The sequence below is a fragment of the Thunnus albacares genome, chromosome 2, assembly GCF_914725855.1.
Source record: "Thunnus albacares chromosome 2, fThuAlb1.1, whole genome shotgun sequence".
NCBI lineage: Eukaryota > Metazoa > Chordata > Actinopteri > Scombriformes > Scombridae > Thunnus > Thunnus albacares.
Window position 1 is genome coordinate 26789241 of NC_058107.1, and position 478474 is coordinate 27267714.

At 39.3% G+C, this 478474-nt stretch overlaps 19 protein-coding genes and 1 long non-coding RNA gene across 58 annotated transcripts; 14 read left to right on the forward strand and 6 right to left on the reverse strand.

Moving 5' to 3' along the window:
- Positions 1-12678: 12678 nt before the first annotated feature.
- On the reverse strand, positions 12679-21760 carry LOC122998705 (myogenesis-regulating glycosidase-like). Its single transcript, XM_044375670.1, has 6 exons — positions 21688-21760; positions 19020-19505; positions 17950-18481; positions 15842-16646; positions 15618-15736; positions 12679-15098 (listed from the first exon to the last, which is right to left on the reverse strand). The coding sequence occupies exons 2-6, from the start codon at positions 19295-19297 to the stop codon at positions 14751-14753; spliced, it is 2082 nt and encodes a 693-aa protein (XP_044231605.1). The 5' UTR covers positions 19298-19505; positions 21688-21760; the 3' UTR covers positions 12679-14750.
- A 112-nt stretch (positions 21761-21872) lies between these two features.
- On the forward strand, positions 21873-29138 carry LOC122998716 (izumo sperm-egg fusion protein 1). Of its 3 annotated transcripts, none has more exons than XM_044375680.1 (10): positions 21877-22345; positions 24329-24566; positions 24840-24914; positions 25114-25197; positions 25315-25335; positions 25486-25575; positions 25855-25982; positions 26186-26400; positions 27257-27425; positions 27843-29133. In XM_044375680.1, the coding sequence occupies exons 2-10, from the start codon at positions 24365-24367 to the stop codon at positions 27966-27968; spliced, it is 1110 nt and encodes a 369-aa protein (XP_044231615.1). In that variant the 5' UTR covers positions 21877-22345; positions 24329-24364; the 3' UTR covers positions 27969-29133. The 3 variants fall into 3 exon arrangements, with proteins under 3 accessions (XP_044231622.1, XP_044231615.1, XP_044231631.1); XM_044375696.1 differs by having other exon boundaries at positions 21885-22345; positions 26186-26336; positions 27843-27961; XM_044375687.1 differs by lacking the exon at positions 25486-25575 and having other exon boundaries at positions 21873-22345; positions 27843-29138.
- Positions 29139-31288: 2150 nt separating this feature from the next.
- dusp2 (dual specificity phosphatase 2) lies at positions 31289-34392 on the forward strand. Its single transcript, XM_044375708.1, has 4 exons — positions 31289-31931; positions 32307-32428; positions 32597-32816; positions 33347-34392. Exons 1-4 carry the CDS (start codon positions 31544-31546, stop codon positions 33562-33564), a joined length of 948 nt encoding a protein of 315 aa, XP_044231643.1. The 5' UTR covers positions 31289-31543; the 3' UTR covers positions 33565-34392.
- Positions 34393-40071: 5679 nt separating this feature from the next.
- Positions 40072-45649, forward strand: adra2b (adrenoceptor alpha 2B). Its single transcript, XM_044375722.1, has 2 exons — positions 40072-40991; positions 41157-45649. The coding sequence occupies exon 2, from the start codon at positions 41180-41182 to the stop codon at positions 42761-42763; it is 1584 nt and encodes a 527-aa protein (XP_044231657.1). The 5' UTR covers positions 40072-40991; positions 41157-41179; the 3' UTR covers positions 42764-45649.
- An 11141-nt stretch (positions 45650-56790) lies between these two features.
- On the forward strand, positions 56791-200219 carry gpat2 (glycerol-3-phosphate acyltransferase 2, mitochondrial). Of its 18 annotated transcripts, none has more exons than XM_044375743.1 (28): positions 56791-56918; positions 69999-70049; positions 111619-111769; positions 116369-116488; positions 143195-143282; positions 147080-147151; positions 168629-168747; positions 171167-171277; positions 171596-171666; positions 171773-171883; positions 172322-172444; positions 173843-173942; positions 175529-175662; positions 175956-176055; positions 178646-178825; positions 179391-179489; positions 180697-180779; positions 182167-182285; positions 182399-182469; positions 182730-182890; positions 183046-183149; positions 187827-188011; positions 188585-188662; positions 189317-189439; positions 195555-195675; positions 196024-196092; positions 196492-196547; positions 199637-200219. In XM_044375743.1, exons 6-28 carry the CDS (start codon positions 147139-147141, stop codon positions 199751-199753), a joined length of 2448 nt encoding a protein of 815 aa, XP_044231678.1. In that variant the 5' UTR covers positions 56791-56918; positions 69999-70049; positions 111619-111769; positions 116369-116488; positions 143195-143282; positions 147080-147138; the 3' UTR covers positions 199754-200219. The 18 variants fall into 18 exon arrangements, with proteins under 18 accessions (XP_044231678.1, XP_044231716.1, XP_044231674.1 ...); XM_044375781.1 differs by having other exon boundaries at positions 70003-70049; XM_044375791.1 differs by lacking the exon at positions 56791-56918 and adding an exon at positions 56981-57102.
- A 1185-nt stretch (positions 200220-201404) lies between these two features.
- Positions 201405-211238, reverse strand: fahd2a (fumarylacetoacetate hydrolase domain containing 2A). 9 transcript variants are annotated; one of them, XM_044375934.1, is made up of 9 exons: positions 209419-209507; positions 208888-208952; positions 206898-207163; positions 206280-206496; positions 205197-205256; positions 204935-205097; positions 202640-202748; positions 201863-201950; positions 201405-201616 (listed from the first exon to the last, which is right to left on the reverse strand). In XM_044375934.1, exons 3-9 carry the CDS (start codon positions 207161-207163, stop codon positions 201554-201556), a joined length of 966 nt encoding a protein of 321 aa, XP_044231869.1. In that variant the 5' UTR covers positions 208888-208952; positions 209419-209507; the 3' UTR covers positions 201405-201553. The 9 variants fall into 9 exon arrangements, with proteins under 9 accessions (XP_044231869.1, XP_044231837.1, XP_044231887.1 ...); XM_044375902.1 differs by having other exon boundaries at positions 206898-207190; XM_044375952.1 differs by lacking the exons at positions 208888-208952; positions 209419-209507 and adding an exon at positions 211165-211238.
- Positions 209413-217351, forward strand: zgc:152830 (uncharacterized protein LOC767682 homolog). The gene is made up of 16 exons (XM_044375876.1): positions 209413-209514; positions 211200-211241; positions 211356-211446; positions 211982-212130; positions 212231-212339; positions 212707-212834; positions 212932-213031; positions 213263-213338; positions 213466-213551; positions 214269-214373; positions 214577-214652; positions 214762-214880; positions 214997-215080; positions 215176-215233; positions 216513-216694; positions 216789-217351. Exons 1-16 carry the CDS (start codon positions 209504-209506, stop codon positions 216924-216926), a joined length of 1554 nt encoding a protein of 517 aa, XP_044231811.1. The 5' UTR covers positions 209413-209503; the 3' UTR covers positions 216927-217351.
- Positions 217126-218322, reverse strand: LOC122998901. The gene is made up of 2 exons (XR_006407537.1): positions 218195-218322; positions 217126-218160 (listed from the first exon to the last, which is right to left on the reverse strand). It is a non-coding gene; the product is annotated as an uncharacterized LOC122998901 (long non-coding RNA).
- A 1130-nt stretch (positions 218323-219452) lies between these two features.
- pcna (proliferating cell nuclear antigen) lies at positions 219453-223255 on the forward strand. The gene is made up of 6 exons (XM_044375965.1): positions 219453-219995; positions 221174-221271; positions 221393-221460; positions 221552-221746; positions 222479-222602; positions 222702-223255. The coding sequence occupies exons 1-6, from the start codon at positions 219775-219777 to the stop codon at positions 222776-222778; spliced, it is 783 nt and encodes a 260-aa protein (XP_044231900.1). The 5' UTR covers positions 219453-219774; the 3' UTR covers positions 222779-223255.
- Positions 223256-239035: 15780 nt separating this feature from the next.
- Positions 239036-286901, forward strand: kcnip3b (Kv channel interacting protein 3b, calsenilin). 4 transcript variants are annotated; one of them, XM_044375982.1, is made up of 9 exons: positions 239036-239134; positions 255725-255899; positions 262396-262398; positions 279822-279946; positions 280087-280156; positions 280276-280454; positions 282468-282572; positions 282702-282764; positions 285677-286901. In XM_044375982.1, the coding sequence occupies exons 1-9, from the start codon at positions 239129-239131 to the stop codon at positions 285722-285724; spliced, it is 774 nt and encodes a 257-aa protein (XP_044231917.1). In that variant the 5' UTR covers positions 239036-239128; the 3' UTR covers positions 285725-286901. The 4 variants fall into 4 exon arrangements, with proteins under 4 accessions (XP_044231917.1, XP_044231926.1, XP_044231935.1 ...); XM_044375991.1 differs by lacking the exon at positions 262396-262398; XM_044376000.1 differs by lacking the exons at positions 239036-239134; positions 255725-255899; positions 262396-262398 and adding exons at positions 269137-270592; positions 279227-279229.
- A 4126-nt stretch (positions 286902-291027) lies between these two features.
- Positions 291028-334876, forward strand: slc23a2 (solute carrier family 23 member 2). Of its 4 annotated transcripts, none has more exons than XM_044376004.1 (16): positions 291028-291347; positions 309169-309217; positions 311219-311445; positions 314609-314707; positions 315836-315952; positions 316827-316984; positions 321735-321823; positions 322132-322199; positions 323786-323967; positions 325932-326052; positions 326661-326817; positions 327284-327431; positions 327555-327660; positions 328639-328906; positions 329762-329857; positions 330398-334876. In XM_044376004.1, exons 2-16 carry the CDS (start codon positions 309169-309171, stop codon positions 330673-330675), a joined length of 2163 nt encoding a protein of 720 aa, XP_044231939.1. In that variant the 5' UTR covers positions 291028-291347; the 3' UTR covers positions 330676-334876. The 4 variants fall into 4 exon arrangements, with proteins under 4 accessions (XP_044231939.1, XP_044231940.1, XP_044231943.1 ...); XM_044376005.1 differs by having other exon boundaries at positions 311222-311445; XM_044376008.1 differs by lacking the exon at positions 309169-309217 and having other exon boundaries at positions 291029-291347.
- A 1527-nt stretch (positions 334877-336403) lies between these two features.
- Positions 336404-349772, forward strand: rassf2b (Ras association domain family member 2b). Of its 2 annotated transcripts, none has more exons than XM_044376019.1 (11): positions 336404-336682; positions 340521-340566; positions 342828-342901; positions 344592-344667; positions 344911-345062; positions 346012-346115; positions 346775-346917; positions 347125-347278; positions 347412-347533; positions 347632-347729; positions 348272-349772. In XM_044376019.1, exons 3-11 carry the CDS (start codon positions 342849-342851, stop codon positions 348339-348341), a joined length of 972 nt encoding a protein of 323 aa, XP_044231954.1. In that variant the 5' UTR covers positions 336404-336682; positions 340521-340566; positions 342828-342848; the 3' UTR covers positions 348342-349772. The 2 variants fall into 2 exon arrangements, with proteins under 2 accessions (XP_044231954.1, XP_044231951.1); XM_044376016.1 differs by having other exon boundaries at positions 336404-336620.
- A 1028-nt stretch (positions 349773-350800) lies between these two features.
- On the forward strand, positions 350801-354257 carry sprn2 (shadow of prion protein 2). 2 transcript variants are annotated; one of them, XM_044337297.1, is made up of 2 exons: positions 350801-351289; positions 353071-354257. In XM_044337297.1, exon 2 carries the CDS (start codon positions 353093-353095, stop codon positions 353630-353632), a length of 540 nt encoding a protein of 179 aa, XP_044193232.1. In that variant the 5' UTR covers positions 350801-351289; positions 353071-353092; the 3' UTR covers positions 353633-354257. The 2 variants fall into 2 exon arrangements, with proteins under 2 accessions (XP_044193232.1, XP_044193225.1); XM_044337290.1 differs by having other exon boundaries at positions 350804-351289; positions 353082-354257.
- A 1582-nt stretch (positions 354258-355839) lies between these two features.
- LOC122970936 lies at positions 355840-360858 on the reverse strand. The gene is made up of 2 exons (XM_044337312.1): positions 360746-360858; positions 355840-359087 (listed from the first exon to the last, which is right to left on the reverse strand). The coding sequence occupies exon 2, from the start codon at positions 359078-359080 to the stop codon at positions 357761-357763; it is 1320 nt and encodes a 439-aa protein (XP_044193247.1). The 5' UTR covers positions 359081-359087; positions 360746-360858; the 3' UTR covers positions 355840-357760.
- A 5005-nt stretch (positions 360859-365863) lies between these two features.
- Positions 365864-382960, reverse strand: letm2 (leucine zipper-EF-hand containing transmembrane protein 2). Its single transcript, XM_044376027.1, has 11 exons — positions 382706-382960; positions 381368-381436; positions 378680-379220; positions 375355-375498; positions 374055-374198; positions 373386-373589; positions 372691-372810; positions 372198-372317; positions 371676-371774; positions 371416-371484; positions 365864-368509 (listed from the first exon to the last, which is right to left on the reverse strand). Exons 2-11 carry the CDS (start codon positions 381412-381414, stop codon positions 368453-368455), a joined length of 1545 nt encoding a protein of 514 aa, XP_044231962.1. The 5' UTR covers positions 381415-381436; positions 382706-382960; the 3' UTR covers positions 365864-368452.
- Positions 382961-385857: 2897 nt separating this feature from the next.
- On the forward strand, positions 385858-415997 carry nsd3 (nuclear receptor binding SET domain protein 3). 4 transcript variants are annotated; one of them, XM_044376037.1, is made up of 25 exons: positions 385858-386146; positions 389302-390161; positions 391700-391948; positions 392057-392219; positions 392409-392563; positions 393644-394267; positions 394950-395142; positions 395235-395335; positions 396018-396063; positions 396174-396304; positions 397046-397171; positions 397275-397401; positions 397491-397691; positions 399544-399723; positions 400423-400569; positions 405349-405505; positions 406564-406766; positions 406875-406987; positions 407104-407250; positions 407347-407469; positions 408704-408820; positions 408926-409067; positions 410359-410465; positions 410556-410760; positions 411557-415997. In XM_044376037.1, exons 2-25 carry the CDS (start codon positions 389346-389348, stop codon positions 411826-411828), a joined length of 4845 nt encoding a protein of 1614 aa, XP_044231972.1. In that variant the 5' UTR covers positions 385858-386146; positions 389302-389345; the 3' UTR covers positions 411829-415997. The 4 variants fall into 4 exon arrangements, with proteins under 4 accessions (XP_044231972.1, XP_044231984.1, XP_044231977.1 ...); XM_044376049.1 differs by having other exon boundaries at positions 397136-397171; XM_044376042.1 differs by having other exon boundaries at positions 391703-391948.
- Positions 415998-418395: 2398 nt separating this feature from the next.
- On the forward strand, positions 418396-428146 carry plpp5 (phospholipid phosphatase 5). The gene is made up of 8 exons (XM_044376071.1): positions 418396-418540; positions 421283-421423; positions 421602-421710; positions 422651-422741; positions 422849-422912; positions 422983-423107; positions 423405-423575; positions 424722-428146. The coding sequence occupies exons 2-8, from the start codon at positions 421353-421355 to the stop codon at positions 424889-424891; spliced, it is 801 nt and encodes a 266-aa protein (XP_044232006.1). The 5' UTR covers positions 418396-418540; positions 421283-421352; the 3' UTR covers positions 424892-428146.
- A 1664-nt stretch (positions 428147-429810) lies between these two features.
- Positions 429811-436472, forward strand: cdc45 (CDC45 cell division cycle 45 homolog (S. cerevisiae)). The gene is made up of 18 exons (XM_044376080.1): positions 429811-430034; positions 430176-430235; positions 431369-431461; positions 431559-431696; positions 431922-432071; positions 432148-432206; positions 432292-432340; positions 432617-432678; positions 432787-432837; positions 433013-433132; positions 433296-433427; positions 433570-433668; positions 433791-433952; positions 434157-434295; positions 434398-434481; positions 434574-434692; positions 435580-435656; positions 436065-436472. The coding sequence occupies exons 1-18, from the start codon at positions 429984-429986 to the stop codon at positions 436127-436129; spliced, it is 1710 nt and encodes a 569-aa protein (XP_044232015.1). The 5' UTR covers positions 429811-429983; the 3' UTR covers positions 436130-436472.
- A 12004-nt stretch (positions 436473-448476) lies between these two features.
- On the reverse strand, positions 448477-450266 carry cldn5a (claudin 5a). Its single transcript, XM_044376116.1, has one exon. The coding sequence runs from the start codon at positions 450003-450005 to the stop codon at positions 449358-449360; it is 648 nt and encodes a 215-aa protein (XP_044232051.1). The 5' UTR covers positions 450006-450266; the 3' UTR covers positions 448477-449357.
- Positions 450267-451789: 1523 nt separating this feature from the next.
- On the forward strand, positions 451790-476527 carry zgc:63587 (uncharacterized protein LOC393431 homolog). Its single transcript, XM_044376114.1, has 12 exons — positions 451790-451899; positions 457522-457577; positions 458116-458215; positions 458314-458400; positions 458815-458938; positions 460164-460298; positions 460869-460986; positions 471486-471587; positions 471811-471956; positions 472137-472220; positions 472473-472530; positions 476202-476527. The coding sequence occupies exons 2-12, from the start codon at positions 457551-457553 to the stop codon at positions 476265-476267; spliced, it is 1047 nt and encodes a 348-aa protein (XP_044232049.1). The 5' UTR covers positions 451790-451899; positions 457522-457550; the 3' UTR covers positions 476268-476527.
- The last annotated feature ends 1947 nt before the right edge of the window (positions 476528-478474 follow it).

The following is a 478474-nucleotide window of genomic DNA, read 5'->3' on the forward strand; positions in this document are numbered from 1 at the left end:
TGGAAGGAGACATAGAAACATTGCAGCTTGGACTTCCAGGAAGAAAAACAAGTTTCTTTCCCAGGGCTGTGGTTCTACTAAACAATGCTGCTTCTACCTCTATCCCCTCACACAAGTTCAGCACTTTAATATACTTTGCACTCTATTTATTTCATGTAATAGTCTAATGTTCTTAATTTTTTAAATCAATGTTTATCTGTTTGTTGTTTATCTTGTTATTAGTTTATTTTATTTTGTTACATGTGCTGTGCTTTTAGAGGGTTCTGCAATTTCGTTGTCTTGAAAAAGACAGTAAAGCTCTATCTATCTATCTATCTATCTATCTATCTATCTATCTATCTATCTATCTATCAAACAGCGAACAGCATTCTTTGATGGTCTGTGGAACACAGTATTATAATTCTATTATATTATAACACAGTTTTCAGAGAAGCTACAATGTAGGAACTTAGTAAGAATTCATAATTAGCAGCTTGGTGTGCTCTACATTCAAGCGAAAAATATTCCTTTTTCTTCTGTAAAACAGGAAATATGGCATATATATATGATCTTTATAGGTAAATCAACTGAAAATTGTATTAGAAGAATTTTTTCCTGTAAATGATACAGTTCATGTTAGAATTATGTCAGTTGCATTTGATATTATCCAAAGTTACTGAAACAAAGACATCATTTTGACCATCCAAGTGAAATTCAGCATATTGCTATTGTCACATGAAAATTTTATAATTCCAGTTTTGATTATATTCATATTTTTTAACTAGTTTAAGGGTCACACAGTTTTGTTTAAAGTAACAAAAAAAATCTCTGACCTCCTGGATAATTTATCAGTTTTAACTTAAACCAACATTTTTGAAGCATATGCTTTTCACATAACACCACACTGTATAAAAACAGGAAGTTCAACAACCACATAGTTTTGTTTTCTTGAGCAGTATAGTTTGATAATGCATCAAGTATGCTGCGGCTTTCCTGCTCTTTGTTTCTCACATCTCACAACACAGCCGACACAACACACACAGACAGACACACACAGTACATAGTAAAATATATGTGGTCAATTTTGACCCATATCACAACAGATGTAAACATAATTGCTCATTTTAATGTTCAAAAAAACAAAAACAAGTTATTTTGGGACTTATTTTGTTTTATCAGATCATCTCATGATTGCCTGTTCTGTTCATCATAAGCAATAAAATAGATAAATTGTGCCTATTTTAAACTAACAATTATTTGTACATTGTAAGTTAAATGTGGTCTAAGGCAGGGGTTCTCAACCTTTTGTAACTTAAGGCCCACTTCTGATTGTTAAAAAAGCTCCGAGGACCACCTTCCCAAATAAATGAAAAAAAAACAATCAAACAAACAAACAAAAAAAAACATAACATGACAAAAAACTGGGCTGTAAATATGTGTTATGTCACCAGTCAGCTGTAATGACCAAAATAAATATTCTGTTTACCCTAAGTGAGACTCCTGGACTTGCTTCTGGGAAAAATTAGATCAAGTCGTGGTGAGATGGTTGAGAGGCTGACACGCAGAGTGGCATCCAAGTTGCTTTCAGTTTGCTCCTTGCCTTTGATTTTGTGACACTTTGTGTCACAATGAAAAACCCTGACTCACATAAATAGGTGGTCGTGAAAGGCAACAGAAATTTGATGACCCGTTTTGACAGAGAGAGATATTGACTGGAAGCCATTATGAAGCAACATCAAATTGTGTGAGCTGAAGCTTCGGCTGCTGTTTGCTGATAGTTCCATCAGTTCATTTTCCAACACAGTGGATAGAGACATGTCTTCTGCAGCAGAATCCACAGAGAAAGCTAGCTAGCTAACAGTGGCAAAACAAGTTTGTCACTACCTAATGATGTGTTGTGATTGGCGTGGTGATCTTAAAATGTAACTGGTCATTTAAATTATGCATTTTAATTTGATGTTTTTATTTATTTAGATATAAAAATGACTAGCTTTGTAAATTATCAGAAAAAATAATTTTAACCATTTGGCAGTACCACTGCCTCCGCAGCCCACTAGATGGTACTCTGAGCCCAACCTGTGGGCTGCAGCAAGGTTCATAAAATATCAAAATAAGTATATATTTATTATTGTTATGGATGAATAATAAGTCACTTAGCAGATAAAACATTTTACTGGATGATAATAAGTGTTTTTTTCAGTGATTTATAATGAATTCAAACACGGGTCAAATTTGACCACGTAAGGTGTAAACTTACTTTTTTGTGGAAATCAAAATCATGATGATCCTCAGATCTGAAATATATGAAACTGTGTGTGACAGTTTTTGCATTTCTATACAGTATGTGGATTAAAATGCTACACATGTGCAGACACTGACCCTAAATCCTGCACAAAGGTCATAACGTGCTCACAGCTTAAACCATTGCACCTCCATGGATCTGAATGGTAAATTTTTCTTACATAGTATTGCTAAATATAGATAACATTGAGCATTTCAAAGAGATGATCATCCAACTGAAATGCTGCATATTGCTATTGTCATGTGAAAAAATTCTACTTCCAGTTTTGATTATGTTCATATTTTTAACTAGTTTTAAGGATCACACAGTTTTGTTTAAAGTAACCAAATAATTCTCTTACCTCCTGAGCTTTGGAAACCCTCCCAACAGTACTCCTGGATAATTCATCGGTTGTAAGTTAAACCAACATGTTTGAAGAATACGCTTTTCACATAACACCAAACTGTATAAAAATAGGAAGTTCAGCAATCACATAGTTTTGTTTTCTTGAGCAGTATAGTTTGATAATGCTGCAACTATTCATTTACAGCAATACAGAGGCTGTTTATATTATCATTCATTACTTACTTAAGAAACTACAGAGCCCCTTAGGTCCCCAAAGATAGTTTTTTTTATCTTGTGCAAACAAGATACAGCTGTGGATTTTGTCCCCTGTCACTTATATTGAAAGAGCATGAGGAAGGGATCACAGAATGACAAACTTGTTTTAATGCCCATTTGGGCAACTGACTATTGTTTTAAGATACACTTGAAATTTAGTTATTAATTTAAACTCACTACCACCAGGAGGTCACAAGATGGTGCCAAAGTTGAGGAATTTTTAAAACCTGCACATCGTGGCATTGACAAAGAAATCAAAGCAACATTTCTAAAAATGATAATGATAATAAATGTATAATTTAGAATAGAATCACTCATATGTGTTTCTTGTAGACTTGTGGAAAAACTAGATGTAAGAAAATAAATTTAATGATAAACCTCAATATTTTCACAATATTTGTTTTATAATTTGTACATAGAAATAGCAAATTGGATTCATATCACACAAAAGATTTTATCTGCTTCTAACGATGATTTTATCACTTTCAGTTCTTGTCTTTATTATCATTAAAATTACCATTTGGCAACAGAGATTTCTTTTTCTGTTTTTAAGAGGAACAGCAGTGTAGGAACTAAATAAGGATTCATAATTAGCAGTTCCTTTGCATTTTCTCTCTCCTTTTCCTCTTCATGTTCTCTTACTGGAAACATTTCTGAAATGTGGCTCACAGGAAACTGTGGTGATGAGTGTCTGCTTGCAGTAGGAAGACACTTTTTGAGCAGTGCAAGCTTAAAATTGTTAAAACAAAAAGACGCTTAAACCGATGATTTTTTCCTCTTTTTGTGGAAATCAGTATCATGATGATTGTTACATCTTAAGTGTATGAAACTACTTTGTGTGACAGTATTTGTATTTCTGTACAGCATGCGGATTAAGATACTACACATGCACTGCTGCTGACTCTAAATCCTTCACAGAGATCATAACTTGTCCTGACTTGTTAAACCGTTGTTCCTCCGTGGTTGTGAATGGTGAGTGTAAGTTGTTCTTACATAGTATTACTAAATATAGCAATTATTGAGCATTTCAAAGAGGTGATCAAGTCTGAGTTGATATATTTCTGTACTGAATGCTTGGAGGCCGTTGTTGAAATTGAGATTTTCCACCATGTCTTGCAGATTTAACCACCAAGAGCTGCCACAATAGTGATGCATGTGTAAGCCCCATAAGTTGCTGTGAATGGGGACTTGTGTAACAATGCCATACCTACTGGTCCCAGTGTCATCCTCCTGCTGGTATCCTCAGCCATCATCACTCTCTTTCTTTGAGGCTCTTCAACAGCTACTGCTTAAAATATGTTGTTATTTTCTATCCTGCACTTTTTTTCTCACTTTTTTTCTGAGTTACATCAAAGAACAACCTTGTTATGAGACCCTAACTAATGACCCTGATGAAGGCAACAAGACGAAACACATTGGTATAACAATAATTATAATAACAATAGTTGTTCTACATACTACAAGTGCTGTCAGAGTTTTGACCTCCATGAGATCCTAACTGGAGTGATAAAACACGATGTAAAATATGAACAATCATGAGCAAATTGATAAATTATGAGGTTAGTTGTTGATCCTGAGGATTAACAAAGCAGAATAAAAGACAGATTTCTGACTTCCTGGTTTGATGCCCTTGAATACTTTTCACACCATTACTGCAGTGCAAAACATTAAAGGTCAACTGACTCTCTCCACATAGACACAAATAAAATGCAGCAAAGATTTGGTGTGCTCCGCATTCAAACTAAACCTTTATAGGTAAATCAACTGAAAATTGTATGAGAAGAAATGTTCCTGTAAATGATTCAGCTAATGAATGTGAGAATGATGTCAGTTGTGTTTGATATCATCCTAATTTATTGAAACAAAGACACATTATTTTAATCATCCAAGTGAAATGTAGTATATCGCAATTGTCATGTGAAAAATGTCTAATTCCAGTTTTTTAACACAGTTTTGTTTAAAGTAACAAAAACACTCTCTGACCATTTTCACTGGACAACATATTTCTAGTGATCGCATTTTAAAATTACCATTTGCCAACACAAATTTCTTGATTTTGTGTTTTTAAGAGGAACAACAGTGTAGGAAGTTCATAAGGATTCATAATTAGCAGCTCCTTTGCATTTTCTTTCCCTTTCCCCTTTTCATGTTCTCTCACTGGAAACATTTCTGAACTGTGGTGATGAGTGTCTGCTTGCAATAGGAAACACCATGTTTTGAGTGGTAGGAACTTAAAATGGTTAAAACAAAAATATGTTTAATCTCATGATTTTTTCCTCTTTTCCTCTTTTTTGTGGAAATCAGTATCATGATGATCCTCATATCTGAAGTATATGAAACTGTGTGTGACAGTATTTGTATTTCTGCACAGCATGTGGATTAAGATGCTACACATGTGTAATCGCCGACCTTAAATCCTGCACACACATCACAACTTGTCCTGACATCTTCAACCATTGTTTCTCTCTGAATCTTAATGATAAGTTGTTCTTACATAGTATTACTAAATATAGCTAATATTGAGCATTTCAAAGAGATGATTGAATCTGAGCTGATATATTTCTATACTAAATACCCGGAGGCTCTTGTTGAAAGTGAGGTTTTTCCATCATGTCTTGCAGGTTTTATCATCAAGAGTTTCCTACCAGTGATGCATGTGTAAACCCCATAGCCTGCTGTGAAGGGGACTTGTGTAAAATTGCCATACCTACTGGTCCCAGTGTCATCCTCCTGCTGGTATCCTCAGCCATCATCACTCTCTTTAAGTTTTAAGCCTTTAAGTTTTTAAGCTTCTTTTTACTAAAAATACTGCTGTACAATGCATCCACACTTCCAACACTGTAGGACCCTCAACCTCAACCTACAAATATCATTCTTTGGTCTTCTGTATAACACAGTATTAATCTACGTTTCTTTTTTTAGAAGTGGGAAAAAACAAGAAGAAATCAAGAAATACTGCACAAACATCCATGTTTGTTCAATAGAAATACCTATAATTCATCACTGAAGTGTTTTATAACTTATATAATCTGCATTACATCAAATAACAGCCTTGTTATGAGACCCTAGAGACTACAAGTTGATTGATAAAATAGGCAATGAGCAAATTAATAAATTATATGGTTAGTTGTTGATCCTGAGGATTAACAAAGCAGACTAGAAGACAGATTTCTGCCTTTGATTACTTTTCACACCACTACTGCAGTGCAAAACATCAAAAGATCAACTGACTCTCTCCAAATTAGACATAAATAAAATGCAGCCAAGATTTGATGTTCTCCGCATTCAAATGAAAAATATTTTTTCTGTAAAACAGAAGGTAGGCTCATGGCATATATATGATGGTCTTTATAGGTAAATTAACTGAAATGGAGGAAATTTTCCAGCAACTGATACAATTAATGTAGTTTACAAGTGAGAATGATGTCAGTTGTATTTGACATTATCCAAGGTTTTTTCCCCTTTCACTTTCATTAAAATAGCACTAGCAAGGTAACTTCTTGTGGCCAAAATGAACAGGAGGAATGATTACAGCATGAAAAACTTGTTTTAATGTTCATTTGGGCACCTGACTTTTAAGAAAGACTTGAAATTTTGTGAACCTATCCTTTAAGGGGCTCTGTAATGAATATTTCCACTTTAACATTTCAAACTCACTACCAGAAGGTCACAAGATGATGCCAAAGTAATGAATTTTCAAAACCTACACATTGTGGCATTGACAAATAAATCAGACAAATAATAATAATAAATGTATAATTTGGAATAGGATCACTCATATGTCTTTCTTGCAGGCTTGTAGAGAAACTGGATGAACTACAGTCAGAAAACAAATTTAATAATAAACCTCCATATTTTCACAATATTTGTTTTATAATTTGCACATAGAAATGGCAAATTGGATTCAAATCACACAAAAGAGATTTTATCTGCTACTAAAGATGACTTTATCACGTTCAGTTCTTGTCTTTATTTACACAAGAGTACATGTAACATGGCTGTCTCAGATAAGATGAGTTTTAGGGCTGACATTCACTTGGGGAGGAGACTGTGAGGAAGTGACAGTGTTCAAGTTCTGAAATAAAACTGACAGGTTGGACTGATAAAGGAAGACTTTAGAAGAGTTCACATCCTCTCTCCAGTTCTCCTCTCATACGTTTGACAATCTGTTCACGATGCAGCTTTATGGAGCTCTGATCCTGTTTCTGACTCTGTCTGAAGGTAAGAAAAGCTCATGATTCACATGCTTTGGTTGGACGTTGTTACACAAAGACATGAAATGTATTAATGTTAAAAGATTATTGTAGAATCAGAAAAAGGCAGTGATCTCTGTAACTTCGAGAAGTGTGACAGGGATTATTATTTTTGTTTTTTATTATATGAATGAATGAGTTTAAAAATGTTTATTTGATTAACACAAAACGATGGAAATATTTTTAACAGTGATCAGATTTTAAAAATGCGCAAATTTCTTTTTCTGTTTTTAAGAGGAGCTACAGTATAGGAACTTCATTTAAAGGATTTATAATAAGCAAGTTCTTCATCCAGCTTTCTAGCTGGAAACTTTTCTGAGAGTGATTGAGGACACGATGCACCAAACTGTGGAGATGAGTGTCTGCTTGCAGTCTGGTGGGAACATAAAATGGTTCAACCCTCCAATCATGTTCGTGTGAAGTTTGACCCAATTTCGAGATTCATCATGCCGGAGATGACACTTGTATTATTGACCAAAATGAAATGTTTTGGGAAATTAAATTGACCTTTCTCCTCTTTTCATAGGAAAGCCTATGTGGAAAGTCCCGGTAGGCCGTGGGTGGCCAGGCCCCAGACCCTTCCCTCCCCAGGTATTTCTGCATCATCACCCTGATAAAGGTAATGTAATGTTCCTGTGTCTCAAGCCCTGGGGCCAAATGATGTGAAATTGCCCATGAGCGTCGGGAAAAAAATGATTCACTGTCAGAAAAAAAGCCTTTGCTCGTTTGTAAGTTTTTTGTCCGTTTGTGTTGTCTTGATTTAAAGGGAAGTGAGACATCTACTCGGGTCCTAAGCGGAAACCGGAAAAGTTGTCGGCAACACTTTTTTAATCTTCTGTCGTCTCTCTCTGTTTCTAAGAAGTTTAGTTAACCCTCTGAACTTCAGTTCGTGGTTATTACTGTTATTCAAAGTTTTTGTCGGTGTGTGACCAGGGGTGGATCTAGAGAAATATTCATGGGGGGGCAAGAGGGTGGCATGAAGACCTTGAGGGGTGGCATGTATATATATACATATATATACATATATATATATATATATATATATATATATATATATATATATACATATGACTTTCAAATGAGAGTTTATCATCCACCTCTTACTTTTAGCAGACAATAGAGAGAAATAATGCCTAACCCTTCATTCTTCTGTCCACTCTTTCTGCCACTGAAGCTCTAATTTTTCTTTGCAAATGCTAAAGCATTCACATTTTCCCAACTAAACCTTCAGATCAATAGTTTCCCTTAACAGAGATTACTTGGCCAATTTGTCAGAGATTTAATTTCCCTCAAACCCAGGTATGCCCAGGTATCCCCAAAAAGCCTTCATGACAAGCAGCACAAAATCTCCAGGAGCAGGTCAGGACAGGCCCTTGATGTCCCATCTCTCAAAGCCAACAAGGCAGCCGCAGAATCTGAGCAGATGATACTTTTAGGGGGTTTGACCAGCTCTGTCCACCACATGGCCCATAAAATTGCCAGTAGCTCAGCAGAGAAAACAGACATATTATCAGATATGCAGATGCTCTGCTGGATCTGAAGATTAGCCACATAAATCCAGAACCCGATTTTCCCAGAGACGAGGGAGATGGGTCTATGTCCAGTCTTGCAGACCTACACAACACACCCACTTTACTACACAATACATTCCCCTGATTTTGTAACGACATGCTACACAGCACATTCCCTTACCCTTAACCCTAACTCTAACCACCTCACTGCTCATGCCTAAGCCTAACCAGGTGGGTGTGTCATGTAGTCAAGTATGACTATCTGTGGACTCACACTATCTACATGACACACACTCTTGATTAAGTTTAGGCATGAGGAGTGAGATGGTTAGGGTTACGGGTTAATGTAAGTCTGCAAGACTGCAGATATCCTTTGCACACACAGGGGGTACCCAAATTATGAGAGCACCATCTGGTGGCTTTAATAATTACAGTCACTTTTTCCCACCCAGCTACATTCATAAGAATTCATAATTAGCAGTTCCTTTGCATTTTCTCTCTCTTTCTTCTCTTCACATTCTCTTACTGGAAACATTTCTGTGATTGAGGACACAATGGACTAAACTGTGGTGATCAGTGTCTGCTTGCAATAGTAAACACCACTTTTTGAGCAGTGGTAACGTAAAATGGTTAAAACAAAAAGATCTGTTTAAAGTGTGATTTTTTTTTTCTTTTTTTGTGGAAATCAGTATCATGATGATCCTCAGATCTGAAGTATATGAAACTGTGTGTGACTGCATTTGTATTTCTGCACAGTACATAGATTAAGATGCTACACATGTGAAAAGGCTGAGCCTAAAAGCTGCACAAAGGACATAGTTTGTGATGGCAAATCAAACCATTGTTTCTCCAAGAATGAGACTGGTAAGTTGTTCTTACATAGTATTACTAAATATAGATAATATTGAGTGTTTCAAAGAGAAAATCGAGTCTGAGCTGATATATTTCTGTATTAAAAGCCTGGAGGCTGATGTTGAAATTGAGGTTTTTCCATCATGTCTTGCAGGTTTAATCACAAAGGGCTGCCTTAACAGTGACGCATGTGTAAGCCCCATGAGTTGCTGTGAAGGGGACTTGTGTAACAATGCCATACCTATTGGTCCCAGTGTCATCCTCCTGCTGGTATCCTCAGCCATCATCACTCTCTTTCTTTGAGGCTCTTCAGCAGCTACAGCTTAAAATATGTTGTTATTTCTATCCTGCACTTTTTTTTCTCACTCAACTTGTACAACTCAGGAAGAATAAACAATTTTTAATGTAAAAGCTGTAAATGACATTGAAATGACAACAGATTGATATTCCTTCAATAAAACCACAATGTGATTGAGCATTAAATTGTTTTATTTCTTGCAAGCTACATTTCACATGACTATTTATATAAAATAATAACATGAATGATAAAACTGGACATACAGTATGAACAATCATGAGAATATTAAATAAATCATGTGGTTAGTTGTTGATCCTGATGATTAACAAAGAACACCAGTAGACACAAAGATTTCTGACTTGCCTATGTGGTTTTAGTGCAGTACGATGCATCACCACATCAGACACTGTGGGGCCCCTATTTCTTTATACACCTCAAACAGTTAACAGCATTATTTGATCTTCCGTAGAACAAAGTATTTAGATACACTTCCTTTTAGAGGTGGAAAAAACCACCTCATATTACATCATTTATTTTATGCTCTGCATTACATCAAATAACAGCCCTATTATGAGATCCTAACTAGAAAAAAAGTGATAAAATCGGATGTAAAATATGAACAATCATGAGCAAATTCATAAATTATACAATTAGTTGTTGATCCTGAGAATTAACAAAGCAGACTAGAAGACAGATTTCTGATTGCCTGGTTTGATGCCTTTGATTACTTTTCACATCACTACTGCAGTGCAAATAATTAAAGGTCAACTGACTCTCTCCACTATAGACACAAATAAAATGCAGCAAAAATTTGGTGTTCTCCACATTCAAAAGAAAAATATTCCTTTTTCTTCTGTAAAACAGGAAATATGGCATATATATGATTGTCTTTATAGGTAAATCAACTGAAAATGTTATTAGAAGAAAATCTCCTGTAAATGATGTAGTTAATGTAGTTTATAAGTGAGATTTGTTTCAGTTGCATTTGATATTATCCAGAGTCAGTCTACTTAGTTTATAGGGCTTAAAGTTTGAATCATCCATATCAAATACTGCATATTGCATGTATGTTCATATTTTCAGTTTTGTTTAAAGTAACAAAACCTATTCACTTGACAATGCATCAGTTTCAACTTAAACCAACATGTCTGAAGCTTTTCACATAACACCAAACTGTATGAAGACAGAAGGTTCAACAACAGTTTATTTTTCTTGAGCAGTATAGTTTCATAATGCAGCAAATATTCATTTACAGCAATACAGAGGCCGTTTATATTATCTTTAATCACTCCATAATAATAATAAATACTTCCACTTTAATATTTAAACTCACTACCACCAGAAGGTCACAAGATGGTGCCAAAGTAATGAATGTTCAAAACCTACACATCGTGACCTTGACAAATAAATCAGACAAAGCAATATTTCTAAAAATGATAATGATAATAATAAATGTATAATTTGGAATAAAATATCATATGTATATGTCTGTCTTGCAGGCTTGTAGAGAAACTAGATGAACAAGAATAAGAAAATAAATTTAATGATAAACCTCCATATTTTCACAATATTTGGTTTATAATTTGTACATAGAAATGGTAAATTGGATTCAAATCACACAAAAGAGATTTTATCTGCTACTAAAGATGACTCTATCCCTTTAAGTTCTTGTCTTTATTTACACAAGAGTACATGTAACATGGCTGTCTCAGATAAGATGAGGTCACTTTTAGGGCTGACATTCACTTGGGGAGGAGACTGTGAGGAAATTAAAGTGTTCAAGTTGTGGAAGAAAACTGACAGGTTGGACTGATAAAGGAAGACTTTAGAAGAGTTCACATCTTCTCTCCAGTTCTCCTCTCATATGTTTGACAATCTGTTCACGATGCAGCTTTATGGAGCTCTGATCCTGTTTCTGACTCTGTCTACAGGTAAGAAAAGCTCATGTTTCACATGCTTTGGCTGGACGTTGTCACACAATGAAATGAAATGTATTAATATTGAAAGGTTATTGTAGAATCAGAAAAAGGCAGTGATGTCTGTAACTTAGAGAAGTGTGACAGGGATTATTATTTTTTTTTTATTATATGAATGAATGAGTTTAAAGAGGAGCTACAGTGTAGGAACACAAGGATTCATAATTAGCAGTTCCTTTTCATTTTCTCTCTCAGCGTTAAAACTTTAATGAGTTCATTAGACAGACAGGATTAATGTGTAGGATTTCATCTCTGGTCCACACTCCGGAGCAGAAGGTGGCGGTAATGCACGTAATACGCTGGTTGCCAACTGCCGTTATAAACCAAAAAGAAGAAGTTTTTCCAAACAGAGTTTACATCCCGTCAGCCGAAGTGTTTCCTATCTGTGCAGCCGAGTATGGCAGCTCTTCGACAGACTGTTTCACCCTACGGTCCCACGGAGCGGTAGCCGCAGCATGACCCGAGGGAAGCACAGCCAGCTGGCCTCTGCTAGCCTCCCAGCTAACGTTAGCCTCGGCTCTCCATGTGGATCCAACCAGAGCACCGAGCCCCGGTTTGTTATTCAGGTTAAAGTGGGGAAAAAGCAGCTGGTCTGACCGGCAGCTTGAGTGAAGTGGAGCCTGCGGAGGAAGCACCGGAACCGTCAAGGTGAAACAGTCCGTGGAGGTAAGGACAGTCAAGCGGCGTTGGAAAAGGCGACGTATCGGCCTCTCATAATTGCTGTGAAGGGGACTTGTGTAACAATTCCATACCCACTGGTCCCAGTGTCATCCTCCTACTGGTATCCTTCAACAGTTACAGCTAAAAATATGTTATTATTTCTATCCTGGACTTTTTTTTATCACCCAACTCGTACGACTCAGGAAGACATAAAAATGTAAAAGCTGTAAATTACATTGAACAGACAACAAATCAACATTGTTCAATAAAACCACAACATGACTGACCATTAAATTGTTTTATTCCTTACGAGCTGCATTTCACATCACTATTTACAGATAATAACGTGCATGATAAAACTGTACATGTAGTAGTATGAACAATCATGAGAACATTAATAAATTATATGGTTAGTTGTTGATCCTGAGGATTAACAAAGCACACCAGTAGACATAAAGATTTCAGACTCCCTGTTTTAAGCTTCTTTTTACACAAAGTACTGCAGTACAATGCAACACCACTTCCGACACTTTAGGACACCAATTTCTTTATGGACCTCACTCTGCGAACAGCATTCTTTGACCTTCTGTAGATCATTACACTTCCCTTTTAGAGGTGAAAAAACAAGAAGGAATCAGAAAATACTTCCCTAAAACACAATTAAAACTTATACTTCAATTTCAATTAAAAATATCTAATAAATGTCTAATTTATTAGTCAGGCCCACTGTGTGTAAGGCTTGATTATTTATGACTGTCGCCATCTGGTTTGGGGACAAAAATGCAAGAAAGCAACACACTGCACCAGTTTTAAGCAGGATTGTTTCATTTTTCTACACACAAAAAACTTCTAAAATCCTATTCCATAAGAATAATCTAAAAAAATTCTATAATCACATAACAATCCAATACATACTGACTTTAACATTTCAAAAACAGTGATGATTCTCTTATGTAGTATAATTATTTTCAAGCAAGGCATTTAGTAGTGTGCTTTACTCTCATGCCGGCTATCACTTTGTAAGAGCAGACAAACATATATTTGGCAGATTTTGGAATAAAACTCAACATGTACTTGGCACTGTCAGAGCTTAAAAGCATAAAGGTGCAACGCATAAAGCAATTCACCATGTACAGAGGTGAGTTCTTCATCACTCTACCGATTCTCTGCGCCAAGGTTAGCATACCTTTGTTCAGCTGATAAGGCAAAGAAAGTCACAAGGCAGACATGGACGGCACATAAAAAATATGGCATTTTTGAGAACAATGTTTTACAAGGCAAACCAGTAGTATAATAAATCTATTTTCTTTCTGTGGATCAACAGGATTCATGTTAGCATAATAATAAATGTTTCCTTTTAAATCTACCCTGAGCTGTGAATTAGACTTGTACAGATGGAAAAAAAAAAAGATAAATCAGTAGATTTTGGCACTGAAATGACAGAATTGCACCACTGGTCAAGGAATGTTGTCATAAAAATGTTTGCAGCCTGTAGATCATGACAAGTACCCCAAATTTACAACACATGAATTTACTGTATATACACTCAAACACTATCCACAAATCAAAAGAAAAAAAGTCTGTTCAATGCAATGCAAATGAATGCATGTTAGCTTAAGCATAGGTAGTTGGGTAGCATAGGAAAATAAAAATCTTTTACAATACCGCAGTTGCCATGGTGACATAGGGTTAGGTATGCACTTTGAGCAGGGGTGCATCTATCCAACTCAAGAGTGTATATTTATTGCCATTTTATTGCCCAACCCTATGAAGCCACAAAAAAAGACACATATCAGTTACCTTATCACATAGTTATTTTATCTACACTGAAATAAAATCCACACAGAAGGAAATAAAGCTTACTCTCACCCTAAAACCAAAACCACTCTAGCTGTGGGACTCAAGCTTCGAAGAAAATTTGTAATATCGATGTCCTTTAGGTGGAAGACTGCAGTGAAGATACAATCTGAGATCGGTTTTATTGGCTGTGGAAGGCACATGAGGATGAGGATCACTTTAAGGATGGAGCAAGAGAATCAGAAGTGAATTCAAGTTTCATTCTAATTCTTTGGGTGGATCTGCAGGCGGCAGTCCAGACCAAGAGAAGGTCATAGTAGACATGAGGTGTAATCTTCACTAAAAAAAAAAAAAAAAAAAAAAAAAAAAAAATCGCACTTTGCTGTGGCAGCAGATCCCTAGTGGTCATTTCCCTTTTGAAATTTAATCACCTGCTATCTCTTGGCATGTGTGCTCACGAGAATGTACATGTGCATACAAGTGTATGTGTGTGAGTTTATGTGTCTTAATGCTTGAATGTCTTCAGTGAACCCATGTGAAGTAAGCTATGTCATCTAGGTCCACAGGGTAGTCAGTGAGGTACATGGGGCCTTTATCAAAATGTTCCCCCTTGTAGCTTTTCCATCGTCCTGCAGGCAGGTAAATGTCCCTCTCCTGCTTTCCTGGCTCCAACACCGGAGCCACCATCAGGTCATCCCCGATCAGGAACTGGGAGTCAATCTTATAGGCCGCTTCGTCGTCATTGGCGATCCACCAGAGGGGCCTTACGATTGGATCTCCTGTATCAAGGACCTCGCCTGCCAGTTCGAGAACCCTTGGTGCCACCAGAGACTCATGGAGCTTTGTGAACTTCTGTGCTATCTCCACTACCTGCAGGTGAATGCACAGATAGGTTACTGGCACATTACAGACACTGTAGTATGATGGATGGTTATTTAGAAGAGTTTCTGAGGGTTTTGTTGTTGTTGTTGTTGTTGATGATGATATCTGGCACCAAAACACGTTAAAGGGCTGTTCTGGTAGTTTTATATGTTTAAGCCAATGGTCATGGTTTGGGTTTCACTTATTCCAGTATGGTATGAAAATAAACCAGACTGAAAATAATATCTCATACACTGAAATGATCTAAAGTCACAACGTGTAGAACTTCAAAGTGGAACCTTTAAAAACCCCCAGTGGTAGTATCAACACATACGCTGCTACAAACAAAAATGTATCCCTCCAGAATAATTTGAAAGATCAGATTAAAAATGTACTTATAGTGTCTTTATTTTGTCTCATCTTATTAATTAAGTCTTGCACTGTTGGATTCAATAGAACAGAAAAATATCCTGTACTACATTATCTTTTTCAATCTATACAACATATTCACTGGTTCACTTTACTCACCTCATCGTCATAGGCCCATGGTGGTATAGAAAACTGCATAGCAGGCATGAAAGCAGACAGCTCCAACCATCTGATGTACAGCTCTCTGTCTGGCAGATCATTTCTGCCATCTAAACCACCTAAAATACAACACAGAAATATTATCAAAGCTCAATGTGTATTTTTAACACAACTTTTTTTCGACCCTTAAACTTTCTGTGGCCATATGTTGTGGAGTTACATACCTGCCGTGCGGTTGGGGTATGCATTCCCTCCTATCATATCAGGCAAGACAAACTGGTAGCCCAGGATGCTAATAGTCAGAACAGTCGGGATGATGGACTTGAGGCCCAGCTCATAACCCCACACAGAGTCTCTGTCAATAATCCTGAAGAAACAGGAGATATTCTGACTCTGATAACCCACCCTCAGCTCTGCACGCTCACTGAACGGTATAGCCATTTCTGTGTAGCGGCGGGTGAAGGTGGAGGGGTCAGACAGCGGGACCAGGGTGCTAAACTGGCGTGGGAGGTAGCTTGTCTCTCCTGCATCAAACTTAAAGGAGATTACATCATAGCGTGTTTTGAGCATGCGCAGATGTGAGGAATACCACTCACGTGCTTCTGGGTTGGTAAAGTCCAAGATTCCTCCAATACCGTTCCACCAGCGAACTAGAGCAGGCAGCTCACCATCCAGCTCCCTCACAAACAGTCCTTTCTTTACAGCAACGCCAAAATTAATGGAGTCATAGTTGATAAAAGGATGTGTCCAGAGCGACACTTGAAACCCATCCTCTCTGAGTTTGTCAAACATCCCGCTGGCATTGGGGAACTTCTGAGGGTCAAATTCAAACTCTCCATAGTCTGCGGTGTAGCAGTCATCCAGCTCCAGATGGGAGCACGTAAAGCCATGCTTGGTGATGTTAGCGGCGTAGCGCAGCAGCTTCTCCTGAGTGACAGCCGTCTTGTAGAGAGCCCAGGTGGACCACACAGGGTATTTGAACACTTCAGGTGATGGGACCTTGATAGGCTTTGTGAAATACCGACGCACCTGAGCAAAACATACAGAACAGAGAGTTACTGAAGAGATATTCACATCAACAGTTGTTTTTTTTTTTTCCATCAAAGCCTGCACAGTGGGAAAGCACTTTTGTATTTGATTTATTTAGTTTAAATAAGTGTGAAATCAAAACAAATCTGATTCAGGTTTTCGTATCTTAAGCCATGCATTAGAGCTGCAACTAACAATTATTTATTATTCAATTTTATTGACTAATGACTTAATTTAATTTTCAGTCAATAGACTAAACTATTTATCTACTCACTGTTCAGCTCTACGGTACAATAAAAGATCAAATTGTTTGACTTTGACCTTCCCAGTACTTTATAGCAGTTAATAATACATCACCAATCAGATGAATATGACTGTCAGTTAACACTTTAGTTTGGCTGTGTAATTTTCCATCATCCTCACTCCAATTGTGCTTGACTTCATTTTGCTGTGCCATATTGTGCTTTCCAAGCAGGGAAGCTGTTTCAGAATTTGGTCTCATTCTGTCAGTTCAGTGTCACATCCAAGTGCACCAGAAAAATATTAACTAGCAAACATGCCAGAATTTACAACTTTTAGTTAAACACATACTAAGTTAGACCTTCATTACACTACTCTTATATATAAGTTATACAGGAAATAAGATTTTGCTCTCAACAAACCATAATATAGACAGTGCAATACTATAAATGAAAAACTTACTTTTAAAGTCAAAACTGATATGTTGTCATCAAAGCTGAGATTGAATTTGGGCTTTTTGTTTTCCTTTATTCACAAGAAAAAGAACTGTTGAAGCAGTTTCCCTCTCTGTATTGGATTACAGGGATTATTATTATTTATGGGCAGGCGGCCAGTTCCCCTCTCAAACCTTTAGATGCAGTATATCACTCCACATTAAGATTCATTACCGGAGAGTTATGGGACACACCATTGTCTACTTTACAAAAAAAACTGGCTTGCCTGCTCTGTCAACAAGGAAGGATCAGCATTTGTTCCTATTTATTTACAAAGCTAAATAAATACTCCCTTCCCCCCTCCCCCTGTTCCCTTTCTTGGAATGTTGGCAGCTATTGTACCCTCTCACAGACACTGCTCACCCTGCAGGTGCCAAAAATTCATAGAGTTAGAAAGATCTGCTTTCTCTTACTGAGCCCCACATACTTGGAATATGCTTCAAAAAAAACATCAAGGAGTCAATTCTAAGGTTTAATTGCTATTTGTAGTTACTGTAATTGTTATTGCTTTAAATCACTAAAAAAATAAAAAACAAGATGATGGTGTACTGTATGTTGTCTACACTCACCATGTATTTGTGAATAGAGGTAACATCTGACCCCACACACACTCTATAGCTGAGTTCAGGTAAGGCTTGCAGTCCCTCTAGTGGTCTGAATGGAGACTCCTGGTACCTGGCCTGGAACCTCAGTGTCCTGTCCTTCTCTGACCAGCCCAAATGGAACGGCACTGAGTCATTAATCTTAATAGCAGTTGCATTCGATGACAGCCAATAACGCTCTAGGATTCCCCCAAAAGCATTACGATTCGAGTAGACATCACTGGTGATAAAAGGCAGCGGTTCGACCTCGCCCTGGATCTTGACTGGCCAGTGCTGTGTTGCTGACTCTGCCCCTCCGTACCAATGAGAGCCATTATAAGCCATGGCGTGCTCCACTGAGGGTACATTTTCCAGTTCCTCCCAGCGAACGCGGTAACACATCACTGTGTCCTTTGGTCGAACCGTCTGGATAAAGAAGTTGAGCTTGCCAGACTCTGACTGAGTGCAGCTCAGAATATTTCCCTCCTTTGAGCAGGAGTCCAAATCCAGAGTGCTAGACCTGGGACAGAGCATTTACAGAGGGGGAGAAAACACAAAAGAACTGGTTAAGCACAGCACTAACTGAGCTAGTATTATTAGCAGCAAGTTATATTTCTGTATTGCTGAGAACATATCAGGCTCACCAAAATGTTGTTAGAATAATACAACAGAATACATAAAAACAATTATAAATACAATCACAAAAGATTGAATGCTCCATTCCATTTCTCTACAAGTGTAGGGATTGTACCATGGGCTATTTCTGTCTTTGAGAGCTATGCTGATAAAGGACTAAATGACTAAATCAGTCTTCCCAAAGGGTGTAATCATGTGTCTGTCTAGTCTAGCTTTCCATTATCCATCCACACATTGCAGACAGGCAGCCTTTAGTACGGCACAGCAGACAAGGAGCAACTGTGCTGAGGCAAAAACAGTGATATATGTTAAGGGTTATTATTATTTTCACAGTGGTTGTATTTAATATAGGATGGCAGCCATATGAGCAGGATAATCTCCCTTACATACTTAAGTCAAAAGAGGCCCCACAGTGAACCCACCTGAAGGTCATGGTGAAGATGACAGCCCCCGCCTGGTTACGAATGACAAAGCCATCCTTGTCGAGGTCCAGCAGCTCAGTCTTCAGCAGCTGGGCTTTACGGAGAGACGCCGAGTAGTAACACCAGGCAACCACGGCAGCCAGCACCAACACACAGCCCAACATGCCTGCCATTACCAGGGGCCGACCTTCATGAGCTAGCTTCTTCTTTAATGGCGATCCACCAGGCCCCCCCGCCATTTGCTGCTCCCCAGGAGCCACCGGAACAATCTGGTACATACTGAAGACTTTTGGCAGTGAGGTGTGAAGAGAGGCAGGTTGGAGGGAGGCGTGACGGAAATGGACAGCTGTAGTTAACTTGCTGTCAGTGTTGGGGAAAATGTCTGGAATATATCCACTTCACACCGGCAGTAGAGAGATGGAGGGGTGTCTACCTGCCTATCTTTAGCAATGTCTCCATTTCTGAATGATTGCTGATTTGTCCAACCTTGACAGAGAGAAAGACAGAGTTCAATATTCAGATAAGCTATGGCATGATGTGTAAAACCAAATGTCAGAAAATTATCGGCCTATTATGTCATGCACTGATCAACAAATAAATGTCCAGTGGGTATGAGAGAATGCATTAATGCAACACTGTACTGTATCTGTGAAGTAACAACATCTTATATTGACTGTTTAAACTCCAAATAATCAGAGTAGGACATATCCTGTGCTATTGTAACCCCAATAGCACAGGCTATTTGCTTGACAATCCAGTTTTTAATGACAGTCTCCAGGAACTATGATTATAAATAGCTTTGGAGTTTTCCACACTGCAGTCTATCCTTATTCAAATTTTCACTCACCTTCAGTTTCCTGCTAATTTGTAAAAAACAATACAAAAGTTATAGTACAATGATTCTGTACAAATGTGTTAATTTTGTACCCAACTACACTTTTATATATGCAGCTATATCACCTCAGTATATTCTATGTGTTAACCATCTTTCCAAAAAGCTTTATGTCAGTGCCCCAAGTGTACCAAATACATTTGGTGTTACTTTTATCCTGCAGCATAGTTCAGCTGCAGCTGCGTCCAGCAGAGAGAGAGAGAGAGACAGAGAGAGGGGGAGCACAGAGGCTTTAATCTGGTAAAAGGCAGGTGGCACTGCTGGTAAGAGAACCCATGATACCATAAAAACAGGCTATGTTCTGAGAAACACCATGTCAGCGGGGTTCAATTATCTTTCTCTCTCAAGTAAGAGCACCGTTGACATGAGTAAATAATATTTATGAGTAGCTGCCCTCAAATAACAATACTGCAGCAAGCCTACAGTTTTCAGATATAGCAGAGGCCAATCATTAACAGAACCCTATTTAACTTCCCCACAGGTATCATTATGCCCCAGCTCAACATTCTTCTTCTGCTTCTGATAAAGGTTTGAAGCAATGCAGCAGGGAGGGAGGGATGGAAACCTTGCACATGCATACCCTGCAAAATGTGGGTTCCTGTTTTTCACAGGACTGTGCAATGTGCTTTAATCAGCACCCCACAGACAGACTTTCGCGTGATAATCCTTCCTCTTTATGCTAATTTACATAAGGCTTTGCTGGAATGAGATTATGAACCTCATATGTGTGTTCAATCGCAGACAACCCTCTACAACATCTTGTTAGTATGATAAATTCCCCCCTTATTTGTGTAGCCTATCTGATACAACATTAGCATCTCAGTGCCCACCCTGTGCCTGAAAACACATCCCTACAGTTTTTGGTCAAGATTTTCCCCTTTATTATTATGGGATCCCCCTTCTGGACCACTTCTAACTTGGGTTATTGTGCTGGGAATTTTAATTCCCTTAATAGCACAAACAATTCCACATCACACTGTGCTGTGATTTGAACTTTCCTACATCTGAAGTCCTAGATTTTAGCTCCCACTGCTTTTTAAGGAAGCTGTCCTATAACTACACACAATGTACTAACTATTTATAAAGATCCTAAAAGTGGTTTAGGATGTAGTCATGGTTCAAATTGAGTACTGATGGTGGCACTCTTTAGGGCCTTTAAGTCCATGAAGCCTCTACATTGTGACAGGAAAACATTTTAATTTTGTTGATTTTGGGGACCAACTGTATGCAATGCAAAGTTCATACTGTTTAGATATACAGCAGCAAATGACCATTCTGTTCAGTGAAGAAACAGCAAGCTGTAAACTGTAAAATGTTTTCTTATTGAGCAGCCAGTTCATAAACACAGATTTGCACACGACTCTAGTTGTTTGGTTAGTGCTAGTTGTAGTTAAACCCCTAAAACAACACAAACTTAAAGTGGAAAACATTCGTCTGACTTCGCTGACTGGTCGCAAAATGCCCCCAGTGGGCAGGAACAGCGCCTCCAGAAGCGGGTTATTGTGTAATAATTTTCCACCAGAGTGTCAAGGTGACACAAACATTCCCGATGTACCAGATCGATAACTCGCAAGCACTCGTCGACACGTCTGTGTGTTGACGCTGTATCAGGACAATACAGTGACACTGTAACCGGTTGTACCGGTTGTCACGAATTAGGTTTCTAACCGGTCATGTCCACAGTTACTGGCTGAGTTGTTTATGCAAATAAGTTAGTAAATACATTCAAATCGTCGTTTATAGCGCAAGGATAATAAAAAAAAAGAGTTGTCTTACCTCAGCACTTGACTCTCTCGGGTCATTGTGTACACTGTACAGCTGTGAGCGCAGGAGTCTACTGCGCAGCTGCAGAGCGGTTTGAAGTTCTATGATCCCGCCCAACAACAGCAAGCTGAAAAGGGATTCGTCCGCGCATCTGTCAATCACACCTTACTCTATCCGGTGGGCTTCTGGGAAATGTAGTGTGGGAACCAGTTAGCGTTCAGGTTCAGGATTCATTTCAAATAGAGCAACCAACTCTACAACAACTTAGCCCTGTTAGGAACTGACATCGTCAAACAAACAGTTTTAGGTTTCAACTTGCAAATAGGAAGAATAGAAGGGAAGAAATAAAATGGATACACTAATGTTTACCATATTACCACAATTTTAATCCATATGGCGTTGCCCATGGCAACAATTCAAATATCAATTCGTCAATCAAGCATTACAATTCCTTTTTTTTTGGTTTTTATCACAAAATACCGTGAATATATATGAATTAGCAAGCTAGTTTTTATTTTTAAGTAACTTTAAGTCTTAAACAAGTATGAATGGTGAGTTTTATTGCAGCTTATATGTGATTAACACCAGAAACTAACTGCGCTGGACGGGGTGCCAAATCAGCTGGCATAGAGGAAACATTGCACAACTGCTGCTGCTACTGCTGTGAGGGGTGAGATCATCCAGAGCAAAATAATGATGTTGCTGTGTTGTTACATGTTTTCTACCACTGGGTGACAGCAACAAGCCATAAATACAGCAGCAGAGTGGCATGATGAAAGAGCGTGGTAAAGCACACAATAGGCTGTATTTTTATCTGGGCTTTTGTCTTTGGCAAGGCAGAGGGTTTTTGTTGTTATTGTTGTTGTTGTTGTTGTTGTTGCTTTCTGATTGTTGTTCCATTTAATATCAACTAATAGTGCCAACATTTGCAGCAACAGTAGAACTAGGTCAAGTAATGTAGCTTGTACCAGCAGCATCAGGGGCACCAAAAGTCCCAGGTTCACTGCATGTCAAGAGGTGTTGGTGATTTAACACATTTGTCTGTTTTAACTGCTACTGTATAACACTACTGCATATTTGATTGATTTTGTATTCATTACTTCACCTGTCTAACGTATACATACAGTATATATCTACAGCTACATCTACCAGAGCCATTACTTGCAAATATTTTGCACAACTTTTGTATTTTTACAACCCAAAGGTCAGGTCATGTAGCCTAGTGTGGTAATGTGTTTTATGTTTATAATGTATATAGACTTAGTTCCATTTACTTGACTTTTTATTTTGTTGTGTTTATTACTCCTAGTTCTTATCTGTCACCTTGTTTCCAGCACTGAATTTTGCCTCTAGGCATCAATAAATTTGAATCTTACCTTATCTTATTTTGCATTTCTACAATATAATATCATCAAAGGCAGGCTCTGCATTAATCTTTTGGCCCTGTCTTGTAGAGCGGCCTTGTGTCAAAATCCAGTTTAAAGATCCTAATCATACTTGTTTATGTTGTTATAACATGGTGCATTTTCCTTAATCTTATTATGTTCAGTGAAATTATCACAGCCCAATTGACAGAAAACACAGGGTCCCAAAAGCAGTTCTACTCCCCTGGATCCAACTAGCAGGTTGATCCACACATGGAGGTAGTTACCTAGAAATATGAGTGTTTAGACTAACATTAGTACTTGTGGTATCAGAAGTAACAGTAAGGCAAGGCAAGTTTATTTGTATAGCACATTTCAACAACAAGGCAATTCAAAGTGCTTTACATAGAGCATAAAACGCATCTAGACAGGATATAAAAGCAACACAATGCATTGTAAAAAGACATTTAAATACAATTAAAAAGTGTTAAATTTGGAAATAAAAAGCTAAAATAAACAGGAGTTACAGTGCAGTGTAAGATATTAATCCTCAAATTCCGTTTAATAAAAGGCAGCAGCAAACAGGAAACAGAAAAGTCTTCAGCCTTGATTTAAAAGAACAAGGAGTTGCAGCAGACCTGCAGTTTTCTGGGAGTTTTCTCCAGATATGTGGAGCATAAAAACTGAACGCTGCCTCTCCGTGTTTAGTTTTGACTGGTTCATAACATAGCAGCAGATTAGAAATGTATTTTGTCCCTAAACCATTTAGTGTTTATAAACCTACAGCAGTATTTTAATCAGTTCTTTGACAGACAGGAAGCCAGTGTAAAGATCTGAGAACTGTGTGAGTGATATGATCCTCTTTCTTCTCGAGCAACAGCGTTCTGAGTCAGCTGCAGCTGGCTGATACAGTAGTCGAGTCTACTGATGATAAATGCTTGGACAAGTTTTTCCAAATCCTGCTGAGACATAAGTCCTTTAAATCTTGATATATTCTTTAGGTGATAGTAGGCTGACTTTGTAATTGTCTTAACGTGGCTGTTGAAATTCAGGTTTGAGTCCATGACTACACCAAGATTTCTGACTTCTGGTTTTTAACATTATCAATTGAAGCTGAGTGCTGACTTTTAATCATTCTTCCTTGGCTCCAAAAACAATTGCTTCAGTTTTATCTTTGTTTAATAGTCATATAAGTAGTTGTAAGAGCAGCTGTAGAGATGGTAGTACTGGTTGCAATAACACTAAGGGTGTTGTTAATAGTAACAATGATATTTGCAACTCTATTTCAGAACCTATAGTGACTTGGCTGTCGGTGCAGAGGGGAGATGCTGCTGATGCTTGTGTCCCTGCTGTGCTGTGTCCCTGCAGCCAAGGCCTGTCTGCAGTGTGACCGCAGGATCAGGCTCCTACATGAGGACTTTGTCCTGTCTGGTCCTACCGTTAACGACCAGATTGAACTGAAAAAGATTTGTGACCATGCCTATGTGACCTACAGGGAGACTAGCCAGGAGCGAAGAGGAGTCATTGGTGAGAACAAGACCTGGTTAACCATGATATAACATAACTGTGGACAGCTGCTATCTTCCATCTTGTGTCTTCTTGTCATAACATTTCTTTCTAAGACATTGTCAGGGAAAGATTAGCTTTCCATGCTATTGGTTATTTTTTGATTTTTTTTTATGAATGATTTTATGATAATACAATGGCTGTCATTCTGTTTTGGATAAAAGCATGAGTTATATATCTATACTGGGAAATATTAAAATAAGTAAAAGATAACCATCTGTTTCCCATTCTCAGATCCCACCACTCTGTACAGAGCCAGAACTGAGTACCAGAGTGAATTTGACCGCTTCCTGAAAACCACGCACACTGGTGAGAAACAAAGAAAAAAAAAATTATCATGACTATTAATTCCAAATTGATACACAGAGGATGGAAACTTGGGACAAAATTTAGAGCAAAATACTAAGCTCATGTAATTATTCCCCTGTATCATCATTGAATTTTCACATATATGACACAGTATTCATTACAAACTCAATTATTTTAACACAACTGCTCTTTTTAAAAGGATCTGTAACATCTGAGGCCATTCAGATTATGGAGAAAGGCAGGAAGATCTTAGAAAAACACTTGGACGCGTTCATCCGTGATGGTAATTGGCATGAATAACAGTGAGTGTTCTGCACAGCATGAGGCAGGGCACTTTTTGTAAGTCATTGCTGTGTTCAAGATGCATTAGTTTCAGATCATTTGTTTGTCTCTCCCTCAGGATTGTGCCCTAACAAGTGTGGTAAGTTTATTACTGTCTGATCCTTCCCACTGCTTTGTTGTAAATCCTTGTGGAGGCACAATGTGTAGCCTACATACAACATACAGTACATGTTTGCAGGACACGTGTGTGTGCGTGTGTGTGTGTGTGTGTGTGTGGTATGGTTCTCAGGGCTTCTGAATCGAAGAGTAATGGATTGCATCTCTTGCCGCTACAAGATACACATCTGTCCCTCTCCCTCTGGCCAGCAGGATTGTGGTGGTACATATTTATTCGTTTATTTGTGTGATATTGTGTGTGCGTGTGTGTATGTTGCTGAGCGGGTGAGTGGATAAGGGGGAGTCGTACCTATGTGGTGGGCCATTCTGCGTGGACACATGTAGTCATGAGTGAGTAAATGTGTTCTTAACGGAGGCTCCGCTGCTGCCTGTCCATGTGCAAGGCTAATGAAAAAGATTATTCAAGTAATCCTGATGCAGATGAATGAAGCGTCTCTCTCATGCTCTCTCTCCTTTCCCCCCTCCCTCACACTTTCTCCAGAGTACCCAGTGCAGGCTGAGGAGGGAGGCCAGGCAGTGTTGAACTGTTTCCTCCCATGGCATCGTCTTCTGTTGGGAAAACCAGAGTACCACTACTCCTGGGCTCCTGGGGTGCCAGGAACCAAAAAGGTCTCTCTGTCATCACTTCCTCTTTCTCAATGATGACACAATATGATGACATACCACTCTCTAAACACTTAACGCACTTCCTTATTCTCAAGTATTTTGTTCCCTTATTTAGCTGTATCATTACGAATATGCATATTTATATTTTGTCTGCCAGCTTTTACACCCACTAACTTACATTATCACTTCCTAATTCATATGTGCAGCTGGCTGAGAGTGACTTCAAAACGTTGGTAGTCACAGCCGACTCATCTGTGATCTTAAATCAGCTCCATGTGGATGAACAGGGGACGTATCGATGCTCACTGCTGGGCCGAAACGGAACCAACTTCTACCGAGTCACGTTCCCACTTACCGGTACAACGTTAAGATTCACCATCACAAATGTGTCCCAGATAATTCAACTCCAAGAGCCTAAAAGGTGACATCATATCAGAGTTAATTTAGTACCTTGGAGAAGTTGCTACATAAATGGACACCAATTATAATTTAATCCACTCTAAATAATTGTCACCGAATACAAATACTTAAAAATCTGTAAATCTGTTAGCTGCTTTAAAACTGTAAAATGGAACAAAAGTCCAAGTGTAAAAAGGCTCCTAAATTGGAGTTTTCTGACAGAATATTAAAGGAAGCCTGGAGGCCTCAAGCAAAATTAGGAACACAGCAGTTCATTTTTAAAAAAAAAATTTCACTTCATACACTTCTATTTTCTCAAGCTTATGATTAGTAACTATGTGTGTGTGTGTGCGTGTGTGTCTGTGTGTTTTACATATGTCTGTTTGTGGTTTGTGTCTGTGGGCAGGGTGTGTCGATATGTTTTGGAGGATGGGTGGTTTTTCTCTTTTCCTCTGCTGCTGGTTGCATGTTCTTGCATTTCATTCATTATATTTGTCTGTACATGTTGGTGCAGTATGGATTTAAATATAAAAGCACATTTAGTTTACCTGTTATATAATGGGCTATAAATTTTAAATAAAATTGCTTTACAAACTAAAAATAGTAAAAACATAAAGCAAAGAATGTAAAATATATCAAAATACATAAATAAAATAAATAAATGGAAATAAATTCCAGCAATAGCCGACTAAATTGACACAATAAATCTTTAAATATGAGGGAAAGTCCTTTCTAAAGGGAGTCCGTGGGCTACTGTGTGTTTGTTTGGAGGTTGGTCACAAATGAAAACCCCTTTTCATATAAGATTAAATATACATATTTTACTTTTCAATTTAATTAACACATCTCTCTCCTTTTCTCATCCTCCCTCTTCACAGTCACCCGTTTGCCTGCCCAAACTCACCGACCTCTCATCACTCCGCCCCCCCCGCCTCCCGGAGACAACTACTCACCTTTTCAAACAACCGAGGACCTGCTGGTGCCAGTCATCGCCATGATTTCAGCTCTGAGCATAGCAGCGAGCATGGGCCTCACAGTTGTTCTGGGGTGAGAGACAGTTACGTGGGCGGCGGGGAGAAAGAGAGGACGAGAGGGTTGGCAGGAAGGGTGGAGGTGAAAGAGGTGACACGGAACAGTCAGAGAGCATGACAGACTAAGTGATGCAAGACGAAGGAAGTGGTCGTGTAGTCATATAGTCTGATGATTGAATCATGATTTAAAAGGCTTAGCTATCGGTCATATCAAGCTACAATAGATTGATTAATAGGCTCATTATTTTCAATTGGACTTACTACATAATGTTTTCTCTGAAAGTAACGTCACTCTTTCTGGGAAGCAATGTCAGTTACACAAGCCCAAAAATCCTCAGGGGTTAACTTTGTAAACACACATAAAGGGCACATGGTAGACAATTTTCACGTTGCTTGTTTGATTTCAGTCTTGACTTGTGATTTTTCTTTGTAGAATGATGATGAATCGGTGGAGAGCCACGGAGTAGCCGAGGAGAAGGAGGATCACGCCGAAAACGGTGTGATGAATATTCTGTATACAGTAAATACACACTTTGACAGGAAGGGTTTACTCACCTGACACTGGATACTTTTCTCTGTGGTGAAATAAATTTCCCAGCACAAACGGCCAAGTCACGTCTAGAAAGAACGTGGAAGTGAGAAAATATGATGGCTTCATGTAAATTTGGTTACATGAAGCATAAAATACACAAGGGTGTCTATGTGGGTTTAATAAGTATCTTTTTTATCTTTTAACAATGACAGAAAACTGACAGTGTGAATCATGGTGAATCAAACACTCATAAAACAGAAAGTTTGTGGTGTAATACAACCAGAGCGTTAAATACACACATGCAGTAGAAATTCCCCAGAAACCACTCAACTTTCCGTAACAATAAGCACCGACTCGCCAAAGCACATCATTGATCAGACCCCAGCAGGGACACGTTTCTCCTGAATGGGGAGGAGGCGTTGTCACGTGGGCGTTTATGAGAGGAATCAGGGATGAGGTAAATCTCTCTGGATTACAGTGTTTCTCTGAGATTAATGGCCCCAGCCAACCAATTAATCCTGGATAATCCCCCTGTGGGAGGAGGAGGGTAGACGTGGAGGGTCAAAAGCTAGCAGCAGATGTTTTGATCAGGGTTTCTTTTAATGTTTATTTAGTCATATATTCATTCACAGGAACTGCGTGATGGCACATTTGCATCACTTGTGATGTCCTTATCACTCTGAAGTCACCCTTTCCCTGCAACCCCCTCACCATTTGGTCATTTTTAGTTTCCTTCTACCTACAGTATGGCCTCTGTACATTTTGATGACATAAGCTGTCTCTAATTCAAAAATAGTCACCTCTGTTTGCGCAAGTCCTGTCATGATCTCCACCACCTCCAAGTCATCAAGCCTACAAGTCTGTCACGTGTGATAATTCTGCTCACAGTTGCCTTTTTTGTCATTCATGCCTTACGCACCGCCAGCACCAAGCTGGATGTCGATGTAAAGGTTAAATATCCTGTCCTAGGACAACAAAACATCAACAATATCACACCCACACAACGATTTGCTATCATGGGAAAGATCAAGAAACAAATGAAAAATGAAAGCGAGCGATTGAGTCACCTCTGAAATCATTCACCATTGTTCAGGGTTTTCAGGGTAATTTCTGACAAACTTTATGAATCAGGGATAGTCTGTTTGGATAATGATCTATGACAAATGCAACAGAGGTTGTGATGAAACAGTACGAGGGAGTGTGTGTGTGTGTGGGTGGTGGTGGGGGCGCGAGGCCTACACTGATGCTGACAGGATGTATGCGCAGTGCTATTTCCTGTAGGGCTGCTGTGATGGGGGCGAATATTTAAAAAAGGAAAACATTCTTTAAGACACCCTCATACAGAGACACTTGCGTCACAACCTTCCAACTCGACAGACTTCGTCACTTCACTGTGTGTGCGTGTCTATCTGTCTGTCTGTCTGTGTTCAAGCCTAAAGTGCAAGTTGAGGCTACAGTAAATGCGTGCTCAGCAGCTCTATACTGACAGCCATGATGAATTGTGTGCTAAAGTGTGTGTGTGTGTGTGTGTGTGTGTGTGTGTGTGTTTACTGCTGTGGATTGAAATTGCAGCCTCAGCAGGGAGAGAGCATGACAAAGTGGGAGAACTCCTGAGGGGCCGGCAGGCAGTGGTGAGGGAGGGGGAAGAAGGAAGTGGGAAGATGAAGAAAGTAGTCAGAGGTTTGAGTGGGACAGCACAGTGATTTAAATGTAGGTTACGAGGAATGAAGACAAAGACATCAGATTACACCTTATAATATGAATTGGACCACACTGTACACTGAGTGTATTTTCCGGTGTGTTACAGTGTAATGAGCGTCCCGCGGTTCTACAGTATCCCACATATTCTACATGCCATGTCCAATATCCACCAGAAGAATTAATGGTATTTGATTTAAATATCACTAATTTGAAATTGAGAATAATTTCTTTAGAAAACTACTCAATACTATTTAAGGTCAGTTACAGAGAACAGTTATGGCATCCTGACTGTAGCCACTTCAACATGAATACACTCTACCAACCAATTCCTGTGTATTTCCTGAGAAAGTAATGTTATCAGGAAGATCAACGGGAGGAAGTCAGTTTAATGGTGAACAGGGATGATCTTTTTTTGTAAGAAGACTTTCATGAGAACTGATTTAAAGGAAAAGAGGTTCACAGCTATCTCAAAAGGCTTCTCTCTAATGTCTGGCTTTTAAAATCCCACACGTAAGTATTGTTTAAATACCAAAAGCTTATTCTTCTGTTCTTAAGACTTTCATTATTGTCCAAAAACAATTAAAAATACTGGTGACATTGCGATGAACACAGGCACTACATTCTGTTTTGAATCAAACTCACGTACACTATCTTTCTGCCTTGAAATACTCATTAGAGTACCGGATGTGAATTAATAGGTGGCTCAAAATAGCAAAGTACCATTTACTCCTGTTTGAGTAACATTTTAAGCTGTTTTGCCTAATTATTTAGCCTTTTTTTAAAATGAAAGTATACTGTATATTTGTAGTTTTTTAAAGATTGACATCTTCAATAGGAACAAATAGGTTTGGGGTTGAGAGTGATGTCAGAAAGTAATGAAATATGGAGTAACACACTGTTGGTTTGTGTGTTTTCATTGGATTTGTTGACAATGAGAAAAATATAAAATATCACCAGCCTTATATTGTAAGTGTTAGTAAAATATATACACTATAATCAATAGTTACAATAATGGCTGGTAACTATTTTGAATAACTTATTTACTGTGTGTAAGTGTTTGTGTATGTGAGAAAGAGGGAGAGAGAGAGTTGATAAAGCCTTATAATCAACAACTGGAAAACGCACAGATACAGCATCTGTATTTGTGCGTTTGATTTCAACCCCAACAGTACACTGTGCAACTGTTGTACATGATTTATTTTTTCTCCTGTAGGCTATAATGCCACAGATACACAGCAGATGCTAGATTTCCCAGCAGCGTAGTAACAAAACCATTCAAGTCTGTTCTGACGTTTATACAGCGCAACATTTTACCAAGGCTAATACGTGATAACATGCATGCATCCGGAAAAAAAAACGTCTTATCTGGATGGGGAAAGAAACAGAGCTAGTGTTCAGTGGCCTTGAGGTTTAATGAAGCCCAAATAACAAACCCAGCCTTCCCCCCTTCTTCTAGAGGCTGCAGTTTCAGGGCAGAGTACGTATGATTGGGTTTTAACTCTCAGGATAACGTCATTCAGCACAAAAACACGGGATAACCCCAAACGACCACGTGCGCGGTTGGAAAGTCAAATTTGACGTCAGTGTCCATGTAAGGAAGAGCCGGGCAGACCATATTTGGTCGTTCCGCCTCTTGACGTCGTTCCTTCTGTGGAAAACAAGGAGGGGTCGCGGTGACTCCGCCTCTCTCCCAGCTGTTATCAATAAACAAGTGAAACTCTCAATTTGAAACTGATTTTTACCCGAGCAGACGAGAAGTTCAAGGAGTGCTCTATAAATAAAACAACAGAAAGTTTATCTTTCATTGCATCTACGATTGTCAAAGTAAACCTAAATATATTTTAGGTTTAAAGAGCATTGTTTGCCACGTTTAAATTATTTTTTAATCCAAATTTTCAGCCATGACATCAAGCAGCGAGCCTTTAGAGATAACTGGTAGTGAGTTGGTTCATGTCCTCAGGACCCCCAGGAACCAGTACACCTCTGCCGGGTGTGTGGTGCTGGACTGCAGACCTTTCCTTGATTTTTCTTTCGCGCACATCTTCGAGTCTCGAAACATCAACTGGAACTCGATGCTGCGCCGTAGATCCAAGGGCTCGGTGGTCGCTCTGGAGTGGCTGATCCCGAACAAGACGCTCCTGGGCCGGATGCGGCGCGGGGACTTCTCCCTCGTGGTGGTGGTGGATGAGAGCAGCCGCTCCGTGGCCGAGTTGAAGCCGGAGAGCGTGGCCCAGATGCTGCTCACCGCCCTACAAAACGAAGTCCAGACGCAGATTTGCTTTCTACAAGGTAATAAGAGTTTAAAATACATTCAAAACATTTTTACGCACAAAAATGTATGATTTTAAAGTCGAAAATGAGTGTTAACTAACATGTAGTCAGTTCATTTCTTAATTTTGCATTTTTTAAAGCTTGTTTTAAATTTGTTTTTACATATATATTTGTACTTGGCATAGTAATATATATATTTTAAGTATAAGACTATAAAATTGTAATCAAACTTGAAAGGATAAACTATCTGTTGAGTGTGGAATTTTAAAAATACATACATGCCTATTTTTTTAACGTTTAACACATATTTATTATAGTTTTATATGTAATATGTTTTTAAGGAGGATTTCAGTGAAAGCTTGGGGCTCTAATACTATGTGACCTCCTTTTTAGGTGGATTTGAGGGATTTTCAGAGGCCTACCCAGAGCTCTGTTACTACTCTGCCAGCAATAACCTCTCAACAGTGGAACCGGAGCCAATAGCGACAGGCCGGAGGACACCTGCATATGATCAGGTTTGATGATATTTTCTGTTTTATAGAAGCTAACAGACACCTAATAATGTAATACAACTGAAACATACTTTGTGTAATGAAAAAAAGTATAACAATACATGAATAAAGATCAAACTGCAAGCTATTCTTGGTTTTAAATACAGATTTTTTTTTATTTAATAATTACAGGGCGGCCCAGTGGAGCTGCTGCCCTTCCTGTTTTTGGGCAGTGCCATCCACTCCTCCCGCAGAGAGACCCTTGCAGCAGCAGGCATCACAGCTGTCCTCAATGTTTCTTCCACATGTCCAAACTTCTACGAGGGGGAGTTTCAGTATCTCCGGATCAATGTGGAGGACAGTCTGGCTACTGACATTAGAGCTTGCTTCTCCACAGCTATCGCCTTTATCGGTGAGTCACTCTTCTAAACTGTGTACACTGTAACCTTTAATATAAAAGTTCGAGCATTGTTCACTAAAATGTCAGTCAAACACACAGCAAGTTAGTCTCTTAGTTAAGTGAGTCACCATTTTACACTCCTAATAAACATAAAATATCTCAAAAAATTCTCTAAGCAGCTTGTGCACCATAATCCATTTTGTAGGTTAGATTTATGGACCAACAGTGTAATCGTTTGGTTACAAAACAACTGGATTACGCTGAACAAGCTGCACAACTTTAGTTCAAGACAAAGAGGTGGAACTATAAGGACTAACTCTCTGTGTGTTTGGTTGTCTTATGAACTTTGCTCATGTTTCCACTAATACAGTAAATAGAAATGTTTTTACTTCCTGCCAGATTGCTCCTTTAGTCATCAGTTTAAAGATTTAAAGTGTTTTTGCTTGTATAAAGTTCTGATGTCACAGAAAACTGATGTGAAATGGAGCACAATGTTGATCTCTCTTCCTCTTTCCGTCCTGTCTTTTCCGCACCGCCTACAGATTCAGTGAAGCAAAGTGGTGGTCGGGTGCTGGTGCATTGCCAGGCAGGTATCTCCCGCTCTGCCACCATCTGTCTGGCCTATCTCATGCACACCCAGCGTGTCCGGCTGGAGGAGGCCTTCGACTTTGTGAAGCAGCGGCGTCAGGTCATCTCCCCCAACCTGGCCTTCATGGGACAGCTGCTGCAGTTTGAGACTGACGTTCTCTGCCAAGGATGAAAAAACATCAAGAGAAAGGAAATTCACATGGCTGTAGTTTTTTTTTCATTAACTCTCCTGCCGCCTGCAGGTGGTTTTGCTGGACTCAAAGCATTATCAGCACTCCAATCATCATACAAATGTGTCATTTGTACTATCGAAACTAGTACATTTCAGAAGCGTGTGAGCGGTGAATCTCGGCTCCTACTTTCAGGAGAAACTGAGAAGAACTGATACAACAAATAGCACTTGACAATATAAACTGAAATAACCACATTATGAACAACTTTGATTCTGAGCCAGCAAGTTTGAGCAGCTATCAGGTAATTTCCCTGACATTTTATACGTTAGGGGAATCATGCCTGTGTGTGTGTGTGTGTGTGTGTGTGTATGTATGTATGTATGTATGTGTGAGTGTGGTTGTGTGTGTGTGTGTCTGATCTTCTGCAAGGACTATCTTATTATCACACTGAAAGTCATTCTTTCACAGTTACGACCACTGTGACATGCCATGTCTTCTTATGAGACAACACTGTGTTAACTACTTGAGGCAATACTGGACAAATGTCAAGTTTTATTGCCTAATTTATAAAAATGCACTAACCACAATTGGTGTCTAATCATAAATCTAATCCCTCTATATTCTGAGATAGATTATACTTAGTAAATTCAAACAGTAAGAGTACGTTTTTACCATGTAAATAGACTTTTTATTTATTATTTTAATATGTCATGACAGTGTTGGTATTGCTGTCTGTTTATGCACTTTATACCTACAATAAGAGGTTTGACTGATCCCTTTTGGGGATTTTTTTTTTCTACTAAAATAAAAACATGCTGGAGAATGAATTGAGTCTGTTTACTCTTTATAATAATGTCCCTATTTCATGCATTTCACTTCTTATATCCTGAAAGATATGGTCAATATACCGTCTGAAACACTGGCTCAACAGACAAACAGTAATTCTCAGACCAGTAAGTCCTGAGTGCTTTTCACAGAGCACTTTAAAAAGGCATAATTTCACACACTGACCTCGCTGCACTTGATTCGCTCTTGCTGAATCAGAGGGTATTATAAGTGTGCTCTCTAGAGTATTTTTGGAGGATTATCCACAGAGAATGGGTTTTACAGTCTGAAGTCCCTTTGACCTCAACAACCACTGACTCAAATTTAACATCCACCTATTCAAGTTGCAAGTACAACTTTGGACATTTGTCAGTAGGAGTTTGGCAACAAAGAGCGTGCATGAGAGTGGGGTAGAAAAGAGAGAGTAGAAAGTAGAAAGCCATCGACGGCATTTGTAATCAGGAAGTTGGGAAAGTCCATCTCACTGATTAGTCTTTGTTCAGGATATTTTGATCTGATAGCAACTGAAGAAGTATTCACATAGACTGGTTACCCCATAAGTATAACAATAATACCCTCTTGTTATACATAGAGGAGTTTTTGACCTTATGCTGGTTCCTCATTTTGCCAGATTTCAGCAGGACTATTATTACAGTTACACCGAGCTACTCTACATTCAAGCATGTCAGCGTTTGTTTGTTAGATGAACCACATGACCCCATAGGTTAGAAGAATATCAGACACTGTTATATACCTTATTTCATCAAGATCTCCTTTCCATTCACTGAATTTCTACACAATCTACAGCTGTATTTCAGTTGAATTGCTTAAATGATGTCTTTGTTATTTTGTATGCTGCACAGTATAAACAAAACAAAAATGCAACACTTAAAACTTGACCATTTCAGAAGAAACAACTACCCCTATGGTGCATTAACGACCAGCTGCCACCACTACCTCATCCTCTGACGATAATTATGCCACCCACACTCCTGTGTCAGTCATTGCTAAAACAATCTACTTCCTCTTATTTGCAAATATCCATTGCCAACATCTACGCAAGTGTAACTGTTACGCTTGACTTCTTCCTTCCATTAGCACCAGTTTTCCAAACAGAGGGAAGAGAAGGGCACCTTGGAGTTTTCAGGGATTGATAAATGAAACCCAGGAAAATAATATTTGTTTTGGTGTGTGTTCATTTAGACTTTTCAGTCACGTTCAGTTTACATTCATTTGTAGCGAATTGTAATGGATGTTTCTATTAAGCATCAAGTGTCTAGTTGCAGGTTTTAGCCATTTATCTGTTAATACAAGTTGTAGTCTTTATCTTATGGTCAGAATGTGCTGTACATACAGTAGATAAAGATCCCTGCTCAATGAAATAAAGGGTAGTTGGAGATGCTGGTGTTAGAGTCCAGTGTAAATGATCATCAGCACCAGCACACTCTGGTCTCGAATCATTTGTTTAAACCAATAACATTGCCTAATTTTCTCACATTTTTCATAAAAATCATAGAAGTTTAACAATTAATTTAAACAAACTTTACTTATGTAGCACTTTTCATACAAGTCAAATGCAATTCAAAGTGCTTTACAAGTGATTGACAAACGCAGGGGATGGTAAATATGGATTGGGAGATTAATGCACACCAAGATACAAGTAAAATACCAAAATTTGACTTGTAATATGTAAATAAAATTAAATAATAATAATAATAAAAGACAATAATGGATTAGAAAGAAAAAGATTTGCAAGACAAAGAGTAGAGGGAGGAGAATAGAAAAAATAGATACTGGTCAGGTCTTTAATGCCTTGCCAGTGTGGAGTACACAGGTAGTTTCCTAAAGAAAAATACCAACAATTCTACAAGTTATCACCAAAAGAGTGCTACAACCAAGCATTGAATATCAGTTTATAGTGAGACAGGGACCTCTAGTGACAACTTTTGATATCAGCAGAAACAAGATCATTTAAAAGTATCCAGCAGATGACGCCATCAGACTGTTCATTATCTGTAGAAGCTTTTTTTTTTTTTTTTTCTCCCAGAGACAACACAGGAAAAGAGCTCCACTACTTCATCGCTTTCAGATATCTGATTGTTGTCTGCTTCACTGACCCTCATGTTCACACACACACATACACACACACTCACATTATCTCACTGTGTAGTTTCCTACCAAATGATTGTCCATTTACACATTTAAATTACTTTTAGTGCCATTTCACTTGGTCATTAATTAATCTCTAGAAGATTGTTCCACCTCTCTTTCATTCGAATGTCACTCTTATCTCAGTTGTTGTATTCAGTTCCTCCTCACTCAGTCAGGCTCATTAAAGAAAACACCCTCTTACTCACACTCTGTGTCCACATTAAACTAGCGTCACAAGCAATCATATTATATAACACATCAGGCTTTGCCACCACCTCTCAATGCTCTGTATGTGTACGTGTGTGTGTGTACATATGCCTGTACTGTATGTACAAAAATAAGAGAAAAACATGAGATAAGGGCTTTGTACAAAGATCACACTTGCTAGATGTGGTGATTTACAGTATTTGCTGTTCCGAGCTGAAGACTCTCACTCAAACAAAAAGTTCCAGACGTAGGAAACTGCTGAAAGATGATATGAGCAATATGTGTGATGCTGTTAACTGGAGAATTACAATGTGGTGATATAACACGCATGCTGGCACGCGCGCACACACACAAGCAGCAATAGTTATTACAAATGCAGCAAGGAAAATTACTGTATGACCATCTGGGAACATTCCCTCTAATTGTTTACAGGTTGCACCCACACTGGTACAGGACTTGTTATAATTCTGTGGACGCTCACTGATTATTGCATTCCCCAGTGGTTCCCAATCTGGGTCGAGACTACCACAGGGTCGCAAGATAATGCTAAGGGGTTGCGAGAATATAAACAAGATGGAAAATAACATAAAAATATATTGTGTTGTATATTTGTTATACCAAATGTTTGTTTTTGTGAACTGTGAAATACACAATACTTTAACCTCTTTAGGCCTACAAAGACCAATACAATAAACAATCTGAGAAGGGAACATCACTCTTTGGTAGCTTGCAACTCATAGTCAAATGAAGCCTGTGATAAGGTTTTGTAAGTAGTTTTCTTCATTTTAAAGGATCACAAGCCAAAAGGGTTGCGATCCACGGCCCTTGTCCCTTGTCCTACCCCTCAATATCATGACCACACAACCACTTCCTTACTGATGCTAAACCTAATTCCAGTTTAAACCCAAAACCAAAAGTCTTATTTCTTTGAAGAGGAAAGGATTGGCCAAAATTTCTTCACTTGTCAAAACTGTCTTCACTCTCAAGGTCTAAAAATCAAACTGGTCCTCACAAAGGTAGAAGAACAAGAGCACACACACACACAGAAAATGAGAGGCAGAATCAAACCAATAACTCATAAAAGGTCCAAAGTGAAAGCATCCAAAGGGCAGGTACTGTGCTATAATTGATTTGACTTGAACCATAATGTGCACAGATTCCCACCTGAACCCTGCATTATGCTGACCTGCAGTTATCCGACACTCATTTGGGATACAGCCTTTAAAGAAAATTTCTCTTCACTTTTTCTTACTTATGAAAAATCCTATATTGTACCAGGAGACTTAAGTAAATGTTTTGAATAAAATTAGACTTTTCCCAAGCACATAAAGTTTTTTTCAAAGAGTGAGTGCCCTTTTTCCAGATGCAGGTGCAGACTTTTCCACTTTGCATGGTGCATGATGGTTTAATTTCCATTTTTTGAATATATATGTGTTTGCATGTGTTTGCATACCACATGTTCTTATACAACAAGCACTTCAGCGGCAGTGAACGCTGTGCGCTGCTCAGTCTCAATAACCTTGGCATCAGTGACACACCCCTCTCCCCCAGAATGCATTTTCAGCATGTTACTAAGCACAGTTCACCCGCGGAAACAGAGACACTTGATTGGAGTGCACTCTCTCGCTAAAAGCTTTATTCTCTATCCCTTTATATTTAGAATGTGTAGCATGGAGCGAAAATGTACAACCATTATTGGCTGCTGCTTCAGGTCACACAATCAGAGAGCAGCACTCCCAATTGTAATTCCATGGGTGGCTAGCTGGGCTTCTCTCTCATTAAACCAGCAATGTGTGGGGGATGCACTACAAAAACAAGTAAACAGGACCTCCTACCCACACACCATTCATAAGATTTTATGTGTGGACATGTAGGCCGGGGAATGTGTGTGTGTTGTTTGTTTGTTTGTGTGAGTTTACATCACAAAGGCCACCTACATACTTCTAAACACCACATGATAAACTCTGCTGCTGTTTAATTTACGGTTCTGTAAAAACAGCCAGCATGACGCAGGTTTCACTCCATAATTGAACAATCCGGCACTTGATCTCAGGTAGGCAACAAATCATGAGGGATGCCGTGGATGTCTGGGCTTCTTGGGGGAGGACGTGTTGCAGGGTGCATAATGCCGAGGGATTTAAATGGAAGTCAAGTGATGTAAATGCATGAGCACAGAAAGCTACAGCAAGTGCCTTATACTCGTGCCCTGCACCACTCACAATGAACAGTGGTGGAAGGTAACACAATGCATTTACCTAGTCAGTGCTGAGGTACTGAGAATTAGGAGATTTTATATATTTAATGGACCGTATTTCATATTGGGCTGCAAGATTTATGTGATTGTTGTAATTACCAGATTATTTGCAGAATGCGGTTTTATATGCAAAATATTTGTTAACCTCATAAAACATATGATTCATTATTTGAGATTTAACAGCAGAGTAGGCGGACCACCTACAGTTTAATACCTTAATAATTTCACTCTCTGAAGGAGAGCATTCTTCAAAATGAAGGCTTTCACTTTATTGAAGGATTCTAAAGTTGTGGATTTATTATAGTTTACAACATCAAAAGAAGATTTGTGTGTACTTTCTCACAGCTGAGAATGAGCCACCTTTTCAGATGCTCTAAACAGGACATGACCATGATAAAGCCCTCTGCAGCATAAATCTTACCCCGTCCTTAAAAGTGCAGGTGCCTTAGTGTACTTGGGACACATGGGGGTAACCTTAAACTCAGAGAACAGGCATGTGACCATGCAAGCTGGGTAAAATGTGAGAGTCAGTACCCCTTGAGTAACTCACTGGACCGCCAGCTGCTACAGTGAAGATGTTTATTGGCCCTAAATGACTGGAGTTGTTGAAGGTTACATGGAAACGAGTGAAAATAGTAAAGTCTAAATATGCAGAGATCACAAAGGGCCTTTTAATTGAAAAGCATTGATCAGCCATATGTGCTATGATTATAATGATGATGATGATGATGATGATGATGATGATGACTGAGTAGCTTTAAAAAGTGAAAGAGTCCCTGAAATGGAACTAACGTCCTCTGTAAAGCAGATGGCATCAGCTCTCCACTCTCAGCTGGACACCACTGCTCCCGTGGAGTTAATTGACCGAAGCAGTTCCACCCAACAAGCCATGTCTAATGTAGCTGCGTTGGTTGATCCGCTTGGGTATATACTTAGTGAAAGCGAGGGGGAAAAGGGAGGGAGGGAGGGGGGGTCTACAGGGATAGAGAAAGTAAGGATCCCATGACGCCCACAGCACCACAATGACATCACCGGGTCTAAAAAGAAGCGCAAGAGGGAGATGGGAGGCACCCCACTTATTAGATTTCGTCGTACGGTCCTGTTCACAAGAGAAGATGCTGCTGCGCCTCTGTGAGGAAGCCTGTGATGTACGCCAGCGGTGCGGCTGAATCATGGCATCCTGAACTTCTGAGGAGACAGACGCACCAAGGACCGAGAAACAACTGCTGAGACGCAAACTGAAGGCGCTCTGCGGGGATCATTTCACTACTGACAACATATCTGGCTTCATGCGCAGGGCTGGAAAGCTTGAGGTTAGCTTTGAGTTTTCTCTCGTCCAACTGACTGGAAACGTTGGCACAAGTCAGGCTGCCCTCCGTTTTTTAAGAGCTGGGTAACACCTGTGTCATTTTGCTTGGCGAATGACTGTAAATATAGCATCGTATTAACTTTATTTCACTTTATCTAAACCATTCTGTGTTCGCAGTTCAGATGAGATGGTCAGGTATACGCGCGTCTGCGAGCAAGGACGCACGGACATCGCGCAAGTGTCGAGAGTATTTACTCTATATAATCCGATCTTTTTTTATTTAATGTTGCCTCAGTGTAAACGACCCCAAATCAAATTGTTATAAATTAGTTCGTCAGTTCGTCTCCAAGACAGTAATTAATCCACAGAGGAAAAATTAAGAACCTCCTTCGTGCGCTAAAGAAGTTTTTAGTTCCTTTGGCTGTATTGTAAGTCTGCCAAGGTTGATGCACAGCAGTCGGCGTCATACACACACGCACAAAAATGGGAAAATGTTGGTGGGAAAAAAATCTGTTCTTCAAAGAGGCAAATGCTGTTTAATTGAAAAGCACTGATCCGTGTCTTGACGCATTGCCCAGGACTGTTTTGCATGCTTAAAATGGACTTGGAAGACTTGCCGTGGAGGATGCAGGGGAGCTAACATTTGGAGACAACACAGAGACAAAGAGAGAACAACTGAGGTAAATAATACACAAATCCGACTTTATTGTAATCATTTATTTGATGTAAGAATTGTGCAAAAGCAATTTCTGACAATTATAACAGAAATATTAATAACCAAACAGTGAAATATATTTTTACATACATTTTATTCAGTGACCAAACATATTTTTTTATTTATAAAGACTCCAGGAAAGCTAATCCCATCATGGCCTCGGTTCCGGACAGCGGCTGCTCCATGGAGCTGAGCGGCTGGAACAGCAGTGTGAGCAGCGTCGGAGCCTCCGTGCCCTGCAACCAGAGCGTCCTGAATCTCGCCCCTTATTCCCCTGAAGCCACGGCGGCCTTTGCCACGGCCATAACTTTGATGGTGGTCTTCACCATAGTGGGAAACATCATGGTCATCATCGCTGTCCTGACCAGCCGGTCACTCCGAGGTCCGCAGAATCTGTTCTTAGTGTCACTAGCTGCTGCAGACATTTTAGTGGCCACACTCATCATCCCCTTTTCTCTTGCCAATGAATTACTTGGCTACTGGTACTTTAAGTCTCTGTGGTGTGAGATTTACCTGGCGCTGGATGTGCTGTTCTGCACCTCCTCTATTGTGCACCTGTGCGCCATTTCACTGGACCGCTACCTGTCAATCTCCAGGGTTACTTACGGTCGTCAGCGAACTCCCAGACGCATCAAAGCCGCTATTGTGGTAGTGTGGCTCATCTCTGCCATCATCTCCTTCCCTCCTCTGCTCTCACTGAACAAAAGCGAGGGAGGGGACGACGGGCCTGATAGAGGACCTCAGTGTCAGCTGAATGATGAGCGCTGGTACATCCTTTACTCCACCGTCGGCTCCTTCTTCGCCCCATGCCTCATTATGATCCTGGTCTACGTGAGAATCTACCAAATAGCCAAGCAGAGAACACGGTGCCCACCTGGGGAGCCCAGGAAGGATGGAGTCGGCTGTGCCACACCAAGTCAGCCTCCACGACATGTACAAGCCAATGGAAAGGAAGATGAAGAGAGCACCCCCCCTTCATCCAACAAAACCTCTAATGCTAGACCCCCTACCCTTGCCATCACCCCTTCTCCTTCCCCAGGAGAGTCCCAAACCTCCCAAAACCCCACCTCTAATAATCTTCTGCAACCTCCGTCCCCTTCTCCAGCCATGACCCCTGTCACAGCCTCCCTTGATACCTCTCCCCATGGCCCCTCAACCCCCTCCTCTGTGTCTCAGTCTCTCCCTGCCAAGACTAAAGAGACTGGGAAGAAGGGCAAGCGGCAGGGAAGAAAAAAAGCTGACAATAACAATGGCGACAGCTCAAGCACAGATAGCGATATGGAGCACAGCCACGGAGGAGGCCGAGGCAGCACCAGCATGCCAGGGTCACCTGCAGGAGGGGGTATCCACTCCCCAGCTTCAGTCAAGCGCTACCGGGACATGATTGCCACTTCAAAGGGGGCTCGGCTGGTGCCAGGGAGAAAGTCAAAAACAGAGAACAACCCCGGGGCAGCAAGGCGTAAAGCGATGGTCAACAGAGAGAAACGTTTCACCTTTGTACTGGCTGTGGTCATCGGTGTTTTCGTGGTCTGCTGGTTCCCATTTTTCTTCTCCTACTCTCTTCAGGCAGTGTGCCCAGAGACCTGCGCCATCCCTGACCCCCTCTTTAAGTTTTTCTTCTGGATCGGTTACTGCAACTCCTCACTTAACCCAGTCATATACACCATCTTCAACAAAGATTTTAGAAAGGCTTTCAAAAAGATACTGTGCGGAGGCACTAAGGGTACTTTCTTTTAGCATACAGATCCAGTGTATAGGACATGGACGCAGATGTTTGCAATTTCTGAGGCATAGGAAGAAAAAAAAACTATAATTTACATTTTTCAGAACACTCAAAGGGCTGTTTTAAAAAACATGTTGAACTGTGGAATTCCAGCATAAAATTCAGAACTGAGAGTCACTCTTTTAACAGCCACGGTGTGCGCAAATTGACAACTTGGACTGTGAAATTCCAGATTGCAGCTGATATACACATTAATCTGTACAGGGTGTGGGGTGAAAACAGGACATGGAATAGAGGCAGAGAGAGACTACAGACTATAAACTGCTTAGCATCTCAGCATTGCTGATAACATTTTTTAATGACTTTTATTTGAATTTATCTTCAGATCACATTAAAGAAAGTATAATGCTGGGGAACAGAGTGTTGCAGCATCATAGAAGAAAAGTATACATACTAAGACACACTGGACTGAAAGAATGACTTACAGAGAAGCTGTTGGGAATTCACTCCTGACTCCTGACTCCACTCCTGAATACAGACAATTTAATATATAATGTATATGGTTTTTGTACTTTTTAAGGACTCCAGGACTATTGGGGAAAGAAAACAGGTAAACAGAAGGAAAAGTGACCTTAGATTCCTATGAGCCTAGGGCCCTTTATTTATCAATACAGAGCACAAGGAGCACACAAGGTTAGTGGTGATTTCTTACGTCTGCAGTCTTAATTTGTCCAGCTGCAGGGCAAACATGTGTTCCTCGATTTTTATCTAAAAGCGCAACAACAAGAGAAGGTTTCTGAAGATCTTGAATGTGATAGCACAGACAGGGCACCCTTTCAAACTGAACTTGAGGACTTTCATGTGGAAAGCCTTCATGTCAGACACCTTGCTCTTGGCTCGGGATGCATCATAATGGACACTCAGGTTGTTTGTACTGGCACTGCAGCCTTTTTTGGCTTTCACCTTTCATGATATACAGAATAGCTGAGGTGTGGTGTATTTTGGACTCAAAGAACTGAGCAGAAAAGACAAACTTATGTTACTAAAATGTGACTTAAGGTTGTGTGATCCTCTCATCCACTTAGCTTGATGTTTTAACTTAACCTGGACTGTCACATGTGTGGGCTGGACTGAGCAACCCTTCCATTGAACTGCCTTTTTGGACATTTGAGTAACAATCAAAACTGTTCAAGCCTCTCAAATGTGGTTAAGAGGTTATTTACAGTATCTCATGGGAGGTGCACCTGCTGAAGACTGAAAAAAAAAAATCTTGTTATTTAATGTATGTGCATTATTTTCCAGAAACCCTGCTTAATATAGGGCAGGGGTATTAGCAGGCAGACATTTATATTGACTGTAAAGGACAGATGAACAATGCAATTATGGATGTGTAATGTTATCTCTAATTACGCCTACATGGGTTATTCTGAGAGTCATTTGGCTGAGTCACTCTTTACCAATGCCTCTGGCACATCATTGCCTGCAGTGGACCTCTACGTGTCACATTTGGTTTGTTGCTGAGAGGCGAGAGGATGAATAGTGCATTTATTTTTCTCACCAAGACACTGAGGTTCTTCAGTTTCCTTGACAAAAAAAAAAAAAACATGTGTCTGTAACTGTGAACAGCACACAGGCTTATTGACTCAATGGGACAAGGGCTGTCAGCAGCAACACTTCAATTTACCAATTGTCTAATTCTGCTGACCTGTGTGAGTGTGTGTATGTATGTGTGTGTGAGTGTGTGTGTGTGTGTGTGTGTGTGTGTGTGTGTGTGTGTGTGTGTGTGTGTGTGTGTGTGTGTGTGTGTGTGTGTGTGTGTGTATGTGTGTGTGTGTGTATGTGTGTGTGTGTGCACGTGTGTTTGTGTGCATGTTGACTTTAATGTTTGTCTGTAGAAAGTGTTAGTGCCTCTTCTGGCTGCTATGTACTACAGATCTACTGTAATATTGATAAGAATAATAAGAATAGAGACCCGATTTGCTGGTTCAGGCATCACTTTGCTGTCTGTCATGTGATAGTTTTTACTTGACGGAGAGATAAGTAGTATATGGCAACATCCAGAAAGTCTTATTGAACCGAAATTCAGTGTTTATCAGTCATATTGAGTACATGGCTTTTTAGTGATCACCCTCAAGGGACCAAAGAGCCTTAGGACACCAGCCTGACTCAGTGATATCAGGCTCTATGTTGCTTTAATTAACTATTACTTTCTATTTGGTGTATGTGACGGGAGGCAAAGATTGAAAAACTGTATTATTTATTTGAAACGATTTTGTGTTTTCTGTCTGTTACCTATTTATTGTTCAGTTACTGTGCTTTTATTCTTAAAGTCAATCAACGTGGAACTGATCAAAGAGCAAGAACACTGTACAGATTTTTAATATGTTGAATAAGAGCATCATTGATTTATACCATCAAGCTCTGGCTTTGTGAGATTGAGCTGTATTCAGGTTTGGGGGGAAGTGTTTGTGTTGAATTGCAAGAACATGAACATTGAATTATGTGCATAATGCAGAACCTACAATGCAATCATCATTGTTTCATCTAGTTATAGTATGGTAAGATGTTCAGTCACAGATACAAGCACATTCATTGATTGTACAATTTATCAAGCATAACGCAACAGGAAAATCTCTCTTCACCAGTGCTGCTGTTGTCAAACTTTTCCTGAAAATGTAATTCAACATGAAAATGTCAATAGCACCCGTAGCCAGTTTCATCTGGATGATTTGCAAGCTTTGTGCAGGACATCCATATCACACAGAGCTGCTTGGAGATTCAAAAAACTGATTAAACAAAATGGTTCAGAGTAAGGGCTCTGTGCACTTGCCCTCATCTGAAATGGCTATTTTTCCTCCAGAAATACAAACGGCTATAGCAATGGTGTGAGACTGCTGCTTTGTTTATTTTTAAAAAGTATGAATTATGGCTTAAAGGTGACAGATTCAGTAATCTGCCTCTGGATCACCACTCTTTCCCCTTGAAACTGCCTGTATTGTCTCCTCCCCTACTGTGTTTGGGCCAAACTGCACGGTCTGAGCTTTACAATCTTCTATCCCCCCATCTGTCATCATCCCTCTCCAGTTTGGAAATAAAGCTACTTGAGAAAGCATGAGTCATCCCCTGGTTCATTTATTCATTCATATATTTCCACATGACACAACCAACATCAGGAAGGTGGAAAGGAAATAAAAAAGGTCGTTTCCAGGAAGAGAATTACCACTATATTGTTTCACAAATATGAGAGTTACAGTTGGTAACAGAATTATGTTTTTCCAGGCTACACGTTGTAATCTAAAGCAATTTCAAGTCATCATGAAATAGCTCTGAATGGCAACACCACCTCAGGAAATAGTCCATAACATTGTGGGCTGATGGCAGTTCAAGATGTCACTGGAAAATCTTGTATCACAGTGGAACATGAGAAGTAGGCCACTACAGAAGCAGCATAATGTTGCCTGCTGCCAACAAACAGAGACAAGTCTATAAGGAATTGGAGCGTGTTGCCAAATATCACATATGCACACACACATACTGAATGTGTCATCCTGCACCAAGGGTCACATACTGTATTCAAGTCATGAAATATACTGAATCCACACACAGATGCCGCCACACACACACACACACACACACAATTGTTGTGACAGCTTGTTATATTTGAGGTCAGCGGGCCTATGGTGAATTGTAATTGATTTATGCTGATGGGCAGTTTGGGGATTTCTCAGTGTATCTCAACACAGAATCAAGCCTCTCTGTCCTGCTTTCTCTTCAAACACACACACACACATAAATTTCCACTAAAAGAAGTTACACCACTGCAGTGATGCCCCACCTTTATGTCCTTCAATTCCATATTCATGTGTGTGGTGTGATTTAAGGTGCACGAGCAGGTGAACAGATAACTTATCCTGGCCAAGCATGGGCAGCAGTGATGTGTGTGTTTACAGTGTTGTATATTCATACAGACACAGTGTCCCTAAACTCTTTATTCTCTAGCCTCAGCTGGAATATAAAACAGGCCTGATCTCTGGCAGCGGACCCTCCGGAGAGAGGATGGAGACTAACATGACACACAACACACTCATTAGCTACTTATTCACACAAGATCCTCCAGAAAGAAAAAAAAGCACACATAAGCTCATATACAAGGCAAGGAATAGACACATACATGCAAACACATACACACAGAGAGATATAGAAACACAGATATTACACACATTAACTTTCATATTCAAATTCATGATGGATGTAGCATTCCACAGTATGAATATGTATGTGTTTAGAGGGCGTTCCAGCGCTGAGCATTTTCCATTTCCAATCTCCTCTACGTTATAACGCCAGATAGATTTCTTCACTCTGTAATTTGGCTGTTGAAAACACCCAAGAGGCAGGATGAAAAATGAGAGACAGAACAGCCAGGCTCTCTCGATATTGAAGGTGGAGACATTATAATGCACTTTAGCTTTGTGAAATCTGTGATAAAAACGTCATTTTTAGGGGGCGCAGGCAATTATGATTAGAATCGCTTTAGGAGTCTGTGAGTGTTTAACAGAGTGGTGTTTGTGTGGGTGTTCATGGTCTTGCACTTCTATCTATAGGAGGACCGAATTAAGCTTTAAACCTTAGAAATGAGGACATTTCTGCAAATTGATGACCTTTTCATCAAAGACTTGGTTAAGGTAAAGGGTTAGGATCACAGTTAGACATGTAATTGTTTATTTGGATCCCCATTGTTACCTTGGCAACAATTGCTCTTCCTGCAGTCGATATAAAAAATATATAATTGGCAAAAGGTTACACATACAATACATACAGTAAATAATACATCTTGAATCTACCCAAGTGAATTCTCATTGCTGACACATCTGCCTTTAACAATAATCATTATTTCAAGTCCTTCATCATCCTTTTGTCTTCTTAATTCTTAATTTTTCATGCTTTCATATGGCTTCATTACTTTAGATATTTTTGGATATTTATATAATTTAACAATGTATTCATTACCAATTCCACATAATGTTTTTAAGCTCATTTGATTGTTTTCGCTTTGAGATTAATAGACATTTTTTTCTCTCCTCGTATTTATTGTGTTTGTGTTTGTTGACGTGGGTGGTGATTTGATATCAATCCCTCCCAGCCTTTACTGATGATGTATGCCAGTGACGTTGGCAATGCATTATGTGCCCTTCTGCAGTAGCACAACATAATCAGAGGGGAAATTCCCTTGAGCCAAGTGTGAAATTTGCAAGGAGGTAAAATCGTTTCCAAGTCAAAGTAAGTTTTTGTCAATGCAGAACGGCTTTAAAAGGTTTTTATGAATACGGTGAGTGCTTGATTGTGGGTTTCTGCTAACGCTGTTATATAAGAAGAAATTTACCCAGAACACTGGGTGAGGAGCTGCTGCATGCATTTGTCCTTACAGGGATATAAAAAGAACTGAATTAAACTGAATTGAATTATCACCATTAAACCCAAAACAATAGAGTTATATCAAACCAAACATAAAGTATGACATATAAAACGTTAACTAGAACAAGTGAAAAGTAAAACATAAAATATTATGTTATTTAATAGATTCTTCAGATATGAAGTGTGGCCAGTGAGACATGATTCCTTACATAACTGTTTTTTTAAATTGCATTGGCTTTGGTTGAGGTAGTGTAATATGACGTCTTAGGGTTAAGGCTTAGAGAGAGCATTATGGCAGTGCTAGTCCTCACAAGTATAGAAGTGCAGACTTGTGTGTTTGAGTGCGTGTGGGTTTGTATTAAACCAGATTCAGCAAATTGAAGAAAGTTCTCAAATTGACACACAAAAGATGTGTCAAATTAAATGCCACGCCATTTTCCAGCTGGAAGTGTGATGATTTTTAGAGAAATATTCTGGTGCGGCATCATTATTGAATTAGAAATGAGACTCATTTCTGTTTTCCCTGTGGACACAATTACTCCCATGTTTTTCATGGATATAAACCCCAACGCATTATTGTGCCTCCTGGTGTTGGTAAAGAAAAGAATCGAGAGGCAAAATTGTCACATTATTATCATGGGCAGCATCAGGCTCTGCTGTAATAACTCTATTAGTGCTATGTTTCTTGGAAAAATCGAAGCCTAACCAGAACTCTGATGTGAATCCAAATCAGAACTGAATCATCTGATTGAAAACTACACACGCAAGCTATGAAACAACCATAAAATCTGCAGCTGATGTCTTGGCGGATCAACGCACAATAAAAGAGATTGCTTGTGCAGTTGTGTGAGACTTCCAAGCAAGGTTGCCAAATATGAAGAGGGGAGAAAGACGGCTGTGTCTTTATTTAGCTGGGCCATCATGGAAAGGTTACAAAGTTCATTTTGACACACAGACATGCACGTACACGAATGCACACACAAGCTCACGCTAAAGACAAACACAAACACACAGAAGTCGGAGTACCCACACACACCGATTCAAAGCGCACACAAGAGAAACAAACTCTGTCCTAAAATAGAGCAACAGATGACTAACACTCAACTGAACAAACAGATACGCACTTACACTCATGAATGTCAGCACACACACAAACACACACACACACACACATGCAGATGAGTTTCCAGATATGTCCAAAGTCATCGGTTTACTGACACAGCCTGTCATTTTTAGCTCAAGCATTATTAGTGCTCTACTGTGTAATTCATTCATTGATCCACAGTAATCAATGCAACATCATCTTGCCTTAAACTTTTTTAGTGAAATCTGTCTGAGGTGAGCTCTGTGTGAGAGGAGAAAGAATGATGAGAATTCAATAGAAAGGATGTTTGTTGACGTGTGTGTTTGTTGACGTGTGTGTGTGTGTGTGTGTGTGTGTGTGTGTGTGTGTGTGTGTGTGTGTGTGTGTGTGTGTGTGTGTTTGTGTGTGTGCATGTGTACATATGTGTCCACTTTTGGCACAGGAAGGAGGACAGGATGTGCTGTTTGGATGTGAAAGTGTCATGTCCTCTCTGAGCTTTACAGTAGTACAGTAGGATAAGACATGTACACTAACATAACAAGTAACAGTTTCCACTACAAACAAAGAAAAACAAAAGAAAAATGTAACTAAAAACTCAATGCTTCACACTGTTGAGGGCTCCCACATCGCTAATGCCATTTTGCATCAATTTTTGTTTTGATTTTTGCTGATGTATGCTGTTTGCAACTCCTCCCAGGTGTATGATATACAATGTTGGTTCAATCGAACTCTGAAAGTGTTGTTCGATTTACACTTAAGCACAGTCTGAAAGTCACCTTCCATGGACGCCTACACTTCATAAAAAGTGCTTACAACAAAAAAGCTGCATAAGCATACAATAACAACCTGCAAAATATGCAATCCTCTGTTAAAAAATCTGTTTTCACAATTTAGGGCCAATTCATCCAATTTTTAAAGGAATAGTTCAACATTTTGGGAAATGCGTTTAAGTTCTTTCTTTCCAAGAGTTACTTGATAAGATTGATATTGCTCTCCTATCTGTTCTCCTATTTAGTACAAAGTCAAGAAGTTGTGATATGTAGCACAACAAGCTAGTGAAGCTCTGTAAACAGAAACACATTCACGTGCATTTGCAGTGGAATCTGCCATACACAGAACTACTCTCTGGAGATTGAAAACATGATCACTGTTATTAGTTTTTCATAATGTGTGAACATGTGGTTCAACAGAGGTCTACGGCACAGAGGAAAAAGATATATCAGGCTTTGGATACACACAAAATACTTTTAAGTAGGATCAGTTCATTGTTGGTTTGGCTCTGCACAAGAGATTTGTGTATAAGAATAAGAATAAGAATAAGAATAAGAAAAAACATGGAAAATCTCCAGCCACATCCTTTAAGAATGATGCTGAAGTCAGGAGACAGTCAGCTTAGCTTAGCATAAAGCCTGGAAACAGTTAGCCTGCCTGTGTCCAATTTAATCCATACAAAAACTGATTTGTAAAAATGACAAGTTGCATAGTACCCTTCATTAAAACCAGAAATTGTTGTTTTTACACTTTATATGTTAACCAAAAGTGCTCTTCATGCTAAGCTATGAGAGTGGTATCTTCTCATATAACTCCGGGCTAGAAAGTGAATAAGGGTATTTCCCAAAATATCAAACTATTCCTTTAAGTAAAAACAAATTGGATTTGACTATTAATACCCAGCTTTAACAGATAGTCTATAATGTTGGCATAAATTATTTGGCCTTGTGCCGTAGCCCAACATAACCAGAAGGAAATTCATTTATTTAAATAAGTACAGCGCAGCTTTTAAAAACACGTTTTTACAAATACAGTAACTGCCTGATTGTGGGTTTCTGCTCACATCATTACATAAGAAGAAATTTAATCATAACACCACTTTATAAATGAGGCTGCTGACCTTAGTTTCCTCCCACAGTTTCTCCCCTCCGCTTTGAAGCCCAAACTGTGGATGAGGGGCTCCATGTGACTAACAGGAGGAGAGCATCCAGCATTGCAAAGAGAAAGAGGCATTTATTTCTTATCACAGTCTCAACATTCAATCCTTGTTTAGGTCTTTGTATCAGCAATCTCTCTTAGGGGTTCAAAGCTTTCACAGAATTTTTTTTTATTTTTTTTAATATTAATATGTTTTTAGTGCACTTTCAAATCCAAAAAATGAGGCCAGCATACAAAGATAGTAAGAACTGGATCTCTGTTAACACACCATAGGTTTTGCTTTGCCGCCTTGTCGATAATATTCAAAGGTCTCAGATGCTGTCTTCTCTACTCATAAAGCACTCAACCAGCACATACATTCATCTGTTTTTTGTGTGGGTCCTTTTGTGCTCACAGTCCTGAATATTATGTCATGACATTTCCAGTTTTTTTGCATTCCCTGAAAAAGGATAATGACATGTAGTGAAGATGAAGTAGCTCCATTCTGCAGGCATTTATAGCAACACTCTGTGTTAATGCCTGAATATTTCTGATATCCATCACTTCGCAACATTTAGGTAGAAATATGTGAGTCCAACTAGGAGGAGAGGAAACCCTTGTTTGCTATCTATCATATGCCGACTGACTTGTGAGACAAGTCATCTGAGATGTTTAAGTTAAATATTTCCTGTAAGCCTCCCTGTGCCAAGTAGATAACACTCTGTGAACCATATACTAGAAAAGAGAAACATTTATTCCTGGATGTTGAAGTGCACATACAGTGTTCCCATGCCAGTCATTTGGTAATGTTGAATGTCAAATGTCAAATCCATTTTATGAGATGACGATGGGATTTTTCTTGAAACACACTGCAGAGTTGAGACATAAAACCCCCACTAGCTATTAGCTTAAACACAAAATTTGTGAAGTTTAGGGTGGCTTTTGCCGCCAGAAATAAATTTTTAAAGCAATGTTCATATTTTAAATGATCTAAAAGCATGAAACTGGAACTCATTTTTCATGCTGCATAATAACACAATTTGAACAAGCTATGCCTCTCACACTAAGAATGTGATGTCATGCTAGGAACAAGTATTCAGTATCTACAGTAATTCCTCCCTTTAGGGTCTGAATGACATTTGTATACTACCAGATATAAGCTTGCTTCCAAACTAGCAGCCACTTTTTCTTTTATGGGAGGAGGGCACGGCCAGCAACACCACCAGCCATTCATGGTTAATTAGTTATGCAATAATTAAGTTAATGAATCCCAAACAGCCTGTTTTATTAATGATGGGTGTTGGAAAACAAACAACTCTTAGTGAAACTGCACTCAATTCCCTTGATAATATTAGTTTTGGGATACTTGGAGGACTTTCACACCGCAGCACTGCAAAAAGATCCAAAATTTACTCACATAAAAACTCCCATACTCCACACTCAGGCACTAAATTAAATTATTTTCTTCTTTTTCTGCCCGTACATTTTCATATATATATGTACATATTTTAAGAGGTATTTTAATGCATGCATGCAACTGCAGGCCCAAGTGAAATGGAACAATTTACCTAAGTGACAAACTTTGTCTATTTACACTTCTTTGCCACTTGAGGACACCAACGCCAGACTGCATATTTCAGAAGTGGAGTTTCATGGCAGAGGAACCACAGCCAAACACACAGCTTGGCACTTATATCCCCTGTCTCAAACAGACAAAAGCGTTTGTTTTGTTGTGTGTGTGTGTATGTGTGTGTGTGTGTGTGTGTGTGTGTGTGTGTGTGTGTGTGTGTGTGTGTGTGTGTGTGAGCGTGTGTGTGCAAATGTTTTTATGTACAATCCTCTTGAGGACATTTCACACTCACACATTCCAGTAGAATAGATGGGGAGGGGGCTGTCATTGCATGCCAGATGACAAAACGAGCTAACTGTGTGATCAGAAACAAGAGGGGAGCCAGGAGAGCAGGAAATGAGTGTTACTGATTGACAGCAGCAAAATTCTCTAGATTGCTTATCAAACATGGAGGCCACTGAGTGATGGAATAAACAATAATGCAAAATGACACAGGGCTACACAAACACAAATTGGCATCTATTGTTGCTTACAGCGGGGTATCTCTTATCTCTTATGCTATAGCTTTCTGTGTGTGTGAGTGTGTGTGTGTGTGTGTGTGTGTGTGTGTGTGTGTGTGTGTGTGTGTGTGTCTGTTTCACAGTCATGCACGGACACACACAGAATTCACACACATTAAGAAGACGTGAGCCATGTACTTTTTGAGCTGCTAAAGTAACTGTACAAGTTAACACACAGCAGCAGCAGACCAACAGACCAGTGAGCCCACTAATGCATCCTGAGTCTGAAATCAGCTGAGCCTTAGTAAAAAAAAAAAAAAGAAAAAAAAAGCATACAACTCAAGAGTCATCATCTAATGCCTGACGTTGCTGGATACAACTCCGACACAGCTATAATGGTACATTGCAGGAATAAGCGCCCGAGTATGGTAACTAGTTATTACAGTGATTTTGTGCACACGTGTGAGCCTTTTAATGATGATGATGGCAACATGTGTGCCAAAGTATATCTTTTAATCTGAGGCAATTATCACAGTGTCCTGATATGTCTTGGAAAGGTTCATCATGTACTAGTCTGGCTCTAGTGTATGCATGTGTGTGTGCCTTCTGTGCAATTTATGTGTGGGTGGATGCCTAATTATCTCAATATTCTGGATGAGTGAAAGTGCACTAAATACTTTATTGACATCATGTATAGGGCGCAGATGAACACCCACATGCAATAGATACCAATTAAAGATATTCAAATCATATATGGTGAATCACAGATGGCTGGTGATGTGTCTGCAATGTGGAGATAGTTGAGAGACACAACACTTGGCTTTAAAAACTTGTGAAATTTTCACACCTACAATAAATATGTTATTAGGAAATACATCATTACTCATAGACATTTGGGTCTTCCTTTATTTCTGTTCTGTTCTAAATGGTATTGTAAATCAGAAATTCCAAGCTTCATAACAGGATTGTGTGTAATGGACGGTGTGATGGAGGGATAAGAGTATGCTGCGGTTTTTCATCACTCCTCCAGAAGACAGAAGAGGAATAGAGTGGAAAACAGGAGAGGATGAGCTAAGAGGCCATGTGGATATGCATGTTTGTTGCATCATAAGCAAAAGAGTAATTCTGCTGTTGTTGGAGTGATAACTGACGTAGTCCAAGCAACACACCTCATAGCCAATCATAGTTGCAGGCATGCATACCCAGTGCAAAATATGAATGTAATGTATATTTATCTTACAATTAAAATGGAGTATACACTAAGTTTATCTATTCATCACTTTTTCATGGACAGACTTCTTACATTGGCCTTCATAATGAATTAATTCATGGCTCAAATGACTATTTGCAGTGTGAAAGGGGTCACTCATAATGACAAACCCACAGAGATTCATCACCTGAGTCTGAAGGTTCCCTCAGCTCCCTGGAGCTTTTAGACTCTTCTAGCTAATTGTTTTCGTTATCTCACCCACAAATTCTGTTATAATTAACCTTGTTTCCAGCTGCAGAAAGCTGCTTATTTCAGTGAAAAAAAGCCCTGAACTCACTGTACACAGCATCAAATAGTCTGATTCATCAATAGTAATAGTGACTGACTGGTGAATATAGTGGACAATTGGGCAACCGATTTAGCCAGATATTTCCTTCAGGAGTTGGTAGAGACCAGACCAGTGCTAAAAGGAAAGTGAATATTGGACTTAAATTCATTAAGTTTCCTGAAACACGACTAAAAATGTATGCTGATGTTTCTCTGTGCCTACTTTATAAAGTGGTTATATGTCAGTGTTGCATTTTCAGCTGCCCCCAAGTGGCTATGAATATTAATTAATGCAGCTTTAATATAGGGACAACAAACCTGAAACAGGACAAAAAATAAATCCATGAAATCCATGATATGTCATGCTGTGATGCTTACATTCAGTCTATGTTTTGTTAATGATGTTTTATCAATGGTGAAATATGTTGTGTGTAGTCCCAATGAGGGCTCCTGCTTTGAAAACCTTTCAAAATGCAAAAGCTCCCTGGGGAAGAAACACCTGTGCCTCCTCCAAAAGAATGCCTCAGGAGCTGCTTCTCTCATCTCTTCTGCTACTGAGCCACACAGTGATACCAACAGCAGTTGTCACAGAGGAAAAGAGGAATGATTTGTGGACCTTTTGGGCTCACTCCAGGTTATATTACTGATTAACATACCTGTACCCAAAGTGGGGAACTAATCAGTGAAATTACGTTGAATGAATATCAAATCCATCAATGCCTGGTCAATACTCATTTGCACCTACAATGGAGAAAATCCTTCCTCAGTGAGTCTTGGAAATAAGTATTTTCTAATTAAATGGGGCAAAGACAGATTTTAAATGCTGTGTGTGCTTCATATTGCATGCACAATTAAGTGTGCACAGCTCTTTATTTTCCCATCTGTTTCAACTGGCTCAGTAATTCAACAGACACGATGTATCCTCTCAGAGAATCTTGAGCCTTACCATTCGGTCAAGTTTCTATCCAATGCATTGTATTGGCAGCTAAACTTCCAGTACTTTGGTTCTGCATCGGTTTTATAGCGTCTGTCCTTCTATATCTGAGATGAGTCAATTTTCTGTGAATCTCTTATCTGTCTGGCACTATTCTCCTTTTAGCCTCTCTTTTAGACAAGCTACGGTTTATCTGCCAAAAGGGCAGATAAACCGTAGCTTGACTTGATGACTTGCTGAAGTAATCAGATCAAATAGAGGGGAGGTGCTAGCAGACCTGACAGGGTTAAAAGTCAATATGAAACCTGAGAAAGTCTTCACTGACAATAAGACAAGCGCTCTCAAGCTGTAAATTGTAGTAAACTGATAGATAATAACATTTATTAATGAGAGTAATAAAACTCTGCATGATTCAACACACTCAGTGCTCTAAAAGCCAAAAGGTAATCCCTTTGCATGTTTTACCATAAATAATAAATACACAAATATATGGTTATTCTGCAACAATTAATGTTCAATTAAAAATAAAGGAAAACCCTTAAACCCAAGGTTGTGTCCCAATGCCATATTATACTGTATACTGATACAATAAACTACTGTATATACTTATCCTGACAGTATCTTCATAAAGTACTGTTTTGGCAGTTAGTATGGAGGAATTTTTTTTTATTTTGCCATTTTATGCGGACATAAAATGATACAAGACATGTGACACTGGAAGACTGCTGAGGATTACATATGTTATAAAGGATTTATAAATATTTCTCTGGCCTTATTGGTTATATAGAATTTTAAAGGTAATTACCAACTGTTTTTTTTCCTTTTCCAAATAATACGCTCAAAATGAGTGCAGAATAATTTTCCTCTTGTAGTAACATGTCTTTGTCAGTGAAATTAATTTTGAATATGCAAATTATTTTGACGAAATATCTAGGTCCTCCAAAAATAGTTGAAAGCTCTGGAAAAACGCTGGTAACTCTTTGAAATCTCGGCAAAAAGCTAGTAAGGGGACGTTGACTGGGTATGTTCAAACTATTTCCAAGGTCAAGATTGAATTTTATTTTGGTTTGCGTAGTACAAATCAGCAAGAAGATATGTCACTTCCGGTCGCCATCTTTCTTTAGACTCGGAGTCGCTGCGTTGGAAACACACCTTTTCATTTTGAAGCGGGCGGTAATTTCATCCAAATGGACAGACTGTGGATGAAGTACCTTCAAAACTGCAGTAAGTGTTGTGAAACGACCTTCCGGATTTTTGAAAGACTATCAGGGATTCAGAAAAAAACCCAGATGCTGTAACGTTAATTATCATACATGAGGGGCGCAAACGGCTGCTAACAGATAGGTAGCTAATTACAGCCTAAACGTGACCCACCCATTTGATAATTGCCCAAACGTTCATTAAATTGGTAAGTAAACTTGTTTTTTTTGTAACTTTTAGGGTACAGTTTCCCGTAGAAGTGTTAACGGCTAATTAACCGGGTGAAACATGCTAAAACGTTTAGCTAACGTAGCTCTCATTCTGGCTACTAAACATGCTTCCACCACAGTCTCTTGAGAGTTCTTTTAAATTTGCTTTTTATCAGGTTAACAGGTTACACTATATGGTTTTAACGTCTTGAAAAAAATCACAGCTCTGCTAAATTAGTGAACATACTAGCGATGAATTTTTTTAATGTATCTTTTAAACTTTACTTAGAACATATACAATACTTAGAACAATTTTCTTGTAGGAATATTAATTATGCATTCCTCAAAAAATAGAGGCAGATTTAAAGCAACAGCAAGGCTACCATTACTATATACAAGATATACAAAACATAAAATAATAAATGCATGTACATAATGAAAATAAATATACTTAAAGGACCAGTGTGAAGGATTGAGTGGCATCTAACTTTGCGGTTGCAGATTGCAACCAACTGAATACCCCTCCCCTCCCAAGCATGTAGGAGACCCTACAATGGCTGAATGGAAACACGGTCATTTGAAAACACGGAAGGCCCTCTCTAAAGCCCCCAAGAACAGTGCCGGGCTTTGAAACCAATTTGACTTAGTGGCCAAACTGTGTAATTACAACATCACGTTATGCTATTGGGCCCAAAACAACTTTTCCCCATAGACTTACATTGTGAAAGATACGTCTGTAAATCAGCAGATACATTTTTTTTAGCATCACAACCCTTGTGAAATTACTCGTTTCACTATCAAAATTTTATCCATTCGGTCCGATGACATTTTGAAAGTCTAGAAGAGCTGCACGACTGAATCAGTTTATCCCCATTCAATTTAGCCAGAGGGCTAACTAGAACTAGAAGCTAGCGGTCTCAGCCTGCGGAAGTCTCTAGTGAGCATACTCCATGGGTGCGCTGGGCCCATAGAGCGTGCGCAGTGTGTTTTCAGGAAGTGGCTTTTTTGGCTTCATGTGCCACTGAACAACTTTCATAGGAATGAGTTTTGCCCTGCCTCCGACATTTGTTTTTCACCTCACATGATAGTGGTCCCTTGGTAACCAACGCTGTATCCAATTCTCTTTATACATCCATGTCCTCTCTAGAGCCAGTGTTTGGTTTGTCTGTTGTGGGCTATTGTAGAAACATGGCGGTCCAACATGTCGGGCTCCCTGGAAGAGGACCCGCTTCCTATGTAAATATAAAGGGCTGGTTCTAAGCTAACAGAAACACAAAGATTCTTAATTACAGGTGATTATACACTGATTAAAACATACTTATGAATATTATACTCCATTTTTACCAATAGGCCTTATTAATTTTGCTTCAATTACAAGTTTAAGAAATAGTCTGATTCTTTTTGTCTTACTGACTTTGTAAATGAAACAGTGTTGCCACTAATAGCAAGAAGCATTCACCTTTCTTAAAGTTTGAGAGTGGGGGGAAATATAGATGAGCAGTGCAGCTAGCGATTTATGAAGGATTTGACATAACTGTCAGTAGGAAATGTGGCCCAGCCACTAATCCGCTTTGATACTTTTGAATCAAATGTTGTGTGAGCTGTTCACAGATTGCATTGCCAGTGTAAAAACATTTACTATCCACTATAGAGTATCAGTCAGACAGACATACATAATTTGTCAAACTGCGTTACTGTGTTATCAGTATCTTTTATATGTTGCATTAAGACAACTTCTCTTTTTCTGAAATTGATCTCTTTATATGTAAGCCTGATTGAGAGGAAATGCTGCATCTTGTCGCAGTATCCCACACTGATGTGTCACAAGTTAAACAGGCGGTAGACTGGTCAAATCTGGAGGCCACTGGCCATGTGAACACACAGTTTGTTTACATTATAATCTTACAATATACATTTCTGCACAGCAGGAGTCCACAGTGACAGAGCAGGTCACTTTTCTGATTGAAAATAATAGTATAAAATTTGCTGCACTACTAATCTATACCTTTTTTGTTTAAAAAAATAATGAAAGGTGACTGCTTATTTCTCAGCACACAATTTCACTGTGTAACAAGTTAACTAAGAATAACACAGATTAGTATGTATTAAAAATGGATTAAAGTAAAATTAAGGCATTCACCCACTTGTTTTCTTGGTGTTTTCAACAGTTGCTGTTGCTGCAAGCAACCACAATGCATTTGGCCAAAAGTCTTTGTTGTGACATAATGCTACATAAAAGTTACATCTAGGCTATATGGCACTTGGAGTAATGTTTAATACTTTGTGTAAATAGCTGCTGTGTGCCAGCATTTTGGTCCTGCAAACACAGATCAGTCTCTTGTTGGCCATAAAATAAAATCGTAGTGCTTTTCAGAAGATGTATTCACTTCAATTCTTGCCTGCTTTGCAGTATTTATACTTGTTGGTTATACAGAGGGAAACTGATCATGCACACCTCTGTGCTTGTTGCTGACAATGATGGTTAATGTTTTAACTATATTTCTTTGTTTCTCACCCTCCAGTGACTACTAAAGTCCATTTTTGTGTAGGCAGCACTTTGTCTGAAATGCTGTGTAAGACTGCAGCAGGACATACATCCAGTTTTGTTTTTAACAAATAGGCTAAATAAACACCTATTAAATTGTAAAAGGCAAAATACTTTGGAGTATGTGCTTTTCTTTGTGTTGACATGTTATCAACACTAATGAAAGCAAGTGGCCAGCTAGACAATTTTCTAACTGCTAATAATATAAATGCCAATTTAGATTTTTAGGGTACAGATTCCAATGTCTATAATATTGAATGTCAACATTTATGATATATGCATGTGCAATGCAGCACAGCATAATAAAGCAGCACAGCATAATATTAAAGATGTGAATCATGTCAAATAAGTGGGCAGACCTTTTTGTGTATGAAATTCAAATCAATGCACTAGTCTACAAAATAGTGCTAAAAATAATGATATTTATAAAGAAAATGTGACCACTCAGAAAAATGTTTTGGTTAATTTTCATTTTTTTAATAGTTCTCTTGAACAGACAGGGTTTCATACTTGCTGAACTGAAATGTTGGTTTCCCATGATGGTTATGTTTTAAGTATCCTGTGTGAAGAGGTAGTGACTAATAGTTGGTTTACAGACAGAGCAGTATCAGCATCAGTCATATGCTCAAATCTGTTATCAGTCCTCTGTGGTCTGTGACTACACCTTCATTTCAGACTCACTTTCATCTTTACTCCAGACACACAGAGATGTCTGTCGGAAAGCCATGACTGATTACCTTGTCGTTATCTACTGAGTTTTGACCAAAAATGTTATTCTGCTTTGTACAAGACTAAATATGTGTGACCTGTAAACATGGTTTTGTATGCACAGTAGCAAAAAGAAACCCAATTTAGTGAAAAAAATAGTACTAATACTAAATAATAATAATAATAATAATAATAATAAAAAATGTTGTTCCTATGGTGGTGACCAAGAATCTAATCAGCATTTGTAAATTAGCAAACAAATTAGCTTTCAAGCTATCACATCAGAGACCTTTTTACTTTCTTTCTATCTTTAATCAGATAACTTGATGAGTGAATTTCCTCATGTGTTTTTCCTGTCCTTTTAACCATCTGTGGGGCTTTTTCACACTGGTTGCCAGCTAAGAGCTGATTAGCTCAGCAAATTCAGATCACCCATAAAATAAAACCTTAGTGCTTTTTTGGAGATGTAAGATTAGTGTACTTCAAATGTTACTTGCTTCGCAATGTTTACACTTGTTGGTATGCAGGGAAAAACTGATCAGTCACATCTCTTTGCATCACAACTCTATTTTTGGACACTGACTTGACTGAAACAGATAAGTAAGTTCTCCAGGTGCTTTTAAAACCATGTATTGTAATTCACTGCCTTAAGGGGCTTTTGCAGATTTAACATGTTTGCCATCACCAGTGTTCGTTCTAATTTTTCTGACATTACAATTTACAAACCTGTCATTGCAGAGTGCGGCAATGCAAATATTCACCGCAGTGGATCAATCAGTAATGTTCACCTTCTCTTCTCATGATCAGTTAAATTACTAGATGATGGTCTACACAATCATTAAATATGTGGCATTTGCCGTGTGATAATGTACTTCTGTTCTTCTTCCTTGAAGCTTAAAATTATATGTCAGTGTAATAATAATCTTCTGATGTTATTTCTTAGGAGCTAGAAATGCAACAGATGTAATGTAAATACAATGTTTAGCTGAAGCTAATATGTAGCTCCTGTTCATGGTTAGGCTTTTAAAGTGCCTTAGGCCTGAAGTTTGCTACTTTTGCCATTTTTTAAAATCTGGCTCTTTTTTAGTCTAGTAATCATTTAGACTCAAAATGTCATAGTGATTGCACAATTAGTCATTGTTTTAACTCCATACGTTTAAACATATTTCTAATTTCATCAAACAATATGCTCAATAGAAAATGAGAACCAAATGAGCTTAGCCTATCTTAACATGTCTTAATCAACTCAAACTATGTCAGAATGAATTTAAATTATTACCAAGGGACCACTATCATGTGAGGTGAAAAACAAATGTTTAATGAATTATTAAACCACACTTTTATATTTAAATTGAACCTAATTTGTAGCGAAAGATCTTAATGTGGATGAATCATCTTAAAAACACTCTTGCTTTGGAACAGTGTAGTCTGATAAAACTATCAGGAAGATACAGATGTCTCAGACCTGGCCTCACAGAGCTCATCTGTTAAATGTTACAGTCCATTGCCTCCGCAGTGGTCTGGCTGCCTTGTTGTCACGTCCTTTGACATTCAGTTTCATCAAAAACGCTTGTCTCTACTCCCTGACCAGTATGTTTTTTTTTTATTTCTTCTAATCTCTTTCTCTTGGACAGATTATGTCTACCTCCTTTTGTAGTACACTACACTTCAGTTGACTCTAGCTATGCTTCAAAATGGCAGGCTAGTGCAACTTTATATCATGTAAAGGCTCCATTCATCTGAGAGGAATGGAGGAAAGAGGAACTGATACTGTGACAGAATAATGCCACAGTGTCAGACTATTGTGTATAGACTGAACAACTTCCTTATGTGTGAACTTGATCTCTTTTTGTAGCAGTTTCGGTGTGACTGACGGAAATTGCATTGTAAGAAAAAATGACAAAAGTTCCCCAATTCCGTTTGTCTCAGCTGAAGGGCCGATAGCAAAAGACAGAGGAGTTTTTGGGATGTCATTTTTTTTCCATGTGAAAGTAAAACTACAGACATGAAGGGGGTGTCTACTCACTACTGCCATTTCATGTATCTGTACTTCTGTCACACCTTTTTGAAGTGGAATACTTTAATATTTATTTGCATTAGGGGCAGGAGGAAAAAATGACATATGAAGCACAGTCACATAAGAAGTGCAATTCTTTTCTTCTATGATTCTGAATTGATTCACAAATGTCAAAAATGTGTTTTATGATGGATTTTTGTAATAACATTAGTTAATAACATTATGTTGGCAGAACAAAAAAGGTGGAACTATGAGGGCAGTGTAGCAATCAGGTGGTGTACAGCTCGCACATGCTCGAGTTATCTTATAGTCCTTTTTCTAAAAAGGAAAGCGTTTGGGTGCATTTTGGATTTCATAATACAATAATTGGCTGTGTATGACAAAGTATTTTGTGAATACTCAAATCTGTCACCCAGAGACTGTCAGTGGAGCACCAAACTCCAGCACTAACAAACGAGACAGGCTGACTGACACACACTGCAGCACTTGTGACTAATCATTTCAGCTCGGCAGATTTAGTAATAATAAAGATAATTGTTAGTTGCAGCCCTAGTTAGCATCATATATTGGTGGTTTTGTGTATTTTAGTCCATTAATTACAAATTGCATTCGCTCTTCAATACATTTTATTTTCCAAAGCCAATCATAGGGTTTCCTCTCTTCCAGACAAACATTTCATGCAGTACAAGTATAGTATAAATAACAATATATAACTGCATTATAATCAACTTGGCTGCTAAAAACATTTTATCCATAAGTTTTGTATAATGATAGAAAAACAAAACATTTATGTAAATAAAGGAAAGAGGTGATGTCCAACTAGCACTGGAGTAGTAACATAGTAATAACATTAATGTTAAAAAATAAATATGCAAGCCAAAAGTGGTGGAAGTGATTTAATAATAGAACTGAATCAAAAGTCAACTGTGGTAGAAGTGACTTGAGTAATTCAAGAATCAACACTAACATCAGTGTTTCCATTACACAGGGCCATCTGCGTCGTTCTGCCACAGTTTTATTGCTGCTGCCACAGAATCATGAATAATGAAAATTCTATTATGAAATCTTCAATCAAATCATAAAGCTGCACCACATGGCACATGATTGGGGGAAAAAGCACTCCTTGTGAAGATGAGTTTGACAAGACAGTAAAAGTAGATATTAAAAAGTGTTTTTTAATGATCAATTTAAGCCCTATTCAGATAGAATTATTTAATAAGCAACATTAATTAAGGAAAGTGTAAAGTAGAGTCATACTCCTCCAGATCTTAGACAGTACCAAGCACAGTGACTTGTAAAAGACAACCTATTTCTTGTCTACTACACATAAAATCAAAAATATATGAAGTAGGGCTGTAGTCTCCTGGTCAACTGGTCGATTAGTTGGTCGATATGCTCTCGTCCGACCAAATTCTCATTGGTTGAATAATCGCTGTGTTACCTTTTAATGAGGAGAAAAGTGCTACATCAATAGCCTTCCAGGATTAATCCATTATTTCCTGTGCCAGGAGGGACAGACTAACGAATTACCTGTGAAAACCAAGCGGCAACCTCTGGGGCTGTAAAATGAAGCCAATGTGGAAGTGCCAAAAACTGCAGTTCCTTGAATGGCCACTTAACCGTAACCCTAACCCCAACCCTAACCCAAAAGCGAGTCAGACCCCATAGACCCCCATGTTAAAATACCCAACTTAACAGCAGAAATAAACATGTTTACAGCCTGGTACAAAAAACGGTTTTGGTCTCTACAGCTAATTTCCCCTTTCATGACAACTGTACGGGGGGTGAATTTTTTTATAACTCACCTGTATAAATTTTATTAAGCCGTACAGTTATGCATAATGAAGGACATAGCTGCTTTGAGTGACAGGTCCGTCAGCCACCAGGTGGCTTGTTTCAGCCATGCGGCTCGCCTCTTTGCCCATTTTTGATTGGCTGGGAGTTAGGCAGCGTCACGCACCGCCAAGATGGCGACGGCCAGAGCAGCTTGCTTTGAGCTTCAAAACAGCTCTTCAGAAACCAGCGGGTGACATCACGGTAACTACGTCCATATTTTTATACAGTCTATGGTGAAAACGGGTAATGTGTATTCAAAACACTCCTGTTGTTTTCATACTTTGAACTTGCCCAACCTAATGGAGTCTGCTAGGTCTAACTGTACTGAATGTTTACTGAATCAGTGTTTCTTCTATAATTATAACAACGACAAGGCCAAAAGAAATCTTTTTAATGCCAAAAATAAAGCCAAATATCCATTCATTTGGAAATCAATAGCGTTCGGGAGTCTCTATGCAGTGCTGTTCTGAAATGTGAGTCAACCTCTGTGTCGTCGTTAGCTAATTAGCTGCTCAGCTGCAGCACATTAAACAGCATGTAAACATACCTGCAGATGTCACAACGACCCATTAAATGCTCGTTTGGTTGTTGCTCTTCAAAATCCCTGCTAGCAACACGCTGTCTGTCCGTGACTTGTACTCACAGCAGTTTGTCTAAGTTGTCTTAAATGACATTAAATTTCGCAATTAATCTGTGGTTCACATGCGTGCCGAACCGTGGGGGGCGATCCGTACGGATCACGGATTAACTACGATCTGTTGCACCACTAGTGGCTGCTGAGTTCACTCTGTCCTGTAACATCCAACAGTTTTTATCCCCCCCCCCTTCAAGACTAATCTTGAAGATTATATACAATTTCAGTCAACCAAGATTTTCTTTGGTTGACTACAGCAATAATATGAAGGCAGTCCACATCTTGTATAGAAAGCTTACTGGTTGCTGAATTTGTAACTGCTGTTATTAATCCACACAAAAGTAACACTGCAACCAGAACTGAAGGAATTCAATAACAGGAATACATTGGTACTCAGAGGTGAAACTTAGTGTCTTTTTTGACAGGATATTAAGCATTTGAGACTGTAATTAATATTGGGTTGACATTAATATTGACAGTTGAACCCCAAACTGGATAAAACTCTCATTCAGGCAATACTTAAATAACACAAAATTACTATAAAGAAAGAGTTTGATGTTAAATAAAGCTGATAATCCTCACTGCGTTGAATCTAGCTGCACTCATGTGATGCTGATTATGTTTGCTGTTACAGCCTCAGTTATCTACAGTTAAACAGTTTGTCTTTTAGCAAGCATCTTACTTGAATATCAGAGAAGTTGGAACACTACATACATTTGGGACCCAGCTGAAGTCTTATCAGCCGAAATAACTGAGCACACCTACAGATACGTGGGTGTAGAGCTTTGAAAATGCCACAAACCGACCACTGCAGACACACAGTGTAACTGGAGTTATTACAGATTGACGTGATAATTATTGTCATTATTAAAATTACTATTATTGCTATGGTAGCATATCCTTTTTTCTCAGGTGTAGAGCACACAGAAATGTGTTCATTCATGCTTGCATTCAACAAATTTAATTAATGGAAGAGGTGAGAGTATATGTCATATCAGTTTGTGTCCTGCAGGGATCTCTTGCTGCTATGTGTTTGGGCTTTAATGCAACGATACTATAATTTTATTCCCCTACTGTCCCCATAAATCCGTGGATATACATTTACTTCCTGTGTGTAGAATTACTGCGGTATAAATCCTTGAGATAAGCTTCCTCTCTGATGGGTTGTGCTGCTGCTTTAAGGAGCAGAAAACATTGACATATTACAGTGCATCCAGTGTTTACATACTTTAAAAACATTTTGAAAATGATCAGACCAGAGACATTTTAGCCTCACAGAAAGAAAATAATTACAGGAAATGTCTCTGAACCATACATCTCCTATTTCCGTAAATGTAGTTTTAAACAGACTTGTGTGCTATGAACACACACGCAAACACAGATATGAACAGTAAAGCCGGAGTCGATACTCTTCAAGAGCATTTAATTGCCTCGTCAATAGCAACACCGTCGCAATCGACTGATTCTGAGCCTCACCTGAGCTCAATTACTGTTGCTACTTTGAACATCTGCTGACAACAAACATTCCCTCAAGCAACTTTACATAGTGTTTAATTGATACTTGCTTGCGGTGTCATAACAAACTGATGCAGTCTAATTCAATAAAAATGCAACATCAGCTTCTCAATCTCATCTGGATAAGCTTGTTCCAAAGATTGAGTTCATGGCACAACCTAATTAATGGCTTAGTTTATTGATATTGTACTGTAACATTTTATAATCAGAATTTGAGTATTTGCATAATGTTAACTTCCCTCACAGCACAGCACTACACTTTTATCAAAAGCAAAAAATTGAGTCTATATCAGATGGCATAAATTTTTTCATTTGATTTAAATAAACTAAATTGATTTGAGTAACTTAACTAATCATTTTTTTCCCACAATGTTACTTCACAACAGTTCAGAGAAGTAGAAAATATACAGCTGATGTAAATAAATTGTCTTAAAATTGGCAGGGGCAATTTAAAACAATTTATGTATGCGTCAATAGCCTCTGCTGTATTTGTAAAATGGCTTTATTACATTGTCTGGTTTATATAAGGGAATCAAATCCCAAATGATTTCTACCAAAGTAACCAAATGTAATAAAGCTGTGTTACTTTATTTTTAGGAATTAAAAATGAAAAAGTAGCAGGTTATATTCCTTTTGCAAGGTTTTTTTTTTTGACAAGATCATTTTATAAAGACCTTCTTGATGTGTGGGTTGAGGTTAGGCGAAAAGGAGAAAGCGGTGGAAGTGAGAGAAATTGAAAGCACCGCCGAGGCCTAATGTAATATTTTTAAGCTCTGACAGGATCAGAGGTGTCATGTCATTTCACCCTCTGATGGAGAGGAGAGGAGGGACGCCTGTGTGCGTGTGTGTGTCATGTTGGTACATGAGCTAATCCACATTTCAAGTGCCTGCATGGGTGTAGGGGTGTGTATCAACAAATGAATTCACTTTATTAAGGAAAAAGTAACGTCCATCTGCACTGGTTGGCCGAAAGAGTGTCATGTGGTGTATCAGCTAGTGTGCATGTGTGAGCTGTAGTAAATGGGAGAGATTTTGTTCACTGCAATCAAATGGGCTGTCTGAGTCTGAGGTTTTCTCTCCCTCCCCACACATCTCATCCCTCTCTTCTCTCATTTGTCTTTGCTCGCTGCATTGATGTCTTCCCTATTACCTCTGATTTGGCTTGTCTGGTTGTGAATACCTAATCATGCTGAAGATCCTACATTTTCATTCCATGAAGCCTCTATTCTTGTCTCTCTCCTTCCCTCTCATCTCATTGGGATAACACTTACTCCTTTTTGGAGGGGAGGGGTGCCACATACAGTTCATGCAGTCATTAAAAAAAGCCCATGCGTGTCATGACACACATCTACACATATTTTTGTAGTAAATGAAACATGAAGGGATTTCTTTATGGCCATATGAGCATGCATTAGGCTTGGGTGATTGGACGAATATATTGACAATTGGCTGAGTCCATAGTTCTTTGGGGTGTTTTTTGTTTTTCTTTTAGGGCGATTTTAACTAACTTACTACAGAGTAGTGTAGCTCCTTTTAAGGGATAACGCAGTGCGTAGGTTGTGTGCAGTCGAGAGAGAGAGAGCGTTGCGTGACGGTGACCCTGTGTCTAGACAGTAAGCGGCGTAGCTTGAGCAGCATGTCGGCAGAGCAATAGCAGCGGTGAGTGCTCCTTCTGTGTGTCTACACTGGAGGCGTTCAGGTGCAGTGTTGAGCATAGGTTGAAGCCCATTACTCATGACTGTAGTGACACGCATAAAACGGAGGAGAATAGACTTAAATGAACGCTGCAGGTTGCGGTTAAGCCAGTGAGACTCGGTTGAGACCTGAGCCTGCATGGAGCCGGTGCGGACAGCTGCGTAGATAAAAATTAGAGCGTATTTGTTGCGTGTGACGTTTGCATGAAAAATGCGTCTGACACGCTTGCTGTGTGTGTACACATTAGGCTATTTGTCAGTGAATAAATGCTACAACTCCTCAATACCCAAGCCAAATTACCACGTCTTGCTTGCCACCTGTTGATTAAAGTGAACGGGGTTAGCCCCAAAGTTAGTGACAATGGCCCTGTTCACACCTGGCATCAACATCCGTCTCGGGTGATCCGATCACAAGTGGACAGCTCTAAGTATGTCTGTTTACACCTGGTATTAACATATATCTTGAGTGACCACTTGTGATCTTATCTAACTTCCCCGCTCTATATGCACATAAACACAGACATCATTTCTGCTTGCAAAGACCAAATTCGTTGTTGTTTTTAACTGGCGGGAGGACGGGGGGTCTGTGTCTGTACAAAGCTGTGTTCGACTTGTTTGATAACAGGATAAACAAATATACAATGCATTATGTGCCCCGTCATGAAAATCAAATGCCTGTCCTATTGATTTGCTCTAGCGCTGCGTCTGAACATAAATTTATATAACAAATATAGAGTTATATGCAGCAATCTCACAGTCCAGGTTCATACTGTTTGGAGTAAAGCAGCCGTCGTCCTGATAAATCCTGAGCTCATTATGTCGAGCAGCACAGCAAAACTAAAACCTTTAGTTATCAACTTGACAGGACAGAGGAAACTATCAAGCAACGTTTAGCTTCTCAAATATTTTTTTAGACAGACAAGTGAAAAATTAATGGTTTAATTTCTATTCCAGTTGTCGATTTGATGAGGGAAATGGGTTAGGGGAAGGAGAAAAACAGGAAAAAACGGGAAGTGGATTACGTTTTTTTAATTCACATGAAAAATGGCAAAACAAAATAATACATTTCTTTATCCTGTTATCAAACAAGTTAAACACAGCTTTGGACGGAGGGATCATGCACCAGGAGGCAGCGATGCACTCTCTGTGCCTAGTCTGTCGGAAAATAGAGGATGTCAATTGAGTAGGCAGTCCTTCAGTGTGGCTCAGGACACATTGCTGCTAAATGAATGTGGCCACATGCGGCCCAGACCACCTCCGAATGTGATCGGATGTGATCGGATCTCAATGCGTTTTGGGTGCGTTCACACCTGTACTTAGAGCTGTCCACTTGTGATCGGATCACCCTAGACGGATGTTAACGCTAGGTGTAAACAGGGCCAATGGCTTAGCCTAACCTGAGCAGGCCTTTAAGGTGGACCAGCTGTTCTCGTTTTAGTGACAATCTCAGCCGCTCCAAAACAGAAAATGGAGAAATGTCTGGCTGCTGAATCTCTCCTAAGTTTTGCTCATCACCCCCCGCGCACCATACACCCACTGCCACAAATATATTGACAATCACTGGTTATTGGGCTGATGGGGGCAGGGTAGGAACATTTTGACATATCGCCCAACCTTAGCAGGCATATATGTACCCAAACACCCTTATTTAGATTATCACACAGTGTCCAACAATCCTGAAATTCAGAGCTGTGTCAACTTACCGCTAGTAGCGACACCATGGGGGCCGCCCCTCCGACGCACTTGAGTTGCGAGTGCCCATTTATCGCTGCTTGCAGCTTTAATTATTGTTTTTTTTTTTTTTTAAATTTGGAAATTCCCTCCTTTTACACAAGCCATCTTGTTAAGCTTCATTCAGAGGTTTTAGAATGGTGTTAATGCTTAGATATCTTTCACTAAGACCATCCTCAGCTTCAGACTTCTAACATGTCTTTGTTTCTTTTAAGACAGTGCTGAATGTCCAGCCACCAGTCGTCTTGCTGCTGCTTCAAAATAAGGTAGGACAAAGATCAGTCTTCTTGTTGCCGACAGTACAAAAAAAAGTTGAATGAGCCCACTGTGTCTCTGGCTGCATACTTGTGTGTTTGTATGTGTGTGTTGGCATGTGTGAATCCATTCTTTTCAGTCCTTACCAGTGGAAGTAGTGGGGGCGCTACTACCTTTGGGTGGTTCTTAAGACCTTGGTCAGGGGTCAATGATGTTCTATGAAAAATGTATTGAATATGTCACTTAGTTGCTATGTTACAAGTGACCATGGCAACAGTATGCTGTCTTCACTATCACAGGGAGTGTTTTTCTGTATTAAAAATCTTTGAGTGTGGCCTGCTGGGAGTTTGTGTGTGTGAAAATCAAAAGGGTAAGATTACATATTACAATACATAAATTAAGTTCTTATAAAGAAATTGTGCTACTTTATCATACTGATCATACATGCAAAAAAAAAAGCTATCTGAACTCTGGTGAACTTTCTAGTTCAGTGAGGATGCCTTCCTCTTTCTCATCGTACATCTGTACAGTATGTGTCTACTACTATTCTAAATATATAAAACTGCACTACAAATCTTGGACAGAAAATGTTACAGCCCTAGTTTTCAGGTTTTTTTTTAAACCAACTGGGATATAGCCTATTTGATTTGCATGTGATTCTTTGAAGTGCTGTGCCTTGTGAGTGTCTTGTGTCAGGGGAGGTGAAACAGTGATTCATGGTCATCTGGTGGGCAATGATTGCATCTGTCTCACTCTCTATGAGTGCTCTTGAGGGAATTGTGTGGTTAGCCCATGCACATGGATGTGTTTTTGTTTGTTAGTGCTATGACTGCAAGTATCCTCACAACTCACTTTTGTCCGTACCAAGGTGTTAGTGTTAGGTAGTCATTTCTTGTAATTTTGCCTTTTAAAGGCATTTTGCCTTTGCCTGTAATAGAAATCTTATTTGGGTTTGAGGGTGTGGCTGCTTATGTAGTCTGACATCTGTTCGCACTTTTCAGATTTGTTGAGTAATTCAGATGCTGGCCACATGAACAGCTTGTTCACAGTCAGAGAAACAAATGAGCCAATCAGCATCTTTTGGATTTGGAGATTTTATCATGCAGTATCAGATTGGGAACATTGTGGTGAATAATCACTGTTTACGTCACCGCTCAAAGTGCTCATGATGTACTGCTTGTAATAATTAACCATTTTCATAATTATAAGTTGATCATACATTAGTAGCAGACACAGGTTTAATAACACAAAATGATATCCACTAATCTTAAAATTATTAAATTTTAAGCACATAATTGTTTTTGCAATGATAAAGCAATAACCATTTTGGTAGCATTCAACAACCCCCTTTGTCATGAGTCTTAGGCGACATTCAAACCGACACTGATTTGAAAAACACAGCCCTCTCATTCATTTGAATGGGGGCAGTTTGTGGGTGCAGAGGGGATGATGTCATCCTGCTAGGCACTGCATTCGCAAATCACAGACATGCAAGTGCACATTCCTGGTGGATTACTTTGTAATGTGAATGCTGTATTCTTGCTGTTGAGCTTGTGATCGTCACAACGATATAAATAAAACTGTTGCCACTGTGATAACTTTCCAGAATTGAAAAATCCTGTCTTTGAGTATCACAAACTGTTGGGCAGTTTTTTAGTGTCTAGGGGAGGGGAGGGGGGGGGGGGGGGTCATTCTTCGTCTTCTCATATGTAATCTTTAAAATAATAACAATAATAATAATAGGGGTGTAACAGTGCACAAAATTCACGGTTTTATATGTACTTTGGTTTTGGGGTCACGGTTCAGTATGATTTCGGTACAGCAGGAAAAAAAAAGAAAAATAGAAAATAACATTGTGGTCTTTTATTTTGAAAAATGTAAACACTCAGCAATGGCTCATCGGCCAAAACTATTATTGAAACAGTTTAGTTGCTGCAGTGGAAAAGGAAAACAACCTTTCTGTTCCTTTCAAGGAGTTCAGGACATCTGCTAAAAGCTGTTTTATGATGATTTATGGTCTAACTGTACATAAAGTAGTTGAAACTAGCTTCAACTCCAGCAGCTACAACAGTAATATGCTGCGTACACACTGATGCTTCAGTATTAATAATCTAATGATGTTATATATAATAATATACGGAAACATTTAAGGCCATGTTAAAAGTCCATGTAACTGAAAATTGCAACTGCTTTATTTGAGCTGGATTTAGCCTCCTTCGGAAAAGAGATTTCAATTTCAAGGGACTTCCTGGTTAAATAAAAATTTTATGGCAGAGGGATCAAACCACTACTTTTACTCTCATACATTTTAACTACATTTTTCTCTCTCAGAACTGGTTCTTACAACGTGCTGTCTGATCACAGCAGAAATCCAATGTTTTTATAGTTCTGAACGGCTTCACTCGAAGGCGATGAAAAGCCGACTGTCACAGAGAGGGGACGGAGACGCAGTATCATTTCACTACAGATGATAATGGGGTATATTTTAATAATAGCGTTTGTCATTCTGACAACGGCGACACTACTGGGTAACCAGTCTAATTTGGCTAATCTGGCTAGCATAAACCCTTTAGCATGCTAGTGGTGTGCTGCCAAAAACGTTATGGGTGGAACTTGCACTCTACAATAATAGTTCCATGTGTTGGAGTAAGCGAATTATTAAATTATTTTGACAGTAATTGTTTGAGTCACGGAGTGTATTCTTTATACGACTGCATGCACTGAACTGTAATGTCCCTGCACCGTGACGGTTTGGGATGAATACACTGTTACACCTCTAATAAATATAAATATATAATCTTCAATACTGCCTTCTAACAATAATGAGAAATTTTATTCATGCCTCCTCCCAGTCACATTACAATCCAGCACACCTGCAGAGCAGCCGCCCCACATTAACCTCTTATAACAGCCACATGAGTCTCCTGTTTTACCTGTAAGACTTGTTTTAATGCTGTTGTTCGACGTCTCTGTGATGTGAAAACATCAGATTTCCACACAGTTAGAGAAATAAGAAGTGTGCGTCCTGGTATTAATTCAGTTAATAAGTGCAACACGGAGCGTTTCTCCTGCCCGGCTGCTGAGAGCGCTGTCAGCCGAAGAGTCAAGCACACTGAGTGGTAGAGGAGGTTGTACCAGCGTCTGGTTTAAAAGTAGTTTAGCCAACTTTGATATTTTATTATATTATTGTTAGTCATTCACATTTACATTGATCAAGGTTAAACATATAAATATAATATTACAGTGAGGTTTCTTAGGTCCTAGGTCCAAAAACATGGAAATGTAATTAATATTTATTGGTCAAAGCAAATACTTTAAAATGCATCTACAGTACTTATTGACTGTCAGGTTTTGAAAGCTAATGTATGACAGTTTCTATTGATAAATATGTGCTAGACTCATTCACAGTTACAGTGACTGGAGGAATAAATGCAGTGTAAGTGTCTCACCCACTAGGGGTTGTGGTAGATATTACCCTCCACTTCTGGAGTTCTGGTCTGGCCCAGCCTACAAATCTGCAGGCCCATATTATGGGACGATATTAGATTATCATAGATGTATTAGAGCATATGTCAGCTGTTAAGGACAAGATATTGCAGTAGAGAAATGCTAAAGATAATCTAGAAAGAGTGTCACCATTACATGTTTTGAATTGTTCAGATTTTTTAAAACTCTCAGATATTTAAATCAATATCTGCTTCAGAATTATCGGTTGGGCTCTTATCAGGATGCCCCAAATTTTCTTTGAACATAACATACAGAAATAACTGTTCTATTTATTCCGCTAAATTTCATCATCAGATAGATTGTTTTTTAGAAGCTTATCTAATAATTTTAAACCTGTAATTTATTCAGACCACTGTTTGATTGATTAATTAAAGAGGCTTGTTAATCCTCAGTCCCTGAGTCTAGTCTTAACTAATCTTATTTTAGTTACTGGGTGAGTGCTAACTCAAAGAACTGATTGTACCCTATGTCTGTGTTTGTCCACCACAGTCAACTGACACACTACCCCCACCCTCTCTCTCCTTCCTCTTCCTGAGGTGTCACTGACTGCAGAACCACAGGAACAGGCTTGAGGGAGACTGTCTGAATTATATTCCTCTCTTTTCACTTTTGCCCTCTTTTTTAATCTCCTCAAGCATATGCTTTCACACAAAGCTGGTATTCTCTCTCTTAACTGCTCGTCGTGTCACACTTTTGCTCGCCAGAAGACAGTGGGTGGGCATCTACGGTCTTGTGGGTGAAAATGTATCTATAAGTATCTCTTTATCTTAACACCCCAAACCACCATTTCCACCATGTGCCATGTTCCACCCCTCAGTCTGGCAAAACTTGTAAACAACTATTCATCTAAAACTGTGTGAGTGGTAGAAAGGCTTCTTAAAAAAAAAAAGAAAAAGAAAAAGGAGAGGCATTTCCCCCAGTTTCTTATTTCATTGGGTCATGTGTTAGTGTGAAGAAAAACAGAAAATCACAAAACTAGGCATAGCATTAGCAAGATTCAAAACCCATGTTACTGGTAGTATTATGCATGATTAGACTGTGTATCCATCCATAACTAACACTAATTCTGTGAGTTGTCTGACCTTTTGATGTTTCCAGTGCACTTTTTAAAACAAGAACCCTGTAAAAGGGTCTTAAATATGCACATGAAGATCACATACGTGATGTTGCTAATGCTAAAAGACTGATGATAAAGCCAGTTACATGTCCCAGGCAAAAAGTCATCATTCTCACCAGTTGATTATCCATATGGATTATTAAAGAGTAAGACTGTCAAAATTGGTGCTTGATTATTGCTTCTAAAGAAACACACAGGTTCGAACAGTTTGAATATCTATTTTTGCACATTATGTCCATAAGAGTAAGATGGAGTCCGTAAGATAACCAATACAATGAGAGACCTAACTACTTGTATAGGTATAGGTATTATAAAACATCTACAAACCTACACGTTACAAAATAAACAAATAAAATGTCCTACACGTAACTTCATTTAAAGACCGTTGACCCCTCTCTCTCTCTCTCTCTCTCTGTGTGTGCACTGTGGTTGGTGCTAGAGTGAGAACTGAGAACGCTCTGTGTCTCTGAGCGAGAACAAATAAATGATTCATAACTGATATGTTATTCCATGTTGATATTGTTATTGATATCGCCAAATTTTTTACAAAGGTTACCAAAATCCAAAGTATTTCCAAATGGGGCTTTTTAGATTGCTCAGAGTGCAAATCACTCTCTGTGCAGCCAAGTTGGGTTGTGCAAACTCTTTGCAATTATTACCACATTGTTGTTGTTGAATTGTTCCCTTGTTTCAGCTTGAACTACACTTTACTTTCAATCAGTGAAAGTGATGTTGTGTGACTCCTGTCCATCATGCAGTACATTCAGTGCAGCAGCCCAGGCTCATGCGAAAACTCTCGGGGTAAACAGCACAATCGAATATTAATTTTCACAATTGTATGTCTGTTGTTTTTTTTTAAATTTAATTATATAATTGAATTTAGAATATTTATTGACAGCCTTATTAAGGAGGACCAGTTGATGAAGAAGACATGTTCTTGTATTACAGAGTAGCTTGTCAGCTGTAGTATTATAGCGCAGTATTGTAAATAAAAATGTGATTTAACTGTTATTTTAACATAACACTGTTTGGATGATTAATTTAGAGAAACGCTTGGACAAGCAACGCAAAAGTTAGACCTAATGCTTTATTGTAAGTATTTTTTGAGAATGAGGACATAATGATTGTCCCCAACCCTACAAAATAATGCATTTAGCTAATGATATGCTCCTGGACTTTAGAGCTAATGCTAGTTTAATACTGTAGGGTAATAAGCTAGATAGCTGGGCTAAGGATTGCAGCTCAAATCAAAGCAGCTGTTTTGTCCATTACTTACACTTTTTCTTGACAAACCTGCCATGCTACACAATTAATCATACTAAGGCAGAGATTTCATTGCATAACCTCCATGAAATCATGTTTATTCTTTACATGCTCTGTGTTACATCATGTAATGAACTGGGAACCTAACAGTTTTGTCTATTTTTCTGATGGCTGGGGAACTACTACATTACCTAAACAGTAAATCATAAGGATTCAAGAAGTTTTTCAGAAATGTATTTTTTTTATGCAGTGGAAGATCGAAAAATAAACCATGCCGACTTATCATTTAAATCTCGACAAGAAGAATATGCATATTTCACAAACTGCCTAACTATTCCTTTAAGATAAATTGGATTTAAGCTGTCTGTCTAAAATAAAAACAGGAGTATACCCTTGGGACATTTCACTACCTCACAATCATATTGTTTAGCTTGTCTGCAGAAAAGCTAAAGAGAATGTAATTAATATTTTAATTAATAGAGGAATTGTGAGAGAAAGCTTTTTCAATCTCAATCTCAATTTTCACTGAGCTAATTCCCCTTCATTTAGAATCATGCAGCCTTACTTGTTATAAAGTAGGTCACATTAGCATAGCTTTCTTTTTAGCATCATTAGCATGTTTATGTGTAACGTAGGTATATGTGGACCCCTGGCACTTGGCTCTCATGAGCTCTGAGTGCGTTTGAGAGGAGCAAAATCAGTAGTGCGTCATGGACTTGCTGACGTAAATTCACTTCCACACTGTTGGCCTCTGTGTACCAAAGTCCTTTGTGGTGCTTTGTTTGTGTATTGTTTTTGCCACTTCACATTGTAGTGCCTGCGTTACCATCACATCTGCATGATGTGGAGAGGCTTGTGGAGTGTTTATTTGCTTCAATATCCCTGCAGGAGTCTGCTTTTTAATAGTGCATGAGCGGCTTCATACCTCTATCAAATTAACACTTCAGTGATGTTTTTGTAATGTCTCTCATTCTACCTAGCTGTTTGTTTTTTCAATTTCACTGTCCTCTTCTAACACCACTCTTTTCCATTTATCAATTTGTTGCCTTTTCTTCTCTCTCTCACTCCCTGTTTCTGTTTCAGTGGAAGTCATCTCAACCTCTCTGCTTCTATCACTATTCTGGCCACTTGGGAGCTGGAGTGCATTTGCTACGATGTTTACGCATATCACTGATAAATTGTTTGGCTTGATCTCAGAGAGCAGGCCTGTTATTAGAATGGTTTATCTGATTTGGTGTTTGGGGAAGCAAATTTGTCATTATTTTTATGTAATTAAAAATGATTCTCATAGGGCGGCTTTTCATTTATACAGTGTTCCCAAACCACTGCACAGTAGCCTGACTCTATCTGGGGCTTTTGGGTTGGTAATTTGGTGCCACTTCTTTCTTGGTTAGATTAAAGATGTACAGATGCTTTTTACACAATGAAGAAACCTTTATGATTTCATCATTTGTTTCATCTTCTTTTTTGTCACATTTAAATGTCTTGATCGGGCTTCAATTTAGAGTCTGCATGTTCATTGTATTAGAATTCAGTATTCAGAGACAATCTGAGTAACAAGGATCAACTAAGCTGATCCTTGATTTGATATTTGTTGCTAAAATATTGAGATAAGTATAATAATTAAAATTTCTTTGCCCTCATTCATTGCTGGATAAAAGAGAAGAATTTCACAGTCTGTAGTCATAAGTGTTGAATCTAATGGTCTATTATTTCAAAGACATAATTAAGTTTACTTTAAGAATATATGTTACATGATCCAGTTATTCTATGTTTACATTTTGTCACAGACTCATCATCTCCTAAAGCATTATTTGCTGCCCTCGCATTGACATGTTATTCTTTTGGAAGATTTTTGCTATATTCCCATGACATTAATCAGCTGCTCCTAAGGGCTCTCAACTTTTTGTTTGTGTGAGTGTGTGCATGTGTCAGTGGATACTTGTGTGAATGCACTAATGGCATTGTGCTTAGTGTCATGTCCAACCCCAAAGACTGTGTTTCGTCTCAATTAGGTCAACGGTTGCTTTTTTCAGCCTAGTGTTTGCTTTGCTTTTAATCACACTACTATTGGTTGAAAGGTTAGTTTCCCAGCTAAAAGGCAGGCCTATAAACATAGTAGCTTAACAAATGTTTTTCCCTTAGAAATCATAGAAATTCTTCTGGCCTGGTGGTATGATGCAAAAAAAAGAGAGAAATATGGTCTCAAAGTATATCCCTTTGTAATGGTATGTATTTCTAGTCCAAGATAGTTCTTTATAGTGCTGAAAATGTGAAATTGAATCTGCTCAGAAGGAAAAGATGTCTGTGTGCACAAAACAGACATTAAGTTGGTTTTGATGAACTTGAAAAATGTATGTATATTACAGCTGCAATGCAACTATTCATTTTGAATTTTTTTTTGAAGAAAAAAAAATCTAAATTCTCTGATTCTCTAATAGTGTTTCCCCTAGGTTTACTGCTTTGGGGCGTGGGGATAGTTGCTCCACCTTACGCTGAAACCACACCAAAGAGTGGCGAACGGCGTCCTGCAGCGAGCTGGCATACAATCTCTATGGAAAATCTTTGGTGGCCACACTTCACCATGGCTGCCGCCTTCTGCAGCGAAGTGTGGCCAAACTAAAAGTTTGGAATAGTTATGTTGTAAGTTGTATGGATAGAGATCGCCAGTCTACTTGGTGTGACTGGTGAGTTTGAACTGAGAAGCCATAGTTGCATGTGGATCAGTATCTGGATGTGCAGTTTCATAACATTTGTGCATCAGAGTTTGCCTTTCTGCTTTAAGTTCAATGTCCACCTCGCACACAAGTGATAAAATAGGCTGTTTATGTCGGACATGAAGGCAACATCATGACCATATATGAGACAGCACACAGGAGAAAGTGCATGTCGGCATGTTGGACGAGATAAAAGAAGATTATGCAAGACTATAAGGCTATGTAAAGACTTTCTGGTGTGACGTACTAACGGGTTCTGCCTCAATGCTGCAAGCTCTTGATCTGTGAATTTCAAAATTTCAAATGACTTAAAAAGTCACAGGAGACAGAATTGAGTAATTTTACAGCACAGGAGGCCTCCACCATCACCGTAATCCATCCCAAAGTTAATTTTTCTTGTTTTCCACAATTCCAACCCTTTTAAAGCCTTGACAAAACGATTCCAAACACAGAGAAGCTCCAACAGTAACTGTTGATGGTGAACAGTAAAAACTAAGTTAGATTGTTTTTACCTCTTGATCAAAAGGACAGTAGGGCGCCAAGGGTTTTTGAAGTAATGATACACTCCGACTTGTATTAGGGAGCAGAGCCTCTGAGAGAATCCAAAGTGTAAATGATCATTAGACTCTGAATATATTTAATGTTAATGTCGAGATGAATTTAACCAAATTATCCACTGGTCCATTATAGAATTGAAGACCTTTGGCCACCCACTCTAGAGGCTTAATTGGGTTCATCTGTTAGTTTGTTGCCATTTAAAAAAAAATGTTGTACTTTGTACCAATTCTCTGCTACTTCTTAGAGATACCAACCACAGATGGGAATGCCAGTTTTGCGTTGTGTTCTAGTTTGTGTTTTTAACAAAATCTCTGTCAGGGTAACCACAGATTTTCAATACCTGTTAGATGCTTAGACCGCCTATTATTAGTGAATTAGTTTTAAAGACATTCTGAATTATCATGGACTCTGGGTAATGACTTAAAGAGATTGTTGGTCACAAGAAGCTGTAATTAGCTTCCTTTGCAGAATGTCAGGGCACAACTTCACAAGCAGAGTAAGGAGCCTACAAATCTATAAGAATCTTGGAGTAGAAACGGTGATTCTTTGCATTGAAAGGAGCCAGTGAAGGTGGTTTGGGGATCTGATCAGGATGCTACCTGGACGCTGCCCTGTGGAGTTACTGGGGCAGGTCCCACTGGAGGCAAACCCAGAACACGCTGGAGAGATTACATATCATTTCTGGCCTGTGAACAATTTGGGATTCCCAGGAAATAGTTGGAGGAGGAGGCTGGGCAAAATGACCTGCTGCCATCATGACCAGGATCTGGATAAGTAGTGGGAAATGAATAGGTAGATAAATGGGAAGGCCATTTGTTTAGGAGCCAGTGCTGGCAGAATGCTTATCATTGTCTTCTTTAGATTAGAAGAAACAACAGGAAACAACAGACAAGCTCAGTAAATGGTTTTTGCTTATCTTTGTGCTTTTGCACACCATAATTATGCTTCCTAGCAGTTCTTTGCAGTAGCTTTGCTCGCTGTTTACATCAGCACAGTAGGGCAGTACTTGAAAGAAAATCTTGCTGGGACAAATTTAAAGCCAGATGTGTGATAAATTAAAAGGAAAACCTCCTGAATGAGTGGACAAACATAGTGAATGCAGATGCTTCTAGAGCACAAGGGGTCACTGAATGATTTAATGAATGTTAAAATGATGTGAGTCATACACTATGTCACCAAATATCATGTAATCACCTGTTACATGTTAGACAGTGGCGCTCTCCACCATCATAATCAAAACACCAAATGAGAGAATATCTTTTAGAAGAAAAGTACCAAATACCAAAGAGTATTGAAGCTGTTTTGTTGACTGTATGTCAGTTGAAGGTGCATCATATTCACTGAACCCAAGTTGAATCTAATTACACTAATAACCTTTTTAAAAATCAAATATTTATGTGATTTGAATTGAAATAAGTTACAAAACCCATAAAATCAGGAAAGCATAAGGATGGCAATGGGGCCCTTCAAGAGGATAAAAGGCAGATATTAAAATTGTGCGACTGCAGCTATATTTATTGCAAGGCTACTACATTCAAATGGATTATATTGTAAGATGTTCTTTGTTGTATTGTCCACCCCCATGTAGATCTGTCAACAAGAATTATTCCTCACGGTCTAATCCTGTTGTCAAAGGAGCACAGAAACACCGTCACAAAATGAGTCTCTCGTCACACATTTATAGCAGGTACAATATTGCTTTTAAAACTGATATGAGCTTGTGCTGATTCATGGGGTACTAAAACATCTGAATCAAATAAAGTTGGTGACGTAGAATCATAAAGCACATCTAAATCAAATTAAATCACTGAAATAGTTTTCATTGCATTAACACCGATGTTCATAACAGATTTAATGACCAGCAACATCTAGATTCACAAATCATTACCTGCCTTGAAGCTCACAAATGCCAGGCATTTAACTGGCACTCAGCTTGTTGTCACTTAATTTGGCACAGCTGAATTTTAAATGAGCATTTGCAGCCTCTTAGTTTGTAAAAATTCGTGCTATTCCAAACATTAGTCAAGTAAACAACCGGAACAAAAGAAAATAAAGATTGCTGTAATTTCATGCAGCAGGGTATTGGGCATTACAAGCCAAAAAGTAAAAAAGCAATGGAGATGGTAGGGGGATGGCCTTGCCTTCATACTGTGTATGTCATTGTTGTATTAAACACTGATACATGTAATTTCATGGAAATTGGGCTTTTGTTAAAATTAGACTTCATTAGTACTCTGGCTCCAGTCCAGGTATCTTACTGCCAGAATGAAAGACAGTTTTCCTTCTCTCTCTTGCACAGACACACACGCCATTTTAGTTACAGCCCTCATAAAAGAAAGAAACTAGAAAAGGTAAAATTTCTGAGGAGTTACAGGCTGAAAGTCCAAGATAAGTCAAAGCGCGCCATAAATAACCACAAGGCTGCGCAATCAGTCCTCCTTGTCAATATGTGGAGCAGATGGACGGAGGACACCTGTGAATCGAGTGTCAGCCCTCAGGGTTTTCCCTGCCTATCTAACTCAAAGGCAGGCTGCCTTTTGTATTACTTGCCACCGCCTTTGTTGAAAAATTCCAGCATGTGATGTTGACAGAACGAAAAAGGCAGAACTCAACTGCATGGGCAGTATGGCATCTGGACAGTCTACAGTGCGCACACGCTAGAGTTTTGTTATAATTCATCTTCAAAAAGGGCAGCAGATGCAAGCATTTTTAGATTTAATGACTAAGTAATTACCTTTGCGAGATGAACGTGAGGTTTATTGTGAACTTTCTATGCTGCCACTCAGAGACTGATATTAGCGGAGCAGCGATCAGCAGTAACAAATGAGATTGGCTGACCAACACACACGACAGCATTAACAACTTAATCCAACTCTAAGGTGAAGAAAATCATTCGATGCTCAGTCTGTTTCACCTCAGAAACCCTGTGCCTGCTCAGCGTCTTGGACAGTGATGTCTTTCCCCGGAGCTAACAGAGAGGCTGCTCTCCACTGCTGGAGATATAACCTTAATAACAACACAGCGGAGCCCTCCACCTCCCTCATGTTGTTATTCTCATACAGGCGGGGACTGTAAGATGCTTTCAGATGAATTAATTCATTAATTACTGCAGTTAACTTTTAATAATAAAAAGACTGCAGACCGTTTATCCTATCTGCCAGTTATGTTTCATATTGTATTTTGGAGGACTAAGGACACCAATGAATGGTTTGACACACAGTATACTGGAGCAAAAGACTGAAAATAATGTCCCCCTTTCTATTTATTCAATCGAAAATCGATTCTGAATCGAATCAGCACGCAAGTATCGTGATAGTATTGAATAGGGAGATAGGGCATATCGTCCCAGGCCTACAAAATAAACTTACAAACATTCCTCCCAAATACCTTCCATTATAAACTTTAATATTTTAAAAAGTTATGTTATAAAATGCTAGAATGAAGACAAGTCCAAGCATAAATGTCCTTGAAGAGCTGAACATTTTGATATTTGAATGGTTTCTGTAGCTGAAAGTATGCAGAAGTAGTTAGCGATTGCAAAATGTACAGAAGAATAATAAATAAAGCCTTGAAGAACAAGTTGTGCTCTGCACTCTCGGTGCCAGCACACCTAATATCTTGAGCAGCAGCATCATAACGAGGGTGATGATCACAGCAAGGTTTTAGACAGGATTCTAATGTTGTCTCTCCATGCACAGTGTGTGCCGAATAGGCAGAAAAACAGTGTGTTCTCAGTAGAAAATCCTCCAGTAAGATACAGTATTTGCAATTACTTGCTGTTGTCTTTTCTTTCTCACTCTCTTTCCCCCTTGTACTGCGCTGATTAAATTGGCTCAGAAATGTAATATCAGAAGTTTTAGTTAATTTGATTCTTTTGAGACAGAGGCTGCAGGCTAAAACCACTTTCTTTCAAATAGTAAATGGATGATTGTTTTTGGCGTTTTTCATCCCAATAATTTTTTAAACATCTAATGGAGAAGGCATGGTGCAGTATGAGCAGCCCAAGGTAGCTGTTTGTACTGCATCTAATGGTATTGTTTCTGTTACATCCTTTTTGCAAGTGTTTTTCTGTATTTAACAGCTATTATGAAGTCTTTTGAGGGCAACTTATTATTCATAATATGCACAGGATATCTTCTGTGTTGCTTAATTTCCTTTTTCTTATTAGATTTTCGTCAGATTGATATTTAAGGTGCCATTAAATATGCATGAGCAATTCTCAGTGGCAGGAGTAGTTTAATTCAACTATTATTTCTAGAGAATTCCTACTTATGCTGCAGAGAACCAAATGTGAAAGAGGGGTCTTTTTGCGAGGAATGGGGGCCGGAAGAAGTAAAACTGAAGTGTTTCTCAGATTAACGTGCGGACAGAGTAGAGGAGCAGAGAAGCTGACACAGCACAGATTTAGTGAACAGAGTAAGTGGTGAGGAGAGAATAAGCCAGGACAGACAGTGAAGAAGCGAGTAAATCAGACCTCAAGAGGACTGAGAAATTGCAAGGCCTCAGAGACTCGAAGCAGGGATGGAGGGATGTTGATTGATAAGGGAATGACTAGTCTGTTGTTTATCACTGGAGTTAAGATGGTGTTAAGTAGCCTTATGCTGTGGTGAGGGAGAAGTATGAGACAGGCAGAGGAGGGATGGGGTGGGTGGATGAGAGGAAAATAATTATGGTAGAGGTGGAGGTTGGCAGCTTAGGGGTTTAAAGTGAGAGGCACATTCTTTAGAGAATATTGACAATATGAAGTCATAAGGTAGAGATAAAGTTAGAGGGAGATTACTTGGTACAAAGAAAGAAATCTGGTCTCTGGTCGTTTTTGTACTAAATCTTTATTTGTCCTATAGAAATGTGTTAAACCACTGATTCGTAAATCTCCTGAATAATTCTGACTTTGCCCATTGTTTCTGCTATATTCATTCAAGTATAGCAGCCATGCGTCAGTTTTCACTGTCGCACTAATCCTTGTCCACAATATTTCCTTATTTCTCGTATTGCCAGCAATTATTTGGTCTTGACTGTGTTGCAACCAGAATGTGGGAAAAGGGAGGGCTTGTTTTCCAGTGTTAGACCCCTATAGAGATTTATTATATAATGCACCTCACTTCCTTATGTGATTTAAAATAAATACAATTTGAGAAATGGGTCTATATTTTTGACATATTGTTTCTATTGTCCAGTCCTCAGCCACCAATAAAAGGCACACTGGAGGAAAGCCAGCTCACCTTCTTCTAGGAAATCTCAATGTATGTCTCACATGACCACGTTATGACAAACTGCTAAGTGGCAGCCTGTCTGCAACTGCGCAAATGTCCCTGTGGTGTCCCTGTTGTTTGCAATGAATAGGCTGTAGAGTGTAAATATGTTGTAAGCAAGTTCCCCTAAGCTTGGATTACTCTCCAAAAAAATGTGCAACTGCGTATATGCTAAAGATTTATCTCCATAAGCTGACAGGTGCGACAGACAGAATGGTAAGCATCTTCGCTTCACTGGAAAATTCAGTCATTGTAACTATTTAAAGAGACATTATCACCAGAAGACGTATACATAGGTATGAGTCTTTGTTTTCATGGAGCAGACTCTTATTCTTCACACAGCAATTGTTATGTGGAGGTGAGAGAGGCAGGATCCGAACACCTCTCGAAAGCTTTCTTTATTTCATTCTTCACACAGCCGCTTTCATCACTTTTTATGTAAGCAAACGAGTGCGACTCATTCATGCTTTCCATGAGAGACGGTCCCGAAATGTGCACTGTTATCCTTATTTCTGTTCATGCAATTATAGCATCTTGCCCCTCTTGTCTTTTTGCTCCACCTTCCAGTGTGGCTGTTCAAAAGAACTAGAATCACTTTTGCCTTATACATCATCAAACACGTTGCACAAACAACCTCGTTTCAAGCATAGCACGGACATAATTACCATTTATGGTCTGTTCAGTCCTGTTAGTTTTGCTTAGAGGTCTATTATCGGTCCACTGATTTCCTGTATTTTCCCTCTATCTATTGAGTCTATTATATTTCTTGAGACTCTGCCATTTTAAGTCCAAATCTGTCTTTCCTTATCTGTTGATTATATCACATACATCTTTTTCAGCAAATGAAAGCATAGAGTGATAAAAAAATAGACACGCAGTTTTAGGGTGTGTCAGCCAGTAACTGCAGATAAATCTTGTCTCTACAAATGACTGTCAGAAATGTAATGGAATTGGTCCTGTGATCCATTTCCAACCCTCTGAGAGGATTTAGCCTTGTGATCGTAGTGATAACATCTCACTCTGTCTCCACAGAATACCAATGTCATACTTACCCTGGTCTCTGACTGCAGCACTTCTACACAGATTCATTCAAGCCACAAAACTTTCTCTGCTTCTGCTAAAAGAGAAAATTGTGAGTTAGGCAAGCAATATGATGCTGTGTGTTTGAGAGAGAACCTGGAAGGAAAGACAAAGTCCTGAAATGTATCTGAAAATCCCAGAGGTTTTCCTCTTTGTGAGCTTTCTAATGAAACAGGTGTTCCCCTTATCCTGCTGATATGAGCTGGGAAATGAGTTCACTCCTACCTCATTTACATTCATATGGAACAAAGTGGAAAAGTAACAAGCCTTTTCATCACAATTCCCATAATTTGACTTGGAACAATGTGGTTTTCTTATCCACCGCGGTACTGATTTAATCTTCTTTGACCTACTGACAGGGATAATTCAACAACTGACTGATCACATTTAAACAAGTTATGTCACTACAACGTACAGGGGCAACTGGCGTTAAAGGATCAGAGAAGAAGCCTGTAAAATTTGGTGGATGTATTAATATAAATGTGTTTAGGGCCCAAACGATACTGGAATTTTTGGGGCTGATGCTGATACCGATATTAGGGAGTACAAAAATTCAGATATCGATATATGGGTCAATAATTTTATATATATATATACAGAATATATACATAAACACACATTTTTTGCAATGATTGCTCAAATGTGGTTATCACTTGTGACAAAGATATGTAATGGAGGCATGATATTTTACAGCTTAACAATAAACAATAGTTGTATGAAATGGCATCATTGCACTGAAACAGTAAACTTCACTGGGAATTCAATAATTATAAATATAAATAAAAAAACGTAGAACTAAAAAAACACGTACATATGTATTAAACTTGAATTAAGAAAAAGGATGAAATATACATAAAATGCTGCCTATATAACTCAAAACTCAGTGCATATCAGACAACATATATGCCGATACTGATATATCTGTGATAGGCCAATATCAGCAGACTGATACATCGGTCGGGCTCTATTTGTGAGTGTGCTGAAAGCACTATGACTAATATGGAGCTGAGGACTACCAGTGGGAATCTTACTAATTTATCATGTCAGGATGCCCTCATGAGGTTTTCTCTGCCTTCAAGTATTGTTTTCGACTGAAACACTCACAGCATATTGTGGAAATTAAATTTAGCATTAATTTAATTACTAGAAGTCAGCAGCAAAACTCAAACTTTCCTGAGTGTGTTTCACGGAAGAAATAGCCAAGCAATAAACATCAAAATCAACATGTTAAAAACCTTGTTAAGTATGTAGTTGTGTTACAGCAAATGACATGACGGCTCACACTGGCTGGTTGTGATAGTAACGCAACACGCTTTTCAGCTTGTGAGTTTTCGTGGTACAGAGCAGTCAGAAACAGAAATATTTTTCATCGTGAATATAGTTCAAAGAAATACTAACAATACAAATATATATATATATATATGCAGTATATTTTATACCGTATCTGTGTGAGCTGACCTTCTTATCATGAGTCTACACAAAAACAAGACACAGAATCGCTGGTCAGTGGTGTCAGAAGTTTTTTGCTTTCTTCATTCTCCTCCTGCATAAAAGACTGTTTATGCAACAGCAGGCTCACAAGTCCCAATAAAATGCCTGCAGTGTTTTTTTTTTGTTTTTTTTTTTGTCCTTGTGGTTGGAGAAATTGAAAGAAATACGTTTAACCAATTATTCGATGTTAATTGATTAATTCATTGTTTATGAACATCAATTTTCATATTGGCCATTAGCCTATTGTTTTACTTTATGTTGGTCCATATCACATATGTTACATAAATGTTTGTAGAAATGGGTTCTCTGTGCATCTTCCAGCATTATGCAGATGAATCAGGTGTTTCTCAGGTCAGGGACAAATGAGAAAAGACTAGAGCACAGTGATTTATTTGTAGCCTTTAATAGTGCAAGTTGACTAACATTTCAACACTACTATGTCTTCATCATAAATGGTATTTGCTTTGTTTGTTCAATAGATCGAGATTCATTCTTTTAACAGAGATATTCTGGCAATACTTTGCATGTATGTATTAAGAAAAACTGGATATCATGTTCTAAGTTTCAGTCATTCAGTCCTATGCTCACTGGCATACACTGACATTTTTTTTCAAGTTTCCACTGGCTTCCGTGTTTTTGAGCCCATAGAGCATGTGGGAGTGAGAAAAAAAACTATGAATGGGTTCCATTCATGTAAAAAGTTTGGGAAACACTGGAGATATGTGTGTCTGCACTACATAATGTTTCAAAGCAAACATTTGAGAAGTCTTCTGTTCTTTATTTGTATTAAAGTTTTACATTTTTGAAATCCCTGGGGTCCAGAGACTGAGCCTTGATTTTAGTGTTGGCAGTATTACCGTGGCGCGTACAGTCGGGCTGTCATGCTACAGTGTGTGTGTATAATATGTGTGACTTTGCAGCATAGCAATCAGGTGACATACTCTTAACTCTGCCAGCCACTCAGGCCTGTGTGTTGTCTGTAGCACCCGCTGTGCACTCCCATTCCCGAGGCTGCGCACGGCTCTGCCTATCTGCAACCCCTGTGACAGTGCCAGTCTCTGTGTGGCTGTGTGCTAATGGTTTCCTTTGAATCATAAATTAGACTTGAAAGGAGGAGAGAATGAGCACATGATTGAGGACTGAGAGGTACAGAGAGAGCTTGATAGATTTTTCTATCATAAATATAGATTGTCTTGCCACAGAGCCTCTATCATGTAGGCTAATTATATTGATTTCATCCGTCAGTCAAGTATTTTACTAGAGTGTAGCCTTCGTCGAGTACGCATGTGTGTGCCTGCTGTAGAGAATTTAACAGGTCACAGAAGGGCCTGTCAGAGGACTTTGCCTGTAATTAAAGACTGTGTGGAAGCAGCATGTTTCCCATTAGGCCACCAGTATCCCATCCCAGCCATGTGACTTAGCTTTGGCAGTCTGGCACTCTTGCCCTGTTTTAATAGAGTTTAACAGAAACACTTAGGCTAATTCTTGATGTCACTGTTTGGATTTGCCTGTAGCGGTCACACTCTAAAGAAGCAACAGTGATCAACTAATCAAAATAGACTAGAAGTAGGGCCCTATGAAATCTGTTTTCACTACAATTGAAATCCAAGACTTCTGCAGTTTTTAATTAATTAATTAATCAATTAATTAATTAATTTGTAATGATGCAACACATTTTTGCACTATTTTTTAATCAAAAAAGTGCTTCAATATACAGTGCACTCCGATATTGAGCATGAAGAAGTGACACAGATATATAAGCGCTATGGCCTGAAATAATACTTCATATTTTTGTGAGTGATCGCACTGTGCACCATTTAAAAAAAAAAAAATAAAAAAAAAATAAGGATCACAAAATAGCATTGGTAAAACAGGCTTATAGTGACGGGATTAGGACAGCGATTTGCTCATCCTCCGAAAGTCAGGGTGAAGCCACTAACCAGCTGGAGGAGCTGAGGAGGAACTAAGCCCCACCCTCAGTGAATACACACACACAGAGGACAGAAGCTGCTGCAGCAGCGCACCCCTAAATGACAACAAAACACTCAGCATATTTTTTTTTCTGTACATTTGGCTTAGGCGCTATGAAAAACGCTTATAATGGTAGGGAAAACCCTGATTTTTATAAATTGCATCCACATTTTGGCAAATCTATATGTATAAATCTATATGTTAATGTGTACATTGTGTTAAGACATAATTGCATATACTAAGTTGTAATGAATCAACTTTCTGCAGGAAATACAGGATAAAGGATGCAGCTGTGTTGTTGATTGCCTTCAGGGAGAATCTGTGAAACTGCACACCAGTCTGTGTTTCATTAACACCAATGTTCCCTCAGTGCTTTTCAGAAAGTACAATTTCTTCTCAGATCATACTGTTTCTTATGCTCAAATCTCACCACGTCTATCTCACATGCTCCTTTATTCCCCCCCGCCATGTTTTTGTCATTCAGCTTGCTGTGTTCCTTCTCTCGTTCCCACTTTGCCTCTAGTCACCATTGCCTGTAATGCTACCAAGAGTTTAATACTACAGAGGGCATAATGACACAAATATCATGTACAGTGCTGTGACATGGTCGGGCGTGTTGTGAGCACTGGTCGGAGGCAAACAGGTTCCCACACCCGTCTTGAGGCACATTAATTGGCTCAGGACATGCCTACTCACTGACACCGCTTGGCATGGGTGGACAAGGTTTATGTGAGGGATTTTGTTCTCTCCTGCTATGCCAGCTGTTGCACATGTCCCAAGTCAGGTTAATTGGCTCTGGACAGGTTAAAGCATGCTTACTCACTGATACATGGGTGGAGACTTAAAGAGGGAGATATGTGTTGGACGACCTCCCTCCCAAGACATCCAAACTATCTGTTTACTGTTTTGTGTGCTGATGAATGGACAAACTGTTGATAAACCTGATTTCGTTTTTGTCTCTGTGCCGGAAAGCCCTGTTAAAAGCCACTTTGTTGGCTCTGTGGTCATTAGCCACAGATACTTTTGGCCCCTCGCCACGCAGTTTACGACATTACAGCGGGGCTGCTTGGTTAATTGTGTGTGTATCCTCTTTCAAATTTGATGCAGATGAATCTTTAGAGACCAACAGTTTCTTTTGTAAGATTTCCTGGGCAAGGCTCGACAATAATGATAGCTCAGTGGCTCAGGGCCAATAAAAACAAACATTGGACCAGTCAATTAATTGGAGATTGCAAAAAAACAAACAAAATAGGGATCTTCTACTTCCTGTTATCTGGCAAAGGCACTGAGCCCTCCCTGCACCGTCCATCTCGCTGCCACATATCAGTCAAACATCACTAGTCAAGCACTCAAGTGAAGATAGCACAGAGATGGAGAGCTATGAGCTAAAGAGGAAACGATCGTTTTTACCACAGTGGAAAAAAGAATTTAGCTGGCTCGATTTTGATGGAGCACATATGTACTGTGTGATATGTTGAAAGTTTCCTGGTAGTTAGGGTTTTCCCTACCATTATAACAGTTAACTTCTGAGACACACTTCCTGCATGAGCAGTGCATGTGCATCGTGGAACCTCTTGCTTTTCATTTTAGCACCCATGTTAACAGGTTAGAGCAGCCACACAGCCCTGCTGTGTCATCTAGAGATTTGGCATCTGACCTGCTTTTTCCACGTGACGTGCACAGTTCTTAGCAAAATTGACAGTAAAAATGATCTGTTGATAGTCATATTGACATTGTACCAGCAACATTACACATTTCACTTTATTTTCAATGTCTATATCTGTAGAATATGTCACAGACATGAAAAAATATAAGGGATGTCAGCACTGCGCGGTGCACACCGTGGCAGGGAGCCTCTCTGGCGGGGAACCCCAGCACGAAGAGTCAGTGAGACAAAGAGCTTCTTTTCTCAACTCCTGCTTGTTTTCTGTGATATTAGTTCAAACTGGGACTCCTGAGTGTTGTTTTGCCTTCTTCCAGATGGAGATTTGTGCTTGTATTTTCCTTATTTGTTGTCAGTTTCCCTCCTGACAGTTTGGAGGTTTGTTTGTTGGAGTGTGTTTGGCTCATTTGGGGATCTTGGTATGGTCTGGGGGGATTATCTTCACTTCACAGCGGGAATTTAACTGGTGGGATAATCAATATAATCGATAAAACCCCCCCCCCCATCCTGTGTGAGATGCCTATTAAAAAGCCACTTTCACCCCACATATTATTATATATTTTTCACAATTGAGCACATGCTTCTTAACCTTTTTCTGTCTAAATATAATTTATAATAAGATAAAATGAAACATTCTATTATTGATGGCATTTATCAAAGTTGTAGAAAGTTGTTGAATGATAGAGCTGGCATTAGCAGCGCAGCAGCAGCAACACTGTGTGGACATTGCACGTGCTGATTAGTCAGTCAATTGCTCAGTTGACACTATTTTGATAATCAGTTAATTGTTTATTTTTCAAGCAAAAACACGAAACATACTGATTCCTTCTCCAATTTGCTGCTTTTCTCTGTTTAATATAATCATAAATTAAATGTCTTTATGTTTTTGACTCTTTGTGGGAAACAACAAGGCCTTTTGATGACATCTCCTTGGGCTTTGGGAAATTGTGATGGAGATTTTTCAATATTTTCTGACATTTTGGGTTTGTACAGATGATTAGATGGAGGTTGTTTGTTATATTGTTTCTGACATCTGAGGTTTGCCCTTCAAGCCACTTGACAAGCCTCTTGGCTTTTGTTGTTTTGCTCTGCCGGCACATCTGTCATAACAATACTCATAAGTCAAAATGTGATTTTTGCTTTTTTATTTTAGATGTAGACTGACTGTTGATCTAAAAATTAGTTGTTCATATGAGGTGCAAAAAGTGTGGTGACATAATTTTGCTGTCGGATTGATCAAAACTAACGTTTTAAATCAAATTAACAGTGTCTAAACAGATTCTTGATTCTTTAGAACTGACTGCAAAACCTGATGTTTACTATGACTTTCCTTTTTAGAGTTTTTGACCAAATTACTTGTCATTGTGTCATCTCTATTTTAACAGACTTGTCGGGTAATTGGTAACATACTTGCAGTGTAATATTTCACTGTTTCGCCTATAATTGCACAGGCCTGTTGGGCCCCCAGGCCAACGAGAACCCCCATGAGGCAAAAAAAAAAAAATTTAATGCCAGAAATAACGCCAAACGTCTATTAATTTGGAAATCATCAGCGTTTTGGAGCCTCTGCGTGGCGCTGTTCAGAAACGTGAGTCAACCTCTGTGTTGTTGCCAGGGAAACTGTTGGTTCACGTAGCTCCTTTAAGGAATAGGGCGGTGCGTAATGTGTGTGCGTAGCGAGTGCGAGCGGCAGAAACGTGACGGTGAATGCAAGTGGAGCAGAGGAAAAGTTAAGCAGTAAGGTGTCAGTCTTGCAGTAAATGTACAGTACAAACTACAGTATGTCAGTTAAGAAATGCTGCAGCTTCTCGAGACAAAGAAAAGTCTCGTCTGCTGTTTCCCCAACTGCTGGAAGGGGGTTAGCGTAACCCATAGCTTAAAGCTTGACAAGATGGATTCTCATGTGATTTTGTGAGGTCGTGAGGTCCTCATCTTGCAAATCCAGCTGCCTGCAGGATAAAATGGAAACAAGGATCTGGAAATGATCCCATAATCTCGACTTGCTCTACTAACCCTTCGCTGTGCCTGGAAAACAGCTGGAAAAACAGTTTACACTGTTCAATTAAATTACTGTGTCGGCTGCTAGTTAGCATTGACACCTGAACTCACAAACACATGTGAGCATGTGTTTGTGAGTTATTGCTAAATTTCCAGGAACCTCTAAATGCCAGTAAAGACACATCCTGTTTTTCCTGTTTAATCTGATTATCTCCGTTGACTGACCAGCACATCCTTTAAGAGAGCTGCAGAGATGCTGGAGCCAGAGCAATGACATCCTTCGATCTCTTTTTACACACACACACACACACACACACAAACATATATAGTACATACTAGAATTCTATAAAGTGCAGGGTCTGTGCTCAGATGTTATTGATATGTGTAATCATGGAGTGCCCTACTCTAATGGAGGAAGAGTCAATGCCTCTCAGGAAGTCTGGCCTTTTGAAATGTCACAGTCGTTTCAGAGGACTCTCCTTTAAAAGAGAAGATTTCAATCCTTCGTCTTCCACTTGTCTTTTCTCTTCTTTTTTCAGTCTGTTCTCTCTTTTGGCACTCCAGTTTTCATTGTTCATCCTCTCTTTTTGAGTCCGTCCTGACGCTTTGAAGAATGGCACAATGTGCTTTTTTATTCTGACAGGTAATAGAGGACAGAACTGCACTGTGACACTTAAAGGTGCAGTGTCAAACCGTGATAGGTCTTTGAGTTCATGTAAACGGACTGTATGATAAAATATTTTCTAATCCAGTTCTCACTGACGGTGTCCCTTTGGAGGCCTGTCATGTTTTCCTTAAACAAATGTTGAGCAAATGGACCATTTTGGGTGTTCATGGATTACAATTATATATAGAGCTGAAACTGGTTAGTCGATCAGCAGAAAAAAGGAACAGAAAATAAATATTTCCTATTTCCAGCTTCTAAATTGTGAGGATTTACTGCTTTTCTTTGTCTTGTGTGATAGAAAAGTGAATATAGTAAGGTTTTGATGTGTTAGTCAGACAAGGCAAGCAATCTGATACCATCACTTAATATCAAATCAAATCAAATCAAATCAAATATATTTATAAAGGATATTTAAAAACAACAACAGTTGACCAAAGTGCTGCACAATCATGATAACAAATGCCAATGCTAAGGGGCTTTAGGAAATTCAAAGGCATTTTTCAGTTTTCTGCCATTTTAAAGATCAAACTATTATTTGAGAAAATAATCAACAGATTAATCGTAAAGTTATGAAAATAATTGTTATTTATAGCCTCAATTATATATTTTCTCTTTTTTTCCCCCTCTGTGCCAGCAAAAGCCATGGCTGGAGGCATTATATTTTCGGGTTGTCTGTCCGTCCGTCCGTCCGTCCATATGTCCATCCTCTTCTTGAGAATGCGATATCTCAGAAAAGCCTGGAGGGAATTTCATTACATCTGGCACAAATGTTCACTTGGACTGAAGAATGAACTGATTTAGATTTTGTTGATCAAAAGTCAAGGTCACTGTGACTTTACAAAGCATGTCTTTGGCTAAAACTCAAGAATTTGTACATTAATTATGACAAAGTTTAACACAAATGCCTAGTAGGATAAAATGATGAAGTGATTACATTTTATATCCAAAAGGTCAAAGGTCAACTTCACTGTGACATCATAATGTTCCGCAAAAACATTTTTCTGGCTATTATTCAACGCCATAACTCTAATGAATCAATTACTGAATTGGTGACTGTTTAGATCTTCTGTGCTGCCGGGTTGAAGATGTGTGTGAAGCGTCCACGTTTTAGAGTTTGTAGCTTCTTTGCATTTTCTTTGCATCCATATCTGAAGCATCGTCTACTGTCTTGGCTACAACTTTGTGTTCTATCAGAATCAGCTTTATTGGCCAAACATTTGAACATATACAAGGAAAATACATGTGATACCTTTTTATTAAATTCCCTCAAAGTCTCCACTACAAATATTATTAAGTTATTATTAAGTATTAAGGTAAGGAGTAGAATCATCCTCTTGGGAAACTATAGTTTTTGTTGGACCATGACTCTTTCTTTTGGGACCTTTTTTCCAAGAGAGTGTAGAAAATAGCTCTCCATCCTGTGCCAGTGGGACCCAGCTGATATGAGTCTCATACACTTGACCTTAACATAAAACCTTTAAACACTCAGACAGGGAGTGAAGTGCTTTGCTTCACCAAAGGTCACTCCCACAGATTTCTCCCACTCTGGTGTACTGCTTGGCTGCACAAAGAAATAGGGTGAACCCAGCAGGCTGCCACTTTATGACCTCAGGCTGAATACATTCCTGGACAAATATAGCCTTGATCTGCCTTTACACTACAGTTTACAAGTTTGTGAAAGCTTCTTTACAGAGATTAGTTTGATGGCAGATGTTTTTAAAGATAGATGTCATTTACAGTTTGTCAACTTTGGCCTGACTAATCTCTGCAACTGTTTAAGATATAGATTTTCTTTCCAGACGACTTCACCGCAAATGGGCCATTTTCGTGGTATGAATTCATTAGTCATTATTAGAAATGACACTGAGTATGTTCACATGTACACTAGTACCCGAGTTATGATCAGAATATTTGGAGCATCCCATGTTTGTAAACATGCTGGTTTCAATGCAGATGAGAGGAGAAACCCAAATGTGCTACCTGGGTGTTGACTGGGGCGTGTAAATTATAGCCTTTGCATCCTGTGATGCTCTTCATGCTGAATGAAAGTGAATGTTGGATCAGTCATTGTGACCTGAGCTGATTCTGAACATGTCTCATGATCAATTTTATTACTTACACCTCTGTTTTTTTCCTCTTAAGGTTTTGTTATCAAATGTTTTCAGCACCACTCAAGTTGTTTATTTTTTGTAATTAACTTCTGAAGCCTGGATAACAATAAAATCATGTATACAGGGGATATGAACTACCAGGTTACTCTTTGCTCCATGTAAACTTCATATTCTGAATCAACGCTGTCTCCTAGGAATTACATTTATAAATCACAGATATTTATTGCTGATGTTCTTTTCTCTTTATTTGGTCACATTTTGAAGGAAACATACATATTATACTTAAAACTGCAACATTTAATCAATTAGTTGATCGACAGAAAATTAATCTGCAACTTTTTGTGATAATCCGTTGCCCAACTTTTTCTGGTTCCAGCTTCTCAAATGTGACGATATTCTGTCACATTGAGAATGAATTGACTTTTGGAAGATTTTGGACTTCTTATTCAGACAAAACAAGCAAATTGAAGATATCATCATCATCATCAAGAAGTTGTCAATGCAGTTGTTTTATATAAACCAAATGATGAATCAATTAATCAAGAAAATAATCTGCAGATGAATCGATAATGAAAATAATCGTTAGTTGAAGCCCTTATTGTACCGCATGGCAGTTAAAAGGGTGTGGACGAGTGGTATACAAAGCGGGGGACTTGCTTTTACATCCTGCTTGTGGTGAGGTTTAGGCAACACAAGTTAAAAGTATCATCATTTTGTGTCTTGGTAAATAGATTGAGGAGATTGAGAGTATACATTTCCTAGTTATGTTGATAAATATGTAATTCAGGTGGAATTATGTTTCTCCCAATACTTATTTCCTGTTGGCAATTAGGAGTGTGTAAATGTAATTTCTAGGAGACAGGGTTGTCTGAAAATAGTTAAAACCAGCATACAACTTGTAACTGTTGCATGTAAATATTGTTCTATGTTTCTGTCATTGAGACTCATGGGTTTAGGCGAATTAGATATTGACACAGCGCCTTTTATACTCCATCTGGTCGGATGTCCTTTGAGATTCTGCTGTTTGTGATCTGTAACATTTATTATCTGTGTGACCTCAGATGCGACTGACTCAGTCACTCCTGCTCCATCTTTGATTCAGTCAGGCACACACTACGCTCCTCTTTCATCTCTCATCTCTTGCTTGTTTTGTCTCCCAGCCGTTGCAGTGTGATGAGATGAGAACATGCAGTGTCGCTGTATACAAAAATGACTGCCAACCTGACATTCAACTGTCCATCAGCTGCCTACATGAATTCTTATTACCTCCTCGTTCTGTCTTCCTGCCTGTCATTTTTCTCTCTCCATCTCCAACATAACGTGCTGTTCTCCCTGTGGTGCCTCAAATCCTCCTCCTCCTCCTCCTCCTCCTCTCTTCCTTTTTTCATCCTTTCATCAAATCACTCCGTCTCAATATTCGGCAGCTATCAGAGCTGTCAGTTTTAACCACGCTTCCTCTTCTGCCTCTTTCTTTCCCCTTTACCTCCTTTGCTCCTACCTCCCCTCTCACATTTCTTCATCCCACTCTCCTGTTCAGAGTAAACGCTGCGGTCGCCTCAGATCTTGTAATGTATCAGCTTGTTTGAACTGGAAACAGCTCTTTCTCCCTCACTCATGTTTCCTCCCACCACACTATCGCATTTATCTTCATCCTCCACTCATCCTTTCCTCCCTGTGTGCTTTTCTGTCTCTTCTGCCCGATTAATGTTGTTCCATCGGCTCTGTGTCCGCGTCATGGAAAACTCGTCTGTCTTACCATTTTCTTACTTGAAATGAATTTATCTGTCCATTTATCAGGATCTGTCAATGTGGTTTGTGGCAGTATATTTACTCTGAGAACTTAGATCCTTACAAATCTGTCCGAAGCGCTGAAAATGTTGTCTGGATCTGCTATTTGTCCAATCTCTTTTCACCGCAGTGGTTATTGAAAGCAAAGGATCTTTCACTAGATATTTATATATTTGACGACCTCTGTGTACTAAAAGATGAGATGTTGTCACATTGATTGGATGATGATGTCTTAGATGTTTGGTGTAAAGCTTCATGGTCATATCTGTGTGTTTTTGTGAGTGCTCTTCAGAGTTTAAAGGCCTTGCTTGTGTAGACCAAAGACCTGGAGTGGTAGAAAGGACCCCCCCCCTTTTTTTTAATCGACAGGAAACATTGCTGATCTGACTACCTGTCCTCTCTTCCCCCACTGGGTAGATGAAGACCTTCATCCCTCTATTCATCTCTCTGTGACTCAGCAGGAGTTTATATTTTCCCATTTTGCTCTCCACCCACTCTTTCTTTTTTTCTCTTGTTCTCTATTGCCTATATCCTGTCATGGTCGTTTATCCTGTACTCACTTTTTCCCCTGCAGAGAAAGAAAATCTACATTGACATATCTTGAGCTTGCCCTCCCCCATAATGCTTACACTAGAACGCCCCGTTTTAAAAAACAACTAGGTTTGGATCATACTAAATGCTAAATGTTCAGATCCATACCCCCAAATGCCTTCTATGGGGAGATAAGCAATTTGTTGTTTGTTTTGCTACCTGTATCTCCATGAAAATTATGCTTCTTCAGATTACTCATTCAGAACCCAGTTAAAACAGAGACTGAGTTTTAATTTCCCCAGATCCTCCATCATTCAACTAGGGCTGGGCGATAAAAAGATAACAATAATTATCTCGATATAATTTTCCCTGATAGAAATATAACAAATGTTCTATAAATGTTTGATATAATTAAACAGAGAGGCTGGGTTGACTTGCACTGGCTACTGGGGGCTGGCTAACTGCTGCTAACTGCTGCAGACCTACACTTCCAATTTACTGAGCCTTGCCTCTGTCACAACAAATAAACTACATTTATTACATGTACAGTTATCACTAAATGAGGTAGAGGAATAGCTAATAATAGGTCACACTGAGCAAGAGAGAGCAGGAGAGTGAGAGGGAGAGAGAGAAGTCATCGCTAGCTGCTAGGCTGAAGTAGCCAGCAGATCTGAATAGCATGTAAACAACTGTGAGATTAGCAAGAAAGTCGCTAAAAGAAGGAGAGTGCTAAGAGTTCTTCAGCAGAGCTAGTGTATGTTTAAATGTATAGCAGGTAATTAGCTACAGTAATGAAGAGTATAGCTAATTAACTGGGTTGAGAGCAGCAAAAACACAACAATAACGCAGAAACGCTGGCAACGGGAAATGAGACAATATGCTTACCGCAGCACATCAGGTCACAACTTCATCTGTGACCTGATAAGGTAATTTCTGTAGGTTATGTATTGTGGTTGTTTTCATTTGTATATTTTCAGTTGGAATGCATATGGTGGGTTACTGGACATATAACTAACTTTGCGGTCTGAGCCATCGTACATGTGTGCTGTCACACTGTAGCACTTAATTTTTCTATTAAGATATTTATTTTGTTGAGGAAAAAGGACTGAAAAAGGATTTAACTTAATTTTACTCATGCATATTTTGATGTTGAAAAAAGATTTTATCATTATAATTGTTTTGAATGTTCTACCTTAGATTTGTGAAATGTTTTGCTGTTTGGCAAGTGTTTGTTATGTTCTGACCATAAAGAATAGTTTAAAACCACCATTAACTGTCGGGTTTGTTCAGGTGACATTTATCATGATAATCATCGGTATAGACTGATGTAAAAAATTTTAATGTGATAACATTTTTGGCCATATTGCCCAGCCCTACATTCATCATCTTCTCAACAGAGTTGACAGGGAATGTAAAAACAGCAGAGTCTCTCTCTAGTTTTAAAATTGAGATGCACTTCAAACTGATACAACGATTCACAATTCTTGCATCATTATAATAAATCAGAAGAATATATCGACACCATCATGACAACTCTTGCAGCTTGTCTACAAAGAAAGTGTTTTAGTCGTGTTTTGTGTTCTGTCTCCCGCACGTCTGATGGAACAGATATGCTTCAATACATCAATCTTTATTCAATACAGCTGTATTGGATTGCGGTTTGCGTTGGCAAAATGCAGGTGACCTACACTCAGTATTGTGCTTGAATGCATCTTGTGTAGGCACTGACAGAGGACTGAAGCTGCTGCTGTTGCTGCTCTGCGAATGTGCTGCTTTCATTACACCCTCTGTGTTACATGTACAGAATATTAGCTCTGCATCTGCTTAACCAGGGCAATGGACTTCTGGAGAGGACTGTCTAAAGGAGAGGGAGCAAGATTGATTCAGAGGGAGACAAGTCCTAATTAGGGTTAATAGTCAGGGGTCAGGGCTAGTTTGATAGAAAAGAGATCAGGCTGTTGGTGTTCTGATCCACTCCTTCTCCTTCACCTCCTTTCCCATTATTGCATTACTCCAAAATGCTTTGCCCTGGACTATTTGCCCTGACTCACCAAATACATTTTTGCTCCTCTATCTTTTCCTTCCTTCCTGTCCCTCACTGTTTTTTTTTTTTTTTTTTTTTTTTTTTTTAAATGCTGCTTTGTCACACATCAGCTTAAATCCCTCTTTGTTATAACTTTTTGGCACTTTGCAGTGGCATTGGGAGGAGTGTCATCACCAAGATGAGCAGAGGGAGGGGGGTTGGCACATTTACTATGGTTTTCATCAGACACATTTGCGTATTAAAGGAAGAGAAAGTGAATCAGGGTGAAAGAAGCATGTGGGGTGGGGTGCAGTATGGTGTGGAAGAGATGAGGTCATTCTTTATTCATTTTCTTTTGAAAAATATTTTATCTGTCTTTATTTTGCACCATTTGTGGCTTTTTGATGTGATCTCCATTTGTCCTTGCTCCTCTCATTTAAAACCTAAAGGCACTACTGTTAACCTGTGCTCTCATAACAATTAAACAACTCCCCAATCTCAGAATTCATAATTAAGCAAATTACTTGTCTGAGTGAGTAATTAGAATGGGCTGCGTCGTTCCTATTCCCAGAAGAGTCCAAAAGCTGCGTGACTTAGTGCGGGCCTCTGTAATAAAAAAAAAAAAAAATCACTGTATCAGACTGTATATAACCAAGTAAATTTCTGAGCATGCAATACAGTGTAATATGTAACAAGTGTTTTTGTTAGGGTGAACAAAAAAACAAAAACAAACACGTGCGTTTTTTCACATAGAGCTAATGTTGGCGATCCTCAGAAGGGGCATATACAATAATATTAAAACGAAACACAAATAAAGACAAGTGCAAAATAACACCATACTATTATATTTTAGTGATATATCATTTTATATTGTGTAAACTATTACAGTATTAGGCAATATTGTGCAACACCACTATGAATACTTCTTCTTTTGGCTGCTGCTGTTAGGGGTCGCCACAGTGGATCATCTGTTTCCATCTCTTCCTGTCCTCTGCATCTTCGTCTGTCGTGCCAACCATCTGCATGTCTTCCCTCACTCTATCCATAAACCTCCTCTTTGGCCTTCATCTTTTCCATTTGCCTGGCAGCTCCCTCTTCCAGCATCCTTCTCCCAGTATAACCAACATCTCTCCTCTGTGCATGTCCAAACCATCTCAATCTCGCCTCTGTCGCTTTGTCTACCCATCCAACCTGGGCTGTCCCTCCTGTCCATCCTTGTCACTCCCAACAAAAATCTTAGCATCTTCAACTTTTCGTCAATGCCACCACCTCCAAACCATACAACATAGCTGGTCTCACTACCCTCTCCACTCACTCCACCCTGCCTGCACTCTCTTCTTCACCTCTCTTCCACACTTCCCATTAATTTGAACAATTGACCCCAAGTCACCTCTTCTCCTTGCATCCTCACTATTCCGCTGTCCTCCCTCCCATTCACGCACATGTATTCTGTCTTGCTCCTACTGACCTTCCTCTCCTCTGCAGTGCATACCTCCACCTCTCCAGGCTCCTCTCAACCTGCTCCCTACTCTCACTACAGATAACAGTGTCATCCGCAAACATCATAGTCCACAGAGATTCCCGCCTGATCCTGTCTGTCAACCTGTCCATCATCATTGCAAACAAGAAAGGGCTCAGAGCTGATCCTTTATATAATCCCACTTCCACCTTGAACCCATCCGTCACTCCAACTGCACACCTTACCACAGTCACACTGCCCTCATACATATCCTGAACCACTTTTACATACAGTACTTCTCTGCCACTCTCGACTTCCTCATTCAATACCACACCTCCTCTCTCGGCACCCCATATGTTTTCTTTACATCCATGAAGACACAATGCAAATCATTCTGACCTTCTCTATACTTCTTCATCAACATTCTCAAAGTAAACATTGCATCTGTGGTGCTCTTTCCTGGCATGAAACCATACAGCTGCTCACTAATCATCACCTCTCCTCTTAACCTATCTTCCACTACGCTTTACCATAACTTCATACTATGGCTGATCAACTTTATACACTTTATTTCACTAGTTTCTACAGCTCAGCACATCACCCTCATTCTTGAAAATCAGTACCAGTACACTCTCTTCTCCACTCCTCATGCATCTCTCACCCCTCTTCATTCCTCCACTCTTCATCCTCTTACCCGTTCCACTCTTCATCCTCTCCATAGCTGCCCTCACTTCCTCCTTGCTAATCCATCACACTTCCTGATTCACTATCCCCACATCATCCAACCCTCTCTCTCTCTCTCTCATTTTCCTCATTCATTAGCCCCTCAAAGTACTCTTTCCCCCTTCTCAACACACACACCTCACTAGTCAGCACATTTCCATTTCTATCCTTCATCACTCTAACCTGCTGCACATCCTTCCCAGCTCAGTCCCTCTGTCTAGCCAATCGGTAGTCCTTTTCTCCTTCTTAATTGTCCAACCTCTCATACAACTCACCATACACCTTTTTCTTAGCGTTTGCCATCTCTTTCTTTCTCCTTGTACTCCTGTCTACTTTCTTCATCTCTCTGGCTATCACTTCTTCTTCTCCAGCCTCTTCCTCCATATACTTTCCTGTACTTCCTCATTCCACCACCAAGTCTCCTTATCTTCCTTCCTCTGTCCAGATGACACACCAACTACCTTCCTAGCTGTCTCCCTCACCACTTCTGCAGTAGTTACCATCTGGCAACTCTTCACCACCCAGAGCCCGTCTTAAGTCCTCCCTGAACTCCGCACAACAGGCTTCCCTCTTCGACCTCCACCATTTGATCCTTGGCTCTGCCTTCACTCTCTTCCTCTTCTTGGTCTCCAAGGTCATCCTACAGACCACTATCTGATGCTGCCTAGCTACGTTCTCCTCTGCCACCACCTTGCAGTCTCCAATCTCTTTTAGATTGCACCTCCTGCATAAGACATAGTCCACCTGTGTGCACCTTCCTCCACTCTTATATGTCACCCTGTGCTCCTCCCTCTTCTTGAAATACGTATTCATCACAGCCATTGCCATCCTTTTTTCGCAAAATCCACGCACCTCCTCATCACTTCTGTTCCCTTCACCAACAGGCCCACTGAGGTCTGCTCCAATCACTACTCTCTCCTCCTCTCCGCCGCTTCATCCAACTCACTCCAGAATTCATCTTTCTCTTGCATCTCACAGCCAACTTGCGGGGCAAATGCGCTGACAACATTCATCATCACACCTTCAGTTTCCAGCTTCATACTCATCACTCTGTCCGACACTCGCTTCACCTCCAACACACTCTTGACCTACTCTTCAGCATTACCCCTACCCCATTTCTCCTCCCATCCACACCATGGTAGAACGGTTTGAACACACCTCTGATGCTCCTGGCCTTACTCCCCTTCCACCTGGTCTCTTGCACATACAGTATACATCTACCTTCCTTCACTCCATCATATCAGCCAGCTCTCTTCCTTTACCAGTCATAGTGCTGACATTTAGAGTTCAAACTCTCACCTCCACACTCTTGCCCTTCCTCCTCTCTTGCTGCCTCCTGACATGCCTTCCCCATCTCCTTCGCCCAACAGTAGCATTGTTTCCACCGGCACCCTGCTGGTCAGTAGTACTGGTGGCGACCGATTCAGTATGGAAATCTGATTTATGATCTTCATATTTGATTTTGCACAGGTTTTACGCTTGATGACCCTGCTGACGCAACCCTCCCCGTTTATCCAGGCTTGATGCCAGCACTAAGAATTCACTGGCTCGTACATCCTCATTGGCTGGGTCAACACCGCCAAGAAAAAATACCATAGGGTTGAATCAGCACCTCTCTTACACAGTGTTGGCAAAATGTAAATATTTTAAGCCTCACAAAGGTGGAAGAGCTGCAACAATTAGTTGACTAATCGATTGACAGAAAATTAATCAGCAAAAATATAATCGACTAATTGCTTTGAGTAATTTTTTTAAATTAAGGAAATGATAAAATCCTCTGGCTAAAGCATCTTAAATGTGAATATTTTCTGGTTTCTTTAGTCATCTATGATGGTAAACTGAATATCTTTGGTTTGTGGACGGTTGGTCGGGGCAAAGCGAGACATTTTAGGTTGCATCTTAACCTTTGTGAAATGGTGATCAACATTTCACCATTTTCTGACCAAACAACTAATTGATTAATCAAGAAAATAATCGACAGATTAATTGATAATAAAAAAATTATTAGTTTCAGCTGTAAAAGTTAGTATTTATTGCAGGGCTGTGATTGGATGACATTATAATTTACAGTTATTTGTGTTATTTTATCCACTCCCTAAATGTACAAATACAGCAAATTTGTTTTGATAATATCAAATTAGTTATTATTTTGTACAGTGTAGCAAGTGATGGGCCATCCCACTACACTTAAGTGCAGTGATGTGTAAAAGCACATTTTGTACAAGCATACATAAATTAACACAAGCATCCAACTCAAAACAACAGAACCTGATGGGTTTAAATGGACGCGTTGACACCAGGCTATTACCATTTCCCTCCTGTCCTAATTAATTGCATGGTGAAATGCTCCCCTCTGACTCATGTCTAAAGCTTGACAGTTTGTTTGATGTGTGTGACTTTCCCTTGTTCTCTGTTGGATCCCGTCCGTTGCTGTGCTCTGTGACTCCTGGGCAGGGTGGCAGTGCTACACACAAACACAGACACACACACACACACACATACACACACATACACACGCATGCACAAAAAGAAAGAGCTTCTGTTTAAGCTGGGAACTCGTGCCTGGCCTCCGCTCTGCTGCTAATTGCCTTGTTTCCCATCTGGACTATCTGGCACTTGTAGCGCTCTTTCTTTTCTTTACCCTTCTTCCCCATTTTCTCCTCTCTTCTCCGTTAGCCATGTGCTTGTTCATCCTACATAAAAACTTTCCTTTAGAATATCAGAGATGTCACTTGAATTGCCAAACTCTCCACAACTCTTCATTTCACTGTTCCAACAGTACGACATTGGACACTGGCATAGAGACATTGTCACTTATAATAAATTAAAATCCAGCCCTACAACATAACTTTTTACATAGTATTTCTGTTTTGAGTGGCCTTTACAAAGCCAGTTCATTTTCATCTAATTTATCATCGCTTTAACATAGTCAAGTCGAGTTTTATATGTATAGCCCAGTATCACATATCACATATTTGCCTCAAGGGCCTTAACTGTAAAACATACGACACCCTTTATCTTTAGACCCTCAATTCAGATAAGGAGAACTCTCTCTACCAAAAATCCCCTTTTTTAATAGGGATTTTGCAATAGAAAATTAGAAATTAGCTTCAGGTTAAATGGTTTTGGGCAATAATTTGTAAAGGTCAGCATACATTCACTCTGTAACCAGTTTGTGAAGACGTTTTGTTTCATTCTAGCGTACAGTGACATGGTCATGTGGTACAGCTGTGTTATTCTCCTCCAAAAAATGTCATTACTGACAAGGATTCTGTGTAAGGACTTGCCCAATGGAGAGAATTAACTAGTAATTTTGAAGTTTTATACATACAATATACTTTTTAAAGTTTATGGTTGGTTAGTTGGTTGTTTATAAATATGAAAGATGTGAAGAATTTCAGTTCTTTATTTATGATTTTGTTTCATTCAGTTGTGGTCTCAGAGTTATGGAGCCACAACTAATAACTAATAATTTTTAATATAATATAATTAAATATAATTCAGAGATCACTTGTCAATCATGGAGCTCTCTGATAGTATTAATAAGGTCTAGGCTGGTGCCAGTTGGCGATTGTATTGTATATCAATGATTGAAGGGATGATTAACGATTGTTTTTTCCTAAACCGATATTAAGGCAATTTTAACTAACTTACAATCAGAACTAAAATGTTCTCAAAATAATCTCTAGAATCTGCGCCCTACTGTGCATTTAGAGATGTTTCTGGTGGAGTGGCATGTCCGCCCACTGAGCCCTGTTAATCAGCACCAGCACGAGTCTGCCATATCGTTTCCGTGGATCTGATACCCCACATCTCCGCTCTCCATATGCCTGCTCACCAAAACTTTGCTCTGCACTCCATAAGAGTAGTTAATGTTATGAATATGATTTGGATTGTGATATTAAAGAAAATATAGTAGTGTTAAACAGAACATGATGCTTTGATATTGTCACACCAAGCACAGACTCACGGATGTGTGCTGTGCTGTAACACCCCCCCACTGCCTCCTACTCTTGCTGCCCGTGGCGATCTGATCGCTGGCCAATCATGGAGAAACCATGTGAAAATAGAAACAATCGCCCAACTTGAAGGTCTGCTTTCCGTTTAGGTGTGCTATTGCCTCGCCTCTGGTGTTGTTCATGCCGAGTCACTGGTGTGGCTCAACTCTGGCAGGCTAAATGGAACAGAGTCATCATAAATGTTATTTTACACGTGATTTTCCTGCTGTGACAGTCTAAATGTCTGCTGTTAGAAAGCTTTATTAACATGGCCATTTTCTGTTGAAGTTTGATTTTTTTTTTTTTTTTTCCCGACCTATCTGTGATTGCTGATCGTATTAATTAGGCAACTTTTTTATTGCTGTTTGTTCACTGATACTGGTTCGATGTGCAGAAGGAGGAGTTTTGTCAGAAAGACCTGCTTGCTGTAACAGAGGTTGTTAATGACGAGAAGTTTTAGTACACAGGGAAAAGGTCGGTTTGACATGCTACTGTGTTTCCATTAACTTGATTTTGTGCGCATTTTTGCTTGGGGTGGATTTTGGAAATGTCAAAGAGTTCATACGTAAAATGGGTAATGGAAATACATTTGTCGAATAAATAACAATGTAGTGAATGTTTAACTTACATGACTGATCAGCTGTTTCCACTCTGGGCGTCTTATGACATTCTGAAATGTTGCAGTCAAAGGTTGGCTGTGAAATGTGTGTCCACTAGGGATGTGCAGACGGCCCAGTATTTGTATTTGTATCTATATTTGTTTGTATTTGTATTCAAATAAATGTCGAAAGAGGCTTAAAAATTCTGTTTTTGTTTTTATTACACTTTTTAGAAAATTAAAGTGTTCCAGTGTTTCCCCCAGGTTGACTGTGTTGGAGCGGCGGCGGTGGGGGGCATATGAAAAACTCAAGACAGAGACTCATCGGCTAGACATTTCTCTGTTCTCTCTTAAAGAGCAGCTGAGATTGACACTAAAATGAGAATTGCTGGTCCACCTTAAAAGTCAGTCCACCTTAAGTGAGCCTGGTCAAGTTAAGCTAACACGTAGTTGCTAACTCCGGGGCTAACCCCCTTCGTTAGGTGAGTGTTTTCTTTGTCTTGAGGAGCTACAGCATTCATTAACTGACAAACAGTCTGTACTGTACATTTACTGCCAGATTGACAACTTACCGCTAAACTTTTCCTTTGCTCCACTCACGTTCACGTCATGTTTCTGCCGCTCGCCCTCTGCGCTCACGCAACTACACACGCACATTTACACACACATACCCACACACACAGGCACTGCCTTGTTCCCTAACGGGGCTACGCTACTCTTGTACATTTCACGTAGATGTCCTTTGAAGAATGAAGAGAGGGAGGATGACTAAAAAAAAATCCACAGTAGCGTAGGGTGTTATTGTGCTCGCACAGTGTGTGAGTGAAAATCATTAGTAGCACGTTTTATTAATGATTGTCTTGAAATTTTAGCAGCGGCGCTTGTAATTTAGCAGCGGCAGGGAAACACTGTGTTCATGCATAAACTATCTTACAAATGAGGTCCCCACACCAGGTCTTTAACTGGAGTCTCCCAGATCATAGATGACTGTGCTAACTACTGAGCTAAAACTTAACTCATCACCTCATTGCATACAGACCTCTACCTATTAAGACACCCATAACACAGAGACATCACACCATTTGACGTGTAGGGAAGAACTTCAAAGGCGATTATTGCTTTGCACTTTTCATTTATTGCCTATTTTTTACAACCTAACTTCGTGGAAAGGAGAAGGGGAACAACAGGTTATGGAGAGTCCCTTGGGAGCACTTTGCATGTGTCAGTAGCTCAGCTTTATCTCTGGGGAACACCCCCAACTCCAAGAGTGATGTCCAAATTAGGAAATGTGCGTCACATAGCAGGTGGATGTGACTCCCCTCGTTGAGACCTGCTGATAGACAAAACAGTGGAGTAGAGGAGAGAGACTGAGATAGCGATGAAACCGACCTGTGTGCTGGTATTTAACATGGTTTTTTTTTCTTAAAAACAAATAATTTTTAAAATGTTTGTATGAAACAAATATTTGTAAAAAAAAAAAACCCCACTATTTGTGCTTTGCCGAATAACGTATTAGTATTCAGGGACACCCCTAGTGTCCACTATGACCTCCCAGAACTCGTGCATGCACTGTCTCACTCTTGCCGTGGTCGTTAGAATCATTACATTTCTTTGTCTTCATCTCCGGATAGCATGAAGCGTGGCCAAGACTTGCTGATGAAAGAACAATTACAACTTCCTTTCAAATTCCTGAAGACCTCTCCATTTTTCTCTCGTCAAGGCAATATATTTGTTTTGTTTCTGGTTGGCGACCTCTACTTCTTCTACTTCTGTTTACTGGTGGATTATTTAAGCCTGTACCGCCATCTTCTGATGAAACTATGCATTGCGTAGCCTAGATTATTCGCTTCAAACCAGTTGATGGAAATGCACCTAATTCGCATTTTCCCTTTTGCGGCATTTCAAAAGTTTGCTTAAAATTCTGTTTCGAATCTAATGGAAGCGCGGCTACTGTTGCACAATTGAGTAGCTCCACATAAAAATCTGATCCCAGCAGTCACTTCTTATAACAGAGGTTTTTGTCCACGTAGCCTGGTATTAGGCTTGGGCGGTATCTATTTTTTTCAAACCTTCATACCTTCCTGACATTTCGGATATTTCGGTATACGGTATATGACAGTATTTGTTTTTGTTTTCTTTAAATCAAACAAAGAAAAAAACAAAAACAAAAGCTGAGCTGCCAGTGATAGAAGTCACTGTAGCATGCATGACATTGTCTAGCCTACAATACTGTGTCTAATATGCAATTAGCCTACATAGACGAGTCTTGCTTTGGTTAATTACTTATGGTCCATAGAATAATGAATAGATAGGAAATAATTGCCCTTCCTCCATAGATTCTTGCTGGAGGACCTGATGTCACTTGTTGCAGTGGCAGATACCAACACATCAGCGGGCTGAACGGAGATGATGTGCGGGTGGTGGTGGCAGACTTGCAGTTGAGTAAAATCTTGTGGCTAATAAACTGCTATTGTAGTTGGAAGAAGTCATCTCAAGATAAAGTTATTTGTGGCATTTGGGACTAAACCCAAAATACTCCCAAACAGCGGCAGAGGCATTTTTCTTTTTAACCAGTCCTATAACGTTATCCCCACCATTTGCAGTCGTCATCTTTCTCAGCTCAGCTGCCTGTTGCGCCAGTAGAGACTGTCCTCTGGTGTCGCGTGCTGTGCACTACAATACATCACCTCAACACAGCATCTCCGTATCAGTTTAATAGAAAGAGGAGCGTCTGTATTTTTGACGTACTGAAAATCATATCTTTGGGATTTCTAAATACCCTGGTGTACTGTAATACCTTGATACCGCCCAAGCTTACTTGGTATATCATTATCTTACCTGCTAATTATCACTGAGCCATCCCTATTGAGATTACAAGGTGTCAGAACAGTTTCTCAGTGTCTGATTTTGGAGGCGTGTCAGCCCTCGCTCGAAGGCAGGCCTACTAAAAATGAGAAATTTCAGGCTGTAGTTATAACCAGACCTGTGTCATCCAGATGAAACATTTTATACATTTAACATCTTGCTGGGTTTTTATGTGTTCTTGTCCTTGACAGATGTGCCAAGAAGGTAATATTGTCTGGTCTGCTGATTTCAGCATCCGGATTTTGACAGATTTATCTGCCTTGTAGGTGTTGATTGTAGTTAGGGATTCTTTCACATGAAGTAGCCCTCCAATTTTAGCAGTTACCAGGTCACTGAGAGTTCAGTAGAAGTTTTTACACAGCAGTCATCTTAATCTGAGCTTTCATTACTCAGCATACGATGATGTGTTAGAGGCAGAAAATGAGATTATTGAAACGTACGAGTACTACCGTCCCACTTTAATCTGGTATTGACATCTTATTTCCGTAAAACTTTTATGGATTCTCATTAGGTCCCAAATATCTGCTCCAGTTTTTTCAAGATTGCATTTATCAAATGAAACATTCCAGCAGACATAGATTGAAGTCATGAAGTCTTCAATCTTTTCATCAGGAAGAGCATATCAGACAGAATGTGATGGAATAATAAGAGTCTTCTTCCCTGCTCAGCTTTTGATTAGGCCATCGGACGTCAGGGAGGGAGAGACATGTGTGAGATGTGGCAGCCAAAAGAGACAAGTTAATTTAAGTTATTTAAATAAGTTTTGTTTATTTTTTTCAATGGTGTGTGTGATAAGAAGAGTTTTGATTGATTTTGTTTTTTTCCTCAGGCTTAAATGTAACAGGCTGTCTTACCACAGACAAACTGTTTAAAAGTAAACAAATTAAAAAAATTAATAAAGCAATAAATAAATATTAGTTTTTGTTTATACTGCATTTTGGTAGATATTCAAAAAGAAATTGCAGTACATACTTAAATTGTTGTACAGACTGCTGTTGTTTTTTCTTGATTCAGGTTTAATAAATGTAGTTTTAGTGTTCATGTACAGTTTATTTATATTAAAATGCAAAATGCAATCAAACACTGCACTCAAGGCAAAAATGGTATGTGAAGCAACAAAGCAGTGCTAAAGTTCAACAATAAAGGCTTTTGCACACTAAAGGATAAACCAGTTCTAAATACCTCTCTAGTTGTTTATTTTATGGCACATTTAAGTGATATGATCTATATACATCTTCAAAATAACAAAAATGAAGGTTAAAAAATCAGGTGTCCTGCTGTCACATGTTTTGACCTTGTTTCTACACAGGTGTGTGTTACAGGTGTAACACAATGTGTAACGCCTACGTGCACTCTTTAATGCAATAAAACTAACATGAAGACAAGACCATAAGTAAAGAGGAAGAAGGGAAAAAACAGCCTCCCTGAATACCGATCCCCCTGCCTGGGTCTGAATCACTGCTACACTAGTGATAAGTTAAGTCTGTTAGAGAACAAACAGAAGGACAGTGTTAACTCATTTGGTCCAAACACATTGGCCAGAAAAACATGGTTAGTTAGAAATTTAGCTGGTAAGTAGGTAGATAAATAATTAAATGTATTAAATAAATATCATATAACCACATACAACAACAACAATAAAAGGTCCTAACGGATGGTATTAATTCTATTATATAAACTTTATTATGGGGATTATTTTGATGCAGATCTTGGTGTAGTGGTGCCCTGCATGAAACTACATAATCACCTCATCTGCTGTTGGAAACAGTCAGATGAAGTACAGAACTCAAGTGAATTTTCATTGACTTGGAAAAACAATAAACACTACAGCCAAACATTTTTGCTGAACTTGGAAAAACGTGTCTCTAAGCTGCAGAAAACAATTTAACAGAAGCAGACTAAAACAAAAAATTTGTTTCACTAACAGGACTCAGTGACACAATCATCTTGTTAATTGAGGCAAGAGAAATGTACTCAAGCTTGAGTGAAAAGGAGAAAGTAGCACAGGGTGTATATTTATATTCACACAGGTGAAAATCATGATTAGACATGGTAGTCACAAAATGTAACAAAAAGGAAGTCACTAAAAACAAAACAGGCACTCATGTGGTGCAGGGGTAAAGTTCCTGTCTACCATCCTCAAGATCTGGGTTCTGATTCGTGGTGGTGCTACTCAGCTTATACTGTTTGTGTGTTCCAGTTAAAGCAAGTGGCATTCCAGGCACGGATCCTCTCATCCATGCATGGTTTCTCCCAGGAAATTGTTTTGGACTCGAAGACTCTATTGGGTTAAACTTGTGTCCAACTGGTGATTAACAAGCTAACTTCTGTCTGGTGTCTGAACTGCAGTGGTGAGTTTTTTTCCCTCACACATCAGTACCTGATTGTGACTGATTAGGCTGTTTGTCTCTACTTTTCCCAACTTGCAAAACCTCAGAAGAGTTTTTCTTTTTCCCCCCCGACATGTTGATGTGCAGTTCCTATTAATTACTGCAAAGTGAACGTACATTGTGATTGATCAAACAATCACCTGCTGAGCTGAATCAGACCGACTCATCTTGTTATCAGTGTAGTTACTAGATGACGGTGTAAACAATTGCCTCGCTCATTAAATAAGTGGCCTTTGCTGTTTGATGTAACACCACTGCTCATTTTCCTTGATGTTTAGTAAGCCTAATACTGTATTTAAGCGACTCCCATTGGAGGGGGGGACCTCCCACACCCTACACCCTCCTAGTGAAACTCATCACAGGTAAAAAGAAGCACCATGTTTCTCAAAACAAACTTATCTTTAACATAAAATTACTTTTTTGTTGTGTAAAAAAAACATCTTTTCTTATTTGAATCAGAGAAAAAGTCTGTTCTCAAAATTCTGAATTCATACAAGGACAAGGAAAAGTGGTGAGTTACATTTTCATTAAAGGTTTTGTGTAATACAGTGCAACACCTGCCTCCAGCCTTGACGGCCGTACTAAAGTTGGGCTGTGAAAGGGAATGACATTGCTGCACATTAAAATTAAAACACCGATGTTGACAACTGTCAAAATGCTTAAGGCTACAGAGGCGCCCAGTCAATAAGATGCCAGTCTTACAACAGGAGGTCTTAAAATAGTTTATGCTCGGCTGAATTTACTCAGATGTTACAGCCAAACAACAAAACGACAGCTTAATAAAAGCCATAAGCCGACAAGGCTAAAACTGTTTTTGGCAGCTTACGCTTAATAAACCGAATTACATGGCAAGTTTCACTTAGTAAACGACCAGAAGCGTTCCTCACTTCTGACTTATTTATCATGTATTTTCAGCTGTTGAGGTGTATTGGGATGCCGTACATAAATCACAGTGGTAAACAAGGCAAGTTCATGCATTATTTGATTTATTTAAATATCCAACTACTTCAAATTAGTCAGTGTGTCGCTGTATTAGCGTAAGCGACTTGACTGGGTTCTTTGTCACACCTTTTGGGGAGATGAATGAATTAAAACATGATAAATGCTACAAAGCAAACAAATATACTAAATGTTAGTACTATTGAAACAGACAAAACACTGTTTGAAGCATTTAAAACAGACGACATAAAACAACATAAAGATAAACTTGTCATCCTAAATATCTGGGTGCCTTTGGAGTAAGTTTTTTTTTTTTAGAGGACTGCATTATTCTGCTCCCATCACTCACTAGAACAAGAACATGATGTTCAGAGTTTAAGAGAGCTTTTAACATAGTCAATCAAAACAAAATTCGTTATCAACCCGCAACCAGATACATTTCATTTTGCAGGGCAAAGCACTTCACAATGTACTATTGTGTAACAAAAATGCTTTGCGTACAGAAAAGATAAACAACAGTTTTTTAATTTGCTTTATTTATTTATTTTCTTTTTCATCAGAGTAGGGAAGGTCAGAGAGGGTCTCTGAACAAATGGATGGAAGTTCAGAGACACAGATGCTTGTTCAAAATGAGTTAAATGGGGCTGTATGTGTAAATTCCACTCTACCCCCATAGTCGTACTGGCTTCCACTGCTCTGACAGCTCATGTATTCTGTCAAGAATAGATTGTATGCATTTGCCCTTCAGTGCATTAAATGGACTAAGATAAAACAGTGAGCTGGGGTCAAGCGTTTGAGGGTACAAATGCATGGGAAATTCCATTTAGCAAAGAAAAAATGCAGTGAGGGATCTAACAGGAGAGTGGGGTGCACGGATGCCCACCATTTGGGTTAAGTGACAGAATCCACCCACTCTGTGTTTTAATTCTGTGACTAATAACATTTTGTGATTCGTGACTATTTGATAGAGTGTATTGAAACACTAAATTCCTGTCTATGGAATATAAAAGAAATCTCTAATCAGTGTTGCTGTAAAGACGATGTGTCCCCATGTGTGTAAAATAATCAGGTGGTGTCAAAACATGTATGTCTGTTTGAGTCAATCAGACATCTACAGTATTCCTTGTCAGGACAGATTACTTCTTACATGACAATAAATCTGCCATGATGAGTTGATTAATTGATCAACAGAAAATTGAGAACTATTTTGATAATTGATTATTACTTTAAATCATTTTTCGAGCAAAAATGACAAACATTTGATGGTTCCAGCCTCTCAAATGTAATAACTTTACGCTTTTTGTCATCTATATCCTAGTAAACTGAATATTTTTGGGTTTTGGACTGTTGGTCAGACAAAACAAGGTATTTCATGATTTTACATAGTTTAAAGGAGACATATTATGCACATTTTCAGGTCTATATTTATATTCTGGGGCTCTACTGGAATATCTTTGCATGATTTTCAGTTAAAAAAAACTCCTTGTTTAACTCATACTGGCCCTTTATGCAGCCCTTCAGTTCAGCGTCTGTGTGAAACAGGCTGTTTTAGTTCCTGTCTCTCCCCCCTCCTGATGAGCTCACTCTGTTTTGATTAGTTAGCTTCCGGAAGCTGCTCACGATGCTACGTCAACAAACAAACTATAGCAGTAGGATTTCACTACTTTTTTGCGTTTCTTACTCGAAATGTCAACTTCTCAAATACATCTGTACATGTTCGAGCTGGAATCCGATCCAAAATATGAGTGGACAGTGCAAACCAAGACCATGGAATGGACTGCCGTTTATGGACATGCGCGACGAGCCATCTTCAGCTCGTTGGCAAGGTAGAAAAAAACATTGCAAATTAAAGCTGCAAGCAGCGTTGAACGGGCCTTCGCACCCTTGCACAGGTTGGGGCGCGGTGCAGACCTGGGCTGACAGGTCTGACTTTACAAACGTGAAGTTTGGTGCAGACTGGAGCATGTACAATAATGTTATAGCAATTTCCTCTGTCATGGCAAAACATCAAATCTCAACAGTGTGAGGATGTTAATTTTCTTCAGGGTGTGACATGTCTGTCTTGCTCACCCCTGTGTCATCAAAATTATGCAAGTTTTGGGCCCTTTCATTTTAATTTCAATTAATAATTTGAAAACTTTTGATTAATTTGTGTGTAAAAGAAATTCACTTCCTAATTTTCATTAAGTCTATTTTAGAAAAGGAAAGACTTTTAACGCACATGACCTGGTCAAAGTTTGATTGAAATGTGTACTGTCAGGTGTGGGGAGACAATAAGTAACTGCAGCTGGACACAGAAAAATACTCATATATTTGAATGGAGAGTGTGAGCGAACCCACACCTTTTTGAACATTTACTGCTTCCACATAGTTTTAGATACAAACTTCATTTGAACTTTAAATGAGTCACAAGACTTTGACCTACAAATCTCAAATTTACATGTGTTTTCTATCCTTTACTGTTCGGGGTGTGGCATAGTCCAAGGGCTTCTGTCACAAGCATGTAGATGTTGTCAGACCTGGGCTGACAGTTCTTGGTGCAGATTGGAGCATGTACAATAAACTTATAGCAACTTCCTGTGTCATGGCAAGCATTCAGAGCAGGTTGAAGCCCTGGGCTTTTGACTCGCAGGGAGCATTTCTAGAAGTGTTAACCTTGTTAGTTTTGGAGGTTTTGGAGATTTTACCATGTTTAGCATAGATATCTGGCATCATAACAGTATATAATAACAGAAAATCACAAAAAGCATAATATTTATTTTAACTTATGTTGGGCATTTTTCACTTTTTTCACTGTTTTCTGATGTTTTATAGACCAAACAATCAATTAATTGAGAAAATCACAGGTAGATTGATCAATGATGAAAATAAATAATAATTAGTTGCAGCCCTACGATTCTTTGAATTAAACCAGGTGTTCCTAATTCCTCCGAACAAATGATGACTTTATAACTGGGCACAGCCAGAGAGGTCAGAAACAAAAATCAAACATCTATGAGAGCTGGAGGAGTAACATAGTAGAAGAAAGAGCCTCAGAACTGGAACAAAATGATGAAATCAAGACACTCAACTAGTGATGGTAAAGAAAAAGAAATAATTGTATCCAACCATAGACCTTTTTTAAATTATTTTTTATGCCTCCATGCTGGCGACAACCATGGCCGGAGGCATTATGTTTTCAGGTTGTCCATCCGTCCATCCCATTCTCATGAACATACCTCAGGAACGCCTTGAGGGACTTTCTTCAATTTGACATGAACGTCTACTCGGACTCAAGGATGAACTGATTAGAATTTGGTGGCAGTTTCACACAAATGTCTAATAGGATAAAATGATGACATTTTATATCCAAAAGGTCAAAGGTCAACTTCACTGTAACAACATAATGTTCTGCAAAAACACTTTTCTGGCCATTATTCAACGCCACAACTCAGGAACAGAAGGAGAGATTATGACCGTATTTCACATTTGGTCAGATACTGAATTGGTGACACTAATCTTGGGTACCCATCTTGAAACTGTGGTGACTGTATAGATCTTCTGTGCTGCCGGGTTAAAGATGTGTGTGTGAAGCATCCACGTTTTAAAATTTATGGCTTCTTTGCATTTTTCTTTCTCAAGGTAATCGTATGAGTCCACCCACTTGACTTCCTCTCCCTGGATGACAACCAGGACAGGGGACCTCCCGTTTCTCTAGTAGTCCACCACAAGCTCATTGGTTTTGCTAATATTGAGATTCAGGTGATTATCTTTGCACCATGTGACAAAGCTCTCTATCAGTCCTCTGTACTTTTCTGTAAAAATAGTCTCTTAAGTGAAGACAGCATGTTTCTCACTGGGAATAATTCACTGGAACCATACATCAATACAGTGATAACTTCAATTCTATTACCTTTTATTAAATTCCTTTAAAGTCTTCACTACAGATATTATATAAGTCTGGACAGACATGGATGTACACTACAATTTGGTTGTCAGAGGCAAACAAAGCTACAGTGGTCCCTGGCGGGAACTGAAGCTGCGGTTTTGCAGTTACTCAGGTCACTGTACTACCAGGATGCTTTGTCCAGCTCTTGTTCTGACAAAAATCATTGTACCCATAAAACATTGTATTCTCTTGTGTAAAAGCAATATTTTGCCATGGTTTCAGCACCAAAAAAATGTCACCACAAATTCATAAAATCACCTGAACTGTCACTTCAAAATACAAGATGATAAAAACTACTGGATGTTTTCAGCTTGACCACACAAACATCCATAGGAAGAGCCTCATACAGTGCACTATATCTGATAAGCTCTCATAGGCACAAGGAGATAACAGAGGCAATATTTTATTATTAAAAAATGGCTTCCCAAGGAATTGTGAGAGATCTTTGTAACGTCGGTTCTGACTGAGAAAGACATGATTCTCCTTATATCCATAAATGTGCAACAGTAATTCTTAGAAATTGGTAAGGTGATAAAAGTGAGTGCTTGTGTATATAATATGTGGTGCATGAATAGTCTTGTTTGCTGTATGTATTTTGAAAGCTGGTATCTGTAATGTTTTTTTAATTCTAAATCATTTATTTATGTCCATTTGTGTGTTGAAGAACTGTAAAACATACACACCAGCCCATTTAATGTGTTTGGAGACATTCTCCAGAAGTGTGATTATCTGGCTTGTCAGGTCATACCTCATAGGTTAGGCAGTGAGTAAGACTGCTAAACATAGATCCAGCACATATGAAGTCAGTTTTATACTTCAAACTAAAGCAAAAGCTCTGTAGTAGTGCACTTTGCTATCTGTTGTAAAAATTTTTCAAAATTTTGAATAGCTGATTCGAATAAAAGGCAGACTTCCACATAACTTTCCACAACAACTCTACAATGGGAGCTGTAGACGTCTTATCATGGCAACATGCAGAAAGTTACAATTTCAATTTCCATATTGGTGTATGGATCGATTTGCAAGCCATTGTGCGTTAATTGTTTCGATAGATTGGTTATTGGAACCGATTCCCTGCGAGTGTTCCTGGCTGATAAAGCCCTGAGGGCTGCTTATTGCCAGCAGCCAGAAAATAGTCCACGCATGCTAGAACCAGTTAGAGCCAAGTCTCCAGGCGCTGCCAGCTCTGCTGAGTGCCGGTTGCCTGCTGTCAGACAGTGCAGGGTGAGCATTAATATGCAGTATCCACCAATCAGGACTGTGCAGCTGTTATACAAATCAGCATTCCTGAGTGGGTGAGTGCACCACTGGCTATATTTGATAGTATTGGATTCTGTGATGCTTGTAACATCACTTGCTTTTCTTTCATGTTTCCCTGTAGTGAAAGCTTATTAGTGTTTTGCAACAGCATTCAAACCAGGCAAATATATTTATTTATTTATTTATTATAGGTATTTTTAATGTGACTTCAAATAGAACAAGATGACTCCTAAATTTCATGGTTGCGCCATAATTACACCATTTCTCCTACACACAGCATGTGTTGTTAAGGGCGTCACTTTGTGTGTGTGCCTCAGAGAGCCATGTATCTCAAAGAAAATGTTCTTCAGGATTTCTCATGCGTCATGACTCCTGGGTTAATTGTGCTTTGATGTTGTTCGGAGTGTTCAATGTAACTTGATACCAAAATCTGTGTTGGCTTCATACTTTTTTATGAGTTGCCAGCTTAAAAAACACTTCTCAAACTAGTCCCGGTGTCAAGCCTTTGTTAGAAGTGAGAGGCAGGTACGTTGGGCTATGGATTCATACAGAATTTATGATGCTTACTCTTTCAGTGTCTGTTCTCTTTGCCTTTGTAGTACAAGACGCAGGAATATGGAGCCTCTCTGTCATGGAGCCTCCGTCCAGGATAGGGCCAGGCCCTGTGTCTTGTAAATATTAATGGTGAGACATGAAATATTGACAGTCACAATAGCTGAAGATGAAATTTGAGGAGGAGGGCAGGATAAGAACCAGATATGGGCCCTTTGTTGGCTGGACTGGCCACAGACCAGCCCTGTAACCCTGAATGTCTGTCTGTCAATGACTGACTGACTGAGTGAGTGATGAAGTTGCACCATTGGTGCGGCCGGCCCAGTGTTGGAGTTTCCCCATTGGTTGTTGCTCTTTCAAAATGAATTGGCATGAGCAGTTTCTATTACGTCCTCAGGGGGAGTTTACCGCAGAGCCCCGAATCCTGGAATAAGTTTTAAAAACACACATTTACACGGAGGCTCCAACACTGGAGCACCAACCCACGGATACATTTTACCAGCCTGCACGGCGGCTAGCAGATAGTTAGCATGGCTAGCATTGGTAGCATAGCCGTGCCGTGCTGTGGGTATCCCATAGACTGTATAAAAATAAAGTGTAGCTGTGGTGTTTCAGATATAATAACACCTTGTTGGGCAGGTGACAGGTGTCAAAGATGACCATGAAAGATGTCACAGTGTGGATGTAAAGTCACACAACTGATGGACTGTTAACCTAGCATGATAATCCTACGTAAACATGTGAATGAGTCCATATGTATACAGACATCCGCAGATAGAAACAGATCAAAGAGCAGAGGGAGAACAGATAATTAGAATAGTTAAAATTATAATAAATCCCTTTCAAATCAAACATCCCAAGATATGAATGGAAAGTATACTAGCTTTACAATATAATGTCAGAGCAGAGATGTGGCATTGCTATTACAACTTGGAATCAGACAACACAGAGTCTGGAAGAGGAAGTGACCACGGGAGCTAAGCTACCCAAGAACAGACAAACTTCACCTGCTGACTTTCTCCATGATTCACCAACGCTAACACAAACAACTAGCTTTACAACATGATGTCGGAGCACAGATGTGGTGTTACTACTACAACTTGTGAGGCCGAATATTGCACTGTGACAAAACAGACAAAACAGAATATCAAGGAGAACGCTATCACCGGAGCTATGGAACAGCTGCGGCTGAAATAGAGGCGCTGCAGCCGAGGGAGCTTTCAAGCATAGACTGGTACCTGCCTGGTGATGATTGTCAGAGAGACGATCACCATCGTGCTGAGCTGCAACAAACTTCATAGTGTTTTGATAAACCTGACTTTGTCTTCTTCTATATTATATTGTAACTTGCGGACGGCTGCATTCAGCTTTGACCACAATCCGGTCTGGCTCATTGTCGTCCAAAATAGGTAAAAGAAACAGTGTTTGCTTGCACACTGTTTTGATATATCCACACTTGATGAGGAAAATTGTTTTATAAATGAAAATAAGCCTCAGTAAAGAGATATAATGCAGATATAATGCTGCACTAACTTTGTTTTTGGTGCTAATTTGGCTGGGAACACACCGTCGTTCTGGTTGCTTTAGGATTCTCCCTTAAGAGGGGTATGGAGAATCTATAGCCTTTTTCTCAGTTTTCTATAGTCATAGGACACAAATTTCCAAAATAGTTTCACATTTCTATTACATACGTGACCTAGTTTTAAGATCATCATATTCACAGCGGTGAATTTTTCCTTTAATATCGGGGAATTCACATTATAGACACTACCACTGACTATCCCTGTAACCAACTAGCCACAATTTCTCACACTGACCATACACAGTCCAGCCATATACCAGGTTTTGACCTAGTCTTGTTGTTTGAGTGATTTTGAACAGGACTGTGAATGTGTTAGAGTATGTGAGTTGCTTTGAAGTGTACAGATTAAGGAGGGTTGAGTGCTGGCTTACGGCTGTTGTTGACCAGATAAATCACCCTTGTAATTGTTTTTTGCAAAATCCTGGATGGTAATGCCACTGCTTTTAGTGGTAGCAGCGGTCAAAGTGATACAAATCAATGAGGTTCACAAAAGCAAATGACTTTTGAAATGTTGACCACAAAGAGGCAACAAGCTGGTGGGGCCTACAAGTGTAAGGCCCTATGAAATCTATTTTAATCTTTTCCAGATTGCATTTTATTCTCTCCCAAATTGTGTGTTTTCCTTTTTAATTTTTCTGAATACTGTGTTTTACGATTTAAGCACACAAGCACAATTTTGTCATTAGAAAGAGTGTCTAATCATGGTGGATGAATAAAATTTCAACAATTAAATAAAAAATTATTCAAAATATAATCATATATTGAATGACATGAATATATATCAATGAATTTGTAATGATGCAACATAACATTGCACGTTTTTTCCCCATTGGCCCACTTGGCCAATAGATCAGAGTTTCACTGGCTCCTTGTATATTTTCACTGTCCAGCAGCCAAAAAATGAAAATAACTCCTTTTTTCCATAATTATGGTAATTTATTCATTGTATACATAATACATACAGCAGTGAAGTTCCCTTTAGATTTGGTTGTTTTCCTTTAGTTATGGATATGTAATATTGATATATTACACAAATATGCAAAAATATAAAATTAGGCACATATTGGATCAGTAAATTAATGGTATATAAATGTAGGTTTCTCCATATTTTGTGTAAAGCCAGAGAGTATGGAATACGTAGGGAGAAGAGAATTTATGATAACATTTCAGCGAGTATGGATGACCTTGATAATAAACTCAATAACAATAAACTGGTTAACAGCTCTGTGGCATCATTCATCCTCTCCTCTGTCCTCCCTCTGCTGCTGCTGGTTAGAGACTCACTGCTGCAGGTACTGCTGGTAGAGAGGAGAGGCAGGCTGGTGTCAGCCTTAAAGGGAAACTGGTATTTTTCAACCTGGACATACCTGGAGTATTGAGCTAGAGCGCTGCAGCTGACAGTCATGTAACGGGCTGTGATGTAATCTGACGGGGCAATAGCACTCCATCAATGTACGTCCACTAAAAGTGCCACTGTCAGGCTCAGATTGTTATTATAAGTGTCTGACAACATAATGGAAAAGACCATACAGAAAAATAAAACTTTTTTCTTTATCTTTCGCTTGATCTGGTCTGTTTGTTATTGCGTCTAACCAAGTCTCACTCTAGGAGAGGTCTGAAATCTTGCGAGAGTAGAGTTGTTGTCGAGATCAGCTAAATATTCATATTGTGTGTAAAGAAAGAAAAAAAACGTCTTGAAGAGTATGTATGCAAGTAGCGCAAACAAAATCTGAGAATTTCCCCGGTGTATTATGAGACCCAATTTAAATGTGGGAGAATTTTGTTATCTCAGCCTAGCCAAAGACAGTCTTCCCAAAAGGTGTTGATGAACAAGATGAACTATCAAAGAGGCAAGATTGCAATACAACACATTTTAAACGGTGTTGCTGATAACTATACTATTACTATTCACCACCAAGTTTCCTGATGATTAGTCATGTAACTGTGTTATCTCCTCTCTATATTGCTGATTATATTTATGTAGCTTTATAGAGTGGAATTGAAATGAATTGAATAGAATAGAAAAAACCTACAACCCAGCACACTATAGACCAATACAGGGCTCCAGGCTAACTTTTTTCACCACTGTCCTGGAAAAAAAAATTGATCATCCTGAAGTCAAAGCAAACTGTCCCAAAATCAAAATGTTGTTTCTTTACTTTGTGAAGTAAGACAGAGTTTGCCTGAGGCCCCCAAACACTAAATCCATCCCTGTTGATGTATGAGTGTTTAATGATTTGCTTTAAAGATTAGAGATGCTGCTTTCAGTAATTGTAAACGTTTCCATGGTGAACTGTGCCTTTGCAATACAGTTCCATATTTATGTAGCCTACCATGTGTGCTGCCTGCTGCTGTCCCGTTTCTGCTCCTGATAACCCATGTGGTCTGGAAAGATTGTAACATCTCGCTTGTATAATTGTAGAAATAATTGTAATTATTGCGCTTATATTTTTTAGTATTCCCCGTTGTTAGTTTGCTTAGTTGTGAGTCAGTAATTCGTGCCTGATGAAAAATGAAGCTGTCTGCTGCAGAGCAGCAGCGGACCACAGCTCTGCAGCTCTGCTCTGCTCTCTGCTGTGTTCACATTTTAGAGAATGTAATTAATGTTTTCCTCATTAATGATGTATTGTTTCACCACCCGTGACCCATCTGCTATGAATCACAACTAGTGCAGTGCCTGTTCAAAACATGCCTGTTTGGAACGGGCAGATTGCTTATTATTTCTTCATATATATATATATATATATATATGTATGTATAAATAAAATCAACTGACAAACGCACCAATTAGGATTTAATAGATTAAATGGTTTTAATCCGGACAGAAACTTCACCAGTGACACTAAACTGAGGTTGAACCGTAGAAGCAGTTTATGACCTTCCAGTGCTTGATTCTGCTGCCAGTCAAATGTGTCTGCATTCCTATTGGCTAGTTTTACTGCCTGCACCTCTGTTTATTTCTCCTGTGTATGTTTGTTCTTCTCTCTCGGGCAGTTAAATTGAGCGGGGTGCGTGCCTTTATTCCACTCAACAAGTCAGAGCCCAGAAGCCCCGCCCCGCTGTCATGTAATGGTGTTTATATCAAACAGCCCTTACTGCACTCGGACACGGACCTGAGCAGCTTGTTGTTTGCTTGTTTATTCAAAGTTTATTAAGCATGCCCTCTCTTTCTCTTATCTTTTTAAAAATGAATTGGGAAACCCACAACAAAGCCTAACTTTTAGTGATAGTAACATTCAGTTCAGTTTGTCATTTGCTAAGCAATAGTTTAAAATACATTTTAAAAAATAAAATAAAATCCCTTTTGTCTCGGAAGCGATGACGGGACACAGTTAGTCTCAAGCCCAGCCAATATACTGTATGATTTATTGTGCTTGAACTGTTGGGTTGCCAAAGTTGATGCCCATATCCATGCATACATAAGCAGTCTCATTGTTGTTCAGCAAGACGCAGCAAAATGTCACTTAAATTGAATGTTATGAACAATAACTGCCTGAAAATTTAACTTGTAGCCTTGTTTAACACCTTACTCCTGTCGTCAGCCAGCAGATTGATTATGTTAACTAAACAGCTAACAGATATTTATTCTCAAACGAGTCACAGCCCTACAATTAAAACAACTTCCACAGTCTATCAAAGATAGCACAGAGCAAGGCTGGAACCCTGTCAGTACTAGTCAGCAGATGTCCAGAGAGTGAAACACTGCTATTATCACTGCTTCCTTGCCTGAGAAAGCCTTAGAGAGAGAGAGAGCTAGAGTGAGACCTTCAGACTTTGTGCATGATCTATAAAAAATGAGTCAATATTGCCTGGGGGGGCCATACTATCTTGGTTCCCTGTGGTATCTGTATATGACACCATTTTATATAAACTGCACACCCAGTCAATCTCTGTCAGAGCACAGAAAAAATTAAATAAATGTAAATTACCACCAGCATCTACTCCACTGGTCATCTATAGGGCTCTTGAAACTCTTGGGTTGACTGAGTGGAATATTGTTGCTTTAGTCATTTTAGCTTTCATATAAGCTGCACCAAAATGGCAGAAGTTTATATCAGATTTGTTTGTTTTTAATTTATTCTTTTATTAATTTAGTTTAGTTTAGTTTTCAGTTTAACTGATTATTTTCTTGATTCATCTATAAATTGTTTTGTCTATAAAAATGTGACAAATGCCCTTACATCCCCTACGATTATCTTGTGTTGTCCGTCCAACGGTCTAAAACCTAAACATTTCACTACAGTTCTTGGAAAAGAGATTTCACATACAGATGGTTATGTAATGTAACTGCAGTTGGAACCTGCATCAGGGCTCCATATTCTTAGTAAATCATCCTCATCCATTTGTCTATTTTCCTGTGATTATCTGCATCCAGTAGCAGACTAAAGGGGCTATTATACTCCTTTAGAACAGCTTGTTGGATGATCGAGTAGCTTTGGAAATCTTTTCCCCCTACACCTTTCCGATGGCGGATTAGGGTAGGGCTGTGCAGGGCCATTTCTGTAATTTTCCGACATCCGACGAGCTGATATTCGCACCCACTTCATGCAGTGATTGGCCAGCTGCGTGGAGGTGACAAAGGAGCCAGGGTTTAAACTTCTCTTGCTAGCTCTCCTTTTTTCATTCTTCACAAAACAATTTCTGTCACTTTTTATGTGAACAACCAAGTGCAACACTATGACTGCCTTCCGGGAGAGAAAAAATGTGCCATTATCCCCGTATTGAAGCCATGTATTGAACCATGAACCACTTCAAACTAATACGGTTGCCACTTTAAAAGGGTGATGGAAACCCTACTTATCATCCAGTAAGTCTTCATGGCAAGTGGAACAGCAGAGTGTATGAACAACCATGTACCTAGGTTTGCAGGATTTGCAATAATTTGCTTTCACTGCCAAAAGGCTGGGCTGACAAAAGATGTGGGACCTAATATTCATTTGTGTTGTATTACCTCCTTTCTCTGGACTGCACTGACTCTTGACTTCTGTCCTTCTCCTTTTCCCTCTGCCTGCCTCTGCTTGCTCCTCCTGAGGTGAGTTCACCGATGTATTTATAGTAGGGCTGTGACCAATCAATTCCAAGAACAGTGGAGCTGTATGTCATCAAGTACAGGTTCAAGTATTTGACTACTTCTGATCCCTGGTTAACTCAAAGCAGAGTAACACTAACTCAGAAATGGAAATGAACAGTGTGAATGCAAACATAACTGAAAAAACATGCAGGTCAAAGAGAACAGTGTTATAAATGAACAAAAGTTGCTCACAGCTGGCAGATTTAGGAGTGACTCCTATAAACAATGGCTGTGACGGACCAACGTTAGATCAGTATTTGCTTTTAGCAGATGATTCACAAAGTAAACCAGCTCTACAAGTCACAGTTGTTACTAAAAAAAAAAAAAAAGGCTTCATGGCCATCACTGGGCTGCCAGATCAAATGCTCATCCTGATATGTGCACCGACAAAAGATGTGTCTGTCAACAAGAATAAATAGAGCCTTCCATTAACACTTAGGTGGTTGATGAAAGCTACAGTATAATACACTTGACATTGTTCTCAAGTGTCCAGGCTGAACCCATGAATCCTGTACCCAGCAGTGTCTGAAGCTGCTGTTTGAAAGGCATCATGTCCCAGCTGGATGGCACTTGGTAGGGGGCAGTCTCTGTCCCTGCAGGCTGTGGCCGCTCACGCACATATCACTCCTCACACATCCACCCAGTAAATCCACGTTAGATGACAAGTTTTTAGTATGTTTAAATTAGGCTCATTTTATTGCTCAAATGGATCGTCTCAAGTAGTTTTACATACAGTATGTCAGCAGTGTTTGTACCTCCCAGTATTGCAGCTTTGTGATGATTTATGATGATCACAAGGTAATAGAAAGCTAGTTCATTCATAAAGCAAGATGTCGTCCATAAAGCAGGAATGTTAAGTGCTACTTTAGACTTATAGTGGTAAGATAAAGTTCTTTGTAAATACAGCCTCAGGTTTCAATATGAGTTCACTTGTAACCATGAAACAAAAATAAAAATTTCAAACAAATTCTGTCACAGTGACCATGCTATATCTACTTATACATCAGTGACATACGCTTTTTGCTCATCAAAGAGATTATTATATTTATTGTGTAATAATAAGCCCACTAAAGGTGGAAGATAAAATGCTTCAAGCTGTACCTCATATGAAGCTTTGGTGGAAAAGGCACACAAAACACTATTCTAGAAACAGACAGCACAAAACACTTCCATCACCCTGAATTCACCCTCCTGCCCACCCACCCTCCCACATGTCCTGGGGGGTACATAATACACTTCCTTGAGTGACTGATGAAAGAAAGAAAAAGGGGAGATAAAGAGAGGGGTATTGATCAGATTAAGTGTCTATCGAAGTTAGAGAGTTAATGTAGGAGAGAAAGGGATCTCAAGTTCTGTGAAGTCTTTTCACAGATCCTCTGACTGTGTGCTTGATTTTTTTCTAAGTGGAGAAAAGACTTTAAATCTTTGAACCAAGAAGTTGTGCAAGGGGGGTTAGGTGGGTAATGGTGTCCACGTTTACATGGAACCTAATATTACACTAATAATCAGAATAATAGCCCAATCAGAATATAAATGCTTCATGTAACCACCTCATTTGGAACAGACTGGCCCGATCTGGCCTGAGCGGAAGGAATTTTCAAATGGGTTGAGAGGGGTGGTGTAAACCTCTGAATAGTCATTCAACAGGAAAGTATTAGTGCCTAATAACCATGTAAATGCATAATTTGATCGTTTCTCTCTGGTTGGAATAAATATATTCTTTCTGCACATGTTTGCCACTCATGGGAATAACATTAGGTAACATGATGTGAAGTGAGTTCTTGCACACTTACGCAATTCAATGTATCTGAATAGACCATGGTTTGGCACACCAAATTTAGTGACGGGGCTTTCAAAACTTCCAAATGTCTCAACAAAGTAGATGTCACAAAAAGAGACCAGACCTTTCTTCCTCCATTTTATAAAAGGTGGATCTAGAGTAGAGGGTAAAAATAGGTTATTGTTGCAAATAGGGGTGAGGAGGGAAGGAAATTTTAATCCAAAATGCTGTCTAAACTGTATCCAGATTTTTCATTAGGAAAGTACAACAGGGTTGCTAGTGTATTGGGAGGGACACATTGAGAGATGAGCAAAAGGTAATGCTGGAAGAGAGGATGAAGTACAGGAGTTAGGGGAGTCAGGGGAATGACACCATTTTTTAAGCTATTGAAGGTGGTGGCCCAATAATACAGCAGCATGTTGGGTAAGGCAAAGCCCCCATCCTGTTTGGGCTTCTGGAGAATTGCTTTGGGGGCTTACGAGCCTAAATGTAGGACAGTATAGTGGTGTCAAGTCAGTTAAAAAAGGATTTTGAGAGTTAAAGAAGAAGAGTCTGAAAAAGAAATAGGATTCGAGGTTGCATGTTCATTTTGATTGTTTTGATCTGACGCACAAGCGAAAGAGGTAACATGCTCCATCTCTGAAGGACCAGTTTAATCTTCTCAATCAGTTTTGTGAAATTATCTTGTGAAGCGAGCTAAGAGAATGCGAGATCATGACACCTAGGTATTTAAAGCCACTAGGGGATAGGTGACAGGGTAGTGTACCTGGAGAGATTAATTTGGCCAACTGGTTGACAGAAAAACATACACTCTTTGCAATATTCAGTTTGTAACCTGAAAATACTCTGGAGGTCTTAAACAGATTTACTATTCTGTCAACACAGTTTAGTTGGTCTTGAACGTATAATAATAGTTCATCAGCATACAGTGCTACTCTGTGTTCAATACCTCCTTTGTGTATGCCTGAGAATGATGCGGAACATTTCAGACCTATAGACAGGGGTTCTATAAACAATACAAAGAGTAGAGGCAAGAGGGGGCACCTCTGGTGTGTGCCATGAGTGAGAGGAAAAAGGGGAGAGATTTCAGAGTTTGTTTTACCACTAGCTAGTGGGGCAGAATATAGAAAGCGAATCCATGAGATAAATTTTGGGCCAAAGCCAAATTTTTGTAGGACTGTAAATAAATATTGCCATTCCACGCAATCAAATGCCTTTTCTGCATCCAATGAGATGACCATATCAGGAGTTGGAGAGGCAGAGGGAGACAAAATTACATTCAGAGGTCTACAGACTTCTGGAAACTGACAACCCAAAATAAAGTCTGTTTGGTCCTCTGATATGATACTGGGGAGGCAGGTCTTTGCTAATAGCTTGACACTGTTGAGTAGATTGATAAGTCTGTAGCTACCGCATAAGTTAGAGTCCTTATCTTTCTTTAGTATAAGATAAATCAAAGCTTGGTTCAGTGTTGGTGGTAAAATGCCCTGTTCTAGTGAATCGTTAAAAACATCTCATAATAAAGGAGCAAGTTGTGCGTAAACTTCTCATAGAACTCCAGTGGGAAAACATCTGGGCCAGGAGTTCGGTTATTCTGTATGAGATAGATTCAGGAAGTGATTTCCTCTAATCCAAGTGGTTCATCTAAACTTTCTGCCATTTCTTCACTTATGGTGGTATGCCTAAATTATTAAGAAAAGACTCCATAACAGAAGTATCAGAGGGAGGCTGTGATTTGTAAAGGTTGGAGTAAAAGGAAGAATTTATGTTTACTGGATCTGTGGTCAAGTTCTGAGAAGAGTCACATATTTGTGATATGATGTGAGATGCTTCTTGATGCCTTAGCTGTGAGGCTAAGAGATGACTAGTCCTGCACCCATGCTCTTGTCCATTGTTGTAGGTGTTCTTTCCTTGTCGACAACAGGTCAAATTCAATTTGCAGTTGTAGGCGTTTAGCTGCCAGAACAGGATTAGGTGAAGAGGCATGTTGCCTATCTATGTCTAGGATAGTGTCCATGAGTTGTTGCTGTCTTACTCTTCTGGTTTTGGCCAAATGTGCACTGAAAGAAATGATAGGTCCACAGATAAAAGCTTTCAACGTTTCCCATAAAAGTGATGGAGATATGTGATCAGACCTGTTGGTCTCTAAAAAGAAATCAATGTTTGTGGATACATAGTCACAAAACTCTGTGTTGGCCAGCAACCCCGTGTTCAGTTTCCACCCTCCAATGTCTGCATGAACCTGAGGGGACGCAAAGGTCTAGAGTGTGCAGGGCATGATTAGAAATTACTATGGCAGTGTATTCCTTAGATCTGACAGAAGGTAGAAGGACCCTGTCAATGAAGAAAAATCAATACGTGAGTTGAGTTGATGGACAGTGGAGAAGTAAGAAAAATCTTTAGCAGTAGGATGAAAGAAGCGCCAGGGGTCAACACACCCTATCTGATCCATAAGTGCTGATAAGGTCTTAGACATTGCTGTTGGTATGATTGATTTGAATTGTGAACGGTCAAGACTTGGATTAACAACACAGTCGAGACCCCCCACTTAAGATTAAATGTTGAGTGTCAAAATTTGGTAGGTGGGAAAATATTGCAGACATAAAACTTGGGCTATCCCAGTTTTGTCCATACACACTAGCCAATACAACTGGTGTTTGGTAAAGAGTACCAGAAACTATAATGTAGCGGCTGCCAGGGTCAGAAAATATGTGATCTGGATTGAACCTGATTCCTTTGTTTTTTAAAAATAGTGCCTCTGGATTTACTATTAAAATTGGAATGAGATGTTTGTATATAGGTATGAGAATACTTGGAGTGCTCAATCTGCACCATCCCCCAACCTCCCTGGCCTTGGGAGAGTTGAAAATGTGCTCCTTGTTATTGTAGTTGACTCAGAGATGTGCTGGGTACCGTATACCAAACTTCACTCCCTGTTTGTAGCATTCAACCCTTGATCGGGTTGAATGCTGCTCACTTCTTTGCCACTGCGGTGCTGAAATCCTCGTAGATCTTGATTCTGTGTCCATTGTAATAGTCCTTATGAGACTTTGCCCACTTCAAGAAAATCTACAATCTACATCAATCTATATTGATGAAACCTAACAATAACAGTAGGGCTGTAGTCAACCAAATAAAATCTTGGTTGACTGAAATCTTACATAATTTCCAACTAATCAATTAATCACGGGGGCGGGGGGATTAAAAATTGTTGGATGTCATGAGACAGAGTGAACTCAGCAGCCACACATTTCTCTGTCCTTTATTTCTCTGTTTAGCGTCTTCAGGTTAGGCTAAACCCTTGTTGCTAACTTTGGATCCAACCACCTTTACTTTTCCAGCAATTGGGGAAACAATAGATGTGACTTTTCTTGGTCTTGAGAAGCTGCAGCATTTATTAGCTGTTACACTGTGATCTGTACTGTACATTTACTGCCAGACTGACAACTTACTGCTAACCTTTTCCTCTGCTCAGCTTGCATTCACCGTCACTTTTCTGCCGCTCGCTCTTTCCCATTCGCTACGCAAATATATTATGGGGATACACCCCCGTATATCCTTAATGGATATACGGGAGTGTTTTGAATACACCCCCGTTTCACAGGTAATTTGTTAGTCTGTCCCTCCCACCATGGGAAATAATGGATTAATCCTGGAAGGCTACTGATGTAGCACTTTTCTACTTATGAAAGAAACACGGCAATTATTTGATCGGATGAGAGCATATCGACCAACTAATCGACCAGTCGACCAGGAGACTACAGCCCCAAATAACAGGTTGTGGAGGTTCCTCTGGTCATGGTTTTGGTTGCAGGCTGTGGTGAGCATGGTCTAACTCAGGTGGCACGGAGAACAAGTCTCCCAGTAGGGCAGAGAACAGCTTGGTCATAAAGTCCCTAGCATTTCACCCTCCATATTTTCCCGGCAGTCCCAATACTCAGACATTTTGGTGTTTTGAACAGGATTCCAAGTCCTTCACTTTAGCTTTGAGTGCTGTATTCTCCTTCATCATCAATCCTAGGTTGGATTGGAGCCCACTCTAGACTGGAGTCTAGACTAGACTCTCCTCTCCTTCAGCAAAATATGACTTAATCGCATTGCCTGTTAGCCAGCTATATAGCTGGCAGGGACTGCTTGTGGGGGCCCTCTGAATTCCAATTAAGGAGTTTGTATGTCAGTGCTTAATCGAACAAAGGAGAATTGCAATGCATCCAAGAATTGATTATTTTTTCACCTCTACCTGATGGGAGGGACAGTTGAATGTGTTACCGGACATTAAACTTTATTTCGTTTTTGTAGTAAATTTGTCTGGTGAAAAACATCTTGCCTCAAACTGTCCATTACAAGAGGAGATTGCTGACTCATACATCAGCAGTTAGCTAAACAACATTTTTTCCTTTATGGGACATTGGTTCCATATGTGTGGGTGTTTTCAATGCCTGGATAAATTCAATACCGTCATCTGGGCACATGTTGCAGGCATACTGCAAGAGATTTTCCACATGATAGAAATGGAGCAGTAAGAGTTGTAATATGTCTTGATGATGCATCAATGGTTTTGTTTCACTCAAACTTGTCAAGTCTCTTAATCATACTTTCACATTAACATTAATGCATCTTTTTTTTTTTTTTTTTACCATTCTTATCTTACAGTATTTTTCCATGCAAAACTGAGCCAGCCACATAAACCTCATTTCTGACCACACACTTCAGACATGCTCATATTGTAATATAAAGACCAGCAAGATTGATGTTTGTTATCAGGAAATGATGATGGGAGTCTACTTTATTTTTCCACTTTATATGCTGTAGACATGTGTAGAGAAAAGGTGGTTTAGGCTTTGTTCTGAGTGCTATGCATATTAAGTTTATAATGGCATATGTCAACAGCTTAAAGATTTCGTTGAGGAAAAACAATAAAAAAGGGCCTTAAAATCTCATTAGAAAGTTTGGCCTTTATGAAAAAGAACTTTTGTGGATTGAAGGTGTCAAAAGTTATCAAAATCCATTTTAAGCTGTCCTAGGACATGCCTTCAATGTCATGTCTATCAGACCCAAGGTGTCAAAGGACTTCTCCACTTATCTTTTATCCCTCTTTGTCTTTCGTCAGCAGTTGTTTCCTTCCTCTGTATCCTCTGACTGTCTTTGACTTTAAAGCCCAGTTGCTCCATGATCCCTGTAGGGAGCTTGTAGTGGAGTGCTGTCTGCAATACAGTACACAGACCATTTTATTATTTTTAACTGAACTCAGACCCAAGGATGGAAAAAACAGAAGAAATGGGAATGTGTCAATGTTAACACGTGATTAGTCATCCATCCACAAACAATACTTTCATTACCTACTGATTAGTTAAATTCTATCACAAAATCAGGTTTCATAAAGGTCAACTGTAAACCAAAATTACCCCCATACATCTATCAAAAAAATCCTCAGAAAATCATATGTTTTCTGTTTTCTTGCAGGAATTGTTCACTCCATGCTTTCTTTCACCCAGTTGTTTGGGTGAGCTGTTCAGTGGAGGGTCACTGTGATATTGTTGGGAAGATATTGGTGTATTGCAAAAGAGAAGATGATTCAGGTCTTTATTTTTAAACCTCCAGGACATACTGTATCATTGCACAAAGACGCAACCCATGCGTAAGATGTTGCCAGAGCCAAATAGCATCTAGCCGATTAAATTTACTAAATCTGCTGAATAGCCAATTGTCAGTTCTGGTGCAAGCTGTAGACTGCACAATTGCAAAGCCAAGAAGTCAATTTTTCAGATTTCTTTACAGAGAAACAAGCTTTCAATTAGACCAAGTGTCAAGACTTTGAGCCTTTGCTTCATTAGTCAAAACTTATGACACAGCTACAACAACAAAAGGATTTTTCCTCCTTGATTGCCAGTTCCCATGGCATTATACACACAAAATTACCCAGGAGTTTCAGCTCATTGATGGCAAATCAGTCAAACAATGCTGTTGTTTATATACTTATTGATTATTGCTATAAAGAGGCAGTGAGAGCAGCACATGCCCTTACTAGTTGTATCCAGATGTGAATGTAATGTAATGTGTAACTGTGTGAGTGTGGAGCAGCCGTTCCTGAAAAAATAGTATTGGCTTAGTGAATCTATCCTGGTTAAATAAAGCTTGAAAATGGTTGTTGTTAGTCTCCATGACAGAAGATATTTTTGCCCCCGAATATTTATAAGCGAGCTTGCAAACATGTGGGTATAGGACATCTATTGATCTATTGATGCTAACATTTTACTAAAAGACTGATATGATACTGAAAGACATCTAACCTACCTGTGTGTTCTGCTTGATACTGCTTTGGGTAAATGATGTGTGAATCTGGATTGTTGGTAGACTGTTTTATCTTCAGATAGAGCACCAGATGATTCTGCGAGTCTGACAAGGTGCTGTGGGACTACAGGAAATATCTGTGCCTGTGTGGGAATTTGTTTTCCAAACAAAGTGTCAGAAAGGGCCTTTTTGATTTAAGACCCTTTCTTTTGGCTTTATTTTTTTGCAATTTTTCTACGTCGTCTTTTCCCCTTTATAGCTGTCCTTGTAGGTGTTGCTACTGCAGTAACAATAATTATCTTTCAGCATCTGTGAACACTGTTGTTCAATGGCCTCTTGTCAGCTTCTGACCTGGCTGGGATCAGCTTCTGACCTGGCTGGGGGTCAGGAGCCTGGGGACTGAACCTTCTGAGGCTATGTGTACAAAGTCTTTTGTCTTACCATTAGTTTTCCTCTCTTCAGTTCACTTCACTTTACTAACCACACTACCAATCTGGAGGATTTTGTTGTCTGTACAGCATGGTAACAAGGCTCCGTTCACAGTGTCAGCAAGTATCACATAATAATGAATGATTCTTAGTATTCTTAGGTAGACAGAGAAGACACTTTAAACTGGTATGACAAATTTCTAGCTAAGAGTGTTCTCTTCAGACTTGTTTACAAAGCTGCAGTCATTTTTTTAAGAAATTGAATTTGTTAAACCCAGTCACACATTACTTCTTTAAAATGGCAAAATTTGTGGTGACATCATTTTATTTCACGGGAATTGCCACAACTAGCAGATTCACTTTGGTGGGGGTGGGGGTTAAGTAAATTTGACTTTGTGGTTAAATAAATCTTTTTGACCACTAGCAAACTGCCTAGACAGTGCTGACCTTTGAGAGAACAGAGAGCTGGAATGTCCAAAATTGAGAAAGCTATTTACTTGCGATGTTGTACCATCCACTTTAATACTACCCTTCTCTGCTGGAGAATTAACTGCTCAGTTATGAGTCAATGGTACTAATATGTCTTTTGAATAAACTATGTTAACTTACTGTCTTGTTCGTTACCAAGCTTTTGTGACCTTCGCTGACTGGTTTAGAGAGACAGTCTTTCTTGATGAATTAATCCTAAATATGAAATACCAGCACATTCAAATAATGTTGCCATATTTTATTCACAATGAAGGTGTTTGTCTGACCAACAAAACTAGTATTTGGACAGTGACACATTTTTTATATAAACACTTTGCATTTAACAGAGGAGAGAGCCATTGTATACAAGTTGTTCCAGTGTGGAGAAAAAAAAAACACTTTTCATAGTCACAGTCACATTCTTCAGGGGTTGGCACCTTAACACTTCCTGCTCTCGACCCTCTTCCTCTTGAACACACTTAACTCGCTTCAGCACACCTTATCAAGACAAGGACCAGACAAGAATGTGAGGTAAACAATCCCCATGTTGGGGATTTGAAGAAGAAAAACACTCAAAATTTAGTTGAAATTGTAACTAACTAAGTCTCTCCAGTTTTACACGTGTCACACAGAAGCATGAACAACTAGATGAACTCAAATCTAGATGAACACATTGTATGCATTTATTATTTCTTGCAGCATGTTCTCGTTCACATGCTCATTTTTTAATTTTTTTGAAATAGTATTTTTATTCCTGAGAAAAGAAGACAGACTTGTTTTCCTATTTCAGGGACAAACCTTTCTTGAATTCCACAGAGACATGGGGTGAGTGTCTGACCCAAGACCTACACAAACTGACCTCTTTGCTCAAGTGGGGGTCTGACAACATGACACTGACCAGAAACAAACACTGTGTCAAAACTCTTGAAAAACTAAAAGCATAAATGACCTTTAGGGTCATTTGAACTGGAGAAAGGACTAGATAACTCCACACAAACAGGACTGCTGGACTGTTAAGACTCTTTTTTTGGATCTCGCTTATCTACACATGAACTGTAGTGAATGTGGGAATGCATTCCTTAGTGACTTAGCATTGGGAGATTCCCTATCAGCCCTGTCTTTAAGCCAGTGCCCAAATTAATGTGAAGCAAGGACCTGATCATTACTTGAACCAGATAATGGTACTTAACATAAGATTTCCAGAATAATGATATAACTTTGATAGCTGTATGATAATCCATTAATGAAATATTAAAATTCAATTTTATTACATTTTTCACCATGTGACAACATTGCCCCTGTTGACTGTTATAGCAAAGTCTTTGTACACGAAATGAACTGCATTCGATTTTTAAGTTTAAAATGACCTAAACTGTCTAACCTTTTTGCATGTACAAGTATTAGCCAAATTATATTTTGATAGTTAAATTAGACAAGTCATAGAAAGTTTTTTATATTATGAAGTAAGAGTTCTGTTGAATTTATGTTTGAATCCAGGTAATAATACTGAATGTTTAATCTAGTCACTACAAAAAATGTATGTTTCCAGTCACATAATTGTTGTTTTAATTTTACTTCACTATAGTAGTATGCTCAATAGTTAGATTAATCAGGAATGGCATGCTGAATGAGGAATTAAGAAATAATGCTGAACTTTGTTTTCTGAATAGTCTTACAATAAACTGGTATCTACAATTTTGACATGAAGGTGAGCCATGGTGACGCTTGAAGTGTGATTATGCGTTAACCCTAAATTTAATTCCCAAAGAATAGGGATTAATAAATCATAACTCCGCCATTTCAGTAACACCAGTTTTTTTTTCTTGGAGAACAAAGAAAATTAATAGTCATTAGAACTTTGGCACAAGTAACTTTTTAATAGCCCAAGACTTCAGAAACTGATAAAAAGCTGAAGGCGTCTCCCGTGCCTTTGGGCTGGTCCCCATATTCTGAGCTCATGAAATGTGTATTCTCTTAAAATTTTCCTTAGAAGTCTCTTTCTTTTGTTGTACGCAAAATTTTAATCAGTTTTGACAAGTTCAGTTATTTTTGCTTTTTATATTTTTATAACAAGGAACCCCCGCGTTTTAACATGCAGTAGTCTACTTTAGGAGTCGATCCGACCAAAGTTATTACTCTAGCCAATGAAAGACTTAGAGCAGCTAGATCAACTTTATCCGACCCCAACCGAGATCTACAACAAGTCTAAAGCCTAAATTAAACACCAGCTCACGTCACTCCGAAACAGAGAGGGAGAGACGACGCTTCAGCAAGACTTCTGCACACTGCAGCCACAAAGATCTTTCCACAACACTGTCCTTCATACTGTTGTCGGATTCATTCGCTCAGCAGCTTGTTTTCCCCGTCACTTCGGAGCTAAGTCATGAGGACTCGTTTCCTGCCGTGATCTTAAGCAAAAGCGGCTCCAGAGCAGCTTTTGAAATGTGATCGGACCGAATGGATTTAATTCTCATAATGAGACAAGTCATTTCGCGTCATTTTAAAAAAATGTATCTGCTGATTTACAGACGTCTCTTTCACAATGTAAGTCTATGGGGAAAAGTCTTTTTGGGCCAGTGTGCGTCACGTGACGTTGTAATTACACGGTTTGGCTGCTATGTCAAATTTGCTTCAAAGCCTGACGCTCTTCCTGTATCTAGTTCTCTTTATTAATCCATGGCTAAAACTCAATTGTTTATGATCAATGAAGTTTTAAGCTCTTTAGATTCCTGTTGCTATAACTTAAATGTTACGTTAGATTCAAGTCCCACACTTTTAGCCACTTTTTCTCAATGATTTGAAGTTCCTACTTTCATTTAAAGGCCTTATTATTGTTTTACTTTATTATTCTTTATCATGTATTATTAAGACGTATTGCTACATTAATAAATGTCTTAATTTATCTTAAGAAGTTGTGGTTTCTTTGATCACAGCAGACAGAGTTCACTATTTTGAAAAGAACTTACAATTAATTTGAGACTGATCAATTAAACATATGTGTTCCCTTCAATAAAAGAAGGGTGGTGCCCCCACGAGTTGAGATATTAATAATAAAAGTAGATAACGCTACACTTGAATGTATATCTGTTCATATCAAGGTCACTGGCCTGTGGCCTTTTGGGTAAACTGGAGCTCTGATGCTGAAAGCAACAGATTCATAATTAATATCTCTTAGACGGACAGCAGTTCAGACCTTCTCAGTGGACCACAAGCTGCTGTTTGATGTTATATCCCCTGCCTTGTTGTCACTGTTTTTACCCAGAGAAGACAGCCATCCCCTGGTTCCTGTGGCCTAGTACCACATGTGCTAAAATTAGGAACACATTATCGAAAGCTGTGGTGAGTGATATTTTACAATTCTGTACAGTCACCATAGTAACCATTGTCACCATTGTCAGTGTTTCCTGTTTGTTCTCAGTGTAGTTAGATTGGTGACTGGCCTCACAAAGCCAGTCTACACTGCCTCAAAAGCTATTTTTGCCTGGTCAGATACACACCGGACCAATCACCGAACAATGGTGAGTGAGTAGATAATAGAGTGACTCACCTCCTCTCAAAACCAAAAAGCTTTTAACAACTATTAAAAGTAGGCAGTGTAGTTATTAAATGAAACACATTTTTGTAATCGCTTGGCCTTTTTCTAGTATCAGATTTATCCAGAAGCTGATTTCCGGCTATAGGTTAGGAGAAGTGTTTTTATTTCAGTGTGAAAATCAGAAACAAAGAGTGGTGATTTCACAGCAAGGTGTGTGTATATCCAGTTAGGTGTAGGAAGAGTGCATGTTGATGCAAAAGTATGTTATTTAAGCCTCTTAAAATTATAATCGTCTCAAACAAGTTAAATCTTTGTGTGGATTATCTAAGGAAATGAAGGGCCAACTTTTCCACGCTAACTGCAGATGTCACAGTTTTAGGATGTAACACAGCATAAACCTATTCTTTCTTGAAATATTGGATGACAGTGAGTGTCATAATGTAACATCTTAATCACTCTGAGCTGTTGAAATGGCAGGTTGAATACTCATAGTGTTCTGCCTCTTGAATTAATATCACATTTTAGAGCACATTTGGCCTTCTGATGACATTCATTAAAAATGCATTAGTCTATGCATTCATATTGCATGTGTTTGCATAAAGTACGCATGGGTTTGACAACAAGCCTAAATTTTCCTGGTCTTATTTTAATCCTGCAGTCTTTCATTTTGAGTGCTTTTGAGAGTTGCACACAAATAAGGGCGGAGGAAATCAGAAGTAGAAAGACTGAAGGTGAGGGAGTGGGCGACAGATGGGAAGCATAGACTCTGGTCTCAGCTAAATGAGCTGTTGCTGGAATTATTGGTCAAATCAATCTGAGTGCCACCGATGCTAGGGCTGTCTACCTGCAGGGCAGGAGTAGGAGTTTTATGATATCGTTCTATTAGAATGAGACACACACACACACACACACACACACACACACAGACAGACAGAGAGAACAAAACTGTATGAGCTTTTTCCTTGTGTGGCTTCTGGTCATTTTCAGGAGTGTATGATTATAGATATTCACACTTTGTACTGCCATGTTCTCCTTCAATTTGGCAAAAGGCAAAAATGGACTGTGATATTTAGTGTAGGAGCTCTTGTTTTCTATAGATTATTTGTATGAAAGTGAATTGAAAGACTTTGAACTTTGGACAGCATTCGTAAACACCAGACCATAGACTGAGTGACCAGAACCTCTGAAGATTGTAAGTCAGTCCAACATGATGTAATATATACAACCATTGTAAAACTTGACACTGTGTAAAAGAAGCGTCGATTCAGCTTTATGTAAATTTTCAAAGATGTAATTTTCAGTTGTGGTGTTCTATTGGATTATATAACATTGTAAGGGTAGAGTTCTTAAATGAAATGAAAATGAACCCTGTAAATGAAATAGAAAAATAGCTTTCAGAATAATGTAGTCCAATACAACACTATAAAGTACAGCCTCAGAAATTACCATAGAGCTGATTCAGCAAAGTTAAAGAGTAGTCTCAACAAAAAGAGAACATTGAGGTAGTATAGTGTGGCTATCATGTTGCATAATATTGAGCAGGTATTTCTAGGGCTGTGCGATATGAGGATATATATCGTGTGACAATAGAAAAACATCTATTCTTTCATATTATGCTCTACCGTTTATTTTGTTGTGTCACAGATCACACTCTTTATGGCAATATTTTTGTCATTTGGAGTCTGTCCATATTTTGTGCGAATTACATTAATAAATTCCTCTTCTGAAGCTTTTAATGCCCTTAGAATAATGTAAAGAGTGTAGTTGTCATCATCTCGAGTACTTCACCTGTGTCACTGTCTCTCCTCTGCTACGCTGTGTGTAGGATTTTGTGGTGAAACACAGAAAGCAGAGGAGAGTAGCACAGCCATAAATGACAGCAAAATGCAGTAGAGACTATGTTTATTTGTGTTATTTACCTAATTTATGTGCACTTGTTTCATTCCAGCTCAGTGTGAGAGTCTCTACTGCATTTTGCTGTCATTTATGGTCCTGCTACTCTTCTCTGCTCTCACTCTCTCTGTCCTTGAGTGTGTGCTCCACACAGCAGAGGGACGTGTAATTTAATCCATTGGAAAGATGGAGGAAAGACCAGGAACTATTTATTATTTGAATTTACAGAAATTGTGCTATATTGTGATATGTATTGTTATCAGGATATGAGATTTTAGTCATATCATACACCCTAACCCTCTATGTGACAGTGATTCCAGTCTTTTGTTCATTGTGCTCCATTGTACTCCACTGGCACTGAAATGTCACTTAATCTGAGTGCATTTTCCTCTTGCAGGGTAAATTACAATAGGTGGAAAGGTTAGTCCTGTAAATCTGGTAAAACCTGTTCTTGTCAGTCGGGGCACATTGAAGCCTGTTTGAAAGATGCAGAAGAGAATAAGAAGGAAATGTATTTAGGATCTTCATTTTTAAGAATGTAGTAAAAAAAATTACAGACTGATTTTTATATTTTCATGTGTTGTCATAATGACGCATTATAATGTTATGGCTGCAACTAATGATTATTGTTGCTTAAACAATTGTCAAAGATTTTGCATATTTTGTATTGTTTTTCTTTTTGTGTATATTTTAGACCATTGTTTAGCGATGTAAAAGAAAGTCGAGATCTTACACTTTAAACCTGCTATAACGGAGATTTTTGCCACTCGGGGGCAGCAGAGACAAGTTGTGAACACAGTATTGACATATCACCTTTTAAGTCGATATGACGAAATTGTTAGTAAACAGTTTCTAATTTACATGCCCAGCAGTCATAGAGCAACATTAACATTTATTTGGAGTCGTGTTTCTGGCCATCTGGAGAATGTAGGTCCAATATTCGCTTTCTTTTAGCTCTGTTTTTGGTCTCTACCAACTCAAGAGGCAAATATCTGGCTCTTTAGTTGCTTAATGCTCCACTATGTTCACCACCTAGTCGCAAACTAATGTTGCCATTTGGTGCTGAGCAGGTAGTATATGGTGAGATTTTAAAGCCTTTTTTCTGAAAACAAACCCCGCTGCAGACGAAAACTACACAATGACAGCGCTGAGAGTTAATCAAAACAGTTAAGTTACAGCCTGACAGCTAAACAATGAGCTGAAGCTCCAAAAACCCAAGGGAGCTGCAGAGTCTGGTAATAATTCTGTGTAGGTTCATTACTACGAGCTACACCTCTCACATTACATGTTTTCATTTCATACATTGTTATTATAAAAAAATATTGATTTGAGCCGCTTTAAGGTGAGATAGAACATGTCCAGTAATTGTTTCACACTGACAATATCACTGCTAACTGGCTGTCTACATAAGGTGTGGTGGGACTCCTCCATTGAACCTTTCCCACAAATGTACAATATACAGTTATTTGTCTTAAGGCCTTAGTTGTTACTGCCAATAGTTAAGGGATTAATATGTCAGTCAGTCAAATTGATGATGGGGCTGACCCTGATCATGACCTGAACTCTATTGATTAAGACCCAATGAGTAAAATGCTGAGACAAGAAGATTGGATGACATTTCAATAACACTTGTTCTTTCCAATGTTCTTCCTGTCTGTCAGCTCTTTGTAGGCAGCAGGGGGATCCTGGGAATATTGCTGATGCTGGGGAGCCACAATAATTCAGGCTACTTTGATTAATAATTTGAATTAGAAAGTTATGGCCCAATTATCACATAAATTGCCCTGTTAAATGGAATTTACTTTCTCCTCAGTGTGTATACTATGCATGCATTATTTGTGTGTGTGTGTGTGAGTTAGAGAGAGGGAGAGTGAGGCAGAAAGTAAGATTCATCCATGAAAACTCTCTCTTCATTACTTATATCAACAGCGCTGATAATGCTTGTGTGGTTCTTTATTACCGTCATCAGTTTTATTGGTGTTGTTAATACTATGGTTTGTTCCTCTGGCACTCTAATGCAGAAGAGATGAGTGGATCAATCACAGCTAGATTGGCTCCTGGAGGAGAAATAACCTGCATGAGACAGAGAGAGAGAGACGGCTGGAGTGAGCGGCAGAAAGAGATAAAAAGCAAACAGGAAAAAGAAAGATGATATGAAAGAATGAGCAAAATAATTGAACAAACAAACGGGCAGAGATGAGTTATTAGTCAAGAGAGAGAAACAGAGTGAGAGGGAGGACAAAAAAATGGGTTGCCCTGGATTGTGAGTTCTCTGTGGGCATAAAAGTGATTTAAATTTGGAAAAAAACAACAATGTGCTCAGAAAGGGGATAGAGGTCTTTTTTTTTCTGGAAAGTGAAAGGGTGGACTTTTGCAAGGAATATGGAGTACCAAAATGAGAATAATAGACAGACTGCAAGCACAAATAAAGCAAGTGCTTTACTTTTCTGCGTGCTGCAGTCAAAATCACCTCCAGCAGAGATGCACTCTACTAATATAAACTACAGTATATTTCTTGCTGCACCTTATTTGTTTCTCTGATGGAAACTTGAGAAGAGGACAAGATGTGTTAAATTCTTTTCTGATTGGTTTTTTTTAACAGCAGCCCTTCATCACTGCACTCCAGCCTAAACAAGCATGATCAACCTTGTCTTTTGCTCCTATGGGACACAAGGCTGTGATGGACAATATCACAAGGAATAGGAAAACAAAACTAGACATTGAATATGCTGAACATGACTTTGTGTTTAAATTGATAAAACTAAATACACACAAACGCACACATCGTCAATCCCAAATCACTAAACTATACAACTAGACAAAGACAATATAAGGTTTGATTTTCTGTGTGCAAGTTGAAGATAGATGCAACAAAGAGAAGCAAAAGAAACTGGAAAATAAAGAAGCAAATTCGAGACAAAAGCTTTAGCCAGCCGCCCCTATTATATTAAACTCACAGTTACCATTTAGTCGATGTCTGTCAATATAGTAATAAGAGGCATAGTTTTTGAGTGAGAGTGTGGGGTTATTATTGTATTATTGCAGTATTACAGTGGAACTGCCTGCAGTGATTTACATAATATTTGTCAAAACTTTCCTCCATTATAAATTGGTAGAGCATAATTCTTCTATTAAAATGTTACATCTGGAAGTGGAGATTTAAACATGCTCTGCTCTGTGAATTATTGATGTATTTGTGGTTAAGTTTTATACTCAAGGGCATTTTTTAGGGAAGAGAGACCAGCTGATATTGCAATTGGTCATAATTCAAGTGATATGATTGGTGGCCCTAAATTTACCTATCGAAAAATAAATAAATCTTAAAACTGGCAAAGCAAGCTAGTGAGCATTACTCAAACACTGTTTTCACGGCCCAGTCCGTCATGGCTGCCCACTATCTACCACGCAGGTGTCTGAGACAGTTTATTTTACTGTCCAGCCCCTCAAAGACTCAGGCAGTATCTCCAGGCTGCTTGTGCCAATCGTCAATCTGGGCCTATGTTAGCATGCTACAAGGTGTTTGAGCTAACAGAGCTAACAGTTAATTTCAAAGTACTTTTCTAAATGAAAACAGTCTTTGGAGTCCAGTGGAAAGAAAAGATGGACCAATGGCAGAACAGACACTGTGATGTGACCTTCAGTTTGACTTTTCTTACCAGGTGTGTGAAAGCGTGATTTACCAGGCTGACCTGTGATCATTCAGAGCGCCATAACCTGGGTCGGGAGACCTGTCCGGCATTTTTTAAGGTAAAGACACAGTTGCTGAATGTAACAGAATGTAGCATGATGGAAAAAATCACTTTTAAAATAAATCATAGTGATATGGAAATATTTTTGAGTAATGAGCTTTAACTTCAATAATAGCAGGTGTAACACTTCCAGGAGGCAAAGAAGTGTTTTTTTTTGTGTTATCTTTCTAAAAAATGTTTAGGAACCGTAATTAGCCAGTCAGGTATTGGATCAGTTGATCCTTATGCCATGTAAATGGTGAATGGTATCGCCACTAAACACCTGATTGGAGCATATGCAGGAACATGCAGGATATGGTAAAAACCGCCGCAGCGTTGGCACTAGAGATGATGGAAAAGTGGCAAGGAGACAATTGTTATTACCAGACAGTGATGAGGGGGGCAGATCAGGGACTGAGAAATGACAAAGAGGGGGAAAGAAAATGAGTGATGCAAGAGAAGACAGCAGATGATGAAGGAAGCAAGGACAGAAGATTATTGAAGAACAGAAGACAGGTGATGATGGGAAAGGATAGTTGATGTGGATGATGTGAGCAGACGTCTATGTTTCACATCACAAAACTCGACGAGAAAAATGATTCTTAAGCTGTTTGTCACGGTGGTTAAAAATTCAAGAGAGAGACGAGGAGTGCGGCAGAGACTGGAGGGGAGTAGCAGAGTTTAGGAAGAGTAGAAGAAAGGGAGGGATGGCAGCAAGGCAGAAGACGGCAAGACAGTGTTTTGTAGTATAATTATAAGAGCTCTTACCCCAAGCTGCCATTGGGGATGTTTCTGTTCTCCACTTGAGCGCGTTGTTGTTTATCTGCACAGCTGGTTGAGAGAAGGAAGGGAGCAAGGGGTAAACAAGGCTGAGTATACAAGTCGGAAACAGAGGAGTAAAGACTTTGGGATGTCGTGTTTTTGAAAAAGATATGTACACACCTGCAGCGGTTGCTTTCTTTTGTTTTTTTTCTGCCATTACTTGTTGTCAGTTGTGCATTCTCAGATCTACTGTTTGTCACATGTATACTGTATGTCTATCTAGCTACATCATGCTTCCGCTTGCCTGCATGCCTTACTGATTTTTTTTTTTTTTTTTTTACTAAGTGTGAAGGGCCAGTTGAGCAACTTTGTGTTTCTGCCCTTTATTTCATCATTTTAGCCGACCAAGTTAGATAGTTACATTCACATCCACATTATGCAATAGCTGAAGCTCCGGTTACACAAGGAGGCATAAGCATTACTGTATTCTTTACTGCTACTATTTCCACAATGCGCAACACTACCTTTATTACCACCACTAATGAACAGAAACTCATATATTTATGTGTGAATCCAAGCTGTTTAAATGCAACAAGTGTCTTTAGTTTCAGAGTACAACTCACAGCCGCTCGCTGAGGTAGAATTATTGTATGATATAATATTCTAATTGTAATATTAATCATGTTATTGCTTGTGCGTTTATAGAAATGCTGAGTCATTTGGGAATATGGTGAAATACAGTTTACGGTGTACTAATGGTTTCCTGTGTACTTACTCAAGCATAGAATTGCTTGCCGAGGCCATTTAAGAAATGTTACACCTTCTTCAGCACAGCACTGTGTTGACTCAGCAGTATTACATCTGAACCTGTAGAGGATACTTGTTATCCTACTCTACAGATCTTTTTAAATTCACTGTAAACCATTTCTTTGATTCCTCTCTCGGTGTGGAAATTTGACTATACATAACAGAAATTGTGCCTAGTTGATTGGCGCATTGGCTGATGTCCATTAGAAATTACTTAACTTTTTTAATTTCCCGACCATCAGGAAAAAAAGTCAGTGTTTTTAAAGTCCAGTTCATTGTGGCTTCTGTATCTGCACCGCACAGTATCAGTAAGAGTGAACAAAAATGATTTTTATATGTAGTGAGCTAGAATGAACAGCAGAAGGGTTAAATAGGGATAAAGTAAGTGTCAAATTGTTCAGACAAGGAGTACGCTGCACAGGGAAATTGAAGCCACAGAATTACATTTCTTTTCTATTTCTTTCTCTTCTTCCTTATTTTCTGTAGCAACCGGAGATGAATTAAAGAGAAACTGAAGGGCATTTACCGGGGCTGCCCCTGACCAAAGATTTTCCTAGTCGACTAATAGTTGCTAGTTCAAGCCATTAGTCGACTAGTTGTTGCACGTCTATGATATTAATTTAATTATTTAAATATATATTTTGGGGGCATCAGAAAATGGTTTGAGTTCCAATGAATGTTATAAGTAACAGTGTTAACACTGTGCTACATTACAGAGAAATACAAAACCGTAATAATGAGCCTTTAGAATATCAATTTTACAAGTGCACGGACAAAGTGAGCTGCCTGTTAACAACAATAAATGTATCGGAACAACCAGCAAGGAGACTGAGTTACCTTTTTCAGTCCTGTGGGTCCGTTAGTTCCATTAAATCCTCATATCTCTTATTTTAGGGGGTTTCCTGGCAGGAAAATGTCAAAGCTGACAGATATTTTCATAGGAATCGGTGCTTCTGTTATCACAGTGGACTGGGTCACTGACTGAGCGATTGTTCGCCTCGGTCTGGTGTCGCCATGTGTCACCACTTCCTGTGTCCCTTAAATGCCCTCTAGCATGTCGTACACAGTCCAGCCATACTATGTTTTGACCTAATTTTGGCAAAGCTCCCTAATGGAGTTTGAAGTTGTTATTTTTTTCCTGCGACTGACCGACCAATGAAAACTTGGTCGACTAAGACTCTTCTCATCGTTTAACGGTTGGTTGACTACTAGGGGGCAGGTTTACTTGAATAAAAAAGTGAAGTCACTCATTCTGATTACAAGGTTGTTTATTCAAAGTGCCACTTTTCTTAATAGATCTAGTTAAAACAGGCAGAAGGGGCTAGTAAAGCTGTGGCTGGGGCTCCAAATGCCTGAAAGTGTGGAGCTCAGAGTTTGCTAAATACACACAACAAAACTAATTTCAAACCCAATACAGTCCAACTGTAAAACACTAGAGAACAAACCAAAACTACAAAACTGCCACCTGAAGCCACTAAAAGTAGAAATAAAATAAATCACGACTGTTAATATTTTAGAGTAAATTGTAGCCCGTCCAGTGCTATACTGTACATGTACATAGTATTGTTTCAGGCCTGGACATTGCCTCTTTACAGTAAGTGACTTAGATGAAAATTGTGCCTTTGATGAAAAGAAATCTTGTGTGAACATGAACAAAAACACTGCTGCATCAGTGCCTAACGGGGGCACACAGCGAGGAAAGATGCAATAAAGGCTGATGGAAAAGATATTTCAAGGAAATGATGATGTTATTGTCCCTGCTTATTGTGCTTTTTCTACTGTGGACAAAATGTTGGTGTACTCCTTATTCCTACCATCACACACCTCCTCTCCATCTATGGATGATTATCGTTAGGATTTTATTGATACTATTACTCTTATCAATACTCCTTATCAGTCTGGTATTATATCAATGCTGTGCACAAAAAATGATAAATTCTGAAAAGGATTAGAATGAATTGATTTTTTAAATATAACATATTGTTTTTAGAGTAACAACAGCAATGGTTACAACGGCAAAGTCACCATATAAACTCAATAATAACTCCCTGGAGACAAATGTAAAATTCGACATTAAATAAATAGTATTTCTGACGTTAAGGTTTAGGGTTAGATTAACTTAGGTCACATTAAAACGCTGACTGAAGTTTCAAAACATGTAAAACATAGAAAACAGTCACCATCACTCATTCACCGTGCCCTCTGTCATTTCCTTCTTACTGCTACTGTGGATTCACTGCCTGTCAGGTACCGCTGGTAGAGGGAGAGTCAGGGCTGCTGTCTCAGACTGGCGCCGGCAGACACAGATGCGTTCCACATGTATGTACGAGTAAACAGGATTGCAGCATGATAACTTTCCTCTTGTAAAATCCAGTCTGTAAGTATTGCAGTGTTTTTCTTATGAGGCCTTTAATAATAATGATAAGCCTTTCCAACCGGACTCGCTGAATTGTATTTCATTGTATCACCGGTGTTTTAAGCAACCAGCCCACCCCAACACACCCCTTGTATTGTTTTACACAGGGCTGTTTTCAGTCTGAATGCAGCTGAGGAGTTCCTGTATGTTGGTGGACAATATTAAAAAGCCGAAAAAAGAAAAAAAACAGCTTAATGAGACTAGGTATACAGAACATGAATACAGTAGACGAGACAGGCGTTCTTGTTTGCTTTTCTAGCACATGCACAGTGGGCAAATTTTCTATGTGTATAGTCCAAGCAGTCACACATTTTGAGCTGCACGCAGAGGGGTCCGTGCAGATTTTGCGGACATGGGTGGATGACAGTACTTGAGTCACATGGACCAATGTGGATGCCAATTGGCCTTAACAAGCATGCTATAGCTGTATAGAACATACTGGTGGTAGAGACTGCAGGCATAAATTTAGAATATTGCTTTTCTGCAAATGTATGCCTGTTGTGGTGTTTTGATAAATAACTATTTTATCAAATCTACAACTTTTAGTTTAGTTTAGTCAGTGTCTGCACTCACTGCATGCAGAGGAGCAAAGTCTGGACACTTTCGAGTTTTTCCCACTGTTGTGCATGAATGACCAGAACACCACATGCTCACCCTCATAAGTGTCCTGCTATTGGCATACTGTATATATGTCCACTACACTGTCTACAATAAATCCTGTGACCTGAGGATCCTCTCTCCTGTCCTGATTCTTTGACAGAAATCGTCTCCATATCTGCTGACCCAAACCCATTAAATTTCCAAAGGCCCAGCCCGTATTATATACAGTAATGAGTATAGTCATCGTCAACTCGAGTAAAATTAATCTTTCACTTCACACAGTGTCATTCTCTCCACCGCGGCCTCTCAGCTCTGCTGCCCACTCTGTGTGTGTGTGTGTGTGTGTGTGTGTGTTCATGTGCACAAAGGCAAGACTGCATGGCAGTGTGATCATAAATTACACGAAAACCATATTTTACGATCCACTAAACTCAGTCCTCGGTGTTTTCAAGTACTGATAAAAGAACCAACCTTGAAAATACTGGGTTTAATGGGTTCCTACTAATTTAAAACTGATTCCAATTCAGAACCGAGTTTCGAGGAGCATCCCAAACTCCACCAAAAAGACCAAAAAATAAAAAAGGGCAGTTGACAAAAGACACCACACAGTACATATGGACAGAGGAAACTATTCATTCATTAAAGTACACACATATAGCTACAGTCAAAAGTTGGGACACACCTACCTATACAAGGGTTTTTCTTTATTTTTACTATTTTCTACATTATAGAACAATACTGAAGACAACAAAACTATAAAATAAAACAACAACAAATAAAGACGTGTTCAACAAACCAAAATATCGGTCATATTTTAGGTTCCTTAAAGTAGCCACTGCTTGCCTTGATGACAGATTTGCTCACTCTTGGCATTCTCTCAACCAGCTTTATGAGGCAGTCACCTTGAATGCTTTTCCAACAGTCTTGAAGGCGTAACCACATAATTCTGAGCACTAGTTGGCTGCTTTTCCTTCACTCTGCGGTCCAACTCATTCCAAACCATCTCAATTGGGTTTAGGTCGAGTGATTGTGGAGGCCAGGTCATCTCATGCAGTACTCCATCACACTCCTTCTTGGTCAAACAGCCTTACATAGCCTGGACGTGTGTTTTGGGTCATTGTCCTGTTGAAAAACAAATCAAGGTCCCACTAAGCGCAAACCAGATGGGATGGCGTGTCACTGCAGAATGCTGTGGTAGCCATGCCGGTTAAGTGTGCCTTGAATTCTGAATAAATCGCCCACAATGTCACTAGCAAAGCCTTCCCACATCATCACACCTCCTCCTCCATGCTTCACGGTGGGAACCAGGCATGCAAATAGCATCTGTTCATCTTCTCACAAAGACATGGTACAGATTTCTGACTGAAAACATGGTACAGACAGTACAGATTTTTGGTGGTCTAATGTCCATTCCTTTTGTTTCTTGGCCCAAGCAATTTTCTCCTTATTGATCTCCCTCAGTGGTGGTTTCTTTGCAGAAATTCAACCATGAAGTCCTGATTCACGCGGTCTCCTCAAAACAGTTGATGCTGAGATGTGTCTATTGAACTCTAGGAAGCATTGATGTGGGCTCCAATCTGAGGGCTGTTAATTGGTGATTTCTGAGGTTGGTAACTCTAATTTATACTCTGCAGCAGAGGTAACTCTTCCTTTCCTGGGGCAGTCCTCATAATAGTGCTTTTTTGTGACTGCACTTGAAGAAACCGTCAAAGTTCTTGAAATTTTCCGGATTGACTGACCTTTATGTCTTAAAGTAATGATGGACTGTCGTTTCTCTATACTTAGTTGAGCGGTTCTTGACATAATATGGATTACTACAGTAGTGGAATAGGGCTGTTTGCTGTATATCAACACTACCTCGGCACAACACAACTGCATTAAAAAGCATGAAATTCCACCAGTAAACTTTTGACGAGGATTGGGAATTGATTTTTATTGATACCAGTGGCATTATCGATTCTGCTCATCAGTCCGATTCTTTATTAGTTCCCTCATTGATTCCTGATCAGTTTTCTGTGTGGAAAAAAAGTAGGCCCACACAGGTTTTCAGCGTCAACACATCTCTTTTATTATCTCTGAGTCTGAACACAGTGTAGAAACAGAGTAGGCATTCTGCAGTAGGCTGGAGCGAGTGATTATACTCACAGAAGGAATTGTTTGGAGTTCTCTCATTATTACTGTACTGCACTGCAGCGTGGTGAGCGAGTGGCCTGTCAGCTAGCCAGTCACTCCTGGTTGGTAACAGCTGATGGTCCGCTGTCCATTAGTTAGTTCGGTTAGCAGACTGACAGAACTGCATCTCTCCCTGCAGCCCAGCCCGGTCACAGTGCCGGGTCAGCACCAGGTCTTCTTGGTTGTTCTGGGTCTGTTTTATTTGCTGTCTCAGTCCTACCGCCATAACTCCTTCTTATTGCAAGTTTCCAGGAGTGTAGACACATGAGTTTGATGTCATTGTTTTGTGATGTGCAACTGTCAGAAAAACATGCTGGCATCGATCAAAGGAATTGATAAGCTCGGAGGCTCAAACCTTTGACTAGCACTGCAGGTATCTTTACATGTAATGATTTTAATCCCGTCGGGTATCCCCAATACACTTTGTACACTGCACTGATATAATCCTTATTATGCAGCAGTTAATAAGTACTACAAATCCTTGAAATTATCAAATCTCCAGACTGATTTCTATGCTTCCTAGTTTATAATGATGTGTTTATGATGATGCCCAAAATCGCCTTCAATTATAAAAGCACAATTTATTTCCCAGGAAGCAAAACTCCACAACATATTATCATCATTTAAAGTGCAACACTAGTAGAAAAGTACATCTTGCACATAACTTGGCGTTTGACCTGAGGAATTCTAATTAAATACTGCTATGGGTAAGGTTAAAAGATGTTGAATTTCCACAAAAACCAACAGAAGTAATGAGAAGTCTTGAACTTCCTCTTGCTCTAATTTCCTTGAAACTTGAAAGGACTGATTTCTAATGAGTTGTCCTCTGCTTTAGACTTCTCATTGGCCAGATGGATTTCCACATGCAAACACAAAAAATCCCCAACAACAAGCCCGTAATTCAGCTAAAAACTAAACTTTGTTTGCACAAACAGAAGCAGCTTGTTCAGTCTACTGTACAGTCTGTTTTAGAATGAGGAGACATTATATATTAGACCACTGTCTCCACCTCCAAGCACCATAATGCACAATACCACAGTTCTCTGTAGTGTATTACTAGAGGCTGTTCCCACATCCAGTATTATGACCTCTATAAAAATCCCCAGTAAGAAAGAATATTGATTTCCTGCGTTTTTACAAAGACTTCCTGAACTGTTGCTTTTACCTTGTATCAGTGGTGTATCTACCTGACATAATCGCAAATATGGCTAGTCCTAGAGGCCTGTCAGGTTAGATTGGAGTAAGAAAAATCAACTTTTAGACTCAGTCCCTTTAGAAACAAAAATGAACTATGATCAATGCTGAAAATGAGCATCTTAAGTCCTGATGAATATAAGACTTCAAACACAATTAGTACACGCGGGAGGTCGACAAAGTAGTGTTAACATTTCATAGAAAGCGTTGAGGTAATCACAGTTACGACCACACACACATTAACTTGTAACAAGCAAAGGAAGGTCTTATGAGGTTGAATGCAGAATTAATTTAGTCAATTAGCAGAATTTGTCAGCAGTTAAAGAGGTCTGGCAGTAAGTAATCTGGTATGTATTTTCAAAGCAACATGAGATGACTAAGAAAGCTCAGAAGATGCCAAATTACCTGTGTTACATCTGTCAAGCAATCTGCTAAATAATGAATCTCATCCAGAGGGACATGTGCAGTATATAGGGGGTAGGCTAATTCTGCTAATTGATTTGCAGCCTAATATATGACGCAGCTTTGCATAAGTGTTTTCAGTGGTTTTACCTGCTTTAGTCTGTTTTCATTCAGTCATAACAGTATTTTTTCTACCCCATGTTTTTGTGCCTGTTAGTATTAAATGTTTATCTTGATTATGTATCTCAGCTGTCTATGTTGAAACAAGCTGTCTGTATTGTGCACAGCAAATCAGATTTTCTAATTTGTTTTTGTAGTGGGATTTTTTGTTGGACAAATAAAGGTTTACACAAAGAATGGACTGGATTGTAGCTCTGAGGTGCAACATTCATTCAGTTAAACACTGTGATTTCTGAGCTGTTGTGGGTTGGATGTGAAGAAAACCAATTCGTAGAGTTCCCCAGGTTTCATCATTGGGGGCAGCAGTGTATGCTATTACACAGCACATTTAAATGAGTTCAATTTGTTTCTTGTTAAAAAAAAAATGTTCATCATTGAAACTGAGATGGGTGTGCTGGAAATGCCAGCATTCATAGTATTGTAAAGCACTTTGAGTAAAAGTACCCTCTTGATTTTTTTCTCATAAAACCTCAAGAATGAGATGGGAAATTGAACATCATTCAGCCTGTGGTTAACTGTTATTCATTCTAGACTATTGCTCACAGGTAACCCTGAAGGCAAATTTATATTTTACATTTTGAGTATCACAGGGCTTCTGCTAAGATTTGTGTGACAAACATTTTGTCAGCTGCTCATGTCCAGGAGCGTCTGTAGCCTTAAATCTGTAGATGCCCACAAGCCTTCCGACTGCACATGTGTGTGGACACCTAATGTAATATGTACAGAACCGTCGCACATCCACTGCTGTCCAGTATCTCTAGGGCCTTAGTCATCATTTCCACAATACCTACTGTACAGACCTACTATGTGCCAGACTTTGTCTAAATTTGTGCATTTTTTTGTCATGAATTTGTTATTCTTTTAATTTAAGGAAAGTTAATGCAACAACTTAGACTTTGTTTTCAGTATTTTTGTGATTAGGAAGAGAATTTATGGCTGAGTGGACTAAATGTCACCTCAGTTACTGCAAATAATATATAATGAAATTGTATTATCGATACATATAGGTGTAATATATTAATTTATGGTCTTCATAGTCTTCCCATTGTTTTTACAAAAAAAACATGTTTGTGCATTCATACTTAGCTTGCAGATCTACATTAAATCCAGGTCAGAACCAGGGCAGAGACCAGGGTTTTTTTTAGCCAGTCCTTAAGGAGGATGAATTGTTCACTAAAATGTTGCAGACTCTGCATTGTTTATCTTAGTTCCAGGGTCAGTGGCACCCTTTTGAATCTGGTATTTTCAATAAAGCTGTATGGGTGCATGTCCCTGCAAATAAAACAGTACACGGCTTCAGTAACTGGGACAAGCTGGGGCCAGTTGGAAATGACATTAGCTGCTTAACATGAGAGCTACTCTCCATAGTCGGTGCACATGTTGTCTTCTTATATAAATAGTGAGTTTAGGTGTCACTTGCATTTTTTCCATACTATTGTGTGTTTTAAAGATTTAAGGCAGTGTTGTACACAGTTATGCCAACATTTTTGTGGATGGCTAGAATTAGGTAGAGACACAGTAGAGCTGCCATAACGCAGAGAGAGAGAGAGAGAGAGAGACATTTGGAAAGGTTTGTTTGTGATAGCTGTATCAAATTTTGCTACCTGACTTTCATTCTGACCTCTGGTTGGATCTGTGGTTGTGTATTCAATCTCTGACTCTCTGCATCCGTTTTTCAATAAGTACTGTTTAATCTCTACCCTCGTGCTTTTTTTCCAAACGCAGCGATGCACTGCTCTGATTAATTATTACATACGATGTGATTGATTGATCACTTAGCTGAATCCGACAGATCCTGACACACTTCATCTTCTTATCAACGTTACTAGATGATGGTTTAAACAATCGCCTCACTCATTAAATACATAACTTATCATTCTATATTTGATTCATACTTTTCATATTTCATTCATACTATATGGCTCTCTGTATTTCAGGTGAGGCAGGGGCACCTCTACTGTAAAATGCAGTTGGCTGTATTAAACTATTTACAGTAACAGCAAATAAGGTTTGTTTTTATATCCCTGCTTCACTCTGACATGGGTTTAAGTATGTTTCTGTCTTTTTTTGTTTTACTATAATATGTAAAGCTAATTATGGTCTCACATGATAACTGATCTTTCTGTTTTTTCAGATTATTGACAGGAACACAGTCCTTTATAAAACTCCTAAACCTATTAAGATTTCCAAGCAGTATTATGAAACTTTCTTAAAGGCTGTTTGAAATGAATTTTGAATCTGTGTTGACTGGATTGAACATATTTTTGTAGGGTGTGTGCTATCTTGTTTTCATGAAACTCAAATAAATTGTACATTGTTTTGAGAATGAGCCTTAGAGGAAGTATTGGTATTTTTCACTTCACAGAGAAATGATAGAGCCTGGCAAAAAGGTAAACAGTGACACCACTGTATTCCCTTAACCACACACCCAAAGAGAGAGTTAGAAAAGGAGGCAGGGAGAGAGTCATATAGAATATTCACCCTTGTCAGCCCACAGGCTCCTCGTTGAGCCCACCTAATGACCCTCACATGTCTCCCTCTCTCACTCTGACATATAACCACAGAGCCCTCAGCCTGGATTGTATTAGATGTATCTGCTGTTAAAGTTGTAATCATGAGACCTCAATAAATTGCCTTCTTTCTTTTTTTCTCAGAAGGCTTCTAAACCATGTGGTAGAATTTTATACACATTCACATTACCCTAGTGGCCATACACACACGAAAGGAGCCAGTTTAGATGACCCACACAGGCATTATACTGTAGGTATCAGTAGCTTTAGGTATCACTGCTATATTGCATACAATATCACCTTTACTCTGATAAAACCCGTCTACTTAGCTGTTAGGATAGAAGCAAAATCAGTCTCGACATTGTGTCATAATGCAGACGAAACACATTAAGGAGCTACTTCAGGTCACAAAAACAACAAAGAGCGGAAACAACAAAGACATATCCATCACATTAGACTTCAGGTTTGGAACAGGTGGTGGAGAGTTTAAGATTATACTAACAATGCAATATAATTTATAACAAAGTCATTAATTTCCTGACACATTTTGAAGTCAGAAAAACAACCTTGCTTATGCTCTTTGGTGGACAAACTATGAAACTGATGCACTCTTTCTAAATAATTTTTCTTATTTACTGTTGAGCATATATAACATTATCAATTAATCTGACCATTATTTTCTCAATTAATTGATTAGTCATTTGGTCTATAAATGTCCAAAAATGGTGAAAAAAAGGTTTCGAAGTCCAAGGTGATGTCCTCAAATGTCTTCTTTTGTCACAACTGTTATGCCGCAGCTCTGAGACCATAGCAAATAAGGGAAGCACACGTGAAGGATTAATCATAAGAAAGGAATTTTATTTAATAGAGATTAATTTAGTTTAACAAATGTAACAAAAGCATTGTTTCTAACAAATGAAGCTGTCAGGGAAAACATGCTGATAGGTTAACTAAGATAATTCCAAATAAGCTATAAATAAAATCAAAAGAACTCCAACATGACGTGACGTGGTGCCAGGGAAAAGGGAGCCACCGGACTACTAGAATGGTGCAGGTTTTATGCAGCCTGGAGACAGTGGCCTCCTGCCTCCAGTTCCTTGATGACCTCCAGCTCCAACCAACCAGGAACCAGCAACACTGAAGGACAACACACAACACACGCAAGCCCTGTTGGTCACACAACCAAATCTATAACGCAAAGATATTTTGTGTACTATCACAGAAGACTAAAGAGACCAGATAATATTCACATTTGAGAAGCTGGAATTAGAGAATTTGGACTCAAAATGATTAATCGACTATTAAAATAATTAATTTTCTTTCAATCAACAAATTGGCTAATGGTTGCAGCTGTAGTCAGATGTTTGAAAATGAAATAATGATTTTATATAATCGATTGACTGAAATGTGTGTACTGGTAATATAACATGAAGCTTTATGGATCTTTTGAGAGACACTCTTCATTGACACTCCTCTCATTGGAAGTTCAGCTCAGGGTCGACCGCAGAATGTATATGCTGCTCAAGGACACTAAAGCAGCCAGATGCCTCCCAACGATTTGAACCCAGATCATCTAGTTGAAGGCTAGACTCTCCACTTAATACACCACCCCTCTGCTCATATAGCTTTTGACTGTACTTGGTATGTGTGCTTTAGCTTCTTCTTTGCAGCTTGTTTTAACTCTGATCTCATAGCCTTCAACACCTCGTCATTTCACTTGCAAGTTAAAGCACTTTGCCTCGCTCTTTTAAAAAGTACATCGTATTTCACCAATATAAATCCAGCCAGTACTCGATGTGTATGAGCGTCATGCAGGTCTGAGTTTTTGTCTAACGTCTGTCTATTTCTGGTTTGATTTAAAGTTGCTGTCAACTCTGCTTGTGCACCATCACTATAATTCCTCTTACCATGAATACAAATACATATAATTATACACCACTCTGTCTCCCATTATTCATTTGTTGGTCAGACATCATTGAGGAAGACAGTCTGCAAGCGCACACACACACACAAACACAAACATGGCCCTGCTCCCCATTTGAACTCAGATCCTCATAACGTCTATTCAGTTGTACATCATCTTGTAATCATTCTGCCACATCTATCACACCTTACTTGAACCCTAGTTTGTGTGTGTCTGATCGATGCCGTCAAGTATATGGAGATTACGGCTGCTGTAGTGATGTGACAACAGCATTGTATTGGCGGTATGTTTGACTAATGAGTCTGTTATTGAATTATAGACATCATTAACAGACTAAATGTCCACCTGAAGTGAACCAAGATGGTGCCAGACAACAAGAGCATCACAGAGCTTAAATCATTTAAGCAATTTGTTCAGCAAAAATGCCAACTTCCAGCTTCTCAAATGTGTGAATGTTTGCTGGTTTTCTCAGTCTTCTATAATTTAAGTTGAATACTTTTGTTTGTACAGATGTGGCTGAAAATATTGGTACCCTCCCATCTTTTTAAAAAAACAACAACTATTTTCTCTCTAAGTTGAAACTGACAGAAGTATATGGTATCCATCTTCCATCTTAATTTCACATAGAATATAACTGAAACTTTGCTTTTGATTTACAACTTAACATATTATTTAATACAATAAAACAAATGAAGATGGCATGGCCAAAAATATTGATACCCTTAACTTAATATTTTGTAGCACAGCCTTTGGAGGCAATAACTGCAGTCAAGTGCTTTCTGTAACTCTGAATAAGGTTTCTACACTTCTCCACTGGTAGTTTGGCCCACTCTTCTCGCGCAAACTGCTCCAGTTCTCTGAGGTTTGATGGGTGCCGCCTCCCAGCTGCAAGTTTCAGCTGTTCCCACAGATGTTCAGTGGGTTTCAGATCAGGACTCATAGCAGGCCACTTCAGAACGGTCCAACATTTTCTTCTCATCCACTCTTGGGTGCTTTTTGATGTTTGGGGCCATTATCCTGCTGGAAGTGGAAGACCTGTGACTAAGACACAGGTTTCTGACACTGGGCTGTATGTTTCGCTCCAAAATGCTTTGATAGTCCTCTGATTTCATTGTGCCCTGCACAGATTCAAGGCACTGAGTGCCTGAGGCAGCAAAGCAACCCTAAAACATCGCTGAGCCTCCTTCATGTTTCACGGTAGGTATGGTGTTCGTTTCTTTTTTCTTCCTTAAACATCGGGTTGGTGTGATTTAGCAAAAAGCTCTAATTTTGTTTCATCTGTCCAGAGCACATTCTCCCAGAAGGACTGTGGCTTGTCAAAACGAATTTTGGCAAAGTCCAGTCTGGCTTTTTTGTGTCTCCCTCTTAGAAGTGTGGTCCTCTTGGATCTTCAACAACGGATCCCATTTTCATTCAGACAGTGACGGATGGTGCAACTTGAAACTACTGTACCTTGAACTTGAAGATCAGCTTGGATCTATATTGATGTTTTCCTCGGTTCTTTCTCAACCATTCGAGCAATCCTTCTGTTTGATCTCAGGTCAATTTTCCTCTTGCAACCACGTCCAGAGATGTTGGCTACAGTTCCATGGGCCTTTAAACTTCTTTACAGGTCACAGGAACATCAAGCTCTCTGGAGAGATGTTCTTGTAACCTTTATGTTGACATGCTTGGCTATTACCTTTTTTCTAATGTCTTCAGACCACTCTCTAGCTTTCCCTCTGTTATCCATGTTCAGTGTGATGCACACAGTGGCAGAAAACAGCAGAGTGAGTAATTTTCTCCTTTTAAACCAGGGGTCTCAAACTCAAATTACCTGGGGGCTGCTGGAGGCAGAGTCTGGGTGAGGCTGGGCCGCATCAGGTATTCCACAAAAAAAGCTTAGCAGACGCAGGCTAGAATAGCAGGCGCAAAAAAGGCGACTACTACCGGGTTGTTCATTACCCGCCGTGCTTTTGTTGTTGTAAACGTCGTCATAGAAACAAGTGAAACAAATGGCATCATAAGAAATATCTTTATAATGTTTATTGAGCAAGGCATTTACTATGGAGTAAAATGTTTTGAGGAATAAATCTCTTTCCGCAAATGATTCAATACATTCCATTCACCCAAAAGATTTTTTCGAATAATTTGTCCGTGAATGTCACATCATTGCAGAGCAAACGTGGAGAACATGAAGCCGGGACAGTGGGACACCATTATCCCATGGTTTGCAGCCATGGAGGCGTTATTTATTGGCTTTTATTTTCTATAATAACTCCATGGATGCAGCGGGCGCTGCGAAGCTAGCGGTGTTGTCAAATCAAATATGATGTGTGGCACAGCAGCATCAGCTGTACGTTGTTTTGTTACACTCTGTATTTATGATCTCTGTCGGATAAACATAAATGTGTTCATGAAAACGTATATATTAACTTTTAATTCACTTCACAACGTGGCATTATGTGACAGAAATATGCACATACATTATTATCTGCCAGACTTATAAAGACGCAGATGCACCTGGTTCTGTTTTTTTTAATGTCACACGCTGTGAGCCTCATTTGCTGTCACAGTGAGCCAAAAATGGATGTAAAGGTCTTTAAACCTCCGTTTGTACGTCAACAGTTGTGTCCGTTCCGCTCATCAGACCTCAGTGAGAATTACGCACAGGCTCTCCAACAGCTGATCATTACGCACGGCTGCTGTGGATATTTGAAACGACTTTACCCCTAATTCATCACATTTTTCTGCAAACCGTCACCAGTGTCAGTCATCATTATTAAACATCAGAAGAATGATAAATGATTTATTGATAGAGCTTGTGTTGAAACGGACTTTACTAAGTGCTTCAAAACAAAATGAAGTGATCGTTAACAGAGAGATGATGCTGAAATAAACAATGATGCTTTAATAAGGTTTAATAATTCACCTTTGAATTTTACTGAAAGCTGTGTAGCAAAAATAACGACTCAATCTAGCCTGAGGTGCGCATATTCTCAGCGCACATTCTTTCTGTATAAATAGCATAGTTGTTGTGAAACAGTCATATACCCCTGTGATTGGCAGGTTCGTTCAGCTCCAGCTTGTGCAATAAAGGGACCTTCCACACACAAAACAGTAAAGTGCCATTCATATAAAACTCGCGGGCCGCACTAACATTAAACTTTCATATCAAGGTGGGGGCCATAAAATATCAGCCCGAGATTGAGACCCATGTTTTAAACTGTCTGCATGAGTGATTGTAAGATTGAAAACACCTGTAATACTAATTAAAATTGCGTAAAGTATCACTACAAATCAATTATTTCTTACAACTTCTAAAAGGTACCAATAATTTTGTCCAGAGAATGTCTTGTAGAATAAGCATGAATTTAGTTATTTTCACAACCTTTTTGTTTTGTTCCACTGAAACCAAACATGCATTGATAATAAAACATCTTTTAATTTCAACACTGTTCAGGGCAAATGGTGTATTATTTTAATAAAATGCAAGGGTACCAATAATTTCGGCAACGTCTGTACTTCCTGACATGTTACAGACCAAATAACTAATTGAGAAAATAATCCGCATTAATCAGTAATTAATTGTAGCCCTCCTGTCTGCCCCACTTTAAAAATACTGTACACAGCTGAGTAGTTACTTCGCTAAAGCCAGGCTCGGACTACAGGAGCTTTAAAATCAGACGACAGGAGTTTTAAATCCTTGAAATGGGGTTGCATCATGCACATAAGGAGAAACTTCATAGATGTTCTTCTCTCTAATCTCAACCATGCACACTACAAGATTTGAAAATGATGGCACATCACACAGTACAGGATATTATTAAAGTCCAGATGAAACAGCATTTCGAGACTATCTAACTTCTGTATTATGAGGTGTTTCTGAGTGAAACAGGACAGACAGGCGGAACGTAACGTTGAGAGGAATTTGATTTGAATTTTGAAAAGTGGGCGTGTCATAATAAATCTTAGCTCTGTGCCACTAAAAGTTGAAGATTGATTGATGGGTGGATGTCACAATATTATTGGCTAAAATTGGTTGGTTCAAGCCTACGTAAGCACGTCATATTTTGTTTTTACGGGAAGAAAACAAGATTGGATTTTATATAAGAATACAAAGAAATAGATTTTTTTGTTTTTGGGAGGTTTTTTCCATGCCAGAGTAAACAATGCACCACTTCACATGATCGCATGGGGATGCAGATGTAAACAAGATGGAGACTGACATGGTGCAACAACTTAATGCTTTGCAGTGAGAAAATACAAAAGCAGAAGGCTTAGCCAGTCTGGATGAAAAACTTGTTTGGGAGATGCGGTTAATGCGGGTTGTCTGTTCTTCAGCGAGAACTGAAGGTGAGATTTTAACAGTCTGTTTTAATATCTGTCAACAACAGTATGCTAGCTAATGTTAGCCTCAAGGGCTAGAATGTTTACCGTTGCTTGGCAACTCCGTCAGCTGCTCCGATTTGTCTCTTTCATTGGCTATTGTGGTCCTGCTCCAAAAGTGGCACCATAATCATCCAGATTTTAAATCCTAAATATCAAACATGTTTGAAATTATCGGTGCGGCCCGATGAGTCTGCAAGTAGTTCTGGAGGTATATTTGGATCTGTAAACTCCTCACATTACCAGACAATCAGGGCCAAACATTGGTCCAAGGTCCCAGACTAGATTTCTCTTCCAGTTGTCGGGTTTCTGTGAATTGGGGATACGTCGGCACAAAACTCCTGTAGTCTGAGCCCAGTTTAACCCTAACCCCAACACTCAAGGTATATTTAGTGTTACATTATAACTGTGTTCAGTATTGACAGAGCTCAGAGGAATGTGCTGCTTGTCACTATTTTAATCCCTCCATGCTGCTTATCCCTCTGTAATGCAAGAGACCAGCCCTACAGGGAATCTCTGCAAGAAAATTACTCCATTCTGTAGAAGAAGTAAAAGATGTTATTTCAGGGCATCCACTCATGATGAATCTCTGTCCCCCAAACCTCTTCAATCTCTGTCTCTTCTGTCTGTCACTTCAAGAAGAGACACAGTCATTCAGTGTGGCTGACTTGATATAATTCAGTGAATTCTTTCTATAACTAAGTTATTTTCAGCTGCTGATGAATTTTACTTACTGTACAATATATAGGCATACACATGAACGTCAGGCTTGCCACTGAGTCATGCTTTCAATTGGATCAGTGTATTCTCGGCCTTCTCTCTAACACATGTGGTGTACAGCTTGTCTTTTTTGCTGCAGCATAAAAGCTGCCAACCCTTCTGGCATATTTTTGGCTTATGAATCAATATCATGTTGCATTATTGTGTTTATAGATTACATTTTGAGGGGTCTCTCCTGATATAGCTTTTCAGGTTCGTGTTCACACATTTGCACTTATTTGTATGCATCTAGGTTTCATGTGGGAGTATTTGTTTGTGGCCCACAGCTTGCATACAATATGCATTTGTTTTGGAATTTAGGAGAAGCATAGCCGCACCCCTCACCCGTCACCCTTACCGCAGTCTGTTTAAACCAGGCAGGTTGGCTCAGGTGTCTTGTATCCCACAGTAGTTAATAAAACATCATGGCAGTCAGGGAGTGATGAAAACCTGTTTAAAGGTAGGAGAGAGGGAGAAATGGATAGAGAGAGGGAGAAATGGATGGAGGTGTGAAGGGGGGAGAGATGATGGGTATCAGACATGTAATTAGTACTCTCCTTTTTTGTGAATCCAATGGGAGGTAGAAACCTTTTTATCCAACAGTGTCTGATAGAAACGGCTCAGTGATCAGTGTAATTATCATCAGATCCTGTTAGTCAAAAACACGATGATCAGTGTAATTATCATCAGATCCTGTTAGTTGAAAACAATCTGATCTCTCTTTTCCAAGCAGCTCTTTTTCCACTCTGCCTCTCTCCCCCCTCCTGTTTTCCCTCAATCATAACTTCATTTTTTGTGCATGCTTTAATGTTGTTTGCATGAAAGAACATCAAAAGTCACAAAAATTCATGCTTTTTTTTTGTACTCATTTGATTCTCTCTATCTCTCACACAAACATATTTGATCTTGTTCTGTCTTGGCCTTGTTTTTGTGACAAGATGAGCGGGGGTCACCCAAAGGGCAGAAACATATCTTATCTCAGATATTTCAACAATAAAACCATGTCAGAAACTGAGTAGTACACATAAAAATGTGAATGGGACATTTATCAACTCAGGTGATCAGCCTTGATCCTGAGAGGATTTTGCTCAACTGTAGTTAGGTGAACTTCAGTGCAAATTTAATCACTTGTTGGACAATCAAGCTGTGGAAAGACACTTTATTAATTAGTCATGAGATGAGTCTTTTGGTGACCGGCACTGATGATTTATTTAGCTATGTAGGCCACATGTACTCTCACTAGAATGTCCAGTTTAACTTCTTTCTCTTTTACTATGTTATGAGCAGATTCCCACGTGAGAGTACAGCTTGTCCCAAAGCTGGTTTGGAGTACTGCCATTAAACAGGAAACTATTAAATGCCTTGCTCACCCACACGGGTGTTCAGTTACTCTGGCAAATTAGTCCTCAGGCTGATGCTGGGCGGAGCTATGCTGGAAATTCAAACTCGATTTACTAAGAGAGTTGCAAAGTGGGAGGGTCGCTACTAGGGCCCGACCAATACTGTTTTTTTGGGGCCAATGCCGATATTAGGGAGTAAGAAAATATACATAAAATATATACATAAACGCACATTTTTTGCAGTGAGTCCTCAAATGTGGTTATCAAACACTTGTGACAAAGATATGTAATGGAGGCATGATATTTTACAGTTTAACAATAAACTTTATTGTATAAAATGACATCAATGCACTGAAACACTAAACTTCACCGAGAATTTAACAATTATAAATTACTATTAATAAAAAACCCCACATAGAACAAAAAACATATGTACACATATATTAAACTTGAATTAGGAAAAGGATCAAATATAAATAAAATGCTGCCATTATAACTTTAAAAAATAAAAACAAATATCGGCACATATCGGACAACATGTACACTAATACTGATATATCTGTGATAGGCCAATATCAGCTGACTGATATATCGGTCGGACTGCATCCAGAAGTGTTTTTCCCCTTTTTGTGTTCCCATTTCAAATCTCTCTTAAAGTGATATCCTCAATATTACTTAACATGGAAGCACAGGACTCTCTCAGATAATGTAACAATCCTATAGGTTTATATTGTGACCACCAGTTTCAATTATTTCAACTTTGTTTCTGAGAATTCACATTTTGGCCATGATTTTGATGTGACGGACGGCTAAGAATACTAAAATATCCACAATCTTGGCCGCCGTTGCTATGGAGAAGAAGCCATGGGCACGAATCAGAGCGGTAAATAATTAAAAATGTTGACTGAAGTTGTAAACAATAGCTATAGATACTGAATTCACTCAAAAGTGACCCAGAATTTGAAAGTGAACTGATTTCACTCTGCAGATTGTAAAATCTGTGACTTTTTACTGAAGAACCAGATATTTTCTAACGCAGTTGCTCATCTTTTGTACTGATGATTTAACCAAGAGAGTTTCATGCCGATCCAAACTGTAGAAGCACTCAAACTGTGAGTCACATAATGTCTATGGGAATAATAATTAGGATTTTTACGTCCGGAACAAGGGGTCCCAAAACAGCTCCTCCCACTTCAAAAACCCTATAAAAGCCCATTTGGTGGTGCCTGGACATGGTTTTCACTCTATTTCTGTAGAGCACACAAATGCCGCTCATGTCGACTTGCTCTGTGCAGCAAGTAAACAAAAAACCATGTGTACCAACAGCGCCAGCATGAGTTTTAGTGGCTTAATCCGAACAGAAAAGGTTCTGTACTGTCTTTGCCAACACTTGAAAGCTGTGAAAAGATTAGATTAAAGTTAACCGCGGCGTCTCTGCTACCTGCTGCTTTTTGAATATCAGCTTAAAGAGATTCAGCAGTGCACCTGCTTCCTCATGTGCCACCTGCAGGTTTCCCCACTCTTGCCGCTATGTAAGAAGTGGTACCTTGGCACAACCAAATGTAGTACAGCCAGTTGTTAAGGGAAAAGGTCCCATCCTGAACAAGAAAGTAAGGGAGATGTCAAACGAGCACAGTCTGTATACGACTAAGACCCAAGAAGAGGTCAGAGAATCATCAGGCTCTATCAAGTGAAAACACCTGTGAGGGGCCTTAAATGACATACTGTGTAACAAAAGTTATTATTGTACTGTTCAAACTACTTGTTCAAAATGCTAAAGAAGATTTTCACTCCACTAATTTGTTTTTCAAAGCTAAAATAAACAAACAACATCTGTATTATGGTCAGGTAGTTCATTTTGAGGTGGTTAATTTGTTTTGAAATGCAGACATTTTCCACATTAATTGCACCAATGTTTTCTGAGGCAATGCATTTACACATGGTTTAACACATGCAGTAGTGCGTATTATATTGGAAATAGTTGATGCAGGTGAGAAAGGCAACAAATACAAACCAAAAGTAGTTAGTTTTTAAAAACTAACTGAAAGAGGATTGGCAGGAGGTCCTTGTATTAAGTATTCTATGTCTTCAGTGGTCTAATAGTACTCTGTTATAAGCCACATCATGTGTTGACAAATTTAAATTAAAATTGAAATTAAATAACATAAGCAGCCTTTCCCATAAATGAGGAAAAGGTCATCAGTAATCAGATAGAGGTGCAATTGGCCATAGCTCTGTCACAGTGTGAAACTAAAAGGAGGAAGAGAGCAGAGTAAGGAAGGATAAATAATTCTTTTTGTTCAAGGAAATCAATGATACTCTCTGGCTCCATGACGCACAGCTACTGATTCACAGATTGATTTTCTCTATGTGTGTGAACAGTGAAACAGAGACAGTTGATGCATCCAGGTGCATAGTCGTGTGTGTTTACCATATTATCATTCCTTCCGAATAGCCTGGTTTACTCGCAGACTGTAAATAAAAAAAGCCCATCACGTTGATGTCCCTGTGGCGTTATCTATCTGCCTGCTCAGCAGAATCCTCACTCCCCATTGGTTTGTTTAAGAAGGCTCATAAGCATGTCAAAGACGTGCTGTTAATGCTATCTCCAAATACACTATGTACCACTGGATTTTCTCATTTATCCCGTCTTTGCCGAAGTGATACTCTGATTAAAATTTTTCTTTTCAGCGAGAGGAGACATTCTCTGCCAGCAGCAAACATTTGTCACAGTCATTGTAAGTCACAGATTGACTATAAATGTTTTTACTCCACATTGTGTAACTAAGTCAATGGTCATTGTCAAAAAAAAGTCAGATGCTAATACAGTTAACCTGTTGTGATTATACTGGATTTAGGATTAAGGCAAACAGCACCTGCTAACAGTGAAGCCACTTTCGATCCTGTCTAGAGCTGCATAATGTTGACGTTTTTGCCGATTATCTGATAACTCGTCATTTCCACGGTCATTTGGCTCATATTGATGTTATTCATTTTATTACAATACCACTGTGTGTCTACTTTCTTCCAGTTAGTCTGCTGCTGCAGATTCAGACATATTAACGATGCTGTTTTATGAATCCTGTCCTGATTTACACTCCACTCTTCATATGTTTGTAAAAACTCTGGGAGATGGAGATGAACATAATTTACTTTCCATTGTGTGACCCCATTATAGTGAGAGACTGTCTCAAAATTGTGAATTAAATAAATGTTAATTGTGTAGATGGGCTTGCCATTAGGTCATAAAGATGTCATTAAGTACTGGTTTAATTGCTCACATGTTATTTGACTAAATTGTTTTAATTCTTTTGTCTATGCTGATGCTGGTTTTAAAAACTTGCAAAGAAGAAATGTCCAAATATTGAATACTGCCCCTTTCTGTCGCCTGTGAGTGATTGACAGGTCATTAGTCTAATTAGCTAAACACAGCCGAGACAGACAGCTCCATTGTGGGGAATTTTGTCAAGCTAATCAGCAGGTGAGTTTTTTTAAATTAACTATGAATTGGCAGTGATGTTATACTACTTTAATATATTTTATTGTAAAACTTTAGCTCACTAACATGTGACTAACATGTCTCAGAATTAAATACACACACAGTAAAAATACAGTGCAGATCTTGTTTTTCCGTTCATTCAGACTTTCCATTTGGTTTCTTGTAAGGTCAACGATTGCAATGCTGCTCTTTAGTATTATCAGTTCAGGTTGTTTAAAGCTCATGTGGCTCAAACATACAGCTTATAGCTGTGAGATTCTTCAGTTGCGTTTTCAGTGTGTGCCATCTTTGTGTATTGCTATAGTAACCTCAATTATATGTCTGCTGTTGTCACATGAGACCTTGAGGTTGCTTCATGGTCCACTTTTTTCCGTTTTCCTTGCATTTAATAGTAATGGCTTTGCTGTACCATTTTGGTGTCTGTACCTCTGTTAGAAAAGTCAGAATTAAATAGGGTGATTTTTTTTTAACTGTAATTTGCTGTTTACTGCTTTGAACAGTATGTCACATTCGTATCTATACATAAATTTAGGGAAAAACTCAATTCTAAATTAAGTTTCCTGTTAATGCTGCATGTGTGTGTGGATGGGCTGACCTGCCAAACAAAAACAAACATACCTAGATAGAAATCTGATCTGATTGAAATTCTTAATTTTGTGTCTTTTTCCTTTTCAAATATACCCTGAGTATATTGAAAGCCCTCATTAATCAGTCAGCGTTTTTGGGAATAGACTTAGCACACCAACCAACATTGCTTCGACTGCTGCTAAAATTATCTTCAATCTAATCTGACCTGGCAGCTACTAATGGCCTCTGATTTTTAATCCTCTCTCATCATGGGCCCACTTTGGTCTTGGCTATCAAATTAGCGAACTACAGCTTATTAATTAAAGACTATAATTGATCGATTCACTTCTGAGGGGAGGAAGAACAGAGCAAGCATAAATGTGCATGTTACAAGGAGAGACCTGCAGCCCAGATCTGTATCCCTGTCATGTCTCTAGGTATCAGTGTGTACATTTTTATGTTATGTGTTAACAAATAAGCCTCTGTGAGGGGGGGCCTACTATATGAAACTCTTTGTTTGTAGTGTTACACATCTGGCCTTGGCGTACCACTATCTCTAGCTGTTCCCATGTGGTCTTGTATTCCTTCTGGAGTGGCTTATATAACCCTATAAGAGCCTTTGCTGATTCCCTGGCTGTGTAATTTACAGTTTTACACCCTTTACTCGCCGTTTTGCTGCCTTGTCTCCTCCATCACTCTCTGCACCTGCAAAGCATCTCCGAGCCCTGGGAACCTCTTATCAATGTCTTTTTTTTCCCACTGGACTTGGTAATGAATGTGGGAACTTGAGCCAGTTGAAATGGAGCACCTCCCCATGGGGAAGGCTTAGCTTTAAATTAGCAAAGTTAATGGGGCTGAGTGGGATCAGCAGAGTGGGAGACACACGCAAAGGAAAAGTCATGCATTGAACCTAATGAGACTCCTGAATCTGATGGGTGTAACCACAGAAAGATTTGTTGGAAGATAGTTTGTGCCACAGCATGACAGCAGTTCATGTCATCATCCTTTTGTAGTTGAAATAAATCCTTACACAAACTAAAGGGGAGCTCTCTCAGGATGGTGACTTTTATATTGGCTTAGCCCTCTCTTTGGAGAGTGTGCCCCGGCTCTTGATCTGTATTAAATCTACCTTAATCTGAGATGATTACTCATTTAAGCACCAACACGGCCAACACTATCAATTAGGTAACCTATATAAGCTAGATCGTATTACAATGTGACCTTTGTTGCCAACTTTCATTATTGTTGGTTTGTGAGTGGGCAAGGGACCGGCATCTGTTACATAACAGCTGTTTTTCAGCTGATGGCTATGTACTCTGCTTTTAATGATTTATAACCCTCTACTGAAGGTCTGCCCTGTTACATCTATACATTGCTGAGCACAGACAGCCCTGAGTTTTTCTCAATCTCAAAACTTCTTAATGGCAGTTTTGTCCTTGTTTTATTCTTCCCTGCATACAGAAGTAAGCCCAAAACTTTTAAACTAAAATTTGTCACCAGTGCAATAAGAGGAAACAATATGAAACCAACAAAAGGAAACCGGCAGCAAGAAGCTTCTCTCCCTTAACTTGACAGCAATGTAAGGAAGGTGAAGAATTTGAGAGTATTTGCAATGGTGGAGGGAAAGAAGTGCTAGTTAGATGGGTGAAATTGTAGCTATGGGCACAGAGTGATAGATCGGTGAGTGCTGCCAACGCTCTCCTGCCAAGGGCCACGGGACAAAATTAAATTTTTTGTCACACTGAGATTGTGTGTGTATGTGTATTTTAGTGAATGTGGTTTTGTGTTTTTGTCTTTTTTTGTTGGGGTTGGGGGGGATTTTAACATAATGCTTTATAAATATACTCTTCTTTTTTTCCCCCTAGTCTTTGCTTTGGTAGGTCTTTGGGAAGAAGTCTGCAGGGGGCTCAACATGGTGCAGGAGAAGAATGACGGGATAAACAAAGACATGGTTCTTCCACCCATTCAACAGAACAGACCTGCTGTAAGAGCGCTGCCTGCATGACTCTCTCCACTGTCATCTCCCTCTTTATCCTTGTGCGCTAATCTCAAACTCTTTGTTCTTCACAATCACAAGAGAACATGCGCGGCCCCATGTGCTTAATTCTGTTTGATGTCTCTCAGTGCACAGGATTTGTATCAGAGAGAGAGTTGTACTGATTCAACGGAAAGTGGACACAATTTTGAAAGGAATCGGTCAAAATTTGGGGAAATGCATTTATTTGCTTACTGGCAAAGAGTTGGATAACAACAGGGGGAAACAGTTAGCCTGGTTCTATCCAAAGCTATCAGCAGCTTTAAAGCTCACTGATTGAGCTTATTTGCTTAATCTGTACACAAAACGAATTGTAAAAAAAAAGCCAACTGGTAGTTTTACAGAGAGTTACGTGCTGTAACTACCACTGTGAGGTTGTCAGACAACCAGCGGAGATGTTGTACAGAAGCTGGGAGGATGAATAAACTATTAGTTGTCAATAAATATTTATAGCATGGAAGTCCCCCTAAAGCCACAAATGGTTTAAACATTTCTTTTTGTGTATGGGTTAAACCAGCAAGATTTCCCCTTTATGCTTATGCTAAGCTAAGCTAGTCCTCCAGACTTCACCTTCATACTTAACACAAAGACATGAGGGTGCTATTGATTTTCACATCTAACTCTTGCTAAGAAAGCAAACAATCATATTTCCCAAATTGTTGAAATATTCCTTTTAAGATGTGGGTTTCAGTCTGGTATGTGGTTTTGCTCTGATAATACTAAAATTTATAAGCCTGCAGACTGGTACAGTTCACTGCTTCTATTCCTCCGTATGGTCATTAAATTGTAATTTAAATTATTGATAGTTTGATCCAAGTTTTGTCATTAAAGTAATGTTTTGTCTTTAAATCAACCTTTCATGGCAAGACACTGATTCATTCAGCTGCTCTGTTTTCTGGAATCCATCATCATCACTCAGTCAGGTGAAAGTGTCATTGATTTTAGGAGATTCATTAGCCCCTTATGTCTAAACGGGGTAATCAGTCTGAATACTAACGAACACTTCGTTTAAGACACTAACAGCCCACACACACATACTGCATGATAATTAATGGTATGGTTGCTGTTAATAATAATAACGCAAATATTTGGAGGACTGACCAGCAGTCAATTTGCCTGCAGGAGACCTTAAGTCTGGGTGATTAGTATACAGTACACAGTGCGGTCTGTGCTTCAGTGAGTTGTTTATGCCTGATGCGTACTGATTGCCTGACACTGGGTCTAATATGGCTATTTATTAATATTTACTGCACTGCAAGTTATTGCTTGATCCTGTGGATTGATCAGAATTTAACCAGTTACAGCAACACAGGAATCATAACTCAAAATAAAAATCCAGACAAGCTCAAAAATGCAAAGATTTAAAAACCGGCTAATTCTTGTTCTTGTAATTTACCAACACTGTTATATTCTCAAAGAGTAGTAAAATAAAATTTAGTTTGGTGTCAATTAAATTCAATAAATTTACTTTGACAAATAAATGTATCCACTCGCTATTAAAACATCTTTCCTGTAATTTATGTTAAAAACAAAAAATAAAACAACTGAAACGTATCGCACAGCACGAGGGTTTCCTGCATTATTTTATAACGGAGTTGTGCCACCACAACTGAAAAAAAGACCATCCCTGATAACACCATATCAAGACTCTGCAGCCATGCTAGTGGCTCTGTGAGGCTGCATTCAGGCACAGCAGTGTTTTAAGCTAAATGCGAACATGCATCTCAGTTTAACATTGGACATATTAAAATTTTGACCTGATGATGGTGCTAAATAAAAAGACAAGTTTCAACAAAGTGAATATATTTCATCCCATCCTGAAGGGGGCACATAAATGTCCGCAGCAAACTAGTTGTTGAGACTTTTCACTCAAAACCACAAATATCAACTAGGTAAGGGAACCATGAATGTCTGTACAAAATTTGTGCCAATCCATCTATTAGATGTTGAAAGTGGTGGACAAATGGACAGACAGACATTTCTCTGTAAAGCCACGCTGTAACCATGGCTGAAAATGAATACCCTTTCATGAATTAAAACATTAACTAGCAGAAGCTCTATTTCACACAGCAAACACATGTTCAGTTCCTGATAAGTGTGGTCACCCAGATGTGTCAAGATTTTGGTAGCTTACCAGCCTTGGCTCAACATTTTCCAGGGGGAAACCTTGAGTAAATTTGTCACACATCCAATCAGGCACCTCTGACTTATGCTGTCCTAAACTCCTGCCAATAGGGAAGGCAGGTCCAATCCTAATGAATCACTATCATTTATAAAAGTGGGCATGGCTGCATTTCATGAGGACTGTATCCCGTTCAACAATGTATGTGACATCTTGTTTGCATTATTGTGTTTCCTTCCACCTCAGCTCTCATGGGAATTAAAGATCAAGAAAAAGCTGAAGACTGTGTCTCCCTGTCTGGGAAAGTTCAGACCACTTGTGGGCCAGTGCTGCCACCAGTGCACTCCAGACAGCCTGGTGAGTGTGTAGTGTGGAGGCCAAAGAAGGGAAGAGAGAGAAAAGGGAGGGTAGAAAAATGAGACTAATGAAATGAGAGAGGGAGGCTGTATGTTGATACCATCCAGCAAACTTAATTTCTATAATCTAAGTGCTGTTGATTTGCTTCCAAGTCCAAATTATAATGCAACTGAGTATTTCACTGACTGAAAAGATGATGACCTTACATGACACACTAAGCTTGTTTAGTGAAGTTGAGGATGCTTTTATAGATGTTCCCTTTCAGAAGGCATCCTTCAGCTGTGTCTTTCACAAGATGAATGGTTTTCTGTCTGACAGCGTAAGAAGCTCGGACAAAGCTCCTCCCTCGGTTTCCACAACCTTCTGAGTGTCAACGAGACGCACACTAGGTATCGATAGCATCTACAGCATTAAAGCAAACATACAGTAATTTCATGTACCACCACACTCACTATGCACACTTTCTGCCTCTGCATTGTGTGTTTTCTATCGTAGGTATCGAGGCTGGCTAGTGCGGAGGGTGTGCTGTGCGCTGTTTGTGAGTGAGTGCAAGGTTTATCCGAGTCCTGTTCGCAGCAGACTGGAGAGAGTCTGTCAGAGCAACAGGTACCTGAGGGGAAAGAGAAGGAGGTGGAGAGAAGAAGAGATGCTAGAGGAGAGTAAATAAATGATAGGCAGAGATACAGAAAAATGAAATGGGCTCGTGCAGTTCTGGAGAGAGGTAAAGAGAAAGGATGGCAGGAGATAAGAGACACAAAGATACAGAAAATGAAGGCTATCATCAGGTCTGAGCAGAGTGAATGAAAGGAATGGGGATAACTTGGGACTGTCGTCACACTTTCTCTATCTCTGTTACAGAGTCTTCAGTTTGTATCTGTTGTTTTCTCTCCTTCGGTGTAATTGAGTTTAACCTTTATGTAACCTCTTTACTCAAGGATGACGTTGTTGTTGTTGTCTTACTGGAAGGCGGGTGTTTGTCTGTGTGCAGCACAAAAGACGCTTTGTGCCGTGTTAACCCTGCTGTCCTGTGACCATGTGTTTCAGGGTGAGGGAGGCTCTCACAGCAGAGCATAAAGCACCTGAGGGGGGAGACAGCCAAGGGCAGCTCAACCGCCTCTCCACATTCCTCCCCCTCATTAACACCTGCATCTCCCCTGGACTTTTACGGTGTGTGTGTGTGTGTGTGTGTGTATTTATGTGTGTGTGAGCTGATCGGCAAAGGGTGAGACTCGGAGATTGTTTTTATTATATAATTCTTATCAAGCTGCATATTTTAGTGTATCCACTTAAAGCTGCAATAGTAGAAACGTTGTAGAAACGTGATGGCACATTCGGTGGTTTTAAGCAGTTAATTTTCTGATTATTGGTCAAAGTATTTGTGTGTGCATTTTTTTTTTTTTTTTTTTAACCAAAATGATCCTTGTGAGCCATAGTTGACCTCTTTCAGAAGTCTTTATTTACAGTACACAGGCTTGACTGACTTTTTGTTTAAGAACAAGATATTTCCTAACATTTCTTTTCTGTATGTTTTCTATTGATAATTAAACCAGGACAGATTCATGCCCACCCGAGCCTTGGAAGTGCTCCAACTGTCAGTCATCTCACATTGTCTCTGCAGAAAATTACCTGCACATTTACTTCTGAAAGCTGGATGCCTGAAATAACTACTCTCACTCTCAGCAGAGCAAAAACAATATAATAATAATAACAGTAGTAGAATTGGAAAAACAAAAGAAATGATACAAGGCTCTGCTTTCCAAACCTGGAGTCATCTGGAACAGACAAACACAGAAATGGCTCTTATACGGTACCACCAGACATGTCGGATGTTACTCAGATGTCTGTGTTTTATATGTGACTACCTGGTGGTGCATGACTATCCATCAGTTAGTCAACATGCTCTTCCAGATGACTGACAGTTGTTGATGCATAAACTCATCCATCGGCAGTGGATGACATGCAGCACGCTAAAGATATATGTTGTATTTTAAATTGAAATCTGGTGTTATGACCGTGTCAACCCTGTTCCTGTAGCCGTAGACTGGGATATTTGCGAATGTGTGGTGAAAGTGGAGTGGAAACATCTTCTGCTTTTTGGGAGAAACTTTTTTGCCTTTCTTTTAGTCTCAGGAATCTCTACTCAGAATCTGCCCTGTTCTTTCGTTCTTCTTTCTCCTCTCTTTCTCCGTCTCTCATTTACTGCCTCTGCCTTCGTCTCTATCTACAGCTGTCACTCTCACACACACCCGTCTTTATCGCTTTCCGTTTTGCTTCTTCCCTATGTCATCAGTTTCTTTCTTATCCCCATCGCTCTTCTGCTCACTTTGTCTCACTCCCATCTATCTCATTTACATGTTGTCACGCTTAACTCCATTTTCGCGTTCTTTGCTATATCTCCCTTTCACTGGACATCAAGTTATTGGCGGCTATTTTCTCTTAGCTTCACCACTATCTGTCCATTATTCCCTTTTGTACATTGTCCCCCTCTCCTCCTTATCTCCAGTCATTAATTTTTTCTCCTCTTCTTTCTATACATCTCCCCACCCACTCTATGCTCCTGACTAGATTCGTGGGCTGGTTGATGCTGAAGATGTTCTCTTCCATATTTGGCAGTATTCAAGTTAACCTCAACCATCTGCCGCCTTTGCACAGAGCCTCACAAGAGGTACAAATGTCCACACACTTTATCATCTGTGAATAAAAAAGTTAGGACATTTCATCTGCGTATGTATATAACTGCTACCCCAAACGGTGTCAACTTTTCCTGCAAACCATGGAAAGCTACAACATACTATGATGTTTTTGGCTCCGCACACATCCGCACTCAGGATGTGAAGTAAAGCTGTGCTCAGCCCATTTTTAGTGAAGTTTTGTAACACCTAAATGTCTGATTACTTTTGAAAGTCTGAAATACCTAAAACTTAAAAGGTTTCCTCACTTGCCTTGTTATACTTAATTATTTTCATGACTTTTTTTATTGAGGACTACACAGCTCTAATTACATGGTTGACTAAATAAATACAAGTAAATAAGTCTGAGTCAGGCTACTGTTGCAGAGTTTCAAGATGGGCATGAATGAATTCAGTGAACTTTGTCTTTAGCTGAAATCTCACTGAAATGGAGTCTGTTGCATGAATGAAGATGAAACCACCAGGAAATTATTCTAGTGATGCTCATGGTTCTCAGTAGTTGTTAGTTGGTTGTCGATGTATATTCGGGGTTTCTTACACCCTGTGAATAGTGTCAGCTCTGCTGGATTTATTTTTAATTTGTCCAAAAAACATTTTTGAAATGTTTTTGGAAATAGGGGGACCCTGTAAAAAAGTGGTTTAGTTATTTATTTATCCAGAGTGTCTCAATTTATCTTCAACAGGAAATTATTTCACACATAAATTAGTATAACTAGGGACTTAAAAATGTTTCACTGTCCAAATACTTTCATCATGACTTGCATATCTTCATCTAACTCATTTAATTTTTATGATGATCAACAGTTTACTAATAAGAAGTTTGATATGACATGATTGTAACTAATACGTCAGTATCCCTCCCAGCTTTCCCAAATGGAAAATAAAAGATAATAAAAAAAATAACACAATAAAAAAGCAACAGAACAATAGACACATTTTCACCGTGGGTTTAAAGGCACCTAGCAATATTCTGACTACTCACACGATTTAATATTGCAGCCCTTTTACTGCAAAACTTATTACCTTTTTTACTGTAGTAACACTATCATATCCACAGAAGTACAATCATGTTTTATCTCCCTGCTTTGACTTCAGTCACTATATAATTGAGTCTGCGATAGTAGCTCTTCATTTCCATATCTCTAATGAAAAAAAAATCAGATGCTACTCAAAAGATAAAGTGGCAAATACAGAATAATAGAGCTGTTGTTGACCTTGGAAAAACACTCATGGTATGCTATGAGCTTCTGCAGTACAGTCACTTCCACATGCTAACCGCGTACATAATCATTGCCTACATCTTTCTTAACTATTTCAGTTTAAAAATAAGATTGTCCGATTTTGTATCTCTGCCGGTTTTAAATTAAGAATGTATTTACTCAACACTTCATTCTGCCGATATTATCTTGAGCTAGTGGGGCTTGATTATAATATTGATTAAATAAAAAGGCCACTCTCCTTATCCATACGCCACACCTGCATAGTCCACCATTGTTTGCCATAATGAATTACAATGTGAAGAATCTTGTTTATCTGAAGCTGTTTCTGCTCTGCTCTTCAGGGATCTCTGCTGGTCTATGTGTATGTCCGTCAGACCATCATGGACGGTGCTCTGATCCCTCTGGTTCTCTTCTGTCACAACCTGAGAGTCCCATACACTGTCTGTCCACTCCGGATTAACAGCTCTTTCCTAAGGCATGTGCATTCACACACAAACCTACACTGAAGCTGCTATGCAAGTCCCACTGAGATAAAAAGTAAACACACAGTATCTTCTGTCACAAGTAATGCAGACGCTCCTCTTGCCAAAAATGAGGCAGAATTTTTTCCCTTTCATTCACAGCGCCGTATTTAGTCCAGTCAATTTGATTTTAAACACAGCTTGAAGATGCATCATCATATCAAGCTTCTAAATTAAACTAGTGATGCCTAAGATACAGTGTCATCCGTGAAATTATGTGTGACAGATGTTCCTGTTTATCCTCTAGATCAGTCCTGCAGAAGGTAGGCGTCATCCTCCTGCCAGAATATGCGACGACTGAGCAGGATGCAGAGATGGATGGTCTGTACTCACCTGTCATGACATCTGTAAGTCAGACATGTTGTGGTGTCAAATGTTTGTAATATCTGTGGTGATTGTAGCACTTTGAGGTGTAAAGTAAGGAGTAACTTCTCACTTCCAGTGACTCCCAAAAACAAACCTTTGCTGTTCGGACAATTAGTAGTCATTATTGATTTTACACCAAGAGTCTACAGTCATGCTCTATGAGAGTGTATGTAGGCCAAGCCGTGCTTTGAGCTAAATGCTAACATCAGAATGCAGATATCTTTCACAGTGACAATGCTTTTTTTTCACCCTTTATTTAGTGCAAGATATGTGATTAAATCAAATGAGTGCAGGATAAGTGATTAACATGAAAATACATATGACACGGGAGAAGCAAAGATATGAGACAGAAACCCAAAGAAAACCATAACATGAGGTGAAAAATTTAAATAAATAAATAAAATTTTGGCTTAGTACTAGATGCAAGTGGTGTGTGTGTGTGGGTAGGCGTTATGTGTGTTTGTGTGTAAGTATATAGAGGGAAGCGAGCAGAGGGGAGGAAAGAGAAAAAAGAAAAAGGGAAAGCTGCAGTGTTGTTGTGGGGTTTTATGCGGGTTCTCTGGTTGGGCGCCAGGGTGAAACCAGGATGAGTCAGGATAGAGTTTTATTTATGTATTTATTTTTCTCTCCCCCTCTCCACTCCTCTCCAACTAGTTCTTTATATAGTTGGTTTGCTCTTCTGCACAGTGACAATGCTGACATGCTGATGTTTAACAGATGCAATGTTTACCATCTTAGTTTAGTGTGTCAGAATGATAACATTTGCTAATTAGAACTTAATACAAAGTGCAGTTGAAGCTGATGGGTATGTCATGAGTTTTGCAGGTATTTTATCATAAATCAAAGTCAGATTTAGACCTGCTGGTGGTGCTAGAGGAAAAATCAGGTCACTCATGTAGCTTAAAATTTTAAATATATTATTTTATATCAGCGCCAATCGATTGTGTATAATTGTTAGTGATGGCCACCTCTTCCAACCACTTAAAAACTGACTTTCTCTTTCAAATTTGTAGTTTCCCAACGCAATTAAAATGTACTTAAATGAGGTCACTTAGGCAACATTCACACATTTTGCAAAGGTCCCTCCTCTGAGCCACGGAAGGCTTTTTACTGAGGTATCACGTATGCAGACGTCTCCTTCAACCGTCAAAAGCTAATTCAGGTTTCATGTACCTTTTTCTCTGACTCATCAACCCTATAAACTCCCTCCTGGTACAAGTTATTCCTGCCTGACAATTGGAGCTGTTTCTCATTAGCTGCGTATCCGAAACCAAAAACAGTCTGTTCGCTAGTAGATGGGAACGAAGCACTTAGCCATTAATCGGGAAAAAAAAGTTGCTGATGCATTTTGCTAAAAAAAAAAAAACCTCACCTTCACAGACAGCAGGTAATTATATAAAATTGCAGGGTAAGCAAAGATACCTGTCCTTGTAATTTGACTGTTTAGTGTATGTGCATTCGGTTTAATTCACACTTTATTTTTTTTATTTTTTGCACTCTTTGGTGTGCTATCAAACTCAGCTCCTCAATCAGAATACAACCTGTCTTTTCTCCGTCTCTGTCATTCCCCGGGCTCATCCAACTCTCTGTTCATTGTTAAAATTATCAAGGGACTTGAGTTTTGCTACAGAGATTGCAGCTTTGGAGTTGGCTGGAGTGACAGTTCAATGAGTGAGGGGGAGGAGAAAAGGAGAAGAATGGCGGTTAGTTTGATTGTGTGTGTTTGGCAGGTCCAAGCAGGTTGTTCCTATTTTTATGGGAATTTGTTGTTTTTTCTCTTATTTTGGGATTTTCATGACGTAGTTTAATGGCTTCCTCCTCTTCACAGTTCCCCTAAGTACCTTATTATACTCTTTGTCTAATGCTTTGCCTCTATTTACTTGATTTTTTATCAATGATCAACACCTGCTAATATCTTCCTGTCTTTGTAACGAGTGAGGGAGCTCTCTGTGCTTTGTATCAGTTTGCCTAAAGACGTATTTCATTTGGAGGAGTTACTGGCTTTATTAAGATCAATATTGTGCTATACAGCTCAATAAAATGGCTCAGTCTGACATTAATCTACAACACTACAGCCACAGTGGAACATAAACAGGTTGTTTATGAGTGACGCAGTGAGTTTTTTTGTTTTTTTTTCATTGACCATTTATTTGAGTAAGCATATTGGCCGTGCGTGAGAAAGCTGGCTTGTTTATTGGTTGTATTTCAATGTTAATAGACCTTTATTGTTTATTGAGTGTAGGCCTGCTTAGCTGCTGTTCAATGGTAATTGAATTTTCCTTGTCTGTAAGGGGAAAACAGTACTTGGGGCAATGGAAGTATCTCTGAATGTCATGAAGTGTCCCCCACAGTCCCTTTTTATTTTTGCTCTTTATCCTGCCTGCTTTCTGCATTTTGACTTCTCCTCACTCTGTGTTTTTGCCTCTTTGTGTTCCCTCCGAAGGCTGGCTTGTTATATTCCTTATGTATATTTAAAAATTGCATCGCAAGCATTTTATGTCAGTTGCTCCCTTACTGCCAGGACTTCTCAGACCTTTGTCTCTGTCATCTTCCTCTCTCCTCCCTCCTCAGCTGGTACATGAGCTGCTACAGGAGGGCCAGGCGATAAGTGTTGGTGTGTCAGCAGAGTCTGGCCGAGGTGGCCAGTGGCTGGCTTGCATCAGACAGCTCATCAAAGAGGGCTCCTTCCCTGATGTCAGTCTGGTCCCTGTGGGCATCTCATACGACTGCGTGCCCCGGAGCGACACACAGGTGGATACATACACACTTGCAAGCACATGCACAAACACCGCTTAATAAGAGCCATCTGTAACTGTAATGTCCTTAGGAGCAAGTGAACTGGTTTGGTTTAGAGGCAAAATAAAAATACCAGTGATGATCCTGGTCACAGCTTTGAGAGTTTTGTCTCACAACTTTTTTCCTATTGGCCGTCGTTTGTTGATTAGGTGAGGTCTGCATTTCATTTTGAAAAGCAACGCTGATTGCTATTAGTCTCCATTAGTCTTGCCCTCTGTTATCTGCTCTTTGAGACGATAACTGGAGAGTGGGTGTTACTTTCGGTTAATTGCCATAATAAGGTCCTCGCCTCATCATTTTGTTATGTCATTCAGACAAGGTGCACAAACAGTACTGTACACGCAGCTCTCGTTTTCATACCCACACTCTCAGGCTGGCTATTTATCACAGATCCTGCTCATTAGTGGTATTGCTGTTATAATGTCCCTCCTAAAGACAAAGCCTCATTATGATATTATTGCCGACTCACTGCGTATAACACTCCTGTGAATGTGTGTGTGTGTGTGTGTGTGTGTTACAGGTTGGCTTAAGTTCTGTACTGCGGTGGCTGTGGTCACTTCTCTGGAGGAGACCAGGAGGAAGTGTGAGAATCCACCTCGCCCAGCCCTTTTCTCTCAAGGTGCACAACTGAAAGAGCATATCAGCAAAGACCTGCTCAGCATTTACAGTAGTGGTTTCCATCCTATGTGGGTTTGTGACCCATGACAATGAAGCAGTGTCTACTTGTAACCCCTTATCACAGGTTATAGCCTTAGTGAGGACATGAGTTGTGAGCAGTTCAACCAGAAAAGTGATTTTTTTATTTTCCCAGATTGTTTCATTTGAAGGATTTTTCGGAGCCGTCAAGAGGTCTTAGTGTCCAGTATTTCACAAGAAAAAAATATAAAAATGTCTTGATTTCTCTCTCTCTGGTTGAAGATTTCAAGTCTTTTTCAACTCTGGCCACACCTAACATCACTGATGGTTGTGTTTGGTCGTGGTCAGAAGTGTGCTTTGTTGCATATGTAACCACATCCAACAGTGATGTCTTGGTGTACTGGACGACAGTTGCACGTCACTACAGCATGATGTGAAGTGCTGTAGTGAGAAGAAGCGGATGTCGGCAAAAACAAGATTATCATGGTGTGTTAAATTAGATCATTATCTTGTGACCCATTGTGGGTTCCTTGCCCCCAGATTGGGAACCACCATTAATTTACAGGCTGTTGAACAGGCAAAGAATCTCCATATGTTATAAATCACACTGACCTTTCAAAGTGCACTCACTATATTAGCTTCTGCAAATTTATGTTTAAATTGTTCTCTTTATCTTACTTTCTCCTCACTGGAAATGTGTTGCTTTGGGCCATAGAAATAAACTTGTCTTTACTTGAACGATGAAAGGAGGGATGCCATATTACGCGTATCAGAAAGTTCTTCTCAAAATAATGCTCCACAAACTACAGTCCCTAAAAACGACCATGAAGCTGAATCAACACTTCTCTGAAACAATTTCAACCAAACAAAACATTATAACCTTCATGAAGGTGGGATTTATCACAGGGCCTCTGTATTAGGTTGCATTAGTTTTAGCTAGATGTGCTTAATAAACTGTCAACTGATTAAAGCCGAAGGTTAACGTGGCGATAACAATAACAGAATGGGCTGCCGCAATAATAGATGGAATGAAATGTTTCAACACAAACTTTGTCAAATTTTCAGAACTCAGTCTACAAGAGAACAAATACTGAATAATTTACTAAGGATACTACTTTGCAGCTCTTTGAGGGTGTATGTGTGCATATATTATCCATTTTTCGTGTGTGTGTGTGTGTGTGTGTGTGTAGGAGATGTGCGAGTCAGGGAGGTGCAGAGTAGATGAATGGCTCCCTCTACAGGACCTGTTGCTGCCTGTTATCCTCAACAACAGGTAATCAAACCACCTGTGTGTACCTGTACACTTGAAAGTGTGTTTATACTGTATGTAAATATTCCACAATGGGATTTAGGTTTGGATTGTGTTTTATCTCGCATCTGTGAAATTGAAAAGTTACTTTCTCTTAAACTTTGAAGATAAACTTTCCTCTAAACCATAAATCTGGCACAAATATGATACAAGCTCTGATGAGAATTTTCATCCTCTTAGACTTGGTCCAATTACCATCAACATTACGCAGTCTGCCAGTGAAAAAGATAACAGAAAGAAAATAACATCCTTGCTCAGTCTCTGCTTGGCTTCTGACGAGTAAAGTGGTTTCACCCTTCGTACGTTTAATACTTCTGAGAGTGCGGGCAGCAGAGAAAACAGCATGAGTGAGAGAGATGGCAAGTGATAAATGAAAAGAGGTAAAGAGGGATAGTTAGAGTGGTTTGTTATCAGCATGTGAGCTGTTTTAGGTCTCTTTTGCATGTCTAAATCATTAACATTCTCTAGTACTTAACACTGTGTCTCTGTCATGCACACTCATTCTTTTTTGGCTCCTGCTGTTGAGATTTCAGCCTTTGAAGCCTTTTTTTTTTTTTTGTTCCCATATATATAAAAAAAAAAAATGCAGGAAATGTGATAGCTGCCATAAATCCTCACATACAAACACTTATGTCGCAGAGCTGCACACACTCACAGTTTATTTATTCTCGCTCGAGGTGAAGAATGTCACCGTGTGTGTAGGACTTGTGTATTAACAGGGCCAGTTACGACATGCTCTCTCTGATACACCGCTGTATATCTCTCACACACGTGCGCAGCTAAGACGCATAAATAATACTCACACTCATATCACTCCAACATAGCCTCGGATAAGTAGCTCATAAAATGTATCACACACACTTCCATTTTCGAGTGATACAGCTGCCATTTTATACGCTTGTATGCACCTAAAGGGCCTGAGTGTAGAGTGTTACTTTACCCAGACACACACGTTCCTTTTTTCTCAGAAATATGCTGTTAAGTCAACCACAGGACTCTCATAATAGCTATTAAGAAAGCCAGCTTAGCAAATGTAATAAGACGAAATTGATCATTTCTGAAAAATGTCATTTAATATAATAACATTGAATAAAGTCTTTCTGTTTTTAAAGTAAATACTGCTTATACTGGAATTCACGTGATTTTTAATGCAACTCCCTTGACAATTAATGCAATTTACTGTAATGCATTCTAATGGTAAGGCCAGCAGTTTGTTTTTTCTTTAAGTTCACTGTCTGTGTTTTCCCTCTTTAACAAGTATCAGTTGAGACAACCTACTGTAAAATAAAATTAGCGTAAATTCGCCCTGATATCCTTTTCTCATGTGCTTGCTTTTTCCTCATCTCTCAAGAACTGACAGTGTGTTTGGGCAGAGGAGGATGTCGTGGCTCCTGCCTCCTCATAATGCATCTGAACAAACTCATCCAGAGAGAGACCTCAGCGTTGCCATCATCCTCCACCTCATCTTCTGTATGTCCAGGATTATCTTCCTCTGCTGAATCGTAAATGAATCTGTAAGAGCTGTTGTTTTAATAGTATGCAAATTGTGCTGTCTTATCTATGTGTTTGTTAACTGCTTCCAGCTGCCTCCTCCTGCATGGCCGTGATGTCCACCAGTCTCCTGTCAAGTCTTTTACTGTACAGACACCGCAAGGTACATGCGTTATCCTCTGTATTTGTGTGTTAGTGTTTACTGAGCAATTGTCCCTTTGATCCCGTCAGTGTTAAAATCCGCCTCTGCCCCTCTAAGGATCCATCAATACTCCAAGAGGCTCATAAACAGAATTGGTTTTCTTGGTAGTTTATTAGAGTGTGACAGTGAGTCATACCCAACAGTCTCTAACTAATGTCACCAGATGGTTAATGCTCACTTTGGATTTTGGAACAAAACTTTTCCATCCTTCTCCTCTGCAGGGTGTTAGTACATCTGTTCTGTGTCGTGATGTGGCCTGGCTCACGGATGAACTCTTGTTCAGGAACAAAGACGTCGGCTTTGGAGGAAGTTTAGTGGAGGTTGTCCACTATTCCCTCTCTTTGCTCGCCCCTCACCTCATTATCGCCGCAGTGCCGTCTAGGTTGGTTTTCTGTCTGTCAAAAAAAGAAAAAAATACTGATGAGTGTGATACAGCAAAATTGTGTTGCTTTTCAAAAATCCAATTTCCCTTTCAGTGAAACCTCTGTCTTCATTACTGTCTCTTCTTCCACTTGATCCGTGTCTCTCATCCTCTAGGAAAGACCCTTTTATTGTGCCGCGTCCTTCTCTTGCTGCCACACTTCACCTTACCCTCCAGGCCCAGATTGTCACACATACTTTTATATTGGAAGCTGTCGGTGGTGAGTGATTTTGCATACATGTATTTTGGTTAGCTGACAAAACTTTCCCACAACACTTAAGCCTTAATATCATCTTGAGACCCTGTGTTCTCCAGGCATCTTGTTTTTCGTGGGAGGGCTTGGCAGTTGCTCTTACTGTTGGCATGCCAGTATGGAAAATCAAATTGAAACGTGACATTTTAAAGTTTCAGTACTTAATATTCAAAGTGTTTAAGGCACACCAGGCAGTGTCAGGGTACTTAACATGCAACAGCACATGTATTTTCCACTAAACATATAGCAAACAATTACTGTACCTGAAACAAGGGAGTCATCCATGAAAATCTGGCAGCAGAATTTTACTCAAAATCAACACTGCTTAAGTGTCTCTGAGCAAGGCACAGTCAGATGCACTTCCCTGCACATCCAATTTTATGAAAAGAAATAATGAAGGATGCCAGAATCATCCATACATCATTGCCATATGCATATATTGCAGAAAGCAAAAATTTTAAAACTATTGGCATTGAATGTTATGCAGGGTTTTGTCAACATTCTTGCCTGGGAATAGTGTTGCCATACTGCTGCACACATGAGTAATATATGGTAATCATTTGATGGCGGAATTCCCAGATCCTAATCCTCACTAAAGTCTTATATCAACTGAAGCCAAGAGTAATCTGTTAACTAAATTGTACCAAAATGTGCACTGTCCCTTTTCTAGATTTCATGCTAACAGGCAGACTGTTTGAAACCACAGCCCTGTGTTAGCATTGTTGGTGGAGGTAAAAATAATCTGGTCTTTTGAAGTACAGGAAGCTGCTGAGCCTGTGGAAAAAGGTCTCTGTTCCTGCATGATTCGTCATTCCTGTATGACTTATTTTGGTTGTATAGAAAGTGAAGGCGGTGGGCGGTGGGCTGTGTACTGCTGTAAGCATCTGTGTAGTAGATTGATATATCCATGCATCATTGGTAGCCAGTGTGGTCCACTGTTACATAATAACTTTATTAAACATTACATTATCACCAGCATAATGCAACAGCTCTAGCATTTAGCATGTTAATGGCTGCATACTATAAATGATAAGACCTTGTAAGATGTCATGTCAGATTTGTATAATTTCATCCAACTGTAGGACACATGGTAGCACAGACCTCTGCACGCAAACACAAAGCTGCAGTCTATATAATGGTTCAAGTTTAGTTGAACCTGAAAGGTTTAAAACCTGCAGTGTGGAACTTTTACATATAAAGGAACATCTGTTACATTCAAGCCTTTGCCAAATGAGTTCACACAATGCTGATTAAGCCTATCACCACCAGATGAATCTCTGTATTTCACAGTATACAGAGTTTTTAAATCTCATATGGGGGACAACATTCCCGTGCTGGCCGTTTGGCCGTTAATCATGTGGCTCTTCTAGACTGTCCAAATGTTCTCCGGACCGAATGCATCAAATTTTGGTAGTGGAATGAGTCATTTTGTGGGGGTTGTGTGCTCAAAACAATTTATCCACCGTTTTACAGCCACAACAGTAGGTTATGGCCAGTGGTGTACTGGCTATCAGGCATATTGTTTTGGGACAAATCATGGTGGGGTAGTGGACCGTCAAAAAATATGTTTTTGGGCCGGTGGACCGTCAAAACATCCGTTTTTACCGGCCCTCTCTGTGTGCCTGTCATTTGGGTTGTGCATGAGAGCATGCTGCATGCCTGTGTCAAGCAATTACAGCCGAGCGGCCCCCTTTATTCTCACTGCCAGAAGGGAGAGACTAAAGTCTCGCACTCCAGCTTTAACAAAAAGAGCACAATATTGTTGCATTACTGTCCAGCAGCTGCTTTAAAAGTCCTGGATCCCTCCACCAGCTCATGGAACACCAGCCCACTATTCCTAGGAATTATGTGAATATTGGACATCAGGGCTGCCAACTTTTGACTTCAGCTTAGAGTGAGGTTTGTTTCCATGGGGGCAGGGGGAAGGATACTTTTGCTAATTTGTATTTATTGGGTAGCATTTTTGATATACACTTCAGACATAACACTTATTTTCTTCAAAACATAGGATAAGAAAGATCTATGCTCCTCATCAAGTCCCTCCCATCATCCGACACTCCTCAGTTTAGTCTCTCAGGTCTATCCAAATAGAAATAAACAGGTCTATGCATGGGCACCTAGTTATGTTTTAAAATGGGGGAACAAACTTGGAAAGTTACATAATTTTTGGTGGAGTCAGGGCGTTCTTCTCCTAGAAAAAAATGTCATTTAAAACAAATTTCCTGTTTTTTACACTACCTAACCTCTTGGATTAAGTCAAGAAACAGCCACCTGCACTAGTCTAGATTAGTTAGATTGTTAGATACTTACGTTCATGATTTTGCACAGGCATAATAACCTAACCTTTTACTTAGAATCACAAGAAAGTTTCAGAACGACGGAGACACAGAGCGTCCCCATAATCATAGTAACTCACTCTCACTCCTGCCTGTGTGCGCACAGTGCAAGAAGAGAGGGAGAGGCACTGTGCTGCTGTCAGAAGAGCCGCTGACTGAGATTACTCTGAGTAGCATACATGGGAATACATTACAATATAATAGATTTGTGTATATTTCTTGCTTTCTCCCTGATGGTTTGAATTACTCGCTGCTGCACGGTGCTGCTCTGTCTTGTCTGTCCATGCGCTGTCAGTGTCCTCTTTTCATATTCATATTAGTTATGAATTTGTTTTTCACTGCTGGCGTGAGAGCATGTGAAAAGTGTCATTTACTTGTGTCAGTGTGTGAGAGTTGGCAGCCCTGGGACATTATGCATGTCGGTGTGGTTGATGGGTGTGTAGCGAGTTTGACTTCCACACAAGAGACAGACCTGCAATCAATTAATATTTATCTTAGTGTTTTTAGGCATTATGTTTTAAGGTTGTCCATCCCATTCTCGTGATATCTCAGGAACACCTTAAGGGAATTTCTTCAAATTTGGATCAAACATCCACTTGGACTCAAGGATAAACTGATTAGAATTTGGTGGTCAAAGGTCACTGTGACCTCACAAAACAAGTTTTTGGCCATAACTCAAGTATTCATATGCTAATTATGACAAAGTTGCACACGAATGTCTAACAGGATAAAATGAAGTGATATTTTATATCCAAAAGGTCAACTTCACTGTGACATCATAATGTTCTGCAGAAACACTTCTGGCCATTATTCAACACCATAACTCAGGAACAGAAGGGGAAATTGTAACCATATTTCACATTTGGTCAGATACTGAATTGTTGACACTAATCTTGGGTGTCCACTTTGAATCTGTGGTGATTGTATAGATCTTCTGTGCTGCCAGATCTAAGATGTGTGTGAAGCGTCCACGTTTTAGAATTTGTAGCTTCTTTGCAGCAACATCTATATCTGAAGTATCGTCAACTGTCATGGCTACAACTTTGTGTTCTATCAGAATCAGCTTTATTGGTTCTTATATTATTTATATTTTACATACAAGGAAAATACACTTAATGCCTTTTATTAAATTCCTTCAAAGTCTTCACCAGAAGTATTACACGAGTCTGGACAGACATGGATGTAAACTGCAACTTGACTGGTTGGTGGAGGCGTACAACCGCGAGGTGGTATTTCTAGTTTGTTGCCTAACCTTACCCATGAATGATTCACCATAACCACAATCTTCCCCGAGCCTTAACCACGCCATAGCTGCCATGTGCATATATTGCGGAAAGCGAAAATTTTAAAACTGTTGGCATTAAATGTTATGCAGGGTTTTATCAACATTCGTGTCTGGGGAAAGTGTTGCCATAATACTGCACACATGAGTAATATATGGTAATCATCTGATGGCGGAAATCCCAGATCCTAATCCTCACTAAAGTCTTATATCAACTGAAGCCAAGAGCTATCCTTTAACTAAATTGTAGCAAAATGTGCACTGTCCCTTTTCTAGTTATCATGCTAACAGGCAGACTGTTTGAAACCACAGCCCTGTGTTAGCATTGTTGGTGGAGGTAAAAATAATCTGGTCTTTTGAAGTGTTTTGAAGTACAGGAAGCTGCTGGGCATGTGGAAAAAAGTCTGTTCGTGTATGATTCATCACTCCTGTATGACTTATTTTGGTTGTATAGGAAGTGAAGGTGGTTGGTGGTGGGCGGCGGGCTTTGTACTGCTGTAAGCGTCTGTGTAGTAGATTAATATATGGGTGCAAACCTCAACTGGTAAAAATAAGAAGTTGAAGTTAAAACGGCTCTATCAAGGCAGTGATATGTTGTTGTAATAATATAGCAAATCTATGGTCCATGTAATAAACACTAATGTAAGGACAATTAAACTCACATCTCCACCAGTCTATTAACTGTTCTTCACAATGCCAATCTGGATGTCTAGACATTCCCACCAGCACATACATGAAAGCAGGATAATAGGGAGATAGGATAGCGATAGAGATAAGACTTATGTAAATGATGGAAATCACTGATCCTGCTAATCAGGAAAATCTCATCAACTGTTCTGATCTATTAGCCAAAGACTGTGTCCAACATATTTCAAACAAATTGTAACATTTTGAGATATTTTGCCAAGAAATAGACTAAACGTTGCCTTTTTTAGATGCTCCCAGTTGTCTGTTTTTGCACACTGTATAGTAAATGCACGCAGCAGCGGAACAAAAGACGTTAAGTGTGTGTGTTTTTGTCCTTAGCGTGCGCTGTCTCAGCCATGCTGTGTGAGGTGGCCGGCAGTGGTGTCAGCAGCAGGGTACGGAGTGACGGCGTTGAGGGAGAGGAGGTCAAAGGTGACATGGAGTTTATTGTGGTGCTCTGCCAGTCTGAGCTGACTGAGAGAACCCTGCAGCTCTGCCATCTCCTGCCTCCGGGCTTTATGCCAGTGAGTTTGAATTCATATCACACACACACACCCAGTGTGTGTCTCATTCAATGGATGTTTAATGGAGCTGAACACCCATTCATCCTGCTCTGCTGCCTCTATCTCAGACAGAGAGAGGTTTTGAATTGTGTGTGTGTGTGTGTGTGTGTGTGTGTGTGTGTGTATGTGTGTGTGTGTACTTTGTGTTTGTGTGTGGCTGTGTATGTACGTGCTCCATCAGACTGACTTCAAGGGCTCCGAATCTGAGCCAGAAAAACTATTCCTTTCTCTGTTTGCCCACCTTTCATTTCGGCAGCTGCTCTTTCTTGTCTCTTCTGCTTGCAGCTATGTTTCTCATCCTATTCCTCACCGAGAAATATTGTTCCTACTTTCACAACCCTGCCGGCCACCTCTCATTCTCCCTCTCAGATCTCAGCTACATCTCAACTACACACCTCATGCTCTCTGTCAGCTGTCTCCTTTTGCGCTTCTTGGATATGTGATGGGTTGAAGCTGTTTGTGCCTCTAACCCTGGCGTCTCTGTTGAGTTGACCCACTCACCGACTCTGTCTCTGTCTCTCTCTTTCTCTCCAGCCCTGTCAGTCGTCCCAGAGTTTTGCTCTGGATGCAGTTGACAGTCTGGTACGCTGTGGCATCCTGATCATGGAAGAAGTAAGATAAACATTTCTAGAAGTTGTATGCTCAGACACTACATAATTTAAAATAGTACTAGTTTTGAAAATATTGCCTCAAGTTCATTCGGTATTCAATAATTTAGAGGATCTGGTTGGCATTTTATCTACAGATATTTTTTTAAGTTAACTCCAGCTCTTCTTACTGTACTTTGGTTGAATTTAGTTTTATTACTTCTTATATACGTGCGTGAAGGAGCACAATTGTGCCCAATTCAATGTCATTGTTAGCTCTCTCTCCCAATACTGATACATCGATTCATTCATCTTCTGATAAGGTAATCTGCAAGGTCACATGAGGACAGGGGTTGCTTTAGGACAAAGCATTGAGTTGACAGCCCACTGTGACTGAATGAATGTAACTGATGGCTGAAACACTGGATGTTTTAATGAAATGGACAAAGAAACTGTATTTAATAGGGATTGGTCATTTCAAGGCCGATACCTGATCCATTTGTGTTGTTTTCTCCATATCTGAATTTGGTGTTAAGAATCATTGTGTTGAACGTGTCACATTTTGTTTTGTATGAAACTGATTATACATTGGACACAAAATGCGCACATACAGAGATAGACGGTTTATCAAAGACTAATATCTAACATTGCTTGCGGTTTCACCTTCCACACTGTTTAGATTCCCAGGGACGTTCCTATCTGTGATTTCTGGAAGAGGGAAGGCGCTCTGACCTGGACCACCACCGATGACCCCTATCACAGCGACTCTGACTGTGAGGAGCAGGACCTGCGTTCCTACAAGGTACAGAAGAGCATCACTGAGCCCCTCTGGCTTCTTCACATGCCTCAAAGAGACACCAGAGGTTATATGAAGGAAAAATGTTCCACGCTGGCCCGGCCTACAGAAGATGGCACCCTAAGTGACGTGCCTACAGGGCATATACAAAAATACCAGAAACACCACATGAAAAAGAACTTTGAAGTAACTTCATCTCCATTACAAAAGCACCTAACACAGATGAGTCATGTAACTTGAATGCCAATTAGCAGTATGTGTCAGCTTAAAAGAAGCCTGACTGTCATGACTATCATGTGATTTTTCAAAGCAACACGAGACAGCTAACCAATTTCCTAAGGGGCCAAACATCGCAGGTGCATCAGTCACAAACTCTGTAATGTGACTTAGAGGTGACAGCTTCAAACAAACAAACTACATCAAAAAAGAGCAACAGTGGTCACAAATCAAAGCACACTGACGCAGATAGACATTCACCTATATCATCCTCACTATTACACATCATGAATCAAACACTTTTTTTTTTTTCTCTTTTTCAACATATAAAAATACAATAAAACCAATTTTCATTTATTATTTAAAGGTACCCTGAGGAGTTTTACTGTAAACAAACTGTTCTTTATATCAGTGTTTCTAATTAAAACATTTTGTGTCCTAAAGGTTTAACAGCAATTCTTGCCTCAGAAAACCTTTTCAAAGCCTTAGATGCAGTGAAGCTGTGTCAGTGTTCATTTCAGTTTGAGGTCTTCTTCTGTGTTCTTACTTGAGTTATAAAGAAAAAAGAGACGTAGTCCACATCACTGAATATTGTAAGCTCACAAAAAATATTTAATGATGAAACATTTTGACCCTCAAAATATTCCTCAAGCCTGTTTCCACTTGATATATGGTGTATAGGCTACAGCCTGTTGTAGGTAATGTATGTACATAGTAGATTGCTTTGGGATGATGGGTGTATTTTCGTATCTCCTAGTTTTACGCGGCTCTGTCTTTTTTTTTCTGTGTGTATAGAGCCTGCTTTTTCTTCATATGGATGTTCGTCTGATGAAGACCAAGAAGCTGGAAACACTGCATCATTAAAAACCTTGTGGGAGTTTGCAATATTCATTGTGCGGACTACCTCTCTTTTTCATTTAGTATGCTACTTTTGTCTTTTCACCTGTACCCAGCTGAGGATGGATGCGCACACTATCCATCTTCCTAGCCTGCTTTAAGATACAGCCATTATTTGAGGTTCTGTTTTTATCAGAAGATGTAAGGAGTATTGTAACTAGCAACAGTTGAAATATACAGAATACATCTAAATTGGTTTATATGGCTATCTGTGCTACAAGCAAGTACATTTCACTTACAAATCTAGTAAAAACAATGCCTCCAGGTTTGAATAAAATCCTTTCTTCGACTTTAGCGTTATCCACTAAGTAAGAGTCTCACCAATATTTATACTGCTTGTCTCTTTTTGCTTTTCTCCATTCAGTGCTCTTACTCCTCTTTCTCTGCCGCCTCTGCCTTGCCGCCCTCAGCTCAGGTGCAGGACGAGATCAGCAGAACACCTCCATACCGACCATGAAAAATATTCCCCTACCTCTTCCTCTACTGACTTTTGTCAGTTCGTCCAGCTACATTCGCCCTCTGGTCTCACAAAGCAGGCTTTCAGTGATCCAGGATAAGTTTCCATAGTAACTCATTCTCTCGAACAAGCCTCGTCCTGTGCAGGCCTAAAGTTTTATGTCCAAACATCTGAACTTTACAGCTTCATTTTGTTCACTGACATGTAGAGAGCCACTTACATTTCTGTTTGGTTTATTTGTTTACATTAAGCTATTAATTTATACAGCTTACATACAGTAATTTCCTCAAGTGGCAGTCCTCTACTAGTACCAGCAGCCACCTTAATTAATTAAATCATGTATTTATGTAATAGGTCGGATACATACATTAAAATTTTAGTTCATGACATGCAGCTTAAAATAACTGAGCAGAGCAATGAACTGCTGAAAAATAAATGCTCTCTTATGGACAAATGATGTTATGGTGTCACTAATGGCCTTTCTAAACTTTCAACATACAGTATCTTTGGCATTTCTTTGTTGCCATTACTTATTGGCTGATGCATACACTAATATCAATTTATCTGATCGGCTAATATTGGCCGACAATATTTTTACTTGTTACAATGTTCTTTTGGAGCCACTTACTTGTTTCATAATTCTGCTTAATGGGCTTATCTAACTATTATGCTGCAGGCATAAGTGGATCTCAGCACATTTTATCCACTTGCACATTCAATCTATCAGTAATCATTTTGGCTGAACCGCAGGGACCAGCCCTAGAAATTGAATTGTCCTCGACTAGCTGAGTCACTGACTGAGAGATGAAGTTGCACCATTGGTCAGACAGCCAAGTGATGGAGTGTGAGCACAAAAATAATAAAGCCCCGAAATAAGTTTTAAAAACACATATTTATAAACTGAAGCGTCTCACACGGAGGCTCCGACGCTGAGAACACCAACCTGCAGAAGATCCACAGACACAGTCGTGTTTGACATGCGTGAACTAGTAAACAGGGTGCTGCAGGACTGTTAATCAGTGTTAGAAGAAGTATTCAGGTCCTTTATTTAAGTAAAAGTACCAATACAGCAATGTAAAAATACTCCATTTCAAGTGCATTAAAAATCCTACTTAAGTAAAAGTACATAAGTATTACCAGCAAAATGTAGTTAAAGTATTGCAGTAAAAGTATTGGTTTGGTCCCTCTGACTGATATATTATTATATATGACATCATTAGATTATTAATACTGAAGCATCAGTGTGTAAGCAGCATGTTACTGTTGTAGCTGCTGGAGGAGGAGCTAGTTTCAACTACTTTATATACAGTTAGCTAGTTTAGTCCAGTGGTTCCCAACCTAGGGGTCGGGCCCCTTCAAAGGGTCACCAGATCAATTAGAGGGGTCATGAGATGATTTACGGGAGAGGAAAGAAGAAAAAACAAAGTTCTGATACACAAATCTGTTTTCAGATTTTGGACTTTTTCTGAAACCATGTGAGAAGTTTAGAGGGTAAAATCGCTAATTGGTGGAGCTGTTAGCAACTCACAGACATCTGAAATGTGACCCCGACTACAAACTGCTTTTTGTACGACATCAAAAGCCAAAAAGGTTGGAAACCACTGGTTTCATCTTTAAAAATGTGTTGTATTTTAAAAGCTTGTTATATTATCCATTGTGTCAAATCTTCACCTGAAAAGTAATTAAAGCTGTCAAATAAATGTAGCTGAGTAGAAAGTACAATATTTCCCTCTGAAATATCGTGGAGTGGAAGTATAAAGTAGAATAAAATGGAAATACTCAAGTAAAGTACAAGTACATTAAAACTGTACTTAAGTACAGTACTTGAGTAAAGATAGTTAGTTGCTTTCCACCACTACTGTTAATATGTCACTTTATTAAGTATTAATATTTTTTCAGGCAAGAAAGTAACCATTTAGATTCCCAATGTGTGATCAGTTTATCCAAATAACGCCTGTTTGTGTCGTGTAACATTTACATGAGAAGAGGATCTGTGCGCCATCGCACTGTCAACTTGTGCAAGTTACATGCATCTAGTATCAAAATAAAGCACTTCTGTGTTCATAGTGAATAAAATAAAAGCAATATAACTACATGAAACACACTGCATTGGGGTCATTTACACTCTGCATTAATGATTTACACTCTGCATTAATGAATAGTTACCGCATTAAAACTATTTTTTGCATTGTGGGTAAGTGAAATAATATATAAAACATATAAAAAATAGCTTAAATCTTAACTCAACCTTTCTTACAACAGCACCATATGGTCTACAACTACTGTATGAAAAGTGCTGTACAAATAAATAAACTTACATAAAAACAAACATCTTAAAGACGCTGCGATGTCGATGTCTGATAACAATTTAATTAAAAGCCCTCTAGCGTTTCATACACGGTTCAGCCATATTCTAGGTTTTGACCTCATCTTGTTTCCAAACAGCCTCTCTGGCTGTATTGCCTTTTCGGTTATAATGTGTTTTACTAACAACTATCGTTCCGACTGCTCTCTCTTCTCTCTCTGCCATATCGGCTTTAAAGTTCTGCTGTGTATTGATGATTTTAAGTGCTGTACATTGACATAACGATTGTTTAAACACAGACTGTATTATCCTTGTCGATTAAATGGTGACTGCTCATTGAAAAATTGGATGAGCTCCACTCAAAATGTCAGGCTCAGTGAAATATCACTTTGTTATGACATCTTGAGACGTATTTTTAAGCACACTTACACACTCACACACAACAGAAAAACAAAATGAGGGTCGCTGAGCAATGGTTCGACAAGTTTCCTACACTCAGATGAGTTGATATGTGGAGGTTAAACCTTCAACCTATAATATCTGCTGCAGACTATTCAGTATTCTGTACCAATATGAGCATCCATCCTAATAACATTTTATATCGGTCTTGTATGGTTGTGCGATGAGGATCACAAAGAATAGAAGGCAATTTTAGAGGACCAGCTGCACTCTATAATATAAACTCTGCTCCCATATATTTCCATATTACATGATTATAATGGTCCCTATATACACTGTTTAACTATTTATGAAGGGCTCTCTCAAACCCCCAGCTCCTTTGCCTCCATAATTACCAGATGTAACCATTAACTCTTTATCTTTATCGTGAATGTTCAAATACATATTTGCAGAGCAGAAGTAGATTTCCAGCTTCTGAATGCCTGAAATAGGTGTAGACTTTCCTTGTTGAATAATGTCCAATATATGCTATATATAGTCATTGTTTGGTCAAGATCCTTTAGCTCCAGTTAAGAAAAATCTTGTAATGCTGCAGCATACTAATACATTCTAGACAATATTGTGCTTCCTACAGTTTGGATAAGGCCCTTTACTGTATAAACATGACAATGCCCTCATACACAAAGCCATAAAGAAATGGTTTTCTGAGTTTGGTGTGGAAGAATTTAACTGGCCTGCAAAGAGCCGTATCCCCACTCTTCACCTTTGGGATGAACTGGAACACCAACAGTGGGACAGACCTTGTCGCCTGCTGACATCAGCAACACTAACATGCTTACAATGATAATTCTAGCATGATGATGTTTAGCAGGTTTGTTTATCATGTGGATGCTAACATTTTCTAATTAGCAAAAACACAAACAGACATTCCCGGCTGATGGGAATGCAGTAGACATTTAGATATGTTACAGCATAAGTGAAAAGTGGTTCAAGAGGAAAAGCTAGAGGATCACCAAAGTTGTTAAACCTGATCTTCTAGGAACCATGAATATCTGTTATAAATATAATGGCAATTCATCAAATAGTTGCTGAGATATTTCACTCTGAACCACAACTGTCAACCTCATGGTGACACTAGAGGACAAGTCAGGGGATCAACAAAGTCAGTAGGATTTCATCCTCCAGGGGCCACGAATGTTTGTATAAAATTTCTTAGCAATCCATCTAATAGATGAGGTATTTCAATCTGGAGCAGACCGACTGACAGACTGACACTGACATCCCTAGAGCTGTGCCACAAGCATGACTAAAAATGTAATGATTTATCTGAAAGCAAATGTTTTTTTTGTTTTTTTTGTTTTTTTTTTAATTTATTTGTTTGACAGGGACAATGCTCATTAATCAACAGTGGAATAAAGAGCCGTAAATGAGCCAGATTTACCCTAAAACACTTACTTCCATCTGTTGTCGCTGGCCAGATGTTGAACAAGGCAACCTAAAATTAGAATATAATGACATAAAATTCATGCTACACAACATAATTACTATGCACAGACTGAAAACAGTACACATCCACCAAACAATGCCGCAACACAATAAAAAATAGTTAAAAACAACACTTAGTAAGAAAGTTAAGTTAAACAAATACAAAACTTATTTTTCTAGGGTTAAAGAAAAACTTTTAAGTATTGTACTTCTGTATTCTGCAGCTGTATCTTTTTCAGGGGCCTGACAGAACTGACTTTTCACTATCTGCTCACTGTAGCAGAAAATTCTCTTTTGTTCCTGGATTCTTCCCCAATCCTTATCCTGCCCTTCCTGACCACTTCTGCTTCCACCTCACCTAGATAAGCCAACCATGTCAGTGCCCCGAGATGCTCTTCTTCCTCTGCAGTATGCTAGCTGGACATCTGAGGGCGCTGTGCTGGACCACCTCAGGATTGGATCTCCTACACACACCTCTGCCAGGTGTGTGTATGTTTGAGGGACAGTGCTCCTCATCGATCTACTCGTAACAGTCAAAACTTGGTTTTCGCTTAGAAATGATCACATTTTTATTTGATGCAATTGCGTTTGGTCTTAATTTAGTTTTTCAAAGCAAGCAACGAGAATAGCTCTTGCATGCATGCCACTTTAAGTCAAAATGAATGATGATGGTGTTCTTCATGTATTCGATATCCTGCCCACCAGTCATAAATATATATTATGTTAGGATTTCACTGAGCCATGCAGAATCTGTATATTATCTTGGTAGACTGTCCTCCCTTTCCTTTGAGTGGAATAATCGGCTCTATTTTCATGTCTTTCCTCTTGCAGAAGCAGAGTTTATGGCTCAGATACACTTCCATCTTTGTGACGCAGCAAATAAGAAGAAACAGCACTATGGTGAGCCCGGCCTGACATCCTCTCCTCCTAAAAACACACATACACACACTCAAACACAGAAAGATCTTCAGGTTCTTTGTGCTGTAACTTTAAAAGCTTGTCACCTTGCCTTTTTCCCACTGATTCAGTGTGTTGTAACAATTCAGCAGAGAGCGGAGAAGAAAGGCCGAGCAGCTTCCTCTCTCACATCACATGCTCTCTTCTCTTCTTCTTAAAAAAAAAAAAAACATATAAGACAATCAGAAACTACCCAAATGACACCCCTCAATAACACACAGTATAAAAATTCCATCAGTCCCACTGGTAATGGCTTTGTTCTGTTATCCCGACCTGGTTTTTCTATATTGGATATCTGTCTATTCTTTTGATTCATGTGTGCCTTTGTGCCGTATCTCACAGAAAGCTGCTCAGAGGAGGCTGCACACACTGCAGTTAGAACACTAATAGACCTGGGGGTGAGTGACAGCCTATTTGTGTGTGTGTGTGTGTGTGTGTGTGTGTCTAAATCTGTCTGTCTGCGGAGACTTAGAGCTCGACTCAGTACTGAAAGTTTAGGCGCAGTCCAACTCCAAAAAGTTCAGTTCTAACATTAGTCTCATCCCAGGTGAGCCCGAGTTCAACTCAAGTCCTAAAATCGCTAATAATTGTTAATTGCTGGCAGCGTTTTTCAGCAATAATTTCTGAGCTCAGCGTGAACAGGAATCCAAACCGATCTCGCTGCCATAAGAGAGAAACTCAGCCTGACTTGAGCCAGCCATATCCAATCATGTTTGAGGAAGAAATGTCAGTCTATAAATGGAATTTATTGGACCAAGAGCACAAGTCGTTTAAAATCAGAAAGTAAAAAAAGTAGACGGGAAAAATGTAGAACGGGCAACACTTCGTCTTAGTCTCCTAACTGTGGCAAAGTGATTTACATTTCACTCTCCGCTCTTTAAAGGTAGAGTCAGCGATTCTAATCCAGTACACTTTTTGTTAAATTCATTGAATATCTCCTCACAGTCTGCTAGCTGTCTGCTCTGTGTGTGCGCTGCAAAAAATCCGGGGTCCATACACAGCACTGGTTCTGTAAATGATCATGTAAACACAGCGGCTCAGAGCGAGCTACACAACACTCCTCCGGCCAATCAGCAACAGGGGGCATTTGTGCTTGAGCACAGGACAGGGGGGAGTCATCAGAGCAGGTGTCTGTGTGAGGACATGACAGTCTCCCGTCTCCAGCACCTGTTGAATATGAGGGAGGGCTGACGAATTGGAGAGAGAGAGAGAGAGGTTGTGGCCAATTCACATAGAAAGTGTTTTCTCACAGAACAGATACGCTTCCATTGTATTAAATGTGTCAATCTACACTGAATCCGAGATTCTCACAGAGACCGCCCACTTTTTTTTATGCTCCGAGTCTGTTTCTGAAGTGTTTAGTGACGCATAATCTGATCAGGCAGCTGTTTAAATCACATAAATATCTTGCTGTATATGTGTTTTCAACTTATTAAACTTATCAATGAATCAATAAGTACAAACACAGTTGATTTATTCCTGTGGAGTCGACATGCAAACTATTTTGGTTCAGTAAATTTCAGCTGTCAGTCAGACGGCTGCTCCTGCGGACAGAGACGCTGAACGCAGGTCGAGTGAGAAGTGGGGAGGCTGCAGAGAGGCGTGTGGATGAACTGTTGTGCTCACATGAGACAATTTTTTTTCCTGCTCCTGATAATGTGTGAGAGGAAAAGAAGTGTCTCTACAGGTGATGCATTGTCTGGATCTCACCATATTTCTCCTACGGTCGTTGTCTTGGCAATGTGTGTCCATAAATTTGGGGGGCAGAGCCTCTGAAGGAGCACGAAGGGAGGGGTGTATTTGTTTGGGTGTTTAGTTCAAATATCAACAATCTTCCTCCAGAATGACCGACTTCACCTTTTAAAGAAGATTACTGCTGTCGTATGGACATATAATCCAATTACTTTTTCCTATATGTAGTTTACACTTTTTCCCATTTTGTTAAATAAGTTAAGTTTGATTTTTAAAACATGTATAAATTATCTGTAATAAACTTTTAGTTCAAATTCTTATAATTACATCTACTCCTTCTCCCTCACTGACGACTCCAGAATCTACAAATATGCAAATGTGTTTAATTTCAAAAGTTTAATTGCTGGAGACGAGATGTCTTCTTCTTTCATTCTCAATGTTTGTGCACTGGAGGCTTCACACTGAATCACGATTGGCTCCAAACTAGTAGTGATGTCACAAAAACATGCTTGATACACACATTAAACTCACTTTTAAGGTGAGCACAGAGAAACTTACAGCAGATTAATGTGAAAACAGCCTTTTGGTGTCAAACTCTGCACATATATATCATTCTGCACAGTAAAGCTCAAACATCCAACTGAAGGAACAAGAAGAAAAGCCCATTTTTGAAAGGAGACTTTAAGTAAAGGATCTGAACGCTTCGTCCCCTGGTGGTTCGAACTGATTGTAAAGCAACATGTTTTTGAGGATTCCTCAGTGACAGACTTTAATTTCTTCCTATGACTTGTAAGGTGACCTGATATGGAAAAAAAAATCACTCTGGCACAATGAACCGAAGATTAAACAGAAACTTCGACGAGACCAGATAAAGGGTTCATATTTATTGTGACGGATTATCAGGCTGCAGCAATTTTCAAGTCTTTTTGTACAAGCTGTTTTTCTTACAGTGCGAGAAGAAAGGCAACAAATGTTTTGTCTTGCAGATAGGAATATTAGTCTCTTTTATCTCCATCTGTACTGACTCTGCAAACAACTGCAGGGAATAATGAATAGGAGAGGGGCAACCTAGCCGAATGCCACCTTTCTTTTTCTTTCTATCTTCAGAAAGAACAAGAAAGGGAGGGAGGAGGAGAGGGACGTTCACTCACAAGTTTAATGCAATCTTTTTAACCATAAATATATGAATCAGTGTTAAAGCACACATTCCCTACTCTCACAATCTACCACTCAGCCTTTCAGCTTAGTAAAGTAGACAGTCTCTGCACCCATCAGTCTCTTCTGTCAGTCTGTGGGTTGGGAATCGCTGCCTTTTAAAAATAGAGCATCATTGGCCTATATATCTGCAAAGATCTCACAAAGCAATAATTAACTTTCTTATCAAGGTTATCCGTCAGAAATGGTTGTTATCTTGCTTGTCTTCAGGACTTGACAAATAATTCTACCCCCTAATGTCAAGATGTCTTGGTTTTTACAGGCCAAATCAGAGGGGAAATTTATGCAGTTGTTAAATAAAAGAAAGGACAATACAGGCTGAAGTTTTTCATTTCACCTCAGTACTTCAGGCCTTGTTGTGTGAATAACTGGCTCAGTTTTATCTGTTTCTTTAGCTTTGTTTTTCTTTTCTGAAGTGTTTTGAAAGGTCTTGTTCTTTATCTCTTTTATTACTTCAGCGTATTTGGCCTTGTGCTAAAAGCGCACCACTAAAGATAAGAAAAGCGTGGCAATGTACAAATAAAAGTACTGAATAAAAAGCATTGTGGTCTTGACAGAGCCGTTTTTATGTTCACTTCAGGTCCTGTTGGAGGAGCAGCAGAAAGGAGGCGTCCTCCTCGGTGTCAGTCCTTTGTTCCAGTTGTCAGAAAACAGGAAGAAACTGCACCGCTTCATCTCACAGTACCTCTATAATTAAAGTGTTAAACTGAGCGTCGTGATTCAAGGCCTCAACGCTGCTTTTGTTATGTTACAGTCTGACCTCGTCCTCTGTTAGTGTCAGAGAAGCTCGCGTTCAGGTGCATGCTGAGCCAGGACGCTGGCGCCTTTAGGTTAATTGCATTTTGATTTTTCAGTGATGAGACATTGATTTTAAGTTTGTCTTTAGTAATAGCATTAGCATAAACCCGCAGGAGACGAGGATTATGAGGTCCCCGTAATCAGCTGTCAGGACTCACTGTAAGATGATGCTGTTCGGTGCAGCTCGTGTTTATGTTGTAATGAAGGCTGCTGAAGTTTAGCTCGTAACCAGCAACATATTTTAGTTCTGCTTTTTTTTGTAGTTTTTCACAAGTTGATTAGTTAAAAGTTGTCTGCTTGTTTCATCCTTATATTGATGCATACTTTGAGGAGCTTCATGAATAAAGACTTACAGTTTCTTCTTATAGGTATGATTTTTCTGAGCCACTCATCATTCTGGGTTATTCTCCTCCTAAATGTAGATGTTCCTCTGCTGAGTCAGACCTCAGGAGAGTCTACCTGTTCGACAAAGACCTTTTGACACTTGAGATGCAGACACAAATCGATGCCTCGCTGTGAACAGAAGCTTCTTCTGGCAAGCGTAATATTTTGGAGTTTACAGCCGCTTGTTTGTACAGTCAAGAGTCCGAGCAGCAGTTTTCCCCCTCAGTCCAGCATCAACCAGAGCTGATCAGCTCTCATCGACCGTGAAACTCTACTGCCACCCAGTGCCAAACTGTGTGTACTGTTAAATCCTTTAAAAAAAAAAAGCATTCACACAAAATTATTTCCCATCATGTAATTTTTGGAGGCAGCTGGTACTCAGGTGGTGGAGCAGGTTGGCTGTTAAATGTAGGATTAGTGGTTTGCTCTTCAGCTCCTCCTGTTTGTGTGTCTAATTATCATTCAGCAAGACACTAAACCCCAAATTACTCAGCATGTATGTGTTAAAGAAAAAAATGTAAGGTGCTCGGGATAAAAGCATCTGCCAAATGAATATAGAGGAACGCCTAATTTTGAATCTAATTGTTTTGCACATTGTCAAGCGACTCAAACATAATTAGCAGGTACAACACGTCACCTCATCACACTGCTGCACAATATAGACGGCTCCATTTCGTGCAGAGATTTCTCTAAAGCTCATCTCTTTCAATGAAAAAAATTTGAGTTCAGCAGAAAGGAAAATGAAGCGAGCAGATACATGAATCAAATCCCAGACTGAAGTAATTATGAAGAATTTCTCTCAGGCAATGAAAAGGACAAAATTTTGAAGACAGCATATTTTTTAATGTAATTAAATTCTCCCTTTTACTGGAGATGTGCTTTCGTTTTTTTATGAGAAAGGGGCTGTTTGAAAGTTAGCAGAGAGGTTTTGTATACATTTTATCATCCTGAATATTAAACATAATCAGAAACTTTCATAGTTTCTATATATTACTATATACTGTATCATGAGTGGGTGTCAGCTGACAGGGTTTGTTACTGCTGGTGAATAACTAAGGTCAAGTTGTTGACTCGTGTTATTTTACTGTTTCAAGTAGTACAAAATACCGCATTTTCCTTCCGCATAGTTACTGTGGAAAAATCGTCATGAAATACACTTTTTTTTCTTTTTACACACCATCACATGGTTTTCACACAATCAATCAGGAAACAGTAAATAATACTGTTTTTGAAAACAGTAATTCAGCAGTTTATTCAACAGCTGACTTTCCTTTATAGATTGTTTCAGATTGTTTCCAGTAGTTTGTCTCAGATTTCAGGCCACTTTGTTGATTATAGAGCCTAATTGGTCTATTTGGCACTCCACCAGGTCTCCTTTCTGGAAGAAAAAACAATTAAGCACCTTGTTAACACAAACCTTTACTCCTTTTAAATTGAACACTCACTGTACTACTATATATTAGTGACTCTACCATTGAATAAATACATGTTGTGCAGCCATTTAATTATTTTGGACAATGTGAAAGTAAAGCTGGGTTTTGAGGTGTGGCTACAGACATGAGGACTTGTGCAAGCTAGCTCTACTAGTTCTAGTTTTTTCATTATTATCACGTATGACAATCACCTTGAGAAAGACGGGTGGCTTCCTGAACACACCCACGCCTGGAGGGGTACCTGTCAGGAACACATCTCCTGGAGTTAATGTCACAAACCTGACAGAGGAGGAGAAAAAACACAGTGAGTGGAGGCCCAGAGTCAGTAGCAATTACTTTGAGGTGTAGGATCAAAAAATATTTTTTTATTATTATACTGTCTTTTGACTGTGGAAGGCTCGTAGTGTCTCTCATCCACATGCACGAGTAATGCAATTTAATCACATTTTTTATTCACTTGGTATTTATTCATAGGTAAGAGCATGCAAAAATAGAGAACTTCCCCAAATGATTCTAGTGTATATACTGATCCTGTGGAAGGTGCCACGAGCTGCCGTCATTACAGGGCAACACGGGCATTGTCACCAGTACGTCAGGCGGGGGAGGGGGAGGTTTTTCTGTCCAAGAATTTTAAATCAGATCAGAGAATGCTCCACTTGGTCAGGGCGCTTGCGGGCAAACAGGTGCCAACCGTGGTGGATAAGTGTCAGCTGAAGCATGTAATTTCAGCTTTGAGTCGATGATGAATGAGGACCATTTGCTAGCACCGTGATCCTATTGTTCATTTATTTCTGACACGATTTGATTTGCATAATTTCTGAAATGAAAACTCTACACTCTTGGCTCAAGTTACTGAGGTGCAGAAAATTGGAAAGTTTAAAGTATATATTATGTAAATCTGTACTTAAAACTCTGTGAGGCAAAGACACCATCATCATGAGCAGTAAGCGTGTAAAGAGTGGACGTACTTTGAGACCCAGGCGACCAGCGCCTCCGTCTTGAAGATCATCTGATCAGTGTTGCTGCTCTGGACTGTGTCTCCATTAACCAGGCAGCGAATGCCCAGGTTGTGAGGATCTGGACGTGAAATGATACAAAAAAGCAGCACAGTTAATATTCGTTATTGACATTTTAGACTTTCTGTATTACACAGTGACTCTTCAATGAAGTGTACAGACATAGTTACATATAAAAAAAACAACCTAAAAGAAACTGAGATAAATTAAAGGACAGTGACACTTGTCGTCCAGTAATGAGCAACTACAATTCAATAAAGACAATAATGAGTAAATAAATGAATGAACATACAAACAAGCACTCAATAGCTGCTTTAAAATAGCCAATAAATACTTTTAACAAACTAAGAAAGAGCGGTTAACTCTTTAAATTGCATTTAACAGTGCTTGGATTAATCATATAGTATTGTTTAACTAATCTGTTAAAGGACAAACTTGATATAATGATAATATCATTTACATAATGAGACACGTCACCATGTTCTTCTGTCAAACATAGATGGTGTTGGAACAAATTCACGTATACATCTCTTCTTTGAAAATGGCAAATTATAACTACTACACCTAAACTAAGACAGATTAATACACAGGACTAAGCAAAGGAAGACTTTTTTAAAAGAAAATCAGTCTTAAAACCTGCATTAACTGATTTTTGTGGCCGTTTGGGAGCAGTGGAAACAAGTTCTGTCAAATCATCAACTTTTAAGTTGATGTGTTGAACTTATCACTTTTTACTCTTCCAGCAGTTACGGAGCAACATTATTATTCACTTGGAGTCTTGTTTCTGTCCACCTGATGAATGTAAGTCAATATTCACTCTCTTATCTCTGTTCTTTTATCTTGTTCTCTGTTCTTCTCCACCAACTCCTGAGGGAAATGGCTGACTCTTTAGCTGCTAAAGTCTCCACTATGTTCACAAACTAGTCATTATCTGTGTCTGGAGTTCAGCAGGTAGTTGCACAGTTGGGTTTAAGGAGATTTTTCTCTTAAAACAGTTGCCTGCTGTGGCTCAACACGACACTATGAGAGAGGTGAGAGTGAACCAAAACAGTAAAGTTGAAGCCGGACAGATAAACAATGAGCTGAAACTCGTTATAAAGCTCTGTTGGTTCATCACTACGAGCAACTGTGGTGTATTTTCATTAAAAGTCATTGGTGTGCTTAAAGACAATATTAAGCTATGCAGATTGATTTTATTAGTTTATAAGCAATAAGGGCTAGTGTGATACAATTTGTATTGGTGTAGTTATAATCTCATGAACCATATTTAATCACACTGTATGTATAGAGGCATGGTAGAAGAATCATAATCATACACTGGAGAAATTTGAGTGTGTTTGTATTACATGTCACTTTGCTTTGGTCTGCTAAAGTCTTCACCTTTCAAAAATACTCTCTGGAGGAGATCAAGAAATAAGGGTGTAAAATGACTAGAATAACTTATAAAAAAATAAAAGGCCAGAAGACAACTTGGCAATAATGGTGTAAAATGATTCCCAATACTTATATAAAAATTGGATATAATCAGGTAGAATTGAATATGCCAGTACATACACCTCAAAACCTGTTTTGAAGAGTTTTGACCAACAACGAGTGACAGAGATAAAAGTAACATAATAATTGGTCAAAAATTAGGGAGGGTGGATGATAAGGTGTGACCTAAGCCGACCCAAGGGCATAAAAACAATGCCCCAAAGAAAACCCTTAGGAGCGATTTGGTTCTTTGTAAAAGTGCTACTTGCTCTCCTTTTTCTGCCGGCAATAAAAGAACACTTTGCTGCTTGGACCTCTGACTCCCTCTTTATTTACAAGAGAGAGTTTTTTGCTCTGGTACCTTTTTCTGCAACAATTTGATACAAAACAACAGTACACATTGTCATGTGATACATTGTTATTATAAAATATACTGATTGCAGCCTTTTAATAGTATGTAGTTATTACACTGAGGGTTGTCATAAATTGAAGATACATATCCTTTGAATATGAGGTTAACCTGAAATTTAATGTAAACTGGATTGATAAATATGATAACCCACATTCATCAAGAATGTTTTTACCTCAGAAATCCATTCTGACTGATATTTATCATATCGTTAAGGCCGCGCTGCTGCTCCCGTCAGCCAAAGAGCCTGCACTTTTCACAGAATAGCTGTTTAAGTGATGCTGCTGAATTACAAAATCACACAATTGTGTAATTTCCGCTTCCTGTGTCGCTCTCCTTGCTGTGGTTTTCTCATTCACTCTCACCTCGCACAGCATCTGTGGTTACTAAGGCGGGGCCGAGAGGACAGAAGCTGTCAAACGTTTTTCCCAGCAGCCACTGCTTCCCGTTGCGCTTCATCTGCCAGTCACGCGCGCTGACGTCGTTGGCCACGGTGAACCCTGCCACGTAGGAGAGAGCGTCCTCCTCCTGAACAACAAGTGGAGTGGAAATGAAAGTCAGGATAGATGCTTCACTAGAGCATCAAAGTGTTATTATAGAGATTGCAGGTGCTGTTGTGAGGTTCACCTTGATGTGTTTTCCTCTTCGTCCAATAACAAATGCCAGCTCCACCTCCCAGTCCACCTCCTTCAAACAAACGAGAGACAGAGATGAAGCAGATGCAGCGTTAAAAATCACACAGTGTGCAGTATGGAACTGAGACGCAGCTCTAATTGTTTGAGGGTTTTAGGTATGAAGTGTGTTCACGATGGACAAGTGACAAAATTAATTATACTGAAAACAGTCAGTAAGCAGACTTAAAGAAAACCCCTTGATATCTGAGTGTGCTGTGGAATCACACTCTTGTCCCATAATGCAACACACAAAGGAAGTGGAGGCGTTAATCACAGGTGTAAAAAATTAAAAATACATTATTAATGGTGGTGAAACAGCTCCAGAAAGTTCTTGGAAAACAAATGTCTGTGAAATTCAATCGACGATCACATTCCAACAGCACATGTATTATTTACTGTTAGTATACAAGTAAAGTATGTTGATTTATTGTATACTTGCTGCAAATATAGCATACCATAAACATTAGTTGTACATACAGTATATAATTAGTATGTAGTAGGGCATTGGGACACAGCATGATAAGCAGCAAGATAAGATATCACAAAGCATTTCCGACATCTGCAGCACCTGAATCGTGTCTTGTTGCACTATTTCTATATTATACCTGGAAAAAAAAAAGTACACAAAAAATCCGCCAGTGGATGTGAAGTGATTTGATGCAAATTCACTTATTTGTGGAAATTACTTGAATTATGTTGTCATTCAAAGACATTTGAAGTCCTCTAGGCAGGCACTCATCTCCTCCTGTGGATACTGTTTTCATTCATGTAACAAGTTTTTAAGGTGTTTTCTTTTTAGGATCCTGACTCTCACCTGTGATTACAGAAAAGTTTAGAGTTTAAAAGAGGATACTGAAAAATACAATAGACCTGTCACAATCATGAAAATACAACTTTTACTTTGTTTGTATATTTTTGGCTTAAATTCAATAAATCTAAAGTATTTAAAAGACAGGTGAGACTACAGATGTAGTTTCAGGTTTTTGACACTCAAATCTAGACTAACTGACATTTTTCTCGGGGTTGAGTCTCTCACCTGGCTCTCTGAGGGCAGAACAATGTCATCGTACGGTCCCGTGATGGCGCTGGGGAACTTGCTGAAGATGATCGGTTCTTTGGGGATCGGGGCGTTCTGCTCCAGGCAGTGGTCGCGGTAGTTCATACCCACACACACCACCTTCTCCGGGGCCAACACGGGAGACAGCAGCCTGATGTCTGAACGCTCCACCACACACTGACCGGACGACAGCGCTCTGAGGAAGAAGAGGAAGGAGGAATGATGATGATGACTTGGAAAGAAGTTGATGTTATAGGAGGCACTAGAAGATGGTGATAATGTTCTGTAGGATGAAATTGATGTTTTATAAAAAGATTATGGTTCTGATTTCCATTTAGAAAGAAAATCATCACTAGAAAGAAGTTTAGTGAGTAAGTGATGTTGATGTTGGAATTAGATCAATTTAAAAGACTTTTGGAAGAAGTTGCTACTATCAAAATAATTTATGAAGAAGATGAGAAAGGAAAAAAACTGAGGAAGATGACTGATAAGTATCATATAAGAAGAAGATGATTCTGGTTTTGAAACTAATGAGTCAAACAAATGAGGCAAAGAAATGGTTAAAGTGATAACAGTGACTCAAACTGTGTCTGATACCTCTGTGCACACTCCAGACCTTTGTCTCCCAGCTCCAGCAGCTCCCTCATAGTCGAGGGCATGGAGGGGTCAAACGCCTTCAGATCCACCACGCCGAGCCCCTCGCCTTGCTCCACTCCCACTCTGATGCCTCCTCCGTCACCATGGCGATTAAACTGCACCAGGCGCATCGCTGCTCCGCACACGCCTCGCCTCTGAGGGTTTGCTGCTGTTCTGTGAGAGAAGAAACTCCTGAGGACGCACAAGGAGTGAAGAGGATGTCTCATCTGTTGAGAACAAAAGAAGTGAAAGCGCTGTGAGGAGGAGAGAGAGGAAACAGATGACAGACGAGCAGAGAGAGAATTAGACAAACTGCAAATGAGATTTAGATGATTATTTTTTTAAATACATGTTCATGTTAACCAGAGAAAGTGACAATCTTCATTTTACTTGTTTTGAACTAACAGTTCAAAACCCAAAGATATTCATGCATTTACAATAATATACAACTGAAAAAAGTAGATTCAAGATGATGGCACCAGAGAACAAGTAATAATATTCTGTTAATTGATTAACTGACTAATTATTTCAACACTAGCCCTGCTGTGAAATTACACAACCTTTCCGTGTCTTTGTGTGCCACACTGGACTTCCTCTTGACAAACGTAGCTGACAAATTTGCATCTAATGCAATAAACTTGTTAATGACTATTCTAGGATGTTAAAGGACAGGTTCAAAACTTTTCAAATCGGTCTTAAAACAACACTTAGGTGCCCATATGAGCACTGAAATATGTGTTCCTTGCTGTAATCATTCCTCCGGTTCATACTGGCTATTAAAAGATCCCCTTCAAATGTGCTTTCAATGTTAGTGATGGAGGCCACAATCCACGCATTGATTGCTCTCCATAAAGTTCACATTAGGTTCAAAGTCTTGATCCAAAGTCTTAATACTGGCTATTAAAAGATGCCCTTCAAATGCACTTTAAATGTAAGAGATGGTGGCCAAGATCCACAGTGTGTTCACACAGTCATTTTGTGCAAAAATGTATTTAAAAGTTTATTTGAAGCTTATATGAGGCTTCAGCAGTCATATCAAGTGGATATCTGCACATTTACAGACTTTTAAGCATCAAATTCCCTCTTTGTGTTTCCCTGTTACTAAAGACTGTAATGTTGAAAGATACCTACTTGATTTGACTCATTTGGACGGCTGAAGCTTCATATTAGTTTCAGATAAACTTTTAAATCCATTTTTGCACAGAAGGACTGTGGATTTTGTCCCCCATCAGTTACATTGTAAGTGCATTATGAAGGGATCTTTTAATAGTCAGTATGAACAGGAGGAATGATTACAGCAATATAACCCTGTTTTAATGTTCATTTGGGCACCTGACTATTATTTTAAGACAGACTTCAGGGGTTAAAATTCTCAGGCACCATGTCTGATTTCAGGCATAGAGCAGTTTTAAATTAATATAATAATTTCATAAATTGTACACATTCCCTCCTGGACAACTTTTCAGGCTCACAAATCTTTTCTTGCATTAATCCCAGCTGACTTGAAAAACTGTGAACTTGTCCTTCTGTACAAACTTGTTTGCCCTCAGGCGTAACAATTTGGAAATCTGTCAACTTTTCTGACTCAGTATTCAAACTCCAGAGAGCATGTGAGAACAATATGAGCAGTGTGTGAACAGGTATATTATTTGCTGCCAATATTGGCCAAGTGCAAATTGCTTCAGCTCGTCTGCTAACGAACAATTATCATTGCCTGTTGTCACATGATAATAGGGCTGTAAATCATACCCATGATAAGAACACAACAACCCTGCATGAATAGCCTCAGTAGTAACTTAGCCTACCTGAAGCTCGAGCTGTAGCTTTGCAAATATCACTTTTATCTTGGACAAAATGGCATTTCAAGAAGACTGGGACACTATAACATCCCACTGCATAACCAGGACAGTTACTTTTCTTGCCCTTTGTACTCCCTCTTGTTAATACTCACCTCTGATTCTGTACCGAAAACACCACTTCTAACTACTTCCGGTTAGCGTTTGTAGTCCATGAGATCTGTCGTGTTTAAAGCGAGACAAATTACTCAACCAACGCAAACTACAAAGTGTAGCCGTGATTCTTATTATATTCTACAAAACAACAAACACTACAATACTCATATAATCTCTTTAATGCTGTATTTTACGTTTTTAATCCGTTTTAGAAACTACAATTCCCAGCTGGAAGCTTCAAACGCGTCTTCCAGTGCCGTGGGAACCTAGCAACTTCACGTACATGAACGACCTAACAAGCCTAAAATATGAATTTTATCGATCAAACACACATTTGATGCACAATAGAGACTATGACATCAACAGAAGCTAAAGTCAATTCATTAATGTGTCAGTTTGAGTTTTTAATAAGCCAATAAGTCTTTAAATCAATGAAAAGTAGTGTTTCGCCATTTGGGTGTTCGTAATTACGGGTAACGAGAAGCCCGCGAAGGCAGCACGAGTTCAATTTAAGGAATCATGTGACCAACCGGAGAAGAGTGAAGGGAAGGACCCGCTGTCACCGGCTGTCAGCTGTCTCTTTCACCCTGAAGACACCGGAGAAGGAGGACTAAAATGTGCACCAGGTGAGATTAACGGCTGTTGTTTTTCTTAAATCTCATGCGCGTGCTTTTTGTTTGACGTCAACGGTTTTCTAACGTGCAGCTTTCAGGCGCTTTGTGCATTGAGTTAACACAAAGATACACAAAGAGAGGGTTGCTAGGATAATTTACAATCAGATTTCTTCCCCGCGGTTGTATCATATTATCTATTAGTCAACAGGTTTATTTTAGTTATTAATACATCTGTGCTATGGTGGTGCATTCACGGCCCAAAGTGGGAAAAAATATGCTCTTCTCATGTTTCAACAGAAGTTTCCTCATTTCTGGAGTCAGTCAGTCATTTTTGCTGAGGTTTCTCTTTCATTGTCATTGAACTTCCCTTTCCTCTTTCCCAAATGCAACATGATGCCAGAAATGTCTAACTAATCAGTGTAAAGCCTGACTACAGTTACACAACATTGTTATCCTTTGCAGACAGCGCTGATTGCTCTCCATAAAGTTCACATTAGGTTCAAAGTCTTGATCCAAAGTCTTAATACTGGCTATTAAAGGATGCCCTTCAAATGCACTTTAAATGTTAGAGATGGTGGCCAAGATCCACAGTGTGTCCAAACAGTCATTCTGTGCAAAAATGTTTTCATTTCAAAGTTGATCTCAAGTTTATCTGAGGCTTCAGCAGTCTGAGTTAGTCATATCAAGTGGATATCTGACACATTTACAGTCTTTTTAGCATCAAATTGCTAAAAAGACACATTGCTTTGCGTTTCCTCAGACAATGTTTCCCTGTTGAGCTGCGGTGGAATTATATGAACAAAAGACAAGACAGTACCAGAGTAACAAGGAGCATGGTGAATGGCAATTGTAAAATACCATATCGTAGATCTAAATTTGGACAATCAGCCTTCTCCATACAGGACTGTCAACTCTGGAACACATTACCAACTGAAGTCAAATTAATTTCAGATGTAAAATCTTTTAGTGCTGGCTAAAAGCAAACCAGAGCTGTACCCATTTTTAGGTTATTGTATTGTTAATTTTTTTTTTTTTTCAAACTGTACATCACAATCAATATAATTCAGTATGTATATTTTATTGTACTCTCATATCTGTAGTGCACTGTGGTTGCACTAACAGATATGATGAAAGCTGTATATTTTAATTACACTGTATATGTAAAGCCCAGCTAGGGACAAGAGTTGAAAATTAGCAATAGCTATAAACTCTGTGCAGTACATCAGTGTCATGCTCTGTATCGGAACTATGTTAAATTGCATTATCCCTATCAAATAAAATAAAAAGAAAGAAGAAAAGAGGGACTTTGGCACTAAAAAGACTGTAATGTTGAAAGTTATCTACTAGCTTCAGATGAACTATTAAAAACATGCTTGTACAGGAGGACTGTGGATTTTGTCCCCCATTACTTTCATTGTACAACTACATTATGAAGGGATCTTCTAATGGTCAGTATGTACAGGAGGAATGATTATGGCATTATGTTCATTTGGGCACCTGACTGTTGTTTTAAGACAGACTTGAAAAAGTGTGAACTAGTCCTTTTAAATAACTCAAAGGTCTTGCAGGTTTTTTACACTGTGACCCACTCTGTTATCATTAACCTGCATTATTGTCTGAGATATTTGCTTCACCCTATCAGTCAATATTGACTTTGCTTACCCGAGCAGTAAATAACTTTGTGTTTGTCTCTCCAGCGTTCAGCCCATTGAATGGACTGCCGACCTCAGGAACCAGAAGTGAGTATCGGGAGAAAAGCTCCACTTCCTATTCAGCTGCAAGTTTTTTTGATCTTTGCATCCTGACAGACAGCTGTGTCAGATGATGGTATTTGTCTTCTCTCTCTCTCTCAGCTTTGATGGCATCGTCCTGGTGGCTCACAGCCATGAGGAGCTGCCCTCCGAGCTTGACTGTCTGAAAGCTCCTCTGCAGGATTACAGCTCTGTAAGTCTCTGTTCCCCTACAAGGAGTACATTCAGACCCCATCAAGTCTTAACATTCAAACTTAACTTGATGGTGTTGAAAATCATGATATAACACCTGAAGTGGCATAATTTCTCTTTAATGCCTCTAGTCAGTGTTTAAGAAAGGGCATCATAAGACAATTAACAGGATAGAGAAACGTCAAAGAAACATTTATACTCACAAAATCGTGTTTGATTTTTTTCAAACATTCCTCTCATCTTGGCTTTTCTGTTATGGATCACTGGATAGGTTCACTTTCTCAGATCTATACAAATCATTCAAATAAAACTAGGACAGGGTCAGAACCAGTTCAATGTATAATGTCCATTGGGAGGTGATATAACATGATGCATCTTTGTAGTAGGATGTTACTGTAGGAGCCGTTTTTAGTTATATGTATATATTTATTTGTTTACACCTCCGACCACCAGGTGGAGCCTCCTTGTTTTCAGGTAATTGATGAGAGGTGTACTTAGGTGTGTACGCTTCATTTCTCTATCTGCTCTTCTTCTAGGTGGACAGCGGTCTGGGGGAGGAGGTGGTGGTCCTGAAGGTCCCTGGTCTCCCTGGTAACCGCCTGGTGTTTGCTTCCACCGGCCCAGTAAACCGTGACTATGATGATGTCAGAAACTTCAGTGATGCAGCCGTCAACGGCATCAAGCGGTCCGTTACTTGATTGTAGCTGTTTTTGTTTTTTTGTTTTCTTTTCTCATTTATGTCTACTGGTTTATGTTCGTGTTTCTCATCTTGACTGTCCTTTCAGGGCCTTGAAAGCAGGCATGCAGCGCCCCCTCCTGGTCTGCCCTCCACACAAGGACTATAACAACAGCACCTTGGTGGCTGCACTCGGAGCCCTTCATGCTCTCTACATGGTGAGAAAAAAACACTTTTGTGGGGAATAGCACTTGGCACAAAAATGCATCAAGGGTGATCTGACTAGAACTGAACAACAGTTTTTTAAAGGGGAATGTCATCGATTTTTGAGTTTACTAGTCATGAGAATTACTCAACAGCCTGTAAAAACATGTAAAATGACGTCTTTGGTTCTGGAGGGAGCTTGTTAAGTCAAAAATAATGATGATATTTATCTTGTCTTAATTACAATTCTTTTTTTTTTTTTTTTTTGTAATAAAAAGCCTGCGTTACATACTGGGTGTATGCAGTTTAAAAGACACTAGGCAGGAAGGGTTTTATATAGGGCTGCAATTAACTATTATTCTAATCGGTTTCCCCCAAAAGCCCCTGGAAGTGAGAGAGGGGAACGTAAAACCCACCAACTTCAAGGCGTGCGTCCTGGGACTCTGGGCGGCACAGGAGGCCCAGGGAAAGAGACTGGTGGAACTGGCTGATGCTCTGGAGAGTGGGAGGTGGGTCCGATATATCACCTCATTCCCTGCCGAGATTTCTCATGTCGTGTTGTTGTTCACTCACTCACCAGCAGTCCTCTGCCTCTGCCCTCCACAGACTGGCGTGCCGTGATATCGGTGGCTCGGACCCTGAGCGTATGGCTGCTCCTCGTGTGGCTGATTATGTCCAGGAACTCTTCAAAGACAGCCCTGTGAAGGTAATAGAAAGATGTTATCATATCATCTGACATTTTTCCTAGAGTCGTCTTGCATTTCTCCAAATAATCAGGCATATGCAGAAAGCAATTTCCTCATAAAGAATTACAAACACAGTCTACACCAATGTTGTGCTTGTTCAGGTTTTTAATGACAGTTACATGTTTTGATTTTGGATTGTAAAGCTGACTGACTGAGGCCTCAAACTGTCTGTGTTTCTTATTAACCTGTAGGTAGAGGTGTTGAGCGACGTGAGGATTCTGGAGAAGGAGTATCCCTGTCTGGCTGCAGTCAACCGCTGTGCCAACAGTATGACAACATCTTATTTAATTTAATTGTTATCACCAATTATTAACATGGTCCTGTGTCTTTCTTACACAGGACACAGAAGGCTATAAGTAGATTTTAAAAAGACACTTGTTTCCTCTTAATACAGGTATATCTCGTCACCAGGCCAGAGTCATCAAGCTGCAGTACTGTGGAGAAGGACCAGTCCAGAAGACGCTCATGCTGGTGGGCAAGGTGAGTGAGAACTTTCAGACCTCTTTACTCGGACTGCAAAAACCTTAAAGGAAAAGTTAATCCCGTAATGAATATCAAGGTATCGCTCAAAACAAAACAAGTTAGCAAAACAATATTCTAAAAGCTCCAAAAGGTCGATTTATTGTTCACCAAACTTCACCAGTAACCTCCAGTATGCAGCATAGATGATTAAACTGACAGTGATGTGGTCACACACAACCAGGTTATGGTGAGACAGAAAAAATAATATAATAATGAAATAATGAGCTAAATGTTGGACTTTTGGATCAGAATGTTGTTGTTTTTTATAGCATTTTAAAGTTGAAAGGGAAGCTTAGACTAGGATCAACAATTAACACAGATTTTATGCTTCTTTTTTTTTTTTTAAGCTGTAAAATTACAGCCAAAAGTTTCCAAAGACACCTGAATACCTGAATATCAAGGAGGAAGGAGGTGCTGTTAAATGATTCACAAAATCTACAGTGAATTATATAATGATTGTAATGCTGTAGCCTTCAAACAGTGTCGGATTGGATTACATATTCACCCAATTTAACATCTCACACATGATTTTTTTAAAATATATTTAACTTTGAAGCCATTTAGGGAGAGATGTAAGAGTAAAATTGAGGTTCATGTGGTTAAAACATTTGTAGAAACTGTATCTGTGTGTGACATCTTAATAAATGGAGGTTGGTCCTCATGTGGTGTTTCCAGGGCATCACCTACGATACTGGTGGAGCAGACATCAAGGCTGGTGGTTTTATGGCCGGGATGCACCGAGACAAGTGTGGAGCTGCTGCTGTCGCCGGTTTCTTCCAGGTGAGTGACGACCTGTGCACCTGAATGATAAATCCACAAGGAGATTAAGAAACTAATCTCTTGATTTGGGTTTGCTTGGAATCAACACGAACTGGACGTTGCTGAGTCATGTTGTTTATGTTCTTAGTACACCTTACTTAGCGATAGAAATGCTCACATGGAGACGTGTTTACAACATACTAAATCTCCCTCTTACGGTCTAGATCTTAGCCAAGCTGAGGCCAAAACATCTGAAGGTTTACGGCTCGATGGCCATGGTGAGGAACAGCGTGGGTGCAGGTCAGTGTCATCCACATTTTGTTTTGCATTATTCATGTTCCTGTTTCCAAGGAATCAATTCGTCAGTGTCGCCGCTCCCTCTCTCAGGTGTGTATATGTGTTTTCTCAGACTGCTACGTGGCCGATGAACTTGTGGTTTCTCGTGCGGGTCGCAGAGTGAGAGTGGGAAACACTGATGCCGAGGGACGCATGGTGATGGTCGACCTGCTGTGTGAGATGAAGGAAAAGGTCAGATCATCCTGTTTTAATGAATTCTTGATTCACTTGTACATTCTTACTTTTTTTTAATTTTTATTTTACACCTCTCTTCCTTCTCATTGTGACCTTTCCTCTGAACTCTGCAGGCAGTACGTGAGATTTCACCTCAGTTGTTTACCATTGCTACTCTGACGGGCCACGCCATCAGAGCCATGGGACCCAACTACTCTGTGAGTACTGCTGAAATATTTAAGACTCACTGAGACATGTTGGAAGTTTAAACATTAAAAATGCAACGAGCTCAGTTTTGAATCTCTTTCTGTAGATCATCATGGATAACGGACCAGCCCATCGCTCTGGAAATGCTGCTCAGTGGCAGAAAGGTGAGACTATAATATGGATAAATTTGGGGAAGTTCATTTTGGACCTTTTTTGGAATAGTAGCATTACAAAATAACTTTAATTCAAGGTCCACTTACTAGCTTTCAATCACATGTGACAGGCTTCATCAGTGAATGGAGTTATCTCAGTTGTCATCACTTCAGTCACATATAACAGGAGGTCCTATATGGGTCGCCTGAGCCATCTTAATGACAACTGAGCAAACTCCATTCACTGATGAAGGTCATGAAGTCCACTTGTAAGCTCTAGAAAAAACTGTTTGTTTTTTTTTTTAACAGAGTTATTAATTAAAAATGATTTGCTGATAATGAAAATAAATATTTCTTGCAGTCCTAATTCTTTACAGGCTTATTTGGAAACTGAACTAGTGATGTAAAGCTCAATACAGTATCTACCTTTTTAAGAGGTACTGATGGTTGGCTTCAAAAATCAAGTAACGAGCACAAACAAGGTTTCTTTACGTCACTTTTGAACACATGACACACTTGTTGAATTGCCACAGGCTTTGAAAGCAGAGCTGTGGTCAGTTTTTCTAATTTAATCATTGTCTGCTGTGAGACCACTTAAGTCTTATCACTGGCTACGTTTACATACACACTAATAATTAGATTATAATGCGAGTAAGGCAGAACCCATGTAAACACCATACTGAGATTATGTTAATGCGATTATGCTCCTAGTCAAGGAAGCATAATCATAGTAAGATATGTGGATTACTCTGATCATACTTGCATTATTAGGGGTCAGTCAGAGCATGAGTCGAATTATTGAAACTCTGATAACTGTGCGCATGTGCACCTGGTGATGTAGCGCTACATACATATGATGTAGTGTTGACAAACGTGATAATGGAAAGCAAAACAGAGAAGAATCAACATTTCTGTGATGTATTCATAGTTATACGTGATGATGTAAAGAATAAAAAGCCAGTCAGGTTAACCAGAGCTCTCATGTGTTCATTATTGACTTAAAAGTAATAAAGCATGAGAACAGGAAGTAAACAAAGCTACTCAACATCATAACTCTCTCTAGATAATCAAACTAACTATATAACGCATGTAAACGGGATTATTAAAGGGAGTTGTCACCTTTGCATGTAAACGGCATAAATGCAGTATTGGCTTTAATCACACTACTCTGCACATGTAAATGTAGCCTCTGTTTCATCGTGGATTTAATCCTTTCATACAAATACATCTTTTGAAATAAGCTTTTCCTCCGTCACTACCTAACACACATTCTTTGTCTTGTGTCGTGCAGCTGGAGAGGTTTTGGGTGATGTGTTCGAAGTGTCCAGTATCAGACGAGAGGACTACGATTTCCACAAGGGTAAATCTGAGTACGAGGATATTCTCCAGTCTAACAACCTGCCGTCCTCTGCTACTCCTCGAGGACATCAGGCCCCTGCAGCGTTCCTCATCATGGCCTCAGGGCTCCACAAGGTGCACGCAGAAGATTATTTATCTATATATGGTGGAAAAATATATGGTGGTAGAAGTGCAGTGATTGATCTGTATTGTTCATTTTCTGACACAGCATGGCGTGGATTCTGACGCACCTCTGCCGTACTCCCACGTCGACATCGCTGGGTCCAGTGGTCCTTTCCCTGGCGTGCCAACAGGAGCCCCCATCGTCGCCATGGCAACCAACTACATCCTGTCTGATAGTCTCTAAGCAGATACTTTCAGTATAAAAAAAAAAAAAAGACTACGGTCTCTAGACTCTGTCCCAACACAAATTGTTAAACCGTCCAAACACAAATGAGATACCTGCCGCCACACGTAAATCAAAATGTGCAATTTTTTTAATGCCTAACATTCCTTTAATACCTCAGATTGCTGTTTTGAAAGTTTTGCTCTCTTTTTCTAAGATCTTGTGACATTCGTCCTATCTACACCAAGTGTCAAATGACCCTGTTTTTAAGTGGCCTGAATCAATGTTAACACTCAGGGCTTAAATGGCAGAATAAAAATACCATCCTTTGTATGTGTTTGTATGTCTGTGTGATAAATTGGGGACATGGTTGTGTGATTTAATGATGCTGTGGGCCAGTCAAACCAAGCACTAATCATTGATCAATAAAACAAAATTTAAGCAGTTACTGTGTTCTTTTCATATTTTGTGTGTGGGTTTTTTATATCATTTACAGGAGTGCTGTTTTTAAATCTTTTGGATCGAAGGAAGAGACAAGCCAGAGGGGTTATTGATCCAGACGGGGAAAAAATGAAACCTGAATAAGCACTTTTGCCACATTTTACCAAACATTTACATTTTAGGATCTCTTTTTCCATGACAGTTAAGTGAGAAGATATAAGATTTGCATGAAATGTTGCAGGAAATTGTATGGTTCGTAAAAAGCATTTACTTAAGCAAAACTTTTAGGTACTTAAAATTAGCTTTACATGGACCAGTATTAGAATCCTGTTTATATGTTAATGTATCAATAATTTAATATAGGAGAACTTACACTTTTTGATACAGAAAATACTTATAAAATCATATCAAATACTGTCACTTGTGTAAAATTTTAAATGCGGGACTGCATCTTCTACCTGTGTGTGTGTGCGCGCGTGCACAGGGGTCAAACATTTTCTAACTGGCAGGTAGGCCGCATCAACTGAAACTCCCTGATAAACTTTTTTTCTAATGCATTTTGTGATACTATCGTGATCTAATGGTTGTATTTTGTTCTATGCTACACCAGTTACAGTCTGTGTAAATCCTGCCAATATTTAAGATCGCTAACAACAGTTTTTGATGAAATTACATTTGAAGAAATTGGGCTAATCTCAGCCAACGGTTGAGTTAACGTTTGGGCTAACGGTAGAGAGCTAACTTCGTTGTTAAGCTAGTTGAAGAAGCTTAACAACCCGCTGTATTTACGGTCCTTCTACGTCATGTTAATTGCCTCCGTTTTCTGCTTTCTGTCAGGGGAGCAAAACCATACTGATGACTTTTACTTCAGATTATTAGCTTTTTTGTGAGCGTATTTCTCGGTTTCATCGTTGAGGTTTTGACAGTCTATCGCGCGTCGTGGCGGGAGGCGAGGAGAGCCTTAACCACTGGACCACCAGGGCGCCCCAGCTTTGTATACACACATACATATATATATATATATATATTACCAGGTATGGAGATGTTTTCCTTTGTTTTTGAACCACTTTTGTAGCTGATGGCGTAATTCATTCCAGTCTAGCTATATAAACGGAGTCAAGCTGGTGTGGTTGCTATGGTAACACTATAGCGCTGCATGCTATGCAGTTATAAGGTAATCAATAATCTAATTAAAAGGTAATCAGATTTCAGTGCGAATCTATTGTGATTTTCTATGTTTATAATTGTTACAGTAATGAAATATGGGTGTTTTGGTTACTTTTCTGTACTATGTGTTTAATTACAATTGATTGTTTATTTATATGACAGTATCAATGTTGTAATGTCATGTTATTATTCATAGTCATGGTTACTAGGTTTTGTGATTTATGCTGCTATGTCTGTATACAGTATTTACATTACATACACACCCACACCCACACATAAAAAAGGCAATTACTCAAATACCACAGTTGAAAACAACACAACTTAAATATTTCTGCAGTCCGAAGATTTGTTCAGTAAATTGTTTTTAAACATTTTTTAAAAAGGTACTAAGCTGTTCCATAAATTCACACATTTGACTGATTGTACAATGATTGTTTACATTGGCCCTCATCGATTGTTTTTTTTTTTAATTTTTGCAAATTCCTGTCAAATCATACTTACCTCTCATTTTAAACAACTTTTGGATACTTTCAGGTAATAATTGATTTTTTTGTTCTATACATAACTCGAACCATTTTAAAGTCGACACAATCTTTAAATTTTAGAGCCTTTAGTAAACAGTGAGCTTGTTGGTCCTCTGTAAGTAGTTTTGTTTACAATTCTTATGGCTCTCTTTTGAAGTATCAAATTATCTGAGTACTTCCTCCACGACTGTCTTCAGGAAATGATTACCAAGTATGTTTTATTTATATTTAAATATTTATTTATGACTGAGTACTCAAATATAGCCTACTTCAACAGTGTAAATGGGTCAATATACTTTCAGAACATAATTAGGTAGTATTTAAAGAATGGAAAGATTATAGGTAGATTTTAGTAAAAACGTATGTGTTATTGGATGTTTTTAACCATTTCCCTTGTTTGTCCTCAGTTAGCAGAATTGTCCTCTCCAATATGGCCGACGCGTGGGTCCAGTTTTTTTGCGTGAACTGGCGGAACTGACGAGTTGGACATGGAAATGACGCAAAGACGCCGAGTCTTTAAATGCTGACGTTAGCGCGGGCTTTCAGCTCAAACCCTTTTTCTTCCTCAGCAGTGGGACTTTCCCTGTGTGTGCTGCTCTTCAACCAGTCAACAACTGTACACAAAGAGTCGAGTTTTTAAGGATCAACTGAAAACTACCTGCAGCCTCTGCTTCGAGGACGTGAAATATTCTTTTGAAGTTTACGCAGACGTAAAAAACAACAACAACACAGCCACCATGTTTGAGGCTCGCCTGGTGCAGGGATCCATCCTGAAGAAGGTGCTGGAGGCTCTGAAGGATCTGATCACAGAAGCTTGCTGGGATGTCAGCTCGTCCGGCATCTCGCTGCAGAGCATGGACTCGTCTCACGTCTCCCTGGTGCAGCTCACCCTGCGGAGCGACGGCTTCGACTCGTACCGCTGCGACAGAAACCTCGCCATGGGAGTCAACCTGAGCAGGTGGAGTAAACACACAGCTCTGACAGAGAGAGAAAAACATTTAACTTTACATTAATCTCTTGTACGGTTAGCTCGCTAACTCCCCCAGAAATATAAATTTGCTGACTAATGTAGGTAGTTTGACAGGTCGAGCTTCAAAGAAAAGTCGATGTGATAATACTCGAGGGTTGTTTTGACTTTGAGCGGCTTGTATGTAGATTTGAAGCCGTTATGCTCGTTCAAACAGTCGCTTCGCTGTCTTTTTGTTGGCACAAGTCTTAATAGTGTGTGTCTTTTTAATATTTGGAGCTTACAAAAGAAGATGGCCATCATGGCGGAGTTGCCCGGGCATGTCTCTGCTCAGCCGACTGAGTAGTTAACTCTTTACTGTCAGGTTTAAAGTACAGCAGTTTGTACTTGTTTGAAGTTTCCAATCGAGCAGTTTATACGTCTTTATCCACAAATAAGTGTTACATATAACTTTCGTATTGTGTGAAAATAGACTTGGCGCAGTTTGAGAAGCCTCAGCTGCATGTTAATTACGTCGTGACGTCATTTGAGCGCCAATTCTTTGCATGGCAGGTTGGCGGGAATTGTTGTTAAACCCGGGAACTTCCACTTCCGGTTCCAGTTCCACTTGCTGTCTTCTGTCTTTGTCACTTTACACCGGTTCACTGGATACATCTGTGTGTTATAGCTTTTCGGTGTCCATCTAATGTTTATGGATTTGTCCAATTGAATTTGTCCGATTTGAATAATTGATGGATAGAAAGCTATAGTGCCAAAAAATGTTCTGTTTCCACCATTCAGCTTGAAGATCTGCTGATTTTCTTCGTTCTTTTGATAGGAAATTGCTTTAGACTAATTAATTACTCAATAAAATAACCTGTAGATTGATTGATAGAGAAAATAGATATTTTACATTTACTTCTTTATTAGTCTGTTAACTTTTTGGTTAGTCGTTTAGACTAGACTATTTCCATTTGAGAGATAGAGTATTTGGCATTTTTCTTTGATAAAAGACACTATTCATCATTTCAATTTGCTGTTTTAATCATATCAACACTTCAGTATATTGTAGTATTCTGGCTTCTTATTTGAATATTGTTCTTAATGTAAAAAAAAATATGAATTCTGCTGCCTGAATATTTGGTTCGGTTTACAACACAGTTTTAAATTTGTTTCTTATTTCCATACAGTATGTCAAAAATCCTGAAGTGTGCAGGAAACGAAGACATCATCACCCTCAGAGCAGAAGACAATGCAGACACACTCGCCCTTGTGTTCGAGACACTCAGTGAGTTTTTAAGTTTGCTGTCGGCATTAAAAGTGGAATATAATCAACTTGACGGATGCTGTTCAGCAGTGTTTCTTCAGCATTCATGTCGTATTTACCACTTCTCTCTTCACTCTCACAGACCAGGAGAAAGTCTCAGATTATGAGATGAAATTGATGGACCTGGATGTGGAGCAGCTGGGTATTCCAGTAAGTAATCGGTGTCCTTTTCTCATCTTTTGTGTCTTACATGCTTTATGCACACTGTTCCTGACCGTCTCATGTCCATCTGTACCCTCAGGAGCAGGAGTACAGCTGTGTAGTGAAGATGCCCTCTGGGGAATTTGCCCGTATCTGCCGTGACCTGTCCCAGATCGGCGACGCCGTCATGATCTCCTGCGCCAAGGACGGAGTCAAGTTCTCTGCCACTGGAGAGCTCGGCACCGGAAACGTCAAGCTGTCCCAGACCAGCAACGTAGACAAAGAGGACGAAGCTGTGAGTATGACTATTGGATTTGGTTGGAATTAGGATCATGTAGCACTAAAACGATTAGACAGAACATAACAGAACATAACTTATTAATGACTTAGGTCACTTATTTATAAGTAGAGGTACCAGCTGGTCATGGCTTTTAGAAATGCTGGCACTTCTCCCTCTTAATGGTTCAAGCTTTTCAAATATGATGACTTGTTGTCCTCCTTTGTCATATATGACAGTAAATTGAAATTTTTAACATTTAGTTGTACAAAACAAGTAAACTAAACACATTATCAAGACCTCTGAGAAAACATGAATGACTTTTTTTTTCTTTTTTTTTTCTTTTTCAGACTAAACGATTATTTAAGAAAATGATTGGAAAATTAATAGATAATGAAAATAATTACTAGTTGCAGGCCTACTTTGTATCATTAAGTGATTATATCAAACTTAGGCTGTAACTGATAATTGTTTTCAGTATCAATCTGTCATTTATTTTATCTATTGTATGGTCCCAAAAAGATTTTTCAAACAATTTTTCAAAAGTTGATTCGAACAGCTTTATTTTTTAATACAACCAGCAGCCCAAAACACAAATATTTATATTATCGCAGAAGAAAAACAAATATTCACACATGAGAACCCTAGATATTGTCAAGTTTAAACATTTTTTACATACAATACTTGATGCTGGTTTAGACCACAAGAAAAACATTTTTTCATGTTTGTCCCTTAAATGTCTGTTTCCAGGTTACTATTGAGATGAACGAGCCCGTTCAGCTGATCTTTGCCCTCAACTACCTGAACTTCTTCACTAAGGCCACACCACTGTCCAAGACAGTCACCCTCAGCATGTCTGCTGATATTCCCCTCGGTAAGAGCATCCGTCCAGTCTTCATTTGAATTTTTGCTCCACCCCCCACCCCCCGAATCTGTTGTGGCTCTAACTTGAGTATTTTTGTCTTTTCCACAGTGGTGGAGTACAAGATCGCTGATATGGGACACGTCAAATACTACTTGGCGCCAAAGATTGATGAGGAGGCTTCCTAAATTGTTTATAACACACCAAAAAGGGAGAATAGAGAAAAGCAGGCGACTGGGACTCGTTGTGAGTGAGGAAAGAGCTGAAGGGATCTCGTGGGAGTTGATGATCCTACTGAGGTTTCTGATCTCCTCCTCTCTGATGAGCTATCCACAGCGGGAGGTGCAGTGTCAACTTTTTTATAAACGGTCAACTGTCAGCATTATGAATGATGCCGAAGCTTCAGTGTTCTGACTCTGAAGATGTGTTCAGAGCAGCTGACTGGTCCAGACAGCCTCAGTGTACGTTTCAGCACTTGTTCACTCCACCTTTTTGAGTCTCGCTCTCTATTTTTGCCCGTTTTTGGGAAAGCAGTTTTCAAGTATCCAGTTTCTTCTTGTAGATACGCATTTGTAAATACTTCCTGTGGTTTCGCGTCAGTCAACCCCAATGTTTTTGTATTCATTAATTCAGCCCAAAATAAATGATTCAAGTTGTTTCCAAAATGTTCTTGTGTTTGACATTCCTGAACATAAACTGTATGTAGTTTTAGACTAAAGACAGACTCGGTGAATACAAGTTCTTCAGTGACTTGATTTGAATAATATCAGGACATAAAAGTTAAATGTGAATCTGAGTCTCAGGTGTTGAATTTAAAACATTGCATTAGCACTGCAACAAATAGTTGGTCTATAATGTGTCAAAAAATTATTTTCACTGCCTAAAATAAAACTTGAAATGTAGTCCTGATCAATAGTCCACAACCCAAAGATAGTCAGTTTATTAATGGGAGACTAAAGGAACCAGAGAAAAACTGATATTTAAGAAGCTGAATAGAGTGAAGTTTGGCTTTTTTTATTTTTAAATAACTCAAAGCTATTAATCAGTCATCAAAGTAGTTGGTTAAATTTCTGTTGAATTATTAATCAACTAATTGCAGTTCTATGCGACTGCTACACTCAACCTTCAAAGGCCTTATCTTAGATGAACCATACTTCCTTTTGCAAACCCACGCAGTCATGCTGGCAGTCACACAACAGAGCTTGTAATTTGTCCAAAAGGAAACAAGTGTCAATATGTGTAGAGCTAAATGTGTTTGAACAAGTACATATACGTGTTTTGATTATTTTCCAAATTTATAATCAAATTTAAATTACTGAAGAACAAAAGACCTAAACTAAAGGGGGGGATATAATACTGTGTACATTTTTACTTGTGTACACTAAATGCATGTTAAATGCTGCAACATACAGTGGAGGCTCAACTTGCAGCACCTGTTGATTGAAACCCATATGAATTATTAATCCAAACTGCTCCTTTAAGTATTTAATGTAACTCTTATCTGTAGACACCCAAAACAAGATTTTTGATTTATCATCAGGCCTTTTTCACAGCAGGTACTTTCACTTGTCATAGAGGGGAGGTATTACTAATAACACAAACGATGAGTGAGTCAGCGTGCACAGTATCTAGACCCTGAAACCATTTTCCCTGCATGTCATCTGTGAAAAACGACTGTACTGTTCAGGTTTTTATTTTATTTCCAGACATGAACTATTTGAACAGAAAAGTATTAACAACATATTCTGACAAAAAATATGTCCAGTAAATTATACAGGTTGGGTACAACAGCACAAATCATTTACGATCCCTGTGGAGGACATTGTTTATGAAGCAGTAACCAGTTTTAGCCACTAGGCGGTGCTCTTTTGCTACTTTTGCTTTAATTCTGTTGGTGAGTGTAAATTACATTCACCTGTCAGGTCAAATCTGAGGAATCATTTATATTAGAGGGATTCCCTCTTAATTTCTATTTTGCAGTTTTTCCAAAAGGATGAAAATTTTAACAAATCCAGATGGATGTGAGTATTTAATTCTCTTAAAATAGAAAGCTGTCAGTTTCCCAGCATCAGTGTGATACCAGATACCACTAGTCTCTGTATACCAGAGTCAAGGACGTTGTCTCTCTGTATTTTAGTCTGTATAATACTGTTGCATCACAGAAGTCATTTAGGTCTGGCAGCTTCAGAGCTTCGTGCAGGTCAGTGAGCAAACTGAATAAACTGCTGAATATTCAGAGAATTCACTCGACATGCAGCCAGAAATACCTGAGGGAGTCTGTCTGCAGCTGGCTGATGTTTCCTGTGGTTTTGGTGCAGTAGGTAGTGAAGAGTCAGACATTTTTAATCCTCACAAAGCTTTAATCTGACTGGCAGCTACATCTGGCCCAGTCTGAACTCTACTGTACACAGAGCAGATAGAAACCAGCTGGTATCTACTGCTGTTTGTCAAAGTTATTGCCGTTTTCTTTGCTACTTTATACTTTTCAGATGAAGATTTGACACAATGGATAATATAACAAGCTTTAAAAATACAACACATTGTTAAAGATGAAACCATTGGTTGTAGTCGGGGTCACATTTCAGATGTCTATGAGTTGTTAACAGCTCCACCAAATAGTGATTTTTCCCTCTAAACTTCTCACATGGTTTAACATCAATAAATGTTCAAATGAGCCAATATTTCACCAAAAATCAAAGATTAGAGAAAAAACTGAAAACCGATTTGTGTATCAGAACTTAGTTTTTTTTTCTTTCCTCTCCCATTAATCATCTCACGACCCCTCAGATTTATCTGGTGACCCTTTGGAGGGGCCTGACCCCTAGGTTGGGAACCACAGGACTAAACTAGCTGACTGTATATAAAGTAGTTGAAACTAGCTCCACCTCCAGCAGCTACAACAGTAACATGCTGCTCTAACACTGATGCTTCAATATTAATAATCTAATGATGTCATATATAATAATATATCAGTCAGAGGGACCAAACCAATACTTTTACTGCAATACTTTAACTACATTTTGCTGCTAATACTTTTACTTACTTATTTATTCAGGATTTTTCATGCAGGACTTTTACTAGTAATGGAGTACTTTTACATTGCTGTATTGGTACTTATTGGTACTCTGAATACTTCTTCCACAAATGGACGAGACTTGGATAAGAAGATAGATATCACTGTAATGTGTGTTTTGTAAATATGAAGCCACTGCCAGCAGCTGCTTAGTTTAGCTTGTCTTCTTTTGTCCCGACCAAAAGTACATTAAAATACAGAAAGATTTTCAGTTTACAATCATAGAATCAGAAAATAATCACATTTGAGAAGCTTTATTTTCATAAAAATGGACTCAAAACTATCAGGTTATCAAAATAGTTGACCATTTATTTTCTGTTGATCAACAAATCAATTAATGGTTGCAACTCTACTCGTGTTTTACTGTACGAAGTGACAACCAACCGTTAGCTAACTAGCTTAGCACAAAGACTGGAAGCAGAGGGAATCAGCTAGCCTGTGTCTGTACAAAGATAATAAATATCAGAACCTAAAGCTAAACTAAAGGTCAAATTTTCTGGTACAGCTGTAGTTTTTACATTTAGGTTTTTTGTATGAATTAAACAAACAGTCATAATGTGTTAATAAATGAGCTTTAGAGGTGCTGTTAGGTGGATTTTGTTGCCTTTGGACAGAGCCAGGATAACGTTAGCTCTTTACCCCTATTTCAAGCATTTTTGCTAAGCTAACATTTAAGGGTTGGCTGTTGATTCAGTGTACACACAGGTGTAGATTAATTGATTAGCTGTTTGACAGAAAATGAATCATTTTGAGTCAATTTTTAGGGAAAAAAAATGACAAAATTATCTGGTTCCAGCTTCTGAAATGTGAATATTTTATGGTTTTATGATCATAAACTGAATATCTTTGAGTTATGGACTGTTGGTCAGGACAAAACAAGACATTTGAGGATGTCAGCTTGGGCTTTGGGAAACAGCGATCAACATATTTCACCATTTTCTAATATTTTATAGATTAAACAATTAATTGCTTCATCAACAAAATAATAGATTAATCGCTAATGAAAAATTGTTAGTTGCAGCAGGAGAGTGGTATCTTTTCATCTACCTCCACACAAAACATCAAAAAAACCAAATCCGGAAATGTAGAACTTTTCTTTTAAGAACATCTTCCCATCAAGAAGCATTTTCTCATTTCCCTGACGTTTACTGTAAAATCTGACTTTGTTCTTAACTAACCTGCCTGGTTGAATAAAGGATAAAAGCAGCCTAAAGTAGAGACAGCAGAGCATAGATGGAGCAGATTATGACCTCAGCCTGTCAGTGTAATCCCAGACTCCTCTAGAATACCAAAAATTCATCTGCTGAAAGGCCTGAACTCTAATGAGCTTTCTGCACCCGTGCAGTAGGAAAAGAGGATTTCATTTTTTGTGGATTTATTTATACCAAATACACTAGATGAATGTATGTCATGATTCCTAATGCCTGTATGTTCGGTAGAGTTGTCTAAATCCTTAGCAGCTATCACCAGTTTTCTAAAACACAATGTAGCCTACTGTACCGCTGCCGTGGATTTACCCGATAGAGCCACTGATTCAGATAACGGAAGGAGAGTGTGTCTCCAAATGTAGAGCAAGAAAAGAGATGAGACTGTCATCTTAGAGAATGACCGATAAAGCAAAGCGACGGCACGGCCATTTAAGCTGCCTCAATATTTAATTAACCACTGCCATCCAGGTTCAGATTAATTACTTTCTAGAACGTAGCAGTGAGGATTCAACCTGAGTGGGGTTTCCACTTTTGAATTGGATGCAATTTCAGACTGCAAAACCAGACATGCTTCATAATGACGAATGATGTCAGCGCTTTAATTATGAGTCATACTTAACTGTTTAGAAGAGTTTCAGTATTTTTGTGCATCAGAACTCATGTTGTCAAGTTTTAAACTTACAGCTCTCAAACTTTGGTAACATATTGACTAGATATTAAATCCTTATTTTTATCTGTATGACTTTGTTGAATTAGTTTAGCATTACCATATTTATTATTATTACAGAAGTTATTCTATATGTTTCACACAACTATCTAATCCAAAATGCAGTAATCAGCATCACCTTATGGTCAAAAATGATTCAAGTGTTTATATATTTTAACAAGCATAATTAAGTGCTAATTATCCATCAGTTGAAGATGACACAACACAGACAAATTTGGTTATACAGGTGGCCAAAATAACGTGAACACCTCATGGAAAAGATTAACTCGAACATTTAATTGCTCAACAAAATTACCTTAAATCCCAACCAGCAGTATTTATTTAGTAGATCCTAAAGACAGTAAATATACATATATAGAAAAAACAAGATGAAACTAACCAACACAACAACACGTCATGGGAAGGAGGTTTAACTCTGAGGATTACAAACTCTACTACAAAGTTTGGTCATGTTGGGCCAGATGTCAATGAGCAGGATTTATCAGATATTACAGATATTTTTTAAGATGTTTTAAAGTCCCAAAAAAAGCAAAACCATCTGTTTCTAAACTGCTGCTGCAGTTAAACATGTTTAAGGGGAAACAGTCTGAACAATTGTGACACTTAATGTCAAACATGAGATGAAACCTTAACCAACAGGGACGTTTAATGTCAGACACTGGTATACCAACTGCATCATGTAGCTGTAAAAAACAACTCTCAAAAACCCCAACACACACACACACACACACACACACACACACACACATAATTCATGAGGGTGTCATGATGGCTTTTGACAGTCTCATTTGACTCAACAACAAAATTTTTACCGACAATAACATGGACGAGGAGTGTGCTGTCACTATTTTTACCAGCCAACTATGTGCAACAAATGTGGAAAAAACAACTTGCTGAAAACACTAAGCTGACTTCTGGAACAATCCTCTTTATTTCACAAACCTTTTTTCGGCACTGGGCCTTCATCTAGGAGATTTACAGATTGTGTAAAAAACCAAGCTTATATACAGTTTATACTTTGCGAGACGGCTGGATCCTCATCCAATGAGAGCTTGACACACGGAGGGGCAGCTTCCAGAGGATGATGCACAGAATATTATAAATCTTAAACAGCATCTCACAGTCACAAAATACTGTTAACAAACTAAGAATTAGAGCTGCAACTAATAATTATTTTTATTATTATTTTCACTATTAGTCATTTGGTCAATAAAACAACACAACATCCTGGAGTCCAAAGTGCCTCTTCAAATGTCTTATTTTGTCCAACAAGTAGTCCAAAACCCCAAAATATAAATTAACAGTTTCTATTCTAACAATTTAGAGTCTTGAACGAAGGAATGTTTGGCAATTTTTGCTTGAAAAATTACTCAAAGGACCAGTGTGTAGGATTTAGTGGCATCTAGCGGTGAACTGAATACCCCTCACCCCCCCTTCCAAGCATGTAAGAGAACCTACGGTGGCGAAAAACGCTTAAGGCCGTTTATACAGCCGGTGTTTGGTTTGTCCATTCTGGGCTACTGTAGAAACATGGCAGTGGAACATGGCGGGCTCTGTGGAAGAAGATCCGCTCTCTATGTAGATATAAAGTTCTTATTTTCAGGTGATTATACACTAATTAAAACATACTTATGAATATTAGATTCCACTTCTGCCAAGTCTGTTCTGATGATGCCACTAAAATCTGATCCTGTAAACAATTATTCGATTATCAAAATAGTTGCTGATGACTTTTCTGTTGATCGGCTAATCGTTGCAGCTCTAATAAGGATATAATTCAAAACCTAATGTTAATACAATTGAGAACAGCAAAACCTTTATTCTTCATTTATTCCCCTTTGATGTAAACTTCTGAGAGTGTCAATCCAGAAAGCCTCTTTCTGTTTGTATCACTCGCTCTGGGTCCCATATTTATCTTATCAATACCAGTAAAAGAAAAACAAAAACATCACAGAAGCTCTAGCTGAGGTGCCCCAGCTCTGTTCCACATTAAATATTCTTGATCTTTAGCGACGAGTTCAACAAATAAAATTATTGTAACACTTTACTTTAACCCCTGCATTTAGCATTTATAGGCACTATATATACATTTAATACATGGTTTATAACACACTATATTGTATAGTAGATATATGGACATTTTAAAGTGTTTATTGATGAACAGTTTTTGTCAACAATTATAACTACTCCTATGAAGACAGTTTAATATATTTATATATTATTACAACTGCGTTTTACTATATTGTCATTCATTTTCTGTTGATAAACCAAGATCCATTTACAGTTGTTATACATTAATACACTCTTATATCTGTTTATAACTACATTATAATGTGTTATAAACCATTTATGAAATGTTTTTATACTTGTTACCAAAGTATTATATTAAAAAACTGAAAACTGGAGTCCTCCCACACCCGCAAAACAATAAATCAGTTGTAATTCATTTTTTATCATTATGCTATTGTTGCTTCCTCATACATTAATGTGTGAAAATTATCTGATCAGGCTTTCAACAGAGTTTCTTTGATGAGCCGAGACAAAACTGCATGTGGCTCGAGATAAAATGTAAACACAGGCTTTCACTTGAAATGTCATTTGTGCTTCTTTCTTTTATGTTTTCATGCATTTTTAGTGTACTTACACTTGGCTGGGATGTAACCTATTGTATTCTCGTGAATCTGATCTCCAGTGTGTTATCATGAGGTTGCATTCCTGCATCTCTCTCTCTCTCTCTCTCTCTCTCTTCTCCCGTCTGGCCTTTAAATTGCTTCCTGGAGGCAGGGGATTTTGGCCAGGGAGATAAGGGGGAATGGGATGAAACACTCTCGCTGGCTGTCTATCTCTGTCTCTCTGTGCGAGGCATGGGGAGTCCGCTGAGCGTGGTGCATTTACTGAGACAGAGGAGAGAGCTGGCTGTACTCGGTCATCCCTCGGGTCAGTGAGCATGAGGAAATGACATCTTTCAAACCTGTTTCAAACCGCCGTCAGCCTTATCGGCAACAAAGCAAACCTTTTTTTCTGAATGAAAGATGTCAAAGCGTACAGTACATACTGGCACTAAAAAGTTTGATTCTGTGCAGACATGAGTGTACAGATGCTGCAGAACCACTGTAACAGATTGGTGTGCATGTTCTGGTGGTTTTCTCCCTTCTTGTCAGTCAGCCGGGTCCTGGAGGGTCGATCCCGACACTCAGACCTGACAATGTCTTACATAAGCCCTCAGTGCTCTGCTGTCTCTCCACGAGAGCAGGTTGCATGGATTATTGATGCCTGCACAAAGCGAGCTGGGGCCGCACATGGCAAGGACATACAAGTCACACATGCTGCAAGATCCACCTGCTGAAAAAAAAAACCAACACACCAATATTTCAGGTTTGAGTCCATCTGCTGCAAACATTTCATGGCATTGTAATTGCAGAGTTAGGAAAGAGGGATTCCCTCTTCACAAAGGCAACACTTTACTTATTACAGTCCACACAACAACCACAGATCTCTCTCTCTCCACACACACTGCATTCATGTTAACCTCCTCCTTCCTGAGCTTTGGTTTTACACAGCGTGCCTCACAGTTGACACACATGTATTTCTGACTGTGCTCCTCGTGTTGAAGTCATCCCCGCATGGATTAGCATAATAATAGGATGTCCCCTTTGTCCCTGTTTTCTGTCACTCAGATTTCACAGCAGCAAGGCAGAGGACGTGGCAATGTGGACGGGTGGGGAGGAGAAAGGCAGAGGAGAGGGAAGGGGAGGGGAGGGGGTGAACGAAGGGAAGTGCAGAGATGGAGGAACGTGTCGTAGCCTGGGAGTCACACCTGAGTGTAATTGCTACGTTAGGGACAAATAATCGATGTGGCACTTTGTCTTGATGTGCGCTTGGTGGCCTTTTAAAGTTGTTCTTTTTGTTTCGAAGTTATTTAAAATCCTCGTTTCTATCATCTTGACTCGTCCAGATTACATTCCTTTGTTAAAGTATCTGTGTCCCAGTGCCAAGCTGCATACCGATTGTACAGTACAGTATATACTAATCTTTATATGCTGTTTCTGCAGCTAGTATAAAAGATATCAACACATTTACTGTTTCATACTAACAGAAAATTATGCAATAAGTGCTCCATGCAAAGGTAATCAAACTGCGACTGTAGAATTGCTCTTCCAATTAAACTTAGAGGAGAACTGATTCACACATCAAAATCTGTTTACAGGGGCTGGAGAGTACTGCTGCTGTATAAAGGGAGCTGCACAACAGCTGATAAAATGCCACAAGTGATGTCACTTGAATCAGCGTTGGTTGGGGCTGAAGACGACACGTTTGAAAATGAAAAAATCAGGTGCAGGTGTGGAGTCAGAGAGAGGTGAGATCATAGCATAACACACCTCATAATCTCTGACTGAAATGTTGGCTGGAGCTTGAGTTGCTATTGTTTTCTCAAACTAAGGTTGAAAATGAACTTTGCTACTTAAACGTATGATTGATTACTAATTCTTGAGAAAAAATACTATAATCTTTTGGATATTTCCTTTATTTGTACAGATATCACAATCCACAATTTTACCACATGGACTGATAAATATTCTTCCCTGTTCTATGAAAACCACATCTCCAAAACATCAACATCATGAGCCAATAATAATCAGCCTTGTTTCTCTTATGACTAAACTACTACTTTTTATTAAAGATTAGACCTGAAACAATGAATCCATTAATAAAACAATTAGTAAAATAACTGTTATGCATCATATTTCAAGCAAAAGTGCCAAACTTTCCCCACTTCCAGCTTCTCAGCTATGAAGATTCTTTGTCTTGATTGACAGTAGACTAAACATTTTTATGTTTGGGGTTGTTGATTTGGGAAAACAATTGAGGAAGTAAAAATTCCAGCAACATTTGTAGAATAAAGAACAACTTTATGGTGAGATCAACACTTGACCAACACTTGGTGGTCAGCATACAACATGTTACAAAGAACATTTGAATGAGATGGGTATGAAACAAAACTAAACAATGGTTAAAAAGTTTTTTTTAAAAAAACAAACACAATCAGCCATATATATATACACATATAAGTGCTATATATACTGTATATTCATTACAAGTGTCTTAAAAATGGAAAGCTAAGACAAGATTGGGGGAAACAAGCAGTTTTATGACATCACTTTGGGCTTTAGGAAATTGTGATATAGTGACATTTTTCATTATTTCCTGATGTTTTTAGTCTAAACAATTAATTGAGAATATAATCATCAGATTAATCAGTTGGAGATGCACGGTTTTCACTGGGCAATGATGTTGCAGTGTCTTGTGATTACATTGTAGGATTTAATAAGTGCTTTGGTCCTTGACATTGAGCAATAGGAAAAAGAAATTACTCATTCACACTCACACACACACACACACACACACACACACACACACACACACACACAGTTTTAATTAATCAGCCGGTGAGAATCTGAATATGTTGTTAAAATATTTTGGATATTTCTTCCTCTCCTCTTTTCCTGCCCTTTGCCACCCGTCACAATCAGATCATTGTCCCCTCTCCGTCCAGGGAGGCCTCAGTTTGCTACTTAGCAACTGTTTCCACGGCTACAAAGTTGCTCCCAGTCTCAAACCCCACCCCCGCCTCCACAATAAGTCGCCAGTGTCCCTCTGCGCCTTTGTGTCCACTTCCTAAAGCCTGGTGATGAGACACGTGTATTAACGGGGGTTAAGCACTGCCTGTTGGTTATCTAAATTCAAAACATATAAGGAAGCCAAACTGTCATAATAGCTTCAGGATTATTCGTCTCAGAGGACATCAACCAGCCCCACGACACAGTATTCCTCTCTGTGTGGAGAGATGGTTGTTATCTCGGTGCTTTTGGTGATTTTATTGGTCCGAGGAGGGCTGTGGAGAGAGTATTGATGAACGTGACATCCTCTAAAACACTCAAACACACACCAATTACACTCTGGCACTTTTCCCTTTCCCCCTGTGTTGTCCTCCTACACCATGAGTGTCAGTGAGACCACGCACCTCAGCACTAATGTCACTGAGACAAATTACACTTCATTGTCCTCACTTGCCCAGTAAAGTGTTCATGTTTTCGGGACTGTGGACTGTCATTCACACACACACACACACACACACACACACAGTCAGGAGGACGAGGGATGAATCTCAGCTTTGTGATTTTGAAAAACACAGAGAGAAACACTTGGAGATCAGAAAATAATATACAGTAAAGGCTGCCGGGTACATTCAGACATGAACGCAAGCGTCGGAGCTACAGAAAGATCTATTTATATCGCTCCTAAAAATAGACATTCTTCTCCATAGAAACATGAAATCCTTCTGAGGGGCAAATTACTCTCGAGCTGCTGCTGTTGTGTGTGTGTGTGTGTGTATATATGTGTGTATGTGTGCACCTTGAATATCTGTGTGTTATTCTTCTGTTTCTTCCAAAGGTGGGAAGCGATTACCAACTGTATCATCCCAGCTGTAAGGCTCTTTCTTGGGGAATCTCCGCTCTCCCTGTCAGCCTGCAGCAGACGGGATTTTACAGTGCTTTGATGATCATCCTCACCCCCCCTCCACCACAACCACCACCACCACCCCCGCCCCGCCGTCTCCTCTTCTTCCCTGTTTCACGGTGACGGGCTTTAAGCCGACAGGCGCGGCGTAGATTCATGCACATTAGTTTACAGTAGCAAAGGGAGAAGTGTGTGAATCTGTGGCTAATCTATGAATGACATGAAAACACCGACTTCTAGCTTTACTTTGCCTGAACAAAAAAATCTGAAAAAGACAAATGACCGTTGTCTTAAAGATAGGATGATTTTTTTTTAAAGATTATTTGGTTTTCCAGTACTCCAGGAAGGTGATGTGCACCCTTTGGTTTATTACTGTATCTGTGCTGAGGCCTTGAGCTTGTAAAATAACAACACAGTATCACCATGCTGCAACACTTTCAGGTGCCTTCATTTTCCTGGCTGATGTTCATTTCGAACACAATCACTACTTTGCTTTAGGCTAAGATTTCAGGTTAGTCACAAGCCAAACAAAAAGTGATAATATGACACAGATCTGTTGACAGATCTAAACTCTTGTCATTGTTCACCATCACGTGTCTCTCTTGTAAGCACACACGGCGTTGACTCCTCTCACAGTGGGTTTCCTGTTTGCCTGATGCTATCACTCCTCTTCAGCAGAGACTGTGGACGTCCTTGGGCGGGGGGGTTGGGATTGCGGGTTTGATTCAAACGGCTCGACTCAACCATCTGATATTCCCCTGAGAACAGAGAGCCGCTGTTGATCTTCAACCAGAGCGGCTTCCATCATGTTTATTCTGTTCAGATGGAGCTGACCCTTGCACTGATTGTTTGTCCTACTGAGCCATTCTCTCTGATAACTGTTTCTTCCTCGCTGTGAGGAAGATGAATTGAATGTGTGTGTGTGTGTGTGTGTTTGTTGTCATGGGTAGGCTAGAGGCTTAAAGAATGTGAAGATGTGTGTGTTGGGAGAAGAGGAGGGTGCATGGTTTACACAAAAGCCACCGAGGCAGAGATAAGGTGGGAAACGACGAGAGAGGAGAGGCGGAGATGGAAATGAAGATAACAAAAGAGACGAGGACGCTGACAAGGATTTATGATTATAAAAAAATCCACTTTGTTCAAAGTCATTTCAAAGATAAACTTCTAACAAGAGTTTTAACTTTCTTCTAACCTTTTGACCTTTCTTGTGGGACCTGATTCTCTGTATTGTGTTAGAAATTCTCAAAATATTCACAGTCAATTTAGTAAATTTATCACCAACCTGCAGGAAAATGTGCAGGTGTTTCTGTCTTTGAGCTACACGTTGAACTCAAAGCCCTGGTTGTCTCTTATGATGGATGTTCATTTAACTCTGGAGACCCTGAGCTCTCTTTACCAGCTCAGAAAACATGCATAACCTTGTTTTATTGGCTTTAAACTGCCTGATCTGCACTTCTGTCTCCTGCCACATTCTTACCTCTGCATGCTGCTGCATTGCTGTTGAGCTTTTCAGTCCCTGTCGTTCTCCACCTGTCCACCAGATGCCCTTAGACTTTACCACCGTATCCCAGTCACCTGACTCCCACAGACACCTGTTCTCACTCCCTAATCATCCTCACCTGCCTCTCATTGTCCCATCAGCCCCCAGTGGTTTATATATCTGCTCAGGTTCATTCGCTTGTAGCTTGATTGTCAATGTTGCCACGTGCCTTTATGCTCCAGCTACCTGAACCTGATCCAGTACTGTTTCCTTGTTCCTGGTTTTCCGCCTGTTGTTTGCTGCCTGTGTTTTGATCTGCTGCCTGCCTTGACCCCTTCCCGGATTTGTTTGCTTGTTTGGACTGCTTTCTCATTTCTTGACTGTGAGCCTGTTCTTGGAACGCTAGTTTTAGTAAAATCCCTTTCCATCAGCCTGTGCTTTCTCAATTATCTGCGTTCCGGGTCCTCCCTCCTGTTGCTTTGTACACACAACCGTGACAGATGCTTCATGACTTTTCACACTTAAATGAGAATTGCTCACAAACACGACGTTTGAACTGATGACATGTTTCACAAGTCTACCACAGAAAACGACACTTCTTTACCTCTATTTATGTTCTCAGAGACGTCAGCTGTAAGACATGCTTAAATATAATGGACGATTATATGCTCTAAATCTATGATTGGTGCTGAAAGTATGTTTTGCCTAAATCCTAAATATCTCTACTTGAATTTCTGTTATTGGAAGTTTATTTGCAGTTTGTTCATAAGAGGTCTAACCGACTGAACCCAAACATAATGTCACTGTACATATCGTACATTTTTTATAAAATTATTTGCTGTTTTAATGTTTAAGGCTCATCGCTGCATTCTGTCACCTTTATTGGATGCTCAGGTGTCAGGATGTGTTACCACCGCAGGAGTTACAGCCTCATTTGGAGTTTTAATAAGTTCAGAATAAGGAAGGGAGAAAATATTTTAATGTAAAAAAGGTTGATATGGCAATGAATATTTTTACACATGCAGCAGTGAGGTGTGTGGGACCCAAACAAGTAAAGCCAGTGTATATAAAACAGAAGAGTTAATTAAAACTGGTAATACTACAGTGTAGAAATAAAAAAAAGTTCAAAATTTTACTTTTTAAAATACATGAGTATTGATATCATAATATCTGTGTATGTGACAGGTGTGTATAGTGAATATATGTGTATATATAGTTTTTAGTTTTTTATTTATCTTTTATCTTATTATCTTATGTATCTTATTTTTTCTTCTAATTTTGAGCTGCAAGCGAATTTCCCTGCAAGGATCAATAAAGTTTCATTCATTGATTCATTGATTCATACTCCCAAGTACCACAAGTAAAAGTACTCATTATGTAGAATGCATTCATGTGCAGAGCTGATAAAGCGTAGCACTAATTGTAACTACTTATACTTCTGAGTAGCTTGATTTATAAAATTACTTCATCCTTTACTAGTTGATTATATTTTGCATTAATAATTTGAATCTGCAAAGTAACTAAAGCTGTCAGAGAAATGTAGTGAAGTGAAAAGTGCAGCATTTGCCTGCAAAATGTAGTGAAGTAAAATGGAAACTAATGAAGTACCTCAAAATTGTACTTAAGTACAGAACTTGGTTAAAGCACTAGAGTTACTTTCCACCACTGTTACTGTATGTTAGATTTAGTGTAAGTGTTGTTGTGTATTGTGTTGTAATATTCTGCTTTTTTGGCTCGTTAAATTAAAACTAAACTTAAATTTTTTATGCAAACTGTAAATATCTAACAAGGGAAGCACACTGGATGAGTAGAAGTGAGAATTTGGTCTTTTGAGGATAAAAAGCATAAATGACTGCATATTCAGGATAATGGCATTGATTTTTCTACATACTGTATGCCAGCAGCCTCGGGTGATAAATTTCCCACTTTCCTGTCCACCACAAGTACATCCAACACAATTTCCTTCAACAGTAGGTGTACTTCTTTTTCCAATAGTAGATATACTGTAGGCTACCCTCGAAATTATGTGAATGTGTATTCGCTCCAGATGACCTCTGCGTGCTGTCAGGAAACGTGTCTCCAGCTTTGGTGGCTAATAGGAGGCGGTTTTATTAGACAGATGGCCTTTCCTCATTCATCCTGCAGGCTATTTACATTTCTTGGCTGTTCATTATGCAATCAACGTGATGCGTGAGGATGCTTGACCTGACTTGATTGCTATTTAGCATCTTGCTACAGTCTCTCTCTCTCTCTCTCTCTCTCTCTCTCTCTCTTTCTCTCTCTCTCTTTCTTTCTTGCTCACACACTCTTCCTCTCTCTGCTCCAGGCAGCTTCACAGAGAGCCAAGGTCGCCTAAATTGATCCAGTTCCTCACCGAGCACACACAGAATCTCCAGCAGGGCTTTAATTGCATTTCTGTACCAATCACTCTCATGACAATCACGTACTGTAATCTAATGCACACACACACACACACACACACACACACACACACAGAGAGAGAGCGAGAGAGAGATGGGGAGGGGTGCAGCCAGAGAGGAAACAAGTGGACTTTCATGGCATTGGGTTTAATTCTACTAATGAATCAGCCTAAAACATGACCTGCAGGGGAGGAACACCTGGATGGATGTTGATCTGCAATATCAGGAAACTGAGCTGCACACATTTAGTGACACCCGTCAAGGGTTACTTACTGTATTTTCTCTATCTGTTGGTCTGCCTTTATCCTGTTCTTCTGTGGGCTGTTTCTTGTGCTGCTGCAAAGCTAAATTTCCCTTCAGTCAACTTGGTAATGAGGCAGTCTTTGTCAAGGATTTCTAAGTGTAACTAATAGTTTAATTAATGGTTGATAAATAATGTATTAGTGCTTTATAGATCAACAATAAGCCATTAATAAGAAGAACCTTTAGGTTGTGTAAAATCCCCATGACTGATGTTTATCCTCCTCCTCCTCCTCCAGCCTATAAATCCTTTTTATAAGGTGTCTTTATATAATGTGGTTTATCTTCACTTCACTTCAGAGGAGTCTTGCAACAAATATTGTGAAGCTTTTAACGTTAAATGCTGTCAGAGACGTTGAATCAACAATCATCTTGAAAAGCATAATTTGTGAGGTTGTTATTGCGTTACATTGTTATATGATGATGGGATTGGATGGATGATGATGAGATTTACAGCAGTAGCCTGAAGGCAGCACCTCAAAAAGAAGACACATTCTTTACTGTTTGACTTCCTTTTTCATTCATGTTTTTCTCTCCTCTGTGATCACTGCGGCCAATTTAAGCCTGTCAAGTAAAGAGAGGGAGGTCCTCTGTGTATGTGTGTGTGTGTGTGTGTGTGTGTGTATGTGTGTGTGCGCGCGCGCGTTTGCATATGTGTGTGTGTGTGTGTGTGTGTGTGTGTATGTGTGTGCGCGCGCGCATTCCTTCGCATCCAGAGGAGCGTCAGTCAGTCGGAGGTTGAGGGTCCGCGCTGAGAGGACACACTCGGCAGAAATCAGCCATCAGTGTCGCCGTTACAACACAAGAAAACATGCAGGTAAGAAATCATATTAATACATTTTCATTTTCCGGATGTGCGACAATCTGACCGCCTGAAATGATGATTTTCTGCAGGTGGCAAAAAGCAAGAGCGCGCAATGGCACAATATTAGAAGCCTGTGTCGGCTCGTCAAGCTACTTGTTGGCTCAAACTACTAATTTCTATCTGCTTTTTTTTATCCCTTTCGTTCATATTTACTCACTCTTTTTTTGCTGAAAGCTGAGTTTCGGACTGAAGTTATGTAATTGCAGCCCTGCTGGAAGCAGCCTGTGGAGGAGACGCTTCGCTATCAGCGCGCAGCAGAAATCCTGCAGGCGGCTTCCACCAAGTGTCACTTGGCATCACGTCTTTTCCACCGCGACTTTTTGCCTCCCTCTCACTCCGTCAGGTTTCAGCATGTGTGCTTTTTTAATGCGTGTGGTTGACATGGAGAAAGACCTCCTCGTGTGGCTCCAAGTGATTCACGCGTGACTTCAAATCTGTTAATAGTCTGTCTTTAAAAATCCCCAAATCCTCAATTCCAGGCAGCGGATTCTGTTTGTAATTCTGCCACTGCTTGTTTTCCTCCCGGCTGATGAATCAATTTAGCAGATCAGTCCTTAGCAACAAGCAGCCTCTGGGTCTAAATCCGAGGTAAATAGAGAATAGTAAAGTGAAAGGCCAGCCTCCGCAAAGTGACTTCCAACACCTTGCAAAGGCTCATTAATGCTCCCAGAATGATCTGTTTCTGGCTGAGTTGACCCTCTATAAAGGTTTCTCACAGTGGGCTGAAAACAAGGTAAACCTGCTACTGCAGATGCAAGTGAAGTCCTTTCCCTCTTGGCATGGTTGCACACCATCACCAGCAGGAATTAAGCTGCAGTCTGTGTGTACTTAGTTTAATCTGAGCGTTTACTTGTTTGCTTGTGCACAGATGCAACCGTACAGTCGCTGACAGGAGAAAAAAAATGGAAATTTATGATCACACCAGACAAGAACAAATGATCTCCACCTTTGGATGCGCACAAACATCTCATATCTGAATGAACCAGCTCTCACTGTAGAAAATCTGGTTGGATATCGGAGCTGATGGTTTCCCTCTGTGATTGATGAGATTCACTATCAATAACTCAATGAGTGAGTCAGTAAATCAGTCAGGCGATCGCACAAATATAATCAGATGGAGAGCTAAGGTCCCCAGGCTCACATGCATGTGGATGCATTTTCTTAACACATGTGCATTTGTTTTTTATTCATGAGTTTTCATGAAGGATGCAACATCTGCATCTGTTTATTGTCTCTATTGATTGATTGATTGATTGGTCTATAAAATGTCAGAAAATGGTTAAAGATGCTTATCATGATTTTCTTGTAGTTTTGTATTTATTCAAAGCGCTTTACAATTTGTTGCTCATTCACACACAATCACACACCGATGGTATGAAGCTATGATGCAAGGTGCTGGCCTGACCATTGGGAGCAATATGGGGTTCAGTATTTGGCCCAAAGACACTTCAAGACCTGGACTGGAGGAGCTGGGATTAGTGGACGACCCGCTCTACCTCTTGAGCCACAGCCGCCCCTCTTAAATTGCTTGTTTAGACCAACCAACAGTGAAAAATACAAAAATATTCAACTTAGTTCACAAAAAAGAGAAAGAAAAGCATCAACTCATCACATTAGAGAAGCTAGAAGTAAGAAATGTTGGACATTTTTGCTTGAAAAATGACTTTCACAATTCATCAATTATCATAATAGTCTCCGATTCATTTTCTCTTTGTGTTTGTTTGAGCTCTGCTTTTTATTTGTTTCAGGCTCTCCTGCTCCACTTGTGTAAACGTCAAAAATTAAGTTACAGAAGAATTTACATTGGGATCAGTTTAATTTGGGAAAATGTTGGAAATTAGTAGCAGCAGCCATTATTAACACCTCCCAAAGGTCGACTGCTGCAGCACCTCACCTTCAACATTTCAATTATTTTTTCTTTCCCCTTCTTCTCTCTCTCGGTACTGACATGCAGGTGTTTGAATTAAGTCACGCTGCAAGGCGCCTGGGTGTCTGATATTTTAGTGTGTGACTCACTTCAGTTTGTTCTTTGTTGAAGAATGACTGTATGATCAATAGGATTTGTAGTTGTTCACTCAATCTGAGTCATTTTCAGAGGGATCAGAATGGCAGCCAGAATAACTGAAGTTGAATCCACTCAGTATGTAACATATTCTTATATATAACATCGTTATATATCAAGTTTTTCATCAGGTTGAAATGCTCAGTGTGATTCAAGTATTACTTTGTGTTGAAGTCTTGAACGTACTTGATTTATTGTCACCATTTCCTCAATCCACTTTAATCTTATTTGTTGTTGATTTACTTCATTTAAAGGAGAAGTCTGGTAGCGTTTTATATTTCTTATTGTCAACAAAACATCTTATGAAAAGGTCAAAAATGAATTGATCCTCCTTCTAACAACTATCGTCTGTGTAGCCAAAGCCTGATATATCTTATTCCTTTGTGCTGTAGAGCTCCATTGTTGTCCAAAAACCATGAAAAATACATCAATGAGCCACACTGTTGCACCGCGTGAAATGTTCCCTCATTACGATGAACATGTTCACTGTAGTTTATTTTGAGGTGATCCCACGTTCACCATCCTGCTGCCGGAAATACTCACTAGAGCACCATCGGCAGCTGAAAATAGTTCCTAAAAACGGCACTATTACCTCCTGTTTGAATTATGTTGTTAAAAATATTAGTATCCAGCTGTTTCAAGAAATTATTTAGCCTTTTTTACAAATGAAACTTAATATTTCTGAATGATTTTGTAAATGTACTACTTCAGTAAGCACAATTGGGCTCATACCTACAGAGAGACTGGTGAAGTCAAAAAGTACTGAGAACACATTGTGGGGTTTTTGGTCTTTTCATGGGAATTGTTGACCGTAACAAAAAAAAGTAATATCTTTATCTTTACTCTTCTATAAGATTATCCTTCCCAGAATGACCTTCAGCAACCTTCAGTAAACCAGAGTGAGCTTTATGGATTCCTTATTGGTTTATATGCATCTGAGATCGATTCTTCTCTGCATGATCAGTTTAGTGGACTCTGTTATCATTCTATCACGTGTTCAATTATTGATTCTACTACAGATAGTCACAGATGATGTATTCTGTTATTTATTCATCAGTTATGTTGGGTTTTGTGACGCTGACCAACCCACATTTGCACATCTCTCATTCTGAAGGATTTGATTGAAATCCCTCCACACATGTTCAGTTTCACTTGGAAATACATTACAAAAGCTTAAAGGGGACATATTATGCATTTTGTTATTATCTCTTACTTATATACTGTTATGATGTTGGATATCTATATTAAACATAGTCAAAGTTCAAAAACCTGGGGTTTATGTATGTAGAAACGCTCCCTGCGAGTCAAAAGTCAGGGCTTCAACGTGCTTGAACACTTAATTTGCAACAATTTTTTCTACCTTGCCAATGAGCTGACGCCGGCTCACTGCACATGTCCATAAACGGCTGTCCGTTCTGTAGCCTTGGTTGCTAAGGTTGCTACTAAGATTTTTCCATGTGTTGTTTGCTTTGTCCACTCTCATATTTTGGATCAGTTTTCGGCTCGAACATGTACGGGTGTATTTGACATTTCGAGTAAAGAACGAGAAAGTAGTGAAAGTGAGTAGTGAAGTAGTGAAATCCTACTACTGTTTCATGGTTTGTTAATGTAGCCTCTAGAGCTGGCATAAGTCTCTCGAGGGGCAGCTTCCAAGAGCTGGCCAACCAGAACAGAGTGGGCTCATCGGGAGGGGGGGCCTTAAAGAGACAGGAGCTAAAACAGCCTGTTTCAGACAGAGGCTGAACTGAGGGGCTGTGTAAAGAGCCAGTATAAAATAAACAAGTCTTTTGAACTTTAAAACATGCAAAGATATTCCACTAGAGCCCCAGAATAAAAATATAGACTTGGAAATGATACGTCCTCTTTAAAACACTTAAACTGCTGTTTTCAAGGTGAACTTGTCCTTTAAGAGACTCAGTCTGATGTTGCAGTTTTCCACAGAGCAGCACGTCAATCAGAGCAGTCACACACAGTCGACCTGCACCGATCAGTGACGCCACACCAGACAGGCTGACGGCAACACGGACACACAGTGCATTGTGCTGCACCTGATATAGTGTCTGCGGGACCCACCTGTTCAATAGGTGGAGTGATTGGTAGTATCAGATGCTTTAAATAATTTAACAGGTCCGGTAACTGTATACCTCAAAGTGGGAACAGTGACGGGCACCACCAACTACCACACCAGAGGAAGGCTTCTCAGTACTGCAGAAAAACTGAGCAATGGAAGAGAGGAAAATCAGTTTTTTTTCAAGGATTTTTCAAGGAAATCATTATTTTATCGTAGTTAAATTTTCACAGAAACTGGGCTTCTTTGTAGTTTTGTGTACTTTTACTAAGGATATATGCCATGTGTGGATTATGTCTCGGATTAGCTGCTGCTGATTGTTTCTCTTTCTCTCTTAGTGTGTATGTTTTTATTGTGTTTGTTAATTTTTGTGCACACAATGCAAACCGATTTCCGTCTGGGATAATAATAAAGTTCATCTTTAAAAAAAGGTAATATTGTTAATCAGAAATTAGTTTTGATACAAAGAGAGAAATGTAGAATTTCTTCTTCTTCAGCATGCTGTGAATGTTGCAGTGAAGCTACACACACACAGCTGACATGCTGCACTGAGCGAGGCACAGTATTATCGACCCACGAGGGGGAAAAAAATGCAGTGAGGTGAAAAGATGCTGCTATAAAATGTCAATCTCTGATCAATTAACTCAACAATGTTGTGATGCTCATACACAGTATCCCTATCATGTGTCAATAGACCTCATAACAGACAGGAATGATAGGACAGAAAGAGACAAAGTGATGTGTTTGACAAGGAACTACTCACTTTGTGTGTCTGTGTGTGTGTGTGTGTGTGTGTGTGTGTGTGTGTGTGTGTGAGAGAGAGAGGAGGAGCTGATAATTTAAACATGGCTCCTCTATTGCTCGGAGCCTCCCCAGAGTATTAATTCTTTCTCCACATGAAGGCTCACACATCAATATAATACTCTTTCTCTTGCTCGCTCATTCTCACACACAAGAACACACACACACACAAACACACACACAGCATGCAGTCCATATGGATGTGCCATCCTCCCACAGACACACTGATTCGCACTGACAGCCATACTGAGAGGCTCAAGCAGTCAGGACACAAATAGTATCAGCTCTCGACCATCAACCCGCTCGCATATTTTCTTCAGGATGTGGCTGATTCCACATATAGAGACGGAGCCATTCTTAAGAACATATAGTGTGGATGTTTTCAACGTCCAGTAAAGTCTGCAGCTCTGCCAATTTTATGCAACAAATTGAAACCAGAAGATGGCTCACTTCCAAAAGTTCATCATCCCGGCTCTCTAATAAGCATCAAGCATCTGTTAAACTAAATTACTCGGTTGTCAACCGAGGATTTTTTTTTTTTACATTCTTCATTAAAACTTTAATTTTTTGGCTGTAGCTGCACTGCTTGTCTTTTGCAATTTGTCTGTGTTCCCTCCCTGTGTTTATTTATTTATTTATTGAGATAAATTACATTACAATTATAAAAGGTCAAAAACATGCATTATTTCAAGATAAACAGAGAGAAGCAAATTAAAAGTAAAGAGAAGAAACATTTGAGTGAAGAAAAATGTAACCAAATAGGAAAAAATTGCCAACAGGACCTCCAAACACTGAACAGTAGAATATACACGTCTTCTGATCTGATGCAACTACGTTTGTCAGCGCCTTTCAGAACTATTACAAATGTTGAATCATGGTACTTATTTTCTGATTTACCACTGCTATGGTTTAGGATTAGGCACAAAATGTACTTGGTGATGCTTAGTAAAGAGATCAAGGTTTGGATTTTTAAAAAACTGACTTGGCTTCAGTCAATCTCATTCATAGTTAAAAGAAAACAGTGTCGACAGAAGACAAATTGCCATCCGCCCAACCAGGAGGTTATGTGGCCCTAAACCATTATGGATTGATCTGCCGATTATTTCCTTGATTAATCGTTTAGTCAATGAAATGTTAAAAAACAGTAAACAAATGGCAATCACAATTTCTCAGAGGCCACAATGAGGCCTTCAGTTCTTGTTTTGTTGACTAACAGTCCAAAACCTTAAAATATTGAATCTACTGTCAAATATGACAAAGAAAAACAGCAAATCGTAACATTTGAGAAGCTGGAACCAGAGAATATTTGGCTTTTTTCCTTGAAAATGACTGAAATGATTAATTGATTATCAACATAGTAAATCAATTAATAGACTGATTGTTGCAGCTCTAGATGATAAATAAAAAATAAAATTAAGTCAGAGTCAGAAATGCATTAAAATCAATCAAGGACTTAAAGCTACTCTAATTAATTTGTATATTATGGACTCTGAAGTTCCCCACAACACTGTGGAGCTTTATCGTGTCTTTCTGCTCATTGTTTTGGTTTTCTGGCTGCAGAACAGTTTTGGTTCAGTCACTTGTTTGATCAATTCTTTTCCAGCACCAGAGCCCAGATATTTCCCTCAGGAGTTGGTGGTGACCAAAAGAGGACAAAAAGAGAGTGAATATTGGACTTACATTCATTAGGTGGTCCGAAACACAACTCCAAAATAATGCTAATGTCGCTCCATATCTGCTGGATGCGTAAATAGGCAACTGTTTGCTAAGTTATGCTACATAAGATAATATCAGGGTTGTGTTTCAAGCCTGTTGTGCTGCCCCCAAGTGGCCATAAATTAATTAATGTGTGTTTGAAAGCATACTGCTGCAATTTAATAATCTCCTTCCATAAAGATGGAGGAGACAGATTAAAATCAAAGTCAAAACAGCTGCCGACACAGTTTGACATTTAGTCCCTATATGGCTCAAAACTCTGGATACTACATTTCTCATAATGCAACTTAATGGCATCTCTTCATTACACCTTTCCTTCCAGGTAAAAATTCATATTTTAAACTCCACATCCTCTGTTTGTGCTGTAACGCAGATTTTCTGTGATAAATATGAAGTCTCCAAACCCCTGATGGCATCAACAGAGTTATTGCTTCCTAACTTAGCACTGAAGAGACGTTATCTCACCGTTTTCACAGGCTGAGTAGCGCTGCTTGTCACTAGTAAACTGATCTTGATGTTTAAAATTAGATGAGTTCTCTTTTATATCTGCTATCTGTTAAAGAAGGACACAACCTGCTGCCAGTCATTTTATAACACCGGTGGGGTATCACTTTATTCTGACTTACTTCGGAACAAATCTCCTCCATGCTATTTGTGTCTGCACACGGTAACAACAACATTAACTACAGTAACTCTGAGTGAATCTGTATGTCGTGCTCATGTACGGCAGAGATTTGAGACCATCTTCCTCTCGCACACAGCTGGGCTCCTCTGCAGGAAATCCCGGGTGGTAGGATTTATATGCAAGGGTTTTATCAAGTATTTACTGTATCTCTCCCTTTGTGCTGTCAGTCTTTGTCACCGTGCTGCTGCTGCTACTCCTCCCGTCTGCTTGTCTCATTTCTCTCCATATGCGAGCACACATGTGCTTACACACACCCACACATGCATACACACACACACACATACACACACACACACACACACAGACACACACTCACAGAGGCTTAGTCTGCCACCCTTATGTTTAGATCTCAGTTGGTATTTTTGCTTCACCAGGAGAGTAGTCGTGTGACAGGTGACATTACAGAGAGAGAGGAGGGTGAACTGTGTGTGTGCTTGTGTGTGTGTGTGTGTGTGTGTGTGTGTGTGTGTGTGTGTGTGTGTGTGTGTGTGTGTGTGTGTGTGTGTGCGTGTGTGTGTGTGTGTTTGATGGAGAAGGAGTGATTGACTGTGAAATAAATTGGAGGGAATGAAGAGATGAGGAGAAGGAGGGATGGAGGACAGATTTGTGTTGACATCCAGGGTGAAGAGAAACAATAAATATTCATATGAAAGGCTAATAAAATGACTCTTGTTGCTCAGGTTTCCCATCGAATGTGTGTGTGTGTGTGTTTGTGCAGTCTTTATTTTCCGATTTAAATTAGGTTAGGTCTTTGAAATGTAGCCCTGTGGATCAATTACATCTCCTCAGTTTTTTGAAGGCGTGTTGAGCAATAAATAGATACTGAAAGACAAAAAGAGCACAAGAAGGAGTGAAAGCTTGTGTTTGGGTTTATGGGATGAGCAGGAAAGAAAAGAAACGATTTTTTTAAATTCAACAATATTTAAAAATAAAACCCTAGTAACTCGCGATTAGCCTCCTGAAATCTATCTGCTATAACTGACAGTTCACTTCAGGTCGCTGTTTCTCTCGCACAGCAGATATGCAGTTTACAGTGATAACGGTGGCAGATTCACCATTGAAATTCTTAGTAATTTTTGAAACAATGGGTCTTGATTTCAGACATACGTAGACAAAAGCAGGCTTCTCATTTCTGGACAGGCAGCGACTTTTGACGGCTGAAATGGACAAGTGACTGTCAACGGCAGATTTTATCAGCTGTGTAGCTAGCTAGCTAGCTAGCTAAATATGCTAATCTTAGCTCCATGAGTTGGTTTAAAATGCAGTGTGTCTGGCTGACTTTGTTAAGTTTCAGGCTGACTCATTTTAGTTTAAAGTGAAAACTTTGTAAATGGGTCTTAAATATGCACTTGATGGCTGAAGACATGGAAATAAACAGCATCCTTCTTGTATTACAGAATAGAACTAGTTAGTCCTATAAGTATGATGATAAAAATGTCAGACTGTTATTTTGTTCATAACACTGTTTAGCTGCTTAGACTATATACATATTTGTGTTTTCAAGTGGTATGTTTTCACTTTTAATGTTACAAGAGGAAAGGCTTTTATGATGAGGCCCAAAAAGCATTTTAACCATCGAGCACCATTAAAAAAGAGACGTTTGTTCAGCTGACAACTTCAAACAAGGTCAATTATGACTGTGTCTATTATGAATTTTTAATCACAATAGTTTTATATTTATAAAACTTTCCCAGAGCCTAGAAAAGTGATTTAAAAGTTCCTGATATCATCCCAAGTCTACAGGCAGACCAGGAACTTGCAGGTGGGACCAGCAGGAGAAACACTGAAATGCAAGCAATTTTCATTTGAGTGAATGGGTGCCATCTCGGTTCCAGATAAACACACTTTTGCTTCTATGTTTTTGGTTTGGGAAAGGCTAAAAACTAACACTTTCCAAACTCTTTGGACTCTTTGGCCAAATATCTTTGGATTTTGGACCATTGGTCAGATAAAACAGGATAATTGAGAGCGTCTCTTTGTGCTTTAAGAAATTCTAATAGGCATTTTTCTCTATTTTCTGACATTTTATAGACAAAACAATTAAAAGATGAATCATCTGCAGATTAATCAACAATGAAAATAATCATTAGAGTCAGCCCTAGTATATTATCTGTGAAGCTTTATAGCCTTTCAGCTCATTATTTTGGTTTCTGGCAGCAGAAATGTTTTGGTTCACTGTCAACGGTTTTATCAACCTCTTTTCCAGCAGAAAAGCTCTGATAAACCCCCTGTACGCTACTTGCACAGCACCTAACAGCAGACAAAGTTATTGACTAGTCGGTGAATGTACAATAGTGGAGCATTTAGCAGCTAAAGAGCCAGATATTTCCCTCAGGAGTTACAAAAGAGAGCAAAAACAGGTTTTCTATTCACACTTTTGCTGTTGTGTTTTTGGCTTGGGAAAGGCTAAAAAATAACACCTTCCAAATGCCAAATATCACTCTCACTACATCCCTGTTCACACAATTTCAGTATGTGAAGAAACACTAAGCTTGACAAACTTGCCATGCCTAGTTACGGTTGCTAAGCTATGATTGGACAAGCCCTGTTTGGTGAAGGGGACCCAGGATTGTCGGGTTTGTTGGGTTGCCAGTTCAGAGGGTCGTTTGAACTTCTGTATGCAGTATCACTGAGCTGCAGTGTGGGTATGTGGGCGGTTGTTGTGTGTGTGACAGATGTGAGGGAAGGTATATTTGTGTGCATTTGGCTCTCGGTGTTTATAGCCTGTGCACTTGTGTCAACTTTCATGTCCCTGCTCTGTATGCTCGTCTATAGATGTGTTGTGAAGGCATCTCTGTGGTCTCACATAAGTCTGTGTGGTTAGTCTTGTATTTCTGCACTTCAAGTGTCCTCACAGGAATAAAGTATAAAACTCAAGCAGTGCAGCTGCATAGCCAATAGCGAATTTGTGATAAAACTCTTAAAAAAGGATGACTATTTATGATAGACAGATGTTCCATTTTCTGAATGCAAAGATACTAAACAACCAACTCTCTCAGCAAAGCTAGAGAGTGGGTTGGCTCTAATATTAGTAGGGCTGATTAGATCTGATTCGGGATCCAATAAGCTTATCGAATCTTTCATCTCATCTCTTTTACTTTAAGAACATTGTAAAAACATTCATGTAGTCATTTAACTAAATAACAAATATCTGTCTGGCAAAGTGTGTTTTTAGTTCTTTCAGTGTTTGCTTCTTAAATATTGTGTTTTGTTCAACTTTTATCACTTAAATTTGTTGAAAAGTTAAATGGATTAAGAAATGATTAAAACTCAATAATTATAATTGATAAAATGTTATTTGATCAAACCCCAACACTAAGCATTAGTTTGTTAACAAACTACTAAAGCTTGTTATTGCATTTGATATTAGTGGTGCTAACACAAAGTACCAAACTGATACTTTTCTGATACCGTCTTTGAGAAATGCAAACATGTGTTTCTACAAAACCCCTTTAAAATGTTAAATGTCTGAACACAGGTAGCAGTACAACAACTTTGCCCTCTCCAGAGCTCTGTCACTCTGTAACACCACTGTACAACCTCGAGAGGATCGTGTGTTTTCATAGTTTCACAAAAACTGTGACCTCACATCAATTTAAGAATCTCCAGTTAGACTTTGATTAATATAATATCAGCATTTTAATCTGATCAGCTTTATAGTTCTGAATCAGGACCTTCAGTATTTTGAGTAAGTAGCTCCTGAAGTACAGTAGGCTACGGCTGTTAATTAAATGTGTCTGACACATTTAATATCTTTTGCTGTTCATCTTGTTTTCAGGTTATAGATACAGGTTGTGAACATTAATTAAACTGTCACTAAAAGCTGTCGTGTTTCTGCCCTCTCAGCCATCAAACGTGACCAGACATCTAGTTGTAGTAATTTTAGCTTTCAGTTATTTGCAAATGTTGAAAGATAAACCCAAAAGGATTTGATAAGGGATTTAATAAGTTGATTTGATGTTATGCTAATGATTTGATGTGATGCTAACCCGGCTACACAGCCCTATTAAACACAGAGCAAAGACGCAGAGGCACTCAGTCACAGAGTCATTTTGCACTGTCTGTTGAAACAAAAAGAAAATATACTTCTACAAGTACAAGTATCTTTAAAATGGTAGAAAGAAAGGTTAATATCAGTGATTCAAGTTTGTCTTTTTGGGTTTTTTTTACACACATTTACAACACATCCTCATAATGAAACGACCACATAGGTTGATCGTAACGCTGTGGTTAAGGTCTGGTCAGGTTTTGGCACAAAAAGCACTTGGTTAGGGTTAGGGAAAGATCATTGTTTGGGTAAAAATGATAGGGTTAAGGTTAATCATGGCAACAGTAAACACCAATTCGTGGTTGGAAATGGGAAGCGAACAGCGGTCTCCTGCGGCTAAGTCCACTTTTTGCTTTGCTTTTTGCCGTCCATTCATCTACCCATCACCTTATATTGACATCACTATCTGAACTGTGTCACTTTCCCGGGTCATAATTACTACGGTCGCTAGAAGGCATAAACGTAACAATAGGTTGTTTTTGCCTGCCTGAAATTTCAACCCATAGTGTTGTTTTTTCTTGTGAGGACGGGTTGCACCTTTACGAACATTTTGACCTTGGAGAAGCAGTCAGGCACAACAGATGAACCTGAGTTTGAGTCATACTGAGTGAGTACATGTGAGCTGGGACATTAGCAGAACATGAGAGAGAGAGATGTTGTATATCTGCTGTGGCCTGGTAGAATGTTAATCACATATAACTTATTAATGGAAGCTCCCATCCGCTAATACGACATTACAAGACTACAGCTCTCTCCTCTCTCCCCTTTCCATCACTTCCTTCTTCGTCGATGTTCGAGTCTTTTCCATCTGACGCACTTCAGCTTCTCTCATAATTTCCTCTCCCTCTCAATAAATTTAGCTTTTTTGGCCTGACCATATTTAAGTACAGTGTTGTACAAGATTTAAAAAGCAAGTATAAAGTTCAGAAAGTAAGAAAAAACACATTACTAAAAAGCATGCTATTATGAAATAGAAAAAAAATGTAAATGCAAATTATTAAAGGTGCGCTAATCAATATTTTTACACCAATAACTGATCAAGAACAATGCATAACGTAGAGAGATCATTACTCATAGTGACAAACATTGCTGTTTTGGTTCACTCTCATCTCTCTCATCACCTTCATTTCTCAGTTTCCAATGAAAAAACTGAGAAACAAAGTGAAAAAACAAAGTTAACAACTAGCTGTGACAGAAAAAAACGTTTCTTGAAACCCACTGTAGCTACATACCTACCCAACACCATATGGTAGACAAAGTTAGCGACTAGCTGGTGAACATAGTGGAGCATTTAGCAGCTAAAGATTCAGATATTTCCCTCAGGAGTTGGTGGAGACCAAAACAGAGCTAAAGGGAGAGTGAATATTGGACTTACATTCATCAGGCGACCAGAAACACAACAAACGAGTGCTAACGTAAAGCTAATGTGTTTCTTCTTAATCTTTGCTAACGTGTTCACCATATCGTGTCAGGCTTTAAATGTATATGATAAGATGAGATATGGTTGAACAATAATGTAATGAAAACAGAAGAGTAGAATAAATAAAAATCAGAAAAGTCAAAAAAATCAGAGAGAAGAGATTTGAAGACACTCTAAACAATGTTGTGTTATTCTGCTGGTTTTCACTCGGGCCAGGACATATTTTGCTTCCATGGCAATATCAGCATTTTCTCCCCAAGTAAATATTGAATTTTGATTTGGTCTGAGAATGTGTTGAACCCTTGGTATTTGAGGTGTTTTTTATAGAATTCAATGCTTCTGTATTTATCCAGACAAGCCTTCAGTTCAGGGAGCATTGTTGTTTTCAGAACAGTCTCAGTGGTCGGGTTGTGTTCCCTTTTAAATGCCAAATTACATTGCAGTTTTCTTTGAGTTGTTGAGGAAGGTGTCTGGTGGTTGATGTACTTCTTTTTTCTTTGGTTATAATTTGGCTGGTCCAGACTCTCTCTCTCTCTCTCTCTCTCTCTCTCTGTCTCTATCTGTTATCTACAGTAGACTAACTCGTGTAATGAGGCCAGAGTTTACGCTTCATGTAAACCAACATTCATTGAACCAACAACATGGCGAATGATATTTAATAATTGATGGCAGAGCACAGTGACGTGCACTGTGTCGCCGCTCTGTATTTGCTTTGAGCGTTGTGGGTATATGTTATGCCTTATAGGACGTGCGCGTGTGAGGATGTTGCAGGATGTTGTGCAGACATTACAAGAGGGAATTGCCGCCTCAGGGCGAAGTCAGCTGAAGCGTTAAGAAGGAACAGAAGATAAAAAAACTAGTTGAAACTGTGTTTGTGTGCTTGCCTTATGAATGTAAGTATGCCTGTGTGTCCAGCGGTCCATGAATAAACAAATAATGTAGTGCTGAACTTTCCAGTGTTTACACTGCATCTGTCTGCATCTGTTTGTCTCCCGGCCTTCTCTTTCCAATCTGTGACTTCCACTGAAAAGCCACACTGAAAACAATTCCTCCTAATTTTCATCTCTGAAGGAGCGAGTCACTACTGAGCTCATTCTCTGCCTTTTTTTTCCCTATTACTCCTCTCTGCTGTGCCACTGTTGATCTGTGAATAAATAGATGTTGGGATGAATGGAACTGTTTCCGTTCATCTCTTTCCATTTTAGTGTGTTGTGATTATGTTACGAGCCAATTCAGCTCTGTGTGTTTGTGTGTGTGTGTGTGTGTGTGTGTGTGTGTGTGTGTGTGTGTCTGTGCAGATGTTCTCTCATCATAGTCCTCCTCCTTTCCCGCCTTTTTTCTCTCCCATCTTTTTTTTTTTCTCTCTTCATCCATGTGTTCATGTGGAAGATGCACAGAAATAGCCCTGCAAATGTATTCACCAGCAAAGTGCTTTCATATCTTCATCTCCATCCTCCATCCTCTATCCTCCTTGGCTCCGTCCTCTGGCCGTCCTTTGCTCTTCGTCTCAGATAGGCCAGGATTCATTATGCTAATTGACTTCAGTTCTTCCAGGAACACGAGCAGACCTTGTTCTCCTCACATCTTCTTTTTTTTTCTCTCTCTCTCTATATATTTTCTCTTTTTCACTCTGTCTTGCTACCTTAAAGTTCGAGATTTGCATGGTCAGACTCCCACGGGATCAAATAGCCGTTTAAAATCCTCAGTGCTCCCTCCCTCCCTCACCCCCCCTTCATCTCCCTCTTTTTCTCCCCCTCCTCTCCCTCTGTCATCCTTTGCTTTCCTCTCCTCCCCACAGAGTAAACAGAGCTTCTGTTTGTTCTGTGTTCACCTCTTTCATCTTCTTCCCTACACTTGCTCCAGTGTACACATGTACAGTATGTACGTGCGTTTGTGTTTTCTGAGTGTGTGTGTGTGTGTGTGTGTGTGTGTGTGTGTGTGTGTGTGTGTGTGTGTGTATTTTGCATTCGCCCGGCAGGAACAGCTTAATAGAGCTTCTTGAGAATTCAAGAAAAGACATTTTCGCTAAATCAGATCAAATCAGTGTTCACTGTAAAAGAAACTGAAAAGATGCCAAGGCAAGAAATTGAAAAATATATTAGAGTGAAAAACTTCAATGTCAAAGTTATCTCCACTGATGAAAGGAGATAAACCTTGAATGTGAATGAAATGAAGTGGAACTGAATATGAAAATGAATGAAACAGCCTTTTAATTCATCTGAAATTAGAGCTGAAGAGAGATATTTGAAGATGTTATAGCATTTAACTCAGAAACATCAAAGTAACCTCATCTTACCCTCATTCCTCAGAAAGCAGATATTAAGGTTAAGTTGCTCAATTTAACCAGAAAAACTTTTTAAAATCCATCACGTATTTATGAAAAAACTCTTTCTCTACATTTTTCTACTAGCCTTAAGAAACACATACAGTATATAGATGCAAGTGTCTATAGCTCTCCTGGAACAACAATATCTGAAGCTGAGGTACAAGGCCTGCTGTCATAGATAGGGACAAGATGGGGATAACAGTGCATATTTTCAGTCAGTTGCTCCTCGAAGGCCTTCATGGCGTTGCGCTCATTTATATTCATACCAAAAGCGAAGAACGTAGATGTGTGAAGGATTAAAAAAAGAGAGCATGAGAAAGAAGTTCACGCCCTGCTTTTTCTCTCAACACACCTTGCCAATCACAGTGTGAAGCAGGCTTGTCACTGTTGGTTGTCGGCCTTATTTAATCAATACTGATCACTTTCAGCTGTATCGGAGTTGTATTAAGTTACTGTTGATGCAAACCAAACATTTCCTGCTGCTGCTTTACATTTAAAGTTTTCCACCAGTGAACCAGCATGAAGCTTTAAGCGTGAAGTAGAACTGCAATGATTAGTCGATTGATGGAAAATTAATCAGAAACTTTGATAATCGATTAATCGTTATTTTTCAAGGAAAAATACCAAATATTCACTGGTTCCAGCTTCTTTAATGTGAGGATTTTATGCTTTTCCTTGTTATGGATGACAGTAAACTTAATATTTTTGGATTCTGGACTGTTATTATCTGACATTGTAAAGACAAATCAATGAATGGATCAAATAACAGGCAGCCCTAGTTTGAAGCAGCTATAGGAAACGTAATATGTTTGTTGCCGAGTTAACACAACATCGTTAGCAGTCTTCAATAAAAAGAGGTCTACACAGCAAGATATAAACTATATTCTGCTCTATTTGGTCAGTGGGTCACTTTAAAGTATTGCAGGGAGGAATAATATAAAAACAGAAACAACCACAGCTGTCACAGATGACAAGCTCGTACTTTGTTTTCTGTAACACCTTTTACCCGGCGCTGTGCCAGTGTGGCTTGAATGGTCACAGCTTACAGCTCATCTGTATCCCCATCACTAACAAAACAGCATTTATAACCTCCTGGTAGTGTCTCAGACGTCTGAGCAGGAGGTAAAGTGGTGAGCTACAGTACAGCTGGTATGAGTTGCCTGGTCATATAACGACAGATGCATAAAAGTACAAGTGTATCATAATAAGTACAACTGACAGACTAAGCTGAACTCTTTTTGAACCTCTGTGAAGCCGTCTTGAGACACCTCCAGATCTGAGGCTAATCATATTTTCCAGGCACACACATAATCGCCTGCTTCATTTAAAAATCTCAGCCTAGCGTGTTTGATTTCCATATCGACCTGAACTCTCTCTCCCTCTCTCCCTCTCTCCCTCCCTCCCTCCTCCCTCCAGGCGGATGGCAAGGTGGTCGATGGCAGCCTGCTGGGAGATGCCAATGGCGTCGAGCCTGCGCCGGGCAGAGTGAAGGATTCTGGGAAGTGGCAGAAGCCGCGTTTCTCTCGGAAAGCTCTGATGAAGTGCTGCTTGGTCAAATGGATCATCGCCAGCACGCAGCCGCAGGACAAAGGTGAGAGAGGGCAAAACCAGTCTCTTTTGAGACTGACAATGTGGTGAATGCACAACAAGTGTGACTAACAGGGTTTGAATTGATCAGTGAATTGACTTTCTGGACCTTTCCTGACCTCATGTGGTCCCTTGTGGGTAAGACTTACTTACTGTGCTGGGCTGTTGACCTCAGGGTCAAGTATCCAGAAATCATTGAGACGCTTATGCTCATTCATCAAATGTCTCAACACCTCCGTCCACCATTAATATTCTCTACATAGATTTGAAATACTCCTTTGCCTCCTTTTTGTTGCCTCTAAAGATTTATTTTTCTCACAAACACACGTGTACTGCACACACACACACACGATGTTGGTGGCATAAACTACTTTAAAGGCTTATTAGGACATCCTGAGTTTTTCACTACTTTCCTTGATCCAGTGTTGTTTGGACTGCAGCTCCAGGTCCTGGTTTGTCCCTGCACTTAGTCTCAGTGCTCCACCCAGTGGTCCAGCTGTGATCATACACAATTAATCACTTACCTGACGGAGAAGAAGTAAGTGTGATTGAATGAAAGCATCAAATGTCCTCAAAGCTCTCAGCATTGTTGCATGCTTGTATATAGTTGTAGTTTGATCCACTGTAGTTGCAACCTTTTTTTAGCCTCTTTTCATGTGTTCATTGATCGGTTTTCACTCGTTAACTATGAAACGAAATGGATTGATGGATGCAGGGATAGCCACTGAAGTGTACAGTGAGCAGTAATTGAGCTTTTGGGTCTAGAAATTTGGTAATGGATTGGTCCTGTTTGTAAAAAATGTGCCATGCAAACATGCATACTGTAGTTTTAATCATCATTTTAGTGTTTGATATATTGAATGTGCTTCAACTCTGCTGATTTAATCAGTTCAGTCTGTAAACCAATCAGATGCTTTCCTTTATGTATTTTCCTTTCTTTGTCTACCTCCTGTTTCCATCGTGATGTCCTTATTTCAAACGTCTCCCTGTCACGTCTGTCTTCTCACCTCCTCTTCCTCCTTGTCTCTGTCCCCACTACTTCCCTATTTATTCCTCTCTGTCCCTTCCATTCCTTGTTTCCCTCCTTACTTCTTCCTGTCCTTCCCTGTCTTCCTTTTTCCTTCAGTAGGTCCACGTAAATTCTTATTTCCTTCTCTATTTAGGGCCTGAGCCCAAAGGGCGAAGACCCTATTGTTTTTCGTGCGTTTGTTTCTTTATTATTCTTTATTAATACGCCACTTCAATCCTTAATTTGACCCCCTAAACATGTTCAAAAACTCACCAAATTTGGCATGCACATCAGGTCTGGTTATTCCTATTTCTCCCTGCCTCTTCCTGTTCTTCACTACCTCGTTGTCTCCTTCTCTTCTTCTACCCTTTGTCTTCCTTTCCTTTATTATCCACATTTCTTCCTCTTTATATCTTGATTTCCACCCCTTCCTCCTCTTTTCCTTCACTACCTACTCGTCTCCTTCTTACTGTATTCCCTACATCTTCCTGTCATTCCCAGTCTCCTTTCACTACTTACTTGCCTTCTTCCCTTCGTCTTTCTGTCTTTTCCTGCCACCTCCTTTCCTTCACTAGCCTCTTATCTCCTTCCCAACTTTTCATCCTTGCCTCCTGTTTTCCATCACTGCATCCTCTTTCCCATCCCAACCTTCTTTATTTCCCTCTCTCGCTCCTAAAGCTGATCTTGTCAGCTTTAAGAGGAAAACAGATGCACGTTTTGGATGTAAAAACAGTTGTAAACAAAAGCTAAATTCAACAGAAGGCAAAATTACAAACTGTACTAAATAGTTAATTAAACCAAATGAGGCGGATGTGCTGTATGTGTGATTGTGACTTGTCTTTAAGGTCCGAGGTCAGTTCAGCTTCATGTACCATGTAATGGTACTCAAGCAGGTCAGTGAAATGTGAGAGCTGGACTCAGTCGTATAAGACCTGTCCTTGTGGTTTATCACGCAATCCTGTTTATCTCTCTCTCACACACACATACACACACAAAGACACACAGACTTTGTATCAGGTGGGTGTCACCTCTCCTCTTCCTCCCTTGGCTCCAGCAGCAGCACTTCACTAAGTGCTGGGTTTTTTTTTTTTTTTTCCTCACAGCTTCTCCGGACAACTTCGCGCTCTGGTGGCCCCAAGTGGCAATGGGAGACAGCTCTTTTTTTTTTTTTTTTGAAGGTTTTTTGAAAGTTTGAAGGACTTCACTATCCAGAGACGATGTAGAGGTGTCAGTAAACTGCATGATGACAGTGGTGGAGATTTTGAGAAACGCTTTTGTAGGATTGTTGTAGAGAGATTTCACTTCTTGTTGTAGTTGATTCCCATCCTCCTTATGCACCTGAATTACATCTCTTCAGTCTTATAGGCAGCTGGTCTGTGCTTCAACATGTATTTTTCTTTAACACACTGACACACACAATCAGTCTTTAACAAAATCAGATGATCCTGTTGGTCTATTTTCTCTGTCTGGTTGCAAAATCACTGAAAGAGCTCTTTGTGCAGGTGACACAGGAGCACAGTGAGTAAAGAAAAACAGCACACAAGTCACACCGAGTGAGAAAGAAAAGCTCGGCTGTGATGCAATCTATTTCATCTGAGCGGTGCCAAGGGAGGAGAGATTCAGCATTGTTGGTGGGTAAGCCCTCACCTCAGTAATGGCCAGCATCTAAAAATAGCAGCATTGAGATGGAGATGTGTATCAGAGAGAGGTGGGGCGGTGGTGCCGGAGCGGTTGCTGTGGTTTAGTTAAGACTCCAGAGGTTGAGACAGCGAGCAGGGTTTGAGCTAGACAGGAGTGGTGCGTCCAGGATCACCGCTCAGTTTAATAAACTGCCGGACGTAAAGTACTACAGCTGAGGGTTTGTGGGAAATAAAATGGTCAGAGGCAACGAGGATACTGGTGTTGATAACAGAGGTGTGTTTCCGGGTTAGGCCATAAATGGACATTATTCTGATCTGCAGTGTCCTGTTTAATATGTGAAGTGTTGGATTAAATAAACAATAATTTACATTAAGGATGACTGATGAATATTTGTTTATCCAATAAACTGTTGAATATTTTTACATGAAGAGTTTATGTTCTGCAATTATACAAATCCCCTTGATGTTTTTTAGCAGTTGAAGCACCACTGTGGTCTAGATCAACATGTGTTTTTGTCAACTATTTGATGGATTGTCACACTAGAGGATGAACTGTACTGATTTTGGTGATCCACTGATTTTTTTTTTTATCTAGTGCCAATGATCAGGTCAGCATTTTTGGTTTTGAGTGACAACTATTGGGTGGATTGCCATGACATTTGGTGCACATGTTCACGCCCCCCTCTGGATGGATTGTAATCATTTTAGGTCCTCACACTTCCACTCTAATGCCATCATCAGGTCAACATTTTAGTTTGCCAAATACTTTGGTTTGTGACCAAATACCTACAATACTTGTGCTAATTTATGTACAGTGCTGGTTAGCAAACATTAGCATGCTAACATGCTGAACTAGAGTATGGTAAACATTAAACGTGCCTGTTAGCATTGTCATTTTGAACACACTGATGTTAGCATTTAGTTTCAACCGCCACTGTGCTAAAGTTTGTGTCATTCACCCGCACAGTGGATCAGGGTACAAGTCATTTTGTGAATAGGACTGACAATCTCTTATGTGACTTTACATGAACAATACATGATGTCCAGGTGTGAAAATAATAATAGAACAATCCTTTTGAACCAGTTGTAATAAAAACATAACTTACTGTATCCACGCAAGGAAAAATCTTTGTTAGACTTCCACACAAAGTGTCAAAAGACTTGCAAATGCTACAGCTTTTCTTTGAGGATCAGATGCATTGACGTCTGATGGTACAGTTGTATTCAATATAGCAGTAACATAATTGAACAGTCAAACAAATAAATAAGATGTGAAAAAATATAATATAAACAGTTTAAAAAGTCAATAACTGTCAAAATAGTCATTAGGAAGAGTTGATTTTCGGTTGACCAACAGAAAATAAATCTGAAACTATTTTAACAATCCATTAATCGGTTGAGCCAAACATTTGCTGTTTCCAGCTTCTCAAATGTAAAGATTTGCTGCTTTTCTTTGTCTTTTATGGTAAACTGAATATCTTTGGGTTGGACAGAAGAAGCAAACTGAAGATGTAACCATGACCTCTGGGAAATTATACTATATGATATTATCTTCTGACATTTTAAAGACAAAACTATCTATCAATCAATTAAAAACATAATCAGAAGATAACCCGATAATAAAAATAATCACTGGTTGCAGCCGTACCTCAAAACCAAACATATAGATGCTGTCATACATCCAGCCCTGCTCTTGTACTATATATGTTTCAGATGAGCCAAATCTGCATATAGAGCACAAAGTTTAAGCTCTAAATTAAAAGTAACTCCCACACCATAGAAGAAGAGTCTGATAACGAGGCCTTGTGGGGGAAATGGAGAGAGATATGAACGACTGTAATATGGAAACTGTAATATGAGTCGGATTAGATATAGAAGAGGGGGGGGGGGGTTAAAGAAGCGAGGGTCGGTTTCTTCACTGAGTTGTCAAATCTTTCTACACCATTTCGTGACTTTTGTCTGACGGAGATGAACTTCAGAAGGCGAGCGTGTCCCGGTGACCAAGCAGCTCTCTGGACTAATGAAGGCTGAAACAGGAGGAGTGTTAATCGGTGTTGTGTGTTGTGGTTTATCAGGGTCAGTCATATGAAACGACAGTGACCGGAGCTTCAGAACGGACCCAACATCATGCGATTCAATTCACCTCCTCCTATGAGGCAACAAGCGTAGAGGAGGGAGAGGAGGAGGAGGGAGTGAACATCACCTGTAAGAAAACTGGGACACACGTTTAAAAAGGAGCATTAGTGTCGAAACTAAGGAGAAACGGGCAACATCAGACGAAGGAAACTCTGGAAAACGAAAACATAAAAGTTTAACTTTTTTTTTTGGTGCAATTTGAACATTTGTCAAACTAAGTGATTCAATATCAAGAATCTCTCTTTTTTTCTTTTGTGCAATTTTTGGAGTAAAGATTTTTAAGCCTCTCCTAATTTTTTGTCTTATAAAAAACCCAGTTTTTTGGGGTGTTTTGACTGTTTTGTGTCTTGTGAAAGCTTCACATTTACCTGGTTTTTAGAGCATCTGGCGCTTCTCGTCTTGTCAAAGTTTAGAAGATGAATTCATGCAAGGCAGAGTGTCAAAAGGAGATCACCAAACTGCTGCGCTGCTTCTTTGGCTTCGTCACTGGGACGCTAGTTCAAGGTATCGCTGTTTGTCCTCTCTGCTCCTTTAAGCAAAAACTAACAGCTGTCATTGATTGAAATCATAGTTTGTTATGTTTGTGTTCATTAAGTTAAAGGAGATTTTTCTGAGTGTTGCTGAAGTAAACTTTCATTGGATTTTGTCCAAGCAGTGGCACCTTTTCCATATTAAGACTACTATTTATTTTTATTTATTACTGTTCTGCTCATCTTTTTACCAGTCTGTCCTTCTTGAGTTAGTCTGTGTGTTCTTCCGTTTATCATTGATTAGATGTAAGTCTATCCTCTGTCCTCTTCCTGTGTCCTTCCATCCAATGAACTTCATCAAGCCACCAGCTGAATCAGCACTCAGTATCCCTCTCTTCTTCTGCATTTTTTCTCCTCATCCCCACTCATTTGTCTCTCCTCCCTCTTGTTGTCTTGATCATCAGAACCACTCTGTGTGTTACCTCTTGGTGTTTGAACTGCCCCAGATTTTCCTAAAGTTTGTAGAGACAGGTGAGGACACCTCGGGGTGCAGTGCAGAAGTGACAAGGACTCGATGATGAATGTTCTCTGCAGAGATAAAATGGCCCTCTTTTTTTTTCTCCTGCTTTGTTTAGCCTCTCTTCATTGTACCCTCCTCCTTTTGAGTTTGAATCCTCATAATATAGATGTGCTCAGGTAGAGGTTCAAATCTCTACTGATCCATTACCTCAACCTAATTCTGCCTTCGGGGGAGAGACAGAGAGATATTGGAGTGTTAGATAAAGAGAAATGAAAGGAATAAATGAACAACCAGGGCAGAGAGAGAGGAGAAAAACTTAAGCTTTGATTAAGAAGTCCCTGTTTTAATTACACAGCTCAGGCTGCCTTTGATCCTGCCTGGCCGAGGTGGTTTTATGAAAAAGGGGATTATCTCACATGGAAGTGAGACTGCATTTGGTCTTAATTGGAACAAGCAGTTGAAGGGGCGAGGCAGAGATAGCCAAAGAGGGAAAAGCCTGAAAGAGCAGCCATCTTTCCCCTGATGACCAGTGTTATATATTTCTGCAGTTCTTGTAGAAAGTTTTTGTGAAGGAGCCATACGGCATATTTAAATGTCCGGGGTGTTGTTTACTGAGTTTGGTGAGGGCAGTTCATGTCAACACATGGCGCAATGTGAAGAAAAGTTTTCATCTTCAGTCCCTGGAGCAGGTTGTTAGGGAAGATGTGAGCATAAAAAAGACACAGATGGTATAATGAGCTCTCCTCTGGCGATGTGTTCAGACTCCTGGAGGCTCAGTGTTTGATCAGCTTGCTCCAAACACGAACACATTGTGAAAGATATGCTGATTTTTCACTTGTGTGCATGAATACTCAGCCTTGTTTTTCAGAGAGAAAAACAGGCAGGCTTCTTGTCATATGGAATTTCTCTTTGGCTTGTTTTATCCTTGTATCGGTTGTTCCTAATCAATCATTTCCCTGTGTAACGCAGGAACTGATGATGAGACAAACCACACAGCATGCTCTCATTGGTTTGCAGCTGAGTAAGCTTATATGTGATCTTGGAATAGTCCAAAAAAAAAATTGATCCATTCTCTCATGTTTCATTTCCTTCCCTCTCCTCTGTGTAAGTGAATGAATGTGAGCTGCTGCTCTGCTCTGCTGTACGTTGATCAGTGTCCAGCGTCCTCTAGTGGACAGAGGAGATATTACATGTGTGTCTATGTACAAGAATATTGTGTATTGGCATTTGTCTGCAACGGTCAGGGATGTGAATCCAAACTTTTTGGAGGTTTTACAGCTTTACCTCATCATGAAGACAATTCATTTGTTATAAAAACAAATCAAATCAAAGATCTAATATTGATCTGGTGGGTGGAGATCCTACAGACTGCACTGGTTTATTGTGTGTGAATTAAGCAATCATGTCAAAGCCAGCTGAAAATACCTTTCCATTTTATTTACAAAAACATGCTTTTTTGGTGATATGCACTCAAGCTGAAAGGAATAATGCATTATTTGATCAATAGAAAGTTAATCTGCAACTGTATCAATAATTAAATAATCATTTGAGTCATTTTCCATGAAAAAATGTCAAACATTTGCTTGTTCCAGCTTCTCAAATCGGAGTATTTCCTTTTTCTAACATTTTATGGACAAAATAATTAATCAGCAGATTAATCAATATAAAATTATTTAAAAAAATCATTAGTTGCTGCCCTTGTATGCATTCTAGACTTAAAAAAACCCAATGAAAGCAGCTTATAACTGTCTCTTTAGAGCTGCTTGTTTGCACTGTTTGCTGCAGCTATTTAAATGATACATAATGGAGAAAGTAGGTCCCTAACAAAACTAAACCGTCAGTAATGACCTTACACTGCTATAATCAACACAAAATAATATGGCAACTGTTGTGGATTTTACATTGCTTTTATGTTTGTGAGAATTGATTGTTGTTCTAAAGTCTGTGATTAATGTTTTCATTCAAACCAAGTTTCCTGCAGAGTTCGTCTCAGTTCATCATCACAGATTCTGTCATTTCTTATTCAGGAAACTGAGAAACACTCAGACTCTTCCCCAGAACTTCATTAAAGTATCCCATCCAGGAATAAATGCTCTGTTTACATCATATAGATTAACTGTAAATGCAAGTTGTGGACTGGTAAAAAGAGAACAACTATCTATAAGTGGTAATTACAAACAGGATATGTGGGCAAAGGAAGCCAGGATCCATTATCTTCCATTCACCAAGAACTGAAGCAGCGTCCACATGAGCAATAAACCCAGCAGAAAACTAGTGGTCACAATCAAAGGCAAGATATATTTATAATTGAGCCATCTTCAAGAAAGCTAGAAATATTTATTGCAGTTTCTTTAAAGCTTTAATCAATATTTTTTTATGATAACGATATATCAATTGGCGGTGTGTAATGTCAGCGGCGTCACTGTAGTGATGAACCCACAGAGTTATCAGCTCCACTTGACTTTATGGAGCTTTATATTGATTTTCAGCTCATTGTTTAGCTGCTTGGCTGCAACTTTACTGTTTTGGTTCTAAAACTCATTAATTAACACATATGTAATTTTTAAAATCTGTACAAAAACCGAGCTTTAGAGGTGCTAGTCAGTAGGTTTTGTTACCTTCAGATCGAAGCAGGCTAGCTGTTTCCCCCATTTCCAGTCTTTATGCTAAGCTAGGCTAACCGGCTGCTGGCAGTAGCTTCAAATTTAACTGACACATGAGAGTGGTATTGATCTTCACATCTTAAGTCCTCCAAATTCGTTTTTCCATGCACTCCAGAACGACTGGCACCCCTATCGGCAATAATCAGCAGGACAACATAATTTGTCTGTGCTTTCCAAAACTGTTACAAATGACTTTTAAAAAATGTTGTTTGGTGTTTTTATGGTGTGACAACGCTGTAGTTAAAGTCTTGTCAGGTTTAGGCATGGCTACCATAATAACCATGGGGTTAACGTTAGGAGACGACCATAGTTACAGTTTTTGAAAAATTGCCCTGACAACCTGCAGTTGGAAACAGGAAACAAACAGCTGTCTCCTGTGGCAAAGTCTGTTGAGTTAATGCCTCCCACCACCCCTCCTCCTCTGAATGAGGAACTTTGTCAACATGTATAAACATCATCTGAAATGCGCCACCGCATCTGTCACTCAAACGTAACTATATGTCCTTTATGGGCGACTGACATTATGATCTTTCGTGACATTTTTCTTGGGAGGAAAGTCCCTCTCATCAATGTTGTGATGAGATGAGCATCAGTGTGCATCTCAGTTGCATCAACTCTTTCAAGTGGGTCCTCGTTTTGTTTGTATTATGCCTGCGCACAAGGACGCACGTGCTCCCACACTGACAATACTTTCCTGCCAACAGTTGCTTGTGTTTTTATAAGCACACAGGAGGAATTTGTATAAGAGAGAGTCTATCTAAGAGAGACAGTACAGGAGTTATAGTCATGTTTCTGTGGGGAGAGGGATCAGACGAGAGGAAGAGAGTGAGACAGACCAAAAAAAAAAAAAAAAAAAGAAATGTGGAGGTGTGCGATATGTGTGATGTGAAAGGTCAGAAGCTCTGCAGTGCTGTTTGATCCCTCGCCCTTTTTTATCTCTCTCACCGTGACGTGGTGACACAAACTCAAACAGATTTTCAAATGTGCACACACACACACACACACACACACTCAGCTGAAGCCTTTTCCACACTGTCAGTCAGTTGCTTTTGTCAGTACATGAGGTTCAGACTTTCAAACTTTGCTCGTTTGCCTTCTTTCAGACTGAGATTTCTAGAACAACTTATCAAACTTTGCATCTCAGCGATTTTAAGTCTATTAACATCAATCCTGAGTGTCCACATTTACTATTTTAAAGTTCGGATCCTCTTCGTCTTGTATGACTGTCGGAGCAGCTTGTTAGGTGCCTTGTTGTTGTAGTTCAGCTGCATTATGGGAGCTGTGATGGCCGCTCTCTCTGTGGAGGCCCGGAGGCGTTTGTCTCGGCCCAGCTGCCTCTCTCACTGCGGCCACAGTGCAGCTAGGTACCATCGCTCAGGTAGGAACTCGTATGATTTCACCTTTGACTTCATTTCTGTGTCTTCATCCACTCTTCTGTCTAATCATTCACTCTCTCACTCACTGATGTTGTCACTCTTTCCTCCTATAATTTAAGTTGTAATCCATAAGATTCTTGTTTTCATGAAGTTTGGTGATATGAGGACAGTGCTGTGGTGTGTTTGCACTTCATATCCCAGTCAAAGAGTCAAAGAGTGTGTTGAATTCTTTGAAATATTTTCCTCGTAGTTGATTTGAGTCATTGATGCTCTTTTCTGAGTCAGTTCAGAGGTGATACTGTAGCTACTGTTTCTCCCACTTACTGCTTACATTAAACACAGCATTTCTTGAAATCCCAAGAAGGTTTTTTTTCCAGACAATACCAGTAGTATCACATTTACTAAATACTACACTGTAGTACAATTCTGATGCACTATTCAATTTCATGTGACTTTATACTTCTACTCCACTACATTTAAATTATTGTACTTTTTGCACCACTTCATTTTTTGACAGCTATAGTTATTAGTTACTTTTCAAATTCAGATTTAACACTAAACTATTTCACAGTTAATAATTAGCTCCACCTCAGCCAGCTGCGACATTAAAAAGCTGCTTACATCATGAAATACGTCAGTATGATGTATAATAATATAACACTGAGAGGAGTCATTCTGACTCCTAATGAGTATGTCAACTACTGGAATATGTTTACATTGTTGTATTGCTCCTTTTACTTAAGTATAAGTTCAAACTATAGTAGCACGTTTTCACTTGTCTCAATATTCAGTAATACCCTTGTTCTTCAATTAACTTACAAATCCAACGAAGGGCAGAGATCCAAGTTAAACTTCAAGTTCAAGTCAAGTTTAATGTCGTCTCGACTCTACACAGCAAAGGTAAACAGTAAGATTAAGTTCAATTTCTCTCAAAAGACCCACAAATATACGTTTAGATTAAGAATAAACATGACACATCAATATAACAAGTTATAACAAAAGAAAAGACACATATCAATAGAATAAGAACCATCAATAATGGATAAATGTTAAAGTTCAAAAGTACAGGCTACATGTGGAATTAATAAATATAATAAAAATATAAATAAGTAGCTAAGTATGGATGTGACAGCATTCCCTTGGTTGAAATAAGAGCACTAGTGGGGTCTAAGGGTTGGGGTAGGGACCAGGTTGAGACGAATGGGTGGCGGCAGCTGTGAGTTCAGCAATCTGACAGCCTGGGGGAAAAAGCTGTTGCACAGCCTGGTAGTCTGTGCACAGATACTTCTGAACCTCCTGCCGGATGATAGAGGGATAAAAAGCAAGTGTGAGGGTTGGGAGGGGTCTCCCACAATGCCGGAGGCCTTTTGAACAGAGCGTGAGTGAAAAATGTTCTGCATGGAGGAGAGAGAGACACCAATGATTTTCTCACCTGCCTGCATGACTCTGATCCAATCTGGTTTTGACAGTTTGTTAACGTCCATATCCAATCAGGTATTCAGTTTGCATCCACATGGTAAATCCCACTGAGCTTCTCTCAGAAAGGGAACAATTGGAAACATCCAACCTGTCCCCATTCTTTCAATGATTTGCATTGTTCGGCATTGTTCTATATTGTTATACGGTCAAAAACCTTTTCTGCTCCAGTCTTAAGTTCTTAAAAGCACCGTAGGTTATCTCACTAACTGCACATGCATCAAATAAATTATTCCACTAACAATAAACATAAGTATCATAATGTAATGTTATGATATGCACATAACAAAAAAAACTAAACTCTGATATTTATAGTCAAATTTGGCTACTATAATAGCATCTGAATACTTTTATATACTACTTTCATGCCTATAAGATACCAGATATAAAGTTTTTATATCAGCCAGCTTTTATGAACTGGTTGTATGTTGTAATCACTTGTAATAAAGAGCTGCATTTAAATATGTGACGATATTAGAAAGTTTCAGAAAGTTAAAGCTGGATTTAAAAAGATGATTTTACAAATGCCTCCACATTCGAGAGGTTAAAGTATTGTTTCTCTGTGACTGCAGTGAAGACTTAGATGATATCTGCTGATGTGTCTGACTGAGAGGAAACAGTCTCGGTCCTCTCTCACTATTTACTGACTGTTGTGTCAGCAGGCAGAGCCAAGCCTACCTTTTAAAAACCTGTTAGTGTCCTAATGGCCTGCCAAGAGGAACCGACACACACAACAGACCACAGGAACTCACTACACTGGCATCCACAAATGCACATAAATACACCTTTAACACACACATTCATCCCTCTAAAACAACACAAAATGCTCTGAATACCTACATACATGGTGCACGGTGTCACTCTGCTTCAGAAAGTGGTGACTGAAATGTAAATTTGACCTTCAGGGTGATTTATCTGCTTTAAACATGCAGTAAACACCACAGACTCTTACTTATGGAGTAATAGTAACAGTGAAAATAGATATTGTGATTTCAGAATTGTATATTTTTATGGTTAAGTGCAAGAAGCAGCAAGAGAAAAAAAAAAGAGGGGGGAAGCTCACCAACACCACCTCACCACAAAGATATTGATCTCTCTCACTCTGGCCTCCCATCTGTGTCTCCTATCTCCAACCAAGTCAATGCATTAACACACACACACATCTCTGTTCCCCATCTTATCTTGATGCATTAAGTGCAGAATCATCACTTATCCTCCCCAGACTTGCTAAACAAACACACACTCACAACCGCATTTATACACACTCGTGCTTTTCTATGTTGTTTAAGACAAACTGTTGCACATATGTCGGGAATCATTGCGATTGCGAGACATTAACGATATCATGATACATTCATAATACTTTCAATTCTTCGTCGCTCCACTTAATTCAGTGAGAAAAGGAAAAATAGATGAAAGAAGGAGGTTTGAGGAGGAGGTGGGGGTGTTTCTGCTATTTGATCTCTCTGTGTGCATACTGGTCTGGCACACAGAGATCACACAACCCCCCTCCTCCTCTTTGGGTAATTTGACTTCACCCCTTACCCGCAAACTGTAGCGACTGAGGAAGATGAAGAAGAAGGCGAAGAGGAAGAGGTGGATGTGGTGGAGAAAAAAGGGACAATTTGGAGAAAGAAAGAGGGAGCCGAGCAGAGGAGAGGTGGGGGGGTGAGGGGCGTGGGGGGGGGGGGAGTCTGCGGTTGGCCAAAGTTATGGAATGACAGAGGAGATGGAGGGGGGAGGCGGTGGGGCTCGGGGCGCAAAAGCGAATCAGACGCACAGATGGAGAGAAAGGAGGAGTGCAGCAGAGGGGGGAGAGACCACAGGACCAACAGGATGGGAGGAAGGTTTAAGGTGAACGGGGCACTTTGGTTTTAAACCTCAGCCGGAGAGTGAGTGCTTGCTAAGTGAGTCGACGGGAGGAGGGGGAAAAGTTGCAAGCAAAGGCAGCAACAGATACGTTGAGGGGAGGTGAAGATAGGGGGGAGAGATGGGAAACTATGTGCGGAGGAGGTAGTCACCAGAGGAGGAGGTTTCAGCTCCTCTCAGTTTCTCAGGATTTTCCTCCCGGGACACTGCTGCTGCTGCTGCTGCTCTAAGAGTCTTCTCTCCAGGGTCATACTCTTCCATATCTGGACCTGGATTTGGACAAACGGAAAAAAGTGGACTGAATCAGACGGGACAGCTGCGCAGGGTCTAAATTGAGTCCATGCTGAGAGGTGTTTGGTGGATCTAAGGATTATTGCAAGAGAAACACAGCAGGAGAAAGCAGAAAGTGTCCCACAAGTAAAAACCTGATCAATTATTTGGATTATTTGGACAGCACAGCCTTATTCTACACAGTTTTTATATTACATATGAAATACTGCTGATTGTATCTTGCTGTGCATATCTGTTTCAAAACATTATATCCCTCTGAGTATTGTGAGTAGATGACGCTCATACTGGAAGGTCAGATTGTTCTCAGCACGCAGATAAAGTATATTTACAGTATGTTTTTGTTCCAGAGCTGAGGTCTCAGAAATGACTCATGTGGTTTGCGCTTATAATGGGATAATTTATTTATAATTGCTAATGTTGTTTTGCCATTTTATGGCATGGAAGATGAGAGGACTCGAGTATTTCACGCTCTGTTCTCTGATGTTCTGTATTTCAATAAGTCGGTTGTACGCACCCGGACTTTCTCCCACCTAATGAAAAGATCTGGGACCAAAGAAATGGACACCGTAGCTGCACTTAGTGTTTTGCTTCTAGTTGAAGACATCTTTATCTAAACCCACAATGTGATTTATTAGTGTGTACTATGACGTGAGGACCGATAATAGCTGTTTGGATTAAGAGGGTGAGTAGTAATCTGTCCGAGCTCCTCAGAGTGCGTGCAGGACGAAAGTCTGGAAAGTGACTCTAAACGTCTCCTTTAATGCACTGTAATAAATGGTTCGTGACACAACCCCCGTTTTCCCTCATGGGTCTAGAGAGGGAGGCTTTCCATATATGTCGGCTTCCACATATTTTCCACTTCAGCATCAGTGTTGACATTAAAGCGGCCTTCATCCAGCTGGCAGGCCTGGTTCTCATGCTGTCTCAGTGGCCTGAGCCTGGATACAAACCCACGCGGTCTTCCACCAACCAGCCTGATTCGTGTCACCTCCTGACGCACCTCTTGTGAGAACACTTGTTGTTGACGTAACTCAGGCCAGCCAAGGCTTCCTTTCATCTCTACCCAGGGCCAGGCCTTGGCGTGCAGGCTTGGCCCTGAGTGCCCCCCCACACCTCCCCAACCCCCACTCGTCCAGAAACTATGGGGATCCAAGGCATGGAGCTATTTGCCATCGGCGTGGTCATCATCCTCTTCATGGCAGTTCTCAAGCAGTTTGGCATCCTGGAGCCGATGTCTTCGTTTGAAGGTAAGCGCGACCTCGGACCCCGCTCCTGGCTAACAGGTACCTGCGGTTTGGAAGCTGTACGTCTGACGCACTACTTCACAACTACAAGTGTTTATCCGTTAAACTGTAGTGTTATTAGTCACAACAAAAACAGTTGTTCCAAATTGTTAGAAAAAAAGTTCACATATCGTCATTGTATCTCCAAATTAGGTTAATTTTTCAGTTAAAGTGAAAGATTAAGTGTTCTTTGCTTCTTAAACTAAATAAACCGTTTCTAAATCCACGGGATTATCTCAAGAATACAAAGCTGAGTTTTTTGACTTTAAAAAGCTCTCCGGTTCAAGTCTAAATTTGTTTTTGGATGTACCCTGCTGGTAGGAGGGACGTGTCCACTAATAAACAGAGCTGGAGAGATTCTATCAGTGGTTTATGCAACTGTTCTCTAGTACTTGTTTCCAAAACAAAGAACCAGAAGAACAGTACCACATTAAATGAGGGAAGGTATCTACTTCAGTTCTACACTTCAGATAATAATTTTCATCCATGAGTTCTTTGAAGTTTTACTGATGTTTAATATACAGTACTTGTGTCTAATTTTGTCATAAACTGTTCAAACGGCTTTATCCACCTGTTTTTTTCCATATATCTCCTATATTTGAATTAAAATAAGATAGATTTAACTACCCAACAGTTTATTAAGTACTTCAAATTGAATCCAACTCCACCAGATACAACTATAAACATCGGTGTGTTGCTTACATCTTACATGTTCATGCATTATTCAGTTTATTTCTCAAGGACAGTTATCACTAAATGTTAATAAACATTATTGTGTGAAGCTTGGCAGCCTAAAGTCAAGAAACGAGTTTAAAACAATAATCATGACGGTCAATTACAGTAAAAGCAGAACACAGACATGGGCAGAAATAAAATCAGAGCAAAAACAAACAGTTACAGAACAGCTTCGCAAAAACAGACATAAGCAAAGACAGACATTAGTAATAAAAGTACTAATCCAATAGTATAATATTTATAAACATTTAAACATTCCAACAGGGCCATTCTGCTGTTGAATGCGTAGTTTTACTTTCGGTACGCAAGTAAATTTTTCTGATTATACTTACTATAGTACTAATATTGTGCTATTGATACTTTTAAAGGATCTGAAGACTTCTTCCATCACTGGGATCGAGTCATTATTTTGCCCACAACACCTTTTAAAGTAAACTCTATTCATGACACTTTCTAGATCCGACATCACAAAAAGTTTCGCAGTGAAAGACAAATAAAAGAAGATATAAAATATAGACACTATGAAAGAATCAAAAGTCCTGAGGTGTTGACAAGATGACCAAGTCCCTGGTTCAAGTCTGTCTATGGACTTTTGTTCTGTCTCTTCATTAACTGTCATCCTGTGCAACAAAATGTACCGTGATGTATGTATATCTGAACGACATTAGAGTGAAAAAAGGTTAATGGGATGTTTATTTTGCCTACTCAGGGATATACCATAAAACCTTGATGGGTCAATAGACTGTGTACATTTGGGACTGTAAAAGAGACATCAGATACTGCTCTTTGAATGATGCAGTTCCCTTTGATTAGAGTTTTGGGCTGAAGGCCAGCCAGTTAGAGTGCCCTGCAGTCAGCGTGCCAAGACAATTACAGCAGGAAGGCTCCAGCCGGCACATTAGTGCTTCTCATATGGCTCGGCATTATAAGTAATTAATTCAACAAAAACACCAGTAATGTCCTTTCATTATTTATCACTCCTCTCAATCTCTTCAATCTTCAGTTCCTCCTGTAGCTCTCCCTCCTCCTCCTCCTCTTCCTCCTCCTCCTCCTCCTCCTCCCACTGTGGTGATCCAGAGAGGCCAGGCCCACACCCCGGTTTAGCATTACTTCACATCAATTATACATGCAGTATCGAACAGGCTTTCTTTGAGGCTGCCTAAATATGGAGCCTGGAGTACATCTCCAGGACCCTGAAGGACACTGGCCATCTCTCAGTAGCCTCCAAAATTCTCATCATGTGTCTTCATCTTTTATTCCTGCCACTTCATCATGTCGTCATCTCCCAGCAGGACTAATTTACTGACTGCGGTGTCATTTTCTCATCTGCTTTTGCATCTCCTCGTCATCCTCACCTCACCGTATTTAATCACTGGGCAGCAGAGTTGAGTTGAAGGTATCTTTCGCATCAAATGTCAACGTGCGGGGAAATATGACTTTTCAGAAAAGTTGAGATGTTGCACTCTAGGATATAAATAGTCCCCAAATAGCAGCCCAGCTATAAATACTAGCTTTCTAATGTTCACCATTGTTATTGAGAATCTCTCAGCTGTGCTGACGCAGCTCTGTGGTCATTCATGAGTCATTTTGTGGTGTTTCCTGTCTGTTATTGTTGCTGCTCTTTTATAGTTTGTTAGTCTGTAAACTTTGACTTGTCATCACAAATACCTTACACATCTGTAAGGCTTTGAAACAACATTTTAGACTATAATATAGTTATATTTGACAAAAAATATAGTTGAAGTGTTAAATTGATATTAAAAATGTGAAATTTTGTGATGTGATGTTTATTTTTTTTAATATTGAGAACATTTTACACAGTTAGATTGGTGGCTAGAGTCAAAAAATCTTCGATAGATGAGATTCTACTCATGAAAATGAGACTCTAAAATCTTGGCTATGGCCTGAAGCACCGTTATTTACACTTTAGAAGTAAATTAGCGGTCTCATATTGCTTTAAAATGCCACATGTCAAAGAAGTGACCAGTGGTCTAGTGTTCTCTGTAACTGCAACATCTCGGGTTTAAATCCAGCTCAGAAGCTCTGTTGCATGTCATCCCCCTCTTTCTCTCCTTCTTTTTACTTAATACTGTTTCAAAAATGCCAAAAAAAAAACCTTTAACATCCTTTTTGACATGACTTTTGACACCAGTTTCCTGCAGTACATTAGAAGTCTTTTATCAATCAACAAACCAATAATGTTTGTTTGTTGCATTATTTATATCATCAGCACTCAAGAAAAGGTTTGTTTTCGTGTCCGTCTGCATGTCTGTGACGCTGACTGACCAGATATAAAACAAACCCTCTGGCCTTTGATTGTTGTTTCTGTCTGGTCCTCCACTCTGATGTCGATTTTGGGTTCAGTCCAGCTCGGTCCTATTTTGGGATGACATCGATGCCAGAGAAGCGGCCTTGTCTTTGGAGCAATTTGAGCCCCATTCTGAGGCTTTCTGATACCAATATCTGGTATTTTTACTCCACATTTGAGTCTCGTGCAGGATATTTTAATTGCGAGTAACATCAATATACTGTAGAGAGATGGGAAGGAAATGAGTAGTTTTGTGTGTTTGTCTCTTTATTTGTGTGCTCTTTTCCATGTTTGCTGGATGGTTTTTAGATCATTTAACAGATGACGTCATCACATATCCTGGTTTGTGTAAAACTTTATATGTACAATAATAGTATTTTGTGTGTGTTACTGAAAGAGTTAGTATAATGTGTAAGACCAAGAAAAGGAACAAATTCTCACATTTGAGAACTTGGAATCATCCAATTTTTGGCATTTTTACTTAACAATTGACTTTAACGATTTATCAGTTATCAGAATAGCTAATTGAGTAATCGTTGCAGCTCTAAATAGATTATTTATATTGTGTGTTTAAGGGAGAAAAAATCCATTTGGTGTGTCAGAATAATAGAAACATCGACCCGTCTGTTCATTTCCTAAAATTAGAAAAGTAGCAATTAAAAAAACTTTTTTCTGTTTAAGATCTGAAAACCTAAGACTGCACCTTAAAACCACCAGATTCATTCTCCTGCAATTTGATATATTTCATGTATTGGATGAGCAGGTAATTAATCTGTCATGAGACACCATGTCTGTGGAGCCAAAACCTCAAAGGACAGTTCACACTTAAAATCTCCTCCCGTACACCATGATTAATGCACCAAACATTTTTCATCCATGAGTTTTGATTTTGAAGCTCACACTGGTCTGCACCTCACCTCAACAATACTCACATGCCCACATGTACATGGAAAGAGTTTCTGGTTACTGTAATCTGATTTTTTAATTTGGTTTCTGTCCATACTGGCCATCCAGAGATCCCTTCCTAAAGCAACTGATAAGTGATGAGGGATGATTACCCTTCACAAAGATGAGGGGTGATGTTTCAGCAGTCTGAGTTAGTCATATCAAGTGGAGATCTTACAAAGTTACAGTTTTTTTTTTTTTTTGCAAAATTCCCTCTTTTTGTTTCCCCAGACTGTTTCCTTGCTGAGCTGTAGTAGAGGGAAAGTAACACAAAGAGGAGATATTACACTAAAAGCACAGAAACTTTAAAAGATACGCACTAGATTTGGATAAGTGTGAATGCTGAAGCCTCTTATTTCCTGAAATATGAAATGCATTTTTACACAAGACTATGGCTGTCAGTTTTGTCTCCATCACTTACATCTGAATCACATTAGGAAGGGATCTCACGGTCAAAACAGACAGGTGGAAAAATAGCAATTAATAACTGTATATGGAGACCTGAGTAGACCTGAGACTAACAAGAAAGATTGTGAACATCTGTCTTAAATCAATATTCAAGTGCACAAATGAACATTGAAATACTTTTTTCTTGTCATAATCATTCCTTTATGGCCATGGGGGAAAGAAATCCACAGTCCTTTTGTACAAAAATGTATTTAAAAGTTTATCTGAAGCTAATATGAAGCTTCAGCCTTCAGCTTCAAATGAGTCAAATCAAGTAGATATCTTCCAACGTTACAGTCTTTTTAATGTCAAAGTCTCTCTTTTTGTTACTGTACTTCCACCACAGCTCAACAGGGAAACACTGTCTGAGGAAATTGATGCTAAAAGACTGTAAATGCGGCAGATATCCACCTTGATATGACTAACTCAGACTGCTGAAGCCTCATATAAGCTTCAAATAAACTTTTAAATACATTTTTGCACAAAATGACTGTGTGGACACACTGTGAATGGATTTTGTCCCCCATCACTTACATTGAAAGCACATTTGAAGGGGATCTTTTCATAGCCAGTATGAACAGGAGGAATGATTACAGCGAGGAAAACCTCTTTCAGTGCTCATATGGGCTCCTGACTGATGTTTTAAGACAGACTTGAAAAACTGTGACCCTGTCCTTAAAGTGACCTTCCCATATTATCCATTTCATTGTCATGTGTTGAGGAAAACATCTCTGCTCCTGTCATCTCTTTAGTCTCCACTAGAGGGAAGCAGCGATCACTCCAAAATGTTTCTGAGACAACGAGATGAGTTTTGAACAAGTGTCACAGGGCCTGAGGGAGCGTATGTTCACTGTTTCCCTTTATTAAAGTCTGAGTGTGTGACAGGACTCCACTGAGTTAATGCGATGTTAAATCTGTGTTATGGACCCCAGGAGAGACGGGGAAACAATTAGAAACTGGATCACAGGGCTGACTGGGAAAATGAGATTCAGGACACCTGTTGACCTTTGTCTCACCATCTTTCTTAAAGACAAATTGGTTTTAAATATGTCACATTTAACAAAAAGAATTCAAATATTTCTAAGTCTTGTTCATTTAGAGCTTTGGTATGCAGTGTCTTTATGTTCTTACTGATGTTTTATGTAGTTATTTGATGAAGTTGATAGAAATGAAGCATTTCTCTGGTTCTTCAGGAGTTCACGGGTTAATTAGCAGAAACTAAGACATGAGGTGCAGGAGGGATATAGAGGAGGTTGCAGAGCATCAGTCATTCAGTCAGTGGAGGATTTTGTGACACATTTCACCTCTGGATGAATGACATTTTTTAAATTTGATAGAGTTTTTGTCACCAATTAGAGGAAAAATATTCATTGGAGGAATCCCAAACAACTGCGTGCTTGTTCTAAAAAAAAACCTACGTGTGTGATGATGTGAGAGTATCCGAGCTTGCTTTTCCTCTGATTGGATTTGTCATGGATTAACATGGTGGTCCAGATTTTTTAGGGGATTTTTTTTTCTCTCTCTCGCTCTTTCTCTTTGGAAGTATTTTTACAGCAATAATCTGGCCTTAATAAGAGGGTCGGACCATCAGATCCCGCTCTTAGTTGTGAAGAATATCCTTAAAGAGGTACTGACGAGATACATTAGAGCAGGGAAGAGCAACGGGGGAAAAAAAATACAGTCAATTAAAACGGCAGAGGGAGCGAGAGCTAAATAGAGTAACAGAAACTGCAGGGAAGGAAAAAAAAATGTGACAGAAAGAGAGTGATGAGTGAGTGACACTGTTTCAGAGATAGGAAGGGAAACAGAAGAAGAAGAACAGAGAGAGTTACAGAGATGGATTGATAGAAAAGTGCAACAGAAAGTGAAACAGTCATGAGAATATGAGAATGTAGTGTCAAAGTGAAGGACAGAAAAAGGAAGGGACCGTGGAAGAAACGATAGAAGAAGAGGGGAAGATGAGTGTGAGGTGGGAGACGGAGGGACTGCAGACAGTTGGCATCGTCTGCCTGGTGATCATGTTCCTCAAGTTGATGCACCTGCTGGGCCTCATCGACATCACGGAGACCGGTGAGACAACCTGGGAGAGGGGCGAGGAGGAGGAGGAGGAGGAGACAAGGGGAGGGGGATGACCTGTCATGGAGTGAGGAGACTGGAGTCAAAGTTTTTATTTTTTGTCACTTGCAAATTGTTTTGTATTTGATTCAGGTCCACGTAGATCCAGCAAAATCATTTTCAGTTTATCTGGGATTAAAATGCTGAATTTTTAGAATAATTTCATGTTATAACAAAACAAATGTTTTTAACTTCTTTCAATGACAGAAAAGGTGTCTTATTGTTTCAATACACCTAATCAAATGCTACTTTTGGTCCCCAGAATACCTCACACTCTCGGAAGGATAAGTCTGCCGATTTTATATTTTTCTTATTGTCAATAACATTTCATAAAAAGGAATTGATCCTACTAACAAGTTTTATCTGTGCATCCAAAACCTGATATTTCTCTGTGCCATAGACCTCCATTGTTGTCCCAAAAAATTAAAACACAACAACGAGTCGGGTGTCATGCAACATGTTTCTTCATCACGATGAACACTTCAGTTTATTTTTAGTTGATACTACACGCACACTTTCCTGCTGCTGTAAACATGCACTTGCAATAAATCTGAAATCATAATCCCCAACAAATGCACTGTTTACTCCAGTCTGAGTAACATTTGCTAAAAACTACAGTTGCTCAGTTGCTTTAGAAAAATACAGAGCCTTTTTCTAAGAATGATTTAAATAAAAAAAAAAGATTTCTGTCTTCAGTAGGAATGAATGGACTTCGGTGCCACAGACTGAGTAGGGAAGGCAGAATATGTTGAGTGACGGACTTACGCAGTGTTGGTTTTGATCTTTTCATGAGATTGGTTGACAGTAAAAAAAAAAGTAAAATGACAATCAGGTGTTTTTTAATTCACATATAAGCCAAATATGTCTTCTATCTGTAGCTTTGTGGCTCAGATTCACTTTTTAAAAGTAAAAACCAGAAAACAAAAAGCAAAGTGGCAACAAGTGGTTTTGAGGGGGTTTTTTTTCCAACAATTACAGCTCTGCCGCAGCTCTGGACTTTATTTATCTATATATCTTTTTATATATCTAAAATCCTGTAATCCTGGAGTATTTAGCAATGTGAAGCTTTATGAAACTGTGACACTAGCAGGAGAGTTCAAGGGAAATTATACTAAAATATAATGATGACATGATGATTGCATTTTTAACCCTTGACAAATCAGTAGGGAGACACACGCCCAAAATATTTTCACCAAAGAACAAACAAAGAAACAGTAATCTGAACTTTTTAACCGCATCTCATAGTCATTCTTAGCAATATGAGGGAGCAAACTGCACCCATTGAACTGGACCTTGAGTTAAGATTTTTGGTAACCACAATTTACAGTGATTTAGTTGCATGAATCAGGTACCAAAAAAATGCTCTCCGCTTGCTACTGTTCCTTAAATGTAGGTGTGGTGGATTACAACTAGACTAAGGGGAACAAGACAGAAACAATTTGGCATCTTAGAGTAAAGGAGAAATAAAGTATACTCTAAGTAGTTATTGTAAATACTGCGTAGGTGTACAGTACTGGGAAACAGGAAACAGGAAAAAGGAAAAAAGTCTGTTTACAAGGTCAAGACGGAGCAACAAGAATGACTCACAGTACTTTTGGTTTTATACATGGTGCCGTTTTCTCGCTTGGAGCATTCATCTGTGGCTCTTGCGAGAGGTCAGAGGTCATCTCCTGCTGAATTACAGTATGTACGGGTCTAAACTGTCTCATTGTTTGAAATGAACCATAAAGGAACGATTCATTATTACCTCAGAGTGGATCACCTCACACTTTGAGTCCCTCTCACTGCGGTTCTGGTTTATGTCTCACAGCGTATTATGTTTCACTGCTCTGCTGGATGTTTTATCAGAATATAACCTGAGTCTTTTCCTCTGGACCGCTCAGTGCTTTTCATATAAACCTCTCAGTGTCCGATCTGACTTGTTTTCTTTGTTTTGTTTTTCTTCCTCTTACTATCGCTCTCTCACTGTTCTCCATTTACTCTCTTTCACTCCCATATTGGTGTCGACACCCCTCCTCCTCCTCCTCCTCTGTTCTCTCTGTCTAAAGATGGTGAGTATGGTAACGCTAGAAACCAAACTAACTTCTGTTTCTCCGGAAAACTCCCTCCTTTTTAAAAATTTTTTTTGAATGTTTTCTTTTTTTCCTAGTCGTGCAGTGCTTTCTCTTAGTGTGTGTGAACTGGTAACCAACAGTGCTGCAACACTTGCCGTAAATGTGCATTTGTGATTTGTTCTGTGAGATAAAAATGCTTTCAGCTGAATTTCTTAAATTCAGATTTTCTGCTGTGGCTCTTTCGAAAGCGAACACAAATAAAAACATAAAATAGTTGTTTGGTGACATTTCCGCCATAAAGAAAGTACCTCCTCTTCTTTTTAACTCCCTCGTTCGCCTGCCTCTACAGTTTTTTGCTAATTCTCTCTCTTAAACTCGCACGTTTTCCCTTCCAATGCCTTCCCTCTTAAATGTGTGATCCCACCCCTTCCCTGAATGTTGGCCTGCATCCACACACTCAACGTCTGCCCCCATCCTCCCTGTTTTTATCCTCATCTATCCCTCTCTGCATCCTTCTCTCTCTTTTTCTCTCTTCCTGTCCGTCTATCCATCCCTTTTCTGTCTCTCTCTCTGTCTCTTTCTCCCACAGACAGCAGCGACAGTGATTTGGAGCTGTCGACGGTGCGTCACCAGCCGGAGGGGCTGGACCAGCTGCAGGCTCAGACCAAGTTCACCAGGAAGGAGCTTCAGTCTCTCTACAGAGGCTTTAAGAACGTACGTCTGTCCGGCTGCTGCTGCTGCTGCATCTCAAGGAGAACTGAGACTGTCTTAATTGCTTTGCCGCCATTAGTATGCTTTATATAGACTTGAATTATTCTGATACACACCCCTTTTTTTTCTCCTCTCTCGGGCAGGAGTGTCCCAGTGGGTTGGTTGATGAGGAGACATTCAAGTCCATCTATTCTCAGTTCTTTCCCCAAGGAGGTTAGACGTTAAAACAATCTCTCCTCTTTAGTTATGTCTCCTTTTCCCTTTTCTGGATGCTTTGACAAAACACATTAAATCTATGACCTTGACTCCTTTTTGTCCTTCTTTTCACACAGATGCAACCACCTACGCTCACTTCCTGTTCAACGCGTTTGACATAGACAGAAATGGCTCGATCCGGTTCGAGGACTTTGTCATCGGCCTGTCTGTGTTGCTCAGAGGTTCGGTCACCGAGAAGCTCAACTGGGCTTTTAACCTCTATGACATTAATAAAGATGGCTACATCACCAAAGAGGTATGTTTCAGTGGGCACATGCACATCCAAAATGAGCAAAAGAATACCTGCACACTGCTGAATTGTTCCCAAATCTTTAATTCCACATGGACATGATGTTTCCACCGCTGTGCATCTTCTTCACCTTTACCTGAAGAAGACCCCTAGTGGTGGAAAAGTTGTCATTTTACTGTACATGTGGAATGACAGAGACATAATTTTGACACTGTTTGCTGTGTATTTCAGTCATATTTCAGGTGATTAATCTCACACCACTGGTCTGATTATCTTGATTAAAAGAGTACTCCACTGATGTAGAATTGCACTCCTATAACATCGCTGGTTTTCAGCCCGAGCCGATGCTTTCTCCAATGACATCACTTCATCAGATTTCTCGCAGCTCCCTCTGGAGCCACAATAGGCTTTAAATGTTTTTCAATTATGCAATAAAGATCTTTGTGTATGTACATAAAGATTTAGTTATGAAGCACTTTTCAAGACAAAAGTTACAAAGTGCTTGACATTGAAAGCATCAAACAAGAGTGATAATAACAAGATTTCTATTACAAGACAGAAAATAAAAGAGTTGACGAAACAGAAATAATATCAACAAAATCAACAAAAACAACCAAATCAATCTCACAAAACAGTAAACATCAGTTTAAAAAAGCAAGTGAATATACAGTAAATGACTTAATAAGTATTTTGAAAATTTTTCTGTTGACCTGGATAATCTAAAAGTAAAAAAAGGTAAACTATTCTTAAGTTTAACGGGTAAAGACAGCAAATGTAGTAGTGCCGCCCAAGACCTGTAAACAGACTCTGATGTGTAAAATCAGTGGAGTTCCCCTTTTAAAGATGAAGGGATGTCATGTTCAATTGTTTGTTTCTCTTTGTGTTGATTTTGACTTTACCACATCCAAACAGAACAAAGTAGTACTGCAAAGTTACAGGAACAGTTTGACATTTTAGGAAATGTCAACGTTTATCTGTGTTTTTGTCTAGACTTGCTGGAACTATGTCGGCTGTCTGCAGATGTTAATTAGTGAACTTTAGAGGTGCTGGTAGGCAGGTTTTTGACTTTGGACAGAGCCAGCTGCCTCCAGTCTTTATGCTAAACTAACACACATACACTCTAGAGTATTGAACTTCTAATGCTGCATTCATGTCACAAGTTCTCCGATATGTAGCGTTCATATCAACCTCCAAGTCGTAACTACATATATCCAACTTAATGATATGGAAGTACGTGAAAACCAAGCATACATGGACACTGCACAGCATTCAAAGTCAGTTGTTCAATGTGATCAAACTCAAATTTAATGGATATAATATATTTCTGACAGTATTTTAAACCCTTATATGACCAACTCAGTTATTGCACAACCTCCCTGAGTTGTCAGACGATGTGAATGCTTGCAAATCCATAACCTGGGAATCTTTCTGATCCAACATTGTGTGGACGCAGATGGGAAACCAAACAAGTGTATTTCCCAAAACGTCAAACTAATTCTTTAATCAGTTACTGTTTTTTGTTCAGTTTCTTTCTCCACCTCCACGAACAAGACCAGCTGCTCGTCATAGTCAAGCAAAGAATTTCTTTAGACAGAAGTGATAGTAAACACGGATTTCTTTTGTTTTGATGAAAGATTGCTTCAATTTCCTGAAAACTTTATTTTTCCAACAATCCTTGACATTGAGCAGAGTATTTACAAACAGGAGAAAACCTCAGTCCGTATCCTTTTCAAGCCTTCATAATCCCAAGTAAACCCTCACAGGAGTCCATCTTTGTTGAAACGTGTCCATCTTCATTTGTAGAAGTATACTTGTTTTAGTCTTTGAGTGTATTGAGTGATGTTCAGTGAGAGTATCTTCATCCAGTTTATTGTTATCATTTTCCTGGCGACTGTCTTTGTTGGTTACCTCTTTATGAAGCTTTGGGGCTTTTTAAATGTAAAATGTAGTCACACTGGGAGAAAAACAGTTAAAAGTGGGATTAACTCTTCCACCTACTGTCTATCCTCTGCTCTTCAGGAGATGTTGGCGATTATGAAGTCGATCTATGACATGATGGGGAGGTACACCTACCCATGTGTGCGAGACGAGGCTCCCTCTGAACACGTGGACAAGTTCTTCCAGGTTCTGAATCCACACAAACAAGAAATAACACAAGTGCACCGTGCTGCAAGGCCACAATTATTCCTCTACAAAGCAGCCTGAGAATAAACCCTCTTTCTTTGTCTTCTTTCTTCCATCTTTTTCCTACAGAAAATGGACAAAAACCGAGACGGTGTAGTGACCATTGAAGAGTTCATCGAGACCTGTCAGAAGGTGACTCACACTCTTCCACAAACCGATAAGAGCTGCACGACCAAAAAAACAAAATCACAGTTGCTCATCAACAGGAATACTATGAATAGCATGATGACAACATGATGTCACTGGTTAATCACACACTGACTGAGATTGTTCACAATCACACAGACGGTAAAGCATCGCTCATGTTCCAGAAATACTTCCCTCACTTTCCCGTCTTCTACCTCAATCATATCCTGACCCCTCCTCTCATTCTAGTATTGTTATTTTTAACCTTAAACCTTTAATCCTGTTATCTTCTTTTCTATCTCCCACCACCACTTCTCAATCATACGCTCATTCTGCTGTTACGTAAATACTATCAGGAGGACGATCATTTTGAAGCAAGATGAATTTCCTTTCCGAGCACTTGAAGCTCATACGTTCGTTCTTGATTTGCATGAGCTCATATGATTTTTAGGGCAACAAGTCTCTCATTCTACGCCTTATTATCAGTTTCCTATGTAGTAGTAGTTTTTGGTAGTGGTAGTATTTTTCATTCAGTCGTCACACATAATACAATAAGTATAAACAGTATATACAATATGCAAGCTAATATACAATAAACAGTCTGGACAGTATAGACAAAGTCAACAGTCTATGTATTAAGAAGTGACTGAAAAGGCACCGGCAGAAGTATAATGCTTACTGTATATATGCCAAAAAAGACAATCATGTTTATTGTCTTCTTTTAATCTATATTTTGAGAATTATGTTAAACAAACCAACACAGAACAGACAGAAGGACGTAGAGTAAGAAACATGGGAAAAACACAAAAGCCAAAAGATGTTAATCCCATTCTAATATTTTTCTTCTTTTCTGTTAAATGAAAAAGAAAATACAGGAAAAAGCCTAAACTGCAAATGTAAAGGGACTTTTAGACAAAGCAGCCTGAAGAGAAAGACAGGTGCTCTGTTTCTGGATCCTACACCCGGTTCCTCTTGTCTGTCGCATCAGACAGACATGGATTTGTCTCCGTTTTGGAGCCAGTGATAAAAACCCAGACGCTAATTCTCAGCGTTTATCACCTTTACCGCAAAACCACAAGCTTAAATGCACATAACCCAAACCACCAGAGGAAGAAGGTGGTTCATGACAGTAAAATATTAATTTGGCTGAAACATGCTGACAAATGGGTGAAAAACATCTCAAACTATAAATTATGGACATATTCCAAAACACAACAGTGTGATTTGAAGGTGAAATGCAATTTGCATCGTTAAATGAAATCCTTTTGTGTTCAATCAAAAGACATGGAATATTTTTAACACCGATACAGTCGCGATTTGATCTGTACATGTTATACGGTAGTTTGAGCTCTTTGATTTCTGTTATTTAGATTGACACTATCAGTCCTCGGAGATATTTAACAGAGAAGTTCACCCCTAAATGCATAAATATTTACTCATTATCTACTCAAAAGGAGAATGAGACTGGAATGAATTTAACTATACATACAATATGAATTATATTATATTTGAAAAATTACATTTCAAATTAGGGATATATGAATTAGCTTTCATGGGAACTTAGCTAGAACACCATCATACACCCACACCTCTGTTGTTCACTCTCTCTGATGTTTCTGTAGCTTCAACTTTCTTGCACACTGTAGGTGAGAAAAACATGTTTTTACAGCTCCAAAAGCTGTAAAATGTTAATTGATATTTATGAGCTTTGGTGGAAGATTTTATGTCTTGATGTTGCATGTGGCCACAACTCTTGACACGTGTTGGAAAAAAAAAACATTGTCGGATAGGGAAATATAGGCTATAATGAGGCAAAAATGGTAAAAATCATAATGTACAAGCTGAAGAAAAACTTGTGATTTACTGGGTTTTTCCCTAATTTTACCAGCTGGCTGAAATGAAACAAGATGAGTTCACTCATGTTGTGTTTGGTTGCCTTGTTAACATCAGTTCTGACTCACAGTAAATATTCAGTTTGATCTATCCATGATCTAATTTATAATCTCAGTCAATGTCTCACCCCAAACTCAAACAATAACTTTTCAGCTGTTCCAACATGCAGCAATGGAGAAATAAAGAAGAGAGTTCAGTTAATCTTTGGGGATAATTGACAAAACTTTAACATTAAACTACACTAATCAGCTACACTCTTTGCTCTGACATGTACATACAGGCTGATGAAATTCAGAAATATTGTAACACTGTACACTTAATGCCTACTAGTTACTGCATTACAACTTCAGTTTCTTCAGGTTAACTTGATCCACTTTAATGACGCTACAATAGCTGGACAACAAATCTCTGACAAACATGATACAACAGCTTAACGCTCATCACTGCAGGCACTGTGCACAATGTTATGTTGTGGACTTTTTACACTATAAAATATTGTATAGAGCAGTGGTTTTCAAACTGGGGTCCGGGGACCAACAGGGGTCATTGAGAGGGTTGTACGGGGTCCCCTGCAAAAGAGGAATAGAATATTTTAACTTTTATGACATTTTTTTAAAATTAGAAACAACAAGGAAACAAATAAGATTGTTTGTTTTGACTTTAATTTAAAGACTTTTTTTTAATCTGTACATCTGACCATAAACATTTGCTCAGAGGAGATTCCTTAAGACAAAATCCTCTCAATTAAGAGTTTGTGGTCTATTGTGCATCTATTGTGAGGGTCCCTGACATTAAAAAGTTTGGGAACCCCTGGTATAGATAATTTCCAGTTGTTAAATTATGTCAATCAGGCAAATAAGCACCAGTTAAAGAAGATAATTGCAAAATGAAAATAATAATTTTACACTACACTGTCACTGTGGCCACTTAATAAAAACAAATATGTCTAAACTATGTAAAAAAAAAAAATCAAACAGAACTTTTGTAAACTTCTGATGACAAATGGTTTTCTTCTTTTTTTCCAGGATGAGAACATCATGAACTCCATGCAGCTGTTTGAGAATGTGATTTAAGTAATCAGGATGTTTTTTGTTGTTATTTTTCTCATCACACCTCAAACACAAACACAACACACTCATGCACTTCATTACACATCAAACTCCACACTAAAACATGACTGTACTGGCACATTATGTAGGTACTGTAAAGATACAGGAACTAGACATTTGTTGTTTTTTTTTTACTATTCCTTGCTGCGCTCCTTTAGCTGTATCTTGCAACTGCGTCTGGATTAAAAGGACTACTACAGACAGAAGATGAGCTTCCTGGGTAAAATTCCCGTCTTTCCAGTGTGTTTTTTTTGTGTCCTCAGTGGAGCAACAGAAGAGCTCCTCGTGCTTCTAAAAAGGATTAACAACCAGCGAGGGGTGTGAGGAGCAAAGATGATCGTAATCCACTGATATAAGCGCACACAAGGATACTACTGTAGCTTTAACACCTTGTTTCTCTCACACACAAACACACTGTTTCATTTCCATACACATTCACACTCATACACACACAATAAAAAAAAAACACAGACCTGCTGTTTCTTCAAGAGTTTTTAGAGCACTGGATGAACTAAGAGCACCACAAAAAATTAATGCATTGACACACACACACACAAAAAAAAGAGAAATGAACTATAAAGCATGTTTGTCATCAAATATGTGATGTGGAATTAGCTTGCACTACGATTTTAATGACTATGTATTATATGCGCCTGAAATAAAGGCACTGTAGATACCTGCACCTGATACACCACTGATGGAAAGCAGTGTGTATGTATATATGTATAGTTAATAGTTACATATCCTACATTGTATCGGTCTCATCTGTGCTGCACTGGGTGATGAAATAGGACCAGAACTAACTGAATATTTGTTTAAGAAATCTCTGTGTTATCAGTTATTGGTTAAACATCATGTTTAGTAAAAGTTCTTCACAGAATTTAAGTGGATTATTCAAATATTGCATTATTTTGTATTTTGGAGGATGGCAGATTATCTCTAACTGGTCAGATTGATAATGTGTATCTGTACAGTACTGTGAAGAAACAAAGGGACTGTTTAAAGTGTGTTCATATTGCTGAATTAAGGCTTTATCTAGATTCTTCAGTATCTACGAGCATGCTGACTCTAAGTGCCACAGTATTATGTACAGTACAGTAGGACCTTTGTGATGTCGGTGAATTAAAAGATGGTGTCGACAGCTGTGACTTCTCCTTTTTAATGCGTCCATTCACTTCTTTTCCGTCCTGCATTCAGGCATTCAGATGACGAGGCAGCAAAAAAAAAAAAAAAGAATCAACACACATTAAGTGAACTGACAAGTGTGACATTCATTAGCAGAAAAAAGGGACACAAAAACCCCAAATTAAGCATGTTTTGTCAGCAAATGTGAGGTGTTAAATGTGTCTGCATTGTGTATGAATATACTGTGTGTGTAGAAAGTTAAGACAACACACATCTGCAGTTGCTATTGGCTCATTTGTGCTTCACAGTGTTTTCTATGTGAGACCCAAACAGAAGATTGTTCACTACTAATTTTGAACTAGTTTTTAAGTTTTGTCCCTATTACAATTATAACTGAACTAGATATTAATATTTGAGAGTTTAAAAATCTGACAGTGGTATAGCCTATCAACCTACATTAGTTTTCTTTACACAACCCATTACATAAACATTTTTAATAAGGTTCCCTAAAATTAGTTTTTTAAACTATTGCGACTTGTAAATGTTCTGGGCAAGACTAAACTAAACTCGTCACCTCTCTCTGGTTGAATGTCATTTATCAGCTAACATATACGCCGATATCGATAGAGTTTAGTTAAATTTTTATTTCTGTGTCATGCTCAGTGGTGGAAGAAGTGCTCAGATCTTTTACTTAAGTAAAAACAGCAATACTTCAATGAAAAAATACTGAGTTACTAGTAAAAGTCCTGCATTCAAAATCTTAGTAAAAGTACATAAGTATTGTCAGCAAAATGTAGTACACATTATGCAAAAAGGCCCAATTTAGAGTGTTGTATTTAGCATTCATGTATATATATTATTTTATTAATGTTGTCAAGGTAGAACTAGTATACTAGTCTAATCTATAATAATGCACATTTTATCAATTGATATAAAATATAATATAAAAGTATAAAATAACTGATCAGAAAAGTAACTAGTAAATATAGCTGTTAAATAAATGTGGTGGAATAAAAAGTACAATATTCCCCCTGAAATGTAGTGGAGAAGAAGTATAAAGTAGCACAAAATGGAAATACTGAAGTAAAGTACTATTACCTTGAAACTTACATAAAGTACTTGAGTAAATTTACTTAGTTACATTCCACCACTGGTAATGCTAAACAACTGCTATTTTACAAAACATGCATCGTACAGTTGTACATAAACAAAAGAATGTGGAAAAAGAAAAGAAAAAAATATCGAAATGAATTGCTCACAGAATATAATATATATATATATATATATATATATATATATATATATATAATCTACAGCTTATCCTGTTAAAGGGCTTTTTCTCTCTTCCCCCAGACTTTCTCCAAATATTTCATATGTGAACAGCCAACTCAGTCTTTGTGCATCATCTATATTTACATGTCATGTCAACATCTGTTTTTATCACACTAAACTTAGTAAAACCTAGTAAAGAACAGTAGTAAACAAAATGGAACTAATTTTCTATATTATTCAGACTTTGGTATATCAGCAATAAGCTAATATGAGCAGCCTGGCTGATTTATACCTTGGGCTATAAATAATACAATAATTATTCAACCTTTGAGTATTTAAATTGAGCATTACGTTAGTTCTGGAGGAGCACTGAAGTCGCACTTGAATTACTGCTTCATTCATCAGTGGCTCATTCATCAGCCTTATAATCATTCTGCTGGGACGCTCATGACAACCAGTGCTGCTGCAGCTCACTCCACCAGCCCAACGTTCCCCTCGTGTGCAGAAGCACTTCAGTGTTTAATGTTTGTCTCTTGTAAGATCTAATGTTCATTTTTGTTTTGTTTTGTTTTTCTCTGAGGGATTAGCTACTCTCAGTAGGATCCTGTTCCTCCCTCAAAGAGCAGAGACGCTCCTGCCAAATTTAAGTGTAAACATTCGCTGTAAATGGCCTTTCCCTTGACATACAGTGAGTGTCTGACTGAACTTCCACAGTTTGTTGTTTATGTCTTTTCTGGCTGACCAACATCATGAAATCCATGCAGCTCACAATATGATCTGTCATCATTAATCACATCACACACACACACACACACACACAGTCTATAATCAGCTAATACCTGAACAATACACGCCAGGTTAACCATGTCATGACACCTCACACACAGTCACACTTACAGTATAATTTTTTGTATTTCACACACAAAACACCTAAAGCTCCACATGCTAAAAAGAAAACCCTTACAATAAGTGACGTTATTAAGATACAAGAACTTGAACACTGGAGGCGCTGTTCCTCCTCTCTGCTCCATTTGGCCGAGGCGAGGCAAGTTAATCTGTAAAGCATCTATCAGAGGCAATTCAAAGTGCTTTACTTAAGGCAAAGAAATGCATTTGGACTACTTTGTCCAGCCCCTGCTTCTACACCAAAACCAAAAAACTACAGAGAAAAGTTGCGCTGGTTGCTGGTGCACATAGGCTTCATTCAGATACATTGTGTAAGGTCCCTCCCTCACCCTTCATAATGAGAGCTGGCTTGCAGCCCCCGAGACCTCAGCCTCTGTCATCTGGTAAAAAAAATAAATAAAATAAAACCTTTGTCAAAACTTCAAATGTCAAGTATTTATGTTTTTAATGAGTTTAAGGGGTTTTAATAGGTTGTGGATTACTGTATATACATGTAACATAGTTACAGATACATTTATAGAGCGAGACCTGGACACAAAGACAAAGCAAACATCTACTGTAACAACAGATGGGTGAGGCTGTTCATCAATAAAAAGAATAAATGCACTGCCATGCCACATGATTGGACTAAATGTGTATCAGTCACACCCAGAAGATTAACTGCACATCCTGTTTAATGGTACTGTAATTATCTGCTCTCTCTCTTTTCCAATAATCACATAGATCAAAACCTACTAAATGTTGAGTAAAATGCATATCCTGTGACTCCAGTTTACCTCTTGTGTGTCCCCCTCCCCTGTGTCTCCTCTGCTCCGCTGTGTGTGTGTCTGGTCTGTCATAGGCTACTTTTGGAGACAAATTTCAGACTAAAGACCAGTTGATTGGGGATGGCTTGTCCAATTGGGGACAAAAGCCGTGTGAGGAGTTGGGAAAAATCTGATTTTTGGGTCAGTTAGTTAAGGTTAGGGGTTAGGGATTAGGGTTTGGGTTAGGCTGTCCACAATGAATGGAAGTCAATGCAATGTCCTAACAAGGATAGCAAACTTCTGCATAGAAGGTGTGTCCTGGCTCCCTGCACACCTGCCATCCATCAGCTTATCTCCTTTCCAATATATCAACTCCGGCTCTTCACCAGATCGTTATTTCAGCTACAGTTGTAGTAGAAGCCTCAGGCCTCTCTTGTGTTCTTAGTGTTTGTTTACTAGAGTCAAATTCCTTGCTAATCGCTATCCTGTGATCCAGGATCATTACTCGCCTGCTCCAGCTCCCCAACCCACTAACCACCTGCTCCCTCCTGCCAACTCATGCCTCATTCATCCACCCTGCCATTCCTAACCTATACCTAACAATAAACCCTCTTTATTCATCTTACTTCTAGTCTGTGTCTGCGTTTGGGTCCACATTGCAATCATAACATATCCAAGTAAAGAGATAAAACTGCTAAGATATAGTAGATACAGTGCCATTTTTTGTTTGTTTGTTTGTTTTATCTCGAAGTATGACTTTATTCTCGAAATCTCACATTTTTTCCCCCTCCGTGTGGGCCTAATACTCCGTCGTAAGTCCTATTATCCAACGTTGCCCAGTAGGTTGTGCCAGGATATCTCTCCAGTCCAAAAAGATGTGTGAATATATGCCAATTATGGCAGTGCAAATAAACAGCCATCAGATGGCGGTGTGGTGGAGTACATCGACCTGCAGGCACAGCAGAAGATGAGCAGAGAGACCCCGTTTACATATTTTATAAGGCGGAAAATGTGCTGGTTAGGCAACAGAGCAGCAGCAGCAGGAAAAAAACCGGCGCAGCTTATGCAAGAAAAGGTTGTCAATACAAAAAAAAAAACTGTTGCAGGCAGGAGATCTTAGAGGAGGAGAGGAGAGGGGGTGCGTCACCACTCCGCCGCCTCTGATTGGCTGAAACGACGTTCCAAGGCGGTAGGGACTTTTACGTCATGGGTGGAGCATGCGCGGTGGTGACCAACGTCAACCCCGTGGCTTTATGAAAGGCGAAATCTCCTCCGCGGGCAACGCGTCTGGCAGCTATTTAAAAACCAGTTTGTCGGAGAGAAGGAGGTTGTCTCGGAAGGAGCCGGTGCCTGAAGACGCTCTCATCTCTTCTCCGTTTGTGTCCGGTGACTGTGGGCTTTTCCTCCGGCTTCAAGCTGCGGGCTGTCTTCGCCCCTCCGCCGCTCCGCTCTGACAACACAAACCACGGGGACGAGCCAACGGACGCAACGCTAGCCGACAAGGGAAGTGGGGCTCCGTCTTCTCTTTCATCAGGCAGGTGAGTGGAAAAAAAAACGTGCCATCTTTATTCCCATGACACATACTGTAGCCTACATGTGGATGTTTAGGAAGCGGTACATTTCGGAAACTCACTGCTGTGGATTACCTCGCTACGTCGTCGCAGCCGAGGATCAAGCTGGATAATAAAAGGGGGAAGATGTCAACGTTTCCTCTGAAGTGTGACCGTGATAACACAAGGCCTAATTAGTCATCTTTAATCTCCTCTAGTCCATTCTTTACCTTTACTCTCCTTTTATTTTAGCACGACAAATCATTGTGAAAAAGCACATTTCACGTTCTTACTAGTTATCTTTTTGTTGTGAAGGCCAGATGCCTCAAGGTCTAGATATGGGGGCCTTATTGTGACTCTAAAACACACAAAATACAGCATAGGAAGGCCAAGCATGCATCGCCCCGAGGCACTATCCTGTAACATTTGAATTAATAAGGCCATAAAAGATACAGCTGGTGAGAGGCTGCAGCTACCAGGCAGCATTATCTGGGACACTAGAGCTTATTTGGCCATTAGGATTTATTGGCTCCTCATGATGGGGTTGTCCTGGAAACGGGGCTAGGCAGGTGTGTGTGTGTATGTGTGTGTGTCAGAGGCAAACACACATTACTAAAAAGGTAAGTTGAGATGTACACAGTATGTAAGTGACCATATAATGTTGATGGGGAGTCTGGAGTCGAGCCCAGTATTGAGAGATCTAAAAATACGTAATAATAACCCTTAATGCCAATAAGCGACTTGAGTATGTCGGTTCCCAATCTAATCAATATGTGGGGTAATTTCCAGATGACGCTGCTATTCCAGTTAACTCTGAGTCATGATACAACCTCTTGAGGGTGCACGGAGAAGCAAAATAGTCTGAAGAGGTCAAAGTGCAGCGACACTTTTAGTGTAAAGAACAGTTTTATTGTGAGATCAATTCATTTCAGCTTCATCAGGGTTTCATGAGTCGTTCCTTCCAGAAGTGCTGGATTTATTGATTTGATTTGGTTTATTTGAGTGTCCTGCACCTTTTCTGGTGCCCAGCCCATATGGGCTTGCAAGACACTAGACAATAGCCAGGGTGGCCACATGTCAAGTCAGTTTTATTTGTAGCCCAATAGCCCAATATCACAAATTTTTACATTTTGTACAATCTGTACTGCAATACAGCGTCCTCTATCCTTGAACCCTTAATTCGAATAAGGAAAAACACCCTAAAAAAAACCCTTTCTTAGTAAGTAAAAATGGAAGAAACCCCATGAAGAGCAACAGAGGAGGGATCCCTCTCCCAGGACCGACAGACATGGAATAGATGTTGTGTGTATGGAATAGTAGAAAAAAGACAAATTACAGAAATACAGCATGACAAATCACAATGTACAGTTCCACAAATTCAAGAGGAATGCATTTCAAATCATTCAGTTTACATGACAGAAATGTCCTGTTACGTTGGGATACAGTGTTCTCTCTCTTAGCAGCTGTCATACATTTAATATAAATCGCACCAAAACAGAAATCTCCACATTTAAAAAAAAAAAAAAAAAAACCTCAACATATCACCTTCAGACAACCAAAAATTCTTCAAACAAATAATTCCTCAAGTTGCTGTACAAAGGTGATGGAGTACAAAATAAAATTCATCCTCAAACACCAAGATCACAAAAAACACAGACGTTGCTCTTTAGCAATACCTTTTTTTATATCTGTACTTGGAGTTTTGACCTCTTTATTCTCAGCAATTCCGACAAGTCATGTAGCTATAAATATTTAGGGGTCCACATAGACCGTGATTGACTTAGTGAGCACAAATCCATCAGTGCCTTTATTTTCTTTGGAGACTGAGAGTTTTTGGTGTCTGCAGGAATATTGTGCTCATGCTTTATAGAGCTTCCACAGTGTCCTTCCTATGCTACGGCATCACAAGCTGGTTTGGATACCCACCAGTCAAGTTCAAGGCTCTCAATCTTAACAGGAAACACTGGAGGACAGAAAAAATGGAGGAATGGTGGTCAGATCGTAGATCAGATCAGATTGGTTGTTGGCATAAAAGTGAGATGTGTGCAGTTTTTATTTTGGAAAGGGATAGGCTACATGTTGGGATTCTGTCATTTTAACAGTGTGAACAGTAGGAATAGTATTATTTCAGTTTAGGTTTTCTAGGCAGAATTTTAATTCAAAATGTTCTCTTTTGGGAGACAATAAAAGGAGTTTTTCAGTGGAGGTATTTTTGTGTCCAGTCCTGTGCACAAGTGCCCCCCTTCTATCTTAATTTTTTATTGCTGTGGTTGTTTTTCAATAAAGTTAAGTGGTTTTGAGCATCTGTAGAGTACGAGTTGTCATGGCAGTACAATCTATGTTTACACAACAACAATCTTACAAGCCAGTTATTCATATTGCACCTGTGCAGTTTGGATAGGACTCAGGATCGGTGAATTGTATCTTGTCTTGTGGCTAGAGTGCAAGACGGAGGTTGGTGCCAGTCCCTCTCCTGCAGAGGTTATTTTTAATACTCAGCTTGAGTGAATTCTACTTCGTGCTGTATACTTTATTCACAAAGTCAACCAGCGATATTTAATGGTAATGTTAGTCCACAGGTAGTGTGGGTCAGTTACATAGACTGTAGAAAAAAAAATATGGACATTGTCACTGTGATGTCACCCACTGGTTTGTAGACTGCCGTTTTGAAGCTTTGAGTTTAGCGATTTGACCACCGCTATTTTGGATTTGATTGTTGCCTTCTTTGATTTTTGGAACCAAAAGTGACCATATTTGGACGAGAGGGTGGAGCTGACCCTAGTGTTAGCTGCTAGCTTGGTTAGCACAGTGCATTTACTGTCTACGGTTAACAGTGATAATGCTAAAGCTAATGCTAATTTTCGCTAGCCAAAAAACAGGCCTAAAACCATTAAAACAAAATGTACTCACCAGAAAGTCTGAGAGAGTCTTTTAGTACAACCAAACGCTGAACAAGACTCTTTCGGGCGACCAAAATGTTACATTTAACTTTGATGAACTGAAAACACACTGAAATGGCAACGGCCACGCCTATTCTCTGAATCTGGGGTTACGCCATGGTTATGATACGTAATCAATGTTGCTGCTGTGGTAGCAACTTGTCAATCACAAGGTAGCCACACCCTAAAGCATACACTGATTTATTGTCTATTTTACTCTAAAGGGGGCCGTAATTTACAAAGTGAACATCATGCTGTACTGAAGAAGACTTGAAACTAGGAACGATTGAGACAATAACCTCATTAGGAAAGTGTTTACTGAGATAATAAATGAAGTGAGAAGTAGGGTCGTTTTCTCATAGGCTTCTATACAGTCAGACTTCTTCTGGTCTTGGTGACATTTTTACAACAAAAAACAAGCCAGTGGAGTCACCCCCTGCTGGCCATTAGAAAGAATGCAGGTTTAAGGTACTTCTGCATTGGCTTCACTTTTATTGACTGGGAGCTACCTGCTTGGTCAGTTACTACAGTCAGCAGTGAGTTGTAAACGTTACCTACTGTGGAAGAGCTGGTCACTGGAGCAACCATTAACCTACAGTTATTTCAGTTGTTTCTGCAGCTCATCTTGTCAGCAATTTTGTCAAATCATTCTTGTATTCAAACTGTCAAGTCAGCCGTAAAAAGGAAGTCAAACACCGAACAGTGGAAGAATGAATTTTGTTCAGCAGATATATTCAGATAACGCTGTAAACCTGTTTCTTGGCAACTGGTCACTTGTCTTTCTGTATGCGGATGCGTCTCATTTCCAGGTGAGACAAATGAACATGGTGTTGTTGTCACCTGCAAAATACATGAATTTAATAAGCTGTCCGTGAAGTTGCAGTTATGGTGTAGATGCTATGGGAGCCAGCACTGACTTTGAAGCTGCTGGATGTAAGTTTCCTCAGCTTCACCTGCTGCTTCCTGCCTGTAAAGAACTCTGCAAATGCGAGAAAGTTGAGCTGGGTGGAGTTGAGGATTTCTAGGATGATGGTGTTCAATGCTGAGAACCTTGTCTAGCAGGAGTTAGTGACGGCTTTTCAGATGGGCCAACATCAGTCTTCAAAAACGTTTTGACTGTAGAAGTCAGGGCTCAGGCCTATGGTCATTTGGATCTTTTTAATGAATGTTTTTTGGGGTGGTGGCACATTCGAAGCAGAATGTTACATCACAGGCTGTCTGGACTTGGTGTTTTTTCCTGGTCTTTCGTGCTAGCACAGATCCTCTCCACAAATCCCGAGTGGTTGAGTGGCAGGTAAGTGGGTTGTGTTGTTGAGGCTCCAATCCTCTGAACATCCCGTCACTGCAACTGGAGGTCAACCTCCGGGTGTGGTCCTTCCACACCCGGAGGTTGAATGTGCCAGCTATGGTGAGAGAGCAACATTCCTGATTGTAAAATCCAAACAGAGATACCAAAAGGTTTGCCTTTTGTCAAGTACAAGAGGACGAAGAAAATTCTTTAGAACCGGTCTTGGTGACATTTTTACAACAAAGAACAAACCATGATGGAATTATTTGATAAACCAAAAGATAGGAATGCAAAGATTATTCTTCAGCAACGAGGGGTGCAACGGATCACGATACTCACAGCGGTTTTGAGTCACGGATCGGATCATTTCTCGGGTCAGCAAAAAAAATGGAGTGGGACAAATTTAACTTTGCTTTCCATTTATTTTGTAAAACGCTTAAAGCAAGGAGTTTTTGCCAATGGTCTTAAATGAAAACATTCAAGATGTCCAATGTTTTAAATAAAATCTTAAAATATATAAAATATTCAATACTTAATTGTGAAAGTGCAACATGAGGCATGTAGTGAATAAAACAATAACACGTGTCCCGTGTCCCTATTATCAAAACTTGATGATAACTTACAAACATGAACACATATCTTGTCCTGCAGTTTAGAACGAGACACCAAACAAACATTCACCAGGGAAAAGTGAACTGCTAACATCAGTTAGCAGCTAGATAGTTAATTAGCTGCTCAGCTGCGGCACATTAAACAGCATGTAAACATACCTGCAGATATCACTTTGGACCTGTTAGATTCCGGTTGGGTTCGTTGCTCTTCAAAATCCCTGTTAGCAACACGCTGTCCATGACTTGTAGCTACAGCAGTTTGTTAAATTTGTGTCCAATGAGACATTAAATTTAATCCAATTAATCGGCTGTTCGCATACATGCCGAACCGTGGGGGGCGATCCATACGGATCAAGTACGTTTTGTTACACCACTGTTAGCAAGAAATGAATAGCATGAATGAGGAGATGAGTGTGCCAGCCAGTTGAAGATCTCCCAAAATGGAGGACCAATTTCATCAAAAATTAATGTTTAAAAAGCAATTAATCATGCTTGAAGATCAATAATTTAGTCACAAAAAGTCAAAAATGTATGAGACATTTATTTTGACCAGTACATTTGCTGTATTCTCTATGTCATGTATTTATTTATGTAGTTCTGTGAGTGAGAGCAACCCATTGTTCCTTTGTTTGGATTTTTGCTTTATACTGTGATTGTTGATTTCTTAAAACCAAATATTTACAGCTCATTCTATATGGTTGACTTGATTTCAAGAAGTTTGTCTTCCCCATTTACATGAAAGTTTGCACATAAAACTACAATCACTGCATGCATTGTTTCCTCTTTACTCTGATTTAAAAAAAAAAAAAAAAAAAAAAAAAAACAGCTTTCTCTTTACATGACACATAAACAATTGGTTAACTGCAGAAAGCTGTCAATAACCAGCTTACATATGTGTCTGTAAATGCACTGACTGTCACAGATTCTTTGAAAACATGTTTTCCAGCCTTTCAGAGTAGCTCCTCTTAGCTGCACTTTCTTACAGTAAATGGATATAGAGCAAAGGATCACCTGGCAGCCAGTCGGGCCAGACTGGGCAAAGGCACAGTGAAGTGAACTGGGTCGCAGAAATGGATTCCTGGCCCTGTTTGCTGTACGCAGCATGTGACTAAGATTACACAGTAGTGCTGGGTCATGCTGTGCCTTCCCACTGTACTGTGTAAAGGTGTGTGTGTGTGTATGTATGGTGGTAAACTGTAAGATTTTAGCATGTGGCTCTGAACAATATGACCTAAAATAACATTTACTTCAGTTTTTTTTTATTTACAGTCTGTTTACTGGCATGTTACATTTTTTTTTTTTTTGAGTTTTTGTGCATGTAAAAACGGAGCAAAGTAAAGATGGGGATTAAATATTCAAAGGTGACAGCACACACACACCATCTGATTCTTGCATAACAAGCACTGAACAACATACCGAGCAGTATTAACCTGCATTCATCACTGTAACAGTATGAGAGGTTGAATTATTCCTCCCGGTGCCAGTAAAGTGATGTTTGTAAGCCGTTAACTGATCCGTCAGGTCACGTTTTCATGAGGCCATTTTTGTTGAGTCTGTATCCTGTGTTTAATTTACAATAGCCTTTAATGTAACTTTGCACGGGTTTAAACATTACACAAAACTGTCTGAGTTTTGCGGGGTCACATCTGGCCGAGTGCAATGAGTTGGAAAATAAATTAGCATTCGATAGATTTACATTTAAAGATTTTTTTTTGTGTGTGTGTGTCTGTGTTAGAAGAGACTCCCGAGGCCACTTATTGACTTACTGGTGATCCAAACTAATCTTACTTTGTTATTAGTGTTGGAGTTGCAAAGACATGTTTTATGAGTCTGTACACTCGTTGTATGTTACAATACAAAGAGCTGATTTACAGTGTGAGTGTCTCATTGTTTGTTTGTGCATGTTTTAAATCCCTATTATACAGAACTGTATCAGCATTTCCACAGAATTCTGTTGGGTCAAATCAACGTCCCGATCAAGGTGTCGATAAAAAAAAAAAAAAAACAACAAAATAAGCTACTGAAGTTTTTGTTTTGCCTGAAGTGTGGAACAGAGTTCATTGTTTTAACCATCCATTTGATAATTTTGTAGGTGATTTGGTACACACTTGCCTAGAGCTGCAACAATTAATCAGTTAGTCGACAGAGAATTATTCGCCAACTATTTTGAGAATTGATAAAACCTTTTTAAAAAGTAAAAATACTAAACTTTCCTGGTGTTGGCTCCTTTTTTTTTTTAAATGTGAATATTTTCTGGTTTCTTAACTTAAACCTCATGTCTTTGGGTTGTGGACTGTTGGCCGGGACAAAACGACAAAGACAGTTTAAGTCGTATCTTGGGGTTTGGGAAATGGTAATTGACACACTTCAACATTTTCTGATATTAAAAGACCACACTGATGAATCGATAGACCAACTGGTGTAATTTAACATTATTCAGAAACTCCTGCTGTGGATTACCTCACTACGTCGTCACAGCCGAGTCTCAAGTCGGATAATAAAAGAGAAAAGATGTAAAGGTTTCCTCTGGTAGCTAGAGGACAAACATGTAGCTAAATATGCATCATTTTCTTGAGTTTTATGAAAAAAAAATGCAATCCGCAAAGATTTTCTGTTTGATTCATAGACACTTAAATATTGTAGCATTTCCTTCAATCAGTGAAGTGCAAATACTGGAACAGACCGACATTATAGTTTCAAGTTTCATAAAACTTTAATCAGTGGCAAGACGGATGATGGAAGGACTGGTAGCAGCAGACACAAGACCATTACTAATTGACTCACCTGTGGTTTTCCATCCTACTGGAAATGGTCCATTTGAGGTCTGTCCATTTAATTTTTAAAACACATAAAACGACATGAATCCATACTGGTGCTTCTAAGACATTTTTCTAAAGCTCTACGTCCACACTGAAAACCTTGTGTCGCTGCCTTGTTCCATTTCCTTCTTGTCCTTTTAAATCAGTGTTATAATTGTTAACATGAATACAGATTGTTAACAAGCACTAATAAAGCTTTCATAAAGGAAAAAACTGTATGCAGCTGTTATTGAGTGACATCTTTTTTTAAATAGAAGTTGTAGTGAAGTGGGAAGGCTTCAGTGGCTGCAAACAACTTCTTCAATCACAAGTAGAGCTGCAACAATTAGTTGATTTAATTTTCTAATAATCTAATCAAATAAAAGCCAAATGTTTGCTGGTTCTATAAAATTTTGGGGTTTTGGACTATCTGTTGTTTGTCTGTTTATTGAATAGTTGCTGAAGACTGTTTTGATAGTTGATTAATCAAATCCATATTCTCTGTTTCCAGTGTCTAAAATGTGAATATCTTCTGGTTTCTTTAGTTTTCTATGATAGTAAATTAAATATCTTTGGGTTGTGAACTGATGCTCAGGACAAAAGACATATGAGGGCTGTAGGAAACGATGATCGACATTTTTCACCATTTTATAGAACTAATCGATTTAATTGAGAAGATAGTTTACAGATTAATCAATGAAAATAATTGTATGTTGCAGCCATAATCACAAGTACAATGTGTGCGAGTGGCCAACATTTTCCCGTCAGCAGGGATGCTGACTGTCTGCACGCATAAATCATGTTTCCCTGGTTGCTGAAGAAATGCTGTTAATGGCTGCCTACTTGTTTTCGTGTGTGTGCTGCTGCTGCTCACACACAAAACATAAACTATTGCTCTGTTAAAGCTCAACCTCCGTTCAGTCTTTGCTGGTCACTTTTTAAATGTACAGGCTTCATCCATTGATCTCTGTTATCTGTGCTATCAGTTCTGTCTTTGGAGCCTCGCCCAGTGATGCAGCCTTCATATCGCTCTTTAACAGAGTTTCTCCTTATCTACAGATGCTTCTTATTTTGTTGTGTCCTCTGCTTATACCACCACACTTCACTGGAACCACAACACTCCCTCTACATAGTGCGTGTATGGGTGGGTGGAGTGTCTTTTTGGAGATGGATTTGTTGTGAAAGCATGATGAAATATTGCAAGTGACTCTTTGGAGCTGAAAAGATTAAAGGGCCACTGTGAAAGATTTAGTGGCATCTAACAGAACAGATTTGGCAGAAATGGAGTATAATATTTATAATTATGTTTTAATTAGTGTATAATCACCTGAAAATAAATTGTTTTCGTCTTTTAGAATGAGCCCTTTATATCGACATAGGGAGCGGGTCCAGGCGGCTCTAGAGAGGGCCTAGTGGTGGGGGGGGGGGTGGCGGACACACTGGTCCTTTAACTATTAGCTGATTGGCAGAAGATAATCTGTAACTGCAAATATTTTGACAATTTTTTGACGATCTTTTTTTTTTTTTTTTTTTTTTTTTTTTTTTTTTAAGCAGACATGCCAAAAATTCTCAGATTTCAGATTTATAGCTTTTTTTTATCATATATGAATAAATTTGGGTTTTGGACTGTTGATGAGTAAAAAAAAAAGACATTTGAAGTCATCATCATGGGCTCAAAGAAGTTATAACTGGTATTTTTAAATCAAATATCTTTGGGTGTTGATCAAACAAAACAGAATAGCTGTGTTGACATCCACAAAACCTCAGTGGGATAGGTGCTGGATGTAAAAAAAAAAAACAACAACAAACAATTAAACTAGATACAAAGAGCTCCCTGTACTTAAATTGTGATGTTTTGACCAACTACAATTGTTCCTTTCTTTTGCCTGAGGAAGACCTCAGGCAATGTCTTGACCATTTAGTTGGTCAAAACATTGCAAAGAAAGTACAGGGAGCCTCAGTGTGAAGGTCGTCCTTGTATCTAGATTGAATAAAACAAGCTTTTTGGATATATTTACTATTTTCTGACATTTTATCAATAAAACAATCTATTCGTCAAGAAAATAATCAACAGACTAACCAGTAATGGAAAAAAATACCTAGTTACAGCCTTATAATACTTATTTAATAGTGATATTTATATATTTTTTGGTCCTCTACTACATAACATGTTACCAAACCTCTACCGTCTGTTGAACTTCACTGAACCACAAAACCATAATCCTGTTTTGCATAGTCATCTTGCTCTGGCAGCCTTTAACTTGTTAAGTACATGTTATTTTGTAACGAAGTACAATCACAATTAAGCTTAGGCCGCAAACCACCAACTGCCCGGAAAATATGTTATGAATATGAGCACTTCAGTTGCAGTACAAGGCAAAAATACAGAAATCAAACAATTGACACTGTCTCTTACCATTCATCCGTCACCACAGCGGAGAAACAGCTGAATAAATGTCAGGAACAAACTTAGAGAAGGCCGACAGATGAACATCAGCTTAAACAAAGAAAAGTTTTGCGAGTTTCATTCACCACAAACATAACAAGACACAAATATCTCATATTTTGGCTAAAGGTTTCAGCAAATTTAGTCTTTGAATCGCTGCTTCTGCAGTCTTCACTGTCCGTGTAGTCAACATATGCGGACAGCGCCACTCAGCCGTCGTGACCCACAATGTGTTCAGAGGGGGGATTACATGCTGCCTTCAAATGCTCCTCGTAAACTCCAGGTTTTCTCAGTCTGTATTTTTGACTGTATTGAAAATCATACCTTCAGGATTTCTAAATCCCCTTTTATACCCTGTTTACACCTGGCATTAACATCCGTCTCGGCTGATCCGATCACAAGTGGACAGCTCTAAATACAAGTGTAAATGCACCCGAGACGCATGTTAATACCAGGTGTAAACAGGGCCCATGATGCCGCCTGAGACTAATCACAACATTTTTCTCTGTGATGACTGATGATCCACTTTAACTGTTTTTAATTGTTGTTACATTAATGTCTGCTTTAACATCTCAAATTTGGCATTTTTCTGCCAGTCGTCATGAAACTGTTACGAGGCTGAGTGAAAGTTATCGTATCACATCAGAGTAACTGTAAAAGCAAATGAAACCGGTCGTCTCGCTGTGAGAAACAGCATGATTCTGGCTCAGGTAGGCTTTTAAAGGAATTTATCAACTTCAAGCAACAATGGATGCCTTTGGTCTTAAATGTGCCTGCTGGGCTTGATGGAAAAATGCCTGAGGCAGTGGGTGGCGGAGCAGCCCGAGCAACCTGCAAGAAAAGTGTACAGTTACAGTACAGACCTACTTTATCAGAGAACAAATGTGAAAAAGAGTTGGATTTTTTTTTTTTTTTTTTGTATCTAACCTTAAACGCCCATTCATGTGCTGTTGATAGCATGCTGTGTGGGTGTCGGTGTTGCTGTGAGAAAGTGATGATGGAAGTACAGTTGAAGGCTGAACATCTCTGCTCTCTCGATCTAAATGTGACTGATTTTCCTGCTGCTTTGGTTTCTTTAACTGAAAAATATGTTTGTGCAGCACAGCTTGAAAGTCCACCTGCTGTGAAACTGTGAAGTGCCAAAGAAAGCAGGAGTCTTTTGGCTTTAGACCAGCCAAATGAGTAAGAACAAATGTAACAGCACAGGTTAATTATTCTGAAAGTCAAGGAAATTCCCTGTATAATAATGAAACTTGTTTGTCGTGTAAGATCGCAATTGTACTTTCTGTAAAGTGGTGATAAAGTAAATCAGTTTACAACCCTGGTGCGGCACAGAGCAGCCAAAACTGAGTGGGAGTGAAACTTGGTGAAAAATAAACGACTTTTTATACATCAAAGGTGTTCAAGGGTGATGGCAGATTGTCCCAGAATGTTCTTTGTTTAATGTTCAGCTGTAACTATTATTTTTTTCATCAATAAGTCGATTGAAAGAAAATTAATTTGCAGTTATTTTGGTAATTGATGAATCATTGAAGTAATTTTTCAAGCAAACATTTGATGGTTGCGGGTTCTTAAATGTGAACATTTGCTGCTTTTGTTGGTCTTAAATGATAGTAAATTGAATATTTTAGGCTGTTCAGACAAATCATTTGATCACCTTGTGCTCTATGATTAGATATTGTGATTTGTCACGGTTTTCTGATGATTTATAGGCAATTAATTAAGAAAATAATCAGCATATTCATCAATAATGAAAATAATAATTAGTTGCAGCCCAAGTTAAGTCATGATTGGGTGAAGAAAGTAAAGATTTACAATAAATCCCAAAGGCAGCCAGAATTAAAAAACACTCCTTTTTAGTTGTTACTATGTAGTTTACCTGTTTGTAATTGTATGCATTTCTACTATTTATTGTATTACTTTGGTTTGTGTGTTTGTGCTCTGATAGATACACTTTTCATTTTCCCCAGAATTTATTAAGTTGTTCCAAAACATAAATAGGTTCAATTCTGCTACAGAACAGATCAATGAGGGATGAAAATTTATCCAATTTGTTATAAAGACAAAGTATTTAAGTTTTGTTTTTTAAGATGTAGCCAGTGTACCTCTTTCTGAAGTCAAGACAACATTGAAGTAATCATCATGCATGAACTGTAATGAACAAAAAAAGAAAAATAATCCAGTTTGAGTGGCTCATTAAAACCAGTGAACTGCTCAGTTGACACAATAGAGTTGCAAAACCAGAACAACACACATAACCACGTGCTGTTATGTCTACTGGTTACATGAATTAGCAAGTAAATTATAACAAGGACAGTCTTGAAAGTTGTGTAAAGGATGTTTTTCTAAGAGTTTTGGTTGTTTCTGTGAAAGATGAGTGTTGATTGTTGTTGCCGCTGACGCCACGATAATTCGATGTTTACAACAAATTAGTAGATGTGCGCGTCTCTTTGAAGTTGGTGTCGGCTCGACTTGTGTATTGTCTGAGCGTGTGGGAGAAACTGGAAAAAAGAAATGGCCATTAGTTTGAACCAGAATAGATAATCATGTGATGCTGGCGTCTTACACCCTAACCTCAGACCTAACCAGCTGATTTCGTTATGTAGTTCCTCATTTCTGCTTGAAGGGCTGATGATCGGTTAAACATTGATGTTATGCTTTTGAAAATCACCTCACAAAGGCTGAGACATCCTGCAGCGTCCATTGGCATCATGATCATGATGATGGACCATTAGGTTTAGACTGGGAGGCTGTGCAGCTTAAACTGGCAACATCTGGTCCTGTTTGAACCTTTCAGTGGGTTCAGAGAAGCCTTTTGTCTTAAGAGCTTAATAATTGTCAGCCTACAGTGAATGATATGTACAGACTTCTCAATTAATATTTAAAACACAAAGGGGAAAAAAAAGGAATAAATATTCATGAAAGTAACAAGTGATGAACTAAAATTAACAGTAACTAAATAGTAAAATTATATTTGTACGGCACCTTTTTTCATAAAGAACATTCAGCTCAATGTGCTTTACATAGAACAATAAGAAAACAGATTAAAACAGTTAAAATGTGACACATGTGATGTTACATAAGTGTAGCAATTCAAGAAAAGCAAACATTTTAAACATGAACCAGACTTAAAAGGTTGAAATGTGTAACTGTAAACCAGACTGTGACTGACTTTGCTAGTTTTAATTTTACCGTACATACGTGCTGTGATGCTTGATGCCCGGGGACAGACGTATAAAATGTTCTGTATGAGGGTGATGAATCATTCAAAGAAATGTTAACCATTGAAATTCAAAACGCTGGAAGAGTTTAATCATCCTTCTGTGTTCTAGTGTACGGTGTGAACCTGAAAATGTGATAAATGACTTTAATGATTAATAAATAATGAATTGTTGGTTCCAGCTTTTTAAATGTACAAATTTACTACAGTTTTTATTGGTGTAAAATAAAAATCTTCAAACAAATCACACAATTTGAAGACGTCATCTTGGGCAATTATGATGGTCACCTTATACTTTCGTCTGATCATTTATAAACTGAATTAATAAAACAGATGAATTGATAGTCAATCTTTAGTTGCAGCTCTTGGTAGAACATTACTTTAAAGCTTAATTCATCACACATTAGTTGGTAGTGTTCAGATGTATCCCTGAACAAGAACAAACATCAGTTTGTGATTCATCCAGCCTCGTCTGATCCTCAGTGAAACCAGCTGGATTTGTCTAGTTGAAATAAAAACCAACAGACATCTGGTCACCCTCTGGCACCGCCGCCCGTCCCTGAAACATTCGCAGGTGCACACGTAAACCTCGATCGCTCTTCGTGTTCCCTGTCTGCCGTCCTTGTAGCTGTGCTGTTGAGTCAAACTGTTATCTCCACTCACCCCTGCTCCACTGGCAGGAAGTTGACCAATGTAAACATGACCTTGCATACAGTTTCCCTATCCCTCCCCCCTCACGGTGAAATACGAACCCCCTCACGTGTAACCAGTCATGTAAAGCATCGCCTGCTGTCACACACAAACACACACGTGTCTGTGTACATGTGCACGGCAGCATGCGCACATGTTAGAAGATAGGATCACATTTTTTTTCAAGTCTGTCTTAAAACAGTCAGGTGTCTGTATGAACACTGAAAGAGGTTTTCCTCATTGTAATCATTCCTCCTGTTCATACTGGCTGTTAAAATATGTCTTTTAAATGTGCTTTCAATGTAAGTGATGGGTGGGGCAACATCCACAGTATGTCCACACAGTCATTTTGTGTCAAAATGTATTAAGAAATGTATTCACATTGTGAACTCATCCTTCTAACATATTTCCGTTTCATTTTTTTTACCTTGATTTGTATCATTATTTTCCGGTTCAAATTGTTCACAACAGGTTATGAAACCTCTTAGTTGTTCGGTTGACAAGTTAATTAATTTGCTTGTCAGACTTGAGAGGATGGCAACCGGCCCAGGTCTTGTGGAAAATTACGGCACATATTCTACCTGTCACTAGCTGTATTTTTCATTGTTAAACGTTCAACCGTTTTATTCCGAATGATCATAACAAAGGAGGTGTGTGAGTATTAGTCCTGACAGCCAGGAATTATTACAAAACAAACCGGCGAACACTAACATTTTAGCGCAAGATGTGAGGCCCTCCATTTTCATCATTTCGTGGAAATCGGCAGCAGTTTTTTAAAATGTTGAATTGACTGTTTATTTTAAATTAAACAACTGGAACATTACACAAGTTTTACTGTTATAACTGAAACCTTTGGCAGACTTTGAATGTTTATCAACCTGTTGGCATCGCTAAATTAATGTGCCTCTATTGGCTGGTTTAAACATATACACAAATTACATGCAGACAGAAAAATGAAGGTCTTGATATGCTGTTCGTTTGGTTATTTGGTTGAATCAGCAGTCAAAGGTGAGAAGTAAACAAACTTTTTATTTGTTTATATGGATATAATGTTTTTCAATATGCAGGAATTCAACACTTCATTTTCTTAGATTGAAAAAAAAAAAAATCCCCAAATTTATGTGGTTTCATGACCCCAGATATTTATTCTTGAATGAAACAAGATGTTAAAACTCTCTGTTGAAGCCAATACTCACAAATCACTGTAACACAGCTGCAGTCTTAATATAGTCCAGACTTTATGACTGAATGACAGACTCACATCTGGAGAGCATGAAGTTTATACACACATTTATATACACGCTACGCTTGTACACAAATTTGGCGCGAGAATGGAAACCGCCAACACACACACACACACACATCTGGTGTGAAGTCCTCCTCCGGTGAAATCCCACACAACACAGCACAAGCCTACATAGGATCCACAGATCAGGTTACCATGGTTATAGATCCAGGCGGTAACACTATCCGCCAGCCTGTGAGGTAAAATTACCACCACATATGCCTTTGTTCCTCCTCGCTCTGCTTCTCTTTTCTTTTTTCTCCTCTTGCTTTTCCTATTTTATGAGTTTCTCTCGCTTTCTCTTGCTTCCTCTCATGCACCGAAACATTTATATATTAACTTTTAACATTATATAAAAGCTATTCTATGTTTATGAAACTGTAGACTTTACAACAGTTATATAATCAGTTTCAGTTCTGCCTTCTCTCGCTCCAGTTCCCCCTCTGTTGTTTTCTCCTGGTTGTCTGAAATTTTGGTGTGTGTGTGTTTCTGTGTGTGTGTTTCTGTGTGTGTGTTTCTGTGTGTGTGTGTGTGTGTGTGTGTGTGTGTGTGTGTGTGTGTGTGTGTGTGTGTGTGTGTGTGTGTGTGTGTGGATTCCCAGTCAGCCACAACACGAACAGACAGAAAAGACAGGGATGAGGAGAGGCTGTCTGTCTCTTGGAGCAGGCCATTTGAGGTCGTCATGCAACAGTAGCAAGACTCTTCCGGTGGTTGCACACGCCTTATCAGAGCTTCAGTCACCCAGAGGCTGCTGGGATACTCTGTCAAAGTCATTTCACATCTGAGTCAGATGAGCTACAGGCAGTGCAGTGATTTCATGTGTTGTATGTAACACAGTCATTGGTCCTAGAGATTTACTTTGTAGGGCAACAGACTGAAAAAATGATTTTTGTCATCTGCCCTCGTGGCATAATTAAAGGACGGTTCGTCTCAACTCGGGTTTTATTTTTGTTTCCTTTTTACTATCACTTCTATCATTAAGGTTAAAAGTACACTCATCAAAGTAATTGTTGCTTCCGTTCATAGATCTCAGCGTCGCTAAAACAAAGTCCGACGAGGCAACGAACATGAGCCGTAAAATAATCAGAGAGGATGTAAACAAGTTAACGATCTACGGTTTATCTAAATCACTTTATTAGGAAGTAACACCGAACTTTAACACACTTAACAGGAAAACTGCCTGCGTGCACGAAGTACAAAATGTCAAACATCAAACAAAACTGAAAATATAGTTAAGCGAGTTATAAGCGAGCGTTTGCTTTGGTCCGAGGTAGCGGGGCATGTTTCCAGAGCGTGGAAGGCAACACAACGTTGCAACTCCGGGCTTCAAACCGGCTCCAATTCAAATCATTGTGTGACATCTCACCTCCCTACATCTATCTTTACATACAGTCTTTGGTTTAGATTTTATTGTTCAATCACATCCGCAAATTAATTTCTGAAATGTTTTCACCTTTTAATTTTTTCCTGTATTTTATTTTAGGGTAGTCATTTAATTTTCTAACATCCTAGCAAGGCTGCAAAATTAAACAAATACAATTGTTCTGTTTTGTTGGGGTTGACGCCAAATTGTCTCTTTCTGGACTTGAAAGAAAGAAAAAAAAAACTAGAGAAACAGATTCAGAGAAAGTTGCTACACTCCAGGAATACAATCATAGGTGGCATTACTCTATTAAACATGCAGGGTAATATGCTAAACAAGAGGGAGAGATGGAATAAACGAATTGGTAAGCTTAAGTGTTAAAGTTAAAGTATGTTGAAAAAACAAAACAAAACACCAATGCCATCCCCTAGCAGGGAAAAACCTGGCAAGTGAGGTCAGGTAATTTGAGTTTGAGACCCCTGTTGGTTCAAAACTTGCACAATCATCTGGCTGCTCATGTTTCTCTCCCTGTGGATTTCTTTTTAGCTTGTTTTCAGATCTGAGCAGTTAACTTGTCTGCTACAAGGTTATTATTAATCTGATTTATATGACAGAAGTCCTGGCGACCAAAACCATGAAAATAAGACCTGAGCTGTAATAAACCAGAATTACAATCACAATGCATCCTTTTGTGCATCTAAACCTTGAATTAACAAGTTCACATATTAATGCGGGATATAAATGGGGTATTAGATTCTGCCTCCACTCTGAAGAACTCGCCCATTGCATTACACCGATGCAATGCTTATCTATAACTCAACTTCCTCTTGATAAGCTTTACTTTGGCTTCTTCTACTCTCATGTTTGCCAGCATGACCTGCTCCCTCTGTGGGTGGAAGACTTCACCGCTGTCCGCTCTTGCTGCCTTTGCTAATGCAATATTTCATCTGAGAATCATTTACAATGAGCATCAGTCACACTAATAACTTTTGCTTGTGATTAAATGCTGTGTGTCAAATTAACTTATGTCTCACCTCCCTCCTCCTCCTCCTCTTTATCTTTGACCCGTCCCTTCTGCCTCTTTCCTTTCTGCTTCTCCCCCTTCTCTTCTTCTCTTTCCTCTCTTCTTCCACCTCCTCCTTTCCCTCTCTCTTGCCCCTTCCACACAGATGCTCCCAGCCGCCCAGCTTGACAGGAGCGATGGGATGTGTCAACTAGGTATTTCACCTATCCCAACATCTTACACTGCAAGCAGGGAGACTGGCTGGGTGGGAAAGGTCATTTGAGGGGGGAGGGTGGGGGGGGCTGGGGTCCTAAAATTAAAGATTTAAAAAAAGAAGAAGAAAAGAGGTGATAGGGCAAGATAAAAGTTATATTGGGTACAAAGGCATCTGTTAACATCTACATTAACAGTTTAATTGTTCCTAACATACAGCAGCTGGTATGTATGAGTACACAAGTCCTGGAGCGGCACAGAATAGGTGCAGTCGTTCCTTTGAAGAAAACCACATTCACTGTTTTTTCATGCATAAAAAAACTGGATAGAAATTCAAAATCTTGTTTTTGTTTGTTTACAATCTGGTTCTTGTTGCCGTAGTCTTTGCCAATACATTTTCTGTCATGTCCACCTTTTTGGAAGCCAATTTTGTTCTCATTTTTCTTCAGCTTTTGCTCTGCTCCATGGTTTTCTTCTTGGTCATGTAAACATTCATTTGCTACAGTTACAGTAGTTGTTGGACTGCTGCAATATAAATACAGTGTTTATCAAAAAGTACTGATTTGGTTTGGTAACCATGTTTTCTAACTAATAAATGAAATGACCTTTTAAAGAATGAAGCGACTTCGCATCGATCGGAGTTCAACTGGACAAACAAAACAGGAGCTGTAAAGGCTTTTCTACAAGTATATTATGTCTTTACCCATCGATCAAACTATTTAGTGGCTTAGGTCAACATTTAAAGGTATTATACCTCTAAGTCTTTTTGTGTTGCAACGCTACTTCTCGACCCTGAAAATCTACAGTTGTACCCATACTGGTACAGTATTCATGCGTGTTGTAGATTTGTTTTACAGTGGGATATTGGTCAGGAACTAGCCAGTAGATAAATGAGCCTCAATAATACATATATATATGTTTGTGTTTTAATAATCTTGTTTTATGAGCTGTACTTTTTGGAATATGAAGTGATGATGTGAAGTTTAGTTCATCTCAGGCCAGTGAAGTGAGTGAAATATCACATGAGATATCATGTTTTACTGATTCTGTCTTCTTCTGTCCTTCCTCCATTTGTGTAGCTTTTTAAAAAGCACCTTGATGCCCTTTTTCATATATGAAGGACAATTCAGAGAAGTCTAGATGCAGGAACATTTGTTTTACTCATTTTCCGGTTGACATGTTGGGTCCTTTTATTGGGTTTGACAGGTAACTGAGTGAATGCTCTCAACTTTGAGATGTTGACAGCTTTTCACTTTCTCATACTTCCGATACATTGACTGAGTGACAGTTAATGATAAATTGAATAAAAGGCCACTGACTGTTCCAAAAATGTTTGTCAGGGATGTTACAGATTGACGCAACTCAGGGACTTTGTTTTAAACAAACAGAAGTTGACATGACACCAGAAATAAGACAAACCTTCCTCTCTCTCTCTCTTTCCATCAACACTCCTCTGATCATCCTTAACCTCCTTCCTACCAAACACCATGTTTTTCCTCTTTCCCCAATCTATTTGCATCATCACCTCTGTACATGTTCTCCCTGTCCTTTCTCCTTGTGTACCAGACAATGACATTTTGGCAACATGGATTATTACTGAAAAAGAGGAATTGCTCTCCCTTGGGCAACTTATGTCTGACATGTTCTGTTGTTTCCTAAGCAACTAAAAAGCTGCAGTAGCCACAACAAACCCTGACCCTTAAATATTTTATTATGAAACAGAGAAAAGGAATCAAATCTAATTTTTTTGCAACCACCATAATGAGTTCCCTTTTTTTTTAATTTGATAATTGATATATTGGTTTACCCACTCGTATGGTCCAGATAGGCAGGACCAACAAAACAAACCTGATGCAGGGTCAAGTTTGTAACCAACATGAAGTACTCTCAGGCTGCCTGATGTGATCAGACCTTCACAGTGAAGTTAGGATATCAGAACCTTTTTGAGTTATAGATGACAATATTAATCTCTGTTTATCTGTCTTTTGTTTTGTTTTTTCAAGCAGATAAGGCAGCTCTGGACGATGTAATCGGACTGACGGACTCATCTGCAGTGTTGATACCAGAGCGAGACAAAGGAGGGACAGAGAGAGAGCACGAGGAGGAGGACATTGAAGACGTTAGGATGGGCGTTGGGAAGAACACCACCTCCAAGTCGATGGACAGCAGCAGTGAGGGAGGAAAATATGAAGAGGAGACCAAACATGGAGCTGATTTCTACCCGATCCCGGTACATAAATGTGTTTTATTTGTTTGTCCTTTTTATTTGCCATTAAATGTGGCCACGGCAACAACAAAACCACAGACATGCATATCATATAAGCATGCCTAACCCTACGTCTGGACAGAAAGCGTGTCAGATGCATTTTTCACATGCACGTCACATGCAACAGATACGCTCTCATTTTAATGTACGCAGCTGGCTGCACCCACCCTGTGCAGGCTCAACTGTGCCTCACGGGCATAATCGTGACCTGAAGTGTTCATTTACACTTCAAGTCTATTTTTCTGTTTTTTACGCGTGTCACTACAGTCGTGTATTTGGCGTAAGGCTAGCTCATGTAATGAAGCAATGACCAATATTGGGTTTGGTCAATACCATTGTGGAGTCGTTACTCAAAAAATTTAATGTATTGCACATTATTCGTTACTTTTTAAAAAGCAACGCAGTACTTTACTTACTTACTCCCTGTGAAAGGTAATTAATTACACTATTCATTACATTACTTTTGCATTACTCCGCAACAATGCCTGAGATGCATTGTCGTGTAATTGCCAGTTACCAATTTAACATTACATATGCCCACATATCAGAGCAAATCCCTATCTTAATAAGGAGGACATTCAAAAGAAAAAGTTTTCCTCCTCAGCATTTCCTCTACTATGTACGATGCTACAAGCCTATTCATCTCTGCTTTTGTTAACGTTACCTGTTGAAAATCAAGGGCTTTGGCCGCTTGGTTGGCGTCGGCATACACTCACCTCGAGCATCATTCTGGGTCCGGGAGTCTTTGGCGACTAGCTTTGTGTTAGCATGTTGCCTTTGCAGGTGCTGCTGTGTGATGATGCGTTCACAGCAGTGGATAGTTGTTTCTGGCCTGGGCACAGTTTGCACTTTACTGTCACATTTTTTTCCTTTCGCGTAACAAATTTGAAGTAATGTGCATACCTCCACCACTCAAAAGTTGTAAATCGCTCTGCCATTTCTGTCTTCTCTCCCACACATGTGTGTACATGTGTGTTGGAACTCTATCCAAAGTCATGTCATGAGAGGTCAGGCGATTGTTGTGCAAGCGTGCATGAAAGGCACGCAGGTAACTCTACTGTGATTACCGAATGTAGGAACAGTAATGCGTTACATTACTGTGTTACAGACAAATGTAATGTGATTACACTTTACTTTACACACGCAACCTTATAATTACTCTCCTCTCCCCCCCCCTCTCCCATCTCTGTCTTTCTCAAACGCTCAGATTTGGCATTACTTTTGACCTGGAATGTATTTGTGTGAGTGGACGGCGTGAGAAGTACAGACACTGTCTGTCTGTTTCATGACCATTCGGGTCACACTACCCCTGCTCGGTCCGTTCGTTTCCGTTGTTTGGCCGTTTCCTTCTGGCACCAGCCCAGTACTTCATACAGGTCAAATGGAAAAATGACGACAATAGCAAATTAGCTACAACCCATTCATAAATCACACTGACTCACAACTGGCTTTAATAACAGGAAATCCACTGATCAACTCTTTTTCCATGAAACCAGAGGTGGATCTTTACATTAGCACTATTTTGAGGTACTTTTATATCTTCATTGAGTATTTCCATTTTAAGCTATTTTATACATTCCACCACATTTCACCAGGAAATATTGTACTTTTTATACTGCTTTGCTGATTCAAAATTTTACATACAAATAGAGCTGCAATGATTAATCAATTTAATCAATTAGTCGATCGACTGAAAATGAATCAGCAACAATTTTGATAATCTAATAATTGTTTGTCATTTTTTTTAAAAGCAAAGTTGCCAAAAATGTGCTGGTTTCAACTTCACAGATGTGGTGATTTAAAGCTTCTCTGTGTCACACATGATACTGAATATCACGACATTTGAAGATCCCATAACGGGCTCTAAGAATTTACAACAGCAGATTAATGGATAATGAAAATATGTTGCAGCCCTGTGATGCTTTTAGATTTAACTACCCAACAGAATATGAAACAATTAAAATTGGCACAATGTCCCTGGTTTGAGACCGACTGGGAGCCTTCATTGTCACCAGTAGAGCACTGACAGGGGAGAGATAGACGGGGGAATGACATGAAACAAAGACAAAAGCATCAAACAAGGGTAAAACTTTCCACAGGCCTGTGACAGTGACCATGAAGTCTGCTTCCTTTAGACTCTTAAGATAAGCTTGATCCATTTGTTAGAACAATCACAAAGCTTATCTTGCGTCATTATCTGCAGCCGTTCAACAGAATGCAAAAGGAAGGAAATATGATATAAGCTTAAAGTTTCTTTGTAGTTATTTTGTCCCGGTGAGGCATTGTGAAGAGATGTTTGTCTTCCCGAACGACACCTGAGGTTATAGACATTTCCAACATTTAACAAACTCTATTTACACACATAGAGACCAGGTTGTTAAGTGAACTCTGTTTAATTTGAGAGGCTCGGCCTGTCGACACAGCAGAGTGTATTTACATGTGGAAAACACAAGTGCATCGAAAGGACTTTACTCGGTTTTTCTCAGAAAGGATCACAGGATTTTACAGTGAAAACTAAGCAGATGATGGATGATCACATTTGCATTCCTCCATCTCTTTACATCTTGTCCTTCAGGCATGGAAAAAATCATTAATGTCATCTTTTAATGTACTTTTTTTATGTGTTTTAATGTTTCTCACAGTGTGTTCCCTCCATATAACAACCTACTTTTTGTTGATTAACGTGATAAATTGAGGACATAAACAGGAAAGGCAGACACTCGTACACCACATGCTCACACACTTGCGCACGTACTCGGTGGCAGAAATGTGTAAGGATAAACATTTGCACAGGAAACACGTGTTTATGTCTGGGATGCCGAATCTGGTTTGTTGCCCTGTTTGTTTATTTCAGTTGTGATCAGTTTTTGTAGCCCTCAGCCTTCAAGTTGGCTTTATAACTCTGTTGTTCTTTCATGTTATAGCACCGAGACAGGTGGTTATACAAACTTTCACACTCACTTCGCTTTTTCTTTTTAATGTGGTTTTGTCAGCTGGCCAACAATGTGTCAAAGCTGTGAATGTTGTCCTCAGTCTGCTGGGAACACACGTTGATTTATCGGCATGCTTTGGCAAACTGTAGTTAAAGATTTCCTTATGAATTAACTTTGTGTGTGTGTGTGTGTAGGTGGTGGTGAATGGAGTGAGCGGGGCCAGTGGAGACCAGGACACTGAGAACACAGAGCTGATGGCCATCTACACTAAAGATACTCAAGGAGCCGAAAAGGTAACTCGAGGGTGAAAAGTGGGGAAGTTCAACACCATCCTGACGTTCTTTACCAGTCATTCAAAGTCATTCTACTTTTACTCTCAGACAAACATCCTATTAATCTGACTGACACATAGTCACATGGTCCAAAAAGCTGACTCATACAGTTACTGGTTCTTGCTTGTGCTGCACATTGTAATTTTGCTTAATGACATATTTAGTGACAGTCCTTTTCCTTGCTTTCCTCCCTCACTTTCCCCCTGACATTTTCCTACACTTTTAGTCTTTTTTTTAACTTATTTAGTACAAAGTAATGTAAACTATGACTTTCATAGTGACCATCATTAAGCAAAAATCTATAAATACAGGTCAGTTTATTTTCAGAAAAGTATCAATTCATCAGTTTTCTCTTTAGGAGGCCCTAAAATGCATTTTCTTTTAAACTCACCACTTACTTTGATGTGTAGCATGAATTTGATCTAATAAACTTTTGTTAGCCATAAGAGAAGCCTGCTCTTTAAATAAGAGTTGGTCATTAGTTCAAGTTCAGTTAAAGCAAAGTTATCTTTTACTTTTATCTTTTGAACAGATTCTTTGTATTTAAAACAGTAAAATGTATCTTCAACTATTGCTAAAGGACGTGCTGCTGAGATTTGAATACACAACGGCTGCCTTGGGCCTCAATACAGTCTGACTCAACACACAAGTTATCTCTACTGTGCCGGGTTTTTTTTTTTTTTTCCCCCCTCATCACTGTGACTGTGCATTTTTCATTTCTGAGTGCAGTCATGTGTTCTGCTCTCTCACTAAGTTTCCCTCTTTATTTCTTCCTGCCACTTTCTCTTTTTTTCCCCTCTTTTTTTTTTTCTTTTCATTCACAAAATCCATTCAAAATTTCACAGTACATCTGCTCAGACATGATGTTCTCACTTGATAGTTAATCATTCAATGTCAGGTGAAGGAAAGATTAAACATTATGAGATTAAGAAGTAATGGTTAGATTATTTTCCTGTACTTCAGCATATATTCTACAGGAATATATTCTTTTTATGAATGGGAACAGGAGAAAGTAAACGTGTCAATATAGATATAAGTTCTGAAGATATTAAACATCTTGTTTCTTTGTGTGTGTGTGTGTGTGTGTAGAGCTCAATGTCTGAGACGTTGGACAGCACAGACAGTGTGGACGCAAGGAGGATGGACATGATCTATACCATTGAGGACACCCCACCCTGGTATCTGTGTGTGTTTTTAGGCTTACAGGTAAATCTACAGACTGAGTGACTTGCCTACAGTGTGTATTATTACGTCATCAATATACTGTATTTACATGACTGACAGATGTGTTTAAACTGTAAATGTCTCACTATATGCACTGAAAAACACCAACTGATGTCCTGTATAATCTTGGTGTGTCATATCCTGCACCGTGGTCGCACTCATGTCGGTGCAGTATTTTTCATCTGACCATCCCATCGGTACATGTTACGCAACTGGACGCGAGACACAAAAATAGGATTTTGCTCACAGCAGTCGTCAGCACATGTTGCTGGTTCAGTGGGTTAATCTGCTCACTGTGAACCACTATGTGCTAATATCCAACTCTGGACTTTGGACATACAGTATATTGTCTCCCTCCCTCTCATAGTCATTAGTGAGAGGCTCGGCTAGATTAGTGAAATATATATGAAGGAAATAGAAAGGGCCTCAAAATGTGTGGTTGTAATATGGGGCAGGAAAAACACACCATAAGAAATTTCAATCAGCATCTGGACACAGATCTGCATCAAAAAACAGTGATAGACAAACTTGCTCATTGACTGATTGCAACTATGATTTTTGGAGAATATCTACACTCTTTATGTTAAAATGAACCTTTCACCTCTGAGTTATGGCCATTTAAAGTCATCATGTTAGTGTTGGTGATTTCATCTAAAAAGAGGTTTTTCCTGAGAACTCAGACTCAAACGGTAAATTTCGGTGGTAGTTGTGCAATTTCCCCAATTTCCCTGTTATCAGATATGTTTTGGGAACATCTTTAAAGATTGTACTGTGATTAAAGTTGGTGTCAAGTTGAGTCTTAACAATAGAGACACACACATACACACATACAAACCGTTGCTTCTTGTCTTTCCAGCACTACCTGACATGTTTCAGTGGAACTATAGCGGTGCCGTTCCTCCTCGCTGAGGCGATGTGCGTCGGCTTCGACCAGTGGGCCACCAGCCAGCTGATAGGGACCATCTTCTTTTGTGTGGGGATCACCACCCTGCTACAGACCACGCTGGGCTGCAGGTACACACACACACACACACACACACACACACTGTAGATACAGTATGAGAGAGAAAACACTCATATGGACATACAGTACAATCATACCTTCATCCACACACAAACTAACCTGCAGCCTCTCTACAGGTCTCACATTGTATTCTCTCTTTCAGTTCTCACCTCCTCCCTTCTTCATTCCTTTGTTCTCTCACTTTCTCTGTCTAAGTACCTCCTTAACGACGACGGCCATCGTTGACATCAAGTTCCTCTTTCTCCATCCTTCCTCTTTATGTCATGCTGGAGTACGTTTAAGTGTGCCTGCATGCATTAAGTACATGCTTATACATCTTTCTCTTCTCTCTTTTTTTTTTTTTAGTCATGGTGGGTTCCTGGAGCTTTAACAGTATTTTTTTATTATTGATTTATGGATAAATTAAGTAGGCATATTTTAACAAGCTAGATTCTTATTTTATTGAAGCTTTCTTATATGCACATTTTCAACCAAAATAGGAGTTAAGCACATTTAGAGTTCCTTGTTTCGTTCATGTGACTGCAGTCATCATGGGCAGTTAAGAAATTAACTTCCCAGTAGTAACTTTTCTGAAATGAGAAAACAAAACTGATGCTGAAGAGATGTCAGGAACTAAAAGACATGTGGGGTTTGACTCCTGGCCAGCGGAGGGAGTCATACGCAGTTCAACTATTACATCAACTCTGGGCAAGCAGTCTGAATTACGCTGATACTATAATCGATTTAAACACACAGCCGTGTCTTTGTTGTCTGCTTGTTAACCGAAAGGGAAGTCCCTGCTTTGGGCCATGCAGTATGCACATGTCATGAATAGCCCATTTGACCCAGTTTTTGTCAGGTTGATTGCTTTCTGTTATCTAAACCATCTTTTTTATGTCTCACCTCACGTCAACCTGCTCTCACAGATTCCTCTTCTTGTCGTCTTTTGTCTTCTCTCAGTCCTCACCCTGCCTCCAGGTGTTCATTCGTTCTCAGACGTGTTGATCTGTGCCTGTAAATCTGTTCATGTCTTTAGTTCACCACCTTGTGTTTCTGATGTTCTTTGCTGTTCCTCACATATATATATCAAACCGTACTTAACGTGATCCGGTTTGCGTAAGTAATGATTCACCTGATTCAACTCTGGGGGTTATATCAGTCCCATCACTCGCCAATAATAGATAATGAATATTATATAATATGTCATGTTAGATCATGTCAGATTTATCTATATAATAATAGATAAATCTGACATGAACATCACCTGTTGCCATGGATATAATCACATTTTTTAGATCAGAGTTTTAATAAAAGCCGGGTCATGATGGCATGGGGTGCTACTTTTCTTTTATAAAACAGGAACCAGTGAGGTAAAATCTCTCTCTGTGTCTCTTTCTCTCTTTCTTTGTATTAAAACTAATCTTTCCATCATGTTGAAACAGATTCTGAGTTTCTCATTATTGTTTCCAGTGTGCAGCAGCAGCCGTCTCTCCAACCAAATCACCTCATTCAGACAAAAGCAGACACACTTTGTTCTTTTTGACACCAACTCGATGACCTTGACTGATGCCTCCATTAAAATAGTGTGCAAACAGTGTGCAGCCTACTTCTTTTTGTTCTTATTCAAACATTCTGCGGGAGGATCTGAGAGACTTTTTTTTTTTTTTTAATCCATTGAATGACATAAATGTGGTGGTAAACACCTTGTGGAAAAGAGTCGAGTAAATGATTGGGATTAATTATATGCGAGCATACACTACCAGTCACATCTTCCCATTCACTTGAATGAGAAGCTATGCCCAAACTGGTACTGTATATGTAGTTTTATCATGGCCTTTTTTCCTTAAAATTTTGTTATTTCATATAAAATATAAAAATGCATTTTAAACTTAGTGTACTTTACTCAAATGCGAGCGGACAACATGAACAACTTCAGCAACGGAAAGTACAGAACAGACAGCTGTCGTCATTCACAAATCATCTGTGGTCAGTTCGATGGGGAAGTAGAGCAGGTTTGGCTTTTGACTTTCAGGGAGCATTTTTACATATGTTCACCTCAAGTTTTGCAATGTAGACGATGTTTAAAATAGACATCTGACATTGTAACAGTATAAAAATAAGAAGAGTGCACTCAGTAGAGTGTAGATCTCGCCAGGTGTGTAAGTTTTCTTGTATAGATGCATGCACAGTTTTTAATAAAGTGTTTTTGTATAGTAAAGTCTCAGTTTTCTTTAGGATGCATAGAATAATGTAATGGTATTGTAACTGAGCATCCTGGGTTCGCTTAACTGTATAAACTTAATAAGGCAAGGCAAGTTTATTTGTACAGCACATTTCAACAACAATGCAATACAAAGTGCTTTACATAGAGCGTAAAAGGCATCAAGACGATAAGGAAACAATAAACGGGAAGATAAGTCCAAACTTCTCATTTTAGACGTTATTTATTTTGAACATCTTGTTGTAACACACCACAAAATATAACCTCTCCCTACTTCTCTCTCTCTCTCTCTCCCCAAACCAAGAAGAATTGAATCTCACTCAGTTGTCCTTCCCGGCTCCCTTACAGTCAAGATGGTGGTGAATATAATATAAACAGGGATTTGTCGGGTATGGAATTAATCTGCAGATGCTCCAGTTCAAGATGAGACCGAACTTTTCTATGGTTGTCAGTTTTTTAGCCATGACAAAAGTCAAAATGTGGCCTGCAACTGACTTTTTTTTTTTTTTTTTAGCCTAGCCGATTGCCGAAAGGCCTTTTGCTATGTCATAAGACATGTTGTAAAATGGTGAGGACTGCTGAAAAGATGAAAGTCTAAGCTTTACTATAGGTTCATAAGGAATAGTGTTATAAAATAAGTTTTTCAAAAGTTGTGAATCGCCGCAACCGCAAGAGGTCCTTGAGCATACAGTCATAAATGTGCACAAAACATATGAGGCTCACGGGTCCAGTAGTAAGTGAGATTAGCTGCGGACAGATACACACGTGTGCACACACATGACCAAATGCATGATCCCCTCCAGGCTTACACCTGGCGGAGATAATAAGAGAAAAAACACAAAAAGCGAGATGTGTCCCGTTTAAGGCAAAGAATGACCTTTTTCTCCATCTCATACTCAGTTCTTCCTCGCTCTTGAACACAAAGAAAGACACAGTCAAGTCTGGTCTTGGCTTCAACATCAGTGGCATTCCTATCACACAAATGGCCCACACTCTCACAGAGGCAGTGCTGGGCTGAGGTGACAAGACGGTGCCTATCTATCAAATACCAGTGAATGGAAAGAAAGTGAGGAGGAGGAGGAAGCAATTGGGGGAAAAGATATTATACTTACATTACCTAGACAACAAGCCAAAGAACATGAAAGACGTGTGAAAGGCACATTCATGTTAAGCACCAAAATACTTGTGTAATATTATATTATAATAACAGTAATCTGATCACAAGTGGTCACATTCACATCACACAAATTGCATCAGTGAAGAATTGGACTCAAATCGCTTCACACACTGAAAATCTGTCCTATCAAACAGCATTATCTACGTGAGCACATTTCCATTTTCACAAGTGACGTGTGAAGTTTTTTATTTTAAGCGTGTTTGTTACATCTTGAGCAAGTTTTTGCCTGCCTGCTGGATGACAAGAACACTCAATCTTTTATTTTCAACATGGAAATGTTTTATTAACAGATGTAAGTTGATATGCATATTTAGTGGAGAATGATAAATCTTATCACGACATATCTAGACGCCTTTTGGAGATATCTGAATGCACGACACTTGGTCTGAGGAGGCAGTTTAAAGAGATGAAGAGCGGATAAGATGAGGATAAGCGGCAGGATGCGGGGGGGAGGGCGGGGAGAAAAACCTGAAGGAAATATAGCGAGGAAGAGAGAGACAGTTTGTGAAGAGCAGGTGGGAGCCGGAGGGAAGTGGAAAAATGCCAAGTGAGGTCGAGCAAAAAATGCTTTTCTGGGGAAAGATGAAGTGCATATATAGACTACATGTGACCGTGTGAAGTAGGCGGGGGTTGAATATTCAAATTCAAATAAACGATGGTTCGATCAGGAATTTGGTTTGGTGCCAGACTGCAGGTTTTACTCTATAATTAAAACAAACTAGTAAAGGCTGTTTTCTCTTCAAATGAATTTTCACATCCGTTTTCTCAAGATATCAATGTTCCTCCACTCCCTTATTTCCCAACTCTGTGTTTCTGCCTGTGACATTTTCACTGATGTGACGTCTTTATGGTTTATTCACCCGTCTCATCTGTGATTTTGATCTGCCGATGTCTCCTTCCTCGTCATTCGAGCCGGGAGAAGAAAAAAGAGCAGCCGTGTTGTAATGCATGGTTGACTGTTGCTTATGTCCAAAAAAAAAAAAAAAAAAAAAAAAGAAAATGTCATGTGTACATGAGTGTGTTTCAGTGGAAATGGAAGAAAATTGAGGGGAGAATGAGGAAGGAGGAGGGAAATCTGTGGCTGCAATAACTGGTCTGACTATCCCATCCTGTTTTTAGCTGACTTACCCAACAAAAGGCTCAGAGGGGGATTCTCACAGTCCATGCTGTTAATGATTATTATGATTTAGATAATTGGGAATAACTGCAAGGAAGAATAGCACACCCTCTGTATTTCACATGTCTTGTCACTTGAATGGCTGGCACCAGAGAGAAAATAGGCTTTTTTTTTTTTGACACTGAAATACATTTTTTATCGTCTATTTGATCATTTGTGCTGGTGTGTGTGTTTGCTTGTGTTCAGGTTGCCTTTGTTCCAGGCCAGCGCTTTTGCCTTCCTCGCACCAGCCAGGGCCATCCTGTCGCTGGACAAATGGAAGTGTAACAGTACAGGTAACATCTCTCCTTCTCTTCTGTCTCTCTCTTGACTCATTTCAATGCAGACATGCCCATCTGGAATGTAACCAGACCTGGTTTACTTTGATCCCAAAACCAAATACTGTCAGCATCAAAGCCAGTAGGAAATTAAATTGCCTCAAACTGGATTAGCTGGTTTATCTCGCTCTGCGCTCCAAATATAACTAATAATTAGAGTTGTTTCATATTGTGATCCATATTGTGATTAAATTAACTTCATATTGTGATCAAATTTACTTCTCTTTTTTTTCCAATTTCATCCCTCTGTCTTTTTCCATGAGCAGCGATTCCAGCAATGAATGGCACAGAGCTCCTCCACACAGAGCATATTTGGCACCCCAGGATACGAGAGGTGAGACACAGAGAGACAAATAAAAGACTCACACACGCTTGAAAGGTGGGAAGAGAAGGAATGAAATGAAAAGAAAGCAAAGCGGTGTAAATGAAAACTGGATAGACATGTTCAACAGTTAAAAGGTACCGCTCTAAAGCAAAGACAGGATGTTTGCACTAATTAAACGTTGCCAACACGCGAGTTGTTATTCAACTGTAATTGAATAACAGCTGTAGTTGAATAACTCCTTGTGCAACTTTTTATACAACTATAGTTGAATAACTGATGTTTCTTAACGTTATGTTTAAACGGTGGCAGTCTAAGGAGAGGTTTTGCAGATGGGAACATTGTGACTGTATATGGCTGCGGGGTTTGGTTTTCTGTGACAGGAGCTGCTAATTTGCATTAACCTTTTCTGTTTGCGTAAGCCAGTTGAGTCATGTTTTTTTTCTCTGACGCATAAATGACACTAAACTCAATCAGACTTAATCAAATTGTTGACTGGACCATCGACGGGCTGACAGCAGGAGGAACGTGCCGGCGAAGAAGAGAACATGAAGACAGATGACGACAGGACCACAAACACGATTATCACCCCGAATTGTCAAATTAAAAATAAACATTTTTAGCTCTCAAAGCCCATCTCCTCCAACAAAAAAAAGACTACAGATTTCTATTTTCAGTTATTATTTAGTAAAGGATTAGAAAAGAATTGACATCTTGCAACTATAAGAAGGATTAATTTAAAGTAAATCTCTCTCTTAAAATCACACTTGCTTTAGTCAATATTATTCTATATCCTTCTGAGTCTGCCCCTTTACAATGGTTTACTATAAAGATAACAGTTGCAGTTGATTAAAAATGAACTTGACTTTAAACCAACCAGCAATGTCTAAAAGACCTTCTTACACTGTGCAATTTTGGGCTGTCTGAGACGAAAGTTGACAGTCGTGAGAGAAACGTAGTAAAATCTTTGGTCCTTGATCCAAAATGGTGGTCCGAGATCACACTGTGAGACTAGTCCACCGACTGACCGACCTATCACGAGCTTTGGCGACCAAAGACAACCTGAAACAAAATTCTGACAGCGTCAGAAATTCAAGATGAAATTCTCACAATGTGACTTCTGCTACGACCCACAATAAACAAGCAAATGAATTAGAATACGACATGAAGTGACACAGAATACACTGGACATCGCCACATTGTGCGAGTGCAGTTTTAGGGGGAAAACACACTTGTTCTCCGTAATACGTTCATGGCACGCAAAAACCAAAATGATGGAGTTGAAATGAAAAATAATTTTGTGACTTTTTGAAACATATGAGGGAGCTGAAAACGTGCCTCTGCTTTCATATTCTTCTCTCTATTTACATCATAGTGCTACAGTTCACCGGACATTCAGCGCACAATCTGACACGTCTCAAATTGATATCGTGCAGTCTGACTGAGATTGTGATTTTATTATAGGTGTCTAGCACAATGTGATGTGCAATAAACTTATATGATTGTCGTTGTACCGTCTAAAGGTAGCTAATGCTACCTTCTGATTATTATTATCTAAAACTTTTTGTTTCGTTGACCCTTTTCTCCTTCTCTGTCAGATTCAAGGAGCTATCATCGTGTCGTCCCTGGTCGAGGTGTGTATCGGGGCGCTGGGTCTACCCGGGATTCTGCTGAAGTACATTGGACCTCTAACCATCACCCCTACTGTAGCCCTCATCGGCCTGTCTGGTTTCCAGGCCGCAGGGGAGAGAGCTGGAAAACACTGGGGCATCGCTATGCTGTAAGTCCAGACTCACATGCAGGCGTCAACAAAAACATCCTAAAAGTGTTGCTGCTCTGTTTGCTTTGTATGTTCCAGATTGTCAAAGTGCAACAGGGCAGCAGGTGCATTTTGCCATATTTTGGGGAAAAAATTGGAACGTACTGAGCATACAGATGGACAACTGTAGTGTAAAAAGCTGCAGGAAATGAGTTTCTATAAACATTTTGACTTCTTTTCTGCTATGAAACACTACTACTATTGGAAATCACTCAAACTGTTCATAAGAAACTGCAATGAGTCTTACAGCCAAGTATTTAATACTTAGCCTGTAGCGGATTCTCTTCACACAACCGATTCACTTTAATTGCACCAACAAAACAACCTTTCTAGATTCCTTCCTCAACAGAGAGAACATTGTGTAGTCTAAATGTGCAAAAAAAAAAGATGGCTGAGAATATTCTTGGCTCTCTTAATTGAGCAGAAAAGAGGTCTGGGGAAAGAGCTTGGGACAGAAAGAAAGCATTTTTTTGGCTGGACCAGACACAGACCAGCCCTATAACCGTGGTTGTCCGTGAGTGTGTGAGTGATGAAGTTACACCATTGGTGCAGAGAGCCCAGTGTTGGAGTTTCCTCATTGGCTGTTGCTCTTTCAAAAAGAATCAGCGCAAGATGAAGGAAGCGGAGAACAGCAGCACGACGCAGAGTGACTGTGTTTCCTTCTCCGAGCTCTGAAGCTGTCAGCTCTGGTGTTAAATGCAGTGGAGTTGGCTAAACTCCTGTTTTAAACAGACGCGTACCATCGTCTCTACTGTCAAGTGTGATCGACTCTCGGGCTGACAGCGCTGTCAGTAGCCGGCAGGAGAGATGCTCCGTGGTGCGTTTGGACTTAATAACTGAACTAATACCAGAACGCAAGCTTTTTATTTCTCTGACGTTCTCTCATCAAATGATGAACAGCAGCATTAAAACACGAGTCTTACAGGTAAGACATGAAACTCATGTAGCTGTTATATCAGTTTAGTGTGGGGCAGCTGCTCTGCAGGTGCGCTTGATTTGACTGTAACTGCGGTTACTGTGTGGAGATAAGCTTCCTGAATTTGCACCCAAAACGGTGTCAAACTTTTTATTTATAATTTCCACCGCAGCCTCCATGATCATCAACCGGGAAAGAGGCAGAAAAAAGGAACATAGAGGCATGAGGGAGAGCGCAGAGTTAAAGCACCACAAATAACAATCACTCTGACAAAACACTCAATGAAAAGTGAAATACGAGAGACATCAGCAGAGTGAAACAGATGAAAGAGCAGACGGAGTTAACAGATAATTAGAATTTTTTTTTTTTATTACTCAAACGTTGCTTAACCATGTCATGTGATATGCTACATCAATACACTTAACCAGCAAATGTAACTGGAACCATTACAGAAAATTGCAGATGAACATTTAATATCTAGGAATTCACATTATAGACACAACCACTGACTCACCCCTGTAACAGATTGGCCACAATTTCACACATTGACCATACATGGTCCAGTCATATACTGGGTTTTGACTCATTTTACTTGAAAAGAACATACTGGATCATATACAGACTATAAAGATACAGGCCACTGACTCATGGGGAAGATCCACTTCAAAGCTGTGATGTTCAGGTGGTATGACATCAGTTCCTGCTGTGTTGTGGCTGTTTACACTGTAGCTGGAGGGCCTTTTCTCTCCCCTGGCTCCACAGGGACAGAGGATATGTGCTTGTAATTGCCACTGATTTGCTCTTTCTGATGCGGTTAAGATAATTGATTGGCTCTGAAGCCTCCGGGGTCGTAGTCAGATGGAGGCAGGAGGAAGTGGAACAATGTTCATACAACAGGATAAGTTGTTGCTGAAATTCACATTGTCTTCCTGAAGAAGAAGAATAATGAATAAGAAGACACTTTACTCTGAATATGATACACCAAACTGAGGATTGTGTCTGTCTGCAGGACTATCTTCTTGGTGCTGCTCTTCTCCCAGTACGCCAGAAATGTTCACTTCCCTCTGCCAATCTACAAAGCAAAGAAAGGCTGGACCTCCTATAGGCTGCAGGTCTTCAAAATGTTCCCTGTAAGTACAGACCTTCTCAAAAAAAATACACACACACCTTGTTTTTTTTTTTTTTATCTTTTAGCAACTGTGAACTTTTTCCTCAGTAAATATTCTGCTCTTTGGCTTAATGAAGTGACCTTCAGTTCCTTTACAACTGCGCTCCATTACAAGCTCCCGAGTTCCCATCACAGTCACAAATTATTCAACACAGCTAATCTCATTCTCTCTGGAAGGTTAAGAGGTTTTCTGCTTTGTGTGCCACTGTGCAGACTGTAAATCAGTCTCCTCCTGCCCTCTGGTGGTGATATATTAAACATGAAAACTGTCAGCAGACAAAGGATATCTCACTTTCTTTTTAAACTCACAATAAAGTTGCCTATCAGTCTTTTTTTTTTTTTGCTGTCTCCCCAAAGAACATCCCACTGTTCTTTTGATTTTTATTGGGTCACTTTTTATAGTAGAAATGTTAAAGTGGACTCTCTTTTGTAGCTGCCAACATGCCCTAGCCTTGGAAACATTACGCAACACTCTGCAACAATTTTTTTTTCACTTATTTCCTCTTTATGTTAAAATGTGTCTAAAAGTATCATTTAAAAAGTATTTGTTTTCATTTCTCTTGCACCCAGATCATCATGGCCATCCTGGTTTCCTGGCTGTTATGCTTCATTTTCACTGTGACGGATGTTTTCCCACCTGTGAAGGACAAGTACGGTTTCTACGCCCGCACAGACGCACGCCAAGGAATCATAGCAGCGGCACCGTGGTTCAAGATCCCTTATCCCTGTAAGTTTGTTTATGAGAACAGGCTGTAGAAAAGGGGTTGTCAGTGTTATGCCTCATCTCCTTTTAGCTGTGATAATCCCAGCAGCTGCAGGCAGGTGTCAGGACTTGAAAGGGACCTTTTCATACACGTCAGATTCGCTGATTTTTGCCGCAGTTCATTTTTCTGCTACGCATGAAACATGAAAGCTTTCAAAAATATTGCTCTGTTGTCACTTCAGTATGTACAAAAAGCATTTTTCCTGGATTTAGAGTTGCCCACATTTCACATATTCTGATGTTTTTTTGCTGAGATGAATAGTCAGTAATGTAACATACAGTAGTTAAGGGAAAGGCAGGTGTTATTGGTGTTTTCTGACAACGACTAAAGGAACTGTGGTGATGTGGTAAAGTATTATTTTTGAGATGTTCTCTGTTCAGATGCAGCTGTTTCTCAGTTTTGACGCACACTGTGTTTTTACCACTGCAGTCCAGTGGGGTTTCCCAACAGTTACTGCTGCAGGTGTGATCGGCATGATGAGCGCGGTGGTTGCCAGCATCATCGAATCGATCGGCGATTATTACGCCTGCGCCCGTCTCTCCTGTGCTCCTCCACCTCCCATCCATGCCATCAATAGGTAACTTTCATTTCTACTCCTCCTTATACTCTTTAATATGCTGGTTGTTTGTGAGAAAAGGGCACGGGTAGTTTACTCTCTGGAAGATACTGTAATTGGGTTGTTTATCTTCTCTGTCTGTAGGGGAATATTTGTAGAGGGTATTTCCTGTGTGCTGGATGGTCTTTTCGGGACAGGAAATGGTTCAACCTCCTCCAGTCCCAATATAGGCGTTCTGGGAATTACAAAGGTAACTAACACCATTACTTATTTAACCTTTTCTTTATTCTGTATTTTGTTTTTGACTCTGTGTTCCTGTTTTTACTGTATCTGCTCTTATTGTTCCTGTTTATTCTTCTCCTTCCTCTCCTGCACACACTTATTGAGTTATTATAACAATTTTACCATTGGTTAGTTTTGTTTTTAATCATTTTAGAAAATCTTTCCGTGTCTGTGGCATTTGTCAAACAAATAAAGCAACAACTAAGAATATTACAGTTAAAGACAGGACAGACGTCAAACATCGTAATGCTCACCACAATATCAGCAACAATCAAAAAATCAAGTACAACAAAATGCAGCAATGCTTTGATTGTACAAATAAATAAACTTAACACAATGGTCCTTCCCCAAACCAGTCTCCACCCACTAAGCCTTCATACCAAGTGTCCCTCCTTGAAGGGAGCGAGTATAAATAAATAAACTGGGATACACTCACCACCCTCTGACATGATGATGAGTCACCATGGATACTGATAGTACCTAGTATCCATGCACACTGTTTATTATGCCCTGTTTAGATGTAGCATTGGCTATAAGATACATTTTGTGCTCTTGTTTCAATATAATATATAAAAACAAGATAAATCTAATTTATGTAGCTGAGCACAAAATGATGGTTCTTTTTTGCTTTTGTAACTGCATTTTTTGTGATTTTAAACCCACAATGAGAATGCATTGAGAGTAATCCAATACCTCCATTATCCAGCACTTGTGCTTCCAGTAAGGGGTGGTGGAGAATGACAAGTCAACACTGACGTTTACTGTCTGTCGGAAGGTTTCATTGTCCTCTAACCCGCCACACTCGCTGGTTTCGGGTGGCTGCTAACATGCCGAACCATCCGCCACAAATGGAGGCAGAGCGGAGAGGGGACTGAGTTTATAAAAGCTTCCTAATACGCTCCAACTGGCTCCCTAACATCCCGCTGATCTGTAATCCGTCCTCCAGGTGGGCAGCAGACGTGTGATCCAGTATGGAGCTGCCATGATGCTGCTGCTGGGGCTTGTGGGTAAATTCAGCGCCCTGTTTGCCTCTCTGCCTGACCCTGTCCTGGGAGCTCTCTTCTGCACCTTGTTCGGTATGATCACAGCGGTGGGACTGTCCAACCTGCAGTTTGTCGACCTCAACTCCTCCAGGAACCTCTTTGTTCTGGGCTTCTCCATCTTCTTTGGGCTGATGTTGCCGAGCTACCTCAAACAGAACCCGCTGGTCACAGGTGAGTGGAGGGAAGAGAAACCCACATGTAGACAAACTGGGGTCGGGCGTTCACCTGTCACCTGAAATAAGCATTAAGATTAGTTGTCACATTAACTCTGTAATGATTGATGGAAAGATAGATTTTTAAATATGCCTTTGCACAAGATTAACATTCAGTCATATTGTGTTGCTAAGAAACATTTTTAAGCATTTAAGCATCAAAAAAAGTAATTATATGAATGTAATAACACATTTATGTCATCTGTTATTGCATTCCCGCTGTAGGTTTTAGGACATGTAGTCTGCGGTGTATGACTTCTCTATTGTTACTCCTTAGCCATGCATGTCATATTGTAGGTGGGATATTGTTGTTTTTCTTGCGATGGAAATAACTTGTTTTTCCCAACTCTCTTTCTGACAGTATTTACAATGCCTTTGTTTTGCTCGGTGTTGTTTTTTCTGGGATAAAATGAGCCCATGCAACCAACTTTTTTTTTTCTGTACAAACTCTTCCTCATCTTTACAGCCACAGCTGCAATTCCTCCAACATTTGAGACGTTTTCTTTGTTCAAGTTAAACAGGACACTTATGATTTATTACATCACATAAAACTGCAAACATTAGGTGTTACATCCCCAACTCAACTTTCTCTGTTTGTAGTTCTGTCTATCGGTTTCTCTTTAGGATGGATGTGATTTGTTTTGTTTTGTTTTTGCATTATTGATCAAGAAATGACTGTGAATAAATTAATTTACTGAACATACAGCATGACTAGAATTAGGTTGCTTAGAGATATCAGTTTTGTTTCACATCCCCTTTACAAACAAATACATATTTCAGTCACTTACTGACCTTTCTTCGCGTTCTTTTTCAGGCATAGTTGGGGTTGACCAAGTGTTGAACGTGCTCCTCACCACTGCCATGTTTGTCGGAGGCTCTGCCGCTTTCATTTTGGACAATACCATCCCTGGTGAGGCATTCAATCCATTCTGCTTAACACTTGATGTTGTTAGAAAGAAATAAACCCTAAAACAGAATATGCATTGTGCTGTAAAATTTAGAGTTTGGATGACATTGATGATACTGTATCAATATAATGTAATTATAGTTAAGAAATGATTATGTAAACTATGTAAAGGAAGAAAATCATAAATAATGTGGCTTTGACTGCCAAGCAGGTAAGGGTATATAAGGGCAGAACATGCTGGGGCGATTATATATCCGATTTGGCCTGGGAACATCTCAGGATCCCAGGCAAGATCTGGATGACGTGGCTGAGGAGGAGGACAGCCACTGCAACATGGACGCAGATAAGCAACATAGGATCGATGGGCGGACACACGGATGATTTATACTTTACGATGGCTTTTCCCTTTAAGCGTCTATGTCCTCTGAAAGGTCATAAGATTAAAGCGACATAGGAAGGCTCCTCAGTTCATGTTGCTCGTGTTCCTACTTGTCACTTCAATTTGTGGCCATCATAATTAATCTCACTCCCCTTTCTCCTCAGGTTCTCCCGAAGAACGAGGCATCAGAAAGCTGAAACGTGGCTCTGGTCTAAGTGCAGCAGAGCTGGAAGGGATGAGATCTTACGACCTGCCATTTGGAATGGACTTCATCCGCAGATACCCCATCTTCAAGTACCTCCCCATCAGCCCCACCTTCACAGGCTATCAGTGGGGGAGGCTACGGGAAGTCTGCAGGAGCAGGATGGGACATGGGGATTCGGTGAAGGGAGGGGCAATTGGAGGGGAGGCAGGCACATCACCGGGGGAGAGTCGGGTATAGCCAACGGGCTGGATCTGAAAAATGCAAAATCTGGCTGAATTTGGGGAGCAAGGGATGGTACACTAAGATAAAAGGATGGGAGAGTGGAGGACAGAAACGGTGCAGGATTTGGGATCATGTGGAAGAAAATGTGACGCACCAAACCCCCCCTGTCAATTTGTGTTTTCTTTAGCTTGTGTCAGTCTTTTCCCACTTCCCACTATGCTATTTTTAAGCATGCTATAGCAAGTCACAGCATGCTATAAAAGATGTCACCATGGTGAGGTTCGTTGGTGTGTATGCATGTGTGTACCGTATGCAGCAAGAGACAACGGGTTTGTGCACAAAATGTACTTTAATCCAGACGGGAGACAGATGGATGTCAAACAATCAAAGCTGAATGTTTGATGATTCACTGACTCGTAATCACTGCTAACTTGTGCTGCCCAAATCATTTTTATAAAAGGTATCTACTAAGAGCACAGTAGATTTTATGTCAATTGAGGATTATGCAAAAATTCTGTATGAATCATTTGCCTCTAGACTTGTTATGCAACCACATAAAAGACACGCACACACACACACATGGACACACACCAACATCCTCACTAAAAAACTAGTTTGAGCGCTTAAATGCACGTCGGGTTCATGCAGGTCGACGGAAGTGGTTCGTCAGGTGCCCTTAGCCACACGCAGTGATTGTGAAATTTTGTTTTTGCACTGTCTGCCTCCTGAGTTCAGAATAAGAATGTCACTCCACAACTCACCCCTCAGAGACCTATTTACAGCGCATCACATCCGCTCATGTCATAGAGCGCTAATATTCACCTGACGCCCTGAGAGAAAGGGCAAAAACTCACTAATATACCAGTTTACATCTCTTTTACTGTGACAGTATTATTCAGCATTTACTAACAAGTCCAAAACTCTACTCCTCCTAAACAGACCTTCATCTCATTTGGCAAATCAAATGGGACATAACCTGTGTTTCTTCATTATGGAACTAAATTAATCTGGCCAGATTTTGATTTGATAACCTTAATTGTCTCTTCTAATATATGTAGGCACTTGCATAATAGAACGATACCTGTACTGTTGTGATGACAGCAGTGCGTTGGTGAAAACTACAGCAATGGCACACAATAATGCAGAAATGTGGCCTTGTCAGAGAGATTATAAATGTTGTGTACATAAATACTAGGCTTAAAAAAAGATAAATTACAAGAGAATTAAATGTTTTTGATCCTGTGACTGTCGCAGAGCTCCATGATCCTCTGCGTGGAGTCTTTGTCACTGTTTTAAGGGGTCACTTATGCTGTTTTTAGCAGTAGTGTTTAATGTAGGATCTACAAACGCTGCATCATGAATAATACGCCCCTGCAACTATCCAAACCCACCTGGTGTTTCCATGTGTGAGATCGATTTGCTCGCACACTCGTGCAAAGAAACAACAGTGGAGATTTTGTTTGGATATTCAAAGATAACAAGAGGGGGTCGGAGATTTGGAATCTCATTCTTTTGTTCTCTGGATTGACTCTGATTGTCATCCAGCGATCAATCATGACTGTCTCTGATGTCATTTGTCGTTAGCAATTTTCACTTATTCAGTGGTGTTGACTTTCCCTTACATTCCTCCTCCTCCTCCTCTTCCTCCCATCCTCAGTCACCCATACGTCTCCCACTCCCATCCTACTTCTTGTGTAGTTTACTGCTGATGTTTGTTACAGGTCATGCCTGTTTGTAGTTCAGGCCGTGGCAGCATATTAGGCACGTGAGGAATCCCTCAGTCTCTGCAGACAGACTGGACTGAGTAATGTAAAGTTTCAGAGCATCAGCAGCTTGCACCTTATTGACGAAGGTTTGAGACCCAATAGTCTCTGATTTGACCACACTGTGTGCCTCTGCTGTTTAAAATAAATAAATACATTTCTAAAAGACTGTGGTTAAAAAAAAAAATTTTTAAAAGTACCACAGAAGAGTTTGCAACATTTTGATCTTGGTAAAAGTAGAAATAAAAAAGTAGCACAATGAGAAATTAACAGAAAAATTAGAAAAAAAAAGTACAAAATATTTAATCCAACTGAGATTTTTACTAGACCAAAAAGCTAAATGCTCATATTTTTGCGTATTGTTCTCTTAACATATACCAAAACATTTATTTTCAATTTTTTTTGGCAATTGTCACTATCAAGAAACTTTGCAAAATTAATTAGAAATCTCACCCCACATTTCTTCACCTTTCTTTTGTTAAACCTATTTATTTATTTATGAGAAGAAAGTTGACATGTGATGATTGTTTGAAGCAGGTTTATGTGTCTCTTGCACAATGTTGAAAATATATTTATTAGTTTACTCGTTCATTGCCCTGTAAAGATCGTTGTGGTGATTGACCTCCTCCTGCCCTCAGCCTCAGCTACAGTCGGTGCTTTTTAGAAACTCGCCCGGAGAAGGAAAGGTAGTTTCTAAGGTGTGAGACGTGAGCTGCTCCTATTTCATTCCATTTATATGATGTTGTCTTTAATAACAAAACACTTTTACACGTTGAACTGGACAGTTAAGTCGAATTTCAGAAGTCAGGGCCTTTTTACTACAAGTAATGTTTGCACATTAAAATGGTGCCAAGAACATCAGGTTCATAGTGAATAATACTCACTAACCTGAAACTCTAAAACATCACTAGAGTGCTCATCCACATTCATAGTTAAGTATGAACAGCTGTTGTTTGTTGACCTGAAGACAAGTGGCTGAAACACTTGGATTCTGAATACTTTTGGGCCTTTGTCGTTGATGACCTGGCTAGCTATAGTAGTGACCACTGATGTGTGCGGAACCTCAAATCTAAAACCTCAAAATCCTCATCTAAATGTTGTGGCTGTGCTCAGGACTGGCAACGGGATAGTTGTAGAAGCAGTGTTACAAAGTTATGTTAGCAGGTGTGCTTACTGTCACGTCAGCTGATACGTTGCTCCAGGAGAAGGGATGAACAAGTCAAGGTCTTCCCTCTTAGAGGAGGAGTATGCGTAGAGAGGTTTGATCATTTTCATCACCCCTCGTAGTGAAATCTTTTAGTACATAGCCTGCACTTGTAATAATCACATGCACAGTGGTGTGACCTTGTTTTCTGTCATATCATGTTCATGCAACCAGCACTTACTTCTCCCAACACATCTTCTCTCCTCACGTTGTCTGTTTTTTACCCCCCCCCCCCCCCCCCCCCCCCCCCAGTCCTGCAGTGAAAATATATATTGGTGTCCTCTCATGTGTACCTAGTGTACCTAGGCACAGTACCTGTTTGTGTACCTTTTTTCCTCCCCGGGAATTCTTACTGTTGATGTTTCTGAATGCAGGAGAAGACTAATGCTGGCCACCTTATTAAGAGCCTATTGGTAATTGGCAATCTATGAAGTTGTCATAGAAACCTGCCTCATCGCCTCACAGCAAGATGAGCATCGGAGGTCTTTATCTGTGCCTACAAGCATCTTCCTACTGATTGGATTTTTGATTATTTTCTTTCATTTGTGGGTCCCTTAACGTTATGTTTTTCCTCATAGTTCTCATAGTTGTGACAGAATTGGTTCACTTAACAAAATTTTTTACAACACCAGACTCTTTACCTTGGTGGTTTACTGGCTTGAATTACATACAAGTCAATTTAAGAAACAGATGGCTCTTAAGAAGGTGGCCATAAGGTGTAACACAAAGACATCAATCCCTTTCAGTTATTTTGAAGGGGGTGCTACCTGAAGAATATACTTTTGTGTATTAAGTGTTTTATCTTTTTAAATGTTTTTTGGTTTTTTTTATACATCATTTTTATGTTTTTGCAAGCAAATATTTGTAAGAAACAAATTATAACTTTTAATCTTAAATCATGCTGGAAAACGCACCATTTTGTTGTACTTTTATTTAAAAAGTAAATACATTTTGATCCTATTTTAAATCTGTGGTTTGGTGGAATCATTTGGTTTGTTTGTTAGGACCTTTTTCATATTGTATTTTTTTACTCTAACATTGCTTTCTGTCCATGTTAACACATTACCAGTATAAATCAAAGAACGAGCTGAGAAACTTTAAATAGATGTAAAAACAAAAAAATAAATGTATATTTAATGGAGTAAAGTTTGCTAAACATCCTGGAAGAGAAATTGTGTAAACTAATTGTAGCAACAAAATGTTTTATTCTTTGTTCCTAAAACTATTTAATAAGATGTTACAGAATGAATGCGGTCTTTTGTCTTCATTTTTCCACAAGGTAAATCAAAACAAACAAGGTTTTAGGTTTTGTAAACTTATTTTCTCTCTGGTCTGTGCAAATGTTGCACCAAAATCCGTCATATTCTGTGATACTTTATGGATTGACCAAATATTACTGTTCAATTTTTTTCATCTGATATCATCTTGTAGGGCAATAGGATCAGGTCAAAATCACTTTTCTGTAAAGACACAAGCTTCCCGTCGGCTACAAAGCTACATAGTTTCTGCTTATATGAAATGTCAATGTTGGATTTTTACCTTGATATAAACAACTACTACTCACATTGTCACATTTTTATTTCAGAATGAGAGCCACTATTTTCTGGATTTTATTATTCTGCTGTTACCGGCAGCTGCAACAACTCTCTTTTAAAATGTTTGTACAGTACCAGTCAAAAGTTTGGACACACCTTTCTATTCCCCTGAATGAGAAAGTGTGTCCAAACTTTTGACTGGTACTATATATTAATTAAGGTTGTTTTTTGTTTGTTTTGTTTGTTTAGAGCGCTGGTTTTCTCATCAGTATAGAAGTAAAAAAAACATTTTAGGAATGAATAACATAAAAATAGCTTACTCATGTAACAATTGAGATACAAAATAAAACTTATGTGATACCAAGTCCAAATTTACTATCTCATAATTTTGACTTTAATCTCACCAAAAAACCCTGAACCATATTTTCCCATCTTTTTGTGTCTAAGTGACTAATGGGAACAACAATTTTTGAAATTGCTTCAGTATTGAGCGAGAGCACTGTGGCAGTGAAACAGACGATTTAGCTGATTTCAACAACAAATCAACTCTTGGAGAGACTCTCCTTGAATAAGGCTTGGTTAGACAGAATAACAAACAGGCTGAATCAAGCGAAAGGTAAAGAAACATGTTTTATTTCTCTATATGGTCCTTTCCATAATGTTGTCAGACACTTGCAATAACAATCTGAGCCTGTCTGTGGCAAAAACAAGCACTTTTAGAGGACGTACGTTAATGGGGTGCTATTGCCCCATCGAATTACATTACAGCTGTTTCGCAGCTGCCAGCTCAAGCGCTCTCGCTCAATACTGGACCAGTTTCAAAAAATGTCCCCATTACCCATTTAGACATAAAGAGATGGGGAAAATATGGATCCAGGTTGAAAATACCGAAGTTTCCCTTCAATGTGTCATAATTTTGATTTACCATGAGTTTTTCTTTTCCTGGCAGAACTGAGCTTCCATACACCCCACACATTAAATGATGAACCATATTACGCTGCACTTTTAAGTTATAAATGGGTCGACAGAGTTTAAGTTTAAACATTAAGTTGTAGTTTTAGTTAGTATATGTAGTTTTAGTGAATTTAGTCTCCATTGAATAATACCGAGAGTCTCGTTATTCACCGGACTGATTGTGTTGGGGTCTCTATTGTTTCCGTGAGTTCATTCATCTCCGCACGCAGCGCGAACAAAGGGGCGTCAGGGTCGCTCTCTGATTGGCTCTCAGCCGGGGCCGCTGCGCCGCGAGCTCTGCCACAACAGATGGACCCCTCGCGCTCTCCTCCTCCTCAGACCAGCTTCTGGATGCACGCGCCCCAGTGATCGTTGCCAACGGCAGGAGAACGAGACCAAGGAGTTTAACGTTAACGGACAGTTCAGACTCAACGGAAAAAAAGGAGGACAAGGAGGAGGTGGTGGAGGAGGAGGAGAACCGGAGAGCCTGCGTCCCCGGTTTTGGTAAGCCGAGAGAAGAGCTCCTAAACTCGGCAGGAATGAGACAGGAGCGGCGTTGTAGCTAAGTAGGCTGATCATGATGATGTCTGTGGATTGATGAGACGATAGCGTGATTGTTTTGTAAAAAATGAGGCTGAAATATGTTTTTGACAACATAAAATGTGAAACAGCAACAGTTATTCCGTTTAGAAAGGCATAAACGCCACCCAAACGGACTAAAAATATCACATTTAAGGCATATTTGGCGCATTTTTATTCACAAGCAGTGATACTAGGTATGCTCCAAAGCACTTTATATGACGGTTCAGTCTAAAATCATGACCAGAAATGGATGGAAAATCCACATTTGATCACATTTGGTCTCCACATGGGAGTATATATAGCTATGTATTAGTAAAACAGGGTTACATAACAAGCAGTTCAGATTCCTGTCAGCACACATAAGCCTGGCTAGACGGAGGCAGTGCTTTAGTACAGAGTAGACCATCTGCCAAAAAGTGAATTCCTAATGTTTGGTAATCTACACTCACTTTATTAAACACTCATGGCTAAAAGTAATACAACAGCCCTGCAATAAATCCTACTTTTACAAAGGTTATGATGTTCACTTTTTGTTGAAACAGTTTTACAGAGGTGTTGATTAAACTTTGTGGTAATTTTTTGAGGGGTGTTTCTAATATTTAGTCAATCCTTGTTAATATAAAAGGGGTGGACAAGATAGAAAGAACTGCATCTCAAACTACAGCCTCCAAAGTGACCATAAAGTTGAATCAGCACCTCTTACTAAAAAAGCATTATAACCTTATATGAAGGAAGCGTTTATCACAGAGCTGTTGTATACGACTGCATTAGTTTTAGCAACATGAATCTACTAAACCAGCAACTGATAAAACAAGCAAACAACAAATAAAATATTCAGTAACTAAGCAGCAAGAATAGTTTCAGTATGACCTGGGAAATCTGGGAAACACATTTAGATTGAAATCATGCCTGGCAAGGCTTTTGACAGCCCCAATATGTCTTAACAAGAAGCAGAAGAAACAAACACACACATACTATTTTTGGCTCGGTGCTCCTGGGCTAGTTTCTGGAGCTCAGATGTTTTTGGTTGTTGTTATGACAATGGTGACAATAGCGAGGCAGAAGCAGTAGTAATGTGGAGGCTGGAGGGTGAGTTTGAAAGCGGAGAGGAGGTTCAGAGCCATTCATCTTCTTGGCAAAAGACAGAGGCGGTTCAGAGGCAATGGGGCAAGAGGGCAGAAAACAAGCATGCATGTGTGTCAATGAGAGAGCGGGGGGAAGAGAGCATGGGGTAAAGTCAGGAAGTTGCGGTCATGAGTTTTAATAGCATGGTAGATAGCTTTTACTCTTTCACAAGGGAACATGGAGGAGACAGAGGAGAGAGTTAAACAGGAAAACCAGACAGACAGCAGAGAGGAAAGAATTTCCTAATCAGAAAAATTGGACGGCTACTAACAAGTAGAGTTACTGTGGTATGAAACATTGACCAGCTGAAGATACAGAGAAAGAGAAGGAGGGGGAAGACATGGAGACTGAGGACTGGTTGACATTGTAATGAGCCACAGGGGAATTCAGAGAGTCAATGAGATCTACATTTGGACTGTTTGTCCGATACAGAAAAGAGCTCCCTGATCTGAAAACAGGACTAGGTCAGCTGTGGGTCAGTGTGGCTGCATTTATATGCTGCTGTTGGCTTCAAAACACAAAGCAGAGCGAGCTGTCTGCAGTCTGAATGTCATACAGACTGTTTCCACAGAGATGAGGTCCTCTAGCACAACGGCTATCACTGTTTTGGGTAAAAATCAAGATAATTTATAAAATTTAAGGCTTTAATCATGAAAATTACTGAACATTGTGTACAAAAGGTGAAAGTACTGTATATGTTTGTTTTGCTTTTGTGTTATGGTAACCATGCAAGTCCAGTTTTTGTGTTTTTTGGGGGTTTTCTATTAAAGAGAAACTCTGTTACAATAGTGTTTGATAATACTGACAAAAAGAAGTATACATAAGTAAATATTGGTGCTTTTACGCAATATGAAATCCAAACAGGGTTTGTCAGAGATCATCTGTCAAACCCTGTTTGGATTTAGTATCCATGGTTAGTAAAGTGGATACAATGGCCCAAAAAGTAGAATTCAATGTTTATTTTACTCTGCTTTACAGTCAAGGTTGAACAGTTGTATCATGTAACTGTGGGACTGGATACTGAAACTCTGACAAATACTTTTTGGTATCATAGTACATCCATCGAAAACTGAAACCAAAAGTTTGCTTCCGATGTCAGATTTAAATGTGTAGATAGTTTCTGCTTTAACATTCATTTTGCCAGCTGGCTCAGCTGCTTGTGTTAAGTCGACATTTAACTCAAGCTTATTCTGTGAAAAGGTGTATATATTCCTCCGAGTAAGGTATTGATAAAGGTATTGTTCTGGTATTGTTTCAGCAAAGGTTTCAAACAATAGCCAGCCCTTCATAACTGTAATACACCCTTTACAGCCAGGAGAAGACACCATAGTTTCATATATTAATTTGAGCTGAAACAACTAATTGATTAGCTGATCAACAGAAAATTAATCAGCAACTACTTTGATAATTAAAGAATTGTTTAAGTCTTTCTTTCTGGCAAAAATGCCAAACATTGATTGTTTCCAGCTTCTTGATTGTGATGATTTGCTCCGTATATGACAGTAAACTGAGCGTCTTTGGATTTTAAACTGTTGCTCTGACAAAACAAGCAATTTGAAGATGTCACCTTGGGCTTTAAGAAATTGTGATGACCATTTTTCATTATTTGCTTACATTTTATAGACCAAACAGTTAATCGAGAAAATAATCAATAATGCTAATAACTGTTAGCTGCAGCCCAAATATCCATGACAATATCTTACTGTAATATCTCCCAGCTCTATCCTGTGGGTTGAGAAAACTCTTAAGCAGAAGAAACCTTTTAATAAAGCCAGAACAACAGTGTACACATTTCATCACATTAGTATGTGTAACATTGTCACAGCAGCTTTAAAGGTTAACTGTCCAATTCGATCTGTATTTCAGGAGCCCGAGGTAACATCAGAGAAGAGAAAGGATCAATTTGGTTATCAGATGGCGATTTAGTTGACGTAAAGTTCATGCTGGTCTTGTCACTCGCCAGACTGTTACAACATTGTCTTGGTTTGACAGCCGACCACTGGCATCACACATAAATGAGTCTACGAGCACGGCCGCCTTTGACCAAGACCGCTCTATTAAAGACTAATGATTCCCATTGTGTAGGTCAACGGCGAGCTTTTGAACGCTTGACAGGGCCTAATATAGGTGTTGAAATATTGATAGACCTTAGGGCGTTGGGTTGATTGGTGTTAAATATTTAATTCACCCACAATAACTGAACACATCTGTCTCAGAGATTGACAGCCACAGGGTCTATATCAGCACAGTGTGTTTAAGTCTTTTGTATTAATCAGCTTGTCGGCTTTTGTCTTTGTTTACAGTATAAACTGTTGGCATGTGTCTGATCTTGAGCCTTAATGGTGTAAGGCAGTTTATGTTTGGGTCTTATCAGTTTTTGTTTGTGTGTGTAAACTCTGTTTGGCTGTGCAGGGTAACTCATCGTTGCTGCTTGAATTGAGGAAGTTTCGGGCCGTATAAGGGCGAGTGTCAGTTTCCTGTGTGACTGACTGAGTAAAGGAGGAAGTGATTTAACGGAAGGGGAGCACTTCCTTTAAACGCCCCCACTCTTCCCTGTCTGTTTGCTGCTGTCCTACTCATAAGGAAAGACCCTGTGGGCCATTTGAAACCGACACCTGGAGGACAAAGCTGTTAATGACCTGTGGATACATATAGTTCACCTGTCTAACCTTTCGATCTCTGTGTGTACATCTGCAGCTCCCTCGCTCTGGTGACTGAACACGATCACAAAGTCGTCACTACGGTAAGCCCTCTTGTAGTCTTGCAACAGACATCTATACCGTACATGGTGGATGTGTTTCTCTACTAATGCGTCTTTAGTTGCTGTATTATCGAGGCACTAACTGTTTTATGAGCTAACACTAATATTAAAAGCAAACAGAGAAAATGTTTTAAGAAAGAAGGCTTTCACCTAATAAAAAGATTTAAAGGGCCATACTAGTGATATAGCACATCTATTACAAATCACTTTTTTATCACAACTAACCATTTTGCACACTTATGCTATGCTCTCTTAGAAATACGGATGTTTTGTCTACCTTCTACTTCAAAGTTGACATTGGTTTCTATTCGTTTCCATACAATATAGAAATCGAAACTTGCTTGACTTTTGTGATTCATTATAGTGGACGTTACAATACATTCGTTACCTTACATTACTCTTGTAAAGTAATAACATTTGCATTTAAACTGTATTACTACACAACAATAATGTAACATTGACAAATCAATGACGACTTGGTGTTTACAACATAAACATGTTTCAAAAGTCTGCTAATTGATTTTAATATGATACTGAAATAAGTGGACACCATTGGTTAACTGGAACTGTTGTAAAAATACCAGAAGAGTTTACAGTTATGCTAACAGCTGTAATTAGGCTGTACTAAGCCACAGAGGTACTTTGAGCTAAAAGCTAACATCAGTGTTACCAATGGGTCAAGTTCACCATCTTAGTTTAACTTGTTAACATGCTAACATTAGCTAAATAGCACTAAATTAACTGTCATTAGTTTTGCAGATATCTTGTGATAAGTGTTTTTGTTGTTTTGGTGCTAATCCAGCCAGTAGTCTTTGACCTGCTGGTGCCACTAAAGGTCAGAGGACCACCAACATCACTAGGATTCATCTTCTACAAACTATGAACGCCTTTACAAAATTTCATAGCAATCCATTCAATAGCTGTTGAGATCTTTCAGTCTGGACCAAAGTGGTTGATCAACCAACTGACCAGCATGGCGATCCATAGAGCCGTGGCACTAACATGGCTAAAAATCTAAAACTCTTTTACGCCTCTGAAAATACTGAACTTGAGAAGACTGTCGTCCTCTACTTTGCATCTTTAGAAATGGAATGAATCACAGAGGATTTTAAAACTTGAATTTCTCAATCCACTGACTTTTAAACCTGTGATTAATGCTGTATGTGCTTCTATTTGTCTGGCTATGTTTGCTTTCTTGCTCTCTGCTGTACTCTCTTGCAAAATCTCACTGAGGTACTACTCTCTTGACCTCAGTGAGATTACGTGATTGAATGAAGGTTATATAAAAATTAGCCTGTGTTTAAAAATGATCAGTAGAAATATTAATTATTTGTAGTTGAGGAGCTAAAAATGCAAACACATTAGTATGGTCCACTTTTGTGTATGAAAGTGGGGGATACAGAGAAAAAAAGATTAGTTTCAGTCTTCCAGCTGGTAAAATGTTCAGACTTATGCTTCAAGAGTTTGAGATGAATCCTCTTAGATGAGTTATGACATGTCTTTAATTCTTTAACTATATGTCCAATCAGTTTTCGGGGAACGTTCATGTTTGTAAAGATACACATATTACAGATAAGTGCTTATGAAGTGTGCTGCTCGTAGCATGCTCAGAGATAAATGTTTAAGTAGCTGAAATAATTTGGCTCAGCGGGTGGCCCATGTGCGCTGCACCTGTTCGTCTCTTTCCGGGGGCTTCTGTTCTGCCCCCCTCTGTAGTCACACAAAGACAAACACACACTCCTTCAGCTACGAGGGAAAGGAAGGGGTACTGGCAGAGCGCCATTTAAAACAGCTGCATGTGTGCCTACTTGTGTGTGTGAGTGTGAGTGAGTGTGAGTGTTTATGTGTTAAAGAGAGGGAAACACATGAGGAGAGAATTAAAGGGTGACAGGAACGGAAAAAATACAGACAAGGAGGAAGGGCGTGTGGGTCAGCAGCTGTCTCACTCCATCACACACACACCAAATGTTTTGATTGTGTAAAGAGACGTAGCAGTGGTTTAACTGTTTACTATCAGTTGATCTTGAAGGAAATAGTAGTGGATATGATCTGCCTGTTTACTGAAGCGTTACCTCCTCCTCCTCCTCCTCCTCCTCCTCCTCCTCTTCTTCCTGCTGTCACTTTCCTCTTCTCCAGACTGACCTCTTCGTGTCTGTGCCGGCTGCTGGTCATGAGGAGTCATGAGACTGAATCAGATGGATGAAAATGATTAACTCTGTGTGTGTTGTCTCTTTGTCTCTCAGCCCCTCTCATGCTTACTGAGAATGGATGATATACAAGACGGGGTTCAGATTGGAGAGAACAAGTTCATCAGCAAGTAAGGATTAAATACTCACATGGATGTGTATTAAAAAAATATACAAACACCTGTATATACATATATGATTTTTAAAACATCATTTAGTTTCGTTTAGTGAAACATCCTGTCTTGGTAAGAAGAGATATTTGCCCTTTATTAACCTTTGCTTTGTGTGGTTAAAATAGAGATGCTAAAGCACCACCCTGGTGGTTTTATAGGTTCTAGTCTATTATCTACTCACATATTTTTACTTATACCACTTACATGACCAGTTTGTAATCTTTTTAATACTTGTTGGCTGTCATTGGCGGCTTTTCATGGTAGGTTGTTGAAAATTAAGCCCAAAATGGAAACATGGAGCTGTAATAAATCGATATTATCATTTATTGTCTTAAAGTAGAATCTAATCTTGATTATATGATTTTATCATATAAGAATAACTCTTGTAAAGCTCTTGTAGCGAGCACTGAACATGCTTTTAGTTGTTTTGGAGGGATGTACTTCAGATTTTTGATGACATCTAGCTCTTGTTCATATGGTTGCTGTTACAGGTCTCTGAAATCATTGTAATTTAATATAATGTTATTCATAAATATCTGTTGTCCAAATTAATGAGTCCAAATAATTTGTAATAAAAATCTAACAAACGTAGTCATACATTTTGTAGTTTTACACATATGAAGAATTTGTGAATGCCTGTCGCTTTAAAGACCAGTTAGATCATTTTATATGTGATTTTATATACATGTGTCATATTATCATATACTTTATATTGATATAAGAAAATATCCTTACTAATATTGTGCTAATGATGCCAACGATATCCCTTATCCTTACATGGATGTCATGATAAGGATATGAATTTGGTAGTTACTTGCTTAATTTTAATGCAGTAGTTTAGTCTTTAGTTATGTAGTAACTCAGTCTATAATGTTTCTTACAAACACTTTGAATGCACCACCACGGAAGTGTTTCCAAAACAGTTCCCACTGCTTCGCCACATAAAGTAATATATACGTATATAAAGTAATATGTTCAGTCACTGTGTCAGAGCGTCTGTAAGTTGATTTTAAAACTGAAATAAACAGATTTAGGAGGCTGCCTGGACAGCTGGAGATCAATCTAAAAACTTAAGCAGTAATGTCATGTGTACATGATTTTCAGTTAGTGGGATTAAAACCATGTGATATCAGCGGTATGTTCCTTTAAGTGTTATTTCTGCAACTCCCACACACTGTCTCACTTACTGCTGGAATACTTATTAAATCACAACGTTTGAGTCTGTCCGACCTTCATCACGTATATTAGTAGCATCACCACACTTCCACATATATACATAGAAGCTGCCTCAATCATCCAATCAGAGGACAGAGGTCATTCTGTATTTTTCTAGTCTCTTTAGTGCCTTTTTTTTGACTAACCTGGATGGTGACACATATGCTTGAGGTTAGTTCAAGGTGCTGCCCTCTGATTGGATGATTGAGGCTTTGTATATATATGGAAGTGTGGTGATGCTGCCCATATACCTGATTAAGGTCGGATAAACCGAAACGTTGAGATTAAGTAAATATTCCAGCAGCGAGGCAGTGTGAGTTCCTCTCATTGTTTTCAAGTTGCACCTTCCTCAGTCACACATTCAGGTGTGCAGAGATTTTTGTCTATTTTTTTGAAGATTATCTCCTCAGTAATTCAACATCTCTGTCTCCAGGGCAACCATCCTCGCACATCTTAAGACATACAACCTCTACTATGAAGGACAGAACCTACAGCTCAGGAACAGAGAGGTGGGTGTGCGTGTGTGCATGTGCATGCGTGTGTCTGTGTGTGTGTGTCTGTGTGTGTGTGTGTGTGTGTCTGAATGTCTCCACCACTGTCTGTCTGCTGCTTTTACTTTTGCAGTCATTTGCAATTCAATACACCAAACCATTAACACTGATGCCCAAAGGGGTAATAACTGTCCATTGTGTGTATTTTTTTGTGTGTGTGTGTGTGTGTGTGTATTGATCACAGCTCCTCTCTCCTAACAGGAAGAGGGGGAGCTAATCGTCGAAGGCCTGCTGAATATCTTCTGGGGCCTGCGTCGACCAATCAGGCTTCAGATGCAGGATGACCACGAGCGAATTCGACCGCCGCCTTCCTCTACATCCTGGCACTCAGGTTGTAATCTGGACAGTCAAGGGTAAGAGGTCCACACAGATCCAGTTACACCTCACTGACCGGACACAGTGGCATATAGTCAGGTCACCTGGGGTCAGATATAGATTACATCTAGTTTGTGTGATGAGAAACGGTAGAGTGTCTTTAATTTTTGTTCATGTAGGTCGACATTGTTTCACGTCTCAGATTAAATTCCTTGGAAGAATTTCATACTTGATTTCCACAGTTTGTTAAATCCTTTGAACACCAGTTGGCAGTCCATAGATAAAAGTCAACGTTTCAGCACAATCCACAGTTTTGTATTTCACTTCAAGCTACCACAGATCAATTTGTTTCAATAGGCTTCAAACACCATTTTCAGCTCTGTAATCTCAGTCATCACATAAAGCTATCCTTGTTCCATGGAGAAAAGGCCATTCGGGCATGCAGCTGACATTTGGGTGTCTCAGGACTTAAATAACTTCCAGGAAATAGACAGAATAACATAATCACTGCCAGTTAGCGGCATTTACCAGCAACCAAACACATCTGGCTGTCAGGTTTCGCAATTTTTCAAAGAAACATATAGACGGCCTCTTAAACCGAGAGGTCCAAAGAGGCCAAATCATCCGTAGTAATAATTATTTAAATTATTAAAGGAAGCAGCAAATCTCAGACACAGAAAAGCTGCTTTGACAAAAAGGGAACAGCTGTCACAAGTTGAAACTAACTGACAGGGATATGACCTACATGTATGATGTATAAGTGGTAAAATAAAGATCCAACTTCTTCTAATACTGTCAACATTATTACTTACATAATGTACAATCAAGTCATTTTACATTTACAAGAAGTGTCATGAAACTAAGTAACAATTACATCTTCTAAATATTTTCTGCTGTATTCTTTATAGTTTATAGTTTTTTGTCGTTTGCCACTTCCCTCCTTCCCTCTCTTATTCCTGTTCTCTCTCCTATGTTTTGTTTTTGAAGTTCCCCAAACAGCACAGACGGTCAACAGACGACTCAGCAGCAGAGTCCGCCCACAGTGGAAGTGACGCCACCCGACAACGGCGTGATGGAAGAACAGGCAGAAGGTGAGCGGCTTTATCGACAGTATAGAGACGTATAGTTCTCCCATAGCTACGATACAGATTCAGTCATTTCAATCATTTAATGTTTTATTTGTGTTGTGTCATCAGCTGCAAAGATAAAAAAGAAATGTTGGCCAATAAAATCAAAGTATCTTAGCTCTAAATACTGTGGACCAAATCTCTAATTAAAGTATACCATCTTTAAAATGGCAGCTTCTCATGAGCAAGGAATTAAAGCCTTATTTTTAGTTTGTACAGTGTATTATTGAGTGCAATGTATTATTTCCTTAGCATAAGGAAATAAAAGCATAAACCTGGAATTTCAAGGTTTACATATAAAAAGGTGGTATTGAATGCTATAAAAGAAGTGAGCACATTTCTCTTTCATATTAGCTTCATCCTGTCTTCACCTGAACATTAGAAATACCAGTTTTCTTTCCAGTTTACTTTGATAATGTGATTAAATTCAGTGTCAAGACATCCACCCTTTGAAAGCCTAACACCTATTTTTAAAAATGATTGCAAGCACAAAAGCACTCGCTTAGCAAGAGTCAGAAATGTAAGTCCTTAAGTTAAAGGCAGGGCAACCTTTTAAAAGTTATATTTATGTTAAAGACATTTAATAACTGATAAATAAAAGCTAACGGTTGTTTATTGGACAGAGGACAGTGAGAGCTCGGCTCAGCTCCTCAGGACGAAGAGTGACGCCGGGGTTTTAAGACGGGGCCAGCGACGGTCACCAAGCGACCAAAGGAAGATACGACGACATCGCTTCTCCATTAATGGACATTTCTACAACCATAAGGTGATAACACCTCTACCTGTCCGTCCATGGCTCACTGAAAATATTGTGAATAATGTATATTTTCTACTTTTACAGTAAATTTCACAGGTTTTGGCAGCTTTTTATTCTATTTCTCTTACATTTGTCTTAAACTGAGTTACAAATAATATGTACGCAAATGTTATACAGGACACTAAATTCATGTTTTAATATTTTTTTATCTTTCAGACAGCTGTTTTCACTCCCGCTTACGGCTCAGTGACTAATGTTCGGATCAACAGCTGCATGAGAACTCCTCAGGTGCTGCGAGTTCTTCTCAACAAATTTAAAATTGAAAACAGCCCGGATGATTTTGCACTCTACCTTGTCCATGCAAGTGGAGGTGAGTGTGTAATATCAGTTTTTCTTTGTGTCATGCATAATATAACACACATAAAATACTGTATATATATATATATAATGTGTTATTTTCTGTTCTGTTAATTAATGCATCTGTGGCTGTGTTACTGTCTCAGAGCGTGTGAAACTGAAGAGGAGCGACTATCCTCTGGTGCTGAGAATAATGCAGGGTCCCTGCGAGCAAGTCTGCAAAGTCTTCCTCATGGAGGAGGACCTGGGAGAGGAAGTCACATATGATGTAAATCACTGCACTCAGCGTCACACATCAGCCATACTGGATCACACATGACTCCTCTCTTTGTGCTTTGTCATAACAGTTCTCTTTTGTTCCACCAGGTGGCGCAGTATATCAAGTTTGAGATGCCCGTCCTGAAGAGCTTCATCACCAAGCTGAAGGAAGAGGAGGACAGAGAGGTGCAGAAACTCAGGAAAAGGTTCGACAAGTTTTATAATCTACCTTAAAAAAATCTGATTTGTTTTGGCTTTAATGACCAAAGATTCAAGTTACATCAACTGTGATCAGCTCACATAAAATGTCATATAGAAGTTTGCATAGTATTACAATTATTTAGGGCTGCAACTAACTATTATTTTCATTATCAATTAATCTGTCAATTATTTTCTTGATTAATTGCTTAATTGTTTAGTCTATAAAATGTAAGAAAATGGTCCCAAAGCCCAAAATTCAACCTAAAATGTCTGGTTTTGTCCGGATCAACAGTCCACAAACCAAAGATATTGAGTTTACTGTCGTAGACGACTAAAGAAACCAGAAAATATTCACATTTAAGAAGCTGGAACCAGAGAATTTTGGCATTTTTTCATAAAAATGACTGAAAACAACTAATTAATTGTCAAAGTAATTGGCGATTAATTTTCTGTCAATCAACTAATCTAAGCTCTAAAATCATCATCAAATGTATCTTCACCTACACAGACGTTTGATCTTTCTCCATGTGTCTGCTTGTACTTGCAGGTATAACTTCCTGCGGTCAATAATAGAGAAGCAGCTCGGCTGTCTTCCAGAGGGGGCAGCGTGTATGTGATCCACTCCAGGAAGAGGATTCCCTCCACCAAACGTCAAACTGTCAAAACCATTCCCAGAGTACTATAACCTCCATCCATTTGTGACCAAGAGAGCAACCGAGAATCAGCTGACAAGGAACCCGTGTATGTGTTTCAGCGACTATCTTGACTTTATACTTGACAAACCATCCAGGCAACTTACAGACAAAACTTTAACATGTCACACTGTGTGCATGTTGAGTCCGACCATCTCAGCGACAGTCTTACCCTGACGACTAAAATGACGTTCTTTATTCTGGCACATCTGCCTCTCTCTCTCTCTCTCTCTCTCTCTCTCTCTCTCTCTCTCTCCCTCCTCATCTTTTTTCTGCTTCTCTCTTTCACCATGTACAGTAAACACAGAGAGACATTCATTCCTCTTCTGTTGAGTAATTCTGACCTTTTTGCGGTGCTGCGCAGAATGAGCCTAAAATGTGATGTCCTGTCTTGTGTCGACCCTCCAGATTGAGAGCAGATACTTAAAGTCAATTAAAAAGCACAAACGCGATGTGATACGGTCTTAGTAAAGTGCCTGTTAAAAGGTTTCTTCAAGCACAAAGACACAAATTACGATCACATTTTTGAAAGTTTTTACTGTGTAGAAAATTCTAAACCTCGAGCACAACGGCTTTAAAAGCTCCCACAATGCACTGGGTGCCTTTATGGTCCCCGCTGTTTGAAATTTAGTTTAATATTTTAATTGAAGGAACTAAATTGACCCCCTCCACATTGTTGCAGCTGAGAGGTTCACTGCAGAGATTATTGAAAACCATTTATGTTGTTACCATCAGTCTGTTTGGTTGACAAATGTCTCAGATACTGTTTTCTGTTGGCAAACTGAATGTTAAAGACATTTTATGATTGAAGTTCAACATTTTGGGAAATACACTTATTCACATTCTTGCCAAGAGTTAAATGATACCACACTCAGGTTTGTATGATAGATATGAAATACGTAATGAGGAGGAAAAAGAAAGACTAGGACAGCACTCCAAATTTTGCACAACAGGTCTATCCCATCAGAGGGAGCCACAATCACATGATGTAGGTTACTAAAACATAAAACAATTTATAAAGAAATAAACTGAGGATTAAAAAACAAACAAAAACAACACAAACCTTGATGTCAACACCAGACTTAATCATAGAATAACAGTGTATACAGTTATGACAAGGAATGAGACCTTTTAGGCAAATCTGACTCCACTTGGAGATCACCTAAGTTGAATGACCTCTTATAAAACATATCTAGGCAGAGTTTGAAATGCACTTAATTAGATATAGATACCCAATAAAGACTTGCATAAAGCTTAAAGACTGGAAACAGTTACCCTGACTCTGTCCAGAGACAACAAAATCTGCCCACCAGCGCCATTGAAGCTCACAGATTAACATGTTATGTCTTGTTTGTTTAATCTGTCAAAAAAACGAATTATTATGGGTTTATGTGCCAGACTGTTTCTCGGCTTGGCGAGGTAACTTCCTTGAGTCTTGTCGTCTCTGGGTGGTTTCCAGCAGAGACTCTAACAAGTGGATTTGGTGACCTTTAGACCAATCTGGGCTCACTGTTTCCAGTCTGCTAAAATAAGCTAACGTACAAACATTAGAGTGGTATTGATCTTCTCATCTAACTCTCTGCAAGAAATTACAAAATACTGAACTATTCCTTTAAAAGAAAAAAAAAATCCACCACAAAACAATCCAACACCTTTGAGCCATTGTGGTTTTCTTGTGTATCATCGTATTTCCTGTCCTGTGCAGTATTCGCCTTATTAAGATGACAAGATGTCATGTTGAGATTTTAAAAGCACAGTCAAATACTGTTCGATAGATGATCAACATCCTTCACACGGTGACTCCTGATATGTGTCGGACGTTATACTGATTGTACAAAAATGTAACAATATTCACATTAGTTGTTTTGGGTTGTTTTTTTTCTTCTTCTTCTTTTCTTATAAATGACGCAAAAAGCACAACACATGAGTGAAATCCCACAAGACTGTGAATTATGCTGATGGTTGATCTTTGATAGAAGAATGTTGTAAATGTGTGAACGAGCGTTTCAGAGCAGCACAGTTTTGCCTCCACGTGTACAGCGCTTCGCGATACGTCTGCTTGTGTCTGTGTGCGTACAGTTCAACGTTTCCATCGCCGTACAGCCCACACCGAACTGAGTGTATGTGACTCTTGAGAGTGTGCATGTTATATTTTCAGTGACTCTTGAGACTTGCCTGCTTTTGTATGGTTTCTTATACAAAATAATGAATGAATTTTAGTCTTTGAGATGTTAAGAACTGATGTTACCACTTGGAAAATGTAGTTTTTTTTTCGTACGATGATTGTTATTTAATAAAAATGTTATCTTGGGAAAAGATGTACATATATATATATATATCTGTAATCTCCTTCCCTCTCATCCAGGTTTAAAAAAAAAGCCTGACATGTTACATAATGATGTTAAAATCTTGTTGTATAATTTAAAATGATATAATGACACAACTTGCTCAAACTGACAAGATATTCCATTAGTCATAGTAGGTCGAAGCTTCTGGACAAGTCATTAAGTGTTCTGGTTTATTCAATCAGTGGGCGGGTTAAATAATTCAGACATAATTAGAAACAAACACAAATGTACATACGCCCACACACACACACAACACAGGTATTTATGACCGTGGTACAGCGGCTTACTGCACACTCAGCCAATGAGCAGGTGAGAGACGGAGTGATCCACTCTTGGGTGACTGAGGGTGTCTGAGGGATAACAGGCTGGCCCTGAAACATACTTTCATACAGACAGACAGAAGAAGAAGAAGAAGAAGAGTCAGAGCAGCGGGGACACACTCTGGTTTTTAACTGTCAACTTCGTGAGAAACATCATCTGAACGGCTCCGCAGCCTCATCTCCTTCCTGCACAGCCACTCAACAGGTGACCTCGTTTATTCTAAGAAGTGTGAGATCATTTTTTTAGATGTTTAAGATGTGTGCAGCTGAAATGATTCATTGTTTAGTGGATTGAGAGAAAATGTATCTATGCTATTTGGGTAATTGATTAATTGTTTGAGTCATTTCCTAAAGAAAAATGACCACAATTAACGGTTCCGTCTCCTTCAGTGTGAGGATTTGCAGCTTTTCTCTGTTTTATATCATTGTGAAGTGAATATCTTTGGTTTTTGGACTAGTAGTTTGACCAAATAAGGCATTTTAAGACATTATCTTTCACTCTAGGAAACTGTGTTTTCACTATTTTCTGATGTTTTATTGACTACATTTATATATGAAGGTTTTTCTGTGGAGTTCAGCAGGTTGAAAGGTTGTTTTTGTAAGCATTACTTCTCCAGTTGTGGATGTAATGTTATTTATTATGTCCACTGCTGAGCAAACTATATATCTTTATCTATATATCTAGAAAGGATAATTAAGAATACACTGGGAAACAGATCAAAGTGCTCCAAATATGGAAACTTATAATGAAACACTTTATCTTCTTTGTGGGTCTGGCCTGCTGCAGCTGAGAGTCATTGGATTATTCTCAAACTAAGTGACCCCGTGTAATTATAGCTCAACTCATCTTTTAAGAGGACAGATTAGTGCGTACAGTTTGTTGACGGCAGAGCAAATGATGTCATGCTGCTCACCAGGATATAGTTCATCAGCTATTATTATTAAACTACTATATTTTTACCACTATATTATAATTATTTGTTACAAGAAATAGAATAATCCTGTCAGCAGTATGGAAGAAAACATCATTTAAAACTTCATAATAGATGTATTGGTAGTTCTCACACAAGTGTTTGTTATTTTTGCTAAATTTTAATCAAACAATTTGGCTATAAAAGATAACTTGTCCTTTTAGTTGCATTATTATTTGCTGTTTCAGGTATTTTTATGGTTTAACATTGAAAAAACTGTTAGTTTATGTACACAAACAGACCAGAGCTCTGATCATTCATTCAGACTGTCTCGTCCACAGATCTAGAGCCAGAACTGTATCAGCCAGATCCTAATTAAAGGTCTTACAGATTATGAAAGCTATCTGATCCCCTGTCAGCTGCAGGTCAAGTTGTGTTGCAGCAGTGACAGCGTTACTTGTGTAAGATGAGTTTCTCAAAGCTGGATTAAGAGCTGTGATCTGTACCGCTCTTGATTTGTCAGCAACGTAAAAATACCACATGACAGGACTAAAGCTGCAGTGAGAACGTCTCATCTCGTCTGTCTGTTATGTGTCTGAGCAAATCCACTACAGCTATAGTTCCCAGTTATTGTGAACATCAAGGTTAACGTACCTCAGCCAGCTACAACATTAAAATGATGCTTACATGTTAATTTAGCAAAATTAATACACCGATATTATCATTTATTTAGTGTTGTGACTTTCTGAAAGAGTCCATTTTGCATAATGAATACTTTTGATAACCTACGTATATTTTGCAGATACTTTTTTGCTTGTATTTAAGATATTGAATGCAAAACTTTGACTTATAAGTATTGTTACACTGTGGCGTTACAACTTTTACTGAAGTAACAGATCTGAATACATCTACTGCTGTAAAGAACTGAGCAGTCAGCTGATATCAGCTGATAATTTCAGAGTTTGAATATAATCCAGCTAATGAATTGGTTCGATCTAAAATCAACAATTTATGTCTTTTGTCTTTTAAGTAACAAATTCCAAACTAATATTTATCCATCATCATGTCTCTTTTGTCTTGTTACAGGATAAAAAATCATGTCCGGGCTGCAGAAACTCTCCCTCACGGTGGTCCTCTGCCTGCTGCTCGTAGCCACACTGTTACCCAGCTCTGAGGCCCGTCGTGGTCGTGGAGGTGGTTCCTTTGGCCGAGGTGGAGGAGGATACAGTCGGGGCTGGGGCGGCGGCGGTGGCCAAGCTTACAGACCGGCCCCAGCCCAGAGCAGTGGCCCCAGTGCAGCAAAAGTAGCTGGAGCAGCTGCAGCAGGGGCCATAGGTGGATCAATGCTGGGGTCAGCTCTGAGTCGCCCTGGGTATGGGTACGGGTATGGTGGAGGTTATGGAGGATATGGAGGTGGATATGGAGGATATGGAGGATATGGAGGGGGGTACGGATACCCACGATACGGCGGTGGCTACGGTGGTGGCTATGGCTCAAGGCCTGCCAATGAGCCAGAGGGATCTGGAGATATGGAGTACTACACCGGAGCGTCCAGCGGGCCCATCTACAACAGCATCATCGTTGTGATCGGCTCCTTGATGTCCCTGCTGATTGGCCACTGGGTGGCAGTCATGTAGAGCTGGAGACACAGCTGGCATCTCAAAAACAGACACAACTAATCCCTGATGAAAAATAACCCACAACCTCACAGTGAACAACTGGTTTAAAGCAAATATAATCTAAAATATGACCCTTGGATGATGAAATTCGGTTTCGTCGACACTTAAGTGACCCTTTATGAGGATAGGAAGAGCCATCTAACCTCTACAACATGTCAGCGTGACACCTTTACATCATAAGATCATTTAACTTGATGAATACCTGACTGCATTGTGTCCCACATTTCCATTTCCCCTGTTATCGTGGCCAGTCTTTTTATATGTTTAATCACTGTGGTGGTGCTGATATTTGATGATGGTGATGAATCTGTGAAGATAAACCAGGAATAAATAAGATGTGTCATCAGGTTAAGTCTACCTCAAGAAAACATGTCAGGACCAAAAGTATAAGAGCAGCTTTAGACTTCATATGATGCCATTTCTTAGTATATTTCATCATAACTTAATTTATGCCCTACATATCAACACAATGCGTGTATCTAACTCATTTGCATGTTTTTTAGCCATTTTGTAGATTGTTAAAATGCGAATTGTTCTTCCCTGTTTAATATTGTTGTATAAATAAATAAAAAATTAGAACAAACATTTGTGTTGCGTTTTAGTCTCCACATTCAGGTGTTAACTGCTGAAATACATAGTAATCTGTTCAGCAGACATGTTCAGACATATATTATATGTTTTCACCATCAGGGTCATTTAGAAGCTTTTCTGGAGCTTTCAATCACATCACACAGTCTTCCTCAGTAGATGGAGTTTGCTCAATAATTGTCACATAATAGTAGAAGCTCCAATTTTCTGAGCACTTAAAGGCCTTCTCGTCAGTGTTGGCTTAAAAGCTGAGACTGAAAGCTCAACACTCCATTTAGTAGCAGATTGAAGCTTTCAGTCAAGTCACATCCTATTCCTTTGCAGATGGATTAAATTAGATTTTTAAGACAATTATGATAATGTTCACACTACAATGCAGCACGTAAGATGTGGAAAAACACTTCACTGTGTATCATAAAACAGTCAAATGACATTATGCTACACACGCTTGGTGGTTTCTGGTCAGTCTACGTTAGATGCACTTAACATATCAGAGGCGGGGCAGGTCGGGGCGCTGCATAACCCATCCTGTCAGCTGACACTTAACAGCCTGCGGCGTTGTATCACATCTCTGATTCATGACAACACAGCAGCTGATCACACCAGTGCTCATGTTTTCTGTTCCTACAGTACAGTAGTTCTGTTAACATCTGACGCAGTGTGTGTTTATATTCATGCAACAAAAAGAAGTGATGACACGGCAGCTGATCCCTCATGCAAACCTTCATAATATGAGATGTTGCCACAACACACTTGACTTTCCACCACTTTGTCTGAGTTTTAGTTTGTCCTTTGTATACAATAAAGTCACTTTTAATAAAAATGTATTGTTTAAGTTACTCAATATTTGCAAAACCAATGTTTTTGGAAACTAGTAGACTTTCAGATTTAGAATGAAACATAGTCAGAATTAACTTCTGATTCTGTAAACAACAGAATAACAATCTTTAAAAAAAATAAAATTACACTGTTATCTCCAGACAACAGAAATCTGACATAATTTGATCATTTACTCTGGATCTCGAGATGTTGGGATAAAATAAATTTATCACAACTAGTGATTATTGTGAGATAATTAAGTGAACTATTAGAATTGCTTATTGGGTATTATTATTATTAGATTTATCAATAATTACATTATTTCAAATACGGCTGCCCTCAGCTTCCATAGTTATACATTTACAAAGAATAAGAATAAAGAATCACATCATGCAGAAATTAAAGTTCATTGGTGGTTTTCTTCTGAATTCTTTAAAGTTTCTCCCATTTTTTCTCTCCATTTTACATAAACTGCAACATACAGAGAACTCACCTCTGAGTATATATAAAAACAACATTGTATACATACAATACATATATACACAAAAACAGAATATGTCAGGATTGACATTATCTCTCCTGTCATCTTCTCCTAAAAGTTAAAGTTTAGATGTAAATTCCAAATTTTGTAAAATCCCCTTTTATCCTAACTTAATGTTTAATTACAAATGTGTTAAACCCTTAACTGATCTTAACCAAAGCTTTTCATGTAATACTTGTTTTCTGTCAAAATAAAAACAAACATCCACAAATGCACATTAATTAGTTGATAAGTTTATTTGACAAGACAAGCAAAAAAGCAAGTCAACACTCAGTAGAACTTCCAGGATAATACAGGCTACATATTACAACAAATTAAAAGTACACTGTGGAGTTTTCGACCACTGTAGATCACAAATTGTTAGAGTCAAACAACAAAACGTGTCTGTTGTGATGGTAGTTTGGGGATAAAGTGCATTGTGAGTCACCTGGTTTTAGATCCTGTGGTCTTTAATCACTCTGCAGCAGAGCAGAGGAGGCAGAAGAAGAACAAGAGTATTAAATTAAATTTCAACCCAACACGGATTGTTTCTATTGGAGCAGTAAATCACATTTATTTTCCTAATGCACAGATAGCCATAACAGCCTATATTTTAATGTATATTGTGTGTTGTTATGTATTATCCTACATGTTCACATGAAAACTGGAGACTTGAATAATGACGTGTCAAATGTTTTATTATGTAGGGAATGTGTTAAACGTGTGTGTTAGAAATCCTGTATATGATTGAATATGTTTCGTTATGATTAAAACTCCAGAGAGTACCTTTAAATTGTTGTTGTTTTTTTTTATAAAGGAGCTTTCATGATTAGAAAAATGATTGTGCAGATCTTACGTACAGTACAATAAACTCAGCTGATAATGTAAGATAACATTCATTAGCTTTGGAGGTTCATTCAGATCAGAATTAATACATCAGTACACTTTAAGAGCACTTCTGTAATCACAGGAAAGGGGCAAAACACTGGATAGTAGGGAGGAGGGAGGCAAGTATATAAAAAATATCAGAAAATACACAACATACTGTATAAAACAAGGGTTGTATACATGGAAAAACATTAAACAGCATACAGAAACATTCTGGAAACGTGCTTTTTTGCTTTGCATTGATTCAAAAGTCAGTCATTTAAGGCGTGTTAGGACAACAACATGCATAATATTGGAAACAGATGTAATAGTCTGTTGTTTTGGTTTTCTGTATTTCATTGGACCATATATGATGAAAGTCCAGTTATGCTTTAAACTATGAAGAGATAAGTGTGTAATATTTCGTTACCAATACTCAGTTATGCTCAGTGTAAAACCTTTTAGTTAAAAGCACTGATGTTAGTAATGTTAGCTGATAGGATATTAGACAGTGAGTATTATTTGATAGTTTTGGATTATTCCTTGTTTTCCAATTATTTGAACTATCCTTGAATCAGACGGTTGCTCCAACACCAACACCCCTGAAGTTAATATGATCATATAACACTTAAAGCAGATCTCCATTTGTGCAAAGTAGTTTATTTACACAGATCTTCACCATGACAGAGCACATTGTGGCTCCACCGGTGCAAGCTAACCCTCTCAGACCCTTTTTCCTCTTGAACGACACTGAACGTTTTCCTTTACTAAATAAATTATTCAAAATCTGAAAAAGAGCAGGAGTAGTGGCACTCAGAATTTCTATGGCTCCATGTGGTTGTATCCTACAGAGTGAAAACAGTCCCAGAGTCTCATTAGAGACAGTAAAATCAAATCTACTAAATGGACGCTACTGGGCCCGACTCCTCCGCACCTTCAAACTCACTTAGAGCAGTTAATGGATGCTTTCTCTCTCAGAACAGGAAAGGGGAAGAGCAATAGTTTGCACCACCCCGGCTCTCCCTTTCTAAGCTTTCCTCTCCCTTACCTTGAATATATATTTCAAACATGAGATGCAGTGTGTGCGCCAGCTGTGTGTGTCGAGCACATGAATGAGGACGCAACGCCTAAACTTCCTGAAGAAAATATGAAATACACAAAGTAGAAATCCACACACAATAGAGAAAGTCCTAAAAAAGTCATAAATTAATAAAAGCCATCCATTTACTTCATTCTTTTAACACATACCCTGCCGCACACCTCATTTCTATATTTCTCCATCACTTTAACTGCTAATGGAGCAGTGTTAGCATGTTGCTATTCATTAGCATCACTAAAACACTGGTGATCACTGCTAAAAGCCCTCGCATGCCCATCTCCAGTCCCTGCACCCCTCCAATATATCTCTCTTTCTCTTTTACTAAGAACTTGTCAGAGTAAATCATGTACAGCTCCACGCATTTCCTGACTTTAAGCTGTTCAATCAGTGAGGGGTAGCCGATCTCCATGATGCTAACTGTGTCATCGTCGTTTTCAGCGCTGTCGACAGCCGGTGGAGCTGGAGTCACAGGAATGGCTTTAGGCTGATTTATAGGGTGGGGAGTTGAAGGTGCAGGGTTTGGGGAGTTTTTTGCAACAGTGTTGTTGGTCTTTGTTGTGTTGCTGCTGGTGTTGGTATCAGGAGCTGCGGTGACAACAGTAGTCGTAGTTGTTATGGTGGTGGCAGCTGGTTTGTTGTTTTTCTTTTGATTCTCTGCAGACAGAAGGTCTGTTCTCTTCATGCAGGACTCCATGTAGCTGTCATAGCGTTCAGGCGGTTGGATGTACCTGTAGTCTCTGCTGTAGTCATTGGTATCAGTAGACTTGACACCATAGGTCTGGTACATGTAATTGTTGTAGTAGTACTCCTCCTGGGAGTTTCTGAAGGGGAAGTGAGGGCGAGGGAACCTTCCTATTCCGTAGCCCAGGGCCATTCCTGTCATAGTCCGTCTATCTGCTGCCATGAACGCACTGCGCCCAAACCCTCTGGATTCATGGCTGGGAAATTTGTTCATCCTCTGAACTGAGTTGGAAAATGGAGACCCGCCCCCAACACTGTAGCCCCCGTATCCAAAGCTGCCACCATAGTGAGGGCTCAGGATTTTGTTTTTCGGGTTTTGGTTGATGTATCCACCTGGGTAACCAGCATAACCACCATCACCACCTTGACCACCATAACCACCATAACCACCTTGACCACCATAACCACCATAACTGCCATAACCACCATGACGACCATAACCACCATGACCACCATAACCACCATAACGACCATAACGGCCATAACCACCATAACCTCCTCCATATGGGGAGCCCCATGACGGGTATTGGTTATGGTAGCCTCCTCCACCAGGTCTGCCTGGTTGCTGATTGTAGTCTCCTTGATTGGGATGTCCAGACTGTTTAGGTTTAGAGCTGGTTCCCTGATTACTTTTGCTGCCTGAGCTAGATTGGGTGCTGCCCCGGTTGGATGTGGTGGTGGTCTTCTTGCTCCCTGATCTCTTGGCCAGTGAAAACTGGGTATGAAATAAAAGAAGCAACAGACACAACGCGGCTAATGAAGTCAGCTTCATCTTTGCCCTGCAGAGAGGGATTGGAGGAGAAATAAGAGAGAAGAAGGGAAAATATGAGATAATTTCATCATTTTATGCTTACAAAGTAATTTCATGACGAACGTCTATCTTTCCAGGAAACAGTAAAATCTTTGAGTTGCATACAGACAGGCTGACAGATCGACATCACTATCCATAGAATCGCCAAGCATTGCTAAAAATGTCCATTGCAATTTCCCGGAGCCCAGTGTGGCGTCTTAAAATTCAAATATTCAGTTTATGCCACAGACAAACTGCAAATCCTCACATTTGAGCAGCTGGAACCAGTTAATGTTTGGCATGAGGGCAATATATCGATATTATATCGATATCATGACATGAGATTAGATATCATCTTAGATATTGGATATTGTAATATCATGATATGACATGAGTGTTGTCTTTTCTTGGTTTTAAAGGCTGCATTACAGTAAAGTGATGTCATTTTCTTCTCTTACCAGACTGTTCTGTTTTATTATTTGTCTTTACCCACTTAGTCATTATATCCACATTACTGATGATTATTGTATCTATTGTATTATATTATATCTCATTGCGTGAATATTTTGTTAGAGTACAAATAGTTATCGTAGCAATGGAGGGCTCCCACACCAGGTCTCAAACCCCAGTCTCTTAGACCACATACGACTACGCTAACCACTCAGCCAAGGGCTCAACCTCCAGCCAAGTCCAAGCGCACACATCTAGTCATCCGTGGTCATTATTCTCTAGCGGGTACTGGCGTGCACTGTGACAGTCATCTCTACAATATTGTCACAATATCGATATCAAGGTATTTGGTCAAAAATATTGTGATATTTGACTTTGTCCATATCGCCCAACTCTATTTGGCATTTTAGCTTGAAAATTACTGAAACTTATCTAAATTGCTTCACTAATTTCAATGTGGGCCCCAAAGCGCGCAGTGCAAGTTTCACAATGTACAACTAAAATAAATATTGGATCATAAGTTAAAGTCTCATACTGATAATAACTGCAGCTCAGTACAGAAATGGACAGACTGTCTGTGATGTGGAGCAGTCAAAGATACTCATACACAGATGATCAGTAATCTGGATAATGTCAGAAACAAACACGGACATGAATAACCAGATTTCTTATGTTCCTAATCAAATCCTAAATCTAATTAAAACCAGACATAAGACATAACAGGGGCACAACTGTCCGTGTGAATAGTTATAAGACACAGACAAGAGACTAAAGGAAGTTGAATAACTTAAAAATTAAATGTTACAAAACCATTGTAGGCTGATTGTTATTAAAATATAATGAAAAGAACAATCTGCCGAGGGGGACCAGTGGATTTCTGGCCCGGGCACCAAAATGTCCACAGACGGCTCTGACAGTAGGTGTGGCAGTGAGACGGACACTAACAAAACCTCTCTGGGAGGGTAATAGAGACACAACAAGTCTTCTTAATAACATGTTATTTATAAAACTACTGACCATGTATCGACTAAGGCTTGTCAGTGTCGGTTATCCATCTATCTATTTAATTTACACACAGTACAGACAGCGTTTATTACAGACAAGAGACGGTCGCGTGAGGTAAAAACAAAGTGCATTTCATCTCCTACATCAGCATTAAAACTGGTGTAGTTACTTTAAATAAAGAACTAGCCTTACCTTGAGTGGATTTAATTAGCTTCAAAAAATTAAAAAATTGAATTAAAAAAAATCCCGAGTCGTATTTTGCCAGTTGAGAGTCTATTTAACGTTTCTTTTTTTTTCCAGTTTGCAAACTGTCAGTTTCATGTAGCGCGAGAGCAGCACGAGAGATGTATGCCGCATAGAGACAGAAGATGAGGAGTCAGGGCGGGGTTTTATTCAACACGTTTCCCAGCATCTTCCAACATGTGATGACTTCACATGGAAAATCACCGCCTAACATACACAAAATCCACTGTAAGGCGGCAACAGCCTGTTGCTCCAGCTGTTATAAGTTCAAACTAGTTAAAACTGACTTATGATTAATGCATTTGGCTACTGAATCAAAGCTGTCGCACCACTCTAATTAACAACTAAATAGTTACACATGCTCCTGTAGGGTTGGTGTAAATCATAAATAGTTTTACCACTAATGGTAAAACAACAGCCATTTGCTCAGTAATCCAGTAGAATAGTGGTTCTCAAACCCAGGGGATCACCAGCAAAAAGGGAATAATTTATTTTCACTATAATTCCATCAATAAGTAACTCAGTGACTGAATGTATGATTATTGTGGTCATGTGTTTCATACACTTTCTGTAATAAAACATCTAAAATCAAATGTCTTGTCTTGTTGGGGTCTGTGGTCTGATTTGTATCAGTTTAGGGACGTCCTTGATGTGAAAAAAATTGAGAGCCACTGCAGTAGAGACCAAATTTATTGATTTCAGTATTGATCTATGAGCTTTCTTGGATGTGCTATGATGCCAAGTGGCTAGAAGTGGCAGAAAGCTAATGGGCACGGTAACCATGACGATGGAGCTCCACCTTTGATCACTGATTAGCCACTTGTTGTATGGAGGATATTTCTGGTCATGATTAGAATTAAAAGTCCAAATAGAAAATCAAAAGAGATCAAATTAAAAAGATGATTATTTTACTACACTATTAGGAATAATCAGGCCATAATTCAACTTAAAAAGAAAAAAGGAAATTGAAAAAGCAATTTTAAAATGTAAAATGATCATTTGAAATGTAAAGAGACGATGAAACTTACAGCTTAAATTGTAAAGATGAAATTGAAAATGGCAATGGAAATAAGAAATATGAAACTCAAAAGGGGAAATGGAAAAGCTTAAATGGAAATACTTATTTACTAAAAGCTTTTTTTTTTCTTTTTGTGCTTTTCAAGCTGCATGTAAATGAGAAGGCGCCTTATGTCAAATGGCAAATGCCTAATGGAAAATGGAAAAGATGAAATTTAAAATGCCAAATGGTAAAGTGCAAATGCAAAAATAAAAATAATAATAATTTTATCTCTTTTAATTTTCTATTTTGACTTTTAATTTTTAATTATGACCAAAAACATCGTCCATACTGGATACAAAAAACAAGCCTTCCTCTTCCTCTGCCTGATGAAGGCTTGTAGTTGGTCAAAAACATTGCAAATAAGGAAAAAGGAGCTGTGATTCAGAGTGTGGGTACTTGTAAGCTGTCTAATAGATTAAAATACCCAACAATAGAACAAATTAGATGTAACATTAAAACTACTACATAGATGTTAATGCATCAATAATACTGAATAATAATGCATTTATTTTGTGCTGCACTTTTCATTTGCAGTGAATCTCAAAGTGCCACAACGTTAAAAACATATAACATAAAGAAAATAACAGGAGTTAAGATGAAAAACCTTCCTGATGTTTGTGTACAGGATGTTCACCACAAGCCCTAATAACTGAGAGAGCAGTAGAGCTGTAACTAAAGATTAATTTCATTGATTTATCTGACGTCTATTTTTTTGATTAATCATTTAGTCAATGAAATGTTAAAAATAGTGAAAAAATATCATTCAAGAGCCCACGATGATGTCTTCAATATGCTTGTTTTGTCTGACTAACAGTCCAAAACCTTAAGATATTCAATTTATTGTCAAATATGACAAAGAAGAAAAGCAAATTTGAGAAGCTGGAATGACTGAAACAATTAACTAAATTATCAAAACAGAAAGCAAGATGGAAAAGGTCTTTGAGAGGAGAGAGGATGTTATACTGACACAGGGCTGCTACTGTTTTTGTTGGGCTTAATCCAAGAAGATAATGTTACTCCTTCTCACTTTAGAGCTAGTTAAATGAAATGTAATTAGACAATAATGTGTCAGTATTATGTTGTGCAGTTAATGGATCTTTTCATTTTGTATTACAACACTTTGGTTCTCTAACGTTTCCCTTTGTTTCCTGAAACACAAGTTAACAGGTTAGTTAAAAGGTAAGAGGACACACACACACACACACACACACACACACCATTTTTTCCTCCCACCTTTATCATTTTCCATCTGTTTACTTAATTATTTTAACTCTCTCTCTGCCATTCACCTAATTTCTATATTGATCCACCTCTTTAACTGCTTATGAGGGTCATGTTGCTATCAGTGGCATCAGTATAGTTCTGGTGACGACAGCTGACGGCCCTCACAAGCCCATCTCCAGCCCCTTCTCTTACCTGTGGGAGTAAACCATGAACAACTCTACACATCTCCTGAATGTCAGCTGCTTAATCGCTAGCAGGTACCGATATTCACAATGTCATCTGTGCCATCATCGTCATAGCGGCCTCTGGCAAGGTGGGAAGTTTTCTGCAGCAGTGTTGTATTGCTACCAGAGCCAGTGTTGGGGGTGAAGCAGTAGTTGTGGTAGTTACAGGCATAGTTGTGGCAGCTGGTTTGTTCTTTTGCTTACAGTTGACCTGGATGACCTCCATAACTGTCATAACCACCATTACCTCCTCCGCAGGGGCAGCCCCCTGCCAGGTAACCTCAACCTGGATAGTCCCAAGCAGGGTATTCTGGTTCCTGGGGGTAACCCCTTTTGAGTGTTTTTTCTGGAAAAAGTAAAATTCAAGAACTCCTTAAAAAAAAACGGACTCAAACAGAACATATCAGTGTGACCACAACACTCGGCAATTTCTAAGTAGCTGAGTGATTCAATGAAAGGGATATTTTCAAAATGTATTTGTACAAAACATGATTTTTTCATTTAGTTGCATGCTAAGTGTGGTGTTAGCTTTGACCACAGAGGGAGTTTCGGCCACATTACTTTGCATCTTTCCATGTGTCACAGGCTTTAGTGTAAATTTAAGAAAAAAACTAGTGCCTGAGCTTGTAAAATATGTTTTATTGTAGGTCTAACATATTCTTCATGTTATGAAATATAAAATTTTGGTTATGGTTATTTTGGTGATGATCAAAAATCTTAAAATCCCAAGATCCACTCTGACAGGACAACACAGACTTATCACCAGTTTTTTTGTGCTGGGTATACTGGAAAAGGAATATACCATTAAATCACACATCACATAACAGTATGTTCACAAACATTAACAGCCTCCATTTGTTTTCGCACTTCACATCCTTACAGATGTATGTCAACGGTTCAACATGAAACTGTTGGTCCAAAATAGCTGCAGGTTTAAATAGCACAGGACCCCTCCGACTTTAAGTTCGGCCAAATGTTATTCTTTACGCTCTTTTTTGGTAATTAACATGTTTTCAAATCTAAATCCTTCTTAGTGCCTATGACCATGAAAGTTAATACAATAAATACACCAAGTTGTCTATTTCACCTGTGATGAACAGTGTTGCGCAACAGTTTTGTAGGATTTACTGGCATCTAGTGGTGAGGTTGCAGATTGCAACTAACTGAATACCACTCCCCTCCTCTTCCAAGCATACAGGACAATCTACAGTGGTCACAAAACTCCAGAAAAGCGCAAAAGGCAGTCTCTAGAGCCAGTGTTTGGCTTATATGTTCTGGGTTACTGTAGAAACATTTACCCTCTGCAACATGAAAGGGTAAATGCTAGATTGGATGGACCGGAGGGATGAACTCTCGGAGTGTGGTTAGGGTTAGGCTTAAGTTTAGGGTTAGGTAAAGGCGTATAGATCTTGTGAGAGTTTTGCAAACTGTCCCTCTGGCCCATACAATTTAGCACCAACCCCGTGGAAGAGGATCCGCTCCCTATGTAGATATAAAGGGCCTTTTAGGTGTTTACAACATTTTTAAAAAACTCATGTCAAACAGACTCTTTCTAGAAACAGAGTCCATGTTTGAATAATCCACAGAACCACAGATTGCACATAAAGATAATCTGGACAAATAATAGCAAAAAGCTGGTGAAAGTAAATGTTCTTTATAATTTGGGTGAAAAGTTAAAGCATCATTGTTGCTCCACAGCATCTACAGTACGACCTCATGATCAACGACATATAAAATCAGGCAACTTTTTAAAAAAACTTTTAGGAAACTAAATGGTACCGATATCCATGTAAACACCTGTAAACTGTTGTCTCTGTCACTAGACACATTTGACAGATACCTCCTCCAGTTGCATGTACATATTTCTCGCTATCACATGTAATCAGGAACTAAATAGTATTACAAGAAACCACAAATCATTAGATGTGGACTAATTTAGAGTCCCAAGAACTCAGATGTTCTTCTGTGATTTAAGTAACTAAAGACATTGTTTAAATTATTTTTGTTTGGGTGATTAAACCTAATAAAATAAATATATAAATGTGCACTTTAACTTATATACATAAGTTTAGACGTGGAGTTTAATTACTCTTTAGACAACCAGAAAACAGAAATATCAGACATTATCATTTAGTGCACTAATATACTGTATTCTTGAATACAAATGGCGCCACCTGCTGGCCATGAAAAACTACACGTTTAAACATTCTTGTGTGATTATTTCTGTATTTCTATGAACTACAATCCTCAATATGAGAATTAAAAAGTCTTAACAAGTTATATGTTTTTATCTTATATGTTTTTGTCATGTATTTTTTTTGCTTTTGTTTTTAAGCACATTGAGTTTAGGCCTGTCATATGAAATGTGTTATATAAATAAACTTGACTTGACATAACATAAACCAAAGTAATTAAGCCAGTGTAGCAAAGCAGCCGCTAATTAATTAGCTATATGTGTTGTTTACAGCAGCTTCCTTACAGTAATGATTTATATCACCAATACAAGACGACATAAATAAACTTCACACATATTCAACAGAGAGAAACAGGACACGACTGTGAGGGGTTTCATGATTTTAATCATGTAAATTCTGGTCTTTCTTTGCCCAAACACTCATTTGCGATGGTAAGCTGATGCATACATGTTAATAACTGGACAGCAATGCAGATTTTGCTTGCAGACAGAGAACAACATCATGATGGCATTGATGTACCAAACAATCTGTTATAGCAGGAGTTAATAATAGTTTCCATATACTATGATACTGAATGAATGACGTGACGTGACGTGGGAAACGTTATTTAGGACAAGATGGAAAATATGTGAACAGATTTATTGTGGATGTGTTAAACTGCATTCTGTCCGATAACTGTGACAGAAATTTACAAACATTTTTTTTCAGTCTGGCACACTCAGAGTCTCAGTGGCACAGCAGAAATATGAAGCCATTCCCATCGTTTAAATGCTGCGCAATCGTTTAATCATGCAGTACACAGTACCCGCAAATTATTCAAATCTGAAAACCTTCCAGCAGATCAAACATGACAAAAATCTCTCTCAACTGATAGTGTTGTTAAAAAGCATCAACCTGCAACTCAAGACATCAAACTTTTTGTTTCCAAAGAAAACTGCCATGAGGGGAAATTTGGGGATTTTTAAATTATGGCAGCAGAGCACAAAAAAAAAGTCAATAAAGCAACTATTCTGATTCTTTTTGAACTTACTTTTCTCATATTCACTTTCTGATAAAGAGTGCAAACCTGACTGAAAAAGAAGATTGTTTTTCATCAGTATTAACAATCAAGATTATTGTTAATGATTTATTTGGATTGACAGTACGATCGAAGGGGGGGAGGAAGACATTCCACTAAAGAGGAAAAGGTGCAACTGGGCACTTTAAACACACTGAGGTGAATCATCAAACTCGAGTACAAGCTGACATTGTACAATACAGAAAAAGAGAAATCTGTCTTTTGATGTAAAATGCAAACACGAACCCAATCGCCCTTTAACCTTAGGCACATATGAAAAAACCAATAATATAAATCTTCATTAGCAATTATTTTGCTTAAAAAATATCCTTTCATCTACGGCATCTACTTCCAGTAGGTGCCTACGGATAAATAGCAATGAGGAAAAAAAACGGTTTGGAGACAAAAGTTTTCATCCAGCAGCAATGAAATCAGTTACTCCAACAACGTCAAATGTATAAAGGGGGATGTTACAAAATCTTAATCATTGTAAAACAAACACAGAACTGTATTTATACAGTACACACTTAAGTGGTAAACTTTGCAGTAACAACTTTATGGGTCATATATTTATGAGAATTTAATGATGTAGGATAGCTGGGCGAAATCAGTCATAATGCAATACATTTACCTCTTTAGAGCCACAATCAAAAAAAAACATGTTAATCTCATTTGTGGCTTCGGGATTAATGCTTCTCTCTCATATTAATAGTATATCTTTATGGACAACATCAAGTATTTTCTCTTTTCAGTTTAAGGAAATCTTAGCATCATAGTGTTAAAACACAATACATACACCATATATTCAAATAAAATCTGCAAATTTTACAGATTGTCCATTCAGTGGCTTACCAGTGGAGGCAGACTGCACTTTACCACAGTCTCATCTGGGTTTAAGGAGTGACCTCTCTCTTAATAATATACCAGTCTTCCTTTGCTAATTACAGCAGCAAGCACCTACGTTACGTAACCCTGTTCAGAGGCAGGATCGCTCCTCCAGCTGACAAAAATGACACATTTTGACTGAACCTGCAGATGAATAAAATGCAAAAGGTTCAGAACGTGCTGCTGTTGATGTTTGTTTCAGCTCATCAGCAGGATGCAGCTCACTGAGAGAAGATGAAGGTGGAGCAGCTACTGAGCCAGAAAGTTCAGCAAAGCATTTCTGCAAAACTTCTCTCATATCTGTCCTGAACAGGAGTTAAAAGTGTTGCAAATAAAATTGCTAACAGAGAGAAACTTGAAAAAATTTCAAGAGACATTAGGTCTTTGCATAGCAAACTGTACAAAGCTGCTGCTGCGATGTAAGACAGAAACGAAAATATACAGGATATTTACAAATTTACAGGAGGAGGAGGAGGAGGAGGAGGAGACCGTCTAGACTGTAAGGAGACATCGTTAAACCAAACAGTTGACCAGGATGTGTCCTGTGAGGTTCAGGTGTTGCTTCCAGGACGCAAGATCAACAGCATCCATCGGTGGTCTGCCAGTCTAGTGAGATTTCAGGCTGATTTGTCCGGTGCTAACAGAGATTTAAAGAGAGCGGAGTGCACAAATGTGAAAGCAGAGAGTTCAGGGTAGGACTGAATGAAAACAGACCTCCTCCGGGTGTTAATGAAGAAGGACAGTAAGGGAATTCGACTCCTGGACGAGATGTATCGTCTGTTGTTATAAACATGTCAGAGACAATGCTGGGAGGAGTCAGGGACTTCCTCTACCTCTGTTTCTGAAGACAGGGGAAGGGATTGTAACGGAGGAGCTTTAAAATAATTGGGGGCTACTGAACTTTAGACCATCAACGGCCCGTCGTCTGACCACTACATCCCTGTCGTCCCCCTGAGGACACTGGGCTGTGTGAGTCCATCTCCTCTTCAGTCCAGAGGCTTCTGCTCCTCTTTAAACACCGTTGGCACTCATTTTGCTCTGCTGGGAAACCTCGGTGGCAGCTTTAGCCTGTGGAAGAAGTCAGAGAATTAAGTTTAGCGACAGTGTTCAGTATTTTCCACTGAAAATTGTTGAATCAGTCTGCTGGGAAAGTTATTTGTTATGGATCCATTTCAGGTTTTTATAGCATGTTGCTGTTATTTGATAGCTCACAGCCAGTGTCCGAAATTAACTTTTTGACTCATCTGCCAAGTGGACTGGTAGATGAAAAAATCCACCGACCAAGCATATTTTTACAAGCCAAAATAATAAATTGCCTTTTTGTGTCACATATATATATGCTACCTTATTAAGGTATTATGTTGAATAGTGTAGCTAGTAGCAGACCAGCGGCAAGTGACAGTTTAGCGGAGAGCTGTCGAGCAGCTGATGATGTCGCCGTACAGTAAACAGTGCTGTGAAACTAGGAGCGCTAGAGACGGTCTGTGGCTGCTGCTCCTTCAGGCAGCCTTCCAAGATTTACTCAAACGGGAAATCTATCCGCATTTGGCGCTTAGTGGGTGTTAATTTCAGAGCCAGCTCACAGCCATCAAGTGGCAGAAATCACAGGACAGAGAGTGATAGAGGGGAGACGGGATGTGATAAAGGTCCCCAGCCAGACATGAAGTATGGGCACTGGGGTCACATGGTGTTCGTGTCAGACCACTGAACCACCAGGACTCTCCATGCTGGCAGATTTGATAATGCCATTGACCTATGATGCAGTAAATGTGTGTTCATTGGAGTTTTGGTGTTTCTGCACCAAAAAAAAATTGAATAATATTGCAAAAATTAACAAAACGTGGTAGTGAACATCCACGTCTATCAGCAGAGGACAGAACTGAAGTGATACTTGGGAGAAATTGAATATTAAATTCAGGTCATGTTTCCTCTAATCTTAAATAAATATCCCATGTGTTGGACCTGCTGAGTCTGCAGAAAAACGGCAACCTCCTGCAAGATAACCAAAGTTTGTTGAACGATGTGTGTACATGTATGTAAGGGGCGGAAATTTAGTTTAATGGAATTGACATTTAAACAACTGTTATGTCAGTAATCCTAGAAGAATCAGTGTCAGAGAGTAAACAAGTGACACACAGACAGGAAATAAGCTGATGTAGCTTCTCTAAAAGCAAAAACTGGTGACATCATAATGATTTGAAAGATACAATTAAAACTTTCTACACAGACAGGCTTCAAAATGTGTTTTGATCTCATGAGGTGTCACTTTAAACGACTGGTTGGTTTAAAAAAAAAAAAAAAAACACTAAACACTTTGAGCATGTGTGACAGTGATCGGTCTATATTTATCTGCTATTTTTAGACCGTACACAGATTAACTTGACATGTTCAGCTCCTATTTTGCCAGTAGTTTTCTCCGTTTGTGACGGTTACTCCGGCAAACTTCAAATTATTACTTCTGTACATCTAAATGTAGTTTCCACCTGCTCTGTATTATATTGAAGTATCTGTTACCCTCCAGAAGAGCTGCTTTTCCAGAATAGTAGCTGTGTCGTACTGGGAGAGATTAGCAGGTCATGTGAGGAAGATCAAAGCTAAGAAAAACTAACTGGATTACAAATCCACGTCTGGAATCCGATCCCCTACTGGTTTCAGTGGTTGTCACAGATCCTGGAAACTCTCGAGCCTTTTCTACAGAAGGAACTTTACTCGTCATGGGTTCTGCTTTTGTTCCCACTGTACTAACTTTGGAAGAGAGTCCCTGACACTAAATTTCAGACCTGCTCAGGAGGTGGTACAAAATTCAAGTTCCAGAGACTCTCAGGCTGAAAGAAGGCAGCAGCTGTTTTAGCCATTAATGACGCAGGACGTGTGTTTATGTAAGCACCGCACGCAGGTTTGTTTCAAGAAACAGGTGATATTCTGATTCAGACATGTGCATTTTACTACCTTGTTATGCATTCGTCTGTGAAAACTGTAGACTGTGTGCAGCGTTGGGGAGAAAGTTACTGGTTTAGTTACATTTCCCACTGACATTTTGGTGGCTTTGGTATTTTTCATAATCAAGTAATATTCCTAGAAGTGAAAAATTCAGTTTTGTGGCATCTGGAAGCTGCTCGACGTCCTCCTGATCAGATTCTTCATCATATATTTTATCAATCAATCTGTAATTTTGTTATCTTGGTCTATTCTGTACACACATGAGATCTCTCCTCTGTTGCTCCTCCTGAGGTTTTTCCCTCCTTAAAAGGGGAGTTTTTCTCCTCATCTGAATCGAGGGTCTAAGGATAGAGGATATCGTATTGCTGTATAGATTGTAAAGCCCCCTGAGGCAAATTTGTGTATTGTGATATTGGGGTTTATAATAAAACTGACTTGACTGTGCTGAGTCTGGTAGTCAGTTTATCAGATTGCTGTTTTTCACACAGTATGGAGCAAAGAGAGTGCAGGGGGGCCTTCGGGGCAGCGACGTGTCTCAAGAGATGCACCTGACACTTGGGAGCTGTGAACTTGTGTTGTCCTTCCTCGATTCTTTTAATATTGTGTTACTGCTGTAAAGTGTATTGAGACACCCTGGTGTGATTTTGCACTTTAAATAAATAAACTTTAACTTTTGGGCGCTGGTCTGGTGCCATCTTTTTTGGATCCATTCTGTTTACCTGCTACAGTGAATGAGCTCTTCTATTAACCTAATGTTTAAAAGTCATCACATGTGAATGTAAAAGAAACTCTATATTCTCTATAAACTCTATATATAAATATATATTAGCGCCACTTTTTTTTATTTATTCATTTTTTTAACTGCACTCATCTACCAAACAGTGCATAAAAAAGACGATGTTTATCCCGGTGTTCCTATACACTGTCACACAAGGCAGAACTTAGACCTTACTGTTTTTTTATGAATTATAGTTATGGTAAGCTCAAGGTTTCAGGTTTTTAGTTCTCATGGTGGTGAGAAGCTTTCTGCTCACCTGAAGGACTTCAGCAGCAGTCAGAGGTTTGTCTGACACGACAGGAGCCTTGTCTCTCATCTCCTCCACCTAAAACACACAAGATAAAAAGAAAAATAAGACCAAACACACAAAAACAAAAAAACTGTTGTACAACCACTCCTGTACGATAAGTACATCCACCGTTTTCCTCAATAATCTATTCTTAACTACAGTGATTTCCTGTCATCAATAAAGTTGATCTTATCTCATGCTGCTGTGTGTTTTAGGAGCGTACTGACCGGTCTGTCTTTGATGATGCGAGCAGGGTCCGCCAGCATGTCAGTGCTGACTGAGGTCGAGTTTGCTCCTGTATTCTCTACTGGAGGAGGAGCAGCTTTCTGCAAAAATAACAACAAACATCTGATAAGAAAACCACATCCGGCAAAAGACCATCTTGTCTGCTTCTCTCACTGTTCAGCTGTATTTGTTACATTTTTAAATGAGGGAGAAGGAGTGAAAGTAATTTTAATTCTATATTATACACTCATTAATTATACTTTTCTGTGGAAAACGATATGAAATGATATTCAAAGCAGAATATTTGTTTATGTCTTAAAACATACCTGGAGGGGATAACTCCTTATGAAACAGTCAGTGCTTTATAATAAAGGCAGATTATGAACCAAACATCAACGACCTGCATACCAACTATTTAACAGCTGGAATGTTAAGCCTGGTACCACTTACTCTAATCTGTACATTCGAGTTAATACGCAACGGACGTGACCTGTAAGATTTTAAGTAGGCTGTAAAGGTCGAACCTCTAGTTTGGGAACAGGGGGGATGACCGGGGGTTTTGGTTTGAGGTCAGTCAGGTACATGGCTCTGGAGAGCAGCAGCAGAGATGGAGGAACGTTCTCCTTCAGGTGCAGGTCCAGCCACTAGACGGAGGAGAGGAACATTTATTACATCAGTCACAAAACATCAGAGGTTTTGATTCTTCTGCTCAACACATTTTGCATCAAGTTTGCTCCAAATGATGGTACAAATGCTCAAACGACCCAAATAAAAAACGCCTGTTTATATTCATTTTTACTGCATTTGTTCACAAACTTGAACAACTAAAATAATGCATCTTTCCTTTCACTTAAGCAAAGACAATGTAATCATATGCATGATAAAAGGGAGAAGAAATGAAAAACTTGTATTATGTTTCATTGCAATCAACTTTTGTATAATAATGTGAATTTGTGAAACCAATTTTCAGTTTCTATCAAACAAATCAAAGCCACAAACTAACATTCAGTTGCTCACCTGCTGCATTTGCTGTCGTAACTGATCGGTGGTGAGACCCAGAGACCTCATCCCTCGACTACGACACGCTGCCTGCAGCTCCGACACGCTCATGGCCGGCACACCCTCTGCTGCAATCATCTGTACGGAAAATAGAGAAGGAAGTCAAAAAAAAGTTTTGCACATTACTGCCAAACATTTAAACTTTTACTTTCATATAGAGTCAATGTGCAGAGACTTAAAACTTAAACACAGATAATCTATCACAGTTAACTTTTAATCACCTTCATTTTTTGTTTTTTTTAATGTGGTAAGGCAACTGACAACAAGAAATGTTATGAAAAGATTTCCTTGCCGTAATAAGACAGCAAAAAAGGAAAAAAACGATATTGTTCACTGTGATAGATTAATTAACTCAAGCAAGTTTCAAGTATCTAAAAGCTGTTGTACCAACATAACAGCATGGATGGACACTACGTGGTTGCCTGGGACACAAGACATAAATCAAAACACTGGTATGTTTGTGAAATCATTAGCTGTGATGTAAAGGCAGTTTGTAGAGGAACGGGAAACTATTTCCTCCTTTAATAGTTGTTAAATGAGGAAATACATATCTTGTTCTTCTTCTCTCTCCCTGCTCTTCTGTTATTACTGTAAAATCACACCGACAGGCCCGCAGCCACAAAACCCCCCCAACTCCCAATCTTCATCCTCACCTCATCGTCTGCCTTGATGGTCCTGAGTTGCATCATCAACTGGAAACGCAGCAAGTTGTTGGTGCCGATGGGCTGCAGCTCCAAAAGTTTACACAGAGCCACCAGCTGGGGGCGCTCCAGGTGTTCCAGCGTCAGCTCATCCTCAAACAGCTTCGAAAACCGGACGATGTCCTTCGTGGTGGGCTGCTCACCTGTGCCCCGAACCTAAAGAGGAAACACGGAGTCGTTAATGTGAAGCACTGAAACAGGACCAGTCGGGAGAACTGCAGTGCTAGCAGCAGTTTCAGACCTGCCAACAACTCGGTAGATTTATTCCAACATTTCCATTCCTTATTTGGATGAAATCCAAACAAAAGTACCAGACCATACATTTCATTGTCTATTAATATTACATCCATAACTGCTTCCATTCAGGTGTGACGAAGAACATTTTTCCCCTCATTAATGCAGTATTTATTCATGGTGGAAGGTCCTCCATACGTCTGAGATTCCCAATTATACTCTCAACTATGGAAGAGTTTATTTACAGTGTCTTTTGCTTGTGAAACGAGTTAAAACTGAGTGAATTGTAATATGTTATATATTATGTGCTGTATTATGCAGAGTTAATGTGAGATTTTTAAAAGGCTGCCACTGGCTTTTTTTTTAGAAGCCTTTGTTATAACTTACCTTCTGAACATATGTGGAGAAACGCTGCGTCTCATCCTCTGTCTGAGCCTTCGCTTTATTCCTGCGAGCCATCTCAGCGATGGTCTCCTGCAGAAACTTGGCCAGTTCCAGTTTAGCAGCCAGACCTTTCTTCTGTTTCTCCTCCTGCAACGTGAGGACATGTTGTTTGGTTTTAAAATGAGCACTTAAACAACAGCAGCTACAGTGTGACGCAATTATGTAAATACGGTTGTTACTGACCGGTCTGACCACTTCAGGACACTGTGTTGAATACATTACAAGTACTCTACGGTTCAATAGTACAAAGTTGAGATGTTTCATTTTAGTTGTTGGATATTTTCAAGATAATTCAAGTACAAAAGTTCAAAAACTGTGGACTAGACAAACAAATTGAGACAGTGGAATAGACTGAAGATAAGAGCAGAAACGTGATGTAGAAGAGGTGACTGCAGGTTGCCTGTTCAGGACTTTGTCTTTATATTTTTCTTCACATTTTGCTTTTTCAAGTGGCCACATAAAATCACACCTTTTTCAAAAACATCATGTTTTCACATGGACTCTCTTTTGCGTAGTTTCTCTTACATTAATAAAGGCAAAATATAAAAAGCTATGGGGCTAAACAATTAAAATTTAAACAATTAAAAAAAAATTCTATCTGTCAGGAAATATTCAAATAATTATTTGTCAAAACTGCAGTTTGATTTATAAAAGGTTATACATTTCAAAGAAAATCTCAGTGAATTTTTGTCTTTGGTTTACTGTAGATACTAAAATCATATTATATACTACATAATCATAACACTATCAACACATATTCTTATGTTCTGCTAAGTTGTCAGAGGCCAGACACCTCTGTGTGTTGTCAGGAGCACGAGGAGCATATCTGTGAATCACTCAACCGTGCTCCAGAACAGCCGGGAACATCCGAGCTGACAGGGCTGACTGGAGCAAGAACGGAAACCTGCTGCTTTTCATTTACAAGAGATTTGGAGTTAACAAAAGGACCAAGTCATATCATTGGAACATTATAATTACAGACACAATAGTCAAATTATCAGGGAGAGTTTAAACGAGCCGTTTGTGTTTCTTAAAGCACTTTGCAGGTTCTGACGTCATGTTCACATTGTGCTGCAGCTCCGACAGAAAATAGACTAGATTAGATAAAGTCTGCATGGCCAGAGGTTCTGAGTGCAGCAGCCACAGTCATATCTGAGAAGTTACATAATCAGAATGAACCCTATCGCGAGGTCAAGCTAGCGACATTGTGTGTGTGTGCGTCTGTGTATACATGTCTACATGCCTTTTTGGACTCCGTCTCGAAGGTGGAGGGCAACATCTCTGGGAACAGCTTGAGGAATACGGGGAGGAGGAACTCCATGAAAGGGACGATGATAAACACCATGAAGGGCACCAGACGGAAAAGGTCAGCGCAGGTCCTCATCAGCTGGAAAAGAAATAAACACAAACAATGCTAATGTCACAAAATGTGGCTGGTAACATGAGCCAGTATTCATTACTAGCATTCATTACTTATTATAGCCTACTATATACCCACTGTACCCAGATCTCCAGGGGTGCGTGTGAGATCTGTTACACGTGCAATGAAGCTCTGCCAGTCCTCAAAATAGACCAAATATAGTTTTACCATGGCATGTGCACAGCTCGAGCCCCTGAGCATGCACACATAACTTGCTTACTCAATATGGACACCTCTCAGTCAGCAAGACATAGACTGTAACATTATGTCCTTGAGTGAACAGTTTACTACAAGACCTGCCAACATCTTCTCTCAATAAAGCAACAGAAGACTTTCTCTTTGATAAATTCTTTTTTCAAAGATTTCTTTGGGCACTTTTGCCTTCATTTGATAGTGGGCAGTGAAGAGGCAGGAAACACATGTCCCTGGCTGGAATCAAACCAGGGACGTTGCAGTTATGTGACATGTTCAGCGACCATTCAGCTACCAGGGCACTCCTCTCTTGGGAAAAGTTCATACTTTAAGGGAAGAACCTCTCCAGAGCGCGTTATCATTTTTAAACATTTTCATGCTTTCCGAACATCCCAGCTGATCTCAGCTGACCACATCACTGTTCATAACCTTCACATATAGCACCTGTAACTGACTACACATTTCACCACGTCAGATCTGGTGAAACTGTTGACATTTGACAATAGTGACACCAAAACTGCTCAGTGTTCTGAACAACAATGAAGCTGACACAATAAAAAACAGCAGCCAGCAGTTTCAGTTACTGAAACATTAACACGCTGCTTGTGTTGGAAGCGGAGCCAATTTGGATGAAAAATAATAAATATAAACTTGAACCTGCACAATAAATCAGCAGGTTATCCGCTCATATTACCATATCACAGTTATATCGCCAATCGATAAGTAATAAATAATCACATTAAGTCAAAAATAAGTTTGAGGTAATATAGAAACATTATATCCATTACATAGTTTGTCCTCCAGTGAGAGCTGACAATTTTATTTTTAAACTGTAATACGTTCTGGTCGATACATATCTTAGTCACAACTGTTAACATAAATAATGATTGATTATTTATGTATTGATGTAATAAGATGTAATAAATACTGACTGATATTGTGATCAGATTTATTTTAGACTCACATATGGTGTCGACATCAAAAATACAGTATCAGTCGGTCTCTAATATACTGTAACTAATCAAATTTGTTTATATTTCAGCAACATTTTTGCAATACATTCTGTATTTTGTTAATGTTGGAAAATAAAGAGAGCAAGTTTAAATCCTGCACAAACCATTCTGCACTGTGCAGCTGAATAATGCAGAAAGTAGTAGTAGTAGTAATAGTAGTAGTAGTATTTCTGGATAATAAGGAGGAGTTGTGTACTGCAATAATCAATCACATCTTTTAGTGATTTTTTTCTTTGCAGCCTTTTCTGACAGAAAACTGCTGATGGACACTAAAAGTCGCAGAGCTTAAAACAATCTATAACAAGTCTGTCTAACGTTGTACCACACAACTGCATAACCACTCTTGCCCTCATTTGTTACGACTTCGGGAACACACAGTACACATTCCTTATTGACATGTAAAAGGTGTGTTCAAAGGAACCCTCAAGCCATAAAATGTGTTTCTTTGATTTATGACAACAACCCAGACGAAGAGTGACTGAGGAGGACTACTTCTAGAGCTGAGTCCTAGTAATTACAATAAAAAGGAACCAGACTAATGTGAAGGAACCGGACAGGCATGCTGCTGTGACCAGAAGGATTTATACAGTATGACAAGACAGAAGACCAGAGCGCTTTATGAGAAGAAAAATCAAAAATGGGCCTACTATGCTATTCCTTATTTTCAGTCATATATATTATATATATATATATATATATATATATATATATATAATGTTACAATGTCGGATGTTCATATTTCCAATGTTTTTTCCAATTTCAGCCCGAGCCGACGTCAACTGGTGACAAATTTCTTTATATGGTCATCTGCTCCACACACGGTGTGAGTTCACTGCCCTGTTCCACTAACATTATGGCATTTTTCCATTGTTTTGGGGGAAATCCCATTGAGCCATGACTCAAGTCCAGCTGGCAGGCTCTGAGTGTTTTTCCATTACACAACACTGCAAAGTAAAATAAGTTGTTTACTTGTTAGGAGATGTGCTCGTCGCATGCAGGTTTTGATCAAACGTCATCATCACTGTGGCTGTTTCTGCTTGTATTATTCCTCCCAGCATTATTTCTAACTGATCCGCTGAACAAAAAGTTCCAAATATGTGACTGGTTTTTAGCGACGCAAACAAAGCTCTGCTAATTCTGTGAGGAAAACGTTTCGTTTCCTGTAAATTTTTCACAACAAAAGTCTCCCGTTATTTAGCTTTTAATATGAAGCAGTATAGCAGGAAATGATGGGTTTACATCAGCAGTAACTTAAACACAACTCTGATATGGGTGCCCCTCTGCACGCTTTCGGAAAGCTGGCCAATCAGAATAGAGTGGACCCATTGGGAGGGGGACCTTAAAGAGACAGGAGCTAAGACTGCCTGTTAAGAGACAGAGGCTCAGTTTTTTTTTAACTGAATTATGCAAAGCTACTCTAGTGGAGTCCCAGAATAAAAATATAGAGCTGGAAATGAGCATAATAGATCCCCTTTAAGTTCAGTGTGGACAGTTACTTTCAGGTACATAACCATTAGAAACAGTTTAATGGTGAACCTTTACCAAAGGGTAAAGGTTTTGTTTGTTATTTAATTTAGGTGAGACAGAAGTCTATTTCATGTTTCATTGCTCATTATATGATGATTCGTGAGCTACACTTCTTACAAAAACATCCTTCATTTCTGAAGTTCTTCTGGATTAAAAACATGAGGTGCATTTTAGGAGGGAATGTTTTTTGGCAGGTTTTATTTGTAGAGATTGGAGACAAAGTTCTTTGTTTGCAATGTATTGTTATATGTAAGAAGTTATGTTCATGACCTCCTGTAAGTATTTTTTTGTGTCTTATGAGTCAATGTGGGCTGGGTGCTTGTATATGCATGACACAGTAACTAAGGTAGGGGTTCAAAATTGAAAATATAAAAAGTCCTGCAAAATTAGACAGACTTATATTCAGCTTCTCTTACCCTCCTCCTCTCCCTGCGTGTGAGCAGTTGTCCATGCAGCAGCCTCCACACCATCCTGCCTGCAATCTTGATATCAATGCCCAGTAACCGGAAGCCATTGTAGTAATGCTTTAACTCATCCACAATCCTCTGATGCAAAGCCTTTTTCGCGACTGCCCTCTCCTGCACCGGAGGGACGGCAGCAGCTGTGGCGGCAGTAGTGGAGGCCGGAGTGGTAGTTGACGGAGGTTGAGGCTGGGGTGCAGCGGCCAGAGAGTCCTTTTTTGTTCCTGGAGAAGCATCCTGGGCAGCGGCAGAGGAGGTCTTGGTGTCCCCCTGTTTTATGTCTTGGAGCCAAAAACCTGAGCTGTGCAGAGAGCGGGCGAGCAATGCAGAGTTCTGGCACCGGCCGAGGTCGTGACGTCTGTAACAGTTGGGGTAGCCATGGCGGGAGTGCCTGAGTGGGAATAATGACGAGACGTGGCGGGGAGGGTCTATGTGAAGATAGGCTTTGGAAGACAGAGAGGAGCAGCTGTGCCTCTTTGACAACAAATACGATCCCCTGTTGAGGGCAAGAAGAAAAACTGGTTAGACATTACATAATAGCGTGCGAGGCAATGTGCTAACAAAAAAAAAAAAAAGGTACTTAAAGTGTCTGCCAGTGCTCAGATGTGTATTGGATGAACTGTTTAGGTGATTAACACTAAAATTATAAATTACAATTTTTATAACTGATCAGTTGATAACTTTCTTAAAAATACTAAATGATTATTTAAATGAAGGTAAGTAAGTGCAAATTGAAAAACACCAAATGCTGTAATTGCTGAATAAATTTTGTGTTTTAATAAATTTGCAGTTTATAGTTAAGGTATGGTCACATTACACTTCTGTCCTATGAATATTTGTTCTGTTTCCAGTTCACTTCTATCGTAGACGGCATGACGGACAAATTAAAGCATGCATTTCCTGTTTTCGACAATTTCCAGCCAGCTCTATCAGATTTGCAGGACAGACTTCACCTTTGTTTGACTTTTGACTGGGCGAATAGGAACACTGCTGCACTGTATTTGGAAATAAAGACGTTCATCATCTCACACACACACACACACTACAAACTGTAGCTCCGCTCTCATACACTGTTTGCAGCTTGTGATCTCTCTGATAAATACTTATTCATTAGCCACATCAGAAACATGAGATCAAGTCCTTTTTCTAGGCCGCGTGGGGGGGGCATTTTGCTGAAAGGAAATGTAATGTGACCGTACCTTTAGTGTGCAGGAGTTTATCATTTCATCAAATATGCAAGTGTAACTTGATGACACACCTAAAAAAAGCCTTCTTTACACATTGTCTTAGCAATTTGGTCCCTCGTGGCCTCTGTTTACTCTTGAGCCAATCACAAAGAAGCAAAACTATAATTCACTATCAAACAGGCTCCATGTTATCTGCATGTTAGGCAGCTTTAAAACTACCCCACCTACATTTACAGTATGTAATGTTCCCTCCTTGTGTCTCCAATGCTTTAATGATTAACTACACGAGTAGATAAAGCAGCCCTGCAGAGTCTGTACAAGACAAAAAATATGTAAATTTAACCAAACAAGCCTGTAACAAAAAGTAGTTTTCTTAGTTTACCAGCCCTAGGCAGAGGAGCCAAAAAGGTTACTTGAGACTACACCCACAATTATGTGCTGTTTACATCTAATTATAATACAGTTGCTCATACTGTCTTGCCATGTCAACATTTCTGGGAAACTAATCTCTGTTCTTTTCCACTCTTAAATATTTTGGTGAACAGTCAAACAACCCATTAAGCCTCTTCACTCAGTGGATTCATGGAAACGTTCTTGGACAACATCTTTTATTTATTTAACATGTTTAGATCTTGTTTCTACAACACAGACGGGTGTATCAGTCCTGTTGAGATGGACTACAGCTCACATCTGACATCAAAACACATCTCAGTTGTGTCTCTAGTGACTACTTGTAAACAAATTCCTCTTCACACACCTGCATTTGAGATTATCTGTGCTAAATAGCTGCTGCTACTAAAAGAAGAAGACTGAGGTGACTATTTCCAACCAGGGATGCGTTTGAAACCAAGTCACACAATGTAAACATCCCTGAAACCATCAAAACTTTCCTTTTACAATAATCACTTTTACAAACAACAGCTTGACATTCTGGTAGAGATACAGGAGATTTAATCTATATCAAGTATTTTTTTTAATTAAAAAATATTTGAAAAAGCATATGACAAGGTCAATGTAATGTTTTTAAGACTCCTATGTGTGAATTAAGTGTCAACTCCACTTACAGGGCTTATGGGAATTAGAGAACCTCATAGTGAGGTCACGGTAAATAACACTGGTCATGTGCTCTACTCTGTTAGCCCAGTTTCTGATCTTGCAACACCAGCAGAGAAACCACAGCAGCTGTGAGTCGTCCTCTTATGTTTGACTGGAATCATGGGATTAGCTGAACAGGCCTCACTGCAGGAGACACTATGTAAACAGACACAGCCTGCGCTTTGACTCTACTTCAAAACAGCCAGACAGTTTGTCAATACTGTCAGTGAAACTCGTGCAGATACTCAGTTATGAATCCAGCATTTTGTAAAAGTTGGTGGGTTATATCCTGCGCTGCATTGCCAGTTCTTATTTTATTATCTTTATAGGGTCTAGACAAGTGTAACAGGTGTTTACTTACCTTGATCTTGTGACTGCAAGAAGCACCTGGTGACTAAAGACTGCCATTGCAATGGCAGATTACAGTACTCTGGAGAGAGAGAGGGAGAAAGAGAGCATGCAGGTGTCTGGTTACAAGTCACTCTTCGGGTGCAGCGAAAGGCTGACTGAATAAATTAAAAACAGTGGCACAGTAATACAACCTGTACTATCACACCCTGCCAAAACCACACTCAAGGAGCAAAACAGACAAATAACAGATATGAAGTAGCTAAGTATTAATTATATAACATCAGTGATGGAATGTAACTAGTACATTTACTCAAGTGCTGAACTTAAAAATAACTTTGAGGTACTCGTACTTGTGTATTTCCATTTTATGCTGCTTTATACTACCCCACTACATTTCAGATGGAAATATTCTATTTTTACTCCACTACATTTAATTGCCACTTATAGTTACTTTTCAGACGAAGATTTTTCATTCTAACTGTTGTTTAAACTGTTTGCTCTTAAAAACAACATGCACTTTGTGTGAAAGGTATAAACAATGTGTTATTATCATTATTATAAAAAATATGACACACTTATACACTTGTGATAGGGTGTTATTACTATTAATCTACCAAAACTATCTAAAATTGGCTCCACATTGATAGAATACAATATTAAAATGTTCTTACATGTTTTTGTTATTGATAAAACACACACAATATAACAGACTATAATAATATAAGTTATCGCTCTAAAAGAAGCCAGTCTGCACAGCGAGTACTTTACTTAAGTAACATTTTGAATTCTGGACTTTTGCTTGTAAAAGAGTAATTTTAGACTGCAGTATTTCTAATTTCACTTCAGGAAGTTAAAGGGCCTGAATACTTACATAATATAACAGAGCTAATGTTAGCATGATGACAACCATGCAGCAAGAGAGCTCAACGTTATGTAGCACAATAGCAACACAGCTTCATGCTTAGCACTTATACAACATGTATCAAATATCAAAAGCTAATCGGTTACATTTACAAATTAATACTCTAAATCAATACTTCAAATAAGGAAATGAAACTGCGTTGAGTAGCAGCCGCTATTAAACAGACGTAACTAAGCATTCATGCTAAATTCTGGGCGGAGGAGCATTTCTGGTAATTTTCCACTACCGTTAGCAACAGACATGAAGCTAAAATCAAACATTCAGTAGCTAAAAACTTCAAATATATCACTACTGTAGACAAGAAACGTACCAGTACTTTATGTTCACATTAGCATAACGCTAGCACGTTGACTAACAGCTTGTAGCCTAGCCTAGCTTAGCCTAGCGTAGCCGGTGAGGTAGTTAGCCGATGACGAACCGACTCACCTCCAGCGTCAGTGACCGAGCTATGGCCGCTGCTGACGGGGCGTTGTGAGGCTTCTCGGTGAGACGTGAATAATGTAATCCATCCACAACAACATACGCGACAAGAGTGACGGCCGGTGTGGTGATAAACCCATTTACGGTGGGTTTATACTTTAAGATCGCCTCTAGATGCGTCGTATGGTTTCGACACCTGTCCGTGACTCTGCGTGTGCAGCCTCCACAGGCAACCGGCCGCACTGAAAGGTCACGCTGTACATGCGCGAGTGTTGTGTGCGTAATACCGAAGATCGTCTATGGTAAAAAAGAGGAATCACTCTGTGGGTTAAAAAAATGGTCCCACATTCTGCTCTGTAAAAGTGGGCGTTCACCCAAACAAATGTGCCTTCCTGCCGTCATTTTTTTTTTGGCCTCAGTTCATCCTCAAGTATTATAGCGATGTGTTTGTTTCAGAGTTTCTTGTTTTTGTTTTGTTTTTTTCTTTTCTTCTGCAAACCGTAAGATGAATATTTTGATATTCTGTATATGATCACCTTGTGGAAGTGGAAATTGTAACTGTTTTTTTATGGCAATAAAGAAAAAAGCAAATATAGCAAATCATTTTAAGAATAAAATAGTGCATTTTATTTATACTCCACTTTTCATACACAGTGAATCTTAAAGTGCTACAGCATTAAAAACATAGAACAAACAATATAAAGAAAATAACAACGGTTGAGATGAAAAAGCCTTCCTTAATAAAAAGGGGTTTTAAGTCTGTTTTTAAACACCACAAGCGGGATGCAGCAGAGCAGGAGGTTTGATCCCCCCGTGATGCGGAGCTTAGTACTGGGGGGCTGGAGGAGCTGTGGGTGTGAGTAGCAGGACTTTGTAGTCAATCCTGGAGGAGACAGAGAGCCAGTGCAACAGACTTGGTGTTATCTGTTTGTGTTTTCGTACTCTCATCAGGATCCTGGCAGCGCTGATCTGACTGTATTGGGGTTTCTGGATGCTGCTGCCAGGGATCTATGTGAAGAGCTGCACTGCAGTAATCCAGTCTTGAGGAGATAAAGGCGTAGACAAGTTTCTCTGCATCTGACAGAGTTAGAGAGGGGCAGAGTTTAGAGATGTTAATTTTGTGCAGATGTCATATATGGTCATCAAAAGTCATGCAAGGGTCAAACCTAACACCTAAGGGGGATGTCCTGGCCGTCAAAGGTGAGATGAAGTATGGGTGGATGACTGAATCTGGTGTGGCGTGCCAACAAGGAAAGTTTCAGTTCTGCTGCTGTTAAACTGGAGGAAATCTGTGCTCATCCAGGCTTTAATCTCATTAAGACAGGTGGTGAGGAGTGACATGGCTGCAGTAAGCACATGTATTTAAACATATTGTTTATTCAGTAAATCAGACAACAACAGGCTTGTATTTTATTATTCTTTCAGGACTGTATCCAACAGCAAATGTTCCTATGCAGCAAAAAACAGAATCATTTGTCATTTTACATCTACAGTATAACATCCAGTTTTAATAGCTGTTTACAATTTAAAAGATCATCAACACACCCCAGATGTAGTCCGACTCTTCAAGACAGACTGAGCTCTGGGCCCCTAGAATCGTTCCCACGTGTCTAATGATAATCAATATTCATAATATATTGAGTACCACTTCTGTGTAGCTTTCAGCCGCTCTCAGCTCATCTTGGTCTGAATGGTCGAGTCTCAAATGTCCTTTATGACCCCTCATATAAAACCTCTGGCAGCTGCTTCTAGCACACAAGCCAAATATGGAAATAAACAAATGGCTGGTGAAGATCCATCCGAGAGCCAATAAGACCCTGATGTTTTCCAAATAAATTGGTAGATCAAATCAGGCAAAGAAGAGCCAATAAATATTGGACTTACATTGATCAGGTGTGTGAGAAGACTCTGTTTTTGCTGCTGGGTTAAAGGTGAACTCCGCTGATGTAGTATAAAGTTTGGGCTTTCACAAGAGAGACATTAAAAAACAAACTGTCAAAATCAAAGAAGCAGAAACTGAGATTTCCTGACAATATGGATCATCCTACATTTCCCATAATGTAGCTCGTTTGCAGCTTTCCTTAAACCTTCCCAGCCTTTTTGTTGCTGATGTATGTTTATGTTGCCAGGAAGACAAACAAATCTGAAAGAGGTTTGGTGGATATTTTATAGACTAATTTCAGCATTTTATAGACTCAATATATTTATTTATTCTTGACTATTTTTAGGTGAATAAATCAATATATCATATTCATAAATTCTTAAATTCTTGTTCAGAAATTGGGTCTTAACACCTTTTTATAAAAAGTAAACCAGATCAAATAGCAATGAGGAAAACGACACACCTGTTGAATTTATAAAATTTAAAATGTTTTCAAACATAAAATAAAATATACAGAGACAGCCATCATGATACTACCACCATTTTTTTTTACTTTAGAGAAAATGTTTGATCCAATACTCTTAATTCAGAGTTCTCGGTGTGAGAGTCTGGAGAGTGAAAAAAATATAAAAACTTTTAATCGCCTCCTCTTTTCTCGGGAGATCCAACGTGCTCGATGTCACATACTTTGGACTACAACATTTTTCTGGTAGCAGGAAATCGAAGTCAGAGTGAGAGGTCTTCACCTGTTTTCGTCATCTCAGGCAGAGATCAGGCGAGGAGGCGTATAAAAACCAATCAGAGACGCTGGTGCAGCATCTGCATCGCACTGTGATTATGGGAAGGAAAGAAAAAAAAACAACAACATCAAAACAATTATTAAACCCTGTTCACTCAATCACAAACTACCTTAAATGACAATATAACAAAATGCATGTGATTTTTTTTTTGTGCACAAATGAAATATCACACATGCAATTTCCTCATTCAGTTTAGTGCAGGCGTGACTTTTAGTGCTGCATTTGATCCTACACTCCTTTTTTATTTATTTATTTTTTTTTACCTCTACTCTTTCCTTCTGCCATCTGAAGTAAACTACACATCCCGGAGTGCTGCTGCTGCTGCTGCTGCTGTTTTGACCCGCTTCGGTCTGGATCTGTTGTGATTTGAGCAGAGGCCATTTGTAAAAAGAAAAAAACAGAGGAAGGGGGAGCTACAGATTATTATTATCATATTAATATTATTATTATTATTGCACACACAGAGGAGGAGGGGGAGTGAGAATTGATCTGTGTTTCTTGCAGGGGGGCTTCACTAAAATACCGCTCCGGTCCCCCCTTACATTGAGGAAGAGCCGAGCTTTGGGATTGGGTAGCGACCAGATAGCGTAACACCCTCCTCCTCCTCCTCCTCTCTGTTGCGTTAAAACGAAAAAAGGGAAAAGGCCTGCGCTTTTATCAATATTACAGGATTATTTTTTTATTTTACATTTTTTTCTACACCTATACATTAAACGAGGACACGTTGCTGGCTGGTGTATGTGTTTAGAATGGGACACGCTGAAGGTATTGACGTTTTTATTCATTTTTATTTGCCTGCATGTCGAGACTCGGGCATTAAAATCTGTGCTGCTGCTGCTGCTGCTTTTTAGCGATAAGCGTGTTTGCCAAAGCTGCTGCTGCTGTTGCTGCTGCCGCTGTCGATGCATGTTGTTATCCCCAACCCTCAGTCCGTATTTTCACCCGCTTGCTATCCATATTTATATATTTTGGCCACATTTCTCATTCCCTCTAAAAACCGCCAGTGATGGAGGTATAATCTCGCCAGACAATTTGATTTAAAGGGGCTAAAAAAAAAAAAAAAAAAAAAAAAAAGGCAGCCATATTGGCAGTGTAGCGTTAGCCTAGCCAACATTAGCTTTCCCTTTCATCTTTGCTCCATGTGTGATAAATGGATAAACAATAACTTAAATAAAACAATTAGCCGTGTGTGTGTTCACACGACAGATATTAACACGGTCTCGTGTGCGCGCGTGTGTGTTTGTGTGTTTTTTCTCGCTAACGGTTTTAACGGTTCAACATCTTTTCAACACAACCCCCCTTTGATGCTGCCAGGTAGCTTCAGGCTAACATCGCAGAAAGGCTATAAGATCATTCAGTGAAACAGTGTTTTGTGTGTGTGTGTGTGTCTGCGCAGTCGTTTATAAATGAAACCACTCTGTTTCAACCAGGTATTTATGTTTGCCACACTCGATACGAGCCTTAAATAACATCTCTTTAACAGATAAAGGTGGCTAGTGAGCGTTAGTTGACACCTTTATGGATGTTTACTTCACTGTTATCCAGCAGTGTTGTGCAGCCTGAGTCTGCTCCACTAATTAAACCACAATCAAGAGGATTAGTTTGTTCACTTCCTGGATCTCCTGGACACTTTTAACCTGATCATTAATCATCACAGACTTTAAAACTGTCAAGTGTGTGTGTGTGTGTGTCAGCTACTGGTCAACTGCTCTTTGTTTTGTTTGTGATTGCAGGCCACACACCATGTGTTTGTGTTGCTGAAATAAATAAAGAAAAAACACAAAATGATCTATACTGTAGTTTCTGAGGAGAAGAAAGCACTAAACAGATGATTAATGGCAAAGCTAAGAGGAGGCCAAGCTGGCTGGAGTTCGTGTTGTGTTTTGATAGCAGTTTTATGATAACTGATGGGGATGTTGGCTCAGAGTTTATCCTGTTTTTGGAAGAGTTGGGACTTTTACGAGCCTGCTTCTTGTTCTCTTTTTTAATTGTTTCGTCTATAAACTATTGAAAAAGGTCCATCAGAATTTCCCAGAGCGCAACTTGACATATTTGGATTTCTTGTTTTGTCTGACGAGTGACTATTGATGGAAAGTACATTTTCTCAAGTACTGTACTTAAGTACACTTTTGAGGTACTTGTACTTGTGTATTTCCACTTATTTTACTTTATACTTCCATTCCAACTACATTTTAGAGGGAAATATTGTACTTTCTATTCCGCTACATTTATTTGACAGCTTTAGTTACTTTTCAGATGAAGATTTGACACAAAGGATAATATAACAAGCTTTTTAGAGATACAATTGGGAAAAAAGAAACAATTGGTTTCCGACCTTTTCAGCTTTTGACGTCTTACAAAAACAAAAAGCAGGGTGTAGTCGGGGTCACATTTCAGATGTCTATGAGTTGATTTTTCCCTTTAAACTTCTCACATGGTTTCATTTCAATAAATGTTCAAATGATCCTATATTTCACAGAAAAATCAAGGATTAGAGAAAAAGTCCAAAAACTGAAAACAGATTTGTGTGTCAGAACTTTGTTTTTTCTTCTTTCCTCTCCCATTAATCATCTCACGACCCCTCAGATTTATCTGGTGACCCTTTGGTGGGGTCGACACCTAGGTTGGGAACAACTGGACTAAACTAGCTAACTGTAGATAAAGTAGATCAAACTAGCTCCACCTCCAGCAGCTACAACAGTAACATGCTGCTTACACACTGATGCTTCAGTATTAATAATATAATGATGTCAGATATAAAAATATAACAGTCAGAGCAACCAAAACATTTTCCTGCTGATACTGATGTACTTTTACTTAAGTAGGATCTGAGTTAAGTATCTGAATACTTTCACCACTGCCAGTGGTCCCGAACCCAAAGATATTCAGTTTACTGTCACAGAAGATGAAGAAAACAAGCAAATATTCATATTTCAGATGCTGGCACCTGTAGATTTTTGGTGGTTTTATTTGTGACTGGCTTGCATTGACGCTCACACTTATCTGCACCTCACTGTGTGTGTGTGTTCTCAAAGTAGATAATTGGTGTTTCTGCTGAAACAATTACAACGATGCTTAAATGAAGAGGAGTTGTTGCAGATTAATATTCTGTCAATCGACTGATCATTTCAGCTCCAGGGTGCTGCGGAGGTTACATCAGAGAGATCTGTGTGTTCAGGATGGTGCTGCATGTCACATAATATCTTGTGGCTTCATAAAGCATCAAGGTCGGGTAACCAACACAGCAAAGCAGGCGACTGCCCCAGAGACCCCTGACCCTCAGGTTCACTATGTTGCAATCAGTTTGTGGTAATTTGTTTAATTGCAAATCTGTTTGGAATTATGCACCACTAAAGTACACTAAATGATGAATTTGTAAAGGCAGGTCGTACTTGTTTGTAAGATTAATATTGAACGGTTTAGATACAGACAGGAGGACATGCAAAAGGTAAATGTGGTTATGTGGCATCTTAAACCCAAGGCTACGGCGATGGGACCCCCTGGTTCTACACTTTTATGATGTCAGTTGATATTATGCTCACACGGTGCATATTTACAAATACATTTACATTTAATCAGATTACCACAAAATAAGTGAAATACAGCAAACTGGAGACAATATCCCTGAACAGGAGTACTGGTGTGTTTTGGGGCCTGTTATGACTCTGCCACGGTGGAGTCTGCGGTCTGCACTGTATCATAATCTGGTACTGAGCTGCGGAGCGTAAAAATGAGAGATAAGTTGTGTCAATGTGGTGCTACATGTCATATAATTTCTTTCAGCCTCAAAAAGGATAATTGAGATAATGTTGAACAAGGTATTTGGGTTGTTTGTCTGTCCTGATTTTGGAAAAAAAAGAAAAATATTTAATCGGAGCCAGTTTGCATCTCCTTTTAATTGCGTACATCTCTTTCAACAGGTCCAGTCAAAGAAAAAGACAGTTAAGGATGCAGGAGCCCAACAATGGATTTCTCCTTCTCTTTCATGCAAGGGATCATGGGAAATACAATTCAGCAACCCCCTCAGCTCATTGACTCCGCCAACATCAGACAGGAAGGCACCTGCGACACCGGCAGTGACCCGGGTGAGGATGGTGGTCCCTCCTACGATGCTGCCCTGGATGCAGAGTTTTCCTACCCGCCGTCGGCCTCGGAGGACATGCCGCAGGTCTCGAATGGCTACCCTCCAGGTTTGGGCATGTACGAGCCGCAGGCCAAGTTCTCCATGTACTCGCAGTTCCCCAACGGCTCGGCTAACGGCTACGGGGCCATACGGAGCTACGGAGAGCACGGCCTCATGCCAGGGGAGGGGACGGTCCTGAGAGGCCCAGGCCTCCAGGAAAGACCCTTATCTCCTGTGTCGCCACCGCTGCCCACACATCACCCTCACCTCCACCACCACCACCACCACCACCCTTCACATCACCACCACACGCATCTCTTCCACTCAAACCCGCCTCACATACAAACCCACCCGCACCCGCAGAGCCCTCCACCGCCGCCTCTGCCCTCCCAGCACCACTTACCCCAGACGCCGCACATCATGACCCACACTCTCCCGCCTCCTCCCCCTTTACACCTGCCCTCCTCCAGCCCTCCGCCCTCCCTTGTGGACAGCACACCCTCTTCTCAGCCCTCCCACACCCCGTCCAACACGCCCGGTGGGGTGCTGAAGAAAACCAGCTCTCCGGAGATCAAGCTGAAGATCATCAAGACGTATCAGAACGGCAAAGAGCTGTTTGAATCTGCCCTGTGTGGAGACTTGCTGCAAGAACTGCAGGTAGTGTATGCAGGTCCAATCAGCTGCAGATACATACTCTCACAGATAAAACAACCACTGTAGACACAGTTACATTCCTCACTCACAGATAGCGATTCATTTTGGAGGGAAATGAATAGTCCTTTGTAGTTGATTAAATTTAAACTACACACATACTTGATCCTTATCAAAAGAAACCACTCAATGAGCATTATAAATATATTTTAAGGGCTAAAACCAGTTTCTCTTTGCATTGCCAACTTTGTGGCACTTGTGTGAGGTGGAATTTGAAAGTAAATGTTGTGGCACTTATTTGAATTTGGCCTCTACTGTGGCTGGATTGTACCTCATTTGTTTGTCATTTTGGACAAAAGCGTCTGCTAAATAATATCAATCATCTAATCTGATGTTTCGATCTTTTAAACCTTGCTTTGGTTGTTTTTATTATCATCATGACTTTGTAAAGCCCGAGGTGACGTCTTCAAATGTCTTTTTTTGTTTGACCAACAATCCAAAAAACCCAAACATATATTCAGTTTACAAAGAGATAAAACTATTACCAAAAGAGTTGTTGGTTTATTTTCTGTCGATCGACAGCTCTCGTTTTTATCAATATGTGCAAATTAACAAAATTACATTCAAAGACATTGTAGAGCATCTCTGCAATCAAAATTTATACTCAAATTTCCAGATGAGAAGAGAGAAAAAAAAGAGCCTCAACCCACACTGCCGCTGCTTTGTCTTGAGATTTGTTTTTTGTGGGTCTTTATATTGCCCGTCATCAGGGATAATTGAAATCTGACAATTGTAAGAAAACTAAATTATTTATTTTTAGGTTATTAATTTTTGTCTATTATTGTTTTGCAACTTCAAAGACATCTGAGGCATCGTATAGAGAAGTGGCAATCAGAAAATTTATTCCCAAACCCTGAACGATACAAAAGGGCTGCAACTAACTATTCTTTCACTTATTGATTAATCTGATGAATACTTTGGACTGTAAAATGCCACAAAATAGGGAAACATGCCAATTACAAGTTCCTGGAGCACAAGATGACATCTTCAAATTTGTTGTTTTGTCCGAATAATAAGAACTAAACCAAAAGATATTCAGTTTATTAAAGCAGGAAATCTTCAGATTTGAAGCAGCTGAACCAGGTTATTGTGGTCATTTTTCCTTGAAATATTCACTGAGTAATCCATTATCAAAATTGTTGCAGTTTAATTTTCTGTCTATCAGTTGAACAACCAGTTATTTCAGCTCTACATACAGTACACAACAAACAACCTTACATGTACCTTACATGAAATTACAAGGAAGTCATCACTAAATAGAAGTGTAACCTGTCCCATTAAAATTCATATGGAATATGTTACGCAGTGTGCCTCTTGGATTGCTTTTAATCATCCTTTCAGCATCACTTAAGAAGTAGATATCTGAGAAAGTTTTGATATCGTCTCGCAAAGGGATCCATTTTTGAGTTGCCGTTACAGAAAAAAAAAAAGTCCACTGATGTCTCATCACCGCTGTTTTCCTTTTTCTATTTTTTAATCTTCAGAAGGAGTCTCAGAAGAACGAGGCCACTCAGATGCAGCGCAGACATGAGAGGAAGAAGGAGAAGAGGAAAAAGAGCGCGAGGCTGCAGCTGCAGGTCCAGGAACAGAGCTTGGACCAGGTCCAACCACAGGCAGGTACCACAGGTCAGACGGAGGACACCCACGTCTCGCCCCAGCCGAGAGAGACACCCGCGGCCCCGGCAGAGAAGCCCCAGAAGACCGTTATCAAAACTGAACCAAAGACGCCGAAGGCAAGAGCTCAACCGTTCATTCTCCAAAGAATTAAAACATGAAACAAAAACTTTTTTTATTTTTTATTTCAAAAGCAGACTATTGATCCATTTATGTTCTGTTTTTAGGTTCCGAAAGTCCATCACCCTTCAGTGATCCAAGAGACGGGCTTCTGTAAGGAGTTTGTGATAGGAGATCTGGTGTGGTCCAAGGTGGGCACCTACCCATGGTGGCCCTGCATGGTCTCCTCTGACCCGCAGATGAAGGTCCACACGCGCATCAACACCAGAGGTAAGAATAAACACAGACAAACACCGACCTTCATTAAGATTTTTGCACACAAATGTGCTTTTTTAAAGGTTGATCACAGTGGTCCAAAATCTCTCTTAACACCCCGAGCCTGCGTATTTAGTTTCACATACTGTATATCAGGCACAGACTCTGCAGCTTGTTATCTTGACTTTCTCATTTGCCGCACAGGTCACAGGGAGTATCACGTCCAGTTTTTTGGCAGCGTGGCAGAACGAGCATGGATCCACGAGAAGAGGATAGTCATGTACCAGGGGAAGCAACAGTTTGATGAACTTCAGGCTGAGACTCTGCGCAAGGCCACAAACCCCGTAGAAAAACACAAAGTACGTACGAGTCTACTGAAGAACCTCTGATAAACTTATCCAACATAATGAGGTTTTTTTACAGATGATATAAATGCATTTTTTGGAGGAAGAATCATTAACTCAAAGTCAACATTCAGTATCACCAGAAAATAGAAGATTGAGGCTTTATATGTATTAGGATTAAAATTGACAATTTCTTTGGATTTTATTTTATTTTATGCGATTAGGAGTTCCTTTATCTTTTTATTTGTGGCAAAAGAAGGTAACCAATGACTAAATCATATGCTCATATATAAAACAGGTGTAGAAAAAGATCACACAGCTGGTAGAAGTAGTAGGACTGATGTAGATCCTGAGAAAACATCAGATAACAATATACTGGCTAGTATTACTTTCACTGATGAATATTTACACGTGGTTTATTAAAAAACCCTTCAACTTTGGTTTTCAAGTTGTGCAGAATGAACCAGATAAGTATTTTACAGTTCAACAATGAATATACTGTATAAACTTAAATCCTGAGTACACATCACTCTCCACACCAGCATCTGTTCTGATGTTATATATTCTACTCTGCCAACTTACAGTTTTTCATTATTAGGGCTCGTTATTTTCAAAATGCAGAAAATTATTTGTGTTTCTTTCGAATATTACAAAAACAGAAAAATGTCATATTATGACAGTGTTATTTGCATTGCAAACACTTTGTAGTTTAGCTATTTATACTTCATAATTGGCAGCTGTTAAACATTTTGTGTTAGTGGAAGGTGGCTCTGAACTGTCCTCTCCACAAAACAGCTCAAAATCTGCTTCCTCTAATACAAAAGACACAAAATGACCTTGTTTACTGTAAACTGCAGGGAGCAGTGTCCTCTGGCAGCAGACAACACAACAATTTTGGGATGTTTCACTGCATATAATCTAAAAGTTAGTACAGAACTTCCCATTCCCTTGAAAGAGAAAGTGTGTCCAAACTTTTTTGTGGTACTGTATGCTATATGTGTAGAATGTGTAATATCATGTCGCCGATCAGTCGTGCTTTATCTACACATGAAGTTCTTAAGTTGATTTGTGTCTTTTTGATGTTTTCTTCTCCAGCTTCTGAAGCCTATCCCTCAAAGGGAGCGTTCCCAGTGGGAAGTGGGTGTGGGCCATGCCGAGGACGCCTTCCTGATGACGCGGCAGGAGCGAATTGACAACTACACCTTCATTTATGTTGATCCAGACCCTCGTGAGGCCCCTTCAGCCAAGAAACCCAGCATCAGAGCGGAGAAACGGAACCGGCGCTCCAGTGGCTCAACAACCAAGAAAGAGGATGGAGGAGTGAAGTCACCAGACAGAGAGCAGCCACCACGAAGGCTGCTGCCACGTAGGCAGTGTAGCGTTTCAAATACAGACGACAACACGAACTCCCAGGCATCAAACGAGGAGAAAAACCAGAGGGGGGACCCAAGTAAAATCAGCTCCCCTAAACAGAACGCTGGTTCTGATGCACGAGCACGGCAGGATTCCCCACCACCAGTTAGAGCCTGGAAAACTGCAGCAGCAAGAAAGCTGCTGCCTCTCTCCATCACCATGAAGAGACTGAATGTGGAGATCACAAAGTGTGACTGGCCTCTGCTGCAGAAGAAAGCAGCTCCCTCTCCGAAAAAAGAAGAAGAGAAAGAGGAGAGGGTGGAGAGAGAGGCCAGGCAGCCCGACCTGGGATACTGCTCACCTGAGGTTGGTGTAACTGAGGAAGAAGGCAACTTTTTTATTTTATTCTGCGAGTTAAAGGGGGCCTATTATGCTCATTCCCAGCTCTATGTTTTTATTCTGGGACTCTACTAGAGTAGCTTTCCATGATTCATAATTCAAAAAAATCCTTATTTATCTTGTTCTGGCTCTTTATGCAGCCTCTCAGTTCAGCCTCTGTCTGAAACAGGATGTCTTAGCTCCTGTCTCTCTAAGGCCCCCCTCCCGATGAGCCCACTCTGTTCTGATTGGTTAGCCTCCAGAAGCTGCGTCACAGCCGACTTCTGGCCGCTCGGGAGGCTACATAAACAAACCGTGAAATAAACTATAGTAGAAGGATAGGAGAACAATGCAAACAACACATGGAAAAAACATAGCAACAACGTTAGCAACCAAGGCTACTGAATGGACGGCCATTTACAGGCATGTGCAACGATCTGATGTCAGCTCGTCTGCAAAAAAAACCCACTACAAATGAAGCGTTGAGAGCAGGTTGAAGCCCTGACTTTTGACTTGCAGGGAGCGTTTCTGTATACGTTAACCTCAAGCTTTGAAACTTTTATCGTATTTAACATAGATATCTGACGTCATAACAGTATATGAAAAACAGAAAACCACAAAAAACATAAGAGGTCCCCTTTTAATATGCACGGGTTTTTGTTGTGATTAGGACAGCAGAGCTAAACCGGAGCCCAGTCCAGAGGAGGAGGAAGACGGGGACGGGGACGGCGATGTGGACGGGGACGTGGACGACGTGGAGGAAGAGGGGGAGGAGAGGAGAGAATCCCCCGCCAGTCAGAGGAGTGAGGAGGGAGGAATGCAGCAGACCTCCTCTCCTGGTTCACACCACAGTAGCCCACAAGGTTTGTAAAACCCAGACATGTTATTTGACATGTTGAGACATCATACAATCAGGAAGAGATGCAGCTCAATACTTTCACGGTTTCGTTTTCAGGTTCTCAGGAGAGGAAGCTGCAGCGGCGCTCAGTCAGGAGCAGGTCTGAGTCAGAGAGAGGCAACGATCCCGTCCCTAAGAAGAAAACCAAAAAGGAACAGGTATCCATCCTCCTCAGCTAACCTGGTGTTCAGACTGAAAATAGCACTGCATTAAAAAAATAAAAAAATAAAAAACTGTAATAGTGATGCTTCCTGATGACCAAATGGTTAAGAAACATAACATATAATCCCATCGTCCCCAGTTTGAGTCCATGTCATGCCCCTCTCTCCACACTTTTTCTGTACACTTCTGTACACACCTTTTTTCCTCTCCACTGTCAGCTGTTAAATAAAGGCAAAATTTCCCATAATATACATTTTTAAAAATATATAGAAGTGTCAGTGTTGATTGCATCAGTGAAATAAAATCCAGGAAGTTTGAAGACTTAACAGATGCCAAAACACTGCACTGTATTTCTTAATATAATTTCCAACTGGAACAATATCACGGCTGCGATCTGATTATCCTTTGTCATGATGATTGTGAGGTAAACAGTAAAAATACAGCATTCACGTTACAAACTAATCAGGTATTTGGTTGGCCAACGCAGTGTTGCAGGAAGATGTCGCACTGTGTTGCTCTGAAAGTTTTTTTTGCTTTAGTTTCCTGTTTTTGTACCTCTGCTGCATCAATGCAGTGGTCCTATTTTAAGTGCCAAATTTTTTCAAACTAACCTGCTACCATCTGAATCAAAAATGACGACAACTGTACACTAAAACTCGATGTTTAACTTCATCACAGGCGGAGATGGCTCCTGAGACCACACTGAGGACGGGCTCACAGAAAGGTAGAACATCAACTCTTTGAAGCCTTTTGTAAACGCCTTTGGTGGCAACTCCCTTGTATTTCCCGAAAGTGAAATCCATCCTTTTTATCATCCGTCATGTCATCTTTTAGGAGCCAGTGAGATCTCAGATGCCTGCAAGCCACTGAAGAAGCGAAGCAGAGCGTCAACAGATGTGGAGATGGCTTCATCTCAGTACAGAGATACCTCTGATTCCGACTCAAGAGGCCTCAACGATCCGCAGGTAGGGTTGGAAAACATACAAAAAACTACACACACACACACACAAAGAGGAAAATATTATTTGATTTGATTTCTTTTGTACACATGATCCGTATAAACAAATCAGAATCTACATTTTGGCTCTCCTGAATCATTGTCTGTTTAACTTTCTCTATTTGTTTAACTTTCTCTGTTAGGATCCTTTATTTATTCATTTTTAGTAGTGTGCAGGACTTCTTACACCATCACAACAAACATAAGATGATATTTTTCTTCTGGATATTACATTTGTAAAAGTGGAGGTCGTATTATATTTGAAATAAGACATTTATTCTTTCACAACAGCAGATTATTTTCTTTGAATGGAGCAAGTATTGTCTCACAGAATGAGACTGTTGCATAAGAATGTGGGTTATTTGTAGCTTTAAGGCTAGTGAGTTTCTTCACATTTGTGTGTCCTTTGGAGTTAATCAGCCCCAAAAGCGTTTAGGAAGCACATATTAATGGGAGGGAGTTTCTGATGGCTCATTTGATAAACTCCTAACACGCGAAAACAAATTGAAAAAGTGTCTGATGTCTTTACTGCAGAATCAGATTTGAGACAGATTCATCTATTTCTTTCCTTTTCCATATAATTGCGGTTGGAAAAGGTTGTCCTGTATAATCAGGGCTATTTTTTGAGCCAATATGGTAACTAAACATCGAGGCTTGGTTTCCTGCACGCAGGACACATCAACACGCGTGGTCTTTATTTATCTCACAGGGTTTATTTGGGAAGAGTCTTGATAGTCCAGCAGCTGCAGATGCAGACGCTTCAGATACTCAGTCTGTGGATTCTGGTTTGTCTCGTCAGGACAGCAGCACGGGGAAGAGGGACACTGTCTGCCAGGTAAGCATTGCTCATGATTCCTCTTTCTTATATTCACTTTCTTCTGAAGATGTACAGGTATTTAGTTGTATGATGTTTTAACTTTGTGTGTGTGTGTGTGCAGATCTGTGAGGTGTATGGAGAGGGATTGGTGGTGTGTGAAGGAGACTGCAACAGACAATTTCACCTGGAGTGTCTTGGTCTTACATCCCTACCTGAAGGCAGGTTCACCTGTCTGGAATGCAGAAATGGTGAGTGAACCGCTTCAGCTTCACTGTGTCTGATGTCCAAAGCTTTTTTGCTCTTTACTATCAGAGACTCTCTGTCATCCTTTTTCCAGGCAATCATCCGTGTTTCAGCTGTAAAACAGCGGGGCGGGAGGTGACACGCTGCTCTGTGTCTGGATGTGGCTGCTACTACCACGAGGATTGTGTCCGTAAACTCCCGGGCACCACCAGCAGTTCGGGCGGCGGCTTCAGCTGCCCTCAGCACAGCTGCTCAACCTGCTGCCTGGAGAGAGACGTTCAGCGAGCCAGCAAAGGTAAAACAACTTTTGATTTGTCATTCTGATTTCCTGTTTTGAGTCTGCAGTTATGACTGTGCTACATAAGCAAAGTGTGAAGAAAAGTTATTACACCTTAGACCAAAATGTCTGTAAGTGTAGCAACAGAAAAAGCTCAAATAATGAGATCAAAAGTCAAAGCTGTACTGTAAGAGTGAAGTGCACGAAGAAGAAATGAAATGTAGAGTGTGTTTTTCTTGAGACAAATTATATTGAGAGAGAGAAAAATGACAAACGGGTGCTACTTTTAGGAGGCACACCTTGAAATCTTGGTCAGTGCCAACCTGATGCACTTCTGCAGATTATTTGGTGACAGTCTTCCCACAAGCATCCTGTTCCACCTGAAACCAAATGTGGTTTTAGTTGAAGGGCGTCTGAAGGCTGCAGACAATTGGAGAAAAATAAAGTAATTGCCCCGTTCCTGGAAATGTCCTCAGATGATGGTGCATTATTCTGCTGCAAATATCCCATGTGAAAAAAAGTGAGGAGATGCACTGTGTTTGCAACAAATTTTAGGTATCTTGTGGTTTAAAATGTGCCAAAAATGTCCCTAAAGAACATTTGTCTCACGGTGACACCATCAACTACAATTTGTACCGTTGACACAAAGCTGGATAGCAAAGTAAATGAAAATGTTTTGCATGGTGATGGAGATATATCTTTTCAAAACCCCTCAGGGATTTTTCTCAAATTGAATAATATTATGCACTCTTTAAAACAGGTTTAGCTTCCTCCTGTTCATACTGACCATTAGAAGATCCCCTCCAAATGCACTTACAGTGTAAGTGATGGGGGACAAAATCCACAGCCCTCGTTTTGAGCAAAAATGTATTTAAATATTCATCTGAAGATAATATGAGGCTTCAGCTGTCTGAGTTAGTCAAATAAAGTGAATATCTTCTACAGTTACAGTCTTTATAGCAAAACTTTCCGTCTTTGTGTCTCAACAGACAGCGTTTTCCTTTTCAGCTGCAGTGAAAGGATCGTAACTAAAAAAGAGAAGTTGGCACTAAAAAGACTGTAATTTTGAAAGGTATCTACTTGATTTGACTCATTTGGACGACTGAAGTTTCATATTAGTTTCAGATAAACTTTGCACAGAAGGAGGGTTGTGGATTTTGTCCTCCATCACTTACATTGTAAGAACATTTTGTAGAGGAGGAATAATTACAGTGAGTAAAACAATCCTTTAAGAGTCGCTCATGGATGTATTGTTCTGAAAATACACTCCAAACTTCACGTGTGGCCATCTTATGAAACCACCTTTTGCCTGTATGCTACCATAAAGCTTTGAGGAAGTGATTGTCTTGCACACCAAACAAATTAAATAAGACAGTCTTATTTGTCCATTGGATCCCTTTAATTACAGCTGGAACCCATAAAGAAATCTGACCTAATTCATCGTCAAAAACTCTGTAAAGAAAGAGAGTGAAGCTTTTCACAGCTCCGGTTGCTGTGCTGCATCACAGCTACATGAATCCACTGAAGGAGTGAGCTGTTCACATAATCTTTGTCTCTTTTACAAAATAACAGAGGGGACAGGAGTTGGGGCAAAACTGTGGCTGTGTCCACAATCATCGCTCGTTTAGAGATACTCGTTAGTGTACTCAGTGGTTAACAGGAAATAGAGGTTTCAGATACTTATGGATCATTGTTATTTTGCGTCGTTATTGACAGGTGTATCGTCCTATGTGACATATCACACTGAGAAAGTCAAATAAAATGGTGAGCAGTTAAAATAGTGAACTATATTGTATATAGAAAGTGATTGCAGAGACAGCGTTTTATTTCATTATCAATCTTTTGTCCCTCTTCTCTGCTTCCTGTCCAGGTCGTCTGATGCGTTGTATCCGCTGTCCAGTGGCCTATCACACGGGAGACAGTTGCGTGGCGGCAGGCAGCGTCGTCCTCACCCATCACATCATGATCTGCAGCAGCCACTGCAGCACCAAGAGGAACGGCCTCCTCACCTCGCCCGTCAACGTGGGCTGGTGCTTCCTGTGTGCCAGAGGTAAGCCCCTCACACTGTACTCGCTAACGGTCTCCTCTCCCGCAGCCTCAGACTCAGCGGCAACCCCGAACAGGCGGATCAGGGAAAACTAGAAGCTCATGATTTCACCACAGGTGGCTGATGTCTTCTGACTTGCGCTATGCATAAAACAGGACCCAGTCGCCCTCCATGGCTGTAGTTTTTTTTTAAAAATCTTAGACACATTTTTTGGGCACATGCAGCTACGATAACACCTCAAGAATGAAATCTGAAACCTCACATACTTTGTTTAGACATTTTATCTTTAATATTTCATGTTTCATGTTTGGCATTGTTGTTCATGAATAGCAGTGCTGTGAAATGTAATGTTTGTTTTCCATTACGATACTAATATGATGAATGATCCAGGCTGTTACACTGCACTCCACTTAGAAGAATCTGTCAGAAAACACACTATTTACTTTTTTTTTTTAATAATTGTGATCCAGGTATGATCTGATGTTGTAGTTTTTTCCTGTTAAACATAAGTTGAGTGCACTGTTTGGCCTCTTTGTGTTGGGGCAAACTTTGTTTTACTTGTGTCTTTCTTGTGTTTTAACTGTGTGTATGCGTGAGTGTGTGTGAGACTGTGTGTGTTCGTTCTTTCTCTTTTGTGAATATTTGGGTAATTTCGAGTTTGATTGCGGCTCACCCCCGTCTCTTCCTGTGTGTCTTGTGTAGGGCTGTTAGTGCAAGACCTTACTGACACCATATTAAGTTCATATGCCTATAAGTCCCACTACCTTCTGACTGAGTCAAATCGTGCTGAGTTGAAATTACCTATGATTCCCTCTCCTTCGTCAGCTACCAAAAAGAATGTTGGGAAAGGTAACTGAACAGTTTTTCTCTTTCTCCTTTGTCCCACTGGTTTGTGTTTGTGTTGTGCCTGCTCCCATTCTTATTTAGTTTCCCTTTTTGTCCGCAACTTTCATTTCAAAGCCTTGAGGTGCTACGTTAATTAACTGGTTAAACCTGCAGTTAATTTTAATGCAGAGTGGTGCATTAAAGAAGTAACCTCAGCCAAGTTCCCTAACACATTAACGGATAACATTGGGCCTCATGCAAGAACATTTTCTTAGTATTATCCCAAATGTCTCCTATTCATTTCTGATTCACCAAAACTCTTAACTGTACAAACTTGTTAATTTCCTGTTTCAGCTTGCTGAATGATAGTTGTTCATGAGGAAGTGCTCACTTGTGAGATTTGATCGTGAGCAATATCAACGCCCTAAATTGCTATATAAGGCTGCCTGTTCTGCTCTATTTGTGAGCATGTTTCAGTCACAGATATAACAAAAAGAGGAATTTCATTCTGCAGAGCTTCAAGTCCTGCTGTTGAATATCTACAGATGAAAACAGAACAAATTTAGAGGTGTCAGTAGTCGCATTAGGGGTCACAAAACAATTGTGAAAATATTGATACAGCTGCCACGGACGTCCATTCAGAGCAGCGGCGTACTGTGACAGACATAAAGAGGGCTTGACATGAATTAGATTTTAAAAAATTAACATCTTGTTAAGTAAAATGGACCATGACTTAAATGGTAAGAGGTCAAAATGATGAGACAATAACACTCTAGGTCAACTCTCTGTGCAACAGTAAATCTAGAATACAAATTGAAAGCTTTCCTAACAACTACTGAACTATATAAATGAAATATGCCACTAAAATCAGTAAATAAAATTTTAAAAAAGGCCAGTGTACAGTGGTGGAAAGTAACTAAGTACTATACTCAAGTACTATACTTAAGTACAGTTTTGTTGTACTTTACATGTATCTTTACTTGGTAAACTCCACCAGAGTACAGAGGGAAATATTGTTCTCTTTACTCCACTGGATTTGTTTCTAAATTATATTTACAAGTTACTTTTCCGTGTAAGATTTTACTTAAGAGACACGAGCAGTTTATAAAATATGATGTGTAGATGTTATTAATTGTATCAACTAAATTTAACTCGACCTCAACCGATTACGACAGTAAAGTAGGGCTTGGATGTTAAGGCAGCAACATTTATGATTTAAAAAAATATAACACTAATAGGAGCCGTTTACATAATTAGTATTTGATACTTTAAGTGACATTTAAATTAATTCAGATTAAGAGATTATGATTCTTAAATCAAACTGGTGTTGTTTCCGCTGCGGACAAAGGCAGACTGTCTGTATATGACTCTAACAACAGGCGTGGGTTACTGGTTTATTTCGTTTGTACCTAACAAAGAATTCTGAGTACAAGAAAATTGGTGAATGCAGCAAGTTTTGCGACAAAATAATCTTTTAGTATGCATGGTTCTTGCCTGAGGCTCATTGTGAGACTGGTTTATGCTGTGCATGAACAGTCAATCTGAGTAAATATCTCTGCAATAAACAATCCTTTAATTTTAAATGAGTAAAATATCTCCACTGGGAAAACATAATTGGTCATTTAACCTGCAGTAGTTAAATGAGAGTTACGTATGTAACTACAGTTCTATGAATTCTGGATGACCACCAGAGGTAGTGCGTTAACACTCTTATGTGTTATATGTCTCGCGCACACGCAGGTCAAATATTTAACATCAACAAAGTCACTTATGATCTGGGATGATGTAGCGTATATAAGCTCATGTCATCAAGAAACGTCCCTCCAGAATCTTCTCACCAGGATTCTCACCAGGAGTAACCAAGAACTCTGGCGGTCGTCCAGAATTCATAGAACTGTAGTTACGTACGTAACTCTGGTTCTGTTTCATTCTTCCTGACCGCCAGAGGCAGTGCTTAACACTGGATGACCATTACTAACATAGTCACAAGGAAACCCACCTTACCGGGAATGGCCGGAGGGTTCCTGAAAGACCACTGCTGCTATTGCATGGGGAGCAGCAACATTGACCCTGTAAAAATGGGCAAAGGTGCATGATGAAGCCCAGGTAGTTGCAGTGCAAATCTCACTTAAAGGGACCCCCGTATCATTGCCCAGGAAGTGGAGACTTCTGGAGGAGTGTCCCCTGATATTAAGCTGATATTAAACAATAGTCCACCTGGAAAGCCTCTGTTTGGACAGGGTGTGCACTTTCCTATGGTCCCCATAGCAGACAAACAGGCTATCAGAGTGGCGAAAGCCAGCCTTTGCCTGTATATAACGCCTCAAGGCCCTTACTGGGCAGAGCAGTTCTGCTGAATCAGCTTCCTCATCCTGTAGGAATGAGGGGTCATAAGCTGCCAGCTCAATGACCTGATTAGAGGGTGCTGGAGCCAACCTCTTTGGGAAGAACAATGAGTTAGTGCCACCCCTGTACCATTCGAGTTCCAGTGCATGCATGCTTAACTCACCGACAAGGCGTGAAACTCACTCGCACGCTTCGCGGATGCCATCGTCAGAAGAAAAGCAACCTTTGCTGAAGACCATTTCAGCCCTGATTGCTCCAGAGGCTCAAAGGGTGAGATACAAAGGGCTGTCCATCTGGATAGCAGTCCCCCTGCTTGACTGAAGGTTAAGGAGCAACACTAGTGTATCGACATTAGCTGCCAAACAGTCCACTTTCTTGGCCTTTTTCCTAGGCAGGGCACCCTCAGCTGGGGAGCATCTCGGCCCACTCCGTACATTCAAAGAGGCACCAGGTGGAGGCTGGCCTTCAGGCAGCAGTCCTTCCACCTCAGCAAGTAAGGCTAGCTTCAGCTCCCGTGTTATGAGGCTGCAAGTCATGCACTGACTGTCAGATAGCCCCTCCTTCAGGTGTACAACACCGATGCATGAGGGGCATTCGTCATAGCCATCGGTAGCTAGCAGTGAAGACATGCAGGCACGGCAAAAGTGATTCCAGTATGGTGGGCCGCAATATGAATAACTTGTATTCTCAATTTTATGTCTTGAATTAATTTTTTTAATGTTTTTATACCAAAGATAACTGGCCACTCAGGAGTGAAAGTACTCTCTGGTAACAGAAAAATCAATCAATCAGTTTGCTAAATACGGTGAGTTTCCAAAACTCAAATCAAAACAACTTCCTCAGTAACAAGACACTAGTGAACTAACTGTTAGTACTGCTGAACTTACAAAATGAGTGACCAAACAACGGGGAGCAAATACCCTGTTCCCTTAATGTACGACACCGAAGCGCCTCTACAGCAACTATCACAGCAAAAGAAGTGTACCCACAAGTGAAACCACTTAATGGGGAGCAGTCACACTTTTCATCTAAAGTAACGAGCAAAAGCACTCGTCAGGGAGTAACTGAGACGTTGTCTACCAATAGCAATACAGCAAGGGCGAGCACTTAAAAAGTCACCGGCTATCTTCTTATTTTGATTCAATCTACATTTGTGGATTACCTGCCACGAGAAGATACAAGGGACATCTTATGTGTGACGTGGGTTTATATACACTACGTCATCCCAGGTCACATGTGACTTTGTTGATATTAAATACTCGACCTGTGTGTGTGCGTGAGACGGATAACATCCAGTGTAAAGCACTGCCACTGGCGGTCAGGAAGAACGAAATAGAACTACTGTCAGGTGCCCTGATGCTGGATGCTCTGGGTCAGTTTTGGCTCTGTCTGTGGTTTGTGGAGCTTATCGCTGCTGGAGACACACTGCTTCTCTGCTTCAGCACTCTGGGCTTGTTTTTTGATTTTGAAAGGCCTTGTCCAGCTTCACCTCCTTTATGCCGACTGCAACTAAGTTTTATGTTTGACTGAAATTGTCAGATGAAATGAAATTTCGGCTCACCTCCATTTTTCTTGAGCTTTGACCTGCCTTGGATGGAATTTACTGTCAATCTGGACTCAACATGAGTACAGTAGATCAAATATAAGAATCCTCAAGTGACATTGAGCTCTTTAATGTTGTCATATCGGCACAACAATTCTTAAAAGAAAAAAGAACAATTTGGCAAATTGCAATATTATAAAAATAAGATTCCATGCAAGCTGGTCTGTGCAGGATGTGATATGTGTGATGGGAAACGTTTGCTTTACCAGCAGGACTGCATGCCTGCTTTTTGCCAATAATTTGTTATTTTGATTCAACCCTGATTCATTGTTAATGCGCTGGCTGGTTTTATTCCTGTGCTGCTGCTGCATGTATTTCCCATAGACTGGTCTTGGTACAGTGCTCTGAATCTGATTGCCAGACATGCTGTAACTTCTGCGGTAAAAGTTGCAACTGACTGGACGACCCCCCCTCGCCCCCCATGCAGGGGCTTCCAACCATTATCAGTCCTTTTCATGCAGCCTTCACTCAAGAAGAAGCTGCTGGCTTTAGTTTCTTAGTTCAGAATAATGAATTCGTAAAGCAGCTTCAGGTTAAAATATTTTCCATTCAAAGACACCGTTTTCCTGTCATACCAGATCCTGGAAAACTTTAACTTGATGTTGTATTTGCCTGTTGGTTTTGTAGTATTTATACCTTTCTCTGGCTTGTCTGCAAATGAGATTCAGAGTTTGTCCAGGTTTTAAGGTGCATCACCTAATCGTACACTCCTCCTCTCTTTGCATACCCATTTCCCACAACGCATGCACACACACACACACACACACACACACATACACACACACACACACACACATATATACACAAAAAACACACACATATATACATGTGTACATCCATACATACAAATGTAGGAGGCAAGTTGCTGTGCTGCGACTCATGCCCAGCTTCCTTCCACCCGGAGTGTCTGGAGATGGAGATGCCGGAGGGGGCGTGGTCCTGCAGTGATTGCAGGGCAGGGAAGAAACCTCACTACAAACAAATTGTCTGGGTCAAACTGGGTAACTACAGGTACGCAGAGAGCACTGATTATAGACTGCAGAGGGTTGTGCAACTGCCAGTTTATGGTACGGTCACATTTAAAGCACAAGTCAGGTGATATGTTGTATTTTTCTTTTTATTAAAAAAAACCCCATGAAAAGACCAAAACAAAAAATTAACTGATCCTACTTAGAAGGGTTGTCTGTGTTTCCAAAGCTTGATATACCTTATTACTCTGTGCCATAGACACACCTTTGCCTGCTGTGACATGTTTCTTCATGAAAACATGAAACAACAACATCAAAACACAGTCTTGCTGCTGTAAATACTCGAGCACCAAGTCCACACCCCCCCCAAAATACACTTTTTACTCATGTTTGAGTAACATTTGCTAAAATCTACATTGCCCAGCTGTTTAAGGAGATTTTTAGCTTGTTGAAACTATAAGCTTGTGAACTGTTTTCAAAGACTTGTCCTCTGTAAGAATACATGAGCTTGGGCCTGAGAGTCACACAAAAATGGAGAAGTTAGAAAGTATTGAAAGTGATTTGCACAATGTTGCTTTTGGTCTTTTTATGAGATTTGTTGACGATAATAAAAATATAGAATATCTCCAGACTTATCTGTTGAGTTCAGTCCAACAAATCGGCTGCAAACTGAAACAGGATGTGTGATGTTATATCATAGATGCAGGTATTCAGGAAATATTGATCAGAGAGTGCAGCAGTGGTGTTTTCCTGCCTCACAACTGACTGTGAGACATGCTCTTTGATATTTATGTAGTTTGTAGTCTGCTAGCATAGGTGAGGTGATGGGACAAAAATAATATCTTCATCATTTAAGAAAAAACATAGTTTCTATTAACCTGTGGTTTTCCAGGAGCCTTGCAGGTTCCTTTTAAAAAAATGATGGAAATTGTCCTTCACAAAGGTTTCAGCTGAATGAGAAGCAAAGTAAATATCTTAAGCGTTTGGTGCTAGTGTGACCCTCAGGCTGTCATCTTTTTTGATTACTATTCTGTCCTCACTTTTCTATCTCCTCATCTTCTCCTTTTTATTGAACTATGTCTCTGTCCTGCTCTCTTTCAGGTGGTGGCCAGCGGAGATCTGCAACCCTCGCTTGGTGCCATCCAACATTCAGAGCCTTCGCCACGATATCGGTGACTTCCCTGTCTTCTTTTTCGGTTCCCATGACTACTACTGGATCAACCAGGGCCGCGTCTTCCCCTACGTGGAAAATGACAAGAACTTTGTCACGGGGCAGATCAACATCAACAAAACCTTCAAGAAAGGTAATTATCATTAAAGGTTTCCTCCTACTTCAAGACAAATCTCTTGTGATTTAGTTCTTAAAAACAGCTGGGAAGATGAATTTCTAAGACGCTGTTGGTGTGTTTCAGCTCTGGAGGAAGCAGCCCGGCGGTTTCAGGAGCTCAAGGCTCAGAGGGAGAGCAGGGAGGCTCTGGAGCAGGAACGCAACTCTCGCAAACCTCCACCCTACAAATTCATCAAGGTAATGCTACGTCATTATCGCACCCACGACAAACAACCCAAACATGTATAACACTTAAGTTGAAGTTGTTTTTAATGTGTCTTGACTCATTATGTGGGTGTGATTTCCTGTGTCAGTCCAACAAACCAGTAGGCAAAGTGCAGGTGCATGTCGCTGACTTGTCAGAAATCCCACGATGCAACTGCAGACCAACAGACGAGCATCCTTGCAGCCTCGACTCTCAGTGTCTCAACCGCATGCTGCAATACGAGTGCCATCCACAGGTCTGTGTACATGTTGGTCATCGTTTGTTTAACTGATTTCTTGAGTGATTAAATGCCACCTCATAACTTCTTACCTTTCATGTTGTTGCTTGACAGGTTTGTCCTGCAGGAGACAACTGTGAGAACCAGTGTTTCTCCAAACGGCTTTATGCAGAGACAGAGGTGATAAAGACAGATGGTCGTGGCTGGGGCCTCAGGACCAACCAGGCTCTGAGGAAGGTGGGTGTCAAGCTTAACTTTCAGTCTCAGTCATTCTGTTGTGTTTACTTACATCTTAAATGTGAACCAACCCACTTAAAACCATGAAAGGCTTGACTATCAAACCACATCTTAACCATCTTTCTCTTGAACATACTGTATGCAAAACAGATGTCTATAAAACAGACATTTAACAGTACAATTTGATAAAACATAACTTAGAATTACGTGCCGGCCCAGTGCTGCCCTCTGATGGACTTTTTTGACCAAAGAGGGACAAGGACTTAATTACTCAGGGACAATATGTTTGTTTTTGGTCAAGATTTACTTCAAGGTGTCAAATTAATAACAGTAGGACTCAATGTTTAAGTACAAGCAAATTCAGAAGCGTTTTGAGGCCAGGTAGATCACTGATAGGAGTTATAAATTAAATGGTGACCATCATGTTAGTCACAACAATGTACTGTATGTTTTCTAATTGAGGACAAACTCTCATTTGTTAGGAGAAATGTGGATGCAAAAAACTTCAGAAAACTGACAGGAAACGCAGAAAAAAGAAAATTTAAAATTCAGTCATGATTTCAGGGCTGAGAATGAGTGAAAGAGATTGAATGTCAATGAACAAGATGGTCATTTTTTTTTAAATATTGTAGTTTTTTTTCCTTTATTAGATAGTAACAGTGCAGAATGTCAGGAGACAAGAGTATAAAGAGAGATGACATTTCATTAAAGTCCACAGCCACAGTTTAAACCAGAGTTGTATCACTGGCTCCAGGGTTACCTTCAGCTGCCAGTTAAATACCAGCAAAATTATTATCAGTGATCAAAATTTTCCATATAATAAGATCACAGGTTCAGTGACTGTATCAACCCCGCACCCTGTCAGAATATCCTTGTGAAAGACGCTGATTCTGTGTCTTCTTCTCACTTCAGATAAAGTGATAAAAGAAAAAATAGTTTGAAGCAGCAGAGACTGAGATTACCTGATTTTAATCCGTTGTATCAACAAACGTCCAAAAATATTTGATCCAATCATGTGACCCCTACCCAACCCTCCCCATCTTCAGTTTGTAATCCAGGCTTTACATTAAAAACATTACTGATGACATCATCAGAGTTATTTTTTCAAGAAGAAATTATACAACTGTTCTTCCTCATGACAAGTGAAGTAAACTTGAAGTGTAAAATCAGTGATTTGCCCCATTAAGGGATTCTGCATATCACCTAAAACATCATGTAAAAATGTTTCCTACAGGGCGACTTTGTGACTGAGTATGTAGGAGAGGTTATCGATTCAGAGGAGTGCCAGCAGCGAATCAAACGTGCCCACGAAAATCACGTGACCAACTTCTACATGCTCACCCTCACCAAGGTAACATCAGTCACGCTGACAAACACTGAAAGGCTGTTCAGGAGAGACCCCTCCTCCAAATGTATCGCAGAAACCTTTTGTCTTAATGTCCGTCTTTGCTTTTAGGATCGTGTGATCGACGCCGGCCCAAAAGGAAACTCATCTCGGTTTATGAACCACAGCTGCAGCCCCAACTGTGAAACTCAGAAGTGGACGGTCAACGGAGACGTTCGTATCGGACTCTTCACCCTCTGCGATATCGAGGCTGGTGAGTTCACATGAGAACATCACACATATACAGACCCGCCAACCTGGACGCATTTTGACATCAAAGTACGCCGGTACAATTTGTCACTCGAAACTGCGCAAAAAAGCCGGTAATGCCTGTGAGCGCCGGATTCATTTTCCACCCGGGACGATCATGATTGATAAATGCATAATGTCATTTCAAGAGACTGCAAATCAACAGCAACATGACATCGATTTTATCCCTCTCGTTCCCCCTCCTCACTCCGGACGGCTGGTTCCTCAAGTGAGAACGGTTCTTTTAACTCCTTTGCAAAGATAAACGGACTGAGGTGGATGTGGAAAGCTGAAAATGTGAATTGAGTTAACTTAAGTTAATACAGACCTGACAACCTTTGGAAAATGTTTAAAACATTAGCCTAACATTACTTAATTTGCAAGCTAGCTCGCTTGTTCACCAGGCATTTAAATTGGCAACGTAACGTTATATTATCCTTGTCACATATTGTTAAATGTGACTTTTCATAGAACTGTATTCATAATTATTATCGCAGCCAAACCCATAACCGTAATGAGAGGAGCAGATCATGGCATGATGAAAAAAAGTGAGCGCAGAAATAATGTTACTTAGAAGGTTAATGGGAGGTGTGTGTGTATGTGTGTGTGTGTGTGTGTGTGTGTGTGTGTGTGTGTTGTAGTCTATAACTTTTGCCTACTCTAGGAAAATTTCAAGGAAAGGAAACAAAGTACAATATGTAAGAATGGAAGTGATTGCTTCTACAGTTTCAACAGCAATGTTCATATTCAGCCTGTTTTGTTATTAGGTCATCATTAAGTAATAACCTTCCTATACTGAGAACAGTCATATTAACCATTATTTATTTCTCCATAGCCACAAAATATTCTGTTTAGGCTGGTTTGGGTTTTACAGAAATTGTGTTCTTGGTAAACTATGTTTAAGAAAGTGAAAGACAAAGAGGCATAAATGACCAACTAACAGTGTTGGCATCTGCAGATATTCTTGTAAACAATCTGTTAATCGTGTCAAGAATTTTCATATCAGCCACTTTTTTGTCTGTTTGACTGCTGCATGCATATAAATGATGCACTGTAATGTGTATGTATGCAAATAATGTGCAATAATTCATTGTGTGAACAGCATTGATTTGCATCTGATGCATCTCGATCACTGAAGTGGTGCTCCACGGTTGGCTGGTCTGGATATATTGTGTCACAAATGTTAACAGTGCACAAACCTACAGTGATTCAGATGATTTTTTTTAATATGAATGTCATCCCTGTTGTTCCTGCAGGCACAGAGCTGACGTTTAACTACAACCTGCACTGTGTGGGCAACAGGAGAACGTCGTGCCACTGTGGATCAGATAACTGCTCCGGGTTCCTCGGGGTCCAGCCAACGGTGAGGACACTACTGCTAATTCCTATCACAGCCCAATCCTGACTTTCATGGCTGTGTTTGACACTACTTTCCTCTTCTCATTTCCTCCAGAGTGCTGTGGTGATGGAAAAAGAGGAGAAGGCCAGGAACGCTAAGCTGAAGCCCAAGAAGCGGAAGCTGCGGCCGGAGGGCAAACATGCACACGAGTACTTCTGTTTCTGCTGCGGAGAGGGAGGAGAGCTGGTGATGTGTGATAGGAAGGACTGTCCGAAAGCATACCACCTGCTGTGTCTCAACCTCACCAAGCCGCCATACGGTAATGATGAAATAAGCTTGATATGTTTTATGGTCATTTCAGCTGCTTTCAACCGTATTCATGGTTTCACTACAATAGTACCACATGTTTAATTTCTATCAGTGAACTTTTCCTGTTATAACATGATGCAGAAGTATAAAAAACACCACTTCATTAGTTTGTCATCAGCCTGCTCTCACTTTGCTGTTAAATCTTTTTAAATGTAATTTTTCAGTGCTTTCAATACCACAAACCAAATTCTCCTCACAAATATAACCAAAACCATTTCCATGGTTAGATACTACCAGAAGTTGGAAAGAATATGTTATCTGTAATAATGGTGAACAGACAAGAGTTGGTGCTTACTTGGCGTAGTTGGGATCATCATATCAACAAGTAGGGTGTAGTTTTGGAATTGTATAACAATAATTATAAGTTTTTTCAACCATTATTTCCAGATAGTCAAGTCAATTTTATTTATAGAGCCCAATATCACAAATCACAATCATCATTTTCCTCAGGGGGCTTTACAAGCTGTACAGCAATCAACATCCTCTATCTTTAGACCCTTGATTTGGACAAGAAAAAACAGAAAAAAGGGGGAAAAAAAGAGAAAACTGAAAGGAAAAAATGGCAGAAACCTCAGGAAGAGCAATAGAGGAGGAATCCCTCTTCTAGGACGGACAGACAGGAAATAGATGTGTGTACAGAATAGACCAGATAGCAAAATGGATCAGTTTGATCAGATTAACCGACCAATCTGACCTTTTAAATCTGAAATCACTACGTCCATAATGACCTCTCTTCCTGTCTGCAGGACGTTGGGAATGTCCGTGGCACGACTGCAGTATTTGCGGCTCCCCGGCCTCGTCTCTCTGTGACTTCTGCCCTCGCTCGTTCTGCCGGGATCACGAAGCGGGGGCGCTCACCGCCTCCTCGCTGGAGGGCCGCCCCTGCTGCGCCAGTCACAACCCTCTCAGCCCCCTGGACTCCAACCCCAGCTCAACTCAGCTGCGCCACTCCGCTCTGAGCCCCGTCAGGGTCAAAGAGGAGCCTGAGACGGAGCCGGGCCAGCCGGCATCAGAGTGATGCAGCAGCTCCCTCAATACCTCATTCCCTGTAAAGTACGCTCCTGTTGGCCAGAGCCTCTCTCCGGGCTCCAGTCCACCTCTGATCTGAAGCAGTGCACTACGAAAGGGAATACAGTGCTTTTGACCAGTGCGATGGCTGCTCTGCAGAACCGAGACACTCCGACGAACACCTCGGTGCCACTCGTGGCGAGAACAGAGCGATTGGGGGTGTCGGCAGGGGAAGTGACCAGGCATCATTGTGCACCGTTTCCCTCCTCTCTTGCCATAAACACCACTACTAACACTCTCTACAGCTCGCCTGCGCCCACTGAAGGGCCCAGACCACCACCTCATTTTGTTTCCTTTTTTAATTTTTACAGCTGTGGAAATTTTTAAGTGTTGTCACGTTGTCAGTTAACCGGCACTTTGAAGAACTCGACGAGTGAGGTGGAGGGAGAGGTTAGAGAGAGGAGGAAGAGGAGGTGCGAAGCCGAACCCTCTCCACCTCGCTGCTCCTCTCTCTCTCGGTTTACCTGCTGTAAGCTGTGGTCGGCATCTCTCTCACAAAAACACACACACACAGACACAGACACAGACACACACACACACGCACCTCCACGGCCGACCATCACTCCTGACGTGATCCGTCATCGTGTTTATCTCTTCTTCTCGGAGGAAAGGAGGAGGGAAATGACCGATTTTTTTGTGCAATTTTTTTCAGGACCACACTACATTCCAACCTTCCTTAAACATGGTTTTAATATACTTATGGGTATAGATGAATATAATTATATACGTATCTATGTTTGTTAATGTTTACAGACAGATTCTCTCACTTCATCTCGGTGAGTGGTGTATTATGTTTGTTTGTTTAGGTGTTAAGCATTACGCAGACCTCCTTGTGAAAATAGTCCTATTAAGGTGAAATACTGTATAATGGTATATAGTGTAATGGTATGACATTACAGAAGTACTTGTGGTTTTCATATTGCCAGTCTCACTCGCCATTGTGTACATAATTGGCTCATAATATTGTAAAGTACTTACAGATCAGGAGGGACGGAGCCTCGCCTCTCCGGTTGTTTCTTGGAGGAAGGAAACGCTTTTTTAAACAAGACAGATCCTTTTAGATTTTCCCTTTTTTTTCGATAAAGTTCTGTTCCGCATTTCCTCTGAGCCGTTACTGTCACTTGTATATCGTAGACGGAGGGGCCCAGCTTCTGAGCACTGGTGCTGTCTTAAAGTATTGTTAATCAGCCTTACGGGATCACCTCAGTTGGATTCTGGTTGTAGGAACTACTGCCCAGACGCAGTCCATTTCAGTAACGTCGTGTACTGTGACCGCTAATGCTTTGTTGTTGTTGTTTTTTTTTTTTGTTTTTTTTTTTAAATTCTCTGTTTTTGTTTTGCCAAACTTTTTTCTGAAAAGCACTTTCACATGCCTTGTCGCTACACAATTTAACTAGGTCATACATATACAGAAATGTATATTAAAAGAACATATGACAAGTGTTTCAAAATGGATACCTCTTCTTCTTGTAGTAACGTCGGAATTCAAACTGTGTTGTAACTTTTTTTTTTTTCCTCTCGGTCAGAAACCTGGTGAGAGCTGGGCGAGTGTTGTTTTTTTTTTTTGTTTTTTTGGGGGGGTTTTTTGAGGAAAGTGGCCTGAAAGCTGTTGTTTGTTTTTGGCACAAGTAGGAATAACTGCCAGCCCGGCCTGTTTGCCTCGTCTGTTACAGAAAAAGCCCTCCAGCGTCTGACAGAGGCACCTCTTCATTTTTTCCACCAGGGGAACGTCTTACAAGGCTGGGCTTTCTATATATAAAGACATAATGGTGTACAACAGTCCAGTCCAGTATAATGTACAAATACAAAACTTCTGTACAGTGTTTTTAATCGCTCATCTGTCAAATTCAAATTTTTTGTATTTATTGCACCACATTTTATACCAATTTCTTTTTCAAACACCAGTGCAGTAATTTGTCTCCCTCCCCACCAAGGTGTAAGTGAAATAGACTATTTAAAAAAATGGGGAGTTTTACATAATATATCTGTATCTAGTCATTGCATTTTTTTTTCTTTTTTTTTTTTTTTTACATTGGTGTAATGATTCCACATTCGATAACAGCCGCTGCTCATCGACCTGTATCGTGACTCACTGTAATTGGTGTTAAAAGCAGTGTAAAGCAGTTCAATATTTGGAATGTGAAGTTCCCGTTTCAGAGCGATTTTGTGCTGTTTTAGCCTGGACTCAAAAAGTAGTCATCAACAGGAGGAAGCTTATCTGTAATCATGCCTCAGCCTCTTTGCTTGCTATTCTTTCCCCGGTTACATGACTGTTTGTTTGCCCCTTAAAAAGATGTTTTTTTGTTGGTTTGTTTGTTGTTGTTTTTTTTTTAAAGCATCCTGAGGTGGTTCGATATAAAAATGTCGAACCACGGGGTGAAACGGTGCCAATGTGTCCAAATAATTTCCGTTCATTTAGTTTAATCATGAAGAAATCAGACTGAAGAAAGAGAAAAAAAAGCTGTTAAATGCAGAAAAGTTAATATGCTCTGTGTGTATTTTTTTTTTTTTTATGACGTTGATGATGATGATGATGATGATGCCTGTATTCGTGCACATATTCAGCATATTAGATTTTACTCCCTTTTCTGCATTTAACAGCTCTACTCCTGTTTTCTTTCTGTTATCACCGACTCATTTGGGAAGCATTTTTTTTCCACACATGGATTCCTGGGAAAAAAAAAAAAAACTCACTAATTTCCTTGTGCAACTAAGCACAACTAAGCTCCCAAATCTGCCAAACGCCTCACATCTTTTAATTTTATTTAATAGTTAGTCATAGGAATTAGGCCACTTCAGTACTTGTTCATTATTAGGTCGGTGCATCATTAAGACACTTTTCTTTTCACGCTCAGTCTGCGTGTTAACTTGAATTTACGTAGTTTTTTTTATTTATTAACATATTATTTTTTTACACAGCGTTCATACATGTGTGATTATCGGACCGCAGGCATCTTTGAGTCCGAAAAAAATGTCTGAGTGATGGTTTTAAAGCCTTTTTTTTTTTTTTTTTTTTCAGGGTGACTGCTGTTCAGCTTCATGCTTCCAACACCAGTTGCTAGTTTAACCCACTTTTGTAATCAGTTGGAGAGTCTCTAAAAGCCTAATTTTAATGCCAACATTTAGTTTTTATTTGTGTTTATTTGTTTTACCACATTGCACAGAGATTCTGCGTAACCAAACCGCCTTTATTATTATAATATTTTTTTGCACCTGCACATCGTGTGATCATGAATTACTCTGTGCCAGTTCGTCCTCTTGCCCTCTCTCAGCTGACACTGCAGCAGTATTATAAAATGCCTAATTTATGCATCCCAACATGCATCATTTCATTTGCTTAAAATACTATCTGATGTGTTTGTTTTGTTGGTTTTATTCTCCGTATAGTGCCCACGTTTTTTTTTGTTTTTTTTTGAGAAGACAGCATGTTTGATTTCATTTAAGTGACCCTTAAATAAGCCTGAAGAGGATTTTTCTAAGTGTCCAGGAATTTGTTAATTTTTATTTTTTATATATGACCTTAAATTTAGGATGGACCACCCCTCCCCCGTCCCCTTTGTATGTCAAAGGGTATTTTTTCAGTTCACTGTGACGTCCTTAGTTTTGTTTTTTTTTGTTTTTTTTTGTGCAATGTTGCCGACTGTCTATAAGTTTCTGATTGACATGCTGTCAGAGGAGAAATAGTGTTGGAATAAATAAATAAACTCACCTTCATAAGCACTCATCATCTCTTTTTACTTAAAATTGCTTACAGAAACTCTAACTGGGGTCATATCTATCTCTCTTGGTGTTGCTTCAATTAAAAACGTGGATGAACACACAAATACCATGTTGATTACTGTTCAACCTGTGTTACTGCATAACTGCATATTGTTGAAGAACTTGTACATAGTTTGCATTGAACTTGCATAGAATCATGTTACTGTGGCGTGCTATTTTTTGCCTGTACAATTCTGCTTCTAAATGTGTGTGACTGTTGAGACGACACTCTTTTTGTACATGGCTGTCTTTTTATTTGAGAATATTGATTCTGTCCTTTTTCATTCTAAAGTTGAGTTTGAAGAGTTCAGACATGCCTGAAGTTTGACTTTAATAAAGCTGTACTCTGTCTCAGTGAAACTCTCTCACCGTATGTTTTTTTTTGTTTGTTTTTTTTATCTTTGAGGATTTGGTGAAAACACAATTAAGACGATATATTGACTTTTCTGTTTAATTGATTGTGATACCAAGACTTTATCAAGCAGGTCACAGCTGAACTAATCATCACAACTACTATTAAATACAAGTTTTATGAAATAAAGATGTTTAAATTGATTAAAATAATGCTAAATCTAATCTTAACAGAAATTAAACAATTTATTTCAAGTGTTTCAGATACATTAAAAGTGGGAACTACCTGAGTAAAAGGTAAATGTGTTGAAAATAAATTAATTCATACTGTGAAACCTCTAAGATGAAATTAGGTTGTGAAAAATAAACTTACAAAACTTTCACATGACAGTCAAAGATTAACATCCTAAAACTAACTAAAACTGACTAAACTAACTTCATGAGAGAAGAGATTAAACTGGGAAAAGGCAAAGCTTTAATTTATTTGATAGCAAAATAAAAATGGATGAAACGTTTTTAACCTCTAGATGGCGCTCTGTAACGTGACGTGGCTTCGTGCATCCACGTGTCAAGGTAAAGTTATTTACACTACTATTTCCGGTTTGTAAAGCACATCACAGTTCCCAGGTGATCAAACCATTGACTATATAAATATATATATATATATATATATAGTCTCACACTGAAAATACTCTGCTGTTGTTTTGTTTATTAATTTAGATAAACTCCAGTGACTACAGAATAACATGTAAACATGATTGGTTATTGGTATAATTGGTGTTTATAAGGTCTCTGATCAATATTTAGTCCAAAAAAAGAAACCATACTTATGGTCTGATGGTAAGACCATTCAGTCTATATTGTTCATTTCCATTTTTTTCCTATGATGTCTTAATGCTGTTTATGTCTGATGTAAAGTTCATAACTGCCTACATAAATAAATTTTACATTGTTTATAGAACCTGACGTGTACATTTAAGTCATTATTTTATAAATATATATTTTATTTAATACTTGCAGGCTATCACTATGAAATTGAAATGAATATTATAATATGATTTATTATTGTATTTATTATACTAGATCATATTTCAAATTAATATTGCAATAATCATATTCAAAACATTTTTTATTGAATTTCCAGTAGTAATAAACACATTAGATACAGCAATTATGATCATTTACTCCACTTATAATTTCCTGTGATTAATTTCTAAAAGGGTATTTTGTGAACTTGGTTATCCTGTAATGTTTCATATGGACTTCACTGACAATATATATATATATATATATATATATATATATATATATATATATATATATATATCATCCAATCCTATAAAAATGACAATAAAATACATACATAAAAATAAATAACTCATGTTTACATGTCTCATAAAGCAGAAATATAATTTTATATTCTTTATCTGTACTTAAACAAGGGATTTAAAGTGTTATATTTAGAAGAAAATGTGTGTCCTACGGATGGGGGCAATGTCATCCTGAAAGAGACCGCTCCCATCAGGATAGAAATGCTTCATCATAGGATAAAGGTGATGACTCAGAACAACTCTGTATTGATTTGCAGTGACCCTTCCCTCTAAGGAGACACGTGGACCCAAACCATGCCAGCAAAATGCCCCCACAAAGCATAACAGAGCCACCGGATCCCCTCACTGTAAGGATCAAACATTCAGACCTGTACCGCTCTCTTGGTGAACGCCACACATGCACTGGTGAAGGATGACTCATCTGACCATATCACTTTTTTCAACAGTGCTTTTTGCACCACTGAACTCTCAAATGTGCATTCATCTTTGTAATGAGAGGTTTATGCACCGCAACCCTACTATAATATCCTTCTCTATGTAACTGTTGACAGACTGTTCTTGCTGACACAGTCTAGATCTAAATGCAGATGTCACTTTAGTCACTGTTCCTGTTGAATCACCAGCCAGCTGAGCAGTTTGTGACTAAAGCTCCTGCCATCCGTGCCCCAACAATGAATCCTCTTTCAAAGTCACTCAGATCTTTTCCTCTTGATACAAAATCAGAATCAACTGGGCCTGCTCAGCATTTTTATACATGTACACAGAGCATTATTGGATGTTAATTGCTTAATTGTACCATGCAGCGCACCTGTGTGGAGGCATCTGCTTTTATTATGTTTCTTCTCCCTCTCTTTTATTATCTTTATTATATATCTTGTTGTTATCATCATATATAAACATACAGCCAAATATGAAATATGGTCAAAAGCTCCAGAACAAGCTAGTAAGTGGACTTTTATGTCCACTTTTTATAAGTGACATTTATGTTTTACTTTGGAAAGTCAACCGGATGTGTCTCTGTTGTTCCGGTACCTTTACGCAGCTCCTCCTCCTCCCCCTCCCCCCCCCTCCTCCTCCTCCTCCTCATCATCCCTGTTTCCTTCAAGTCCTCAAATGTGGAGCTTCCTCCGTCGGCAGACACGGCGGGTACCGAGGCCTGATTCATGTTAACGACACACGTTAATATGAGGATGAGGAGATAAAAAACCCGTCTGGATGAAGGTGAGTTACGGAGCCTGTTTCCTGTTTGACTAACGCGGAAATGAGCCAGATGTCTGACAGATGTGGCTCGGTAGCTTTAGCTCGGACTGCTAACATCTTGTTTCTACGGCAGCACAGACTCTTAATGTGAGCTTGTTATGTGTTGACACAGGCTGAGAATATATCGGTGTCGTGAAATTAGGTTTAAACTGATATAAATTTTAATGAAATAAACGGTTTCTTTATTTGAGTGTCATGTAGAAGTGAAGGTGCAGCTTGTTGGCCTGTATGTCAGGTTTTACAGCAGAGGTGGAAGAACTATTCAGATCCTTTATTTCAGTAAAAGTACTAATGCAGCAATGTAAAAAACACTACATTACAAGTCCCGCATGAAAAATCCTACTGAAGTAAAAGTACACAAGTATCAGCAGCAAAATGTAGTTAATGTATTGCAGTAAAAGTATTGGTTTGGTCCCTCTGACTGATATATTATTATATATGACATCATTATATTATTAATATTGAAGCATCAGTGTGTAAGCAGCATGTTACTGTTGTAGCTGCTGGAGGTGGAGCTAGTTTCAACTACTTTATATACAGTTAACTAGTTTAGTCCAGTGGTTCCCAACCTAGGTGTCGGGGCCCTCCAAAGGGTCACCAGACAAATCTGAGGGGCCATAAGATGATTAATGGGAGAGAAAAGAAGAAAAAACAAAGTTCTGATACACAAATCTGTTTTCAGTTTTTGGACTTTTTCTCTAATCCTTGATTTTTGGTGAAATGTTGGATCATTTGAACATTTATTGAAATTAAACCATGTGAGAAGTTTGGAGGGAAAAATCACTATTTTGTGGAGCTGTTAACAACTCACAGACATCTGAAATGTGACCCCGACTACACACTGCTTTTTGTAAGACGTCAAAAGCCAAAAAGGTTGGAAACCACTGGTTTCATCTTTAACAATGTGTTGTATTTTAAAAGCTTGTTATATTATCCTTTGTGTCAAATGTTCATCTGAAAAGTAACTAAAGCTGTCAAATAAATGTAGTGGAGTAGAAAGTACAATATTTCCCTCTGAAATGTAGTGGAGTGGAAATATAAAGTAGCAAGAAATGGAAATACGAAAGTAAAGCACAAGTACCTCAAAATTGTACTTAAGTACCGTACTTGAGTAAATGTACTTAGTTAATTTCCACCACTGTTTTAGACAAGCCAGGGGCTGCAAAGTGAAGAAATGGAAAGATACTAAACAATATATTTACTTAAAATATACTCAGAGTAAAAGTAGTGGAGCTGCATGAAAAGAAACATTTTCCTCATTTATGAACGTTTTGGGTTGTTATTTTCTTCTTCTTGACTAGTCAGAGATAAAGATAAACTAAGGGACAAAGGTCAAACAGCAACGTGGGACTGTGAAACCACAAGAGACATTTTTATATGATATTAGGCTCAACACAAATGACTTTGTTTTATATGCTGATTAGGACTGCAACTAACGATTATTTCCATAACCAATTAATCTATCGACTATTTTCTTGATTAATCAATTAGATGTTTGGTCTTTAAATTGTCAGAAAATGGTCAAACATGTCAATCACTGTTTCCCATTTTTCACCGTTTTCTGACATTTTATAGACATTTTATAGACCCATAATGAAAATAATCATTAGTTGCAGCCCTACTCACATGTCCATAATACATTTAGAGTTACATTGGAGTTTGCATGACTCCAATCCACCGTCCAGTCCTCGTTCTGTGCAACAGTTCATTCAGACGAAGCTGATATTTGTGTCTTTGTGGATCTTTGGACAGAAGACAAAGTGCTTTGTTTGCATTGTGATGTTAAATGTAAGAAGTTGTATTGTTTCGCCACTGCAGCAACATTTGTGGTGTCTTATAAGTTCACGTGGACCGAGCTGTTGCTTGTGCACAACACAGTGAATCTAATTTTCGAATTACCCGAATATTTGTGCGATTGATCGATTAATTGTTTGGTCTATAAAAAATTCAGTGAAAAGTCACAATGACTGAAACGATTATTCAATAATCAGAATAGTTGCAGATTAATTTTCTGTTGAATTGTTGCTGTAATCCTCAACATCAGTATCAACAAAGTTCCTGTTATTTTTAATACAGAACTTTGTGTTACTGTAACTACACTGCAGCTCAGAGAGGAAACACTGATTACTAGAATTAAAAACAACTGTTTATACTCACTTTCTGAAGGCATCACTTCACTTAAATATTGACTTTCACTGTACATGTGGGCATTAGGATATTGTATTAAAATAGACTTTAAATAATCTGAACCCGTCCTTTTTTAAACTTGTGAATTATGCAGGAAAAAGAAGGAACTTTACAGATGCAGCCCTAAAATAAAATAAATAACACGAGAGGACGATGCGAGTGGAGCTCAGTCTGTAAACTCCCACACCGTCCTGGAAAGTGGTTTGTCAGGTAAAATCGCTGACGGCACCTGTGTGGGTGTGCGGGTCTCTTTTACGTGGAACATAAAGTGCCCAGACAAAGCAAAACCACTTCACTCGTCTCCTCAGATAATTCATCATGATGGCCGAGAGCAGATATTTGCACAACATAATGGATGTGTCAACATGAAATAATTATATTTACAGGGTTTTTTTCCACTTGCACACCCACCACCTCTCCAACTATTCAAATATAAGCTTATAACCCATCAAATAATAGTTTATGTCATGCATGTTGATGACTTTATAGACTGAAACTGTCTATTTTTTCTTTTAGTTGCAGTTCAGTTTCAGAAAGTGAAGTAGAGATGTTTGCTGTTGACTGAAGTCCATCCCCGAGAAACAAAATGAAGAGGAGGTTGCTTCGTGGTTTCCTGTCGGAAATCTCCATCCGGATGGCGCTGCTGGTGGTGTTCCTGTAAGTATTGATCCTCCTTTTGGATCGTTTGCATCTGTGAATGCATTATTTAATTTGCATCCCGGCTTCATGGATCCATTGTGGAGAAGGCAGGTGCTGTTTTAACGAAGGTAAACAAATGTTGCGGCTCTGATTGTGTATATGTCTGTGTGTGTGTGTGTGTGTGTGCTTCACTCAGTGTGACGGAGCAGCTTCCTCCTTTCTACCGTGAGATCCAGGCGGAGGAGATGTGGTTGTATAAATTCCATCGTGTGGAGAGAGACCACGTACCCACATCTCTCATGTTTGTAAGTAATATATCTGCATGTCTGTGACTTAAAGACAGACAAAATAAATCCCTCGGCTGAGTTTTAAATCCTTCCTTTATTTTACTGCGTTTAAAGGACTATACCGATAAATCCATATACTATAAGTGTCTTTTGATGATGAAAACACTTTATATTACTGTCGACAATGTTCCAAAACACATTTTAAGATTTGTTTCCTACCTTCCAGACAGTCACTGGATTCATTTAATTTCAAAACAATTTTAACTTACAGAGACATAAACTTTACTGGAGAAATCTAATCCATCATTATGAATATTATTATTATTATTATTATTATTGTTTTCAAATCCCTCAATGCTTTCACTTGTTATCAATCATAAAATGAAACATTAACAAAACTTAAAGTGGACATAAATACTTTTTGTTTTTACTTTAATCAAGCATGTCTTAAGTGTCTGTAAGTTGAGTTGAAGTGTGTTTGATTTGTAGTTAAAGGACGAGTCCACAGTTTTTCAAGTCCGTCCTAAAACAACAGTCAGATGACCAAATGAACATTGACTCATGTTTCCTCCTGTTCAAACTGACCATTAGAAGATCCCTTCATAATGCACTTAAAATGTAAGTGATGGGGAACAAAATCTACAGTCCTTCTGTGCGAAAATGTATTTAAAAGTTTATCTGATGCTAATGTGAAGCGTCAGCCGTCCAAATTAGTCAAATCAATTCAATATCTTTCACAGTTACAGTCTTTTTAGTGCCAAATTCCCTCTTTTTGTTCTACTGCAGCTGAACAGGAAAACACTGTCGAGACACAAACGTAAACAGAACGATTAAATCTGTTCAAAATGTTCATTTTGGCACCTGACTGTTGTTTTAAGACACATAAAAAATTATGAACCTATTCTTTTCATTCTTCCTTTAAATAGATTGGACTAATTATATTCTGTGTTTTCACCAGAGCGTGGCGGTTTTCACACCGCTGATCGTAATCATGGTTTTCACCTTCCTGAAGAAGTCTGAGCGAGGAGATCTGAAGGAGGCGTCGCTGGGTGAGAAACAGACAGCTGCGTACAAACATTTGGTTATTCATATTAATAAAAATGTCAACTAGAGTCTTTTTCCTCATGATTCAGTTTTGTTTCCTTCTCTCATCCAGCTGTGACACTGACTCTGGTGCTGAACGGAGTTTTCACCAACGTCATCAAACTGGCTGTCGGCAGGTAAACGCTGTACAAAATGTCATCTGGTGCCATAGTGGGTGAAAGCCTAACTCTGTCCTCTCTGCCTCAGGCCACGACCAGACTTCTTCTACCGCTGTTTTCCAGACGGTCAGATGAACCTGGAGCTTCGCTGCAGCGGCGACCCAGATGTGGTCATGGAGGGCAGAAAGAGCTTTCCTAGCGGACACTCTTCCTGTAAGAGCCTCTTCTGGGCAATTATACTTCTATAGCTGGTACACTTTCATCAGCAGGCAACAAGGAAAGAAAACAAATGTACAAAGCAGGCCAGGGAGCAAATGATACATCTGAAAATAGATGTACGTAAGTGTATTTTTGCCTCCAGGCAATTATTTTGCTGTGTGAGCAGGAGAGCATTCGACGTTAAAACATCTTTCCAGCTCTGATCCTGGTCCCTTCTCTTTGTTGTTCTCTCTGTTTCTGTATAAAACTTCTTCTGGCTCTAATCATTCGATCTCTTCTCTCTGCTTCCAGTTGCTTTCGCAGGATTGGGCTTCACGGCGTTGTACATCGCAGGAAAGCTGCGCTGCTTTAATGCGGCAGGCCAAGGCAGAGCGTGGCGGCTGTGTGCCTTCCTCACCCCTTTACTGGTGGCGACTGTGATCGCCCTCTCCAGAACCTGCGACTACAAACACCACTGGCAAGGTGAGAGTCAGAGCACCGCTTAGCACTGAAATCATGTCGTATGTTGAGTCTGATCCATGAGTCACATACAGAAAGAAGTGATCTTAAAGTGACAAATATATCATAAATGCAATTACGGGACATTGTTTAACTTTTCCTCCCACATGAGCTTCATTAAAGGCAAATGCAGATTATTTTGGTTGCAAACGTGTTGGTTTGACTTTTGTGTTAAACTGCCAGCCGTAACCTTTTTGTGCTTCATTTTTATGCCAGCAATCATTTCATAACAAAACATATGTTTACTAAAATGGTTGATATTTTATGGAGTTGTATTTTTTGGGGGGGATTCTTTGAATTTTTGGAGGATCAAGTTTATTCCAGATAGGAAAACTCATGAAATCTGATAAATTCTTTGCGGAAGTGAAGCGATTCTAATTGAAACGAGTTATTAGTTTCATTCAAATGTATCAGACTGCATTTCACAACTTGTTTCATATGTTCATTTTGTTCTCATTGTGGGGCCACTTCTTCTTTTGTAAGTGCAAGTTGAAAAAGAAGTCGGGTACCTTGAGGAGTCTTTGGTCCCTACTAGCACTAAGCAACTAAGTTTTGTTTTGTTTTTTCTTTTTACGAGCAGGTCCCCGTTTTGTTTGTATTGTGCACGTGTGTGTGCACAAGGACACAGGATTCAGGCCCTGCTATTGGTTTCATGCTATCCTGTTTGACAACGGGTGGTGATAAAACACTAACAAACGTAGCAGCACACCAACAAAGGCGATTTAGAAGACTGGAAAAAATAGATGTAATAAATGCAAATGTGCAGTAGCCGATTTGTTTTTCTTTTTTCTTTTAAACAAAATGCAAATGTTTAATGAGGAAGGACATTATTCAAAATGTTTGTTAGACTTCAAGGATAATTTATATTTGTTTAAAAAAAAAAAGAAAAAAAACTCCACAGGGCACCTTTAAGTTCAGTTTAGTCATTTATTGAGTTGCATTATGGGAAGTGTAGGATGCAGTGTTTTTGGAGTTTAACCTCGTCTTTTTGGGAGTGTGATATTAGAATGCTGGACTACCTTTAGCGCCACATCCCACACTGTGGAGACACAGATTTGAGAATGAATCTCCTCATGTATGTGTGTCTTTCTTTCTCTCTCTTTCTTGTAGATGTGTTAGTGGGTTCTCTGCTGGGTCTCGTGTTCGCCTGGCTGTGTTACAGACAGCACTACCCTCCATTACAGGACCCCGACTGCCACAGACCTCTGCGTCACAGAGAGGGTGTCCCTGCCGCACAGGAACGCAGGCTGGCCAACTCCAACTACATCCTGCCCCTGTAACCAGCTGTAACTTGATTATACTCTTTAATGGTGTCATTTATAACGGGTTACATGTTAATCCTTCAACCTCTGGTTTTCGCATCCTTAGGGCTGGGCAGTATATCAATATTTACTGTTTATCATTGTAACTGTATTGTGGGAATTTTCTTTTTGGTGGTGAAACATGAGACTAAACTAAAATGACACTTTTTCTCCTGAAAGTTTCCTGAAACATTTGAGAGTTGCTGACAATACTAAAACCAGTTTAACAGCCAATATTTAAAGGTCTGGTGGTCATGACATTTATTTTTTTCCCCATCTGGCCCAGCCCTACTGTACACACCCTGTGTATTGTGCCTATAGATCACATAACATTAAGTACTCACAACAGCTGAGCAGGTCAAGTACACAAGCACCACACTAAAAGTTCACTGCCCGTCAGTCTCTGGCTCAGCTGCTGTGAAACAGTTTAGTCGTGTAGGGTCACTATTTTGTGATTGTTTTGTAAACTCGCAACTATTTAAAAAAAAGCAGGGTTTAGACTCGAGGAGGAAAAATGAGAATCTTAAGTTCAAACATCTGCTTACTAATGAATCAGAGATTCCAGCTGCATCTCAACATCAGATCAAAAACAGTCACAGCATCGACTGGGAAGAAGCGAAAGTCGCTAGAGACCGTCGTCTTTAACCAGAAACAATAGTTAACCCCCAATATACGACGAGCACATAACTTAACATGATTAGACCTGAGTCTGATGCACTCGCTGAAGAAGACCATGAGATGTGGATGCGCCGTTTGATCAGTATTGGTGACCTTATTAAGACAGTTTCGTTATCCACATCGTCATAAGAAACAGTGTTTCTGCTATCAGTTATATTCTCTCAGTGACTCCCTGGTCTCATGTGACCTTACATATAAATGATCTAAATGACAGTGAGGTTCAAAGATTTTAAATTTGAGGGGAAAAAGGTGTTGAAATAGAAAAAGTCAGCTGGGTGCATCTGTAGCGTGACATGCGGTTGAAACCTCTGAATCATTAGTAAGTTGACCTTTGAACTTAGATTCCCTTCACCAGGTTGTATTTTGGATGAAGAAACCTGGCGAAGTACGAGTCGTTGATGTGGGCTGTTCATGTCTGAAATTCGGGGTGGGGCGATCCTTTTTATAACAGTATATGTCATTTTAAATCACAATATCAGTATACATATATATTGTGATACAATCAACCTTTTAGAAAATCATTTAAGAAGTTGTTAATGGATAAAATAACCAGACCAGGATGTCTGTTTCGGAGGCGAATTCAGCAACTTATCTCAACAACTTGGTCAGCGTCGCATCTTTGGTCTTCTCAGTTTCGCTCTACTGTCTCCATCTTGAGTGCTTTAAATCTCTTTGTCTTCCTATATTTTGAATGTCAACCCGTTACCATTCACATATTAATGAATTGATATATCACTTGATAACATCCTGATGTAGCAGTTACACTCGACTCGTACTACAGTTTTTGCAGTGCCTGCTGTACTTATTTATAATTCTTAAAAAAAAATCATATCTCTGGTCTAACTGGACAGCACATCAAAATATCGTCAGGCGTTAATATGACTGTAAGAGAATATAAATGTTTTTTTTTTCAGTGGTCTCAGGCTTACTGTAGGTCTGTTTATACGTCACTGCACACTGGCTCAGCGGCCGACCCGTTCAAACAAAAGTGTGAATGTTCAGCGGAGATGAAGAGACGTCACAGGGGTTGTTTATTTTTTTGTTTGTTTGTTTTTGTTTTTTTTTGGAGTGACAGTAGATCTTTCTGATGATGAACCTGAGTGGGGTCAGACTGTAGCCTCTCCAGGTGATGGTGCTAGCCTCCCAGTGCTCCTGCTGGTCAGGTTTTCTGTCCTGTTAATAGTTTTATCGTCACTTAAAGAAATTTGGTGGTTTGTTGATTTTCGTTGGTAGATTTCATCAAAGTTTAATTTAAAAGATTGAACGTTTATAGTCTGTTTTACTTATTTCCGTTCTGTTCAATGTTTTTTTCAATTTCATCCTTTAATTACAGCTGACTTGTTGGTTTAAAATTTGATAGAAAGTGTCAAATTTTTATGCAGAAATGATGTTTTTTTTGCAGGTTGAAACATGAGAAACTAAAAGGAACCTCATCGTGTTTTTTGTTTTCGTGTCAAACCAGCCAAAGTTTTGCAGGGTCAAAGCACTTTTGTTCGTCGTCGTCGTACATCCAGCTAAAATCCAACTGGATCGCAACAGTTTCAGACCAAACTTGGCAGAAAAACCTGGTGAATTTTGTGCCTTTGTTTACTTCTTTGTTTCTCTGTTCATGAATGAAGTATATACTGCATGTAACAGTGTATGCTCTCTGTCATGTCGTCGACACCACTTGGGTCTGTAACTTTTAATTTTGTGTATAGGATTCACTTTGGGAAGATAATGATGTTTAAATGTGGCATGCTGCCTTTCTTTACCTCAGAAAAAAAAAACCCAACCCATATTACTTTTCATAGATTTCATTGTTGATGAAGTTTAACGAAGACAAATGTGAATATTTCTGGGTGGAAAAGTGTAACATTTACAACTGCGGGAGTAGCAAAGATGGAGAAAAAAAACCCTTCACTTTATACACATCTTTGAGACAAATAATATCTTTAATTTACTTTGCCAGTCTAACAGGTATTTATGAGATGATGTACAGGTGTTGTATTTAATTTTTTGGGGCATGTAGGAGTTTACTTGAATTTTAAATATGTGTTTGTTTATCCTAAATGTGATAATGTTATTTCATGAGAATAGGAATCATACTTGTGGGCACATGGGGGTTTGAGTAGATTGTTATCAAATACAAGTTAATTAGATTCTGCTGCATTTTGATAAAATCCTGCATGTTTCACATCTTAAGAGCTACGTCATTTGTTCTCATCACTTCTTTCTTGAATTTTACAGAGCAGGATACAGAATCCCCCACATTTCCATCCATTTCTTTTGTGATTTTTTTATTTTTTATTTTCAGAAAGTCGGTGTATATCAGGTTGATGATCGTGTCTCTTCAGATGTTCTGTCATGACGAGGGATGATACCAAAACTTGCCTGTTTTACTTTGTTTTCGTCATGCTCATCATTTGCCTTGGCTTTGTAGGAGCAAATAGCAGCCGCTCATGCTGACACAGTATCCTGATTGTATATGTTGTGATGCTTTTAATGAATCTTTTTGGTGACACTAAAATGATGTTTCTAAATAATCTTCCAATACACACATTTGTCCTCTTCTTATTTTGTGAGTCAGTGATTCTGGTGTTGAGTGTGTGAGATGAACTTATGCTGCGATGTTCAGGCTCCTGCTTGTGATACTTTTGAAGAATTGGGCAATAATTGTTTACATGTTAAAAAGCAAAAAAAAAATAAAATAGAATGTAGTTTTATTAAACAATGCTGAAGCACCTGATTAAATTAGGAAAGTTGAAGGAATATTACAGTCTGGATTTAAGAAATACTCCACATCCCCCAACACAACCTTCACTCCTTTAAGAAATTTGTGACACCACTAAAAGGTTTGTAAAATTATATTTTATAATTTTATTTTTTCCCCCATGTTTTCTTTTTTCATTTAACTGTACTCTGTTTAAAACAGAGGGTTTTGAATTTTAAACCTTTTCACTTTAATTTAATGAATTGTAATGTTGTCATTAATGCAAATCTGATGTAAACAGCTTCAGAGGGGAATCTGGACTGTAAGGAAATATGGATTTAGAGAAATCTAAACAACTTTTGCTGAGTAAAATGTCACATATGTATTTAAAATAGACTCAGTATTTATAAAAATGAGTCAAAAAGGGTTATAATACCAGATATGTAATTATTTTTACAACTTATTCCTTTAATTTTTTTTTTTAGTTGGGTTTTCTTTTACCTTAAATTGAGATGTTGAACCTAAAAATATGAAAATCAACCCTAAAAACCCCACTGTGTGTAAAATTGACAGGAAACAGGAAGTACAGAGATGCTAAATATACATTGTATATTGTGTTTTATATTTTTGTCCACTAGAGAGTAATTTATTTTTCAACTGTAAAACATCATGTCCACTACATGTTTTAGCCATAATTGTTAAAAAGATTTAATTTGAGGGAAACTTATCCACAATATTTATGTTTTATGTTATGGATTGTTTAAAGAAAACTAAACTAATATCGGCTGATACATCCTAATTATCAGATTTTTTAGACTCTCAGCATCCTCAATGATCACAGCTCATTAAAGTATAAATACTCTTTAGAAAGCAATGTCAGTAGTTTAACATTTTAGTGTGGAATCAATTAAATGCAGCTTTGGCAGGGCAATGAACAAGATAATTATTGAAGTTTTTCACTCTGTGTTGTAGCTCCTGTCCCAAAGTGGACATAAAATTTGTTTTGTCAAAAGATTTTTGCAGGAACCTGCACAAACTGCTGCCTTGTTGTCAGGTTGCTTGTTTTTTTTCTTTTCTTTCCTCTTTATTGAATACAAAAGTATAAACAGGCATCTGTAGAACTTGGCATTAAAACAAATCGGTTGTCCTTTTAAAATCCTTGAGATGCATTAATAATAAAAATTCACTAAATCTACTGGACTCTATACAACTGTATTTTAAGTAATCCCATCTCTCACACTTATGAGACTCTTTTTGATGACACTTTATCTTGTGTGTTTTTTGTTTTGTTTTGTTTTGTTTTTGTTTTACATATAACTTTATTACAATTTAATTTATTTCACTTCCTTATTTATTTTTTTATTTTTTTACTTGATTACATCAAACCGTATTCGTGGCAGTCATGGTCTCAGTTATATTGATGAACTAAACCAAAGTTTAGTTCAGGTTTCTTCTTTGTTTTTAAGTAGCGGTGTTTGTCAATGGCGGGGGGCGTGGCCTTATGCGTATGACGTACAACGTGTGACGTGTAGATTTGGCGCCACATTTCCAACAAGGAACACAGTGCAGCAAAAAGAGCTCCGGGTCTGACAGATAACCAAATAACTCGCTGTTCATGAGACTTTAGCTGCATTTTATCGTGTTTTGCTCGTCGTTAAAGCTTTTAACAGTCTGTATAACTTTTAATTCACATTCTTGAAAATGTTTATCGCGGACATACGGAGGGAATTTTATGAAGTTGTTGCCAACCAGGTACGTTGTTGTTTGAGCTATAAGCTAGCAAGAAGAGTATTTACGTTACGATTCAGCGGAGAGATAACGTCAATTATCGTTTGAGGCACAAAGTACTTATTATAGTATACTTTAACACAAACTATGATACTCTTCTTTTAGAGAGTCGCACTCCTGGTGGCATCAGACATCGACGCTCTATGCGCCTGTAAGGTACTGCAGGTAAGATATAACTTAAAGCTGACTTATTTGTTTCAAGTCTGTCTTAAAACAACAGTCAGGTGCTCATATGAACACTAAACACTGTTTCCCTCCTGTTCATACTGGCTATTAAAAGGTCCCCTTCAAATGTGTTTTCAGTGTAAATGATGAGGGGCAAAATCCACAGTGTTTCCAAACAGTCATTTTATGCAAAAATGCATTTAAAAGTTTACCTGAAGCTTATATGAGTTATTCATACCAAGTGGATGTCTGACACATTTACAGTCTTTTTTTAGCATCAATTCACTCTTTGTTTTTCCTAGGACAGTGCTTCCCTATTGAGCTGCGTTGAAAGTATAGTAACAAAAAGAGGGACTTTGTGACTAAAAAGACTGTAATGTTGAAATATATCTACTTGATTTGACTCATTTGGACAACTGAAACTTCATGTTATTTTCATAAAAACTTGTGTCCAGATAATCTGTTTGCTTGGTAGCATGAAAGCAAAAAAGAAAAAAAAACCTCTAAATTGTACTGCTTGCATATTTGAAATGTTTATCTCACTCAGTTATGTAAATGCTGCCAAAAATATATCTTCACTATAGGGCTGCAACCAATGATCATTTTCATTATTGATTAATCTGTTGATTATTTTCTTGTTTGGCCCAAAAAATGTCAGAAAATGGCGAAAAATGTCAATCACTGTTTCCCAAAGCCCAAGATGATATCCTCAAATGTCTTTTTTGTCTCAACAGTCCACAACCCAAATTCAGTTTATAGTTATAGAAGACTAAAGAAACCAGAAAATATTCACATTTGAGAAGCTGGAATCAGACAATTTTGACTTTTTTTTCTTAAAAAATGACTCTAAAGGATTAATTGATTATCAAAATAGTTGCAGATAAATTTAATGGTTGATAACTAATCAATTAATGGTTGCAGCTCAACTGCACTAGAGCTGATAGTGTTGTCTCAGTCATGAATTTATTGCGTTTGAATAGTGCTGTGAGTTTGAGTAAGAGTCTGACAAATGATAGATGATAAAACATTTAGCTAAGATTTTTTTCTCATCTGCCTCTTTTTTTAGTCACAAAAGTGTCTTAAGATACATGATGATGATAAATTAGTAAACTAAACAATTTTTTCTTCACCAGGCGTTGTTCCACTGCGACCAGGTCCAATATACACTTGTACCAGTGAAAGGCTGGCAGGACCTCAGTACTGCCTTCCTCGAACACAAAGAGCAGGTACGAAGCTCTGTTCGTCTTTCAGTTAAGTTATATCATAAAGAAGAGTTGTTTAATTTTGCTACAGTGTCCTTTGTGTTTTTTGTCTGTGTTGTAGTTTCGATACTTTGTTCTCATCAACTGTGGAGCAAATGTTGACCTGCTTGAGATGCTGCAGCCTGACGATGACTCCATCTTCTTCATCTGTGACACTCACCGGCCTGTAGATGTGGTCAACATCTACAACGACACCCAGGTGATGGATAATGACCATTTCAGCTCAAATTTCAGATGAATTATTGATTTTTAAATGTGTTGGATCCTTTATTTGTATTTTTAAAGCATCATAATGTGAGCATTAAGGTTTTTGTTTGTTTGTTTTGCTCCTGAGGTTTGATGTTTGAGCAACACAAATAATGCATCAATACTTGCATTTGTGGAAGTTAAGATTTATAAACCATCATCTTCGTTCCTCCCACAGATAAAGCTTTTAATTAAACAGGACGATGACCTGGGCGTGCCCTCCTATGATGATATCTTTCGAGATGAAGATGATGAGGAAGGAGATGACTCTGGAAATGAGAGTGACGAAGGCTCAGAGCCGTCTGGCAAAAGGAGGAGATTTGATGAGGTATCTATTTAACAGAATTGGTGCACAACGTGGAAGTTCAGCAGAACAATATAACGGTGTGTTCGTGTTGTTGCAGGGGGCAGTTGAGAGGAGAATCGAGAGACAGCGAGCGAGGAGGGAGTGGGAGGCACGAAGGTGAAGTGTTTTTAAAGGATGGGATGATGTTTGTCAAATAAGCAGTACGGTGACTAAATATAAACATGTTTCATTAATTTCACAGGAGAGAGATCTTGTTTGACTACGAGCAGTATGAATACCATGGAACGTCTGTGAGTAAAAGATTTTATAAAATTTCTTGACATGATATCCAGCGAGTTCTGAAAAATGTATATGAATTTAATCTGCATGTTTGAACTTTCACAAAAGCCTTAAGCTGTAAGAAAATCTGATCTTATCGTTTGTGTGTGTATATAGATAGATAGATAGATAGATAGATACACACACTTTTAAGGGTTGCACAGCTGTATGTTGATCATCATTTAACTTTCCTGTTTTTCAGTCAGACTGAACAATTTTCAGATGTTTTCATATGTTTCTTTTGTTAGGCTGCGATGATGTTTTTTGAACTGGCCTGGATGTTGACTAAAGACACCAAGGACATGCTCTGGTAAGCTCTGATGTTATTTCCTTTTTTTAATGACACACATTTTATGCAAATGCACTGTGGACTACAGAGACTTTTAGATGTAGACTGTTGAGTTTTTTCTTTATGCAGGTGGGCCATTATTGGGCTGACAGACCAGTGGGTTCATGATAAAATCACACAGTAAGATTTTTTTAAAATTATTCCAAAACATAATTCCCTTTGAGTACATGTCTGCTGTAGTGTCATTCATATGTTTTTGCTTTCTTCTTGGCTGCAAGATTATTGTTTACTGTGTGTTTGCATGAAGATGTGCACTGACATTGAGCTATTTTTGTCTTCCTTGATCCTTTTAAAGTATGAAGTATGTAACAGACATCGCCACAATGCAGCGACACGTTTCCCGCCATAACCACCGAAATGAGGATGAGGAGAACTCTCTCTCCATCGACTGTATGAGGATCTCCTTTGAATACGAGTATCCTTAATTCATCTTGACTTGTCATCATTATGGAGCTTTATAATTCTGCTTCCCACTCATAAATTCAGGTATTATAGCTGCAGTAATCACTCTTACAGACTCTTTGCAGCTGTCTCTGCCTCTTTTTTTTCTTTGTGTTTGCCTTAAATCTTTGCCTCAGCCTGCGTTTAACCCTCTACCAGCACTGGTCTCTGTATGAGAGCATCTGTAATTCATGTTACACGTCCTGCAACTTCAAGCTTTGGACTTTAAATGGCCAAAAGAAACTCCAGGAGTTTCTGGCTGACATGGGGTAAGTACTTGGTGACTTCACAATGAAATGTTTATCAACAAAAGAACCAGTTATAAAGTAGAAGTTGAGCTCAGGCTGTAATGTGAAATAGAGTTTACATGCTTTACTTGCTAATATTTGTTGGTGGTGCCACTTGTAACAGGCTACCTCTGAAGCAAGTGCGACAGAAATTCAACTCCATGGACATGTCGATCAAAGAGAACCTTCGGGACGTCATTGAAGAGTCGTCAAATAAATACGGGTATGAATCTAGAAAAGAGGAAGTGATGCTGTTGTCATTCAGTTGACTTTATAGGTTATACATGGATGCATTTATTAACACACAACCTGAAATGATTGGTCTTTGTTTTCCTCCTCCATCAGTATGAAAGATATCCGCATTCAGACGTTTGGTGTTCACTTTGGCTTTAAGAACCGTTTCCTTGCCAGCGACATGGTGCACGCTACTGCTGCTTTACTGGAGAGCACTGAGAAAGATGAGAGTGACAGTGACAACTTCATCAAGGCTCTGGACTCCCTCTCCAGGTGTGTAGCAGAAATAAAATTGCCTGGCTGATTAGTTCAATGCCTAAAGTTTCCAGGATTTTCTTACTTTTTCGATGTAGAGATAACCAGGTTTGATTTATTTCACCTCAGGCATGAAATGTTTTAAAGCTGTAAAAATGTTTATGACCTGATAATGAAATACTTGTGTCAAAATAACTTTCTGACTCCTTTCTGTCTGTGTAGGAGTAACCTTGACCGACTACATTCAGGCATTGACCTGGCAAAGAAGAAGCTTATTGCCGTCCAGCAGACTGTAGCCAGCTGCATCTGTACCAACCTCATCCTGTCACAAGGACCTTTCCTCTACTGCTACCTTATGGAGGTACGAGTGTCTGTATGATCAACGTTCACAGTATGTGACTGTTTGTTAGCCGTAGATCGTGCTCAGTTCAAGCCTTTCCTCCTCCTGCTTTTTTGTGTACAGGGCACCCCTGATGTGAAGCTCTTTTCTAAGCCCATGGCCTTGATTCTGCTCTCAAAGTACCTCCTGAAAGCTTTTGTCCATTCGGTGAGTGTCTCGCTGCTGTCCAAATGGAGGTAGATTGCGGAGGAAGTAGACTGTTACTGATGTCTTTTCACTCATGCTGTTTTGTCCGTTAGACGAGGAATAAACGCTGCAAACTGCTTCCCCTCATCATGGCTGCTCCCAAGGATGTGGAGAAGGGGACTGTCATTGTTGTGGGAATCCCACCTGAGTCTGAGACATCTGACAAGAAGAAGTAAGACCCCACTTTGTAGATCTATACGATATAAACAGCAAAAACTGTGCTGGGCTGCATGTAAGCACAGCTTTCCCACACAAATGAGATGCTAAGGCTCATAATATGCTCAGTAATTCAAGATAAATGTTTCTCCAACATAACTTAAAACTGTATTTAAAAAGCCGCTTCAAAAATGTTTCACAGAAAATATAACCTCAGAATTTTGATATTCGGACTGTATATATTAATGTATTCCATATCTGGTGTCGTTTCTTTGATTCCAGGGCTGCAACTAATTGTTTTCATTATTCATTAATCTGCCAGTTATTTTCTTGATTAATAGATTGTTCATTTTTCCTATATAATGTCAGAAATTTGTGAAAAATGACTTGATTATATATTTTTCCAGAGCACAGATATCTTGTTTTGTCTGATCAACAGTCCAAAACTCAAACATGTTCAGTTTACTTCATGTATGACACAGAAAAGCTTCAAAACAGCACATTTGAGAAGCTAAAATCAGCAAATTCTTGGTATTTTTGCTCAAAAAATGACTTGATTATCAAAACAGCTGCTGATTAATCTTCTGTTGATCAACTCATTGATTTAATATTTGCAGCTTTAATTGACTCTGCCGGCCTACAGTACATATAAGCATGTTATTGCTGTTTTAATATGATACTTTCAGAAAAATTCTACCTTCTTATATTTGTTGCTGTTTTAAGTTGTTTTGAATTTGACTCTGCAGTTCTAAAAACATTTGATTAAAATCTTTCCTTAGAGGTAAATGACTAAAACAAAATAACACAATTTTTTTTGTAGCTAAATTTAAAATACACAGAAATGATGGTGTGTTTTGAGTGACATCATCATTTCCTCATCTCTCGTCTATTCTCTGTATTCAGTTTCTTTGGCCGAGCGTTTGAGAAAGCAGCAGAGAGCACCAGCTCCAGAACTCTTCACGACCACTTTGACACTTCAAGTAAGTGATCGAATCGTTTTACTTCTGTATCGTGCAGCGTCTTTATGCTCACTAACGTTCGTTGTGAGAGGGAGTCGTCATCTCTTCATTAGACACCAGGTGGCAGCGTTGTCTCCGTTTCATGTCTAGTTGAACTTTATTTGTGAAAAATCATGATTCAGACAGTTAAACATGCTGATCACTGGGCATCATGAAATAAATGTGCTACATGTTAGGTCGTTAATTGCTTCTCAGTCATAGTCCAGAATAGTGCTACACTTTCCTACCTGAAACATTTTAGGTATCAGAGACATTTGAGTGGAGAAATTACTTGCAGAAAACCTCTTTAAAGGAAACCTGTTGCTGGCTGATGAATATATGCAGTTTTTCTTCACACACCTCTTCTAACCTCTGATTCTTCTTCTGCAGTAATTGAACTGAAGACGGAGGACAGGAGCAAGTTTCTGGATGCTCTCATCACCCTTCTGTCATGAGAACCTTCAGTACTGAATTTGAGTTTTGAGATTGAGTCTAAAGTCTTAAAGGCTTGAAAAGTGTGAGTGCTGGTGCTGTTCACATCTTTATGTCAGATGTGATTAAAACCAATCACATCAGATATATATATATGGTGTCACTAGTATAAAAACTTTATCCATGTTTTTAAGGTTTTTATTAGTTTTGTGTGTATATTGTACAGTCTTTTTGTAAATGTGTGGGAGTCTTATTTTTGCTTTTAAATTCTGAACGTTTTGTCTTTTTATTTCTGACCATGTATATGAGAAGGTCAACAAATTTAACATTTTAAACATGTTTAATAAAACATATTAAATGACTTCAGTGCTTTGATTGAGCAAAGTAATTCAACTGTTTCATTGTTATCGTTACTCTGCGGTTTTGAGGTGTGAGAGTGATGAAATACAGGAAATTGAAATTCTTTGACGTTGAAGATGTTAATTGTTCTTTGAAGTTTTAGCTTTTATATCATTAAGGCACTCACTGGAAAGTTCCTTTTGGTTTTTTTTTCAGGTTTTATTTTGTCGTACTTTAGGTTTTCTCAGTCACCAGAGATTTTAGACAGCAGTTTAAAAAAAAGAAAAAAAGGATAATTTCAAATACTCTAAATCATTTTCTTTTCTGTTTTCATACCAGTTTCCATTAATTTAGATGGAAAATGTGAAGCAGATCATTTTGCTAAGGAATGACTGTTTGAAACAGGTGTTGTGATTATGTAACTTGAGTTTAAACTGATGCGTCATCCTTTTTAATAACTGTGTTGCAAGAAACTCCTGCCTTTTAGTAAAATATGGCCCAGTTTATCTTGGGCTAAAGGAAATAAGAAAAGGATTTATTATCAGTGCTGCCACTTAGATATTACAGCCTAATCAAAAAGACTTTTCAATCTTATAGATCATCTCACTGGTGTTCTGTATCAATCTGGTTGCTCTGTTGAGTCAGTGTGTTGTAGTTTTAAACCTTTTATAAAAATATCTGCTTGCAGCCCCCGTGACAGGTGTTCATATGCAAAAAGGTGAGCAACTCAACTCTTTTAATGGTTTTCACTTTTCAACTTCGTTTGATTATCAGATGAGACCTTCAGGCAGAAGTTTTCCACCATGGGAAAACTGAATTATAATTTTCCACCAATTTTTTATGATTCCAGTGTCCAGGGTTAAGAACCAGCATTGTTACTGGTTGTTGGCAAACAGGCTCCTACAAGGTCCAAATCCATTTGTTAGGGGAACTTTCTCTCTTGCCATGAAACAAAGATCTGGCAGAGTGTTGGTGTTTTTGGCAAGTTAGAGCCAGCGGGGACAGAGAGAGTGATCCAAACTGATTAGTCGTTTCATCTTGATCCAATCTTTTGTTTTGCTGACGCACAACTAGCAGTTACACAGAACACTAAAACTGTCTTATGGGTGAGAATTCTAGTTAAACTATTAAAATTTAATGATCTTTACATCTACTGAGCTCAAGCCGCTCATGTAGGGCAAAGGTGAGCGCCGTGACCTTGGCCCACATTGGAGAATGTAGGCCAGGCCTCCCGGCGGTGATTTTTTTTTTTTCTGTCGGACTAGAGCGCGACTGGAAAGGTGGGGCCTGAGCGGGTCTCTGAGGGGTGATTTGAGATCCTTATCGCTCCTGGATCAGGATGAGATCATGGCCTTCAGAGTGGACGGTGTTCGGGTGGTTTCACAGGAAAAAATCCGGACTGACACTGGCAGCGGTGAGACTGAAACGTGCCGAGATCAGCATCGTGCCACAGCAGGATGTTAATGCAGAACGTCTTATTGTGACCAGTGAGGGTGTGTGTGTGTGTGTGTGTGTGTGTGTGTGTGTGTCATCACTTAATTGTGTATGAATGTGTATAACTCGCTGCGCCCTCTGGGTCAACTGTTTGAGCACAATTTACTCCCATAATGATATTGTTTACAGTCACATCAGAGCGATGTTATCCAGGAGAAATAATACCCCATACTGTTTGAGGAAACATTTAGCAGATACACAAAAAAGGTTGTGGAAGACACATTTATATCGTTAAGAGGGTGGAGAGGCTGTCTATTATTAGCAACATAATTATCTTGAATTGCTGATAAGCGCATCTTCAGTTGCTTTTCTGTTTCCGTTGTTACTTCTTCGTTTCCTCTTGTTATTTATGTCTGTGAGGGAGTTTTTTAACATGTTTCACTTAGTTTTTCCTCCGTGTCCTGATGTGAAGAATTCTGTAGGTCTGTCTGTTTTTTTATATTAGTTGTTTATTAGGATAGAGATCTAGCCTAAAAACATCTTTAATCATCTGACAGTTCAGCTGCAATCATTATATATTTTAGTTTTTGATTATTCCATGGCTCGTTAAACTTTAAAGAGTAAACTTTATTTATATAGCACTTTTCCAAACACATTTAAAAAGTGCTTTGCAGTAAAAACAACAAAGAAAAGCAGGGAAATTGTAAAATTCGCTTTAAAAAATGAGTTAACATGGCAGGAGAATAATATTAATACAATAAAAAATCTAAATTATATAAAATAATTAATTAAAATAAAAACAGCGTGCAACAAAATGAAAATGGGCTTAGTAAAGAGGGCTGGTGAAATTAGAGAAAAATTAGTTTGTAAAATGTCAGAAAAATTGAAAAATGCCTTCAAATTACTTTTGTTTTTTTCTGAGCAACAGTCAAAAACCCAAAGATGAGTTCAATTTTCAGTGATAAAAAATAAAGAAAAACAGCAAAATCTCACATATGAGAGGATTTGCTGAAGATTAACTGCATATCAAAAACAGTCGGTTATTAATTTTCTGTTGATGAACTACTCAGCTAATTGTTTAATTTCTAGAGTTACCTGGTCTAAGAGCAGACATGATGCTGGTTTGAGGTGGTCTGATGATGTTCCAGCATTGAATCCACCTGTTCGCCTCATCATTTGGCCTTCTCCCCTCAGCCATCAATCACTTTGCTCTCCACCCCCCCCATGCACCTCTGCTGAAGTGGGGCCACTGCCCTTTCCGCCGCTCTGCATCTGAGGAATGTGGCATGTAACACACATACACACACACACACACACACACACACACACACACAGAGGGAAACATCCCCTCAAAGGCAGGACCGTACAGCCGATGTGGTGATGTGCACAGCAGCATGTTTGAAGGCCTCTCTCTCTCAAACAGCCATGTTGCTTTTGCTCCTCTGGGCTGAGCTGCTTAGTGTGGTGTCAGAGGGATGTCGGTGGGAGTAATGATGCAGGGTTACAGTGTTTTATGGTGTGAATGATGCAGGATTATGTGCTTTGAGATTCAAAGTTTAAAAAAAAATTTTATCGATCAGGGAAAAGTTGCAACTGAATCTGTCGTAATTTGTCAGTAGCAAAATTTTAAAATATTGGATTACAGACTTACCTGGTTCCAAAAAGATGAATATACAGTATATAACTTTGGTGACCTTTCATCCTGCTGCTCAAAATGTCTGTTTCAACAATTACAGTCTTTAACCACTAACCTTTAAATAAGGAGAAACCTTCCTAGAAGAGCAGAGGAGGAACCAAAAGACATGTAACGGATATATTTACAGACTAGACAGAAGTAATAATAATAATCTTTATTTATATAGAACTTTTCTTAACAAGGTTACAAGGTGCTGCACATGTAAAAGCAATAACAGAGCAACAACTGAGTAAACATTGTTGAAGAACGAGGTCAGCGGTTTTCTATATTTGTCTGATTCTACTTACAAGTATTGTGTGTGTCAATGAGCCACGGCGCCGCACTGGGTGACATGTTTCCTCGTCCCTGCTCATTGACATGTTTTTCAATAGTTTTTGGACAACAACAGAGGTCTGTGGCACAGAGGAGTATGATATATCAAGCTTTGGATACACACACAATACTCGTAAGTAGGATGAGTTCATTTTTAGTTTGGCCTCTGCACATGAGATTTTCTGACAATAAGAAAAATATAGAAAATCAGCCAGAAAAAGCCTCAATAAAATCACACAACTAGAGGGCAAAGAATGAAGGAAATAAGATGTGCTATATGCACTAAGCACATAAAAAAGATCACCCAATAGAAGCTTTTATGGTAAAATTACAATAAGGAGAAACAGTATGACAATATTAGGCAAATATGAAGACTGTAGATCAGAGAGGATGTAGAACAACTTCCAGGTGTGCTGGTAGTTATAAAGTTTTGTTTGTAAATGTACTCACAGTGCATAATATTGGCTCTTATTGCAGGAAGTGAACGAGCAACTTCATATCATATCTCCTTGCTGCAGTGATGTAGAAGTGTGCTCCAGGGTGTGTCAGTGCACCGTGACATCACAGCGCATTTCTGAGCAAACACAAAGGGAAGTGAAACAGTAGAAATGTTGAACCAGAGACAACAGTGAAACTCCACGATCTGGTGTTCAGTTACTCTTTCAACATTTATATTTCGGTTTCTGAAGTTTTGAGAGTCGTTTCCAGCTTCATTTCCTTCTTTCTCTGCATCCTTCTAAAACTATGTCAGCTTTTTTTTTTTTTTTTTTCATCCCTCCGGCCTCTCCGTCTCTAACAATCTCAGATTCCAGATAGGATTAGCTATACTGGACAGGCAGACACAAAGAGCCACAGCTGACTGTTTCTGCCTGCTTCCTGTCTGTCTGTCATGCTGTGAGAAGATGCTCACACACACTTAAACACAAACTCAGCATCTAATCAAACCTCACAAACAAAAGCTCAACATTATTCAACTTCAGAAAACTTCTGCAAACTGACATTCCACTAAAAATCATCAAAAAACAGAAAAAAAACCCTTCAAACCTTTTGATATTTTTCTGCCCTGCTGCTGCCAGCTTCATGTCAGCCTGTCAGCCCACAGATGCCCTTAATGATCCCTAACCCCTGTGACCTTTCACCCCTGGAGCCCTTTCACAGTTGGGGTGTTATTCCCTGAATCGCTCTCCTCTCGTCCATTGTTTTAAAGGGCTTTCAGGCAAAAAGAGATTAGTACTGCCTGGAAAAAAATTTCCATGAATTTGACGGATGCTGCACAATTTTGTGCTTGAATTTGCATAATTGTGTTACACTGCAGGTGGACTGAAAGAAATTGTGCATGTTTTAGTTGTTTTTTTTTAATGCACTTGAACTGCTTATTTATGCTTCATTCATTTCATTCATTCATTTAGAGACAAGCAAACAATTGACAAACTTGTGCTAGAACTGTGAACTCCTGAAAATGTAGTTTTTCATGTCTGTATCTCACTTCTAATATAGTTTCTTATGACACCTGGATATGATTTTATACTGTGCTAAACATCAAATTCATACGAAGAGAAGCTTTTCTTTTTAAGGTATTATATTATCTTCCACTGTACCACTTTACAATAAAACATACATTATAATAGGTGATTAACTGACACCAATTACTTAATTAAACATTTTAGTAACAGTTTAAAGATTATTAATGTGTCATCATAACGCATAAATAAAATTACATTTTCAGTCACCAGGTTCCCTCAGGTAAGCATATTTCCTCTGGCAATGTAGACCAGCTTTAATTGGTCAGAATCCCCCTCATGTGGTTCTGAAACGAGTATTCAATAAATCAATCAGTTAATTGACATCATTAAGATCATCTGGTTCAGGTTTCTAAAGTGTGAGAATTTACTGCTTTTCTCTGCTGCATATTGAATATCTTTTGGCTTTGGACTGTCGGTTGGACAAAACAAGACATTTGAAGACGTCACCTTGGGCATTTCTCTCTATTTTCTGACATTTTAAAGACAAACTAATGAATTGATTAATCATAAACATAACTGACATATAATAGATATATATATTTAATAGATAGTGCAACTACCTATTTATTGTAACCCTACTCTCATGAACTGTTTGACCACCTGGAACATTGTGGAAAATGGCTACACAGCCAATATTCATTTATTAAAGATTCACTCCAGATATGTATTAAGACATGTAAAAAAATACTCTGCTTTGAACAACAATGTGTGTCTGATGTGGTTTTTCCACAAAAAAAGTATAATTACCACATTAAATATCTTAAAATGGCATCTACTCCTCCCTCATTTAAAATCCAGAATCTATGAATATTCAAATATTGTTCATTTCAGAAGTTTAACTGCTGGACATAAGATGTTTTCTCCACTCTGACGTCTATTCTCAGTGTTTGTGCACTGGAGGCTTTAAGTTTCCACATCACACTTGTCTAAGTTGCATACTGGACTGGGATTGGCTCTAAACTACTGTAGTTGTGATGTCACAAATCCTGCTCAAAGGTACACAACATAGACTCACAACTTTCCCTCTTTCTCCAGACAAATGTAAAAATAGTCTTCCAGTATCAAACTCTGCACATTGCTATTATTATTTCTGTTTTATAAAAACATATAACTTATCTGTAAAGCATACAAATATTTACAGTAACAACTTACAAATCTTGTATAGCTGCTTCACAGTTAATATAAATATGCTGTTAAATCACTTCCTTTTTGAGCCACATTTGGGGAAATCCAGCTGGCATGTCGCTCACATTATATTTGGGTTTACACACTCTGATACCAGGGAAGCAGACTGAAGGAAGTCGGGCTTAAACATAACAGCCTGACTCTGTAGTCGGCTGTGATGAGAGTGTCTGACTCTCTGTGGTAGGTGGTTCAGTCATGCAGGACTCCCTTTAGTGGCTGACATGCACTACAACTTTCATTCTTGAAAATACACTGCAGTCTCATGCACAAAGACAAAAGAAAGAAAAATAACAACCCTTTGCATATGAGTTTTGTTCTGATATAAATTAAACTTTTTTAAATTTCAAGTGTTGACTTTTTGCATGTGTTCTGCAGCAGTCCTGAGATTTGTGAGCAAGAGTTTTCCTGCAAGATGCAATTAGTGTGGAAACAATACACTCAGTACACCTCGATCCTGATCCTGTTTGTGTGTGCACCAGTGTGTGTGTGTGAGCTTTAGACTGGCTGTTTGTTTACTTAGCCACTGATTGCTATATCCCCCAGTATGTTAATATGGAAGCCAAAATTAGAGGCTGAAGCTAAAAGCGGCACCACCAGCGCCTCAATCCCTGAGCTGATTGCAAACATGGTGAATAAATGTTGGCATGGCAAGCCACTGCAGCCCGCCGTGTTGTTTTCAATCTTCGTCTTCATCACATACATTTTGCTAACCATGCCAAATCAGAAATGTCTCCTAATCCCACCCAGACATTCCTCATGCTGCCAGGCATCCTCTTCATCTCAGCAGAGGGTTGTCATTCACCGCTTACCTACGTATATGTGCAAGTCAACACATGCTTTCGTGCATGCTCTATCTGTTTAAAATTGCTTCGCTCTGATGATACACTGTATATTGCAACATGTTCTCATTCAGACAGGAGTGAAAGGTGTTAAACACTCCCTGTTTCGGCTTCTCCTCTCATATTTTTGAGATAAAACTGTCCCCTTGCGCTCCATTTATCTCTCTTGTTAGGAAAACACTTCAACTGTTGCTGTTTAAACTGTTGTAGAAGTGTCTCAAACTACACATAAAAACTTAAATATTATGTAAAGTCTGATTGAATATTTGGCAGCATCTTTTATAAATATTAAGGTTATGGTTAAATTTATGACTGTCTGCTGTAGCTTCAGGTATGTACCTCCAGTTGTAGCATTATAGACTTTGCACTTCAAGCCAATATTCCCTTTAACCCCCCTTTAATTTATTTCCCTTTAGGTAGCTTTAAGGTTGTAAAAATCATCTTCCACACTGTCTGATAGTATCACATATATATTAATCATATGTTTCGACTTGTTCCAGCTCTTCATTGAAGCTATGTGATGTTTGCTTGCTCATGGGGGGAATGTTGGGTCTCTGTAAATTAAAGAGTACGGTCTAGACCTGCTCTATGTGAAAACTGCCCTGAGATAACTTCTGCTGTGATTTGGCGCTTTATAAATAAAATTGACTTGACTTGACTTGACACATTTTCCTGTAACTCAGCTTGAGATATTTAATATACAGTTTTGGGCACTAAAGGTAACGTGAGGATGCTTCCAGAAATAATGTCATGATTAACTTTAATCTATATATTATCTTGATACAAAGTTCAGTAAACAGAAGAAACCTAAATGAAACCAATATTTGGTGTGAGCACACTTTGCCTTTAAAACACAACCAGTTCAGTTTTTCAAGGTTCTTGGCAGGTCGGTTGTTTCAAGCATCTTGGAGAAGTTGCTGCAGTTCTTCTGTGGATTTAGGCGTCTCAGTTACTTCTGTCTCTTCATGTTAATCCCAGACTGACTCCGTGATGCTGAGATCAGGGCTCTGACATACAGACTCTGACTCAGTCTGTATGTTTTGAGTTGTTGTCAAGCTGCAGAATAAATTTGGGACCAATCAGACGCCTCCCTGATTGTACTGTGTGATGGATAAGAGTCTAATCATCTAAAAAAAACACTTTTATACAGCACTGTATATGGGAACCCCAGGCTCTTGACTAGGCCTGAAATAACATTATGTGTCCACAAAGAGCAAGTGTGGAATGAAGGATCTTTGGTGATTGGGATCAAAGAGGTTTTAATCACTGCAGTTCTTATTTAAAAATGGCACATAACATAAAAGGGTTACTAACATGTTTGATGGATGTTCCGATGTCCTTTAAATGTGTTTTAAAGATGAAATGTACGTGCTTTTTATAAGGGTTGAATCAAACTTAAGAGTAAAAGATAAATATGACCAAAAAAAAGTTAGAAGTTACAAGGGTGTTGGTATGTGCATACACCTACTGTATGAATTCCCTTGTACAATACCTGTGTGTGTGTGTGTGTGTGTGTGTGTGTGTGTGTGTGTGTGTGTGTGTGTGTGTGTGTGCGTGTGTGTGTGTGTGTGTGTGTGTGTGTGTGTGTGTGTGTGTGTGTGTGTAGCTTTGGGAGTAGTTTAACCAAACCACCAAGCTCCATTTCTCCTGACACACACTCCACCCCTCCTCCTCCTCCTCCTCCTCCTCCTCCTCCTCCTCCTCCTCTCCCACACCCTTCATGTTCCTTCCTGTTTCCTGTTCCGCTGTCCGCTGCACAGGAAGCCTGGTCGTGGTACTGGGTCGCGACAAAACTCGTGAGTCACCGTGCCGTTAAAAACTTTGTGGACTTTGCAGGAGAAAAGACCATGGTGTTTTTTTTTCTGATCTCCATCTCTAACCATGTTAGCTCTCGTATTGTTTCTCAGACAAATAGCTCATGGGGTCTTTAACTCTGTATACAAAGACACATTTGTCCTCTACGTTCAACCACCTGCTGACTCTTGGCTTTACTATCTATGAGTAAGCGCTGTCCAGCTGGGGCGTTTGTGGACTGTATGCACCTGCTGACTCTGATGTAAGTCTGAGTCAATCAATAAAAACATTAATTAAGTCTCATTTTGTTTGTGAATCATGCGCACTGCTACATTTAAGGTTGCTCTGACGTATCCTGAAAGTGAAATTAGAATATGGGCCAGTGACTTGCTGGTGTGAGGAGCTCCGGGGGAGTTGAGGGTTGTGACCCCCTATCAAATGCAGAGGATTCATGTTCGATGAGATCATGCTTGGTCAGTTGAGGGAAATGACTTTAGACTTGCCTGACCCGAGGCCAGCTTCAGGGTTCAAAGATCGTGTCATGAGAACCCTCCCTCCCCCCCAAAAAAATGCTCAACCCTCAGCGGCTGCACAAATCTGAAATGGACACGCAAACGTGACCGACGTCTGACATGACCTTAACCATGTGTCTCTGACTCAGCTGGGCTGCAGCAGGTCAAGTTTAGAGGTCAAAATAGTTCTCTGTGTGTTATGTCATCGGTCTTTATGAGATATGTTTGTTATATCAGCAAATGTGAAGCCCATGTACCTGACATGTATTTCTTGTTTGTTTATATTCATGTTCTTCACTCCCTTTGATTGGAGCTTGTATTTGCGTTTCCACTCTGCAACACTTAACATTTGCTCTTACAATAAAACACAATGAAGCAAATGTGTTTCTGCTGTCACAGCTGTTTTTTCCAGTGGCCATTACAAGCTTTAAGTAAATCCCTCCTTCATCTTCCAGACTGCTGTGTATAGGCTGCGTGTGTGTGTGTGTCCATGCTGGCTGGAATGTCTGCCGGCCAGGCCTTTTATTAGGCTCATCCATACCACCACATTATAGGCTCCCGTAGCCAGGCAACTGCAGGTTCTGGCTGGTTACCATGGAGAGCGCCCATTGAGTGACGTCGCTGGCCCTATTCGCCTCTCTCCTCATTGGAATGAGGGCCCTTTTTTTAAAGGTGCACCCCCAACCCTCTACACACATGCACATGCACACACAAACACACACACACATACGCTCACTTAACCCCTTGCTCACACACACACACACACACACACACCCTGCGCTTCATCACCCTCTGTGCGGTGACTAGAGGAGTGGAACTAACAATCTGACAAAAACATCTCACTGAGGCAGACCAGACCGGACCTTCCAGGGAGTGTCTTTGTGTTAGAAATCCTCATCGAGAGCCCAAAGTAGGAGCACGTATCGTAGGCAGCCGTACTGGGAGTGCTGGGAAATATTGATTAAATCACATATTACATGTTCTTTCCTTGATGACGTTATCTTATCTAATCATACAGACACATTTTACTCAGTTATAACAGTGATAAGTTATAACTAAGTGAAAATGTCTCTCAGATACAGTGCAGGCTGGGTAAAAAAAGTTATATTTTAATAGTTGAGTTTGGAAGAAAGACTGCAACTGATTAATCTGCCAATTACTTTCTTGATTTATTGATTACTTTTTCATTCAACAATATGTCAGACAATAGAGAAAAATGTCAAGTTCATATATTCAAATTGCTTGTTTTATTTTTCAAAACCAACAATTTATCTGTTTAATATCAAAGATGATAAATATTCACATTCACATTTACAGAAGCTGGAACCAGAGATTTTATTTTGTAAAAAATTGACTTAAACAATTAATCAATTATCAAAATTGTTGCTGATTCATTTTCTATTAATCAACTATTCACTAACTACTTCAGCTCTTCAATAAAGTTTATTCTTGACCTGGGAAATGTGACATTGATTAAAAAAACAACAACTTTTTTTCTGTTTTTTCCAGACCTTTTACCCGTGTCACATGGTCTTCCTCAGCACACAGACTTTACTCAGTTGAATTTCTCAACCACAACAAACCAGTAAGTGGACGTTGAGTTGGGATTGTTTTCCTCAAACTACTATTTCCAACGTCAAGGATGCATTTTCATGCTTAACTTTGGGTCTGCTATGGACGAAATCATAACAGCTACTGAGCTCTCATGTCAACAGATCCGTCTCCATGACAACTCAGCAAACTTCATCTGTGGGTGAAGACTGTGGGATCTGGTTGAAAGATATGGAAAAAAGCTAGTATGGTGAGTGGACTCTGAGTTGGGATTATTTTGTTAAACCATACCGTAATATTATGATATGATATCTAAGTTTCTTATTATATTTTAGGATATTATATTGATATTGTTCTCTTTGTGCCTATTTTACACTGACAGTTAATATTTGCCTTTCTCCTTCACTCTCCTTTAATAGCACAGCTGAACATGCATTGATCACACACTACTCTGACTGTATGCAGTCTCTCTGCATGGCCATATTTTCAACTTTTAGGAGGGCATATGACCTGCTAAGATTCTTAAGTGAGCAGCAAAACAAGTATGGATAAGCTTTTGTAATCCAGTCACAGTTTTAAACAGGAGGGCTGTTACTCACCCACTGAAACATTTTGTGGTATTAAGTTTTTTTTTTCTATTGTTAAACCCAACAAGTTAAGCCCAACTCTTTAATACATTTATTACAACATATATCATCAGCAATGTGTGGATAAACGTGGTGCCCATGAAGCAGCTGCGGATAAACTACTTGTTTTTAAGTGATGGTGTGTAATCTTTTGTCATGGAGCCCATTAGCATCTCCTCGGTGAAGGGAGATGGGGTTGTGACGACTAATGAATGGAGTGACTTGCGGGAAGACGATTCCAGCAACTTCTCCTTAGCTCTAATTTGAACGCTTTTCATTGACTGCGAGCGAGGAGGGGTGGGGGTGGACTGAGAGGGGTGGTGGTGGTGGTGGTGGTGGTGGTAGGGGTGGGGGTGGTGGAGTATTGTGAGTTGAACAGCAGAGCCCCACTCTAGCTGAATGGGCATTGTCATCTGGATTTCTATGGCTAACCAAAATACTTTCTCCCGCCGTGGGGGTTTATGGATTCATGGTGGGAACGGCATGCATTACGCACAGCCGTGGAGGGCAGAACATCACAAGTCAGTTGTCAGTTTTGTTTTAAGAACACACTTTGGAGTTCAGACAATATATTCAGTTTAATCTTAATAAAATGAAACAATATTGCATCTTCGTATACATGAATAATGAATCATTACATGAAACGTCAACAAACCAACAGAAAACAAAGTTTATTCCTAGAATTTGTGAAAAGAAAACAGATTTCCTGCAGTGACAATGATGCAAAAACCTTTTGCAGGTGCTCAGTGCAGCCGACTGTAACATTTCATGTTGTGACCTATAGATCTCAGGCTGTCTGGGATCTACAGGTCCAAATTAAACTGCAAACTTTATAGTCAACGCCATCAACGTCTGCACAACACAAGAGCCTGTCCAACGTTTATTAGGGCTTTACCATGCATGCACTTTTCTTCTTTCTTTCTGTTACTGGACATTGTTGAAGTCCTCAACATGTCGGCGTAGTTCCACTAAAGGAAATGAATGTGTGGGAGTGCAATTCATTCTCAGTTACTGTACAGGTTTGTGCTGACAGTGCACATCAAGGCAAAGCAACGGTGTATATATTTAATGGCAAGAGTTCCTCTAGAAAAGAAAAAAAAACTTTGCAGTTACAACAGTAAACAATTCAAAATACTAATCATTTCGAAAACTTACAAAAGCTGGTACCTAACAAAGATACTCCTTTTTGTCGTGAGCTACCTCTTGTAGTTGATAGTCTTTTTAAAAATCTCCTGTAGATACAAAAAGGATTTGTGAATTTGTGGTCCGAGCTTATTGAAGGGCCAGTGTAAAAAAAAACAGCAGAAGTGTTTCCATTGATTTTCAAAGTTCAGATTTCTATTAAAAAAAAACTGCAGGTGCAAAGATAACGTCCGTCAAAAAAAAGTTTTTCAAAAGCTGCAGGTCACTTTTACGCACCGCCTGCAACGAGCCACATAGCTACACATAATTCCTCTTGTCATAGTCCCCGTTCTGCGTGGCTCTCTTGGTCTGTGCGTATTTTACCGAGTATCCCGAGTTCCCGCTGGAGGGACAGGAGCAGCAGAGCAGCGCTCCTCCGATCAGCAGCATCGCCGTAGCTGCCCAGCCGATGTAGAGCGCAGCGCCGATCTCCCTCTTCTTGGATGCGGGAACCTGCGGGTTGTAGAAGTCCGATATGATGCTGTTGGCCATCCAGCAGAGAGGTACCAGCACAAACAAGCCACTGATGATGTAGATGACCCCTCCGGCGTTCACCACCCGGGCTTTTACGTATTCTGTGCGGATACAGTTGGTGCACTGTGCCCCGGCAATCACAACCATGAGCCCCAGCACGCCCATCACCGAGGAGATGATGGTGAGCGCTCTGGCCGCCTGCAAGTCGTGGCTGAGGGCGAGGACGGAGTCGTGCACCTTGCACTGCATCTGGCCCGTGCTCTGCACCACGCACGACATCCACAAGCCGTCCCAGATTGTCTGAGCCACCACAATGTTGGCTTCGATGAAAGCCGTCACCTTCCACATAGGCAGCCCGCACGCAACCATCACCAGGAGCGAGCCAATTACGCACAGCGACAGTCCCACGATCTCCAGTCCGGCCGACACCATTTTTTTAGCTTTTGCGTTCAATCAGGTCTGTCCGAAACTTTTCAAAGTCTCTCCTGGATTTTCTTCTTGAGAGTAAGGTGTATACTCGGCTTTTTATTTACGGAGCGCTTCGTTCTCGCCTCGTTGAGCGTCAAATCGTTACTTGCGCATCGCTCACCACATTTAATCGGAGATGTAAGAGACAGCAGCTCTTGGTCCCTTTGTTAGTGAGGGGATGTGAAAACAACTGGAATCACAGTAGCACTGGACCACGAATATTTGCGGGGTGGGGGTGTGTGGACTCAAGGAGAAACTTTCATCCAATCAGGTGTAGCCGCATCCCCAAGGGACCAATGAAAACGCAGGGAATTTGCGAGCCAGAATAAAGCGGTCCAGGGCGCATTGTGCGTTTGAACAGTTATTTACAATGAATAGAGGGGGCAGGGGAGGGGGTGAAGGCACATTGGGGGTGTTTTAAGTGTATGGAGCTGCTTAAATGCAGTGGTTTGGTGAATCAGGGCGCTTGTTATTGATTTTTCAGACATGGAGGCTAATGCCAGTTGTCTGTGGTAGAGTCTACATAAAAGAGCCATATCACACCCTGTAATAGTCTGTGTATGACGCGCTCTATTGTCTGTCTTTAAATGGCAGAAAATAAGAAATGAAATACAATTCATGTTCATGTTTAAATATATTCAGTCTTTACAAAAGAATTAAATAGTTCATTTTAAAGCTTCCTTTTACTGGAAAAACTATCTCACATTAAATCCACCACTTTTTTTTGATTATTCAATATTATATATTTAAAATCAGGTTTGCTCTTGCTTTTAAAGTTTATCTTTGTAATAATGTTGTCGTATCCGTTTATAATTGTTATGTCTTGTTCACCATGTTCTTTTTTGTGAGCCACTCACAATACAGTAGTTTGTGAAATGAAATGACTTGGCAGACAGGTATTTTGTTGATAAAACGGATTCACCTGATCTTTGAAATTCAATAAATGTACTATTTGATAGTACTTTTACAGAGGCATATTTCCATATAGGCTACTGTATACTCCATGATGTTGTTTCTTTATGTAAAGTAAATATATTTTGCATAGGAATAAGTATTTGGGTAGAAGTATCACAATGTAAAAAATACGTAATACTTAAAAAATACTTTAAAAAGTTTTATTAATCAATTCATTTTAACTGATTTAAATGCTTTATACTGGCTACTGTTGGGTATCTATCAAAATATATAGACAGCAATATTTTAATAGCTCATCTAAAAGCTTCATATGTAAAGTAATGAATGTGAATAAAAAGTACAAATTTATCCTCTGAAAGAAGTGGAGTAGAACAATAAAGTTGTATAAAATGACCTCAAATGTACAAAAGTGTAAATATAGCCTAACACTTAATTTCCTCCACTGGATTGTAGATATGCTTATAACATTGACTATCTACTGGTTTATGGTTTATGGACACTTCTTGGTCATAAAAAAAATCTGAAATATAAACATAACTTGACTTTTGCCAGTCCTAACATGTATTTTTCACTCGGCCTATTACAACTTGGCAGCTGTGGGGACAATTTACAATACTTTTAAAGCAAATTCAACTTTTCCCACTAATTTATGAGTCTGTGGGCAGAGAAGAGCCCGTTACTAGGCGAAATATTATGTTGAAGAAACTGTAACACTGGGGCAGCCATGTTGGATCTGACAGCCAGTGCTCCTCTGTGGCTCCGCCATACAAACCGTTGAGCCGTAATGGCGTGAGTGGCGCAGCACGATAACCGTTGGTTTGGGAATGACGGGAGGAGGGCGGACTCGCTGGGACGGTTTCCGGGGTTTCCCTTCCTGGGCTGGGACAGCGGCGAGAGGCAAAAACGCTCCTGTCGATTAAGATTATCTCAAAGTTACGCTCAGGTAAGGCACTGCTCGGTGGTTTGTTTGCTTTTTTCTCCCCACAAACTGTTTGTTTGAAGCGGAGCAGGAGGAAGACGACAAACTGGAGAGTCAGTTGAAGCCGAGCTGGCAACATGACACCAGCCGCGGTAACAACTGTTGCTTGCTAAAGTTTGACATGTAACGTTAACAAAGTTTCATTGCTGTGTTACCACTTAAATTTGGTTTATCAAACGGTGTTTAAATCGAAAATTAATGTTAAAGCTCTACGGTATGTAAGTAGCTACGCTGTTTAACGCTACATATAAATTATATGCCATTGTCCCAGTTGATGTTTGGTAAACTCAGTCAGTGTCTGACAGACTGGGTGTGGTGGACATCCAAATGTTACAGAGGCCTTCACACACGTTTCAAACTCCCCTGGCCACCGACTGAAGCATTGTTTTATAGTCTCCTTCATTATTTAACCCAGCTGTCCTACCAAACATATCCTCCTCAAAACAGTGGTGATAGCCCAACACCTAATTAGAAATCATTTAGAGCTTTTGAGCTTATTTATTGTCCAATTGTCCCACTTCATACTTGATAACTGCAGGGAAGCTCTCCATTTAGTGGGCCCTACATAAGTCAAAACCATATAAAAGCTGTATAAGAAGGGGCCATTCACAGCATTGACTTTCACAAATTTCCTGTAAGTCCCTTTTGTATAACATTCCTGAAATCGCCTTCTAACATCCGATTAATCCTTGACCTTTGATTGTAAAGCACATTGACGCAAAATAAATTTCTTGTTGAGACAACTTCACAATAACATAGGGAAACAATAACATATTCTCATTATGTGTCTGTCTAAGATGTGGCGGAGGGCCACTATTGAAGAATTATCATCCATCTTTGATTGTGTTTTTGGCTCTGTGGAAACATGCATATTTCACTTCCTTTCGTGTTGAGTGGTGAACACTATGGGCACGATGGCAGACCGTGTGAGCTGTAATCTCAGGCTGGCAGCTGCCCTTTTATTTTAGAAATAACTTAGCTTTTTTACCCAGCTGAACACAGATTAGTTAGCCATCAGAAGGACAACATCTCTAAGTGCTGAAAGACATCCCGGACCTCTGATCCAGCACCTTCACCGCTCTCTGACCTTTACCCTTCCTGCGACCTTATCTCACCAACACTACCCGACACAGGAGCTCCAGGGAAGACATCTGTCTGACGCTTAAAACTACAAGGGGGTGGTTTTCTCCCGCTTTCCACTGTAGTGTGAACGGAAAAACAAAACCTGATTCATGTTGACAGAACCAAGTGGACCAGCACTATTGTGTCAGGGGTTTGAATGATGATGTTACACAGCAGGACACCTTAATTCACCAGACTGTGTGTTTAAAAAAAAAAAAAAAAAATACACATCTTTAAAATAACTTTGACAACTCAAGTAGCTGTATTAGTTTAATAGCAGTCATCGTTGATATCTGATTTATTTTTTTACCCACTGCATGCCATAGTTGAGAAATTAGTTGAACTAAGCGTAGGTGGAAATATGTAGATATAATGAGGTTGTGATGACTTCAGTTTAGGGCTGCAATTAACATTTATTTCAATTATTGACTAACAGTTTTTTTTTCAATCAATCGACTAATCTTTTAGTCTCTAAATTGCAACAAAAAAGTGAAAAATGTCCGTCACTATTGCAATGATACAAAAGAAGAAAAACAGCAAACTGCAACTAGTAGATTTGTCAGTTTTGATTGATTCATGAGTCAAATGATTAATCAGTTATTAAAATTGACAGGGCTCGATTTTTCTGCCGTTCAAATAAGCGTTCCTGCAGTATTTCAACTGCAAATATTACTACCTGATAATGTATGAGAGATTAATGGAGAATATAATTAAGTATAATATGGCTGCAACTATTATTATCATTATTAATCAATTAATCATTTGGTCAATAAAACTTCAAAATGAAAAAAAGGTAAAAAACACACATCACAACATCCTGGAGTCCAAGGCGACATCCTTGAATTTCTTATTTTGTCCAACCACGTAGTACATAAAACCTCAAATATTAAATTTACAGTAACGTAAGACCAAGAAAAGCAACAAATTCTCACATTGATCGCCTTTAACCAGCAAATGTTTGGCATTTTTGCTTGAAAAATTACTTAAACGATTATTTGATTATCAAAATAGTTTCAGATTAATGGATTAATCAACTAATCTTTGCAGCGCTAATGTGTTGTTATTCAATCCATAATTAATTAATGTGTATGTTCATCCATTCATTGGCGTTCTCTCACATACAAATACCCATCGCTCAAACATAATTACACAAACTCAAGGCCAGAAATTTACCAGCATCTTTTACCATGACCTCAGTTTTAGTTTCACACTTAGTCAGTAATGTAGAACTTTTTTTTAATTTCACCTAAACTTCATTGTATTGCAGAGCAGCTGTGTGAATAGTTCAATTTTATGGTAACATTTGTTGCTGTAAGACTCCCACTAGTTTTTAGTCATTTCCTATCCTGTCCCCATCATCATAAACGGTCCATCCTGTGCTTTAAACTCTGTGTATGTTTGTTATGAACAGGCCTGCTGGTTTCCTCATGGTTGAAAGGATTTTTCATTCCGCCCATTGTGGCTTTTTTTTCCTTTCTCTGGGCTAATATGAGAACTAAAACCACGGCTTAAAAACCAGTATCATATCTTTATTACTGTTGCCAGCCACCACTCCCTTACATCCCCAATAACTACTTAATTTACATGTGCCAAACATCACTTTTTTATGTTCAGTTAACTGAGTTTACAGTATGTGGGGTCTCTCACGCTGTGATCAGTTGCCAGTAAATTACCATTTTTTTTGTTGTTATGCCACTGAGTTCACTGAATCTCCAGGGTGTGAAATTATTGTTCCAATGTTTCCAGTAAGAGCAGAAAGGTCTTAATCCACAGAGAGCGTGTGTTGGGACCCCTAACATTGCCTGTCTGGAAGGTGAATAGTTCTACTACTGCTGCTGCCCCTTCATGGCTTCAATCCAGCCAATAAATCAACTGTAAATGCATTACATGCTAAGAACTTTGGCTTTACTAAGGTGGCATTTTTCCCTTTTGGCCCAAACTGTTTAATCTCCCCCATGTCTGGCCTGTTGATAGCTGTGTGTAAGCAGCTCAGCAGCCCGGCCGATTAAATGGCCATTATTAAGAAAGTATTATTGAAGTGTACCTCCCGCCTGTCTGTCCTGTAGTGTTGTCTTTGTGATATTACCACTGTGATATTGGAGCGGTTTAATTAATCGGCTGCCAGACTAATACTGGTTCCCACAGAGCCTGTCTAGAAATAACACTTTGGGTGTGTGTGTGTATGTGTGTGATACACACTGATACTTTTGTGTTGCCCCCCCCCTACATTAACTCAGATGCTAATTGACAATGAAAACACACTCATTAATGTCATTCATGTTAAATTTTGGGCTGAAACTAATGATTATTTTCATGAATCACTTACTCTGTATAAAATGTCATAAAAAGTAGTAAAAAAAAATCTCATCACAGATATTTACTTTACTATTATAGACAACAAAGAAAACTGGCAAATATTGACATTTGAGAACCTAGAACCCAAACATTTTTGGTATTTTTGCATGAAAAGTGACTTAAGCGATTAAATGATTATTATAATATTTTGTATTTAATGTTAATCAACTAATACTTGACTAATTGTTTCAGCTCTAAATGATTAAGTTGCAGATTGAATTTCTGGATTCGTGCTTTGATGACCCAAACGGACGTGTTCAGATTTTATTTATTTAAATGTAATGTAAGTTTATTTGTCTGACTAGCAGTCCAAAATCCAAAGATGTTTTAGTATCATAAAGGACAGAGAAAATCAGTAAATAAATATATTTGAGAAGCTAGAATCAGTGATTACTCATCAATATTTATTACATTTGTTGCAGATCAATTTTTTTGTTTTATTGTTTTTTGTTTCACTCAAGTTAAATTAGTGTCATAATACTATTAAATGGTTTCTATGATATTTACGTTGGGCACAAGTGCCTAATATTAGTGATTTCTTTTCTTTTAAGACCCCTAAGCTCCTCATTGGTGTGACTGGCTTCACCTTTTGACCTCTGCGTCCCTAACTCGCCACTCCTCCACCCTGAATTATTGGTGTCTCCCCTCGCTGTCCCGCATGTGGCCAGTCGTGAATGTGGTCAGAGGTGAGACACGTGTTCTCCCTCCTTCCCCAGCTGAGCTGCCCTGTATAGGAAAGGCTTCAGGAACCAGACGGATAAACAGCTATTGTTCTCCGCGCGGTGAAACCACCCTGTCAGTATGACAGATCTCTGCCCCCTTTCATGTAGATACAGTTGCCGCCCCCGCCAGCTACCAGCTAATACTTTGAACAGTGTGAAATGGTTCCCCAAGTGTCCACAAGTGTGTGTCACATGCCAGCAGAGAAAGGTCAATTCAGGTTCCCATGCCACCTTTTTCCCCCCCTCGACTAACATTACGTAACCAGAGTGCATCTCTGTTTGGCAGCGTACGGCGGCCTGCCTCTTTCGAATGCTTATCACACTCCACCTATCAAGGGCCAGTGTGTTGATGATAAAATGGAGCCTGTTCTTCCTGCTCAGTCATTATGTAGCTAATTTATCAAGTGGGCTTGTTGCTCTGTCGTCTGCTCAGGGTTATAGAGTGAAGCAGGAGCATGGGGACGACAGGGTTGTAACAGTTTAATGGCGGTCTGGGAACAAACGTGTTGCCCAGAGCTCTTAATCTCTCTTCCCTCCGTGTGATAGTTCGACTTAACGGGCGGTGTAGTCGTCAGCGTGAATGATCCGTCGTGTGCGAAGGGTGGCTGAATGTGCGGCGCTGTTGGACTCACAGTTTGTGAACATAAACATCCCGCGACATCCGGCGGAGTTGTGTTTTGTGATTCCTGCTTGAGAGAAAAATGGATCCATATGATGACAATATTAAGATATTTGTGATATAAAGATAAAGCAGGTCGTATTTCTCTCTGGTGGATGTATGGAGGCCTTGCAAAGTCTAATTTGGGATGGGTTATATGACAATTTAAACCATGAGGAGATGTAAATTTGTCCACTGTATCTCCAAATCAATTAACAGGACAGATTTATGGCAATATTGGATTAGTATATGAGTTTTTCATCCAATATATTTGTCATATAGCAAATTTGCTGGATTAATCAAAATTGACATGTTGTCTGCTTATTCTATCTCCATTGATTTTCTTAACTTTATATACTGTGTATCAATATTGGTGGAGGAATTTATGTTTTTTGCCAGACCACTGGTGTAGTCTGGTAGCCATGACCAGACTCTATGGATGTGTGTAGATTCTTGTTACACACTGTGTAATTTTTAAAATCTCATCAATATTAAGTAATTACTGAGAAGAACATTAGCATTACATTACTCTATGCCAAGTACTGGACTTGAAGTGAATTTCTGTATTAGAGAAAATCTTGAGTGAGTTGTTGATAAGGATTTTAATCAGTATTCCTGGAAGAAGTGTTTTTCTGAAGAAGGAGTGAAGTTAAACGGAACCTTCTTAAGGCGGTTTATCTGGTGTTGTTTATCATTAACTCTTTTTTTTTTTTTTTTTTTCCCTGGCAGGCTCTTCGGACAGCCAGTAAACCGTAGCGATGTCTCAATCTGGAGAGAAAGGGAAGGTGAGTGACGTACTGAAATTTCACCACAACACACTTTGTACACACTATACTGTACACTACAGATCATGACAGAGTACACACCGGTGGGGGGGGGGGGGGGGGGGGGGGGGGGGGGGGGTTTCTAATAAGGCAGTGGTGATTCAGACTCATGGCACTTGTAATCTCATGCACACACGCTTGCACAGGCATCCAGAGAGGATATCCTGTATAAATGTAAGTCAAGTGTTTCATGGCTGGGCTTTATTGCCTGTTGGAATTTCTCAATGATATGCATCATCATCAATCTCACTCTTATAGACTCACTTGCACTTTTTACATATACACATCATAAACTCATGAAAAATGTCAGGGAGGAATTGGTTAGCAGATTTACTGAAGAAATAGTAAAATGTAGGAGTGCACATGCTGTAACACAAGAAAAAAAAGTAATTGCCATTTTCTAAATGTGAGGGATTACATATTTTTGTGTCTAGTGTAATGCTTCCTTATTAATTGCTTGTTTTTGTTGAATAATTTGTATGTTTTTTGTACCCTACAGTTCCCAGATGCAGCAGGTTATGTAGGGTTTGCCAACCTCCCAAACCAAGTGCACCGAAAGTCTGTGAAAAAAGGGTTTGAATTCACCCTGATGGTTGTAGGTGGGTGATTACTCTCTAAGATTAATTAATTTAGAGCCAGATATATTATTTCTTTAGACAGTAGAGCTGTATGTTTCTTTTCTCTCTTTGTTTTTCAGGGGAGTCTGGTTTGGGCAAATCAACACTTATAAACAGCCTGTTTCTTACTGATCTCTACCCTGAACGCTACATCCCTGGTGCTGCAGGTATACTCCCCTGTACACACACACACACAAGTACATGCACACACAGATACGCACACTGTAATAATGGAGAATTGTCTGCTGCAATGTCTCCAGCAGAGCATTATTTCAACAGGAATGTTGGGAATGTCTTAGTCTCAGAATATGACCTTGCCCTTCTTATGACTTGACTTAGGTTAGGGCTTGTTTTGGCTTTAAAACAATTATTCAGGCCCTCCCTGGTCATTCTGCACAGATAAGAAAACACATAGCTGTGTTAGGTGACATAACCCATGATTTCACTTTTCAAGTCCCTCTTGAAGCATGTGGCTTGTGTAACGGAGGCAGGAATGTTAAGATATTACTATTATGACTCTACTCGGGTACTGAAGCTCTTTTATTTCACCCACCAATTATTCTCATGCTCCCACTCAATAGAGAAGATCGAGAGGACGGTGCAGATCGAGGCATCGACCGTGGAGATCGAAGAAAGAGGAGTGAAGCTTCGCCTCACCGTGGTCGACACCCCTGGATACGGAGATGCTATCAACAGCCAGGACTGGTGTGTTTGTATGCTGTGGAGGAGTGATATGTGATAACAGCTTGGGACATGTTTCCTGCCCAGTGTGCTCTCTCATCCTCGTCTCCTGTCCTCTATAACTCCCTCTCTCAAGTTTCATCCTAAACTCCCTTATTCTCTGCCTCTCCTCCCTTTGCATTCCCTCTGTCTAGACTTCCTTAAAGACATTTTTCGTGTGTGTATGTGTGTTTGCTTGTGTGGCATTCTCATGTCAGTGGTGTCAATGCAGCCTCCAAGTGAAGGATCCACTTCCTGTTGATTAGCTTTTTATGACAGTATTATCAGACTCCTTGACACATGTACTTTCCTATGAAAGCTGCCAAAGACATAAAAGTTCAGAAGAGGTCAAGGAGGAGAAAAACAGTAATTTCTCCTTTGATTCCACTCTGCACTTTGTGTCTTGCATTTCTCTCGATATTTATATCATTAAAGATTAAAAGTAAATTAAGTCATTAGGAATTGAGCACTGCTCAGACATAGAAGGCTCTTTAACTGAACACAGATAGGTTAAGTCAAGTCTATGAGTAGTTTTCAACAAACAACATTCTGTTGGTATGTTCAGCTACCACACAGCGATAATAAAGCTTCAACAAAAATATAGGACTTAATGTTGACCCTCGAAAATGTCAGAATGTTTGTTTTTTCCTCTGTTAAAAAGATAAAAAAATGGCAAATGTCAGTTTTAGTAAGAGATCACTGAGAACTGCAGTCACTATCAGGGTCGTTAACTTCTATCAACATGTTAACCTTTCTACCACAAGTAGAAAGTTTGAAGCGTTTCTCATCTCACAGAAGATGAGATGAATTAAATTTTATATGACAGCAGTGATATATCTCCTGACACACCACTGGGTGTCTTGCAATGTCTTGCAATATATATTTTCTATATTTTACTCTGAGAAAAAAAGAACACTTCTCACTTCTAAAACTGCTCATTGTAGTTGAGTAACATCAAATCTTCAAGCTTTTGACAAACTTCTCTGGCACAGTTCAAGTCTCTCATCTCTAGAGAACCTTTAGTTGACAGTTTCTCCTTGACAATGAAGATCCTCTTTACTTACTACTTTGGCTCCTTCAGATATCACTACGGACATGATTTGGTTTTCCTAACTCTGTCTGAAACTGACAATAGCTCTTTAAAAATAGTGATTACATGGTTATTCATCTGGTTATGTATGCTTATTTTTGTTTTTATTTATGATGTCAGCTTTAAGACCATCATCCAGTACATTGACAATCAGTTTGAGCGATACCTTCATGATGAGAGTGGACTCAACCGAAGACACATAGTGGACAACAGGGTGCACTGCTGCTTCTACTTCATCTCTCCATTTGGACACGGGTAAACAAACACACACTCGTACTGACACCAACAATGAGCTGTCCAGCTGTGGTTTACTTGTGTTTATTCCAGTATATTCAAGATTACCTGATAGGAGAACTACAATATATGGTTAGTATGGTATATGGTGAACTACATATATGGCCTAATTTTGATATATTTAAAACTGGGATCTTTAAACACTCGACCACCCAGCACATGACCTGATGATGACAAATCAGAGCTTCCTCATTTAGGATGGAGGACACTTCTCGCTTTATAGGAATGCTGCTAGCTAAAATTAAACAATGAAAACATCGTCCTACACTTCCGACACTTCCTACATATCCTACACTTCCAGTGACCAGGATATAATACTGAAGCGGATGTAGCCACCTACGAAAACTGCGTTATCTTGGGTGACTTCTGCTTTGTCTCCCAGAGCTATCATGTCTTACATGACATGTTACATTATCCAATTGAATTCTCTCTTTGCCCCCAGTTTCTTATAGGTCTATTTTTTTTCAAAGCTGTCTTGTCCTCTGTGTCCTAATTGTCATTTGTCTTTTTCGTCATCTTTTTCTTTCCTAGTCTAAAGCCTCTGGATGTGGAGTTTATGAAGGCCATCCACAGCAAAGTTAACATAGTCCCGGTCATTGCTAAGGCTGATACACTGACACTGAAGGAGAGGGACCGCCTGAAGAGGAGGGTAGGTTCGATGATTTGTGATCTACAGTTGCCTATTGTTTTCTATATACAGAATATTTCATCAACTTTGCCTTGTATTTGATTCTTGGCACAAGACGAAGCACTCAGCAGTTCTTGCCAGGTTGTTAGGGCTTTTCAGCCCTGTTATGTGATTGTTGTTATCCATGCAGATGCATGGTTTAGCAATTAAAAAGGGGATCACCGAAAAATATACTAATAATAGCAAAATCATTTATCCATCCCTTTTGGCAGCCCAGTGTAGACATCTGTGTATTCGTGTGAGAACGCACACATGTGTTTCCCTGGGTGATTACAGTGATATATGGCTTACATTTTTATGTTTTTGATTATACCGCCAGATTGTTCAAAAGTACAGGGAGGGACAACATGAGAGAGGAAAGAGTAGGAGGTACAGAAGTAGGAAAAGAGTGTTGTGTATATAATATAGATGGAGCACATCTCAACCAGTCTCAACCCGTCCCAGATACTTCCTTTTGGAACTTACCCAAGTGTCTGCCTGCCTGCACGCTCCTCAGCTTCCTGCTATCCAGAGGTGGAAGGACACAGTAGTGCGATACAACACACACACGTCACAGCAGTGTGTTCAGCTGATAACCTCTCCCATGCAAGCTGGGTTATTAGGGGGTTCCTGCTTCTGTGTTACTCCGCTCTTCTCTGATACAGCATCGGTATTCGTTTAAACACTCAAACCTCTGACATTTAAATTTGAATAATTTGTTGGTGAACACAGTAGATTAGATTGCCAGTCTTTTACCTCTGGGTTGCAGACTTCTTTTTTTTATCACAGCTCTGTCAACCTGTGCGTTTTTTAATTGTAAGTCAGCCTGTCTCCCGACTTGCCCCTGCATGCTCAGACCCCCCACCTGCCTTTCATTCAGGTCTCGGAGCCGGTGGTCTGGCAGGCATTGGACTGCACGGCTGAGTCCAGCTCCGCTCTGTTCTCTTCAGCAGTGAGTCAGTTTTGTCGAAGACTCCCACAGCCAGACTGTTTAAAATCACTGATGCAGCATTTTAGAGAAAGAAAAGGTCACAGCTTTAGGACACATATATAGTCTCTCTTCCTGCATGTCCCAAGACAACAGGATTCCACATTTATAACAGTCTGACAATGCGAGAGCTCAAGAACGGTGCTTATGCTATATTTTCCACTAGAAGCAGAGTTGCTCCACAGCATCAGAGGTGAAATTCGTACAATGCGTTGTCCTTAAGAGACCTACCAGCTGAATTATACTCTGTAGGTTTGTTTTGTGCTGTGACATTCCGCAAACCTTCTGAGTGTTCCTCTGGCACTTAAGATGAACAAAACCATGTTTCCTGCTACCACTGACCCCCGCCCCAAACTACAGAAAACCCCCAAGCTTGTTGGCTTTCTGATCCAGCTGGCAGCGTGAAGCAGGTCACCTCTCTTGATTAGAGTTTTGGCGCATCTTTTGTTTTATTCCGTTCATGTTTTGCCTCCTTATTGTCAAAGTGTATCTAGTAGTGGGAGAATAGAAGACTATAAAAGTGAGACACAAACATGGTAACAGTATCACTCTGATCTGACCTCTTTACTGCTGAGCTGTCCAACAGGGTTTGTTAACATGCTCCACTAAGTGTTCCCTTAACAGACATTTCCCACTGTACACGAAGGAGCAATTAGCTGCTGTGAGCAACAAAATGGCCAAACACACGCATATAGACCAAATACTCAAATCCATAACGTTCTAGCAATTAAAAAACATCAATTTCTACACTGCATTTATACATAAGTCTTTTTTATTTTGGCGAAACAATGAAAAATATTTGAATTTAGCTCAGTTGTATCTAATGATAGTGAATTCCTGGACAAGCCATTACAGTCAGGAAATAGAGTGGGTTAATTGAGCTATCTTCTCCCACATTTAGAAACGGCACCATGCGTCCCTAAAGAGGGCATATTTTTTGAGCTATCTCCTGTTTGGTCACATTTTCGGCAGACACAACTTTTATCAGTATTCTAGTTTGTAAAACATAAGTATGCTGCATTAGAGAGAGAGACAGAGAGGTACCTTTTTATTGCAGCTAAATTCTTCCTATTCACTATCTATGTCCTTAATCTGGTTTCTGAATGTTCATCTAAATCTTTCCCTGTCCCAAAACGATTCTTCAAATTACAACTGAAACTGAACACAATTGTATTGGTCATCCTGTTTATAAAGTGAGAAATAGAACCACTAAATAAGTAGGTTTCCACAGGAAAGGGTGGAAATCCGATTACTTACTAATGTTACTTACTTATGTTAGACAAATTTGGAGTAATCAGAATAACAGGTCTTGTAAACCCACGATTTCCTGCCTTTACATATTTATCACAATAATCTGTTTTTTTGTGTGCACATAAACGTGGTCATTGTAAATGCGAAGCTTTATAGTAAGGCCCATTCATCTCTGTAAGTGTCTCTGAGGTCGAACAAACTGTACTTGTTGCTTCGATCAGATTAACTGAAGTGGCTCTTAGGTATACACGCCTGATTCCTGCCATACAGTCCGGCGCAGTGGAGCTACGCACCAGGCCTTCCTTTGAGGTCAGAGCACCAGCAGCCAAGAACCTGTCAGAAAGCTGAGTGCAGGAGGGTGATTGATAACCCCGAGCTTTTCTCCCACAGTATTTATTAGTTTGTTTTTTTGCTGGGCACTTTCTCACCGTTTTGGAGCCATTTGTCTCTCAGTAAATGGGACCCCCTCCTCAAAGCATGTGCAGTCCTTTCTCCTACTATTAGGGGGAAACAGCTTGTACAGAACAATATAAGTTTCCTGCAATGTGTCGAGACTATTCCACTGACAAGACACAAGCTATTGCCTCGTGCAGCTCAGGTTCACGGACAAAGTGAACAAACCCCCCCATCGTTCAGCTTTCATCCCCTTCGTTCTGCCTGCTTCTTGTCTAGTTCGCTTGTTTCCTCGCTGCTTTCCTCCCCTGGCATCGCCTCACTCAGCTGAATCTTGCTTTCTTCCTCTGCCTCTTTGTGTCCTCTCTCTTTTTCTTTTTTTAATTTGCTCTAATGCCAATTTCCTTCACCGAGGTCGCTGTGGTCTCTAGCTCATAAGTTGCCCTGAGGAGGGTATATTGAGGGGCTGATCCTCTCAGTCTGGGACCTTGCAGTCATATCCTGTGTAGGGCTTTAGTCTCAAACAGCTTTACTGGCTGTTTTCACTTTGAACATAGAGGATGGTACATAGCTAGTTCAGACTGGAACCTTGATGGAAGCAAAAACGCAAAGATGCCTACTTCTAGTTGAACAAAAAACTGCTATTTGTGTGTGTCCTTTTTTCACATAATTCTATAGATGAAACAATTAATTGATTTCTTAGTTTCAAGTTAACAGTGTGGTAAAACAGCTCAAAGCAAAATCCTCAAATTTGGTGCATTCAAGTGCTGGTGTCAAGCTCAGACATCCAGGATGTCGTCTCCCAATGCTTTCTAAATGCAAAACTGTTAATAAACATTTCATGGTGTTTGTGTTTATCGCTTGCCTTTTTGTTGGATTTTTTTTTAACTTCATAGCTCATTCTGTTTGACAACTGAAATTCAGTTTTCAGATGTGGGATTTCCACCAGAACACAGTGAGCCTGGAAGACTTTTCAAAACAATTTAAGGTTTATAGAATTTTTACTAAAAGCTGAGCATGCCCTGTGATGGATTACCTATCTTACCAATCTTGGGCCCTAAAGGTTTTAAGTCTCTACATATTTCTTTTCATACTTTACTGAAATGCATTGAAATCAGCTGCTATCTAAAAGGGAGAAAAAGCATACTCAAATATCTTCATCCCCACAGTATGCTTGTAAAATAGTCAGCAGTAATGAAGAGTATGTCTGATTTGTAATAAAAACATACAAAACACCACACACTAATTTCAGTGCAGTAATAAAAGGTTAGCAGAAGCAGAAGATGTGTTTATGCCACAGACTTCCAACCAAACAGTGTGATATCTTTTTTTTCTTTCTTTTGTGTGAAGACTAAAGGCCGCTCTCCTAAGCCAGAGGTCAGGGAGGGCTAGAGAACTCAGCTCCTCCTCTGTTCTCGCACAAGGCTTGAACAATAACAATAGTTCAGCTCTTTTTTTTTCCTCCCTCCACTCGCTTCTGTGTTCCTCTCTTCTGTTCCTTCTCCCCACTTCTCTTGTCTCTTCCCTCAGCGTCCTCATCCCGTCTCCTTTCTTCTTTCTGCCACCTTTTTTGTCCTTCCCTGTCCATCTCTGCTGACTGTCTCCCATGAAGGACCCTCCTTGCCTCATGTTTGTCCCCTCAGCTGCCATATTTCACCCCCGGCCGAGGCGCTGTCACAGTTTTCCCCTCATTGTCTGGCTCACTGTCGTCTCCCCCAGGCGCTCCACCGCGCTCCTGCTGTGTGAACCAGCTCTACGGCCCCGCTGGGACACATTATCAGTCCCGGACTGTTTGCACCGGCCAGTATTGTCACTAGGTCTTCTTAAATCGAAATAACAGAAAGTGAAGCATTTTTAACACAGGGGTAAACTTCAGAGCTCTTGTCTGTTGAGCTAGAAAAGGAAATTATAGGGACAGTATAGGCGACTTATTCATGATGTTTAATTTTACCCCAGGTTTGATGTTCAACTTCAGTTCCCTCCAATTTTGATATACTTTCTTTGTGCACGTTTAGGCTGACGCCCCATGAGTAAAGGTTGAGTGCCTATTACTTCATCCTTACCTCACTCATCCTCTTGTGTGTGTAAGTGTGTGACTCCCTGGTCAGCCTGTGCCCCGTCTTTTTCCTGCCAGTGTTTCAAACACGCGGACATATTTATTTTTCTGCCCTCCAGCAGTCATTGTGCCAGAGCATGCTCCACGTCTCTGTGGATTTTAAAACAATAAATATGCGTTTTTCCTCACGGAGCAAACAGATCTTATACACACAATAATCATCTACTCTGAAGTGAAGGCAGACTACAGTAAGAAAACAGCAGGTTTCCTTGTTCCTTGAGAAACACTGGAAGATCAACCTGAATAGATGTTTTCCGGACTTTGCAGCGCTGCTAATGAGTCATTTTTAGCTGCCGAGATCCTTTTGATTACTAGACCAAGTCACAAAACCTGAAGTGTGGTTGAAATCCTAAACTCGCACTCACTGTCCCCTTTTTAAATCTCACTTAAATACAAGATTACATGAATAGCTCGATTGTTCCTCTCCATGCTCTTTGATCATAGGGAGAGGTGGGTGGTCTTAACTGTACTAATACTTACCCCAGACAATAGGAGGGAGTGAGGGTGTGTGAGTGTGTGCGTGCATGCGTGCGTGCGAGTGTGTTGACCACCGTTACTCATGATGCCTTCACGTTACTATGGCTGTGGCGACTTCCTCTTTATTTTCCTTCAGAACAAAACCAGCTGTTCTGGTCTGCTTCTGTTCCAGTCTGGACTGTCCGCTCAGTCTCTGACTCTGACTGAATATATCAGGAATGTGTTTCTGTGCATGTGTGCAAGTGTCTTTAATCCTGTGAACAAAAAGGTATTGTTTTCCCGGTGCTGCTACGTGTCAGTCTGTGCTGTCTTTGTACTTTTTAGATAATATCTAAGCGGACAGTCTGCAGGTCAGAGTGATTGAGGATGAGGGCATATTTTCAGCTTCTCTTGCCGAGCCGTCCTCCCTTTCTGGTGATCTGCTCACCTCCTGGAGCTACAAACCAAGCATTTGTACACCTTAACACATAAACTTTTCCTGGACCTGACGCCAGATTATACCAGTTCTGAAAGTGAGGCAGCAGTCAGCTATGTGTGTGTGTGTGTGTGTGTGTGTTTGTTTGTGTAGGAGGCTGGTATGAGGTCTAAATCCCTCCGACCCCCCCTAGATCAGGTATTGTTGGGGCTCCATCATCCCCTCAGACTCCCTGCAGGCAGGAGAGAGCCGGTTAGTTGAAAGGCGTTTCCTGGCAAGAGAGAAGCATTTGTTCTCATGTGTTTTAAGGTTAGCAAATTAAGTTTGGAAACTTTTTTTTTTTTTTTTGTAAGAATAATTGCAGGAATCTAGCAAGACATCAGCTTTTTCTTCTCCTTTCATCATCATCGTTTGTCTTGTAATCCTGTAGTTTAGGCATGTAATGTATGTTGTTCTCCAAAGTCCAAAATATGAATTAGAGTGATGCACAGATCAGTTTGTTGTTTGTGGGCAGATTTACTTAAAAGCCACATTTGGCAGCAGTCTGCAGTGTGAACAAAACTTAAAAGACTTTAAAACATTAGATTTACAACTGGAGACGCTGGTGCTCATCACAGTATTTTTTTTTTATGAAAAAGTGGGTTGGCCCTCTCTTTAATGTGAGAAGATACCATATTTTTGCTTGTCCACAACTCATCGTTGTATTTCACACAGTTTAATGGCTAAACAGCTGGAATACATAAAACCATCTCTCAGACTGGGTGGTGCCGCGTGGCTCTTCTCTGACCTACGACACACTGCATCCCTCCTGAAGTCTGATGATTTAGCTGCAGTTAGATTGTTCTCCTGATATTAACCGTAAATACAAATAACAAATATTTAGTGTCCAGAATAGAGATTTTACATTCCACAGTTGAAAAAACTGTAAAAGGACACATTTCTTAGATGGAATCATGTAGCAATCCAGGAAACTGTTTATACGAGGTGGTAACCCACCCAGATCCAAACATGTCTTGTCTTGTGATCAATTTAGTCAGTAGATTAATACGCACAAAATATATGACATTTGCTGCATGAAATAGCACCTCTGATATTTTTACCTGGAGGTTTATGTTTTATTTTATTTACCTGTGTACAATATTTATGGTGTATACAGTATATTCATTTTTTATTTCAGTCGAGGTGATCTTTGTTTCACGTGTGGTAGCCTGACTAGAGATCCTCAAAATACAATATGTGGAGGTGTGTGCGAGCATGATTGTATTAAAGCTTTCAAAAAATGTGAAGCAATAGGCAAAAATGTAGACAAGGAAATGGGCAGAAAACAATATACGGCATACATGTGTCACTGAAACAATGGTGAAATCTGGTAATAATGCAATAAAACTTGCTTCTCCACATGCTAGTTTGAGTAGCGTAAAACTCTCACCTTTAGTTTTTATTAATATTGAACGCTGATGCTTGACCGTCGTGGTTACGTCTCAGTCCTGTCCACAGATTTCTGTTTTTTCCCCGAGTCGCTTATTTATGAATAGGACATATTTCATCCTCCAGAGATCCAAAATCAAAACAAATCTTGGCACCTGCACATAATCAAAACTCAGTTCTATCCATACCAACCCCTCCCCCTAAACAACTTAAAAAATCTAACCACCCCTAGATATTTCTGTGTAAAATGAGCTGCATGAAATTGATTTAGAAGGTGCAAAGTACCTTTTATTCACTGATATGTAGAGACACAGTTGGATGTACAGGAATCTCACGAGGGACCGAGATCTCTCAGGAAAATGGACTTAACGCTCACCATGGCTGGATTTTCCTTGAATAAACTCTGCAGTATTCGGAAAAAAGGGGCCCCTCTCCCTCAAGGTGTTCTCTCAGTATGAAATCAGGTTTAGAAGGGACTGAAAGCTAATCAGATACACTACCTCTAATGGCAGTGATGCACCGTTTCATTCCCATGGGCACTCTGCAGAAGCTGGCAAGCAACTGCGAGGTTACATAAACGCTGCGTAAACGTGCTGCTGGTCTGGTCCCTCCGAGTTCCCGATCCTTGCTCTTCTCAATCAAGGTTGATTAGTGTCGAGTTTTGATTGTTCGATTGTTTTGTTTTTCTGATTTTTTTCTCTCTCTGCATTGTTGATTTCCTAAGAATGCTGTGGTACATGTTTCTACTTCCAAGTATTGTTCCCTGTTAGAGTTTTAGTTTAATGGATACAAACACCATGCCAGGCCAGAGGAGGCTCAGCTCTGTCTTCAACAATTGCACCACAAAACTGTGTAATTGTGAGTGTGTGTTTGCGCCTGTGGTTACCTGTTATGTGTTCGCCACAATCCCCTCTTTTTGTTTCTTTGCTCTTTTCTTCGTGACATTTGTTTTCTTACAATGTTGTTTGTCCAGGATTCATTTCTTATTGCTTAGCAGGTGTTTGAGTCATTCGTATTTTTTTGTGGGTTTGTGAGAATGAGCAAATCATGAAAATATTATTCCCTCTGCAGGTTGATGGTTGATCCCTGTAATGATGGGTTTGCACCCTGTTTTATTATGATTGGAGGTTTTGGTTAGACCTGCTACGCAACTGCAAAAAAAAAACAACAAAAGTGTTTAGCCATGTCTCCCACAACGTTACCCTGTGTAATTATATCTATGTATAGACCTGCAGGTATGCTATATTTGGGCTACGGCTACAGTATATTTGATTCTGCTATTCCTAGAAGTGACTTTACACTGGAAATACATGTGTGGTATGATTCAGCTGCATTTTGTCTCATTTCGAACCCATTTTCTAGCCGGACAGCATCAGCCTCCGCCCTCCCACTTATAACTGCCCACCGTGACGGTATATTTCCACAAACAATACTTCATATTCAGCGATGTGAGCCAGAAGCATAGGGCGATAAATCTTGGGCTTCCTTTTCTAATTAATACTGAGGTAGAGTCTTGTGTGGCATTGTTTATCCGCCGCCCTGACAGCACTGAGTGGACCTGCAAGGCCAACCATAACAGCGCAGGGAGGGGTGGGTGGTGGGGGGCTGTATTATAGGCGAACAGGATGGTCATAAAATCAAAATGGCTCCCACTGCCAACATCTCCGTGCCAACGAAAATACACAACTACAAGGAGGAGGAGAGACTGGTGTAACATTAAGGATTATGGCCTACATTGTGTACAGTAAATCAGCAGGAGACAACAGGGATTAGCGTAGGCAGTGATTTTGACATCTGATTATCCCCGAGAGGTCTTGATTATAGGTGTCAGGCTGTACTAAGCACATGTTACAGAGCAGAATAATTCAGGTAAACAGCCATTTTGCAGCTTTTGGCTTAGCGAGGGCTGGCAACACGCGATTGCTGGTCATTTAGTGCAATGATCAGATGTTGTTTCTGGATATTTAATCGAGGTTCGCACTCGTAAAATATGTCCAATACACTGTCCTAGAAAACAGCTTTATCGTGGTTGTTTATGCTGGTTGTTTAGTGGTCTTTCTGTTTAATTTTTCCTGTTTTACATCATTTTTATCTGAATTTGTCTCTATCTTATCTGCTTGTGTAACTGGATTTGTTGTTTGTTTCATTTTTCCTGCCATTGTGTCACATATGTTTATTTTCTCACTGCGAGCAGAGTTTCCCAAAATTCTCCACGCTCTGCCCCACTGGAGTGATGTTTATCCAACGTCCATGTTGGAGAAATCTGTAAATCATGTGTGAGCGAAGGAAAAGAGGTTCTGGTCTTGTGTCACGCTCTCTTCTGAGTCCTGCAAAGCCTGTTTGTTTTTAGATCTGCCCCACAACAATACCCAACTCTCCCCGCACACACACTATCTCACACACACTGCGCGCAGAGCTCACTGAGAAAACAAGCGACAGCCATAACAAGGGCTCAAACAGGAGCTGCGCTCTGTAGGAAAACCTGCTCTCACGTCCCAGGCTCCTGGCTAACTCACCACTGTCCTATTATACACTACAGTACATGAAAGTCCCCCAAAAAGTCAGGAAAACAACACTTGACATTTTTTGGCTCCATTACACAAGACTACATTGTGGATTTAAAAATGCTGCTCTCTGGAAAACAAAAGAAAAATGCGGCTTTGATGTTTAGAATAATAAATACGGACATCTGTCCCCGAGGTAGTGGTGAAGAAAGCTCCTTTGTTTTAAATTTGTTTCTTCACCGGTCGGCCTGCAAATAAAGGAGGTTAAGAACTTTGTTCTCTGACTCTTTCAGAACTTAAACACACACAGACGGTTATTATTTTTCACCTGCCTTTCTGTCTCACCCCTCTTTTCCTCCATAGGGGGGCTTTAATTAAATGTGTTGCTGCAACAACAGGTACTGACTCACACCCTCCTATTAGTCTACGCAGCCCTCTTACTTTCTGTTTATGGGTCAGAGCTGCAGCTGTATTTTTTTCCCATAACACTCAGAATGTGAACAGCTCATTTATATATTTAGATAATCTACTGAAATCTGTGTAATGCTTGAATCACTTGAGAAATGTTCAAGTGGCAAGAATATTGTCAGCATGAACGGGCTCTAGCTTTCACTCACTTTAGATTCAGTTTTACGCACGGCAAGAGTTTTATTAAGAGATATTCTGAAGAAGAGCAGAGGCAGGGAGAATGTTTACTGGTTTCTTTTAGATGAAGAGACTTTCATCTTTTTTCCTCTGAGTGGTTTTAGCACACATTTCCTTTAGAAAGTGTCAGTATCTGCAGTGAAACCTGCGGGGTTCAAGTGTCCGGTTTTCCTCATGCAGTGGGACATATCAGGAGGTCACAATGAGGTCGCGACCCCGGCTGGCTCACCCCAGCTGATGTGTTTCTGTGTTTCCACCTTTCAGATCCTGGACGAGATCGCAGAGCACGGGATCAGAATTTATCAACTACCTGACGCAGACTCTGACGAAGACGAGGAGTTCAAGGAGCAGACCAGAGTCCTCAAGGTGAGAGGGGACACGCAGCTGACTGCCAGCTGACGTTAAACTACGTCAGACATTTCCATCTGCTGGTTTAGCGATAGATACCAGTCCCTTCCCATTCATCCTTGCTTCCCTTCACTGCATCCCCACGTCCCTGATACCTTTATTGCCCATATCTCTGTCCATATCCCTTCCTCTGACTTTGTCTCGCTCTGGGGTTCTCTGACCTTTTATCTTCCTTTCCCAGGCGAGCATTCCCTTTGCTGTCATTGGCTCCAACCAGCTCATTGAGGTAAAGGGAAAGAAGATCCGAGGTCGTCTTTACCCATGGGGAGTTGTGGAGGTGGAGAATCCCGAGCACAATGACTTCCTCAAGCTCCGCACCATGCTTGTGTGAGTCTCCCTGGCAATAAAATTTCCTGAGCAATATGATTTTGGGAAGGAAAGTCTTTTACAACCTTGACATGAGCTCTTCCTCATTAAACTGGTTGTAAAGTCCACTAGAGATGTTTAAAATAAAGCTCTGCTGCCTCCTAGTGTGTGACGACAGGATCGCATGTCTGTTTGTTGCAGGACCCACATGCAAGACCTGCAGGAGGTAACTCAGGATCTGCATTATGAGAACTTCCGCTCAGAGAGACTGAAGAGAGCGGGCAGGTGAGATGCTGGTTTATATTTTCAAGCTTCTCTGTTTCAAGAAAAGTTTTAAACTTTTTAATTTTAGATTATTGTTTTTTTTTTGTTTGTTTGTTTTCCTTTTTTGGTGAGATGTCCTCAAAAGTCCTTTTGAGGTTTTTAAAATCTCACCAGCACAATCCTTCTTTACTTCTTTAATGCATTATGAGTTTATTTTTGTGTCTTGTTACTTAAATTAATTAAACTAAACTTGTGTGTTTTGTTTCCACGCAGAGCTGTGGATGAGGATGTGGTGGATAAGGACCAGATCCTGCTCCAGAAAGAGGCCGAGGTAAGGACACACGTAGCTCCGAGCAAACTTTGTCTTTGTCCCCGGTTTCACTTTGTGCTTAAATGGGTCTTGGGTGATCTAATAATAACTGGATAGCTTTAAATAGAAGTGTGCAAGCACCAAAAACATATTAAAGGATAGGCTCAGATAATACAATATTCAAATGCCATATATATGTTAAAAGAGGTTTCATTCACTTCCTGCTATCCACAGTTATCCTTCATCACAAAAATGTGTTGTAAACTTCAGCTGAAGCTAATACGAGGCTTCAGCAGTCTTGAGTTACTCAAATGGAGTGGGTAAATTCCCAGAGTTACTGTCTTTTCAGTGTATTTATGAGTTCTGTGTAGGTTTGATTCTTGGAGAGAAAGCTGACAGTTAACCTTCACATGATTACCAGTATGTGTCCCTTCAGCAAAGAAACCAGGAAAACAGAAAGAGACAACCTAAGAAGATCGATTTGTCTTACTCAGAAATTAACATTGACTTTTGCACCGAAGGACTGTGGATCTCCTCTATTCTTTCCTACAATGTGGTGGCAAAGGGAAGGGATTTGCTTAATGGTCAGTGTATAGAGGAGTAATAGTTGCAGTGACCATCAACTCTCTCTATGTACATATGAGATGTGAGTATTTGAATATTGTGATAAGACACACTTTAAAAAAGTCTGTACTTATCCTTTAAAAAAAGCAAGAATCCATATTGGCTGGAACACAATAGGTAATAAAGTGTGAATGCAAATTTATGCTGAGTGTGTGGAAAAACTGCCTTGTCACCTTTATAGCACTTCTCTAACATACATGTGCGCCCCCCCACCATTACAACCCTTTGAATCTCATTTCACCAGCAGGAAGACTTTAAGGTCAAACCAGGAAACTTCTCGATTCTTTACAGAACAGTCTTACTATTTATTTTCAGCCCCTATCTTCCATATGTATTGTTTACATTTTGGTCCATGCAGCCTGCACGTCACCAGGCAATAACCTGTTTCCTGATTGCTCTTGATTGGCCTGTTTGTGTTAATGCTGCACTGCACTATAGTGAATGGGCGGTGTGCAATCAGAGCTGTTTGTAAACAATGTGCCCAGGAAGGATATGCCATCACTTCCTGCCTGGATGTCCTGGCCCAGTTTTATGGTGGGAATGACCTCAGTAATGTTTGGTGCCCCAAACAAAGCTGGAGAGACAGTGGTCCATTTGTTTACGTGGTGTCAGGAGTTACAGAGGAAATATATACAACAGTAACTATTGTTACTGCGACTCATACATGAGTCAGAGACAGTAATGCTTTATTGTACAGGTGCCTCATTTCCTAATAATTTCCTAGAAAGACACAATGTATAACTGTTCTTGGTTCCTGGAAAGAACCATATGGTTTGGTTATTATATGGAATATTATATGGAAAATGGACACAGTGTTGAATTGGTACATTTTTAATTAATAAATTCCAATTATTCCAAGTATTGTAACCTAGAAGGTGCAGAACATAACAGAACAGAACTCTCTGTAAAATTTAGCATAGTTTTCTGTAATAAATTAATATTTACTTTGATTGGAACTTTGTTTTTCAATTCATTTAAACAGTTACCAAGAAACTTTTTGGGCGTATCAACAACTGCTGAACTCGACACAATTGTGTGAATACTGAATAACATCCTGGTTCTTTCTTAAACACTCAAATAAATGATGTGGTATTATAGGCACTATCCCAGAACATTGACTCTATTTTCCACATAATGTGTCCCAAATGACATAATTAATTCCAGGAAATATGGAAGGAAATTACTAAGAAATTACAGAACCTGTCAAATAAAGCGTTCCCAAGTTACCTTGAATATGTTCTCACACTTTACTTTAATATTTTTTCAGTTAGTCTGTCTCTAACCTAAATTTATGTCCAGATCATAAGTTCATTTTCATGATTTTTCAGACAGAAAGTAAAGAAGGGGATGTTACCGCTTTGTTGAGAAAATCATCTCTTTAATATGAACCATGTGAAGTTCTCTGCTCAGACACAAGATGGCGACATGTATTAAAGTGTTTTTCAAATCATTTACTTATTTATTGGCCTGTAGTTAAATTAACATTAACATTTATTTACCTTCCGTCCATTATTCATTTATTGTTTGGCATTGATTTTATGTTTCATTAATTTTTAAACAGTTTCTTCTACTGCTATTACAGCCATGAAATAAAAAGTAATAATTATTATCCATTATGGTAAAACATTTTATTATTCTTCAGTTGACTGAATAAAGTTACAGCAATGTAGCAGCATTTTACCTTGTAAAAGTGAAGAAAATCTTGAAATATAACTTCAACTGATGCTCTTTCATTTTGGTGCTCATTGCTTCTGTCAAGAGATCACCTGCCGATCAGTCAGTAAGTGTTTGGTATCGTTCTAGTCTCAAGTTTATTCAGTTTCTATAAATAGAGCTTTTTTCTTTCTGTGTTCAGTCATTGTGGTCATCACTTACTACCCACATAGAGCTCCAAAAAAAGTAATACTTGTTATGTCAAGGTTTTGGTTTTGCTTTTAAACCCATATCAGGTTAAAAACCATCTTCACTTGATGCTCTTTTTAAAGTAAAACCAAAACCTCTCAAACAGCAAAATTGTCTCTGTCATCTAACGCCTCCACGCCAGCGACCGCCATGGTCGGAGCCATTATGTCTTCAGGTTGTTCGTCAGTTCATCCCATTGTTGTGAACAAGATATCTCAGTAAGGCCTTGAGGAAATTTCTTCAAATTTAGCACAAACGTCCACTTGGACTCAAGGATGAACTGATTAGAATTTGGTGGTCAAAGGTCAAAGGTCACTGTTACCTCACAAATAACTCAAGAATTCATACGCTAATTATGACAAAGTTTCACACAAATGTCTAAAAGGATAAAATGATGATTTTATATCCAAAAGTTCAAAGGTCAACTTCACTGTGACATCATAATGTTTTGCAAAAACACTTTTCTGGCCATTAACTCAGGACCAGAAGGGGAGATTTGGTCAGATACTGAATTAATGACACTAATCTTGGATGCCCACCTTGAATCTGTGGTGATTGTTTAGATCTTCTGTGCTGCCGGGTTGAAGATGTGTGTGAAGCGTCCACGTTTTAGAATTTATAGCTTCTTTGCAGCAACATCCATATCTGCAGCTTTGTCTACTGTCATGGCTACAGCTTTGTGTTCTATCAGAATCAGCTTTATTGGCCAAATGTGAACACATACAAGGAAAACACACTTAATATCTTTTGAATCCCTTCAAACTCTTCACTACAAATATTGTATGAGTCTGGACAGACATAGAGGTAAACTGTAACTTGACGGGTTTGCGGAGACAAACAATTGCGAGGCGGTACTTCTAGATTTTCTACTCTTACATTCTAGATATCCGTTATATCCTGATTACTCATTTCATCTTCTGTTTATTCCAAATAAAATGCTGTTTCAGCTGCCAGAAACAGGAAACACATTTTTTCCCTGGAACGATCTTTTCGTTACTGGATGTTTAGAGAATATAAAGTTTATTGAACTGTGCTACATTTTTTCAGTTACTGCTTTCAGCAAAACACTTAAATCCAAACTTTCTTATATGAGCATTAAAGTAAAGAACAAAATTTGATTTGTGCATCATCATGATCTGGTTCCTGTTTTTCTTCACATCTTGTAGCTGAGACGCATGCAGGAGATGATCGCTCAGATGCAGGCACAGATGAAGATGAAAACAGACGAGTAAAAGGGTCGAAGCAGAAGGGAGGCACAACAAACACACACACACACACACATGCACACATACACACACACTCCTGGTCCTCCTGGTCCTCCTCTGAGTCCATCCCTGTCTGCTGCCACCATCCACCTTCCAGGAGTTTCCACATCATCATCTCCTTCCCTCCAGTCATCCATCCATCAGATGTTCAGGAGCTCCACACTGATGTTTTTTTTTTTTTTTTTTTTTTAATTTTTCTTCTTTAAAGACTCCACTTAACAATCATGTATCAACTATTTTGTGATTTTGTGTGTCCTAGTTTTCTGCGAGCGACTTGATAGACTTAAAATACAGTGAAATGTTCGAATAGTGGATGATAATTGTTGTTAATTTAATCTAGATCTTAACATTATGGTCCACAGAGCTGCCAGCGACAACGGTACTAAGAGGTTTTGCCATCACACTAACATGTTTACAAAAATGAGTCCAGTCTTCAGATGGCACCATTTTCCATTTATTTTGCTGTCAGTTTAAAACTAGTTTTGAATATTTTTTAATCTTAAAAGTAAAGAACTGTTTGCTTCTCATGTCTTTCTATTTGGCTTATGAGTAATTCTCAAGCCCAACATCTTTACCTCTTTCAGACCTTCAGTGCCTCTTCATCACTTCACAACTTTAATGTTAGCCAAGTGCTGTTTGTCTCCATCTGATTATGCAATAAATATAATTATCACCACAGTAAATGTGGTTTATAATGAGGTTAACTTTCCCTGTTGAGAATGAGGAATGTGCCGTTCATGTGCCGGGATTTCAGGCGAAATATTTGTCCTTAATTGTGTTAAAATAGAATTTTTATTTTGTAGCCAACAATGCAAACTTTAGAAGTTGGTTTGTTTGGTTTTTAGGATGCAAAGCTACTAAAAACAAGTAGTGAGAATAATATTACACTGTTAATAAAGACAAACACTCAGACTGTATGGAAATGTTATAAAGTGCCATGTTGTTAATATTGTTGTGACGTTGTCGAAAGCTGCGTGATCTTAGTGTCTGTGCCAAAACACGACTACAGACTGAAAACTAATCGCACTCTCCAGTCTGGAAACTAAATATGAGCTCACATTTGCACCAGTGACGTCATTAAATGTGTAAAATGTGACGTGTTTGTACACTACATGAGCAGTCCGTCTTCATACTACTTGGGCTTTTCCACTTTAAAAAATGAGATACTATATTATGTAATTGTTATAAGTGTAAACTCCCTCCAGCCTTCTGTCAGCAGCAGACTAAACCGTTTAACTTTGCTGTCACTGATGTGCCATTCAGAATTTCTGTTTTCTTTTGTTCTTCTATGCAAATATTTGTCAAAGGTACTAAGACGAACATAATTATTACTTGTTAACCATATGTCCGTTTTTAGGCTTCAACATTTTTTTTTTGTATTTCTTCTTAAATAAAGTTTGTTTAGAGAAAAAAAACTTGATATTTGTTGAATCTGGATCAATTTGTGGGTCAAACTCCTGGAAAACAAAGGTCTTTTCTGATTGTAATATGATTCTTGCTGATGTCTCACTTGTCTGCGAGTAAAAAACAACAAAAAACCCCAATTTACTCCCAGCAAAACAGAACAATTGATACTGATACACACAGCTTAAAGATTTTCTATGTATGTAAAAGGTGAAGGTTGAAAAGCTCCACAGCTTATTTAACAAACTGCTGAAAAAAATTCAAAGGAGTTTTCAGTGGATGGAGGGAAGAGCTCCATGTTGCTTCCTTGCAACACAGCTGAACAGATGTTCAGGATCTTTTATTTATGTTCAGTCTTTTTGAGGAGTTGTGGATCCAAATTACCAAAATGTCATCAGCAAAAGGGCAAATGCAAATGAAAAAGAACTCAGTTCTGAGTGTTATTTTTTTTAAAGACTTTAATGTGTCCATTTTTATGTCTGACACTCAACCTGATTCAACAATCACCCTTTTTAGTGCGTCAGACAATTGGTGAAGAAGAACTTTAAGCTAGAAAAGATGAGTCGCAAATGCAGCTTTTCGAGGATCTGCTGATATGATGTTGGTTTTGGGATTACAGCATATCTGTGAGTGTATTCTTGTCTACAGGAAACATTTGCACTGATATTTTTAAAGAAACAGCTCAGGGAATCCTTAAAGAGCTTGAACTTGGTTCCTGTTAGCAGCACAATTGGTCTGAAGAGAGATATACAAAATATTTTTACACATGT

Bases quoted from the DNA above. Each gene is read 5' to 3' on its own strand.
- adra2b (XM_044375722.1), top strand. From the start codon at position 41,180: ATGGCCTCGGTTCCGGACAGCGGCTGCTCCATGGAGCTGAGCGGCTGG.
- sprn2 (XM_044337297.1), top strand. From the start codon at position 353,093: ATGTCCGGGCTGCAGAAACTCTCCCTCACGGTGGTCCTCTGCCTGCTG.
- gpat2 (XM_044375743.1), top strand. The intron at 172,445-173,842 runs GTGTGTGTGTGT...GCTCCTGACTAG, and splicing joins ATCTCCCCTGGACTTTTACG to ATTCGTGGGCTGGTTGATGC. The intron at 180,780-182,166 runs GTAATCAAACCA...TCATCTCTCAAG, and splicing joins CCTGTTATCCTCAACAACAG to AACTGACAGTGTGTTTGGGC.
- nsd3 (XM_044376037.1), top strand. From the start codon at position 389,346: ATGGATTTCTCCTTCTCTTTCATGCAAGGGATCATGGGAAATACAATT. The intron at 397,172-397,274 runs GTAAGCATTGCT...GTGTGTGTGCAG, and splicing joins AGAGGGACACTGTCTGCCAG to ATCTGTGAGGTGTATGGAGA. The intron at 408,821-408,925 runs GTAACATCAGTC...CTTTGCTTTTAG, and splicing joins ACATGCTCACCCTCACCAAG to GATCGTGTGATCGACGCCGG.
- dusp2 (XM_044375708.1), top strand. From the start codon at position 31,544: ATGACATCAAGCAGCGAGCCTTTAGAGATAACTGGTAGTGAGTTGGTT. The intron at 32,429-32,596 runs GTTTGATGATAT...TAATAATTACAG, and splicing joins GGACACCTGCATATGATCAG to GGCGGCCCAGTGGAGCTGCT. The intron at 32,817-33,346 runs GTGAGTCACTCT...CACCGCCTACAG, and splicing joins CACAGCTATCGCCTTTATCG to ATTCAGTGAAGCAAAGTGGT.
- zgc:152830 (XM_044375876.1), top strand. The intron at 213,552-214,268 runs GTGAGTGAGAAC...TGGTGTTTCCAG, and splicing joins CGCTCATGCTGGTGGGCAAG to GGCATCACCTACGATACTGG. The intron at 214,881-214,996 runs GTCAGATCATCC...TGAACTCTGCAG, and splicing joins TGTGTGAGATGAAGGAAAAG to GCAGTACGTGAGATTTCACC.
- fahd2a (XM_044375952.1), bottom strand. From the start codon at position 207,163: ATGAGACATCCTCTTCACTCCTTGTGCGTCCTCAGGAGTTTCTTCTCT. The intron at 205,257-206,279 runs GTGAGAGACTCA...GTTTGTTTGAAG, and splicing joins TTCTGCCCTCAGAGAGCCAG to GAGGTGGACTGGGAGGTGGA. The intron at 201,617-201,862 runs GTGATTGTCATA...TTTTTCTTCCAG, and splicing joins AGCCACCCGTCTTTCTCAAG to AAAGGAGACCTGGTGGAGTG.
- LOC122998716 (XM_044375680.1), top strand. From the start codon at position 24,365: ATGCTGCTGATGCTTGTGTCCCTGCTGTGCTGTGTCCCTGCAGCCAAG. The intron at 25,576-25,854 runs GTACATATTTAT...CACTTTCTCCAG, and splicing joins TGGCCAGCAGGATTGTGGTG to AGTACCCAGTGCAGGCTGAG. The intron at 27,426-27,842 runs GTGAGAGACAGT...TTTTCTTTGTAG, and splicing joins GGCCTCACAGTTGTTCTGGG to AATGATGATGAATCGGTGGA.
- cdc45 (XM_044376080.1), top strand. From the start codon at position 429,984: ATGTTTATCGCGGACATACGGAGGGAATTTTATGAAGTTGTTGCCAAC. The intron at 431,697-431,921 runs GTGATGGATAAT...TTCCTCCCACAG, and splicing joins ACATCTACAACGACACCCAG to ATAAAGCTTTTAATTAAACA. The intron at 434,296-434,397 runs GTACGAGTGTCT...TTTTGTGTACAG, and splicing joins TCTACTGCTACCTTATGGAG to GGCACCCCTGATGTGAAGCT.
- rassf2b (XM_044376019.1), top strand. From the start codon at position 342,849: ATGGATGATATACAAGACGGGGTTCAGATTGGAGAGAACAAGTTCATC. The intron at 346,116-346,774 runs GTGAGCGGCTTT...TTTATTGGACAG, and splicing joins GATGGAAGAACAGGCAGAAG to AGGACAGTGAGAGCTCGGCT. The intron at 347,534-347,631 runs GTAAATCACTGC...TTGTTCCACCAG, and splicing joins GAGAGGAAGTCACATATGAT to GTGGCGCAGTATATCAAGTT.
- kcnip3b (XM_044375982.1), top strand. The intron at 279,947-280,086 runs GTACGTCTGTCC...TCTCTCGGGCAG, and splicing joins TCTACAGAGGCTTTAAGAAC to GAGTGTCCCAGTGGGTTGGT. The intron at 280,455-282,467 runs GTATGTTTCAGT...TCTGCTCTTCAG, and splicing joins ATGGCTACATCACCAAAGAG to GAGATGTTGGCGATTATGAA.
- pcna (XM_044375965.1), top strand. From the start codon at position 219,775: ATGTTTGAGGCTCGCCTGGTGCAGGGATCCATCCTGAAGAAGGTGCTG. The intron at 221,461-221,551 runs GTAAGTAATCGG...CTGTACCCTCAG, and splicing joins TGGAGCAGCTGGGTATTCCA to GAGCAGGAGTACAGCTGTGT. The intron at 222,603-222,701 runs GTAAGAGCATCC...TCTTTTCCACAG, and splicing joins GTCTGCTGATATTCCCCTCG to TGGTGGAGTACAAGATCGCT.
- letm2 (XM_044376027.1), bottom strand. From the start codon at position 381,414: ATGGCAGTCTTTAGTCACCAGGTGCTTCTTGCAGTCACAAGATCAAG. The intron at 373,590-374,054 runs GTAAGTTATAAC...TTTCCTCTTTAG, and splicing joins TCTCCACATATGTTCAGAAG to GTTCGGGGCACAGGTGAGCA. The intron at 371,775-372,197 runs GTTCGACCTTTA...TTATTTTTGCAG, and splicing joins CCCCTGTTCCCAAACTAGAG to AAAGCTGCTCCTCCTCCAGT.
- LOC122970936 (XM_044337312.1), bottom strand. From the start codon at position 359,080: ATGAAGCTGACTTCATTAGCCGCGTTGTGTCTGTTGCTTCTTTTATTT.
- zgc:63587 (XM_044376114.1), top strand. From the start codon at position 457,551: ATGTCTCAATCTGGAGAGAAAGGGAAG. The intron at 471,588-471,810 runs GTGAGAGGGGAC...TTCCTTTCCCAG, and splicing joins AGCAGACCAGAGTCCTCAAG to GCGAGCATTCCCTTTGCTGT. The intron at 472,531-476,201 runs GTAAGGACACAC...CACATCTTGTAG, and splicing joins TGCTCCAGAAAGAGGCCGAG to CTGAGACGCATGCAGGAGAT.
- slc23a2 (XM_044376004.1), top strand. From the start codon at position 309,169: ATGCTCCCAGCCGCCCAGCTTGACAGGAGCGATGGGATGTGTCAACTA. The intron at 314,708-315,835 runs GTAACTCGAGGG...GTGTGTGTGTAG, and splicing joins ATACTCAAGGAGCCGAAAAG to AGCTCAATGTCTGAGACGTT. The intron at 327,432-327,554 runs GTAACTTTCATT...CTCTGTCTGTAG, and splicing joins CCCATCCATGCCATCAATAG to GGGAATATTTGTAGAGGGTA.
- LOC122998705 (XM_044375670.1), bottom strand. From the start codon at position 19,297: ATGTACCAGATTGTTCCGGTGGCTCCTGGGGAGCAGCAAATGGCGGGG. The intron at 18,482-19,019 runs GTGGGTTCACTG...GCTCTGTCCCAG, and splicing joins ATCTTCACCATGACCTTCAG to GTCTAGCACTCTGGATTTGG. The intron at 16,647-17,949 runs GTGAGTGTAGAC...TGTTTTGCTCAG, and splicing joins CCTCTATTCACAAATACATG to GTGCGTCGGTATTTCACAAA.
- plpp5 (XM_044376071.1), top strand. From the start codon at position 421,353: ATGAAGAGGAGGTTGCTTCGTGGTTTCCTGTCGGAAATCTCCATCCGG. The intron at 422,913-422,982 runs GTAAACGCTGTA...TCTCTGCCTCAG, and splicing joins ATCAAACTGGCTGTCGGCAG to GCCACGACCAGACTTCTTCT. The intron at 423,108-423,404 runs GTAAGAGCCTCT...CTCTGCTTCCAG, and splicing joins TCCTAGCGGACACTCTTCCT to TTGCTTTCGCAGGATTGGGC.
- cldn5a (XM_044376116.1), bottom strand. From the start codon at position 450,005: ATGGTGTCGGCCGGACTGGAGATCGTGGGACTGTCGCTGTGCGTAATT.